Source organism: Neovison vison, chromosome 1 (assembly GCF_020171115.1).
Source record: "Neovison vison isolate M4711 chromosome 1, ASM_NN_V1, whole genome shotgun sequence".
Taxonomy (NCBI): domain Eukaryota; kingdom Metazoa; phylum Chordata; class Mammalia; order Carnivora; family Mustelidae; genus Neogale; species Neogale vison.
The window spans coordinates 65,425,948-66,002,663 of NC_058091.1; the positions used below are offsets into that span (position 1 = coordinate 65,425,948).

At 38.5% G+C, this 576,716-nt stretch overlaps 2 protein-coding genes and 1 pseudogene across 5 annotated transcripts in view; 2 read left to right on the plus strand and 1 right to left on the minus strand.

The window, feature by feature from the left end:
- The window catches only part of MTFR2 (mitochondrial fission regulator 2), a 12,442-nt gene extending 4,327 nt beyond the window's left edge, over positions 1-8,115 (plus strand). For both annotated transcript variants that reach the window (XM_044248213.1, XM_044248223.1), the window contains exons 3-7: positions 856-960; positions 1,471-1,583; positions 2,568-2,713; positions 3,640-3,997; positions 7,714-8,115. In XM_044248213.1, the coding sequence (XP_044104148.1) occupies positions 856-960; positions 1,471-1,583; positions 2,568-2,713; positions 3,640-3,997; positions 7,714-7,900 (909 nt within the window). In that variant the 3' untranslated portion in view covers positions 7,901-8,115. The remainder of the gene's footprint in view (positions 1-855; positions 961-1,470; positions 1,584-2,567; positions 2,714-3,639; positions 3,998-7,713) is intronic.
- A 33,703-nt stretch (positions 8,116-41,818) lies between these two features.
- PDE7B (phosphodiesterase 7B) lies at positions 41,819-361,228 on the minus strand. Of its 3 annotated transcripts, XM_044248236.1 has the most exons (13): positions 360,819-361,228; positions 255,893-255,953; positions 119,610-119,693; positions 83,950-84,101; positions 81,945-82,008; positions 79,563-79,658; positions 77,412-77,512; positions 75,822-75,953; positions 59,361-59,452; positions 56,909-57,053; positions 54,705-54,801; positions 50,370-50,450; positions 41,819-45,534 (listed from the first exon to the last, which is right to left on the minus strand). In XM_044248236.1, the coding sequence occupies exons 1-13, from the start codon at positions 360,837-360,839 to the stop codon at positions 45,320-45,322; spliced, it is 1,341 nt and encodes a 446-aa protein (XP_044104171.1). In that variant the 5' UTR covers positions 360,840-361,228; the 3' UTR covers positions 41,819-45,319. The 3 variants fall into 3 exon arrangements, with proteins under 3 accessions (XP_044104171.1, XP_044104179.1, XP_044104188.1); XM_044248244.1 differs by lacking the exon at positions 360,819-361,228 and having other exon boundaries at positions 255,893-255,974; XM_044248253.1 differs by lacking the exons at positions 255,893-255,953; positions 360,819-361,228 and adding an exon at positions 191,350-191,602.
- Positions 361,229-550,687: 189,459 nt separating this feature from the next.
- LOC122897397 lies at positions 550,688-550,806 on the plus strand (annotated as a pseudogene).
- Positions 550,807-576,716: the final 25,910 nt, after the last annotated feature.

Genomic DNA, 576,716 nt, shown 5'->3' on the forward strand with positions numbered 1-576,716 from the left:
ATTCCCAAATCCGTCTAAATCCCAGATGTTTTTTCCCAAGTTCCAGAACTTTATATCCATCTGCTTATTGGATATTTCCAAGAAGATGCTGTTAGGATGCTACCTATATCTGTTGCTTGTAATAAACTTTGTCCTTATTATAGGATCTGAGGAAAAACGAAAAGTCCAAGTTTTATTGGTTTTTAAAAAGAGAAAGTGCTTTCTTTGTGTTGAAATCTGCTAAATGTTATGTCCTGTTTTGGGGGCGCTTCCTGAGGGAGTAGTTTATACAGTCTGGAAAGCCCAAAGCAACAGATAGATGGTATTTGAATTACAGTAGATGAATTACAGTAAATGAATTACATTTCATTTCTTGTCATCTTTTTAAGAACTGACTTCTAGCTGATATATTGCATTGTAAGTAAAGAATTTTTAAAGTTATCTACATTTGTTTCCCTAAAGAGGATTTATTTATACCTCTAAAAAGGATCTCACCTTTAAAGGGAATTACATGAGTATACTCTGTACTGGCTGATGCTCGAGAAACTCAAAATTGTTGATTTTTGATTGGGCCAGAAGATATGTTTAGCTGGAAAGAGGGGAGGCAGTTTTTCTGAATGAAATACCTTCCCAAAGGTATTTTGCCATTATCAGAAAGACCGTTCTTCCTGGAATAGTATATAGGTTAACTACCATCCTTTTTTTTTTTTTTTTTTTTAAAGACAAATATGAATAAAGTTTAATTCTTTGAAGAAAATACTTTGAGTATACCATTATGTATCTTTTTTTAAACAAGTGTTAGTGCATTTACATCTGCTTTTCTTCAAAGATATAAACATGCTTTAACAGAGTACTTTTCAAACACTGTATAAATAGGTTTTGCAGATTAGAGAAAATAAAGACTATGGATCAGCTCGGAGTATTGTTCGTATTATTGGGAAAATTCTTCCTCTAGAACCTTGTCCCAGGCCTAATTTTGAGGTAAGTCTGTCAATAGGCATTGTTTAAGTACTATGTCTAAAATAACCTTGGTAATAGAGTCAGAGTAGAACAAAAGAAGAAAGGTTTCTTGTAAGCCAAAACCCTTCAGTTTATTCGTGGAAACAAGTCATTTGTTGTATGTTTTTGTTTTTACTTCTTTGAGTAATTACATTCAGAGTTGGGAAGGTACAAAGGAACACCGGAATAGCTTATTTTATTCTTCTAGTTTGTGTTTCATGATAGATTATATTAACCAGGGTAGAGATATATTGCTACATGTTTAGACTTCAGAATAACATTTTGTTATTTAGACTTCAGAATAACATGTTGTTTCTTGCTAACAGATGCATGTTTGGTATTGAATATTCTTTTTCCTTTTCACTCTTGTATTTTTAATTTATGTAATTTCCATGGGCATTACATGGTGTCTTCCCTTCCACCCCCCCCCCCCGCCCCAGACCCCTGCAGAGCTCTGACTTTTTTTTTTTTTTTCACTTTTTTTTCCTTTAGTTGATCCCACTGTTGAACTCTGTAGACTCTGGTAACTGTGGATCTGTAGTTCCATCTTTTGCTGATACTCTGTGTGTGGCAAATGATGAAGAAGCCAGTTATCTCCGATTTCGGTAATTTGATATACTTTGGAAAATGGGTATGGGCTGTAATCTGAGTTCTTGCATGTGTTGAAGTTTGATCATACTAATTGAGCCTTTTGTCTGTCTTTACTGCCCTGTGTCTTCCTAATAAGGATTTATTTCATTTTTCCCATTTCTCTTAATGCAGGATTAGGAAAGAATAATATTAAAAGAATGTCAGAATCAGTATGTCCATTTTTAGGAGAAAGCTGTTTCCTACACTACATACTATTATATATTTAACCAAAAGGTATTTAGTATTTACTGTGTACCAGGCAATGATGTTAAAAATATTTCAAAATTTAGGATGTGTTACTGTTGTGTTAACATTTGTTAATATGTTCAGATATAGGCTGTCAGCACAATAAGGGTCAATTATTCAAATATTCTGGCTAAATTTATTATGCATCAAACTGGTTTATCTATTTTAAAACAGAATACCACAAACTTACCCCTAACATAATGCTGAATATTAAATTAGGCCCTTCAGTACCTTATATTCAGAATATGTAGAATTTCTAAGTAAATCAACATTATTTCTAAATAAATCAATCTGTACTGTATTTAAATCTAATAGGTGGAACAGTTACAGGGTAATTATTTTTGTTTTACAGTCTAAGAGCAAGACTTCATTCACTTACCACTTTTGGTTACCTATAACCGTTGTGTTCCAGATATTGAAAATACAGAGTTACATAAGAAGTTGTCCTTGTCCTCAGTCAGTCTAGAGACAATCACGGGATAAAGGGAACTTCCCTATTTTTTATGTGTCTTTATTCCTCTTTGACTCAAAGAATTTATTGCTCCAGGAAAGTTTCCCTCCATTTCTCACTCTCTCTCCCTCCCTCTATTATGTCATTGTGTACTTTTTCCTTCTATGCACAGAAATAGTATATGGAAACATGAAGAAGAGGAGAAAATGGAATTTTCCCATTCTTTTCAACCAGTTTGAAATCCATTTTCACCTGTTCTCAGACAGAGTAAACGAATGAGAAGTGACGGGACTGTAGGTGAAGCTGCATTTAAAAAGATAACTGCCCTTGAAGAGGAGCTGACTTTTCTTCGCACCCAGATTGCTGCCATCGTGGGAAGGCGGGAATTGAAAGCCAGTAGGCATGTGGGTGAGTCACATGGGGTTTGTTTCAGTCCGATGGGGCGGGGCTAGCAATTCCTGTCCACGGGCTGCTGGGGATGTGCAATTACTAGGCGTGGGAGTTTATTTAAAGTAAGTTAAGGCACGTTTGTAGTGAGGGGGCTGGTATCGGCTCCAGCTATACTGCTGAAGATTGAAGGAAGCTTTTCTACCTCTTCAGAAAAGCATTGAAATTTATGAGGAAGGACATATTAATTTGAAAGAAGAGCATGTATTTGTAGCTTGAAGTTATTGCTGCTATCCTTCCACCAAATTCACGTTGAATAGTGTATTTCAGATGATCCTTTTCTCCATGTTTAGAGATGTGCCTTGCTTTGTAATATATACACACGTGTATAATTCATATACAACATGAAATGTTCATATAGTGTTGTATATTTATAATATATAAATACTATATAATAGCAATTAAAGTGAGATGCACACATACATTTTTTAAACCAGTCATGTTAAGAACACAGTCTTTAGGGAGCAAGTCTGTTGTGAAAGTACAGTACTCTGTACCTATCCTAGGCTCTTGCCTAGAAAATGGTTTGTTTCTACAGTGTCATCATAATGTACCAGTCTGAGTATTTCTAACTACAAATTGTTAATTATATTTTAGCTTTTTAAAAAATAGATGATGAAATTCAGATTGTATGTTAATTCCTGAGAAAGAACTTTATATTTTTCTTTTTAAAATGCATTCTCACCCTTCCTCCCTTTATAGGCCTACACAGACAATCCTAATTGGTTTAAAAATAAATTTATTTTTTGGTTTGACTCTTATCAAAATTACTAAGCAGATGGGATTCCTTCTCTTTCCTGGCCACCCTATCATTATTTCAGTAACATTATAGAAATTTTTCCTGCTTTGGTTCTAATTAGTTATGTGGTATGTTACTTTGTTTTTAGGCTTCTTTGACTTGAATGATGAGCCTCGTGGTTTGGGACAAAGACCATCACCAGGGACTACTGAACTGAGTGCCCAGCCAGATCCATTTTCAAGTTCAATGCTTTTTCCTCCTCCTCCTCCTCTTCCTCCACTGCCCCCTCAGCTTTTTTCTCCACAGCCGACCTGTTCTCCTCTCACACAGTCAGGATCTAATAATATGTGTGACTCAGATAACTCTGCAAATGAAATGAAAAAACAGCACCTGGCTGACAGTAAGACCAATTACAGTCATTCAAAAAACCAGGAAAATAAAGATGTTCCAAACATGTTGGATGTACTAAAGGACATGAATAAGGTTAAACTTCGTGCTATTGAAAGGTATGTTACCATAACTTGAGAAATGAACCAAGTTCTGTTCATGTTTTAGTGACTTACTGTATTAAAGTACATACAGACAAGTCTTCTCTCTTATTCCTCTTTACTCCAAACACCTCTCCCAGAAAGAATTCTTTTCCAGTTTTTTTACTCTTCCTTCTAGTGTCTTATCTGTATTTTTTAAACAACATACTTCCTTTGCTATTTCTTGATACTTTAACTGTATTTCCCTTTGTTAAAACTCAAGAGTATGTTCTCCCAGCCATCCTGTCCTCTAACATGTACACAAATACTCCTCTTGTTCCATCTTCCCAATGTAATTAAATCCATAGGCTTTACTTAAATCAGTATTCAGAATTTACATCTTTATAACAGTAAACAGTCACAGGTAAGCCATTTCCTTTGCTATAGTTACGTTTTGTTTGTTGAATAATTTTATTTTCTATTGTAGTTAATGTCTCTCTGAATTTCTTTCTCTTTTTCTTTTTAAAATAAATTCCCTGGTAGGAGCCCTCTGTCCTGCTCCAATCTCTGGTTCCTGCAAGCCTGCTGTGTTTTTGCCATGTTGAGAATTTCCTTGGCCATCATCATGGGCATTCTGTACCCTTTCACTTGTGTTGCCTTACCCATTTCTGGGGTGTCCTATCTTCCCATACCTTCCTGAGAAAGGATCTATAAAAAGGGAGACTATTTTAAGACTTTGCATTCTGAAAATGTTACTATTTTATTCTCACAGTTCATTGCTAGTTTGGCTGGGTATACAGTGGCAGAAAATCATTTTTCTGCAGAATTTTGAAGATGTCGTTCCATTGATTTCTAGCTTCCAGTGTTCCTACTGAGAAGCTGATGTCATTCTCATTCCTGGTACCATGTATGCAGCCTGTTTCTTTATTCTTGAAACATTTAAGATCTTCTCTTTAGTCCTGGTGTTTGGGAATTTCATGATGCCATGCCCTGAAGAGTTCCTTTTTGAATTTCTTATGCTGGGCACTTGTGGACTCAGTCTTGAGTTTACCTTTCATTCAGTGTGTAGACTTCTCCTCAGTCCTTGTTTTCAGGAAGGCAGCTCAACCCCCATTATCTTTGCTATCATCAGCTTTCCAGCTTTCAATGTTTTGTTGTGGTTCTTACGCACTCTCTCATAATTTCTTTGTCTTTGTGGGTATTGTGTCCTTTTCATTTCTTTACTGTCATTTTAGTAGGATTTCACAGAGATCTGCCATGTTCATTTGGAAATCCCTCATTGAGGTTTTTTGTGAGAAAATAAATACATTTTCTATATAATAGTGTTAGGAAAGCTACATCATTTCATTATTAATGAGGTTATGATTTGATCATTTGTGAAGCACCTGGTACAGAGAAAAATATTGTGGCTAGGATGGGCACACTTGTTCCAGCAAGAGGGCCTACTGGGCCCAGTTAGTGTCAGACTGTGCTCTGACTACTACCATCAGTGGAGACACAGCAAGGAGGCCAATAGACTCTACCCTCCACCCCCAGTATCTCATTTTTCTACAGCTAACCTTGCATTATACATTACTCCATAATCAGATGAGACTTCCCCCTTCTTTACATTTACAAAGTCATTATTCATGTTCTCTGCCTTCTATCTTGTTACTGTGCATAAAGTATCATTGTTCATGTCCAGGCTCTCCCTTGGGTCACTGGTTCCCCTTCTCTCTCATCTTCTCAAGGATTTTACTTAAAATTATCCCTTCTGTCTTCTATATCATCAAAGTTTTCTTCTTTACTTTATTCTCCTTGTACTTGACTGTTTCCCATCTTCAAAACACGTATATCCTTGGTATTATTTGTTTCTGTGCTCCTCTTTATGGTATAAATTCTTGTTGTCAATAGTTTGTTTGCTTTTCTCACTGCCGCCTTCTACCTTCTGTAATATGGTCTGTCCCCATCACTCCACTGACAACTTCTGTTTATCAAGGTCACCAGTGACTCCCTTGCTAAATACAATGGTTAGTTCTTAGTGTTCCTCTTACCTGATATCTTGGCAGTATTTATACAGTGTGTGGTTCCCTCCTGCTTGGAACACTGTCTTCCTTTGGCTTCAGGGAAATCACACTTGGTTTTCCTCTTACTTCACTGGCCATGCCTTATTCCTTTGCTTAATCTTGCTTCTTGGCCTAGTGACTATGTTGGCATGTGCAAGGCTCAGACCTCAGTCCCCTTCTCTCTATATCCACATTGTTTCCTTTGGTGATCTCACAGAGTCCTGTGGCTATGTATACCATTGATATGCTAATTACATTCACATTTCTTTTTCTATCCCTGATTTTCTCCTCTATATTCCATGCCTACTTGATGAAATGCCTGCCTGACATCATTTGCTTGTCTCATAGATGTCTCAGGCTTCATGTGTTCAAAACAGAACTCTTCCTTCCTACCTGTCCTCTTCCTCCACCTTGAAAACCTGTTCTTTCCCAAGTTTTTGCATCTCAGTAAATGGCAACACCATCACCCAGTTGTTCATCACCCAGGTGTCTGTTCAGTCCAGACATCTAGAATCATCCTTTTCCTTTCCTTCCCATTTCCTTTCTATCAGCATACAGTTCAAATGTGTGTACCCTCATGATCTAACTGCCACCCCCAATCTAAGCCACCATCTCTAACTTGGACTTCTGCAATAGCCTCCTAATTGGCCTCTCTGTGTTCTTGCCTTCTTACCTTTTCTCCATAGAGTAATCAGGGTGATCCTTTAAAAATTGAAGTCCAGGGCCATTTGGCTGGCTCAGTTGGAGCATGTGACTCTTAATCTTGGGGTTGTAAGTTCAATCCCCATGCTGAGTGTAGAGATTACTTCAAAATAAAATCTTTAAAAACAAACAAAATAAATAAAACTTGAAGTTCAGTCTGGCCATTCCCTGCTTAAAACCCTTTGATGGTTTTCCATCATGCTTAGAATATAATCCAGACTCCTTGCTGTGGCCTCTCAGTACGCCCAGGGTCCAGCCGTTGCTTTTGTCTCTGACCTCATGACCTATTTCTCATGTCACTCTCTGCGTTCCAGCTGTAACTGTTTTTCTTTTTTCTCACATATGCCTCCACTGCATGTTTACACTAACGCTGACTTGGGGTCATTTATAGAAAGGACGCCATCTCCTTAAAGAAGCTTTTCCTGGTCATCTCGTCTAAGGTGCTATTGTCCCAGTCACTGTCACATTACCTACTTAATTTTATTCATAGAATGCATTGCTGTCTGCAGTGATCTCACTTGTTTGTTGATGATTTCCTGTCACCAGCATATTCCATGGGAGTAGGATATGGCTGTACTCTCAAAGCATAAAATGGAATCTGGTGTAGTAGTAGGCATTGAGTGAAGACTGAATGAATGATTGGCCCAATAGCTTTCTCTTCATGAATTCAGTTAGTCCCCTTCGAAAGTTCTTAAATATTTCTTTAAATTTTCCACTGGAAAATGAGAAAATTAAAAATAAAGATCTTTAGCACAGTGAGATATTTGATAATCTCAGGTCCCAGCAAGATTGTGGTGGAGTCCCACCCACCAGAAGAAACCATAGTTTCTTGGATTTCTGATTCCTAATTCATTGTGCCTTCCAGATTCCTTGTTCTTTGGCGAAAATTTTCAATCTTGAAGAATCATTAGGTTGTAATGTATTATGCTTATATTTCTGGTGTAGTTGTCATTAAGGAGCTACATTACACAAGGCTTTAATTAAAAAACATTTTTTTTTTTTAAATAGGTCACCTGGAGGTAAACCCATTCAGAAGAGGAAAAGACAAGATTCACATTGGGATCCAGTGTCTTTAATATCCCATGCACTTAAGCAGAAGTTTGCATTCCAAGAAGATGATTCCTTTGAGAAAGAAAATAGGTCTTGGGAATCTTCTCCGTTTTCTAGTCCAGAAACTTCAAAGAGTGAGCTATAATAACGTAAAGTTAGTGTTTTAATTTTTCTTAAGTGTGTCATTCATGATACATCTTCGCCTTCAGGTTCTCTTGAAGTACTTGCACAGAATGGGCCATGCGGTTGTTGGCTGGTACCGCGTCTGTTTCTGTGGTTTCTGTTCCATTTCACACATTCCTTTTAGCTTTTTGGCTTACTATGAAGTTTTTTTAAATAAAACACTCGATTTGAAAAATACTTTTGCATGAGTCTGTCAAGGTTTCTCCTGACAGGTGCTAACTTGATGTCACTGTCTGCAGTTGGGACAAGGTGTCTGAAACTTGAAGAGACCAGAGAATGGTGACAGATTCCCTCAGTGGAGTTAACATGGATACTCCCAGTATTTTTCTCAACTATAAAGACTAGGTTATTTAGTTAAATAGAATGTTAACAGTGCTTTTTAAAAAGTAGCTGGGATCGTAATTCTCTTCAGTGACGTTTCTTGGCTCCCGGCATGGATCAGAGCAGGAGAAATGGCCCCACTCATGTCTCTGAGTTACTCGGTGTGCGAGTGCCATCTCTGACATTAATCATGTCAACTCTGGAAATTCTTAATATCGGGGAACGCCTCCGGCCAGGAAAATCCCCGCCATTACAGGATGGCGCTTGGCTCACTGCCAGCAAAATACGCTGCAAGTAAACAAGGAACATTCTGGTGAAGCTCGCCTAAAGAAGGACATAGTCATTGGCTGTTTCAAATTTAATCAGCATAGTAACAGGACTCTCATTGGCTCTCCCCATTGCTTAGCCCCTTATTGGTCACCCTGCTTGCTGATTGGTCATGTAAACATATATAAGTGTATAGACTTACGGAAATAGAGAGAAGATACATCTGAACCGGGGCCTCTTGTCGTCCTTGTGGGTCGAGGGCGACATCTTAACTCTAAGAAGGCAAAAAAGTATAGTGTACTTTAGAATTATTACAATCATAAGGCACAAATGTTCCTAAAAATTAATGTTTAGCATTTGTGTAGAAATGTCTAACTTGGGAGTACTTTTTTGCTCACCTCATTTGATCCTCACAGCATCGTCCTAAAAATAAATAGAACTAAAACTAAGATAGTATTACCTGTCTCTCCCTGAGGAAATAATCCTCAGAGTGCCAAAGTAATCTAGGTGTAACCCTTCATCTAACTGGCACAGCAGAGACTGGAGCTTGGTTTATTAACATGTAGGGTGTCTGAAAACCTTCAGTCACATATGCGAGTCACTTGTGTGGGACACACTTCCAGTGACGGTGGGTGAATGAGGGATTGATTACGGGGTTGTCTCACTGCTCACTCTTCAGCATTTTATTGCCAACCACCACCTCAGAGAAGGAATCATCTCTTTTTGTATATTTTAAGGCACCAAGCTTAGGGCAGGACACACGGGGACTCAAGCTGTAGTTGGGGGGGAACCCAGTCTTGCTCTCTGTCCTCGGCTAGGGGCACAGTGCCGGACTCACAGCCCAGTCCCAGATCCCTGTCAATTGTTGGTTGAATTAAACCTCAAGCGGTCGTTTGGTTGTTAACATTCGTCTATGTGACAATACTTTCTGGGTGAACCTTTTGCTTTTCTTCCATTTGGGTGCCACATCTCACAGTCAGGAGAGTGAACTAAAGGAAGAATGGACCAATGCAAGAGATGGTGACCAAGGCGTGAACAGTATGAGCTGAGTCTACACCGGCAAGGAAAGATTGCGGAAGTATGCCAGCCAGTCTTTCCCTCACGGGCGAGGATCTCTTCTGTCAATGAAGTTGAATGAAATGTGTGCACTGGGATATAGTCAAGCAAGGCTCTGAAGAGGGTTGACTCTTAAGAACACCTGTCTCTGTTCTTGGAAGATCCAGCAGTTAACTGGCCACTGGCAATAGGTGTATGGATTTCTCTTTGCGTGTACATTCGTATTCTACACGGATACATAAGATCATCCTAAAAGCCAAGTAGTAAATGACTTAAGGTGTCTCATTGGAGAGCAGTAGGGTCTCACTAGAGGGTAACAGAAATCATGCTCATGGATTAAGAAACAATATATTGTAGTACTCAGCCAATGATAACATATTTGGATGTTTTAAAACAATTTTTTTAAAAAAAGATTTTATTTATTTGACAGAGCACAAATAGAGCAGTAGGCAGAGGGAGAGGGATAAGCCAGATCCCAACTGAGCCACCCAGGTGCCCCTTAAAAATAATTTCTTGGGGTACCTGGGTGGCTCAGTGGGTTAAAGCCTCTGCCTTCGGCTTGGGTCATGATCTCAAGGTCCTGAGATTGAGCCCCACATCTGGCTCCCTGCTCAGCAGAGAGCCTGCTTCCTCCTCTTTCTCTGCCTACTTGTGATCTCTCTCTCTCTGTCAAGTAAATAAAATATTTAAAAAAAAATTTCTTAAAACAATTATGATTTCCTAATTTAAGAGTTTTTGAGTCTTTTTAAAAATTGGTAGTGATCTGGTTTACTTGGTCTGGAGGGACTTAGAGATTTTCAAAGAATACAAAGTATTTTTTCATTAGAATTGTTAAAGTTTGGGGATGCCTGGGTGGCTCAGTCAGTCAAGCATCTGCCTTCGGCTCGGATCATGGTCCTGGGGTCCTGGAACTGAATCTTTCATCGGGCTCCTTGCTTGGTGGGGAGCCCACTTCTCCCTCTGCTTGCCACTCCTCCTGCTTGTGCTCACTCTTTAAGTAAATAAAAGGTTAAAGTTTGCATCATACAGATTGAGTCTTCTAAAAATCCTTCCCAAGGTGATCAAAAATTATTCTTAGAAATTGATTTTGATTGTTGGAAGTAGAAATACTTAAAGAATCTTTTTGATAAGTTTTGCCTACTTCTACACAAATATGAATGGCTATGGTTTTATTTTCTTTTCTCTTGTTTCCATTTATACTCTTCACTTTTGTAAATGTGTTTTTTGAACTTGGTTATTTTTTGTAGCAAATCAAATTCATGTTTTCTCCTTTCTGCTTCGTAAGTTTTATTTATTTATTTATTTATTTTTGGCGGGGGGGTACAGTTCTGTAGGGAGAGTACCTTGGGTAATACAGATGAAACACACACATAGGGTTGGAATATATATTTTGTCCCTCTTGGTCCATATACAAATGTGTGGAAATTTACATGTTCCCTAGATTCTTCAGCCTCTAGGACAGCCAGCGAACTTAGGTTCCTTTTGAATGGACTCAGCACCCACCCAGTTTGCCAGACTCTATCCCTCTCGTAACAGCCCATGGTTTTCTTGCTGTGCTAGAGAACTGATTGCTTGGCTCGCCTTCTTTTCCAATCCTTTTCTCCCCAGTCGCTTTCCAGTTAGGAGTGGCCATCCGGCAGCTATCTTGTGACCATGAGGAACAGGCTTTGGATCAGAGATGTGAACCCTGATGTCAAAGAACTGTGGAGAAGTCCAGAACTATCTGTGGACTTTTTTTTTTTTTTTAATATTTTATTTAATTTACACACACAGAAATCACATGTAGGCAGAGAGGCACACGGGGGGGGGGGGAGAAGCAGGCTCCCCACTGAGCAGAGAGCCCGATGTGGGACTTGATCCCAGGACCCTGAGATTATGACCTGAGCTGAAGGCAGAGGCTTAACCCACTGAGCCACCCAGGCACCCTATCTGCGGACTTCTTGCTACTTGAGAGAGAGAGAGAAATAAGAAACAGGCCTTCTGGGTTTTCCACTACTTGCAGCCCCAAACATGCATAATGACACAGCACGTGCAGCAGTGTAGCTTTGCTACCCGGCTCTTATTCCTTCTGTGTAGTTTCTGACACTTATCTGGTTATCAGCTCTGTTCTTGCTGTTGTTCTGCCCCTCTTGTCTATCCCCACCCTGCCTTTTCTCCTCCACTACTTTTTTTTTTTTTTTTAAAGATTTTATTTATTTATTTGACAGATCACAAGTAGGCAGAGAGAGAGGGAAGCAGGCTCCTTGCTGTGCAGAGAGCCGATGCGGGGCTTGATCCCAAAACGCTGAGATCGTGACCTGAGTTGAAGGCAGAGGCTTAACTCACTGAGCCACTCAGGTGCCCCTTCTCCTCCACTACTTTTTAATCCACAAAGGAATATTGCATTTTCAATTCGATAGTTTCCTTATTCGGGTGTATAATGAAGAATCCCTCCTTAACAACCAGGTTAGAAAGCTTTGGAAGGTGCCATCCTCTGCCAGGTAAAGCATTTCTTGATAGACTTCAGGTTGATTTTATGGGGGCCTGCGGGCTTTCCTGTTCTATATTAGAATTTCCTGCCTGCCCAGAGCTCATTTCAGTACCGGGACACATGGGGATTGAATTGGCCTTGGACTCCCCTCCGTTTAGAAACACGATTTCTGGTGCTCTGGGAGATGTGATCACATTCCTCCAAGTTCTTCAGGAAGGTTCCCGAGGGGCCCACGCTCGGGTCCCTGGCGCCTGTGCAGCTCCTGAGTCTTGGGGATTCCGTGTGGGCCTTCATGAGCCTGTGCGCGCACAATCTAACACCAAATGTTATTTATAAAATCATATTTGGTTTATCTTAAACTTGCTTAAACGTGCTCTGAATGCCGAAACTTTCCGAGAAGCTCTAGAAATGATAGCTTAATTTCCCGACTCTGAAACACGTCTTCTCCCGATTGCCCTAGAGGAGTCCCTCTCTCCGCTTCCTCAGATTCCTTCAACCTAACGCGCTGCTAGTTAATCGCTATAAACTAAGGTGTTTGAGCAAGGATACAAATATGAAAACTGAAAAACGAGCATTGGTTTTATAATGGAGACCACAGGAAGTTAAAGGTCAGAATCTTGACTAGCTGAGTCACGCCTACAAGTACAGTGGGGGTTGTCGAGGCAGTGAGGGGAGGGGGTTCCCAGGGATGTGCCCCAACATGGGGGCAAGTCAAAAGGCATGGGACCATTTATGGGGAAAGGGTATCCAAGGGCCTGACTTTTGCAACGAGAATATATTTGTGCTTTCATTATGAAATTTACATAGGAATTAGGTTGGGGGAGATGCGGCCATTTATATGATAGCAATGGGGTAAGAGGATTTTTAAGCAGGTTTGGCTGGATGTTAAATGCAGACCGGCCTTAGATCGGAGAGGTTGAGTATGCAGTTGGATTTGATTCGAACTGAAAACAAAAACGACACCGGGCAGGGGAATGAAGGGGAAGATTTTTGTATCAGAAAAAGGCAGTTGCAAGGGGCTTCTCCGGGATGCGGACTCCTTAGGAGATCCATGTGGGGAAGTCGGTCTGGGTGTTAAGCCCCCACAACTGACGAGGCAGGAGCAGGTGCCGGAAAAGCCTAGGAGCGCCGCGTCTCCAGGAGGGCCCGGCAGATCCCACCCGGAGCGCCGAAGCTGGGGAAGCCAGTCTGAGCTGGGGAAGCCAGTCCGAGCGGTCTCCCGGGGATCCGAGGGTGCTGCGTCTTTCTACTTTGACACTGACCACACGCTGGGCGAGGGGGCAGGGCCTCGACAAAGCGGCCTTCTTCCGCCTAGGGCAATTGCCACAGAGGGTTGTCATTCTGAGACAGATCCCAGGGGCGCCCCCAATCCGTTACAGGACACGTTTGCTCCGAGAATGGAGCAGAACCCTCCCCCCCTCCCGCCCATTGCAGTCGGCTCAGGGGGTTTCTGCTTGCCAAGAATTCCCCGTGCTTTTTGCTTCTTCATCTTTCTGCCAGCTTAGCCCTTACACCCCTCTTCAAGGAAATACTTGCATTTTAAAAAGAACGATTGCCTTCTTGTCCTCCAGGTTTCCGTGGGTTACCTGTGGCTGCTCAGCCATAGCTTCGGCCTTTTCATGGAAATTGCTCTGTTTATAGGGACGCAGAAGCATTAAGCAGTTATTCCATCTTGTTGATTGGGGGACTCACGGGAGGAGGGCTGGACACGTGCCAGGAGAACCGCCTTCTCACTTGTCTGGGCCCCAGGCTCCTCTACTGGAAAACGAGGAAGCTAAATGGGAGTGTGCCCGAGGTCCAAGACTCACATTAACATTCTGTGACTTACCTGCTGCAGCGGAAAGATATATGATCCTAACTCAACTTGGCTGTCATTTCCGTTTCCGCGCTCTGTGCTAATATTCTTCCCTGGGAGATGTGGTCTTGGGTTGGACCCAGTGGGGAGGTGACCCGTGGGGTCCTGAGATTTCTGTTACCCTGTACCGGGAAGTGGGCTGTGATGTACCTTCTCAGTGACGGCAGTGGCTCTCATTTTTAGAGGCCTCACCACAGATCAGCTCCTGTTCTTAGTGTTTTCCATGTATTAACTCCTTTAATCCTGAGGAGTTAGGTGTAGAGCCTAAGTAACCACCCTATCCCCCGCCCCAAGTTTTCACAGCCTCTAAGCGGCAGAGCTGGTGTATGAACCGAAGCAGATGGTCTTCACGTTTTTAACCCCTAGGCAACGCTACCCGTAGTATACATTTGTTTACTTATTTATTTAGATTTTGCCTTATTCCAGGAAGTATTTAAGGCATCTCGTACAAGGATGGGTAAAGTCAGGCAGGATAATATAGCCAGAAACTCCGAGGAAAAAACCCTTCAGGCTGCAGTTTTCCATACTCACCACAAGAGAGCAGCATAACATCGGCGAGCACGCAGGCCGACGCGAAACCTGCCATCAGTTTGGAAATCGAATTTTTATTAAGTTAGAGACAACACAAAGTTAGATTAGTATTACTTGCACAAGCAGATATCTTTAAAGGATGTGCCTGAATTCTAAATGGCCATGTCTTTGATAGATTTGAGATTACTTATGTCATCAGGCTAATTCAACTTTTTCCAACAAATAATAAATATTCTATAAAATTCATTGATAAAAGCAAGAGATAGTATTGCTTAATTGCAAAACTTAAAGATTGTAGTGAGATTGTCGTCATTTCTTCCGTTTGAGTTCAGTTATTTGTTTTACTGCTAGAGGAAAGCACAAGGCTTATTATAAATAATGGGATTATAGTTTTGGCTTTTTTTCCAGTAAAGATTGGTGCTATGGATGGGGTGGAATTTTTATTAGGTATACCATAACTAACACATGCAAATATTGTAATTCTTTCAAAGATGGTCTTGCCTTCATTTTTCCTCCCTCCTCCTCCTGTGTCGGTCCTACATGGTCTTGCAGTTGAGATAAACTGTGTCAAAAGCTAATCCAGAGAGGGTCATCAGTGATTTCAGATCCAGCTGTTGGGGTGAGGAGTTACTGGTTCTATGGCTCAGGAGGATTCCCTGCTGGGTGGGATGGCACTGTCTGTCCCACGTGATTTCTCCAGCTTTTGACTAGGTTCCTGCCTTCAGCTCCCCCCCCTCCCGCCCCACCCAGTTAAGGACCCTTGAGTTCACCTTTCCTGGGCAGGTTTTCAGCCTGGCCCTAGCAGCTGCTGGCTGTGTCTGCTCCTGCCAACGCTTCTTCCCAGGAAGCCAGACCAGTTTTCTGCCTTCTGTAATCTTGCTCTGGTCAATAATGATGGTAAACACGGTAAGCTAAACTTGCTGAAAACTTAATTTGTGCTGGTCAATGCACTAGGCATCTTACATGTACTAATCTAAGTCATATTCCGTTTTTACAGATAGGGAAACTGAGGAAGAGGGAGGTAGAGTACCTTACCCAAAGTGCTGGCAAGCTCCTCAGCCAGGATTCAAACTCAGGGGTCCAGAGCCTCAGTTCTTGACTGGTAAGCCAGCCCCTCCCAACAGATATGGCTACCACCTCATCAGAGTTCCAGAAGCAACAAGTGACTACTGGTCCCCAGAGCGCTAGGCTGGCATCATTCTGTGCCTTGGCATCTGCTCTTTCCACCACATGCGAGTTCCTACTCCTCCTCAAGACACAGTTTGTTTTTTTATTTATTTTTAAGAATTTTATTTATTTACTTGGCAGAGAGCGAGAGCGAGAGCGAGAGCGAGAGAGAGAGAGAGAGAACACAAGCAGGGGGAATGGCAGGCAGAGGGAGAAACAGGCTCCCCACTGATGATAGAGCCCAATGCGGGACTCCATCCCAGGAATCATGACCTGAGCCAAAGGCAGAAGATTAACCAACTGAGCCACTCAGGTGTCCCTCAAGAAACAGTTCAAACAGCATTTTCCTCAGAAGCCTTTTTTGAGTCTCCTTCCCCCTACCCACCCAGTCCCTTCAGTATTTCCCACTTTGGTTCCCACAGAACCAAGCCCCTGTCTTTGCTGATGGATTTATTGTAGTGATAATTGCTTCCCGTCTGTCTCTCCCAAACTGCACTGGGCTTTTTTGAACAGCCTGAGGGTAGAGCCTGGGTGTTATCTATTTCCTCCTACATACAAACAATGATAATAGTGCTTTGTTATGTTATTATGTTATTGTGCGACATTAACTAGTGAACACTTTGATTTAAGAATGGCGCTTGTTGGGGCACCTGGGTGGCTCAGTGGGTTAAAGCCTCTGCCTTCGGCTCAGGTTGTGATCCCAGAGTCCTGGGATCGAGCCCCACATTGGGCTCTCTGCTCTGCAGGGAGCCTGCTTCCTCCTCTCTCTCTCTCTCTGCCTGCCTCTCTGCGTACTTATGATCTCTGTCTGTCAAATTAAAAAAAAAAAAAAGAATGATGCTCATCTATAGGCTACCGTTTTTAGTAACACCATTCAAGAGAGAACTTTTTATCTCCATTTTATGGATGAAGAGAACAGAGCTGATGGAACTCCAGTAGCTTGTCCAAGGTCAGCTGCTGCTGAGTGCAAGGGCTGGGATCGAAACCAGGTCTGTCTGTCTTCAGAGCAAGCGTGTGTAACTCTTAGACTCTGTGTCCTCCATTGACAAACGTGATAAAAGATACACTTGATGTCAACTTATTTAAATCTAGACTCGATGTCAATTTTGTTAAGACTGTGCTTATTATTTAGTAACAGACTCTATCCAAAAGTATGAAAAATAATTCAAGCTAATGGCTCAAATTCACATAGCTGGGAGATTGCTGAGCTGGGATTTACACCAGGGCTGCAGAAGCCAAAGGCTGTTGCTCTCAGTGTGTGTGGCCCATGTTTGGAGGGAAAGATTTTTGTAAGGCCAGGCCTCCTTGGCCAGAGGGGTCAGATGAAACCACTGACGGCCCAAACCATTAGCAGGATGGGGTTGGGGGAGTGCTCGGCTCCCAGGACCACCCATCTTGGGGGCCTGCTGAACACTGCCTACCGATCACACCGGGCCCTGGTGAGCTGATCTCTCTGCCCAGCCAGAACTTCCTCCCTTCCTGCGCATTCTGTCCCAGCATGTTTCACACATTAGCCTGCCCAAGACTTGGCTCAGAGTCTTTGGAAACCACCTCGGCGAGAGTAACATTTTCTCCTTTAAGGTTGAATTTGATTTCTGGAAATAGTCCCACAAGCACCAAATCTGATGAATGAGTGGGTGACCGAGCTGGGTGATATCATGATTGGTCACAACTGAGGTGCGACTTTCAAGCAATTCAAGCCATTCTCTTGCCAAGATTATGAGCTGGCTGGGAAGGCATTTCCCAAAGACTGCTTCCAAACATTTTGAGCAATGGCTGCCCTGGGTGTGTTACCCAGGACGACATTTGGAAGGACAATCCTCTTTTTTTTTTTTTTTAAAGCATTTTTTTTTTAAAAAGATTTTAATTTATTATTTATTTGACAGGCAGAGATCACAAGTAGGCAGAGAGAGAGAGAGAGGGGTGGAAGCAGGCTTCCCGCTGAGCAGAGAGCTCGATGCGGGGCTCGATCCCAGGACCCCGGGATCATGACCTGAGCCGAAGGCAGAGGCTTTAACCCACTGAGCCACCCAGTGTCCCCCCCCCCTTTTTTTTTTTTAAAGATTTTATTTATTTGACAGAGAGAGAGACGCACACATAGTGAGAGAGAGAGCACAAGCAGGGGGAGGGAGAGAGGGAGAAGCAGGCCTCCCACTGAGCAGGGAGCCCGATGGAGACTCCATCCCAGGATGCTGGGGTCAAGGCTGAGACTTAACAACTGACACACCCAGGTACCCAAAACACAGAACTTCTGGTAGAAGTGCCAGTAAATCAGTCATAGGACTTTAACATCATCAGTATGTTTTGTGATTGATAGTGTCTGGTCAGGGATCCAGATCCAAGATTTTACAAGTTAGTTTTAACAGATGAGAGAGTAAAATTTTGGATGAAGATGAAAATAGTCTCGTCTATTTAGGTCAAAGGCAAGTTAGTTTTGACAAAAACTACTGAAGTATTTGCATCATAAATAACACTGGCTTTTCTCTATTTCTTTATGATACCCATGGGACCTTTAGACCCATGAGCAATTTTCTGTTTGAGCTGAGTATTCTGGCCAAATTTAGTCATTAAAAAAGTGGACGGCTGGGATGCTTGGGTGGCTCAGTTGGTTAAGCATCTGGCTTCGGCTCAGGTCATGATCCCGGGGTCCTGGGATCGAGTCCCTCATTGGGCTCCCTGTTTCTCACTCTCCGTCTGCCTGCTGCTTCCCCTGCTTGTGCTCTCTCTCTGACAAATAAATAAATAAAATCTTCAATTAAAAAAAAATAAGTAGAGGGGCACCTGGGTGGCTCAATGGGTTAAGCCTCTGCCTTAAGCTTAGCTCTTGATCTCGGGGTCCTGAGATTGATCCCCCCATAGAGCTTTCTGCTAGGCAGGGAGCCTGCTTCCCCCCTCTCTCTGCCTGCCTCTCTGCCTACTTGTGATCTCTCTCTCTCTGTGTCAAATGAATAAATAAATCTTAAAAAAAAAAAAAAAAAGGAGATGGAAGGTAAAAATCACACATACTAATTTCTTTGCCTTTAAGGGCACGTGCCTGCTGCCAGGAATCTCTAACCTTATAAATAGTTGACACTGGTGACCGTCAGCTTGAAGTGAATGAAAATAGCATTATTTTCAATTCTGTCATAGTGTTTCACCTATGACATGCTGTGTGGAGCATAAGTTTCATGGTTTTTAGTGCAAGCTTTATTTTGCTAGAATTCCAGCTTTTGCCACTTTCAAGCTGACTTCGGGTCTGGAGTGTTAGGAAAGCGTATGACAACAGGCTCCTGCACATTCCATCCAAACCATTCATCTCCCTTCCCTCAGTCCAGACGTGACCCGGAGAAGCTGGGACTAGAAGGAGTCTGGCTCTGGGACCTGGAGAACTCGAGTCAGCGCCGTGATCCTAATTTATTGCATTGCATTGGCCAAGTCATTTAACATCTTTTGACCTCAATTTCCTTCTCTTTAATATGAAGACTTTGGAGAAAATCCTATGACTAAATATTTAGAGACGACAACATGTGTATTTTAAAAGGCTGCATCACTTACCTGTCATCGTAGCAGAAATAATGGCCAAGTATTCTGACCCTATTTCGTTAAGTAGACAAGTCCAAGATGAGATCTCCATTCTCCTATTTATTTTATTGGAACACCTGAAATATTTTCTTTTCCCAATTAAATCATAGTGTATCCTTGATCCCTTAAGGACAATGAGCCATGAAACATACTTATTTAATGATCACACCTCAAATATCATAATCACACAGTTTTGTTCTTTTGAATGGCATGAGGGAAAGACCATGAATTTCTGTATTTTTAGAAAATTTATTGATACCTCTTGCCACCATATATGTCCTTACCAGTGGGTGTGCAGAAGTAAGCTGCACAAAGAGGGAATTTTGTCCTGCTTTATTCAAAGGTATACCCCTGGCATCTGGAACCCAGTTTCTGATCCCCAGATGCCTGCCAGGTTCCAGGTACCATGACCATGCCAGGTCCTAGAGATATAATAAATCACTTGAAAGCCCACCCCAACTGCAACTCTTGCTTGGCTTAATTCATAGTTGTCAGTTTAGCTGAAATAGTTTCCTTATTTAAGCTCTATCCATCCCAGTTGATTTATTGCCAAGACATTTAACTAATACTTTTAGAAGATCAAAAATCATTCTAGCTTTGACTGCACAGAATTTTTCAGAAATTCTGCTCTTTGTAGAGATTAGTGATTTAGTTTTTTTAAAGTAGGTTCCATACCCAACTTGGGACTTGAACTCACAGCCCCAAGATCAAGAGTCACATGTTCTACTCACTGAGCCAACCAGTTGCCCCTACTTTTGAAAATACTTCATAGTTTGATGCATATAGTTCTTTTCTCTTTGACCTTGAAGAAGGTTAAGGTGTTAAATTTAAATGAAAATAGCAAGATGCTTTCTGTAAAATTTAAAATGAAATTTATTCATTGAATCATAAAAATTCCAACTATAAGAGAATAAGGTTAATGGATGCCTGGAATGAAATTAAGTTTTTTTGAAACTTTTCTACTCAAAACACATAAACAAACAATAAAATGTGTGTAAATTAAGTTATAAACAATGGAAGTAATATTTGCTTATAAGGGAAGTTTCATTGAACACTTAGAGGAGGACTGGCATAGCATATCCATGAGGGATTATTGTTCCCACTGAGTCCATCCAGAGATGTCGGACCAGGATGGTGAGGGAGTCAGGAAGGCCTATGTTAGAAGGAGTTGTTCACAGGAGCAGATGTTTCTAATTGGAAGAGGAGCTTGATGGAGTGTATGGTAGGTCTCTTCATGTGGGGAGGCACTGATCTTCCTCCCTTCTCCAGAGGGAAGCCCCTAGCCCGCAGGCGGAAGTTAAAGCAGAGGAGAAGGAGTCCGGAAGAGGTGCTCTGCAGGGAGTCCCCTGCATTCTGAGGTCTGGAGCTTCCGGTCGGACCTCCCTGACAGGCTGCCCCGACAGCTCTGTGACCTGGTTTTGACATTAAGGTGCATTTCATTCAGAATATTCGCTTTCAGTTGACTGCCATGTTTACTTCCAGTAACGACATTAATGATAAGGACCCAGAAGCTTAACATTCCATACTGTGCATGCACAGGTAGTCAATATAATGCAAAAGAAAGCTGAACTTAGAACATTTTTACCTGGAAAAATCAGTGGAAGAACCTGGGGAAATACTCTGATTCAGCTATGTGGACTTTTCAGGCAGCTATCACTGACTTTTTTTTTTTTAATGAAAATCTGGCAGCAACTGGCAGCCCTGCCGCATTTGGAAAGGTGACTTTGAGAAACTGACATTACCCTCCTCTTTCACAGTCTTTCTTACAAAGGACTTTGTTTTATTTATTTATTTATTTACTTTTTAAGGGGCCTTAAGGTAAGAGAGAAGTCAAATGAGTCCCTTTTCCTTTGCACTAGATTCTATTTATAAGTATGCATGGAAATAAAAGGAAAACGTAAAGGCAATATACGGTTGTTAAGTTTATTAACAGCATTTAATTAGAGTACTATAAAATTATGTGATATCCCCAAATCATGTCCTTTATTCATTTATATGACTTGGGGGAAATTATTTGGTATTTTCCAAGACAGTATAAACTTTGTTCACTTTGGGTAATATTCTAGCATGTTTTAAGTTGATAAGGGGTCTTTTCTCATCCATTATCTCCCTTAAAGTTCAGAATAACTTTGAAGGGCAAGGATTGCTGACATTCCTATCTTATGGCTGGAGATTCTTAGGATGAGAGTCTGTGTAACGTGGATAGTCATGGTAGGCTCCAGGGCAGGCTCATGGCTCTCTGTCTCCTGCAAACCCCATGATCTGCTGTGGGCTGAGGGATGAAGGGTGAGAAAGCCTTGGCAGGAAGACCAGACCAAAGTCCTCATATCAATGAGATCATATGGTAATTGTCTTTCTGATTGACTTATTTCCCATAGCATAATACCCTCTAGTTCCTTCCAAGTCCTTTCAAATGGCAATGTTTTTATTATTGTTATTTTTTTTTTTTATGGCAAGACAGAAGATCATAGGGTAAGGGAGGGAAAAATGAAACAAGATGAAACCAGAGAGAGAGAGACAAACCATAACATACGCTTAATCTCAGGAAACAAACTGAGGGTTGCTGGAGGGGAGGGGAGTGAGAGAGACAGGGTGGCTGGGTGAGGGACATGGGGGAGGGTATGTGCTATGGTGACTATGTGAACTGTGTAAGACTGATGATTCACAGACCTGTACCCCTGGAACAAATAATACATTATATGTTAATTAAAAAAAGAATACCAGAGGCAAGAGGATTAAAAACGTGATTTCCAAACGATTACGCGTTCTTAGTTATCCGCGTACTTAGATGTCCAGTGGGACCAGACACTGTGCCCTCTAGGGATCTCCACCTCCAGATCCTCTCCTTGTACACTCTGCGGCACAGATATCATCAGGAAATCCTGTCATCCCTGTAACGAACCTTATTTTGTCTAAGGGCATTCTACGAGTTATCAACCTGAGACGCATTCCTAGGGTAAGGTGTTTCCAAAAACAAGAGAAAGACAGCAGTTATTGCTTCTAAAGTGTTCCCTCCTGTTCCCCCATTTCCCTCTCCCCGCAGCTCAGACTCCCTTCTGACCGGGAGGGCAGCAAGAACCTAAAACCCCCAGGATCCGAGAAAGATGGCCGTTTCATTACTGAAGCTGCCAGTTAATCTCTTCTGCACTTTGGCAGCTGGAATGAAGTTGCTTCTTGTTACTTCTTTCTATAGACATCTAAACACTATTTTTTAAAAAAGATTTTATTTATTTATTTGACAGACAGAGATCACAAGTAGGCAGAGATAGAGTGATAGAGAGGGCCCCCCGCCGAGCAGAGAGCCCGATGTGGGGCTCGAACCCAGGACCCTGGGATCATGACCTGAGCCGAAGGCAGAGGTTTTAACCCACTGAGCCACCCAGGTGCCCCTAAACTGTTTATTTCCAGTAACGACATTAATGATAAGGACCCAGAAGCTTATCATTCCATACTGTGCATGCACAGGTAGTCAATATAATGCAAAAGAAAGCTGAACTTAGATCATTTTTACCTGGAAAAATCAGTGGAAGAACCTGGGGAAATACTCTGATTCAGCTATGTGGACTTTTATTTTTAAATATAGGGGTAATAAAATCATACTACTCCAAATTGGGAAATAAAGAGAATGTTGGGAACCCTTTGCTACTATGACTACTCAACAATTTCCCGTAGTCTATTTTAGCCCCCTCCTGTTGTATTTTGTAGGATCTTTAGGGTTGGCTGGGTATGCAGTCTTTGTGGGAAGAATCCATTCATTCTGAAATGTCATTGGGGCGCAAAGTAGAAATTACTGACATTTTCCCTGGGGATCTGGAGAAGCTCTAAGGGCTCACCTGCTACCCCTATGGACATATTGAACTATTTTCCCAACAAAGGTGTGTCCCCCTCCTTGCCACCCTTAGGAGAAATACCCCTTCCAGCTGCTAAGAGAAGACAATTCTCTTCATATTATTGTGATTGCAGTCACACCACACAGCTGATGGGGTACAGTGCTCTTTCACTAACGTGATCATCTACATAATTTTCCTTTTCTCAATGTGGCTGCTACATCCCCAGCTTTTTATGACTCTATAATAACTTATGGAAGAGGTAGCCACCCACTACTTACCCATTCCCCAACTGTTGGACTCTTGGATTCTTTTCTTTAAAAGTATTTTGTGATTGGTCAGTAATGAATAGGCTATTTTCATTAGTTTGTTTATTTTATTTAATTCTTTAAAGATATTATTTATTTATTTCAGGGAGAGAGAGCGAGCGAGCACATGAACGAGGGTGGAGGAAGAGGCAGAGGGAGAAGGAGAAGCATGTTCCCAGCTGAGCAGGGAGCCCCAATGTGGCTGGATCCCAGAACCCTGAGATCATGACCTGCACTGAAGGCAGATGCTTAACCCACTGAGCCACCCAGGAGTCCCATCATTGGCTTGCTTATTTTAAATTTTAGTTTTTTTAAGGTATGCTTGGTTCGCACACACGTAGAAAACGGACATATGACCAGAAGACTTAAGAGTAAGAAGAATATCAACCCAAGCAGGGTGGGGTTGTCTCCTCTCTGGCGGTGAGTACAGTTATCGGGTTCTGTGTGTCTTTCCAGAGATGGTCTGGGCATGGTTCATGTGTGGATGGAGGCGTGCCTCCCCCCCCCTTTTTTTTTTATGTTGGGTGGGCTGTTTTTTTTTGGGGTGGGCTGGAGGGGCTGCACCTGTGGTATGGCCTGTGCACTTGGGGAGCTTCCACCTGGGGGAAGGGGTAAGGTCTACTTCCCACCAAGGTGCTACAGGCTCGCTAAGCAACCTGCCTGCAGGGCTGCAGGGGGACGGAGCAGAGGAGGGAGCTTTATAGCCTAGTGCCCTGGGTGGCTCTGTCACAATGTATTTAACTAGTTATCTCTTGATGGAAATTTTTGTTCTTTCTTGTATAAACCTAAACCACACACCAATAAATAAATAATCGTCTGCATGAACATTTGTGTATTAAATTCCTGGAAATGCAATTGCTGATAAAGAGGGTGTGTGCACCAGTGCGCATTCCTTCACACGGATGAGGGCGGGCTGGTGATGGGAAGGGTTGTCTGCTTTGGAGGTATTCAAAGAGTGGGGACATTTCAAGGAGGGTTTGAAAGATGATCCAACACTGGCAGGCTCCCGGGCCAGCCGGCCTGGTTTCATCGACTCTGGACAACAATCGAACTCCTTGGTTTTCTAACAGACACTGGAAGAAATTTTAAGACTCTCTTCATAGGGTTGATGTGTTTGTAGCTCACGCGAAGCTCTTAAAACAATGCCTTCATAAGCTCTTAATAAACGTTAGCTGCTATCATCGTCGCGGTCATCACGTTACTGGACTTCTGAGACCCTAAGAGAGGCCTGAGAAACTTTAGATCCTTCGTTTTTAGGTAGGCCTCGGGTCTCTGGATTCCAGTGAGGACTCACATCCACGATGACTTCTCATTCTTGTTCCTGTTCTAACTTGCCGCTGATTAGCTTCCAGAGTCGGAGACGCCCCGGGCTTGAACTGCTGCCTCGCTCCGGGAGCGAATCCTCCTCTGCCTCTTCAGACAACCCCCACTGGTGTCTGGTTCACCATCGCAGTGTGGCTCAGCGCGTGTCTGCACGCGCGGCGGGGCATGGGGCGACCGCCGGAGTCTGCTTCCTTCCTGGGTCGGTCCTCGCCCGGGGCCAGCGGAGACTTTCCCAGGGCACCGCCACTGGCAAACGAAGGGCGGGAAGGAGGAGCAGGTGTCTCCACTCACTGACTAATTGGCCTGGCTCTAGACCTCATTTTCCATGTTCAGAAAGGGTTTTGGCAGCCGTGTTAACTCCCAAAGTTAGTTAAATGTTGCATGTGTATAAAACAGTTTGCGCTCCATCAGAGCTTAGAAAAATTTCTTTTCCTGAAGGTGATGACAATTTCCAATGTTACGAAGGGAACAAAGACATTATTTGCGAATTAACACATCAGTACCGAGTCAAATGAATGTAATTCAAGGAGCAGAGGCAAGCCACACGAGCATGGTCAGTTCTCCCACACGGAGACCTTGGGGACGTCCGCTGCCTTGTCCTCACAGTGTGGCTGGCAACCCGACTCGCTGGGGACCTTGGGCTTCTGTGTGTAGTTACTGTTGATGTCATTTTTGCACAATCAGTGCGGGTGTTTGAAGCAGTCAGATTTTCTGGAAGCTGTGTACTTGTTACAGACAGCCTGTGAGTGTTCTGTGAATTCAGAGAAGGTTCACAGAGCTGCCTTTGGCCAAAGGGGCCTATTTCAATGGCTCTAAATCACTCTCCCTCCCTGAGCTCATGTGTGGCCCAGAAGCTATACTGTGCCCTTTCTGTGGAACTTTGATTTCTTGCTCTTTGCTTTTTCTCTTAAGGGAGAGAGCTCTGTCTCTGATTCTGCACGTCGTGGAGGTGTGTACGGCACTGAAGCCGTACTGTGACATTTCCCCCTCAATTAATTACATGGATATTTCTGGGTGGCCTAAGGTGATTATGGTCTCTAGCAAGCAGGGGTCTCCTTCCCACTTCCCCAAAACATTCCCCGGTGACCCAAGTAGCATCAGCTCTGCAATTTACTTCTGGTTTCCGTCTTTACATGAGGGTATTTATTTATTTATTTATTTATTTCCATGGTGATACAGATCTAAAATGCAATTTTAGAAATGTGTTCTTGTTTTAAGGGGAAACCAGATGTCAAAAATATTTGGCTTTGTTGGCTTGTTCTCTGATTACCTGGTAGACAGCAGAATGACCATTGATCTTAGGCAGGAAAATTTTTTACATGAAAAAATTTGAAAGAGTGTTAATTTTCTTGGAAGTTTAAGAAAATATTATAAAACAAGAGGGGTTCCTCCTTGAGGAAGATCTTTGGTCACTCTAGGCCTGTGTCCACCTAGCTATTGAACAGGAAGGGTCATTTTATAATAATAATAATAATAATAGTTTGTATTTATAAGCTCTCTACTGTTTACCAAGTATTTTCATAGACACACTCTCCTCTGTCCTACTAACTGTAGTTTGAAGTAAGAGGTAGACACAAGGTAATGACATGTGGTCCTTTTGGACCAAAAACAAAAACAAAAACAGATTACAAAAGGCTTCACTAAACAGAGAAGCCAGGTACTAATGACCAACTTCATTTCCCTATAGCAACTCAGAGAGTCAAATGACATACCCAAGGTCACCCAGGGTGACAGAGTGCAGTCTGGACCCCAGGCCTTCTTGATGCTGTAGCTTCAGTTCTATCAGGGGCTACCAACCATCCGAGTCTGCCTGAGAAAGGGGAGAGGGCTTCCCCAGGATGCAAGATTTTCCATTTTAAAATGGGGACAGACATGGGCAAACCAGAGTGGTTAACCACCTGACCACTCTGTTACCCCAAAGGATGCTTGACAGAGGTTGCTGGTCTTCTTCCGGGGCTTTCCCTCCATCACACTGTGCTGACTACCCCTGTCTTCCTGCATGGGGCCCTGAGCTTCAGCCCCATGGGCCTTCCTCCCAAGGCCTCACCAGCTCTTTGTTTCTGTTTTCCCTAGGGCAAGGCTTGAATCAGAGAGGTCACCCTAACAGGAGAAAGAGAACTGAACTCCCAGGTCAGGAGTCTTGAGCTAGCTCTGTATTTTATCCTCTGTGGGACCTTGGGGAAATAATTTATTAATGTTGAGTCCTAGCTGCCTTGGTCATAAAATGGGGGTAATAATTCCCACCCAATCTACATGACAGAGTCGTTTCGGACTCTAGTGAAATAATATATGTGAAAGCAAACACAGACAATATGAACTTACTCATTTTGCACTTTGAAATGAACTCTCTGCACGATGAAGCTTAGGGCAGGGGACTAAGCTTTCTTGTCTGGTCTCTGTGGATTTGCCCTTTATCGTCTCAAGTGTTGCTGATTTGCCAGATGCCTGGGGGTGAGGGGGTGAGGGGTGGAGAGTTCTGCCCCAGAGACAAGTCGTCTGTAGTTCCTGAGCTCACGCATTCTATTTGGAAGCTCAGCTCTATGTGCATCCTGGTATGGTATCAGAGTCCCCTTTGTTACTACCTTGTAAGTCCTATAGTGTTTATGACCTCATGATTACTAACCGAGTCTAGTTTTCTTGATTGTATGACACCACATTATCTCTTTTACAAAAATGTGTTCCATAATTAGGGACCCTCCTCACAGAGATTTTGGATTTCCTCTGCTTGGATATTTCCTCTGCTCAGACACCCCACCCTCTTTTACCCACTGCTGAGCCATCCCCATTAAGGAGGGCTCTTAAGTAGATGAGGCATTCCAGTTGCCCCTGCCAGTTCTTACAGTACTATGGAAAAAAGAAATATCTTGATTTGTATGTTTCCTTTATCATTTAGTAGATTGGAGGGCTGGTTACTTCATCAACACCATTTCTGTTCTGTCCCAATACTCCAGCGGGACCTGACTGTAGGTGACATTCAAGGAGCAGGGCAGTAGGGTCTTTCATGGCCTTTTGGTGGCTGGCTGGCCAGTCCTCCTCATTCTTACTTTTAGCTTCGTCTGGCTGACACACTCCTCACCAGGTGAGTGTGGTGCCAAATTGCGGCCCTTCCTTGAGGTGAGGCCGTTTTCTACATACTGCAGTATGTTCCTTCCTCCTCACTGTTAAGCTCATTTAGATTCCCTCTCAAAGTCAGCTGAAGGACCTCATCCACTGTGAAGTCTTTTCTGATCCAGACCAAAGCAACAAGTCTCTCTCTTTGGTGAAGTCCTTATCTTATGCTAGCAGCATACTGTAATTTGTATGCCTTGTCTCCTGACCAGACAGTGAGCTCCAGGAAGGCAAAGATTATGTCTTATTCTTCCTTGACTACAGAACATTTCCTGGTGTGTGCTCACTTCCTTAGTTGACATAGAGTCAAAAAGAGTCATACAATGATGGCTGTATCGAGTTATGAATTCACAGATACTTTTAACCAGGTTCCTTCATATACTTTTTCTCATCAGTGGGAAAATTGCTTCATTTTTACTACTCTGGAAACTTCTTTAGCTTCTACTATTTGGGGGAAATATGGAAATACCAACTTTAAGGAATAAAACTCATAATACCATTTATAACGAGTTTATAATGTTTCCAGGTATGAAATCATTTGGCCATGGGTTATTCTTTCACTCCTTCATTGGGCTAATTTTAATTAGCACTGCTGTTTTAGGTATCGGGTTTACAACAGCAGGCAACACATAGATTATTTCCTCAAGTAGCTCAAAGTCAGTCAGAGGAACATACGCATAAGCAAGGATAATATCTGCTCTGAGTAATACATGTTCTGATAAGGGTACTTTGGTGATGTGAAGGAGGTCAGCCAAATCCGACAGAAGGTACCATTATTTGAATTGGAAATGTCCAGGAGGAGGGAATGCAGGGCAAGGCTCACAGGTGGGAACTAGCTTGTAAGCTTCAGTGATCTGTTGGTGTTTGTAATGACTAGATCCAAAACTTGGGTTGCAAATGATTGCAAAAAGTTAGTTAGGTTAGCATTTTAGAAAGTTTATTGGGCTCACAGAGTAGATTGTAATATTTCAGGTAGAGAATTATGAAGTCTGAACAGAAGCTGTATGTGAAGAATGGAGACAAGAGGATGAATATCTAGAGGGTAGAATCAACAGGGGTGAGGTAGAAAGGAATTAAGGACAACTTCTGTTTTGTTTTGGTTTGGCTGACTAGCTGGACAGATGTCTCAGTCACTTATCAAGATAGGAAGTAAGAAGCAAGCTTTGCCAATAGATGTTAGTGAGGATGAGGAGAAAGAGGAACCCTCCTACACTGTTGGTGGGAATGCAAGCTGGCAGCCACTCTGGAAAACAGTATGGAGGTTCCTCAAAAAGTTGCAAGTAGTGCTATCCTGCAACCCAGCAACTGCCCTACTGGGTATTTACACCAAAGAAACAAATGTAGTGACTCGAAGGGGCACATGCACCAAACGTTTATAGCAGCAATGTCCACAATAGCAAAACGATGGAAAGAACCTAGATGTCCACCAACAGATGAATGGATAAGAAGATGTGGTATATATACAAAATGGAATACTACTCAGCCTTTAGAAAAATGAAATCTTGTCATTTGCAATGACATGGATGGAACTGGGAATTATGCTAAGTGAAATAAGTCAATCACAGAATTATCATATTATCTCACTCATATATGGAATTTAAGAAACAAAACAGAGGATCATAGGAGAAGAGAGGAAAAAATAGGCAAGAGAAAAAGAGGGAGACAAACCATAGAAACTCTTAATCATAGGAAATAAACTGAAGATTACCGGAGGCAAGGAGGGTGGGGGGATGGGGTAACTGGGTGATGAACATCAAGGAGAGCATGTGATGTAATGACCACTGGGTAATCTATAAGACTGATGAATCACTAACCTTTACCTCTGAAACCAATAATACATTATATGTTAACTAATTGCATTTAAATTAAAAAAAAAAGAAACTTTGTGGAGAAGAGGCATTCTATTTTGATGCATTAAGCTATCTGGGCATTTGAGAAAATATAGATTTGACAACCATCTCACAAACAGATCAATGGTGTTTGAAGCCTTGAGTTGGATAAAGCCACCAAGGAGACTTTAAAGGGTGAAAAAGAAAGCCAGTGACAAAGCCCTTGGGACATTGACATTTTAGTTATGAGTGGAAGATATGAAGTCTTCAAAGGAGATTGAAAAGTAGGGTGACCACCCATCCCACTCACTTCTGGAGTGAGCCATTTTTCTAGTCTGGTTTAGGAAATAGCTCTTTCTCATTCTCCCCTCTACAAATTGTGCAAGACTCTGATGGTTATCCCTCCTCTGCATGTTTTCTGCATAATTGGACATGAATGACTGCAGGATTGAGATGTCAGAGTTCTAGAGATTGAAAAAGTAGGCATTTAACATCCTAGGAAACAGAGGAAAAAAATCAAAGAAGAGCACGAGGTGGGAGTTTGCTTGGAACTTTATGAAGTGTGTGTGTCTTGTTTGGGACTCTTCCAAAAGTGCTTTTGCCCACATGTAACCAAGACGTTGGAAGTCTGCCTTCATTATTCCTGGTAACTTCCATGGCTCTGTTCTAAGAAACTTAGTTCTTGGCATGCTCTCCCAGCATGGACAAATGATGATGGAGAGAGTGTGGTCAACTAGCAGACACTGCTAGGAGGAGCTGGAGTTGGGCTTCCACTCCTGGCTGTTGGTTCACAGGCTACTCTGTCCCAACATTGGTTCACCACTCTTGGATTTTCCCATTCTTTGCACTTCATTTCCTTTTAATATCCTTAAATTAAGGCTTCTCTAACTATTGTGTCTGAGATTTAATGTAGTTGAACAATCATTTGTGGAGGACCTGTGATCTGCTAGACATTGTGATCTATGCTGGTCTTGAAGAGATGGGTTGGGCAGTTCCAGAGAAGGCTGTGTCTGGGAACGTCAACTCCACAATTATGATGCTAATCTGGCAACACCTACCATGGGAGCAAACATACTGAAATACATACTAAAAGTACTTTCTGAAAATATTGCATACAGTGACCCTCCTTTCTTGAGTTCTAAGCAATGAGAGAAGGTCAGGAGATCATGTTTCCATATTTCCTGTTCACCTGACCATTTAAAAATTGTGAAAACTTACCAAGCCCTCAGTATGTGACCTACACTATTCTAACTCATTTGTTTCTTGTAACACCCCTTTGAGAGGTGGTATTATTGTCCCATTCATGTCATAGAGGCATACAGAAATTAGAAACCAGCCAAGGGGCACCTGGGTGGCTCAGTCGGTTAAGTGTCAGACTCTTAGTTTCGGCTGAGGTCACGACCTTGGGTCCTTGGCTTGAGCCTCGCATCAGGCTCCATATTCCATGGAATCTGCTTGGGATTCTTTCCCTTTTCCTCTCCCCGCTCTCATGCATGGTCCCCTTCTCTCAATCAAACAAACAAACAAATAAATAAAATCTTAAAAGAGAGAGAGAGAGAAACTAGTCAAGTGATTAACAGCTAGTAAATGACTGAGCCAGAATTCAGTTTGAGGCAATCTGTAACCATCCCTCCATGCTGTTGCTAGAAATTACTGGCTTGGTGGACAACTGCTGGCTAATTGTATTAGAATGGTGGTTGGGGGTGGTGGGGGGAGATACTAACATCCTAAATGTTGAAATGTTGAATTCTTTTAATGACTAGTCTTCCAGAAATTTTAGTAACCATCCAAACCAAGCCATTCTCTATTTTTCTTGCAAATCTTTCTTGGACTAACCCAATGTGCTCGTATAACTTCAGTACATTGTATGTTTTAGCACAATGACTGCTGACTTGGGTCTTGATTTGGAAATTAAACTCTGGTTGAAACTGGTGCTTGCTGTTGTTCATAGTAGAATTATCATATTTAGCTTTTATTTCTAGAGAATGTTGGATTATAAACCCTGTGATTTTGGGAGAAAGAAGTCCCCCTCCTGCCCATGTCCCTGCATATAATGTTAGTAGATGTGGTTGCATTTGAAAAATCTTTATGGAAATCTCTGGAATTCTAAATAAAAATTCCAGGAAGGTTTGGAGATTTCTGGACAGCAAGGCCACTTTCAGGGACAAAGAGATATTTTATTTTCTAGCAAGTTCTCAAATTCTAAGAATGGTCTATTTCTTAAATTAAAGGTTAATAAGAAATCATTGTGCCATAGGGATGCTGTCAAGTTATCTCTTTTTTCTTTATGCTCTCCATTGGTTTTTGGGAGCCAACTCTGGTCTGATGGAAAAAGTCTTGAGGGGGGCCCTTTTTGTAGCTGTTTACTGAGCCTCTCTTTTTTCCCCTGAACATGGGCCCTGAACTTAGATATATTTTTATGGAAATTTTTTTTTTTAAAGATTTTATTTATTTATTTGACAGAGAGAGAGATCACAAGTAGGCAGAGAGGCAGGCAGAGATAGAAGGGGAAGCAGGCTCCCTGCTGAGCAGAGAGCCCGATGCGGGGCTCGATCCCAGGACACTGGGATCATGACCTGAGCTGAAGGCAGCGGCTTAATCCACTGAGCCACCCAGGCGCCCCTATGGAAATTTTTGATTTATACTTTATAGGGGGACTGCCTGCATTTCCAGGGTGTAATTGGAAGTCTTTATTAAAAAATCATTTACCGGGCGCCTGGGTGGCTCAGTGGGTTAAGCCGCTGCCTTCAGCTCAGGTCATGATCCCAGTGTCCTGGGATCGAGCCCCGCATCGGGCTCTCTGCTCAGCAGGGAGCCTGCTTCCCCTTCTATCTCTGCCTGCCTATCTGACTACTTGTGATTTCTCTCTGTCAAATAAATAAATAAAAAATCTTAAAAAAAAAAAAAATCATTTACCTTTCAGTACCTGTGTTTGGTCTTTGCTGCTCCATGGTGTTCTCCATCATTTAAGAGTGGCCCATTTAATTGGTAAGGGATAGATTTCTTTCTATTTTTCCTTATTGTGGGTCTCCATTTTATCCAGAAAACCGGCATGCCTGATGGCCCTCCCTGTCACAGCAAGATGCCTAGGCTCTCAGTTGACCTCTGGGGACACAGTACAAAGGAAGCTTGAAAAGTGTCAGTTATAGACCCTGTTACTATCTCCAGAGAGCACACAGAATCTTTAGCAGTGGACTGTAGGATTGCTGGGCTTGGAGCCCCAGAGGGAAGAGTGGAGCTGGTTATATGCCAAGATCTCGCAGTCATTATTGCTCCCTTAGGGATCCTGTTCCTATCACCCTCTTCTCTTCCACGTTCTCTGGTTTGGGTTCTCCCAACCATTCTCTCTTTATTCATGTATGGACTGCCTCATGCCCAGAGCCTCCCTGGGACCATCACAGTCAATCCAGACCAAATGTTATGTATTTTAAGAACTCAAAGTCTCCTCATTTCCCTAAGGCTTAAAAAATATATCTAAGAAGACTCTGTAAATCCCCGAGTCCATCCAAGCCACAGGGTGGGGGATGTTGGGACTAATTCTCTGGGAGGTCTAATGGCTACTTCAGTCCACCCTCCCACCTAGTTTATTACTTACGAATGATGTTTCCTCTGGTCTTTTATGTCCTCCTGCATCCTCATACCCCATGTTACTCTAATCCAACCTTCTCCTGCTGCAGTCCTCCTTCCTGACCCTTCTATTAGGTTCTCTAAGTCTCCCAGATTTGTTCCAAGACAAACACACACTTACATTCTCTCTCTCTGCACTAGGCATTGCTTTAGTCACAAACCATACCCTGAGGACACTGCTTTCTGGAGTGAGTTCTCTCTAGTTGTTTACTTTAACTGTCAACATGGCGAAGGTGGTCATCATTGTATCCCCAGTGCCTAACACAAGCTTGGTGCTTTGTGTATATTTGTCAAACGAATGAATGAATGGATTGAAGGACCTGATCATTGATGATAATGAGAGAGAGGAGAAGCTGAAATACGGAACAAGACTCACTTCATCATTTCAAGATGGCTGATGCCAGTGGGATTTTGGAAACTTTTTTTTTAAGGGGTGTAGGGGCAGAGGGAGAGCGAGAGAGAGAATCTTTTTTTTTTTTTTTTTTTTTTTTTGAGAGAGAGAATCTTAAGCAGGTTCCCCACTAGGCTCCATCTCATGATTCTGAGATCATGACCTGAGCCGAAATCGAGAGTCAGACGCTTAACTGACTGAGTCACCCTGGTGCCCTGGAAATTTTTTTTTTCTCTCAGGCAGATTTGAATTAGTAAGAAAAGAATATAGAAGAAAGAAAAGAAGATGTGCTTTCAATCCTCCTTTCTGTGAGACTTCTCTAGACTACCTCCAAATATGTAGAAACAACCCTACCTCAAACCTGAAGAAGAAATCTGTTTTCACGGCATCATTCAGGAGAAATCTGGAAGATGTGCAGGTTGTGTGTATGGGCTGGGTGTGAGGGAGATGGGAGGTGAAGCAGGGAGTGGATGAGTGAGGGATGTCACGGTGTACTGGTCTGAAAATCCACCCCCACTCCCAACACTCATGTCTAGGCAGAAGGTCAGAACGGGACCTTATCTGGAAATAAGGTCTTCATAGATGTAATTAGTTATGATGAGGTTGAACTGGATGAGAGTGGACCCTAATCCCAAGACTGGGGTCTTCATAAGATAAGAAGACAGACACAGAGACACAAGGAAGATGGTCCTGTGAAAATGTAGATAAAAATCAGAGTTATGTGGCTACAAGTTCAAAAGCACAAAGATGGCTGTCAACCCCCAGATGCTGGAAGAGGTGACAAAGGATTCTTCCCTAGAGGCTTCAGGCACTGCTGACACCTTGGTTTCAGATTTCTCCCCTCCAGAGCTGTGAGAGAATAACCTTGTACTGTGTTAAGCCTCCGGTTTATGGTAGTTCAGCAGAAGCTCTAAGACACTCACACACAAGGGGAGGAGTCATTTTGTTTCATTTGCTTATTCTTTCTTTTCTTTTTTTCCCCCTTATGCTTATTTCCCTCATGTATTGAAGAAAAATCATTATTAGTTCACTCCCCTAGTCACGTCTCCTCCTTGCATCCTATACCTGTTGACAGTTTCATTTGAGTTCGAAGAATTAAATAATCTCTTGCAGCAAATGGAGCAGAGGGAGCACCATGGCTTTTGCTCGGGAATTCCTGTTCTTCACTAAGTGACAGTAGGTAATGCAAGACACCGCCTAATGCTCCACGTACAGTAGCCAAAATCCTCACGACAAATCTGCGAAATGGGCTGTATTATTCTTGTTTCAGAAATGAAATGAAGTCTCAGAGATCACTTCTGACAAGGCTGTGATCTCTATGGACAAAGCACAATGGCATACTTGACATGTGATCAGAGCCTTTACCAACCATGTATAAAAAAACACTGAAGTGTCCCTAAAGCACTTAACTCTGAATATGATAAAGAGGAAACAACATGTTCAGTCATTGTTTGCTCTCTGGTTTGTTTGCTGGCCCGACAGAACTTGAACATGTAGGAAATGGGGCACCTGGGTGGCTCAGTCGGTGAGGTCTCTGCTTTCGGCTCAGGTCACGATCCCAGGGTCCTGGCATTGAGTCTCGCAATCGGGCTCCCTGCTTCGCAGGGAGTCTGCTTCTCCCTCTTCCTCTGCCTGTCACTCGCCCCCAACCTCACCTTGTGCTCTCCTTCTGTCTAATAAATAAATAAAACCTTAAAAAAGAAAAAAAGCATGCAGTGAACACTTTAGATGTTCAGCTCAGGTGTTCTCCCCTTTGCCCACAACCCCAAGGCAATCTGACACGAAACTCGTACATACCCAAGCCAGCAGCAGATGGAGGCTGCGTGGACCTCTGGCCACATTGAAGGTTCTCTCCTCTCATGCTGCTTGCGGGCTGGTGTTGGTGCCCCAGCTTCCCGGTCTGGGCCACGAGTGCCTGACGATCAGCGTGGGGGTGATGGGCTGCCTTCCCGCCAAGTCTGCAGGTTGTTGTTGGGACTGGACATCCCTGCAATTGTGCCTAAAGACTGGAAGGCTGCTGTTCAAAAAAGAAGTTGATGAGCATGAAGAAAATCTGAACCTTCCTGGTGGAGTTGAAGGTAAAGAAAACATCATTGCAAAAGGTATTTTTTGAAAAGCTTTCCATGGGATGATGAATACATTTTTAAGAGCTAAAGTCAGTGGAAGCATGAAGGAAGGATCTCGTAGCATGTTACATAACCGAAGAATTGAAAGATCTATGGGAACTTGTTGCTCCCCCGTCTCCGTCAGCTTCACACTTGCAAATCTGTCTGCAATTACAGAATGTACTTCTCCCTTATGCTACTGTGGCACAATCGGTATTTGTTTTCACTTATAAGTTTTTTTGAATGTGTTTGTGTGGCTGAAAGTCCACTGAAGTGTAAAGTCTGACTCTCCTGTTAGACAAAACCGAATGAAATAGCGCAGTGAGAAATAGGAAAAAAAAATTAAAAAAACAAACAAAAAACAAACCAAAAACAAACCCTGACCCTTCACTTTGGTCCGTTAGCTTATTTTGCTGACAACTTTTAAAATGCAAGTGTAATGCTTCCTGGGAAAAAGAGCAGGGTTAGGTCATGTGTAATCACAGGGATAAAATAGGAGAATCACCTGCTACTCCCATGCTCCTTGTCAAAGATGAGGACTGGAATTGTCTCTCTTGGATTGTATGATACGGGAAGGGACTTTTGTTTTCCCTGCAAAGGAAGTTCTTCTAACTGTTCTTCCTTTAGTCCTTCTAGTCTCTTATTCCAGTTGGATGGGAAAAACTTGGAGGTCTTTGGACCTCAAGTCTCTCAGGGCCTTGATCTTTGTCCTCATCGCTCAGAAGAGTAGACTTACAAATTAGGAGGAGAAAACCTTCTTTTTTCTTGAACCAGGTTGTTAGAAAGAATAAAAGTCCAGCAGGTAGCAATCTGTGTTCCTGAAAAACAACCTCTCTATTCAAATTATTGGGGGCATTTATGGTTGCAACTGGTACTTATTTTCTTGGGTTTAAATGATAACCTATTATTCTGATATGATTTTCAATTACCAATCCAAATATATTCTTTCATTTGAGAAGTATTTATTCAGGACTTTCTGTGCTGTACTATAGGAGAATATATTTAAAAAGGTAGTGATCCTGTCACCAAGGAACTTAACAAATCTGGTTTGAGAGGTGATGCAGGCTCAAGGGAGCAGATGTTGGTTTTCGACAACACTTACTGAGTACTTTCTATGAGCCATGCCCTGTCCAGAGTTTTTGCATTTATGAATTCTATGAGTCTTCAGAAACTCTATGAAATAGGTCCTGTTTTTATTAGCATGTTACCAATGCAGAAGCTCAGACAAAAAGTTGGGAAACCTGCCTGAGGTCAGAAATCTAGTAAGTGGTAAAATCATGCCACAAACTCAGGCAAGCTAACCACAGTGTTGCCATAAGTTTCAAGTTGGGCAGAACACATACACATACATCACAGATAAGAACAGATAACTGATAGTCACTAACAATACTAGGGCAGTAAAATAAATGGGGGAGATCATCCTGGGTTGGTGTGATATAGGAAGACTTCATGATATGAAACCAATATTAGATCTAAACGAGAAATATCAGCCATATCATCTTGTTGGAGATGTCCATTAGCCCATGGGAGGCTCTGAGAAGCACGCAGAAGAGAAACTTGTGTGTTTAAGTCATTGATCCTCAAACTTCATGGGCTATGAAGACTTCTTTTCTCCAGGTAATGCTTAAACAACTTTTGGAACACACAGTTTTTAAAAAAGGGATTTATTTATTTGAGAGAGAGAGAGAGAATTAAAGAGAAAGAGAATGAGAATGAGAATGAGCAGGGGGAGGAGCAAAAGGCGAGGGAGAAGCAGACTGTGGAATCTTACCTGGGGCTTGCTTTCCCGAATTCATGACCTAAGGCTAAGTCAAGAGTCAGACGGTTATCTGACTGAGCCACTCAGGCACCCTGGCGGACACATTCACCCCCCACCCCCGCCACCCGCCCAGTCATTTATTTAGTATTATTATTATTATTTTAACATATAATGTATTATATGTATAAATACATATAATGTATTTATTTGTGTGATTCATCGTCTTTCACAATTCACAGCACTCACGATAGCACACAGGCTCCCCAGGGTCCACCCAGCCACCCCATCCCTCCCATCCCACTGCACTCCAGCAACCCTCAGTTTGTTTCCTAAGACCAAAAGTCTCTTAAGTTTTGTCTCCCTCTCTGGTTTCAACTTCATTTTTCCCTCCTCTCCCCTATAATCCTGTCTTGTTTCTCAAATTCCTCAAATCAGTGAGATCATATAATTGTCCCTCTCTGCTTGACTTACTTCACCTAGCATAATACCCTCTAGTTGCACCCATGTTGTTACAAATGACAAGATTTCAGGTTTTTGATGGCTGTGTAATATTCTGGTGTGTGTGTGTGTGTGTGTGTGCGCGCGCGCGTGCGCACGCACATGCGCATACCATATCCATTCATCTGTTGATAGACATTTAAGCTCTTTCCATAGTTTGGCTATTGTGGACACTGCTGCTATAAACATTGGGGTGCACGTGCCCCTTCCATCACTATATTTTTATCTTTGGGGTAAATACCCAGTAGTGCCATTGCTGGGTCTGGCAGACACATTTTTAAGCAATTTTGAAAATGTTAGTTTAGAGGAACAGAATCTATTTTAGGGTCTTTTATTTACAGAGACTGTACTTGACTTCTTTGCCTCTGTTGTCCATAGCCAGAAAGGATCTGATGAAGTTGCAAAAGGAATGGCCACTGGAAACTTCTATAGATAGGATTTGTAGGATATGAATGGAATTCATAAAAATGTGACAAGTTATCAAATTTTGTTTGCTAACTAATCCTTTCTAACCAGGATTGTATTGTCATCAGTTCTAGGAAGGGCTTAGATTAAACAGCTGATAGTCTCTGACTGGGCTGAGTATTTACTTTATAATCAGAAAAGTTCCTTATATTCCCTGGTCTTATCAGTGTATCCTTAGTGCCTGAAGAACATTGTCTTCTTTTACAATATTTTGCCTATATTTTATAAGGATTATTTCATGATCAAGCTGGTCACCTACAGATATAATCATACCCAATGTCTATTAAGCGTTCTTGTGTTTTCTTTTGCACAAAAACTACAACCTAGAGAAAGTAAAAGGTATATCCCAACCCTCACTTTGTATATTTGTTTTAAATGATATAGGAACTTAGATTTGTTGAGGACACTCTATTAGAAAACATGTTGTATGTTTTATATATGTTTTCTAATTTTGACGTCACAACCACCCTGGAAGGTAGGTGTTATTCTCATTTTACACGTGAGGAAATGGAGGCTCAGAGAGAGCAAACAATTTATCTGCCTGGAGTTAAGCAGCAAGTAATAACAAGGCATTTGAATTCTGGTCTGTTGACCTCAGTGCCCACACTTTTAAAACTCTAGGCAACTCTAGGCATTGCCTCCTTAAAAGAGGAAAAAAATTACTAAAGATTAAATCTTGCCATACTAGAACTTAAAACATTCTAGGCAATTGAATCCAAGACACATTGTTGCTTAGATAGCTGAGACAAGGCAATAATGCATCTTCAAATCCTATCAGCTAAAACTTAAAATTTTTCTAATAATCTCTCAGGAAAAAAGAAAGAAGAGAGAAGAAAGAAAGTTTGGAAAAAAAAATAAAAATCCCGTCATGGACTGTTCTGTAGCTAAAAGCTCCCTGGGTAGTCTTGGCTCAAATGTCCATTGCATTCTCATGGAGGCAAAACTGTGTCTTCTCCTTTCTCTGACGGCATATTACTTGAGGAGTGCCTCTGCTTTTGGTCCTGCTGTGGGACAGATGGTGAGCACTGGCTGAGAACGCGTCTGGAAATGTGAGTGGTGTGTGTCCGGGAGGTACCAACTTCCACCCACAGTGGAGCCTACAAAAAAGCAACGAAGTTTTCAGGGCTGGACTCAGAAGAACAGAGCCATCACCAGCCGGATGCATAGAGCATATGCAAAGGAGATAAATGATTTCTTCTTTTGTTTTTAGGACCTGTTTCCTTCACAGAAATTTCGGACAGAACAGCAAACAGAAGATCCACTATCTTCCACTCTAGAGTAAGAAAGCTAAGCTAAGGTCATGGGAAGCTGAGACAGAGCTTTCATTTGAGGAATGGATTGAAGGGGTAATCATTTTATCCCACCTTGCAAATAAATAAATACATAAGTTAATCAACTGTTTTGAAAAAATATGAAAATGAGTTTGACTTCCTAACATAAAATTACCAGCTTTTCTTCACTGCATTCCCCCCCCATATATTCTTCACATACTTACTCACTTGTGAATGGCTATTTGCCAAACTTCTTGTCATTGATGAAGAGAGAACTTGCATCTCTTGAAAAGCCTACCACATACTAGACAGAATATTCGGTTAGTGCTTTTTGTATTTGGTCTTTTTTAATTGCCACAACAATACCATGAAAGATATTACTATCTGGAAATACACTTTTTTTTTAAAGTAGGCTCCACATCCAGTGTGGGGCCCAACATGGGGCGTGAACTCATGATCTTAGGGCTTGAGATCAAGACCTAAGCTGAGATTAAGAGTTGGACACCCAGCTGAGCCACTCAGGTGCCCCTGTCTGGAAATAATTTTATAGATGTTCAGTAACTTCCCTGAAGTCTCAGAATAATTTAGTGACTGAATCAAGATTGGGACCCACTATTTTCTTGAAGGAGAGGAAGAAATATTCCTCAGTCCAAGGTTTTTCTAGTTGAACTAAGAATTACAACATATACGTGAGACAGATTAACAGGAGAAAAACCCAAAGTTTGATGATGTGCCCATGGAAGCCCAATAATGAAACTGAGACCTAAAGAAATGGCCAAGGCTGGCAGTTTTACACTCTTTACACAAAGACAATAGGTTGGGAGGAATTGACAAGATGAAGAAAACTCAATTTTGGAAGCTTCAATTAGTAAAGAATGCTAAACAGAATTTGGGCTGGGGTAGCAAATTAGTAGAGTGTGAAAAGTTGTTTACACAGCCTTCTTGCCTCTAAATTTCCCATCTCTGGTGACAAGGATGTCTTTACCTCTTGGTACAGGAGGCTACCTTTACACATGGGAGATTTAGTGCCTGCTTTCAGGGGGACAGAGGATGGTCTGAGTATCCTTCTTACTTAGGCTGTCACATAAGTAACTTTTATTTAAAATATTCAATATGCTGACATGGCACATTTTGGGGCAGCCTGCCTTGGCCCCTACAGTCTCCAAGCTTATCTATGTTCTGCTATGTTGTACTCGGGGAGAGAGCTTTATCGGTGGCTGAGGCCTTATAGGTGTTCTCATGGATTCTCTAAGAAGCATTCACTGGCCATGCTCGTCTCTGACACAGTCTGATTTCTCCTGGAGAAAAGGAGTCTTTTTATATCTAAACTCTCTAGTTCAACCTCTGGCACAGAGTAGATCCTCAATCAATATTTGTGGAATTGAAATTCAATTGCTCACATTGGCTTGACTTTGTGCACATTGTCTCAGCTAGGTTCTTGGGGCCATTTGAAGATCATGTCTGACTGTTATATGGAAAACCACCGGGTTCTCAGTTTTGATTTTGATCTTATGATATCAAATATCCACAAATGAAAAAGTGGCTTTGTTTTCAGACACAGGGAAGCCTGAAGGGGGTGAGATTCTGTATCTAATCTTAATAAAAAGGGACATGAAGAGACCATGCAGATACAAGGTTGTTTCTGGGAAGCAAGGGTGGTGATTTTTTTCTCCTCTATTTCCAGATGGGTTTAGGACACTCAGTTGTCCTTCCTGAACTGTTCTATTGTTCTTGATGGTTTCTAGTCCCGAAATCTGCAAAACCATATTTTTCACAGGTATTTATTGAATGAAGTCAGCTTTGTCTTTACAACCTAATCCATTGTACCTCATTCTCACTCATATATGAGTTTGACAAATGTGAAACAGAAAAATATCAGGACTCAGGGGAAGTGTAGAACTGCATGGTGGGAGAATGAGAGCCTTCTTTCCTGGACTTGGGACTAACTGGCAAGTGATTCCTTCATGGACAGGGCTGTTTCTCAGACCCAAGTAGGATGAGTCACATGAAGACCATGTCTGTATCTGTGCATTTTTCCCTTGCAAGTTTCCTCTCCTGAACAGCTGGGCTTCATTGTTGAATCTGATTGTTTTGCTGATAACATGTTACCTGGTGAGAATCAGTATATTTTCAAGCTTTGGTGTTTTTAGGAAATTATCTTTATTTTCAATCGTTGATCTAGACATGCCAATGGATATTTAGGCCACATTTTGAGCAAAACTCACAAGGTGTTTGTTTTCCAAATCTCACATGTATACACAAAACAACACAATTTTAAGGGTTTGCTTAAAAGAACAGAACATAAGAAATACAGTGAGACACAAGCTCATAACCAAATTCAAATCAGTGAGCAGATCTGATTCAACAAGAGAAAAGATTACAAAACAAGTCTGTGTTTTGTAGGAAGCACTATCTGAAGACAGTGTCGCCGGACACACTCCAAATGCCTTTGTGGGAAGCCTTAAGCAGGTGGAAAGAGAGCTGGATTTTTACTCAGCCTGGAGTAGTTCGGGTAGGTTAGGGCTTCATGAGCAAGTTTCTGCGTATTCACGGGTTCTGTTAAAGGAAAAGCAGGCTTTGACAATCAGACCTGGCAGTGATATATATTCTCTCTCTCTTAAATTGATCTGAACTCTGTTTTGCTTACTAAAAATAGCCCTTTGATTCCTTTCTTCTCAAGTAATGACAGAATTAAACTTGGTAAGTCAACTATTGGTGGTCCATGGACCAGGAGGAGAATATAAAGATAAAATCCATGCTTGATCGAACAGCTGTATCTTAACTAGCAATGAACTCCTCTATCGAAACGGAGCCACTACTAGGCAGGAAAAAAAAAAAGTTTTCACATTCTCTTTCTTTCTTTTTTTTTTTTTTTCCTTTTTTTGCCAGAAAGTAAGGAACTCAAGAAATCTCCAGATGGTTGAAAGAAGGACAAAAATGCATCGAGTTTATGCATCGTGTCTCCTTCTACTTCAAATTTGGGTTATACTAGTAGCTGCATCATAGTTGGATATCTGGTGGTTTTCTCTGTGAGCTCTTCTTCAAGACCTAAATGTAAAATAGACTTCTGTCCTATGAACTTGGAACTACTAAAAATGCCTCCAATCTTACTTATTTAAGTTACAATATAAATATAATTTAAACAAAGTCCATTTCTTAAACCCAAGACAGAGGTCCCATTCGCTCAAATAGCATCTTCTCTTTTCTCCACTGTACCATCCTTGACAATTGCTTTTCTTCATTTGATCTCAGGTACGTTAAACACAGACCACTCAAAAGCTCTCTCTGCACCATCAGACCAAAGTAAGAGAGATTCAGAAGCAGGAATACATTCAACATTTTCTCTTTTGAGGCCTTACCAAGCTGAGAGATCCAGAGGATTAAAGCAATAAAGAAAGAATCCTGTGTCAGTTCATAGCTATTACAGAGAAAAAAAAGTTAGTGTTGAGATTTCACAACTTCTCTCTTACCCATATCAACAATTCCAACTTCTCATCCACCCATTTCGTGAGGTTTTTCACACTTTCTTTAGTACCATCTGACAATCTCTCCTACTTTAATGAAAATATAACCATTTTTCCAAAACGTCCCCTAAACCTTCACTCGGCAAGCCTCAGTGTCTCTACAGAAACTTAGTACGAACCATTTAGTTTCCAACATTTCATATGTATGCTAGGAGGGGAGAAAACCCACAAGAGTTGCAAGTAGGAAACGAGAGTTAGCTGTCAGTTTGTCAGCTTGCGAAACAGCTCGATAGTGGCAGAAATGATCATATTATCATTCTCCCACTACAACATTATTTAAGGTAAGGAGAAAGGGACATGCCAATTTTCATGTAACATTATTTAAGCTAGAACTTTGAAAGAAAAGGTTGGATGCACAGAGCTCAGTCACCAGAGAAGGATGCAGTAACAAACTGACTTTCCAACCAAGAGTCTGCCGAAAAAAATGACCAACGAGATTCCAAGGTGACTCTGTTAGCTAGAACCGTAATGAATCACGATGACCTGCCAGGAAGGTAAATTCGGTCACAAAACTGAAATGTTTTCTTGATTTCAATAATGTTAACTTCAGCTAGATAATTGAGTAGTTGTTCACACGAAATTAAGGAAAAAGAAAAATCCAGTTACTGTTAACGCCAAAGAAATGCACGCCAACCATAAACCAAAGGTGCTTTGGTACTGTAGCCATAACAAACAAAGTGTGGTGGGAAAGCAGGGAGTTCCCTGATGGTTAGATGACAGGGTCATAGAAGGTTTGTGAGACCTGCCGTGTCTCCTGCGAGGCTGACACATCGCCACGGTCCAAGACAAGAGTCACATAAACACGAGCTTATCAGCTGGCTTGTTAAAACAGTGTGCAACATCGCTGTGTTGAAAAGTGACTTCAGGCTTGTTGAAAGGTCCCATTAATCTGAGGAAACGATGCTTAGTGCCATAGATAAAACACTATGGTCTCAAGCGGAATGCGTGTGAAGTTTCCAGAATATTTCCTCAAAGACTTTAGTCAGTTTTGGTTTGTGACCTTAGCTGGAAAGCACAAAGATGGGCATGGGAAGGCAGTTCAGAAGGACATCTGTGAGGATTTAAGTCGGGCAGCTTTCAGAAGATGAAAGATGTTTAAAGTTAAGGCCTTTATCTGCAAACAATAGTATATTAATAAACTCTATACCAGATTTACAAACGCATTCTCTTGTATGAAAACTAACAGTATTCTGTTCACAGTGCCATTATTGATACAGGTAGCAATCCCATAATACTCATGTATTTTGGCATGGGAATCAGTAGCGCTTGGTATTTACAGAAAATGTACACGTGTGCATATAAACATATCATGGAATCTGAGTTGTAGATAAAAGAGATCGGCTAATGGTGCAAAGGAATGAACTGTACAGCACCTTCCCCTCGGATCGGATAGGAAACGTGGTTTTTTAAATTGAACAGATGCCAAATCTCTGACCCCAAGTGGCATCAAGTCAGTAACAAAACAATGAACCCCCTGTTCAAGATTGGGTACATTGAGTAATCCTAGTCCAAAGTTTTAGATCCATTGTCTAGTGCATAAAATATAAAAGTTAAAAAGATTTATTATTATTTTTATAATAATAATTATTATTAAAATAGAAGGTCCTTTCTCTCACGTTCTCATTTGTGCTCTGGCACTTAAGACCCATCTCCTTGGAGGTCCGAGTATGCTGGTGTTTTTGTCATGCAGATCAGCAGTCAGATGGCAAACGCTAAAAAAAAACCCCAAAACAAAAAACTGCTCTGGACTCAGCCACCGTCGCCTGTCACAGTGTGACCCGGGGCCCGAGGAGGACATGGCAGGAGCACCTCTTTCTTACTCCCCAGTCTTCTCCTGGAGGGGCGAACCTGACCCCCTCATCCCCCGCGAGAATCGGCGCCCACGTTCCTGAATGGAGTTGCTTATTTCGGCAGCGAATGCTGAGGTGACGGATGGCTTCTGTACACTTGGAAAAAGGAGAGGAGGCAGGCGAGTGGGAGGAGGGTGGCCTTGCAAAAAGCCCAAGACGGATCCCAGCACGTGGCTGGCCTGGTGGCCCAGAGCTGCCACCCTCTCAGGAGGCCTCTTGCTCCAGGAGGTTCTCCTCTCTGTGCGGAGCGGGGGCGGACTGGCTGGGACTACGGGGCGTCGCCTTTGGTCCCAGTGGGCACGTCGCTGTCAGTCCCCTGGGCCGCGTGCTCCGCGCCGCCGCTCCTGTGGGGCGTGGGCAGCAGGCTCTTCCACTGGGCTTTGTTGTGGGACAGGTGGCGTAGCATGTTCTCCGACAGGGCGCTGGGGCCCGTGAAACGGGCCCACTCCCGGAAAAGTGGCTCCACGATGTAGCTCATGAAACCTAGAACGGGCAAGGCCAAGCTCAGCACCGCGAAGGCGGCACGACACCCACCCCACCCCATCCTCCCTCCCAGACCCCGCTGGGCTCCCTCCAGAGGCAAAAGCAGATATGTTCCCTAAACTTCGGTTTGGGAGCACCTGGTGTGTCACCCCCGGCTTGTTTCTTAACCCCTCGAGCCTCAGTTTCCTCATTTGTAAAAAGGAGCTAGGAAGAGGACCAAACCCATAGGTTTCTTATGACCAGGAAATGACTTCACACAGGTGAAATGCTCAGAAGGCTCCCGGCACGTAGTAAACCCTCCATACCTTTGGCTGTTATTTGCGGAGGGAGAAAGACATCGGAACGGAAAGGTAGGAAAAAGTCTGTGTTGGAGCTGAGGAGGGGGTGCGGGAGAGGAGGAAAGGGGGAATGATATCAGGAAGGGCCATATGGTTGCCGTAGATCCATGGGGAATTCATGTGTTTTACGCTGTAGGATATTTCTTCAAGAGCCCTCAGGGAGATTCAAATTAAAACCACATTGAGATATCACCTTACACCAGTTAGAATGGCCAAAATTAACAAAACAGGAAACAACATGTGTTGGAGAGGATGTGGAGAAAGGGGAACCCTCTTACACTGTTGGTGGGAATGCAAGTTGGTGCAGCCTCTTTGGAGAACAGTGTGGAGATTCCTCAAGAAATTAAAAATAGAGCTTCCCTACGACCCTGCAATTGCACTCCTGGGTATTTACCCCAAAGATACAGATGTCGTGAAAAGAAGGGCCATCTGTACCCCAATGTTTATAGCAGCAATGGCCACAGTCGCCAAACTATGGAAAGAACCAAGATGCCCTTCAACGGATGAATGGATAAGGAAGATGTGGTCCATATACACTATGGAGTATTATGCCTCCATCAGAAAGGACGAATATCCAACTTTTGTAGCAACATGGACGGGACTGGAAGAGATTATGCTGAGTGAAATCAGTCAAGCAGAGAGAGTCAATTATCATATGGTTTCACTCATTTGTGGAGCATAACCAATAGCATGGAGGACAAGGGGCGTTAGAGAGGAGTAGGGAATTTGGGTAAATTGGAAGGGGAGGTGAACCATGAGAGACTATGGACTCTGAAAAACAGTCTGAGGGGTTTGAAGTGGCGGGGGGGGGGGGTGGGAGGTTGGGGTACCAGGTGGTGGGTATTATAGAGGGCACAGCTTGCATGGAGCACTGGGTGTGGTGAAAAAATAATGAATACTGTTTTTCTGAAAATAAATAAATTGGGAAAAAAAAAGAGTATTGATTTACAGCTTTGTCTTACTCTCACTTATGTTAAGCAACTAAACGGAGCGTCACTCATTTTTGATAGGGATTTTAACCTGTATAAAATCCCTACGTTAATGACCAGATAAGAATGGTTGATATTCGGTATGTCTGTTCGCTTAATTTCAATGTCAGGGTCTTTCCATATTAAATATGATTTATTAAAGCCAAGATGACTTTCAGTCTAGGCTGGACTGACTGGAATCATCACCAACTTGGACATAGTTAGGTTTTACTGAAATGTAGGTGTGGGGAGAAAGTGTTTTTTAGCATAACGAATTTTCCACTGACAATGTATGTTTATGAGGCTGTGAATTACAAGGCTTGATTTGATGATCTTTTTATTGAACAAACAGGAGATGCTTGGCCTTTGAGGGTGCTACAGAGATGGAAAAAGAATGGAGGCATGCAAAGTGTTATGTCACATTTCTGCATTATCTCATCATATGTGAAATATGATTTAAGTAGTATGAGATCATTTTAGATCACCCAAACCTGACTGAGGAGGAAATTTAAGCCAGTGATAAGGTTTTATAGGGAGTCACAAGTAAGGATTCCCTTGAATTTTCTTGTTTACTATTCCTGAATTTTCTTCACTTCCTTCATAACCTCCATATCTAATTTCTAATATCCTTCACCGTATGAGAGATTTGATATTAGAAAGATGGTTCACAAAATGATATTATTCTCAGGTTTAAAGTGTAAATATTTAGCAGGTGTACCTTCATATCAAAAGGCTACAAATCCAACATTTAAAAATCTGGTACTTGAAAATCAACTCATTTTCTTCCTGGTGTTCTTGGGGAATTATCCCCCATATATCTACTTGCCCGATATAAAGAGCGCTCATAGTAGATTAGGCAAGCCAATTTTGAAGTCTGAGTAGACACCAGGAGGTACTTTTTCAAGTGAAAGTGACTTCTGCATGATCACATTTGGGAAACTGTTCCATCCCTTCCCAGTGCATTGTGCCAAGCTCTCTCTTCTAAGCGAGGGACTGCCTGCCTGGATTGTGTCCTCCTAGAAGGCTGGGAGGGGGAAAGGGAGGCATGGTGGCCTCAGAGCAAACAGGGAATAAAGCAAACAGGATTGTGTCCTCCTAGAAGGCTGGGACGGGGAAAGGGGGGCATGGTGGCCTCAGAGCAAGCCTCTTTCTCCTCCTCCTTCTATAGCTTTCACCAATTAGAGATTCATTTGATCTAATATCTTCTTTCTAAAATGCAGAATTCAGTCGAGAGAGGGAAAGGGATTTTAAATCCTACTTCCACTTGGGCGAATATGAATGACTTAAACAGAAAATCAGATCCAAACCTGAGATGGCACGTGGGGAAATTCTCACTGTGGATTGGGACAGGAAAAAAGGGGACAGTTACAGTCCCGGGGGAATCAGGGCAGAGGACATAGCTGCCTTACTTAGGACCCAGTGGCAAAATCTGAGGGGTTTGAAGTGGCGGGGGGGTGGGAGGTTGGGGTACCAGGTGGTGGGTATTATAGAGGGCACGGCTTGCATGGAGCACTGGGTGTGGTGAAAAAATAATGAATAATGTTTTTCTGAAAATAAATAAATTGAAAAAAAAAATCCTCGTTTGGGAGGCTGAAACCGGCAGCTCCCATCAATCAGACTTTATCTCCAGATTTTTCCAGTTTAGCTTGATCTATGCCTTCGTACACACACCTCCCAACCCTGACCCTACAGAGCCCGGGGATGTGGAACAGAGATCAAGAAAGATTTATGTACGAAAGGTTGTTTTATCATCACCTTTTCTTTCTCTTTCTCTTTATTGGTGTGCTTCTGCAGCCTCCCCGAGCCTTTCCTGGTCACTCAATCCCCACCCCATTTTAAAAACAGGTATCTATGGTAACCACATTTTCCTATGCTGAAAACCAGGACATATGATCTGACAAAATAAGTGTGTTCTCATGACAACAACAGGGTAGGATCTCTAAAATCAGGTCTGTCTTGCAAATCCAGGTTGTGTGCTTAACAATGTGAATGCTTTTCACAAAATGTCTTTAGCAGGAGCCTGTAAATTTCTTTCTAGACATAGCCTTAACAATGGGGGGGGGCGGCACAGGGTTGGGATTTTGGTCAGGTTCTATTCCTTTTAAATCGCATCTGCAGAACCTCCATATCTAAGGGAACCTGGAGTGGGGACTGGCTCCAGGGAGACCAAGGCTGAATTTCTGTTGATGTTGCTCCCTTCCCTGCACTGCCCCCCAGGGATTCTGTAGCTATGTCATCACCCTGGATTCTTCCTAGTTGGTGGGTTTTTTTGTTTGTTTGTTTGTTTTGGTTTGTTTGTTTTTCGTTTTCTTTTTGTTTTATAACACTCCCAAGTTTTCCTCTTTTGGGTGGAAGAATCAGTTTAATTTTAAAAACAACACAACAATACTAAGGACAATTTGGGGAAAAAATGGATCACCAATAATCCCATAATTTCAACATACCTATTTTAATATTTACATCCGTCATTCAGATCTTTGTAACTAGGTTAATTCTGTTCCTATTCCCAGAGGATGACTTTATGACTCTTTTGTGGATGAGATTTGACTCATAGTGACTATAAGCATATTATTATTTGGCTAACTTGCTCTGGTTTTCTTAATTTTCAGTTTAATTTTTTCCGATGTCCCGTTCCTTCCCAGTAGAGGCTTTAAGCCTTGATCCTTGCAGAGGGCTGCAGTCCTGTGAAGGCATTAAGCTCTCTGAGGTCTGTGGGAAGTGGTACATGTCAAGGCTCTAGTTTATGACCAAAGGAGTTCAAGTTCTGAGTTTGGCTTTAATTGGAAGGAACTGCAAGGATATGAAGGACTTGCTTTAAGTATAGATGGAATTGGAAAAGTATTTTAAGAACTGATGGAAATTCATACTGGATCAAAAATATTTCCTATGTGCCTGAAATTTCCACCATTTGATTTGTTTAATAGTTTTATGTAATATAAAGTAATTATTATGTTGGGTGCATTAGCATCACAGTTGAACAGTTTACTGCAATCAATACTTTAGAATAAGACTGAAAATAAGTTTTGAAGTGCAAAGTGGAGAAGTAGGGGACCCAGAGCTAGAAGCAATAACATGGTTTGCCGAGCATGCGCCTTCGGATCGTGTTGGGGATGAAAGGTACTGGGGCAGACTGAAAGAGTCCTCAAGGTTCATTCTGCCGACTTCCCACTCTTCAAGTCCTAAACAGTGTGAACTAATCTGTATCTCAGCAGCAAATAGTTGGTTCTTAAGACTTTCCTTCTACTCAGTTTGGTTTTGATTTGATTCTGAACTACAAAGTTAATACAGGCTAGTTAAGGGTCTGTAACAAAGAATTTACTCCATTTTTCTTAGTTTTTTAGTTGGTAATTACCCAGTAGATCAGTCATGGTTAGACTGTTTATTTGGACTTAGCCATTCATTAAACCTCAAGCTTGGATCTTTCAAAGGCTGTGTGTAGATGTTTTTTCTTCGTGACTCTGGCAGAGCTGCCAAAAGTACTTATTTAAAATTAAAACTGAAAAAAAAAATAAAACTGAATTAAACTCACCAATTTGTATACTAGGGATTGAATCTTTCTGTTGATTACAAAGCGGACTGATTTCCAGCTCAAATTTCTGTTCAAGGTCACCTAAGAAGAAAGAAGAAGAAATACTGGTAATCTAGAATATGTAAAAATGTGTGTTGTTAGCTTTAGTGATCTAGTTCAAAGAAGTTATTGTGGGAATTACTGTTTGCTGCCTATTACCATTAGGAACTCTCTAGCACCCACTTGCTCTGGTAGCTTCAGTGAAAATTTTAAGATATCAGAGTGTCAATGACCATTTACAATAGGATTGTTGTAAATGAGTATGCTCTGGGGCTAGAATAAACCTTTCACCAAGATCTGTAAAAACAAGGATACAAGTAATGAGCAATTTCCTACATGAAATGGAAGTTCTGGTTTTAAGTTACAGTTAAAGTGAATAGATTTTGTGCTCCCCCTGCCTTTCACCCTGCCTGAGCCTAGTCTGATTTCCTCTGAACCAGGAATAGTGAATAGGTAGGAAATGGGAGTGAGGGACTAGAAAATCTCACTCGAGGAACATCTATGTCTGTAGCTACAATATTGAGCAGAAACAAAGGTTATCTATTACCTTTAATCCGACTTAGTGTCACCTAGTGTAACTAAAGTTTAAAAAAAAGTATAAGTCAGAAAAATATTTCTTTTTAATGCCTTTGTCAGCTAGAAGGCCAAAGGCCAAGTGTAGCATCTAAAGATTCATCAGAATACTTTATCAATCTTTTGAGGGGTAAAAGATTATGGGTCAACTTTGCACTGGGAAAAAGAGTCTGGTTAATCAGTAGAGAAGCTGTTCCTTAGAAACATTAGCTGCGTTCACAGAGGAGATCTAAATACAACATTAATATCATGCTTCATGTGTGTCAGGCACTATTCTAAACATTTTACATAAGTCAATTAATTTTATCCTCTTAACAACTTCATTATAGTACCCATTTTACAGATGAAGAAACTGAGATGAAGGGAAGTATTTTGACTCAAGTTGTCACACTACTAATAATTGGGGGACCCTAGGTTCCAACCTAAAAGTCCGGCTCCAAAGTATCTGCACTTAACAGCTGAGCTAGGGTCTCAGAGATGCCACACCTCTGTCATTTGTTTTAAGCCTTGTAACCATGAGTCCTGTGGTCCCTTGGGCCCTGGCTATTCTCAAGACCGAGGTAAGGAAATCAGTCTGGATTAACCTGAGGAATCCGGGGAAGCCAGATGATAATAGCTTTCTGAGGACAGGGCATGATATCATTTAATATTTTTTTATTATTATATCTTTTTTTTTATTTTTTTATTTTTTATTTTACTTATTTGAGAGAGAGAGACAGTGAGAGAGAGAATGAGCGAGGAGAAGGTCAGAGAGCGAAGCAGACTCCCCATGGAGCTGGGAGCCTGATGTGGGACTCGATCCGGGGACTCCAGGATCACGCCCTGAGCCGGAGGCAGTCGTTCAACCAACTGCGCCACCCAGGCGTCCCTGATATCATTTAATATTAAAATGACTTCTACTCCTTACCTCCATAATTCTATTCATCATGATTTTTCAGTCAGTTTGACACTTTGGAAGAATTGTCTTTGATTTCTCCCTTCCCTTCACCCTCCATATTGAGGCATCAAATCGTATTTATTCCTCTCTCAGAATATCTTTTTTTCCCCTATTCACACTCTGCCTGTCTCTATTCTGGCTTACTAATAATTCACTTTTAGTGTTTGCTTCTTGGTTGGTTTTCTTCCTTCAATATTTCTTCTATTTCAATTACATAAGTTGCCTCCATTGCACTTTCTAAGATGACTCTCATTGTCATGTTCTCTACTTGAGCCTGGTTGGCGTACAAATCCCCAAATCCCCATATTCTTGCTTTCTATGAGTCCAGATTGCTATATGAAGCAGGTCCCCGTTTCAGTGCATTTGTCCATGTCTACACCTGCCTAGCCAGAGCTGCAGCATCCAACAGACTTTCTGCAGTGATGGAAATGTCCTCTGCACTGCCCACTGTAGTGGCTTTTTGCAGTATGATCAATGAAACCGAGGAACTAACATGTAAATTTAATTAATTTAATTATTTGAAATTTAACTAGTCACATATGCTTCATGGCTCTCCTACTGGAAAATGCAGGACACTAACTACACATCCTCCAACACATCCAATTCAGATTCTTTGTCCTCAGCACCAGTCTTCTCCTGTGACCTCTACCATGAGATGCCATCCAGTTAGATCATTTATTCATTCAGCACAGACTTCTAAAGCACTGTGCATTTCAGACTCTTTGTTAATCAGTGTAGAGAACAGAGAGGAAAGTTGCATCATTTGGCTACTCCAGGAAATTTACTGCCTACTACTACTGCCTACATTTTATACTATCTTGAGGTTCTGAATCTTTAACTCTACTTCTTTGTATCCTTCACGACCCCTTTGTGGGGCTTTGTATATAGAGGAGTTAATAATTGTACTAGGGTTTAACAAGGCTGGAAGCAGATGTTCAATAAAAACTTTTGGGAATCTTGGTTGATGGAGATGACATCAGCCGGTGGTTACAACAGGACAGAGATTCTACCTCCCTGAAACATGGAGAGGAAGGAGTTGAATGATGTTCAGAATCTTAATTTCTGTTCTCAGAATTTAATGCTATTTTCCTAATTCATGGGATGTCATCTTCCTTCCCTGCTAAGTCCTCAACCTTGATTTTAGAGGTTTTCCTTTGCTCAGCGTCATGAACCATTAAAGATACTTGAGCTAAGACTATGAGCTGTCTGTGGAAACCCAGATCCTTCCAGGAGACACGCCATAGCAAAGTGAATGGAAGCTCACCTTTTGTGGTCAAGGTTACACATGTTCTAGATTGTTCTATTTTCTAACATTGCATGTGCATATATTGTTAAGGACAACAATGGGTTTTGGTAAAGAGATCTTACGGATTCTTTTCCTTGGTTGGTCCCATTTACTACATGTAGTTAATAGCTCTAACTCCCCAGCTCCGTGGACCTGCCCAAGTGACATGGCCCCCTGCCTCAAGTCGCTTGCTCATCATTCAAATAAGAGGTAAAATAAGCAAAGGAAGGGGTTAAATGGCAATCAGTGCCATCTAGAGCACACGACTGAGTCAAAACCAAGAGGGACAGAGTAGAATCTCTTTTCTGCCCCATCATTTGATTAACAAGCATGAGGATCTTAGTCCTTCTCTCATGTTTCAATATTTTCTATATCACAGAGTAAAGAAGATACTTGTCTTATCTAAGTCTCCTGTTCCAATTTCATCATTTTTCCTTTTGTTTTCTCTCAGCGGAGATTTTATATCATAGGCCACAAGAACTGATTTTTTGACTTCTAACCACTCACACTCAACTGAAGTGAAGTCACACAGAGTTGTGGGCACTCCATGAGCGCTTTTCCTCTGAGCAAAAGAGATGGTGAGCAGAGACTTCTGGCCCCATGTGAACCCTGTCCCATCTGCTTTGTCTTCTGTCTTTGGGACCATCTTGATGTCACTGACACATCTTTCAATGAAAGCTTCTCCAAAAGGCTCACTGTTGCTACTTGACCTCCCCACGGAGCTGGTATGTGGGACACTTCAGGCTTTATTTGTTCTCAGCCTCTCAAACCTGATCCTGTCTCTAACATCAGGGCACTGTTGTGCCTGAACAAACATCCTGAGCACGGAAACCAGGCCTGAAGAAACAAGGCTGTGTTTAAAGGCCGATATCCCACCCAGCGTCAAGATCCTGTTCGCTCATTCATAGCCTTATTTCTGAATGAGGTTAATCTCTCAAAAATTATACCGAACTTGGGGCCATTTCTTTTCTCACTGAGTATGTTTGAGAGGATGAGCTCAGTTCTTGGTCAGCTGTGCTCTGTTTCGTTATTAACTCTATTTAAGAAAGCCGGGGGAAGGAAAACAGGAATCCAAGTCCCATCCGAGTGGAAAACATTGACCCCAAATGGCATTTAGCCTTTAGGTTGTGCTAAGCTCATTAGAATGAAGGTCAGAGCAAAAATCAATCTGTCCCTCACATTCTTATATCCACAGAGGAAAGCCATTAAAAAGATTACATATACATACATATAAATACACACACATTTATTTCCCCCTTCCGCTCATTTTTATTACCCCTCTTTACTACCTGTTTTCACAGTAAGACAGTGTTATTTATTTTTAAATTATTTCCAAAAAAGGGCTGAATGGTTCGCAGGACAGTCATAGAGAAAGGCTAGGATAAGAAGAGTTGATGAAAGAACAAATGTCATGATAGATTAGCCATTTCTTGTTTGATGAGGCTAAATGCCCAACAGGAACAGGGACCGTGAAAAACTCAGCTGTGGGATCACTACTAACCTTGCCTGTAGAATTCTTCACAGACCCTTTCACTCCATTGCTTGCTCATCTCCCAGATTCTACAAGGATTGCAAATGTCAGCACACTTCAAGGCAATCTGAGAGACAACAGGGCGGGAGAGAAGGTTAGAGGCTGATCTTTCCGCAGCCAACGCGCCCTAAGCCCGAGGGGCTGTCCCACCCGCCAGGGGGCCTCATGGTCCCCAGCCTGTATTTACAGAGTGCCTCTTCAGGAAACAGCACTTATTCACCACGACACAAAACCTTCATTCAGAATCCCCACTTTATAGCTTTGAGAAGGAGAGAAGAGCCACGGTCCAAGGACAAGAGCTTCCTGGAGGAGGCCTGGGGTGGGCAGGCCAAGGAAAGCGGGTGGCCTGGCTCCTTCCGTTGCCCCACCCCTTGTGAGTGGGGAAGCCACAGGGGCCCCAGCCAGGCTCTGGTGAGATCATTTGGCCCTCATCCTCACAGTGGCCACACTGACAGATGCCGTGGATCACTTCACTTCTGTGTGGGCTCTCGTGCCTGTGTCTGTGGATAACAAGTGAGCCCGACTTGCTTATCCAGCCAGGGAGCTAAGGTCTATCAAACCTTGGAGCGTGTTGTGTCTCAAGCTAATTCTTTTTTTTTTTTTTTTAAGTTATATTTTTTTAAAGATTTTATTTATTTATTTGACAGACAGAGGTCACAAGTAGGCGGAAAGGCAGGCAGAGAGAGAGAGGAGGAAGTAGGCTCCCTGATGAGCAGAGAGCCCTGACGTGGGGCTTGATCCCAGTACTCTGGGATCATGACCTGAGCCAAAGGCAGAGGCTTTAACCTGCTGAGCCACCCAGGCGCCCCAACCCAAGCTAATCCAAAGCTTACCTCACGTTGGTCTGGATCTGGGATGCCAGCTCTTGTCAATAATGCTGACTCTAAGAGGGTTACCGTGAATTCTCAGGAAAGTCCATTCTCTCCCTTAACCACCGACTGCGAGGTTGGGCCCCCGCTAGCGTGTTCTGGCCACCAGCAAAGTCTGTTTGTTTTGACCCAGTTCCTTGGCATCACAGAATCGCTGGCAATGCTGGCATGTGGGAATTCCCTGATCATATTAAAGTTACAAATTTGATTGTTTCCTTATTTCCCCGTTGTCGGGGACGCCAGGCCATGCTGGAGCTGGTGAGGGGCAGAAGTCGCCTCCAGGATCTGCCCTTTGGGAATTCATTGGCCGCAGCAAGCCTTGCTTTTGAAATGCAAGTGTGCCAGCCAATTCAAGCTACTCCCAACTTGGCTGGGAGTCTTGAACACCCGATACCTTGATCTTTGTGGCACTCAGGGACTCGAAGATGAGTTTGGAAAGAAAAGAAGGAAGGAAACCTAGTTCTACAGCTGGGAGGAAGGCATTTCCTAGGAAGGATGGAGCCCTCGGGACAGCCACAGAGAGCAGCAGGAAAGCATGGAACAAAACCACTGCCCAGTTCAGTCTGCTCTGTGCAGCTGCATTTCCCTGGGTAAAGCTGGTCTATCTAGATGAATCCAGGGTCCATCCGTTCAGCCTTTTGTGCCAAAAGGAAGGAAGCAAGACAAGAGAAAATACAGGAAAAGGCTCTGGTTTGGATACCAGCTTAGACCTGCCCTCATGGGGTCCACCCGTCCTCTCGTTCTCATGTTCCAAATGGCTCCTTGCCGTGAAAGGAAGCAGAAAGGGTCACCCTGACACAATTCAGTTCATTCACTTAAGACTAGTTTGTGAGCGTATGAATTCAGGAATACAAGGAAGTACAGCAGGGTTTGATGAAACGGGTTTTACATGAAGGAAGGTTACTTGGGTTTCAATTTTGTTCATACTACAGATAAGATAGCCTGGTTTTGTGTTCTAAAACAGTGTTTCTAAGTTGCACAGCTATCACAGGGGCCACTTTTACATCAAGCCACAAAACGTGGGAGGTTCTTACTATGTATGGTTGCCCCACAGGGCTACTTTGTGGACACTGCAGGGTAAGGAAAAGGGCTTATCAACTTGATGACATGAAACCCAGATTTTGCTTGCTTGGAAAACACTTAAAAATTTCATGGGTCTCAGAGCTTTTCATAAAGTCGGTCACCGCTCTAACTGATCCCATGGGGGACACGCCTTCTCACAGGTGCTAAAGTGATTGATCACGTCGCGAAGCATTTTTACCCGCAAGGAAGGCAGTGGCTTACTTCGTGGTGGCTGTTGCTTACCTGAAGCATAAAGTGTCTGTCGTGTACATCCTCCAGTCTTAAGTCTTTATTGTGGAGGTGAGTTTTCAGTCTGGTCAGAAATTCATTCTGCCTGTTGATGTCTGTGGCCAAGATCAAGGAGCCCAGCTGCTGTTCAATATCCTGTCTGCATCCGCGAAAGGGAAAGAGAAAACACACACACACAGCAAATCCTTTGGAGGAGGGTGATCGGTTCTGCCCCCAGCAGGTGGCTTGGACTCTCGTTGCTGCCTTTGATTCTGTTCGTTACCCAGAGTCCAGTCCCTCTGAGCCCAGGGGGACTCTCTGACCCCCGGTCACTTCTGTCTTTGGGCCGGAGGTGCTGGTAACTGCACAGTGAATAGCGATGGTAGTTTATACATTTCCATGGTAACCATGGGTCTAAAGACGGAAAATTGGTTAGAAATGCGTGCTTTATGTGGGACATAAAAAACTGGAGAGCATCGCAGGAGTTTGGGTTGTGCTTTTAAAGAGTGGAAACCAACTCAGACATTCAGCTTTGCATGGAGAGAGAAAGGGCATGAGGAGAGTAATAATAAGGAAGACAATAACAGTGACTGATCTTATGGTATGAGAGATACACCAATGGAACAAAAGAGGCTAGGAAAGATACTGGGACTTAAAAAAAGAATCATGGGTAATTAAGACACCATTAAAAAATCAGTAGGCAAGGGATATAATAGTTGACAAACGGTAGAGGGAAAATGAGATATTTTGGAAAAACAAGCAAATCAGAGCTTTAGCTGACACATAGAAGGTAATCAACAGAAGAAAAGATCCATAACTGTTTTTTAAAATTCATCTTCAAAAATTCAGTATATTTAGGTTTGTCTATAACATCTGTGTGTAGCAGTCTTTATGAAGCTGATGATCGCTTACGTTTGAAACTATTCTTTACTCCTCTGCTTCCCCCCACCCCTCCATGTTTTAGGTTTACGGTGTCATACTTTATATCCCTTTATTTTATAGGGTGCTTAGAGCACACAGAGTTGAATGCTTAGGTATGAAGTAAATATCTATCATCCCCAGCCAGGCGGAGAGCAGGAACGTACAAGCAATAGCATATATGGTCTGACCCTTGCACCTGTCCCCAAACCCCTTTTCTTACTATGGTATAACATTTAGTCTTCCTACAAAAGCAATCTATAATGTGGCATCCCACAGAGACATAACAAACATGGCATTTTTATCTGGAATCCATAGGGATGAGTAGACGTATCTCAGGAAAGGAATGTAACTGAGCAGCCGGCAGGATTAGGGCAGAGACAGTCTGGCCCCGAGTCTTTCCCTCCTCTTCTCCTTTAGTTTTCTTTGCTCTTTCCTGTCTGTTCTCTCCCTTCTCGTCTTCCTTTAGCTGTCCCTGACATATCCCTTCTCTTTTCTTCTCCTTCTTACTTGATTTCTTATTCGAGTTTTTAGTTCTTTGGATCTTTGCAAATGTTCTAGCAAAAGGCACAGGTTTTAAATCCCTGCATGATAATCGGTTTCATTTCATTCCAGGAGGTAAAAAGCGATCGGAACTGAAATTCTTCCTGCAAATGCCACATTCCTCTGGGTGCTAGGAAACAGCAAGATAGTGTCACAAGGCCAGGAATACAGGTAGGAGCCCAGAGCACACTGCCTGTTCTGCAGAGGGGCAACTCGGTGCTTGACTTTAAGTTAGGCCCCCTCAGAAAGATGGGTGCATGGATCTGTCTATCTACTCTCCTCTAGCTGTCCTGGGTTCTGCACATTTAAGTTAACAGGTCAGAATTAGTGGTGGCCTTGGATGATGTTCCAGGAGTTAACTCGGAACCATGTGGAAAATGAGGTACTGGCCTTGGATTTAGGATTTGGCCTAAATACCTGGATGGACAAACAGTGGACCAGGAAACTAGTATTTCCCCTTCTGTTTAAAATGCAAGAGACATAGGTAAATTAATGGCCCCCCAAATGGCTGGGGCCAATTCAGTTACTTCAACAAAAGACATCCCAGGAAAGAATTTCTGACTTCTGTGTTTGCTAAGACCGGCCATTAAAAAACAAACTTTATTGAACTAGTCTTAAATCTAGCTGGAGATCTCCTGTGTTCCCTCTTGATAAATATTTATTATTTGGATCTTTGTGGGAGGACACTGTTGCTAACACAAAAGACAGGAATGTGACAAAGCCGAGCATTGATGCTGAAGAGGGTGAAAGCTGAGAGCTGTTTATTATCCTTCTTCCTGATGTTAGGTCAGAGACCATCCAAGGGCCTTTCAAAGCTCATGGAGAGATTCGGGTTCTGGGTTGCTGTAACTGACGCCGAATCTCCTTGGGGCAACCACCAAGCGCAGGCAGGAAGCACAGCCGGCTGTCTCCGTGCCCTTAACCCTGGGGTCTCAAGCGTGACCTAGAGAAAGCGGCTTATCTCTAAGGTGTGGACCTCAGTACATTTCATCTCTACAGCGCTTACGTCATTTCCTCTGGCAAGTGAGCAAGAAGCCTTGATTCTCGAAGCATGCCGATTGTAGATCGCCAGTGGTGATTCTCCAGCACAGACATATTCTAGAAAGAAAGAAGATCAAAGCCGTAAATGAGAGAGAAGTCAGATTCTGATCTTCCACACCGCACACTGTTTCCCTGAGACCAGTGTTTGCCCTTTAGCCGGTCTATCCCTGGTGACAAAGCGGCAGGCGAGAGAAGCAACAGAAAATAGAACCACCGCAGGCTTATAATGACGGTGGGACAGTGGCGGGACAGTGGCAGGGCTAGTCCTTGCTCTCTCTCCCCTGGTGGGTTATTCTCTCTTGCCCATGCCCCCATTTTTGATAGCTCAGTCAGGCAGCACTCAATGGAGAAGAAAACAAGCAAAACAGGTAAAAATAGGTAATAATAGACACCGCAAGTCCCTGCGCGTAACATAATTCAAGATTTTACTACTCAGCTGAACAGAAGCAGGCCCCACAAGCTCTGATCCATGGCACGAATCACTGAGAATATTCTGTGTCTGGTTCAGCCAGGTGGCTGGTGACATATTCAGATTCCTGAGTCCCAGTCAAGATAGTTTTGATTTGGTAGGTTTGTGGTGAGTAATTTTTATGTTGACTGAAGTTTGAGAACCACTATGCTATGGAAGCAGCTTTATCAATAACCGTCGTGGTAAGTAGATTTGCACTTAGCCATTTAGGGACGAGTTTCAATCCATGGTTGCTTCCTTGTTCAATGATCTTGACGTTCCTTCCCTCGTGGGAACCTCGGCTATGTTCCATCTCTCCTTTGACCCTACTGATATCTTAAATATGCTGCTTGTGTGCACATTAGCTAACTGTTTAAATAGCAACTATTTCTTACAATCCATTGTGTTTTATGTGAATTAGCAAGCATCATGACCTTGCCACTGACTCGATGCATATAGAATCGAACCCCTCTAGTCCCCAGGAAATATTTTTGCTTTTATTTATTTTTTTTCTGATTTATTTATTTATTCTCCATTTTGTTTCAGATGGGGCTATAAACTTACACAAAACACAGGAAGATAGCATTTGTTAAAAATAAGGTATTGCATGACGGCATATATGAGGTACTTAGAGTAGTCAGATTCATACAGACAGAAGAGTGGTTGCCAGGGGCCAGGCGGGAATAGGGAGTGACTATGTAATGAGTACAGAGCTTCAGTTCTGCAAGAGGAAAAGAGTTCAAGAGATGGATGGTGGTGATGTACTTAATACCATTGAATTGTACACTTAAGAATGGTTAAGAAGGGGGTCCCTGGGTGGCTCAGTGGGTTAAAGCCTCTGCCTTCAGCTCAGGTCATGATCTCAGGGTCCTGGGATCGAGCCCCGCATCGGGCTCTCTGCTTAGCAGGGTGCCTGCTCCCCCACCACCCGCACCCCTCTCCCTCTCTCCCTACTTGTGATCTCTGTCATATAAATAAAATCTTTTAAAAAGTGGTTAAGAGGGTGAACTTTACATTATATTTGTTTTCCCACAATTAAAACAAAAAACGAAAGGGAGGAAGCAAGGAAAGTAATATGGAGACTAAATGGAGCCCAGAGAGTGACTGGGAACTATCCCACCATTGCGCCCTGCCCACTGCCCTAACTTAGCCACCCACCACGCAATGCTCAGCTTCTTCAGCCAATCCGAACAGAGAATCCCCGTGAGGGATACAGGCTAGGGTCCATTAAGATAAAGCAAATTCAAGAAAACCTCCACTGTTCTTGGGTCTCAAACCAGACTGTGATATCCTTCCAGGACTTTGAGGAATGAGTTTCATGAGGCAGCATCTGGGATAGACTGCTCTGCTGCCCTTCCTTTCTCCCCTCACCAAGGAATTATTATTCTTTATTCACCACCTGACCGTGTTTGAACTGGTGATGAGATTTGGTGACTTTTATCAACTGGTCCATTATCTCCTTTTGGGCATGAGCCACACACAACAAAAGAGAATGTTTGTTCGAAATAAAAGGTCAGACTAATTTGTTTTGATTGCAAAGATTTATGAGAGCAGAGAGCGGTAGGTCAGCGTGACTTAAGGGATGTTCTATGCTGCCGTGATATTTCATTCAGTCACTCGCGAGCGTTCACTTGCTAGACTAATTCTTGTAGATGTGGAGGCAAGTAAGTTTTCCGAGGGGTCAGAACACTGGACGAGACCTAATGATAAATGACACCATATCCCTGTTGAGTGGAACAGAAGAGTCTGGAGGATTGCCTCAAGCATAGTTACTCATGTCAGCCTGATTTTACATCTTCATTAATAATCTTCCTGGAGACGGGATAAAAGGATATTTGGGAAGTTTGCTGGTGAAACCATATTTGGAGCTGAGCTCTGGGAAAGTGGAAGGAAACTGAGCCAGCCTGGACACTGGCACAGAATAAAAGACAATAGAATGCATGATTATGAAAACAAATTTTCGTGGAGCAGTCATTATAAATAAAAGTATGTTTTGGCCAGAACTGTGCTGGAAGTAGGGGTGGCTCTGTGGATTCCAGAGAATGAGAAAAGAAAAGCAGGGGGACGAACATTTACGAAGCGCCTACTCTGTGCCAGCCATCTCTATGATCTCATTCAGGCCTCCCTTAGCTGTCTACTATTTTTATCGTTAACTTGCAGATACTAAATTTCAGGTTTCTTTGCAGGGCTGCACAGCTTGAGGAAGGCCTTAAACCCAGGCCTGCTGGTTCTCAAGGCCGAAGCTTTGCACACAGCCCTTGCTGCCTCCCGAGAATTTCTTCTGTGTGGGCCACAACCAAGCATTCAGAAGCCTGACATTTATAAACTGAGAAATGCCTGCAGTTTCACTTAATTTTCCAGAAATTACCTATAAGTTGTTGCTTTAAAAGTCTATGGTTGATTGTTTTAATGAGATGTTAGCTTTTCCCCACATTGGAATCTTGGCATTTACCTTTAAGTTTGATTTCACTGTGAAAAATCCTGTAGTTGGAATGTTGGGAGTTGAGTAGATTGAGGTTGTATTGGGAAAGAATTCATCGCTCATCTGCTTTTAGCCCCCACATCCACTTAGACCTGCTGGTTCTTCCAACATGGCGATGCTTACGCCCATCCCTTCCTTGCATTCAAGTGATTTTATTTTAGGGCTTTAGTATCCTTCTTTTCTAAGCTCCTGCAATCCATCCTTCTTACAGTGGCCAGAATGTGACTTGCTCACTTGACAGTTTGTTTTTAACCATCTCCTTAATCATTGGTTGAAATATAAACTAATATTTTTTGAGCACTGATTAATATGCCAGGTGCTATGGTGGGTCCTAGGGATGGAAAGATTAATAAGACAAATTGCTGCCCTCAATTCAAGAAGTTCACCTAATTGAGTTCACCTAACTTCGATATGATTATGCCATCTGCTTTCTCCCATGCTCCAAACTCTACATGATTCTTTATCAGATAAATGAAGCCTCAGCATTCAGTGCTCTCGGAAAATCATCTCAATTGCCATCCTGTTCCTACACGTTTGAAACAAATGAATATCATTATCTCTCTCCTATGAAGTTCTTATGGTGCACATAAATGATGCCACATTAGTAAGACGGTAACATATTATTGACATAATTATTAAATTATTAATATATGACTGTCCTTTCAGTGTTCTTTTGTTAATTTCATGTCTTCCAGGGTGAGTTATGATCCTCAAACACCTCTATCTCTGTGTTTACTTATCAACCTCTCATTTGTCTTTCAAAATCCATTTCAAATACTCCATCCACAAAGCCATTGGGAATCATTCCAGTCAGAGGCAAACTTCATTTGCTCTGAGTCCTGTAGCTCTTTCTTCTGGCATTAAGTCCTGGCATCTGAGTCCTGGAGGACTCAGAGCCTTTGACATGTGTTAGAGTTATTCATGCGCTCACCAGATTATAAGCTACATGTGAGTAGAAAACCCGTTTTGTTCCTTTTGTATCCACCCCACTCTAAGCCTTGCACAGAGAAAGTGCTTTCTATTAATTTGCAAAATAAGCTGCTGAACAAATTATTTTATTCATTTGACAAATATATTGAGCGCTTACTCTGTTCTAGGTGCTGATTACATCAACGAACAGACAGACGGGGAACCGATGGTGGCAGGAATGAGACAGACAGATAATAAACTATGAACATAATAAATACTTAAATTCTGAAAAGAACCGCATTCATGTCAAAAGGCAGTAAATGCATGGAAAGAAGGAAAATAGAGCAGAATAGTGGGAATTTGAGAGCCTTTGGAAGTGGGGCTGCTAAGGTAGTTGGGTAAGATGTAAGATTTGAACAAAGGCTTGAAGGAAGGAGGGAGTGTGAGCAGGAAAGTAACAGGATAAGAAGTTAGACAATGAGAGACCAAATCATGTATGGCCTTCTGTCTATTATAAAGATTTTGATTTTACTCTGAGAGAAATAAGGAGCCACTGAAGGAGTTTGGGAGGAAGGAAATGACAAACGATTTTAATAAGATCACTGAGGCTGCTAAGTTGAAAGTGGACTTTGGAGGGAGTAAGTGTAGAAGGAGGCATAGCTGGCTCTTCGGAGGTAGGAGCAGTCATCCAGGCAAGAGATGATGGAGGTTGGGGAGCCGAGGTGGAAGTGGGCAGAATGGTCAGTCTGAACCTAAGGATGACTGCAGTGTTTTTGGCCTGAGCAGCTGGAAGGATGGCACCTCCATCACTTGTGACGGGTGGGCTGCAGATGGAGTGGGTTTACAGGACCTCGGTGTTGGACATGTTGAGTTCTAGATGTCTGTTTGACACATGGACCTCATAGTGGAGATCTCAAACAACTAAAGCAGTATTAACAACAACAAAAGGAAAATAAAACCATTGCATGAGTGTTATAGTAATTCTGAATGGAGAGAGAATGTCACATAAAGGGAAAGACCATGTTGATGAATCATTCTGATGGTCTCTGCTTTAAAATGAAGCCTCAGAGACTCCTGGGTGTTCATCCCCTCAATCTGTTTTCTTTTGCTTCTCATTCACAGAGCCTCAGTTTTAGATGGTCTCATGGTCTCAAAGAGAACATTTCCTGGCCTCCTTTACAACTAGGTGGGATCAGTTGACTAAATTCTGATTCATTAAATGTACGTAGAAATGTTGTGTTGGATTTCTAGGAAGCTTGTTTAATGGGAACTGACTTCTCTGACAGAGGCCTCTCTTGTTTTTCCCATTCTTTCTTCTCACGGTCTGGAATGCAGAAGGAATAGCTAGAGTTCCAGCAGCTATCTTGTGCAGTGAGGAAAAGTGTAACACCCTAGTGATGGCAGCTTGTAGAACTAAAAGGATTCTTGGTCCCCTCATCCTTAATTTTGCGAAGCCACTGTGCCGGTTCTGAACTACCAACCTCTAGACTTATTTGATGGAGAATAGAGATAAACTTCTGTCCTCGGTTAAGCCACTAAAAACTCCAAGTAATTTAAGTTTAGTATATTGTCTTCCATATCACCCTGGAAGGGCTAATGAAAGGACTTTTCAATGTTTTGGTCTGTAATCCTGCTTGGTTTTTGGATAAGAGTGATAATAAAGAATTTTATAACTCCAAAAACGTGAGGAGAGTACACCTCAGTAAAATCAGAAATACATGCGTGTGCCTGTGGGCCTGTATGCACACCCACCTGCCCACACATGCTCACCCACGTACACGCACCCCCCCCCTCATTTCTTACTTTTGAGATAAGCCATTGCCCTCTGCTAGGAAAGATTCTCCTAGCTCTCTAAACAGAATTGACAGCTCCCTCTTCCACCTCAAACCCAGGCTTCTGTCTTGGTGTCTGAGATACTTTATAACAACTTTGTTCCCTGGCTCTTAGGTGTCAGTGATCTTCACAGGTTTTTGTTCATTTACTCTTGAAAATAACTTTGAGAAACCATGCTCTTCATATAGTTTTTAAAAATTGAGGGTTGCCTGGGTGGCTCAGTGGGTTAAGCCTCTGCCTTTGGCCCAGGTCATGATCTCAGGGCCCTGGGCTCGATCCCTGAATCTGGCTCTCTGCTCAGCAGGGAGCCTGCTTCCCCCTCTCTTTCTGCCTGCCTCTCTGCCTACTTGTGATCTCTCTCTCTCTATGTCAAATAAATAAATAAAATCTTTAAAAAAATTGATATCTAAACCTACAGATTTCAATGGTAGCACAAGAGGGAATGCCCTGCATATTTGTGACTATTGGTGATTTAATACAAAGTCATTGCATCATTCTTTTTATAGTAAGTATATCTAAGGGATTCTAAACACCAATGGCATTTAATACATATTTATCACCTGTTGAAAAAAACACATGTGTAATTCATTTTTTGAGTTAGAATTTTAATTCTAACTCAAATTTAAATTTAAATTCTAACTCAAATTTTAAATTGATTCTTTCCCTTCTAGAACTTATATTCCCATTCTAGGTGTGAAATTCCTTTATTGTCACCTATCATATTTCTCTGCAACAAAGATAAGTACACAACTTGACATTTTAATTTAACAAACATTTCTAATGTCAGGCTCTAAGTAAGTAATAAATATTTTTCCAGCCTGAGTTTACAATGCAATTATTATTAGTAATAAGGGATCAGGATACATGTATATGGCCAATTTGGAAAAAAAAATTGTGCTTAATTTTCTAGCCATACATCTATTTATGTGGTGACTCAGAGAGTTAAAATATGTCAGTTTATAGGAGACTATGCAATCTGCAGAATGGGTAAGAAATATGTTCTTCTTTTGCAAAGTGAGAGTAGCTGAAACGAACTGGTTTGACTACTTTGCAAGCACATTCCAGACAGGTCAATTTAAGGGCCTTCAAATGGATTCTGTTAGACTACTCACGCCTGTGTGCCCCATGGAAAATCTTCATGTATCCCCATGGGTGCACAGACCTGGTCTGAAAAGTGCCGCCATACACGGTCGCCACTGAGAGCAGGGAGCATATCTTATTTATCTTTGAGCCCCAGTATGTGGCACAGTGCCACTTAAACAAGTCAATATTTGTCGAATGGATACTGACTAATTAATTTCCGAAATCTGAAAGTTCAGTAGCTGCAAGAGTTTAAATAACTTTAAAAGAAAAGAGTTCTGTTCATTTTTTTTTGGCCAATACCCGAAAGGAGCCAGACTTGGGGTCTTCTTGTGGGAAATCCTTAAATTTAGGTGGTAGCCAAAGAGATTTTTAAAAATATTACAGCGATGCACTCTTTCCTACTACTCATCTGCAGATAGCCAGGATCAAGTAAATGATTCCAAAAATAACATGTATCTGATAGCATTTTTCAATTCCAAGATAAGCAAATAAGATGATTATAAAGAATTTTTTAATCAATGCTTTTCATCCTTCATGTAGTAAGAATTTATAACCAACAGGAAATGGACAGTGGAAGTGCGTGCCCTGATTTGGTGGTCTCCCTGGTCTGAGTGCTGTTGCCCCTGCCTGGCAGATTTCCACTCAGGGTCTCTGGCGTCCTCCCTATTGCCAATATTCCTGATCTCTTGGCATTAGTCAGATTCTGTCTTTCCTGTTGCAGGTGTCCTGTCTGTACGCCCACCATCCTTCTACTTACTCCTCCAGCAACCTTCCTCCTACCCAACAAATATTCACTGAGCACCAGGACTGTGCTCAGTGCCAAGGGAGGACACAGAAGGAGGTAGGTACCCAGAAGATTGCAGACAATGTGGGCCAGTAGTGGTGTGGACAGCCAACCGGGCAATGGCAATTTAGAGACATGAGCACTGGGATAGGGTAAGTAATGAAGAGCTGGAAAATCTTAAAGAGGAGCAGGGAAATGGGCTCTTAAAAAAAAAGGAGGCTTTCAGGAAAAAGATATGTCCAAATTGAGCTCAGAAGGATGAGTGAGTTAGAAAGGAAGGAGGGCAGGGATTATTATTTGTTTGGATCATCTTCCATAGACCCAGGACCTGGGATGTATTAAGCTCTCTGTGAATATTTGTTGAATGGATAAGAGAATGAGTGACATGTTTGGGAATCTGAAAGTAGATCTGATTGGAGGATGCCCGGGGCCGAGTTGAGTCAGAGCAGAAAGTGAAGCTGGGAATGTAGCGTGGCCTGAGCATAACAGGATTTGTAAATGGTGTGAAGACATTTGGGCTTGATCATGAGGATAAGGGGTTTTAAGCAGTCACCTGTAGGGTCAGATTTGAGTTTCGGGAAACTCGTGCTGGCAAGCGAGTGGAGGGAGGACTGGAGATGGGTGAGGCTGCGTGGACCCCAGGATGATGTTGGTGCCATGCATTTCAAGGGGAGAGCGTGCTGTGAGCAGGCGGGGATTTCCTGGTCCTTCATAGGAAGCGGCCAGAGTTATCTGTGTCCTCACTAACAGCGGGATGGCTCTGCTCCAACACACCCCTCTGGCTTTCACAGTGGTTCAAAAACCAATAGCATGGCTCAGTTGGTTAAGCAGCTGCCTTCGGCTCGGGTCATGATCCCAGTGTCCTGGGATCAAGTCCCACATCGGGCTCCTTGCTCGGAGGGGAGCCTGCTTCTCCCTCTGCCTCTGCCTGCCATTCTGTCTGCCTGTGCTTGCTCTCTCCCCCCGTCTCTCTCTGATAAATAAATAAAATCTTTAAAAAAAAAAACAAAACCCAATAGCATCTTCTTTGCCGATTTGGATGCCTTTAGTTTCCTTTTGTTGTCTGATTGCTGGGGCTAGGACTTCTAGTACTATGTTGAATAGCAGTGGTGATAATGGACATCCCTGCCGTGTTCCTGACCTTAGTGGAAAAGCTTTCAGTTTTTCTCCATTGAGAATGATATTTGCGGTGGGTTTTTCATAGATGGCTTTGATGATATTGAGGTATGTGCCCTTTATCCCTACACTTTGAAGAGTTTTGATCAGGAAGGGATGCATATCACTCGGCATCAGGGAAATACAAATCAAAACCACAATGAGATATCACCTCACACCAGTCAGAATGGCTAAAATCAACAAGTTAGGAAATGACAGATGCTGGCGAGGATACGGAGAAAGGGGAACCCTCCTACACTGTTGGTGGGAATGCAAGCTGGTGCAACCACTCTGGAACACAGCATGGAGGTTCCTCAAAATGTTGAAAATAGAACTGCCCTATGACCCAGCAATTGCACTACTGGGTATTTACCCTAAAGATACAAACGTAGTGATCCAAAGGGGCACATGCACCCGAATGTTTATAGCAGCAATGTCCACAATAGCCAAACTATGGAAAGAACCTAGATGTCCATCAACAGATGAATGGATCAAGAAGATGTGGTATATATACACAATGGAATACTATGCAGCCATCAAAAGAAACGAAATCTTGCCATTTGCGACAACACGGATGGAACTAGAGCATATCATGCTTAGCGAAATAAGTCAAGCGGAGAAAAACAACTTTCATATGATCTCCCTGATATGAGGAAGTGGTGATGCAACATGGGGGCTTAAGTGGGTAGGAGAAGAATCCATGAAACAAGATGGGATAGGGAGGGAGACAAACCATAAGTGACTCTTAATCTCACGAAACAAACCGTGGGTTGCTGGGGGAGGGGGGTTGGGAGAAAGGGGGTAGGGTTATGGACATTGGGGAGGGTATGTGTTTTTGGGTAAATTGGTAGGGGAGGTGAACCATGAGAGACTATGGACTCTGAAAAACAATCTGAGGGGTTTGAAGTGGCGGGGAGGTGGGAGGTTGGAGTACCAGGTGGTGGGTATTATAGAGGGCACGGCTTGTGTGGAGCACTGGGTGTGGTGAAAAAATAATGAATACTGTTTTTCTGAAAATAAATAAATTGGAAAACAACAACAACAACAACAAAAAAAACCAATAGCAGAAAAAGCTCAATTGAAGAAAGAAGAAAATCATTCTAAATGCAGGGGAAGATCTGAGCATAGGATGAAATGATAGCACTTCAATAGCCATTGAAATCCCCCGTGCTGGTTGGAGTCCCACATTAGGTATCCCGTCCGTCTACCCTGAAGAAGTATCAGCTCAGCAATTTTGCATTATCCCAACGACCATGAGTCCTCATGTCCCAAATTCTTTATATTTATACTTTTAAAGATAATCTTCATCTTAGAATTGAAAGAGTACCTATCCACCGTTGTGGCAACATAACTTATTAGGGTTTTAATTTGGAAAAAATAAAACTCTTAAAACCCCTGCGGCAAAGGCCATGTTTCCCTTTATGTTGAATTATCAAGTACTATCCGCTCTAAGAACAAAACAATCCCTTTGTTCCTGAATAACATCACATCAGGCATTTAATAAACCACCAGCACAGGTTTTCAAGTTAAATCAAGAGTCTGTTTGTCAGAGAGAAGCCAGCAGAACAGAGCTGCTCTCATGCAAGGCAGCTTTCAACTGTTTCTCCTCTATTTATCAGACACTTTCTTCGATTAAAATATGTTGATAAACTGAGTCTGGTGTATCACAGGAATCCGAGTTAATGACACATTTTTAAAAAGGACGTTACAGGAAGAAAAACAATAGGAACATAATGTGCGCTTTCATTTTGACTCACTCATGAAACGGGAAAGCAAGACGTGAGGACACCATGGGGTTGCTGGGCTCTTCCCTGACAAGCCGGGGGTCTCCTTTGTAACTCTGCAAGCCCCTCAGCCCAGGTGGGCTCAGAGGGACAGGAACTCCTTGAGCCTAAACAAGACCTTGGCCCCCCGTGAAGCTGTAACACAGCCGCGCTTCCTGCCCACTGGAAGACATCTTTCTCTGGTTCCCAAAGCACTGCTCTGAGACCAAGGAACCTGGACACCAACTGCTGTCCATGGGGCAGGCCCGTGTTCAGGTGAGGGCCCCAGACAGGCCACACAAAAGCTACTGCACTGTGAGCAGCAGAAACTTTATGAAACAGAAAATCCAATTTGAGCCTCCTTCCTGCAGTTTTCACATGACTGGCCCCAACACTGTTCGTACTGCAGAAATTATGAGGTTCTGTATCATCTTTGCAGTTGCTTGTTTGAGGAGGGGTCATAGGACCATGTGGCAGGAACATTTCTCCTGGCTCTGTCAAGTTCCTATTTATGGTTCAGAGTCAGTAGAACAAATAGTGGTTAAATATGCTGATGGGGGATGCCTGGGTGGCTCAGTCGGTTAAGTGTCTGCCTTTGGCTCAGGTCATGATCCCAGGTCCTGAAATCGATCCCTGCATCAGGCTCCCTGCTCAGAAGGGAGTCTGCTTCTCCCTCTGCCTCTCACCCCATCCAAGCTCTCTCTTTCTCTCTCTCTTAAATAAATAAATAAAACCTTAAAAAAAATGTTGACCTGCTCTAAGTGCTTGTGTTAAGTGACTAAGAAAAATGATTATATACTTCTGTAAGACAATATAGAATTCAATATTTTTTTTAAAGATTTTATTTATTTATTTGTCAGAGACAGAGGGAGAGAGAGCCAGTGAGCACAGGCAGACAGAGAGGCAGGCAGAGTCAGAGGGAGAAGTAGGCTCCCTGCCGAGCAAGGAGCCTGATGTGGGACTCGATCCCAGGACGCTGGGATCATGACCTGAGCCGAAGGCAGCTGCTTAACCAACTTAGCCACCTAGGCATCCCTAGAATTCAATATTATGGAACATTATATTACACTGTAAGGAACAATGATTAATTAGTTTATTCATTAGGCTGCTCTGTCATTAGTTAAATGTTAGATAAGTTAGACCCTATCAAAAGGAATTACATTTGAAAAGGAACTGAAAGTGATTCTTTTTGCAATATTCCTTGTTGTGATAACCAATATCCTATCAAATTTAATGCTTACTTTGCCCAACTGCTGAGTGCACGGGTGGGGGATTACAGGTGGAGGGGCAGAAGCTAAGTGCTCCCATGTCTCCCATGTTCCTTTCTCTATCAGTCCACCGGGGACATCTGGGTGGCCTCCACTCTGCTGAGAGAGGTGCCATGTGGAAGTGCTTTTTCACCTTCATGTTGAGCTTGGGTTGGCAGTTCAGCTCGTGAGTCTGGTCCAGACATCAGACAATGGGAGGGAGCCCTCTGACCTGGCCTTCACTCCAGCTGCCCTGGCTCTCTCTTTATCTCGGGGCAGAAGCACAGGCTGGGTGTTACGCAATGATCTTATTTATTAGAACTAAAAGAGCACAGCCAACAAAAGGAGGGAGAGGAAGCTCTCTTTCATTTTATCTCATTTATAGAAAAACTAGATTGCAGAAAGTCACGCACAGGGTGTTCTCAGCCCACATAATTCCGGGCACATCTTCTCTACTGGATTCTCATTAACCAAATGTGTTTATGTGGGTGTGTATAATTTTGTTTGTGTGTATGTGTGTGTGTATGTATGTGTGTATATTGTGTAATATATATATATAATGTATATACATCTATTTTTATTCATTACTGTGTATATATTGTGTGATTATATATTGTGTAATATATATATAATGTATATACATATATTTTTTATTAATTACCATGGTCAACTTGTTTTAAAATATGGTGTAAATTATGGATCCTTACCCTAGAAAGAAACGCATAGGTCTATCCTTGGAAAATCTGCATATAGTTTCCTGAAAGTTCATTCATGTCTCAACCAATAGGTTCTTGGTAGGCTGAAAGTCTACATTTGCAAAGATTTTAAATAACATGTGTTGTTAATTGTCTGGCTCAGTTTATATATTAGGTAACATCATCTTTTTTCTTGAAATTGAAAACCTGAAGTCATGCCAGTTCCTCATCAACAACTTGGTGCAAAGCAGAGATTTTCTGCCTCAGGTCATGTTCTGTGTAGCTAATCTACAGAAGAAGCTTCTACAAAAAGAAAATATATACTTAATGAAAATATGCCCAAGACACTGATCTGAGAGCAGGGGCTGTTCCTATGCTCAGCTAATGGCCACAGAGAGTCTGTTTTCAGTTATTCTTTAGTTGGGGGTTTTAACCCCTGAAGTCCACCAGCTCATGCTGTTTCCAGTGTCCTCCCTCAGCTCTGCTACTCAGAACGTTACACGTCAAGGCCCAGTTTACCGTTCTTCCTCCCTGAGGTACCCCCCTCCTCCAGGCCATCTGCAGCATCAGTTTCTGTCTTTCTATCACCTTTGTAGCTATGTCCTGAAGAGTACTTCACAGAATCCCTCTGCTTGCCACTCGGCTCTAACCCCTTTGTCTCCCTCACTTCAGGAGGAAACCTGGTTGAGGGCTCCTACTGCCTGGCGCACAGAAAATAGGTGATCCCTGTGAATTTCAGAGGCCGTGTCTATAGTGTTGAGTCATTTCTGCTTTGGAGACAAAACACTTATTCTGGCTTTGCCTTAATTAGCTATTTATTTTCAGGAAAAACACTTGAATTTTCTAAGTATCAATTTTCCTCTTTCTGGAAAATTGGTATGATAATCGTACCCACCTAACTGGACTGTTGTGCAGAGTAAATCATATAATGCATCAGAAGTGTTTAGCACAGTTTTTGAGTCATAGTAAGCATTACATAAAGGTTAGTTATATAATTTGTTGAACTATATTTTACATAGAATTTTCTTTATTTTTTTGAAATAAATAATGGTATAAAGCCAAATATAGAAGGCATCAGAAATTTTTTGGAGAGGGTCACCTGGGTTGCTCAGTCGGTTAAGCATCTGCCTTCAGCTTAGGTCATGATCCTAGGGTCCTGGGATCAAGCCCCACATCAGGCTCCTTGCTTAGCGGGGAGGCTGCTTCTCCCTCTACCACTCCTTCCTGCTCATGATCTTTCTCTCACTCTCTGTCTCTCAAATAAATAAATAAAACATTTTTTTTTAAAAAAGAAATTTTTTTGGACAGAACTGAAATCTCATAATACTTTTAGGTCCTCTTGACAATTTTTACTTTTAATATGTTATGTCCCAATTTGGCTGATAAAAATTTCAGCTTTTATCCTAGTGAGCTCTAAGATAGTAGAAATATCTTTATGATACTGTGTGATCCTGTTTGCCTTCAACACACTTTTCCTTTTTTTTAAAAAACATTATTTCTAAAACCTAAAGATAAGGGCCTCTACCTAGCTTCCAAGAGATCCTAAGACCAGATGAGAAGGAGACTGGTGAAGATTTATCCTGCATGTGATTTTCAAGTCCCATATCCCAACTCTTTCTAGTTATTATCAAAAGGATCCTTGTCTTTCCTTTCAAGGATCTGGCCAGACAGTCCAGATGGATAAATTCACTGCTAGAAAATATAATAGCTCATTTTATTATAATAACAATTTTGAACATAAAAACAGAACAGGTCCTTACTTTTTAAAAACTTAAATAATATCTGTATGTGTATCTTTAGCTAACTCCCCAAAACGTTTTCAAACTGAGATTAAGCCTTAGATTTTGCACATTTTGAGCATCTAAGTTTCAACAAATGTTTGAGGGCAGAGATTATACTTGATCCATCTTTGTACTCCTAGATCTTAGTATATTATATGATATATGCAATAAATAGTTGTTGATTAAAAATATGCAAGTCTTGGGGCACTTGGGTGGCTCAGTGGGTTAAGCCTCTGCCTTCAGCTCAGGTCATGATCCCAGGGTCCTGGGATCGAGCCCCGCATCGGGCTCTCTGCTCAGCAGGAAGCCTGCTTCCCCCATCTCTCTCTGCCTGTCTCTCTGCCTACCTGTGATCTCTCTCTGTCAAATAAAATCTTTAAAAAAAAAAAATGCAAGTCTGTATATTGTATTGAAAAGACTGTAGAATTTGGTTGTATTGGGATGTTTATTTTTAAATTTTTAAAAAAGATTTTATTTATTGATTTTAGAGAGAAAGAGATAGTATGCATGCACAAGCAGGGGGAGGGGAAAAGGAGTGGAAAAGAATCTCAAGCAGACTTGTGCTCAGCAAAAGTCTATGTGGGGCTCAATCTCATGACTCTGAGATCATGACCTGAGTCAAAACCAAGAGTCAGAGCCTCAAGTAGCTGAGCCACCCAGGCACCCCAATATTGGAACATTTATTTTTAACAAAGAGATTAAAATAAAAACTATTAAAAATTACTTGGACTTCAAATGTTTGATTAAGGAATCCATTTTTTTGAGAACAATTTTAATATCTGAACAAGACAGTATTTTTATTTGGAGAATCCATTTTTGTTAATTAGCAATGAGGACTTAATTCTTACATAATTCTATGACTTTCTTATTTTTAACATCTGACATATTTCTTTTTAAACTTCCTGTCTAGATATGAATCCATCTCATGTCTTGTATATACTACATGCCGAAGTGCAGTTTTATGACCCTCATTTTATGCACCAATAAGTCAGTGACAACAGATACTTTACTAAACTTCATTGACATGATTTCTTTGATGACAAGAAATTAGAATTATGTAAGCATTTACTTTATATTGGAAGGGACCAAATAGCAAATTTTGCTGATAGATTTCCTTTGTCTAATAAAAGACATTTGAAAAAAATCAGCATTGACAGGAATAGAAAATCTGTCTGGGCGTTTTTAGTCCAGTCGTTCATGTCTGTGTTTTTTCAAGCAATAAATTTAGCTTCTGATACGCTTTTAGAAAGTTTAGCTTCAGGTTTTATTTTTCTTTGTTTAGTTTGTAGCTCATCATCAAAGGCTTTCTGAGTTCTGTCATCTTGTTCCCTCAATGTGGCCACATCCGTCCTGGCTCTGGGTGCTGGCTGGCCACTCAACAGAGCCCAGCTCTGGATACATACTGGTGGATCCATAAACACTGAAATGTCAGTTCCCATCTACTCTAAAAGCTAATCAACGGATGGGGAAAGGCTTTTCTCATGTTCTGATCATGCTTTATTGGAAATATATGCATCCTCAAGCTGTAACATCTTGTATAATGCAGGTGTTTTATGGAGATCTGTCAGGAAATTTTTAGCATCATGTTTTTCAAAAGATCTACTAAAATTGAGATCAATGGCTACCTTGTACACAATGATTTTGTGAGTGACAACCAAAGGTTTCCAAAGGACCACCCTGAAAATTCTGGGAGTTATTCATCTCTGATACAAGTTTTATTACCTTAAATAACATCAGAGATAAAAGGTCTCTAGGCCAACCTACTCATGATGCTGAGCTACCTTAGAATAACAAAGTATGCCCATTATTTTTGATAACATACCTCTGACCTAGAGGCCCTTCAAGGTCAGAAATAGTCTTAGAGACATAGTTTAAATTAGGATTGCACTTGGAAATTATCATTTATAGAAGTCCTACAAGGACTGGCTTCAACTGTCCATTATATATGCAATGGTATTCAGAGAGACACATAGTCTCAGATCCTGAGAGGGTAGGCTCAGAGATCCCGTTTTCCTTTGCATAATTTTCAATCTGCTTTGGAGAGAATGGATTTCCTCAGATACATTTGTAAACAAATTTAATCTTCTTTGGAAAATATCCTGGACCTATTCAAATCTATAATCTTTGGCTATGGTTGTCATTGAGGCTGATCCCGAAGGAAGGCTATCTCCAAAGGTGAGACTCAGGCTCCAGCACTGGGCCGAAGGCTGTTGGCTGAACTGTGACTCAACCCTGAGCTCCCTTACCTGGTATAGGTTGGCGAGATGGTGGTTAGTTTTGATCAAAAATGGCTGGTTCACTCCTGGATGGTCAACATCGTGGGCTGCTGCAGCAAGCAGTCCAAGCATGATGTCCAGAGGTGTGAGGAAGCTGGCGAGCTGTTAAAAAAAATCACATTGGGAGATTGATTGGTGTTTTCCCACATAGGTTAGCGTTTGTTTTGGCTGCTCAAACTGTCTGAATTGTGACAGTATTTTTCATGCTTTCCATCCTAACTTTTACCCTCTTGAAGCAGCAGTCAGTGAGGTGATACCACATGGAATTGCAGGGGGGAAAAAAAGACAGCGGGAAGTAATTAGGCAAGTCAAATTTTTCTGGATCATTCATTCAACCACCCTCCTTTTTGTACTGCTGTCCTTGTTTCTTTTCATTGGTGTAGTGAGTAGTGTTGCTTGTTGTCAAGAATGTTCTCTGCTGAGCAGGGAGAAGGCAGGGCCTGAAGTTAGCCTTGCTCCAAGAGAAAGCAGTGAATGAAGGAAAATTTTAAAGCCAAAGTAATGGACACATTAAAAAAAAGCATTTGTGTATTTCAACCATCCACTCTATCATTGCCACTGTACATAGAGAACCAAGAGTGGGCTGAATTACAAAATTTGCATATTTCTTCAATGTGTAATAAATAGTGGGGGAATGTGTAAGGATCTGTCATTTTTTTTGGTAGCTACGAAAACAAGCAGGAGAATGGGAATCCAGTGTTAAATTTAAGCATACTACTGTGTGATATATTAGAGCTTTCAGACAACTTACAGATAAAAAAAACACAACCTTAATGGGATATTTTACAAGATTGAGGCATCTACCCAGTTTTCTCTTAGGAATGCCTGTCTGGCATCTGTATGTCTAGTGATTGGTATTAAAACTGGTCAAACTAAACAGAGAGACTTGGACTAGGATATAATTTTCGAAAAACCTTAAGAAAACGCAATTAATTAATTAATTAATTAATATAACCAATTTAGTTATATATGGTCGAGAAATGCTGAGGTTTCAGGTCGTGATTATTATTATTATTATTACATTTTTAGCTTTGGATTGCTTTATTGCTTCAGAACACACTTGCTCTGGGATCTTAGGAGTTGACAAGTTCTCTTGGGCTTGCATCAGGATGCCCCGTTGGCTTAGTAGGAAATAGAGCTTCAGTCTTGAAGAGTTTTGATTATATTTTTCAGTCAAAACCCATGGAGCAGGAGACTTTTTCCAGAGCATTTCACCACTGGCACCATTTGTGGCAGAGGTCCAAGACGAAACAATGAATTTCTTGAGGGCTTTGAAGATATCTAAGATGTAGATTGTCATGGAAAGGGTTGTTTTTGTCCTCAGTGCAATCTTGAAAAGTATAGAAATTATGGGGGAAAAAACCCTAGGGAAATGTCCACCCTCTTTCATGTGTATTATATAACTTCCAAAGTGGATCCTGGAACTTTCATAGACATAATTTGTATTCTTAGAGTGAATGACCCATACAGTTATTTTAATATGTTGTGTGATTTGGGACTTAGCAGGCAGTTTACTTGACATCTCCAGATGGCTGAGGAGGCACCTGGGTCTTCTTTTACCTTTGGCTCTTTCAGGTAGCAGTGCATGGCCTGGGTGACATCAGCTGCGTGAACAGCGTTGTGATACGGGTTTTGGCTGTGGTAATCTTCTTGAACCATGACTAGGAGGCAAACAGATAACTCCATCAGCTAAAAACCAAAACAGGAAGGGCAGACTAAGCTCAGACCTATCTAGGATCCCTTTTGCTTAAAAATATGAGTGTCTCCAAAATGTGCAGCCTGGGGATCCTTTAAAAATAAACGTGGTTTGCAAGCTTGGCAGTTCTACTGGGCTGTTTTTAGTGAAGAGGAGGGGGGAGGGCAGACAGGAGAAAGGCTAAAAGGATTTGCGAGGCCCCTGGGATTCCTCACCACCTTCATCAATCACTCCTTTCTGGCGCGCATCAAGGCTTTCATTCATAGGAAAAATAAATACGTAGGAAAAGGACAACTTTATTTCACACCATAGTTTAATTATTTAAGTTTGCTACCATTTATGAATAATATGTTCCATAAAAGAGGTTTCCCTTTAAAGAGCCTAAGTAGCATTGGGTCCCTGATATCCAAAGATTGGCTTAGCAGTTTGACCAAAGCAAATCTGAGGCTTCTTCAGGCAGAAAGTCAAAGTACTGTGTTGATCCAATGGTGCACTCCTTGGTTTTATTTCTATCTTATTCAGATCAAGCTAGCATCTCTCACGCCTTTCCAATGTAAGGACCAGAGTGCTCTTGGAACCAAGTAGAGGCATAAGTGAGGCGATTTTGTTTTGCAAATTGCAGAAGCTGGTAGCCTGCCTTAGCTCATAGCCATGGGTTAGGGTGCAGTATGTTCAGTGTGCATAGAATGTCCAGATTTGCAAGTGTGGCCATATTATCTCAGCCAGTTTAGCCCTGAATTCGGGTGTTATTTCTGTCATCAAATCTTTTCATTCTTTACACTACTCTGTGGGCCAAAGTATCTGTGTTGTCGTTTAGACAAATAAAAATTATCTGGGCCGTTTGTGGCCATTACTTTGCTTGAGAAATCTAAATTCAATTAGCCTGAGGTTGTTTGTGTTTCTGGAATTGAGCCATGTCATAGCTGGTTTCAAAAGTTTCTTTCGTGCCATGTATTATTTTATGGGTTTCTAAAAACAATTAGATTTCAACTCTGGCCCTCTCCCTTATTGTTTGTGGTTGGGTCAATTATTTAACCATACGTTTCCTCAGTTTTCTTCTCTATAAAATGGGGATAACAATAGCTCCAATTTCAAACGGCTGCTGTAAGGATGAAATGTGGTTAAGATATGCAAGTCCTTAGTTCCAGCACATGTAAGCACTGTATAGGCCTGGTTGTCCTTCCTTCTGTTGCTATCATGTCACTGTTATTTTACTCTGGAGGCAACAAGGCATCAAGTCAGCTTCAAGATTCAAAGCACAGCTATAGGGCACATCGAAGAATCCAGAAACATACTAAGTGACAGTAGGAAGTTATATGGTGATTAAAAATGTGCCCTGGATAATTTGGCAGATAAATAAGCATGTGCATTATGTCCAGTAAGCACTGGGGCTGTTTTTGATAGAGAGTGGTGGGGCGGGATGGAGCGGAAACATGGCGGACTTTCAAGTCAGACAGACCTGGACTTGGACAGAGGCTTTGCCAATTACAAGTTGTTGACCTCGAGCAAGTTATGAAACCTCTTTCTACTTTTCCTTAACCGTACGCCAAATGGCGTTGACAATCCCAACTTGCAGAGTTGGTGAAACGGTTAGAAATAACACACTGAGGGCATCTTGTAGATCACGAGCTCTATGTAAACAGTAGTTCTTCTTATATTTAAAAAAAAAAAAAAAAGCCTATTGAAGAATTTTAACAGCTCATGTCCAGATTGGAATTATTTGAGGAATTATTACTGGGGTTTGCTGATATGTAAGCAGATCTGTAATTTCTTTAATGGTCACATGGTTTTCTTTATATCATTTTTTTCTCTATTGTAAACATAGCTAATTGAGTAAATAATTTTCTCACTGATTAAAAGGGGCAAACCATATTTTAAAATTAAGATGAGATAATTTAAGTTTAACTTGAGATCTTCATTTTCCAGCTATCACTGTTGCCACTTTATGTTAAAGAATAGTTTGGACTGCCATCATTCAGGGGAAAGGAGGTAGGAATACGGAAATGAAGACTTACCTAAAAACCTGTGCAAGGTCACCATGTCTAGCTTGAAATGGTGAATGAGTCCATGGGTGTTGAAGAGGTGGCACAGCAGTGTTACCAGGCTGTTTCCTGTAGGAAAACAGTCACTTGCTTTAACTCATTTTTATCACCATTAAAGTATCAAGATTGACAAAAGGATCCAAAGTTTCCATAGTGAAAGTTCTCTGGTAGGCCTCCTTTTCCCTATTAGAATTGAATTTTTTCCAGTATAAAAGATATTATTCTTATGGTTTGGTCCTAGGTTTTCTCATATTGTACAAATGAAACAAGCTAGGTCAGACCTTTCTCTACATCAAAGGCAATGAAAGCATTAAGAGTCTGCCTATTGTGGGGACACACCCACCCACCCATGTGAGTGTATTTTTTAAAGACACAGTTTAATGGTTACTTGCAATGTGCCTTAAGTTGCTTCCATCTGATTCTTACGTCTACAGAGATATCTAAGTCACCAAGTTCCTTAAGAATCCGAGCTTGTTGTTCCCAGGCAAAGTCACCCAGGATGAGATCTGATGAGGAGATAGTTTAGAACTTAAGCCAGCAGAGATGCGAAATTGAAGCAATACATTTAGTATTTAGAAAATATGTAAGCATTTAGAAAATATGATGGACTAAAGAGTAATGACTTTGAATTTTGAATAATTTGAGTAATGATTTTTTGTATTTTAAAAGCATTAGAGAATTTATGAAAGACTTTGCAGTGGGCCAAGATGATGACTGGATTTCTTAAGTGGAAAACTAAGTATTGCCTAAGCACAATCTTCTGGGGCACCTGATCCTGCAGTTCTGCAGATTCCATTGTCTTTGAGCTATTTCATGACTCTCGAATTTGTAGATAACTGATAGCATTGCAAGTGATTCTTGTCCATAACATGCAAACAGAATCACTGTTTGACCACAGAATACAGTTGACTTCCTCTTCTCAGTTTTATAGCTATTAATAAATTCATTTAAGCATTTCTTACTGTTTATATATGTGTTGTTCTTTGAATTTTCCCTTCACCTAGTTTTAGCATTTTTTTAAATTAACATATAATGTATTATTTGCTTCAGGGTACAGGTCTGTGAATCATCAGTCTTACACAATTCAAAGCACTCACCATAGCACATACCCTCCCCAATGTCCATCACCCAGCCACCCTATCCCTCACACCCACCACCCCAGCAACCCTCAGTTTGTATCCTCAGATTAAGAGTCTCTTATGGTTTGTCTCCCTCCCCGGTCCCCTCTTGTTTCATTCCCCACCCCGCCAATAGCCCCCTGCCCTGCCTCTCAATTCCTCATATCAGAGAGATCATATGATAATTGCCTTTCTCGGTTTGACTTATTTTGCTTAGGATAATACTCTCTAGTTCCATTCATGTCATTGGAAATGGCAAGATTTCTTTCGTTCGTTCATTCTTTCTTGATGGCATCTTACTGGGTCGCTAATTAATTGAGTTAAATCTTCGGCATGTACTCATTTCATATCCCTATGAGGGTCATGATTATCCTCTTTTGAACCAATCCTTTTATTCACAGTTACTTTCATCTACTGGTACTCATTTATCAGTTGATTTGAGCAAAGTGAAATATAAGATTGTGGGTTCTGTCGCTATATGGTCTAGTTAGCTTTCCACAGTGTAAAGCTCTGCTTCACACTCTTAGGCTGTTTCTCTCAACTGTATATTATTTGTCAAGTAACCAAATGGTGAGAAAACCATCTGTAATGACTTAAAGTACAAGCCTGGTATGTGGTGGGACATGTGAAGGTCAGCATCACATATTACATCTTTCATTGGCTCTCTAAGCCTATCAGTATTTGTTTAATGGGCAGAAGAATATATAACCAAACTGTATTACTTTCTTTAAGAAAGTCTTTGTAGGCACCAAGATTCTAAATGTGAAACCAGTGGCAATGTCTACTTTCCCCTTCAGCTACCTCCAAAACTTTTACATTGCGTCATCAGCCGGTGTTTTCCTTCAGTAATGCCGAGCATATCTGAACAAGACCTGCATTGGGCGAGCTTCAGCTCCCTCAAGGAACATGCACAGACACCTGCCCTATAGGGGTCAGGCCTGGTCATATGAGCTTTAGTGTTTCTAGTTTTCACTAACAATGAAAAGCCTCCATTTGGATGTGGCCAAAGTAGTCTGTGAGGAAAGAATCTAATGTGTAGTTTCCAAATTCCTTTGGGATCATCAAGGCCAGAAGGAAAATGGTCTTAAGGTTCTAAGGCCAAATATAGTCCTTACTTTTCATCTGAATTAATTTTCCCTTGGCCTGGCCCTTCTGGAGTGGCTGTAGACTTAAGAAAGTGGAAAAAGAAGAAAATGAATAACAGTGTTTGGAAATAGGATTCTTTGGGGTGACTTACCATTTGTCAAGCGATCAAATAAGAAAATGTCAAAATCCCACATTCCCACTTTGGAGAGCATATGCTGAAAAGGCAAACGAAAACAGCAGTCAAATGAATCATACTGGAGACTCAAACATTTACTTTGAGACAGTGAGTGAAACAATTAAAAAGTTGGAAATAGTAGCACATTGCTCTCTGGCTTGTGGTAAAACAAATCTTGCTCTACTAACAAGAGCGTGAAAAGAGTTAGACTATCCGGTTCGGTGTCAGCCACATCCCTCACTGGATGTGGGGACTTGGGCAAGTTCCTTAACCTCTCCATACCCCAGTTTCCTATTTGGAAAATATAGCTGATAATATAATCTACCTCAGGATTTTTGTAACAATTAAAGAAGGCAACGTATGTGGAGTGCTTAGAATGTTGTTTGTACATAATAAGCACACATAAAATTTGATATCTGTTAAAATTGTAGTTCAGTAAAGCCTCTACATTGCAAATGACTATATACTTAAGGAGAATGTTTATAGCAAATTTCTAAAAAATGAAGTCAAAATGATTGCTGAGCACATTACTCTGCTCAATGTGGACTAAATGTGAAATGAACCAGTCTAATAGATAGGAAAGTGAAGTGGGCCATGGAAAATGTTGGGTAATTTAAAGACCTACTCTCCAATGTGGGCTTATTATCCTGTTTTTCTTGTTTAAATCCCCCATGCAAAGCTATGGTTACAGATTCTATCCTCACTGTGGCTTCCGCAACTGGCCTTCCTCTCCTCCCAAAGCCACTGCTTCCAGTAAGGACAAGATCACTCCCCTCTTCCTAACCCTAAATATCTTCCCTGCATCTTCAAGTAAGTCTAAGGGCCTTGTCATAGCGCACAAAAACCTTCTAGCATTACCAGAAAAATGAAGGACTAATAGGTGACCTGTGAGATCTAGTGTGTGTGAACATTTTATCCAAGTCAAATACTAAATCAGAATCAGAACTTGATCCCTGATATCCTGACTTGTGACACACAGTTCTTTCTACATCTCAGTGTCGTCTCTCTTGAGGGGTGAACCTCGGAGGGAGAGCCCCCCAAGAGTGCTCTGCTGCTGATGCCCCTGCATTGGGAACTCACTTAGTTTTGCTCTTCTTTCTCCAGCCAACCAGCCAACCAACCAAACAAATAAACAAACAAACAACATTCACTCAATCTCAGGTCTTGGGTTGATAGGAGTGATTTTTTTTTTCCTTTTTTAGACCTGAAGTAGTAGTTCTTCTGATATTACTTATTGCTTAGCTTCTAATACTATACAGTAATAGTATATATTTCTTAATGGTATATAGCTAGCATAATATTACATAGCCATGTAAACTCTAGGACACTACTTCTGATTTCTGTTTAAACTGTGGCCTCTTATCCTGAAATTTAAACTCCTTTGACAGTTTGGGCTAGAGATAACTTGCGAACTTTTTTTTTTTTTTTAGATAGTCACATTTTAATTTCAACCTTTGACCAATGAATTGCAAAAATAATCATAAAATTTGTGAAAATTATTTAAATAAAATAAAAAATGTATAAAGGATGACACACCATATCGGTAGACGGAAGTGGAATTAAGAGTTGGTCATTATTGGGTTACTTTCAACATAGCTATCACAATGAGACAATTCATTGGGCTTAAAGATTGAGTTCTTCTCTCATTGGTAATTGATCAGTCCAAAATTTTACTTTACTTAGTGCTGTGCAAATATGTTTTGCCCATTTGTAGAAACGAAAGTAGCTAGCATGTGCTAGGCATGAATATCTGAAACACATTAAGCAATGCTTTACTTTCTGTAATCTCTATATCACCCCTATAAGTGGGTATTTCTATTAACTTCATTTCATATTTGAGGAAAAAGTCCAGATGTATTGATTAACTAGCCAGAGTCACAGAGCGTCTCAGTGGTAGAAGTTGACTTCTGGTACTATCAGCTGAGGTACATGCTCTTAGCCCCTGACCTCCTGGATGGTGACAGAGGGGAAACTAACTCACCCTTGCTTGTCCAAGGTAGTCTTCATCCAGCAGATGGAGAGGGGCTTGTGGTATAATTCCACGAAGCAGCCTCGATGCATGGAAGTATCTTTGAAAGCTTAACAGTCTTTTCACCTTTTTTTTAGTGCCAATTTCCCCTGAGTGTGTTGTATCTGTGGAGAGTAATCAAATACGGAAGTTATGTATTTTAAAAGCCCTATTTTCTCCACTATGTAAAAATACAATGTATTATATTTAAGATTTTATTTATTTATTTGACAGAAAGAGAGCACAAGCAGGGGGAGCAGCAGGCAGAGGGAGAGGGAGAAGCAGACTCCCCCATGAGCAGGGAGCCCGAGGTAAGATTCCAATGTATTATAAAAGAGATAAACTTAAAATATGCTCTCAGTGCTTTTTTAGATACAGCCTATTTAACTCTGCATTTGAAGTTGTCTTAGAACGAAAATGACCTTTCTTATGTATTACCTTCATTAAAATGTCAAGATATTTCTGAATGTGATTTTAGAAGACATGAAATATATAAATTAAAATCTTCATTTTCCTATTAATGGCACTGATGTGCTAAGTACGTAAAATCTGCATACTTCTGTATGCATTTGAAAGGAACAGTTATGCTTTTTTTCTATGATATTAAAGCCAAGCCTCCATAATTTAAACAAGGTTCTCATCCTACACTCTCTAAATTAAAAGGGCTGAGAATACACGAGCTTATACTTGAGGAAAATGTTTCCTAATGTTCCAGGAACACCAGTGGCATGGGAATCAAGTGAGGTGACCTAGATTTTCTGGACAAGAAGCAGAGAGGGTGTCTACTTTCTAATGGATTATATTCTTTTTTACTAGCGGCCAGGAAAGTTTTGATCCTGTCAGTAGAGATATTTTAATACTCATGTCACATGTGCCTTTTAAAACTTGACTGTTGACATCATGGTGATTGTCCAGAAATAACCCAGGCACATTACTTGAAAGGCTGTCAAGGTATGTTTTATCTCAGCTAAAATTCTATGAATCACTCCAGGGCCACTTAAGTGATGTGTGCTGCCCATTTCGAATCTGGAGTCAATTGAACAGTCTACTAGGAAAATGTAGAGTCCGTACATTAAGAAATTCTGGATTCTTTCATGCTGCCTTCTGTCTCCCCTTCTCCTCTAGGGAACTCAGAATCACAGAGGATAGAGAAGCAGAGGAAAGAGTGGGCAATGTGGCCCTCCCTGATGGCAGTGACTGATGAAGATCAGTTTGTTACTTGGGCTGTATTATGCATGCAAAGGCTTAATTCAGGGCAGGCAAAACCCACTGTTCTCTGGAAATCCCACCTGACCAAAAACCTTTCTATTTTAAAACGGATCTAGATTTCCTGTGTGGAAAGAGGCAAATACACACCCAGAAAGAGCAGTGTAACCGAACCTGGGTGTTAAGCGCATGGCCAAATTAAAAATGGTATATGTGGACTCAGTTCTACTAGTGAGTTCTTACTCATTTCTACCAATTTATCAAGTCAAAGTACAGGACAAAGTGGTTCATCCATTTATTTAAAACATAGAGGCCCAGTGAAATCCTTTGGTTCTAGATCCTCCGATGAGCAAAACAAAGATGGCTGTACTCAGGAAGTTTACTTTCCAGCACAAAAAGACATGCAATAACCAATAAACAAAAAAATAAGTAATTTATAAAAATTGTGTTAGAAGGTGGGAAGAACAATGCGGAGTAGCCAGAAAAGCTGAAAGTGAGGGACCAGGTCTTCTGTGTTTGGATAGTACCTTTCTAGAGGGTACAGTCTAATCAAATGAAGGAGATGAGGAAGTTAGCCAAACAGTGATCTGGGGAAATACCTTCCTCACAGAGGGACCAGCTTGAATGTCTCTTGAGTAAGAGCCTCCTGGCATGCTAACATGTGGGAGAAGTGGCAGGAACTCCACGTGGATAGGAAGGAGAGGAAGGGGAGGAGTGAGAGGTGAGGTCTCAGAGCAAAGGCGGGCATGGAAATTAAAAGGGTCTTGTAGCTCATTCTAATAGTTTGAGCTCCACTTTGAAAGAAATGAGGAGCCAATGCAAAGGTTTGTTTGTTTGTTTAAGATTTTATTTATTTTTTGGAGAGTGGGACAGAGAGAGAGAGAGAGCATGAGTTGGGAGGGGCAGAGGGAGAGGGACAAGCAGACTTCCTGCTAAGCACAGACTCCCCTCTCCCCTGCAATGCAGGCTTGATCCCAGGACCCTGAGATCATGACCTGAATCTAAGTCAGATGCTTAACTGGCTGTGCCACCCAGGCGTCGTTCTGCCACTGCAAAAGTTTGAGAGAAGAGTGATATGATCACACATTTAAAAAGGGTCATCCTGTGTGGCGAGCAGATTGTAAAAGAAAGCTTTGATGTAGTGAGACCAGCTATGAGGCCCTTGAAATAATCCAGGCAAGAGATGATTACAGCTCAGACTCTGGTGGGACGAGTGGAGGGACCAGTAGTGGAGTCAGGGATCTGGAGATCTCAAACTTTGGGTACCTCCAAGTTTTTGCCCTAAATAATAAGGAGAATGCAGCTGCCAGCATCACCTGAAATGGGAAAGCTGCAGGTGGGCCAGGTATGGGATGGATTTCGGTTTTGCACATGTTGGATTTTGATGTCCATTGGAAGTTCAGGCAGAGATGTCAGATAGAAATAAGTGGATATAAAACCCAGGAGAAGAGTGGGCTAGAGTTACAAATCTGGGAGTTGACAGATGGGATTACCTAGGGAGTAAGGGTATATACAGATGAGGAAAGCATCAGAGTCTGGGTTCTGCAGTATTTAAACTTTGAAATGGTATAGAGAAGAGCAGAGAAAACCAAAGGAGACTGAGGAGTATCCAGTGGGGATAGGGAAAGCCCAGCATTTCCCAGAAGCCTAGTGAAGACAATATTGCAAGGAGGAAGGTGAGATCCTCAGTATTGAATGCTGTTAATAGATCAAAACAACAAAGACTGAAAATTGACCACGGGAATAAGAATTTGTCAAAATTCACTGAACTATGCACTTAATAGAGCACATTTTATTCTGTGCTAGAAGCAACAACACCACAGTCACACATCTAGCACCCAGATTTTGTTTTAAAACACAATTTCTCACTAAAAGAAACTAGACCACCTCAGTGAAATGGCCAAGTCTCGGACTGGGGCAGGCAAAGTACAAGAAGAAATGCAACCTCTTGGCCTTCGGGAAGGTAGGGGAGGGCTCGAGAAATGATGGGAACAGTACAAAATGACAAAGGAGATGACTTGCAGGGGGTCCCTCTGCGCAAATATGGGAAACTGAGCATCAACATGAATAATGGAAGAGCTGATTATAAACCATGGACTGAAAGAAGAATCCATTAGTCCACACTGATGGTAAGTAAGCAAGTAAGTAAATAAATGAGAAGGGGAAGCTCTCCCTTGCAGAGAGTCTACCCATAATGCAGAGGAACTAACAGAGTTAGAAAATTACCATTTTATACTTTTTTTTTTTTTTTTTTTAAGAGAGAGAGAGGGGTGGAGAGGGCAGAAGGAGAGGAAGAGAGAGAATCCTATGCAGGCTCGGTGCCCAGCACGGAGCCTGACACGGGGTATCACAACCCTAAGATCATGACCTGAGCTGAAATTAAGAATCAGATGCTCAACTGACTGAGCCCCCCAGGTGCCCCAACATTTTGCAACTTTTATGGTGATACTGCTTCGGGCCCAAATCACCGATGGATGCTGAAACTACTCAGTGAAAGTTTAAAAAGCAACAGGATAATTTATAATATCAAAGTATCTCCCCACAGAGTTTCTAACTGGAAAGGAAGAACTGTGTAGTTTTTTAGTGGACAAATGTAGAGGGGGCGGCATCTTCACTAAGTAACCAAAGTTCACCTCCCCAGTAATGGGAGAAGTTGCCATTACAGGCTTCTGATGTAATAACACACCGAAGGTGCAACATGGCCCGTGTTGTGTTCTTGCTCCGACCCCCAGGAAGAGGGAACATCATGAGAACCTATGCTGAAAGATCCTCTACACAATAATTAACTTGCATTCTTAAAAAATGTCAATGTCCTGAAAGACAAAGATAGTCTCTGGTACTGTTTCAGAATAATGGATGCCAGATAGAGTGCTCTAAATGCATTCACATGACTCTGAATGGGATCCTGGATCAGGAGAAAATTTCCAAAAATGGCTTATTTAGGATAATTTGTGAAAATTGGATATGGACCTATATATATATGAGATACTCCAATTCTGTCTATACATTTCTTGAACGTGCTGATGGAACTGTGGTTTGCAAAAGAAGGCTCCTGTTCTTAGAAAATACGTGCTAGGACAGGCCTGCATGGCTCTGTCAGTTAAGCGGTGGCCTCTTGGTTTCAGCTCAGGTCATCATCTAAGGGTCCTGAGATCGAGCCCTGAGGTGGGCTCTGGGCTGGGCGTGGAGCTTACTTGGGATTCTCTCTCTCCTTCTGCCCCTCTACACCCTTCTCTCTCTCTCTAAAAAAAAAAAAAAAAAAAAAAAAAATTAAATAAATAGATAATTTAAAAATAAATTTTAAAAAAGGAAAATACATGCTGAGATATTTAGGGATAAATGGGCATGATGTATACAATGAATTCCCAAGAGGTTACAAAAAATATATATAGCAAAGACAAACAGGGCCAAATAATAATTGGTTCCTCTGGGTAAAGGGTATATGAATGTTCTATACTTGAAAAATTTCTGTAAATTTGAAGGTATTTTATAATAAAGAGTTTGAGAGGGAATGAGAAGAGAAATGTCAGGCAATAGTATCAAGTATAGACAACCCAAGGAGTTTTACTACATAGGGAAGCAAAGAAATGTTGGTGATGGTTCTATACAGAATTATTTAGAATGAAATCAAGGGTGTCAAGTAAATGAAATGAGTTATTCCTGTGTTGTGCAGAAATTGAATAGGAAATAACCATACAATGACCTGTTTCTTTTTTAGCCTTCTATGAAAATTTCCCCATTCTAAAACACAAAAAGAAAATCTCCTAGGTAGCTGAGAGTACTAACATAACAGAATGGGAAGTAAATAAGGTAAGCCTGAATGATGGAAATATGCCACAAACATAGCAAATTCAAATTATGGATTATAGTTGACCCTTGAATAATGTGGGGGCTGGAAGTGCACACCTGCTGGGCCATTGAAAATCTATATATACTCTGGGCATGTCAAAAGTTTATGTGAGAATAACCCACAGTTGACTAGAAGCCTTATTTGTAACACAGTCAATTGACACATTTTTTTTTTTTTAAAAGACTTTTATTTATTTATTTGACAGACAGAGATCACAGGCAGAGAGGCAGGCAGAGAGAGAGAAGGAAGCAAGTTCCCTGCTGAGCAGAGAGCCCGATGCGGGGCTCGATCCCAGGACCCTGGGATCATGACCTGAGCTGAAGGCAGAGGCTTTAACCCACTGAGCCACCCAGGCGCCCCAATTGACACATATTTTTAATGTTACGTGTATTACATACTGCATTCTTATAATAAAGTGAACTGGAGAAAAGAAAATGTTAATAAGAAAGCCTTAAGGAAGAGACAAAACATTTACAGTACTATATTGTATTTGTTGAGAAAAATCTGCATGTTAATGGGCCCATGTGGTTCAAAGTTGTGTTGTTCAAATATCAACTGTATTCCTTTGTAAACTTCCATTCAGATTTCCAAGTGGTGTAATACTTCAAATAGATTCATAGGTAAGAAAACGATAAGTTACATACAATAAATATAGATGATAGGAAATAATAGTTTCATTCATTAAAGTTATCAGATTACCTAAAATATTGCTAATCTAACGATGCTTTGAACGGGAGGTATTTTGTGTTTTGTTCTTGTTGTTGTGGTTTTCTTTCGTTTTCCTGTTTTTGCTTTTTTGGTTTGTTTTTGAGAAATAGAGTTGGGGGAGTCAGAGGGAGAGGGAGAGAGAGAATTTTTTTTTTTTTTAAGAATGTATTTGTTTATTTGAGAGAGACAGAAAGAGGCCAGAGGGAGAGTGAGAGAGAGAGAAGCAGACTCCCAACTGAGCAGGGAGTTGATCCCAGGACCTAAGATCATGACATGAGCCAAAGGCAGACGCCCACTCAACTAAGCCACCCAGGCACCCCAAGAGAGAGAACCTTAAGCAGGCTCCACACACAGTGCTGAGGCCTACCGGGTGGGGGGCTGGGGGCTTGATCTCATGCTCTGAGATCATGACCTAAGCTGAAACCAAAAGTAGGAAGCTTGAATGACAGCCATCTAGGCACCCCTGGACATATTAAATTTTAATTGAAATCCATTTTGCCCTTAAATCAAAGAAGAAAACAGCAAGATTCCCTTCTTCCCCACCTTTCTTCACCCTGTGGTCAGACAGGTAACCATGAACCAACATGCCAGAATATAGATCTCCTTTGATCTTTATTTAAGTTTTTGATATTTTTGGCCTTCATTTTTTTTGAAAGAATATTACTTTAAAATGCAATATACCTTGATCACTGAGTTATTTGGTGCTGTCTCAGATCTGGAGTATGAAATAAGTAACTCACTGCCCTAGTTCCCACCCTGTCTTGCATCTTTGGTGCACAAGCTCAGATAATGTCAAACACGTTCAATCGTAAAATAAACCTAGACAATAAAACCTTCTCATGGCTCATTTTTTTATGGTAGTCTGTAGGTTTAAAAAAGATAGCATATAATACTATTCACGGTGAGGATTTTTCTAAGTTTTTGAACAAATTGGTTATTATGAGGTATATTCTTTATTTATGCAATTTCAACCTCACTGCAATGGACAAGCAGATATCTACCAAGCAGATGGCCAGTATTTTCTAAATACCAAGGCAAGCCATGACTATGCCATTTAGCACTTCTATCTGGGTTATTCTTTAATTGACAAAGAAATATTTCAGAATTGTTGGATAGCCATTTATGGAAACAGTAGGGTTTAATTTTCTTATTTGAAGACACACATAAAGCTAAATGAGAAAAGCTTCAAGCTAGCCTCTAAACAGGAAGAATATTCAATAGCGCAAGAAAAATAAATTTATTTAAAAATATTAATAACTCATTTATCAACTGTCATTTAGGGAGCACTTGGTGCTATGTGAGATAATGACAAGCTAGGATATAAATTGAAGGTACAGTTGGGAGAAAAAAAAATCCATATAAGGAACAATTCATGAATAAGCATACAGCATGCTAATCCTAGGCACTTATTTTGAGTGTTGACATGTGTTATACAATTATTGAATAGGATTGGTTACATGTGTTTCCAAAAGGGCTCTCAGTAAGTAACCAGTGTATTTAATTTGATAGTTTCGGGCATAGTGATACGTGTATCTGGATAGAAATCTAAATGAGTAGCTAAACTACATTACAGATCAGCTAAATTCAGATTGTGAAAATTTATAGAGTTTTATTAACGTACCTAATAATGCAATGCTGTTTATTTAAAAAAAAATATCTTTGCATAGTTAAAAATTCATTATTTAAAGGCATTCACAGTTATCCTAATGGTACTTTTCGTTTGGATTTTGTTGTTTATGGGCTTTTCAGTCCCCAAATTTTCATTTGCAACAGTTATAAAATGGCGTTCCAGAATAGTTTCATTGCCTAATCTATGCGTGCATTGACCCAGACTGTGAAATTCATTTTCTGCTCGCTTGTAGTTTTATAAATTTCACAAATATGTACATATTAACACATTTCTGCACTATTTAGACCCTAATTTAGGGTTATGAAGTTTATTTTGGCACTGCTAATATGGTCATTCTTAAATTTCACAAGTTGGGGTTGGCTTAAATACCAAGAACGTTAATAAAAATTATTTTCATTTGAGTACCTTCTTTATGGCATATTCTCTTTATAGGGGCTGATACATTTTGGTAGGAGGAGACACCTTGAACCCAGAATAAATATCTTGGGAAAAAAACCTATAAGCACACGTACTATGTTGAGGCTATTTCTGTCATCAGCTCTATACCTGGTTCTTTCAGCAAGGTCTGTAGTAACTGTTCCTGAGTTTGGATAGCTGGTAGTTGGTGCAGAAGTAGGACAGGTGATACTGAGAACAAAGAATGCCTTTATATTTAAGTGAGCAGAACTCGCCTCAAGTAAACATGGAGACCCGACTCTATAAACCTAATATCAATACTTCCAGAGCATTAATCCACCTGAATCCTTTTTTTTTTTTTTAAATTTTACGAAGATTTTATTTATTTATTTAAAAGAGAAAGAGAGACAGAGAGCACCACCTAGGGGAAAGGGAAAAACCGACTCCCCACTGAGCAGGGAGCCTGCTGGGATCCCAGGACCCCAGGATCATAAGATCATGATCTGAGCCAAAGGCAGATGCTTAAATGACTGAGCCATCCAGGCACCCCAATCCATCTGAATCTTTTAAACAGTGTGTTACTAATCCATGCTCTACTCTGATAATTATTGTACTCATACTTTTTACAATACCTATATTATATAATAATTATAATGAAATTCTTTGCAGGGTTAGTGTTATTCATTTGCTTTGTTGATTCTTCTATTATAGGATTTTTAACAGGTCTTGTACTATAGAGTTGTTGGCATAAATAACTTCCTACCCTCCAAGGTCAGAAACCATCTCATCAAACTTTGTAATTGTAGGGGAAGCCATAACGGCTTTTTAAATTTTGTTTTGTTTTGGTCATGCAAGTGCCTGACTTAACCTTTGCTTGCTGGGCCCAGCATCCACTTCAAAGGGGCATCCAGTTCAAAGAAGGCTATTCCAAATAAACACATTGCCAGCCTCACGACCAAATAAAGAGCGAGGTCACCTCCCTCCCACTGAGGCTCCTTTGTTTTAGAGGTCTTGGTTGATTTCGATAACTAGCCCTGTGGGCCACTTGTTTTTTCTTTTCTTGTGCTTTAAATTCCCACTCTTATGTTTTAAATTCACCAATAAAGAGTGAGTCTGCAGAACCCTAGGTCCCCACCCCCATACCCACACTCCAATAAGAGAGCCCCGGCCTCGCTCACACTCTCTCTCCCTTTCTACCCATGACTTGGCTGTGTGGCCCCAGTTGTGCCGTGCAATTTCCAGGTCCTGTAAGTAATAAACCTTTATTTTTTCAAAGTTTCTTGATGGTTATGGCTGGAGGGTGTCTTGCAATCATAATAAGAAGCACGAGTGTTGGTCCAGCCGTGACACTGGTTAGTGAAAAGCTGAGACCAGCACACAGCAGTAATCCCTTGTATTGGTGCATAATGCTGACATAATGGAAACTCTATGCAAAATTTGTGGATTTAATTTGAATAAATTATCTCTGCTTGCAGAAGTATCATCATCAAATGCCATTTTAAAATAATAAGTCGATTTATAAAGTGAAAGATGCTACAATTTATGTTAGTTTTGAAATCATTTTCTCAAACCTTCCAGTGGAGTTCCAAGGCCCAGATCTTTCTGCCACCCTCCTTGCTGTGATGACTCCTACTCTAACACCCAACTGTGTCCTGGATGATTGCAAATTCACTCTTATTTACACGTCTGATGCTCTAATTAGGTGTCAGGTCTTGGAGGCCAGATTCCTGCTAGTTTTCTTTGAATTTCCACACTATCCTGCAAGTCACTGATGGTAAATGAATGACGATGAGGCACTTAAAAACTTTCTTGTGTCTGTGCTCCAGTTCCAAGTTCAAGAAGTGTTGGAGAAATCAGGCTGAAATTCTAGTTTTAAAGTGTAGCTCTTAAAAAGATGAAAAGAAGTGAATTCATTTGATTGTAGGTGTCCTGTGCGCAAATGGCAGATTTACAGCACAGCTCTTTCTCCCTTCCTACAAATTCAACTAATTCAGGATTCAGGGTCCCTGAAAAGTTAGAAACAGGGAGGTTGTCCAGGATGGCATTTTTCTTGAAAAAATACAGGATTTTAAGAGTGAAACAATTTATTCTAAGATGCAGTTCCCTGTAGATACAATTTTCAGTAGACCATTTTAAAAGGTGAAAAAAATTAAAAAAAATTAAAATTAAAGGTGTTGCCTATAAAGAATAATCTTGGTGGATTTCTCAACTATACACTGCAGACTGGTAGTCTTGATGAGGTGCTAAAGATACCAGGCTCTGCATAAGACTAGTGTTCCTTTCAACGTATTAAAGACTTGGATTCATTTTCATGTGCTTTTAGCAAATTTCATAATTTAGACTTGGATGTAATGACTTCAGCCCTCAAATTCTACCTTTCAGAGTTTAGCATCTCTAGGCATTAAGGTCTGCATTTATTCATAAAAAGAATCAGCTGCCAAAAAGCCTTGTTAAATACATTACTATTTCTATCCCAGTCTTTCAAACATCGTCCGTGGTCATAAATGACCATAGTTGTTGATCTTTTCCTGTATATATTCCCAGCACTCAGAGAATGGTAGGTAGGAGCTGATGACAACCCGGGGTGTTATCTGGCTCGTAACTATCACACGTGGAGACTGTGCTTACGTGGAGGGTATATTTTTAAAATGTGGTCATTACAAATGAACTTTGAAATCCTGAGCAGTGGGACTGAGATAAAATACAAATTAAATTCCTTAGCATCTAGGGCCTTTTCTAGGCTTAGTGTTGAGTGGGAAAGTAAGAAAATCAGTTGTGATACCAAAAAGCTAATAAACAAAAATACATATAATATAACATCAACAACAACAATAACAGAACACTGAGAGAAAAAAAAAAAAGAAAGAAAGGAGGAAAGAAAGAAAGAGAGAGAGGGAAAGAAAAGAAACTCAAAGTATACAATCACATTAAAGTGGAACTTGAAGTTGGGACATCAATTTGAGTTAAAAGCAGTGTGGAGGTTATTTTAAGTTCTCTAAAATCAGGTGTTGAATAGAGGTGTATCAAAGCCCCGTGTGATTAGCTGTTCTGTGTATGACAGATACTCACGACTGCTTGATGGCTGTCACTAGAAGAAGAGATTTGCTTCAACACTGCCATGGAGTGGGAGGAGGAGGCGGAAGAGCAAAGTCTTCTTCAAGACAGGGTAAATTGTTTCTCTAGTTCTACTTTTTAACGCGTTTATTTTTTCAATTGCCAGATTTCTCTTTGACGTTATTGACAGTGAGGAGGACACACCAGCGTGCCTAATAGGAGTGACAGAATAGAATGAACCCCTTCCAGGCTTCCCTACACCTGCTGCCTCAGGGTTAGAAAATGTGGTCAGAAAGTATTCATGAGGGTCAAATGCTTGTCCTCAGCCACACAACACTGGCGTTTGGCAAAAATGTGCTGTTTGAGCCTGTTGCTTTGCCTACTATAGACTCTATCCCAACCCAAGGGCTGTGCCTGTAACTTTCAGGGTTCAGGGATGGTTGGAGAACTACTATTTCCTTTTTTTGAGGAGGGGAAAAGGCCTTAAAAATAAGCTCTTAAGACTTCTTTGGGCAACAGAGAGGTTTCCCAAAATCCCAGTTTGAATGAAATTTAAATGAATTAGTAAGAAGCCGATCAAATTTCCTCAGTCCTAAAGAAGAAGTATGCGCCAGGCACAATGCGGTTTTATTGAACTCTCCGCTTCTGGGAGTTTGAAATGTTTAGCAAATCCTGAGTTTTGAGGGCAATGGTTTGTGGGGAGCAAATTGAGGTGACCAAACTACAGTTGGTTCTAAGTCTCCAGAGGGTAAAAACGGCTGCATTAACCCCCTAGGTCTCAGCATGTATTTAAAGTAAGTGTGGTCTTTCGTCTGGAGAGATGTGTTTGAACTGTTCCATTTAACTACAAAAATTCCAGAATTGTGTTGGAATGTGCATCTGCTCCTCTGCTTTCCCACTGTCTGCGAGTTCTTTGCTCTCCTGTCCCAGGAAAACTGGACAAACCCTCTGACCGTCTCCCGTTGTCCCTTCCCGTCTATCTCACCTACAACAGACAGATTTATCCTTCAGCCCAAATCCAACCATGTCAACCCTGTGCTCCGAATTCTTCAATGGCTCCCCAGTTTCTACTTTGTTAAGTTCGCATTATTTATTCTGGTATTCGTGGCTCTCTAAATGTGATGCCAACTTCTTTTTCCATTTTTATCCCCTGCTAGTTCCCTTGCAGATAAATGCTGTTCCCCTCACCCCCAACCAGGTCCCCCTCTGGTTTTCTACTTCTGTACCAATTCTACACTGCCTGTGTATGGAGTGCGATCTTCACCTGTTGAAATGCCACCCACACTTCAGCAGCCCACATCAGGTATTTCTTCCTCACCCTCCAGTCACGTGCCTTCAGATCCTTCTGGAAGTCCTCCTAATGCACTGCAGTTGGGGTGGTAGTAACAGGCATTCCTAGCTCTCTAGGCAACGGATGCCGTGCAGGCTACTGGAAGGTCTGTGAGGGTATGGTTATGTCTTATGGAGCATGGGGCCTGGTTAAGGTGGTGTTTGTTGAATGAAGGAGTGAAGGCAGGTGATTCTTGATTGAGGTATAAGATTTTTATTTTTCCTGTCTTACAGCAGCATATAACCTTGCTCCCAGTGGGCACCACCATGGGATTATAGAACTGAATGAATTATCCTGAACAGGAGAGATTCATTCTTCGAACACAACAGATAACAGGGCTAATGCCCTGTGTAGAAGAACTTGAACTTCTAGTTCTTTTCTGAATTTGTTGGATTTTCTGCAATGATTACAAGCGCATCTTGAGAAGGGTGGGAGATTAGTACTAAGTTTATCCATTGGTAGAGGCGCAGGTAGGAACATGTATCTTGAAAAGTGACCAGCAAAGGATCCTCTATATTTTGTTCTTTGAAAAGTAAGTGCATTTTAAGTGAATTACTTTTCCTTCCTATGTTAAAAAGGTTACTAGAATTATATTTCCTCTGAGTGAATTCTTTGATTTAATGGACTGAATCAAGTGGGCATTAGAAGTGGTTGGAGTATACTCTTTAAATGCAAATATCCACTGTAGTTCAGTAGGGAACTCGAGCTATTTATCTGTTCATTGAGATTTGTCTCTTATGGTCCATGGCTCTCTATGGCTTACAGTGGCTCCTTAGGTGTAATCACATCTCTGACTCTTGGTGGAACAAGCTCTTAAGGAACAAGCTTCCATTAAGACTTATGCCATTAATTCAGGCCATGGAAAGCTTTTCTTACATGGGGAAGAAAGAATTGCTTTAGATGATCATTGCAGTGTCTATCTGCATGGGTACCTGAACTGTTTCCTAAGGTATAACTGATGTACTTCATCTAGAACAAATGCAACTGGCTTCCTATTCCACTTATACTATCCACAGCAAGGACAGGGCTTGGGGCTAGGAGTGATGGTACTAGGAAATACTGAGCATCTACTAGATAGTGGACATCTGTCACTCCATTCATTTTTTAAAAAGTGGGTATTATGAAGTTGATAGTGATAGATACATTTTACAGATGAAGCCATGGATTTGGCAAGGTTTAGTAATGTTTCCAAAGTCACACAACTGATAAGCAACAGAAGGGGACAGAGGTCCAGGTCTATCCGGCCTTAAAAATGACACTCTAGGGTTCCTTATATTCTACTCTTTACAGGAATGGACGAAGAGTAGGCGACATGTGAGAGGCCAGCATAGGACCCTATTTCCCTGGGATACAGTCAGGGATTGATACCAGATTCCTTTCCTTTAAAAAATGATAGTTAGTAAAATAAAAACAATTAATGGAAATATCAATATAACCCATAAACTTAAGTGTTTTAAAAATGAAGATTTAAAAGTTGAAATTAGAATCTATATCACTGAACAGAAAATGTCACCATGAGAAATACTGAAAGGAAACTTGTAATGAGACAGCTTCATAGTAGAATTTGGAAGTGATTCTACACATGTCACTTTCCTGTATCTCTCACTATACGTACAAATGGCATATTAGGAGGTGAATAATAAATCACTGGTGAGCTTTAAAATTGAAAACACATGTATGACTGACATTGACTTAATGTGATTTGATTGTTATGTTATTACACAAAGAAATTTATAGGCATTGGTTAGTCCCTCAAGCTGTGGAAAAGACGAACATTTTTGTTGTGGACGTAGAGCAGAGCTGCAGTTTCTGGGGAAGGGAAAGAGTGGGAGGCTCTGGGGCAAACAGGCTGCTCAAAATAAAATCGTGACAGGATGCACATAGGCTTCTGGTTTAACCATTTCATAGCCAAGCCTTCAAGTCACCTAAAGTTTCACCTGAAGGGTATCTGCTGACTGAGACCTGGTCTGAGGACATGATCTTCCCTGTTTCACTTAATCCCCCACCCCCAGCATTGTCTTCTCTCCCTCTTTCCTCCCCTCCAGAAAACACATATGGCTTTAATGTGTTTTCTAAACATTTTTATTTACCTTTATAATGTGAAATAGTATTCTACGCAGGAACAGATATTAAATAAACACATGGCATTCTTTGGTAGCTCTCAAGGAATGAAATGGAAGTCCTTTAATCATGAGTTGGCTATTTGCTCTTCCTGAGTCTCAGTGCGTAGATTTAAGCAGTGTGGTAAACACTGGTTAGGTTCTACCTACAAATATTTACTGAACACTGACTCAGTGATAGGTCCTTGAATATACAGCATTTTCCAGACAGAGTTTCTTATGTCAAATACCCAGAGAAGGGTGGTGGGATGGACTCTTGTTGTCTTCGCTACTTTCATTTCTACTTCAGGTGTGATGGGCAAGGGCTATTTTAGTCTGAAAATGCCTAGAAATTATCAATGAAGTGGAAAATATGAGCAAGGGGAAGATCTTATGTCTAGTGGGTTCCCCTCTCAAGAATGTGATGATTCACTTTGCCCCTTGCCCTTGGTGGAGTCATATAGCCCAAAGGGGTAGAGGCAAGATGGCCCCTGGCATGTATGGAAAGGACGTGGTGGAGTAGAGAGGCTCAGAGGATAGGACAGGAGAAAAGGAATGAAGAAGAGGGATCAAAAAGAGAAGGGGCATACAAGTACCCATTGGAAGTGGACTCTGTACCATGAAAGCCAGTCTGAGACAAAAATGTGAGGAGGTTTTTATACTACACTTTGAATCCCACATGGGTTTGAGATTTGCTATCAGTGAGGTTGTGTTCTTTTTGGTAATGGCCAGGGTCCTTAATGGCCTTCCAGATGAGGTGAATGGTCAGCCAGAAATACATTCCTATTCTTAGGACTATAGAGACTAGAGAGCTCTAAAAACTCTATAAGCTCTAAAAGTTTATAATATTCTGTATTGGAAAAAAAAAATCAGTACACACAAAACCCTACTAAACCTGCAGACCGTCCTGTTCAAGAAAGAGTTGTGGGGAGGAAATGGCAGGGAGTGAAGGTGGGGTGACATTGAAATGCACCAAGAAGCAAATGAAGTATTTGTACTGTTTCTTTTTCCCTAGATCATTAGCACTGGATTCTTCTGAATGAAGAGTTTAATTGCTGTGTCTGAAGGAGGGGCATTGGAGGAAGAGGTGGTAGACACTTGGCAATTATAGGACTTGTGAAATAACCAAAGAGAATTGTCCTCCATTCCTTCCCTTCCCTCCCCTCCCCCTTCCCACCCTCCCTTCCTTTCTCATTATTCTCTCCTTCCTTCCTTTCCTTCTCCAAACATTAACTAGACATTTACTTTGGTCCAGACACTGGGGCAGTGCTGGTGGTGAAAGATGATGCAGAAACACCTTCTTCCCCCAGAGAGTCCCCTGTCGAGGGGAGGGCTTATTCCTATTCCTCCATGGCAGAAACAGCTGAAAAGAGTGATTCTGGGTGTGTAAGGCAGGGTGGGGGGTAGGTAGGAGTGGGGTGGTGGGTATCTGCACTCTCTTGGGCCCTCCAACGGCCATTCTAGTAGAACAGGTAGTGCAGCTGGATAACTAAGTAACTGGAAAGATCCCTTGGCCTAGAGTCAAGACCACCTTGTTCAAGTCTTGGTTCTTCCATTTATCAGTCTTGGGGAAAAGAGCTGAAATTTACTTATACTGTGTATGCTCAATAAAGATTGGTTGAATGTGTAAAGACAGCCCCAGTCAGAAGGCAAATATCATCTGGAAAGAGTTAGCTTAGCCAATCAATGACTACCTTAGCTTGAATTAGTTTGCAATTAGGTACACAATATCAGACAGATAGATTCTGAGGCAGGAAGACAGAAAGGACATTTCAAGGCTTGGGGCTTTATCTTGGATGGGAAGTCATGGAGGAGGATCTGCTGGAAGGTGGGGCGGAGAGGCAGAGAGAGGAGAAAGAAGGTAGTTGGGTGGAAAGTCTTCCCTGTTTTTCCCAGTGGCTGCAGATGTTCTGTGCTGGGTTTCCATAGCTACCACCTGCGCCCCCTCCCCCCCCATTTATATTCAGCAAAACAGTTATTCATGAATTGTTTTGTTTACTTCTCAGCCACTAAACTGTTAGTTCCTTGAGGACAGGGGCCATGTCTTATTTACCTTTTAATCCTTAGCATTTAGAACAATGGAATGAGTGAAAGAAGGTATAAAAGTTGAAGAAAAACTTCATTGACTTAGTAATTTTGCCCAGGGGTCCCAGTTCTCTGAACAAAATAGCTTGAGCTAATAATACCTATCATTGTTCCAGGTTTATAAGCAGAGAAACAGAGTAACAAAAGGTTAAGGAACTTGGTAGAAAAAACTTCAAAAGTAGAACAGGCATCAAAAGAGTTCCCACGCCTCTCATTAACTGATATTGTTTCTTAGTCGCACACAATAGAATTAATTAAAAAAAATCAGGTTCTATCTTGAGCTGAGGCAAGTGTTTTAAACTTTCCATCTTTGCAAATAAAGCTCTGTTAGTTATTTTCAATGATCAGCTTTCTGATAAGAATTGAGGGGATGAATATAAAGTCATCACTTTGTAACTTGTATAGGGCATATTTGAAACAAACATACATGCTGAGCCAGATTTCTGAATGAATGGAATCAGTGTTTTTCTCAAATTGCCAGGCCCTACCTCTAGGTAAAAAGCAAAATCTGCTCAGCTTCTGCAGTGTCCTACAGAATGTACCTCTCAGTAAAGACGACTCATGGTCTGCCCTCTTAGTGACCTGGTTGGGTTGACAGATTTCACACTGTTTAAGAACGGAGTGAGGAGTGTGCTGTTTGGAGGCTCTCCAGAACTATTCTTCAAAGTGTCAGAAAAATCACAACAGGGTGTAAAGTTCAGAAGTTCAGTTAAGTTTAAGGTCTTTCACCCCGGAAAGTTTTCATTCATTTTTTTTTTTTCTCTTTCTTGTCCCAATTTCCAAGCAAAACCTACTCAAAATTATGCCAAGAATCTGCTTTGAAAGTTATACTGTCACAATTTGCAGCCCTGGGAGGCTTAGATAATTCAAGAAGTATCTGATTTTCAGTAACTATATTTCTAGTTATATTGAATTTCAGATTCTTTCAGGATCCCCAACTCTGAAATATTTTTCCTTGAAAAAAACCAAAGTTTCTGAAATTTGCTTTAAGAATACTTACTCTTTGGAAGTGATACCCATTGTGTGAGGCATGTAGTGAAGTGTTTAACAAGAATGTAACAAATATGTTTCTAAACAAAAAAGAAATATTTCTTCTTCATCAACTTTAAGCCAAAGAGAAATTTTACTGTTAACAAGCCATAAAACAATAAAATGTCTGAAATAATAATAACGTGGAATATTATAATAATAGCTTTAGAAGTCCTAGAGCTAATCTTTCAAGATACTTTATAACCAAAAGCCATCATTGATAAATAAAAAAACCCAAAGTGGATTAATAAATTACACCTTAGTAATGAAGAGCTTAAGAAACAACCCCAATAGGGCCATTGGATTTATGAGATCAGTGTGGGAGGCATTTGGGAAGTGTTTGGGGGCATTTTTGGTTGTTGTAATGATGGAAAGGGCCCAGCTGGAGAGTGGAAGGGATCCAGCGAAGCTAGATGGCCTGAAGTGTGTGGGACAGCTCCATACATCCAATGATGGTCCTGTATCAGGACCATCCTTTTATGATGTCCTTTTATCAGCCATTTGGGTATTCATGTAGGTGGAAAGCCTTTTTATAATGATCTGAACCTGGAACCTGACCCTATTCCCCTGCTTTACATATAAACACAAAGCATTCTTTTGCACCATTTTAACTTTCCCTTTTCAGGAAAGCAACTGCTTTGCAAATTAAGGGAGGGATGTCATTTCGGCAGGAAGGGGTGGTAGACAGGATCTCCCAGGACTTGTTCTGTATCTTAGGAAACCACCAGAGTGGCAAGACTGCCTATGATATCTGATTGTGTCACCCACAGAACACACCCGTGTCTATCTGCATTAGTGGCTGTCACACTCACAGTGATTCGGCATGGATGGGCGCCATGTGACTACATCATGATGCCCTTTGGGGTGTTGGTGGGGGGCTTATGCCTAAGCATTTATGTGTTGAAACACAATTTAAGTCACAGACTGCTTTTGATTTCTGCTTTATAATACAGCTGGAACCTTAGATTGAGTTTTTGGGAACTTAAGTGAATAAGGCTATGGATATCCTTTTAAGATAGTAAAAATATAAAATATTTGCTGTAAAAAGGAGACACTGGAGCCGAGAGGGTTTAAAGCTATTCTATTAGATACAAACTTAGCTGATAAAGGTGGTAAAGTAACAGATTCCTGCCTGTATCCCAGGAAGATCTTTACAAGAAGGCTGGATTTCCCGTGTGAGCCTTATTGCTCCAAGCAGGAAACAAGATCAGAGTTACCACAAACTTAGTCATATATACATGCCATTTTTATGGTTTTTAGCACATCTGCCCACACCACTATTTACTTAATGTCTTTTTTTAAACCAAACAAACTCACGTGTACCGACATATATCTTTTGTAATTTTGGTACCGATAAAAACCAGATCAGACGTGCTTATTACATTGTTTCTAGTATGCATTAAAACAAATAGGTAACTATTAAGGTAAAAGAAAGAAGGTTTTGTTTGTTTGTTTGTTTGTTTTTGTAACAAGAAGATAACCTGGTTCATCCTTCCATACACATAGTGCACTTTGGGAACCGGTGCAATGGAGGGCTATAGTAACGAAGATTGCTCACTTGGAAAACATGACTTAAAGGCAATTACCAAATAATATTGATAATCTTAACGAAGATACTCTTTACTAAACTCATATGAAAAATGTCTTGTAACTGGGCAAACCCTTCAGCTGCTCTAAGCACATCATGTGTAATTTAACTTTGGTAAGAAGAGACTACATCATCTATAGCAACAAGTCTTTTTGATTAACATGCTTTTTCACTCAACAAATGTTTGTCAAACCCTTACTATGTGCAAAGCATTGTTCTAGGCAGCAGGACTAGCAGTGAACAAAATAGAGTTTCTTTTTTTTTTTTTTTAAGATTTTATTTATTTATTTGACACAGAGAGAGAGATCACAAGTAGGCAGAGAGGCAGAGAGTGGGGGAAGCAGGCTTCCTGCTGAGCAGAGAGCCTGATGTGGGGCTCAATCCCAGGACCCTGGGATCATGACCTGAGCTGAAGGCAGAGGCTTAACCCACTGAGCCACCCACGCACCCCAAAATAGAGTTTCTTTCATTGGGAACTTATATTTCATGAATGCAAGATGAGAATGAATACAAAATTAATTTCCGTTAGTCCCAAGAAGAAAATGGATAGGGCTACTGCACTAAACTCTAAATCAATCAGATGGCCTAAACTTGGCATGAGCGGATGCACACATGCTTATCATTTGGCTTTTCATTTTGTCTGGCAAAGTAATTTTCATGTTTTTGTTTGTTTGTTTGTATAGCTTTTCTCACAGTATACGATTTGGTTGATGCTTTGCCCTATTTCTTGGCCCCATTTAAAATTCCTCTCTACAATTTAAGGAATGGAATTTAGAATTTCCTGATACTCCAGCCCAAGTTTTCATTTTTCCTATGTAATTTAAAATTGTCCTTAAGTCACCTCGAGTCATACTTTTCTTTTCTTTCTTTCTTTTTTTTTTTAGATTTTATTTATTTGACAGACATACAGAGAGAGAGAGAGAGAAAGAGAGAGAGAGAGAGTACACACACAAGTAGGCAGAGCAGCAGGCAGAGGGAGAGGGAGAAGCAGGCTCTCTGCTAAGCAGGGAGCCCGACACGGGGCTCGATCCCAGGACCCTGGAGCTCATGACCTGAGCTTAACCAATGGAGCCACCCAGGTGCCCCTCGAGTCACACTTTTCTATTATTCATGCCATTATTATTGTTGGCTAATGGTTACCAGCGCTTTGTATCATTTAAAGGAGCGTCAGTTGTTCCTTCTCTTACATCTTCTCTATTTAAGAGACTTAGAAAATAATACCAAAGGTGATTTAAGGTGGTGAGAGCTATTTAATGGCTCAAAATACTCTGAGAGAACATTCCTGTCATAAGACTATGGTGACATGCCTTCTTATTAATTTCCATGTAGTGGGTGTTTCTTACTTATCCAGCTATGAATGTTCGATGAAGTTCATCCATTGTGTTACTCTTGTTAGTCATTTCCAAACAGCTGAAATAAAAACCCCAGTGCTTTAGATTATTTTCAAAATCTCGGGTGGCATGACTGGCCTTTACAGGTTCAGCTAATGGAAATTTTTAAAAATAAGAAAGCTGAACTCTTCTCCAAGATTGCTTTGACGTCCCAGTTAATAATTTCTGTTTAAAATAATTGGCTCTAAAGAATTCTAAGATTCTGAGAAGTCATGAGTCACTGAAGACAAACTAAGTTATACCCTCAAATAGCTTTTGTGTTAGGCATTTTGGTTATATTAGAATTCTTTCAAAACAGGTTATCCATATTTGGTAATTCTGAGTTAAGAGAAATTTCACTGACCAGAAAAGGCTCGTCTTTCAATACATTAATCAACTCTTTTAAGAGATTTCCCTCGGAGGTGTTAAAATCTATTTGCCTATGATTTTTTTTACATGGGTAGTAAGACTATCAATGGTATCATAAGTCATGTTGACCGTTTAGAAAGCTAATATTACCCCTTAAGGAATAATTATTGCTATAATCAAGAGGGATAAATGATAGGGAAAACATCTCAAGAAAACAGGTCCTCTAAAAGAAGGAACTTTGTTTCTTTCCCAACCTAGGAGCTAAGCTATTAGAATAGTGCCTGGCACATAATAGATTCTCAGTAAGTATCTATTTAGTGAATAAGCAAATGGAAAAGAGTATCCCAGCAACTGCAGTGTGTATATATATCATAAATAAGGTGTGAGATATATATATATATATAAAACGTGGCATGTAGAACACTTTCAATACATATCAGTTTATTTTAGAGTTACCACGGCAGATTGTATATTGATATTGGCTTGAGATCCTGGACTTTTTATGTAAGAAATTTGAAATGGGATTGAGTCCGGAGACCAGTATATGTTGTTTTTATGAAGCATGTTGATAAAGAAGTCTTAATCTAAGGTAGAGAAGGTTGAACTAAAGAAGTCGATGTGACAGAGAATGCATTTTCATTGCACAACCAGGAAAAATCGGCCCAGGAAAAATCGGCCATGTTTCCGAAACTTAGTTTCAATATTAGCAAGAAGCAACCACTTGCTAATAATAAGCAAGATACAATGGTGAGAAAATGTTTTTCTTTACTCACAAGTCTTTAATAATTCTCCACTTTATTCTTTTTACAGAGTAAATGACAAACTGTCATTTAAGATCATCCCTGTTCTTGCTCTAACCGATCCTTATTGTGTGTAAAACTTCAGACTGGTTTTAACATTAATTCTCATTACCTTCCCTCCAACCCTGCAACTCCCTCCTTTCACCACTAAGCACTGACTCTAGGGTCTGAAGACACTCACTCTTTGAATGAATCCAGCATTTTCACACCACTGATCTTTATTTTGAATGCCCTTAAAAAAACTCCACTTACAAAGATCTAATCATTGTCCAAGTGCCAATGCCAGTCACCTGATGAAAACTTTCCCTAGAATGTCCAGTGATCTCTTCATTGGAACTTCCTTGGCACCTGTCAGTTTATCTGAGTTGTGTGCCACCATTTCCCCCCAATTTTTTTTTTCATCTTGTATCCTTATAACTCATAGCTTGGCACACAGTAGTTGCTCAGTAAATATAAGTTGTTTGATCTAATTTAACTTTTCTTCTTAAAAAAAAAAAAAAAAAAGATTTATTCCAGGTCTCCCAAGGAGACTTCTGGCATAGATTTTTAGCTTTCTGGTCTTTACCTGAATTATCTCCAAATTAGAAAACAGAGCTATTGTGGTAAGGCACAAAATGAAAGAATGAGAAAAGAATAAGAAAAGAGATGGTAGCCTTTCCTTCATCATATGGCAAGGATTATCAACCAATAGTGAGTGAGAGGAGTGAGAGAGGGAAAGGGGATAAATGGCTTATCATCTATGCTAAGGTAAGTATTTTCTACTTCACTAATTTCTTGGCAACCTGGAAATGCTAAAAGTCTTTCCATTGCTGTTGGAACCAATGGGGAAAGATGAACAAGGAGACACTACGCAGCCTCTGCCTAGAAGGAAACAAGCGACGGCCACAGCAGTCTTCACGCCAAGAATTGCCTCCTCTCCATGGTAGTGGGATGGGTATGTGGGACAGAGTAGAGTCCGTGGGAGACAGAGGTAAAACTTGTTTCCATGGCTAAACATTCCTTATAGACTGTATTATGCAAGGGCACACACACACACACACACACACACACCACAGGAAAGAGAGGAGTCTCTGTTGTGAGATTATTTCCTTTTTTGCAGTTTTGTATCTCAGGGAGAGGTGAGACTGTGGGGTACAATGATTGACTTTTCTATAATGGCTCACACAATGGGAAAAAGAGAAAGCAGTGGCAGACGCTTAGCCAATAAAGGTGGGGCCAGGCCACCATGTTATTGCAGGAATTTCTCTTTCAGTGGTTCCACAGCTGTGGTACTTCTGATACCGAGGGCTGGTGGCCAGGGGGAGCACAGAATTTGTTCTCTGGGCAATAAACACACAACCATCAAGCTCAGAGGGTCCCCCAATGCCCAGTGTCCACAACTCCCCACCTTGTGTCCTACTTCAGAGAGAAAGTAGAAGGCATGAGGTGGAAAATTCCTTACTTTTCTGCTACAAAACCTACAAAACTATGTAGACATTCTTTCCTTCTTTCTACTTGTTCTATTGGAAGAGGGGCTGCCTTTTCTTTCTCTCTCTCTCTCTTTCTTTCTTCCTTCGTTTCTCAGATTTTATATCTTTATTTGAGAGAGAGAGTGTGCACGTACAAGAAAGCATGAGCGGGATGGGTGGGATGGGCAGGAGAGGGAGAACAGGCTCCCCGCTGAGCAGGGATCCTGATGCGGGGCTGGACCCCAGAACCCTGGGATCATGGTTGGAGCCGAAGGCAGATGCTTAACTGACTGAGCCACCCAGGTGCCCGGAGCTGCCTCCTTTTCTAAGACCAGTCCTCCTGTCCCCATTACTCTTCAGGACCCTTTACTCCCAGTTGTGACTTTTCTGTCCCATATGGCTTGTTGTTCTTACTCAACTAGATCTTTCTCACCATAATTTCAGCATCCTCTAATGTCTTACAAACCAACCAACCAACCAACCAACCACCACCAACAACAACAACAAAAACAAGACCAAAAAAGCCTTCTCTCTCCCACATTCTCAACCACAGTTTTTCCTCTATTTTTCTCTATCACTTTATTTACAACCATACTTGGGAAAGCAACCTGTCTGGCATTGTAGAGGGGACTCAATAAAGATTTGTTGAAAGAGAAAGTCCCTGCAAGAATAAGAGAATGAAAAAGAGGATGCATCTTTCTTTTCTTCAAAATGGGTTGAGAACTCCTTACTGTTATGTATCATATACTTGTCAAAGCACTTCTACTTGTGGCCATAGAGAAGGGAAATACAGATACCAGAGATAATAACAGTCCACCTTATTGAGAATTGATACCACGGTAGGTGCTGCCCTACTCACTCAGTGCCCTTCATGCCAGCTCTGGGAGATATGCACACTTCAGCTCTTCTTTCTCAGGTCGGGAGGCAGGAGGACAGAGGGGTCTGGACAGACACTGCTGCCGGAATCCAAATCCAGACAACTGTTGTAGAACCAACGGCCCCCACCGCCAGGGGAAGGCCTTGGTTGATCTTTTCTTTCATTGCCAGGGTTAAAATTTATTATCTATATATAAGGTAAAGTTTAAATAAGGAAGGCCTGTGGTTGAGTGGAAAAACAGAATGTCAAAAGACCTGAATCCTGGATCTTAACGCTTCCAATACCTTGCCAAGAGTCACTTAGCATCTCTGTTTTCTTTTTGTTTTTCTTTTTTGTTCTAATTTTTGGTTTTCATTTTGTTTTGTTTTTCGTTTATAAACTGAGAAACCCGGCTAACAGACCTCTTGATTGCCTTCATTTAGAAGGTTTGTCAAAGGTAAAGTGCTGTTTGAACATGAATTAGAACTTGGATTTCATGCTTTTTGGAATAAATTTCCTCTTGAAATGACAAGGCATTATTGTGAAGTATCATACATAGCTTTTAGAAGTACCTAGCTTCATAATTTCCAATAATCTTTCCAAGGTGGCTTAGCAAATAAAGTTTTCTGGCCCATGGCTGCAGCTTCATTTTCTGTATCTTGGTATTACCTTATTTAGAAAAAAAAATTCATTTTGGATTGATATTGCTTTTTCTTTTTAATAAAATCCCCTTTGTTCTGATTATAAGAGGGATACATCTTATGGCAGAAAAAAATAGAATATCAGGAAGAAAGAAATAATAATCACCTTGAAACCACACCTGTTAAAACTTTAGTGTATTTTAAAAAACATAACCGACATCCTTAAGATCCTGCTTCTTTTCATTTAACATACTATCAACGTTTTGAGAAACTTTCTTTCAATTATGCACAGTTTGCGTGACAGGAAATAACCAACTCCCCCTTGAGAAAAATTAAAGCAACCGGTGGCAGCCTCAAATCTGACTTTGTCACAATAGCAATTCCATTTCCTTCTGCTTTAGGGAAGGCGTGCAAGTGTCCTCCGTGGTCACCACCACACCCTTCTCCTTCTTATCAAAGAATACAAGCTCAGATAATGAAACAGGCGACTTGTCGTTTGGCATCTTCTGCCAGAGCAGTAGGAATATATAGCTGAGAAGTTGCCAAATCTAGTGTTTTGATGTGTGATTATATATCTTCTCACTAAGTTATAGAAATGTTTGTTCCAAGATATTGAGGCATTTTTGTACCAAAAAGGAGAGAGTCTAAATGTACTAGAAAAAGAAAATGACTATTATAATGTATGAAAAATATTTCATATGAGTAATTATATCTGCAACACAGAAAAGGAATGTATTGCATACATGTATTGCCTCTGACCATTAAAATTCATCTCTAAGAAGGAATTATAGTACACTATCGTTAAGAGCTTGTGCTCTGGTATTTGGATTTTTGGGCTTTGAATTTCAGCTTATAAGTTATTTCTTGGGTGAGTTTCTTTTCTTTGAACCTTAGTTTCCTTGTCTGAAATAGTAGTGCCTAATTCCTAGGGGTCTGGTTGGGATTAGATGTATTAATCTTGTGCAAAGCATGTAAAGCAGGGTCTAGAACCTAAGAGCTCCACACACCTTATTATTATTATTATTACTATTTGCTATACTATGTGTGTGGCATAATTGACCTCTATCAGTGGTTCCCTAATACTCATGGAAGGTCCAGAGCCAGGCTTGCTGATTCAGGTAGCGTTTTGAAATATGCTCTCCAAAGATTCAGGTTCAAAAAAGTTTGCAGTTACAGGGTGGTGGATTTTTCTTGGAGATGTGGTGGTTGCACAGAGGAGGGAATGAGTCATCATTCCCCTGGGAGGGTGCAAGCAGGCTTTGCAAAGGTCATAATGCTGGGAGAGGGCTTGAGTGGTGAATAGATACTTAGGAGAAGAAGTGGCTGGGTTGTGTGGGTGGTGTACTCAGCGGAGGAAGAAGATAGATCCAAAATTCAACTACATCTACGGTGGACCTATTATAAGCAAGACAGGCTGCTGGACACACTGATCTCATCTATCTCTCCCCTCAACCCAGTGAGGCTGATGTTACTATCTCCTTCCACAGGTGTGGACAGTGAGTAGTTTGGGCACTTTTCCCACACTCACAAGAGAAGTAGGATTCAAAGCCAGGTCTGACTTCAAAGCTCTTTGTCTTTCTGCCCACTTCCTCCGTTAAGCATGGTTTAGAGTGCACACTTAGCAGTGGGTGTGTGGTGTGTGTGGTGGGGCTCTGGGCTGGACAACGATGGTGGGCCAGGCAAAGAAGCAGCCTGTGGTTAGGTGGGCAGAACCTTGGCTATTTCTGGTGTTTGCAGCAGCCCTCCTGTGCTTCTTGGCCTTTAGGAAACCTCTGGCCTTGGGGGGCCTTGACCAAGAGGGTCTTCGCCCAAGAGGGACCTCCACCTGGCCTCCTTCAGCCTCGCCCTGGAATGGAGCACCTCCTATCTCAAAGGTGTGGTGGTGGCTCTTGTTAGGTGCCCCCGTACTGGCCATGTTCCCTTGGGAACTCTCCTCAGTAATTGCTGTAATCCCTTCTTAGGTTACTCATGAGTAATAAACCACCCAGGTGACCCAAGGCAATTTGGTTTGCTAGTTAAGAGAGAAAACCATCTTCTTGAGCTTGTGTGGGAACCCTGAGATCTCAGTTCGGAAACACACAAAAGATTCTGAGGCTGGAACACTTTCTCTTTTTTCACATGTAGAGTTAAATACGGACCCTTGGCAAGTCATTTAAATCTTCTAAGACTTTGAAGGTAGGGTAGCAGTGACACGACATAACCCCTCATTTTGTTTATTAATGAAGTCACAAGAGATAGGCTTGTGCTTCCTTCTGGGTGGGAGGTTGAATTTAATTTTGTTTAACAAACAACTCATTCTAACTGAGTGACTCATAGGATAACTTCAGTCAAAAGAAACTTAATTTACTCCTGCTTCCCTCTTGATTTTACTGTCTCTATAAATCCAAAGAAGCCGCTATATCATAAAGACTGAGGAAGTCAGGGTTTTACTCACAGAAGTGCTGCAGTAGAAAATGGTCATTTATCTGTGCTACATTCAAATGAGTTCGCAAACCCACTGGGCTCTGACATAAACAAATGTGTTTGTACTGACTAGAATCCATGGTGCGAGGTAGGGCGGTGTCTGAATCGTGGTGTCTAGTTTCTCACAGAGGTAAATAAATGGCTGGTAAGGCTTCTTTGTGGGTTTTATTATCGGTAGTCTTACACTTCTAAATCAAGCTTATTAGACACTACAATTATAGGGTCTCTGGAATGAAGTCGTTGGTTTGGTGATACCTGTTCTGGTCCTATGGCTCATGGAGGATCATGATTCCCAAGTGGAACTTCCAGATCAGGCCTTTCTGATCTGCACTACAGTCCCTTCATTGCAACGCTCTCTTGGACATTTCCCTTTCATTCTTGCAAACAACCTGTCCCTGAGCTCACTGTCTTCTCCCAACTCACCCTCCAACTTTGTTCATGGTTGATCTCATCTCCAGTTCTTCAGGTGACCAGATCCACCCCAGGATTTCCCAGCATTCAGTATCATCAAGTTTTATCTCCTTGTCTCCATGTCGTCTCTGGATTTAGACCTTCTTTCTACTTCTGCCATAGTCTGTGGCCTGATCACGTTTCTCTTGATTTACTGAGTCTGCCCCTCCTACATAGGAGTGTTAGTTAATTTTCTTAAATGCTATTTTATGCTGTCTATGTTTTTCTCAAAATTCTCTGGTGACCTTCCTTGCTTAATAAGTCAAGTTCAAGTTCTTTATCTTGGCATTCTAAGCCTTTTGCTTTCTCTCTAGTCAACATACTTTACTACTTTCTGGATCTTCTCCCACTTAATGACTTAATGTCTCCCATATGTCAGCTCAATCTCACTTTTAGGCAATTCCTTAATGAGAGGACACTCTATTTTATCTCTGAGGGTTCAGCACAAGACCACAAGCCCGCTTTTCCTGCTCAGAACACATCAGTAATCTCTGCCGCCTTTTGTCTCTGATCAGTTGTCTCTGTCAATTCTTTTAGAACTAGATTGCTTATGTTCTTGTATACTCCTTGTATAGTTTAACGTATGTGCGTCTTGCCCATGTAGTGAGGTCTTTAAGGGTAAGGGAATATCTAAAAGTTTCCTTTTGAGCACTCAGAATCCTCAGCCCAGGTATAGGATGTAGTAAGTGCCACCCTGCTATCCACTGTCCTTGTTGACTTGAAAGGAATTGTTCAGATATTGTGGGGTCTTTGGCAGACTCCAGTCCCACGGCTGTCGGTGACAGGAGCTATCCCAGCTGTGTGGTTATGGGTGTGGCTCAGGGCACCTTGGCTTCATGGCTGGCTTTGCATAAAGTAGATGTTCTATTCTTTGAATGAATGAATGACAACTCAGAGGAAATACTGGGCTCCCTATTTTGATTTTCCATTTGTTATCAATCATATACAAAATAATAAATCTATTAAACAATGTCAGCCAGGCTAACAAAAGGCAGTGGCTAGTTTCAGTTTTAGCTTTAGAAGGCAAAACCTTTCTATTTCATTGTGGATTTCCCCAGAAAGTCAGGTACATTGAATGATCTCTCCTGACTTCTTTGGTGGCTCCTACTTGAATACCTCATCTTCCAATGAAATTTATATCTAGTTGAGTAGAATTGTTGATGACTCCTTCCTAGTTTCTTGGGTCTTGAAGCACGTTTCAGAATGACTGTAAAAATGCTGGCCTTACTGTGCAGTCCTCCTTCACTTCATTGTTGCTCTAAAGCTGTTCCTGCTTTAATTCCTCTAGAATGCCTTCCCTATTTTCCCAAGACTGAGTTAACTGTTCCCTTCCCCAAAGTTAATCATGCTCTCCTCTGAATCCTGTATACACAAACATGTTTCTCATACTATGTATACTTTTAGTATACATGCATGTATTATTAAATGTATCAGAACACATCAGAATGTATAGGTTTATGTCTCTATAAATTCCTCAAAGACTCTGGCTATGTCTCATTTATCTTTGTATCTCTAGCACCTGGCTCACTGCCTAATGTCGGGAGGTACTCCATCAATGGTTACTGGTGAGTAGTGACAGGGAGTGAGTAAAACAGTGAGGCTGACATCAGTTGTGTCTTCTGCAATGCAGTGGCATTTCCGTGGCTAACCATTCTACTGGTCTGGCATTTCTGCGTGTGGAGTGCTGGGGAGCTTGTAGCCACAGACCCTGGGTGCACATCATGGAGCATGACCCCCTTGAGTTAGAAAGGAACCATGACCACAGTCAGAGTCTTGTCTTGTCTTTCTTCTAGGAGTTCTTGTAGTTCTTCTAGACACTATTGAACTTTGAAATTTTGGAGTGTTACTCTGGTGCTCAGAAGAAGTCTGAGCTTTTCCCAGCTGACATCTCCCTTCTCTGCTTGTAGAGCATGGGGCTGGGAGCCTGAACTTCGGGGGGAGTACTGGATATCATCTGAACATGACTTCTTTCCAAACATCCCATAACATTTTTTAAAGGATGTTTTATTTTCTCTTTCTTTTTCAGTTGAGACATAATTGACAAGTAATATTGTGTAAGTTTAAGTGTATAAGGTATTTGATTTGATACATTTATATATTGCTGTATGATTACCACAGTGTTAGCTAACACCTCTGTTAGGTCATATAATTACCATTTAATTATTGTGGTGAGAAGAATTAAGATGTAGTCTCCTAACAACTTTGAAGTGTATAATGCAGTACTGCTGACTATAATCACTGTGTTGTGCTTTGGATTTCCTGGACTTATCTATCTACTAGTTGCAAGTTTATACCCTCAAAGACATCTCACCCTGGAACATTTTACTTTAAGCCCTTTACATTTTGTGTGATTCTCATAGGTAACATTAAGAGTCACCTTTAAGAAGATGACTGAAAGGCTCTCACCATCTGCTAGGAATTCTTTCTTAGAAAACTGAGTTTGTAAGCAAATTGTCCCTCTTTAAGAGGGGGGCATCCCTTAGTACCAGATGGTTTGTAACATGCTGGGTAGCTTTTGTTGATGGTTCTTCTGTGAACATATTTTATATTTCTGCAGGGTGTAATGTTTTAGATGTCAGGTTTTATTTTTTTATTCACTTATTTTCAAAGATTTTATTTATTTGAGAGAGAGAGAGAGTGAGAGCACCAGCTGGGGGGAAGGGGAAGAGGGAGAGGGAGAGGGAGAGGAAGACTCCCCGCAGAGCAGAGAACCTACAGGGCTGGATTCCAGGATGCTGGGATCATGACCTCAGCCAAAGGCAGGCACTTAACTGCCTGAGCCACCAGGGTACCCTTTGATGGCAGCTTTTTTTTTTTTTTTTTTAAAGACTTTATTTATTTATTTGAGAGAGAGACAGTGAGAGAGCATGAGCAAGGAGAAGGTCAGAGAGAGAAGCAGACTCCCCATGGAGCTGGGAGCCTGATGCGGGACTTGATCCCGTGACTCTGGGATCCTGACCTGAGCCGAAGGCAGTCGTCCAACCAACTGAGCCACCCAGGCATCCCTGATGGCAGCTTTTAAAAAAGTCTTTGAAACTCTGAGTCACTTCTCCTCCATAATAATAAATAATAATATATATATTTTAATTATATATTTATATATTAATCATATTATATATTTATATATTATTTTATGTTTACATAATATATTTACATAAAATATTTGTATTATTTTGTCTAATTATGTATTATATAATATATGTATTATATATGAATATAATATATGTATAATATATGTATAAATGTATGTCTAATGTATATGTATGTATAATACATATGTATAAATATGCATTATGTAATATAATTATAATATATCAAACACATATATATCCATATATATGAATAAATAGTATTTATTAGTTCTATTTCAACAATAATGAGCAAAGGAAAATCTATTTGTAGCTCTATTAAAATTACCTCATGCTTGTGGAGTTAAAACGGCCCTGCCTGGAGAAGCAGATCTGGAGGAATAGAACTTTAAAGATCAAGATTAGCAAATTAGCCAACAGGAAACGCCAAAGAGCCAATTAACCTCCTCCTCCTGCAAAGACCGTAGCTGCCCTGGGGCTCCAGGCTCTCTGAGGCAGCTGAAATGTGCCTCCCTGAAACTTCAGCTGAAGCTGCCTCATTCCTTCAAGCTCCACAGTCGCTGGGAATGTTTGCTTTGTATGTCACTTCCGTTGCCGAGCGAGTGTGGAAGTCATTGTGTTGCTCCCAAATGGTTGCCATGGGAACATCTGCACCTAGTCATTATCTACTCAGCCTCCAGATTACATTAAACCAGGAGACAGAGAGGTACAAGGGCACTGTAGCCACCTGTTCTGGAGAAAACTGTGATAGCTTATGCGACATTTTTGCCTCTGTGGCCACACATTTCTCAGAACATTGTCTCCGTTTTCTCTTCTCTCGTTTCCCTCCAGAGTTAGGGAATGACATAAATTTGTAGGACAGTGGCATTGGGATAACTGAGTCCTTACATTCCCATTCGTCCTGCCCTCCTCCGGGTCCCCATTTTCGTATCTCACACAGAATAAAAATAATTGTCATTCTTTTCTCTCCCTCTCTTCTGCCCTTCCATGCTTAGGCGTAAGGATAATCCTCTTCTTTAAAGGTCTATGATTCCTGAGCCCACACAATGGTGCTGAAGCTACATTTTTTCTTCTTCTTATCTAGAGAAGCTTCTCAAAATTCACACAAATGCCTCTTTTCTAAATTATATAAAATATAAACAGTAAATGAAACTGGCTGTCAACAGGTAACTTTATCTGACATATTTCTCAATAAAGAAATGCGTGGGTCTGCATGCGTCTCTTATGAGTAGGATTTCAGATCTTTATTCCTGGATTGAAAGTGACATTTAAGAGGTGTTGTCTTGAAGTAAATATTTTTGGTAGGAAAAACTTTAAAAAACCACTGTCCTTGTAATTATTGTCTAAACCAGAATACTTAGGGAATGAAAATGGCATTAATAAGTTTGCCTAGACAATAGGTACAAATTTGACCCCTTATATGTAGACAAGTACATAGGCATGGTAGTACCATGTCTTCAAAAAATAGGGGGAAAGAGATACCTCTTCCAGAACAATGTTTGTTCAGTTGGAAATTCTAACTGAGGAATTTAAAATCTGAATGAGCAAGGAAGTTCCCTTTCTGTTTACACTTCTATCTCGAGTAAATTAAGTCAATGCGAGTCCATTCTTGAAAGTAAAGTGATGGCGCTGGGGATTGGGGAAAAAGATGACATTGATGAAGGAAAATAGACCAGGGTGAATGTACCTATGGAGATGTCATAAACTTTTAACTTTGTTTAAAAAACTGACTTAAGGGTTAGTCACTCTTTTCTGTTAAGGGTCATACAGTTAAGTGTTTTTGGCTTTGTGGGTCATATGGTCTTTGTTGGAAAGAAGCTGTAGATGATATGTAAATGAAGGGCATGGCTGTTTGCCAATAAAATCTTATTTATGAGACAGGAATGGGTGGGAGCATAGATTACTGCATTGGTTTTCATTGGCTCATTCTCATTCTAGTTATCTGTTTTACTGTCTACAAGTTTTGTTCTGACAGAAACATATATTAGATACTAATTCTGACATCTTTGTGTTCTGCTATGGCAGGTTGGGGCAGTAGCTGAGAGGGCCAATGAAGAAGTGCAATGGACCTTACTATTCAATGTACATTTTTGTTAGTCATGTTCCAGCCATTCAAGACATATGCTGAAGTTGGGGGGTAGAAGGTGAACTTCCTGCCACATTTTGGACAGGGACTGGCAGCCACATGGATTTCACTAAGCATTTTAGAAGAAGAGCAGCTGGGATGCAGACATAGGGGAGAGAGGCTCTGGTGATTTGGTTTTTTACTATAAATGGTCTTTTAAAAAAAGTCCTACCCGGATTCTAGCTTGGGGGAGTGGTGAAAACCGCAAGCACCTGAGGAAAATAAAGTCTTCAGTCTCTGCCTATACTTGAAAAAAAATGACCCACAAGGAAGGTAAATGATACAACAAATCACTTTAAACTAGTCCAGTACTTACTGTGTAGAACTGAAATCAGTTGGTAAAAATAAAAGTTTTAGAAGAAAGTCTTAAAATGTTCCTTTGGAGTTTATCTTTCTCTTTTTATAGAATTATACTTAAAATGTTTCCTTTTAGGCAGGAAGCATATATTAACAACTCAGGCAGGCAAAACTCAACAAGAACATGAACGACATTAAAGAGAATTAAATAGTATCTCTATTTAAATATTCTATCTTAAGTCACTATATGGAACACAGATAGACACACACCTGCTGCTACCTGGTGACAAGCTGCTGTAATTGCAGGCTAATCTAGAAACTGGAGAGTGACCACAGTCATGTTACTGATTCTGTTTTCAACTCTCTAACCAGGAACAGCAGGCATTTGACAAATGAATGGAAAGTACCACAGACAAGGAAAAATCTCAGAGGGCTTCAGTCCTATCTGAGCTGTTGAGCAAAATATAGGGGATGACAGATGTCATAATCATTTAATATAATCTTTTTGGGGGATCTTTTGATCTAATTGGTAACAAATGCAAGTGAGAAGTCAGTTCTTTGAGATCTCGTAGTCTATTTAGGGATACGTTTTATACATCTAGGAAAGAAATTGAGTCCACCATAAAGCAAAATACAATGAAGGCAAATAGATATTGTTTTAGCATGTTTTACTGATAAAAAGACATAAGTGAAGGAATTATCTAGAGTAGAGTGTTGAGAAGAGGAGAAAGTGGATTTCAAATGGAGGGCCAACACTGTCACTTAATGTGTGGAAGGTCATGAGCAATAGTTGGAGTGAAATGGGAGTGGAGGAGAAGAGAGCATCTCATACCAAGGGAAGGAGGCCAGCGTGAGTCCTGGCACTAGGAAGTTTCTGGAGGACTTACAGAAGATGGGTAACAGGATGGCACCTGCTTGTAAGTGATTTGTAATAGAGTGAAATATTATCTGCATTGGTTTTCTGTTTAAATTTTTTATATTTTTTCATTTTTTAATGTTATAAAACCAAAAAAACTAATTGTAAAAAACCCAAAATCCAAGTGTTACAGAAATCTATGATGTAGATAATGAAATACTCCATAACCCCACTTACAAAGATAACTGCTATTAGCTGATGTTGCTTATTAATATTAGCATAATTTAGAAACAGATTATATCATTTGGAACCTTGAAATTATAAAGAGAAGTTTCTCCTATTTTCCTAATTCATCCATGCCTCATACTGGAAACCATGATATAACATCTCATCTAATATTGAGAGAGGCTTTTTTGGTTTTCTCCATCTCACACTTAGTAGGTAAAGCCATTGGAGAGCCCTGGTGTCTGTGAGACAGTGAAATAAATAAACCCTTTACTCATCCCTATCTTGCTTGGTGGAACCATATCCCTGGCAACTGGAAATCAGTATAGTCTAGAGACTGTCAAAGGGGTAACTTCCATGGATAGCTGGAACAGCCTAGTGGAGGTCATAAGGAAACTTAAGAGACACCATCAGAGCTCTGCACTATATCCCCCAATATATCCAATATTGCATTGGTTTGGCAAATCAATTGTGTCTTCTACAATGTATTTTTGGGGGCCGTGTTGGGGAGGTTATCTCTAGTATGGAAACGTTGCTCCAAATCTCTGTGTCCCAGAAAGAGCTGAGAAAATAGATATTGTACATCGATAGGGAAGTTTAATGAGCTAGAAGATCATAAACATTTCCATCCCCTACTGAGCTTTTGAGGATTTAAAGATAGCAAGTTTTGACTCTCTTAGTAATTTTTAGGGGTTAAGGTAAATCGGATTACCTCTTCTGCTGAACTTGTTTATTCCAAAGGAAAGTAATACCATGTGGTTGCAACCCAACACTTCAAAATTTATGGATGGGAAGTGACATGAGAACCAAACACTGAAAACCTTGGAGCAAACTGAAATTTATCCACTTTCTACCTCCACCGGCCTCTCTAAGTCCAAAGTGCTGGATGGTTGCCATAGTTAGAAGACATGAAATAAGGTGGAGAGACTAGTCACTGGTCTGGGTTTCCAAAGGAATTTGAGATTAACAGAGCTATGAACTGGAGGTTGAGAAAAACTCCAAATAAGGAGAAGTATATGAAGGGAAAGGGTAGAAACGAATGACTTTCTGAGGTATTCATAATGGAGGAAGCAGCAAGTCCAGACTTCCAGGGTTCTGCCATGGTGAAGAGTATTACTGGAAACATGAGAATGGATCTCGGGGACCTCGATTAGATAAAGAAGGGAGAATGACACAACAGATAATTACTAAGGGCAGTGGCATAATAGGTTCCCCTGTGGAGTTTTAGCAATGAAATAGAATCTCATCTGGTTGAGTCCAGGATGATGGTGGAAAGAATGTGCTGGATAATGAAAGGGATAAGCTTCCTTGTATAGGGCTTCACAGTTTTTAAGACTTACATTTTTATTTTAATTTTTCCCACTTTATTGAAGCTTATTTTTTTTCTTTTCAAATTTTTATTTAAATTCTAGTTAGGTAACATAAGACTTACATTTTTAAAGCTGACCTGATCTCATTTGATCCTTACTAAAGCTGAGGCAGGTAGGCAGGGCCAGAATTACGTCACTAGGGAGGAAATCTAAAGACAAAGGGTTAAGTTCCATTTGGGAGGGGAGACAGAGAGGAAGGCAGGCAGACATCATCGGAGGGTTTTGAAGTTCAGAGGGAAGTAAGTTTTTTTTTTTTTAAGGAAACATTTGTTCCTTTCCAGGTACACTTGATTACTCACTGTTAAGTAGGCGGAAGTCAATGAATGGGTAGGAGCCACGGCGTTCAGCAGGAGCCCCCGTCTGACCCCTTAGTCGTACATCTCCTGAAAAACAGAAAATTCAAACAAACGTTTGAAAACATTGCCAAGTATATTCACTTTTCCACTTATGTCACTGGAACCAACACTAAATGTCAGGAGGAAAATGATTTCCATTCACCTTGCATAATAGAGAGCTATGTGAGAAGGGATTTTTTTAAAAAGATTATTTATTTATTTATTTTATGGACAGAGATCACAAGTAGGCAGAGAGGCAGAGAGAGAGAGAGAGAGAGAGGAGGAAGCAAGCTCTCACTGAGCAGAGAGCCCGATGCGGGGCTTGATCCCAGGACCCTGAGATCATGACCTGCGCTGAAAGCAGAGGCTTAACCCTCTGAGCCACCCAGGCACCCCCGAGAAGGGATATTTAATGAATGCTGAGTGTAATGAACTTGGCAATCTCTTATGAGCGAAGCAGCACTCTGCTCCCTTTTAGATCTGCCTAGAAGATGGATCTGTGAAAATCATAGGAATTTACAAAATGTCCATTGTCCGAGGGCCACAAAGATGAGGCATCTGAATTGGGAAGGACGAATGGTGTTCTGGAATTATAGCTTTTATTCTTATTAACATGTTTAATTGCCCAGTGTTATTCTCCTGGTTTTAGCACAGTTGCCTTCTCACTGGTGTCTACCATCCTGCTGCCTAGGCCATATCATGGATCTGCTTTAGAACCCGCTCAGTGAAGGCCCATCTTGCTCCAGGTAGTTTGGATACTTCGCATCCCTTGGACATAACAGTTGCTAGGGTTTGTAGAACTTATTTTTTTTGTAGGTTTTCTTTAATGTCTGCATTCCCTTTCCTTTGTGATGTGTCTTCTGCCTTCCCGATCAAGGGCATTGACTTTAGTACGAAACAGACTCGGGGTCAACCTCAGCTCAGACACCTGTTACCTGTACGATCTTGGGAAATTTATTTCTCTTAGCCTCAGTTGCCTCCTTGTAAAGTGTCATTGGTTGAAGAATCTAAAATAACACTTGCTGTCTTGCCATAAATGCTGGGTTTACTTTTTTGTCAACTCCTGAAAAGCAAGGACTCTGCATGTTATGTGTTTTGCACTTTTCCATACAGCTTTGTGTATTGTATGGCATATATCAGACTCTAAGTGAATGTCTTCTGTTGACAAGAATAAATATAAAGACAAAATTTGCCAAATAATACATAAAGTGTGGAATTAGAGGAGAGGTAAAAATACATGAGATCTACTATATTTCTGGAAGAACTGAATCAGGGAAAATTTCAGTTCCATGAGTAATGGGTCCACTCCCATAAACTACTCTTTCCCAGATGTGAGGCAGCAGCAGGCCTTAGCCTATGAGTAGAGAGGAGGGACAGTCTTCTCTCTACCATTCCCACCTCCTGTAATCAACAAGCGCCTGGGTGAGATCCCCTTCAGCTGTAATCCACACCATTGGCAATGTTTAAAATATCCCTTACAAATAGATGGGCTTACCAACTGCAAGCTGTGAGCCTCTGGACTATTCTGTGCTTTGAATTTTATATTGGTACCTTATTTAATGCTTTATATCATCTGATATTATAGTGCCATACTGATATTAAGGAATGTTATAGTTTACAGAATAAAGCAAAGTGGGAGGAGGAGGGAAGAGATGGAAAAGTACTTTTATAAATATGAATATCATCTGACATCAAAGAAAGGAATGCTGTTAGCATTTGGCAAGCTCCTGGAGTGGATGGCCAGCAGTTACAAGAAAGCCACTGGGGAGAGTTGAAGGGTTTTCCTGTCTTCAGCAGCTTGTCTTGAACACCCCATGTTTATAACACTTTGGAAAGTTTACAAAGCACTTTCACAAACATCACAGTATATTTATTTTCTTCTTCATCTCATTGGATCCTCACAATAGTCTTGTGAAGAGAATCACTATTATTATCCTTACTGTATAGGTGAGAAAAAGGAGGCTCAGGGAAAGAAAACAAGGGACTGCTGTTCACCTACCCAGTCCCAGCTCAGAGCTCAGGCCCTTTAAAGGCACTCAGTACGGACGTCTGAATGGCTCAGTTGGTTAAGCATCCAACTCTTGGTTTCAGCTCAGGTCATGACCTCATGAGTCATGGGACTGGCCCCCAGTTGGTCTCCCCATTCAGTTGGGAGTTCTGTTTGATGATTCTCTCCCTCTGACCCTCCCTCTGCTCCCTCTATCTCTCAAATAAATAAATAAATAAATAAATCTTTAAAGGCACTCAGTAGATGGTTATTGACTTTAAGTGACTGCCTAAGCTTATGGTTCTTTAAGCTCAGAATTAGCAGGGCTGGTCCTTAAATCTAGGTTACTGAACTTCACAGCAGAGCTCTCCCCTCATGTAACCATTGCTTTCTAACCTTAAGGAGAGAACACACCTGGTTTAAAAAAAAATCACAGTCCCTCACATGATAGAAGGTGAAATTTAACAGCCATGGAGAAAATACAGCATGTCAAAATGATATAATAAATTCAGCACTGCCTAAATGATTTCTGTTTTAGTTTTAGAAGAGAGACTATATGTAACAACTTCTGCATGGATGAGACTGTATTCATTTGGTCTACAAAGCTGGCTAAGTTTTAGTCTTGTTGACCTGTTGTATCATCCCTGTGGGCTTCTCTGAATGGCTTTAGGCTCATTGATTTGAAATCACTTGTCCCCCAGCATTTTTTTCCCTCCGTATTAACAAAACATTCCTCCTGACTTTGCAGTTCAGAAGGTACCATTTTCCCAGAAAATGTCTGTGTAATATCAACATAGGTTTTAAAGCCTTTGCCAAAATGTATTCCATTTGTCCATCTGACAGTGTAAGGCAGAGGATGCCCATTATCTTCTAAGGCTTTAAGTTTAGGGAAACATTGAGAAGACAGCACCGCATGGCAGAGTGGGTAAAGAGAAGGCAAGGCGTGAGTAATTCAGAGACTCCTGTTGCCGAGAGGATCAATATTTCACCCTCTTGGGTGGTTATGGGCAAATCAATTGCCCATTGATAAATATAACCACTTGGAGGTGGTTATATTTAAATATTTAAATTAATTAGAATAATTAATATTTAAATTAATTAGCATAATTACAGCAGCTTTGCCCACCCCATAGGTTGTTGTGAGAAAATTACAAGGTGAAAATAGCATGATGGGTAACAGTAAGCCAATCCTTACACCAGACCGAGCATTTTACTTGCATTATTGACCATCATCTGCCCAACAACCCAGTGGAGTAGGTGTTATTACACCATTTTGCAGATGAGGAAACTGAAGCCAGTGGAAATTTGATAATTTGTCTGAGCTCACAGAAATAATAGGTGTGGAGCTTGTGCTCAAAATCAAAATCGGATCTTAAACCCCACGTTGTTAATCCCTCTCCTGTATTATCAGGGTGAAAAATTGCATGAATAGTTGAGCATTCACTTTTTATTGCCCAATGCATGCTTTGATTGCTATTTGCTGATAAACCAAAGACATATTCATCATGATTCCTGGAACCTAAATGCCAGGGAAATCCACCCCCTTGATGAATTCGAGATTCAATCAGATAGATGTTGTTTATTTGAACAGCAGTCCAGCGGAAATGGGCTGAACGGGTAAGACAACCAAATCCTGTTCTGGATCAACAAGGCACCTATTATTTTCAAGTAAGAGATGGAAGGCAATTATTAAAAATATTATTCAGTAGAACTGAAATTACCTAGCAACTAATTTAATCAAGCTCTTAATTAAATAGAATTTTCATGATGTAATGCCGTTTTGGGGAAAAAGAAACCGTGAAGCAAGTTGATAGCAAGGACACCTAAATAAACAAACAGAACAAAACAAATCAACATCAACGACAAGAACCTACAGAACCCATATCTGGAAGGTTCCTTATCAATGATTATTCTGTCTATAACTACAATTACAGTCGTGGAAGTGGATTACTCATAAACCTAATGATGGTCTTTAGGTTTAGTAAATAATAGTGTTTAAAAAGGATGAAATCACGTTAAAAATACTAGTAAGGCAGGAGGCAGGACAATCCTAAGTGGGTAACAAAGCATTTTAGAAAGTTTTCCACATGAACACTTAAATACAAACAAGCCAAACATTCCATATGTTGAGCATTCTATTAATTGGAGACTCTGCTGAGGTGAACTTCATGTCTTAAGTATATATTTCTAACATAGAAAGCTCTCTCCCTTTCTCCCTGCTTTTATGAGCCCCTTCTGATGCTAAATTGCTTCAATATGCTCGTGGGAAGAGAGAAATACTTCAGTAACTCTGGTCCCTGGAGAAGCAGAGGCCACTGGGCTGATGTCCGAAAAACAGAACAAGTGGACTCCTGCTGGACTGCTTTTTCTGGCCTCTGGTCTCAGGCACTCATCTATTTACCTAAGACCTTATATCCAAACTAAACAATTATTTTGACTATTCATTAGGCCCTTGTTTAACTTAAGCAACTTTTTTTCTGGCAAGTGAAAGGTGCTATGGAAGCTGGGTCGGAAGTGTTGACAGCTCAGAGTCGTGTCCTCAGCCCGTCCTTATTGTGTTCCAGAATGAAACAAACAGCAGGGGAATTATTATTTTGAAAGGGCTGCTTCTCTTTTGCCCCTTCAAGCTGAAAACATAACATGTCGTCCTTGAGTATTTCAGGCTGCAAACACAGGCAGAGAGCAGAGCCGAGTGGCTCTGGGAGCCAAGACCCGGAGACAGCCACTCACCCTCCCAGGGGACGTGGTTCCGGGATGGACCTCTTGCCCACTTGGCCTCTCGGGCTGTCTCTGCTTCATAAAAGCTTGTGCTAGGGAGCAGACAGACGTTCTGTGGCCTCTTATGTAACTGGCAAAGATGGTGGAGACTCTGGCAGCGGTGACAACGTACAGAGGCTGGAACACGGGCCACATGATGGGAACCAGAGTCTGGCCCCAGTTGTGGGGTCAAGGTCATTTCAGGGTGGAGAAGATGGGTAGGAAAGGAACAGAGCCATGGCTACTGTGCTCCTGTTGCATCTGAGACGTGGAGGAAGGTCATGATAATAGTAGCAGGAAACATGCGGAGAGTCATCGCAGGGGATCTGAGCAAGGAGGATGAGCCCGGGGTCGTGTCAGAAAGCCACCACTGTGGAGCAGCCCAGACATGGTGGGAGAGCAGAGGCTCTCGGGAAAGGTATTCCTTCGAGCTTCCTTAGACAGTACTCACGCACAGCACTGCTGTAAACTTGCAAACTTAAGGCAGAGAGAACCCAGACCCCCAAATCACAGCTAGGAGCTTCACCAGGCTGCACAGCCTCAGCGGACGGCTTCAGATATTTCAGATGACTACTCTCAATTAGCAAAGTGAATTATTTCTCCTGAGATGTTTATCTAGCCAAACAAAGAGGAGGAAGGTTGTACAATTTGATCTCTCTGTAGATTTATGGGACAGTAGAGGCAGCCAGTTTAGATAACTTAGGCAGAGATGACTGTTCTGAGGGTTATGAGCTTGCTCGAGATCCAAGATGGCTGATTAGACCACATTTCCTATTGGGGGCTTCAGTCCTCTGCTTTAGGTTTTTGAGTGAGGCTGGGCCTCTCTGGTGGCTAAGGTGTATATATCACCATACAACTTTGGCTTAGAATTATTAAATACTTTATGATGAAGGTGCATTTTAGGACCTGCATATTACGAAGGTGAATATACAAATAACAGTGTCCTTCTTTTCTAAAGCAGGTGAGGCAGGTTTCAACTCAGACTCGACATTCTTCAGCTTGATGGTTTTACAGAAGGAAAATGAGAAGAAAAAAAAAAGTTGAGGGAAAAAAAGTTACAATCACCAGGAACACAGAAGTCTAATAAAAAAAAGATATTGAACAAGAAGTAGCAGAAACGCCTGAAGAGAATTCCAAGAAACTATAAAAGAACTTAAAAGAACACAAAGAACGTGTCTTCTTATAAAGATTAAGGATGAGGGGAATAATTTGCAGTGTCATTTTAGGGAATATGTGATCTGGGTCTGCCTTAAGTAATGAAAACACTGGTGTCAGCTTGCACATTATTCACTTATTTCTGGGATAATGTTTTTTATTTTATTTGTTTACTTATTTGTTTGACAGAGGGAGACACAGTGAGGGAGAGGGAACATAAGCAGGGTGAGCGGGAGAGGAAGAAGCAGGCTTCCCACAGAGCAAGGAGCCCAGTGAGGGGCTCGATTCCAGGACCCTGGGATCATGACCCGAGTTGAAGGCCGACGCTTAATGACTGAGCCACCCAGGTGCCCCTGGGGTAATGCTTTTTAATTCTAGAATCTCACCAAAGAAAAGTTTGTTGTTTTAAATAAATGTTACAGCTCTGGATATAGATGTAGATAGAGCTGTGCTTGTTCACCCCCAACCCTTCATGATGTCTGGCACATGGTAGGCATTCAAAAAAAAGTAACTATTATTTTTATTTACTTACTGTTCTTCCTGAGGTTTCTGCCTGTCCCCTCATTTCCCCCTCCCATGATAGTCAGTATTGTTTAGGAGAATTTCTAAGTCAGGAACTGTTTTAAGGACTGTATCTGAATGAGCTTGTCTAGTCCTTATGACAGTCCGCCTGAAGGAGATGTGTTTATCAGCCCCCTTGTACTGAGGAACACAAAGAACTTGCTTGCAGGAGACTGAATTGGGATTAGAAGCCAAGTGGCCTCGGGAGCTCGTGGTGTCTAACTACATGTGGTGTCTAACTACAGCTTGTGGTGTCTGCTACATGGGGCCACTATTCCTATTCTCTACAGCAGTGACCAATGAGATCACCCATGACATTATTCATGGTTTCCTTTGATCCACCAGTCTGTTTCTCCTCTGTCTGCTGGGTAGTTTAGGGTTATAAGGTAAGTACCAAAGCTATGTCCCAAGGAAAGACAAATGTTTATCCCGGTACTTTTTCATGGGAGCATTGCAAGCCCAGTATGACAGGAATGCTTTGGCCCATGACACGGGAATGCATGGTACCCACTGGTGCCATGGTTAGACCACAGGGAGTCTGGACCCCACTGGAGATCGGGGCATCTTGCAGGTCAGTAGAACTTTTGAGTAAGTGAGTCAGCAAAGGGGCCAGTTCTAGGGCAGGCTCTGAGGGGACCCTAGGTTAATTGAATTCATTTCAACAAATGCTCATTCACAACATTATACAAAGTGATAAAAAGTAGGTGTGGAAAAGAAAAATACAAAGATCCATAGGATGTAATCTTGGCACTCAGATAATTAATTAATCATTTAGAAGAGAGCTACAGAAATGAGCAAATACGGCATACGCTAGAAGAAGTCTGATGTTTAATGGTACTGGAATATTTGGGTTTGGATCCCTCTTTCAGAAAGAAGAATTGTAGGCTTTATGATTTTATATGGATAAGTAACTTGAAAATTTCTGTGCCTTGAATGGCTCCCTAGCTATCTTATAAAATGTTTCAGTTGGTAAAACTGAAAGATAATTATTTAATGTTTAATTTTAAAATTAAATATCATTTTTAAATTTTTAAAATATTTTAATTTCAGTTTAGTTAACACACAGCTTTATATTAGTTTCAGGTCTACAATATAGTGATTCAATAATTTTATACATTACTCAGTTATCATTCTGATAAGTGTACTTAAATTAAATATAATTTTTACACTGAAAGGCCATTCACATTTTAGAACTATGGTTGAAAGAGTGATTTGGACTCTTACACCAGGTCTCTAGCAAGCAAGTTTCTTATAGACAAGAAACTTAAATGAATAGCATTAGTTTCAGAAACCACTTGTTATCAGAAGACATGTCCTTTGTATCTGATGAATGTGATAGCTTTCTGGAAAAAAAAATGTATACACACACAGCAGGAGAGGTGGGGAGGAGAGAGAGAGAGAGAGAGAGAGAGAGAGAGAGGGAGAGAGAGACAGGACAAAGAAGAGAGAGAAGAGTCTATGAACCCTGGGGCTGAGGGGGAGGAAGGTGTCAAGGATAGTTCCTAGATTTCTGCATTGCATCACTGGATGATTGGTTGTGCCAATCACAGAAAAAAGGAAGTTCTAAAAGAGGCATTATTTTATGTTCTTCATTTGAGAAATGATATTTAATATACAAGATATTTATGACACATGGTAGTTTTGGCAGATAATACAATAGTGAAGAACCTTGGGAACAGACTTGGTCTCAAGGAGTTTAGTCTACTGGAGGGGACAGCAAAGAACAATTATGTGCATAAATGTAAAGTTGTAACTTTGGAGAGTGGAACAAAAGAGACATATATTGTGTTAAGAAACTTATAATGGAACAAAAGAGACATATATTGTGTTAAGAAACTTATAATGGGTAAGTGGGTAGGAGAAGAATAAATGAAACAAGATGGGATTGGGAGGGAGACAAACCATAAATGACTCTTAATCTCACAAAACAAACTGTGGGTTGCTGGGGGGAGGGGGGTTGGGAGAAGGGGGTGGGGTTATGGACATTGGGGAGGGTATGTGCTTTGGTGAGTGCTGTGAAGTGTGTAAACCTGGCAATTCACAGACCTGTATCCCTGGGGATAAAAATATATATTTATAAAAAATAAAAGAATTTATTAAAAAAAAAAAAGAAAGAAACTTATAATGGGTGAAGGAATGTTGTTTTAAGCTTCCCTGAGGAGGTGACATTTGATCTGAGATCTGTTGAATGAATGCAAGTTAATTTCAAGTGAGTATATATCTCAAATTTCCCTGGAAAACTTAGTTTATGCCTTTTGTTTTGCCTGGTGGAATTAGTAATAGTGCCCCTTTCACACTCAGAAGTATTCTAGTTGACTCTTACATGATCACTCTGAGCTCAGCAATCCAGGCAGGTGAAAATGCATTTCCAAATGTCCTATGGCAGGAGGATGACATATTTGAGGTAACTTAACAAGACCAAGTGCATCACGGCAAGAGCGAAGTGGATGTGATGGGGCATGGTATAAAATGAGGTTGGATAGGTGTCAGGACTTCGTAGGACAAAGGAGACTGAGGGGTTTGACTTTATTCCAAGATAATCAGGAAGCCATGGATGAGTTGTAAGGGAAGATGATGTTGTCAGATTTGCATATTGAAAAAGCAACTTTTGGTGCAATATGCAGAATGGATTGGGAGGGGCAAGAATGGAAAGTTAGAGATAATTGTAATAGTCTAGGTGAGAAAAGATGGTAGCTTGGAGCAGGGGGGTGAGCAGATTTTTGAAATATTTCGTAGGGAGAATTGACACGTGGTGTGGAATAGCATATAAGGGCTGAGGGAGAGGGAAATAGCAAGGATAAGTCCTAGATTTTCAGGCTTGCATAACTGGATGACTATGTTTATCACAGAAAAAGGAAATTCCAGAAGGACCAGATTTGGGAGGAGAAGTTCATGTGCTCAACTTTGGTCCATTGCGTGTAACTGTTCCTGAGATTTCAAAGCAAAAATGTCATGTAGGCAGCTAGACACATGGGTCTGACACCAAGAGGGAATGTCTGGGATGGAGATATAAATTTATAAGTCAAATAAAACTGTGGGCATGCTTGAAGTTGCCCAGGAAGAGAAGTGAATAGAGCCTCTCATCCAGACTTGACAAACTATAACATTTAATGTCTTGTTAGAAGAGGAGTCTGTGATGGAGAAGGAAAAGCCAGGGAGGTAAGAGGAGATCCAGGAGCTTGTTTTGTCATGGAAGAGAGTAATTCAAGAGGGAGGGAATGGTTTTCAGATAAGTCTTGCTGAAAAGATAAGTGAAATGATGATTGGCAAAAGCCCATTGAATTTAGTCAAGTGACTATAATGAGAAATAGAAGCCAAATAGTTTGGCTATTATGTGGAGTTGGGAAATTGGAAAGGTTTTGTTGTTGTTGTTGTTGTTGTTTTTTAATTAAGGAGCAGATATTTAGATGGATCTTAAATGATAAGCAAACTCTGGAAAAGCAGAACATTATATTGTTGGCTTGTGATTCATCCAACTATGATAATTGAAATCAAGGGAAGGGATTTTTAGGAAAAAAATCAAGATGATCTTAAGGACAATAATCACTAGGAATGATCTTAATAATAAAGCATAATTTGAAAATTGCACAAGGAACAAAACAGTCCAAGTCATGAAAATGTCTGTAAAATTTTGCAAAATACATTGATACCCTAATCACTTCCTATACTTAAATATACTTCAAGAAAAAAGTTTAATGGAAATCACTGCCAAGACAATTATTTGCTGGGAAGAAAATGATGGACATATCAATTGAGAATGAATAAATATAATTAATAAGATAAAATACTGGCCAAGTCCCAATATTGCAGAATAATTCTTGTTTTTTTGAGCTTTGAATAATTTGAGAGAAGTGTTTTAATGTATTGTTTGTTTTCATGTGCTTCTGAACTTCCTGAATCTGGCCGGGAACAAGGACAAACCTGCCAAAATACTGCAAGAAAAGATGTTGCTGATCATGGGCAGGAAATACTCAAAGTCCCGTGAGATAGCATGTTCTTAAGTGACTTCCACACCAAGTCTGCTGACCTCAGAAGGACCACTGGGCTACGACAATCCCTACTGAAGTCTGCTCAGGGCTAGGAGGTATTTGGGAATTCTTCATTTACTTCTGTTTTAAAATGGCACTTAACATTCTTTCAATCTTCAAGTATTGTTCATTTTTTGTTTTTCAGAATGGAAACCAAGGACAAAAATGGACTTTGTAGGAAGTTATTGATTGATTATATTATATCCATGTTATAGGATATTATTTTGCTATTAAAGCCAGTAACTTTTATCTCAATAGTAATAGCTAACATTTATTGGCACTTTGTACGTGTTAGGTAATATTTGAAGTACTTTTCATGAACTTACTAATCCTTTTAATAAGTCCCTTAGATAAATATTTTTATCAATATCCTACCTGAGGGGTAGAGGTATTAAATCACTTTTCCATGATGACATGGCCCAATGAGTGTGAAGGCTGATTTGAACCATGGGTTTTTTTTTTTTTTTTTTTTTTTTTGCTAATATAGTACCATCCCTGTTCAATTATGTCTTGATCTGAAGTGGGAGCCGTAGTATATTATTAAGATAGGATGGGTATTATATAGTATTTAAAAACTGTATTACAAAGTCAAGAAATCAATTGTGTAAGAAGTTGTTTACTATCTGTATGACCTTGGTAAGTCCTAACCATTCTAGGCTTTTTAAGATCTTTCGTTTCATTAAGTAAAGATAATAATATCTGCTCTGTATACCTAATTAAATGAATCACATGGATAAAAGTACTCTGTCAATTACTTTGTAATGAATTTTTATTATAAAGAATATTATTGTTGTTACTATATAAGTATTAAATATGCAAAAAAGATGTTATATAAATTCTATATTGTGTTATACTTTTATTATTTAAGTAGTAGTATTATTATTGATATTGCTATATAAATCTGGGTCAGTGTTAAAGTATATTCAAAGTGAGGAATATTATTCTTTGATATATAATTGAACATGTGTATTAAGAGTATTATAGGGGTGCCTGGGAGGCTCAGTGGGTTAAAGTCTCTGCCTTCGGCTCAGGGCATGATCTCAGGGTCCTGGGATTGAGCCCCACATCAGGCTCTCCGCTCAGGGGGAGCCTACTTCCCTTCCTCTCCCTCTGTCTGCCTCTCTGCCTACTTGTGATCTCTGTCAAATAAATAAATAAAAATCTTTATTAAAAAAGAATATTATAGTCAAATACTCTTGGGAAGCATAGAGTTTTAAAAAAATTAAACTTAAAAAAGAATTGCAGTGTTATAAGGGTACCTAGGTGGCTTGTTAGGTTAAGTGTCTGCCTATAGCTCAGGTCATGATTTCAGAGTGCATCAAGTCCTGTGTTGGGCTTTCTGCTCAGTAGGGAGTTTGCTTCTTCCCCTGCCCCCAAATAAATTTTAAAACAATCTTTAAAAAAAATTGCAGTGTTATGGACTAAATTGTGTCTCCCTCCCCTACATATGTTGAAGCCCTAACTTCAGTACCTCAGAATGTGACTCTATTTGGAGATGGGGCCTTTAAGGCACTAATCAATTCAAGAAGAAGGTGTTAGATGGCACCTAATCTAATCAGATGACTACAGAGGAAAGACCATGTATGATGCAGCAAGTAGGCAGCTAAGGAGAGAGGCCTCAGAAGAAACCAAACATGTTGACGCTTTGATCTTGGATTTCCAACCTTCAGAACTATGAGAAAAAAATTTGTTTGCTGTCTAAGATGCCTAGTCTACAGTATTTTGTAATGACAGGGTGAAGAGGCTGCTTCTACTGGCAAAGAAAACTCTTCAGAATTTAGGGGTTCAGTGTCCCCAGCTTCATCAGGGGCTTCCCATCTGTCCCCATTCCGATTTCCAGGGTCCCATTCCTCCCTGATCAAAGCCCTCACTTTAATAATAGACACCCTGCAATGTTGGGAATCCAATCTGTTTTGTAATTCAACCACTAGCATGATGAGATCCTGGAGGGAGGCAGCTCCACAGCTATAGGAAGTATTCTCTTTCAGAGCAGATATAGAAGCTTCCTGATCATTTATGTGGTGCCTGAGCTGGAAATTTTAATCCCTCTGCTCTTCTTTTTATTTCCCCACTTTGTCCAGCAACGTTGGGAGCAACAATCATTAGGAGAAGTTAATCTCATGATACTCGTTAGTTTGACAAAAATGCATCTTATATATGGTTACCCAGAAACTTGTCTCTTGTAAGTATTTGATTAGGGATATCCAAAGTTGATTTTTTTCCTATCTCTATTGCCACATCACAACATGCATTATCAGTGCTTTCTTTATTACTGGGAAGAGATTAATCAGCATCTTTAAACCTTAACAAATTAGAGATCCAACTACAGAAAACTGAGAACCAATTCAGAAAACTCATCCTTATGATTCTGTTCCTCTGGCACTGGTCTTGGTACCTATATCTGTATTAGTCAGTGTTCTGTTTCTCTGGAAAACCCTGACTAATACATGAAAGATTTTTCAGATCCTTCAACATATTGATGTTTACTGTGAATATCCAAGAAGGTGAGATGGCACAGCATTTCCCAAATACATTTGTCCACAAAACATGTTTTTTCAAGTGTCTTCTAAGATGACTGTTTTGAGGAAAATAACTGGCTATATATTGCTCTACATAGAGCCTGTGTGTGTGTGTGTGTGTGTGTGTGTGTGTGTGTATTTCTTAGGTCAAAATCTTAGCTTTCTAAGGAACTTAGAAGTCCTCTGACTTCCTTTATAAATACAATCAGCTCTTAAATTCTCGTCTTGTATGACTAAATCTACACCTTTGGTTCTAATTTTTTTTTTTAGGCTACAAATCAGCTGGATAATTGTTCATTTATTCCTCAAAAATAGTTTTGAGGAATATTACTCAGCCTTAAAAAAAAGATGAGATCTTGCCATTTGAGACAACGTGGATGGACCTAGAGAGTATTATGCTAAATGAAATAAATCAGACTGAGAAAGGAAAAAGGAAGAATGAAATGGACCATTTCCTTACACCATGCACAAAGATAGACTAAAAAATGGATGAAAGACCTAAATGTGAGACAGGAATCCATCAAAATCTTAGAGAAGAAAATAGCCAGCAATCTCTGTGACCTCGGCTACAGCGACTTCTTCCTAGACTTGTCTCCAAAGACAAGGGAAACAAAGGCAAAAATGAACTATTTGGACTTCCTCAAGATAAAAAACTTTTGCACAGCAGAGGAAACAGTTGACAAAACCAAAGACAGCCAAAAGAATGGGAGAAGATATTTGCAAATGACATATCAGATAAAAGGCTAGTATCCAAAACATATAAAGAATTTATCAAACTCAACACCCAAAGAACAAATAATGAATCAAGAAATGGGCAGAAGATATGAAAATGACATTTCTCCAAAGAAGACATCCAAATGGCCAAAAGACAAATGAAAAAATGCTCAGCATCACTCAGCATCAGGGAAATACAAATCAAAACCACAGTGAGATACCACCTCACACCAGTCAGAATGACTAAATTTAACAAGTCAGGAAACAACAGATACTGGAGAGAATGTGGAGAAAGGGGAACTCTTCTACACTGTTGGTGGGAATGCAAGCTGCTGCAGCCACTCTGGAAAACAGTATGGAAGTTCCTCAAAAAGTTGAAAATAGAGCTACCCTACAACCCAGCAATCGCACTACTGGGTGTTTACCCCAAAGATACAAACACAGTGATTCGAAAGGGCACCTGTACCTCAATGTTTATAGCAGCAATGTCCACAATAGCCAAAGTATGGAAAGAGCCCAATGTCCATCTGCAGATGAATGAATAAAGATGTGGTATATCTACACAATGGACTATCACTCAGACATCAAAAAAAAAAAAAATCTTGCCATTTGCAACGATGTGGATAGAACTAGAGGATATTATGCTAAGCGACATAAGTCAATCAGAGAAACCCAATTATCATATGATTTCACTCATATGTGGAATTTAAGAAACAAAACAGGATCAAAAGAAAACAAGACAAAATCAGAGAGGGAGACAAACCACAAGAGACTCTTAATCAAAGGAAACAAACAGGGTTGCTGAAGGGGAGGTGAGTAGGAGGATGGGGTAACTGGTGATGGACATTAAGGACTGCACATGATGTAGTGAGCACTGGGTATTATATAAGACTGATGAATCACTAACCTCTACCTCTGAAACCAATAATCTATTATACATTAATTAAAAATATATATCAGAGTGAAAAAATAAATTTGAGGGTAATCAACAGAAAAAAAAAATAAATGGAGAAGGGTCTAAGAAGATGGCTCTGAGATGACTTGAAGCAAAGACTTGAATGAACTGTGGGAGGATTCATGAGATTCTCTGGGAGGAGCCTTTCAGGCTCAGGGAACAGCAAGCACCCTGCAAGGAACATGAGTGGCATGTCTTAGAAACAGACAGGAGGCCAGCATCCTGGAGCATAGGGGATGAAGGGAGAGGAGGAAAAGATAAAGGCCTAGAGTTGACATGCCAGGAGAAGCTTGGCGTGGGAGGAGTGGTAGACAGTTTAGGAACTTAGAGAAAAACAGGGAGACACAGAAGGCTTTGAATGACAGAGCGATATGATCTAATGTTTTTGAAGGATCGCACTTGCTGCCCTGAGAGAGAGATTTATACATTTAATAGATCCCAAAGTGAATGTGCTTTTTCTATAATCCAGGTTGTGTTTGGTGTTCTAGTCATGGCAAATCCAGTCAGTCACCACGGCCATGTCACTGGCTGTACTTCCTGTGTCCCCTGTTCCCGTGGGTGGTTTTAACTCAGTAGGAGGATAAGTGCTCTGTTAGGGCCTGAGTGTGTGGGGCCTCTCTATACAAGAGTGCTAAACCACAATAAATATTCTCCTGGCTTCACAGAAAATGGATCATGGCACACGGCCACATGGCTATTTCATTCACACAAGTTGTCTCTCAAATTTATAAGCATATAACACATAGATACATACATTTTGGGAAGAAGTATAATTTAGAGTATTTTACTTTATCTGTAAAATTAATGGAACTGATCCTAGTAGGCTACACACTTGGAAGAAAGACCTTGCAGCATATTTACTTAAAGTGAGGACTATTTAGGAAGCAGATAAAAATCAAGAAACATTGGCTACTGTAGAAACAGTCCCAGAAAGTCACACTTATGTGACTGGAACTTACTAACTCATGACAGGGATTGGATCTTCTGCTGATCTGCCCGATGAGAACGCTGCTCTGCTCCGCGCATACTCCTTTTGAGCTGGTTACATGGCCATTAGTACTCAACTTGGAGACCAAACTAAAGTGGAGGTATTTTATAAGCAGAGATAATTTGATGCTTTTTTCTTTTAACCAAATAAGAATCATACAATGTTTGCCTTTTCCTAGTTTTCCAACACTCTTTTCATTCTCCATATTCCATGGAGATTATTGACAGGAGTTTAGCAAATATATCTGAAATAGGTGGGGTTATAATTCACTAGACTCAGAAACCTGAATTTCCAGAATGGCCATCATTTTTGTTTGTTTGTTTGTTTTTTACTTTCTTGAGCTTCAATCCCAACCCTCCACACTGACCCCTTTTAAAAACAAAGGTATATTGGAAGTGGAGGTGAACCATGAGAGACTATGGACTCTGAAAAACAGTCTGAGGGGTTTGAAGTGGCGGGGGGGGTGGGAGGTTGGGGTACCAGGTGGTGGGTATTATAGAGGGCACAGCTTGCATGGAGCACTGGGTGTGGTGAAAAAATAATGAATACTGTTTTTCTGAAAATAAATAAATTGGGGAAAAAAAAAAAGGAAAAAAAGAAATTAAAAATAGAACTTCCCTATGATCCTGCAATTGCACTCCTGGGTATTTACCCCAAAGATACAGATGTCGTGAAAAGAAGGGCCATCTGTACCCCAATGTTTATAGCGGCAATGGCCACGGTCGCCAAACCATGGAAAGAACCAAGATGCCCTTCAACGGACGAATGGATAAGGAAGATGTGGTCCATATACACTATGGAGTATTATGCCTCCATCAGAAAGGATGAATACCCAACTTTTGTAGCAACATGGACAGGACTGGAAGAGATTATGCTGAGTGAAATAAGTCAAGCAGAGAGTGTCAATTATCATATGGTTTTACTTATTTGTGGAGCATAACAAATAGCATAGAGGATAAGGGGTTTAGAGAGAAGGGAGTTGGGGTAAATTGGAAGGGGAGGTGAATCATGAGAGACTATGGACTCTGTAAAACAATCTGAGGCGTTTGAAGTGGCAGGGGGGTGGGAGGTTGGGGTACCAGGTGTTGGGTATTATAGAGGGCATGGAGCACTGGGTATGGTGAAAAAATAATGAATACTGTTTTTCTGAAAATAAATAAGTAAAATTTTTTTAAAAAGCATAAACAATAAAAAAAAAAGAATGTGATCTTATTTGGACACAAAAAAAAAACACCAAAAAAACAAAAAAACAAAGGTATACCTTTTTTTAGTTTGAATGGATTCTTTTTGACAAGAGGAAATTTTAAAAAAGGGCCCTGAGATTTTACTACGTTCTCTTCATTACTATACTTTTACAAGACTTCTGCTCTTAATGTCTTAACATGTCCTAGGCCATGGATTGGTCCTTTTTCCTTTTTGTTCTTTAAAAAGCATTTCTTTCATGAGTACTTTATAGTTTTCTGAGTATAGATTCTTAGCCTCTTTGGTTAGGTTTATTCCTAGGTATCTTATGGTTTGGGGTGCAATTGTAAATGGGATTGACTCCTTAATTTCTCTTTCTTCTGTCTTGTTGTTGGTGTAGAGAAATGCAACTGATTTCTGTGCATTGATTTTATATCCTGACACTTTACTGAATTCCTGTACAAGTTCTAGCAGTTTTGGAGTGGAGTTTAAAAAGCATTTCTAAATCCCTTAAAAATCCTCTTTCTTACTGCTTTCCATCACACATTTATGCTTGCTTTTCGTTAGATAAAACATTCTCTGTCTTTTATGCATGTTATTAATATTTTAAAAATACTAGAATTTGGGGCCCCTGCCTGGTTCAGTTGGTGGATGTGAGGCTCTTGAATTAGGGGTTGTGAGTAAGCACCCCACGTTGGGCATAGACATTACTTAAAGATTAAAAAAACTTAAAAAAGGTAAAATATTTGAATTCCTCAGAGAATTTTCTGTGTGCCTTCATTGGATTCTTTAGGTAAACCTCTCTACTCTTGCTTAGTGGAAATATTTTGTGATCTCAGTATAAAAGGATTTCTACTTTTCTTGTCTATAAACGCCATAAGTTTGAGTGTTTGTCTCGGCCATTATTAAGAAAATGGTGTCTGAATTAACGGAATGGATACAAATTATAATAAATTTGTCTTTTAGAGTTTTATGTCCTTATCAAATCATATATCTGATTTTGATAGCAACATATATATCTCACTTTTTGAAATTAAAGTCCAACAATGCTCAGCATTCCATTTTCTGTGACTCATGCTCCACCCATTTTCCTCTTGTGATAATTAAACCAAGAGAAGTATTTCTTCATGTCCAAATCCAATTACACGATTTTAATCTATTTGAATGTGAGAACTGGAATTGAAAAACTGATCCAAATCTCTCTCTCTATATATATTGAAATACTTTTTTTGGAGATGATAAATATATAAATAAAGTTCATTCTCAATCCAGTTCTATCTATTGAGTACTTATTGTGATGCTACTGTACTCATGTATTACTACTGACAGTGACTTTTTTATGCTGCCAGGTGACACCAGGGGGGCAATTTCTTTTAGTACCAATTATTTAGTTTTCTATATCTGATATTTTGCTGTTTATGGCTATACACTTACAAGTGTAATTGTAACAGATGGATGGATTTTTGCACAGTATAGAATTTTTTTATACCAAGTACAAACCTGGTGCTATGTATTGCTTGTTACTTCAGCCACTCAAGATTCTACTACCTGTATTTCTCCAGGACTTCCCTGATTTTTCAGTCCATAAGACACAGAAAATAACATTAGATTCCCACTGGGTTAAATGTATCTGGTTGTGCTAGTCCAGAGTCTTTCAGACTAGACTGTACACCCCAAGCTTGCCTGGCCACCCTGAGGCAGAAAGGGACCAACCTCTCAGAACATTAGAAAACTATTTATAGCACATTGGTTGGGTAACTCCAATCCATATAGTATACAATCTATACTATCTCTATTCCATCTATTCTCCAATTTATCCTCCAATCTCAGACAACACTACCTGGAAAGAACCCTCAAACATGGCTCACCATAGGTTCAATAGATTAGAATACACACTTCTTGAAGTCAGCATACCTCATAGAATTTAGAGAATCATACTACTCAGCATCAAGAGTTGGGTAGAGGGGATATAGGTTATGGAAACTTAAAGTAGAAGAAGGAGACCACCATTTAAAGCAAATGCTGGGGACGCCTGGGTGGCGCAGTTGGTTAAGCAGCTGCCTTCAGCTCAGGTCATGATCCCAGCGTCCTGGGATCGAGTCCCGCATTGGGCTCCTTGCCTGGCGGGGAGCCTGCTTCTCCCTCTGCCTCTGCCTACCTCTCTGTGTGCCTGTGCTCACTCTCGCTCCTCTCTCTCTGACAAATAAATAAATAAAATCTTTAAAAAAAAAATAAAGCAAATGCTGTTATTTCTCTGGACTGACATGGGAATGACCAAGAAAAACACAAGCTCTTGATCACCTTTAGCTTTCTCATCATAGGATTCAATAGAACATTTTCTCTCTCTCTCTCTCTCTCTCTTTTTCCATTATAGTTTCAAACTGGTCAGGATTTTCTCTCTTTACCCCAGGACTCGAGGGAAAAAGACTAACACTGTCCTGTTTTACAAACATCTAAGAGTAGCTGTTCTCAATCAGATCTAATTTAATTGGTCTGGAGTGAATCTGGGCATAAGTGTTTTTACAAAGATTCCTAGAGACTTCAATGGGGAGACATTGTTGAAAACGGCTGATGAATATCCCACTCTGAAACTGAACACAAATGTGAAAGGATATACCGCAAAGCACAGTTGCTTAGCAAAATAGAGATGAGACATGAGGCAAAAGAAAATCATACAGAAGTATGATCATCATAGATCATAAAAATCATACAGAAGAAGAAAATCATACAGAAATATTTATAATATGCATCATCTTTGGGTATTTCTGAATTGTGTCATTGGTGTTTGGGTACTTCAGATGGAAGAATATATTATCACTACGCTGAGTTAGGAGAGACTTGATGAAACAAATCAACTTGTAGAATGTCTTGAAAAGAAAAAGGTAGTGAAAACATAGAGTATGAATTCATAGATTGGCAAAAAGAAGGATTAGAATGTCAAATGGAGAAATGGTGGTGGAGTGTGATGTTTGGTGAGAAAGAACTTGGGACTGGGGTTGGATTGAGGAATAGGAGATAAAGACTCTTGGCCTTCCAGTGAGAAGCTTGACTGCTGAGCAAAAATTAGAGCACTCTGTGTATGGCCTGATTCAGACCCAGAAGTGTAACTGGTACATTCTTTTTTCTTGAATTGGGCAATCAGAGCTGAGGAAGGACTTTGTCAACAACAGTCTGTACTCATACTCAAAGCAAAAGTATAACAAAAATAATACAATGGATTACTTTTAAAATTATTTACTGACAAGATTAAAAGCACAATAAAATACAGGTATGTTTCATGTACTTCCCATGTCCTTTATGTCATGGGCCATGGCACCAGCTTGATGACTCCAGGGAGGCAGGGGGCCAATAGGATTGACTGGCCCACTGAGTTGGAGGGCCAAGCCCAGGAACACCTCCTGTGGTGGTTGTGGTGCCAAAAAATTTAAAATATAGGTATAGATATAGGCATATGTTTCATATTGTTTAGTATATGGAAGTTGCAATTCAAGTTTTGAAGAAAAATACAAGTAATGATATAAAATCTGACTATTATATAGCATCTGTGAAGTCATATTATATCCCAATAATCTCTTCAACTAGAAGCACAAATTCTCCAAATTCCTAAATAAGGAAGCTTAGGTTTGTAATATGCCTTTAGTAATAACTCACCACCAATTTTATTGAGGATTCATTTCTGGGTCTTTTCTAAAATTTTCAGCATTGTTTTTTTTCTCCAAACCTTGATGCTCTATACATGATCAGTCTTTCTCATAGCTATGTAAAGGGACCCATGCTACCCTGCCAACGGAAGGATGTTTTCCTTGACGATATTGCTATGGTACAAAAAGAACAGTCATTTCTGGGTCATTCAGGGCTAATGGTAATACAGGACTGAGTTAGTTTAAAAGTTTCATTTGGTCTTAGACTATCTCATGGGGCCTACACAATCACTAGCCATCACTGTGTATATCACCAAGAGCGACATTTTGGAAAGATAGATGGTTCCAGGGGAATTATATGCCTCTGGTTGGCAGAATATTTGTATCCCCAACCAAGTAGCTGAAAGTGCCTTCTGAGCACTAGAGATAAAAATAAGAAAGAGAGAAAAGACACACACAAAGAAGTAAATGTTTAGAATTTAAGTCCCCCAGGGTAAGTGTTCTGCCTCAATACAAATGTATGTCATGAATTTAAAATATTCCATAAATATTTTGTTATTTTATTTTATCCAAGCGTACTTTTCTCCCATTTGGGAATATGTCCTATATAAAGATGCATAAAATGTTCACTTTGGCAAACTCATTTCCATTCATTACTTGTTTTTTGGTATTCGGAAAATCTACAACAGTGTCAATATAATATTCTGATTATGTTTTTCAACTTCCCCATTCATTTACTTGGCTTTAAACAAAAATAATATTCAAAAGATGGCCCCAAAGAAAATATGCTGGGTACCAGGGTCATCAAGTGAACAATTGCATCTTTCTCTGAAAAGGGAGCTGGGGAAATGGACCAAATTGCAGGAGGCAGAAGCACATGTTTGTAGTCTTCTCTTTTCTCCATATTTAATAGCATGGAACCATTTATTTATTGACTGCTTGAAATAAATTCAAATAGAAGAACTTTGTAAAAGCTGTAGTCTCTGGTAAGACCTTTTTTTTTGTTTTTTATGAGAAGGCCCAGAGAGTTTGAATGCCTACTTTTCTTTCTTTCTTTCTTTCTTTCTTTCTTTCTTTTTCTCTCTTTCTTTCTTTCTTTCTTTTTTTCTTTCTTTCTTTCTTTCTTTCTTTCTTTTTTCCTTCCTTCCTTCCTTCCTTCCCCTCTCTCTCTTTCTCTTTCTTTCTTTCTTTCCTCCTTCCTCCCTCCCTCTCTTTCTTTCTTTCTTTCTCTCATCCACGAGTTTGTGTTGTTAAGAGCTAAAGCCCTTTTGTCTAGAAAAGAAGCTGGAAAATAATCACAAGCTCATGGTTCTCCTACGACTGAATTGGAACCCTATCCAACCTTGCATTTAAGTGGAATTCAAGTATGGTAGAAAATGAAGAACCCATGTTTTCTGGAGAGTTTTACCTGTGTCTCACTGTTTCTAGATGAGCAAGAATATTTCAGTGATTCCACTGTTTTGTTCCCTGTAAGTAACTGATAAAGGAGTGGAGGCTGGGTATGCAGAGGACTGTAGAAGACCCACTCCTGAGAGTACTTATTGCTTCTACCATTTACTTAACTTTTCTTTTTTCATGTTTTATACGATCTTATAGTTTTAAAATAATGGCTTTATTGAGACATAATTTACATATCATTTAATTCACCAATCTAAAGTGTATAATTCCATGATTTTTAGTGTATTCACAGATTTGTGCAACTGTCACCTCAAGTCAACTTTAGAACATTTTCATCACCTCAAAAAGAAACCCCATACCTTTTAGTTTTCACCTTCCTAGGCCTCCATTCTATCCTCCTTGGGCAGGAGCTGCTTGTTTGCATTCTGTGTCTTAGATTTCCCTATTCTGGACATTTCATATAAATGCAGTCATACAAACTGTGGTCTTTTGTTCACTTGGCTCTTAATCTGTTTTGCCTTGTAATATTTGTGGTTGTGACATCTTGCATTGTGCTTTGAAAACTCACAATGTGACCCTACCTGTTCTCCTCACATAGCTTGTGCTCTGCTTGAGTCAGAGACACCTTGCAGAGTATGATCCATACAGCACACCCCAATTAGTGCTTGTGAATTTTTTTTTTAAAGATTTTATTTATTTATTTGACAAAGATCACAAGTAGACGGAGAGGCAGGCAGAGAGAGAGAGAGGGGGTAGCAGGCCCCCTGCCGAGCAGAGAGCCCAACACGGGACTCGATCCCAGGACCCTGAGATCATGACCTGAGCCGAAGGCAGCGGCCCAACCCACTGAGCCACCCAGGCGCCCAGTGCTTGTGAATTTTGAACCATTTCTCTTGTTTTCACTCTTAATGCCAAGAGAAGTTGTCTGCAGTATCTCTCTAAAGAAGGTCACCGTGCTTTGCTCCCATGTTATGGAGTAGTCTCCTCTCTCTCCCCTCTAACAATGTGTTCAACACCTACGGTACATGCACAGTGCATTTCCTGCCCTGAGTCTTTCTACACCCATCTCCGTCTGTCCTATTTCTCTCCTGCCCAATTTCCAGAAATGTGCTGTAGTAGCCTACCTGCTCGGTTTGAGAGTAACATTGAACTTTAGGTCTTCTGGGCACTGGTATACTGGCAGTGGGATTGCCCCACAGAATTCCCACTGATTGTCCACTCTTCCTTGTGTGATTTACAGAAGAGACTTTCTCCTACTGGGAGTGGCTTTTTGAAACTATGAAAAACCAAATTGTTTGTTTATTTATTTACTCAAATTTCTGGGAGAGTTCCAAGAGCAAAAGATTCACTATTTTTGGTGGTGGAATATAACTCTGTTTGCTACATTATCTGTATTGCATTACAACCTCTAAACTAGCATATGAGAACAAATTGCTCTCAAACTAGAAATATATATGTATATATTTGTCAAAGTATGGAGATACACAGACACATGCAAGAGAAGGATGATGATGATGATGATGATTTTGCCTCCCTTTTGAGGAAGACTGCTGTTCAATACAAAATTTTCCATGCCTCACACATATTGAAAAGTAAGGATGTGAAGTTACTGCTTTCTGATTGTTTGTTAACACTTCGGATCTCAAAAAACTCTTTACATTTACTATTTACATACAGGCAAAGTGAAAATTAACTAGGCTTCACTTTTATGGAATTGACTTAAATTCCAAATCAGAATAAATTTTGGAGGAAAAACTGTCTTGTTCTTCATCTTTTGTGGTAAACAAACTTAGAGGAAATTTTTTTTTTCTCTATCTGCTTAGAGGTAAAAAGTTTTCTTAGGGAAATTTTGGAGTACTGGTTTTTGTTAGCCCAAATTTCTGGTTAACAAGCTTGGGAAATGAACTGATCCATACGGGGATGGTAGATTAGTCATCCTCTGAAATTCATTTGCATTCATTCACTGCATTATGCCTGTACCATTGATCAACATAAGATGCCCGCTAGGCTATTATCAACATTTAAATCATAAAATTGTTTGTTAAGACAATGGAAGATGGAAGAGAAAAATGTTTCTATCCTCAGTATGCTTTCTTTCTCATTCCAACCTATGACAGGAGAATGGGTGGATAAAGAGAGAAAAGTACATAAGTCACCACAGATGTAATTTTAACACATAGAAACAAGAAGTCCCTTTTCTAGTTGGCATGCAAAGGCACTCTTTCCCCCAGAATCTGGCGGAGGCTTCCTGAAATTTGGGAGGTGATTGGCACATTTCTGTGCCAATGGGAATAACAGCTGGCTTCTCAGTATTCTTCCGAAGCTGCTGCTGTGTCCACCTTGGCGCTGGTTTGCACACAGCTTCAATTGCTGACATTCTCAAACTCTTGCCGAGTATCTCCCATAACAGTACTTCCTTTTTTAACATTTTTTATGCTAAGCAAAATATCTGCATCTTTAATCCTTGGTCAAAGGAGAGGCAACAAAAATTCAATTTAGGAAGAAATGTGTTCTTAGCCAACTTTGTGTCAATGTTTTTGTAAATGATCATGGATGTGTTGGTCAGGAAAAGAGACAGACACTGGATTCCCACATCTACCAGTATTATGATATGTCCCTTTGGAAAAACGTCAGGACAGGATCAAAGTGGAATAAAAGAAGGGGACTGAGCAAAGGAAAAAAGCAGATAGCATATGGGAATATTTAAAAGTCATTAAAAAAAGAATTAGAGGGGCATCAGAGTGGTTCAGTCAATTAGGTGTCTGCCTTTGGCTCAGGTCATGAACCCAGGAACCTGGGAATGAGTCCTGCATCCAGCTCCCTGCTCAGCGGGGTGTCTGCTTTGCTCTCTGACCCTCCCTCCTCCTCTTGTGCTTTCTCTCTCTCTCTCTCAAATAAATAAATAAAATCTTAAAAAAAAAAAAGATCTAGAGTACGAAAGTGTGAGTAGCCTCTCCTAGTAGGCATGGAAAGGAATACTCTTGTAGGAGTAGATGCAAAAGAAAGACACAGAATGTTCAGAATAATGTAGAGAACGAGAATATTCCCCATGCACAGAGGTTATAACTTCAGTTACCCAGAGCTACAATCTCAACACAGAAAACAAAACAATGGGAAAAGTTCTCTTTTGACAAAGACACACTTCGGTAGGTCCTGCTGGTGCTGTGGAATAACGGAGTAACTTTCATGGTAAAAAAATACCCCTTTCGGAAGGAAGAAATCACAGCCCGGCAGGAGGTGCCAAACCCAGCCAAGAAGCAAAACTAGGGGTATCATGGGCAATCATTCTGAGGATGGGTGATCCAAAAAAACTCACATGGCTCAGAGCTTAATACTCATGCGAATATGGCATGAGTTATAAAATACGCTGAGTGTGTATAAAATACGTGGCATCTGAGGCTCGGTCACATGGTCATCTCAGTGTCACCCAGTGAGGGGGAGTGCAGAGAGGCAGGGGATTGATGTGGGGTAAAGACACACAGTAAGCACGACACCCAACAGTCACTATCCATATGACAAGAGGAGCTGTCCTGGGAAAAGGGTGAGAGCTTCAGAAATTCCTTTTACTCTTCAGGGTTGACTTTTCTGGGCTTTTTTGTTTGCTTGTTTTTGTTTTTCCTGTTTTTCTTTTGCTCCAACTCTTTGCCTTTAGCCTCCCCTGGAGAACCAACATCCTACTGATGGAAATCAAGAGTTCCTTATGCACCCGGGGATGTCAACTCATGTCCCCAGCCCAAAGTCAGTCAGGCACAGAGCTATTTATCTCAACACCCAGCGACCCAGTGCCTTACAGAAGCAAGCTCCTGGGTGGCTCAGTCCTTAGTGTCTGCCTTCGGCTCAGGTCTTGATCTCAGGGTCCTGGGATCGAGCCCCACATCAGGCTCCCTGCTCAGTGGAGAGCCTATTCTCCCTCTCCCTCTGCTGCTCCCCCTGCTTGTGCTCTCTCTCTCAAATAAATAATAAAATCTTAAAAAAAAAAAAAAAGTAAGACAAACTGGGCTACTAGCTCAGAAGCTTTTGCCTTTGCTTTGTTTTGCAAATCCCCTTAGATATCAAAACACATTAGTACCAGGACAGCACTGTTAGCACAAGTATATGAAATCAAGGCACAAAAAAGAATTTCCTGACTCATTCTCTGTATGTGTAGTTTCTATTTTCTCCTGTTTCTGAGGAGAGGGTGGTAAAGCAGAGGAGAGAAGTAAGCATATTCTCCTTTTCCTGTTTCAGAGCTGGAAAGCTAGGTCGGACTGTGAAATAAAAGACTAGCCAACAAAAGGGTCCCATGTCTCTGAGGCATTAGCTACTGCTCTAAGACTCTCTAAAAAGTGTCTAAAACAACAGTGCATTTTTGAAAGGATCTATTGCCCAGCTCAAGTGGAGTGGGAAGAGCACTGGAACTATCATCTCCAGAGTGTGTCCTGCTCATTCGACCCAGCTCTCTTGCAAGTGCTAGAACGAAGCCAGAGTGCCAGTCATCAGCCTGGAACTGAACCTAGCAGAGAGAGAAGGGTGGAGAGAAAGTGTGGTGGTGATGGGTTGTTTGGAGAAAAAAGAGATCATGGAGAATTTCTGGAGTGTTTTTTTCATCTCCTGGAAATGAAATAAAATGACCCCTCCCCTCCATTGTCTAGAACCAGCACCACTCCCAAGGCTTTGATTTGCTAAAGCACAACAAAAATTTCCCTCAAAGGGAGAACATAGATCATGTGCATTTTAGATGCCCTAGCCCTACAAGAGTCCCTTATCCAGTTGAAATATAATACGATTCACAGTTGTGAGGCTATGTTTGGCAATTGCTTTTTATACTTAATAGACCACTTTTACTAACAAAGTCTTTTATGACCACCTTTATAGGCTAAGCCATAATTAAGCCTTCTGACAGAGAATAGTCGTGTTTATCTTAAATCACAGAAACATGGAATTGCCCCCAAATATATGGTATATTAATCCTTAAGGCTTAGAACAATGAATACATGTCACTCTACATTTGTCAAAACCCATAGAATGGACACCACCAAGAGTAAATTCCAACGTAAACTGTAGATTTGGGGTGATAATGATTTGTGAATATAAGTTCATTCATTACAATAAATGTAACCACCGTTGTGCAAGATGTCAACAGTAGGTAAGGCTGAGAGTTGGGAGGTAAGGCTGAGAGTATGGGAACTCACTGTGCTTTCTGATCAATTTTCCTGGGAACTTAAAACTTCTCTGAAAAGTATAGTCCATTTTTACTCATTTACTTTTAAACATTTATTTATTTATTAAACATTTTATTTATTTGAGAGAGAGAGAGAGAGGGAGACTGTGGGGGAGGGGGAAAGGGAATGGGGAGGGAGAAAGAGAGAGTAAGCAGGGGCTCAGTCTCATGATCCTGAGATCATGACTCAAGCCAAAATCAAGAGTTCGATGCTTCACTGACTGAGCCACCTAGGTGCCCCCCAAAATAAAGTCTATTTTTAAAAAATAAAAACAACAAAAAACTTAATGAGGCAATAGTGTCTAACCTTCATGCTGCATGGAAATTTTCTTCCCTGTCCATTCCTTTTTTTCTTTCCCTTTCTTGGGACCTTAGCTGTATGGTTCAAGCTGAAAATACATTTGTGGCACAGTTCTCTAGATATTTTATGTGAAAGTGGATTTCAATCCACATGAGCTAAATAATCTCCCAAGTTATCAATGATTTGAGAGAGTCTAGATTTGTCCAGTAAAAGCTTGTGTGTGTCAGGGAAACTCACTCCATTTCATCGAAGTGCATATTTGGGTCTGGACCCTTTCTCAGAGGGTTGTGAGGTTTCATGATTTTGAATGGATAAATAACGTGGAGATTTATGAATCTAAATGATATCTAAAGAACTTATAAAATGTCCCAGTTAGTAGTATAGAAAGAGGAATATTTTAACATTAATTTTCAAGTCAACTAAAATTGTTACATAAAAGACTCCTTCACATTAAGAACTATGATTGATGGTGTAATTCAGAGGCTCACACCAGGTTTCCAGTAAGCAAGTTTTTATGAGTACAAGCAAACGAAATTAACAACTCTATTTTCAGAAACCATTTGATATCTGGGAGATATGTCTTCTATATTTGATGAGCTTATAGCTGTCTGAAAATAAAATCAGACAGAGCAGGAGTGCTGGGGGAGGAGGGAGAAAGTGAGAGGAAGAAGATGGGGAGGAGGATGAGAAGGTGAAGAGACTCCAAAGAAAATGGTTAGTGAAGGAGAGCCAATCATAATCCAGCTGTTCCAAGCCAACCAAAGCATCTGGTTTTTTTAATTTAGTACACTTCATACTAAAAGGCCAGTTTGTTTACACTGTATATTTTGAGTTATTTGAAATCTTCCTTCCAAACCATTGGGTTTGCAACTTCAGGGGAGGCTTTTCAAATGTGGCTGGAAAGTATCCCCACATCAGTATCATGTGGTATGAATGATATGGAAAAAAGGGAGAAAAATTAGAGACATTTTGTAGTTAGCATGCCATTTCAGACTATTTTATTATGCCTTTTATTAAGTCTATTATGCCCTCCAATTCAACTTCTAAGCCATGCAAATTAAGCCATATTTTCTATACAGGTAGACATATACAAGTGGCCTTGTGTATCTCTCCACTGGTAAAAAGATGTATCTCTCCACTGGTAACCCTATACTGTGTTCCAGAAATACTACTTACATTTTAAACAAAACACCAATAATAAAATAAACAAAGGTATCAAATCCAAGAAGCACTTATGCGGAGCCTTTCTGGAGGGACTGTGCAGGTTTTGTCCTGAATCCGCCGACTGTTCCTTCATGGACTTCTCTCACTGAGCTCAATATTGGTAGGGTTTCAGTTTTCACTTTTAAGTGGGGGTATCCCAGTGTTATCCACCAAGCTACTGTTCTCATATGAACTCCAGTCCTAGATTTCCAACTTTTTCAAAACACTTCCACTTTGCTGCCCCATTCTCACCTGGATGTCCAAGACAGAACTCAACATTTTTAAATAAACAAATCACTCTTTAATCTTCATATTTATGTAATTGATGGCATCCTTCTTCTGGTCAAAAGAGTTGGTAGTTAATTTCATTTTCATCTACCTCTTCTCATCCCCTATAGTCCCAGTTGGAGAAGACAAGTCTTTTACCATTTGCTTTATAATATCTTTTACATTTGTCCCTTATACCCACTCCCATTACGCTCTCTTCACTTGATACCCGAATGACACAATAATTTTCTATTTGATTTTTCAGTATGTGAGACTGAAAATATATACCTGAAGGCAAAGGCAAGAGAAACTCCTGAATATCATAAATAAATAGAAGATGATCAACTCTATCTAGGAGATACATGCAATTTGAAACCATTCACAAGAAAACTAATTCATACCCAAAGCAACTGGCAAGCCATTAAATTAACAATGCTATGGTGAGAAAGGTTCTTACCCATTTATCTTTTTTGTGATCCAGGCTAACTGCATGACTGTCCCTGAGCTGACCATCACAGCCTTTCCAGTGTCTGGTAATATTTGGAAATCTCGCCACCTTCTCCAGGTCATTAGGCGATCAGGTTATTAATCTTTGACTTTTAAGTTCAGATAGGATAAAAGAAGTTCAGACAGAGGAAAGCTTGCTCTCATTTCTCCAGTCTCTCCAGCTGGGACTATTTGACATCATCAAGAGCCGTAACTGCAGCAACTTACGGACCAAGAGCAACAGCATTGCCCAGTGGGAAATGCAGCTGAAAAACAGGAGGCGAGAGCTAGTGGTAAGGGGCTGGTCATAAACACTTAAGAGCTCAGAGTGACACATTTGTGGCCTGTGTAATTCCCACTGACGTCAATTCCATGTTATGGATACTTTGGGACCCAGGAAAGAACCTTACATTGCTCCACAAGTCAGAGTTACTCTCTCAAATCTGTAAATTAGTGGGTCTCAGAGTGTGATCCTTGGACCAACAATATTGGCAGCAATTTTAAAATTGCTAGAAACATAGATTCATGGGCCTACTCTGACCAACTGCAGAATCACAGTCTCTGAGATTAAAGCACAGTAAACTAGTTTAACAAGCTCTCCAGATGATTCTTATTCATGCTACAGTTTGAGGACCACTGCTCTACTGTATGAGGATGATACTTAGATATATGTAAAAAAAACAAACACACAAATATGGAAATAAATATGGGATAAAGGGTAATTTGAGTAGAGGGTCTGATCATCTCTTTTTATACTTGCAACGTGTGGCACAGAATCAATTTCAGTAAACATTGTTGTTTAAATAACTGAAAGGGTCTTATATAGGTTGATGCCAAAATTAAAAATATTCCATAAAGCAAATGTCTTGGGTTTCTTTGCTTATTTGTTTTTGAGACATTCCTTGAAGTCTAGAAAATAGGACACCAATCTGAGAGGTAGAACTTTCTAGGATAAAGAGAATCAGTTGTGATGTACAGAGAAAAGCCCAAAAGTGCTCTTCCTTCTCCTGTTCTCAGAATGTTAGTAGATGTTCTGATAATAACCACTTCTCCCTTGAAACAAGACTTACAAGATTGGTTTATTTTTTAATCACTCATTTGTCCCTGGGCCATTCTAGCTCTCTTCCATATGTCCAACTGGTTATCAGATCGTGAAAATATTCCTCCTCCTCTTTGTTGAACTTCTTTCATTGGGTACTTTCTCCAATATGACTTTAGTTTAAGCATCCATTCTTGTCTGAGGTCATATCTCTTTGGCAACTCTCTCTTTTTCCATGTGTGACTCTATCCATTACAAACAGGTTACATTGATTTCCCTGAAATTACGACTCTGCGGACATTGTTACATTGAAGACCCTTCAATGGTTTTATATCATGCTCAAAATGAAACAGAGACCTTTTCATTATCTGACTCTGCCTAATTCTCCAGCCTTATTGCTTGCCTGGTTTACTGTACCTACCTTACCAACTTACTTGTCTTCTGTAAACAGTGTGCCATTCTTGTCTTTCACTGTGCCAGGATATTCCTAATATCACAAAGTGATATTAGTCACCTTGTGACTAATTCATAGCTATACTCTAAGACTCAGTTCAAATTTCTCTTCCTGGAGAAGACTTTCTCAGACTACCCACCCCCATTTTGTAGTGGGTGCCCCTCCTCTGTGTAGCACCCCATCCTAACGTTCATCACATCTGTCTTCTCTTTCTCCTTAGAGCTTCTCAAGGACAGGAGCCATTTCTTAATGTATGTAAACATGACACTTGGCTCTTTTCTTGGGTATACAGCAGCTGCTCAATACATGCTGATTCAGCAAAGTGAAGAATGAATCAATATGTATAGAAAGTAGTCTTTCCAAAAGTTGCTCCTGGGGAAAGAGTTGAGAAAGATCTTCATGTTTACTCAAAAAAAATGGCTCATGAGCACAGATAAGACAGTTCACATCAAACTGACTCCGAGTCTTCCCACAGACCTCAAACTGCACCATGTCGGGAACCTACAGAACATAAATCTCTTTCCATGCTGTTATTTCTCCTCATATTTCCACACTCCTACTAGGACTGGGAGAAAATGTGTTTAAATGAAACCCCAAAGGTCATTTCAAGGAAGTTAAAATTGAAGTGGAAAGAGGAAGGATAAGAAATCTTCTGTGAGAATGTTTGTTCTCACTGCCAAAATTTCAGCCTCCAGAGATTTGTGTATGGGAGGAGAAGTTTGTGTCAGATTGGAGAGCATGTAAATTTAGGTGCTTATTAAATTGAAAATAAATTATAAAAAATTGAAAGTCTACCATCTCAAATTATTAGAACAAGCCTGGAATTTAATTTTGTGTTATATTCTCTAGAGCTATAGGGACCCCAAAAGCGGGGAGTTATTTTCTCACTTGAGAACATGATACTGAACGTGGTTTTTTTTCTCCAGTTTTTTTTTTTTTTTTCTCATCACTGTAGCATAAGATCTAGGAGAACTGCAGGTGGGTGGTTGGTTTGGATCCAGTTCCCAGACCCTGCTGCTCATTAATTGTCCTTGTTTTATTTATATTATGATATTTGGAGTGATTTTCCCATGCTGAAGTAGGCTGGATCCCAATCCACCCGGGAGCACCTACCCTCAAATTGTCACACTCATTCTGTCTGAGCAAGAGCAATGATGTCTCAATGGACCAGATTCTTATGAAAAGTCCAGAACAGTTGGAAACCATGATCTTTGAGAAATCATTGGAAATAATAGGGAAGTCTTTCTATTTGCCTTCTTCATCCAAATGTTTGGGTTTCAGTTGTGACTTGTGAATGCTAAATTTGGGATTTAACCCTATATTATGTTGACAAGAGTCAAAAATCAAAGTGCTTGGAAAGTTCAAGTGTATAAATAAGACCCCAGCCTTTAAGTGGTCTACGCCTAAAGAAAATCTGGTTCTAATAGTGCTGTTCAGTAGAACTTTCTGCAGTGACGAAACAATTCTATGTTATCCAATAGTGTAGCCATCTACAATTTGTGGCTATTGAGCCCTTGAAATGTGCTTAGTACAACTGAGGAACTGAATTTATAATTTTATTAAATTTTCACGAACTTAAAATTTAAATAGTCACATGTGGTTAATGATTATACTATACTGGACAGTGTCGTTTCAAGACATGGTCTTAATGTGTAAATAGATATACTGAGCATGAAAATTGGTGGTCTTTAAAGAGAAGAACAAAGTCAGGGTACTGCCGTGGAAGTTTATCTGTTCATTAAGAATATATAGTTTCAGGCGCCTGGGTGGCTCAGTGGGTTAAGCTGCTGCCTTTGGCTCAGGTCATGATCTCAGAGTCGTGGGATCGAGTCCCGCATCGGGCTCTCTGCTCAGCGGGGAGCCTGTTTCTCTCTCTCTCTGCCTGCCTCTCTGTCTACTTGTGATCTCTCTGTGTCAAATAAATAAAATATTAAAAAAAAAAGAATATATAGTTTCTCCAGGTTAGACAATAGTATGAAGGACATGACCCCCCCTTTATATAAAATTCCATGTATATTCATATAGAGATGGCTGAAAGATATTAACAAAATAGATTTTTCTTGGGTGATAGGATTTGGGCCACTTTTTACTTTGTTCTTTTCTGTTTTGTTTATTTTTAACAATTGTAATAAGCATGTCTAGTTCTTTTTTTCTAAATTATACAGCTATTTTATAAAAGTGTATAATGTATGTCTTTCAACATTATTTACTCTAAAATGTATATGTACTTTTTTAAACATAAATTCAGCTACCCAGCTTCTGCCCAAAAGAATATTTGGGAGTTGTGGTGGGATTTTGCACAGAAAGTTGTGTGTAACTTCCTAATCAGAGACTCCAAAGAGACACTTTTTCCTTTTCTCTCCTTTAGATACCAATATTTCTTTTCAGGATATTTAAAGTTTTTCATCACCACAGGCATTCTGAGAAACCTTTGTGGTGTTTCATTCATGTGGTTCTTGGATGCTAAGATATCCAAATCTACTTTAACAATGAGGTGTGTGTGTGTGTGTGTGTGTGTGTGTGTGTGTTTAAGGGAATCAATTAGTTGTGTCCTAGAGCAGATCTTGCAAAGGGGAGGTTTCTTCCCCACCTCCCCTTTGCAGACATCAGGGCGATGTCTGATCACCAAAGTTTTCAGGTAAGTACTCACCCATTTTCCTTAAGTTAAATGTGTTGTGAAGGATGAGTAGCCTTAGCTGAATGTTGGAAAGGCACTCCAAGGATACAGTTACTTATCGGTCACCTATCCAAAGATGAGCATAGCTAACATTCAGCCCTCACTGGCATTCCCGCCCCCCACCCCCAGATTAATCAGTCCTTCCAGGGCTGTGTTTTACAGTGCAAAGTCATACCCTCTTTGTACCTTGAGCTTACAACCCTGCACCATATTCCTACAGAAGAGGACCATATGCATATGCTAAAACATTAGCCTCATGTGATCTCTCTTTTCCCCATTTATCATCTGACACCCTGAAGCACTCAGCTCACATGTAGCTTGGCACTAGGCTCAACATTCAACTGAACTGAGCATTTCATCCAACAGCTAACCTCAACTCACCCTGACATGAGATTAAAATCAGGAATTCTGGCCAGATTTGAATTAGCAATGGATGACTCCATCGGATTTAAAATAATCATGGAAACCTATGTGCATCTATGGGTGCCATATTGGAATGCACAGTACATTTGTGGTCATTATCAAGTAGCTCAGCTTTTGAATATACAACAAAGAAAATATACCCTATATTTGAAAGATAAAAATCCAGTATTGATGAAACCTCTTTCATAAGCCTGGTTGTGGGAGTATTACACAATGCAATAATAACTGAGAGAAATTTACATTTATAAAAGTCTGCTTTTTGGAAGACCTCATAAAAGCCTTTAAGGTTAATCTTCATTAAAATGCTTAATAGTTTATAAATACAGGTTGAAATACATACTTCATATGAACTAATTTAGTATTTTAAACTTAATTTTAACTTTAATATGAGTAATACCGTATATAGTTTAGAAAGTCAATACTATGAAGCCTACAAGAACCAAAGAATACTCTTCTTTCTCACCACCACTCAGTTCCTAGTCACACACACCACTGGCAGTTACTTTAAACAATTTCAGAGTTTTAATTATTTTATTTATCTCTGTATTTCTAAATAATATATTTGTAGCACTATAACTTGATTTTTCAATTTTAGGTATCCACAAACAATTAGGAATTCAGGCTCTTCCACATTCTTCTTTCATCCCCTCCCACAACCCCCCATACTTTCTGTTCTCAAATCATTCCAATTTGGGCTAAATCCTATCCATTATTATAGTTTTAATATTTCACAGCTGAGCTTTATTGAATATTATGTTTATGTTTTTTTTATTGTACAACTCCCCTTTTTTAACATTACTTAGTCTTCTGTGTATTTAAAATCATGGTAAGACACATTAATATTGTGCAGCACAACAGGTATGAGACTTATCTTATTGGTTCTGTTTGTAGGCTTCCTTTGTGTAGCATTTGTCACTGTCCTCCTGGTTATTCTCTTTCTTTCTTTCCTGTGTTGGATTCTCTACTTTCCACCCCCATTGCCCTCTATTTTTATTCTCACTTTGGTGGAACACATCCCCTTGAAGGTCTCTGACAAAGGATACATAAGAAGAGAAAAGTTGACATCTTGCATATTTGCATATAGTTTATTCCATTTTCATTCATGGTCAAGGATCAAGAGGGACTTGACTTTTTTTTTCTAGAGAACTCCTCTTCCCACCAAATGTGAATAGTTTTATGTCTTTTTCCTGGTTGGGCCACTTCCCACAGGGAAAGAATCTGGTGCTGTCTTCTAGTAGATATGTTTTGACTTAATTCCCATGATCTTACAATGGTGCCCTCCTCCTTCCCCAGGTGTTGTCATGTGCTGTTGTTCAGAACATTTTGGCCTCATATCCTCAAAGAATAGACCCTCGTCTTCTGCCAGGATGGAACAGGAGTATTAGCTTGGGTGAGTGTGGGGTAGGGGAAGAGACCTGAGGGTGTAACTGCAACTTACATGGATCTTCAACAAATTCTGTTATTTTTAGTTCTCTCCTTTCTTCCCTGCTGCATGTTTTTACAATTCCCTGGTGCCTTCAGTTCCTGAGTGTTTTAAAGGTTTGAGGCACATGTCACTTATTTTGTCCACATTTTCTCTTCTGCAGGCTCTTAGTTGTACAAAAAGGTAAACAGCTCAGTCACTACCCACTCATCCACTTTCTGTCCTCCAAGTGTATCACCTGTTGACTGATGTTTTCTTTTTTATTCTTCCCTTGTGGGTTTATTCAGTTTTTAATTGCTGCCCTAGCATAGGTTTTTGGGATAAACAGTCACGATCAACCTACCACACCTAACTGCCCTATAAAAAATAAAGATGAAACATGTTATCACTGCACAGATGCAGAAATTGAGACACAGATAATAAGATACATAATCAAAATCCTAGATAAATGAGTCATGTAGTTAAGGCTAGAGTTCGCTTTCCTACTTCTGACAAATGTGCTTCTTCTTGAGGCATTGTCTGTGAGGGTTTGTTATGCAACCCTCCTCAATGGTGAGTACCATTCCCTGGGATCATTCTAATAGGAAGTGCTTAGAGAAGAGGGAAAGGATGAAAGGGAAGGGGGCAATTAGGGAAAGAAAAAGGCCATCAAGCAATAAGCACTATGAATTGCAATATGTAACTGCACTTCACCCAGAATTAGGTCTTTAAATGATGAAGTGGTGCCGTTCGTTGGACATTAGAACACATACAAACCCCCATATGGCTGGGGTAGAGAGAACATAGTGCTCGTCCTTGTTTTAATGGGCAGGAGAGTGAGAGCATCATGATCGTGACTGTGTACCAGCTATTGTGTCAACTCTGCAACATCTCACTTACTATGTACCAAGAGAGGAAGTCATCAACCGCTCTCTAAGCAGGACAGTTCAACACGCTTTCCTTTTTGTGAGAATCTGGAGGGGGCAGGGGACTTGTGCCTAACACTTGGTAATCCTGGTATGCCAGTTACAATTTACATGATATTACAGCTGCCAGAGAACGTCCAGATAATTTTCTGATTCCTCTTCCCCTTTAATGCTTTGAACAATTCCAGTTTCAAAGAGTCTAAAATATGTTTTTGCTATGTGTAAGGAAAAGTACTCAGAAAGGAGAAACAGACAAAGAGAGAAGGTGACTGTGGCTTGAAGACATTTTATTCATTAGCAAGTGTCAACCAAAGTCTTTGATTTAGTGAGGTTATTTTAGACCTTTTTCTTCATTAGAGTTAACAACCGAATGAACTTGTGTCATTATTGTGGAGTGAGTGATCTCTCTGTTCCCCTCTTTAGCACTTTGAAAATAAAATTCTCAGTATTTTGAAACTCAACTTCTGTATATTATATATGGCTTTTTTTTTCTAGTTTACTTTTCCTCTTGTCCAACATTTCTGAAGACATTGTGATTCTAAACGTTGATTTCTGAGTGATATTTAGCTCTTCCTACTACTTTGTTTCCCAATTTCCTTTTTGCATTAGGAACGGGGTGGGAATGAATCCCCACCAAGGAATTAGGTCTATTGGTGGCATGTGGGAACCAAAATGTTTCATTTGGTTCAGATACGAGACTTTTGGTGAAATGTCATGTTTTGATTTGCATTTTACTTTCATAACAGGTTTTTACAAAGTATGTTGAGATTCTCAGATACAAATTATCATCATCCATGGCTACTTATACTCTGATACACTTTTATGATATATTTCTAGATTTTTACTAATGTAACCACATTAAAGATGCTGCTATGAACTGAATTGTGCCCCTAATGCCCAAATTCATATGTTAAAATCCTAGCCCTTAGTATCTCAGAACACGACTGCCTGCATTTGCAGAGAGAGGGTCTTTGAAAAGATAATTAAGTTATAGTGAGAACATTAGGGTGGACTCTAATCTGGTATGACTAGTGTCTCTCTAAGGAGAGGAAATTTGGACACAGACAGCCATACAGGGAAAACCATGTGAAGACATAGAGAGAAGATGGCTATTTTTAAGCCACAAAGAGAGCTTCAGAAGAGGGCAAAGCTACTGATACTTTGATTTGGGACTTTGACCCTCCAGAACTGTAAGAAAATAAATTTCTGTGGTTTAAGCCAGCTTGTCTGTGATACTTTGTTATGGCAGCCCTAGCAAACTGATACAGATGATTAGAAAGATAGATTTTGCCTTTATTTAACCCAATCACATTCTTTACATAAAAAGGGTGGGGTGTTTTTAATATCTATTTTTCCAAGACCTATCACAGTAGCTGGCACATAGACAGCTCAGCAATGCATGTTGAGTTATGTACACTCCCCTTAACGTCATTCAGGAGTTCCTTGGTTGAGGCCCTGAGTGATAATGTTTTATGGAAGCAAGGCAGCGGTGACCTGGGTTGTGAAATAGGAGGCGGATTCAAGCATGGCCACCTCTGTTGACAGTGCTAACTCAAATACTCCATCAACACACTTTAACCAGGAGAGGAGGCCAAAACAACCCAAGAACCAACCATGTTCTCAGAGCAAACCAGTCATAAGCAACATTACTCTCTGGGGCTTCTCCAAAAAGAGAAGGGTGCACTGAGTGACTCTTTGCCCTTCCTAGCAGAATATATAGGTGAGCAAATAAAAACCACACGACTGACTTTCTCAAGAGCTGCTGACAAGCCCGAAAGATCCAAAATGGACACCTGACCCATGTCTGTTGTCAAGACATAATCCACCATAGCAACCAGGACATTTTCCATCGCACGTGCTGGTCTGCAGCTCAACTGACAAGGAGCCAGAAAGTCAGGACTCTAAATATCAACAGCATCACTCTGTCAGCACCTCTCATATGACCTTTCTCAGAAAAGGAAAAGTAATGACAAAATGAAAGTTGGCCTGACCATCCGTGTCCAGAAAAGTCTTCAGTGATACAGTCTCTGTCTGAAATACTCTGTCCTACAAGCAGTCTTTCTAAAGGGTAATGTGACACTGAGAAACTTATGCTAAAATGATGAAAGCAAAAGATGACTATTAGAAGGCATTTTTTCTTTCTTAAGGTCAATAGAAAAATAAAGAAACAAAATTCAAACATCTGTCTTACCTGCTAACTCTCCCTAGCATTTCCTATCATTGAAATTTGTTCAGTTCTTTGATAACACTAATGATAATTTTATCTGCCTATTTCTCCCCTACCCTCTTCCCTCACTATTTATTTGCTGCCCCCCCCATTACATGTAGCCTTCATGAAGGCAGGAACAATATTTGTAGTATTCACCAATTATGTTTAGGACCAATTTTAATGCTTGCCATGTAATAGATACACAATAAATATTTTTTGAATGACTGCATTAATGAAAAATGTCAATGGAAATCCACAAAATAAGCTGGTATCTATTTAGTTTTTATCGCGTGTGCCACTTAAAAGGCACTGTCATAGGCTCATCTCATTTAATCTTCAAAATATTAGAATGATGTATTCTGAACACCATTTTTCTGCTGAGAAGACTGAGGCCCAGAGAAGTATCACGTTTTGGTGCTTCTGTACTTACTGTAGAATGAACTCTCTCTCTGTTCTCCTCTTTAGCACTTTGAAAATAAAATTCCCAATATTTTGAAATTCAAGTTTTATATATTATGTATGGCTTTTTCCCCCTAGTTTATTTTTTCTCTTGTCTAACTTTTCTGATGCTTTGGTGACTTTAAACTTTGAGCAGTGCTGAGGTGAACGCTGAGGTTGGCTGCAGAGACCACGGTAGCTTAGCTACAAGACAGTCTCTGTAATTTTGTTTTCACTGGTTATTTTCAATATATTTATTAGGTTGTTAAATGGAACCATGTTGCCTGTCTCTGGCCAAGTTTTCCCCAGTGCAAATGGCACATTAACTATGCAGCTATAGTGAAAGTAGTCAGCGATCCTAGGTGAGCTCCTGAAACCAAAATCCTGATGGGCAAGTCAGGAGTAGGTCGAAGGTTCAATGAGATCTTTTCCAAACCCCTCTGGTTTGGAAGTATAGTTAGAAACCTCCTGGGGTCAAAACTTCTGATGAGATTCCTGGAGCTTCTTGGTCCAGGCGAGGGTTTGGAATACTTGGGAAACAGCCGACCACAGGGATCTCAAGGCTCCTCATTCTGGCTCGGTTGGGAAGTGCTGAGCTACATGAAAAGTAGGACATTGAGGGGGTTGTGGAGACTTTTTCAAACCTCAACAGGAATTTCAATTGTTCATTTGGGCAAGACTTTGGGTTTGATTCCTATGTAAGCCCAAATAACTTGTTTTCTACTGACTTTAGATTTTTGGACTCAAATTGTAAGTGTTCAAGTAATATGATCATGTAGGAAAATCAATCCATCACCATATTTTAGTTTGATGATAATAAAAAGTCAATGTTTTGCAAATTTTTAGAAAAGGGCAAAAAAATGACATTCTAAATAATTAGAGAGGGAGAAGAAGAGAGAATATGGGTGCTAGTACTTTAAAATATATAAAAATTACAGTGTTTTTTTTTTTAAATTAAATGATTTATGGTATATATGAAATGTCTAAAGTGTTATCCCATCTGGATCAATTACTGAACTTCTAAAATAAAAGAGTAAGTTAGAATACACTTAAAATTTTTTCATTGAATAATATTGCCATTTATGACACTTGAGTATGCCAATAGTAATGATTTGAGAATCTCATATTAATAAAATCATCAAAAATGTGAAAAATGCAGGTCTGACCACAAATTGAATGGGTGTTCATAGAGTTTAATAAATATTCTACCTGGATATCATTGTGAGATAAATAATTTGCCCTAATTTACTGATTCTAACCCAAATAAATTCAAATGTGATGGGCTTTTTCTTCTGTCCAATTAGAATTTAAAGACTCATCATCAAAAAATCCCAAAATCTTGCCATTTGCGATGATGTGGATAGAACTAGAGGGTATTATGCGGAGTGAAATTAGTCAGTCTGAGAAAGACAATTATCATAATTAATATCATATTAATAATATTAATATCAGAGACAGCTCTGATATGAGGAATTTGAGAGCACGGCAGGGGGGTCGTATGGGGAAGGGAGAGAAAAATGAAACAAGATAGGACTATGGAGGAGACAAGAGATTAAGAGACTCTTAATCTCAGGAAACAAACTGACGGTTGCTGGGGGGTGACGGGCAGAGGGCTAGTGTGGCTAGCTTATGGATATTGGGGAGGGTATGTGCTATGGTGAATGCTGTTTATTATGTAAGACAGATGATTCAGAGACCTGTACCCCTGAAGCAAATAATGCATTATATGTTAATTAAAAAAAAAAAAGAATTTAAAGACTCAATCTATTTCTCATTGAACTCTTCTGTGTGTCACACCAAAATGACATGTTATTGACTGTTTTTGAGTTAAGGTAGCTGTTTCTTAAAATTGGTTTTAAATCTTCGTTTTGCTTTTTATTCTTTGGTCCTTTAAAATACAGTGCAGTGTATTCAACTGATAGATTCATTGTCTGTAACATAATGTGTATGCTGGGAAAGAGTTGGCCACTGGGGAGATTTCTAATTTTTGTTATTTATCTGTTAATATTCTTTAAATTTGGGGTCTTTTATGTTCATTTTGTCTTAAATTTGCTAACACTTTTTCTTTAATGTTGATTCAAAGTAGAGAGAGATGACCCATTGGTTGATCAGTAGCCAGACAGCTGGGCAGAGAAAAAGATCTGCTACCTCTTTAACTGAATCTTCTAGTATTATATTTACCATCCTTAATTTATTTTTTTAACATTTATTTTTGTGATATTTTTATCAAGGCATTTCATCTCTGAGCTATTTCCCGATAAAGATTTTGGATCTTGTAGCACAGTAATAAAAACAAAGAAACAAACACAAATTTAAGATCATTTTTTCATATTTTATAATTGTACATTTAAAAACTAAGCTCTCAAAAATGCTGGAAATGATTCATTCAAAAGACCTAGTTTATTTTAATTGGTCAGATATTATTTTAAACCATTTAAGAGTATATAAATAATTGCTTTCTTGAATGCCTATAAAATTCTGCACATTTATACAGATTTTTAAATAACAGTCTTGTATTTCTGAGACAGTTTTAAACTGTACTATTTCAAGGACTGAAGTTGAGGGGAAAACCATGACTTTCTGTCTGAGAACACATTCACTGCTGATTATTTTCTAATTCTTCCATGAGTGCAATCTAACACGGCCTCACATTTCCATATTTACACATGCATGTGCAGTCACACACAGTCTTCAAATGGTTTGTAGGTTATTTCCCTGCATTCATGGAGCATGTTCTCACTCATGATTTATTCCTGCCTGCTTACGGCTTCCAGCTTCCCTGCCTTTAAAGTTTCATAGAGAGTACATTTTCAAGTCATTTCAAAATTATTTTTCTTTTGCTATGTGGAGTAATGGGATGTGGGCCACTAACCATTGAACTGTTTTTAGGATTAAAATATAAACCACGAACTTTCTTTTCGGATTGCATTTCCCTTTTTTCTTCTCCTGAAGGGAATCAAGAACCAGAAATTCAGTTTTAAATTAATTAAGAAATCATTGTTTGCTGCTTTTCCTCTTCCTGACCTTCTCTTTTCGTTGACTCTGAAAGGGAAGTGTGTGTTGCACTCATTTCAAAGGAATGCTTGCAATTTGGTGGTAGATTATGAAAACTCTAATTAGTGATCCACAAGGTGTTGAAAAAACAGGGCCCAACGTGTGGGAAATACTGGGTAGCTCACTTCCAGCAACTTGAAAAACACCTTCCTTGCTTAGATGTGAAGCCACATCTGTAGCAAATGAAATCCTGCTCAATGTCATATCGACAATAGTTGAAACAAAAAACAAAGAAAACAAACAACCAAAGAAGCAAAACACCTTAATTCTAGCTGTGCTCGGTACATAGAAATACTTACATATAGCTATTCAAGTCTTAATTAGAATGTCCTATAGAGCTTTGACTTTATAATTTATATATAATACATATAAATTATATATGTTATATATAATATAAAATTTAGCATATAATTTAATATATAAAATATAAATTATATATAATTCATATAATTTATAATATTCAACTTTATAATTTAAGTACTGTTCACTTTTCATTCACTCATTTCAATCACAAATATTAATGCTCAGCATTAGGTGTGTAGCTCTTCATGTAATGTGTAACCTAGTTGGGGTGGGGGCTGGTGGAAAACAACAGATGTATAGGAATAGCATTTAGAAATAGACATGAACTTGATGTGGTCTCCCTTGGCAATGGGATCATTTATTCGGGAGGAAATAAGGTAAACTGTTACTATCGAAGAATTTTTTTAAAAAAGATTTTTATTTATTTATTTGACACAGAGAGAGAGAGAGACAGCAAGAGAGGGAACACAAGTAGGGGGAGCTGGAGAGAGAGAGAAGCAGGCTCCCTGCTGAACAGGGAGTGTAATGCAGGGTTTGATCCCAGGACCCTGGGATCATGATCTGAGCCAAAGCCAAAGGCTTAAGGACTGAGCTACCCATGTGCCCCTTACTAAAGTTGTTTTAAGCTGTAAAATTTTATATGCATACCTCATCTATATGATCTAGGATGTTTCTGTGCATAAGGGAGACAGGTATATCATTTCCATCACTTAAAGGAATTCCTGCAGAGATCAGAAGCGTTTGTCCAGAGGAGTTCTCAGGGAATCATCGACAAGTCGGGTGATTTTGTTGGGTGACAAAATCACCTGACTTCATATTTCTCTGTCTTCAGATTCGTGCTCTATCTTGCCATCTCTTCTGCTTTGGTTGCTAAGCGATGCTGTGTCACTTCTTTTTTTTTTTTTTTTTTTCCTTTTTAAAGAATATTTATCGTGGTACTAATTTATGTAACAGAATATACTGTGTACCTAATAATTTGAAAAAAATTCCCTTTTATATTAGGTATCTGTTCCTATAATTGATTTGCATCTGCACAGTGAGAGAGCTGAATTCTTTGTCTGCAGCCCAGGCCATGATTATTCGACAGATCTGTCCAAAGTGTCACACTAATTGAGGGCTTTGCTTTTCTCACAATTTATGAATGCTCCAACAAGAAAATGGTGGCTTTGCAAATGAATATCCACAAGGTTTCATTTCTGATACAGATTGAGTTCAAAATCAACTCACATACTCTGACCATACAGGTGTCTTCTAGAAGGACCAATCAAACCTGAACAGCAAACAAGGAATCCAGCGTGTGTACCTTTGCTCTTAGAGCTCATTGAGTCATCCTGGGGGAGCCAGGTTAAAATCTGGGGCATGGTACTCAGCCATTGTGCTGTGGGGATAGGAGATGTCTGTGTTGTCTCGTAGGCACTTCCTTCTCAATTGTGACTAAGTCAGACTGACTAAAAGTAAGATAAGAGCTACATGTGGACATGCTTGGATAAGACTTAAAAAAAAAAAAAAAGGGAAAGAGAAATTTTTATGGGGACATTGGAATGTGAGAAGCTTTGAGGAAGCCCCCATGGCAGTGATGTGTGAAATCGATGACCTGATTGTAAACCACTAGTTAGAACTCTGAAAACCACAAGGGAAATACTATTTTCATACTATTACTAAGAACTGATAAAAAAGAGTATAGCTTAGTCTTTGAATTGGAAATATTAACCATTTAATGACAGCTGCTGTCATTAAATCATGATCTTTCTGAAAGTTATGCCTAATTAGACATTTTTTAGAAATCCAGAACAAAAGACTTTGATAAAAACATTACATAAACACCATTCAACCAAATCAGGTATCAGCGTTTTATAACTTAATACCGTTATTTAGCACACATTCTGTACGCAGGATCCTCTGTTTGCTCTTTGGGTTTAGTTTGGTCCTTCTGGAAGGCAACCAATAATTCCTCAGGGATGTGTGGAAGGGGTGGAAAATTCGGAACAGGATCCTGCAATTTCCCCTAAACTGCAGTTAAAAGAGCAATGTTCCTGAAGCCCTGAGAGTAAACTGGATGCTTGTTGAAGATGGCCACTCCAACCTACAGTAGACTCAGTGGACTCACAAAATAATCAGATAAAGCCCAAGGTCTCTTCTTAAATTAGCCAACACTCATAACCATTAACATGATTTCTCATATGAGAGAAAACTGATGACAATTTCAGTTTTTCAAACCATTGTCCTCCTGTGACAGCCTTAAAGGTAGTTTTGTGAAGCAAATGTTTAATTTGATAAGCTTATTTATAAGTAATTGTGTCAGAAAAATGAAATATTTCCTTAATTGTCACATGAGGATATGACGTCCTCAAAGTAGACTAAGAACACCTTACAAGCCCAGATTTGGGCAGTATTCCCAGATAGCCTCTGTCAAGTTCTCCTGTCCCCAGGTGAGTCCAAGTAGCTGTCTCCTTCACTCACTTCTAAGCATGTATGAAATTGTGCTTTGTGGTATTTGGGTTATGGGTTGTCTGTAAGGATGAGGTATAAATATCTTTACACACACACAAACACATGCCATTCTCATAAGCTTACAAGCCATTGGATCCTCTGTTACTTACATTTGTTTATCCACTTATCTACAACAAATATTTGTTGAGTATCTACCATATGCCAGGCTTATAAGTGACAGCACTATTTCTGCTTGGAAAGAGCTTGTAATCTTTGGGAGAAAGATAGAAATTAAACATACAATGTCAAATATCATGAAGGAGAAAGATGGGTACAGTATGAGCATGTACTTAGGACCTAATCTATTAGGGGCATCAGGAAAGGATGAAAAAAAAAAGTGATAATTCAGCTAAAGACCATGAAAACAATGCTTTATGGGCCATGTGAACTGACTCCTTTTTGAAGGAAAGGAGAATGAATGAAGCTGATTGTCTCATCTGCATCGTAAAGTTCTTGAGGAAGTTTCCAGATATGAAGGTGGAGATAATTATATGAGACAGTTGAGAAATGAGTAAGGACCAGGGAAGCAAACCAGACAAAACTTAGCCTGAGACCCTCTTAGCTTCCAGTGGAGAACTGTCTCCATTAAGGACCCACATTTAAGCAAACAGGCAGCCTGCTGTTGAGTCCTCCTTTTTGAGTCCCGTGTCCCCAGCCTCTTACTCAATGAATTCCCCACCAACAGAGAAGCAGGTGGGTAGCTTTTGTATTTATGAGATAGAAAGCTGAAGTGGTTTTTTTTTTTTTTTTTGGCCTATTGTTTGGTGATTTTTGGCTTCTAATGCACAGACAGAAAGTAATTATAATTTGGCTTGTTTTTCTTCTTTCAAAGCATATGTTTAACCTGTTTGTGCTTTTCTTTACAGCTGCAATGTTAATACAGCTGCACTTTGAGAACAATTTTAGCTATTAACAGTCTTCTATTGCACATTAAAAAGAATCCCAGAGTAAAAAGATGTACAATTAAGGAGTTGTGAATATTTTCATAGTTTTCTCACATGTTAATAGATTCTTAAACCAGATGACATTTCACATGTCGTATTAAATATCATTAATTAGTTAAATTCACTTTAATAAGTACCTGCCTTGCCCTGGGCAAATGCATGTTGGAGGGAAATGTATTATGTAGCCAGGAGATATGAAATATATAATAGTAACTACAGCAATAACTAGAAGGCAAGAAAGAGATGCTATGGGTTACAGGTGTGGGGGTGTTTATCACCAAGATATCAGGGAAGGCTACATGAGGGTGGCAATTGGGCTGATTCTTGAAGGATAAGGGAATTTGGAAATTAGAGAGTTGGGGATGAGGCATGAATGTCTGGGGGAACAACTCTGAGTAAATGTTCAGAGGCGGGAAATAACAGTGAGTAAGAGAAACACAAGCTGTCCTATTTCACTGGCATGTAGAAAATGAGGGAGAGGAGTGGAAAGTAAAGAGTGGGTTCAGCTCATGGTTTGTCTTGGATGCCAGATTAGTGGGGAGCCACTGGAAGGTTATGAGGAGAATGGCATAAGTGGAGCTAGACTTTGGAAAGAGTAACCTGTGTTTAGGACAGATTCACCTTTAGGAAATGTTGACAACAGAGAACTCAGGAGACTGATGTCATAGCCTAGGTCATGACTTCCCAGGATAGTGGAAGAAAATGGCAGGAGGATATGGATGGGAAATACTGATGGGTGGATATAAGTGTTTTGATTTTGTGAGACTTTTTCTGCTTTATTTTTTTGTCTCAAAATATCCAATTGTGGTCTTAAAGAGGCATCTATGAGATTTATCAGTTAGGGTGTCAGATTCTCCATGTGCCCCTGGGTGGCTCATATGTTGTTAGCTCAATGCTCTTTACTCTTTAGGCCACTGGTGATGCCCTGTAAGTCCTTGTATTATTATTTCCCTGTATTCACTTGAAATTCATCCTGTCCCTTCTAGAACCTTCTTTTTGTAGTCAAGGTAATTAGTATTAGTGTTATTTTTATAGAAAACCTGCCCAACTAGTATCCAAAATCTATAAAGAACTTATCAAACTCAACACCCAAAGAACAAAGAATCCAATCAAGAAATGGGCAGAGGGGAGCCCACTTCACTCTCTCTCTCTCTGCCTGATGTTCTGCCTACTTGTGTTCTCTCTCTCTGTCAAATAAATAAATAAAATCTTAAAAAAAAAGAAATGGGTAGAAGACATGAACAGACATTTCTGCAAAGAAGACATCCAGATGGCCAAAAGACACATGAAAAAGTGCTCAACATCATTCAGCATCAGGGAAATACAAATCAAAACCACAATGAGACACCACCTCACACCAGTCAGAATGGCTAAAATTAACAAGTCAGGAAATGACAGATGCTGGTGAGGATGCAAAGGAAGGGGACCCCTCCTACACTGTTGGTAGGAATGCAAGCTGGTACAACCACTCTGGAAAACAGCATGGAGGTTCTTCAAAAAGTTGAAAATAGAGCTACCCGGGCCCCAGCAATTGCACTACTGGGTATTTACCCTAAATATATAAATGTAGTGATCCGAAGGGGCATGTGCACCTGAATGTTTATAGCAGCAATATCCACAATAGCCAAACTATGGAAAGAAACTAGATGTCCATCAACAGGTGAATGGATAAAGAAGATGTGGTATATATACAATGGAATAAAACGCAGCCATCAAAAGAAATGAAATCTTTCCTTTTGCAATGACATGGATGGAACTAGAGGGTATTATACTGAGCAAACTAAGTCAATCAGAGAAAGACAATTATCACATGATCTCCCTGATATGAGGAATTTGAGAGGTAAGGTGGGGGGGTGTAGGGAAGGAAAACATGAAACAAGATGGGATCGGGAGAAAGACAAACCATAAGAGACTCTTAATCTCACAAAACAAACTGAGGGTTGCTGGGGGTAGGGGGGTATGAGACGGTGGTTGGATTATGGACATTGGAGAGGGTATATGCTATGGTGAGTGCTGTGAAGTGTGTAAACCTGGTGATTCACAGACCTGTACCCCTGGGGCTAATAATACATTATATGTAAATAAAAAATAAAAAATTAATTAAAAAAACTTGCCCAAGACCACAACAAAGACCCTATTAAAGAACCCTATTAAAGGTTCTTTTCACTTTTTTTTTTTTTTTAAATCTCTCAACCTGCTTCAATTTTAACCCTAAGGTTTTGAGAATGTAGAACAACAGTAGGAAATTTAATCCAAACTCAGGTCAGTGTGATCAATAACTGCTTCCCTGATATTCCTCCTCCCCACCAAGAATTCGAAATGGCTTAGAATCAACAGTAGATTCTAGGTGCATTACTAGGACAGCTTAGCTTTTAGGTCTACCTGAGACGCTGGAGACAACTTCAGATCCATTCTAGAGAGGGATTTGGGTGTTAGGTTGGGTCAGAGCCTAAATGGGCATTGGAGGTGAGAGGAAGGGATGGAAGGGGGGAAAGGAATCTCCCAGGACCCCAGAGCTATTGTTCTTAGGCCTGAAATGGATTTCTTCTATTTCGTTTTCTTGGTAATTCTTTGATCTGAAAAACCTGCATGAAAAGAGGCTGTGTGCCATTTTCACTAATAGTGTGTGGTCTGGAGAACCCTCATGTGAGTTCAAATTCTGCCTTTCTAGCTGTGTGGCTTTAGATAATTACCCTAACCTCTTTAGACAACTACCCTAACCTGCCTTAGATCTTGTATCCACAAAATAAGATACAATAGTCCCCCTTTATTCATTGTTTTACTTTCTATGGTTTCAGTTACCCATGGTAGGGAAGCAGGTGATCCTCCTTCAGATGCATTGTCAGAGGTCTATAGGAGCCTATATCACACAGTACCTAGACCATCAGCTCGCTTCCTCTTGTCCCATAGGCATTTGTATCATCTCACATCATCACAAGAAGAAGGGTGAGTATAATACATAAGATATTTTGAGATAGATCTCATTCATATAACTTTTATTATAGTATACTGTTATAATTTATTTTATTATTGTTGTTAATCTCTAGGTATGTAGGTACAGGCAAAAGCATAGTGTCCGTAGGGTTCAGTACCATCTGTGATTTCAGGCATCCACTGGGGCTCTTGGAATGCATTCCCCATGGACAAGGAGGGGGACAACTGTAATGGGATTTACCTCCTGAGGATATTGTGAGGATTACCGAGAAAGCATTCGAACACGTCTCAGTTCATAACCACGATACACACTTAGCACTGAGAGGTTAGGTCTCCAGTCCTCCCAGTGCTCTCACAGAGCTCTGCCCTACTCTATCATAGCAAGCACACCATACAACACTTCATTGTTTCCATTTTTGTCTTTTGACTGTACTGCAAGCATCTTGAGGGCCAGTACAGTAATGCTAATATCCCATGTTTGAGGTCTGAACAGGTTAGTGGGAACAGTGATCACTTACAAACGAGAAGACTGAGGTCTGAGAGATTAGTTTGCCAAGAATCACATACCAAGAAAGCAACAGACCAGGATTCAAAGCTGGGTATATTGAGTTATTCTCTCGATCATGGTCTTCTAATATCTTAATCGCAGTCATCTTTGTACCCCTTGGGCCTGGTACAATGACCAGGCTGGATTAGATACTCATTTAGTGCTTGATGAATGCTTTTGGTAGATATTAACCTATGGGTGGTTGAGTTTGAACACATTTCATATGACCTTTGTGGGGGTAGTGCTAAGTAACTGAAAACATAGAGAGGTGCTGTCCTCCCAAGTTCATATCTCTTTGACTTTCAGATTTGGCAAGTAATGCTATCCTTTTTTCCTACAGGAGGGAGAGAGAGAGGAGGATGAGTCACTAAGGCTAGGTTAATTGCTCAAGAATTCCTGATCCCAGACTAGTCTCAGGGCTTCCTACCCAGAACAACTACCCTTGAATTAGTGCAGAATTATTTGTAATCTCTGCATGCTATTAACACTAATACTGATGCATTCAAAAAATAAAGCTATTAGCTGAATTTATCTAAGAGTAAAATGAAACAGAGGGTGGCAGTCAACTTCATAGCATTTGTCTCATTTGTGTATACCCATGCATTCAAGAAATCATTACTGTGCATCTAGTGGATAGCAGCTACCAAGCATAGCACACTGTTCTAGGAACTAGCACGAAAGTCCTCCAGCCAGGGAGGCAGAGTTGCAGGTGCTAGCTGAAGGAAGCCTTGGGTCCAGGTGCATGGAGTTGGGGAGTGTCCAGGACCAACCTTAAAGTGCAAACAAAATAATTCAAAGGACTTCTTTTTAAAAAAGTGGTTTGTACAATGAATACTGTTATGCTGGAGAAAAATAAATAAATTTTAAAAAAAGTGGTTTGTATCAAGGGATGTGTATATATATAAAATATATATATATATATACTCTAGGTTGATTGATCCATGTTACAAATGTCATTCTTTTTTTGTTGTTGTTAAAGGATAATAATTTCCATTTTATATATATGCAGTTTCCATCACGTACATATGATTTCCATTGTACATATTTTCTCATTTTTTTCTATCTAGCCATCATCTACCTATATATTTCATTTTCTTTATCCATTCATCTTCCCAATGACATTTTAGGTTGCTTTTTTTTTTTTTCATATCCAGGATGTGTTTCTTATCTAATCTTTTTTTGAAGCTCTAATTTGGTACAGATCTCCTACCCAACCTGAGCCTCAGTTTCCCATTTGTGAAGTGGAGTAATAATTCTGTATCTATCTATCTTACTGAGCTGTTAAGAGGATTAAAGGAAATAATATGAATGTGAAGGCTCTAAATTTTTAAAATAAACTTGTGTACTCTAAATTTTTAAAATAAACTTGCTTTTATTACAACTTAGATTTTATTATAGTTTATACTTTTTCCTGGCTTCTTGCATTTTTTATTCTGCTAATAAGATGATTTTAGGTTCTTGTTTACATGCTTCTTCTATAAAGCCAATATCTGAATATCTATTCTAATTTGGCTATTTACTTGTAAATGTGAATTTTAATGTTAAGTTTTCTAAAAGCGGGCAGTAAAGAAGAGAGGACAAGGGAGACAGAGCAGGGGAGAAAACACAGAAAAATGACATAAATCAAATGAAGCCAAAGAATCAATCCTCTTTTCCATCAAAGTTAGGGACAAAAGGTGAAAGTCTGGGATTAGGACCTAGATTTAGAAATAATCCTTCTTCAGGAAAAAGCGCTGCTAATAGTGATTAGCTTTAAAAAAAAATAGAGGGGTATATTAGGTATTTGTTTTTATCAACTAGATTTAAAATAATTATCTATTTTTGATTCAGAGGTATTCTAACTTTTCAGCTAATATTCGACATCAGAATACAGGGTTTTGGACTGTTCATTAATTTTCTTGTTTGATTCTTTGATTCCAAACTAGATTGTAAGTTTTGAAGAGGAAGAGGTTATAACTTGTGTTTCTTCATAAACCTCTCTAAGCTTGGGAGATGTCTGCATTCTGGTGGATGGAATAGTCAACTTATGGCAAACACCTTCCAGAGAGTGATATCTGATGTTCCTATTATCAGCATCACTATTTTCTTTTTCTTTTTTTTTTTTATTTTTTTTCCCAATTTATTTATTTTCAGAAAAACAGTATTCATTATTTTTTTCACCACACCCAGTGCTCCATGCAAGCTGTGCCCTCTATAATACCCACCACCTGGTACCCCAACCTCCCACCGCCCTGCCACTTCAAACCCCTCAGATTGTTTTTCAGAGTCCATAGTCTCTCATGGTTCGTCTCCCCTTCCAATTTACCCAAAAGCACATACCCTCCCCAATGTCCATAACCCTACCCCCCTTCTCCCAAACCCCCTCCCCCCAGCAACCCACAGTTTGTTTCGTGAGATTAAGAGTCACTTATGGTTTGTCTCCCTCCCTATCCCATCTTGTTTCATGGATTCTTCTCCTACCCACTTAAGCCCCCATGTTGCATCACCACTTCCTCATATCAGGGAGATCATATGATATTTGTCTTTCTCCGCTTGACTTATTTCGCTAAGCATGATACGCTCTAGTTCCATCCATGTTGTCGCAAATGGCAAGATTTCGTTTCTTTTGATGGCTGCATAGTATTCCATTGTGTATATATACCACATCTTCTTGATCCATTCATCTGTTGATGGACATCTAGGTTCTTTCCATAGTTTGGCTATTGTGGACATTGCTGCTATAAACATTCGGGTGCACGTGCCCCTTTGGATCACTACGTTTGTATCTTTAGGGTAAATACCCAGTAGTGCAATTGCTGGGTCGTAGGGCAGTTCTATTTTCAACATTTTGAGGAACCTCCATGCTGTTTTCCAGAGTGGTTGCACCAGCTTGCATTCCCACCAACAGTGTAGGAGGGTTCCCCTTTCTCCGCATCCTCGCCAGCATCTGTCATTTCCTGACTTGTTGATTTTAGCCATTCTGACTGGTGTGAGGTGATATCTCATTGTGGTTTTGATTTGTATTTCCCTGATGCCGAGTGATATGGAGCACTTTTTCATGTGTCTGTTGGCCATCTGGATGTCTTCTTTGCAGAAACGTCTGTTCATGTCCTCTGCCCATTTCTTGATTGGATTATTTGTTCTTTGGGTGTTGAGTTTGTTAAGTTCTTTATAGATTTTGGACACTAGTCCTTTATCTGATATGTCGTTTGCAAATATCTTCTCCCATTCTGTCAGTTGTCTTTTGGTTTTGTTAACTGTTTCCTTTGCTGTGCAAAAGCTTTTGATTTTGATGAAATCCCAAAAGTTCATTTTTGCCTTTGCTTCCCTTGCCTTTGGCGATGTTCCTAGGAAGATGTTGCTGCGGCTGAGGTCGGCATCACTATTTTCTTAATTAAAATGGAGGGTTATTAGCTTTTTGCATATGGAAGCAGTTTACTTATTTCAACTGTGAGGGGTGAGAGATAAAATCTTGAATGTGAAATAGTCTTGAAAACTGAATGGCATGATTTGGGGAAGATTAATCAAGTGGACTTGAGGATAGTATTCAAACAGCCACTATGTTCTTGGAGTTTACGTAATTAAAACTTAGCAATTTATGCCCAGTGTCTAGGCTTTTCCTGTGCAAATGCAGTAAAGCCATCACCCGCTCTTGCCAAAGCTGTCATTCTGAGCTTAAATCAAACATGGGCTCTGTTTCAAGTAACTGCGCCCTCCAAGCATGTCTCCATCATGGCTCACATCTTTGTGGCTCGCACCTCCACTGGCTCTGGTGCAGACAGAGGAAAGTTTACATCTGCGTAGCAAGTAGGAAGGTGCCTTTTGATTCTATGTCCGGGGATTGATTAATTCTAATTGCGCTGAGGAATTACTGAGAGAGCTCCACCAAGGATGGAGTCTGCATTCATTCTTCTGCCTTCTCTCTGCCTCAGAAATGAGTCACATTTAACTCATACCCTACAAAGTTGTTATTAGACCACCCTTGGTCCAAAGCACAGGTCAGCTTGACATGTCAGCACCACTCACGCTGAACAACCGTGTGGGGTAACTCGCTCGTAATTCATGCATCTGAAAAGTGGATTGTGTGTATTTAGGTTGATGGTTTTTCCCATTTCCTATATTTTCATAGAAGAACCTAAAAGCCTTATGTTCTACTAGACTATTTCTTGTATAAATCACTTTTCTTCCTTCAAATCAGTGTCCTCAAAGGAATTCCTTTGAGGTCTAGTAAGACATGAAGTTAATGGACATGGTATTGTATATCTTTTCCAGAATTCTGTAAAATGCTACCTACCCCCACACCCACATTCCCCCACCTTCTTCTTTTTCTAAATCCACATGTTGTTTCATGTAAGAGGTGGCCAACCAACACCTGAGTTGATGAGAGGTGAGGTACTTATAAGCCTCCTGAATCTACCATTGCTTATAACACTGGAATATCATATATTAGGACTGCTAATGGGTAGTACATTCCAAAGTGGGATAATTTTGACTAGTTTTATTCCCCTAAAAGCAATTAACCAGATAGCCTTTTTCTTAATTCCCTTTGACTGTACTTCTATCTTACTGCTGAGTTCCCAGGAAATAGACCTTGGAGGTGAGATGGCCTTTGATCAACGAACAGGCTGGTAGTTGTGAATAATTTCAGATTTCTTTGGACATTTTGTGATGAACAGATGTTATATGTTTTCAAGCTGTCCTTTGTCTCCAATCAAAGGTCATCCAAACTCGAAATCTCATGAGAAAATCTAATAATTTTCTTAAACATAACTAGAAGACATCAGCTCCTGCCAGTTTCATTAGGAAATAAGCTATTATGTTGATCTCCTTACAAAACCCCTGGTTTCTGAGAAGTTTCTTTCCCCGTAGTGCTTTGGAAAGGTCTGCCACTTGTCAAGAGTGATCAATCTTGATTCCTAAAAAGCTGTGGCTAGAATTCTAATAGCAACGTGTTATGAATTGGATTTCTGCATTTAAAAAGTCTTAGCAGATACCATCCCAACAAAATGGAAATCTAGAGACTGAATTCAAATCACAAAACTCTTGGTAATTAACTAGGTTTTTGACATTAGGTGACCATTCATACCACAAACAATTGACTTCTCAAAAATGAGAATACAAGCCCCTCATATTTTAACTTATTTTAACAAAGCATTTAGTTGACAAGCAATACTGGCAAATTCAACATCCTTTTAGAAATTACTTTTGCATGTACTTTGATTCAACCAAATCTTCAACTCTGTATCTCCAGCCCAAACCAATTTGAATGTTTTGGCAAATGTATGATTAGAGGTATTAGGCTTTCACTGTAGGTATTGGTGTATAAAGGGTGAAGGTTGGATTACAAATTAGAAGTAAAGAGTACTTTCAAGATTGTATCACTAGATTTGCAAATATAGATAAGTAAAAATTCTTTTCTATGACTTTACTTCTCACTTTATTTATGAGTCAAAGTAATGAATCTTGGATGAGGGAATGGGAATTGAGTAAGTGCTCCCTGCTAATCAAGAATAAGCTAAAAAGGCAACTTAATATTTTTGAGTAATTATTAGAAAGAAGAAAAGTGTGGGATAATAATGGTTAGCACTAGCAGCATGCTAGGTGAATTATCTGACTTAAACATAATGCAGTTTTCATCATTGTTTCCATATTACAGATGAGAAAACTGATGACCACAGAATTTAGTAAAGATGCAAATTCTCACTCCATAGCCTGTCATTTAACCATGATAATTCTGAATTAAAGAGAAGTATCCCCCCCGCCACTTCAAACCCCTCAGACTGGCAGGGGGGTGGGAAGTTGGGGTACCAGGTGGTGGGTATTATAGAGGGCACAGCTTGCATGGAGCACTGGGTGTGGTGAAAAAATAATGAATATTGTTTTTCTGAAAATAAATAAATTGGGAAAAAAAAATAAAGAGAAGTATCCCCAGGGATAGGGCTAAAAGGGGAGGTGTGTAGGAAAGTAGGAGGTTATTAATTTTTTGTAAGCTCTAAAAAAAGAACATAAATCAGAACTACAAATTTATAAAAATGGATATAATATTTCCAAAAGAGCTGAGAATTGAAGGCTTTCTGAGAAGAGCAGTTCTTTATATGCTTTAACTTTTCAGCTTTGCAGGGCAATAGCAAACAACAATGGTCCTAGAAAGAACTCAGTAACCTCTAGAGTGGCCCCAGAAGCCTTTAAAGCACACGAACCTGATTCAAAGTAATGTTACAGTAGCCAGTATACAGCATGCCTGTGTTCACATGCATCTTAATTCATACTTGGTTTCCAATGAAAGGACAAGGTTATTCAACTTGGTTAATGTGACCAAGACTGATGATATAAATGTATAGCAACTCTTTTTTTATTTTTTTAAAGATTTTATTTATTTATTTGATGGGCAGAGATCACAAGTAGGCAGAGAGGCAGGCAAGGCAGAGAGAGAGGAGGAAGCAGGCTCCCCGCTGAGCAGAGAGCCCGAAGCAGGGTTCGATCCCAGGACCGTGGGATCATGACCTGAGCCGAACGCAGAGACTTTAACCCACTGAACCACCCAGACACCGCTAGCAACTCTTGATAGCTAAGAGCAACTCACCTTGACCTTGGTGAGGTGTCAGGAAGAGCAGCTTGGCTCTTAAGAAGCTAGAAGATACAGTATGTGACAGGTCTTCCTAGTATGTCCAGACACCTCCTCCTTTGAGTCTCTGGGCCACCTTTGGCATTATCTGGCTCAGGTGTCCTCTTTTCTTTCTACACTCCATTGTTCTTTGTAGAAAGCAGGTGTTACTATGCCCAGTTGGGCCTCCTCTCATCTTCTAGTCTTCCACACTTTTCCTTACTTATTTTGCAAGATCATTGTCCAGTGTATGACACTCAGATAAAGCAAGGGCCTGTTTTGTTTTGTTTTTTGACATTAATCTGCTTCCTTTAGTTTCTCCTCCACCCTGGCAGTCCTCCTTGCTAAGTTTATTTAGAAGCAGTCTCCGAAAAGATGTCTGACTGCAGCTCTCAATATATTTAATATCCAGCTTCTCATTGCTTTTTTACTAAAGAGGAAGAAATCTACTTGTTTTCATACTTACTGGGTTTTCTTAAATATAATATTTATCTTTTAATCTAAACAGGTACATTCTTCCCAATTTTCTGAATTTTTGGGAAATATTATAGAGGGTTTTCACTGAGCAGAATGTTAGGTGGAATGAAGGAGATGGGTTCAAATAAAATGAGAATATGTTCAGATATTATTTATTCTGAACATTTAATTAACAGGTATTTTTTGAGTACCTACATGTGTTCATACACTGAGGAACACAGATGAAGTAAAGGGCTTAGCTGTATTACTCAAGATAGTGTAGCAGGTAAAAAACCAGGAAAAGCCCTATGAGCTAATTGGGACACTTGTATGTTTAATTAGAACCAAATGTCTGGTACAATCAAGGACAAATATAAAAATATTTCTACCATCTAAGAGGAGGCATTTGTTTCTTAATTTTTCTTTCTTTTTTTTTTTTTAAAGATTTTATTTATTTATTTGACAGAGAGAGATCACAAGCAGGCAGAGAGGCAGGCAGAGAGAGAGGAGGAAGCAGGCTCCCCGCTGAGCAGAGAGCCCGATGTGGGACTCGATCCCAGGACCCTGAGATCATGACCTGAGCCGAAGGCAGTGGCTTAACCCACTGAGCCACCCAGGCGCCCTGTTTCTTAATTTTTCTTTTCCCATTTTAAAGATTATAAGAATAGGTATGCCCATTATGAAATTAGTAGAGCTGTGTGAGCTCCATGTTCCAGGGACCTAACTTTCCACATTTATGAGAGCTGAACTCTCCTGAGGCTTGCTCTTCCCTCATGAGGCTAGACTCGTCCACCCTTATATCCTGCGACTGTGTACATGTTCTTGACTCATTATGTAAGACCTCTCCGAAACCACAACGTGGGGCTACTTCAAATTTGACTCCCTATTTAATAGTCTCTATGGAACCATCTTTGACTATCTGTAAAACTGTCTGTAGGTGGTACAGCTCTTCATATCTGCTTAAAGTCCTCGGAAGGGCATATACTATGTCACCCATATCAAACTGTATCATCTAACCATTATCATCCTCCATTGTAAATATCACATTATATTACCATATCATTATTATCACGAACATGATAAAAGAGCCCTATATACATACCCAAAGCTGGGGAAAAATGGTTTTCTTCCCGAGGAATTTTCGAGGAGATCATGAGTGCTAGAATTATTTTTCCCCCCTTTGCCCTGTCTGCTAGGAAATTTAGATCTCATTTCAGCTGTTACTTTATGTAATTATTCTCCTTCCCTCCTACTTTACTATGCAGCTTTTGTCTTTCATCATGACAGAATGGTTTTATGTCTTTGTGTTCTTATGTTTTATTGTGGCTTTTTAAAATAGGCATATAGGGCGCTTGGGTGGCGCAGTGGGTTAAGCCACTGCCTTCGGCTCAGGTCATGATCTCACGGTCCTGGGATCAAGTCCCGCATCAGGCTCTCTGCTCAGCAGGGAGCCTGCTTCCCTCTCACTCTCTCTGCCTGCCTCTCTGCCTACTTGTGATCTCTCTCTGTCAAATAAATAAATAAAATCTTCTTGAAAAATAGGCATACAAATCTTTCTGGAAACAGGTAGATGCCTATAAATAAGTTGTCACCCTTAAAGTTCTTTTTATAAATTTACATGTAATGTAATATTGATTTGGTCTTTTCCATCATCCTCTGAACAGCCCATCCATGCGCCTCTGTTTATTATCTAATGGTCCAATTCTATTGTTCTGGTTCTGAAGTTATGAAAGCTTCCCAAAGGGGAGTGGATGCCCCATACCATTTATAACAAACCAACCTATACATATTTAGTTATGATGGGCAATGGTGGTGGCCAAGGAAAGTTGATAATAATGACAGTTGGAGTTACTACTTTGGCATCTTTGGAGATGGTAATATAGCTCTTTGCATCTTCACAGAGACAAATCATAGCTATCGCTTAGTTGTCAAGATTGGCAGAGTTAAACTCTAGGAAGTAAACTCTGTTTGAGACAAGCCAGAGGTAGTTTTCTCATGTCTTATCAACAGTCACTTCATCCAGAGTTTATCATGCACGGATCCAGCTGAATTCGCTCTAAGACCAATTTAGAAGCTCTGTGTAATGTCTCCGAATACCTTAATGTTGACACTTAATTCATAATTCACAATTTCAGGATATGCTTCTTGTGGGGAAGAGAGAGGGGCAGGGGCAAAACAACAATGTGCAAGTTCAAAGGGGCTAAAGATGCACTTCGGGTATTTGGACTGGCACTCCGGAGCTCGCGGATGCTTGTGATTGCTTATCTGACTTATCTAAACTGCTGACGTCAAAAGAATTAGGCTAGAAATCTTATGATTACAGCTTTTCTTGTGATCTTTTCTGGTATTTCCTGTTTCCTGTCAGGCCAAATATACTTCGAGAGAGGGTCATTTTATGGCATTTCACCGTTTCTGCCTCAGCTAGAGCCAGAGGTACGGGAGGTATTAAGTAAAAATAATTAAGAACAACATCAGAAAGCTCCCTCAGCCCCCAACACCCCCACCCCTTCACAGTCACTGATGTTTCTTTCCAACATCAAAAAATGTTTCTGCAATGATTCAGGGTAGGGTCTTATTTTTGATGGAATGGGTCTATTGTTCATTAAAAAGAAGAAGCCACTTCAATTTTATTTCTCACTATTACCTTATTTGGGTGGTAATCAGCAGGCAGCCTGTGAATGCATGACGTTGGCAGTGAAAAAGGTTTTTGAGAAGAGGGGATACAGTTTCAGAGCAAAAAGGAGGAAACCGGTCATCAACGGTTACCCTTTTCTTTTAGGAATACAAACACCTTACAGAAATAGGAAAGAAAAAAAAAAAGTGGCCAGGGGGATGAGTTTTATAAAGTCTTGCCTAAACTAACTGTTGCCAAATCTTCAATGTGCTTTCTGAGCTCAGCACTATGTTTGCAAAGAGAGACTGAGAGGTTGAGGGGTTCATCCTCAGTGGTTTATGGGCAATTGTACTATAGACCTAAGCTTTCAACAGCCTCATGCACTGGCCCTGTCTGGCTCACCCTCCTGAAATTTGACCTCTGGACAATAATGCAGAAAGAAACAGAACTATTATACAGGATGACAGTAACATGGCATTTCACTTACGATGGTTCTAGCAGCTGCCATCTCTATCTCACATATAACCCTCTTTAACCTCACAGTCCTGTTTAAATTCTTATATCCGGTATTCCTTTCTGGTGAACAGCTACCCATTTAGTACATTGCAGGCACTCTAGATGGGCTTGAGACTTGGCCTGAACAATCTAGAATCTAAGTTTGGGAACAAGAAAAAAATACATGTACACATGCACATATGCATTTAGGGGCACATATAAACTTCTTGCTTATGTAAGATGGACGTCGCACATAAAATACAATCACAGAGATGTTAGTGCTTGGTAGTGAAAAGAACAGAAAATAAGATTTAGAGAGTTTAATCATGTAGAGAGGCATTTTTTGGAGTTGGACCATGACAGGCAGCATGACTTAATCAACAGCATGGTGGCACTGACGGACATAGAACTGGTTCCAAGTATGTTGTGTAACTTCTGTGGGGGTCTCAGTTTCCTCATCTAAAGAAATGCAGTGGTTTAATTGATGATATTAAAGGCATTTTCCATTATAAAATTTAAAAACTTCTCTACTCTTCCACTTAAAAATTTTCAATGGTTCTACAAAAATTAAGGGTTCTTGTCCAAATATAACCAGTCTCATTACTTCTCTGTTTCCCACTATTCTTTTACTCCAATGTCATATCTAGCTAACTTGAATAATCTCTATTTCTCAATAATTTCTTTTGTTTTTCTATCTTTGTACCTATATTCATGTTAATTCCTTCACCAGGAAGATCACTTTGCCACATCTGGTTGAAACCTTAATGATCTTAAAAACACAGTTGTCATGACCAGTCACACTAAACCTTCCTGGGTTCCCCTAGAGACTCCTTATGGAGTATCTACCACACTTGGATTTGTCTGTTTGCTTGTTTTGAGAGAGAGAGAGAGAGTGAGTAGGCATGGTGGGGGTGTTGGTTGGGGGGAAGAGGCAGAAGAAGAGGATAGGAGAGAGATAATCTTAAGCAGGCTCCATGCCCAACGTAGAGCCCAACGTGGGTTTGTATCTCATGATGTGGAGATCAGGACCTGAGCTGAAACCAAAGGCTGAACACTTAACAGACTGACCTACCCAGGCACCCCACACACTTGGTTTGTATTTGAGTACCTGGTTTTCTGTAACTTACTACATTATAAACTATAAATTTACTATTACAAAAATTGTGTTTTTCTTAGACATTCTCTCTTCCATCTTGTAGCACCTAACCTTGAAATAATTGCTTAAAAAAATGGTAACATGAAGACAGGGAGAACTATGACTTGGCAGAGTAGGAGGGATAGACTGCTTGGAACTGTGAGGAAAAGTTGAGTAAGGTCTGAATTTGGAGAAGTGATGAGCATGAATGGAATGGGAGGTCTGGATGGAAGAACATGAGGAATATAAACCCTTCAGGACAGGTTGGTATCAAGTGTTAAAGGACTTGAACTTGATGACTTACATATTATTTCTTGTGGTTCTGTATAAAATACTATAGCACTTGGGAAAGTTGGTTTGTAAATTAGAGTGAAGTTTTCATCATTTCAAAATTCTTGATATTTACTAAATATGGTTTAGTAAATACCAAATTGACAGTTAGAAATTCATTAGTATCCTGACCCCAAGCCTAACTCTCCACCTTTAGGGCAATCCTTCTAAAATGTACAGTTTATCATGTCACTTCCCACTAAAATTATTTGAAGCCTTCTCATTACCTGGAGGATATACTCCTTAGAAAGGCAGATGAGGCTCTGGGTGATCTGACCTCCAGTCTACCTCTCTAGTGTCATCTCTAGCCCTCTTCCTGATACACTCCCTATCTCAGGACTAGGCATTTCCTAGAATTTCTTGCATTTGGGCCCACTGTTTCTTCTTCCTGCAAAGTTCTCTATCTCTTCTTCATTTGGAGAAATGTAACTTACTTTGAATGGTTCCTCAAAAATCACCTTCTCTCTGAAAACTCTTTAACACCCATCATACACACAGAATTAATCACTCCCTTGTGTGTTGGCATAGACTTTGTGTATGTGCTTATAGTGTAGCATGTCATTTGCCTTGCTCACTTACTCATTTGTTCTATCCTCTATCTATCTATCTACCATCTATCTATCCACCCACCCACCCATCTGTCATCTATCCATCCATCCATCTACCTGAACTTTCCTGGTTCATGAGTTTTTATTTTCTAAGGAATCAAGACAGTATCTGGCCCATGATAATCAATAAATAAACTTGGTTAAATATGCAGTCTTTGTCTTTTCTCAATGTTCTGAGTATTAGTTCTACTGTATCTTGAGACATATGTCCTTCTGCCTTGATATCAGTGAGCTGTTTATATGTCTGTCTCTTCTAATGGGTCATAACCTCTTTTCCTTCTGCTTTCTCCCAGGCACATAACACAATGCTATGCACCTAATGGACAGAATGTAATTCTTCAATTGAACTACTTTGCCAGAAATACCTAGAAATCTGAATTATTTCCTTTTCTGAATATTGAATAAATAACCAGTAAATGTAGGCCTCAGTTTCTTTTCTTTCTAAATTGGGTATAAGTCCTTTTTCAATTGATACTTACTGTATAGTAGAAGATGCTGAATATTCATATGTAGCATTAAAACAATTTCCATTCTGTGACCTCCTAGAGTGTTTCTAATTATTTTTGGAGGGCTGAGACTTTCAAAAAATTTTTTCAAAACAAAGACTTTTTAGTTCAACTTTGTCTATTCATGTTCTATAATGCATTTATCACCAGATCAAACAATATGACATTTAGGACTAAAGAAGGTATAACTTGCTTTAGAGCTTATGAAATCTGGTGAATTCATAGTTCTTAATTTTATATATCAATTTAATTGACAAGGAGATCTTTTCTCCTATTTTACTGTAGAATTAGGGATTGAGCCAGGAAAAAGCACTCTGTAACTCAGCTAATATTCAAAGGAAAAATGAGGGCAAAAAGACCTAAACCTCCAATGAGTTATAGAGAGAAAGACAGGAGGGAGGCAGCAGTTTCTTCACATCAGCTACTGTGGAAGATGTAATAATGATCCCTGTTAAAATGCTAGAAGAAAACAGTGATCCCTGTTACAGTGCTGGCAGCCTTACTGTTCATCACTCTCACTTCTCTTGGTGTCTTCTGCCCCCTTTTCTAGGAGATAGAGTGCACAGAAAGGAGAATAACTCTCAGAAATTTCTAAGGAACACATTCAATCAATGAGAATGCATCAGACTTGACCAGAGTACAATGCATGTATGTTTATGATGACAATTCCAATATGTAATAGATATAAAACTTCAGCTTTTGATATGGAATCCAACCAGAAAGGTGAGACTTGTACACATCATGTTCCATGTATTACAGTCATTCAGTTGAACTTTTTGGTGTCAAAGTCCTGAGAGCTTGCTGAAATGCATATGTATATTTTAGCCAAAAGAGACATAGGTAACAGAGAGGACAGAAGAATTGGGTTCAACATACGCATGGGAATATACCAAAATAAATAATATTGAGCACACAATACTCAAGTTTAGGGCCCAGTAGTGTAGCTCAAGCAGTGTGTAATGGATATAATATTTTTTGAGAATGGTGCCAGTATTCATCATTTGATCTTCAGAGTGGTTCTTATTCGTTTGCTTTACTTTGTTCTTGTTGATTTGGGTTGTTTGTTTGGTTTTGTGTTTGAGTTTTGAGTTTGTAGCAGAATAGTACACTTGAAAACTGGTCTTTGTGGAAAGATAAAGGGACTCTCTACATTCTTTCATTAGATCCCATTAACATTGAGAGTTAGGCCTGTTGGTATGGTTTCTTATCCCTTCCACACTGAGACTTTCTCCTGGGAAGGAAAATATGGCACAAGGTAAGGGCATCTACAACTTACACCCTGGAGAGTTGTGAGGAAGAGAGTCAAAGTCAGAACCCAGTGGCCAGATGAACTTGCCTTGGCTCCTGTGTCTAAGGCTGGCATTTTGCATTGTGTGCAGAAGCACATTCAGATAGGTGGGTGAGAACCCAAGGCACATGTTCAACCAGAACCACTTTGGAAAAGAGCCAGGGGTGTGGTGTGTGGGGCAGTATTTACCCAAAAGAAGTAATTTAATCTGGAAAAGATTGACTTTCGCCATAATAGTTAGTAAGAATAAATTTTCTTATCCCATTAGGGTGGGCTAAAGAGGAAGTTTTATTAGTTGGAGAAGAAAAAAAGACTATATTTTATTACGCATTTGAGTGTGGACATTTGAGATCTCCATTACAATTGTCTTCACCAGTGACTGTTTCCTCTTCATTGCTATATGTGTTTTTGATTACACTTCTTATACTTGAAGGTAGATTGTTTGTAGTGACCTCACCTTACTTCCTTTCCCTTGGTATTCCACAGTTGGCTCCTTACTCTAAGGAGCCAAGCCATTCCTTTTCTCTTCTCTTTCTAAATCATTTTCTTCAGCAAAATCTATCAATTTTTTTTCAGTGAATTTTTGTCACAGATCATCTAAACAAATATGCCTCTCAGTTTTCAGAAGTTCTCATCAAGGCTGTAGGGATTTGTGTGAGATATTTGGGTGTCATCCAAAAAGAGATGCAGAAGGAAGCAAGAAAAGAATCCTGTGCTTCGGCTTTAATTCTAGAAGTAAGGAACATCTGAGGATATAACGGAAAAAGCTCTAATTATTGCATTATGTGTATTGTAATACCCTCAGTTATTTAATTTTCCTTTTCAATACCATGGCTAAAGATTTACATTTATTTCATCATGTTTATTACATTTATCATTACATTTACTTACATCTATCTATATTTATCTCTCACCTTGATTTTATTTTACAGTTTTCTGGCTTTCTCCCTTTTGATTTCTCCTACCAAGTACATACAATGGCTACTTAATCTCTCTTGAAATTTGTTCTTTTCTCTCTAGGGATTTTATTTTTCTGCAGTAAGCCTGGCCCTTTGGACTCATTTTAAGGGCATACACAACTAAATCTTGTTTTGTCTTTGTCAACTATGCTTTCCAATTGCACACAAGGCCAACTTTTAAGTTTTATCTTGTTACTAAGGATAAGGACCATGACCTACAGGTTCTTCTTCAGTACTATCTCAGCACTGTGTGCCAACTGAGGAAGTCACACAATGCTCAGAACACAGGCTTGGTTTATAATCTGCAACATACCATGCATGTGGATTTTTTTAGGTGAGAAGAAGTCCTCTGAAGGAAGATCTCCAATAATGTTGTAGTTTAAGGAAACTTAAGACAAGTGTAAAGATACAAAGTTCTCCTCCTGGGTAGTCTCTTAGCATTTTAGACATTGAAGTCAATTCTGAAGAGAAATTTATGGAAAGGCAGAGAGAGATAAGTGGAAAAATAAAGACTGTCTACACTGTGTATAGATCTAGACTAGGGCATTGCATTAAATCGCAAGTACTTTGAGCTTCGCTTTTTCTTTTTGATATGGTGATACGTACCTACCAGGTACCCTGAAGTGTACTGATAACTAAAGAGTGAGAAAAATCGAATAAGAGAAAAGAGCACATACTTCTTCATGCTGCTTCTGTGAGTTGAAAAAATAACTTGAAGATTTTGGTCTTCTTACAATAAAGCTCCTAATGTTTTTCTTTTAGAAATTAGTCACATGCAGAAGTCAATGCTTTGTTGGCCAGTTAACCAGGCTTGTTATAAAAAAAAAAAAAAAGAAAAAAAAAAAGAAAAAGAAAGAAAACAAAAAGAAAAAGAAAAAGGAAACTGTTCCCAGACAAAGAGCAGAGGACATGGGAATAACATCCTCCATTCAGCTCTATCCCCTCAAAAGCTCATTTATAGGATGGGGTAAACACACACCTTCCGCATTCTATTTTAGAAATTACGTTGAGGAATATACAGACTGTTATCTGTTAAAAAAAAAAAAAAAGCAACTTCTGAAACTTTGATTGATATAAAATGTTCCAAAATGCATGAACAGCATAATTATTTTAAAAGTATATAAAAGCATTCATAATTTGTATGCATTTCCTCTAACATTTTATAATTATCAGTACATTTCAACTTCTCTGTATGAAGAGAGAACTGTCTCATATTAGTTTGGCACATACTTTATACCTTTCTAATAGTTCAGAAATGTACTCTTGTGCATTCTTTTCTTTTACTTTAAAAGCTGTAATGATTAAACCTGAACCTCTACTAGAATATAAATTTAAAAATGGTTCCATTAAAAGGAATAACTAAAATTCCTCTTTCTTGAGCAATCTGTGCCTAGAAAAAAAATGTCCATTCTTGCATTCAATGACAAATTGTAAGCTATTTTGTTCTTTCTGATAATTTCCCTTTTTCACTTATCAAAGTGTATTCAGTAGCTGACATGTGGAAGATGCTAGGAAGAACACAATGAAAATAAAATGTCCTTTAGGCTCTCAAAAAGCTGAAAATCCAGGAGGGAAGGAAGAAAGTGTACATTAAGTATAACAAAGTGATTTGCTTATAAAATAAATACAGAGAAAGTTCTGTGATACTTCAGAAGAGAAAGACACAGTCTTCCTCAGTAACCTCAAGAAGGCTTTGTGCAGGGAGTGGCCTATGAGTGGCATCTTAAGGAATGGCAGAAGTTGAGAACATGTAGGGAAGTCATTTTAGGCACCAGGAACAATGACAACAAAGCAAGGGTGTAGCTGTGGGAAGCTTGTCTTGTCTGGGTCGAATGTAAGTGCTTATGGGGCAGCAATGACAAATAAGACAGGTAAAAGTGAGCTAGTTCCGGTGTGTGGAGAGCTTTGAAGCAGAATAAAAAAAATTGGATTTCCTCTGCAGACAATGGAGAATCATTGAAGGAATCTGGAGAGGGGCAAGACATATTCTGATTTCTCCTTTTGATGTTATTGATCTAAATCACAGAATGGAAAGACGAGGAGTAGAAAGAGTACTAGAGTTGGAAACTATTGCGAGATGATAGACAAAACATGGTTTGGCCAAGGGCCATGGAACTGAAGGGAAAGCAGGTGATGAGTGTGAGGTACTTATTGAGGAAATAGCAACAGTACCAATAGTGTAAATAGTCAAAACTTACTGAGAATGTGGTAAGGCTTAGGCTCTTTTCTAGGCACCTTCTTGGGAGGTGTTACCTCATTTAATCTTCACCTTTTGTGAAGATGCTATCATCATCCTCTTTTTATAGAAGAGAAAATGGGGTACAGAGAGGTGAAATCTTTTGGCCAGGTTCACACAGTTCAGGAACAGAGAGGTAGGATTTAAGAACGTGAAAATCTCAGCACTGCAACGACTCTCTGGTACTCTTAATCTATGCTATGTATTTAGAATAAATTCGAAGTGGACAGTTAGAATAGTTTTGAACCTGGGTTTCTGCAAGGGTCAGATCATTTATGAAAACAAGGAAGTCATGTGGAGGACTAGATTTGGGGAAGGTGAGAAGATGGGTTCCAGTTTTCACTCAATTTACATTCACATTTACAAACAGATTAAAGTATCAATGATTATTATCCAATATAGCTACAGATGGAGTACAGGCTAATGTCTACAAGAAGTAGTTTTAGAAGAATGTTATGAATTAATGTCAAGTTATCTAATGTTAGACTCACTGATTCTTTATCAAAGCAATTTGTCCTACTTTGAATGAATCATTAATATTGATGAGTGCTTGAAACTGTGTTTGAGTTTTTAGGGCGCCTGGATGGCTCAGTCAGTTAAGCAGCTGTCTTCAGCTGAGGTTATGATCTCGGGGTCCTGGTATCAAGTGCCCACATCGGGCTCCCTGCTCAGTGGGGAGTCTGCTTCTCCCCCCCCCTCTGCCTGCTGTTTCCCCTCCTTGTACTCTCTCTGTCTCTGTGTCAAATAAATAAATAAAATCTTAATGTGTTCGAATTTTTACAAATGTTTCTGAATTTGGGTAGTTTTATATCCAATACTTTGAGTGGAGAGAAAGGTTTAAACTAACAAAAGCTTGTTTCTCCAACTTCTCTGAGGTTGGAGATAGAACTCCTATTCGCCAATTCATAATTGGTCTTCTCTTGGTAAGTGTTTGATTCCTCCCAGAGTCCCTGGTGCCTAGCACAGTCCCTAGTATACACTAAGCATCCAATAAATGTTCCTTGAATTATAACAATAGGAATATGCAATCTACAATATATTTAATTTATATTATGCTTTATACTTGAGATATTTTAAAATAGCACTTTGAATGTCAGTTTGAATTGTAGAGTTCTGGAATCAAAGAATCCTTTTGGAGATTTTCTCCTTTGAAGTGGTTTGATTTTTAGAGCTAAGTATAAAGCAAATTTCTGATATTTTATTCTCCTAGAAAGGCTGGACAAGTTATAATGGCAATGGGGAAAATGAATTTATTTTAGAGAGTCAATGTGTTTTTATATTTTCCTGAAGCCAAAGGCTAATGAAATGGGAAGAAGCTTAATAAATAAGTAAACTGTAATGTAAAATTTAGACCAGAGACACCAAAAGAAAGGTAAGTTTCATGGCTATAGAGTTTGTAATTATTTATTCCAAAATAAAATTATTTATTCAGCTATGGATGAGCTCTGTTAGGGGATGTCTAGCCATAGGTTGCTGTCTAGAATTACAATTAGACTAATATTTGCATTCCCAGCATTTGAGACACTATTTATTTCCTGTCCTCCTTCCCTCTCCCCAACCAGACCCCACTCCTGGGCATGCTCTCACCACCATGCTTTAAAGCTTACTTTCTTTTGATAGTAGATGGAGAATCTTCCCCTGGGTCCTCCTAGCATTTGAAACTTGAATTTAAAACTAAAGCCCACAAAATAAGTAGAAAAATGTAAAGGCACAATCACCTGACTTATTTCACATGTAAGATAATTTTTTTTGGTTTGACCAAGGTTTATATTATGAGTTCCTTTGTTTGTCCCTCTACATATATATCAATAACGTGATGTCTTGGTTTAAATTTAAATTACCCAGCATGTGGTCTGACTATGCCAGTTTTGTGGACTACAGTTGGGTGATGGAGATCCTGATCTGCTTCTAACACAGTATCAGAGCATGACCCTGGACAGATTGCTTACTCTCTACTTAGTCCACTATCACCTCTTTGGATTAACTAGATAATTAGGCTATTCTTTGTTTGTTTCATAAATGGAAAATGATGTATTAAGAAAACTGAATAATTAGGTACAATCCAATGAACCAAGGTGATGCTCCAACTTTGGGTGTGCGGCTGACTTCTAGAGCTCTCTCCAGGGCAAATCGTGCCTTCACCAATGCCCAGATGCACGCATCCCGACAAGGGCAGATGATGAGACCCCTTTCTCCTGTTATATCCCCCATTCCTTCCTCCAGCCTATTGCCATGATTGCCACTGTTTGTCTCCATCCAATGCCCATCTGAAGGTGGCAGGAAGATGTTCACACATGTGACCTCCTCCCTACTATGTCCTTGATCCCTTTAAGGGACATTGTTCCCCTCTGTCTTCCTTAAAACCTCTCATGAATACATGTTTCTACACTTATTTTCCCATAAATTCTTTTGTTCTCTCCCTTTAGTACCTAAGCAAAATCTCAGAGCACTTTTCCATTTCACTTGTGAGAAACAAAGTTCCAGTCTTGCCTAAGAAGTAGGAGTGAAAATAATCGTGTCCCTCATTAAGGAAACTTAAGGTCACATTCAACTTATTAAGAAACAGTGACATCCATCTCTAAAGTCCTCAGGACTTTTGGTTCTATCCGGAATTTCTTCAATTTCATGGTTTTAAAAAGGTAAACCTATTTATCTGTTTTCACAAGCAATCAAGATATACATAGAATGCTATAATTTTTGGTTTTCCTGTGTGTAGTTATAGCATGGCAAATATATTGTGTGCTGTAAATGTAACATCTGTACAGGTCAAGACAGCAGAGAGGAGGAAATAAATGACTTTGGGGGACGATTCAGGGATGTGGGGGTGGAGATTAAGACAGTCATTACAAAGAAAGGGATCCTTGAGCTGGACTTTGTAGTTTGAATTAAAAAAGTTTTCATTTGGCTAAGTCAAAGAAAGAGTCCAAGCATCAGGCAAGGCTCAGAGATAGGGTACTACCTGATGCATGTTGAGGAACAAGAAGTTGTCTAGTATTGTCAAAGTATGACCTGTTTGAGGGTTCTGAGGCAAGGGTCAGAATTATGAGAGCGGAAGAGTGGGAGGGAGAGAGAGAGAGGGAGAAGGAAAGATTGAGAGAGAGAGAGAGAGAGAGAGAGATCACCATGTGTTTTGGTGCTGTTGTTGTTTGTTTGTTTGTTTGTTTGACAAGCTTTCTACCACAAAACCCTGTAAACTAGTTGAACACAACTTAAACCATCTCTTTCTAAAAATGAAAGCATGCCAGATCCTTGGAACCCTTCCCGAGGCCCTCTCCATCGTGCTGTTCTGGGTAGAATGGTACAGAGCTCTGATGTGAGTAGGAGCTGCAGCATCAAAGACAAGAAGAGAAGAAGTAAGAGACAATTTGGAAAGTGAAGCAACTTGTCTTTGGGGCTGCCTGCTGGGGTCCACACTGCTGCATCTGCAGATGATAAGGTCTCGTGTGCATGCCAGGAAGTGTGAGCCCCTCATCTCCTTGAGAATGTGAAGGCAGGGCAGGTAGAAAGGGAGGTAGACCTCCTTGGAGGGGGTGTTAAAGTAGAGCCGGCCTCCCTGCAGACAATATAAAGGGGACAGCAGACCAGGGACAGCCTTTCTAGGCACCAAAGTGGCTGCTGAGAGATTCCACCGAGAGTGAGGCAGTGGTTTGGGATAAATTAAGACTGTACTAGTCAAACTTTGCAACATTCAGAAAAACATCCCTTTTAAGTGATTAAAACTTACAGAAGTTCTATTTTCTGTCTGTAGTATTGCTTTTTCAAGAATTGGACCCCCACTGGCATATAATATAAATCATAACATAAACCTATCCCCAACAGAAGCTAATGTCTGTTGGTAGTTTTATCAAAGGTGTACTTTAAGATATGAATATTAATCATTTAAATTACTGAAACAAACCAAGAGTGGTAATAGTTGAAGTGTCATAGTTAAGTTTTCTGTCTAGGTGGGTTTTTCCACTTTTCTTATACTACTCACATGAAACACACAGGATGGCTTCGGCATTACCTCATCTCTTTTGACCAAGACCCATTTCCCTGGGCATCCATCTCCCACTTGCCACAAAAACCTCAGTCTCATTGGTTTTCTTCTCATTCCTAAGTACTCATTGTTTACTAGAGACCAGCGGTGGTTTTTTTTTTCCCCCTTCCTTTCAAATCTTTTTTGTTTTTGTTCGGAACATTACTTTGTAATGATATTCTTTTTTAGATTATTAGGCAACTTACAAAAGTTTCTGCATAAATTACTAAAAATAAAATGAGTCGTGTTTTGATTTTCTCATCCCTTTCCATGAGGAATAGAAAGGTAATTTTTAGTTTATCTTTCCCATCTAGGCTCCCACCTCTCCCCACCAATGGTATGTCAGGATTCCACTGCATAGGGCTAGCCAAGACTTCAAATGCATAAACACAAGCTCATATTTATTCTTCTAAAGTGAACCACCGCTTTCTGAAATATCTACGGACAGATTCCCTAAAGGAAGAGAGCACCCTGTAGCCAGTTACACTTTCTTAGTTTCAAGTTTTATCAGAGCCGCTTGGGATCCTTCACAGGGACCCTAGGTGCCTTTGTGGTTGTGGTGCTGGCTGTCAGAAATAAAGCAAAGTTCTCCACAACTGGCCTCAACACATTCTTATAACATGACAAAGTCCCTATGAGTCATCATTTCCACATTTGTGAGGGAGCTGATTTTTCCTGGTATCAATGGGGTAATCTGTACTATGGACTGTCGTGTCCAAAAGGGAAACCGAGGCAAGGAAGCTTGCCAGCTTTCCCAGGACATACAAAGCTTCCGGGCCAACTCACTCTTGCGAACATTATGCACACCGTATCTCCATAGTCAAAAACTGGAAAATGTATTTTACTTTATAAAAAGCATGACAAAGAGCACCCAGGGAGCATACTGTCTTGAAGGGAACTCTGGCTTGTCCATAAGGAACTGCACAGACAGGATGGCCATTAAAGAGCATCCAATTCCAGCCCCACCTTTTTTTTTTTTTTTTTTTTTTTTGCGGACTGAAGTTCAGGAAATTTCACTTGTTTAAGCCACAGGGCAATCAAGTGTGAGCTGAGCCCAGAGCCCAGGTTACTCGATTCTCAGTCTATTAATGCTCCTCCTACCACATCCTTCTTAATTTTAAGATGCATTTCTGCAATAAAGCAAACATTCATTAATCACAGCCCTCGAACCCCCGCGCTGCAGTTTGTCGTCTTTCCTTCTCCCGGTTTTCTGGCTTGAGCTCTGCAAGGAAGGGAGCGACAAGTCACCACCAGCCTTGGCCCCCATTCCTTTCGCACCTCAGAGTCCATTTACCTGCAAAGCTGTGGAGAGCATCTTCGTTCTCCAGAACGCCTCTCTGTTTGGTCGCCTGCAGCTCACTTTTGGATTTCCACACCAGCTTTACCATCCTGATCATCTCGGGCAAGTCCCAGGGCAGCGGCCCCTGCTGGCACCCCGGCCGGCCCCCCGCGGAGGAGGGCAGCACACCTTCTGGGGCCGTCCACCTCCTGCCTAGCTCTGCCGAGTGCAAGTAGCGCTCGAGGACGGGCATTCTGCCCCGGTCCCCCGCCGAGGAGCTGGGGCTGCTGCTGCCGGGGCCGCCGCGGCCGCCGCTGCTACCGGAGGGGACAGTCTTCCCGGGCAGGGGAAGGCGAAGCCCGGGGAAATCTCCGGCTCCGGAAAGGCAAGCCTCCTCCAGCCTGGCACAGCCTCCCTGTCGCTCCGTGCCTCGCAAACGCTGCCGGCGCGGCGACTCGCTGGGCCAGGTTTCTCGCGGGTGAGAAGTGTTCCCGGGCGCCTGCGGTGGAGATGGAGCGCTCTCCCCTCCCTGCTCTCTCGGGCACCGGCTGCGCGGCGCTTAATTAATCCCAGGCTGCAGCTGGGACGGCGGCGGGGGGGACCGCCATCGAGGCTTCAGTGTTCGCCTCTCCTGCCCGGATTCGTGTGTTCTCCATTCCCCTCCGGTGCTTGTCAAAGTTTGTCAAGTGGCTTGTTCAGCCGCTAAGGTCTCCCGGCAAAGAAGCGGGGCTCCCCTTTGCCAGACTCTCACGGGGGTCCTCCAGAGGCCCTTATCTGAAGGTGTCAGGTGAGGAGTCACCCGGTGGTGCAGGAAGCCTAGAAGCTCCCTCCCTCCCCACCTCCCGGTTCCGGGCCCCTCGAGTCCCAAGGAGCTCTCGGAAAACGGGCCGCTGAGCACCGGCAGAACCAATTTGCAGCTGCTGCTCTGAGGAAGGTCTGGCCGGGGGCCACCTTGCCTGTCCACTAGGTCTGCCTTGGGATGGGGTTATGCAGAAGGCTCCGCGATGGAGCCTCAGCACCACGCTTCACACACTCCCCTCCTGCACCCCCTCCCCCTCTGCTGTCATTTGGTTCTCAGCAAACCTAACTGGGTTTTGGCCCATTAGTCAAATCCCTTTGTAACCTCAGCTGCCCTTCAGCTGGAAGGGAAATAACATTGAATCACATTCCAAAGCTAACTCCGAGAGAACTGAATTAGGGAAGCACCAAGATCCTCCTGCGAACATGCAGTGGGGTCCTATAGTCGGGACACATAATTTGGGATTGTCAGAAACCCATTTCAAAGGAAAACAATGATAACTTTAAAGGCTATTCACGGGGGCGGGGTGGTGGTGGTGCATACATGGCACTGAAAAGAAAGGAAAGAGTGTTGCCGATAGGCTTTCCAGACCCAGAGCGCTCTGGGCTTCATATTTGGGCCACTAACTGCTGTGCACCCGCCTGTGCCCAGTTCAGTTGAGGACAATCACGCGCCACGCTGTTTGGTCCCAGGGCTTCGAGGTGGAGACACCAACCCTGAAAGTCAGAACCCATTCAACAAAAGGGGGGTACCCCCCGTAGCTTGTGTGAAAAGCCCCAGACATAAATGAAAGTGGGTGGTATTGTGTTTGGCACTTTTGTCAGCAAATTGGGTTCGTAGGAACAATTTGAACTCGAACATTCATGTAGCTCCTGTTTTCTTGGAGGCCATTGCAACAAGCCCAACTTTTTCTCCTTTTCTCATCTCCGCACTGCAAGTGCTTTATTTTACTTAGCGTTTTGTTTTGCTGAGGTGCATCTGTTGTTCCTGCTCTACATTCCTTGCAGGCAGGTTTATCATACAACCATTTGATGCTGCTTTAGGGGAGAGGAGACTTGGGGTGTGGGGGAGGAAAAAGTCCATTATAGCGTGTGTTTTATTTTCATCACCCTCATCTCCTTTTTTTACAAGTTGAAACCAGTGGAGGCTACAGTTATTTAGTTGTTATCCTTCACCCTCTAAGCCTATGGCTAATAAGTTTAGTTTTTCACCCTGAGTTAAATGGCATTTCTCTTTTTCTGGATGAAAAAAAAAATGGTAAGCCTACTCTCTTTCCTAATAGGTGAAGAAACGTCACCATCCATTGAGAGTATAGAGCCACAATAAAAGACATTGAAAACACTACTGTTTGTGAATTTCATTATTGAAATATTGATCAGACAGCTCTTCTTGTAACTACCATAGTCACTCAACCCAATTAGGGAATAATCAGTAATCCACTTAGGAGAAAGATGTGCCTTTTTTTTTTTTTTAAATAACTTCCCTCGTTGTTAGAGAATGAAGGGATTTAAGCATCAGTGTGACACTTTCACCACTTCTGACTGCCCTTCCAGTTCTTATCTGACACTTCTATCAGACAGGGGCATTAAGGCTTTCTAGATTTGAAATGATTTTATTTAATAAGCACATGTAGCCTGTTGCACTCTATTAGCATATTTCCTGAATAACGTCTTAAACTCATTCCTCAGTCACAAACTTCCTTGACATAACAACTAAAGTTTCCTAAGTGTTCAACTATTTTTATTTTTGTTCAGTTATTTTGCAATAATACTTAGCATCAGGATATCCTGACCCTTGGAACAAAGGGGTTAAGAACAAAGAAAACAAATATATGATATAATATGTCACACACACTAATGTATTAAGAATACAACTCTCCATGGAACATTTCTTTAAGAATGGCAGTTTAAGAAATCCAAGCATATAAATTTCAATTGTATTCTTCATGTTGTTGTGCATATTTCCTTGTAAAAATTTACCTTAGAGAAGTTACAAAATGTGGGATCACTGAACTGAATACATACTAGTGGGGATGAGTTAGGGCCAAGCAAACACCATCTCAAATCTTCATTCCCACGAAGGAATCTACTTTGAAGTTTTAAAAATTGAAAAGGTTGCAGAATTCTTAAAAAAAAAAAAAATTCTCCCCAATATGGGATTATCTTCATCCCAGGGTAGAAGTGCAAAAATACCACAAGAAAGGTCATTCTCATGGTATTTCTGTCTCACATAGAAACAGGAAGTACAGGAAATCTTGCGGGAAAGCTTGGCTCGGGAGATTTTTGGCTCAGCAGCAGGCTCAAGAGATTGGGATAAACTGACAAGATGCTAGTACTCACACTAAAATTATTATGCCACTCACATTCTCTAACAGGTGGTTTTGTTCCATTTCATAGGTAGTATAGGCTGTGCTCTTTTTTGTCCTTCAGATAGTTACTTTGGAAGAGCAAGCCTATAAGCGTATGATTTTAACCTTCCTCAGTGAATATCATTCACCTTGAGACAGTACCTGTAGCCAGAAGTTTGGATCACTGGGGATGGGGAGAAGGGACTGGAGAGAAGGCTCTGTACCCAGCAGAGACATGGAGCAAAGAGGTCTCATCTATGTGACTTGCAAGGATTCTTACAAATCGTAATATCTGTAATTAATATGCTGTAGATAGGACATTTTAAACTTTCAAAATAATCCCATTTTTAAATTTCAGGCATTGTGAGCCAACCTAACTTTCCAGTAAAAGGAAAATAGGGTAGTTCTTTTCTTGTACAAAAGAAATGTAACGAGAACTAACCAAGTCAAAGACAGCCTGTTCCAATGGATACCTAATTCTACCAAAAATACTTTGCTATGTGTTTGCAGCTATAAAGCTATAAAGGAAAGAATTTGTAACCACAATACTAAAGTTTATGGCCAAGAACAAAGATTCAAAGACAATGATTTAGAACCTGGATTTTTTTTTTTTTTTTAGAACCTGGATTATTTTGAAGAATTTCTAGTGTTCTAGGGGCTATGTAAAAATCTTGTAGACTTGTGGGTGTTCTAGTCATTAAGCAGGTAAGTATTATATGTAATTTTAAAAAGAAATATTAACAATATTAAATATTTCTAAGGATTTTAAGAAATATATTTTTTAAAGATTCATTTATTGGAGAGATAGAGAGAGAACAAGTGCATGCAAGTGGTTGGAAGGACAGAGAAAGAGACTCTTCAAGCAGACACCCTGCCATGACCTGAGCGGAAATCAAGAGTTAGATGCTTAACCAAGTGGCCATCCAGGTGCCCCAAGAAATGCGTTTTTTAAATGGAAACTTGGAAGTATATATTCACTTTGTTTTTTATAATTCTGAATTTATTAACAGATTCTCACAAGACCTACATCTTAATGGAAATCTTCCCACTTAGATATTTTGGCAATACTTTCTACACTTATTAAACCCCATTCTGCCTCTATCTTTAAAGAAAAATTACAAACTATTAAAGGAGTTTATTAATTTTGTCCTGGCTTTTCTTCTCCATCAGTTAAATACAGATGTGTAATCACACACACAGAGACACACACACACGCACGAATTCAAATGCAATTCAACAAAAACACATAAATGTAATTCAAATGAAACTCAAAATGAGCGAGGAAGGAAAAACAGGTCTCCCAACTTTGTTTAACGTAGTCTAAATAGAAGAAGCTCGAACAACTTACAGTGTCCTTCAGAAGAAATAGAAATGTAATAACTCTGGCTTTCACTAATCTCAAGGAATGATGTCAGCAAATAGGGAAAGAGAGTTTGTCTGCAGACCGACCACATAAGGCTGCACATATCTCCACTAGCACGTGGAAAGGGAGGAAAGTGGATGTGGCAAGATGAGGAAAGATGAAGTAGGAAAAACAGATTCATAGTTTGATTACACAACAGGTGTTTTAATTACAACCAAGGTTTCTCTTATTCCCTTTGCAGATATATATTAATAATGAGAACAAGAACAGAAGGGAGAACTCCTTGTGTAACCCTTTCAGGCACCAGGACCTGCCTGTCCTCCCCAACCTACGTTCTGGTTTTCACTATGAGTTATCCCTTTTTCTATTTCTTTGCTTTACACATTTAAAGAGAGACACCGGGGTTTTAGCTGCCATGAGATCACTATCTTGGCTCTCAGATATCTTAACTAATGCTAAGTTTACGTCTCTTGACAGTTAACCATGACAAACGAGTCCAATGACACAGGGATTGAGAACAAAATGGCAGGAAGACTTGATTTTCTCCACTTTACTTCTTCTCCCTGCTGTTGAAAATGCATACATAAAAAAAGACACTGTTTTGTGGTAAAACAGCAACAACTCCTCAAAACAAACAAACAAACAAACAACTCCCTCATCCCCTGCTATTCTCTCCATTACTGAACATCTGAGCTTTGCTGTGTGACCATGGCATCCTCTAGCTGAAACCTTTCTAGGATTTCAGAACTTATTTTCAATTGGGGAAGATTGTAAGTAAAGTCCTTCTCATAATTTCATATTGTGGTATGTCAACTTCTGAATAAACAGCTATAGCAACAAAATCTCCAAAGCAGCCCTCTAAGACTTAGGGTTATAAAAATTATGTTTCAATCTCAACTCAGCCCTGAGCTTTGTCTTAAACTTGGGACTTCTCCATAAAAGAGTCTGATGTCAATAACCACCTTACTCATCACACTGGGATCTTATAAAAATAAACTAAGATTAACTTGTGGGTTAATTTAAGACCATAATGCACTTAATTTTTTAATTGGTCATTTTTAAGCTATAAGAAATTATAATTGACAATTTACCTAAACTCAGATTGTGGCGATGTTTTCCTGGGATCTATTAGAAAGCTGAACAGTCAATCACCCAACCCTTGAAGTAGGTCCTACTTTGGACATTTGTGTTCCCCAAGAGGATGCAGGAGCAGAGAAATCAAAGGCAGGGGTCTTGGAGTATTGGACAGTGGTCCAATGGGAGAGGTAGTAAGGGATTTAATATACAAAGGTGGGGGAAAGTAGGCAAAATGATTGAAGTGTGATTGAGAATAGATAGACAAAGGACAAAACATGTGCTTTAAAAAAGGGTCTCAATAGAATATTCATTGTAACTGTCTTTTGGAGGTGAGAAGACAGCCCATGAATCATACCTAGGGTCTCAGCCTACATGATCGGCACTGTCATTATTATCTACTGCTCTGGTTAATACACTATAGGTTCCCTTGCTTGGGAATTTCAATTTTAGCCCACAATGACTAATGGTATATTTGATGTTCACAAGCTGCACAGCTCTGTGTTATAAGCTGTGCTTGTGAACATGTGTCTTCAGGCCTTCCACTGGTCTTATTTCTGAATAAACAGCTATAGCAACAAAATCTCCAAAGAGATTTTGGACCTCCAAAGAGGTCCAACTTATGTGGATCTCAAGATTTTTGCTTAGGGGTCTGTATGCCCCAGGCATTTTTATAATATTTTTAAAAAAATATTTTGCTTATTTACTTGAGAGAGAGAGCGAGAGGGAGACCATGAGTGGGGGAGGGAGCAAAGGAAGGGGGAGAAGCAGAATCCCCCCCTTCCCCTGCAGCAGGGAGCCCAAAGAGGAACTCAATCCCAGGACCCTGAGATCATGACCTGAGCTGAAAGGAGATGCTTAACTAACTGAGCCACCCAGGCACCCCTATAATTTTTTTTTTAAAATATTTTATGTATTTATTTGAGAGAAAAAGAGAGCAAGTAGGGGGAAGGGAGAAAGAAACTCAAGCAGAATCCTTGTAGAGTGTGCAGACTTGATCCCATGACCCTGAGATCATGACTGGGCTGGAACCAAGAGTGGAATGTTCAAGCGACTGGGCCACCAAGTACCTGCATTTTTATAATTTTGATTGCTCCTTGCTGATCTCTGTTTAATTGATGGGTTTTTAAAAGAAGTGGAGTGTATAAAACCAAATATAATATTTAAAAAGTAGCCTGTGCAAAGTCTGAAATACATTTCTACCTTTTTTTTTTTTTTTTGCCAGTGGGGACAGGAATTCTGGAAGTTCTCAAGAATTAGGTCAGGCTGAGTAGACCTAACGAGGCTGAAGGGCTGATGATCCAGACATCCCTCAAAGAAACACTGAGGAATGCCTGAGTGAGATTTTGCCTTCTTAATGTAGCAATAATAATAATAATAATAATACCTCAACCACTAATAAGATATAGAGAGATTTCAATAACATAACATAAAAAGAAAGTGAGAAGATGATAAAAAACAAAATCTTCTAATAGGAACTCTTTCTTCCCTTGGCATTCATTTATGCTTATGTTTATGGAGTTTAAAGTCAATTTGGAAGAAAGAAATTTCAACTGCTAATGTGTAGGAAGTATAATCTTCCTGGCTCTTCCAAGCATTCTTTATTTTTTCCTCTTTCACTTACTACCTCCTGGTGATTATGAATTAATCTATGAAAATATATGTGGCTCATGAAAATATATGTGGCTGAAGGTATCTCCCAGGTGCTATTTCAGAGCAATGTTTCTTAAATGCTAGCATGCATGCAAATCACCTGGAGATCCCATTATGTGCAGAGTCTGTTTGGGCAGGTCTGGGTGGGGACCTGAGGCTCTGCATTTCTACAAAGCTCCCTGCTTTTGCCAGGCTGCTGGTGGTGCACCACACTTTCAGTGCCAAGGCCAGGGGGCTACCAGTAGCAGATACTTTCTGCCTCTTCCACATTAGTTATTTATGAAAGAAAATGCAGCTAGAGTCCTAATCTTTACAGATACATACACTGGGACTCTAGAAACAATAAATACTGGCTCAGGTCAAACACTAAATTGGAAATAAACAACCAGAACCACAGCGTGAGAGTAGGACTGTGTCTGGTGACATTCATGACATTGGACTTGGCTTTTAAATTTTGTTTCATTCATTCATTCATTTCTTTTCCCCCATGAATTAACTGTAAAAATATGGTTGAGGTCCAATATAAGCCACTGTAATGAATAATATATGTGAAGTTTTAACTTTAAACCAAATGGCTATTTTTGAAAATGTTTTTTCACCAAATGTGAAACAAAATCTGCTTAGGCCAATTTTGCCATTCCTCCTTCTTGCCAGTATTTCGTTCTGCTCCTATTGCTATGTTCAGAACAATCAGAACAATCAGGCAAATTTCAGAGTCTTTGATCTTCATCATTAGGGACAGTCTCGCTGAGACCTTCTCCTTCCTTCGATTTATTAGAGGTCTATGTAAAGTGGTCTTAGGATGGAGCCTGGCAATCTTTCCCACTGTGATATTCCAGGCACAAGTGAATGGCAGCCAGATGATTCCACTAAGCAAAGATGGAAAATAAGAAAGTACGCACTCACGGTGCTACAGCAAGCAGCCAATGGTGCTGCTGACTCAGAGAAACAGACTGCCATGTCACAGCCACAGCGAAACACGAAACATAAGAGATAAATAAAATAAACTCTGCAACACGCTGCACTCTTTATCAGGTATCGCTCAGAATCTATGCAGCTCCAGGCATGGTATTTGTGGGAAAGTGATGCCAGAAGCAAGAGGCATGTGAAATCCACTGGAAGACAAGGATAATCCAGAGCATGAGGCTAGAACACCACCACATTTATGTAATTAAAAATCTGTATAGTTAAAAAAAATTTGTACAGTTAACTAAATAAGAATGCTTAGCATAAATGAAAGCATCTGCTGGTAATTGGAAACAGAGTTTGGTGTATTTTTTTCCCATTGTCTTTCCTGGTCTTTTCTAAGGCTAAACGCTTCGCAATAATTACGAACACCTATATTTCCTGTTGTTCCCCAGGGGTAACTAAAAAAAAAGGGAAGAGAAAGCTGGAAGATATTAGATTAAAACTAATATATATCATGGTTATTATTTTAGATAATTTTGGCCCCTGCTTTCCTCTGTGTTGGAAGGAGAATCAAGGTAAAGTGAGGTCACTTAATAGACAGCATTACAGACAACATAGAACGCATTCTCTATACAGAACAGTACAGGTATTCTCACCAGCCCCCTCCCCTTTAGACTTGTAGTGTTGCTGGAAGAATAGTAGTAGCACCATTATCAAGGAAAGAAAGCCTCGCACGCTAGACTATTTGAAACATTGATGTATGTATAAGGTCTTCTTCATGAAAAGATTCTTTAAAAGTTTCCTTTTGGGAACTTTCTTTTCCAGCCTACGTTCAAATGCTAATCAAAATTCGCTTCTTCTATTCTATAAGTTGTCTAAAATGATTGCATATCCTTCTGCCTATATCATATGTTCTTAATGGTCTCCCGTATTTTCTTGTCTGAACCTCTGAGTTCTCTTACTCTCTGTTCTCCATGACCACCTTCCTGAATCCATTCTGCAACCTGATAAGGAGACCCTTGCATTCTTTATTCTCTGAGCCTTCTTTGTTTTTGATGTTAATATTTTGTTGCTATTTAAGTGTAAAGTAAAATAGACCTCCTTTGACCTGCGTATGTGCACAAACGTTGCTACTTTCACATGTATCTTGAGTATAAAGGGTCAACTCTAGAATCACCTTGTAATAAATGCCTTTTTAATAATGCTGGTACTACTTTCTTTTCTGCTTTCAAACTTTGAGGAATCAATTGATTTGAGCTACTATCAAAATGTGTTTTTCAAATCTCTCATTAAACATTAAAAAAAAAAAACTTCAGTGAAGTCTTACTTATCTTTAGTGGTTGTGGCATTGTGAATTGGACTTACTTTATGACCATGCCATTTTCAAATATTAATATTATATTAATATAATATCATAATTAATAGAATTATAATAATCACAAATAATTATAAACATAAAATATTATAAAATATAAAATATATAAATAATATAAAATATAAAAATAATATAATTATAATAATTAGTATAAACATTAATTTGACACAAAGAGAATTACTGCTTATCAATATAGTTCAAATCCCCCTGTTGGGCATTTAATGCTTTCAAAAACAGGTTCCCACTCACCTAGTTCTGTAAACTTACTGAGCTTATATTCAAAGCATGAAATTTCTATGAAAATGATATTGTTGACCAGACATGACAGATGTGCTGTCATATTTTGTATGGTAGGCAGAATATTGGCCTCCCAAAGATGTCAACATCGAAATCCCTAGAACCTGTGGATATGTTAGATTACATGCAAAAAGGAATTAAGGTAGTTGATGCAATTAAAGTTGCTAATGAGCTGATATTAAAATAGGGAAATACTCCTGGATTATCACACAGGCCTCATGAAAATGCAAGGGTCCTTAAATGTGGAAGAGGGAAGCGGGAGGGTCAGTATCAAGAGTGGTGAGATGTGAGACCCACTGGCTATCTGTGGCTTTAAAGACAGAAAGGAGCCCTCCAGCCAAGTAATGAGCACAGCTTCTAAAAGATAGAAAGGGCAAAAACCAGATTCCCTTGTAGAGCCTCCAGAAAGGAATGAAGACCTGGGGACATCTTAGTTTTGGCCCAGTGAGACCCATTTCAAAATTTTCATCTCCAAACTGTAAGATAATAACATGTGTTGTTTTAAGCTACTAAATGTGTGGTAATTTGTTACAGGAGCCTTAGGAAACAAACATATTGTCACTCATTTTGTTGGGAAAGATTTTCCCATTCCTCAAATTCAGAAAAAGTCCCATTTTCTTTATGAAATCTTTGTGCTCTACTTCAAATTGCCTCCTTTGTCCTCGAATTGTCACCTTTCTCGAGTCTTATCTTAGAAGGACACTAATCCCATTCTTGAGCGTTTTATTCTCAGGAATCCCATTCTTGAGCGTTTTATTCTCAGGACATATTTATCTCCCACAGGCCCTATCTCCTAATACCATCATGCTGGAATTAGGGTTTTAACATATGAATTTTGGCAGATCACAAACATTCAATCCATAGAAGATCATTTTCTAATTTTGCCAACAATAAAGCATTATCCAGACACGTTAAGCCCTGGATTCCCACAGACATGAGTACAAGCATTTCCTCTGAGTGTTTATGTACCTGATCATAGTACTCAGCATTTATGTGTGTGTGTGTGTGTGTATGTATGTATGTATGTATTTGCCAGAGAGAGAGGGAAAGCAAGAGAGTGCACAAGCAGGGGAGCCGCAGGCAGAGAGAGAAGCAGACTCCCTGTTGAGCAGGGAGCCCAATGTGGGACTGGATCCCAGGACCCTGGGATCATGACCTGAGCTGAAGGCAGAGCCTTAACCAACCGAGACACACCCAGCTGTCCCTGTACTAAGAATTTAAATGAAATGCCTTATTTTATCCTTAGGAGAACCCAGATGAGGTAGGTACTATGATGACTACCCCCCCCAACCCGCCACGCCCATGAAAGTAATTAGCTCAAGATTCATCTGCTGTCAAACGTTAGAAGGGTGATTTGAATCCACCAAAGGCTGATTCTAGAGCACTCCTTAACACTGCTCAGAATACCTGTGTGGTTAAGGTATTGGAGAAAGCAGTAGGGACTCTGCTTGATTCATAGATTGTAATTATATCTGGCCCTATCATCATAAACAGCTCAGTGAAGAAAGTCAGAAGGAAAGCAAGAATAATCATGACACCCCAGCACCCATTTCTATGCCTGTTCTTCATGCCTGGATTACATCTTGTGTTCCTCAAGCCAGATTTCACTGCCATGCGGTCATGACTGTCAATATCAGGTTGGGCTTTAGATCTCTGCCATGTGCTGGAGAAGGTGGCTTTTTCAGTGTGGCCAGAGAGAAAGAACACGGCATATGTGGGCATTTTAAAAAATTTAGATGAATGTCCCTCCAATAATGGGGTGGTTTCTTCAAATCAGACCCTACACTGCTAAAATAACTCTTCTGCTTCTAAAGAGTGACTTGATTTACCCACACCAGCACTGGTGATCGCCATCGCAATGCACCGGAGCCACCCGCAAGCAGCGATGAAAGCTCATCCCAGTAGTTTCTATGTTGTTTAAACAGGACTGCAGCAGCAATTCCACAGTCCCAGCCCTTAATTCTTGGGTCTGAAGAACCTGAGAATGATGATGTGGAATTGGTGAATGGAGTCCTCTAGGTTTACCCAAGACCTTGGAGAGAGATTTCCCTTTGGGAGCTATTTAGCAAGACTGCTTACAGTTTCATTTTGCCAGCTGCATCTGTGTTTGCTAGATAGCTTGGCCAGAAAAGGGGGGTGGGGAAGGGAGCTTTAAGTGTTTCCGAGTGTTAAGGAAATCACTTGGGTCACTTTTTGCATGGATGACAATACATGGGGAAATTCAAATCGGGCCCAGCTGATTTTTGTCCTGGAGTACTGGAACAGGGATAAAGCTGAGGACAGCCATGTTTCAAGGGACCAGGGATCTTCTGTTTTCTGCCTCAGTTCCTTTCTTTGGCTTTTCTTCCACATGGTAAATGTGGTCATTTAGTCATCTAAATTCAGAGCCCTCCTGCTAGGGAAATGGAAACCTATGCATTTCACGTCACCTTTACATAGCACCTTCTCTGATAAAGGCATTGCAACGTGACAGAAGGGCTTAGCTCTTCAGAAATGTTCCTGAGGAAAGGAAATTACAAACCCTGAGCAAATCAATCTGACCTTCAGGATGCTCAACTGCTTTCGGTATTCCCCCTTTCCTGTACCCGGTAATAATTAACAAATTCATTCTCTTATTTGAAAAAACAAAACAAAACAAAACAAAACAGTAAATACTGCAAATGTTTCCCTGACTAAATCCAAGTAAATCTAATCATCCCACATCTTTCTGCACATATTAGAAACATTATAATTGATGCCTTGTTTTATTTGGCATTTGTCTCTATATCCATTTGCATGTAAAATTTGCATTTCCTGTTTTATGATAGTAGATCATAGGAGTGCAGGTATTTATTTCTTTGATAGCTTCCTTAGAGCCCCTCCCAAAGTGGTCTCGATTACAGTGAATGTTGAAATAGCACTATTGTTTCTATGGCAAAAAAGTGGAGAGAGTTCTGTGTGGGACAGCCACAGCATTTTTGGGAAACCTCAGAAAGGATACTTGGTGTTGCAAAATCAAGGACTCTTTTTGACCTAAACTATATATTGGTTTTCTTGAGATTACTTCAGGGTTAGAACTTTTCCTCCATTAACATGGTTCGTAAAGTCACGTTTTCCTCCAAGAACACAAATTTGCAAATAAAAGAAATGGGTTATAGAGGCGCCTGGGTGGCTCAGTCATTTAAGTGTCTGACTCTTGATTTCAGCTTGGGTCATGATCTCAGGGCTGTGAGATCAAACTTCACTATGGGTTCTATGCTGGGCATGGAGACTGCTTAAGATTCTCTCCCTCTCCCTCTGCCCCCCAACACCCCACTCTTCTCTCTCTCTCTCAAAAAAAAAAAGAAAAAGAAGAACAAGAAGGGTTATAGAGAATTGCGTGAGATTTTACTTGGGATTCCCCCAGTTGTTGCATCTTTTTTTTTTTTTTTAAGGTTTTTTTTATTTGACAGAAAGAGACACAGCGAGAGAAGGAACACAAGCAAAGGGAATGGGAGGGGGAGAAGCAGGCTTCCCGCAGAGCAGGGAATCCTATGCAGGGCTCAATCCCAGGACCTTGGGATCATGACCTGGGCTAAAAGCAGATGTTTAATGACTGAGCCACCCAGGTGCCCCAGTTGTTGCATCTTTCTTATCTCTAACCTGTTGGTCAAATGTGCCACTAGATTCATTGTCTTCAAGTTGCCATTTCTCGGGGTTTTCCTTTAGAACTTTTGGAGACAGAGTTTTCAGAAACAAAACAAAACAGCCTCTATTCTCCAATAGAATGAGGATGTTGGAAAAATTAGACTGAGTTTTTGTGCCAATTAAGAGGCTTAAATGAAAATACTTATGGAAAGTATATAGAACAAGGCCAGGCAGAAAGTAGGTACTCCATAAAAGCCAGCTGTTACCTTTCCCTTATTATCTGCTCCCTTCTCTCTGGAGCTGGCCCCAGTAAGCTCTTTAGCCCTGGTGCCACCAGGAGAAGCAGAAAGTAATATATGAAGGGGAAAAGATAGAAGATGTAAAAGTAAGGAAACAGAGGGTATGTGTTTAGTGTGGAGCTGTCAAGGAGATGGGGGAAAAAGAAGACAGAGACAAAAAGAAAAAAATAGAGGCAAAAGAGAAAAAAAAGTACAGGTTTTCCCTAGCAGTGATCTTAAAGGTTACTCCAAGACCCTGGAGGTCATTGGCTTTGGGTCCTTCACTTTAATATTGGTCTGATGCCATTTTTTCCCTCATGTACTAACTCCTAACATGTATTCCAGACCATCTAAAAGATTCTTCAGATCTAATTCTATAAAACAGGTTAAAATTATTGTTTTTTTAGTTTGATCTGGATAGCCAAAAACATCGAATGTTGAGTTAGTTTCTTCCTAAATCTCTTGAAACCCCCTATAGAGGAGAAATTTTCAAATTTCATTCTTCCCATTAAAGGATGTAGATACTGAATTATCAAAGGCTTTCTCGGCAAGGCAGTGTCACCTATAAGTCAATCCCTTAGGACATTGTAAGAAGCACGTTCCTGGCTGGTAGATAAAACACTCTGGGAAAGTCCTTTACCTCTTCAGGCCTTAGGAACATCAAGAGCATTAAAGTAGCCGTTTTTAAAATGATATCCCCTTGCCCCCACAAAATAAAGTAACTTCAAAGTCTTCTATCTATTTTGTGGGGGTGGGCATGAGATGGTGCCCATAATGAAAGAACTCGGAGATTTGTTATGAGAGTGTGACCCTAGGCGAAAAAGCTTCTCCTGGTGGTCTCAGAGGCACAAGACTTCATTCTTCTTGCACTTGTCAGTAGTAAAGATGGGAAAATAAATTTGACAGTGTTAAACAATATTTATTAAGCACCTTCCATAAAGGTGGCCCTCATCCAGGCATGAAGCAAAGTTTGAACAAGTCGGACTTTACATCCCAGTAAAAAGAGCCAGAAAGTAAATACATAACCACACAAATACATTAACAAGAAAGTATTCAGTGGTTATGTGCAATTATAAGCAAAAATTAATTAATAGTAACAAAAAATTTATTTTCTTGGAATTAATTTCTTAATCACCTGAAACAATGAATTTCTTGCAAGGCACCCTGTATATTAGAAGAATAGTGGCTAAATAGTCCTGGAATGCCTTTAACTTTGTTCTTCTTACTTGGTTGAACACTTTATTCCTAGAGAATCATTTATTAACCACAGAAGTAAGTCAGTTTTAAGAATAATACTTTGTATTTTTGTAATATTTTCTTCACTTAATAATATGCATATAGACTACATGAAGTAGGCACAAGAAGAACTACATTTCTGTAAAAATAGAGACTAAGATGGGTGGGTGTCCATCGGATGTTTCTGGGCCTATGGTGGGGAAGGGGAAAGCCCAGGCATATGCCAATGAAGGTGAGAAATGCATGCTCACAAAAATCAGTTAGCAGGTAGGTGAAGTCCATACTTGGACACTCAGTGTGTATGTGTGTGTGTGTGTGTGTGTGTGTGTGTATTTAAAGTATGGAAAAATAGCTTAAGAAACATCAGAACTTTGTTGGACTTATTTAAGGCAAGTTAAGATTCTGTATTGTTTTGTTTTGAAGGCACCATGTTCTTTTCATTGCTTAGAGTGTTCAAAGGTTTTCATTTGACTAAAATACCATGATAATTCAGATACAGGCCAAGTGATGGCCTTCTTTTTCTTGACTGGGTTGGGTTCAAGATTATTTGTGATTCTGAGGAGTTGACTGTATTTAGTCTGATTGGCCAAAATGCTCATGTGCTAAGTCCATTGTACTATATCTCCATGCCTATCCAAGATCACTCAGGAGAGGGACCTAAAGTCTTCAGGTGAAGAATATGGTCCCAGAATGATCACCTATTGATCCCATCTGTACGGAACTACCTACCATAAGAGAGGATTACATAATAGGAGCCTGAGACTAAATAGGGAATATGCTGAAGTAATGCTCTAAATGAAGAAACAGGTGAAAGAGAAATCAGTCCATCTCTCTAGGTGCTCTTTTGTCTGGTCCCCAAGGATTTGGGGGGTGGGAGTGTGTCTCCCTGACTTATGTTGGATTCATTATTCTGCAATCTGGGGCTGAATGTATTCCATCCCACCAGTCATGTTGAGATTGGGTTTCCTCTGGTGATCAAATTATTTGTCCCAAGATGCCTGAAGAGTAAGAGATAAAAGTCAAAAGATAACTGTGCCTTTCAAAATCCCAAGTCACGGTTTAATACCACTGAAAGTTTCCCTGGCTACTGTATTCACTGCCATCATAGTCCTTAACCACCTGGTGCTACGGAAGTAATGTTGTAAAGATGTTGAAATATAACAGGTTCAGTAAAAAATGCTCAAGGTAAGAATGGTTTGGGAGCTTCTGTATTTCCGAAGTGGGTTCATTTTCTTTCTGCCCTTACTATGTGTTAAAATATTGGTGGGGAGTTTAAAGTTGCCAATTCCTTCTTAAACCATGCAAGAGCCCATTTACTATACTAGTCAGCGATGTTTGAATATTGCCTGATCTAAGACTTGCCATTGGTACAGCTTCGATCACACAACTCAAAAATTTGTATATGATGGAAGAACATCCAGCAAAGCCAAAGATTAAAGTTTATGTTGTTGAGTTTTCAGGATTAATGATGAAAGAGTTGATTTTTTCATAACCCTTTAGCTAATACTGTAAACACAGGAGGTGTATTTAAGCTATACTGGTATTTCCTATTTAAGCCCTGAACTAAAAAAAATATGTATTTGGATGAAATTTTTTTTAAAGATTTTATTTATTTGAGAGAGAGAGAGCACAAGTGGGAGGGAGAGGGAGAAGCAGGCTCCCCACTGAGCAGGGAGCCTGACTCATACTTGATTCCAGGACCCTAAGATCATGACCTGAGCTGAAGGCAGATGCTTAACCAACTGAGCCACCCAGGCACCCGTAAAATTTGTTTTTTACTTAATTTAATTTATTATTATTATTTTTTTAAAGGTTGTATTTATTTATTTGGAGGAGAAAAAGGGTGAAAGAGAGCATTAGAGGGGAGAAGGTCAGAGGGAGAAGCAGACTCCCCAAGGAGTGGGGAACCCAATAAGGAACTCGATCCCGGGACTCCAGAATCATGACCTGAGCAGAAGGCAGTCGCTTAACCAACTGAGCCACCAAGGCGCCCTGAAATTTGTTTTTTATATGGAATGTGTAATACATTTCTGTTCTGCCTTAACACTTTAACAACTTAAATGACTTTGTGATGAGTATCAATTGTACTTCAAGCACAATGCGGGTGTTTTCAGGTCATTTCTTTCTAAATGGGTCAGGCTGCTACGGTTTTTTTTTTTTTTTTAAGTTTTGGGTCAACATTTGACAGGTTTTCAGAAGTCATTTTTTATCGTTTTCAAGGCATTTGGCTGTAGTAACCTGTCCCTACCCTCAGTTCTGCTTTGAACCTTCCAGAGACTGCAAACCCCTTGGTTAAGAGTCCATGAAATGCCTAATGCTTGCAAATAAGTAGGCTTAGAATTAGCTACTAAGAATTTCTCTTAGAATGCACAGATGAGAATTCAGCTACTTTGTCTTTTATTTCCAGAGATCCTTTTGGCTTACTTCTGGTTTCCCTGTTCTGTTCCAGATGATTAAATTTGCCCAAGGCCTTCCTGCCCAATATTTCAGTAGCTGTGGCATGGCTGCGGTGGTGAGGCCAGGAGTTCTGGAGCAGATCTCAGTTGAAATTCTGGCTCTGTCATAATCCTGCTGTGTGACATTGGGTGAGTTACTTTACCTCCCAAGCCTTAGTTTCATCAACTGGAAAATGAGAAGGAAAACAAACACTCCCCAGAGTTATTGTGAGGATAAAATGAGGTGTGTGGTATGATAATAACTAATATTTATAGAGCACTGATTATGTGCCAGGTACGTAGTTAGTACTCATAAATGGTGGCTCCTTTGGACATACTTGACTCTGTGCCCTTACTAGTTGGACTTTATACAATTAATCCACTGAAGTCCTCACATGCTTTTTTTCAAATGCCATAGAAAATAACAAGAAGGTTAAAAGAAACGAATCAGAAAGAATCTACTATGTACAGCCTTGGGGTTAGACATTTTACTTATATCGTATCATCTAATCATCTCAGCAACCCTTTGGAATAGGACCTATTATCCCCATTGTACGGATGGGAAAACTAAAGCCCCGAGGGGTTATTTTATACTTTTCTATATGATAACCAAGAAAGCAGCACAATAAGCAGAACAAATAGAGTAGAGTTGGGAACTTAATTCTATCAGAGTAAATTATAACACTGACATTAATAATCTAGTTACTTTCTCCTTGTTTTTATTAGCAAGTCATCAATCATTGTTTTCTTTGAGTTAAAGTAAAATGTAAAACATTTTCCACAATACCAAATTCACTTTATTCTTCCTAACATAGATGTTTGCATAGATCCTCACATGAGTAAAAGGCTAAATTACTTTGTTTCAATCATAATACATATTGAGGCTTGTTTTTACTGCCAAAACTGTTCTTTGGTTTAGAAAATTTCCCCTAGGTCATTTAGAAGTATTCCCAGAAAAGATGAAAATGCCAAAAACCTGGTCAAATCTTTTTTCAAGTATTGCACCAAGAATGGAAGGAATCTGGGAATCAAGAATGTATATTTATCTGGTCACAAGGAGAATAGAGGTTATCTAAATGCCTCCCCCCCAGTGTTTGTCACTTTCTTTTCTGGGTAGCCATTTCCCCCTCATCTTCTCACTACCTTCATGTACTGTGTCGTCAATCATCCTACCTTTCTCTTATTTTCAATTTTATTACTTATTCTCAGAAGGAAGGGCACCTGAGAAAATTTCTTTTGCGGCTCCACCTTTTCAAAGGAAGGTGCAAATTAGATGTAGTAAATTTGTAATTCTATTTCCATCTTTAAAAAGAAATGTCATTCAGGCACTGGTCTGCTCTGTCACCTTGAATCAGAAAACAGCTCCATCTGGTTTATTTAGTTTTTGATAGCTCACACTTCAAAGAAAGGCAAGGGTTATATCCTCTGATAATTGCGCAAGCTTACGCAAGCTGAAAAGAAAAAAAGAAAGGAAAAAGAAAAAGGAAAGAAAAGAAAAAAATCTTTCCCTGACCCCTGCAGTGATCAGTATGTATATCCTGAAGCAGCAGAGATCTGATGACGTCTGTTGTGGTTTGCTGACTCCCAACAGGCTTGATTTTGCAGACTTGACTCTGGAAAAAGAATCCCACCAACTTTAAGCAAAATTGTGCCCGAGATTACTAATAAAAATACCATGAAATTGGCTCTGGGGCTACTTTGGGTCTTAAAATTCTGCATGTGTATGACTGTGTGTTTGCATGTGCACGCATCTACGTGTATTTTAACTTCAAAATCCATATTCAACTTAATCTTTTAGGAGTTCTAATACACTGTAAGCTTTCAGGCAAGGTTCTGGCAATAACTCTTCCTATGCAACTGGGTTAGCTTTCCATCGATATCCATGTGGATATCCTAAGGTCAGGTTAGATTTTTAATTCATGGAAAACTAATAGAGGGTTTGTATGTTTTATGCATTATCATTTCAAAGAGATGAGCTTTTCAATAGAAACACACATCATCATTTTAAAATTTCACTTAAAATTTATATTCTACCTACTTTCAAAATAACCCCAGTTTATTCCTAGCCCTGTCTTGGTTATGTAACCACTGTCTGCTCTGGATGCCCCATCTGCAATATAGTGATAATAATACTGGCTGCCTACGTCATTTCAAAGTGGGGTTTTAAAACTAATGAATAGAGGTCTGCATGAGTCCCAAGCTCTTTAAAATACAACAGCTTTATAACTTCCAAATTAATTTTAACTGGGCCCAAAGTTACATACTGGATATATAGCTCTATAAAAATATGCAAAATAAGAATATATTTGTAAGTTATGTAATTGAAATTAATTTTAAAATGAATGGACTATATATCATATGTATATATATACACAAAAATGAGGAATACACTCAAATTGTGACAAAATGTATTATGAAATATGACTATAGAAAATAGTAAAATGAATATTCTATAGAAGTTAATATTGATAATGGTTATCAGCGTTGGTGGTATTGTGGGTTAGTTTATTTTCTTGTATATGTTATTTATATAGCTTTCCTATTATATAGTCCAAGTCTCTTAAAATGAATATGTAGTACTTCCAAAATCAGGAAAATAATCTCAATAAATATCTTTATAAAAATTAACTGGACAAGAGGGAAATTTCTCAGAATGCAAATGAGCTTTTTAAAAAAATGCCATTGAACTCTTTAAGCACTATAAAAGTACTATATAGTACTTAAAGTACTATAAAAATTATAGTATAATATTGGACCCTGTTTACCTTAGAAAGCTCAAGGCTAACCTATTATTGGACCTGTTTACCATAAACCCTGTTTACCTGTTTACCATAATATTGGTAATCCAATATCCTAATATTGGACCCTGTTTACCATAGAAAGCTCAAGGCTAACCTATCATTAAAGGAAAATACTCAAATTCTTTGTCCATATCCAAAGTCTCTCTCTGTGTCCAGGTTTCTGTACTATGTCAACAGTTTGATGTGCTCAACCTAGCACACCACTGACTGTCCATAAGTTTAAAAAATTCAAAAAGTATGAAAGGGACCTATTCCGATAGGTAAATTATTCCCATTCGCCATCACTCCTGTCACACTGGATTTCTTTGGGTTCTTCTAAAATGCTGCAGGCTTTCTTCCTTCTGGGTCTTCTCATATGCTGTTCCACCTTTCTGAAACATTACCCACAATCCTTCACCAGGCTAATTCCAGCACATATTTTAGTTGGCTTTCACCTTCTTCACAAATCATATCCTGGTCTCCAGACCAAGTCTGAAGGCCTCCCATATGCTCCTGTGGCTGTCTCTGTTCACTCGTAGGAGCACACTTGTCTTATCTATCACCTCTAGTCTGAAAGCCACTTGGAGGCAGAAACTTTTATGCCTGGTACACAGCAAGTGTGACTCACCAGAGGACTGATGTGATTTCCTTAGGTCAACAACTGTTCCTGTCTACTGAATTTGGGAATAAAGAGGAAGCCCTTACTATTGGCCACTCTCATCATGCCTAGGTTTTTCTCCCATGAAAGAATTGGTAAAAAGAGGAAGACACTTTTAAGATTTATTACAAGGAAATTTTAATTTAACTTGCTGCATAATTTAGTTAGTTATCCATAAAAAAAATAGCTTGGCTTAGTCCTAGAGAAGTGACTACATACACAAAGGAATTTTAAAATAAAAAAGATGAAAAAGATTTTTTTCCCCTCTGACTCTTGTAAGTTTCAACAGCTAACATTTGTGTTAGTTCTACACATGTTACATCAAAGATAACATGATTTGTCGCCTCTTCTTTGAAAAATATCCTGCATCTGTAAGTCATTAGCTTTTGCCTGGCTCTTCTGTTATACTGTATGAGTCCCTTGAAAATGCTTTATGTGTCTCCATTTTCTTAACTGTAGAATGGGGCTAATTTTACTCTCCACAGTGAAGAGAATGTAGGGAAAAAGTTAATGCTAGGATATAGATGTTAACTAGCTCTTAGTTAGAATGGCAAAAATTACTTTCATATTATAGTTTATTGTCAGAGTACTCTTTTTAGCCAAAGGAATTATATCCTTTTTTGTGTATATTTAACTACATCTTTCCATATATAGATTTCCACACATCTCTTTCTCAATTCCCAGCTAAAATGCCTGAGATGCTAACAACCATGTATTGTTAAAAGGTGGCTCCACAAGCACCCCAAAAGTGGAAAAGATATTAAATACACATTGCTCATTCCCTAACTTTTCCATATCACAACTCTGAAACTATTTGTGAATAGGGATTCGTAAGATGAGTACGTTGGGTCAAAATAAGGAGTTACTGCAACCAGTCTGGTCCCATCACTCTAGGCCAAGCCTGCATGTCAGTCTCTGAATGCATCTTGATCTCTCCCATTCCCTGGACATTGCTGATGAAGAGAAGGAGCCACAATTCATAATGTAGGGGCCATAAACGGATCAAGAGCACGCAAAGGGAGTCCCAGGAAAATGTGAGTCCTGAAGGCCTTGTTTTGCTACTAGTGGTGCCTCCTGAGCAGTCAGAAGGTGGGAAGGTGACTGTGGACTATGGGCTGGGAAGGAAGTGGGCACCCTGTGGGAGTAGAGGAGTTGAGAGAGGTGAGATGTGGCATATTTTTAATCAAAGCTGGTAAATTGGGGAAATCAAAGGGATTCCTCAAGTGCTTTTTTAAAAATTTCCTTTTCCTTTATTAAATTGTCACAAATGTGTTACTAGCTTGGAATTGGATTTTCTACCTCATGAGAGAGGCATACACAAAATAAAGACCCTAAATTCTCATCCAAGGCAGACACATAAACCATATTCTACATCATTATAATTTCCCAAGAACTTCAATTCCCCCAATCCAATAAAATTTACACTCTTCAAATTCCTTTTTAGCAACAAAAACAAAAACAAAAACAGAAGCCTGGCAACAGATGTCTACATACCCCAACCAGCCTGGATAATGTCCGTGATGAGGACCTAGCTGGGCTGTTCCATCAAGTTAGCCACGCCCATACTGCTTGTCCCACGTTAATTCAAACCCTTAGAAGTATACACACACTCTAATGCTTCCCTACCCTGATCAGTCCACAGCAAGCCTTTGGTTAGCAAAGACAGAAAAATTTGGGTAAAAAAGGAGAACATTCAAAAGACCAAGATCCACACTTGGACACAGGGATATAGAAATCACGCTAAAAGAGTGATTCCAAGGTTGGTCAACACAGCAAGTATTAATAACTATTTCGATTATGAAATGGCAATTATAGTTACCATTACTTTGGCTATATGATTCAGATCCTATAGTATTTTCAAATAAATAGTGATAATCGGGCCCTTGGTGACCCAAAGTCAGTCTTACTCTGAGAAGAAAGATACTCCATATTTAATATGCCCTTGAGAAGGGAGGTGACATACTGGGAGCCACTGAGTATTGCTATGCTATCTGTGTAACAGAGCAGCCTGAGAATCCAGGGAAGAGTCTATTCATATTTCTGTGTAAAGAAAAAAAAAGGAAAATTTAAAAACATAACAAAACCTTTTCTCTCTTGCTTTTTTTTTTTTTTTCTGTTAGAAGTGAAAAATCACCATTATGATGAATCTCTTTCTCCATCAACCACCTGTGAAAGTAAAACAAACAAATCCCGGTTTGTGGTTGGATCTGATATATGAGTAAAGCATGAAATTCCAAGGCAAGGGGTCTTGGTGATGTTAACATTCTCCTGGGAAGTGGCTGAAAGTGCACCCTCAACCAGGGACATCAGGGGCTGGATTTTTGGACTCGTCTGGACTGATCTTGTTCTAGCCCTAGCACCAGGACTTTGATGGTTTTCCCTTAAACTCTTGACGCTGACCTTTTATGTTTCTGTGATCCCGGTTATGGAATCCAATTTTCATCACTGTGTTTCTGACTCTACTTAAATTTGTATCATCTTGTTTTCTTTGATTTGGGGGTTACAAATTAGAAACTGACTTCAGATCTTATTTTGTCAAAGTGTCTGCTAAGCCTGAAATGTGTCTTCTAGGAGATAAGAGAAAAGCTAGAATGTGAACTGAAAAAAGGGAGAGTCTAGGAATGAGATTAGGTTCAATGCCTACCCATGTCCTTGTGGGTTGGAAGTTCCTAAACTCTGGTATGGACTGATTAGAGGTTGACTTCAAAAAGCCATGAAAGACTGCATAGTTTTTGAACCCTGTGATTTCTTTTTTTATATCACCTGATTGTCTTTGAAAGTTTCTAGAAGAATCCCTCGGGTTATACAATATTTACACCTTTTCCAAACTGTACTGAACCACAGGCAACTTGTTGGGCAAAGTCTTCTGAACACTCTGGGTCTGAGGAGTCTTTACTTCTCTCTTTACCTAGGAGTTTGTGGCAGAGAAAAGGTGATATGCTCATTGTTCTGTTTCTCCTTCCTCAGCACGAAGGAAAATTATATTTTCAACCTCCCTTGCAGTATATTTGGGAGCTATATTTCTGAGTTCTTCCTTATTATTTTGTCCTCCTTCCTCCATTCTTTCCTCCCTCCCTCCCTCCCTTTCTTCCTTCCTTCTTTCCACTGTTTGAGTCAGCAATAGAAAAAGAATGAGAATTATAATATTCTAGCATCACTGTTTGAAATTTTAAAGTTATGGCTATGAATTTTGAGACAAAGTTGAAATATAATTCAAAATACATATCATATTATATAAATAAATTGAAATATATCATTTATTATCATAAATAGCTTGCATTATGTGTTTTTTACTTCATCTACAGGAACCAGGTTTCACCAGAGGCTACACCATTTCCTTCGTGGTGGTCAGCATTCCCACCAGTGGCAGAAGGAATGATGGTAAAACTCTGTCCTCACTGTATAGCTTGACCTGGAGAAACTGTGGAAGATCTTCTTTCTCTACCTCCAAAAAATATTTTTCTGTAGGACTTTTCTTTTTAAATTATAGGGAATTTTTCTTCTTAAAAAGTGATTTCATATAGGGATGCCTGGATGGCTCAGTCATTAGGCATCTGCCTTCAGTTCAGGTCATGATCCCATGATCATGGTCATGATCAAGCCCCGTATCAAGCCCTGCATCGGGCTCCCTGCTCAGCGGGAAGCCTGCTTCTCCCTCTCCTAATCCCCCTGCTTGTGTTCCCTCTCTTACTATATCTCTCTCTGTCAAATAAATAAATAAATAAACAAATAAAATCTTAAAAAAAAAGTCACAGTTAAAAAAAAGTGATTTAATATATATTTTATCAGTTAATTCTAGCATAGTCTTAGGAGATAAAATTGCTATCATTTATGAATGAAGATTGGGTTAACAATTTGCCTAATGTCACCGTCTACAATGGTAAGATGGCTTGGAAAACAAGTTTTCTGATCCATTTTCAGTAATTGTGTGTGTGTGGTGTGTATGTGTTTTGTAAAATGTGAGAAATGCTCCTTGTAACAAGAGGAGAATAAAAGGGCAATATTAAGAAGGAAAGAATCATGTATAGTCCCCAGCTATAATACTGACTATTGCTAACATTTCCTGTTACTCTTCTATTCAAGATAGTCTTATCCAGATGCATATTACATATTTTGTATATTATGGATATATAATAGCTGGCATTATATCATTTTGTGTTCTTTTTCACTTAATGTAGAAAAAGAGTTCTTGTCACTAAAACATTTTGCAAACACAATATTTAATTGCTGTATGATGTTTCAACATATGTTTCTATGACAATTAAATTCATCTCTCCCTGAATTTTTGGCATTTATATTATTATTAAATTTTTGTTTTTTGTAAATAATGCTGTAGAAACATTGGCACAAAAAGCTTTTTTTTCTGCATTTTAGATTATTTTCTTAGGACAGATTCTTAGTAGGAGAATTACATTTCAGAAACAAATGTGTACATGTTCTACATATGAACTAATTCCTCTGCTTCTTGAAGTGATCACACGGTCAGTAAACAAGCACCACTGCCACCCCAGAAGAGTTCAGAAATAAAGTCACAAGCTTGAAGGGGATGATGACTTCCAGCTTCCTTTTGGACCTTGTTAAAGTGCCAGTCAGAGAGTAGGAATAGGCTGTTTCTTATCAGCCTTCATATTTGGCCGCAGTACCATATTTCCTGTAATTGGAATTTACAGCCACTAATCCTCACAGCGCCCCTCTGCTCTAAGGGGGATTGTTATTTCTCAGAGAGGGAAAACACTGAAAAACATATTTACTGTATTCTTCCCTGAGTCCTTCCCACATTGACTCACCCAAGTGCGGTGCACACTGGAAGAGAATTAGGGTAACCAGATGGAGTTTTTCTCCTCGGCATTGGATCAAAAAAACCAGGCTAAGATAAAAGACTACATTTTGGGTCAAATGGGTATATTTCTGCTGTTTAACATGCCACAGTGGGGCAGAGAATGAGTTAAGAGGAAGAGAGGACACTCCTCTCTCAACAAAGCCAGATTGTTTAAATGGGTTAAATTGACAGAGAACGAAGTTACAAAACGCTCTTGCTTGTCCTATATTGATAAAAATCTGCACTTTTGTCTCTGTCATTTTCCTGCCCTTTGTAGGGGTAGAAAACTATGTTATTACTTTCTTCTTAGATATGGGGGAAACTGTATAATATGTAATTAAAAGAAAATCTAAATACATAGTGTAAAAGAGCTGGTTGCTGGATCATTTGGTAGAACAGTGGGCTTCTGAGTGCTGTGACTTTTTTGCTCAAGAATATTTATGATCTAAAAAAGAGCAGGTATCATTGCTTAATCTATTTGAATAAATAAATCTAGAAAAATTAGTTTGAAATACATGCTTGTTTATAAGCAAGACAATAATTATGCCAAACTGTAAAATCATGATTTTGAAATTAAGAAATTCTATGCTATCTTATTCTTAGATATTTATTTAGGTTTGTATGTTTGATACTAAGGAATTTACATCTTTTTGGAAAGGTTCCTGTATCTAAGCATATGTCACTATCAGGTAGAGGTGTTTTCTGTTAGGGGTAAGCTTTAAATGTGAATTAATGAACTTAAAGGAACATTAAGAAAATCTTTCTGTGTATGGAAACTGGGAAACTAGTGTTAACAATTACATTTAAGAAACAATTTTGGGGCACCTGGGTGGCTCAGTGGGTTAAAGCCTCTGCCTTCAGCTCAGGTCATGATCCCAGGGTCCTGGGATCGAGGCCCGTATAGGGCTCTCTGCTCAGCGGGGAGCCTGCTTCCCCTTCTCTCTCTGCCTGCCTCTCTGCCTACTTGTGATCTCTGTCTGTCAAATAAATAAAATATTAAAAATAAAAGAAACAATTTCAATACAATAGGCTCTTAAAGAGGACAAACTTCTAGGATTATTTTAATTCTCTTTTCACTAATTTTTATTTATATGTATTCCAAATTATTTCCTGACAAGTGTATTAATTAGAATATTTCTTTTTAACTCACTCAGACTGTCTTAGAGTAAAACCCTTTTACATGTAATAGATATGGCTAGGTCTTGGAACTTGTGTCCCTGGGCTAGTAAGATTATCTTTCTCAGACCAATCAGCTTATCAGAATAGAAGGTACCTTGTTTTGTACAAAGCAGCGATCACAGGCATGCTAGGCACCTTCAAGAACTTCACCATGGCTCTCCTTTCTAACAGTGGGGAACAATTTTCTATGCTCCTCAGAACAGACAGAATTTCCATTTGTACACAACAGCTTTCCTTTCAGACTGTCACCTCTCAACTGGCTCACAGGGAGTGTCCTTACTGGTTGGTGAAGCAGGAATTAGAGATTAGTTTTGACAAAAAGTAGTATTTGTATCTACTTCAGAAGTAAATCTTAAAAAAAAAAAAACAAAAAACAAAAAACAAAAAAACACGTCTTTTAGAATCTTTGATGTTTTCAAGATACTGGGAGTCAGACACATTTCCATTGATAAAAATAGCTTCCTTTTCCTGGATTTGTTAGTGAAAGTTCCATGCTTTTGGCTTGATTTTGATGGATAAGTGGGAACTGGGTGCATTGTGGAGGGGAAAGGTGAGGGAGAGTGTTAAGCCTTGGGAAGGGGAGTGGGGTGGCCTGAGGACCTTGAGGAAGGGCCAGTGTGATTAAAGTCAGGGCAGAAGGGCTGCAGAACAATTGAAGACGCTTGGTCTGAACAACAACAGAATGCAAAGTTGGGAGGGGATGCAAAAAATCAGGATGGATGGGTCCAGTTCTGAATAAACCTTGATTATGGGGAGAAGAAGTTAGACCTGATTTGATGGGAATGGGCAGCCAATAGTTTCTACTGATAAAAGTGCTGTTTTATGAAGTTTTGTTAGAATGAGGAGTTAAATAGCCTATGGTTTTTTATCCTTCTGACTGCGGACAGTACTTACCATTTCAATTCCTTGTTTCTTCTTCTGATAACATCATATATTTAGGTGAGAACTTTAATATATGCTGTCTTATGTAATAATTTTGTTATATTTAGTAGCATTCCCCACTCATTTAATGCGTGTTTTGTAGTTACTATGAAAAAGTACTGTATTATTTTTACTCTCAACAACACCAAACCAATGGCAGATCCTCAAGTGTTTATTGAATACAAATGGATAAATTAGATTTTTAAAAAAAACCATTCTTATATAATAAAGGCAAGTTCTTGAATATAAAATATCTTGATTACCTTTTTTTTCTTTCTTTTTTTGGGGGTGGTTATTGTGGGTTCATTTGTACCCTTGACTTCCATAAATTGTGGAGGAGACATTTCATTTGCCTTTGAATGACTTAATGATTTTCTGATTATGAATCCATTTATACATGTGCTTAGCTGCAAAAGTTTAATTAATAATTATATATCCCTTTACTCTAGGTAGGATGGGGTCAAAGGTATCTTTGGTGAAACAGAAACTTTATATATAATTTGTATATGTATTTAATCCTCTAAGAAGAGCACCATCCAATTTTTTCCTCTAGTAATGTTAACTTTGTATGATACACTCATCTCATTTTTATATGAAATGCATTATTTCTTACTAACTCATCCACTTTAACAAGTTCATTTATTCTTATGTGTTTCTTCAGTGGAAACAGATCCAATACAGGGAGAAGAATCTTTAGTTATTGGTGTAATTTCTACTGGTTTCCCTGTACAGGAGATTATTAAAGGAAGGGGTAGTTTAAGGACAGACCCTAGGTCTCTCTTAGATTTCTAGAAGTTGTTTTTCTGGCTGCTGTTTATTACTTTGCTTACTCAAGGTAATTATAGCTCTCCTCCTATGTCTATCTGGATAGATTCAAGTTTTTATAAGGGCTGGTCCGTGTACACTCGACCCACAAAGGAAAGAAAGCATTCTTTTTATTACCACCAGTGCTTGCCTTGAGAGAGATAGGAAACTCAAAGTTAAACTTGAAATCTGGACCTCCATATTGGTCACTTTGTTAATCTGCCCAAATTTTGAGGTTCAATCTGCCTTAACACTCACTATTAATTCAGCCCATCAGTTAACCATAAGCCCTTCAATAATAGCCCACAGGAATTCCCTAGTAGACACAACTTTCTGGCTTATTTGGAAATTATACAAGGCCTCCACATAGAAATGGTTGAAAATGTCAACAGACATGCTCTTTTTACCTAGACTGAGGAGGAAAAAAAAAGCTGCTTCTGTGCCAGTTTGTAACAGTCTTGCTTCCATTTCAACTATATCAATGTATATCAATTTTGGCTACACATTAGAGTCAACTGGGAACTTTCAAAACTACCAGTGCTTAAGCCCCATCCTAGATTCACAGAGATGGGGAGGTGGGTTATGAGGCGGAGCATCTGAGCTTTAAAAAATTCTCAAGTGATTCTAAGGATGAGCCGGGATTGAAAACCACTGAGCTTTAGAGCAAGAAGATGCACTCCTCTAGAAGATGATATAGTTGATATTTTTGACTCTACTGTGGCATGCTGAGATGTTAACTAAGACTCGATGTTTATTATCTACTTTTAAAGTCAGATACGGGTTAGACTCCACCTCCTTCCAAACAAGAATAAACCCTTCAGAGTTTCCTATGTCGCCTACTGAAATATGACCTGGTCAATGCATCTGGGACTGACCAAACTCGGGAGGACAGAGAGAACCCAGCTTTTGATGATGATGGAAAAGGTAACTGAGCATGGCTGATAGAGCATCTGGACAAACAACTGGTTTCACGACTCACTGTGTGGCATTGGACAAGTCATCACATCCTCCAAGACCCTTTTTCCTAGTCCAGTAAATAAGAGATAATAACCCCATGCCTATTTCACAGGGCTGTTGGGAGTGTCACGAGGGACTGTGTCCCTGAAAGCACTTATAAACTTAGAAGTTTCACACTTCATAGAAGAGAGTATTCCTACTTGTGTAATGGTTATTTCAACGTATCTTACATGTGTTCTTTCTGTGGACTAAGCACTAGAAAATATAATTTAATAATTGTGGATGAAACACAAATAGACATGTAGCTAATATTTTCATCATATTTTCCTTCACATACTATCAGTTATCCAGATGATAAACTATCCACAAAATCGAACTACGGGAAATCATTAAGTAAAAAGGGAATCTGATCTGTTTAAAAACTAGAATGGAGGGGCATCTGGGTGGCTCAGAGGGTTAAAGCCTCTGTCCTGGGATTGAGCCCTGCATTGGGCTTGATTAGGAATTTTGATCAAATCAGTTGTTAGAAGAACATGAGAAAATAAAATATTTAAAGGACAGAAAGATTTTCTCAGAAAGGACAAGAACATCTGCATAAAGCTGACTCCATGACAAAAGGGAATGAATAGCCAGGGGCCAGAAGAAGGGCTCTCTGCTCTGCAGGAAGTCAGCTTCCTCCTCTCTCTCTGCCTGCCTCTCTGCCTACTTGTGATCTCTGTCTGTCAAATAAATAAATAAAATCTTAAAAAAAAAATAGAATGGAGAAAACCTAAAGTATTATCACAAATGTTATTAAATCTTTATTGCCCATGACTTTATGTTAGGTATTGTGTGATGCAGGCTTACTTGGAACTTTAAAAGATTATACACTAAGAAATAATCCAAAGTATAAATAAATGATATGTATTTGAAACCTAAAATGAACACAATACTAATGGAATGGAATTGTTCTAAGAGACTTCTCTGGTTAAAATTTCTAGGCTAATGTTTGTGGGAAGGAAAGGAGAGACAACCACCTATAATTTTTCTCTGATTTGTTATAGTGGTGATGATGAATAAACTATGGACTACAGTGACACTTTGATTAAAAATTCTTCGGCAAGGTGCTCTTTTTTGGATTAACAACAACAACCAAAACAAACTAAAAATCCTCAAGAATCACATGAAACAGAACAGCTTGATTTTGTAGCTACAGGAAAAAAATCTATTTTCATGAAGTTCTTCTCAATGATTATGTGTGCTGAAGGTATCTCAAGGCATGGTTGTAGTCTCAAAAGTTCACAGCCCTTTTTTTCTTATAAACCCTGGTCACCCCCATCATTGGAACCCCTTTTCTGCCTTCAGCTGGTATTCTCTTGTCTGTCATCACACTTGGAAGATGATTTGTTATGCACGACTTAAAAGCATTCCTAGGAAATATTGTCTTGATCAGAAATTGTTTTAATCTATTATTTCAGAAGAGAGAACAAATTAATCTGAAATAGATATCTTTGTGAGAAGAAAATGAATCTTAAAAAAAAAAAAAGGAAGTGAAGGGTCACCTGGTTGGCTCAGTTGGTTAAGTGGGGGATGGAGCCCTGAGTCAGGCTCTATATTCAGTGGGGGAATCTGCTTCTGCTTGTGCCTGCTCACTCTTACTCTCTCTCTCAAGTGGATAAATAAAGTATTTTTGAAAAAAGGAAATAAATACTAAATCTTTCTACATAAGAAAAGAGAGACAGTGTGCTTTATTGTAGAACTCTGACTATATTAAAGCACTATGTTAAAGGACTCTTGATTATTAAACGCATTTTGGATCCCCCTTTCTACCCTTTATTTAACGTGGGATAATATTATGTGTAACTTTGGTCCTTATATGCTTTCTCCGATTCACATATGAATTATTTAAAGACGAATTATCATTAGTCATAGCATCTAAGAGTCAGAATGGACTGTGAAAAGCTCTGGTCTGGTCCCAAGTTCTGCCAAATTCAGACATTCCATTAGAACATCCTGAAAAAAGATTGTTAGTCTGAATGAGTTCAGTGCTGAAGATGCTACTACTTTATATTTTGGGACAACTCACTTTCTTAGGAGGTTCTGCCTTATACTTTTCCAAAATCTACCTCCTTCTATCTTCCATTTATTTCACACTCTGAAACTACAAAGAAGTCAAAAGGTACTTGTAGGTGATGTCCTTCCTTAGTTTTCCCTTCTTAATTTCAAGGAATTCTGGTTCCTTCAACTCAAATATCTCTTATGATAAGGTGTCTAGGACTTTGAGTTGTTAATTTCTTTCCTTTAAATACAGTCCTTCTTTCCCTTATCCCACATGATCTATAGTACATGACCTATAGACATAATGCTACAGGAATAGTATCTCTTGAGACTTTGTGTAAGTTCACATATGTGGTATGCATGTGTTATGGACTGATTGTTTGGGTCCCTCCCCAATTCATACCTCAGTGTGATGGTATTCGGAGATGGGGTCTTTGAGAAGTTATTAGGCTAGATAGGGTCATGGGGGTGGTAGGGCTCCCATAAAGAAATTGTTGCCCTAACAAAGACAGAAACCACAGAGCTTGCTCTCTCTCCCTCTCTGCCACAGCAAAAAAAAAAAAAAAAAAAAAAAGGCCACAGCAGGAGGGTGGCCTTCAGCAAGCAAGGGGAACCTTCTGCAAACAGGCTGTCAGTGGAACCCGACCATGCTGGCACCATTACCTCAGACGTTCAATCTCCAAAACTGAGAAAGCTACTCAGTCCACAGTATTACATTACGGCAGCCTGAGCAGACTTGTGCTGTTAAAAAAAGGGGGCAGATATAATTTTGATTTTTGGATGAAGTCACTGTGATTTATCCAACAGATTATTTAGATTTTAAAAATACACAAATACCTTGAAAATCTACTTGCTTAACAATTTATACTTTTCACTTTTTAAGATCATAAGACTTCAAATTGGAAATTTATGTGAAAAAAATCAGTATCTTAGTGAAGCAAGAAGTTTTATGACTGTAAATATAGATAGCTTTGATATATAGCGTTTGCCTCCCTTTTATCATTTATGTAATAAATATACATATTTATATATACATATACCTCATGTGTTTCACACATCTCATAATTATGTATTATATACATCTCACATATATTTGCACATACATGTATGTATATGTGCAAGTACAAATATCATATCATGTCCTATCATATCCATCTTTATTGTTTGCTTCCTGCTTAGCTAATATTCACCTTCTTATGTATTTATTAGTGAATCAAATCAGAAAGATGAGCCACACTTTTTGGGGAAATGTACCCTGTTTAGTAAAATTGCCTTTTTCTTTCTTCTTTGGAAGAAAGAAGTGGGAGTAGTTTTTGCAACAAGGTTACTAATTCTAATGAGTGGGAGCATAAACACACTCTATTTTTAGAGCAGATGGGCATCTCCAGTAATAAGTGGATCTGTCTCATGCAAGTTATCTCAACTGCCACTGCCGAGGGGTGACCAAGGAAAGAAGGCTAGGGTCTGGTAGACTCCATTTTGCACACCACAGTCACAGATAGAATGTACATGGACATAATGTTTGAGTTTAATATTAGCTGGACAAGGAGATCCCTTATTAATCAAGTCTAGAAGCCCTACCATTCATTTCACAGGTCAGACCTTAGGACCAGGGCAGAACTCACATTCAATGCAGACTAGAGAGGGATCATGCCCCCAATTCCTATGACCTGGCATCACCTTATTCTTACCATCTATGCTAATGGACTCCTTGAAATTCTGACCAATGTTCACATGAACTGAGACTATGAGCACACACCGTTTAAAATGGATTAATTCTGTTCATTATTGTCTATTCCTCTAGATGTGTAATCCATTGTAGATCTGTGTCTGGATTAAGGATCACTGTATTATTTTGGGGAAAGTTTTAGTTACTTGTAAGGATAATTTACATTATCTTTACATTAGATCTACACATATATCCTCCTTCAATAATTCAGAGCAGAAGGTTTATAGGATTATCATAGCTCTCTTCTAGAAGTTTCGAGAGTATTTCAAGAGTTTAGGATCTTACAAATAACAATCTTGTTTCCTCTTCTTGTTTCTTGTGCTCTATGTATAACAAGATTATACAAAAGATGGGGTTGGTCATTTATTTTCTTCCCCTAAAACATCGTGACCAATCTCATCAGATTCTTGGTCTGAGACAGACTGGAAATTTGGGAGGAAATAGACTCTCCTAATGATTAGAATTTTGGTAAATAATATAAAATATATTTTACTGGAACATCAACATTCAGAATTTGTTTCCTTCCTAAAATCCCTTTCTGAAAGAAGCTTCTTGAAGAAACTGACACTAATACAGGGTTATCATATAAAGGAGATGAGCAAAAGCAAGCTAGTAAAGAGTTGTGATTGTACTCCTTCCTCACTCCTCTGTTCTTCAGACCTGACAGGTGTAGCTGTCCAGGACATAGTATAAAATGTGACCAGAGTACCTGTGCCATCTTGTCGTAAGCCACTAACATAGGATGCCCATACTGAAAACATAACCATATTTTAACTTACAAACCACTAACGTGTTCCTGTTCTGTAAGCAAAGGTTGGTTGAGTTTCTTTTGTATTCAGTTTATAAAAAGCTTGCTTAACTAAGTGACTCTTACACTTTTCTAAATGTTCTCCCTTAAGTAAATAATAGTAGTACGATGTTCTGAAGTCCCACCATTTTGCAATGCTCAGGAAGAACATACTCGTTTCTTTAGACATTTTCACACAATGCACTGGGAGTAGAGGGCTCAAAGGAAAATGTCATCTCCACAGTCACTGAAATTACTTTCATTTCAGAGATATTTTGGTAAATAAGTCAAGGCAGCTCCCCTGGTCATCAACCAGACTTATCTGCATATACCTGAAGAAGGTTAGACTTGTGTTCTTCATAGACTGAGTATCATGAGAACTGCAGTGCATACAAACAGAAACTGAACAGGGTTTTGATGCTAGGGTCTCTAGTGAGCATTATGGGTACCTTCTATAAAACACAGGGCTAAAATCTCTGCTAGAGCAGTAGCTACATTATAATTGGATCCCAGGAGTTTTATTAGCAGCGGGATGGGAGGCGAGTTGAGAGCATCATCTGGGTGTCTGAGCAACGAGTCTCACAAACACTGTGCTATATAGGATCCAGAGGTGGAAAAACTGTTCTCAAGGGCTCAGTGGCCCCCGTATGCTGCCACCTTGCTCAGAACTACCAAAGGGCTACTCTAAGGCACAACCTTGCCAGTGCACGGAGAAAGGTTACAGTTGCTTTGAATATGAAATTCTTAGAATTAAGTCAGTCTTGAGCTAGCTAAGAGATAACTGGCTCCATTTTTTCCTATAGTCCAAATCCTTCCAGGGAACAGAAATATGTTTGGGTTCTCCAAACAATGTTTATCTGTCTTATCTTTTGTGTGTATGTAAGAAATGTAGTTGGAAGAACTAAAGGTATCCACAGCAGCTTTAGTTTCGATTTTGAGGCAGCAGTGTTGCCAAAGTGGAGTCTATGTCCAAAGAAATCATTCTCTTTTAGGAGGAGAAAGATAATCTTTGGATTAATTCTCCTTCTCCTTTCCAGTCTTCTTCTCTCTCTATTTTCATTTCTCCACCTATCTAGAAAAAAATGGTAGAAAACTTTGGGCCCCCCAGACAAGTGACACTTCCGGGATAGTCTGAAGACTTCTAGTCATTTCATCCCATCCAACCACAGAAAGCTACCACCAGGTGCCCAATAGTTTGGCTCAGCTCAGCTAAAAGATAGATGGTATTACAGGGCAGTATGGCTGAATAGGGGAAATAGAGCTATTTGGAGAGGTTTTTTTTTTTTTTTTTTTTCTCCTTTCCCAGTGGGGTTTTCCTCTGATTTTGTGGAAAATACAGTAACATGACACTCTCCTTCCTTTCTAGAGCAGTCACAGAGAAAGGAATGCAAATAATCAAAGTGTAAAGTCTGGTGCTTAAACAGGGTTAGTCTCGTAACAAAAAGGCAGGTGAAAGCGATGGTGGTGTTCAGTTTGCTTATGTAAGGCTTTAATTTCATGCCACTACTTCTATGGGGATGGTAGTTGTTCTAGAAATTTCTCCAAATCTCCTCCGAGCCTCTCTCCGGTGTAACTTTTGCATTTTTGTTTGTGTTCTCTTTTCCTTGGGACTGATGAAGACTGGGTGGAGCTGGGAAGGTGGGATCAGAGATGTGTAGTGCCAGCCTCAGTGTCTCTGAGCTCTTTTTGAGCTCTGTATGTATCTCTCACATGATCTCAGTGTAGGCCCCACAATGACTACTCCCACATCTCTAGGTAAGGAAGCCAGCATGGTATATAAATCAGGAACGTTTGTTGTCAGAGTTCAAGCTCACGTCTGATTCCAGAACCCAGGTCTGTAACTACCACAATAAAAAATCATCCTTACTCTTTTTATTTTTCTCAAATTAAGCCCCAGTCTAAATCTTATTTTCTATATGAAAATTCAATATAATTTGTGAACCTGGACTAGTGCTGGATTGGATCTGTATAAAAGCCACCATGTGCCATGTGGGATACCTCTAGTCAGTCATCCAATTTACCCCTTCAATTAGAAAATTAATATAAACATTTGTCAACCAATTTCTGTGGTTAGGGGAATAAACTGCTCAAACTGAAAATGTCTACATCTCTCAAACTAGAGAAAAATATTTTGAAAGATTAATAGAAATATGGTCAGAGAGGTTCTAAGTTAAAAACCAGGAGCTATCATTCCTAGCTGTGTGTTAGCATCTGCATGACATTAGCCTTTAAAAAAAAATTGGTAGGCTACAATTTACTTTAGGTCCTCTGATGAGTAACCTTGATGTTTTAGGCAGGGACTCCAAAATGCGTCACTTCTTACCTCAAGCTGACTGTTACACCAACAATCCTGGCTGATGAAAAATCTTCCTGCAATTGTTGTATTTTTACTCAAAGCATGCTTCTTTTCCCCATTCCAGCTGGTCTAATAGGTGGATGAAAGAATTGCCAAAAACACAGTGCAGAAGCATCTGGCTCTGAAGAAAAATACATCAACCTTATTTTCTTTATTTCCTATTCCTTTAGAATTTGCAGTATATAGAGGAAGACCATTTTGCAAGAGGTTACTAATGATGGGAGCAAATACTCCTGGCTTGGCAAGCGAGCACACACGTATGGGAAATGAAGAAATCTGAGTAAACATTGAGGTTTGCTGGCAGCAATCACCATCTTCCAAGATTTTTAGGCCTCTGGGTGCAAAAGGCAACAAACTCCTGCAGTGTTTTGCAATGGAGTCTAGGTGTTTATCTAGAAGATCAATTCATTGTTTTCCTTAGGAATCAATGAAATCTTATGTCGTCTGCAGAGAATCTCTTGCTTCTGCAGGCTAAGAGAATGCCTATAGAATATTTTGGAACAATTTTCACTTAAAATGCTCAGATATGAGACAGGAAAAAGAAAGAAGTTCCTATTTAGAAGACTTCAGTGTCATGACCAATTTACTGAAACTTGGATTAAAAAGATAAACGCTTTACAGGCTTTAAGACAAATTCAGTAATTAGTTAGGACCCTTGCTAGACCTTACATTGACTCAGAATTCAGGTGCGCAGCATTGCCCCACCGTACTCTTCTGTGGGCTACGTGCCTATACAATGTAGGTAGTTTTCCTTGCAAAAATGCTCTGCTGATATTATGCACACCAAAACATAATTTTGAAGCTAAAAAATAGATTCTGCATAAGTTACATGGATAATCTAGCTGGGATGGTCAAATCTCACTGGCTACCACCAATGACTCTGAAGCTGGTTCAGACCACCATAGGTATTGGTGAACCGCAATAGCCCAGCGTGGCAATGAGAACCCGTGGATTCTCTAGACTCCAACTGAAGTTTGTGCACCTTTAAGCCTACTATTTCAAGACAATGGTAGTATTGTGTCTATCCCGTCTTAAGATTTTTCTTTGTTTACTTGCCATAGTGATTGAAATTCCTCAAATAGATAATTCACTCCTTTGACAATATAGCATATTTTCTTAAAGAAAAAGTCATAAGCCCAAATAGTTCATCAATATTTTTGATTTAATTAATATTTTGCATATCATCAGTGATATGAATTTGCAATTCAGATCAGTTTTCTCCACAAAAACTAGATAAGAACAGTGATTAGGAATTTTGATCAAATCAGTTGTTAAAGAACATGAGAAAAAAGAATATTTAAAGGACACAAGGATTTTCTCAGAAAGGACAAGTACACCTGCATAAAGCTGACTCCATGATAAAAGGGAATAAACATCCAGGGGCCAGAAGAAGGGCATGAAAATGTATGCATTGTTTTTTGCATAGAAAACCAATGGTCACACTGTGATGGGAATTTGCCTAGCTCATTTTTAACTTTTCTACATGTGATTTACAGACCAGTAGCTGAGTTGCCTGGAAGCGTGTTAAAAATGCAGAGTCTCAAGCCCCAGCCCAAACTTAATCAGAATTTACATTTAAACAAGATGGCCATGTGACCTATATGCACAATGAGGTTTAAGAAGTGCAGTTCTCTAAGATCGAATCTCTCTGAGGTAAGGTGTATTACATGAAACATCCCTTAGCAACTCTTAATTGGACAATGTATGTTGGATCCACATTGGGCCAGGGAGATTCACTTTCCGTATTTGAAAGTTGAAACAGAAAAGAAATTTTGAGGGAGAAAGAGAAAGGGGGGAAGGGAAAGGAAGGAGTGGGAGAGGGAGAGGGAGATTAATAATATGTGAGTGGACCACCTCAGAGTCAGAGAAAACCTATTTGGAGAGGGAGAGAGAAATGAAGCAGATTTTCTGAGAAGCAGGCACGGAATCTCTAGTTCCTACTTCCTTTTCTGTCCCAAGAGGTTTAGTAAACCTAAGTTCCACAAAGCTAGGTAAAGATATGACACCTGTTCTCTAGTGCTTATATGTGGGAAGGCTGGAGGTAATGAGTGGGTAAAATGGATGTGATTTCAGGATCTGATATAGCCTGCGTGAACCAGCAAGAAGCTCAAACCAATGGAGAGTCAAGGCTGACATCTCCAAAGTCATTATTATATTGTTTGGATAACACAGACTCTTTTGGGCATCATAAGGAATTTGACTTCCAAAGCAAAAAACAAATTAAAGAAGGTAGCCCTAGGATGGAACTCCAGGTAAAGAAATAACATAGAGTGGTGCCTGGGTGGCTCAGTTGGTTACATTCCTGACTCATGATTTTGGTCAAGTCATGATTCACAGTCATGACATTGAACCTTGTGTGAGGTTCCACAGGGGGCAGGGAGCCTGATTAAGATTCTCTGTCTCCTTCTCTCTCTGCTGCTGCCCCACTCTCTCTTTCTCTTTCTAGAAAGAGAGAAAGAGAGAAAGAAAGAAAGAAAGAAAGAAAGAAAGAAAGAAAGAAAGAAAGAAAGAGGAAGGAAAGAATGAAGGAAGGAATAAATCACATAGAACCTCTGAAATATTTCTTGGCAATTGTTGCTGCTTAAAAGATGAGTGAAGAGATTTTTCCATATTTCACTATTTAAGCTATCTAGCTGCCTTTTCGTAGAGTGATCCAGAGAAAGAAACTCTAGAGACCTGAAAGAAAGAATGAAAAGCTGTCCTACATCATCTTTGAACAAAGGTGGGGCTTTGTTTTCTGCTATACTTGCTTCCTCTCTGCCCTGCTAACAGATGTCTTCCCTGGGAAAGATGTGGAACAGAGCTCTCCAGAAGCAGTCACTGGGGAAACAGTAAAATTAGTCCCTGAGGACCATTATGAGAGCTGAGGGCCTATGTGACGACAGGGGGACCCTCATAGCTCCCTCTGCTCCCTCTTTTCCCCCATGTGGCCCAGAGGAGCAAAAGTTGAACTGTGGAGAAAACTAGTTGAAGAATAAAGAGTAAATGTTCAGAAGGAACTCATTTTCAGTAATCATTCTAGATAAAAATCATTCTAAAGAAATCATATATTTCCCTGCATTCTGAGTATACCAAACTCATTTTTAACTAATTTGATTTCTGGGATCTAATAGATAGTCTATTCATAAGGACCCACCATAAATAGATTTCTCTGGTCTATTTCTCTGGTCTAGCTGCTGTCTGGATACTGAAAACCACCATTTCTGGCTTCATTCGGCCTTGTTACCCTCTGCATTCGGAGGTCCCCAAGGTTAACAATTCTGTTTTCTGGCGCCCTGCACTCCTTTGGCTGGTTGGATACATCCTCTGTAGCTCACTGTAACGTTTCATCACTGTGTGGATAGGTCTAGTGCAGGTCATTTCTTAACCCTGCTAGGCCTGGCCATGGTGCCATATTTGGCTAATTCCATCGGGCATGATATCAGTTCTTATGACTTAATTGTTCTCTCTATTCACATGGCCCCCAAATCTATAATTTTTAGTCATGTGCCTCATTTATAATCTACTCTAAAATATCTTAAGTTGTTTTACTTTGGAAGTATTGCTATTCCCATATTGAACCCAACATGTTGAAAACAAAGGCCTTTTTTTTTCCTTACTCTTCTGATTTCCTTCCCTCAATCAGAGGGCCCATAGTGATCTGCAAGGGCATATGAACACCGTAGGTGTCTCTTACCTTGGAGAAATACAAATGTGCTTGCATTCTTCTCTGTAATGGTGTTACATTTCCTGCAGCTCTAGCCAAGGGCAGGAGGAAAGAGGCTGGATTTGGCAGTGCAAACTTATCTTTGAAGGACTTGTTTTTCCACTTTCCCTAAAGCTCATAGCCTTCCTAGTGGATGAAGGGAGGTGGGGCTTGTGGTATCCCTCTGAGTGTGAGAAGGGCAGAGGGGAAAAGCTGCTGAGAGGAGTGGGGTAGGAACATTCTGACATATGTCTTCCCCACTGAGAACCCCTAAAGAGGAGTTGCAAAATGGTGGCCTAGTGAACCTGGCTGCACTGAATTTAAATGAAAGGAAAATTATATTAGCTGCTAACATTTACAAACCAGGATATTTACACATATATCTGAATTTCTAGATTTTCTTCAAAAATGTGTGGAGATAGCTATATGGAACCTGCATTCCCTGAGAGCTGAGAGCAACTGCGTGCTCAATGGGGGCATTTGCTCTCTGGGTGGCCTCTGCACCGCCCTGTCTTATGTTGAACACAGTCAATTTCACTCTTATACATCAACCACCTGGCTCCTGGAGGCATGTGAGTGCAAGATCTCTGGGAGAACACCTAGAGAGGGAAGTTGGAGGTTTGCAAATCCACTCCTAGGATCACCAGCACCATATCTTGGAAACAGTAAGAGCTTGACACATGCTTATTGAATTGATGTGACTTTGAATCTTTGGATTAGAAAAGGTTACAGCAGGAGGACTGTAAACTTGCAGTGATTGTATAGCTGTAGTTAAAGATAGCTATAAACCTTGATTTAGTTCAAGTACAAGAAGTGTCTGTCACATATTCCTGACATATTGAGAATACACTTTCTGGTATTTAAGTGCCTAGTGGTTTTATCAGGCATGCTTCTAAGAAATGACACATACTTCATAATCACCCATCCTGTAAAAGAGAGCCAGAGAACTGCATGTACAGTGTTGACTACTTTCCAGTTTGTTCAGTATGAACCATTTGGAGAGAAATAGTCTACTCTTTTTTTCCACCTTAAACTGCTTTTATAATAACACTTCATCTTTGAATATAAATCACTAAAGTTTTCAGCTGTAATTGCCTGGTATTTCAGGTTCAGTGTCTTAGGGAACATAGCAAATATTCATAAGAATAAAAGTTAGGAGAGTTTTAAAGATAAAGAGGATTACATACACACACAAACACACACACGTGCACACACACATACATACACATTTGGTTAACTTTGAATGAAAAGATAGTATTTAAAATATTGCAGGGTCATTTTGAGAATTAATGATATAATGCATGGAAAGCACAAAATACAGCCTGGCATCTAAAAGTATCTAGTACATGTTAGCTGTTTTTATAGATAATCAATTAATAGTTGATAGGAGGTGATTAGCTTTATCTGAAAAGAAGGTATTTTGAAAACCATATTATCAAGATGCTAGGAATGGTTTAGTCTTGCTCATTGACTGGTGTCACTGTCCAGTTTGTAATTTTCGAGTCTCAGCACAGGAGCCAAGCACCCGTTGGACATGGAGCCCATAGAGTCTTCCTGCTTCTTCTAGGGGGCCAGGAGCCGCCAGGACAGCATAGACAGCTGGGAGTGCCTTAGTTTGGTACCTGCTCCCCACACAAGGCAACTAAACTGGGCATCTTCCAACAAAATATAGTTTATTACAGGAAATAAATGACAATATTAAGTGCATTAAACTGTGTCCCAAGACTTTTTGGGGGGGGGGGCGGAAGACTATTTTATGGGCAATTTTTGCAAATTCTTCTCCCCATACCCACTCCCATTCCACCTTAACTGTGTCAGGAACACCATCCTGTCATGTATCTGCCTTGGGTTTCTTCTCTGTTTAGTTCAACAATGCTCAGAAAAAACCTTGGTTTTATTTCAATGAGCTGCACAATTTGATGCAACAGTGGTAACTAAGATGGTTTACTTTCAACCAAATACTGATTTATAGAATAGACACTGAACAGATTATTTTTTAAATAGAAATTCCTGCAAAAAACCCCATACTTCCCATTCAAACAGTTCTGGGAAACATAATGTGATTTTTGGGGTTTGTTTTGGAGGGGGGTGGATTAGCAAATAAACACACTGCCTTCAAAGATTTCCATCTTGTTTTCATGGAACCTAAATGAGATTAGATGACTTGTGATTTATGCTACCACAGTCTTCCGTCACTTCCCACTTTAAATAAAAATATGGTTTTAATTAAAATCACATGCATTGAATTTTTAGCTCCTAAAAAAGTATGATGGATTACTCGATGAGTGCCAAGAGACACATGGAGCATCCTCACGATATCAAGGCACATGGCCCTCGAGTTGAACGTCTGGGGTGTGCTTCTGTCTGCTCACTCCAGCAGCACGTTCTCCCCTGGGGGGGAAACAATCACAACAAGAACCACCAGAAAACAAGGGCCACAACTAACATTTACATAACATTCTGTACTTGTAAACTACTTTCACTTGCATTTTTGTCTTATTTGGATCTTATAGCAGCCTGGTGGGACAGGTGCATGGGTATTGTTGTTTCCATTTATGAAGGGGTAATCTAAGGCTCAGAGGTTAAAGGGACTTGCTCAATAGTGCAACTAATAAATGGCAGCGTTAGAGCTCACACCAATGTCTTTTGAATTCAAATCCAGTGTTACAACTCAATCATGTCACTACTTTCAGGTCCAAAATAAAATTTTGATTTCAGTACCACCTGTTTCCATATTGGAGTTTTACACATGCTTACATGCTGTTCTCTCTTCCTGGAATGCTCCTTCCCAGATCATTGGACTCCTCCTTAGAGAGGATCTGCCTAAAATAGTAACACACCCACCTTCATCTAGGGCTGCTGAGACAGAATACCACTGAGTGGTATAAAGAATAAAGATTTATTGTCTCATAGTCTTGGGGCTTAAAGTCCAAAATCAGGTCAGACTCCTGAATGGAGGGGGCTACTTCTAGACAGGTGTAGCCCTCTGGTTGGAAGCTGGATTCCTCTCTGGATGGTAGGGTTGATTCTTTGCCAGAAGTTGGGGGGATGCAGGGGGAGTTTTATTTCAGGCTCTTCTCCTTAGTATAAATGGCCATCTTCATGCTCACGTGACGCTCTCCCTATATGTGTGTCTGTGTGTACAAATATCTTTTTTTTTTTTTTAAATAAGGACACCACTGTTATTGCAAGTAGGGTCCATTCTAATAATCTCACTTAACTTCATTAATTCCATGAAAACCTTATCTCCAAGTAAGGTCATACTCTGATGTATTGTGGGTTAGGGGGAAGGCATATGAATGCCCGGGGAGGGTGGGGACACAATTTAGCGTATAGTACCTGCCTTTTCTACTGCCATGCTACTCTCCATCCCCTATCCGAGTCTCCTCATCTCAGTTAATGGCATCACCATTTACCCAGTTCCTTAGGCCTGCTATTCATAATTTTCTCTTTTCTTCTGTTCACTACATCCCATTCATCAGTAGGGTTTATCAGACTTCCTACCGTCAAAATATTGCCTGAATATAAACTTCTCACCACTATGGACTTCTTAGTTCAAACCACTATTCTTCTCCTTGGACTAATGTCATTGTTCATTCCCAGTGCTCCTGTGCCCACTCAGAATCTATTTTCTGTACAGAAACAAGCGTGAGCTCTTTAAAATATAAGTTATGTTATGACGCTCCCTGTTCAAAACGCTGAGTTAAGAATAAAATCTAAAATCTTTGCCATGGATTTGGGGCTTGATATTTAAAATGAATTCTGGAGATCAGCAGTATCAGTACCCTGTGGAAACTTGTTAGACAGAATCCTGGGTCCTACATGTGCACCTGAATGTTTATAGCAGCAATGTCCACAATAGCCAAACTATGGAAAGAGCCTAGATGTCTATCAACAGATGAATGGATAAAGAAGACATGCTGTATATATATAATGGAATACTGTGCAGCCGTAAAAAACATGAAATCTTGCCATTTGCAACAATGTGGATAGAACTAGAGGGTATTAAACTAGACAAATCAGAGAAAGATAATTATCATATGATCTCTCTGATATGAGGAATTTGAGAGGCAGGGTGGGGGGTCATGGGGGAAAGGGAGGGAAAAAATGAAACAAGATGGGATCTGGAGGGAGACAAACCAAAAGAGACTCTAAATCTCAGGAAACAAACTGAGGGTTACTGGAGAGGGGGTAGGGGTGGGTGGCTGGGTTATGGACACTGGGGACAGTATGTGCTATGGTGAGTGCTGTGAATTGTGTAAGACTTATGATTCACAGACCTGTACCCCTGAAACAAAGAATGCATTATATGTTAACAACAACAACAAAAAGGATCTTGGGCCCTATACTGCAGACTCACTGAATCAAAAAGGCATTTTAACAATATGTTCAGGTGATTTGTGTGTATTTTGAAGTTTGAGAAACACTGGCCTAGAGAACTGTGTAGGATGTCCTCCAACCTGTGTCTCTGAACTCCGTTCCCTTCTGCCACTCTCACTTTTGTCCATATAATTCCAACTCACCTTCTGGCTGTTTCCCACCCTTTGTGGCTCTTTCTCTGCCTAGAATGCCTTCTTCTTCTTCTTTTCCTTTTTAAGACTTTATTTATTTGAAAGACAGAGAGACAATGAGAGAGGGAACACAAGCAGGGGGAGTGGGAGAAGAAGAAGCATGCTTCCTGCAGAGTGGGGATTCTGACGTGGGGCTCTATCCCAGGACTCTGGGATCATGACCTGAGCCCAAGGCAGATGCCTAATGACTGAGACACCAGGCACCCCCCTGGAATGCCTTCTTAGAGACTATCCTATCTGAAAAAGCAAGCCCTGTCCCCCTAGGATTTTCTTCTGCTTTGTTTTCTGCATAGTCTTTATTGCTACCTGAAATCATATGCATTTACCTAAATTTAATTTTTTTCAGCCAATGACCTGTAAACTTCATGAAATCAGAAACCTTATTTTATTCACTGCTATTTCCTCCTCAGCAGAGAAGAATGGCTGGCACACAGTAAGTTCTCAATAAGTATTGAGAAAAGGTAAATATCTACAGTTCTGGTATAGGATAGATCATTTTTGTGTGTGCTGATTCAATTAATTACTTTGCCTAGTAAAACACTCTCAGGCTACTGTTGATTAGAGTGTGGTGTTTTACTAATTCACCACTTTTTATGATTCCCCCTCTTATGTTATTTTTTCTTGCTTTCTAATCTCATCTTCCTTCTTCTTCTTTGGAAGAGCCATGGGGTTCTTTTCCATGACACAGGACCATAAAAATGGCCAGGAGTGATACAACAGGCAATTTCTACTCAACTTGCCAAAGCAACATGAAATAATACAAGCTTAATAATGATTTCATTATATAGCAGGTGCTGGCTGGAGTTTCTGGACTTCAAGCTTTTGAAATCAAAGAAAATTTTAAAATTGCAACCTTAGTGTAAAATCTTGGCAATAAACTCAGCACAGATGGCTGCAACATTTCAAGCTTTGTTTACAAAATAGTGAACTTATCTCTTGATCTGTGAGACACTTTTGCTCTCTAATGAGCCGAGGAAGATTCTAAAATATGAAGTGTCAATGAGCTCTGATTACTTCTTCATTACAGAGAAGTCTCTTCAAAACCGTCCCTGGAAAAAATGCATATTTTAATATATGTATCTGATGTATATTAAGAAACTCTTTTTTAAAAAAAAAATTATTTATTTGACAGACAGAGATCACAAGTAGGCAAAGAGGCAGGCAGAGAGAGAGGGAGGGCTCGATCCCAGGACCTTGGCATCATGACCTGAGCCAAAGGCAGAGGCTTTAACCCACTGAGCCACCCAGGCACCCCCAGAAACTCTTTTAAACTGAGATTCTTTAGTCATTTGTTTCAATATGAATTTGAATCTGGTTCAGGGTGGTCAAAAGCAGGCTTTTTTTTTCAAAAGCCACAGCATTCTTGCTGAGACTTCTGAAGAGAATACTTCCTCAGGAATCATGAAATTTCTCTTTCCTCAGGTACCTTGGCCTAGTAATTTATAGTCTCTGGGGGCCTTCAGGGTCGGCACAAGTGACTCTATCTGCCTTTTAGTTATCAGTTGTGTCTACTTGTCACATGACCTCTTGTCATCTCCTCTGTACTCCAGGTTTCATTCTACCCAAAGCTTTCCTACTGTGTTGAGATGTATTTTTGGGAATGAAGATAAGCCAAACCACTTGGTCTAATATAAAGTTAAACATCACTGCTTTTTACAAACCTCACATATGGACATAGACCCTAAAAGGTTAATCAGGACACTTATTCCAACTTATTCGCTGAGCAAGTCGGGCACTGGTGCCTGAGAGCAGACGGTTTGTTACTTCTGATCCCAGGTCACAGGTTTCAAGATTACCCCCTTCAGAGCATTATCCTAGTTTGTTGAAAGCTGAAATTTTGGTGACAGCAATTCTATTCAGTTAGTCGTGTTTCACCAAAAGCAAACGAAAGCAAAAAGCTAGTTCACTCAGCCACCATGGTTTCTAGATAAAAAGTAACCATACTTTTCATTCACCTGACATTGGCCTAGATGGCTGTTTTTCTTTTTCCACATGTGCTTTACTCATCCTACCTTGTTTTATCTTCAAAGTCATAAGCAGTGTAAAAGAGGAGTTTCAAGGGAGTTGTTGGCACAGTTGATGAAGAATTGGAGGCAGAAAGAGAAGGTGACATAGATTTTGTGAAGAGATAGGACAGGAAATTAGGCCTCTGACTCTCGGTTGCATCTCTGCATTAGAGAGTTTTCTGCAACTCCAGGGGGCAGCAGTCACATGTAGTCTAGGGGAATGGCACACTGGGGTTGTGCAGGCACAACCTTCCAAGAATCCAAAGTCCCTGCTGTTTGCCATAATAAGATTCTTGGGGCATACTTAACTCCGTTCATATCTGCAAACACTTACTTTTAAAGATGATAGAAAAAGTTGAAGTTTCTCTCTCTTTTGCTTTTTCATGAAACTGATTTCCTGATTAACTAGGATTCTAAAGCTATGATTTAGGAAAAGTCAGAGGGGATCTACTAAAACAGAGATTGGCCCCTCTATTAAAATTAAATAAAAAACAAGGCTTCTCTGTAGACAAATCATGTAAAGTTTTCCTAAGGAAGGAAAATTTCTTAAAGAAGAGATTGCCCATCACCTTTCCTTTCTAAATCTTAACCACTTCAGAGTGCTACTTCCCCTAGTATGATTTTCTAAGTCAGATGAACATTAACCATAGATTTATCTCGACCGTCTGTAACATATGGCACTAAATCTGTTTATGGTTATTTCCCCAAATACATCCTTTCAATACCCATTTCAGGACAATGGGAATATACTTCTCTGAAACCATAATGCAGGCAAGCAAGCACTCTTTTCTTGTTTTGCTAATTTGAAAAATGAACATAATGTATCCAGTGTTTTAAAACATGACACCAATGCCCAAAAATTTCCGATGGCTCCTCTTCTCTTGCAGAATAAATCCAGAATCTGCAAATGACTCATGGGATCTGGCTCCCAGGATCTCTTAGCTCTCCCTCCCCATTCCAAGCCTTTAGCACACTTGTCTTCCTCTGCTCCTTGGGTCCTGCCGGCTCACTCCTGCTTCATGGCTTTGTCATGTCCTCTTTCCTATACATAGGACACTACTGCAGAGCTTGGCTGATGCCCACCTTCTCAGGGAAAACTTCGGCTGTTCTAGTTAAAATCTGCACCCCTCCCCCATCCATCATGACTCCATTCCTTATAGGCACTGCTGCCTTATTTCTTTCTTAGGAGCGTGTCTATCATTGTTACCCTTAAAATAATGTAGTCTATAAATCACTTCTTTATGCTGCTTGCTGTCCATGTCCCATTAACATCTAAGCTCCAGGAGGACAAGAATTGTGTTTTTTTGTTTTATTCTCTGCCGCTTTTCTGTTGCCTAGAAGAGTGTACACAGTTGTAGGTACTCAATAGCTTATTTTTGTTCGATGAATCAGCACTATTCAATCATACAGCCATAGGATATTAGGTGATCCAAGCTCTGGATTAACCAGGCTCATATTATAAACAAGATAGCATACAAAACAATATTTTCCTTCCCTTGTCATTAATTTATAATTGTGCATAAGAAATCTTAGTGTTCAACACTGCTCTTTGTAATGACGATGGTTGTGGATATAATTTACAAGCTATATATTTTAGGGAGGCCACTGACTTTCCTTCCAGTGGAAGGTTTACTTTAAAAATAGACTCAGAAAAAAACTTTTAATTTGAAAAACAGATGGATTGCTAAAGGGGTCACAACACATTTTAATTTTCCTGTGAGAAAACAATAAACTAGATGATAGAGCCCGAACAAAGACTTGCCTGTCTCTCATTTCTCAGAAAAGTTCTCCATCGGGGTTCTGTCCCTGAACAACCTCTCAGAGCCTCTCTAGAGCGCACGAGATCATAACTGGACACTGCTTTCAGCTTTTTCCAATTTCTTTTTATCACGCTTTAAGGTTTTTTTTTCCTTTTTTTAAGTTGCCAGCAGGTCCATCCTTCCTCTCTCCCTCCCTCCCTCCCTTCCTTCTTACCTTTTTTTCCTACCTTCCTTCCTTCCTTCCCTCCCTCCTGTCTTCCTTCCTTCCTTCCCTCTCTTCCTCGCTCTCTCCTTCCCTCCCTCCTGTCTTCCTTCCTCCCTTCCTCCTTTCTTCCTTTTTTTCTTTTTTTTAAAGATTTTATTTATTTATTTGACAGAGATCACAAGTAGGCAGAGAGAGAGGAAGGGAAGCAGGCTTCCTGCTGAGCAGAAAGCCTGATGTGGGGCTCGATCCCAGGACCCTGGGATCATGACCTCAGCCGAAAGCAGAGGCTTTAACTCACTGAGCCATGCAGGCATCCCTCTTTCTTCCTTTTTAAACAGACTTTTTAAAAAGAACATTTTTAGGTTCACAGCAAAATTGAGCAGAAAGTACCAAGATTTCCCATATATCTTCTGCCCCTCCATGGGCACAGATCTCCCTATTATCAGCATCCCTGTCCAGAGTGGTACATTTGTGACAACTGATGAACCTACATGGACACAACATTATCACTCACATTTCCACTTTACAACAGGGTTGACTCTTGGTGTACGTTCTGTGAGTCTGGACAAATGTATAATGACACGTATCCACCATTATAGTGTCATACAATGCAATCCCACAACCAAAGGTCCTTTCTTTTTTATGTTTTCTTTTTTTTTCCTACTCTAAAAGTTCTAAATACATGCTGATGGGATGAAGGTTGTGAAATACAGAGAAAATATGATGACTCAAATAAAGTTAATTTTTTCCGTACCGCTAAAATTATATACATAAACACACACATTTATGACCATACATATTTGGGAAAGCAGAGTATATATGTAGTTCTTAATGCAGTTCTATGTCTGCAGGATCTTCTTATATTTGAGACAGACTTTAGGACATGCAGAACCATTAAACAGTTCTCCTTGTTTCTTCTCTGAAAGTAAAATAGCTAATTGTCTACAATTACTGCATGTATACCTTTATTCACTTACACAAAAACCTTGTGCTTTTTGAGTCTCTGTTGAGAAAAAAGGAAAGAAATAGAGATCTTGAACTTGGAAAACTGCAATCTTCTCCTGTTTGCTTGCTTGCCTACTGAAAGTTATGAATTTTCCTGGCATATTTGAAATATCTCATGGTAACCCCCTGAGGGGGTCTCTGAGACAGAGTCAGGACGTCTGTGTATGCATGTTACAATTTGGAGAATCTAAGGAAGTTCCACAGGGTTTTGTTCCATACCGTTTCACAGCATTTGTATAGTGAGCCCTCCCCGACCCCTGGTGCAACAGATTCTGCGCACGTTTGTTCTGGAGAGTTTCCATTGGCCACGGAACCACAAACCTCGGTTACTTGACTTTCATATTGTTTTGCAATTTCTGTGCTATTTCATGGGCTTTTAGCTATGACACAAGGCAAAGGATTGCTAGGATTCCATGAAACTCTGCAGAGGGAATGGCTGATCTCAGAGAGTCCATTTGTTTTGGGAGAAAGTGACTTTTTGAGAGATAATTTAATAAAACCCACAATTCCTCTCCAAGCTGTAGCAACCAAACTACTGGTTACCCCAAGGCACAGTTCCTATTACAAACACCTCCCCATGTAGGTCCATTTCACCACTGGAATAAGTTCTCAAAGCTTCGACACTTGTCAGGTGTACTTTTAATAAGGCAAACAAACGATAAGAAACAAGCTTCGTGCCCTAAGAAATCAGAAAAACAACCTAAATCTCTCTTATTTTTTTTCCCCCTCTTAAACATTTATTTATTTGGGAGAGAGAGAGAGTGACCCTGAGCATGTGCACTGAGGGGAAGGGCAGAGGAAGAGAAAGTCCCAAGCAGACTTCCACGCTAAACATGAAGCCCAATCCCCAGCCAAAATCAAGAGTTGGTTGCTTAACCCACTGTGCTACCCAGACGACCCTACACTTTCTAATGGATGTTTAGGTCAAACAACTTGAGGGCGGAAACAGTTTCTTTTCACTCTTGGACAACTACCATTTAGCATAATTCTTGGCACATAGTAGGTGCTCAATAAATACTTGTGGACTAAACAAAACGCCAGTATGTCCCATTAACTGTTTTTTAAATTAACATATGATATATTATGAAGTCTCTTTTATTATAAAACTAATGATTACCCATTGCTGAACACTTGGAATGTATAGAGAAACAAAAAGAAAAATAAAAATCATGCACGATCCCACTATCAATAAAGTCAAAAACATCCTTGAGTACTGGGAAACTATAATCCTCTTATTCCACTCAGTTGTGATATTGGGTAAAGGTGACTCTTTTAGCATACCTGGAAATACCCAAACTAAGAGAAAAAAAAGGCAAAAAGGGAAAATAAAAAATTTTGCTGTTTTATTTTTAAAGCAAGTGTGAATAAAATCCATGAAACACATATGAGGTTAAGATTAGAATCACTCTGCTATGTGATTTTATAGACTCACTCTGCTAATGACTAGACTATTGATTTGTCAGAATTAGATGTCTTCACTATAATTTTCATATTATAACTTCATACATATAACTTCAGATCTTTAAAAAAAATGGGTTAATCTTGGGCCCCCTGGGTGGCTCAGTTGGTTAATCATCTGCCTTGGGCTCAGGTGACGATAGCAGTGTCCTGGAACTGAGTCCCATATTGGGCTCCCTGCTCAGCAAGGAGTCTGCTTCTCCTTCTCCCTCTGCCCCCCCCACTAGTGCACTCTCTGTCAAATGAATAAATAAAATCTTGAAAAAAATTGGTTAATTTTGTATTTTGTAGTAAAAGAAAAAAATGGAAATTAATTATCTCAACATAAAAGAGTTTTTATTTAGGAACTGGGGTTCTGTTTATAGTTCCACTGCGGGTGAAACGCACTTATTAGGATCACCTGTGGGACAGCAGTTTCCAAGTATTCAAGGAAAAATAACTATTAGTTTCATTTGTGCAACAACTCCAACTCTGTAATTCATTGTTAATCAACAAATGAAGTATATGTGTTTTACTACACCATTATCAACCTGATGATTAGTTTATGTAAATGACACAAGGTCTCATTAGAGGCTACTGCATAAAATGTTTGTATGGAGTTGAAAGCTGAATTATACATTCTAACTTTTACTCAAAGGTAATTATTAAGTGTTAAATTATTCATTGGATTTCATACATGCTGGGAGGGTAAATTGGTACAGCCACTTTGGAAAACAATTTGGTGGAATCAGTTAAAGCTAAGCATATGCATACCTTATTACTCAACAGTTGTAATTCTATGTAAATACTTAAGAGAAAATGTGTGTATTTTACCCAAAAAGACATGCGAGAATGTTGATAGCAGTAACATTTTTAACACTTCAAAACCAGAGATTATTTGTGTTTCAGTTCAAAGCTAGGTAAATGTTCATTACCACTAGAATAAATAAAATAAATACACATGCCCACACACACGCACACACGCACACACCAAGGAATACTCTTTAACAATGATCAGCGGTCTTTTTCTGTAATATGAAGGGTTTGGGGAATCATATGGTCTCTATCACAATTACTAAAATCTGCCAATGCAGTGTGAAAACAGCCATAGACAATATAGAAACGAGTGGGCATAACTATGTTTTAATAAAACTTAATTCACAAAAACAGGTGACAGTCCAGATTAGCCCATGGGCTATAATTTGCTTATGTCTGCTTTAAAGTAAAATAAACAAGAAAAGAATGAACTGTAGTTATGTGCAACAGCATGAATGACTCTCATAGACAATGCTGACTTAAAGAAGGTAGACATAGGGGCACCTGAGTGGCTCAATTGGTTAAGCGTCTGCTTTCGCTCAGGTCACGATAACAGGGTCCTGGGTTCAAGCGGGGATCCTGCTTCTCCCTCTGCACCTCTCCCTCCCCTGTTTCTCCCTCAGACCTTCACCCTGCTTTTCCCCCTCCCCCTGCTTGTGCTTTCTTTCTGTCTCTCTCTCTCTCTCAAAAAAAAAAACTTTAAATAAATAAGGAAGGTAGAAAGAAAGTAGAAAATGCTCTTTGATTCTATTTTTATATATTTCAAAATTAGGGGATGTGATAAAAGTCAGTAATTCAGTATGGAATCTTTGGGAAATAATGTTGGGAAGGAGGCATGAGGGAAACTATATTGATCTGTGTGGTTTCACATAAATGTATTAACTTTATAAGAATTCATTGAGCTACACATGTAAAAATTGGATACTTCACAGAATTTAAGTTGTATTTCAATAAAAAAGATAAGAAAATTTTTCTACCTAAATAAACTAATAACTAAATAGACTAATAGCAGGTAGAAGTGCCAATAAATACACAAATTACAATTTCAACTGTTGAGGGATATCAGGCTTTTGATAAATAGAAACTTAAACACATGTACACATATTAGTTTATATACACATATTAGTTTATATTTACTAATGTTAAATACACTAACTGACAACTTGCTCTTTCAAAGATGCTAACATTTGAATCTAATTTCCCAAGTAGCTTTCCCTGCAAGAAAGTAAAGAAAATAGACATGCACAGTCACACAGTTTTTTTTTTGTTTTTTGTTTTTAAATTGAATATGTTTCTGGGTCACCTGGGTGGCTCAATTGGTTAAAGGGCTGCTGTCAGCTTCGGTGACAGGCTCAAGGTCCTGGTATTAAGCCCCACATCGGGCTCCCCTCTGAGCAGGGAGTCTGCTTCTCTCTCTCTCTCTCTCTCTCTCTCTCTGCCCTTCCTGACTGCTCTTGCTTTTCTCTTTCTCTCAAATAAAAAAACACAGTATTTTAAAAAAATTGAATATGTTTCCATTTTCAGCAGTACAATTGCTATAGAGGAAAAATCCTTGATTTGTTGGAATGACCTAAACATTTATACTATTTTGTGTGGTCACAAGTCTGAGACCTGATCAACTCTGAACTGGACTTCAGGCAGGTGAATTAGGCTCGGAGAAGAAGTTACTGCCTTCTACTTGACCATCAAAGCTGTGTCCAACTTTAAGGTCTTATGAAAGCAACATCTGAAAGAACTAAATCCCTTCAAATATCGAGAGATTTGCTTAACACCTACTCCCTTGGAATATGCATGCTAGATGAAAAAATGGAGAACTAATCAACATTGACAGTTTGAGAGGAGGATCTTGTGACTAAGGGTCAAAGAGCGCAGTCCTGTGCAGGTTACCTTGGTTGGCACTTGGAGGAGAAGACCCCTAAGGAGAAAAGGGAAGGCGGAGTTCATGGATAGGCAACAGTTACTTTTTGGAAATATGTGTTTTGGACACTCTGTCGGTGTTTTATGCATTTTTGTTTTTTTTTACAGATGGGCATTGATATTTTAGGTTATAGAGTTTGACCTCAGAACACAGTTCTCTTTGACCTGTCTCTAGTCAGTTCTTTTTTCTTTCCTACATTAATTTCAAACCTTTACCTGCCTCTTCATGCTTGCTTTTTCGATTCCTCTCCTTATTCTCTCCAGGATATCATCTGTTCTTCTTAACCAGAAGGGAAACAATTATATGGAAATCTCGGTCTCTGCGCATCTCCACCTGATGGGTGCGTCTCCATCCTTACTCTTCCTTGTGCACCATCCCCCCTTCTCTCTGCTGGAATGGGAAGACATAGCTCACAGCTATTCCCTTTCTCTTCAGAAATATTCAGCCACTTCCTCTACTTCTCCTTTCTCCTGAATCAAAACATTCTCAAATCCTTCCCATCTTAAGAACTCTTTCCAGGTGCTGTCATTATTCTTGCCTTTCCTTCTCAGACAAATTTCCTGATAGACAGTGCCCCTCCATGGTTCTCTGCTCATTGGCTCCACACCACCACCCTCTGCACCCTTGACCTTCTACTAGTTATGCTCTTGCTGATTCTACCTTCAGTGCTGAATCCAATGAACGCCTTTAAGCCTGATCTTATTTGACTTCTGTACTTCACATTTTATCATGACCTTCCTTTTGAAACACTCTCCTTATGGCTGAGACAATAGCATTCTCTCTTTTTTCCCATCTTTTTGCCCACTCATTCTTAACCTCCAACCTATTTACCCTTCTTGAGATTCTTCTTGATCCTGCTCAACCCTTCAGTGTGTTTCTTCCAAGCAATCCGAGGTGCCATTCATCTTCCTCTTCACCTTCTTCTGGGGACATCACCACTGATACGTTGTCATCAATTCCTTCTCAGAGATCACTGTTCTGAGCTCCAGACTCTCTACTATATCTGGGAGTTCCTTCAGCATCTCAGGTTTGCTGTGTTCACAATTTAACTCATCATTTCTCCCAGTTGAAATCTATTTTCTTGTACTGTCTACTGGGGAAGGTTGTCTGAGAGAGGGTGAAAAAGCACCTCTATTTAACTACATTTCCTATACTCAATCCATTATAAAATTCTATCATCCCCCTTCAAAGTCTCCTGAATTTCATGCCTCCTCTCTTCCTTGATGTTGTCTCCATTTGGGCAGGACTCATCATTTCTCACCTAATTATTACTGCGATTTCCTATACTGGCCTCTCTTTCTCTAGGCTTGTCCTCCTCCAGGGCATTCTCTAGCAAACCAGGCGATCCATCTGAAACATGTATCTTACACTGTAGCTCCTTGGCTTGAACATCCTTAAATGGTTGTTTGTCCTGTTATAAAGCCCTTTAAATCTCGCCTTCCTTTCCACCTTGATTATCTTATCATTTCTTTCCTCTGATTTTATTCTTCAGGCATAATGACTTACAGTTTCTCTATTTGGTCACATTAAGCTTCCTGCACCTGCTGCTCCTTCTGCCTGGAAATGCTAATGTCCTTTTCAGCAGGCTGCCCTTTCCCAGCCTCACAGTCCTGTGAGGACTTCTCTTTGACACTCACTTCCTTATCACCTCTTGCACAGACCTTTCTGACACTAATGCATCTCTTTCTTTCCACAAGACCCAGGCTCATCCTGCTTATGTTCTATCATGCTAAATTGTTCTGTCTTTGTAGTTGTCCACACCCCACTAGACTGGAAGCCTCTGGAGATCAGCACCAACTGCAGCGTCTTCTCATCCCTACCCTGGCACACCATACGTATCTATAAATATCTGATGATTAAAAAAATTTTTGAAGTGTAGCTTCAGATGAAGGGTCTTTTCCTTCAGAGAGAAAATGAAACTACTACAAGACTGACACTTCTATCACTTAGGGGTTTGATAGCTTCAGTTCTGATTGAATGCCCTTTGCTTGTGTTGTTATTCTCAGCTAGCTCTTATCGGAGCCGTGGATCCAGGCCGCATTCAGAAGCATGGTGTTTTGTTGCTGTGGAGATGTTGCAGCATTCCACAGAAAGCAACCGTGAAACCAGGAGACTTATTTTTCTTATGCAAGGCAATAATGACTTCCAAATAAAAATTCTTAAGGTCAGGGAGATAATGCAGAAAAAACCTTTAAATCATAAACCTCATAAAATAATTTTCTGTCTATTCCTATAAACATAAAGAAGACAAAATAATGGGCCTCCTTTTGTTTTCTCAACACAATGTTTCATCTGCAGAGGGAGAAACTGTCATGATAAGGAGTCTACCTGCTCATTATATCAACTTTCAGAATACCCTGAGCGGGCGGTTGAGCATACGGTGGTGCTCAAGAAATATGTGTTAGTCACCTGATTCTTAGGCTAGGTTCTAACTCTCTACTTGAGAAGAACTACATATTTATCATCCTGTAACCTAAAGTAATATGCTTGGGAAACTGCCGATTAGTTCATGTAGGAGCTCTCCTATCCCTTGGCTGAGGTAACAGATGGTTTTAAATTCTACACCAACTGGTGTTTGATACGCCTGCTCCATGCCCTGCAGATGGTGATGCTCTCCTCACAAATGCATCGACAGGTATCCATTCAGCAAATATTGGGTCCCCGTTACAGGCTTAGGTAGCTAAACGCCATTCCAGTTGTTAGACACTCAGCAGTGAATAAAACTATGTCCTTGCTCTTGCAATATTTGCATTCTGCTGGTGGGGTAATGTTGCAGCACAGCGATTAACAGACAAATGTAAAATATGTCATTAAGTGATAAATGCAATGAAACATAAAACAAAGGCGACCCTGAGTAAGTGATGGGGATAATGCCTCCACTGCCTTTTCTTGGAAATGTCCAGGTTTCGATTTGCTCTCTTTCAAAAGGTAGAGAATATCATCCATGCACAGGCATATAGGGAAAACGAATTGATCTGTTCGTATAACGTGAATGAAGTGCTTTGTCAGTGCAAGTTAGAGTTAATTCAAATTTCTGAGACATTTTAATCTTGATAAATTAAAGTTAAGCAACTTGAAACTTTGTTTTTAAACACAGACCTTCGGTTTTAAGGTCAGGTACACATAAAATAGCTCTTAACAACAACCTTGCTGTAATAACCTCTGAAGATCAGATACTTATTTCTAGATTGCAAATAGGCATTTGAAAATATCTCTTCACTTGAATCAAACTGAGATAGTTTAAAGATTTATTTATTTGAGAGAGAGAGCATGAGTGGGAGAAGGAGAGAGAATCTCAAGCAGACTCTGTGCTGAGCATGGAGCCACGTGTGGGGCTTGACCTCATGACCCTGAGATCATGACCTGAGCTGAAGCCAGGAGTCACACATTTAACCAAATGAACCACCCAGTCTCCCCCAAGCTGAGACAGTTTAATATTTGTAATATATCAAAATTGTCAGTTGGCATATTAAAAGTACAGCTGATATCAAATAAAATGTAATGACTTAGAACAAATTAGTTATTAGGATGTAATAAAAATAATACTTATATTTCTAGTACTTCTAAAAGTTTACAGAATATTTTAATATTTATTAGTTGATCCTTAACAAAACTGATAAGGTACATAATAATAGTTATTATTATTTATGGCTGACTCTGTTTTAGGGAAGAGTAAACTGAAATTACAAACTTTAAGTGACTTGTCTTTAGCCACAGCATTTAAGCTGGTTCCAAATCTTTAAATACCCTGTTCTTTCTGTTATACCACAGTGGCCCACTTTGATATCAAATATTATTTTTCTCTGAAACAGTGTGTATTAATTTTGAGAAAAAGATTTATGGACCTCAAAATTGTCTATATACAGAAATCATATGCTGATGCCAGTGGAAAAAAAGCAAAATATTAATATCAAAACTCCCCATTTTATTTGATGTCAAAGTTCCAAAACATAAAAAATATCAATTTTCTCTAGTATAAAAGATGACAGTACTGTTTTACTTTTTAAATGAAATACTATGATATTTAGTATCAAATGGAAATGATTAAATGAACATTTAAAAAAAAATCAAACCTGAATTCAGGTGATGAGGTCCAAATATTATATTGAGTTAAAAGTATTTAATTTCAGGAGTATCTGGTGAATGGCTGTACTTAACAACTGCACAGTAGAAACTAGTTTATAGAGTATTCCATAAAATTCTAGGACTGAAAAAAACACTCTCTAAAGAAAAGACCAGAACTCTCTCTTATCTGATACTTCTGCTCTTTTTAGAGCTAATGACAGCAGTCAAACTGTCCACAGTCAGGCCTCCAATTCCTTTTCAACTTATCCTTTCATCATCCCTGTGCCTGAAACACTTCCTGCTGCCCCCTACTCCCCAGGTTTCTTTTATCTGGGCTTTTGAATACGGCCATGCATCCAGCTAGAATCCTGCCATTTTTTCAGCCACTGTATATCCAAATCTACACGTCTTCATATCCCAGCTGAATGTGCCCTTCTCATCTTTTGAAGTCTCAACATACTTCATCTTTATTATTATTATTTTTTTGTATATGCGTTCTCTCAAGCTGGTGCTGCAGATTTTGGGGTTCAGGGCTTGAAATGCTTCCTGGAGGTAAACCCTCCAAGGGCAAGACACATGTCCCATTGGCTATGCATTCCTAGTGTCCAGTACAATACCTTGCATATAATAGGTATTCAGTGTATATCTGTTGAATGAATATTGAAGGATGACTTCAAGCTACCATACAATTTTGAAGAATGTATTCAATACTTTTATTTTTTTTAAAGGTTTTATTTATTCATTTGACAAACAGAGATCACAAAGAGGCAGAAAGGCAGGCAGAGAGAGAGAGGAGGAAGCAGGCTCCCTGCCGAGTAGATGCGGGGCTCCATCCCAGGATCCTGGGATCATGACCTGAGCTAAAGACAGAGGCTTTAACCCACTGAGCCACCCAGGCGCCACTGTATTCAATACTTTTAAAAAAGTGTTCTCACATTTATATAATGTTTCACTTTTCAGTTGCTTTTCTAAACACTATTAATGTCATCAATAAATAATTCGTTATTTTGATTATCATCAATTTGTGTTCAATTGTTTATTATTTATTTACCAATTTATTGATGCATAAATGATATTTAGGACATTAACAGCAAGCAATGTCTCCTCATAGAACATTTTATTCTATCACCAGAATAACCCCTCGGCTAGAAAGAACATATGTTTCTATTTCCACTTTGCAGAAAAACTATAAATTAAAGCCTAAAAGACAAAACATATTCTATGAATACACAGTTAATTTTTCAGTGGTTGGGCTAGAAAACAAGACTCTCTTTGCTTATGTTATATGTGAGTAAAACACTGATTTTGTGTTATTTTTTGCTTTGAAACTGATAACCATTTTAACTGATTTATAATAAACTTCAACCAAAAGCCTGACAGTATGAACACCCCCTTCTAAGCCATGGTCCTAAAAAACTGCATATTTTATGTTGCTATAAGACACCAATTAGCATGAAAACATCACAGATGAAATAAAAGCAGCATCACTGAAAATTTCAAACTGTAAAATTAAACCTTGATAGAGGTCAGAGAAATTGAGCCAACAAAATGCCATAAGTTACGGATTAAAGGAAATGCAAATCAAAACCACAATGAGATATCACCTTACACCTGTCAGAATAGCTAAAAACAAAAAAGATAAGTAAGAAATAAGTGTTGATGAGGATGTGGGGAAAAAGGAACTCTTGTATACTATTGGTGGGGATGCAAACTGTTGCAACCACTCTGGAAAACAGTAGGAATTTTTCTCAAAAAATTAAAGATAGAAATACCACATGATCCAATAATCCCACCACTGGGTATTTACCCAAAGAAAACAAAAAGAATAATTCAAAGAGATATATGCACCCCTATGTTTATTGTAGTGTTATTTACAATAGCCAAGATATGGAAGCAACCTAAGCATTCATCCATAGTGGAATGGATAAAGAAGATGTGGTATATACATACACAATGGAATATTACTTAGCCAAAGGAAAAAAAAAAAAAGAATAAATTTGTGCCATTTGCAACAACATGGCTGGACCTAAAGGGTATTACGCTAAATGAAATAAATCTGACTGAGAAAGGCAAATACCATATGATTTCACTCAAATGTGGAATCTAAAAAAACAAAATAAATGAATAAACAGACAAACAAAAAGTGGAATCAGACTTATAAACTGATGGTTGCCAGAGGCAGGGGGTGGAGGGATGGACAAAATGGGTGAAGGGGGGTGGGAGACAAAGGCATCCAGTTATGGAATAGACTCACAGGAATAAAAGGCAGCCTAGGGAACACAGTCAATGATATTGTAATAATGTTCTATGATGACAGATGGTAGCTACACTTGGGGTGAGCACAACATAATGTACAGAGAAGCTGAATCATTGTGTTGTTCATCTGAAGTTAATGTAACATTGTGTGTCAGTCGTACTCAAATAAAATAATTAAAACAGCCTTCCTCCCCGAACGACTACAAATTAAGGCTTACTATCTAAGAGAATCTCCCTCTAAGAATAAGGAGAAAGAAGCAGTTATAAGAGGCATCAAGTCTGTTGGGGAATTCTTTTTTAAAAGTTTCTTTCCTAAAATTTATCATTTCACAGAGTGAGGTCAGCAAGTAGACTAAGAAGGGAATCAACATTGCTCACTTTATGTAATTTTAAAAAATATGCTTGACTTTTTGTGAATCAGTTTGATTCATTATATTTAAAAAGTAAAATCCTTTGTAACTCATCATACTTTATACATTACTTGTGCAATAAGAGCTAATTTCTCTTCCACTTCCTCTTTCTTTTGGTATCAGTTCATTATACCTAAGTAAGATACAGGTCTTACTATATATATGCTATATACCCTTGGATATAGTTATATGAGTTTCTGAGGTCAGTTTGGGCTTTAGAGAAATCTTATGACTAAATTTTAAAAAGGATGGAGTTGGGAGGGTGGAGTTTTAAACATATGTCCTAAAAATAAAGGAAGAAGAAAGTAACATTTGTTACAATTTGATGCTTAACTCAATTGCCCATGTTTGCCCTCTCTGAGGGAATGAATACTCAGTACTCAGTGTAGCCAGCCCTGCAGGACATCTTTATTTACCTTCATATCCAACACGAACCATTCCCCTCAACCCAGAAATGATTCTCTGTAAGACCTATACAAGACAGTCATTGCTCCTACTTAAAACTGCATTGAATTCGTGTTTCAGAGTAACTCAAAGTGAATTTTACATTTATATCTCATTGAATGTAATGAGTCAGAAGCACAACTTTGGTGAAGATGGCTTACATCTGAAAGTTATAAACTACACAGCTTAACTCATACACTCGAAGTATTTTTCATAATGATCTGGGGACGCACCAGCGGGAGAGACAGAAACGGCAAACGGTGTCCCTGGCTAGTGACCCTCTTCCATATTCTGTCTCCACTGTGTGGAGCCAGAGCACTGTGGCATGTAAGTGGGAAAAGAGGGAACTCTTGGGGGTTACAGTGAGCCCCAAACTTCACAACTTAAAACCATGGATGTCTCTGGTTGGCCTCCCTTAGGGATCTCAGTTCTGAGGTGGCATAAAGACTGTACGTGAAGGGTTGGAAATGTTTGGTTTGGTTTTCTTGTTTGGAAATTCTGATTTATTAATAAAAATGTGGTAACATTACCTGTGAAAATACAAATGATGCTCATGACTGGCAACAATTAGAAAACTTAACAGTCCCTTAAAATAACAGAGTCTATCTTTTACTGTTGGAGAGAAAAAGTTTTCTCAAGAAATGCTTTAGGAAGTCATAAGTGCATGATGACAGTTTCCTCTCAAAGGAAGCAACAAATACTTTAGATAATGGTGAAGAGGTATTTTGTTGTTGTGTGAGTATAAATTCCCTTTCTTGATGAAATATAAGATATGCTCTCATTTACAGTGAGTCACATGTTCATAACTTGATTTTCTCTTATTTTAAGGGAATAAACCATTTGACTTCACTTCTCTTATTATCTTGTACCATATTGCTGTGAAATGATGGCCCCCAGGTACACCTGGGTACACCAGGGGTACAACCTGTTAATGGTGGGTTATGCATGTGTATTGATACCCATAATAATTTAATAATTTCATTTTGTACTCTCCTTCATCTAAGATTTCAAAGAACTTTGCAAATGTTTCAGTTAAATTTTGTAACAATCCTCTTAAAAAGATAAGCAGGAAAAAGTCTAAGCCTTCTTAGATGTACGTTCCTTGAGGGCACAATTTTCACTATGTGAATATATCAAACTTTCTAGGCATGGTATTATTTTTGATACCACATAACCATCTACCACCCATTTTAAAGGTAAAATGCATGAATGTTCTTCCTATTCCATCTTTACTTTTCCTGTGTCCTCAAACTAATAAAAACTTCCATTCTCATAATGACTTTATATTATTTAGTTCTATATCACTAAGAAAATAGAAATCTAATAAACTAATGAAATCTGCAGGCTTAATAATATACTGCTGTTACCAAGACTATTCGTATTTTGAAAGAGATATTGTGCCTTAATTTGCTTAGAATAAATGATCTAATTATGTAGGTGTTTAAGATAGATTCCACCTGTCATATATTTAAGTGCTCAATTAATTATAATTGTTATGATAGTAATAGTCATATGGAACTGGTTAATAAAGTATATTTCTAGTTTTTGAATATTGTATAATCAGGCAGATTCACTGGGGATGCATTTCATGGCCAGGAATGTGTTCCTGCAGCTATACAAACCATTCCATATAATCTAGAAGAGATGGGAAGATGACTGGCCTTACTTTAGGGAAGAGAAATCTATAGGCAGTAGTAGACAGTCTGCTGCTATCCCTGTCCTTGCTATAAACTAAACAAGTAACTCACAGGGAAACCAGGACAAAGGAGAATTCAGGCAAAATAAATGATGCTCATGTGCTTAAAATGATTATGGGTTAAAAAAATTGATTGAAATTACTAGATTAGGTGGAAGCTATAATCATATAATATTTTAATAGTATTAAGGTACCCTATTTGACAATTTACTTCAATTTTATTATCTATAAAATGAAGATAATAACAGCACCAGCTTCATCCTATTGTTGAAAAAATTAAATGGATTAATTGATGAATAGATTTGACGTGATGGTGGAATGTTTTCCCAAATCCAACATTGGGATATAACGGCTGGACAAAGGAATTTTTTTCTGCTTATCTGTCTGTCTATCTATCTATCTATCTATCTCATAAGAAATAAGGGATATTTGAAATGGCTGTATGGATGCTATGCTATGTTTCTTGTTATGCATTTCCAATAAAATACTCATTTAACAGGGGATATAGCCACCATCTTAACTAAAATGAAAACATATAAGAACTGCAACAAAGGTTTAAAACACTATTACAAAAAAATGAGGAGGATCAAGAGGTTGGGAAATATGGTATCTGTTTTTGTTAGTTTTTGGTTTTTATGTTTTTGGTTATTTTTCAAGCCATGAGCAATCTTTGGTTACTATTATCCGATTATCTTAGATTACACATTACCAAGACCATCCCATGCCTCTATCTTGCTGATTTTTAGTCATCTCACTAATAACCGAGGCTGTCAACCTATGAGCTAGCCAGAGAAAATGGAAGAGCTAGAATGAATCATTTTGTTCTTCGCTAATGAGTATTTTTCAAGATTGGAATGGACAATGGTAAGATTTTTGTGAGTCAAATTTAGGGATTATTTTTCTTCATCCAAGCTACTGTTTTATTTTATTTGAATAATTAACCAAAAGCTTAATAGACATAGCTTAGTGATTTAAATAAGTTTAAATACTATACCTAAACCTTTACAGTTTAAAAACATTTATGTTATGATTTGGACAATTTCTTACTTGGAGGTGAAGTACATCTCTTATATTCTCTTTACTAGCTTTCTAACTTATAAAATGAGGAAAATCATATCAACTTCATTTCTTAACTGAATATTATATATTTAAAGGTTTGTGAAAGGTGATGATAGATCATCCCACAAGAACAATTGATTTTTCATTACAATGTTGCAATTCTGTTACAAAGGCAATGCCAGTAATTGTGCTAACTTTAAATTAGTTCATATGTATATTTCTCCCAGGCTCTAGTAAGAGCTTTGTGCTGTGATGTAAATTCTTAATAGTTTACTTACTTACCATTCTGGTTTAGGAATTACAGTGTGATTCCTTTTTTTTTTTTTTTTTTTTTTTTAAAGATTTTATTTGTTAGATAGAGATCACAAGTAGGCAGAGAGGCAGGCAGAGAGAAAGGGAACCAGGCTCCCTGCCAAACAGAGAGCCCCATGTGGGGCTCAATTCCAGGACCCTGAGATCATGACCCGAGTCAAAGGCAGAGGCTTAACCCACTGAGCCACCCAGGCACCCCAACAGTGTGATTCTTATTTTTCATCACATTTGCCTCAATACAAGGCACCCAATTCTATGTTATGCCGACGATCCAAGAGTAATTCTGACAGACTAAGAAGCATGGTTCTTGACTTATTGACAGTTAATAAAATCTAAACCTTTTTATCATCAAGTGTTCCACATATAAATGTACTATCCCTGTCTATACACCTATTAAAAAAACCCATAGGCCTCTGTAATATGCAACAAGAGACTGTCAGTAAGGTTACGGAATAACAGGAAGTCCACGTAACATCAACATACTTAATATATATAAAATAAGAAGGCTTCTTACCTAGCATGCAAACACATTTGACATTCTGATCAGGGTTTTCAAACAAGATTTCTCCACACCTCTGAAAGAGAAGGAAAGCCATAATTATTTTAAGATCTTATATTAGTGTTCCCAACACAATGTGTCTTCATAACCGGACATCACCATAACTTCACTCTACTTTTCATGTTTTGCTTGGTTAATTAAGTCGAGGGATTTGTGTCACAAGCAGAGAATTTCCTGGTAGTAAATGTTTAGGAGGTAAGTTGGGATAAATTGTTCCTTCATGCCTCATGACTCTGCCCGGGGCTGATTTTGTGTGCTCTTCTGAGGAGTTGTGAGTTGTGGCCAGAGATGAATTAGGTGTCTAATGTTTTCTATTTCAGTGGAAGACATGTAATCTTTAGATCTAATACTCTGAGGTTAATCACTCTCAAAATTGGTCCTTTTATTCAGACTGAAATTATTCTAAACTACCCACTCTGCAATCAAACACAGATATTGTAGGCACAAAACTAAGTGGCCTATACTGAACTCTCTGAACCTGAAGGAAACAAATAAGGAAATGATGAAAAAGTGGCCCTCGTGATGCTCTTCCTGAACTCACAGACTCATGGAAATAGTAACTTTCTTATCTATATCTTAGTTTCAACTTGCTTGTTAAAAGTTTTGTGCAAGGTGAACTCTGGAGATAACCATCAGCTATTGAGAATGGACTACATTTATGTATATGACTGAAAAATGGTTAGTACCTGAATATGTAAATAAATCCTCTAAAACTGAGAAGAAAACAGCACATAATTCAATAGAAAAATGGATGAAGGTACGAGCAATGATTGGAAGGGGGGATCCAAATGGTCAATAAACACAGAAAATAAATTCAACCACACTAATAACCAAGAACCAGCAAATTAAAGGTAAAATGAGGACTATTTTGAATTCATCTGTGTGGCAAAACTTACAGGTCTGGTAAGAACAATTATTACCAAGAATGTAGGGAAAGGGTACTCTCACATACTGGGGTTTGGAATATAAAATGATAGAACTACTTCGGAGAAAAATTGGCAAAATATAGTAAAGTTGAAATGTGCATATCCAATGACATAGCAAATCATCTTCTAGACCAATGACTGGAGAAATTTACTTAAACAACTTTAACGTCCAGCTACAAAACAGATAAATATATTTTTCATACATTGGAATACTATACAGTAGTTAAAATGAATGAACTAGGGTTATGTATATTTTATTTGGGGGAGGATTATACATATTTTAAAAACATAAATTATATATGTGTGACATGTACATGTGAATGTATAATAATAAAGTTATATAATGACAATGCTCCAATTATGTGAAATATATAGTGTTCAAATCATGCAAAGACATAAAATTTTCAAATCATATAAAACATATAAAAACTGTCTCCAATTTATATGAAGTTGAAGATATCTAAAAATAGTACATATTGTTTGTAGACCTATTAATTTACAGAAAAAGCATAAAAATAGACAATGAATAAGGAAGCTCAAAATCAGGGTAGGGGGATGATACATGGAGCATATATGTTGTCACTCATAATTATGAAATCCTGTGGTACTAAGGAGGGCAGGTTGAGAGGGGAATCGACAACTCGATCACATACGTTCAAACTAATTAATTTTCTGGGGTGACCTACATCAGAGAGATGGACATTTGGCTCAGGGAAGGAAGCCAGTTGCTCTGGTGAATCAAGAGAATGGAATGGCAGAGCAGGGAGGTTGGATGTGCCTGAACGTTGCAAGAGGGCAGTGAATATTAGGCGGAGAGTCTGTATCATGAGCTTTTTTTCCTGGCTACTCTGCTGACCTAAATATCATGTGATATTTATCACTCTATTTAATCTCTCCACGCTTCATTTCTTTGGAAGTAACATGGGGATGCTGGTATACGCCACAAAGTCAGATCAGAGAGCAAATGTGAGGATTAACAACCCGTGGAGTCTGATCCAACCATCTGTTCCTGTTTTGTTTGTGTTTTGGCAAAGGTTAAACCCATTCAAATTGCTAGGATGCATTTCCGCATTACCTGCTTTTTCAAGGGGTATTTTTATGACCTGAAAGAGTTAATAATTGTTTTTAAAGGAAAGAGCAGAGGTTTCTAAAAATGTTCTCAACTTCTTGGCAAAAACCAAAGTGCTAAGGAGCCCTATCAATCCATATCCTGGGTCCTAGAAGGAAACAACTTTGGAGTGCTCCTTTACCCTTTGTTAATGGCCAAACCCCCACATGTGCTGGGATTGAAGAGCTTCCATTCTTTCACTATAGGGGCTGGAAGTAGATGGTTGGTGGAGGTCGCATGATTTCCCATCGCCATCCAAACTCAAAGGCAATCTTATATATGCTCCTAAAGAGGCAGGTGGGGATGGGTGTGGGTGTGACTGGTGCCATGGGGGTCTTGCTGTCTTTCCTAGACATAAACAAATCCAGAATAAGTTTCTATAAGTCCTGAAGCATGCATTCCTTAACAGTCATGGCCCACCTGGGCTCACTGACCACACTGCTAGTGACTGAGCAGCAGGAGCAGGTGTGATGGCTCTTCTGATGACCACCGGACCATCCTCTTCCATGTCTCCATCTCCCTGGATGTCTGGGGAATGGCTGAGGCACCTCTAACTACTTCTTTAATTGCTCTGCTTTGTAAAGTTACCTAATGGTGGTAACAAATTTTAAAACAACGCCCAGGAAGGGATCTGATTGTTCTCAGGACTTGAAAGAAACCGGATTCTTTCCAGTGCTTTTTCTCATTGATGCCAGTGTTTACAGGGCCTTGGCTGCCACACTCATGCTTGCTATGCAACCTAGGACAATGACCCAGTTTAAGAGATTAATTGGGCTAAGCTACAGAGTCTGAGTTTCAGAAAACCGCAGGATCTTCCATGGGGCAAGATCTCATGCCCTATTGGGTTCTCAGGTGCTGCAGCTGTCTCCTTATGGCTTTACCTGGTCATGGATGCTGGGACTTCCCATCTAAGCTCCTTGCTGCTGCATGATCCTGACTTTGACCTGGTTCTGATGCCAGGCTTCTACCTACTTCTCAAAATCCCATTTCTCCACAGGATCTCCATCTTTTTTTTTTCTTTTCCTGATATCCTAATACCAACTCTTCTTGCTCTGTCCATCTCTCCCAGACAACACTACCCCAAATAATAGGGCATAATTATCGAAATCTCCATCCAAGGAGCTAGAGCCCTGCTGGCAACAGAAATCCTCTTGGCATATGTTCTTCTAAACACAGAGGATATGCTGCACATTAACTCCTGTTTGAATGCTTGTTGCCCTCAAAGACATGAAGATTCAAACCACTTTCATTGTTAGTGCTCCCAACGTGCCTCCTTATTACAGTCTTGTTTCCTGTGGGCACCTGGGTGGCTCAGTTGGTTAAGCATCTGCCTTCTGCTCAGGTCATGATCTCAAGGTCCTGGATCAAGCCCTGCATCAGGCTCCCTGCTCAGCAGGGATCTGCTTCTCCCTCTCATTCTCCCTCTATGCACTCTCTCTCTCTCTCTCTCAAATAAATAAATAAAATAAAATAAAAAAATCCTGACGCCTTATACTTACCAGGCCCTTAAAAAAAGATTTGTGAACTAGCTGACATCCTGACATCCATTTAGCCCATACTCTGGGCTAAGTAAGCATTGTTCTAAGTGCTGCACATCTCTCATCCGATCCTTTTGTTATGTTCTTTTAAGAGAATAGAAAATTGAGGCCAAGAGAGTACCACTCACTTTAGAATACTCCACTACAGTGAGTGACAGAATGAAAGCTGACAGCTTACCTGACGGTTGATGGGCAGACACAGATTCTTTAATGTTGTTGGACTATTGTTGGACCCCTCTCTGTCTTGGTCTAGTAGACCATGTCCATTGACATCCCCTCCCCTCACTCAGCCACTGGCTTTTTGCCTGGGTTTTAATCTATCAGAGCATAGGCTTTGTACTAGATTGATCTAAGTTCAAATCCTGTTGTTGCCATCACTTACCAACTATATTATTATGGAGGATTTATTTAGTTTTGTCAAATTTGCATTCTCATTTGTAAAACAAGGCAATCTTGTCTACATCTTAGTATCATTATGTTTAGTTTTAATTCATTGTGAAAAAGAATGTACTAATTTAAAGTACTGTAGATGAGATTGTAATACAAAAATATAAATGAATAAATATAATTTATTCATTAAGTTTTAATTCTTATTATTATGAGGATTAAAAATGAATATTTCTAATCTAAAAATTCAGAATAGTTTGCAATTTGGTTGCTAATTCCTATATATTAAAAAATTTCTGTATTATATCTAAAATTTGCCTTTTAGTCAGGAAGACAAACATGGATGACCTACATTATCTATATAATATAAATATATAAAATACTACATCTTAGTATTTTAAATTAAAAATATTTTCCATTAGTTAAATCATGTTTCTGCAAAATGTGCAAAAAATATATTTTGCTTATGTGAACTATATTTTTTCATTACTTTCATAATAAAATTAGTTATGAAAAATTGATATTAGGCGTGATTTTTACAAATCACACTAAAGTATTCAAAAACTCTTTTTCTTAAGGGAAATTTATATCTGAAATGAAAATACTTAAATAATGATAATAGCAACTAATATACTCAAAAGAAATAAAAAAACACTTAAAAAAGAAATAAAAAAACATTAAAGATAGTGAAAAGTTCATACATTATTCAACTGGCAGCACTCTGTCATTCTTAAATCAGTTACTATTTTTCCTGCTTCGAATAAGACTTCATACTCTTTTATTTTTATGGATATTTCCTATCATTTGAATATATTAGTCTCTCAGCAGGCCACCAGCAGTTGATCTTTATAGGGCAGGTGTCTTAATATCTTTGGATGGGAGGAAACATTAGCAAACAAAACCCAAAACTGAAGTCCTCATTGCTTGGGGTGGTTTGCCAGCTGAGGCAATATCTATTTTCTGCAAGTAGGTGATGTTAAATGCTATCAGCAAATAATTAAAAGGCTGTGCTTCCTTGATTATTTTCTTCCCATCATTGTAGCTTTTTTTTTTTTTTTTTTTTTTTTAAGTAGAAAGACATTTAATACATGAAATTAGGTGCTCAGAAGCTCACTAAAGGCTATATGCTGGGCATCTAGAAATGAGTCTCGATAATGCAGAATTGGCTCATGAGGGGAACTGATGGTGGGCCACAACTGGGAGCGCGGAGAAGCAAGGGGCATCACTGGAATTGTTAACTTCAAGAGTACACCATCACGGCAATGATTCAAAGATTAGAAAGCTATTGGCTTGATTGCCTTTTGATACCCATGGAGCTAGTAACTGAATGCTGGATCCTGCAGAAATGCAGAAAAAACCAACATGCCCATGACTGTGCTTGATAGAGCATTAAACAAAACAAAACAAAACAAAACAACATGAAGAGCTCTAGCATATGACTAGACCTATCCCGGGGGGGAAAAAAATCAAAACTGAGTTTCCCGAGCTGAAGAAGTGTTAACCGTGGTTGCTTTCTGGTCAATGAAGCACCTTTCATCTGTGTCAGGAGCAAGAAAGCCAGCTGGGAGTAGGCAAGCCTCAGCACAGCCTGACTTCACCTCACCCTCACCCCATCTCTGAGTGCTCTGATTCTGCAAATTTGCCATCCAAGAATTTCTCTAGTGAGGCTTTCAGTGATCAAGGCAAATGCCTGTATGCTGACGCATCTGTTTTATTTGTTCACCTCTGAACCTCTAAGTGTCTAGCATGATGACTGCTGCATGATGGGCACTCCTGATGTTAATTAAATGAATGAATGAATATTTCTTTAATGCAGTTCTGTGGGACATGCTTGGAATTTGAGATTATCTGGGGTAGGATGAAAGAAATTTTTTTTCTGGACTCTTACGTATACACACACCAGTAAGTGTTGCTGTTAGATGCAGCCACACGATGGGGAGCTATGTGTGGTGATGAAGGGGGAAACCCAACATTGAGAAGGCATTTCATAATATCTGGGTCACTTCCCATCTCACATTTTCCCCCAACAATAAACAGAATGTTACTAATCAAAACCAGATTCCAGAAGACAAGCCTAGAGAGAAAATGGTCTAGGTCTATAGATCATAAAAAGATAGCTTCTGTTAAGAAACTGAACTCCCAAAGTCTAACAAGGGCGTGGAAGCTTGGAACCCCATTGTCTATCAAATGAGTGAATGAATGAATGAATGAATGCATGCATGCCTGAATATTCAAAACGACGTCATTATTGAGTGCGTACTCTCTGTGTAGGTGTGGTACCATGAATGTAATTACAAAATCAAATGAGTCTTAGGAACACCAAATGTCCTCAGGAAGTTTATATGTCAGTGTGAAACCAGAACATAGGAGACCATGGGCACCCTCAGGGGTGGGCTCCCTAGTGCTGCCTGGGGCTAACATAGAATCCTTCCAAAACGAGACAGGTCTGATAGGAAGGAGTTGGCTGGCAAAGGAGAGGACAGAGGCAGCTGCTCATGCAAAGTCCTGACACCCTGCTGGGACCCTTCCAGTAGCAGCCCATGAGGAGAGCGAAACTGGTGGGTCAGGTTAGAGGGCTTAATCAAAGTGGTAGTCACAGGCCAGACAGGAGGTAAGTATGGGCCAACAGAGATTATAAAAATTCTGAGCTTGCTAAGAGAGGCTGAGTTGGCTTTTGAAGAATCAGATGCTTAAAAAATTCTTTTAGCATTGTAACATAATTACAATATGGTGGTCCCAGATATCTCTCACCAAGAGTATTGATTACAATCTTTTGTCCCTTTCTATTTCCAAGAGGGTACCAAGTCTGCGGTGTTCCTTATTCTTTTTTCTTGAATTCTTACACAGAATGACTACATCCAAAAGAACAGTCCCTAACCATTCAGTCAAAACCTCATGTGAGGCCGACTGTCGCTACTGGTGAAGCCATTAGCACCTAGACTTGAGTACATCACAATTTCCCTTGCTCTCACAGGGTGAGTTTCCAAGGTCTCCTACTTTACGGTGGCACAAGTTCCATCTACCGTGTGGGTGGCATAGCCAGGCCTCAATCTCTAAACACTGTGGTAGCCCTTGGCTTTCTGGTGTTAGAGGATGGCAGATTTGGAACTGGGGCTGATTTCAGCTTAAGCTCATGTTTTCCTTTCTAAGTTTTTCCAGTGAAAGAGCAGATTTCCATCACATTGCGGGCTGTTAAAACGTCAGACTAATAAGTTTTCAACAATCTGTCAGTGCAGATCTCCAGCAACAACCCGGCACTCTTTGAATTGGGGCCTCATTGTCCAATCCAACTTCAGCCAGTCAAAATACGAGACACATCAGCAAAAGGAAAAAAAGATAACCACCTTGAGCTGAGCAGAAACTCTTTTAACAAATCCATTGTTGCCAATAGTCAATAGCAAATCCGTGGGCTACATAACCTGAGGTGACCCCTCAGGCAGGGCCATCCCTCATAAACCTCTAATTAGCTACGGTTAGGATTGACTTGAAAGATATTAATGCTATTGCTATTGGAAAATGAGCCTACCAAGCTTTTAACAGCTTTGTTTTCTCCTTCAGTCAAAGAACAAAATGTTAGCTCAATGGCGTATGCTTTCTATTAGAGAAGTGCCAGCAGCAGCAATCTCCAGAGAGTCTCTCAGCATTTTATTACACACCCCTATTTTTAAATGTTTAAAAACTACTTATTATGAACCAAAACTTGGAAAACCTGGTTTCTGCCCAAGAGCAATTTTTTATTGTTGTTATTAAGCAAACATCCAGAATTCAGAACTGTGTTTTCTGTCATCTCAGCCACGGACAGTAGAGGGCACTAGAAAGGTTGTCCATCTAATGTTGGGTTGGATCCCTACTTAAGGAGATCCTGGGGTCAAAGGATGCACAGGTTCAGAGTTGTCCTGTGTTGTGTTGTGCTCTCCAGTATTTGCAGAATTTCTCCATGCACTTTTATGCTTGAGTTCCATTGCACATATCGAAATTCACATTGAATATCACATTTTTCATTGCATAAAACAATGGCTATAGCTATTGGTCCAGCACAATTTTAGCAGAATCTATACCTGCAAGGCTGATGGCTTGTGGAATGTAACAAGGATATCTCTCTAATGCACCCAGCCATAGCAACTAAGTGGACATCTGGGTCCAAGGCAGTTTGGGAATAATTTTGGAATGGTCTCTGAGAATTCCCCTATATCAGACACAAAAACCTATGCCACTAGTACTTATAAAGTCAGAAAAAATTATGTCAGAATTTTGCAACACAATTTCATCTTTTGTTTTTCTTCTTGGAGTCATAGGTGTTCATAAGTAGCTACAGTTAACTTCTGTGAAGGCATAAATATTTAATTTTTACATAGTGAGTTTTTAAGAGTGAAGTCCGTAGATATTCTGTGTCAGAGAAAGCAGCAAGCAGTATAGAAAGAGAACAGCGTTGCTGTTCATAGTGGAAAGAAATTAGAGCATCTGGATCCAAATCCCAAATTTAATCCCTCCTTAGCTGTGTGATCTTGGAAATACTACTTATCTTTCTGAACCTCTTTGTAAAGGAGAAGGAGTGACAATGGTCACTCTTTTACTGAAATAATTAAGGTAATATGTGTGAAAGCATTTTATGTACTCTGAAACCTGTAATGGGGCCTGGTGTGTACGTTGTTTTGTGGAAGGAAGGAGGTGGAAGGTGGAGAGGGCCATTTCATGGGGTTGTATAAAAGGAAGAAAACACAGCTCTACTGTGTAAGTCATAGGATTTTGCGAGGGGAAAAATTGTCTCCTCCCATGATGGAGAGCACTCGCCCCTTAGAGGGTAACCTGCAAAGAACAGAATTTGGCAGGGCAAGATTGAAGTGGTAAGGCCAGGTTGGGCAGAGTAGCAGATTTTGAGAAAGCATTAAATGAGAGAGGAAACAGAGTCTCATGTGAGGGGCAGAGAAAAAAGGCAGGAAAAGTCATGGCTCTGTAGCATGGGCAGGGCAGCTCCAGTACCAGAAACATGCATTGCTAATCTGGGAGGGATCTGGGAAAGCACTGTGGCCAACCAGTCACTTTCTAGATGTAGTAAACAAACAAGGCCAATGAAGTTAGGTGACTTTCCCTTTCAAGGTCTTACGATGATCAGAATATGAACTCTTGAGTTGAGAGCAAGACTCCAGCATTTACCAGATGCATGACCCTGGACAAGTTACTCAGTAGTTCTTTGCCTCAAAAATTTCCTCATACGTCAAACGTAGATATTACTACTGCCTACACCATGGGTTCATCTTGAGGATCACATGAGAATTGATATACATAAACCAACTAGAATAGTGCCTGGAAAAAGTAAGTACCCAATAAATTATTATTACTTTCAAGAATATACAATTATTTGTAAGCAGAGAAGCCATGAAAACCATGGCTTTTCCAGCTGCCATCCAGTGTTAGTCCATGTTACCCCCTTAATTTGGACACTGAGTCATTGCCCTGCGTAGCCTCAAGGCGCCTGAAGCACGCATAAAGGGACAGACACCTGCAGTACCTGTTAGATGGGGGTGGCCAACAAATATTTGTTTAATGAATGAATGGGAAATCAGAGGGCAAAGAGCAGGTTGAAAACTGGACTAATCCTTCCAAGACAATTATCTCCAGTTGCTGTAAGGGAAGGATGTCGAGGTTTAAAGTCTCACTTTAGTCGAATATTTCATTCAAAATATTCATTCAGCAAACCTTCATTGAGGGCTTCCCAGTGCAGCAGACGTAATTATCTGTATTTGGCTGTTTATGCTGAATTTATTTATTAAATTCAGTAGAAACTATTTCTATTTTGATTATATTATTCTCAGATAATTCTTGTGTGTTTAAACTCCTAATTAAAGAAAATTAAGCAGACTTTTTGTATAGTGGACACTTTGACTTTAGGAGGTTCCTGTATTTGGTGCCCAGAGACTGACTGACTGTGCCTGACGCGCCCTTTTACTTGGTGTTGAGGAAGGGGAGGAACACCAGTGGTTTTGAGAAGGAGGTTTCTCATAGGTGCTCAGCTACACTGGCCACATCTTGATGGGTGCAGAAGAGTTCCTGAATGATGTATTCTGATTGGATAAGGAAGAGAAAAACTAACATTGAACTAGTCCTCAGTGGAAGTTGAAGACACAAGATAAGCTAGAGGGTATTTATTCTGGGTAATAAACTATGGGCACAAAAACCTAAAGGTGGCTGAGTAAATGAAGGAAGTTAGGAATGGCTAGAAGGGGTTGGGGTCCAGATAATCAGAACTAACAATGAGAGACATGAGGCTGGGGAAGCTGGTAAGGACCAGATCACACATGGCCCTGTGGGACTTCATTTAGTGATTGGACACGAGCCTGGGTTCTGTAGGCCCTGGGTCTGAACAAAGTTACTACAGGTCACAGGCCATCTGTTCAAGGCAGTAGAGAAATCCCAAAAGTGTTTAGAAAGCTTTTGTGATGGGAATACCATACAGCCGCCACGTTTGCTGACTGATGTTGCTCCTCACCACGCTTGGCTGTATCTTTAAGTGGGAAAAGAATTCTGCTTATACCGTCTTATACTTGAGTGATTAATGACATCATCTTCATTATCCCTAATACTCACAGTTTTGGCAAACAACAAAGTTAAGGACCACCACCACAACTGTTCACTCTTTCTGACTCTCCAGCATTACCACTCACACAGGGTGTTCACAATCAGATTTCTTTAGATTTAGTGTAATCCATATGGCCATTACAAAGGATAGTTCATGGAAATAAGAATGCAGCTTGTCAAATTTCCAAATCTAGCATGAATACTTTACAAAGAGCAGGACCTTTCAAGTCATGCATAGGGTGAAGACTGAGAACACAGTGAAGGAGTGATTAGTAGCCAAGTCCATGGATTCCCCAAAAATGGTGGAACTATGGTCCTGTAACCAAAGTCTTTCCCAAAACTTGAGATGGAATCTCCTTCTAGACACTACTGGGAAAGCACGCTGTACTCCAAGAAAATCATTCCATTATTCCACTGTCACCTTCAGCACGCTGTACTCCAAGAAAATCATTCCATTATTCCACTGTCCACTTCACCCAAACAGGACTCTGTGTTCCTACCCTTCAGACTGATATAACATGCAAACTGTCCCTCTGCTGCCCCTGGAAGACTGATGTTGCAAGTCCTTGAAACAATCGCCTATTTGTCTGACCTGTGTTGCCCATAATGTACTCAAAATTGCTAAACTCCAGCCATCTGGCTGAAGCATCCAAGCTTTAGACATTGGTTTTCTTGATTTACACTGCAATTTCCAAGCTACTTTATATGACCCTATAGACAGCAAAAATTTCATAGATAATATCAGCAGTACCTCCAAATCATCATACAGACATGGTGATTCAAAGATTATGGGACCTCATCCAGCCTGTAACTGAATGAATATTTACACAAGACAAAGGAGTACTTACAATGTGCTTTTGCTGCTCAGTGCAGTAATGCTCCTGTACATAAACCAACAATTAAATGTAATCTTATACACTTATAGTTTTAAAAGAAATTCAAACCAGTCCTTGGAATTAAATAACCCCAGTGCTAGAGAAAATGACTTCCAGAACATGAAGCCTCACATGCAAACACAGGGCCTCTGAGCCACAAAGGAACAAACACTTTTCCACAGGGATAAGGGCTTGTTGTATAACTACTTGTGAGGTCAAAGATCCAGATGTTCCCACAGACAATCAAAAAACCATTACTGGTCAAACTGTATTGACCATGTCCATATGGACAGCTCTGAGACATGCATTTGGCCTCGGGAAGGAGAATTCTGTAAGTTCTACCGGCAATCAATGGCAACTTCAAACCAGAGCTGGAAAATCCAATATCTTGCAGAAACAACTGACAGGTCTTAAATGCTACAAGTAAAAATGAAAATAGTGTCTATTTTGCTAACGGTTGTATTCTGCTTTGGTATAGCTTACTAATCCCCACAACATACTTGGATAAAAGCAGTATTAAAAAGTTACCTCCTGTTGGATCTTTCTCATTTCATGAAGGTGGAGACTTCCTGTCTAATCTACTGCTATGCCCCAGCACCTAGATCATTTGTCACACCCTAGACTGTCAATAAATATTGCTTGAAATAAAGAATGAACGGATGATTTGGGCCTAAAATATACCCAATCCATTCATTACTATATGGCAGTCAAGTCAAAAGTCCATGAGATGGTGAAAATTCAAATTAAAAGAGAAGAAAAGTGAGTACAATTGTACATAAAATTTAAATAAGATCATATTGCAAGCTTTGATGGCATTACTCCTTTAAGAAGTTAGCATCTGGTGGGGGGAGGGGTGCAGTGAATCTACCATGAATGTTTAAGTGGAGCCCAACCCTAAGTGGAGCCCAACCCAAAGACAAAGATTTCTCCAAGTATTATATTGTTGAAACATAATTTTCCCTGAAAAGCAGGACTCATATACACTTCATTTTTCAACCAGCAGCTCTTTCCACTGATGAATGTCCCTAAGATTAAACAATAAAACAGACAAAATTTGTTTTTATATCTTCTTGGTCAGGGTCCATATCAGGAAATAGAAGCAATATCTATATGCCATCTCACTAGTAAATGTTTGAAGGGTTAAACCAGCCATGTGTTTCAGGTGTCGAAGGAGAAAAATTATATAAAGGTCACTTGGGGATTACTTGAGATAGTAGGTGCTATGTTGTTGATGGCCTATAATTCTCATCCTATTCACTTTATGGCCTCAAGACCCTCTTTAGCCTTCTTAAAAGTAGAGATGATCATTGATCTGAGATTTCATTATTATCAATGAACTTCTGGAATCCTGAAGATCATGCTTCATCAGTAAACTGCCTGCACAGCTGACATTGTAATGGGACATATATTCATCTACTAATAATGCTTGTTAATTAATTAATGCTCAGCGAACTAGCAGATTTTTGCTTATATTGAATCTTTTTAACCTGATGACATAAAGCTCCTTGTGTTTTCGGTAAAGCAAGAAAGAAAAGAAATGAAAATAGTGTCTATTTTGCTAACAGTTGTATTCTGCTTTGGTATAGCTTACTAATCCCCACAACATACTTGGATAAAACTTTAGAAGTAAAATCATGCTTATAGGTTCATTGTATTGATTTACTATCCTTAAATTTCAAAAGGCTGGGCTACTTAGGGATAGGACTATGTCTTAGCTTTGAATTCTAGTATCAAGCAGGTTGTTTGGCATAAAGCAAGTGCATAATAAATGTTTTCATGCATGGGTGAGTGAAGAAAATATCATATACCAAGGAATCTGATCATCAAACAAATTCTACTACACTCAAACATGTCAATACAATAACCTTTCTGGTTATCACTGTGAGGATGAAATGTGTGTGTGTGTGTGTGTGTGTGTCTCTTTCTTTCACACACACACACACACACACACACACGGGAACACACACACACGATGCATATTACAGAACTGCTGTCTAATATGCTGTAGGTTTGGTGGTTAAGAATTCAAGCTCCTGTCTATAGTCTCATTAACTGTGAGTTTGAATCCCAGCCCCACCATTTCCTAGCAGTTTGACCTTGGAAATTGACTTATTCCTTCTCTCAAAGCCTCTTTCCTCATCTGAAAAACTGAGACAACACAGAGGTGTTAAGAGATTAAATGAGATAACCCATGCAAGGTTCTTAGTGCAGTGCCCAGTACATAGGAGGAAGTAGACAGTGTGTGCCTCTGTAACTATGGTACCTTTACACTGTGGCCTTCATCAGAGTCAAGAGAATAGAAGAGGAAAAGTCTTGTTTGGACAAGTCTGGACATCATGCCACTTTGCCCTCCGATCAAAGTGAATCTTTCCTGTGCTTGTTTTTTTCCCACAAGTTCAGTATTTTTTTTTTTTTTTAATTTTAAAAGATTTTATTTACTTATTTGCCGGAGAGGGACAGGAAGAGAGCACAATTAGAGGGAGAGGTAGGCAGAGGGAGAAACAGGTTCCCCACTGAGCAAGAGGCTCGCTCCCAGGACCCTGGGATCATGACCAGAGCGAAAGGCAGATGCTTAACTGACTGAGCCACCCAGGTGTCCCTTCTTCTGTATTTTTGAGGAAGTACAAAGAACGGGTGGCAGAGAGCTTGGTCTTTGGAATCCAGCAGCTTGTGGATGGCATTTACCAGCCACGTGCCCTCCAAACCTGAGGATTCGACATTACCGGTAAAGTTCCCAGCTCCATGGCATTACTCTATGCACATGTGTAGCCACTTGTCCTTCAGTATTCACCCTCTTTTCTCCATGTGTTCACCATATTATTCAAGGCCCAGGTAACATGGTGATCCTTTATGAAGCTTTTCTGATACTTTTTGAGCTGAAGTTAACCTTTTTTCTTCCTTGAATGTCTTATAATTCTTATAGCAGCTTTCCATTTTCTTGTTCACATTTTCACTTCTTTGTCTATTAGACCATGAAGTCTTTAAGGCCTGAATCCAGATTTGCTTTAAATATTCCATGTATTTCCCCTTCAGCCTCTGAAATAGTGTCTCTGTGTGTGTGTGTGTGTGCGTGTGTGTGTGTGTGAGAGAGAGAGAGAGAGAGAGAGAGTGTGGTCATGAAAAAAAATGAACATAGACCTGTTTTTAAAAACCTTATTACAACCCTGCCTTATTGTACAAAGATTTGGGGGTAGATGTAGATTTCTTTTTGTGCACATATGTTCAATGTTTATGAACATATGCAGATCACCACCCCCATACACACACCTACATACACATACATTGCAAAGTGTATTAAATCAAGCTTAAAGTCTGGAATTAAAACCTCAGAATGTTCCAAAAAATAACATTTAGTTCACAGTGCTAATAACCTCACTGTAGAACAAAGTTCTTCGTGTTGAAATCTTCTATTTACTCTGAAGTTATTAAGACAGGAGACATTCTCTTGTGGCACTTCCTGTAATATATTTTGTTGTTATGATTCCAGGAAAAAATTTTGATCAGTGTTACTCATTTATTACAAATGAAAATATTAAGCGTTTGGAATCAAGGAAGTAATATTCAGTTGTTTTCTTGGCCTGCCACCATTCATACCTTTCACATTCACCGTTGCCAACGTTCCTTTAGAGCTAGCTCTCTGTTAGTGAAACATTTCTTCATCTAAATCCCAAGAGTAAATCTTTTTTGTTTGTTTGTTTTCAAAGTGAATAATCTTGTTGTTGGATAGCATTCTGGATTTCATCTGTACAAACAGGCCATCAGTCCTTCTGATACTATCGCCCATATCAGATCATGGAAGATTATTCTTTTAAGAGAGCACTTAGTTGAATAAGGAAGTAAAATTATGGAATTTGCCTCAAAACAAAGTTCTAAAACCAGGATCTGATTTTGAGTATCTTTACATTAACTACTCATTAGCTGTATGTGTTAGTTACGTAAAATATTTACTAAGTCTTTATTTTATTTTCAGATTTTAGACCCCTCAGTGGCTTTTGCTACCTAAAAAGGAAAAGCAATATCTTTTCTGAACTTTAATGTGCAAAACCTTTAATGTAAGGCAAATTTTAAGGAAGATAAAATACCAGCCAACCTATTAAAGGCCGATGTTTCAAACATGTGGTTAGGTGAGTTGGCAAGAATGCTTCTGCATAAAGAAACTATTTTGATGATCAGAATAAGAAAGCCAAAGAGCCCTGGCAAATGATACTTTTAAAAAATGAAATATAACACAAACTTTCAATTACATATGTAACTCCAAGTGGCCCCAGAAATCGTACAGTGGATGATAAAGTAAATGTAAATTAAAGTCTTGGTCATGCACACACCACTCACATATCTGGAAGGTGAATAGCCTGAAAATAATTTTTATGACATTTTTTATTTCTGCCTTGTTTTCTCGTTCAGTTGCATAGGCCAGAATCGTCAGTGTCTTCTTTGATTTCTTCCTTACCCTTGCTACCTCCCACTCCTACTTCCCTCAGCCTCAGAATAATTTAATGATTTTTCAAGTCCTTTCGCTTCGACTCAAATCCATCTACCTTTCCCTTTCCCGCTGCCAGCACCCCAGTTCCAGCCCTCTCATCATGCACTTTGATTTCTGCACAGCTGCCTAATAAATCCTCCCTTCTTAGTATTCTCATTATCACATCACAGCCAGAATGGTCTATAGTCTGAGTCCATCATTTCCCTGCTCAGAAGACTTTCATGTCTCCCCGTCCCCCCAAAATAACCCAGAATTCTTAGTCTGGCACAGAAGGTCCTGCATCTCCCGGCTCTTGCTCCCTATACTGCTGTCGGCTTACCGAGCTACTGTCCTACAGCTTCACTATTTCCATGTACTGTATGCCCCCGCACCTTCACCAAGGCTTCCTCCTTATCTCCTTTCAGCTTACAACTTGGACACCATCTGCCCCTCCTGGAGGCCTCCTTCAACCTCTAAGGTTCTGCAGACTGCCTCTTCTGAACACCATGGTGGCGCTCAGGATAGACCTCTATGAAAGCACTTACATGCTGAGGTAGTTCCCTAGACTAAAAGGCAGGTAAGTCTGCTAATTTATCTTCAGCTATAGTGTCTCATACTTAATTGGCACTTAATAAGTGTTTGTTGAATGAAGGAAGGAAGGAAGGAAACAGGGGTGAAAGACATGTGACTCTAATAGAACAAAAGAGAAGTCCCACAAAGTCTACATAGTCATCCAGGAGTAAGTAAAAACAGTGCTGGGTGTCCCAAGTATGAGAACACCTGGATTCAAAACAGCAATAAATAGGGACGCCTGGGTGGCTCAGTTGGTTAAGCAGCTGCCTTTGGCTCAGGTCGTGATCCCAGGGTCCTGGGATTGAGTCCCACGTCAGGCTCCTTGCTCGGCAGGGAGCCTGCTTCTCCCTCTGCCTCTGCCTGCCATTCTGTCTGCCTGTGCTCGCTCTCACTCCCTCTTTCTCTCTCTGACAAATAAATAAGATCTTTAAAAAAAAAAAAACGAAAAAAAACAAGAAAAAAATAAAAATTGTTGACACTCTTTTGATACTGGAGTTCTAGTCTTGCGGGAGAACAAAGAGCTTTGGAGTGAAGTAAGGCAGAGGCATTGCATAATTAATTGTCTGTTATTAGCACGAATGAGTAGTATAGGAAAAGAACAGAATTCAATGTAGGGGGATTAGTTTTAATCTTGGACCTCTGCTTTTTGTGTAAACAGGGAGACATATTCTTTATGATCTGCTGGCATTCTGAAGTTTAGATGTATCAAAGAGAAAAAAAAATTCCACAATCAAATTTCAAGATTAAATGTCTCCTTTCTCTGTACCAACATACTAATATAATTTGAGGCCCATATTGTATGTAACTAAACATATGGCTGAAAAATTACATAAGACATTAAAAATGTTTATGAGAAGAAAGATCTAATCATTTGCAAGTTTTTAACACTTACAATTATTATGCTGATTTTATGGTTATTTTATAGTTTTTGAACTAAACCCTATTTTCTTGCTTACTCTCAATCCAAAAGAGATAAGGACATGTTATTTGTTTTGGAAAAATAAATTCAATAAAGAAAAAGATAAACTTTCTTTTTGAGGTGAGTTCATTTAAAATGGCTGAAATTTAAAACCCAAATTCAATTTTAAGCAGTAACAGTGGCCAATGCATGTAAAAAAATTCCACCTGCCCACCCAGATCCAGCTTAAAGACCACCTCCCCTGTGAACCATCTCCACCCCGTCGCACTGCTTTGCTCGCCATATGTGACATCACTCTTCCCTTCTCCAAATCTTTACACCAATTTGCCTCTTTGTATGGTCAGCATTTTTTATATTAATGGTTCATTACTCCTGTTTAGATTTTAAGCTCCTTAAAGGATGAAAACATTTCTCCTCTTTGGATCCCTAACATGACCTAGATAACACAATAAATTCTTAAATTAAAGCTCTGACAAATAGAAATAACAAACATGTATTTTTTTGCTATTGTGTATTTCAGTTCATTACCAAAAACAAACACTTGTAAAATTTAATGCATTTAGAAGCATGAAAACTTGACAAACGATAACATTTATCTTGTGAGAATCCCTTTCCATGCAGCCTTATTTTTCTCTCGCTTCCCAGTATGATTCCTAGATCCCACTGATGTAATATTCTCCATATGTGTGTGCTTATTCATATCCACTTCTGTGCATTCGTCCAAGATGCACTCTTACTTCATCAAACCTCAATAATGTAGGACCATCGCACATTTCACTTGCTCACCTGTTTTCCTCCAAGATGGCTCTCATAATTAATTCCTCTTAATTGGGGTCAGTTTTCCAAATTGCCTATCTCAATATATATTTTATTTTATATACTTTTTGTATTTAAAGATAATCTGCATTTTTCTTTAAAAATGTTGTATGTAAGATGCATTGATTATCAAGTTCTAGTTGGCATACAAGTCATCTGATATGTCTGTAGAAATGGGTAGTCCTGGGTTCTACCATGACAGAGAAAAAAGTAGAAGGACCTAGGAATTTAAACATCTAAAAATCACCTCTGGTGGTGCTGATGCTAATGTCCTTTAGTGTTACCTTGGAAAACAGGAGAGTTGGACCAGATGTTTTTCAAACCCTTCTGGGCCCATTTTTTTTTTTTCTTTTGTGATTTTTCTCCCAAACATAGTCTAATAATGAGCAAAGAGTACACTTCCAACCAGCTCCAAGTGCCAGGAGTATAAGAACCTTACATTGCAGGTCCAGCTTGATGACCTTAGGTAAGTCCCTCACCACTGACCATCCTTCCACCTCGAAATTATTTGAATTTATTCCTATAGCTCTTGTGTACTTCCTTTCATAGACTTGGTCACAAGCAAAGTAAGTTAAGAATATAGGACAGTCTTGCTAGAAGGATACTATTCTCTAAGGAGTTAGCCCTTTATTGACTACGTATTTTGACTTTTTTCTTAAGATAGCCTCATTCAAGAAAAATAATGGAATTAAGAAAACAAATTTGAAAACTACTCTGCAATGGCTAGATTTATAATCAGCAGACTTCATACATGTTTAACAAAAAGAGAATTTTCCAATAATTCTGTGAGGCATTATTCATTGTCAGCTTTTACACTTCAAAAAAATAGTCAAAATATACTATCAACTAAATTTTCTCCTTTCAAGATAAGCACAAATAAGCATAGCTAACCTTATGGACCACAGGAATTACTGCATCTTTATAAATATACTGAAAATAGTTGTTTAAAAATATAATGTGACTCAGAATAACACTCTGTACTATAGATTGTAGCCTAGAGAAATGGTCTAGAACTAAAACCTCATCCTACCTCAGCAAGATAGGAACTTTTCAAAAGTATACTCTATTTAAAATTGATGAACACGCAAACCACCAAAGTCAGGAAAAGTCCAAGTAAGGCCAGTCTTTCCATCTGGATGTAATATACTCCTGTGGAATGATAACAAAATATTGGTTTGGGTTTATATTTTGTATGTGTTTTATTTGATATTTCACTGCTCTATGGGGACCCTTCTGTTAGTTTATTAAGAAATACCCAGTGTTGACATTCAATTCACTATTTAAAAAAAAAAAATCTTTTTAGTAGCTTGCTTCCTGCAAGTAGAAATTTTCTTCTTTTGAGAATTTGGTTTTTAGTCATTGACAGAAGTTGAATGGCATGTAGCAACAGGATTGGAAACCCAGAAGGACATATTCAGATTTAAATAACTATAACCCATGTCCATGATTAAACAACTTTTTAGTTTCTATACATAGCTGGTAGAATAGCACATTGACAGAGAATCCCTCTTCTGAATACACATGCACGTGCTCACACACACACACACACAACACATAAAAAGAAAAAGAAAGAAGGCAATACTTTCTCTCTGATAGACACTCTCCTGCACTTTTCATTCATTATCTTAGAATGACTTTATCTTTATGCATGTGCTAGGATTTGTGACTTGTGTGCTCATTTCCAAAATTCACAAGTCAATTAAAAAAATCTAAATAATTTACTCTGAACAGTAACAAATGGAAAGTCAGCTGTTTTTTTGGTAAGAATGGTTGGCCATCATTTCTCAGACCCAGCAGTCTGTCTCAGGATCCAGCTTAATGACTTCATAGGCAGCATTCTGAGAGATATTTTAAGACTTTGGCTGGCAACACGGGCCCTCAATGGGCTTCTTGATAGGTAGACTCATTGACTCAGAATAGAAACTAATTAACATTTCAGATCCCACCCCCCATCCCCACAGACTTTCTGAATTAGTCTCTGCACTGTCAGGCGCACAAGAGTCTGAGAACTGTTACTCTAAATCAAAGATAGAAGGAACAAAGCTAAAGTGGTTGATACATATATTTGACTAATAAACCTAACTACCCATGACAATTCTTCTAAAGCAGTAACTTTCAAATAGATTTTGTGGAACCATGTGCTTTTCAGATGTATTTCACTTCAGGGACAGTACTGATTACTTGACAAACATTTCAATTAAATATTTTTAAGAAGTTAAAAATGTAATAAAAATATGCACAATTAAACAGTTCTTTAACAATTTTGATAGAACAGATCACTGTCGAGCTACTTGTAACCTCAAGAATCGAGTGTCTCCTGTCATCTCTGGCTTATATTTGAACTTCTCATGACTATATCCTTGACTGGAGCAATGATGGTTCTTGCAGGTCTGTGTGTGTCTGTTCATACAAAGTAACCAAGCAGGTACATTGGAATGGCTTCTGTGTATCTCACTCAGTCAATGCCAGGTAAATTCAGGCACATTTGCTCAACATATGCTTTTGACATGGAATAAGTGACTGAATACTAGTGATTTATCAGAGACCAGTGTTACACATTAGAACTATAATTCAAGCCACATATGTAATTTTAAGTTTTCTAGCAGCCAGCTTATAAAAAGGAAAATAGGAAAAACCAAAACTGAAAAAAGGAAAAGGAAGCAGTGAAGTTAATTTATTAGCATATTTCACTTAACCCAAGATATCTAAAATATTATTTCAGCATTAAATTAATGATGAAATATGTTAAATTTTTTGTACCAAATGCTCTGAATCCAGTGTATATTTTATGCCTATAGCAAATCTCAATCAGGAGCCATATATGGATAGCATAGTTACAGATAAAACTTGTACGTGAAATAGTAGGTGCTTTTTTGTCTTTGTTTGTATTTCCCTTAATCTCATTGTAAGTTTTATGTACCCTTGAATTAATTTTTGTATTGATAGTTTTTAAAAAAATATGATATAACAAGACTTTTATATTGGAAATAGGTCATCTTTTAAAACTAGACTTTGGAAAAAAAAATGACAGTGGATTGGACAAGAGTGTAGACATAAAATAATAACTTGATATACCAACATCAGTGGATTTTGTCACCACTGTTCACCACACTGTGAATAAAATGAAAGTAAAATGCACAAGAATCTCCCAGAGAGCCACCTGGATATTGCATTGAGTGTTATTAGTTACAGGGTTCACTTTTTGCAGAGATAATAATCACCCATTTCCTCACAGTATTGTAGGCTGTGAAATTTTTGTACAATGGTTCTATCTTTCCTGCCAACTTACAGTGTTATTTTAAAACAAAACATTGTAAGCATAAAAATAAGATTCTCAGGTTAATTTAGCATAAATGTTACAGGGAAAAAACTGGAGTAATGACAAAAAGTATCATATAGTATGTGGGGAAGAAACACATTTTTCTCCAGAGAAGGCTCATTAAACTATGTGCTAACAAGTATAATGGGTGAGTAGGCTGCTATTGTAAAGGCAATTAGACAATTAGCACCACAGTGTTATAACCCAGAAAACAGTCTAAGAACATGAACACTACACAACTGATAAATTTATTTAATGACTAAGATTATGTATACTATTTATAAATTCAACATTTCAAGAGTATCACTACTGCCGATTTTCTTTTTCTTTCCTTGTTCAGTAGGTTTTTGCAGGAAAAATATGGTATTTTATTAAATACTTGTCACATAGAAGGAGTGGTTAGGTTGAGTGGGTAGACTGGTTTTTCACATACTAACAAACAACATGACAGAAAAGTAAAATAATAAGAATTTTTTAGAAAGGCTATGGAGGTGGTGTAAAAAGAATGTTGGGGAAAAAAACCAGTGTCTTATGCCTTGTATAAAAGCTATTTCTGAAAAGTTATTTATGTGCCATAGGAGAATATAAGCTTGTAAAAAAGATCTGTCAAGGCAACAGTCTAAGATCATTCTAATTGTAAATATTATTAAGAAATTGTCTTTAAATCACAGATGTCAATCTTTATAGTCTTAGCTCTAGATTTTTTTCATACCAAAGATCCTTGGGTGTTTTATGGAAAGGTGTTGATAAAAATTCATTTTTTAAAAATTTCCTCTAGTGAAATAAATAAATAAAATCTTTAAAGAAATAAAAATTTCCTCTAGTGAGATATTTTCCAAAAATTGTTTTCCCCGGTTTGCATACCTTGCTGACTTTCTTTGCAGTAAACATCACAAGCTCAATTTGGCACTGCAGGATCACATTACAGGAATGCTTAAAACCACAGAGAACGTGTCAGCAGTGAAATACATTTGACTGGAAACATAATGACTATCTAGCTGAGGTAGAGTGAGATATCTCACTCCTGGGTAACCTGAGGGGTTTTATTGGATGTCTCATAATGTTATAACACTCGCTATGGACTAAATGTCCCCCACCATTTGTGTCACCCTAAATTTGTATGTTGAAACCTCACCTTCAGATATGATGATTTTAGGAGGTGGGACTTTTGGAGGTGATTAGGTTATAAGGGTGGAGCCTTCATGAATGGGATAAGTGCCCTGATAAAAAGATATCCCAGAGAGCTCCCTTGTCCCTCTCCCCCATGTGAGAACACAGCAAGAAAATGGCCAATTATGAATGAGCAAATGGGCCCTTATCAGACACTAAATCTGTTGGTGTGTCAGTCTTGGACTTCCAAGCCTCCAAAAATATGAGAGAGAAATGTCTGTTGTCTAAGCTGCCCAGTCTATGGTATTTTTGTTATAGCAGCTTGCACAAACTAAGATGACATTCATCAGGGTTTACTGAATATCTGAGGAATCTGTCATTGACACCTTCCAAGTTTAACTCTTGACAATTAAGGAATATAGCATTTGCTCGATATTTTTAACAATTTACTGTCAAAATAGAAGAATTTCTACTTTTCTTTCAGCTTCAGTTTACAATATAATTGACACTATTCCAGGATTGCCGTACAAACTATTAAAACTGTTACCATTTGCTGCTACTTCATCAGTTGAAACAGAACTTCCCCTATATTACAGAAAAAACAAAATACAGAAATACATTGTATGCTGAGTTTGATATAAAACTACAAATTTCACCCATCACCCATTCTTTATATGTTTGTGTTATTAAAACAGCTTCCATTCTTCTCATTGGCTGGCTTTACAAGTAAAAATTATACTTTGAAATAAAAAAAACTATATTTATATTACTACAATATTTTGATCTTTCTTTTATTGGAAATTTTGTGTAAGATTCTACTACTCAGAAAGTTTGAAAACCTCTGCTCTAAAGCAAATAGTGTGGTAGAAAAACTCCTGGTCCTGCAATTTCAGATTGTCACAAGTAGACGGTACGACTTGGACAAGTCATCTTGCCTTTCAGACTACCACATTGCTCACCTATAAATGAGCATCTTTGGACCACTGGTTGTGCTCTGAACATTGTCTCACATCACATTTTCTCTTATTCACTCTTTGCTCCAATGCTGTCTTAGCTTTGCCAATTCTTTCTACCATGCCATGCACCTCCCTGCCAGAAAGTTTTTGCACATGCTGTTCCCTCCTCCTGGAGTAGTCTTCTCTTTCCAGCTAACACTTTGTCCTGCATACATTGTCAGCTCAATCACTGTCTCCTGAAGCAAGCATTCCTCCTCTCTTAGGCTAGGGCAGTCCCTTTAGAATGGACCTCTACTTTATGGGTTATTATCACTGTTATAATTTCACATTTGTTTTGACAAGTCTTTGATTATTATCTTTCTTTTAGATTGTAAACTGTATGAGAATAAGGACCTTACTGTTTCCAACAAAGATGATGTTAGGCAAGTTTTTCAGCAAATGCCTTAATTGTTTCCCTCTTTGGGAAACAATTTCCCTCATTTAATATGAGGATACAAATAGTACCTACCTTGTAGAACTTTTGTGAGTTTTAAAGAGATAAAGTGCATAAAACATTTAGAATATTGCCTGTCACATAGTACATGTTTAATTAATTTTATCTGTTGAACAAATACATGTATTTTAAAAATTATTTTAGTGTATGTAAGATTTTTTGCTTATCAATAACTCAAGAGCTTTCCCTCCTGTCATTAAGTAATTTTGAAAAAAGTAATTCTATCTTTTAGATAGGCTACAAGGTGTTGATTTCTCTACAACAGAACAATCAAATTTTTAAAATAATAAGTAACACTGTTATGAATATATTTTTACATAAATATTTCATTACTAGTTTTGGACACTTCTAGAACTGGCATTATTAGATTAAAGAACAATAACTCTAAAACTTTTTGTAATACTTAGTTTAAACAAATTTCTAGAATATTTGTTCTAGTATCAACTGGAATTGAATGAGATTGCTTGCGAACCTTCATACTATTGTTACTATATTAAAAATATTTGTCAATATGATAAGCAAAAATTTATTTATTATTGTTGTTTTAATTGGCTTTCCTGGTTACCAGTAAAGTTTAACATAAATTCATATTCATCCCCTCTTTGAATTTCTTTTAGTGTGTATTTCTATCTCATTTGCTATTTTCCACATATAGTTAGCAATATTAGTTGGTTTGGATGAAACATTCAATTATTAGGGGTATTAATTTGTTGTCATATTTTGCAAGCATTTTATCAAGTTTATCACTTGTGTTTTAATTTTAAAAGGTTTCTATATATGACTTCTACATTTTTATGTTATCAAATTTCACATTTTCTCTCTCATCCATGACTTATTCCTAGAAACTCTCTCCCTACCCTAAGGCCATTACATACATACATTTCTTTCTACTTTATATAGTTCTTAATACAACTAACCATTAATTAATTTTTTTTGGTGTCCTGTTGGAGATTGGTACCATTTATATTTTTTTCTAAATAGTCAGTTTTCCTTATACCATTCTTTGAATGATCTACTACTTTCCCAACATTGTGAAGCATTTTTATCACATATTGCATTATTTCATATATAATAAAGTCACCTTGTCTCAATTTTATATACTTTTAAATATTCTACCCTATATGACATTATAAAAACATCTCTACATATTTTACAGATTAATTTTGATTATTTCATTAAGTTTTTTTTAAAGTAATATTACATCTGTGTAGCTTCTTCAGGAAAGGCCATGCATCTTCCCCATATCTATTTTGCCAAGTGCAAAGTTTGACTGATAGTCGCCATTGAACATACAGTTGTGAATTGCATGAACTTTTCCAGGAGAAGTGTTCTATTTTATGCAGTAAAAGAAGGAAAACAAAGCAGACTATATAGACTGCGTTGTCTACTTTAGTTTATTCTCTTTCTTTTTTAATAAACACTAATAAAACAGGATTGATATCTCTTGAAAGTTCTAATAAAGCAAGGAGATTTTCCAGGTGGTTGGATCTCTTTATTAAAGGCATCTGTGTCATAGTCACTGGCAGAGACCCAAACAACCTGAAGTTGGCTCTGGGAAATTACAAAGATAGAACACAGCCAAAGTCTGAGATGGAACAATGTGTAAAGTCATACTGCATCTTAATTTGATGACCAACAGGGAAGATCTTTCTGCCCCATCAAATATTATAAAGCAAGGTGATTTATGATATTCTTATGAGCTTGAAGGTAACAAGAGAAATATATAATAATGCTATCTCATACACTTGACATAAGACCCTGTTTGTTAAGATATTTTATTCCCGCCCCCCACCTCGGTTAGACATCCTTCTTCTTCATTTTTTTCTTAATTTTATTTTTTTTCAGTGTTCCAAAATTCATTGTTTATGCACCACACCCTGTGCTCCATGTAATATGTATCCTCCATAATACCCACTACCAGGTTCACCCAACTCACCATCCCCCTCCCTTCCAAAACCCTCAGTTTGTTTCTCATAGTCCACAGTATCTCATGGTTAAGATATTTTATAATCAATTATTTTTAACTTTCATTTTCTCTCCATTTTAATGGTTTCACATTCAGTGAAACATTCCTAGACCAGAAAAAGAAATTCCCGGCAATTTTACCGTCGTGAATATTCACGGTAATAAAGTTACTATTTCAAAAGATGAAAAATTGTCATATAATTCCTCTCCAATATGGTAAATGTTTGCTGAGAGTCAGCTCTAGGTGATCTGCATTGTAGAGTGCTAGAGGGCATTTAAAATCACAGATAAACTCTGACTGATTTTTATTTTGGAATGGTTCCTGAACTCACATATGAATAAAAGAGTGACTTATCCCCTTGGGAATTCACAGTACATCAAACCAAATTAGGAAGCCAGGCAGCTGTGACCTGGTTTTATAAGGGCCAAGAAAGCTATAGAGTTTCACCATTGAAACCTGTAACTCCAAATGATTCTCTGGTTCCCATGCCATTTGGGACAGGGGAGCACCTTACTGAATCCCGTAATATGCCACTCTGGGCTTGTATTTTCTCTTTCATTTATCCAGAGTTATAAATGAGGAAATAAAGACTTCTGATGTGAGAGCTCTTGAGAGTGACAGTCAGCAGAAGAGAAAATCAAAATAAGAATTAGAATGAACAGTGTCAATCAGTAGAAACTTGGATTCAGACTTTATAGAAACCATACTGAAAACAGTCCTTACGATTTGAGTCCTAATGATATGCTCATTTTATGGATGCTTGAACTGTGGGAGAGAGAAAGCTATAAACCAGCTCTTCTCAGCCTAACCCAGTGAATTTTATTTTTCCTTGTTTTGTAGCTGCTTTTAGGAAGGGTAGGAGAGGGGAGAAATACTGAAATGAGAGGTTGGGATAAGACTACAAGGTGAATTCAGAGCCTTTTAATTTTTTTTTTTAAATCTTTTTGGTCGTAGTAATGGATATGGAGAACAGGTTAAAAAAAGACTCTGGTTGTTGTTATTTGAGGTTTGGGAATATTCCTCCAAATTCTAAAACCCTCACAACCTGCAAGTAAGTATGGCTTTTGGAACCTAGTTTAATTCTCTGAAGGTATTCAAATAAAATTGTGAGTTCATTTTAATTCATTTATTTTTATTGGCACGTCAGTCTTGTGTCTTGAAGAAAATAAAAGTCCCTTTCTAAAGACAACAATTACTTAAGTAATTTTCTTTGAAAAAATAAAAATAAAACCCCTCGGAGTGCCCAGATGACGGGATGCATCCTACTATGGAAATTTTCATATAAGTGACCATAATCTAATGGAAACAGCCTAACTTGCAACAGCATTTTCATGTGCTTATTTCTGTGAAAATTCTAGTATTATTTTAATTCTGAATTTGGTGACAAGCAATATGTTCTCTTGGCTTCCATTCAGGAGTAAAGCTTGCAAAACTGCCTGTTGGGTTTTTTCATTGTTATTGTTGCTGCTGGAAGAGCTTTCACCACCACTATGTCACCCTATCAGCCTCCTGAATACAGCCATTCATCTCAGAAAAGCACTAATTCCAAGATAACTTTTGCCATCTGGATTCTACCACAAAGTGTTAGGATGGAGATTAGAGCAGGACATTAGAACAGGACACAAGTGGTGGTTAGTTGGAAATAGTTTATTTTCCAAGAAACTCTGTTTATTTACTTACGTTGTACTCAAAGAGAAATAGAATGAAACTCCAATACTGTCCTTAGCACTCACCGATTTTAATAGGTGGTCCTCCTTGGCATTTGTCCACTCCCAAGCTCTTTCTGTCTTACTCTCTGTTGCCCTTAAACAAAGCTTGAAAATGAATAAGGAAGTTGGCTGGCTCCTCCCAAGAGAAAAAGAATTTACCAGTGGGAACTACCAGCACCACATTGTTTATCAGAACATAAAGTTCGGTAGAAATCCCACAGTGACGTCTTCCCCCAGCCCTTGCTGATGAATCTGGAGACATTTCCAGAACATTTTCAACTGGATTGGACACTCTTTGCAGGAAATGGTCAACCAGCTCTCACTTCAAATACCTTTCCTTTCCTAGGTTATGTTTAGCTCTTAAAACAAGTGGAAAGTAACCTACATCGAAGTGGAAAGTAACCTAAATCACAGACTCAGTCTAAGATTCCAAAAGAACTTCATGGGCTGCAATTATTTTTCTATGGGTTGATAAGTTAACTCTAATTACTGATATTTATGTGAATCTCCTTCTCAAAGTTCATTTGAGTAATAGATCTTTGCAATGGGAATGGAAAAAAGTTGGAAGAACCTATTACATGGAAAACATACAAAAATAGTCCTAGAGAACAATCTGAGGGGTTTGAAGTGGCGGGGGGGTGGGAGGTTGGGGTACCAGGTGGTGGGTATTATAGAGGGCACAGCTTGCATGGAGCACTGGGTGTGGTGAAAAAATAATGAATACTGTTTTTCTGAAAATAAATAAATTGGAAAAAAAATAAAAATAAAAAAAAAATAAATGTTAACGAAAAATTAAAAAAAAAAAAATAGTCCTAGAGACAGACTAGTCTTTCAGGAGGTCAAGCTACAGATGGTTTGAAAAATAAATTGTCCACATTGGTATAAGGGATCTTGTGTACCTGAAAGTTGAGAATTAGAATCAGAGAAATAACTTCTCGAAAGATTAACAGATCAAAAATTTGGATACATTTATTTCAAAGGAAAAAGAAACCTGCAGGGGGATTGACATGTTCTGTGCCAGGCAAGGGGCTTTACCTTTAACCTGTTTCTCATGTACTACAATGAACAGTTCTGTATTCTAATTGTAAAGGAAATTATAGGGAACTAAACAGAACTAGCCATGTTTCCTATTAGCAGAATACCTCACAGTCTTGAATTCTATCAAAAAAAAGGTTGGATGACACTAAAAATGATCATGAAATTATTATTTAATTTAAACAGATAAGCAAGCTAACCTTAGCAAAGGCTCATCATCAACATTTTTTAAAAGTCTGAATGTTTTAATGTTACCCAGGAAAGCTGAGACAAAAATATAGCTTAACCATGTTCAAAAGCCTGTATCTGAGTTTGGCTTTCTTATTATAAAATGGGGATAACAATATTTACTTTAAAGATCTGTTGTAAAGACTCAATGAGCTAATTTTAAAGAGCTCTGTAAACACTAATGATGATGAGGACGACAACAGGTAAGTTTTATCAAGAGTTTACAAGGCACTGATCTGACCTGTGTGAACTCCTTTGATTTTTGCAACTCTCCTGTGAAGAAAGTACTATCCTCATAACCATTTAGCATATAAAGTAAGTCCTGGAAAGGTTACCTAGTTTGCACAATGTTCTTTAGTTATGAAGTAGCGAAGTCTGAATTTCAACTTGGGTCTCCTGTTTCTGGAGTTATTTCCACTATAAAGGACACATCAAAATACCAGGAAAAACAAAATGCAGTGTGTTTTGCTTAAAGACCACCTATGTCATAAGCACATCACAAGTACTCTAATGGAGTTTATGCAATCACAGCAGGGATGTACTATTGTCATGTTGAGAAAAAAAATAAATCTATAAGTATTTGTAGGGAGCACAAGAGCAATTCACAGCGAGGATATGATTACTTAAGTGTATAAATTACATAATTTTTAATAACATTTTATTAGGTGACTATATCTAAATTTTTTTTTTCTTAGCAAGATTCAAGAAGTTGTAATAAGCCAGAGAGTTAAAGATGTAATATTTGGAAGACTGGATCCTTAGGTTAGCCTAAGTCCTAAAAGACTCCTTGTTAGGTCAAATGAACAAAGCACTCATTATCTGTTGCCTTTAATTTTCAACTGAAACTGAAGAAAGAGACTTTCAAAAAAAGAGGTGTTTGGGAGCACAAGTGGAAAGATCTGCTCAGATTGTTATCCTCTCATATTATAGCCAGAGGAGTTCTTTTATTTTGAGAAGACATTTGTGATTCTTTCCAAAACCTGAACGCACAGTTACCCTGGAGAGTGACTCCCATGCAGCTGACCTGAAAAAGTGATATGATATCTTGATGCTTTCATATTTTTCCTATTAGGAATATTAATGTGGGGAGTGTTTTAAATTAGTACATAAGACAGTTAGCTTTAAAAAGTTCCCATGGGACTGTAGAGGAACTAAACACAACACAAAACAATCCTCATGTTAAAACATACCAGCAGACTTACAGAAATGATCTGACTGGAAATATTTCATTCATTGTAAAATATTAGATGTTATATTTCAAACATGATAGGAATCTGTACTTACTCTCTGCCAAAGCAGAAATGGAATGCCTTAAATGCTAGAGATATTGTATTTCTACTTAAATGAACACCTTTGTGTCATCTGTACAAATCATCCCGAGGAACTGCCTATGATAAAAACACGATCTCACTTTAAATACGATTGAAATTCCAAATACTTTTTAAAGTTCTTCTATAAAATTCATCCTAACATAGAACTACATCTTACAGGAGGGTAATACTTTCACAAGACATATGTTATCCTTTGCAGATACTCTTACTTTGCTTCAGAATTATACATGTAATAGTAGCAGTCAAAAAACAAAATTGAAATTCTGGTTTCAGAGATGACACCAGATGTGAAACACGAAGAAAATGTCAAGAATGATATGGGTAGCTTGCATTCCCAGCCACAATGAAGTAACTGGTAACGGCGGGCTCATTTGACCACCAACAATTGAAAAATGGCAAAATATTTGAAACAACTGCTTTCAGATATTGAAACACACTTAGCACAGAACCATGGCCACACAGAGAGAGGAACTGCATGGAGACACCTCCCTGAATATCCTAGATCTCTCCCTAGGCACAGAGAGATGGAGTCAAAGACTAATACCCATTAGTTTTGCTGAGATGAGGAGGCAGATACCTGAGTTTGGGGCTGATGGAATGACTAAAATTTTGGAGCACGCTCCTAAGGAGAAGAGAAGGGAAAACTACATAGAGAAGAAACTATAGAAATCTGCATAAGAGGTCTTTTAAAACTTGGGTCAAAGACTCAGTGAGGTACACATGGGGCTACTAGGGAACTGAGAGTGGGCTGAAGACACCAGGAGTGGATGGAGCTGGGGTGGCAGGAATTGTGACCAGCCGGAGTGGAGAAGCCTCACAGATACTCTGGGCATACAACTGCTCTGAAATCACCACCCTTTAGGAGGAAGGCCAGTGTAGTGCAGAGTAAGGACGATACAAAACCTGCCCTAACAAATCTCAGTAACAAGCCCTGAAAGAGTCAACTGAATTATAAGTAAGTTAACTTCCTGCCCGAACAAAATTCAGCAATTATCAAAGGAAGACAATCAAATCCAGACTCTCAACAAGTTAAGATTCATGATATCTAGCATACTCCCCAAATTTACTAGCTATACAAAGGAATAAAAAAAATTTAAGCTGCCACCAGAAGAAAATAGAGGCAAACTTAAAATGACAAAGATGTTGGACTTAGCAGATAAGCTAATTCCCTGACACTACCTCTTTTATATACCTAAATCTTACTTAATCTTGAAGGCTTTGACCTTAGAAAAGTGGTTTGAACAAGAAGCCTTCCACCTTGGGTATAATAGTCCTGCTCTACTTAAGTGGATAGTAAACTTTTTGAAGGCAAGGACCGTAATTGTCTTTAGGAAAGGAAATATAATTTATTTCCAATAGCCTGCTCAGCAGGAGCTATTAAAAGCTCAGGGCTTAACCTCAGCATAACAGTTTATTACGTAAAAAGTAAAAATAAATAGCTATTTTCAACATGCTTTGAATTCAAAGGAGAAAGAGTAATATAATAAGTAAAGAGATGACAAATATTAGTGGAAAACTAGAAGTAAAAGGCAACCAAATAAAACTTTAAGAACTGAAGAATACACTATTCTAAATGAAAAATTCATTGAGTAGGGCTTAATAATGGATTAGATACAAAGGGAGGAAAAAAAATTGACACTGAAAACTGGAAAACAAAAACTATACAAAATTGAGGCACAAAAGAAGAAAAATTTTTTAAAAATCCCTGCAGATTTTATAAAAATTTACATTAATTTTTATAACATATGTGAAATGGAAGGACCTAGAATAGCCAAACAATGCTGGGGAAAAAAAAAAAAACCAATGTTGGAGACAATTTGATTTTAAGATTTGCTATGAAGCAGCAGTAATCATAATAATGTATTATTGTACCATACACATACCTAGAATATCTTTGCGACCTTATGATAGGCAAAGATTTCTTACATAGGATAAAGAACTAAATATAAAAACACTTTCTGATAAAGTAAAACTATTTTTCATCACAAGTGATATGAATGATATGATCTTAGATACAGAAAATCTCAAAGATTTCACTCTCCTCAAAGAAAGCTACCAGAGCTTAAAAACAAATTCAGTAAAGATACAGAGTATAATATCAACACACAAAATCAGTTGTGTCTCAATACACCAGCAATGAACAATACAAAAGAAAATTAAGAAAATTAAGAAATTGTTTTCTTAATTTTAAATAAACAATTTAAGTGTTCAAAATCACTTTTGAAGGGAGTGATATCACCAAGATGGTGACATACGTCTTCCTGACTTCACTCTCACTCAGAAGAACAACTAACAACTACTTAAGACCAAGTTATCCCTGAGAGAATCCTAAAACAACGGGGTAAAGCTTAAGTACCCCCTGCATCACAGAGACCAAATCAGCCTGCATTAGAAGGGTAAGAGAAGCCGTACACACTGACTACTTTGCCACTCTTCCAGGCTGCAAAGAGAGGTCCTCCATGGGTCCCTGGCTCTTCCAGTGGGAAAAAAGAACCCACAGGACAGTAAGCCTCCTACTCATCTCAGTGGTGAGGGTCCCTTTATGAGAGCCACGACTCTGATTTCACCCCACAGTGATTGCAGAGGAACCTGCAGGGCTCAACCACTGGGTATCTAATTGTGACGGAGAAGGAAGGGGCTTGCAATTACCAGTTCAGGGATCTTGGCACCCTGAGTTAACACCCACAGTGTCCAAGCAATAATCCAAAATAGTGGGTTTTGCTCATCTGCAGAAGAGTATGTGGTGCACTCTGAACAAGGAACTCAATGGGGTGCAGATGTCTTGATTTGGAGAGTCAAATGAAAAGCTTTGCTGGTCTTAGAGCCTGGTTTGCTCACACTGAGGCAAGGAACTGAGTCACAGCCCCACCCATAGCGGAGGGTGTCTCCTGGTCACATCCAACTGGAGTTGCTGGTGGGAATACCTGGAACTGTGTGGCCCAGCAGTGCTTGAGTAGAAAGTCAAGTGGGCAAAACTGATCACCTCCAAAGCAAAGCCGTACCAGTGGTGGAAGATTCCTGTGTAGGAGAAATTAATTTATAACCAAGGCTGGGTATAGCTCCTGGCCCCTCCCAAATGGAGAGTTTATTTAGGAAATTTAGAGTTGCCTAGGACCATTCCTTTTCTGATTAGACAATGAAACTGTGACACAGTTCTACCTACCCACTGTGGCTCCTAGCACCATCTAACCAGAAGAACTGGACAGAATGCCTGGATGCTGTGTAATCCAAGTGGCACTTGATTTGAAAGGACAGACAGAACTTACAGTTTGCAGAGCAAAGCCAATGGACCTGTAAGGCCAGGAAACTTGGCTGGGGAGGGGGGAGGGTCAGCTTGAGTTAAGATAACAATGAGCTTTACCAGCCTTAAAGCTGCTTCTGCTTCTGCACCCCACTGTACCCAGACAAGGAAATGAATTCATAGTCCTGTTTATTACTGAATACAGCCTCCAGCCTGCCTGACTGGGAGCCTAACCAGAACATATGAGAAACTACATAGGTCATCTAATAGTCCTGCTTACAGTGACATTTGAACAGGAGCACGGTCTGTGGCTTTCCCCATCTGCAAAGCAAAACTAGGGGCCTCACCTGACCAGGGTATTCACTGCACTCTCTTGCTTGATTTGGGGCCCCAAACAACAAGCTATATAGGTCCTGGGACCTGTCCTGCTGCCCTGCCAGGGCAAGGAAGCTAACTAAACCTCATCTGCAACTGAATGCAGTCCCTAGTTCCAAATCTCCTGTAAGCCTGACCAGAGAATCCAGGCAACCATGGAGCCCATATGATAGACTCATGTGGGTAGAGAACCAAACCAGTACTCTTACCCAACTATTCAGAGTCAGTGACCCAATCCCCCATCCCCAATCACAGAACTCAGAAGGTTGCTTCATCTCAAATTAGGCCATAATAGACTACCTGCCCTGAAACATTACCAGCAGATGCCCCCAGGAACCCAAACTGAGCCGACTGGCCAATACCTGTCTCTGCCAAAGCAAACCTGTAAAGTCTGAAGAGGAACTGATTACTCAAATGTCGAGATACCATCATAAGAAATCAATAATCACAAAATACTGGGTAAATATGACACCCCAAAAGAAATTAATAGAACTAGTAAATGACCTTAAAGAAATGGAGATCTATGAACCTTCTGACAAAGAATGCAGAATGTTCCTCTTAATGAAGTTAAATAGACTATAAGAACACAAAGACAACTGATGAAATTATAAAAACAATATGCAAACAAAAGACAAAGATTGGCAAAGCAATGAAGACTATCAGCACAGCACACAATGAAAAGACAGAAAGAATCCTAGAGAATCCCAATTAAACTGAAGAATTCAATAGAGCTTCAAAAGCAAACCTGACTATGCAAAAGAAACAATCAGTGACCTGGAGGACAAACCATAAGTGACTCTTAATCTCATGAAACAAACTGTGGGTTGCTGGGGGGAGGGGGGTTGGGAGAAGAGGGGTAGGGTTATGGACATTGGGGAGGGTATGTGCTTTTGGGTAAATTGGAAGGGGAGGTGAACCATGAAAGACTATGGACTCTGAAAAACAATCTGAGGGGTTTGAAGTGGTGGGGGGGGTGGAAGGTTGGGGTACCAGGTGGTGGGTATTATAGAGGGCACGGCTTGCATGGAGCACTGGGTGTGGTGAAAAAATAATGAATACTGTTTTTCTGAAAATAAATAAATTGGAAAAAAAAGAAATTATCCAATCAGAGAAGCAAAGAGGACAAAGAATAAAAAAGGAAAAAAGACATAAAATGCAATGAAAATAAATAATGTTCACATGTGCAAATGCTAGAAAGAGAAAGGGGCAGAAAGTATATTTAAAACAATAACAGCTATTATGTCATACATCTGAAACTAATATAACATTGTATGTTAATTATACTTGAATAAAAATAAATAAATGATAGCTGAAAAATTCCCAAACTTGGGAAGAAAAATGGACATCCAGATCTATGAGGCCCAAAATGTTCCAACAGGTTGAACCTGAATAGGCCTACACTGAGAATAATTATAATTAAACTGTCAAAAATCAGAGGCAAAAGAAAGAGTTTTAAAAGCAGTAAAATAAGAGAGAAGTTACATACAAGGGAACTTCCATAAGATTATTGGTAGATTTCTCAACAGAACATTTTGGATGACATATTTAAACTATTGAAAGAAAAAAAGCTGTCAACCAAAAATACTATACATGGTACAGCTATTGTTGAGAGTTGCACATATTTATGTGTCCAAGATTGGAGGAACGATGGACAGATTACCCGGACAGAGAGCAAATGGATCTAATAGATAAATATGGATCATTCTGTATTTCCCATGAAATGGAAAAAGGTATTTGCAAACCATATATCTGATAAGGGGTTAATATGCAAAATATATAAAGAACTCAAATAACTCAGTAGCAAAAAAACAAATAATCCAAAAGCCAATAGGTACATGAAAAGATATTCCATATTGCTCCTCATCAGGGAAATGCAAATGAAAGCCATAATGAGCTATCACCTGACACCTGCTGGAACGACCATCATCAAAAAGACAAGAGATAACAAATGCTGATATGGACATGGAGAAAAAGGAGCACTTGTGCACTGTTGGTGGGAATATAAATTAGTATAGCCACTATGGAAAACTGTATGGAGTTTCCTCAAAAAAACTAAACATAGAACTATTATGATCTAGCCATTTGAATCCTGAGAATGTATCCAAAGGAAGTGAATACACTAACTCAAAAAGATATCTATATTTCCATTCTCATAGCAGCATTGTTTACAATAGCCAAGAAATGGAATCAGCCTAAATTTTCCATTGATGGATGAAGGAATAAAGAAGCCACAGTACATATACCCAACAGAATATTATTCAGCAATGAAAAATGAGGAAATCTTACCATTTGTGACATCATGAATTGACCTTGAAGGCATTACGCTAAGTGAAATGAGTCAGACAGTGGAAGACAAATACTGGATGATTTCACTTACATGAGGAATCCAAAAACAAAAGTGAGAAAAACTCATGGAAAAAGAGATTGGACACGTTGTTAACAGAGGTGGAGGGTAGGGAGAGGCAAAATTGGAGGAAAGTGGTCAAAGGTATAATTTTCCAGTTATAAGATAAATAAGTACTAAGGATGTAATGTACAGCACTATGACTATAGTTAACATTGCTGCATGATATATGGGAAGTTGTTAAGAAAATAAATCCTAAAAGTTCTCAATACAGGAGAATTTCTTCTTTTTTTTCTTCTTTTCTTTATATTATAGCTAATGAATGATGAATATTAGGTGAACCCATCGTGATAATTATTTCACAATACGTGTAAATCAAACCATCATGCTCTCTATCTTAAACTTATACTGTATTATATGTAAATTACTTGTCAAAAAAACTGGAAAAACAAATTTTTGATAAATTAGACCATCAAATTAAAATGTTTGCTCACCTAACATATTTGTATTTTATAAAATACGTTTATTCAAATATAGATTATTAAATACATTGTGAATAAATTATGAAGATATTATGTATAATATTATATATGCTTGTACTTTATTATACTTTTCCCAAATCACATACAAAGAGAAATACATACATGAAAAAGTATTTGTATAGAAAATATATTAAATAACTACAACTCAATCAACTGACTGTAGGTCAGTAATAAAAAGACAATCCAACAAAAAAAAGGCAAAAAGACTTGAGCAGACATTTCACAAAGAAAGATATGCAAATGGGCTATAGGCACATAATTAGTTATGAGGGAAATGCAGTATCAACACAGTGAGATATAACCACATACCGATTACGATGGTTAAACTTTAAAAAAAATGCTGAACAATATTTTGACAAGGATGCAAGCCAATTGAAATCATACTTTGCAGGTGGAAATGCAAAGTTGAGAAAGTTGAGAAGTCACTTTGGACAACAGCTTTGCAACATCTTAGAAAAGTAAACATATACCTAGTCTGTGACCCAGCAATTACACTCTTAGCTATTTACTCAAGAGAAATAAAAATGTCTTCACGAAAATACTTGAGCAAATATTTATAGAAGGTTTATTCATAGTAGACAACAACTGGGCACAACTGAAATGCCTACCAACAAAAGAATAAATAAACAAATTGTGGTTTATCCATACAATGGAACACTACTCAGTCATCAAAGGAACTCCAAAGGAACTCCAGTGTGACAGACACATTGCAACTTGGATGCCCTTCAAAACACACCAGGCTGGGTGAAAGAAACCAGTTACAAAAAAAAGTACATTCTGTATAATTCCATGTATATGAAGTTCTACAATAGGCAAAAGTTATTTATGATAGAAAAAAAAAGTCACAACAGTGTTTGTGGGATAAAAGTGATTGGACGGGGCACCAGGGGATTTCTGGGGTTTGGCAACAATCTCTACCTTGATCTGGTGTGAGTTACATAAGGGCTGTGTATCTGTCAAAACTCATCAGCTGTAACATGTAAAATCATTGTACTGTATACAAATTATACCAAAAAAAGGGATCTACTAGAAATTCAAATTAAAACCACAAAGAGATACATCAAGAATAGCTAAAATTAATAAGACTCATGATAACAAGTATTGGCAAGGATGTGGAGCACCTGGAATTCGCCTCTATTGCTGACGGGAATGCAAAGTGTTATAATGATTTTGGAAAACAGTTTGGCAGTTTCTTTGAAAGGCAAACATATAACCATCCTATGACCACACTTACATACTTCTCCAAAAGAAATGAAAACATACATCCACACCAAGACCTGTACATTGTTTATAGCAGCTGTATTCATAACAGGCATGCAAAACCCTAAATGTCCTTAAACTGGGGAATGGATAGTTAAATTTGTTAGATTCTTACTTTGGAATAATAATCAGCAGAAAAAAAAAATGAGGAGCAAATGCTGATGTATGCAGCAAGATGGCTGAATCTCAAAAGCATTATACGAAGTAAAAGAAGCCAGTTTAAAAGTCTACCGGCAGAAAGATTCTGTATCTCAGAGAGGCAGCTCTGTAGGGACAGAAAACACATCACTGGTGTCAGGGGCTCGGAGTGGTGACTAGAATTGACAACACAAAGCCGCACAGGGAATATTTTGGAGTGATAGAAGTGTTCTATGTTTTGATTGTGTTCTATGTGGTTTAATTTTCAAAACGATGAATTCAAAAAGGATGAGTTTTAGAATATGCAAATTTTACCTCAATAAAGAAATAGTAAGGTGAGGCATCTGGTTGGCTCCATCGATTAAGTGTCTGCCTTTGGCTCAGGTCATGAACCAGGGATCCCGCGATAAAGCCCTGCAACAGGCTCCCTGCTCAGTGGGGAATCTGCTTCTCCCCATGCCCCTCCCCCTGCTCATGAATCCTCTCTCTCTCTCAAATAAATAAAATCTTTAAATAATAATAATAAGGTAATAAATAATTCAATAAAATTTAAAAAGGTAAATAATTCCAATATCCAACATCAGTTTCTCCTTTTGAAGTGGCAGCTATATTCCAACACTGCTTGGGATGTTCAACTCTGGAAAGTTAAGGCACAAGGAGAAAGACGTGACAGGCTTAAAGCCATAGACAATGAGCATCAGATAAATCCTTTGGCCTCCGGCCTAGGCCAGCAAGGTCACTGTCTAACATTATATCCCACCTGATTCTACATTTCTGGAAAACTTCATGTAGCACTGTGTCCATGATGGATGGGTTACAGAGTCCTTGTCTTCCAGAAACTAAATCGTAACACACTTTATAAGAACAGAATCACAAAATACACCTGTATATCTGTTTTCATGCCTTAAATGGTGCCAAGAAGTTCTGTCCCATGTAAATAATGCATATTCTTTTAAGAAGCATTTTTAAGAGCAAACTATATGGTAGACGATAACAAACTATATGGTAGGTTTTACTAAAGCAAACGTAACTGCTTATAATTCTAAGGACAAGTTGTCTGGCAGCTCTTGCTGGTACATGTTAAATGAGACTGAAAAATTTTTTCTTTTTCTTTTCTTTTCTTTCCTTTTTCTTTTTATTTTTCCTTTTTTACCTTCTAAGAAGGTTTTTACCTTCTTGAATCAAGACATAGTAGAAGGTAGGGAGAGACATTGGTAAGATTTCAGTAAGAGAGGTTATGTCAGATGGAGTCTGGTGGGATATAAACAGGGAGGAATGTTTTATGCAGCAAAGAATAGCTGCAGTAGAAGCAGAGTGGTGAAGATAAAACCTACAGGTTTCAGCTACATTATCTTACAGTCCTGATCCTCCTGCTTGCTGGGCAGCAGCGTGAGCCCAGGCCTGGGATAGCCTGAGCTGGGACCCAGACCCTCACCAGCTGTGTGACTTTGGGTAAGTTACCAATAAGCTAATAAGCCAATAAGCTAATGCAAAGGGTAGGATTTAGAGTCAGAAGATACAAGTTCAAGTGTATAGTTTGTCTCGGACATTCCTGCTTCTAGCACTGAAGGTCGTATGTTCTGGGAAACCCCAGTCCTCAGCAAACAGAAATACCTACACCCCAAGTTCTGGTCCTACTGTCGACTAACTGTGATCTGGGGCAAATCTCTTAAATTTCTTATCTGTAAATGGGAATGGTAACAACAGATTTCAGTGATGATAAACTAAAACGATGCTTGAGAAGAAATCTTTGTAATTCAAAGGCTCAAGATATTGATTATTATCAATAGCACATTTGTCCCTCTCGTAGAGACCCACAGTTGTTTTTTTTTTTCCTTCCAGGTTTTGCTCATTTTATTTTTCTTTTTCGATTCCCTTCTACTTTCATGTCTGTTCTCTGTCCATGATCTCTTCTGCTCAGTCTTTTTCCAGTTATATTCTTCCTCTGACTCTCCAACTTACGTGCTAATCAAACATTTAGAACACCAGTAGGACATTCTTTCTAGGGATGCCGTGCACTGTCATAGCAACTCCTCACTTACAGGATCACAGTTCTGGATGCATGGAGACTTGTGTGAGAGTGCGTGATGGAAAGTAAAGACTACGTTGAGAATGTATAAGCACTTCAACATTATTCACTTTCGAAAATCTCTCCTGGTTAGGAAATTGTATAGCTCTAGGACCCTCTGATGTCTTTTTGAAAATATTCCCATAGTGTTTTCAGCCCACGAATCCAAAGTGCCATCCAATATACATATATGCAAACTACAAATGCAAACCACCTATAAAATTTTAAGATTTCTGGTAGTCAAATATGGCTAGTAGTCAAAATATTAGCATTCAACATACAATGAATATAAAACTATTCACGAAATAGTTGACTTTTTAAAATGCCATCTCTTGATACGCAAGGCCATCCAATGAGCCACTGGAGGAAATTCCTCATCCATCCAAAATCTGGGCACATGTAGGGTTTGCTTATATTTTTTCCTGAACAGCTGTTGGTATAAAGATTTAATGGACCACCTAGAATTTTCCTGCCACAGTTAATTCCTCATAGGGACAGCTTATGACTTAATTAGAGTTCTCCAGCCTTCCTGCAAATAAAGACTATGTTTAATGAGATGTTCACTTTAACTACTGAATCCTTTTTTCTAGTCAAATGTGTTCACTTTTTCCTTTTTTTCTAACATTTCAAATATTTTATCTCTCATGAAAGATGTATATATGCAGAATAGAGTTTTGTGCTATCAACATACAATCACTATCAGTAGTATAATATTATATATAATATCATACATTATATATTATAGATAATTACATATATAAAATTACATAATTATGTGATAGTTATAATATAATAATATATTACTTAATAATCTATTTTTCACTCTTTCTTAGTCTGGTTTCTGACACTAGATTGTAGGCTAATTGTACAGAGTAATGCTCTGATTTGTTCTAAGAGTATGGGGTCACTTAGATATTTTCTTGATATAATGAAATAATATCCTTGACTGTGTGGAAGTCATGTCATCAAAGAAAGTTTAAAAATCCATTTAGTGAGTATTCTGGTACATTCTTAGATGGTACCTAGGATTCTAAAGTAGTGATTGCAATCTTGGTTGGTAGGGCATGGGAACAGTGGATGTTGTGATGGGTCCTCTTTGGGGTTACGCTCCATACTCTGCCTAGTGAATTCATCTGTTGTCACAGTTTGACCGTATATATTTGACACTTATGTGTCAATCTTAGATATCATCCTTAAATTTCAAACCTGTATTTCTAATGGCCTAATTGAATATCCTCACCTTTTCCCACAGACACTGCAAATGTAAAATGTCACTTAGAGATTTGTGTTTCAAATGACAGGAACGTGCTCTAGTTTATGTAAGCAGTTGAGGATGCTACTTCAAGGATAACTAGTACAGTGATGGAGTGCTAGATTTGAACTATTTGACCTAGAACCACTCCCAAGATCACACCTGCCCATTCACTGAAAATCCCAAAGCTGCAAGTGTGGACCTTCAAATGCCACACCTTATACTCTTGTCTCCACCAGCCCTGGGTTCCACATCCCACCCTATTACCAATACCCTGTTGCCCAGACACCTTATTTTCCACAGAGCAGTCTTAAAAATCTACCTGGATACGATAAAAAAATATATATAAAATAATATACATTGTTGTGAAATACACACAGAGGAGAGTGTGTAAATATTTATGCACAATTTAAAAAAGGGACTAAAGCTCCGATGTACCCACTGTCAGCATGGGAAAGACAACATCACAGCACCACACTTTGGAGACCCTTTTGTTTCTTTCCCCAGTCACACCCCCTCCATCTACCCAGAGGAAATGCCCGTTCTGAAATGTATCACGCTCTTCCTCTTCTGCCTCATTAGACTGACCTGCTTGGTGCCCCCAAAGAAATGTATTATTACATGCTGTTTTGTTTCAAATATTATGCAAATAGAAATGAATGGTTTGGATACTTGTTCCTCCTTCTTTCAAACTTAAATTTTCACACTTTCTCTGTGTAGCTGTATATTATTCATTTTTACCATGGTATGGTACTCTAATGCCACAATATATTTATCCATTCTGCTGCTGATAGACATTTGGGTTGCTTCACGATTATTGTGTTTTGCTTTTTTACTATTAGCAATAATAGTCTTACGAACACTTTTACATACATACATGTAAAGGTTTCTTCAGATAAATATCTAGGGCTGAAATAGATAATGACTTAGTATTTTCAGATGTTGGACAAATTAACATCTCTGTGAACAGTTGACAGGCCTTCTTATTTCTCCACAATGCTTGATACGATCGGATTTTTAAATTTTTGCCAATTTGTTACCAAATTTACTATTGTAAAATAGTATTTATTGCCTAGGAACTTAATTTTGCATTTTCTGGATGTCCAGTGAGATTGAGCATCTTCCCAAATGTTTATGAGCCATTTTCTGTGGCCTTTGCTGTGATATTCTTTTCTAATCTTTTTCCCCATTTTTCCCTTATGGGGAGAATTAATGTCTTTTTTTTCATATTGAGTCTTTTTGCCCAAGAATGAGACACATATGTCTTTATTAAGGTAATAAAATCTTCCAAACTGTTTATTTAATAAGTTTTATAATTTTTTGTATAAAATTCTTGCACACCTTTTGTAGGATTAGCTGTTAAGGATTTTATATCCCTCTACCAAACTTAAATGTAAACTAAATTAAAATTATGTTGTCTAACTGCTTTTTCCCAGGTGCATAGAAATGCAGTTGATTTTGTATATTCAATTTTTAACCAGCAAATTGTTAATACTCTCTTATTAACTGTAGTAATTCAGGAATTTCAGGTCTGAGTATGGCTCAATGGCTTGTATTGGGCGGAACCCTCCTTCTGGTAAGAACTATAAAAGCTAAATAAATGTAAACGGTTGCCTGAAGGCACAGCACAGCAACCAAAGCTAGCAGCAACTGGAAGAACAATCTGTGAAGGAAAGGTGACCTCAAAATTTCTTTGGGGTGCCAGAAAAGAAGGCATAAATGGAAAGGCATGTTTTACTGGCTTAAGGAATCAGAGGTCAGAGTTGAGGGCTCCAAGAAGAGCTGGGAAAAGAACCCTAAAAGCTCTACCACAAATTCCTCTTAAATTGTTGACTGACTCCTAAATCGTACCTGTGCAGGAATGGTATCCAAGAATCCCACAGAAAGCAGCAGAAAGCCCCAGGCAGGAGGCCAACCTAAAACGGAGCAGAGATTTTTCGCACAGATCTCCTGGTGCCGAGAGACGGTGTTTGCAGTTCCCCTTGCATGTGGCTTATTTCAGTTAATTTCCTCTTACCCTACCAAGCCATTCCAGAGCTTTTCACAAGCCAGGAGGAATAGGTGGGGTCAGGCAATTAAAATCCATTTAACTGCAGGGTCATAGGAAAGCTCTATTCTTAATTTCTTAAGGAATCTCCACACTGTTCTCCAAAAAGGCTGCACCAACTTGCATTCCCCCCAACAGTGTAAGAGAGTTCCCCTTTCTCCACATCCTCTCCAACACATGTTGTTTACTGTCTCATTAATTTTGGCCATTCTAACTGGTGTAAGGTCGTATCTCAATGTGTTTTTGATTTGAATCTCCCTGATGGCTAATGATGGGAGGGGAAGATGAACCATGAGAGACTATGGACTCTGAAAAACAATCTGAGGGTTTTGAAGGGGCGGAAGGTGGGAAGTTCGGTGAGCCTGGTAGTGGGTATTATGGAGGGCACGTATTGCATGGAGCACTGGGTGTGGTGCATAAACAATGAATTCTGGTACACTGAAAAAAATTTTTAAAAGGTTAAAAAAAAAATCTATTTAACTGGTTCAGCTGGGCTACTGATGAACTATGGAAGCCAAAAATGCACGTGGACTCAAGTGAAATTTCATTAACTACATTTCCAAACTGACATCCCAGGTAAAGCCCAGTGGATTGGAAAAAAGAAAAGAAAAGAAAAAAAAAAAAGACTTATTAAAATCTAAGTCAAAATAAGAAATGTAAGCTTTCATGTTATTGAAAATACGTGTGTGACTCATTATGGGAAGACATTGTATAAAGTATGTTCATACCATTGATTCTCATACCTGCCTGCAGGGAAGATTATGCATCATTGAGGACTTCGACTCTCCTATTTGAAGCTGGAGAATACACTTCAACAAAAAATAGCAAGATGGGGAAGACGTTTGGAACCTCTTCTTACAAGGTTTTACATATCATGTCTTTGCTCAGCAGATGTGACTGGGTTTGCAGGAGCTGTGAGTGCTGGTGAGAGGGGGGTGGATGGGTATCCAGAGGATTGAGGCCTGGGCCAACTATGTGACGGCTAATTATCAAACATTAGGACAAAAATCAGAACTTGGGCATTCTCCAACTTTGTGAAACTGGAGCCAGTAGATCTGCATGTAGTCCAATGGGTAGAACTTTTGGTTATAATTTTGCAGAAAATTTTGCAAAATTGTTTAATAAACTCAAAGACCCCATAAAAAAAAATTCTGGCTTTCCCCCTTACCATTCTATGCAAGAAGTTCTCTAAAATGCTATTTGTTAGAAGCATTTTACTGGCCCATCCCAGGCCTTATCCATACAACCTTCCTAAAATGTCCTCTGAGTCTCCACCGTAGGCCTGCTCTGCCAGATACCCTAACCCCTGTCATTCTGGGCACACTTCCTCAACAGTTCACTTCCCAGCAGTCAGAGAAGGAGGGCTGCACTGTTGGAAAAACGCTATCCAATTGAGAAAACAGCATCAAAGAATTCTGGATGTATGGAATTCTTCTTTATAATTTGAACAAAGAAGAGGAAAATTACAGGGCCACAGAAGTACAGAGAAGGAGGCTTGCCTTCTGTCCTTGTTCTGTCACTCCCTCGAACAATCCAGCAAAACGATGCCTGCTAACACCGCTCCAAACAGTGACCAGCATGCATTCCAGCTGCTCACCACACAATCAGTCCTTTCTGTCCACAAAAAGGCCTGGGATTCATGCTGGCTTTTGCATAGTGCATTTAGCATCATATTGGCCCACTCCCTACGCCCTTGCACCCACACAGAGAAAGAAAGGGAAACATGGTAAGACTGGGCTGGGCTCTCAGACTGTTATCAAGGCATTCAGGCTCAAGACTTCCAAGCTGTTTGGCCATGTTCAATCTCAACTTTGGTGACATTTACACATCTCCAGCATTTTTATAAACAAGAATAATTAAAAAACAAATAAGAAAGGATTATGATTTCTCTGAAAGAGAGGAAGCAATGTAATGATTATAGTGAAAGGAAACAGTGTGTAATGTTTTAAGGGTTTAGCCGCAACTAAATTAAGAGATTATGGAATCTGGTTGGTCTTTCTTTTTCCTTACTCCCTTCTGCTCAATTTACAACTATGCAAAAGCAAAGTATTCGTTGCCCAAGGCCTGTAAATATACACAGATAAACATGGGTGCATGTATCATATAGTACACTGGAGAAAGATCAGTTTAAGAAATAGGATTATTTTACCAGGGGGGAAAAAAATCCAGATTTACTAAATACTAAATGGAACATCTTGGAAAAATCTCTCAAATGTGTTAGTTGTACTTTGGTCAATTTTTCATTTAATTCTTACACTTTAACTTTCAGGACTGGCTACATAATTTGCAGATCTTAGTACAAAATGAAAACACAATGCAACTGCATGGGTCATATGCACAGGATCCAGCCCTAAACATGACTTTCAGGAAGGTAAAAGTTCTGTAATCCTATTTACAAAGGAAAAAGAAATTGTGCAAATACAGAAGCTAAATTAACTCTGTGAGGTTCATGAATAGCAGTAGGTAGTATCTTGTGTTACTCATGCAGGATAGATAGGAACAGCCAATCTCTGATCATAAGTATACACAGATTTCTTCTGAGATCCCCATATATTCCAGGAAGGATGGAGAAAGTTTGTTTCTTTTTTTTTTTTTTTAAGATTTTATTTATTTGACAGACAGAGATCACAAGTAGGCAGAGAGGCAGGCAGAGAGGCAGGCAGAGAGAGAGGAAGCAGGCTCCCTGCTGAGCAGAGAGCCAGATGCAGGGGATTCAATCCCAGGACCCTGAGATCGTGACCTGAGCCGAAGGCAGATGCTTAACATACTGAGCCACTCAGGTGCCCCAGGATGGAGAAGTTTAAAAAAATGTATTAGAGTTGTGCTGATCCTATGATTAAAAGTGTCCCCACACATGTCACAGTTAACTTTACATCATAGTATTTCATGCACTATTATAATACAGATAATTTCATATTATCAGAAGACTATGTAGTACATGGTTGGGCCGACAGTTTATTGAAACATTTTGGGGTGAAAGTTAGTTAGAAATTCTATTTCTTAGAATGTCTGTGTAAACATGGAGGAGGTAGGGACTGAGGTGACCTGCTGTCTGTAAGTGTTTCTGGGTTTTGAAGAGCTTGTGCTGGCCTGGAATGTGCTAAAATTTGCAAGCGTAAGGACATAAGTGATGTGGAATATGTGTTAGGAGACAAGTTTGCTGGGGGATCCCTATTCTCAATATGTATAATCAAGCCGAGACACCAACAAGTGGACAGCTGTCACCAGGCTAATGGATGGTGCCCTGGGGTCTTGAGAGCATTTGTTTCCATTTCCAGGTGGAGATATTTACTTATTCTGACTCACCACAAGATCAGGTGCTTGCTCCACTTTGCAATAATTTGGTCTTAGGCAAAGCAAATATTCTGGCCTTAAAAGCCTTGGAAAAGTCCAGTTTAAACATACAATTTCTTGCCCATTCCCTGTGGTATTTAAATATAAATAAGACATTTGGTGTGATGTGAACAAACTCTGAAAGGAGAACAATCTAAACCCCAACCACTTCTTACTTAATTGGTAATATTTTTGAGGAAAAGTGTTCAAGTCAAAAAAGAAGGGAATAATAAAATAACTAAGCTTATATTACATTTTGATTTTGAAAGACTTAAAGTACTTCCTTAATATTTCTCAGATGTTTCTCCTTTTAATATTTATAAAATGGTCCTTCTAGGACATATCATATACAGGATACCAATTTTCCTTTCTGCACATATTCATGAAAAAGTACAATTTCACTCAAAAATTTCTATTGGTACCTCTAAAAATACCAGAGCTTATATATAAAACATGGAATTCACTTATAATTGCTTTACTAAGAAATTTAATGTTTTGATGCTGGTTTAGGTCAAATACATACTATTAATTAAAAATTACATTCCAATTTGTCCATGGACTACTTCCAGATTTAGACTTGAACATAATCCTCCCAATATTGTTTGGGCCATGCAGACCACATTGGAGTATAGAAAAAGAAAAGTTCCAAAATCTAGAAATTCCCTTTGATATTATCATTTCTAAAGTAACTTTAAGACTTTCCCAAATACTGGGGCACCTGTACATGTCCCCTGTTCTAGCTAAGACAATACTCATGCTCATGGAGGCAGCACGTGGTAGTGAAGCAAATGCCAGTGGTAGAAACACACAGAATTGGTTTAAAATTCAAGCTTTTACCAGCTGTGTAATTTTTGGCAAGTGACAACCTTCTCACAACTCAGTTTCTTCATCAATACAACAGCTTTGTTCATAGAGTTTTCCCATAAATTATATAGATGTGGATTGTCTAGCATACTTTCTGACTGATACAATGTAGGTGCAAAAAATCTGAATTTCCTCCCCGTCTATTCATTCTGGTTTTTTTTTTTTTTTTTTGCCATTATTCCACGTTATCTAGTAGCTAACTATGCTCAGAACCTTAAATAATTAGGCACCATTCAATGTTTTTTGAGTAGAAAAATAAATTATTGTCTGGATAGCATAGTGGTTAGATTTTGAAGCCAGACTACCTGATTTTGGGATCCTAATGCTACTGGCTCAGCTGTGTGGCTTTGGGTAAATTACCCAGCTTTTCTGATCCTCAGTTTCTTAATTCATAAAATCAGAAGAATAATAATACCAGTCCTTTAAGTTTGCCATAAGGATTGAGCCAAACTGTACCTAACACATATCAAGAGTTGCGTGTCTGTTAATACTCTTTGTCTTATAGACGTATTTGTTTAAAGTAGAATACAATTACCAGAGCTATTTGATTTTATTGCATAAAGTTGAGCTAAAGACAAAACACAAATTATATTTTTTTGTCAGGAAAGTCCTTTAAAATACTTCCAAGGGTTAAGCCACGAACCCCAGATATGTAACATTAATAGCAGGACTGGAGATTAAATCCACGGTCATAATAAGAATACCAGGTATGTTTTTCCAGTTGTTCATCTGATGATCATTTATCAGCCCATGGCAAGAAGAATATTGCTTAGAGTGTTTGAGAATCTCAAACATGCTGTGTTTCATATAACTACGTCCCGTTTTAGTTGATGTGTAAAAAGGAGATCTTGCTTTATTTTCCACATTATTTCTATTGCTGACTCAGGGCACAAAGAAGAACAAATTGTGTAATTTGAGTTGAGAGAAATCATTTTTGCAGTTGTTCTTTAAAAAAAGAAAAAAACCCTCACATAATGAGCCAAAACTTGCCTAGAGATCTGTGTGCTCTGCTTCCATTGACGTCACTTGGAAGTTGTGTGGGCAGAAATTGGCTGACTTCCTCCAGCATGTCTTTTGAAAACTGAACATACTGAAAAAAAGGCACCCTTTTAATCTCAGACTACAGTAGGGGTAGAAGCATCATAAGCAATTTTCCTGTTTACTGCTAAACAAACACCTATAGAGCTCTGAGAGTCACATTCACAGAGTTAACCTTGTTAGTGTCCAGGAACGGGAACAGTGAGTGTCCCCTCGATCTGAAAAAGGAATTGTAGGATATTATAGCCAAAGTGTCCTTAGAGATGATCTTGTTCAGTTTCTCCATTTTTAAGAAATGGAAACTGAAACTCAGATTCAGAAATGTTCCCAAGGCTAGACAAGGCCCAAGACAGGATTAGAATTAAGCATTCTGCTTTTTAGTTCCTACACAGTTGAGGACAATTCTAAGTATAATAATCAATATTTCTCCACACTAATCTCTTCTTACATAAAGCTCGAACACTGAGGTAATTGTTTTTGAAAACTAAGGGTTTTGTGTACTGTAGAAGTTACCAATTACTGAGTTACAATAAACTAAGCATGGTCTGTTGGAATTGGCTAAGCATGGAGATAATTGGAGGCTCATAAAAGGCTACTGGGCACTGTTGCTGCCTGGTGTGCTTCTGGGTATCTGTATGGAGCTTGGGCCTTCCATCCAGGCCTTCTCAGCTCCATGAATCCTACGGTGCATAGTTCAGGGAGGTCACCCCTTGGAGACAAGAAGAAGAGAATAGCTCCAACTCCACTTCACCTCCCACTCTTTTCAAGTTTATTTTTTCAATAGTCATTCATCCATTCATTGAAAAATATGTATTGTATATCTACTAAGAGCCAGACTGCAAAATTCCAGTTATTGAAAACATTTTCAAATCCAAACTTTAAGGAATCACTTAGTAAAGATGGATAATTACTATTTCTCCCACCTAATAAAAGATCCCACATAGTCAATTTCTCTGAAATCATTCATCTCACATACATAAGAGCATATATAGCTTTCTTTTGCTTCTGAGTATGGCTTATTACATATTATTTAAATAGACTTATAAATTTGAATCCACAGAAGCTCTGTATGAATGTAGAGTTTTCCCATTTCTGTTTTGATTTATTCTGCTTCTTCCTAAAAAGCAGCATTCTTCATTGACAGTGGGTGATCTTATCTATGCTATATGGCTTGAATACACTAGCAGTTGTTGCCACTTTGGTTCCTTTGATAAATGTCTGTGATGGTCAGATTCCTGGAAGTCCTATAAGTGAGTCCAAGATATTATTTTCCCCACCATAGCCATTGCTGCTGCATGGGCTATGGCATCCAAAAATTATTGGGAAAAGCGTTGGTAAGACTTTTAGAAGGGCCAAGGGCATTCATATTCATGGTGGCAAAGAATCAGATACTGAGAATAAAAGATTTGCCATACAAACTGCAGTTGAATGCTACCTAGACACCTAAAATGGAGCTAAGAGAATATGTCACCATTATCAACACTGAAATAACTTTGAGAAGGTCCAAAGTCAATCAGACATTTAGCAATTGGAAATTCTGAGTATGGAAGGTTAATCTATATATGAGGGTTTTGAAAATAAATTACAGAATAAGGATATCATCCTGAAGTTACATAGGAAAAGATAATGTAACAATTAAAAGAAAATATTTAAGAATTTGACTCCTGAAACAGGCAGCAAGTAGATATGTCTTCCACGAAATAGGAGCAGAAAGACATGGGGAGACAGAAAAGGCAAAACAAAAACAAAAACAAAAAACCAACCAACCAACCAACCAAACAAACAAACAAACAAAAAACCAAAGACAACAAGGCAAATTAAAGATAACTGGGTGAAATAGGATAGAATTGAAAGGAAATTATAAGTGAATTAGAAATACCTGAGTTCTTATTGGAAAGAAATAAAATCAGAATTAACACCATAAGAAATTGAATCAGAGAAAAATCATAAGAAACTCTGGGAAGATAGAAGGAAAAAAGAAGGAAAATATGGTAGCTATGGAGGACAACATGTAAAAATTCCAACCCAAAGTTTACTGATATTCCTAAGGAAGAAATAAAAGGAAGCAACGATCAAGGCATAACTAAAGAAATATTTCTGTGCTAGAAAGATCCATATACTCAGATTGAACATTCTCACTATAACCTAAGAAATTCAATTTAAAAAAATAAGAGAAGTGTTTACACTAACAAACTAGATAGCAGAGGTTATCCTCTATTAAAAGAATGAGCAATTAAAAATAATAACTAGGTGGCCTGGGGGAAAAGTTAGCTACAAAGGAATAATCCTTAGGCTAACTTTAGATGATTTGTTGACAACATTAAATTTTCAAATCTAGGAAAACAGCTAGAATTGGAGCTTTAAAAGGTTATTAAAAATAGAACATTAATTTCCAGAAGTCAGGTAAAGAAATAACTAAAGCTCTGAGATTAAAAATGATGTAAACAAAAAATCATAGACCAAAACAGTTATCATCTACAGACATACATGAAAACAACAGAAAAATTTTGTCATATGTATAAGAGTATATAAAATATACTACCCATGAATATTTTTTCAAAGATTTGAAAAAGTCATTTTAAATGAAAGAGGGAGAAATTAAAGGACAAAATTAAAAGTCCAAAAGTGAATAGTTGTATTCTTGTTCTTATTTCATAACTATGAATTTTTATTCATAATATAGAGAGAGCTCTTATTGGATCGATACAAAAAAATACTAATATCCCAATGGAAAATTAGCAAGGAATATAAACAAGCAATATGGACAAAGAGATACACATTTTTTTTTTTAAGGATTATATTTATTTGACAGACAGAGATCACAAGTAGGCAGAGAAAGGAGGAAGCAGGCTCCATGCTGAGCAGAGAGCCCGATGTGGGGCTCGATCCCAGGACCCTGAGATCTTGACCTGAGCCGAAGGCAGAGGCTTTAAACCACTGAGCCACCCAGGTGCCCCTAGATACACATTTTTAATAAGACATTTTTGAATATGTTTACTCAAATGAGTAATCAAAGAAAAATTAATAAAAATAAAAAAATTAAATATCAGTTTTAACTTAATCAGCTGGAAGATTTTATTTATATAAGTATGTGTGTATTTATATATGTATGTGTGTGTATGTTTTATTTATATATGTGTGTATATATACACACACATATATATGTATGTATGTGTATATATATAAATATACACACACACATATATAAATATGTACACACACACACCCACACACACACACAAAATGTCATGCTGGGAAGGATACAAGGTAATCAGCATTCTTATTTACTACTTGTGAGATGTAAACTATAGAATTCTTTTGAAGCATGATTTAACAGCATGTATAAAAATCTGCAAAGAACTTCTTAAACTCAACATGCACAAAACAGATAATCATGTCAAAAAATGGGCAGAAGACATGAACAGACACTTCTCCAATGAAGACATACAAATGGCTATCAGACACATGAAAAAATGTTCATCATCACTAGCCATCAGGGAGATTCAAATTGAAACCACATTGAGATACCACTTTACACCAGTTAGAATGGCCAAGATTAGCAAGACAGGAAACAACGTGTGTTGGAGAGGATGTGGAGAAAGGGGAACCCTCTTACACTGTTGGTGGGAATGCAAGTTGGTACAGCCACTTTGGAGAACAGTGTGGAGATTCCTCAACAAATTAAAAATAGAGCTTCCCTATGACCCTGCAATTGCACTCCTGGGTATTTACCCCAAAGACACAGATGTCGTGAAAAGAAGGACCATCTGTACCCCAATGTTTATAGCAGCAATGGCCACAGTCGCCAAACTGTGGAAAGAACCAAGATGCCCTTCAACGGACGAATGGGTAAGTAAGATGTGGTCCATATACACTATGGAGTATTATGCCTCCTTCAGAAAGGATGAATATCCAACTGTTGTATCAACATGGACGGGACTGGAAGAGATTACACTGAGTGAAATAAGTCAAGCAGAGAGAGTCAATTATCATATGGTTTCACTTATTTGTGGAGCATAACAAATAACGTGGAGAACATAGGGAGATGGAGTGGAGAAGGGAGTTGAGGGAAATTGGAAGGGGAGATGAACCATGAGAGACTATGGACTCTGAAAAACAATCTGAGGGTTTTGATGGGGTGGGGGTGGGAAATCGGGGGAGCCAGGTGGTGGGTATTATAGAGGGCACGTATTGTATGGAGCACTGGGTGTGGTGCATAAACAATGAATTCTGTTACACTGAAAAGAAAAAAAAAAAAACTCAATTAAAAAAAAAACCTGAAAAATGTTTAAAACGTTTGTTACCAGAAAAAAAAAATTGTCACCAGAGTGTTATATTAATCCTTGGGTTCTTTATAATGGAAAGAATCTAAATGTCCAATGGCAGGAGATTAAATAAATTTTGTACACAAAATTCTGGCCATGCTAAGTGAGGTTCTGAAGCAATTTTTAGTCAAAATATATGGTTAAGTTTTTTTTTTTTTAGAAAAAGTGTGACCTTAATTTTGTGAAAAAGCTATTTTCTTATCAAAATGGCTAATATTATCCGTTTTTATAGATGGTAGAATTACTGGAGTTATTAATTGCATGCTGTGTTTTGAGTATGCAACATATTTTACAATAATTTCTATGTATTCTACAGTAATATATGTTGCATTTTCTAGGATCATGAAAATAACATTTTAAATAAAATATCACTGGGACATGATTATTGATCACCATTATCTTATATTTTTATTTCATATGTTTTCTGACATTTTCACTTTATAAGCAGAAAAATCAAGCTTGTGGGTTTTTTCCCCCAAAGAGTTCGGTTAGGGGGACCAAATTTATGCTTATTAATTCATCAAATAATTATTGAAGTATGTTATAAATTTCTTCTGGAGTTTATATGATATTTATTGGCAGTCAGTGAAATCTACAATCTGCAACTGGTGTGAGTTGCTTATCTAATACTTATTGCTTTTTTCTTCCTTGCAGGTAGAATGCCAGTTTTGATCTGGGTAGCGATGTGTCCTGCCACAGTAGGATATATCTTTTAAAAAATTTCTTCCAGCTATAAGTGACCATTTGACATGCTCTGATCAATAAAACTTAATAAGGAGTCTGTAAAGGCTCTTGTTTTTCTTGCTATAAGCAGCAGACATGGTTTGTTGTCTCCCTCCTTTCTTTATGCCTTAAACCTGATGTGATGTCTGGAATAGCAGCAACAATTTTGCAGCCATAGTAGGTGAGAAACCTGAGGAAAAGACAGAGGCTTGCAGAGATGGTGACCTTGACATAATCCAGCTATTGAATCAAAGATGGCTGCCTCTTTAGACCTACTCAAGAAGAATAACCCTATAGGTAAGCCAGGTTTTCTATTATTTGTAGCCAAATAATACTGATAATCCACCGTACTGAATGCTTTCTGATTTTTAGCTGTCAGGAAACATGGCTAAATTAAGTGCCCAAATTGAAGTAGATCATTCAAGTATCAGTTTTTCTCTTCCCATTATTTTGTTTCAGTTCAACATTCATTCCTAATTGCCTGGCTTTATCTTGTTTAATTCTGTTAGAATCTCAAATTATTTAACAAGCTGGCAAAATTCACATACAAAATATATATGTACTTTTCTCTGTTGCCATCTGTCCTCACTGTCTTTCACTTCTGTGTATTTACCTTCGTGGGTGTATTCAACACTGACATGAACAGGGTCATTCATTCTGTTGCCTTCAGCAGGCAAGGGGCTTTGAAGGAGAACACTAATAAAAATAGAAGACACCATCCCTAATCTCACAAAACATGAAATCAAGTTGAGAAGATTAAAACACACACTTTTGTACTCTGTCTGTCTGTCTCTCACACACACACCCCACAATGGGAAAGCAATTCTGAAGTTTCAAAATGGGTTTCATTCAATTAACATTCTCAGAGTTCCTGCTTGTGCCAGGCACCACCCTGGGTTTTCTTGATGTGAAGGTAAAAAAAAAAAAATGTATTTGTTATCTTATGAGACTGTGTAGGTGAAACATACCTAAAAGTGATCACTGTGACAGCACACTATTGCAAGTGCTCTGACGGGGATGGGTGTAGGCTGCTGTGTGTCTGAGGGAGGTACCTGGGAGTCCTTCTTGAGGGAACCCACATCTAGAAAGAAAAGGGGCGCTAAGCTAAATTGGAGAGCAGTATTTCAAGCAGAGGAAAGAGCATGCATACACACTGAGGAGGAGGAGAGGGGGTGGATTACAAGTATTTAACTATTGCTGTAGCATTAAGTGGAATGAAAAGAGAGTCAGAAAGGAGCTAGAATGCAGACAGCAGCAGGACAGTGCTTTGGGAAGCAAGCTGAGGAACTGTTGAATGGTATGAGGTCTAGAGCAATGAGCATTGATTTTGGAGCCAGACTTATTTTGGTTTGATTCTCATGTGTATCACCATTTTTGCACTCCTGAGCAAACTCTTTTATCTTTTCATGTCTGTTTTCCCTCATCCATAAAATGAGGATACCTATATACACCTTATAGTAGCACCAATCATAGTAGATATATTGCAAGGATTATAATAGATATATGTAAATCATCTAACACATTACCAGTCTTATAGGAAATGACATAAAATGTAGCAAAGACTGTAACAGAAGGTTTCAAAGCAGAAAATTGACTTGGCCATATAGGAACAGGTGCATAATAAGACCTTAGGGCTGTAGATGTCACAAGGTCATCTTAGAAGTTGGTTGGACCAATCTTTCAGAGCAGTGTCTTGACATAGTTATCTTGAGTCCCCAGGTCAGCTTTTCTGTCAGTGACCCAAAGCATTGGGTCCACCTGTTTAGGTATGAATAGGTTCATCTGAAGCAAGACTCACACACGGTGTTTAGCTCTACCTGCAGCTCCAAATCACCCCTTTACTCTAGTTCTTCACCAGACTGTGAATTTATCAATGCTAGGAGAATGAATTGTCCTCTCCCAACTTTCTCAAATATCCATCACTTGGTACATTCTAGGCCTACCCCCCCAAATTTGTTCAACAGCTAAACTTCTTGTAAGTGGCACCAACTTTCGTAGCTAGTCACAAAGAATCATATCAGATAAAGAGGAAGATGTTTGGGAAAGGGTGAGACATTCTCAAGATATCTATTTCACAGGAAATGAGGAGATTGGTACAATGGAAGAAAAGGGACACTTGGGACAGATTCAGTAGACCTTGGGATGAGACACAGAAGACGAGGGAGCAAGTACTAGTTGAAGGAGACATATGAAATGCAAGGCTATGTCTTCTCTGCCAAAATCCCCTTCATATTCCTTTTGTTTTCTACCTTTTTCCCTTACCCCTCCCTCCAAGAACACTAACACTAATGGCTTAGCAAGCCCTGTCAGTATGCAACAGAAGCTTTTATTTACAAGTAGAAAGTTCTAATGCTTTAAGTGTTCTCATGAGGCCTTATTTCCATTCCAGGCTACAATGAGTGTACTTTTTAGCCAATATTCCCCAAGTGTTCTTGCTGCTGGAGCCTACAACCACAGTTAACTCTAATCTTTGTTAAAACTTTGACACGCAGACCAGCACTGAATTTGAGGTCCATTGGATAAAGGACTTCTTTCTGAGTCAAAAATAGACATAACTAGTGTAACTGAATTATCCATGGGCCCAGCAACATTGACAGCAATAAGAGAGAGGTATTAGGATATCATATCTCTTTCTAGTCCTTAAGTGGATTTTTCCCTTCCTGATGCAGGTTATCATGGCACCTCACATTTGGCAGCAACTTTATCTGGTGTGTTAGAAGTAAACCCGTTTCCCAGGGCTTGATTAAACAGCATTGATTTTGGACATACAGTCCTTAGCTTTTACTGCTCATTAACATTACTAATGGATATCTAGTCATTTGACGGTTTTCTTCTGGATGATATAAAGTTCTTTATTGCATGTGTGCCTTTTGGTTATTGAGGGACAAACTTCATATTATTGTCAATTCAGAGCCTAAATCTCAAAAAAGATTTATTTAGTTGCTTTATTTTTATTCCATCACATGACTGCCATCATTGACCAAACAGGATTTGTCTGCTTTACCTGATTTGACTGCCTATATATATATATATATATATATATATATATATATAGCAGACAAATCCTGTTTGGTCAATGAACCAATGAATGAGTTCATTTTGGTCAATGAACTCACTGAAATATATATATATATATTTTTATATTTTATATATATAAAAATATATATATATATATTTCAGTGAGAGTTCTTTCATAGGTTTTTAGTGTAGTCCCATCTTAAATAGAAAGGCATAAAGACAAACGATCCAATATTTAAAATTGAACTACAATTTTTTTCTGGGAAAAATTTCTTTTACAAAAACCTCTAAAATTATAATTTTTAGTTTTGCTAGCTAGATTGAAATTTTTTCACAGAGTAGAAATTATGATTGAATCTGTCTGGATAAATATGTTCTCGTATTTAGCAGGACCCATCTTATATTGATATGTCCAAATATTTCATTTTTAATTTAAATGACATGTTCCAAGATTTATTGTATGTTTCAGCCTATCTGAGTGGAAAGTTGAATGCCTGCCACACAACTCCTTTGGACAGGTCAATTGTGCAGAGCTCACTGGAACTGTGCAATTTTGGTAAGTGCATTTTGGGTGGGAACGTGGAAGGCTTTTGTCCTTGGGATGTCCTCTCTTCTCTTGTTGCCATTTGCCTCAGATTTCTCTCTTGGAACAGACTCTCTTGTTTCCTTGGAGCCCTTACCTCAAGTCATCTTTTAAGGAAAGTGGGAATAGGTTACAATTCCTTCTATTGTGGCTTTGCTGAGACCTTAAAGTGTTTGATTTCCCAACCATTTGGAATTTTCCATATTTAAACTAATTTGAAGCCAAGAGTTAAGGTATTTTTCACAAAATATGTATGTGTGTGTGTGTGTGTGTGTTCTATTCACTCTATAGTTCATACTGTTTTAATAACAGCATAAATTAATGGTATAAATTAAAAAAAATACTTGATATAGAATTGTATGATAAACTGGTAACTACCTTAAAATATTTAACAATAAACATCCCCAAACTATTTGGTATAGAAATAATGCATATAGGTGTGGTCAATATTTTAACTTAAACATTTAAAAATACCAAAATAGTTTAAGAATAAAACTTTATTTATTTATTTTTTTTTCCAATTTATTTATTTTCAGAAAAACAGTATTCATTATTTTTTCACCACACCCAGTGCTCCATGCAAGCCGTGCCCTCTATAATACCCACCACCTGGTACCCCAACCTCCCACGCCCCCGCCACTTCAAACCCCTCAGACTGTTTTTCAGAGTCCATAGTCTCTCATGGTTCACCTCCCCTTCCAATTTACCCAAATTCCCTACTCCTCTCTAATGCCCCTTGTCCTCCATGCTATTTGTTATGCTCCACAAATAAGTGAAACCATATGATAATTGACTCTCTCTGCTTGACTTATTTCACTCAGTGTAATCTCTTCCAGTCCCGTCCATGTTGCTACAAAAGTTGGGTATTAATCCTTTCTGATGGAGGCATAATACTCCATAGTGTATATGGACCACATCTTCCTTATCCATTCATCCGTTGAAGGGCATCTTGGTTCTTTCCATAGTTTGGCGACTGTGGCCATTGCTGCTATAAACATTGGGGTACAGATGGCCCTTCTTTTGATCAGTTTTGTTATTGGTATTTTAATAGTTTTCATAATTGGCATCATTTTTTAAAAAAAGATTTATTTATTTGAGAGAGAGAGAGAGATTATGACTGGGGGGGGGGGTGGGCAGAGGGAGAGAATCTTCAAGCACTGCACTTGATCCCATGACCCATGAGATCATGTCCTGTGTGGAAATCAAGAGTCGGATGTTCAACAGACTGAGCCACCCAGGCACCCCCTGACTGACATCATATTAATGGTTCCTTCAATTAATTTTTAGAAGTAGGTGGAATATAAATTATGCATGAATATATAAATGGATCAGGTTTTTAACTAGAATAAATGACTTTAGTGACAGCTTAAAAGATCTACTTTAAATCATCTTATAACATCTATTTTTAAAAGACTTCAACATTTGAAGTTAAATACTCTCTTTTTGCTTTAATGACAATGGTATAATTATTCTTGGGATTATGAAGATATTGCCATTATTAATTTCTGGATAACAGATGATCAATTCAAAGAGTCTACAATGGTGTGCTTGCTATGTGCTTGTCATGGCAGGAGACACAGGATATGTAAGAATAAGTCCTACCCCTACAGGTGTTTACAAGTTGGAAAAGTGTCTAAAAGAAGACAGAGGAAGGTAAGTGCATATGGAAGCTACAAAATCCATACATATGGGTTCAAAGAGAGGCAAGATCACAGTAGAAGGGGAACAAAGAAAAGTTTGTAAAACATACATTAAATAGTGAAGATGGAAACAAAGCACATACTTCACCTATACATTTTCAGCTTGGTCTATTACAAATATACTGTACCCAGAATATGAGCACCTTTAATGAAGATACTGAGAAATATTCAGCTTGTTATAATTCATATGAAGGTGACTAGCTGAACATTTTTTTCCTTTATTTTTATTTTTATTTTTTTTTAAGAGAGAGTGAGTAAGTGTGGGGGAGTAGCAGATAGAGAGGACAGAGAGAATCTGAAGCAGGCTCCATACCCCGCATGGAACCTTATGAGGGGCTCAATCTCATGACTGTGAGATCATGACCTGAGCCGAAATCAAGAGTCTGACGCTTAACTGACTGAGTCACTCAGGTGCCCCTAGCTGAACATTTCAAATCATATCTTCTACATATAAATTTCAATGATGGCCTTTAATAACAATCCACAATTGATGCCAATCAATTTTATCATTCCTAGTTATTTTCATATATCAGCGAATTGAATCACATGGAAGAAGTGGGCTATTATAACATATATTCCCTTATGTGATATTATTTCTGTAATGATTACAGTAATTAATCAATAACTGCTTTATTTCTTTTCATTATATCACTAGAACATATAAGTATCTCCTCAAAATAAAATTAGGGTTATAAGACCTTAGAAATGAATAGTCCAAATAGTCTTTTGATACATCAGTTATAAAAATAAGTGTTATGCTAGTCCATGAGATAAGATCCATTAGTAATGCCATTTGGGAAAGATACTTGAAGTAATAGTATCAGCTGTATTTGCTTATTTTGTTACTTCAGATTAGTTATTTGATTCCCAATTTTCTGAAAGCACGTACAATTAAGCTGTTCTCACCAATCTGGTATAAATCAAGGATGTATTTTAGAGAAGCCCAAAAAGAGAACATGAATGAATATAAAGTAATGAGACTGATTTCTACAATTACCACTCAAAGGCCCCTTAAAATAATTTTTGTTTAACCTTCAAAACTCAATGTGTTCATTCAACAAACATTTGAGAACCCACTATGACATTAATAACAAAAGAAAAGAGAAAACTCAATTCAAGTCCATACATATAGAGTGAAATTCCTAATAGTCATCTTTTAAATTGAAATATATTTTTAGGTACAACATATTTGTACAACATATTTTTATATATGTTGTATATAAAATATACAACATATTTTTAGGTACACAACATAGTGACTGTGTAGTGATTACCTAGTATGTATTGCAAAATGATCACTATAATAATTCTAGTTGCTATCTGTAGCCATACAAAGATACAATTTATCTGTTGTATGACAACTTTTGAGATTGACTTTCTTAGTAACTTTCACATGTGTAATATGATATTCTTGACTATAGTTACTATGATGTTTATTACACCCTCATGATTTATTTATTTTATAACTGGTCGTTTGTACCTCTTGATCCACTTCGCCCACTTCATCTACCCTTCCCACCCCTCCAACTCCCCTCTGATAACCACCAATCAATCTCTGTATCTGTGAGTTTTGTTCTGTTTTGTATGTTCCTGTGTTTTGGTTTTTAGATTTAACAAACAAGTGAAATCATACAAGTATTTGTCTTTCTCTGTCTGACTTATTTCACTTAACATACCATACAACTATCCATGTTGTTGCAAATGGCAAGATTTCATTCTTTTTTATGGCTCAGTAGTATTCATATATATAGTATATTCTTTATCCACTCATCTGTCAATGAGCACTTAGGCTGTTTCCGTATCTTGGCTATTGTAAATAATGCTGCAGTGAACATAGGGGTGCATATATCTTTTTGAATTAGTGTTTTCATTTTCTTTGGATGAATAACCAGAAGTGGAATTGCTGGATCTTATGATGTTCTATTTCTAATATTTTGAGGAGTCCCCATGCTGTTTCCCATAGTGGCTGCACCAATTAACATTCCCATCAACAGTGCACAAGGGTTTCCTATTCTCCACATCCTTGTCAACACTTGTTTTATTCTTGTCCTTTCCAACTGTGAAGTGATATCTCATGGTGATTTTGATTTGCATTTCCCTGGTTATTAGTGCTGTTGTTATTCGTGCTCTTTTCATGTGCTTGTTGGCTATCTGTATGTCCTCTGCCATATTTAATTGGATTGCTTTTGTTTGTTATTGAGCTATATGAGTTCTTTATTTTGGATACTAACTCCTTATTGTCATTTGCACATGTTTTCTCCATTCAGTAAGTTGCTTTTGCATTTTGTTTATGTTTCTCTTCACTATGCAGAAGCTTTTTAGTTTGATGTAGTCCCATTTGTTTACTTCTTTTTGTTGTTGCTGCCATTGTCTTTGGAATCAAATTTAAAATAAATCACCCAAAACAATGTTAAAGAACTTACTGCCTATTTTCTTCTAGGAGTTATGGTTTCTGGCCTTACTTTCAAATCTAGTATTCACTTTAAAAATTCAATTTCTTGGGTATGATGATAGATCATTGTTCTTCTAGTTGCGGATGCAGGAGTGGGGCAAGAGGAATTACAATATCAAAGAAAACTAGCACACATTCTTCCTTCCTGGAGTTTAGTCTAGCTGTGCTAAGCATAGCAAAAGACACAAGGTAAAAGGCAGGTTCCTTTCAAAAGAGAGTGGAAAATGCTTTCTTTTATTAACTAGTGTTATCATAAAAATCTCTCAGGGAATTTTTCAAAAGTCATTTACCTAAGTTTCACTCCAGACCCATATGAATGAAAATGACTGGCATTAGAACCCTGGCATGAAACACTTCCTCCAGTTGATTCTAGCACGGACCTCTGGTAAGTCCTTTGAATCTCTTGCTTCAGTTTCGCAATGAGTTCACTGTAATACATTTGTAACTTTTAACAATGCTCTGAAGGTTGCCTTGCTTTTCTCAGCATTACTAACGAGACATGCAGATGGAATTCTTAACCTATGGTAAGAAATGATCAAATTAACAGCCAGTTTAATGTCTGGCAAATACCTTCTTCTTTGGGTCCTAATGATCTATGACTTTTTGTGCACTCATTTCCATAAGGATTTTTATTGTAACTAGGGTCACTCTTTCACATTCTTTTCACATTTAACATTTTTTGTTATTCTTGGGGTCTCATCTTGAAATTATAAGTGTTGCTTCTGCTTTGAAATCTAGTTTTCCTAACAGCACAATATTATAGTTAAAATCTTGTCAGAAAGAGCAGGAATGTCTCTGCTCTTCGGTTTAGGCTGGGAGAAAATATATTGCACTTGTAAATGCAGCATCACCCATGGAATGTGACATGGTAAAGTCAAAGTGCATGGTACTCCATGAAGATGGGCAACCAAAGCCCACTGGTGGCAGAAAGCCTCTGAATCCTGCAAGCAGGTCAAACAAGGGCTTTGTTGGCATGTCGTTTTCGATTGCAAGATAGGAAACTATGCCCTTCTGTTGTACTACTGGCTTAAAAATAATATATGTGTAAACACTTCAACTTTCAGTAGTTTCTTAGAGAACGGATTGCTCATGAGTAGAGAACCATGAGTAGAGCAGGGACACTTAAATATCACAGCACTTACGTGACCAGGGACATTTTCACATTAACAATTTCTGCATTTTCCTCCATGGACTTTGAAAAGTGTTTGTTTACTTTCCTGGACTTAATGCAATTGCCTTGCACCAACAAAAAAAAAGGTGAAGCTATAGTTGCTTCCTCTTTTGATCCTTCTCCATATTCTTCTACTCATTTTTGTTGATCTATAATGATCTAAGGAAAGATGGTGCTGATTCCTTGGAGAGTTGGCATGTACACTTAAAAATGCCAGGTATGCTGATGGCCATTCTGGGTTGCTAGTGGAGTTAAGCTGTATCTTTGAGGCTCTGTACAATTTCTTCCTTCTCTTTTATCTCTAGTAGGACAAATCTGTTGAACACAAATCATTTACATTCACCAGAGTGAAACAAATCTATAGCAGTGCTCTCATCTGCTACTTTGGCCTGTTTGAACGCACAGAATATCCACAGCTCCGAATACCACAGGGAAAACCTAGAACCTGCCTGTGAATTTACTATATTAATAAATCAGAGACTAAAGAACAGTTTTGACTTTCTATCGCCTTTCAAAATGGTTTCTTTAGAAATCTCTGATAATAGATCTTCTTGGAAAATGTCATTGTTTTATCAGAGCAAGTTTGTTAATTGTTGTGAATCATGGATACTACAACATAAAAAAGAATATAACTGGTCCTCAGCTCACGTCCCTGCCTTATTCACATGCTGAGGTTGGTGTGAAAAAGAAGCAAGATATTCCAGCTGGAGCAAGCTGGACAGCATGGGCTTAGAGCCAGGGTCCTCTCGGGTCAAACTGGCAGTAGTTCAGCAAGAGCCTGAATTGGTTTAGATCCATACTCTAATATAGGCCTGAGGCTTCTATTGGTAGATCATGTTACCCAAACCTCAGGATGCCTCTAGAATGAACCAGTTGCCTGAAGAGAACTTTAAGACATTCTTGAGAATCTACAAATTGGCATGACCTGTGGAGATCAAACTGCTCAGTGAAGACATTCCATTTATATTCTCAGGCAAACTCGAGAAAAGAAGTTCTCCTCCATACTGAAGTTGGGTTCAAAACCAAGTAGAATATATTGATACCATAGTAAAGGGATATTACAAATAAATAGTAAAATTTAGAGAGGAGCAAGAAGGGCTTATGGGACATTGTTCATTGTGGGTTAGCCAAGAAGGAGTACCATTTCATTTTTTTGAAGCTTTATTGAGGTATAATTTATATACCATAAAATTCACTCACTGTGAGTCTAAAGTTCTAAGACTGTCAGTTTATCCAGCTCTGCAACCATCTCCATAATCCACTTTTAGAATATGTCCATCATCCTCTAAGTTTCCTGTTGTTCAGTTTGCAGTGAGTCCCCTTTTTGACTCCCAGCCTTAGCAGCGACTCATTTGCTCTCTGTCTAAACTGTTCTTTTAAAAGACATTTCATATAAGTGGCATCATGTAATATATGGTTTATATATATCCTGAATGATTTATTTCACTTAGCATAACGTTTTGGAAGTTTATCTAAATAATGAATAGCATTCTATTGAGTGGATTGGCTACATTTTGCTTATCCATTCACCAGCTAAGAAGTACTTAAATTTTCTCCAGTTATTGGCTATTGTGAATAAAGCTCTGTATCTTCACTGACATTTTGTATTGTCAGATTTTTGGAGTACAGCCATGTCTAGTGGGCATGTAATGGTATCTCATTGGAATTGTAATTTTCAGCTCTCTAATAACTAGTGATTTTGAGCATCTTTTCACATGCTTATTAGTTGTATGTACATCTTGTGTATTGGAGAGAGTATTTACTGACCTCTTCATGTCACTTTAGCTGGAAGTCCCACTCATCTCCTCCATTTTGAAATGTTCTCTTATTCTCTCATTTATTCATATAAAATGGGCATTGCGCATTTAAGCTTCTCGTCCTCTGTCTGACCTTTCATTATCAGTCTTCATTGGCACTTCTTCCTCCACTTGACTTTTGAAAGTTGGTGTTTCTCAGGGTTTAGTTTTTAGATTCCTTTCACTTCTCACTTTATTGTTTTCTCATTCACCGTATTTTACTTCTAATGTCAGAGTCATGTTAATTTCCAAATTTATATCTGTAACCTGTCTTCTCTTCAGAGTTATAATCAACATTCTGACTCCATGAAAACTCCACTTGGATAGCTCAGAGATATCCTAAATTCTCTGAAACATTCCCAGGATGGAACAACAATCTTCCCTGTAAGAACTAACTAACTAGCTTTCTTCCTTCCTTCTTACCTTCCTTCCATCCTACCTCTTTCCCCAATTCCTCTTTCCCCTTCTCTATACCTCCTCCCCCTCCTCCTCCTTCTCCTCCAGCATTCTCCATCAAAGTAATGATACAGCTCAGCTGCTCCAGCCATAAACCTGGGAGACATACTAGATACCTTTTCTTTGTCATATTCCACATTCAAACAGTCATCAATAATCTCTGCTAACTCTACCTTCAAAGTATGCATCAAATCTGGCAATAATTTTTTCATCTACTTTTCCCTTCACCTTAGTACAGCCATCATTTTTCAGTCAGGGCACAAGAATCTCCTTATAAATTTATTTTCCACATACTAGTCAGAGAAATATCTTTAAAATAAAAATCGATCATGTTGCCTTCTTTAACACACACACACATACACACACACATGCACACACACACGTGCGCGCGTGCACACACACACACACACACACGCATACACTCTTAAAATATGCTCATTGCTTCCCATTTCTTTTAGATAAAAATCTGGACAATGTAACATAACCTGGAAGGCCATCATTCAGACCCATTCAGACCTGTCTAGAGCCACTTTAGAGCCTTCTCTCTCCTGTGTTCTGAAGTTCAGCCTTAATGGCCTCCTCTTCCTTTTCTGAAGTTGGGTATGTGCTGTGTCCTTTGTAAGCAAAACCTCTCCCCGCCTACTTCAGCTGATCAACTTCTACACAGTGTTTACATTTATTTAAGTATCTCTTCAGACTTTTGGATTTACCTAGTATTCACCACCCTGCTCAAGCATGCCAATCATAACATATACTTCCCTTTAAAGCACTTATCCCAGTTGTAAACAAATAATTATTTGCATGATTATTGATATAATACTTATTCCTCAGATTCTCAGCGCCTTGAAAATCAGAATTCTGTTTTTTCCGTCATTGTATCTCCTGAGTCTAGAGGAGCTAGCTCAAAACAGGTGCTGATGAATATCATTTGTTTAAATGAAGTAGTAAGTGAATTAATGCTTTTAATTCACTTCTAAAATACAAAACCATTCCCAGACATATTTTCTCTAACCAAGAATGGTGAATAACTGGAAAAAAATCATCTGGATTGAAGTTTTTTAAAAATTCATTTCTGACTTTCAGAAACATCACAACTTTAGATATATTCATATTACTTGTGTTTGTTTTCCTTAAGTGTATGTTCTTTGGGGTAGAACCTATTAATCACATTTATCTTCTGGGTATTCAGAGTTACAAAGTTGGAAGAAGATTTACAAACACTGAAAAACAAAGCTACCCATACTTTACTGTTGGCATTGGTTTTACTTCTTTGATCTATGTTTCCAGATAATCCAAGATAATGACATTTATTTTATATCTGTAATAACCATAAATGAAATAACAAGAAACTATTCTAAAAAATATGTCTTTTATATATATGTATGTAGTATTGTGTGTATATATACACATATACATATATATACATATAAACACACACACACACATATATGAATATGTTTTCTTCTAGTTTTACTAGGGCTCAGAGATGTCAGATAATTTATCACGTCACAAAAATAATTACCCTGAGGTATAGCTATAAGCCACTGGAAGCAGCAGAGCATAATGGTTACACACCTAGACTTTGCAATTGGACAGATTTGATTCAAGTTTTATTTGTCATTTATTAATTGTGTGGCCTTGGTAAGATTACCTAGTCCTTCTACGTCTCCGTATTTTTAATGTTTATCATGAGACTCATTGGGATCATAGGTTATTATAAAATTACATGAGATAACAGGTAAAAGTACTCAGTCAGTAGCTGATATGTGGTAAGAATTCAATGTCAACAGCATCAGGGATGGAGAGAATTAACAGATGACATTTCCAAAGAAGGAATGATATAAGTAAACACAAAGATATATTCAGGGAAATTGCATAGTCATAAGGTAGGATGTGAGCATAGTATGGAGGAATCTAAACATAAGGAAAAAAGACTGAATTTGGTGCTAAAAACAATGAGAATCTATGAGAAAGAAATATGTGAGATTTTTTAGTTTATAGGTTTGGACTACAAGAAACTGCTATAAGTTATACTTATTTGGAGCAACTAAACTTTTCCAAATGTGGATAATTGTGAGGCTACAGATCAGCATAACCAACTAAGCCTTTTCAGGAAAAGAAAGCCCTTAATTAAAATAGCTTTTATAAATACTGGTTAATTACTGAATATAAGCTTTTGCTTAACAATTTTGATAGCAGAGTGTAGTACAAATGTTTAAATAAACACCAACACCTAAGTGTATATTTAGTGTCTTTTCATTGTCAATACTGTATTGTCATCATAACTTAATTTAACTGGCATATTCTCTTTCCTAATCTAGGCAGATCTTTTTATAATCTCTTACTTTTTCTAGTGGGATCACAGCTTAGGGAAGAATTCCTTTTACTTGGGACTTTGCATTTAATTTGCAAAGAAATTATAATATACCCCAAAGCAAGATTTAACATTGCATGTCTAGGCCTTAGTATGAAGCTTTGCCCAATATAAATGCTCAGCAAATACTTGTAAATACTTGTTGAAAGAAAGAATGTATTAAGGAAAGAAAAAAAGGAAGGAAATATCTTTTAAAAAGTATTATTACTGTCCCATAGAGGTCCATTTAACACAGGTTGCCTCTCCAAAGGGATGTCTCTTATTTTCCTCAGTATTTAAGAACATTTATAGAGAACTGTTTATAAATGGAGAAAAGACTGGCTTTCTGACGGTTGATGTAGGAAAAGTGATATTTCAAAAACTGAACTATAGAATTGATTGATAATGGGGAGACCAAAGCCTAGAAGTCGATTGATACGATGTTTATGATTATACAGCTTCACTGTCTAAGCCAAGGTGGTAGCAATTAAAGGGAAAAAAAACAGATTTTCAAGGGATCATGAGGGAAGGCTGTACTGGACATTGTGAATAATTTGACTGTAAGGATGGAAGGAAGTAAGAAATTGGGAGATGTCAAATATAACTAAAACTAATCTCTAAAATAGAGAGGAATGGAAATATAGTGACAGTCTAGGAAAATCAAGAGGAGACTTGGATCTGGAGCTTCAGAAAATTCAGAATGAGATTCCATCCATGTTAAAGAGCCAGCATGGAAATATCCCTGGTTTTTACACAAGTTCGTGTGGGCTCTGTCACTAGCTAGCTGTGACATCATAGGGGATACCCTTAATTAACTGGCTGTAATCTCCTCATTGTAGAATGCTACTTGGGTTAACTGCTGCCTTCTAATTCAGAATTTCTATAATTTTACTAGTTTGACTCTTGGGTAGACAGAGGAGAGGCAGAGAGTGAAAGATAAAGACTGGATTTGAGTTCAGGAATCATGAAAAGAGCAGCAGCAGAAGACAATGAAAAAGATATGCATGAAGTAGGATCCTAGTGTTCAGTAAGTGTCTGTTGACTAATCAATAAAATTAGAAATATAGAAATATAGAGTCTTCCCAAGAATAAAGGAAGAGAGGTTTCCAGAAACACAGACACACACACACACACACAAACATGCTGTCGCTAGCAGTATTAAATGTCACAGTGATTAAAAGAGAATAAAACACAACAAGGGCACCTGGACTTAATTTATAAGATGCTAGTGACCTTAAGAAGATACTGGGACCAGGGTACAGATTATGACATGAAATCTAAGAGCTATGGTTGAGGAAGGACACAAGAAGTTTCTGATCAAGTGTGGAGGGCTCAGAGAACATGGAGAGCAATTCTGTGATCAGGAGAGTTATGAAAATGATGAAAAGTCAATATGTACTAGAATATAATACACACTGGTTACTAGAAGGATCCAATTTCTCTAGTGAATTTGAGATATTTAAATCATATCTATTATTTAAGTAAAATATGAGACTAGTGGGCCCATAAAATACTTAGAGATATTCCTCTATTTATTCCATATGGACAGTATTGACACCCAAACTCTATGAATGTATGGGATGTGAGCTGTTAAGATTCAAAATGGGTAAGGACTTATTGATATATACTAAGATTCGGAGATTGTTTTGAAACACTAAAAAATAACGTTCTCTGTATTAATGGTCTCTGTTAGTTCTTATTACCAAATACAAAGCAAAACTAAAACTCAAATGACTTTGCTGATGGAGAAATCAATCATGCAGATTTAGTCATGTCCCTTCAACTTAGTGAAGTGAGGCAGAACTTGAGAAAGCACCTCTCTTCATTGGTGATCTGACAGTATCATGGTGTAGGACCCCAGTGGGAGGGGACATCAACACTGTCAGGGAAGCCCTGAAAAAAATGCCCTTGTTTTCAGTGGAGTACATTTGGTGACCTGGGACAATGTGAACTTTTTTTGGCTTATTTTAACCCATATTTAAAACCCCGAAAGAGTCTGGACTGAGGACTGAGAAAACAGCCTAGTTCAGTGGCTGGCACATGTGAACACTTGATGAAAGTTTTCTGAATAAATAATGCAGGTTTCTCATTGATCTCATTGACAAAAGTCCTTCACTCTAATTGTTCCATTTACTAAAACATTATTACAGGCTCATCTTTTAAGCAATAAAAATCATCAGATTTTGCAGACACAACTGGAAATCACTTTCATCAGAGAAATTTGTTTTATTTTCCTATTACTTGATGGCCTAAGAGAATGAATATATCTTAGCAGTAAAGATTAAACATCAAGGAGCACCTTGATGGCTCAGTTGGTTAAACATCAGACTCCTGATTTAGGCTCAGGTCTGATCTTAGGGTTGTGAGATTGAGCCCTGCCTCTGGCTCTGCACTGAGTATGGAGCCTGCCTAGGAGTCTCCTACCCTGTTCCCCTGCTCCTCCCCAATCTCCTTCTATTAAAAAAAAAAAAAAAGTTTAGACATCAAAAGACACTCTGTCTGACTTAGCTTTGCTGAATTATTAATATCTGAGTCATAGAAAACATAACCATAGTGGGCTGGGCAGTTTTCAAGGCCTCCTCATGAGGGCTGAGTGTCATTGTCTTCAGTGGAGCTGTTAGGACAACTAGTATGTCCAATTGATGCTGCATTTCTTTGGCTGAGTGTGGCCTATTTTACTGGGCCATCTGTTTAATAGGTCTTAGGGGAGATGTCGTATCTTTAGAGTATACATTAATATTTTAATGATTGTCATAAATCGTGTTTGACCAATTCATTCTCCCAAATCAATGACAAGATTTAAATAGAAACTTGACAACTAGAGTGTATCAATAAAAGAAAACCATGAACGCTAAGAAACTGGACACCCTGATGTTTGAGGAATGCCTGGAATCATTGAAGATGTTTAGTCTGAAGAGTAGGAGATTTGTCTTCCAATGTTTCAATGTTTACTTTGTAAAAGGGAGAGTACATTTGTTCTCTGTCGTACTAACAGTGAAAGTTAGACATGGATTTCAGTATAATAGAAAACTTTATATTGACTGGAAATGTCAAACTACTGGCCATCTAGTGAAATATTAAGGTCTCCATCAGTCATTGAAAGTTTCAGATAAAGATAGATGGTATGATACTATTACTTAATAAACCCTAAAGATTCCATCCAAAATGACTAGAAGTAATAGGATACAAAATTAATATGTAGAAATTGGTTTCTATACACTAATAACAAAGTAGCAGAAAGAGAAATTTAAAAAAATCCATTTACTGTTGCAAAGAAGAAGAAGAAAAAGAAGAAGAAGAAGAAGAAACTTAACCAAGGAGGTGAAAGATCTGTACTCCAGAAACTATAAAACACTGGCAAATGAAAATGAAGATGACATAAACAAGTTAAAGATATTCTATGCTCATGGGTTGGAAGAATTAATATTGTTACAATCTCCATATTACCCAAATCAATCTACAGAGTCAATGCTAGCCCATCAACATACCAACAGCAGTATTCACAGAACTAGAACAAATAATACTAAAATTTGTATGGAACCACAAAAGACTCCAGAGAGCCAGGGAAATCTTGAGAAAGAATAAAGGACAAAGCTGGAGGTATCACAATTCCAAATTTTAAGATACACTACAAAACTGTAGTCATCCAAACAGTATGGTACTGACATGAAAGTAGACACACAGATCAAAGAAACAGGATAATGAGCCCAGAAGTAAATACAAATTTATATGGCTAATTAATCTATGACAAAGGAAGCAAAAATAACAGGGAAAATATAGTTTTTTTCAGCAAATGCTGTTGAGAAAACTGGGCAGCCAAATGGAAAGGTTACTGGACCACTTTCTAACACCATACACAAAATAAACTCAAGATGGATTAAAGACCTAAATACGAGACCTAAAACCATAAAGATCCCAGAAGAGAACAGAATCAGTAATTTCTCTGACATCAGCAGTAGTGACATTTTTCTAGATATGTCTCCTAAAGCAAGGGACACAAAAACTAAAAGAAACTATTGGGACCACATCAAAATAAAGGCAACCAACTGGCTGGGAGACGATATTTGCAAATATATTTTTGGTAAAGGGTTAACATCTAAAATGCATAAAGAACTTATACAATTCAACACCAAAAAAACAAATAATCCATTAAAAAATGAGGCAATGAACTGAATAGACATTTCTCCAAAGATGACATACAGATGACCAACAGATATGTGAAAAGATGCTCAAACTCACTAATCATCAGGAAAATGCAAATAGAACCACAATGAGATATTACCTTACAACTGTCAGCATAGCAAAAATCAAAGAAACAAGAAATAACAAATGCTGGTGAGGATGTGGTAAATAAAGAACTATCACACACTATAGGTGAGAATGTAAACTGGTCCAGCCACTCTTCAAAACAAAATGGAGGTTCCACAAAAAAATAAAAAATAGAAATACCATATGATACAATAATTCCTCTACTGGTTATTTACTCAGAGAAAACAAAAACACTAATTAGAAAACATATATGCACCCTTATTTTTTTTAATTCTTTTTTTTAAAATTTCTTTTCAGTGTAACAGAATTCATTGTTTATGCACCACACCCAGTGCTCCATGCAATACATGCCCTCCATAATACCCACCACCTGGCTCCCAACCTCCCACCTCCCGCCCCTTCAAAACCCTCAGATTGTTTTTCAGAGTCCATAGTCTCTCATGGTTCATCTCCCCTTCCAATTTCCCTCAACTCCCTTCTCCTCTCCATCTCCCCAAGTCCTCCTCGTTATTTGTTATGCTCCACAAATAAGTGAAACCATATGATAATTGACTCTCTCTGTTTGACTTATTTCACTCAGCATAATCTCTTCCAGTCCCATCCACGTTGCTACAAAAATTGGGGATTCATCCTTTCTGATGGAGGCATACTACTCCATAGTGTAAATGGACCACATCTTCCTTATCTGTTCGTCCACTGAAGGGCATCTTGGTTTTTTCCACAGTTAGGCGATCATGGCCATTGCTGCTATAAACATTGGGGTACAGATGGCTCTTCTTTTCCCTACATCTGTATCTTTGGGGTAAATACCCAGGAGTGCAATTGCAGGGTCATAGGGAAGCTCTATTTTTAATTTCTTGAGGAATCCCCACACTGTTCTCCAAAGTGGCTGCACCAACTTACATTCCCACCGACAGTGTAAGAGTGTTCCCCTTTCTCCACATCCTCTCCAACACATGTTGTTTCCTGTCTTGCTAATTTTGACCATTCTAACTGGTGTAAGGTGGTATCTCAATGTGGTTTTAATTTGAACCTCCCTGATGGCTAGTGATGATGAACACTTTTTCATGTGTCTGACAGCCATTTGTATGTCTTCACTGGAGAAGTGTCTGTTCATGTCTTCTGTCCCTTTTTTTACATGATTATTGTTTTGTGTGTGTTGAGTTTGAGAAGTTCTTTATAGATCCTGGATATCCACCTTTTGTCTGTACTGTCATTTGCAAATATCTTCTCCCATTCTGTGGGTTGGCTCTTTGTTTTGTCAAGTGTTTCTTTTGCTGTGCAGAAGCTGAATTGCTAAGGAAATGTTGAAAAAGAAAAACAAAACTGGGGCATCACGTTCCCTATTTCAAGCTTTACTACAAAGCTGTGATCACCAAGACAACATGGTACTGGCATAAAAACAGACATATAGACCAGTGGAACAGAGTAGAGAGCCCAGATATGGACCCTCAACTCTACGGTCAAATAATCTTCGACAAAGCAGGAAAAAATATACAGTGGAAAAAAGACAGTCTCTTCAATAAATGGTGCTGGGAAAATTGGACAGCTCTAAGTAGAAGAATGAAACTCGACCATTCTCTTATACCGTACACAAAGATAAACTCAAAATGGATAAAAGACCTCAACATGAGACAGGAATCCATCAGAATCCTAGAGGAGAACATAGACAGTAATCTCTTCGATATCAGCCACAGCAACTTCTTTCAAGATATGTCTCCAAAGGCAGAAGAAACAAAAGTGAAAATGAACTTTTGGGACTTCATCAAGATCAAAAGCTTATGCACCCTTATTTTTATTGAATCATTATTTACAATAGCCAAGATATAGAAGTAACCTAAGTGTCCATTGATAGATGAATGGATAAAGAAGACATGGTATACACACACCCTCATACACACACACATGCACATTATACACACACTGGAACATTACACAGCCATATAAAATGGTGGGAGCTTGCCATTTGTGGCAACATGGGATGGACCTAGGGGGTGTTATGCTGAATGAAGTAAAACTGAGGAAGACAAGTACTATATGATTTCACTCATACATGGAATCTAAAAAAAAACCACAAATGAATAAATAAACAAAAAGCAGAATCAGACCTATAAATACAGAGAACAAACTGATCATTGTTGGAGGGAAGGGGGTGAGGGAGGGGTAAAATGGGTGAAAGGGAGTATCAGATACGGCCTTCTAGTTATGGTATGAAAAAGTCACAATAATAAACAGTCACAATAATAAAAAAAAGTCACAATAACAAAATACAGCACAGGGAATATAGTTGATGATATTTTAATAGTGTTGTATGGTGACAGTTGGTAGCTCCATCTGTGGTGAGCATAGCATAATGTAAAGAGATGTTGAATCACTATGTTGTACACCTGAAACTAACAAAACATTGAGTGTCCACTACACTCAAGTAAAAAATTAAAAATGAAAAAAACTGCTCTATAAAAGAGATCCTATTAAAGATAGATGATAATCTTCATTCTCACTATACAGACCAATCTAGTTAACAAAACAAAAATTACAAATCAAAGGTGGTAAAGACCTTGCCTTCTAAAGCCACATGGGATACACAGTGCAAACCCTGTTTTAAAAACCTGCATGGACACTCTGAAGAGATGGAACACTTTTATCCCCATCCCCATTATTTTGTTTGAGAAATCACTCTACATGGAAATCTTAGGGAAAAAGTGCCGTAATCCATCTGTTCAGCCTGCGAAGAATATTTATTACTGAATACGGTTCAAATGGAGGCAATACTTAAGAAAAAAGCAGCAGGAGGATTGACATACCGAAAGGGAGAAACTGAGAATGTTCAAACTGAAAGAAACATGGTAGAAGATTATTTGATAGTGGGGGGAACCAACAAACAACAAAGGGGCCAGGAAGCAGGAGAAACACAGAAGGAAAGAGAATTGAAAATGATCTTTTCTCAGCTGAAGACTTTTTTTACATGAATTAATTACACAGCACATTTTGGTCAGCACTATAAGGAACTCAGGGAAGCAGGGGATAATTTAACAACTATCTTTGCTCTCAGGTGGTCACACTGCATGCTAAGAAAAAAGAACTTGGTGTGCTATGTACGGATAGCCAATAGGAGAATTAGCCACAAATCTTACACTCCAGCTTTGAGTAATTCCCCCAGACGGATCAGGCCAGCTGCCTCACTTCTTATTCTAAATCTCATCACTTGCAAATTTCAATCTGATTTGAGGAATGGTTCCAGAGCATATTATTAAAAACACAGAAGAAGAATTGTACCTCTACGTAATAAAGAGTAGACTTATTTCAAACCTCTTCCACAAATGAGAGTGGGTGGGAGGATGGGAGAGGTTAAGGTAAACAAATCTTCCTCCACTTTGTTCCCAACCAATTTTTAAACATTTTTTAACAATGCGTAGCGAAAAGAATTGTGTAATTATTTCAATTACACAATGCAGTTATTTCAACTGCATCCTTCTAGAGTACTCTGAGTTTCTCTAAAGGAAATTTCCCTGTGTAATAGAGCAAGTGAGGAGTTTTCTCCAGAGGTGTTGCTAGCGACTTGCAAAGTGATTCCATTCTAGCATCTGGGCAAGTGGCCTTACTTACAGTAAACATGGCTTTTCTAGCACATTGCCCTTTACTGCCTTTAGGCCTATAGTTTCTCTAGATTTACAGGTCATTGCTGTAGGTATTTGTTATTAAAAACATATTGTGGGACCTGGATATTAACGTGCAGGCTCCAGCACTGAACTTCCTATTTCTTTTTCACAACATTGTGATTCTGACACAGACTGTCAAAGATATGCCCTCCATGCCATGTTGCCTGATAAAACAGGTCACTTGCATGGTCCAAAACTGAAATGCAATAAAAACAAATGATGCATACCCTCCCTGCGGGGCTTCTGTACTTCCCAAGCTCCAAAATACATGGAGGGAAACGTGCAAACATCAAACCTGGTCTGAGATTTACCCTGGCATGACTCTTGACTGGAAAAGAAAAAAAAAAAAAAGGTTTTTTTTTTTCCTTTTCAGCATCTCTGGGATTGGAACTATTAGCAAACTTACAATTTTGTTTATACATTTGCTGAACTCTAGTATATCCAGATTGCAAAGAACGCATCCAGACAACTGCCTTCTTCCTGCCTGCTTCATCCCCTGAATGAAACTTTCCCTTTCTTTACCAGCCCCAGATGGACATTATTTAGCTAAGCTGCCTGAAATCCGCATTTGCTGAAGGATTTCTTTTATGCAAGAATCTTGGCTTTAGCTTTCTAGCTTTCTTTGTCCTTAACGGGGTTTTTTTGTTTTGTTTTGTTTTTTGTCTTTCTCAACTTCAGGGCCCAAAGAATGATCAGTCCCACATTCTCTTTTTCTTAAATTCCAGGATAGAGGAATAAGAGAAATTTACTTCTTCCTACTCAGGATGGTTCTCCCACACCTCACTTTCCATCTTGTTATACTTTCGGTTTTCCCACCTTCCAATCTGAAGCCTCTTCTCGGCCATCAGATCATCTGCAGTGTTTTCCCTAGTTCGACACATCCCATTTACCATTCCAACTTATCATACTCTTGCCTCAGATTTTCCTTCTCTAAGTGGCTAAATAGTGACTTTTGATTCCATCCATCTAAGCTTCCATGCTTCGTTCATAATGTATATTTAGTAAGTGTTCAATAGAGGAATAAACTCAGGAGACCCTCCAGTTCTAGAACAACATTTCTGCTCCCAAAATATGTGGCTCAGAGAAGAGACTCTCCAGAGTAGATTTTCTGTTGGGTGGATTATCTGTAGTCCACTTTTTTCTTCTTTTGATCTTCCCTCTAAACCCTATTCTGTTGATAGGCATCAAAGAGGGTCCCACTGGGCCTTTACAGGCAGGGTGAGTGTTGGCAAGATTAGCATGTGATTTGTAGGTGAGGTAGTCCTAAGTGTATGAAAACAAAGAGAAGTGAATTTTCTAGAGTGTCTGCTTTTATGGCTTGTTTACTGCTCTGTCCCGCTACATTAACAGAAAAAGTCAAGACCTCTGGGTTACCCCTATTTCTTTAATTTTTTTGGTAGATACTTATATTTTTATACATGTAATTTGATGCATACAGAAATTTATTTGTATCTTTCTACTGTCCAAAAGTCTTTTATGTCAGCAGATGTCAACATGATTTGCAAGCTTACAACTTATGGAATCTCTACATTGCGTTGGAACAAATACTTGTTGATTGCTACTGGGTCACTGAGCACTCTTTCCCTAAACTGTCAGTATGTGTGCATATATACATAGGGAATGTCCCACACTATTTGCCTTCAAATTATTCTCTGTTTCACTTATGTATATTTTACCTCTCAACTATATTTTCTTAAGGGCAGGGATTGTGTCTTAAACAGTATTCGCTTATATCAACATTGAGCAAAATTTGGTCTTTGCAGTAGGTGTCTAAAAATGCTACTGAGATGAGTCCTGGCTAAACATTTTTTTTTTAAGTGCATTAAAAACAACAACAACGACAACAACAAAAAACCTCTCTTTTTGTAGGTCCTGCAGAATTTGCCTCAGCTAATAAAAAAGTGGCACTGTTTGACAGTCTCACAGTATCAGTATGTAAACAGACCTTGAGTTCTAGGTCTGGTTTCCTTGATGATCAGCTCTAAATATTATTATTTACTATAGGTGTTGATGTTTTGACTGGTTTGAGTTTTTCTTTAAAAAAAGATACACAAGTTTGGAGAATTGTTATCTGTTCCCTTGTTTGTTTGTAGAGGGGAAAAGATCTATTTACTTCATTCCTTCAACAGAACAAAATATTTTATATTTAATATGATACTTTTTGAAGCAATAAAAGGCTTCTTATTCATCGTTGTCCCTTGTCCCTCATGCCACGGTATACCCAGTTCATAGTAAGCATTCAATAAGTGCCTAAATGCTCTTTATATTTAATAATTATATAAGGCCCTTTAAAAAAAAGCATGATATGAAAATGAGAAACCACAAAGTCAAAAATGGATGAAATTGGTTACATAAAATTTTACATGGGTAAGAAAACACAAACAAATTCAAAAAAGGAAATATAAGCTTCAAAAATATTTTCAAGACAAATGACAAAGGGCTAGTGTTCATAATATAAAAAAGCTCTCATGAGTCAAATATTAAAAATAAGCAGGCCAATAAAAATAGGAGCAAAAGTGATACAAGTGGATACCACTGACCAGGAACATATGGAATTGTCTTCACTAATAATTAGATAAAACAAATTAAGTAACCTGTCACTTTTCACTCATCAGATCATCAAAGAATCAAGTGATTGATATTATACATTTTTGGTAAGGATAAGGGTAAAGATACCTTTATTGGCTGCGGGTAGGAATAAAAACAATTATAAACATTAGGTAAATCTGATAATATCTTTTAAAATTTAACTGCTTAAAGTTTTGACCCATAAATTCTAGTACTAGGATTTTAATCCAGAAGTATACTAGCAATAAATATGTAAGAACATGGATGAAATAATGTTTATTGCATTCTTTGAATAGTGATACCTTATAAACAGAGATCTATCTTACAGAATTTGGGAAAATAAATTTAGAAGAATGAGTTGGACCTTATGTTCATGTCTGATTACGGAAAAAGTGTCAACGTTATTTAAGTATAAAATCAAGTTATGATAGCATACTTAGTGTGATCTTATTTCATAAAATTAAAGTGTATGTTAAATATCTTGGAACATCTGTTCCAGCCACATGAGGACTGACCTAGGCAGACCTCTTTCCACCTACAAACACACATTTAAAAAAAGTTTGGTAAGATATGGAACAAAAGTTGTAAGTATCTTATTAAACATAAAACAAAGAAAAGAAAGTCTTTGTGAACCAGAGCAAACAGGGAACTTAAATCAGGGGTTCTGGTCATGAGAGAACTGGGCGACAACAGCATGTCCTAGCAGATGCTGAGAGTTTCCTGTCCACATCCCTTGGGCTATTTAAGGTGCTCCTGCTGATTTTCAATGGCCAGGATCTGCATCTCAGTAACTCCAAGCTTTCTTTCCCCACAACTCTGGAAGGCTGCTCTGATTTTATGTGGCATATTGGAAAGACCAGAGAATAATATCCTCTCCACCCCCAGCCCTAGCCATCCTCAACCAATGATTCTCCAGATATGCTTTATATAATCCTTTGTAGTAGGTTAATTATGAGACATGTGTTTTGCACCATTTCCCAGAATTTCCCACTTGAATTGTGCAGTGACGTAGCTGGCTTACATACACACTTTCCAGTGGCTTCCTTCACTTCCCTGCCACTCACTCACCTCCCCTCTGTCTTACTAGGCTTCTGAGTAGACCTCCCAAAGTCTATACACCCTTGAGTTCTTGCCTCAGGACTGACTTTTAGGGGAACCAAGACTAAGAAAGATGTTAATAACTCATAAGTATAGCATTGAGATTTTAGTGTTTATTGGAAAGCCAAAGTGAAGGAACCTGGAACCTGGAGTTTTGTTTTACCATAATCCGGGGCTGTACCTCAAGGAAAGGAGAGACAAAAGTCACAAAGGTCTTTGCTCATCATCCCAGGGAAATGGCAAGCCAGTTTCTCTTTCTGTTATATGGAAGAAAAAAAAAAAAACCTGAAGTGAGAAATTGAAAACCAAGACCTGAGCTTGGCATTTAAGTGGTATAGGAATGTAAAGTGTAAAAAAAAAAAAAAAAAAAAAGTATGAACTGCTTCTAAAATGGCAAAATTCCTAGGATACTATTTGGAAGAAAATACAAAACATGTAAGACCTGAGAAAAGCAAATCTCTGCTGAATATAAACTAAACAATGTAAAAAATACAATTAGAAAGAGCAAATTTATCAAAAAAGAGTCAGCCATTAGGGGAATTAGAACACACGTTATTCTTCCGATCCAAGAGCATGAAATGGTACTGGCATAAAAACAGACACATAGACCAGTGGAACAGAGTAGAGAGCTCAGATATGGGCCCTCAACTCTATGGTCAATTAATCTTCAACAAAACAGGAAAAAATATACAGTGGAAAAAAGACAGTCTCTTCAATAAATGGTGCCGGGAAAACTGGACAGCTATATGTAGAAGAATGAAACTCGACCATTCTCTTGCACTGTACACAAAGATAAACTCAAAATGGATAAAAGACCTCAACGTGAGACAGGAACCCATCAGAATCCTAGAGGAGAACATAGGCAGTAATCTCTTTGAAAGATTTTTATTTATTCATTTGAGAGAGAGAGACAGTGAGAGAGAGCATGAGCGAGGAGAAGGTCAGAGAGCGAAGCAGACTCCCCATGGAGCTGGAAGCCTGATGTGGGACTCGATCCCGGGACTCCAGGATCACGCCCTGAGCCGAAGGCAGTCGTCCAACCAACTGAGCCACCCAGCCACAGCAACTTCTTTCAAGATATGTCTCCAAAGGCAAAGGAAACAAAAGCGAAAATAAACTTTTGGGACTTCATCAAAATCAAAAGCTTCTGCACAGCAAAGGAAACAGTCAAAAAAACAAAGAGGCAACCCACGGAATGGGAGAAGATATTTGCAAATGACAGTACAGACAAAAGGTTGATATCCAGGATCTATAATGAACTCCTCAAACTCAATACACACGAAACAGGCAAACACATCAAAAAATGGGCAGAAGATATGAACAGACACTTCTCCAATCAAGACATACAAATGGCTATCAGACACATGAAAAAATGTTCATCATCACTAGCCATCAGGGAGATTCAAATTAAAACCACATTGAGATATCACCTTACACCAGTTAGAATGGCCAAAATTAACAAAACAGGAAACAACATGTGTTGGAGAGGATGTGGAGAAAGGGGAACCCTCTTATACTGTTGGTGGGAATACAAGTTGGTGCAGCCACTTTGGAGAACAGTGTGGAGATTCCTCAACAAATTAAAAATAGAGCTTCCCTATGATCCTGCAATTGCACTCCTGGGTATTTACCCCAAAGACACAGATGTCGTGAAAAGAAGGGCCATCTGTACCCCAATGTTTATAGCAGCAATGGCCACAGTCGCCAAACTATGGAAAGAACCAAGATGCCCTTCAACGGATGAATGGATAAGGAAGATGTGGTCTCTATACACTATGGAGTATTATGCCTCCATCAGAAAGGATGAATACCCAACTTTTGTAGCAACATGGACGGGACTGGAAGAGATTATGCTGAGTGAAATAAGTCAAGAAATTCGAAAAACAGGTAGGCTAAACATTATTGGAAATAAAGGACAATATCAAAATTATAAGGAAGGAATAGGACACTAACATGGCAATGGGCAATAACAAATATATTTTCTAGAACTGAGAATTAAGAAATAAGATTAATTAAAGATGAAAACTCAAATATGGATCAAAAGCCTTTAAGACATAGCTCAAAAGATTACAGAACTGGAAGAGAAACCTAAGGAAAACATTAACAATGAGGTATATTGAAATAAAGATACACTATATATGAAAAGTGTTTAAGAAAAATGGATCATGGAAGGAGAATGCAAAGCACATACTTAACAGACATTCAGGAAGGGAAGAGAAGGTATTCAATGCAATTTTCAAAGAACTTGTGGCTGAAGTTTTACCAGATTTGATGAAATATGTGAAACATAGAAGAGATATGAAATTATAAAGCAGGATAAATATAGGTAAATCTAGATATTTCAGTGAGCCTGAGGAACAGGAGAGAGAGAGAAGCCGTCCTCAGCACTCAAGGGAGGACCTGGTGGAAGAAGTGCCTCAGATGAGGGCTCCAGCTTCTCTTCCCTCAGGATCTACACCAGGGTTCCCATGGAGGCCACTCTTCCCAGACTGTTCCTAGTTCATGCTGGGATAGTGAGGGTATGAGAGCAAAGCTCTTCTGGCCCAAAGCCAAACTCTTCCAACAGGCAGTTATGCTTGGGAGATCCCCAGGAGCCTGGCTGAGGTTCTCGGAGTTGCCCTGCAGGCTGTGCCTTTCCTACCCCAGACTCCTTTCCTCTTCTCTCTTTTCTCCAAGTCAGACCTGGTCTGTAGGCTGAAAGCTCTCCCAGTTACTCCTGATCTCTTTGTGAATTACACTCCAAAGGTCATTTCCCCCAAGAAACCCTTTTTTGTTTCTGTCTTGAGGTGTGCTTTGCAGAGGAGCTGAACATAGAAAACCTGAAAAGCAACCAGAAGAGACAGTGCACTACAAAGTAAAAACTAGACTCACAGCAAAAACTTCATCAGCAGCAATAAAGACTGAAATGCAAGTGAATATTATCCTCAAAGTGTTGCAAGAAAATGAATGAAACTTAGAGAAGTCTATATCTTGTTAAATTATCATTCAAGAATGAGATTTAAAAAGGACATTTGCCAATCTAAATATGGAAAGTATTCATTACTTATGAACACTCAAAGAAAGAACAAGGACCTACACAGAAGGAATGAGACATAGGAAACAATGTTGAGCGATGTTGGAAACTAATGGTAAATTTAAATAAGCATTTACTATAAAAATATTAAAAAGATAATACTTCAGGGTTTAAAAATAAACCCTGAATAAGCTCAAACAAGCTCAAATAGCATAAAGACATGGTTTGGAGGGTGGACAGGATCTGATTTAAGATGATTTAAGTCAGTTCCTTATATCATTCTGGAGTGTGATAGAGATACTGAGTACATATATATTTATTTATATTTATATCTAGTGTGAATATTAAAAATTTAAGGGTAGTCACTGAGACCATAAAACCTGAAATGCCTAACGTGCTTGGGTGGCTCAGTTGGTTAAGTGTCTGCTTTTGTTCAGGTCATGATCTCAGGGTCCTGAGATCAAGTCCTGCATCGGGCTCCTTGCTCAGCAGGGAGTCTCTTCTCCCTCTCCTTCTGATCCTCCCCCCTCCAAATAAATAAAATCATTTTTAAAAAATGAGATGCTTAATCTCTAGACCAATGAAGAGAAAATGAATTTAAAAGCTCAAATCCATTCAATAGAAAGCAGAAAAAGAGTAAATAAGAATTAACCAGAAAGCATCATGAATAGAAAAGCAAAGTTAAAACTAAATAAATAGATTTTAATGTATGTACAGATTTAGCTTGACAGTTAAAAGAGAGTCACTGATATAATAAAAAAATTAAATCCCAGTTCTGTTATCTGAAAAGACACACAAAGAACATATACTCGCAGAAATGTTGAAAGCAAAGGGATAAAAAAAGATATGTCAGGAAAATAACAACCAGAAGAGAACAGGAATAGCAGATTTTATGTTAAAATATTATTAAGAGATTGTTAATGTTTTAATATTAGGTGGAATAGACTACATAATTGAAATAAAAGTAACAATTACAAGGAAGATAATCATTCTTAATTTGCATTGTCTTACTAGGCAAACCTTGAGGTGTACAAAGCAAAAATTGACGATATTACAAGGAGAAATTCACAAATCAGAGTAAGAAATTTTAACAACATATTGCATTCATTGATCCAGCTGTCAAAAAGCTAGTAAGAGAATAGATGCTTTTGACAACACAGTTAAGCTTGAGTTGGGGACTATTTGCGGTTTCCAAAAATTACAGAAAATATCTTCCTTTCTTTCTCACATGAACTTTTTTTTCACAAAAATTAGTGACTTAAAGTACAAAGCAATTCTCAAAAATATTTAAGAATCATTTTATATGAGCAGTAGTCCCTGAATACAATGCTTCAAACTTAGAAATCAATAACAAAAGAAAGCATCTCCTTACCACCTCCCACGCTTAGAAATTTAAAATAACAACTTCTAAATAATTATCAAATAGAAAAAAATCACAGAATTTACAAAATATTTAGAAATGAGCTACAATGAATATACCATATTTTAAAGATTATGATAGGTAAAAAGATATTGGAAGGGAAATTTACAATGTGAAGTGTATAAATTCAAAAGAAAGAAAGATTAAAACTGACAACAGAGTAAACCAATAGTTGGTAGAACAACAAAACAAACCCCCATTGAATTAAGGAAATAAATTAATGAGACAGATAAAAAGGAAGCTAGAGAGGTTCCAAACCTCAGGCACACTCCTACCTCAGACCATTTGCACTTGCTGTGCCCTGAGGCATCGGTATCAGTATGGTTCACTCAGCATCTCCAGTCTTTTCTACAACATCACCTGCTGAGTGATGCCTCCCAGTCAATCTGTTTAAAATTTCATGCCCACCCCCCAACATTCCCTATCTTTCCTGCTTTTTTTTCTCCCTCTGACAGCAATTATCACTATTATCTTTTACATATGCGTTTAACTTACTGTCTGTGTCCCCTGCTAGTATCTGTTTTGCTCCCTGCTGAATCTGCAGGCACTTGGAACAGCGTTTAGTTTAGCAATTTTCAGGAACTTTTTGTTGAATGAGTAATTTTACATCTATGGAGGTAGTGAGTACACAGATGTCTGCCACAATATTTTCTTTTCTATAGTTTTCGGTATGTTGGAAATATTTGCAATTAAAAAGGCAAACTTTGCGGTGCCTGGGTGGCTCATTTACTTAAGCCTATGACTCTTGGTTTCAGCTCAGGTCATGATCTCCAAGTCATGAGATGGAGCCCCTCAGTGGGCTCTGCCCTTGCATGGAGCTTACTAAGATTCTCTCCCTTTCATCTCCCACCCACTCCACCTCTCCCATCACACGTGCATGCATTCTCTCTCTCTCTCTCTCTCTCAAAAAAAAAAAAAGAGCAATCTTTTTAAATAAAAAGTCCATGCCTATGAATAGAAATCAAAGTATTAATGATTATCAATATTTATATTTTATGTTGTCCAATTACTTACAACATATTTATATTGTTTTTATAATCACAACAAAGATACAAGTAGTACTCATCAAAATAAATCATAAACACCTAGTTCATATATTCAGCAAATTCAATAACTGTTTTAAAGCATCTGTTCTTTTCCAGAAGTAGAGAAATTCCCAGAACTATATCATTCAATATTAATGATCTATATGAAAGATCATTAAAGAATCCTTTAAAAACAATTTAGGCCAAAAAAAAACCCAACTCCATAATACATACACTCACAGGATCACAGCAGTCTTTCAGTGAGAACATTATGGAGAATGTTCTTGGACTCAAACGTCTATTTAAAAACCTGAAGGAAAAACGACACCTGATATTTGTGTGGGAAAGACATCTCTCTTCCCATTTTTAGGTATTTTCATATATTGTATCATTTGGTGTTTATGGATGGTTTACGAATTCAGATGTGTTTTATAAGTCTGTGGAAGAGACGAATGAAAGAAGTTAAACAAGTGCCACTTCTGGATTGATAACCAAATCAGTTTTTCTTTCAGCTCTGGCTCCCCATCTTCCTTGTAAGTATAATAATCAGATATTTCATTTTAAGGAGTGATTGTGTACATGGATAGTTACCAGAGTGAATTTTTTTCACACTTGTAAAATTAATTCATTAATACAAGAGTCATTATAGAATATTGATGGAAATCAATAATCAAGACACCGAAGCATTAGGCAATACACCAAGACACAAAAATTGTTCTGTTAGGTATTCTCTCTGTAGAATAAAATATAAGCTGAGAAAATCCTCACCAAACTCAAGTTATTGGTAATCTGCTGGTGTTCAAAAAGCTTTTCAAAAATACAGTGTAAGAGAAAGAGTTGGGCATGAAAAAATGAGAAACATAGCATTTTCACTCATTAGTGACATACAACTGGGTAGTGATTGATAAAATTATGAAATCCTAAATAAGCATTCTTCCGGGTTTAGCACATGGAGCAGCACTAAGATAGTAAATAATGATTTGTAATGAAATTCTAGATCGCCTGCTGGAGGTAAATTATAAGGATGCTACCAATTATATTTATATAAGGTAAAATTTGCTAAGGCAACTGAACTCTTCTTTGCAAGCACTCAGGCTCTTAAGAAGCTGGAACTGGATCATTTTTGACAGCTCTCTGAGGCATCTGTTAGGAAAAATTGGAGGAGCTAATGAGGTGACCTAATCGCAATGTTATTATGAATAGAAGTTATTCTGAATTGCTTGAATTAGTTTTCTTTCAAATTTCATTTTTGTTATCGTTGCTCCACATGATTAAAATCCAGCCATTCATATTTTCCTAAGAATCGTTTACTAAAATAAAAATCAAAGAGAAATGATCTTTCCACCATTCACACCGCTGTAGTGAATACGTATTTTACGTATATACCTCAACAGACTATACACAACACACACATAAGTATATCTATAATCAATCTATTCTTAAAACAACACTGTGAGGGATTATTACAACCAATATCAAACGAATGGAGACTGAACTACAGAACAGTTTGTGACTTCCTTCATATCACAACAAAGGTAAATGTCAGAGCGAAGACTAAATTTCAAGTTTCCTATCTTTCCTGAGAATTCTTTTCCTCAGTTCATATATCTGTGTTTTCCACAATTACTGGCCAGCTTATATGTTAATGACCATGGCCACAAGAACACCTTTCTCTGATGCCAAACATCCCCACCCAGTAGGAAATTCTCTTACCCTTTTTTTGCTAGGCCCAACAAGAGAAGAAAATGTGTTCCTGGTCTTTTGTGACTATTTCCTTAAACCCTGCCCCATGTGTAGTTTAGGGTCTTTGCACTTGGATTTCATTTCTTTGTGGGTTACAGAGGCTTTGGTGGGCTGACTGGAAATCAAACTGTCATAAATAATACAGCATCTAGGAGATGATTCTTTTCCAGTTTTAGACTTTTGTACCAAAACAAAAATCTTTGTCAATTGGAGACGCCCATACTTTCATGTGAAGAAATCTGAGCTTGTGCAAAGCCAAGTGAGTTCTCATTAGGGGCCATGCTTAAGTATGATTGTGCTAAAAGAAAAAAAAATCTATGAGTAAACATGGAACAGCATATTTATACCACAGTTTCTTTGTGCTGCTTTCAAGTATGTATGGAAAATTCCTGTCGTCAGGGTCCAAGCCAGAAGCCTCAGCCCCTTGCCACTAGAAATGTATAAAGAGGCTTTCATGTCTATAGAGTCTTCTGAAGCATGAGCTCTGGCAAGACTCCAGTAATATAGGCAGCACCATGTAAAAACCAGATGTGTATGCATTTGAATCATTTCCTGGCTCCTCCTCCTCTCCTGACCCTTGGATGCTGGTGGAAGGGTTAGTCCTCCACCCTCTTCCTATTTATGTTGTCTTTCTAGGTGATCTCATCTGTTGCCAAGGCTTTAAATAGTGTATGCACTGACAAATCTAACTTCAGTTCTGATCTCTTTCCTGAATACTGCATCTCAAACTGAATATGTCCTGAACAGAATTCCTAAGTTCTCTCTGCAACCCCCTTCCCCATCTTCATCCTCCATCTTCCCTATATTGTCAATGCTACCGGCAATGATGTGAGCTAAACATCTAGAAGGCATCAATCATTCTCAAATTTATTTTATTTAACGGTCATGTACACAATGGACAAAGTACATACTACTGAACCCACTCCTAAGTGTATGTGCGCGTGTGCACGCGTGCGCGTGCACGCACACACACACACACACACACAATCAATCTTATAACACAGGCATGACTGGAATCCTTCCCCAATTTTACAAATTAGAGAACAGGTTACTTGTCTGAAGTTACTTGTACAAGGTTACAAATCTGGTGGGAGGCTGACCAGAGCCCAGGGAGCCCATCCCCAGAGTCTGGGATCAAAAGCAGTATGTATCGCTCTTTCCTTCACATTTGATCCACCATCTAGTCCCATCTGTTCTACTGTCAGATGCTCAATGTCTGAACACTGATCACTACTCCACTGTCTCTGCTGTGATCCAAGCCCCCCTCACCTCCCATCTGGCCTGCTGTAGCCAGCAGCTGCCCATGATGGATACTGTACCCTGGGCTGAACAACCCATGCTCCACCCAGGAGATAAATCAGTGGCTGTCCCTTCCCTGTCTACTTGGTTTCAGTGACTTCATTCACAGTAAGAGAGTAAGATTCAAACCATGCTCTGTGAAGGCCACGCAGTCTGGGCCCTGCTTACTTAGGCCCACTATCTCTGTCCTTCCTTTCATCTCATTTTGTTCCAGCAGCACTGGCCCTTTTCCGTCTTTACAACAAAGCAAGTGTAACTTGCTCCTTTCAAAGGGCTTTGCTCTCGCTCTTTCTTCTATCTGGATGTCTCTTCTTCCAGGTCTTTTCATAGCTGCTATTTCCTCATCATTTCAGACCCAGAGAAGACTCCACTGACCTGCCAACACACATCCGTATCTCTGTGGCTGGCATCGCGCTGTCTCACTATCTTGCTTTATTTTCTTAATGGCATTTAGCCATGTCTGAAATGATCTGTTTTATCTACTTGTTTACCTGTTGACTGTCAGTCTTCCTCACTGGAATGCAAGCTCTGTGGGTAAGGAACTTTGTTTTTTCTACATTCATATCCCCAGTGCCTATACCACATTAGGTCCCCAAGTACCTGATGGTCGAATGAATGAATCAGGCTCTGTTGTTGAAAAGCCGTGACCTTAGACTAATTTTTTAACCAATGAAAGCCTGTGTTTGCTCCTGAAAAGGGGACAATTACACCTGTGTGGAGATTTTCTGAGGAGATTTGAGAGATTTAATGAGAAATTAAAATTTTCCTCAAGATGATAGTGCTTATCAATATACTATATCACAAATTTGTACTAATAGTTTGCGTGCAAAAATTGAGAGTTTTGCAATCAAAAAAAGTTTATATCTGCCCCTGTTCTATGACAACAGTCCAGAACAAGGAATGCTTAGCTATGTGCAAATTGAAAGCCATAGGAAAAAATTCTCCCTGCCTGACACTTTAAAAAAAAAAAAAAAAGTTGGATATTTTGATATCAAACTTTTTTGGAGACAGATGACATAAGTTTAGGCCCATTTCACAGTTAGAAAATATGAAATCATCTTGTTTACTCAAGTGTGCATGAATAACCAGGTCAAAATAATCAGATTTGTAAATATTTATTAATTTTAGATTAGCTCATTAAATTAGATTAAATATTAAATTAACTCCTTCAAATGTGAAAGAGAGACAGCACATTAAATCAGTTTAAATATTAGTTTAAATATTCCCTTTTTTTGCATTTCTTTAAGGAAAAAACATTAAATATTTGTTCTGTTAAAAATGGAAAAACAGGGACGCCTGGGTGGCTCAGTTAGTTAAGCAGCTGCCTTCGGCTCGGGTCATGATCCCAGCGTCCTGGGATTGAGTCCCGCATCGGGCTCCTTGCTCGGCAGGGAACCTGCTTCTCCCTCTGCCTCTGCCTGCCATTCTGTCTGCCTGTGCTCACTCTCTCTCCCTCTCTCTCTGACAAATAAATAAAAACTTTAAAAAATAAAAAAAATAAAAAAAATAAAAATGGAAAAACAACTCATGTAGCTTTTTAGAAGAATTTGAGGCAGTGGCAATTAAAAACTACATAACTACTATTTAGTTACTCAATAGTTTGTAACTTTTTGCTATTCCTCTATAATGTGCTAAAGCTAAAAATGTCTTCTCAATTTAAAAATTCATGGAGTAACACATGAAACTTAGTCATTTGGCTTAAATTTCAAATAAATATCCTTTATTTTAATTACCTGTGAGGTATGATATTATCAATGGAAAACAGTAACATTGCATAAAACTTACCTCTTATTAGTATGTTTTTAATTTATTATGTCTTAATATCTACTTAGTAATATGTTTGAAAATTATTGATCATTGATTCTTTTTAAATTCCAATTTTTTCATCTCTATTTTGAAAAGAAAACATCACACAAGGTATGAAAACTAGAAATACACATTTGTTTGAAGAGAATACCAATAGAGGAGAATGTATCAAGTTCATTTTTCTTAACTTCTTAATATTTTTATTCTAAAAATATATATTCTCAAGCTGTTTGAAAATTTCTCATAAATAATTAGTGATTAGAGTCAAGGTTAAGGACATGGTATATTTTGCACTTATTAGGTTTGACATCAAGTTTACCTGTGGTTCAAAGATATCCCAGTCCTGGCAAAACCTGCATAGAGTAGCACTAAGACAGCACAAACACTCAGGAAAGCCAACAAACTGCCAGAGGCAATAGATAAATACAGAACACCAAAAATCTGGTTTTCCATAACTAGGCCAAAGTTTAATTATAGCATAGCTCAGCTTATTCCCAGGAATATTTTGTTTGCAACTATTTAAATAATTAATTTGTGCATTCCATAGGACAAGCTAGTGTACTGAAAATAAAATTTTTTTTAAATTACAAAAAACAGAGTGCACTTGAGAACCAGGTGCTGTATGTAAGTGTTGAATAACTTAAATTGTACACTTAAAACTAATATTGCACTGTATGTCCACTAACTGGAATTTAAATAAAAACTTAAAAAATAAATAAAAATAAAAATTGTTGAGTGTTTATAACACATATGGAGTATCATTTTCATTCAATGACATATTTGCTTGTATGAAACAATTAGGACAATAAAGAAATTTGCTAATAGATCATTGTAGTTAATTTATATCAGCTACAATCTAAAACATTAGCTTCCAGTCACAAAAATCATAAATCAAGAATTAAATAATACTTTTATGTAGCTATCTTTAATTGGAAATGTGAGGTGCAGATAAAAGTCTGTCTATTACAAATAGTTCTTAGACCCAAGGTCTCATTAGAATATTAACAATCTTCAAAATAATAGTTTGTCAAAGTGTTATTGGAAAATAATATATAATAATTATATAATAAGGAAAATAATTATATAATAAGGTGATTACACTGTTGAGATTATAATTCTTATTTTGTTTAGCTTTTGCATAATGGTTATAATGATCATAGTGAAATTAGGCAGGTGAACACATACTAATTTTTATCTATTTAGTTCATGACTTCGATGAATACAACTTCTCATTTTTAAATTTATTTCAAATATATGAGAAAAGACAATAAATTTTTTTAAAAAAATGAGAATTTACCACTGGTGCATATAATGCGACATCAATTATCCTTAATACTTTCTTCCCTTTCCCTCTTTTCACAGCCATTAAAGATATGAAAGGCAAGACAATTTGATCCAATCAGGATCAATAGCAGATAATACATATAGACACTCAAAATATATAAATAAAACAGTTACAAAGACTTTAAAACAGTATGTAGAATATAGTCAAGGATATGAAAGACAAGACTGAGAATTTTGAAAGAGATCTAGAAACTACAAAAAAGAATGCTAGAATTCTAGAACTGAAAAATGCCATAACAGAAGTTGTAAACTCCTTTAAGGATTAAGTGTGAGGTTGTATACAGCTGAATAAAAATTAGGAAAATAAAATACTGGTCAAAAGAAAATGTCCAAAATGAAGAACAAAGAGACCAAAGGTGAACGATGGGGGTAGAAGTATTCAAAGATAAGTATATATGTAATTGGGGTCCCATTTAGAATAGTGTGAGAGAATGGGGCAGAAGCAATGTTGAAAAATAAAATGAATGGTAATTTTCCAAAATTGCTGAAAGATATCAAGATGCACACTTAATACATTATATAAACCCTCACAGGAATAAATGCAAAGAGAATCACAACAAAGCAATAATGGTAACACTATTGGAAATTGAAGGTATAAAGAACTACAAATCGTCAAGAAAATTTTTGTAAAAAGGAGAGATTGCTTTTAAATGCTGTTTTCTGACTTCAAGAAAAAAAACAAAACAGTGAAAGTTTTAAAGCAATATAATAATGTCTTGAAGTGAGGAAAGAAAACTACCAATCTAGAATTTTGTTTCCAGGAAACACTCACATTTAAAAAAGGGCAAAATAAAGTCATTTCAGACAACGAAAACCTAAACCAAATTATGAATAGACTAAAAGAAGTTCTATATGCAATCACAGAGATGCAGGAAGTAATGAAGTATATATATGACTGTATAAAAACATAATAATGTATTTATTATGGGACTTAAATTATATAAAATTAAATACCTGAAAACAGCATATAATTCAGGAGAGATATAAAAATAGTTAAGACATTCATTCAAAAGTTCTCAATTTTTCCTACAGTAATAAAAATACTAATTTGCATCATACTTTGATTAGGTCAAACATACATGGTGTAACCTCAGTAGTAACCAGTAAAACATGTGAAAGAATTTTAAAATAACAAGCTAATGGGAAAGGAAAATTCAATGACAAATATACTCAACCCAAGAGATGACTAGCAATGAGATAAAAGGAAATCTAAAACAGGAAAACAAATGGAATGCAGAGAGTAAGTCAGCACTTAAATAAAAAAAAAATCACTATTACATTAAATATAAAAGGGCTGAATACTCCACAGAAAAGACCTATATAACCAGACTGAATGATAAAACAATACATCCACTATAAAGAGACAAATCTAAAGCATAAACATACAGAAAATTTAAAACTAAAAGAATGAAAAATAGGTCACACATAAAGCATTGGTGGACAAAAAAAAAAAAAAAAGATATTTTATTATACGAGAAGTTTCATTTCACCAGGAAGATATAATTTGTCTAAATGAAGTATTTATCAATCTCTTTCTGTATCATCCCATCCCCTTAAGGAGTCTTTTTAGCTTCTCTTTCCAACACTGTATATTTGTTAGTGAGTCTTTTTGGAAGGACATAAACTATTACGATATGTAAGAATGTTCTGCTTCCCAAGAACCAATTATCACCCCCACAGTGAAGGTATGATTTAACAGCACACCATTAAAATATTAGTTTATTAGTTTATATAAAAATGCTGATATTCAGCTATTTGATCCATAATGGCAATTTCACATTGCTAACACAATATTTGAAGTAAAAGATGGCAGGATTAAAAGGAAAAATAGACAAATCCACAATTATCTGGAGCTGTTAACATTCCTCTTTCAGTAATTAGAGGAAGAAAAAAAATCAGTAAAGATGTGGAAGATCTGAATAATGCAATTATTGAATTTTCTAACTGGCATATATAAAGCACTATACCTAACAACCACAGAATAAACATTCATTTCAAGTGCATGTGAAACGTTTACAAAAGTTGACCATATGCTGGGTCACACATACAAGCTGCAACAAATTTCAAAGACCTAAATCATACATAGTATGATCTATGATCACAGTAGAATTATACTAAGAAACAATGACAAAAAGATAACTAGGAAATCTCAGTATACTTGAAAATTAATAAATGCATTTTTAAATAATCTGTGGGTCCAAAGAGAAATTACAAATGAAACTATTTTGAATGAACTCATAATGGAAGCACTAAATTTTGGGACACAGCTCGAACTGTTAGAGGAAAATCTATTGCTTTAAATGTGTATATTCAAAAAGAAGAAAGACTTGGGCTCTCTGCTCAGCCGGGAGCCTGCTTCCTCCTCTCTCTCTCTCTCTCTCTGCCTGCCTCTCTGCCTACTTGTGATCTCTCTCTGTCAAATAAATAAATAAAAATCTTTAAAAAAATAAAAATAATAAAAAAAAGAGATTGAAAAGCAAATGAGCCAAAAACAAAATAACAATAACAACAACAACAAAACAATTTGGAAAACAGAAAAACAAAACAAAAACTCAGCAAATAAGTCTAAAGAAAGGAAAAAGAAGGAAATAATAAAGAACTAAAATTTAAAAAAAAAAAGAACTGAAATTAAAAATAGACAACAAACATAGATAAATGAAGAGGATTTAAAAAAATAAAACTTATTTACTTGAAATAGCTAATAAAATTGATCTTGACAAAACCATAGGGAAAAAAGGAATAACAGGAATAGCACAATAAATTAATAGCAAGAATAAAAAGTAAGACTAATATTAAAACAGGATATTACAAATAACCTCAAGCTAGTTTTAAAATTTAGACAAAATAGCTAAGAACAAGAAATACACAACTTACCAAAACTGTAAATAAAAGTAGAAAATCTGAATAGCCTATAAAAGTTAGTGGAATTAAAATTATAACTATAAAATTTTCTATAAAATATTCTAGGACCACATGGATTTATTTTTAACAAATATTTAAGGAAAAAATAACACAAATTTATATAAATTCCCCCAAAATATTTTTAAAAGAATAATTTTTCTAATTTTATGAGCCCTGTGGATCCCTGACAGGGTTGTTACCAGAAAGGATCATTTTAGGCTAATCTTTTTCATCAACACAGTTTCAAAATCCTGAAAATTATTAGCATTCCAGAAACAAGGAAATGAAGGATTTAGGAAAAAAAAAAAAAAAGCACAACATATCATGACTAAATTGCAACTATTTTAGGACTTCAAGTTTGATTTGACATTGTAAAATCAACCACCATCACAATAGAATGATACAGAAAAATCATATGATAGGTATCAAAAAAATCTGATAGGTATTCATTCATTAAAACTAGCAAACTGGAATAGAAAGGAACTACCAAATATTATAAAGAATATCATACTAAGTGTAAAAAAAATTGAAAGCTTTCCTGAGATTTGAAACAATCCATTTACCCAGTGTTACCCTCTTCAACAATTTACTGACAATTGTAGCTAGCACAATAAGACAAAGTTCAGTATGGAAAAAGAAGATATAAAACTGTCAATATTTTGAGACAGTAAGATTGTCTACCCAGAAAATGAAAGAAATCTACACAATAAAGCATTTGAATTCATAAGTGAGTTAAGCAATGTTGTTGATAAAGAAAAATCTGTTTTTTAAAAAAATATTTATTTATTTATTTGACAGAGATCACAAGTAGACAGAGAGACAGGCAGAGAGAGAGGAGGAAGCAGGCTCCCTGCTGAGCAGAGAGCCCAATATGGGGCTCGATCCCAGGACCCTGGGATCATGACCTGAGCTGAAGGCAGAGGCTTTAACCCACTGAGCCACCCAGGTGCCCCTAGAAAAATCTGTTTTTCTAAGTATTAGCAACAAAAGTTAAAATTGAAATTGAAGAGATAACATTCTGAATAATATCAAAATATGTAGCGAAAAATGTGTAAAATGGCCACAAAACAAGCTAGAAGATATTATTGAGAGAATTTAATAGAGACCTAAATAAATGGAGGGATATACTATGTTATAAATTTGAAGAGTCAGGAAAGATGTCAGTCTTTCCAAACTGATCAATGATCAATATCCTAACAGTGTTTTGTTTTGCAGGGAGGAAACTAAGTTAATTTATAATTTATATGGAACGAAGAAGGACCAAAATAATCCTGAAGAAGAAAACAGAAGATTTTAAGAAAACAGAAGATTTTACCAAGGGGAGAAAATATATATAACATATATAGCAATCAAAGGTATTAAAATATATAAAGGATTCTTATAAGTTAATATCGAAATGACTTGTTTAAAAATTTGACAGAGAATGTTTACCTGACCTATACAAGTGAAAAAAATGCTCCAATTTATTAATAATCAGGAAAATGCAAATTAAAACCATGATAAGCTATCATTACATACCTACTAAATGCTAATAAGTAAGGTTAATGGGGAAGTGATCTATCATATGGGGTTGGTAAGAATGTACATTATTTGAACCACTTTGAGCAATTTTTCGAATTTTCTACTAAGGTTGAACATTAACATTCTATGTTGGATAGCAACTTATTCCTAAGTATACGTTCAACAGAAATACAGGTACATGTGCACCAAAGATGGGTAACAAGAATACTCAGGCCAGTATTTTTTATAATATTAAAAAACTAGATGCAACACAAATGTTTTTCCACAGCAGAATGAGCAAACAAATTCTTGCATATTCAAATAATTAAACACTATGGAATAGTGAAAATAAACAAAATACAACCATATTTAACAATTGAATGAGTCTTGCCCTGTAATGATGAATGGCAGAAAGGAGGAGGCATGATGGATTCCTGAGGTGGCAATAATGTAATAATGTTCAAGTTCTTGGCTTGGGTCATGATTGCACAGGTTCACTTATAATAAGTGAACTGTTATGTTTATTTATATGATGGGTATTTTTCTGTATGAGCACTATTGTTTAATATAGAAAATTTGGGGCACCTGGGTGGCTCAGTGGGTTAAAGCCTCTGCCTTTGGCTCAGGTCATGGTCCCAGGGTCCTGGGATCGAGCCCCGCATCTGGCTCTCTGCTCAGCGGGGAGCATGCTTCCTCCTCTCTCTCTGCCTGCCTCTCTGCCCGCTTGTGATCTCTGTCTGTCAAATAAATAAATAAAATCTTGAAAAATATATATATAGAAAATTTTAAAAATTAAAAAAACAATATTTCTCTTAAACGTTTAAAGCACCCAGCAGCACTATACACAAAATAGCTACAACTTCATGAAATAATTTTTATATTTTGTAAGAAAATAGTACCAACTCTTAACACACACGACGCTTACTGTCTTTCACACAGTGTTCTAAGCACTTTACAGGTAAAACTCATTTGATCTTCTCAACAATCATATGATGCACTACTATAAACTCTTTTATTTTATAGTAAGTCCAGTGAGGACCAAAGAGATTAAGTAACTTTCTCGGGATCATACTGCTAATAAGCGAACCACAATGAATTGCGCCAGATTCTGCACCATTCACCATTACACTATACTGCCTCTGACAGCCAAAATTCCGAAGTTTAAAGTGTTAGATTCATCCGTTGTGAATCCATTTAAAATAAAATAGTGTTGTTCCTTTATATATTAGAATATCCTATAAGTAAATATACCAAGTAGATTGCTTTAACATTTGAAACATACTTTTATGTTTTGCATAAATTTTTTTTAATTCATGCTTAGAATGATTAAAAATGAACTTGAAACATAAAGTGTTTTAAACATATAAAAGCAATAAAAATTTGTCATAAAAAAGCTGGGGTTGCATACCAATTCTGTCGGCTGTAACTTCTGTGAACCTCAATTTTCTTGCCATTAAAATAGGCATAACTTATCTTTTCCTAACAGGAATCTTTTAAGAATGAGGTGACTTGGCATTTGTGCTATGAATCGAGTGATTAATTACATATGAAAGTCAATTCATCTTTGCAGTAAGTCCTAGAAATTTTAGAACCTAAAGTTACTTCACTTTAAATTTACATTTCAGGGGCACCTGGGTGGCTCAGTTGGTTAAGCGGCTGCCTTCAGCTCAGGTCATGATCTCAAAGTCCTGGGATGGAGTCCCCTGTCAGGCTCCCATGGGCAGGCTCTCCCTGCCCTCCTCATGTCAGGTTCCCTGCTCAGCAGGGAGTTTGCTTCTGCCTCTCCTCATGCTCTCCTACTCTTATAAATAAATAAATAAATATTTACATTGCAGAAATACAAAAGTCAAAAACTCTAAATAACTTGCTGAAAGTATTACTCTCAGAAAGACTACCAACTGGAACTTAAACGCAAGGCTTTAGATTACAAGTTTAGTGCCCCTTGTAAAAGTTTGAACCTTGGGGTGCCTGGGTGGCTCAGTCGTGAAGTGTCGGCCTTTGACTCATGTCATGATCCCAGGGTCCTGGGATCAGCAGCATTGGGTTCCCTGCTCCATGGGAAGCCTGTTTCTCCCTCTTCTACTCCCACTCCCTCTGCTTGTGTTGACTCTCTCGCTGTCTCTCTTTGTCAAATAAGTAAATAAAATATTAAAAAAAAAGTTTGAACCTCATTTTTTTCTTCCTGCTTTCCCTTCTCTTTCACAACATAACATACAAACTGAATTTTTAAAGAAAAATTAAAATTATTATCATTTAATCTAATAAATGCATTTATTTCTTTTGGTAAAGAATTACATTAAAGGACACATTTTCTGTAGGGTATATTCTCCAAATCACTGTCTTCTTGACATGAATTACCACATAAAAAGCTTTTATATAAATTTGTCTTCAAGTTTGAGAAGTCCTTGCCTTTAATCTCTTTCTCATGCACTCACACGTAAACACCTGGGGCAATATATTAATTTAAAAAAGAGGACAATATTTCTCAATTATTATATTTATAAGTCAATGAATTATTTTATGTGATTAATGATTTTTTAAATAATTAAAATAGATTTATGGAGACAAGTTTAGAATGTTGGCTCTGGTCATTCAAAACCTGCAATCAAACAAATTCCTATCTGTTTTATGTTTATCCTTTTCACTTTATTTTTATTTAAAGATTACTCTTTACTCCAAACATAATAGTAAAGTGTAGAAAAATATAAAATAAAAAGTACTGAATAACAAAAATGACTAATATTTACATTTTCCCAATCACATTAAAAACCAAATTGAACATGTTTTCATTTAGTTGAAAAAGCAAGAACAATATCTTACAGACAGAGAAATATGCTATATTTCTGTTTCATGGAAAACAACTTTTTTCTTAAATTTAATGACCTTTTCTAAATCAAGGCATTCTTTAGAACTTTGTATTACTGCAGCATCTCCTTTCTATAAGAATGCTTCTACACTTTTGTGAATGACTGAGTTCTTTCATCTGACCAGACACAGCTGGCAAGTGGCATAATGAGAAAGGGAAATGAAAGTCTTTTTTTTTCCTCTTGTAAAACCAAAAAATATATAAATCGTATTCAAACTGAAGCGTTAGTCGCTTGTATTGCAACAAATGACACATCTTAATACAAATAAGTGTTTTCTACTGTTTTGTGAATACATGATATTATAGTAAATTTTAATTTTAAAGGTCTATCAATAACGTGTGTTTTCCCTAAATACTATTTGGATGAATATAAATTTTGTGTCTTTAATTAATTCAAAAAACTAAACCAATCTGACCAATTCTAAAGCAGAAAATTTAGACAAAATGTTCAAAACAATAAAATATGTACAGTAAAATATGTATATTCAGTTTATGGAAAAAAATCTCAAATAGTTGGGCATACAGTGGACCAAAATATTTTCTTAGACATGTGTAAAAGCTAGAAGGAACTTTGACCTTCACTAAGCCCCTTGTTTTTTCCAGGAGGAAACTGGAGTTCAGAGTGATGATTGGCCCAAAGTTACTCAAGCAGGAGTGGTTCCTTGCTGGTCATACTGTGCTCCTTTGCCATGTCAATGACATATGGGAAGAACTCAACAGGATTGAAGGAAGAAGCAAATGAGGCAATTTAAAAAACAAAACAGAACTCTTCTTTTACTTTCTATTTTTTTCTCAACTTTAAATATCACACAATAAAAATAAATATTTTTCATTTCCCCACTGTAGATATAATAAACTTGTGGGGAGAAAAGCTGAACAATTCTAAAGTATATGCATGAAAAGTACGTTTTGCTCCCCATCCTCTATTCCAAGTTTTCCCAGAGGTGTCCATCGTTTAAGATTTTTATTGGAATTTCCAGAAAATTTCTGTCGGTATGTATGAATGTGTATATATAGTTGTGGAAATGTTTAGCCTTTTTTTTCCTTAATATGTCTTAAAAATCATTCCATATTTGTGCTTGCGGATCTAGCACATTCTTTTAAATAACTATCTGTTTTCTATTGTACATATTTAAAGTAACATTTTCAACAACTCACCTATTATTGGATTTAGGAAGCTTCTGGTTTTTTTATATTACAGAGTATAAAATGAACATAATTTGATATGTTCTTAGGCTAAGATTTACCAAGGTCAACGAATATGTAAGTCATTGACTATTTGATATCTTTTGATACCAAGTCAGACCAAATCAGGCATATGTTAACCACCTTATGTCTACACCTGGACCTAGGGAAACAGCCCTAACCCCATATTGGCCCTAGACCTGACCTCCAATTGCAGGAGAAGATAGGCATATTCCTAAAACTCAGAACTCTTAAATATATTTCAGTATATTTAAGACATGTATTAAACCCCCTTTTTGAACAGAATCTTTACTTTGTATGTCTGAAGCAATGGGCTGGTAATGATAATTTTCATCATTTGATGATAAATTTCATCAAATATCCTGTTAAAAGGATATTTTATGTATTTCTTATTTATATGTTAATTATGACAATGTAAAACACAAAAGGTCTTAATAAGAAAACAATCTGGAATTTTAATAAAAAATCTTAGGTGAATTTACCAACTACTAGAAAGGAAAAACTAAAACAAATATTACTCCAAATTTTACTAAAGGAAACTCCATCAACATCTCATTACTAATCTTAATTTTTTCCATCTTCTCCCTACAAATGTAAGAAAGGGAGGAGACAAGGAAGGGAGGGAAGGAGGAAGGTTAAATGTATGACATAAACTTTCTTTATTGGCACGTCAGCTAAAGCTATTATTTTCCTACTTCTATACTACATGCAAATAGATGTATAAAGCAGCCATGAAAGGATTTAGATTTTCAAAATATTGGTGTATTTATACAGTATTACATTAAAACCTGTATATTGTTTAATAAGTTCCTGTGTGTTTAGTGTTGAGTTATTTTTAGGTTTATCTGAAACTACAAACCTTGCTCCCTGTTCTCCATGGTTGAGCTGGTAACTGTAAATTGTCACATAGAGGAGATGCCAGGACGAATGTTCTGACCCAATCTGACTGGTGAGATCTGAGATCCAGTCAGATCTCACCAGTGTGTCTGGATTAGGGGAGCTGAACTGCATCAAATCCCACCACTAGGATGAGGCAGTGACCCTGGACCATCAGGGCAAAGTTCTCAGAGCAGCTACTCGGTGGACAACCGATTCACCAAAGAAAATGTTCTTTGTCTGAGGATTCCTCCAATTGGATTATCCACATGTTTTCAATTATGCTAAAGAAACCAGAATTGGGTTAAGGAGATATTAAATTAAATAATATAGAAAATCCACAATAATGATTGGCACTCAGGAGAAAGATTCTTGTCATGTAATGTATAGTACCCACCTACAATGAACACAGAGCACGTCCCTTACTGTATGAAGGAGTGTTGCCGCCACGGAGCAGCCCATCAGCCTCGCACAAGAGAACCGGGGCAAGGCTGGGTGATCGTCTCTGGGGAGCAATAGTCTTCCTGAGGAGAAATTCTCTAAAACCTAGGATTTTGTTTGACTTTTGTTTTTCTTAGGCAATGAGAGTATTTTGGAGGTGAAATTATGTGAATTTGGAAAACTGAGCAAAGGCAAAGTAGAAAGGGAAGTGTGGTAGAAATAAAGGATGGGAGAGATGGAAGAATAAAAACAAATGGATGCTAAGAAGTCAGATACTAATCTTGTCAGATTTGGGAAGGAAAATGGCATTCTACAAATATTCCAATGGCTGCAATTAAAGATGAGGAAACTGAGGCCCCCCAAATTTAAGAAATGTTCACTAACTCACATGGGTCATCTCCGTAAGTTCCGAGCCGCTAGGTAAGCTTTCCTAACACTGAGGGCATTTCCCAGAACACCACCACATTGCATCAATACTCAAGCCCGTTGCAGCATGTGACCATTCCCTGCTTGTACCAAATGGCTGCTGGCATCTGGGGCTGCTGTTAAAGTTCTCCTGCTTTCTATGACTCCTTGGGGTTCCAAGTTCAAAGGATGATAGAGAAGACACCATCATCACCATTGATTTAGTTCACTGACTTAATTCACCATCTCCATCCTGTGCAGTAACTTAATTCGGCCCCTGGAGAAAACTTCAGCTGTCTTCAATGTTATATTTTTGTATTTTTTTTTAATAACACCATTATATATGTTATTTTAGAAGAATGGCAATGCCTTTAATTGATCATATTAAAGATCACCATAATAGAAATAAATACATAGATAGAAAACTTAGTTTTCTTCTTAAATTCCAATTGGCACAGACCTGTACCCCTGGGGATAAAAATATATGTTTATAAAAAATAAAAAATTTTAAAAAATTCCAATTGGCATAGTTTCACCTCTTTTCAGTTTCACTTTGCCTCATCACTACCTCCCTCCAAACTCTGCTTTGTTCTTCCATTTCTCTGCAAAGACTCTGCTATTCGTTTATATGTTTATTCAGAATTTAAATTTCCCAAAGGTAGAAATCGTTGCGTATATATCTTTGTATTCATTCATGGGACATGTAGAAAATACACAGTGATGTTTTTGAATAAAGGTTTGATGTTTTCACATTTATACATATATAAATGGAATTATTTTAAAAACTCTAAATTAAGAATACTATAAAAAGTTTCAGATAAAAAGCACTGTTAGAAACACAATACAATCAGTTTCCTTTATAGATAATGAAACTGAAGTCAAGAGTAAGCAAGTAGCTTGGTCACCCAGCTAATTAGAGCCTGAAGAGAATACCCACTCTGGTCTCCGGTCTCTGCCTCCTGTTTTTGTTGCTGTTGTCGTTGTTTGTTTTGTTTTGTTTTGTTTAGTGTGCTCCATGCAGTCACTTTCTAATAAGTACAAATGAAATCATTTGGATACCTAAATGATCCTTGGAAAAGTATAAATACCTTGGTTATACACTAGAACTTTGACACGCTTCACTCTCTGCATTCAAATCTCTAAGTGCTTGTGTATAGTAGATATTCAGTCAGTTTGGGTTTCTACATCCCTTTTCCCCTTCTCTCCCCCAAATTTCCATATCAATTACTTCAAAAATTGCTAATACACCAAGTATGTACCATCTCACACATCAAAGTTAGCACGTCCACATAGTCACCCCAGATGCTCCTGGAAGCCAACAGTACAGATCACAAGGCTGCTCTCATGTGAATGATGGAAGTGCTCTCCAAGTCACATCATTGGGAGAAATGCAGGTGCCACCATGAGGAAGCACTGTTAGAGAGGACCTGATTACATGTCCAAATGCCAAATCCCTTCTTCCTCAGCCAGATGGACATCTTAGAGGAGAGGTTCCTACTTGTCTCTAGGCTACTTTTGGGATACACGTGCAAAGTGTATCCATAGGATGGTGGATCTTTGGAAGAAGACATTCTGTATATCCAGGGTCCCCAGTAAGTGACCTACTTTCCCCAATAAGATGTCCCCCAAAAATCAGTGTCAGTTGAGCCACTTAGACTACCTGTTAGCTTTTACATTTAGATGTTCGGAAATCTATCCTAATTTTTAATTTTGGTAGTTCTCTTGAATATAATGAAGACCTCTTCATCTTGCTTGAGATTAGTCTAGGGCTTAAAAAATTCCTTCCAACACTGTTCTGTGAGTTGGCAAGCAGCTTCCTCCGTGATTTGAGCCTAGCTAACAACCTTGGACTTTGGAAGATTAATTACTAGGCAGATGCATTTTCAAGGTGGTTCATTTTCACTTTGAGGAAACTTGGTCATTTTACTTTTGCATCTGTTTGTATAGGATGTCCTTTGGCTGAAAATAACACAAGTCAATGCTGAGAATGCCCTCCTCTGTACTACTGATGTGCTGATTTCTAGATTACATTTTAGGCCGGACTGACACCAAAAACATTTTTCAAAGACAGTAAAAAATGCCATACTTTTGAAGCATTTAAATAATTTACAATATATGAAGGGTAGTAAGTGCTCAACAAGTATTTTAACTAGGTATTTATTGAGAACTGACAATAAACAGCTTTGTGCTGAACACCATGTAAAGCACCAAAATGTGTACTGGTACGACGATTTTCCCTAAGTCGATGTCTGTTCATGACACATCTTGAATTTTTCCACACTTATCCTAAGTAACTTGATTCCAAAAAGGATTTTTGTCAGCTAATTTGCTGACTTAGAGTCACCACTGATTTTTGTCTCCTTTTGTTCAACTGAGGCAGTACAGTCTGAAATTGGACAGCTTATGGTATCAGGTAAAAATCCTTACAAAGAGGGTACAATCTTCAGAGTTGCAACTAGTTAACTTTGGGCTTCTACTTGCTACAAAAAGCAACTTCATTTTATTGGAGAAAATGTCAATCAAGACGCAACTACTGACACCCATCTTTGTTTCCCCAGCCGGTAATACAAGATAAAGCAGAGGAAATGGAGGGACCGCATTTGCAACACACAAAGTCCTTGTTTTCCCACTAGGCGCTGGAGAAAAGCAATTGTCCATTCACAGCACATCCTCTGCATTTCGGAGCTAATATTTTCACAGTTCTTAACTTAGTACATTACAGTCTCATGCAGTTAATTTTGTTAACCCTTTGAAATGCACTATGTCTTTGATATCTTGCTTAATATTTCTAACATGACCCACTTTTTAAAATTTCTGTTTCTCAAGGTAGAGAATAGAAATCTTAAAAAAAAAATCAAGTAAGAAATTTTGGAAACAGAGTCATGGTTTCGAATAATCCCGTCTTACTTGCTATTGCATAACTTTGAGAAGGCTAATAAGGAAATCCAGGTTAACCATATGTTACTGGAATTGCTTTGGCAAAATTGGACTCTTTGCACAGAAATGAGTTTTAGCAGGGGTTCCCCTCAATGCATAATAATAACGTGTCATTGAAAACAACATTATGTTATTTGCCCTGCTTCCTGCAGCAGTTAGTGTGTTTACTGTCTATGCCTGCCTTCTGATGCAAAGAGGTTTACTCTAACAGTCACTCTGCCCAAAGCCCATGAAGAACAGGATCTATGGATGATTAATTAGATCCCCGGCTCAATCACTGAGGTCCCTAATTAAATATCTCACTCTGCTTTCAACTCTTGTAGGAAAAGAAAATTAGCAAATTCACAGGGTTAATAAAGAACTTTTTAGTTTCCTTTATAAAAAGTAAGATCTAAAAACCATGGGTCATCTAACTCAGCGCCTGCACCTCTTCTGCTGACTTCCAATTCCAGAATATTTTTTTAAATGCAACAAGGTGATAAAGTGCATTTTCCTCAGGAATTCATTTTTCTGACATACCTTCTACAAGTTTTTCTACCTTCAGCCCTATTACTATTAGCTTATTCCTACTAATTTTTTCTTCTTGAAGTCTGCTATCAACCAACATGGCAAACTCAAAGAAAAAAAAAAAACAAACCCTGATTTTCTTTTTCCTGTCCTGCAGTCCTCACCAATCTCTGTACCAATATTTTCCTGTTCTATCTCCACCGAAAAGAAAAATGAGCCAACTCTTAGATTTAAGTTGAAGAAGAAGTATTGCATTCATTACAAAAGAATGGAAAAAGGAGTCCTCCTCCATGGGGGCTCAAAGTGAAATGAAAATCCCGGAGTCTCGCATTTAGGCTGGTTGGAATGAAAGGGTTAATTCAGGGTAAGTGATAATGTTTAGTCCGTTCGCCTAGAAAAAGGAAGGAAATTCAAAAGCTGGTTGCTGTAGTAACAATCACAGACCAAAAAAAAAAAAAAAATATATATATATATATATATATATATATATATATATATATACAGGTTCATTTTAAATAAAACTCCTGCCATCTCTCTGTGATTCTGTTCTCTCAAGAAAAATGAGCTTGCCGCTTAAATTTGTTGTACCTACCTCAACCATTAAACAAGACATTTAACCATAGTGGCAGTTCTGTGACCTTTGAATGCCGTGAAATCTCTGAGCGGTGCTGCTTGTTCATGAAGACTTGTGCTGCAGAATCCAGCAACTTCATCCAGGATTAGGAATATAATTAAGTAAAAACAAGGGGGAAAAAAAAAAAAGAAAAGAAACACAAAAGCACGCAGAGAAATCGAGAGAGAAAGAAGGTAGAAAGAGAGATTGTCTCTGGGTGAGTACACGACTTTTCTCCCAGGCAAGAGCTGGGACAGAGCCGAGCCTGCTGCAGTGCCCAGACCCACGACTGGCTGGGGGAGCAGGCAGGCAGCCGGCCTGCTAGGCTGGGAGGTGCTGTCAGTTGCCACAGGCGAGGAAAAGCAGAGACCAATCGGCTTCAACTCTGGCGGCTTACTGAAGTGGAGCCTTTTCTGTTTATGTTTCCTCATTTCAAGAGTGACGTCAAAGGGTTTAGTTTTTCCTCTGCATGTGCTATTAATTTTAAAGTACTGTACTATGGGAAGAATGTGTGTGTGCCTGTGGTTAGTCTGGGCACCCCACTCTCAGGAGAACCCAAGAAACATTTCCTATATTCAGGAATGGAGTTTAAAAATTTAAAATACCTCATGGTTGGGTGTATCAAAAACAAAAACAAAAAATAGACAAAAACCTTGAGCTAAATAATAGTGGCAAGATTTATATACTCTTTTTCCAAATGTAAGTTGTGTACATATGCCCACTTGACAGCTGTTGCTTATTTCAAAATGAACTCTTTGTCAGCCTTACCTAAAATGAATTGTTAGTTAATCTTTATAGTCATGGACGCAGAGTTCTGCAAATGAGCTGGTGAGTGATATTATGTGCAGGGAAAAACAGAGATCCTGTTTATGCTGCTGATCCCTGATTTTCTATCTTTCCTCCAGCTTCTGTGGTGAAGCTTTAGGATTATTTGTGCTAGGGGGATCCTTCCTGCAACTCCCCACAGGGAATCATTTAAGAAACAGGGCGTGCTGATACCATACAGGCATGCCTGGGATTTCAGCATGTCCTCTTCCCAAACGTGTGAAGGTACAGTTATTTAAGGATTCTTCCTTTACCAGGGGCCCCAGCTTATCCCTGTATTTCTCTTCCTACTCTGGAAAATCTCAGTGGTGGCCATCTGTTGTTTCTCCCTCCCCCATATTCTCTCCCTTCTCCCCCTGCCCCATTTTGCTATTAGAACATCTTTTTTTCTTTTGGAAACTTTCCTTTCTCCACCTATGGACCGCACAGCCTTCTTCTGCCACCTCCCTCCTTCCTCTCAGCCCCTGAACCCCCACCCCAACTATGAAGGGCATGTGACACAGACTGGCCAATCAGATTTCTCCATTGCTCTAGACACAGAAAATGTTTTAGGAGTAGTCACATCACTTAAGAAAGGCCAGAGTCCTTTTTCAAATATTAATACTGATTCTTTGGGAAAGGACGTATTTCTCTCTCTCTCTACAAGCGTATGCGGTAGAGTTAAATAAGCCTGTAGTTGTTAGGGTGCATCTTTGATGTTGAAGATACAACAATGAACAAAACAGATAGTACTTGCCTTCATGTACTTTACATCTGAGGGAAGGGTGAAGACAGGCAATAAAAATAAATAAATATATAATATCCGTTGGTAATAAGGCTTTGAAATAAAGGTAAGTAAGGGCAAAAGTAGTGTGTGTGTGCATGTGTTTGCTGTTTTAGGTATAATGATCATGGAAGCACTATGATAAAGCAATGTGGAGTAGAGTCCTGAATGAAATGTAGAAGCAGGTCATCTGTGTCTCTGCATTCCAGTAAACAGAAGCTGTATAAAGTCCTAAGACAGGTGAATTCTTGGTATATTCAAAGAACAAGGGAAATAGAATAGCTAGAAGAGAATGAGCAAAAGAAAGAAATGGGTTTAGAGAGATATGTCTCGGGCAAGATCAGGAAGTATCTTAGAAGCCAGTTAAAGTATTTAGACTTTATTCTAAGATGGAAAACCTATCAGAGTGTTTTGAACTAAGGAATGCCTATGATCAACATAAATTCTAAAAGGATTTCCTCTCCCTTCTGTGTGGAAAATAGACTCTAGAGGAACAAGGGTAGAAATAGGGAGGCCAATAATGAGACCATTGCAATAATGGCTTGATCTTCGGTGAAGGTGGGAAAGGTGAATGGGGCCAGATTCTGGAAGAATGTGTGTATGTGTGTGTGTGTGTGTGAGTATGTGTGTACACATATAGAATTTGCAGGATTTCAAGATGTGGGGTGTGAGAGAAAGAGAGGGATCAAGAATAATTCCCAGGATCCTCTCTTGAGCAAACTAGAATAGAGTTGGCACTTACTGATAGAGGATAACTGGAAGAAGAACCTAGTTTTGAGCTGAAATAAAAGTGGTTCTGGGACTTCATTCAACAGCAACAAATATTTATTGATCATGTACTCTGTACAGGCACTGTTTTAAGTGTTAGAGATGAAGAAGTAAACACAAACAAACAAACACAAAGGCCCTTGCACTCATGAAACTTGGGTTTTTCTGAGAGAAGACAAATCATTACAATAAGGTAGAAGATTATAAAGGATACACTGAATGGGTGATATGGAGTAGATGGTTCTATATATAGAACTGGAGTTCAGGGGACAGTTCTGAGCTATAGATATAAATTTGGAAATCATTGTATATTCAAGGTATTTATTATATTACATGACAAAAGGGACTTTGCAGATATAATGGAGGTGATGGATCTTAAAAGATGGAGATTGTTGGGGCACCTGGGTGGCTCAGATGGTTAAGTGTCTCCCTTTGGCTCAGGTCATGATCTCAGGATCCTGTGATCAAGCCCCACATCGGGCTTCCTGCTCAGTGGAGAGCCTGCTTCTCCCTCCCCCTCTGCCTCTCTCCCTACTTGTGCTCTTTCTCTTCCCCTTCTCTCAAATAAATAAAACTTTAAAAAAAAAAAAAGGACATTGTCTTAAATTATCTGGTGTGCTCAATCTAATCATAGGAGCCCTTAAAAGCAGAGAACTTTCTTTGGCTGGAAGCAGAAAAGAGATGCAGCAGAAGAAGTTAGAGAAGTTCCAAGTATCAGAAGCATTCATCAATGCATTGCTACTGGTTTCAGATGTAGGACCTGTGTGGAAGGACAAGAGAAAGCTAAAGGCTATCCCCAGCTGACAAGAGCAAGGGAACAATCACCTTAGTTCCACAGCTGCAAAGCATTGGATTCTGCCACCAACCTGAATGAACAACCTGAAATAAATTCTTCCCTAGAACCTCAAGAAAGAAACACAGCCCTGTTGACACCTTGTTTTCAGCCTTTTGAGACTCTAAGCAGAGTATCTAGCCAAGGCACCTACAGATCTATGAACTAATAAAGTTTCTGTTAATCCATTACAGCAGTGATGGAACACTAGTATAAAATGATTGGCTTTAGAAAGCAGCATGGATGATTCATCCACAGAACCAGAAGAGAAGGCAGAGTAAATGGTAGAGATATTGCTAGGTGGATTGTAGTAATGATGGTCCAAGATTGTGAAAGTTCTCTGTGATTTCTAATTTCTCAATAAAATTGGAACTAAGTATTTTTTTAAAGATTTTATTTACTTATTTGACAGACAGAGATCACAAGTAGGCAGAGAGACAGGCAGAAAGAGAGAGGGGGGAAGCAGGTTCCCTGATGAGCAGAAATTCCCAATGCAAGGCTCGATCCCAGGACCCTGCGATCATGACCTGAGCCAAAGGTAGAGGCTTAACCCACTGAGCCACCCAGGCACCCCCGGAATTAAGAATATTGGCTAAGGATAGAAGAAGTGGTAAAAGTTTGAAGAGAAAAGAAGTGAAATAGTCATCCAGAAGAATAAAAATAAGGAATTATCATAGAAGGATAACATAATGGTCAAGAGTACTAAGGGCTTATTTGAGTTTAGTTGTCATGAATTAAAGTGATAATAGAGAGTATGTTACCTTTACAATATCCATGAGACATTCGAATAGAAATGTCATATGGGCAGCTTGGAGATAATTCTGGGGAGGTAAGGGGAGTTGAAATGCTATTGAAAACTATGGGAGGGCATGAAATCATTTGATGAATGAGTATAGACTCAAGGTCAAAAGTCTGGGGTCTTCCAATATCTATTGGGATATTGGGAAATTGAGGATGATCTAGCAAAGGAGACCAAAAAAGACTGGACATGGAGGTGGACACACAACCAAGACAGCAGGCTCTCAAAAGTTAAGTTCCAATAGTTGGTGGTGTGGACTGAATGTTTCTACCCTCCCCGGTACTCCCAAGGACACTCACCAATTCATATGTTGAAGCCCTAACTCCCAGTATGACTGCAATTGGAGAAAGGGCCCACAGGGAGGTAATTAAGGTTAAATGAGGTCATAGAGGTGGGACCCTAATCCGACAGGTCTGGTGCCCTTGTAAGAAAGGAAAACACACTAGAACTCTCTGTCTCCACCTTGAAAGAACAGAGCCAAATGTGAGCTTTCTGCAAGCCAAGAAGAGAACTCTCACCAGACACTAACACTGCTCTCACTTTGATCCTGGTCTTCCACTCTCCAGAACTGTGAGAAAATAAATTTTCATTGTTTAAGTACCCAGACTATGATATTTTGTTATGCAATCCAAGTGAACTAATACAGTTACGTGAACCATGAATTCTCTTTTTTTTTTGCTTGCAGCCACTTCAGTTGGCTTTCTGTTCCTTATAGCAGGAAGAGTCCTAACAAATCCAATATACGGTGTTAATGTTTCCTAGAGGTGACTGTCAACTCTCCTCTACCTGATATAAATACTTCACCATTTGCAGCTTGAAAAACTTTAAGGATCTATCTGTGTCTGTAACTATATCTATATCTATCTAATCATTTCCACCAAGTACAAAATATTTACTAAGACTACTTATTTAAATATTAGCTGGTTTTCCAAGGCACCATTATTTAACATATATTTTGGAGTATTCTTTGAAACACAACATTTGAAATGACCACATTTTCTGTAATTTATTAGCTATAAAAATAATCCACAAAGAGCCACCTTACTTTGGCCTCTTCATTTTCTTCCCAAATTCCCTTTTTAAATAACTTATGACTCACAGAAATGACCACTCTTAGTCATTTTCTTTCCTTTATAATTTAACTCTCTATTTTCTCTATTAACAGAATAGAAAATATAATTCTTCTTTTGCTGCATCTCAAGAAAGATAACTTTCTCAGTGACCTTAGAAATATTAAATTTGCTCAAGGAGTGCCTACTGAGCATAAATTATTGGCAAAACCCAGTAGTGTATATTCAACATACTACTGGGGTTGACAGAAATCAACAGATGTGATCTCTACTTTTTGAAAGTTATATATTTGGCTTAAAGGGCAATATAGATGTTCTTATAAGAGTAATAAGAGGAAAGATGCAGTAAGGATTCTTAAGATGGAAAAAGACACAATGGAAATCCAAAGAAAGGGGAGATTATTTTTCACAAGGGGAAGACTTTGCATAATGTCAGAGATTTCATTTGTCCTGAACCAGGAAGACATGTTATGTTGAGAGACTAACCTGTAGGTTAAGTATTAGGATATGGAAGTACAGAACATGGGAAAGGAATGATATATTGTGAACCCATCATGGTAGATCAGTGAAAATTATAGAATGTTAAATCTAAAATTTGAATTTTACTCATTAGCGAGTAAGGCATTATTAAAGGTCTGCAAGTAGGGAATTAAAATAGTAGCAGTGTATTCCTTTTTGCCGAAAAGTCTAGTGTTAAGTACAGACAATTAAACATGTGATTACAATACAATGGAGTGAGGAATGTAATAGGGGAAGTCCAGGATGATTTGGGAGTATAGGAGAGAAACCAGCACCATATTTTTAACTCAAGGCTTCTCCCTGAAAATACTGACATCTGAGATGAATTCTAAAAGATAAGTAAAAGGTACTCTGGTAAAAAGGAAAAGAACCTGAGATGATTAAGAGCTGCTCCAATAAAAAGGGAGGGTACAAAATGATGAATGCTGAAATGACAACATAAACATGGACAGGTGAAGATGAGCATGGTTTACTCCAGGGACAGAAGCAAGTTCAGTTTGGTTGGAGTGATAAGAAGTAAACACAGGGGGCATCTGGGTGTCTCAGTCCTACTCTTGATTTCATCTCAGGTCTTGATCTCATGGTCCTGAGATAGAGCGCTATGTCAAGCTCCATGCTTAGTGGGGAATCTGCTTGAGATTTTTTCCCTCTGGCTCTTCCCCAACTCACATGTGTGCATGCACACACTCTCTCTCAAATAAATGAGTAAATCTTAAAAAAAAAAAAAAAAAAAAAGGAAGAAGAAGTAAATATAGTACGGGGCTTTTAAAGTCATACAAGAAATTGGGACTTTGTTTTAAAAGAAATGGGGATATATTGAAAGCCTTTAGACAATAAAGGATCAACTTCATATTTTGAAACATAACTTTGGCAGTTATGTGGAGACTAGACGAGGGAAGTCTGGAGACAAGAAGTCCAGGAGAGAAAGTACAGTAGCTTGGATGAGAATGGTGGTCATGTGGAAGGAGAGATATGAAAAAATTTAATGTTGTTTAGGAGATGCCTTCCATGGGATTCAGTGATAGATTGAAGGTGAAAGTTGAAAAGCTTACTATGGGATAAGAATAAGGAACAAGACAATCAAGGACAGCACTCAAGTTTTGGTCATGGCAAATAGGGTGCCATTTACTGAGTTAGGTTTGGAAGGGAACATGATAAGTTCAGTTTGGAACTTAATATCAAAGTGAAGATGGATACGTTGTCAGCAGAAAAACGTAGGTTAGGAGAAGTTTTGAGTACCATCATACATATGGTTGAAATCAACCATATGTGCTGATGGAATCACTAAGAAAGTGTGCCTAGCATGAGAATAGAAAAGGATCTGAAAAGAAACCAAAAGGGACACAATATTTAAGGGCTAGGAAATTAAAAGAAACTTTAAAAATGGGGACAAAGAGTGGCAACATAGAGAAAAGAGGATGTGGCATCCACAGGATCTAAGGAAAGTTGTGTTTCAAGACATAAAATATAGTTAATAATACTAAATCTGCTGAGAGGAAAACAGAACAACATCTTTTATAGCTACTAACCTGCTATAAAACTAAAACATGAAGGTATTGATGTAGGTATAAATAAATAGAAAAATAAATAAAGAAGTCCATGGGTGGTTCAGTGAGTTAAGCCTCTGCCTGTGGCTCAGGTCATGGTCTCAGAGTCCTGCTGCTCAGCAGGGAGCCTGTTTCCCCCTCTTTCTTGCCTGCCTCTCTGCCTACTTGTGATTTCTCTCTCTGTCAAATAAATAAATAAAATCTTTTAAAAGAAAGAATTTTAAAAAAAGAAAAACAAATAAATAGAACAGAGCAAAGCCTAAAAGTGAACCAATAAGTATGATGAAAGTGGTGTTTTGAATGAGTGAAGGAGGAATAGACTGCTTCAGAAACTATGTTGGGATAAGGCTAGCCATTTGTAAATACAATATCAACCTTAGATTCATTACCAAATCCATTTACAAATATAAAACATATTTAGAAGATTTAAATATGAAAACCTGAAGCTACAAAGTTGCTAGAAAACATACAGTTGGATATATGTGATCTCAAAGTGGAATAGACCTTTAAAAAAATACTAAAGCAAAGGCCACAACAAAGAACATTGATAAGGTATCTTAAGCCAAAGTTAAAGTCTTCTATATGATCAAAGACATTATAAATATATTTTATATATATTTATAACCATAACCATAATAAATATACATTACTACACATTAGTACATCTCCATCAGAGTTTTTTTTAAAGATTTTATTTATTTGTCACAGAGAGACAGAGAGAGCACAAGCAGGGGGAGTGGCAGGCAGAGGGAGAAGCAGGCTCCCCGCTGCATAGGGAGCCCAATTTGGGATTCTATCCCAGGACCCTGGGATCATGACCTAAGCTAAAGACAGATGCTTAACCAACTGAGTCTCCAGACATCCCTCTCCATCAGATGTATAAAACAGAGGAGAAAGTCTGGGAGTGGGGAGAAGGCCCAAAAGGAATGCCAATGTTCAAGGGCTAAGCAAACAAAGAGAAGCCTTTAAAACTATGGACAAAGAGTAGTGCCTGGGTAGCTCAGTTGGTTATGCATCTGAAACTTTATTTCAGCTCAGATCATGATCTCAGGATCACGAGATCAAGCCCTGAGTGGAGCCCTGTGCTGGGTACAGAGCCTGCTTGGGATTTTCTCTCTCCCTCTCCCTCAGCTCCTTCCTCTTCCAACCCCCACATTTCTCTCAAAAACAACAACAACAACAAAAAAACAATATGGGGGAATGTGGTGTCACAGAATCCAAAGAAAATTTTGTTTCAAGAAAGGTAAAAGAGGGCGCCTGGGTGACTCAATGGGTTAAGCCTCTGCCTTTGGCTCAGGTCATGATCTCAGGGTTCTGGGATTGGGCCCCGCATGGGGGGTCTTTGCTCAGTGGGGAGCCTGCTTCTTCTCTCTCTCTCTGCCTGCCTCTCTGACTACTTGTGATCTCTCTTTCTCTCTCTCTGTGTCTAAATAAATAAATAAAAATTTTTAAAAAGGAGAAAGGTAAAACAGATAGGGTTTTAAATTTTAGAGATTTTCTTTTGAATGTTATGATGGGTATAATCTCTAACAACCTCCATGGAGTCTAAGGCAGGTCATTACCCTTTCTCTCAGCCCTTCTTACCTGGTACAGAGCCCTCAAGCTTAGTGTTCTCCTCACTAACCCTTCTGGTGCACACCACCCTTTCTCATCTATCATCTCCACATTTCTGTCAACTGATGTATATTTCATACCACCTTCTCCTTTTTGTTTCACTATAACCTTGTCTGCCAATCTGAATCCTCCTCCCTGCTGGTGATAGAACAGCAAGGCAGTGAGAGCGTATCTTAAAGCCTTTGAAAATGGAATTTTTACTTCTTCACAGAAAAATTTTTGTCAAGCATAAAGTAAATAATATTTACAGATACTTATTGAATGCCTACTAAGACCTGGAAACTTCTATCAGCAGCAGCAAAATTCATTATAAATGAATTACTTAAATCTTGACAAGAGAGAAATATTTGCCCTACTGCTGGATTTTCATCCACTGCATTTAAAATATTTCCTATTTCAAATTATTTACTCTTTTCCTTTTACTACTACTATTCTTTTACCAAAACCGTTTCCCAAATCAACAGACTATCTTTGGAGACCATGATTCCAAAGTGCTAATTTAGCTCAGAATCACAGCAAAAATACCAAATAGAAAGCACAATTGGAAAGCAAGAAGCAAAAAAAAAAAAAAAAAAAAAAAAAAAAAACCTTCTATACTCTACCATTTAATGCTTATCTTCAACAATTCTCCAGCACAGCAAATTTCCAAATCACAATTTAGCTTTTGTTACTCGTTTTCTGTTTTTTTTAAAAATTATTTATTTTTTATTTTTTTGAGAGGGAGAGAGAGGGGACAGGAGAGGGAGAGAAAGAAGCTCTATTTTTGAGGAATCTCCACACGGTTTCCTGAGTGGCTATACCTGAACATGGTAGTTATCTGATAACCTAAGCCATGTGGAAGATTTTTAGTAGAAGGGAAAAAAAAATGTTGTGTCATGACTCTGATGGCTATTTACTTTCACACTGGAGTTTTCTCATCTAGAGACATGCCATGTTATGGGCTGAATTGTGTCTCCCTAAAATCATATGTTGAAGCCCTAACCTCCTGGTACCTCAGAATCTGAACTTATTTGGAGATATGGACTTTAAAAGGGTGATTAAGTTAAAGTGAGGTGATTAGGGTGGGCCATAATCCAATATGACCTGTGTCCTTATGAGGAGAGATTATAACACAGAAAGATACAGAGGGAAGACCATAGGAAGACACAAGGAGAAAACATCCATTTGTAAGCCAAAAAGAGAGGCCTCAGAATAAAGCCAACCCTATGACATCTTGATCCTAGACTTCCAGCCTCCAGAACTATGAGGAAATTAAATTTCTGTTGTTAAGCCACCCCAGCTGTGACATTTTGTTATGGAAGCCCAAGCAAACTAATACATGCCAAAACATAGATCCTAAGTAAGACTAAGACTCTGGGGAAAGTTGCTTCTTCAGAACATAAGAGGTAAAGGGTTTCGTGTGTTTGACTGCTTGTGTGTTTCTTTTCATAATATCAATGTATATTTTCCTGTAATTTACATTTTGGTTTTTATCAGTTAAATTTTTTATATTGCTAAAGGCTTTGCTTTCTATAATGTAGAAATTATAATTAAAAACCCCTAATTTATTAAAAATTAGTTGATGGTTAACTACTTTCTTTGCACTGTTACATCAGGATTCCTTTAAACAGCAATAACCCTTAGTGGATTTAAAATAGAGATTCCATTTACAAAGATTATTTATTTGCATTTTTAAAATGCTTTAATTTTTGAACTATTATAAAATTGATCAACATTAAGAAAATTATCATTCCAAAAGTTAAAATTCATAATAAAAATTAAAGTCTGATTATTAACTTTACAGGATACCTTAATAAACTTTATAAGATTTAAATGCATGAGGGCATTTAAAACCTAAATTCCAGTTAACAAAGTTTCAACTCACATGTTATATTTAGGGAATCTTCTAATGAGTAGGAAAACATTTTACTTGTATTTTAGGAAAGCACACACATGCCTTTCTTAAGAACTCGGTGATATACCACCAGTAGGTAGTAATCTTTACGAGGTCTCCGGACTGGGTCTAACTAGCTGTGTAATGTGTTCCCAGCAACCAGCACACTACCTGACATTCTGTAGGTCACCAGACTGTAGTCCTTTAATGAATGAATTGATAAGCAAATGAGAGTGGCTGGAGAAGTTACACATGAGTCAAAGGACGTAATTAAAAAGGAGAGTAAAAATAAATAAATAAATAATAAAACAAATAAAAAGGAGAGAAAAAAGGTCCTTATGACAGCAGAACTATGCTGGAAGCCAAAAGCAGTTAAACTGTGCTGGGAATCTGGTTTATATGAACCCAAGGAAAGAAGCTGGATATATTATTGAGTGATAAAAGCATGAGGTTCTTATTTTGCAGGAGGACAAAGATTTTAGAGGGCAGGTCAGTAGAGGAGGTATACCACCTAGCACTAAAGAAGAGCTATAAGAAATTATGTCTCAGGAAGGGTTGCAAGCAGCAGGAAAGTCCACCTATACATTTATTGAGGGACCACAGAAGAGCAAGAAAAGCGCATGCAGAACTGGTCCACCTATACATTTATTGAGGGACCACAGAAGAACAAGAAAAGTGGATATAAACAGTGAAATGAGGGATGCCTGGGTGGCTCAGTCCGTTGAGTGTCTGCCCTGAGCTTGGGTTATGATCCCAGGGTTCTGGGTTCTAGTCCTGCTTTGGGCTTCTTGCTCAGCAGGGAATCTGCTTCTCCTCTTGCTTGTGCTCTCTCTCTCTCTGACAAACAAATGAATAAATAAATAAATAAATAAAATCTTAAAACAAAAACCTAGAGAAATGAGGAGGTGCTTCTTAATGCTAGCAAACCAGGTATTCCCTAAGAAACAGATCCTTTTATGAAAGGAGAGGCTGATTTATTCATCTCAGGTATCTTATCCCACTGTCATTAAACGGCTTTAACCGATCTTACAAAACAAGAAATTAGAATAATTGTATGTATCCGGCAGCTTCGTGGCTGGGGAGATGGCCAACTTTTACAGTTATTGGATCCATGTAGATATGGCTAAGCCTTTATCACATATACTACAGAATCCCCCTGCAAAAGACCTCAGAGGTGTGTAATGACTTTCCTCTTCAAATGTGCATCACAGTGTGACAACTTTGGACATTTATCTCAAGAGAGGGGCAAGTGGAGATGCCTGGTACAGTATGAATCTGCGAGGTTGGTTTAAACTGATGTCTTATGTAAAATTTAAGATAAAAAATGTTTCAGTTAAATTGTGTTAAATCAACCACATGTAAAATCAATTTTGTAACATGAAAACTATTTCAAATGGTTAGTGTGTGAACATGGAGACATAGGTATACAGCATTTTAAATGCCTCGTGGGGCACTTTCACTTATTTATTGAGGTAGACGTTTGCCAATAGGAAAATATTCTTTGTTCTTAGGTTTTTTTAAAAAAAAAAAGCTAGGGACATATTTCAGCAAGAGATTGAAAGTATGAATGCATTTTTCTCTAGCATGGTCAATTTTTTTCCCCTCTACTATCATCCATGCCTGCTTGTTGCCATGGCACAAGACAACCCCACTTTTCCTATGCTGCATGATCTCGAATCAATACTGCCTACTACCACCTTCTACCACTTTGCTAGAGATGAATGAGACACATACATATCTCACATATAGACTGAACAATAAATAAGCAGCAGGGGCCGGTAACTTTCTAGTTTCTTAAGAGGCTATGAAATTCATCCATATATATCATTCCCTGAGTGCAATTCAAATAATATTAATCTTTTCTTTCATTTTCCTCATTCTGTAGACACACAGGCTTATTCTCCAAGGCTATGCCAGAACTCTCTTGCCTAATTCCACTGAGAGTTAAGAAAAGAGAGTTCTTTCTAGCTGGCCTCTCTATGATTTACCCTTGAGTTCGGGCAGAGTTGTAGCCCAATGAATTCCTATTATCCCAAGGGGTGCTTCTCCCCTGACTTTCACAGAAAGTTCCATGAACTTCCCATTCCTGGTCATAGCCTACATTAACTTCCCTGAATGAGTTCTTGTTTCCAGACTGCTCCTCACTTTCTCTTCCTCTGAACACACTCTTGCAGTGACAGCTCATTCACCCTGATTAAATTGTCATGCTATCAAACACTGGCTTCTTTCAATTATTTCCTTTTCTCTCCCAGCTTTGCTTGATTTCTGGTCACCAGTCTGCAATGCGAGCTTTTATGATCTTCTTCTTCAATTTCTGGGAATCCTTGCTTCCTTGTTTATCATTCCATTATAAAATAAGTTTCAGGGAAATTTCTGCTTAAATTTGATAATATTTTGTTTTCTCCCAAAGCAGCAGGTGAAAAGTAGATTTATGGCAGGAACATTTTCTCATATTTTCATAGGTAATATTATGGATTTGTGAAAAGCCAAAATGCTAAAGATTGCCAAGACTCATACATGGAAATAATTGATACCATATTTATAATCATTCGTTGTACATTTTGTATCTTCATTGTGCAAATCATATTCCTTGCACATGGTAGGTGCTCAATTAATTATTCAGCACTTTTCTCAAATGCTTTCCCTCTGCTACTCCTAAACGTAGCATCAGATTGGATAGCTCGCCTTTTGTATCTGCAGAGAATATGTAACCTTAGCATGCCCTGCACTCGTCTCCATGGATACCAAATTTCTGTGAATGGCACTTAGAGTGAAAAAATCTATAGGGGGAACTGAATTTTGCTCGTTCTTTCAGCTCGGGTCCTTCTCTTCCCAACCCTCTCTCTCTTACATTTTCTGTCCTTGGCTATGTATGATAAGAATCCTAGCACACTTTATGCACTCCTAACTTCTGTTAGGAGGACAGGACATCATGTTTGTATCTTTTTGGCTGCTCCATGAACATCAACCTACAGAAACTGCTGCTAACCACAGGAAATGGGGAGGTCAAAGCCTAAGTCTATTTTTGACAAACTCTAACCAGGGATCCCCATCTTGAGGCGTTCAGAAACCTGGGGCTCAGTAAGAACAGTAATTGCAGAGGCGTGGGAATCCTGGAGCAATTTTTACACATTAAAAAGCTAAATTGAAATATGACTTCACAGTCCAAAACCATTGTCAAAACTCTTCATTTTTGGTTGGAATATCATGAACTTAGTTAGCAAATCCCTATTTGCCACCTTGGGCTTCTTACAGCTCTGGTAGATTGTTACTCGTGTTCTTAAATAATAAAAAAGAAAACATGTTTATTACTATAATAAAAGTGGACATATTTATGTGATATGAAGAGAAGCCTGAGTAGGAAGTCAAACTTAATGTAACACGCAGTCTTCTTTGCAGATGAAATCTTTCCATATTGTAGTATCCATTAACAAAAAGAAAAAGATCCTGATACTAAAGAGAGAGAGAGAGAATAACTGTCTTACCTAATGCTTTGCTTATTTGTTCATTTGTTTGTATGTTCTATTTTAATGCCTAAACTTGCTTAAGAGCAGCAGATACACTAAAGCTAATTTCTGATACATTTTCATCCTGGCCATTTGCTTGTTCTGAGTGTAAGAAGGGAAAGTAGATCTCAGACCATTAAGTGAGAAGCCAGATACGATGGCCCTTATTCAAAGACCCCATGGCAGGACAAGTTGGTGCTGGAGCATAGGTACCCAAGAGACTAAAGTTGAAGATGACAAGAAGATGAGTGCCCCAGAGACCATCGGAGCTGCTGGCAGTTGTGACCTTGAGCATGGTGCAAAGGCTATTTCTCAGCTCCATGCTCTCAGAGTGTGGACAGTTGGGACAGCCTTGCAAGACCCTAATGGCTTTCCAAAAAGGAAGGCCAACCTGCTGGTAACTGAATGTTCTTCAGAGGTGAGTTTGGATTGTGCTAGAGTCAAGGACAGGGTTTAACACCAACAATAATGATTACCGGACTGTATCAGACTTTCTTCTTTTCTCTCACTAAATCTTGTAGCTAAGTTTGAGATATGAAGGGTTTTACCCACTAAAAAGAAACTATCTCCACGTTCAAAAATCATGCTACCCACAGTGACAGATAACTGCAGGTGAGAATGGCTAAAAATTCCTCTCTGCAGACAGCTGTCAGAATCAAGCTCTCTCCCACACTGTAGGGGTGGTAGAGAGAGCAGAAAGAGTTCTGGGAACCTTTCTTGCTTATCCCATCCTCTTCAACACTGTGAGGCAACTCTGATGAGTACCTCTTCCCCCTTCCTTCCAAGTCAGGCAAAAACATAAGTCCAAATATTTCTTGTCCAGTAGTCCGTCAGTATCAGTTATGCCTGAGAAAGACACAGGCTTTGTTCCTGACCTGAAATTTAGAGCTGGGGAAAGAGATATTTTGAAAAGATAGGAAAAATGTGTAAAGGAGCCACTACTCTGGGCTTCAAGAGTAACACGCCAAGTAAGTGTAAAGGAACACAATGCTAGTGACCACAATGATGGGAACATTTCTTGAAAAGAGAGAGTTTATGAATCAGATGATATCAATTAATTATATCCTGGAAATTTTATGTCAACTCAGAAAAGAACAAGTCAAAGAAACATTCAGAAAAGTAGGATGAGACAAACAGCAGAATAACATTCATTTCAGTGAAGACTTCAGAGTACATTCTATACACCGAAGGTTAACTTCACTTTGCTTGGACTCCTACAAACAGAAGCTAACAGCACAATTTTCTCTAGTACACGCTATACAGCATAATTTGTCCTATAATGATGATGATGATGATGGTGGTGATCGTTATTTACAAATTCTTCATTTTTACACCAGGTTTTTTTTTTTTTAAAGATTTTATTTATTTATTTAAGAGAGAGAATATGGGCAAGAAAGCAGGAGCAGGGGGGAGAGGCAGAGGGAGAAGGAGAAACAGACTCCCTGCTGAGCAGGGAGCCTAAGGTGGGGCTCAATTCCAGGACCCAGGTTTCACGACCTAAGCTGAAGGCAGACACTTAACCCCCTGAGCCAGCCAGGCACCCCTACACCAATCAGTTTTTAAAGAATGTAAAAAGAACACATTTTTCTGTTTTTGACTTTTTATTTCCCCCCAACTCTTTGATCAACTTCTCTTTTCCACAGAAAACAGATGAACTACAGTGAGGACAACTGGTGAGTTCTTGGAAGGAGGGGGTCATTCATGTCTTATATTTCTTTGTAAATCCCGTGACTGGCAGATTTAGGTACTCAGACAGTGTTTCTTAAAAGGTTGAATGGATGAGCTGCGGAATGCATGAGTGAATAAATATATTTATCTTATCCTCCTACTGCCACTTAAGAGGAAGAACATACTGCTTTGGTATTCTAATTCTTTTGTAAACTACTGTAGAGGATAGGTCAATTGGACCACATAAAGGTGAAAGGAAGGGAATAGCATTTGCTACACACTTCGAACATGTCCTGTGCTGGTGCTTTCATATGGGATCTTAGCCAATCCCATTAATGGCTCTGAGAAAGTATCATTATCTGCCTTTTACAGATAAGCACATAGAGTCCCAGTGAGAATATGAACCTATCCAAATTCACATGGCTAGGATATAGGATGTAAACTCAAATGCTACTTTTTCCAAACAGTGTAACTTTTTCTCTATTTCCTCTGTAAATGCAAAAGCAAAGTATAAAGATTAAGTCCCTAACAAAACAGATTGTAAAAGTACTTAAAACTCTTTGTACTGTAAGTGGTCCCTACCAATTTGTCAATTATCTATTGAGCACTCACTATGTACATACTTTGGAAATAAAAGGTGTCCAAGAAGCTAAATTTCAACTATCTTTTAATAGGGGCAGTTTAAACCTAATGTCAATGATCTGGATAATATAATATTCCCAGTGTCTAAGAAACCATATGGTCAAGGTTCTTCAAATATCTTAAAAAGTCATCAGACAGGTATAATTTATCCTAAAACTAGTGGTAATTTTCTCTCACTAGTACAAATTAGATTTAGTGCTAACACATCTATATAAATGCAACAGATATGGTTGAGGAAATTCTGGAGCCAAATAGTCTTCTGATATTAAAAATGTCATTAAAATTAATTTGTTTTTTCAGAAGATGGATAAAAAAGTTTACCAGACATCTGAAAGTTTTATTCGGTAATTAGAAGTTTGCTGGTTTCCAGTCAGAGACCACCAGAATTATAAAATGTTGAGAAATGGTGTCCCATTAAGCCAGTTTGTTCCGGTTTCATCATAGAGTATAACCAAGGAAATATGGAAAATCACAGAATTAAGATGTTTCCCTAGAACATAATCTCTGGGGTTATTTTGACTATATATGAAGGGGATGTATTTGTTAGGGATCCCGCCTTTCCAAAACTCAGTCTGTCATTTTGAGAGAAAAAATATTCAGTCTAAATAAATGGAACTTCTGAAAAGACTTTTATCCTAAATCTTTTTTTCTTCTTTTTCGTCCTGAGTCTCCCTGGAAGTTCCCCTTTCTCTACCTGGATGGGAACAGACTTAATGCTTCTGTCAGCTAAGCCTGAGGCTAGTTGATGACAGAATGGGAAGCTTTGCTCTCTGTGTCCCCTAGCAGGGTACGCAAGGACACACAGGGAGTCACGGACACTCACAGTTCTAGAGGAATCACACACATAGATTAGGTCAGAGTAGAGAACATTGGAACTAGATGGGATAGTCCGTCCCTTCACAGAAGGCTGAGCAGGTCCTGGAGGTAGAGATGGCTTTTTTCAAATGCTCACCACAAAATAAATGTACTCCCCACAACTGTGATCCTTCCAGGCCTTTAGGTGGTTGTGCTGCTCAACCGTGGATAGCGGGTTCCAGAGCAAAGGGCTCTTCCTCTTTTAACATCATGGCGGCCCAGGCCAGGGAGCAGAGGTAGAAGGAAAACCCATTCCGGACCCTTACTGGGCCACCAACACAGAAAGCTATGTGCCAAGCTACTAATTGTCAGGGTCCAGCCAACCCTTCCTGAAAGGGTGCACAAGGCAAACATTGTTCTCACTCAGACCTTGCATCAGAAGAAAAAATTCTACAGCATAACCATGGCCAGACTTTCTCCCTTTTCTGTGATGCTATACTGCTGTGTCCGTGTCCTCCCTGGGCCCAAGAAATCGTATTTGCTTCCTAATCGTGTCAAGAAAAAGTCCCAGCACAATATTACATGCCTAGTTTCCTGGCTGTGAGTGAAGAGATGTCCTCTTATCTACCTCCCCAAACTGAAAGAAACTGTTTCAGGAAGCTCTCTAATGAAAACCTAAGGGAAACAGAAGGAGACTTTACATTTTCATGATTTATTCCTCTCAGCTTTTGATTTTTCACAAAAAGCATGCATTATTTTGCAATAATACTAAAAAGAAGGTCTAGAAGGAATGAATTCACTGCACCATTTCACATAAAATCATTATTATAAACGAGTTTAAAGGCACTAAATATAATGCATGTGTTTTATTGAGTGCTGAGGGAAGTGGTACAATTTAATTGAGGATTTCCTGTGCTGTCTGGAGCTGAGAATAAGGGATTGTATTGTGGCCTCTCTGTGCCTGTTTTCCCTTTCCCTCAGAGCCTAATATATCAATCAAGCAAAATTAGTGTAATTAGGAAGTTGACTAAAGACAGAGGGGCTCTTCCTCTGAATTTTTCAAATGAAAACCCAACCGCCGCCATTATAAAGCAAACAAATTTATCTATTCACTGAAATTAAGTGAATATAATCATTGTACCTTTAAGGAACCCAGATAATTTGAGATTTAGAGCATTTAAAATACAAATGAATTCCCAGAGAAGGAACACAGACTTTGATTACAAATGGCCAGTGTTCTTTTGATCATGGTAACTAGAGATTTCCAGCAGGGGTCATTTTTCCTTTGGATGACTCCTGCTCCCACCCCATAGCTCAGTTCAACTTCCACTGCTTCCTAGCTCCACCGGCAAGAGTTGGTAATGGTGGGAGCAGTGGTGGGGCTTACAGAGGGCTGTTCCTTTAATATCCACTAAGGAGAATGTAGACCCCTGTGGGGGACTGTGGGACGGTCCAATCTCTCAAGTCTAGGATGAGCCCTGAGCAAGCAGCTCCCATCTCTAGCTGGGCAGAGACAATTTCAAGAGGGCAGCAGGAAGTTCAGAAGGTAGAGCATTAATGGGAGTGGAGAAAATGGATCCAGTCAGGGAGAATTACATACTTTTGGCTGCAGCAGCAGCAACGTAAGGGGATGCCAAGTCATAACCAAATCACCTTAGAATGGGATGAATTTAGTATGTTTATGGCCTGAGGGAAAGAGCTAGGGAAGATGGGGACTTTAAGTGTTATGTTCATCCCCAATTCCTACTGAGTTACTTCAGATTACAAAATATTTAATCTGTTATCTATGTAAGTTTGTTTTAAGAGCCAGAAATCCCTCTGAAGAGGTAGAATGAATCCTACAGATGGGAGCTCAGTGCACCTCACTCCCAAAACTGCACGAGCTGGGGCCTCATGGACCAAAGGAAAAGACAAATCCTGGTAGTCACTCAGTGGCAAAAAAAAAAAGCCCCCCCCACCAAAATAAAACACAAAGCAAACAAACAAAAAACCACCAACCACAAAACTTAGCATGTGGCTTTTAATATGATTCAAAAGTATTTTAAAGTAAGGTACTTTTTCCCATGCTTCTACCCTTTTCCTATTCAAGGCACTCAGGGTACTCTCATTATTATTATTATTATTATTATTATTATTATTTCTGATTTAATGTTCTAATTCTGTAGAAAAATTTTTCCATAGTAATTACTTTATTTTTTTAACATCTTAATTTAATTTTACTTTTTTTCTTGTTCCAAGATTCATTGTTCATGCACCACACTCAATACTCCATGCAATATGTGCCCTCCTTAATACCTACCACCAGGCTCACCCATCCCCCCACCTCCCTCCCTTCCTAACCCCCAGTTTGTTTCCCAGAATCCACAGTCTCTCATCTTTCATCTCTCCCTCTGATTTACCCCAATTCACATTTCCCTTCCTTCTCCTAATGTCCTCCATATTTTTCCTTATGCTCCACAAGTGAGTGAAACCACATGACAGTTGACTTTCACTCAGCATAATCTCCTGCAGACCTGTCCATGATGATACAAAAGTTGGGTATTCATCCTTTCTGAGGGCTGCGTAATATTCCATTGTATATATGGACCACATCTTCTTTATCCATTCATCTGTTGAAGAGCATCTTGGCTCTTTCCACAGTTTGGCAATTGTGGAAATTGCTGCTATGAACATTGGGGTACCAATGACCCTTATTTTCACTACATCTTTACCTTTGGGGTAAATACCCAGTAGTACAATTGCAGGGTCATAGGGTAGCTCTATTTTTAAGGGTTCCCACTCTTGCCACTGTTGTTCAACATTGTACTAGAAGCCCTAGCAATAGCAATCAGAAAACAAAAAGAAATAAAATGTATTCAAATTGGCAAAGAAGAAGTCAAACTGTTTCTCTTCACAGATTACATGATACTTTAGATGGAAAGCCCAGAAGACTCCACCCCTAAACTATTAAAACTCATATAGCAATTCAGTAATGTGGAAGGATACAAAATCAATGCACAGAAATCAGTTGCTTTCTTATACACTAACAATGAAAATACAGAAAGAGAAATTAGAGAATCGATTCCATTTACTATAGCACCAAGAACCAGAAGATACCTGGGAGTAAACCTAACCAAAGAGGTAAAGGATCTGTACTCGAGGAACTACAGAACACTCTTGAAAGAAAGTGAAAGGCACCAAAAGATGGGAAAGCATTCCATGCTCATGAATTGGAAGAATAAATACTGTTAAAATATCTATACTGCCTAGAGCAATCTACACTTTCAATGCCATCCTGATCAAAATCCCACCTGCATTCTTCAAAGTGATGGAACAAACAATCCTAAAATTTGTACAGAACCAGAAAAGACCCTGAATCGCTAAGGAAATGTTGAAAAAGAAAAACAAAGCTGGGAGCATCACGTTGCCTGATTTCAAGCTTTATTACAAAGCTTTGATCACCAAGACAGCATGGTACTGGCACAAAAACAGACACATAGACCAGTGGAACAGAGTAGAGAGTCCAGATACGGACCCACAACTCTATGGTCAAATAATCTTAGACAAAGCAGGAAAAAATATCCAGTGGAAAAAAGTCTCTTTAATAAATGATGCTGGGAAAATTAGACAACTATGTAAAGAATAATGAAACTTGACCATTCTCTTACACCGTACACAAAGATAAACTTGAAAGGGATGAAAGACCTCAACATGAGGCAGGAAATCTATCAAAATCCTAGAGGAGAGCATAGGCAGTAACCTCTTCAACATCGGCCACAGCAACCCTTTCAAGACATGTCTCCAAAGGCAAAGGAAACAAAAGCGAGAATGAACTTTTAGGACTTCATCAAGATCAAAAGCTTCTGTACAGCAAAGGAAACAGTCAACAAAACAAAGAGGCAACCCATAGAATAGGAGAAGATATTCACAAGTGACACTACAGACAAAGGGCTGATATCCAAGATCTATAAAGAACTCCTCTAACTCAAAAAACAGATAATCACACTCAAAAAACAGATAATCACATCAAAAAATGGGCAGAAGACATGAGCAGACACTTGTCCAAAGAAGTCACAGAAATGGCTAACAGACACATGAAAAAATGTTCGTCGTTAGCTATCAGGGAGATTCAAATCAAAACCACATTTAGATACCACCTTACACCATTAGAATGGCCAAAATTAACAGGATAGCAAACAAGTCTTGGAGAGGATGTGGAGAAAGGGGGACCTTCTTACACTGTTGGTGGGAATACAAGGTGGTGCAGCCAGTACGGAAAACAGTGTGGAGATTCTGCAAAACTCAGGGCACTCTCAAAAGTGCCTGTGTTTTTTCTTAGAACAGTACTCAGATAGCGTGCTTTCCTGAAACAAATCAAGCAACCTAAAGCTTCTTCACAAATTCTGAAGTTCTTTTTGTTTTTCAACACTGCTCTAAACAGACCACAATTACGACATGTTTAAGTGGGAAAGAATTAGTGGCCAGTAACTGCCTAACTATATGCTGATAGTCCTCATTTTGAAAGAGTCTGTAATTAGTGCTAGCCGGTTGCTGAGGGATTTCTGACCCAGGATGCCAATTGGTTCAGTCTGGTTAATGAGAAATGGTGATGTATCTGCATGAATATTAGCTGGTAGGAACTGAACCCTTGCTCTGTGGCACATGCTCTATCTGAACTCCTCCCACTCCACGAAGTGAGCATCACCAGGCTCATTTTACCCGGCAGAAATCAGAGGCACAGAGTCTATGAGAAAAACACAAATCACACACTGGCTGGTGTGCGTCAGAACAGTACTCAGATCCAGGCATGGCTGGCCACAAAGCATGTACCCTTCCCAGTAGGCCGCAGATCTGCCTTCTAAAGGAAGGAAGGAAATTAAAGCACCAAAAGTCATGCTGTTCCACAGCAGAAATGGCTTATTCCAGCAGATCCCCTTTGGGATAATAATTCTGCACCAGTAAAGCCGCACTTGATAATCTAAGGACAGTCTGGCCCAGCCTGGCTGGGACTAACTACTTAGATTAGTTGAAACCTGCTCCTCATGTAAACTGATCGCTGAAATTCTTTTTCCTCCAAAGTTTCACCTCGCATGCCTAAAAATGCAGCTAATTCAGAAACAAGAGGTCTATATGCTTTCCCATATCTGACTGTGTCCCTTTATGACTCTGTAACTTCTGTAAGTCCTATTACATATGCTAAATGGCTAATATCTGATAATGTCAAATTATCTGATACATGAAAATGTATCCTGCTTGTTCTTTCAGATACAAATTAATGATGGAATGAGAATTGCATAGGATTCATTATGTTTCTACTTTATGGTTACTGGATAAAAATTTAAATCTGGGGGTTTAATGTACAGCATGGTGACTGTAGTTAACAAAACTCTGTTGTATATATGAAAGTTCTTAAGACTGTAGATCTTAAAAGTTCTCAACATGCAAAAACATGGTTGCTATGCATGATGACGGGTGTTAACTAACCTTATTGTGGTAGTCATTTTTGAAGCATATACAATTATCAAGACATTATGTTGTATGCCTAAAACTCAAACAGTGTTACATGTCAACTATATCTCAATTAAAAAAAAATTAAATCTTCCCCTTTATTAAGTTGGCCATGGCTCTCCTCTTCGATGAGAGTTTGGTAAGACTTAGCTAATAAATGAACAAAATTATATCAGGCAAGCTTTGATATGACACATATTGCAGCTGAAAAGATAATCTGAAACAATCGTGTACTAATTGATACACCAGAACTCTGCAAAATTGATTTTTTCCTCTGGGAGGAAACAGAAACGTCAATTGCCTTAAATCCTTTTTAATTTCATGTAATAGGTAAGGAAAAGAAAGTTTTGCATATTCTGACAGTACTGTGAAAGTACAATTTTTAGACTTTTGCTACCAGATTGGCTTTTGCTGAAAATGTTTTCAGTTTCCAGCCTTCAGGCAACCCGCTTCCCTGGTCTGTCAGGCATGGAACAACTTCCCCATGAAAACAAAACACTTCCCAAAGAGTGTTCTCAGAAATTTTAGGGAACTTTAAAGGAGCATCCTAAATCCTGATGTTCTGATGGTTTCACAACTCTTGCACTGCTTCCAAGTTCCCCTGTCCCTAATTTGTTCTGGTGAGTTTTTGTTTGTTTTCACTCAGAGGGTTTTCTTAACTGGACTCTATAGCTCATGTCAGCAAAGAGAGAGTCAAAAATATCCTTCGTGTGTGCCAAGAAAGAAGTAACCACACACATACAAAATAGAACCATTCTACTGGCTTTTAACTCCACTGATGTCAAAGCCAATTACTGGTAGGCTAGCTGAAGAATTTATAAAATCCTTCTATTCTAAGTAGGAAAAGTAGTTTAGTTATCTTAAGTCTTGCCTATATTAGCAAAGAGAAAAACAAAACAGGACTTTGGTGGGTTTTGCTTCTGGCTGCTCTTGGTCATTTATGTAGAACACGTCTTATGAAAATAGCATAGGCAAAAATATTCCCACAAATATGTTTTGAGAAATAAGCTATAGAGGATGTACACAATGTGACACATAATTACTATGTGGGAAAGTCAGACTCCCACCGAGATGGTTTTGCATTCACAGTGTCAGTGATTGGCCTCATGTCTCCTTCTTTGCTATCTCCCAACTACATTTGCTCCCCAGTGCCCTCCCTCTTCTTGACTCCCTTACTCTGACAATGTTTTTATGGCCTCCACCAGCCGGATGGATAAAAAAGGAGCCAAATGGCTCATTCATTTACTATTTCAGCAACTATTTATTGAATTATTATTCCTTGTGGATACCGCCTAGTGCTATGCCCACTAAGAAGAAAACCCTGGAAGGCACATCAATACATTGCCAGCCTACCAGGAAACAAACCCAGTGTAGCACAGCACAGGCAGGAATAGGCACCTGGAAGTGCAGGAAGCTCTTTCTCAGTCACAAACTAGGAAATCTGAATTTGGACCATGACAGTCCTGTCACTAGTTTATAGTTTGCTTTTTCTTTCTACTCAATAATTACCATTCACTTTTGTTTTGTTTTGTTTTAAGTAGAGAGAGAGAGAGAGAGAGAGAGAGCCACTGACTTTCCTTCAGGGCAGCAATTCCAGGGATATGAACCAGGTTCTTAGTCTGCAGTCATATGTGAAGATGAGTTAACAAGGGGTGAACTGCATCTCAGGGCTCCAAGAAAGGGCCTCAGGTAGCACTAAAGGGTAAGAGCTTCTGGGGATGAGCTGGGCCAAGAACAGGTCCCATTGGCGTATTGGTAGGAAGGTCTGCTCATGTACCTGATGGCTGAGATTTCCTTACAAATATTCAGTGTGGCCCCTTATAGAGAATGTTTCCTTTTTTGAGATTGAGGTCTTAGGTAATATGTATTCAACTTTTGAATCACTTGCTGAAAAAAATGTAAAATTTAGAGGAACCTCTTTATCGTATTGAAGTCCATCAACATATCCTTTCTATGTCAGGCACTGTGTTAGGCACAGAGGACCCAGAACTGAGTCATGCATAGCTCCTGTCTTTATGGAGCTGACATTCAGGACGGAAAAGGCAGCTGCACACCCCAGTACATATATATGGCTGGCCTTACCCAGGATTTTTTCTTTCATTTTTTCTTTCATTTTTCTTCTCTAACTGGTTAAGTTCAAGTTCTGAAAACAAATTTTTTTATGTCACAAGACAAAACAATGTTTTCTTTAAAACATACATATATCGATAATTTGTGATATTTTGCAAATTTCTTAAGTGATTATTTTTCTGAGAAATTCATGATCAATTTCTCAAAATTTCTTGGTGTGGGTGTGGTGGACAAGAATCACTTATTTTGGAAATTTGCTTGTTAAAATACTGAGAAACTAAGATTGAGAAATTTCACACTGGCTTCTTTGCTCATGGTTAAATCTTTTGAAGAAAGAAATAAGCTTGGATACATTAATTTGCATTGGGAAAGAATAATTTGATACAGCAGGAAGAAAAGGACCCAGATGCCCTGAAAAAGTAGAACCAAGGAAAAGAAAAAGAGGGAATAGAATAGGTTGACACAATATACATTACATTTTATGAATATAAATTGAGGTTCTAGTCATTTATCAGAAAAATGATTCATGGATTTGACATCAGGATGCTTTTTTCTTGTTCTGCTTTATTTTTACTATGTTATGTTCTTATGCTATGTTTCTTAGCTTTTTAATGCTAAAGTGTTAACATTTGGAGAAGCTAGGTTAAGGATCCACTGGAACTGTTGATAATTTTTGTAACATTTTTACAAGCCTGAAACTACCTGAAAAAATATGGACAAATTGTAACTTCAAGTAGAAACTAGCGGAGTCAAGATTTGAATCTATATATGTGCTTGACCTTAAAACTATGCATTTGAACCACCTTTTAAAGAACTTTATTTTTATTTTTTTGTAGTAGGTGATCTATAATTGTGTTTTCTACCTGGAACCCTAGTTCAAGGAGACCAAACTTCTAAACCATGACCTCCATTTATTTCTGTGACTGGGTTACCTATTTTGGGACCTCCTGTCATCGCTTACTATTGAAGCTGATTTACTAAGCTCTTCAGAAGAATTCTCTTCAATCTTAGACATAGTATTAGTTATCTATTGCCATGTAACAAAATTTCCACATATATAGTGACTTAAAACAACAATGAACATTTAATTATTTCTATGCATCAGGAATTCAGAAATGGCACATCTGGATGGTTCTGGCTCAGGGTTTCCCATGAAGTTGCAATCAAGATATTGAACAGAGCTGTAGTTATCTGTCCTTAACAGGGACTGAAGGATCCACTTTCTTTCTTTCTTTCTTTTTTAAGATATTATTCATTTATTTGGCAGACAGATCACAAGTAGGCAGAGAGACAGGCAGAGAGAGAGAGAGAGAGGAGGAAGCAGGCTCCCCGCTGAGCAGAGAGCCCGATGCGGGACTCGATCCCAGGACCCTGAGATCATGACCTGAGCCGAAGGCAGAGGCTTAACCCACTGAGCCACCCAGGCACCCTGAAGGATCCACTTTGAAGATGGCTCTTTTATGTGGCTGGCAAGTGGGCAGCATGCCTAAGTCCCTTTCCATGTGGGCCTCTCTTAGCACTGGTCGAATGTCTACATGACATGGAATCTACATTTTCCCAGAGAAAGTGATCCATGAAAGAGAATGCTAGGTGGAAACTATCCATTTTAAGACCTAGTCTCAGAAGTCATGTAACATCACTTCTGCCATATTTTGCTTATTAGAAACAAGTCATCATGTTGGGTCCATATTTAAATGAAGGGTAAATTATATCCCACCCTACGAAAAGAGGGTGTAAAGTCAAATAATTTGGAACATATTGTAATGCTCCTATATGTGGGTTGTGGCCAAGGGTACATAACCCATCTATATACTTCATGCCATGGATATATCTGGCTATGGACTGATGTTTCTAATTACTGTTCCTTCAGATAATCTGCCTCAAGGCTTCTTTCCATATTAACACCCAGGAGTTTGCCAAATCCTCTGAATAAGACTCTTTATTTAAATGACTAATAACCCAAGCAATACTCACATAGGACAAGTGAGAATTTATTGCTTTAGGCAACCCAAGAAAGTGTTGAACTAACCAAATCTCAGGATAGGCAGTGATCCAGAGAAATAAGGAGCTTATATATTGATAGGTCTATCCCTCCATGTCCTGTCTTTGCTCTTCCTGGAGTGGCAATCTTAATCTTTTCCACTACAGAGCAGTTCTCCATACATAGCAGAAACTATGGCTTCCTATACCTTTCAAAATTACATCCCACAGCTTCTCCTTCATGAGAAGGTTTTTCTCCTACTCTATTTGGATTCAAGTTCAGCACACCAAAGCAGAGCCTAGGTTGCCCACCTCAGGGTCAAAGAAAGGACAGGATCCCAATGCCTCATAGTTCTTACAGTTACCACAAGGTAGCTGGGGAGGAATGAATGGTCAATTTTCAGAGGAAAAGGGTGTCCTGGAAAAGTCAGTTTGGAGTAGTGGGAAGGGTGATGGAGAAACAAACACAGGAGTCCTTAAGAGGTTTCTAGAAAGAACACCAATATTGAGAAGGATTAATGCTGAAAGTAGAAATAACATCTTATTTTCGCATATTTTCTGCATCTCCCACTTAAAATCAAAATAGTGATAGTAACAACATTTATGTGAAATCCACATACTCTTTTGATAAGCTATACTTGTATGGTTATTCACGGTCAAAATAGGCATTCATGTCAATATATTTTAATTAGAACAACATGGTCAGTGGAAATGTTCTAAGTTTTAATTTGAACCCCCAAGCAAGCATTTAAGAACTGGTCCTAACCTTTTGTCGGTTATAAAATATATTTTCTCCCTTGGGCCTTTTAGCAATGTAAGAGACACTTTGACAGTATTTTCAACTGTAACAGGTGGACCACATTTCCCAGAAAGGCAATGAACAAACTGGTAACACCCAACTTCCAAGAAGTGAAAACCATCAAACTTTTACAAAACAATAACTCTGCTATTAGTCATGTGTTTGTGTGTTGGGGATGGGGGAAAATACTTAGGGATGCAACTCTAGGTAGTTGTACACACAAAAATATACCTATTTCTTTTTGAATTTTAAATAGTCTAATATGACAAACCAATGTGAGGAAAAAGGGCCTATGAGTGCTTGTTGCATAAACATTTAAAAAAAAACACACACACCACATACTTTATATTTTCTTTATAAAATATATTTTGTTCCTAAAACTATATTTACTTTAGACATTTGACTTTTGAGCAGGCATTTTCTTTAAGTCTTGTTACGGCCTGGTGCACAAACATTGCCTCATATAATAATTATTAGTCATTTTGGAAAGGGGTAATAGCTGTTTTTAAAAATCTCTATGGCAATCAAATTTTTTTCACTCCCAGCTCTCAAATGAGCTTCCCAGTATCCCCTCTTTCATTCTGACCTCTCCACAGGTTCTCTAGAGATTCCATGGACACACAGATGATATTCTGTGTTCAGTCCATTTTGCATTGACACCTCAGCATCCATTTCTGGTCGAAGCTCTGGTAAAACAATAGTTATCCATTAAACATGTCTTCAGAGCAGACCTGGTTCCTCTGAGAGCCCACAAGTTAGCTGTCTACTTCCTGGTTCCCTCTTCAGAGTAATTGATGTGTACAAGATAGAGCTCCATTCTGCACTTCTCATTCCATTCTGTGGTCCAGCTCCTGCCAAGCCCCAGGGGATCATAGAGCTGCTGACTGCTCTTCATCCACCTTGCCAATTTACATTCCTGCTTTCTCCATTTCAACCGGAACCTTAAATAGTAAAGTCATGATATGTAAGCCTGGAATAATAGACCAAAAGGGTAAGAATATTACACATAGCAGAAGTATCCTGAATGCTCCAAACTCCTCAGAAAGGTGACTTTTTGCCATTGGACTATGTAATGATGATTTTTATTCGTTGGCATGGGAGGAGGAAGTCTACTTTAAGAATGGAGTCAAGGACCATAGGTCTAGCTCTCTCATTTCTTTTGTCTTGTCCTCAGGAATATTATCTCTTAGAACCTTTGAGGTAATATAAAGCCTCTTTTCTCATCCACTGCTGAGACTTGTCTTTCTTCACCAGCATAAACGGCCTAAGGCAAATCTGTAAATGTTGTGCAGTAAGGACAGTGTGCTGAGAATGCTGGCCCATCAGCCAGAAGGACTCCCATCCTCAAGATGTGGTCTCTTCATCTCATTAAAGAGAGTTTCAACTCAGCCTAGGACCAGGCCACCTGAAGCAGCAGCACTCCTAATCAAGTTGTCTCTTGGGTATGTTTTCAAGGGTAAGAGAGTCGAGGCCCTGCCTACTATCTTAGCTCATATTCAGGTGAATCTGGGGCCTCAGCTGCAGGCTTCTCCACTGACTGCCTGAAGTCGGTTGTTGTAGTCAAATGCTTCACAAAACTGTCTTGGTATGGTTAGTGTGCTCAGTGGGGCAGGGGAATGTTTGCTGGTTACTTCCTGGAATTGTTGTTCAAACTCAAGATGGTATCTGAAGACCCTGAATATTGTGAGGCTGCTGACTGTCAGATCCAGAATCTTCTCTCCTGGTCTGGTTTAGGAATAGAACCCTATGTCCTGGTCAGGGATTTAATATAAACAAAATTGCTCATTCAGTCACTGATTTATTTTTTAAAACCATATTAAGTAAATATCAACTACTCTCTACTATGCTTACAGGTGAGGTCCACAGAGGCTTAATCACTGTACTTGAACAGGTCTCCTAAGTACAAGTAGTCCTTGTCACTTCCTGAATTCTTCTACCAGTTCTTTCAGTTCAAGGGCTCACTGTGTTCCTTTTCTGAGGTCTTCTGCCAGAAGTCAACTCAAAGTCTAGGGTCTCCTCACTAGCAGCCCACTTTGTTGCCTACAAAGTACAATCTTTAAAGATAGTTTGAGAAAAAACTGAAAACATGGCAAAGAGAGGTCCTCTTCAAAAATTACTTTTGGTCAGGTCAGATACCAAAGAGACTTACTGCCTAGTCATATGATAAACCTGATCCTTCTGCTACACCTACTCAACAACCTCAAGATATAAATCTCTGCTTTTGGAAATATCTGGAAACTTTATGGACTCGGTATTAACAATATGGAAATGTAAGACTGTGTCCTTCTAAAAGTTTGCCCTGGGCAGTGAAAGTCTTTTTTGTGGACCTATCAAATATAAATTTTTTTTTTTTTAACAGAAGACTTTTCACACACGTTGCTTCAGTAAGGTCATTCAAAGTCAGCCTCATCCATTTAACCTTCAGGTTTTAACACCCCACACTAATAGGCAAAAACTCCTCTTTCTAAAGCCACCAAACACTCATCAGAGAGATAGTTTAAAAGAAAAACATGTTCACAGTTATTATCAACAAACCCATTTATGGAACTGTCCAAGACATTTAGATAAAATGAATCAAAGAAAAAATATGTTTTCATGACTTCAAGGAGGTTAGCATACAAGACTGAAAACACTCTCAAGGACATACAATGTTTGGCCTCTTTCTTAAGAGGCCCTCAGGGTTTGAGTTAAGACATTGGAACAAGGTCAGGGGAATCTTATTAAAGCTCTGAGCACTGAGGATGCCTAGGGTGTTAAGCCTAAATCCCCTAAGCTCCAGAAGATAGAGTAAGTATGTTGATAAATCAATTAAATAGGTTTAGGGCTTTCACAGCTCATCTGTGATATGCTCTGGTTCCCAAGATATTACTTAAGAGTAGTTTTAAAGAATATGAATAATGATAATATCTAAGTTTATAGAATACAGATTATATGTGTGTGACACTATTCTAAGTGTTTCCCATGTATAAATAATATGAGAACCAAAAGAATGTCAGAGAGTCAGAGTGGGTAGGAGACATAGGACAGAATGTAGAGCTCTTGTATGACCTGGAAATTTTAGAAATAGATATGAAAAGGAGAAACTTGGCAAATATGAATTGAGTTTTTGTTGTGTTTGTTTTTGTTATTTCAGTTTTGTTCAACTTACTGTCACAACATGATTTAGACTTTCATGATGCTAAAGAATGATCTGCCCAATGGTGTGAGACTAGCCATGGAATACTGGAGGCCCTCTCTAAAATGGCATTAAATGACTAAGGACAGATCCAGATCCTTCTGTTGGATCAGAGAGTTGATATTGATAAAGTGTAAAGGTAGATAAAGATTTGGTGAGCAGAATGAAATAATACCATTTCATACTGGCTCACAAATCCTCTTGAAAATGGAGAAATCAGCTGAGTAATATTCCATAGTATATATGTACCACATTTCTTTATGCATTTATCAGCCAATGGATATTTGACCTCTTTCCAAGATTTGGTTACTGTTGATAATGCTGCTATAAACATTGAGGTGCATGTATCCCTTCAAATCAGTATTTTTATATCCTTTGGGTAAATATCTAGTGGTGCAATTGCTGGACGGTAGGGTAGTTCTATTTTTAACTTTCTGAGGAAATACCATACTGCTTTTCAGAGTGGCCACACCAGTTGGCATTCCCACTAAGAGTGTAAAAGTGTTCCCCACCCTCCACATCTTCACCAACACCTGTTGTTTCTTGTGTTGTTCATTTTAGCCGTTCTGACTGGCGTGAGATGTTATCTCATTATAGTTTTGATTTGTGTCTCCCTGATGATGAGAAATGTTGAGCACCCTTTCATAAAAAAAGAATAAATTCTTGCCATTTTCAGTGATGTGGATAGATCCAGAGAGTCTTATGCTAAACAAAATAAGTCAGACAGAGAGAGACAAATACCATATGATTTCACTCATATGTTGGATTTAAGAAACAAAACAGATGAACATACGGTGAAAACAAAAAAAGAGAGAGGCAAACCATAAAATAGACTCTTAACTATAGAGAACAAACTGAGGGTTACTAGAAGGGAGGTCGGCAGGGGGGGAAGGGTTAAATTGGTGATGGGTATTAAGGAGTGCACTTGCGATGAGCACTGAATATTGTATATAAGTGATGAATCACTAAATTCTACACCTGAAACTGATATTATGCTGTATGTTAACTAACTGGAATTTAAATAAAAATTCGGAGAGGGGCACCTGGGGGGCTGAGGTGGTAGTGTCTGCTTTCCACTCAGGTCATGATCCTAGGACCCTGGAATCAAGCCCGGCGTCAGGCTTCTAGATCAGCAAGAAGTCTGCTTCTCCCTCTGCCTCTCCCCCTGCTTGTGCTCTCTGTTTATCTCTCTCACTCAAGTGAATAAATAAAATCTTTTTAAAACAAACAAACAAATAAGAATTTGGAGAAAAAATGAAATAAACAGATAAATAATAAATAATTAATTAAATAAATAGGGGGAACAACAGAAATGGAGGAATTGACACCAAAAAAAAAGAAGAAAGTGCCACAAAAAGACATAACTGGAAAGATAACTGTGTTGCAGGTGATATCAGAAGACCTGTTTTCTAACTTCCACATGCATTAGAACGACCTGTGGAGGACACAGGTTTTGTTCAAAAGGCATATTTCTAGGTCCCTCTTCCAGAGGATCCAATTCAGTTGGCAGTAGGTGGGGAAGGAGGACGAGGAACATTTTGAACAAGTACACAAGTGGCTCTGATGCAGAGTTTTGATAATGACCATACTGAGAAATACGTTGAAAGACTGAGGGAAAAAAAGTAATAAATAGTCAACGTGAAGCCTGAAGGAAAAAGGACAGGTGAAATAGGGATTCCAAAGTCCACAGGAGCCTAAATAGGAATTACATTACAAAATTATATAATCAGTGATCCACTATAGTGAGCAGTTATGATTTCTCACTTATTGCTATTGTTTATTCTCTGCCTATGTCCATTAAAACACGAGGAAAGAAGAGGTGATACATATATACTTGGTAGCATAGAACATGTTATCTATTTTAAGAGAGGCTAACTGAGGCAAGGGGAAGGAATGATGGAAAATATATCACCTGTTGCCCAGTATGATTGCCACATGCTGTAGAGGACTCCAGAGTCTGCTTTAATTGCTTACTTATAAGTCTACATTCCTGAATGATTTCATAGCTGCCGGGGTCCTGCGGTTCATCTCAGGTGTGTGAATCGGATTGGAGCAAGCCCGGCAGGTTAAGAAACACACAAGAAAATCCATCACTACTGATAAAACCTGATATTCGAGGGGAAAGAAGGTAACAAAGAATTCACTTTGAAGAGTGTATATAAGAGAATTTCTTTTTAAAGTTTCATTACTGGAAAGAGTAGATCCAATAATTATATTTGGTACTCTGTAAACTGAGATAAATTGTTAGCAGGTTTTTTTTTTAAGTAAGTAAACTTACTTACTTACTTACTTTTTTTAAGTAGTGATAAAAACAATGAGCATAATCATTTTAACAGTGTTCAGTTTGTTTTTAAGGTATCTGTAACCTTTTAAGCATTGAATCAAATGCATGAAGAGATTTACTACATGGAGAAACATATAAAATGAATATAAATGACTGATTAATATGAACAAAAGGAATAGCATAACATGCTTAATAAAATTTTAACTAAGCAAAATATATTATTCTTTATATTTTAAAAAAGTTTTTAAAATTTACACCCCAGGTATCTATTCTATCACATGTTTAGTGAAGAAAGCTGCGGATGTATTTTCTCTGTAGCTTTGGATTATTTCACCAAGATTCACTGCATAATGAAATGTAGTTTCACGTAGTTTCACTTAAGTTCCTTAAGAAGGGCAACCAACCGTTCTTGATGGAAATAAAGGACAAACTGCATGAAAATATCTTAGAGTGGAAAAAAAAAAAAAAACCCCAGACATCAGTAAACTGTTGCCTTTTTAAGCATCATTTCCCCCTGTAATTCTAAATTCCTTTTCTGCTTTCTGACCCATGGGCCACTGAGCTGCCAGCAAGAGCCATAATCATGGGCAACCCAAGCCAGACCCAGGGTCAGGGCAAGCACGTGGCCAGCATAGGCTGATGGAGGGACTGAGCCTCATCTCTCTGGATGAGTGGCTGCCTCCTACACTGGAGATTAGCAGAGACCTTATTTGAAAGCCAATTACTTGTGAAAGGGAAGTGAACGTGAAGGGTAAATTTCATAAGGGACAGGGAAGTAGTAACCATTGCTGCTGTCCCTTTTCATTTAAAGGGCAAATACTTGGAAAAGGAAAAAAAAAACCACCACCAACAAAACAAACACAGGATGAGAAAGTCCAAGACTATCAATATCTTAGGTCAAGCTAATCTTTTAAAAACTGTTTTATGTAAATAAAGAAATAATTAAAATGCCTAGATTGACAGTGCTAGACACACCTAGATTGAGATAGAACAGAATAAATGCTTGGGAGTTAAACCCACCAGAACTTGCCCACCACTGATTTATAACCAAGTGGAAATAACCGAGCGGAAGGGTAGGGCATGGTTTGGGGATACAGAGAATAGTACTCTAGGGTCCACTTACCCTCAACCTATTTGCAAAACCTACTATTAGTGGTAAGTAACAGGGGCAGGGGGGTGGGTTGTAGCAATGTGAAGACCATTCCCTTAACAGCATATTGGCAACTAATGTTATATAATTTCCTCCTACCGACCACAGAATAGCTGGTCATTACAGCTTTTAGGCACTAGGCATTGTTGTTATCATGTAATATCATACACAATAGAGTTTACCACAAATACTGCAATGAAACTTTACACAGTAGAAATCCTAGGAAAATACTATGATTTGTAGAGTAACAGTTCAACCGGGAGGAAATATATGACTTTCTATGGGAATTTACAATAAGTGGGGGAGCATAATGATGATTAAGGGTATTATTTGAAATGTACCTTTGAGTGGAAATTTTCAAAATAAAGAATAATAAATAAAAATACCATACATTAACATTTTAAACCACTTTATGCAAAAGTACTTATTTATACCAGTAATTTCTTACAATTCAAGGTACAAGTGTGAATTATGTGACGTTTTCTCCCCTATTTCTCTTCTCCCTTTACTCCTTAAATATCCAGTTATAGGACCACCATCCTATTCCCCTTAACACACACAAATTAAAGTTTCCCTTCTGAAAAGGGAAAATCTGAAAAGCACATAAGGTGTAACTGATAATGATCTTTACATCCTGTTTCAAAATCTTGGCAATTTAAATTTTAGAAGGCTTAAATCAAAAGATTGAGTCAAAATGCTTTGGTGCTAAGATTTCCTGGATAGTTTCTCCTGAATCTCCAGACACAATCCCTATTGGTTTTTCCTTGCTGCCTTGATAGGATCATTACAACTATAATTTCTCAGTTATCCTTATTAAAATGTCAACATACTTGGGAAGGAACACTTAACTATGCCTTATTAGCCAATAATACACAAGACTTACATGATCTTTTCTTAAAATTAATTAAAAGTGGGTTTGTTAGGAAACAAGATGGTGAGGTAATCTTCAAGAGGAAGGAGAGAGAATAATCGATAGAGAGATTATTTTATGGCAAGCAATACTGTATCTATATGGTACAATGCTATATACATTATTTCATTTAGTCAGCATTTAAGTGTCATGGTATAGGTAGTTTCTCCATTTTACAAATGAGAACATTGAGATTCAGAGAGGTAAATCTAATAGTTGAAGTTCATGAGTGACAGCAATTCAAACTCAAAGATGTGTGAATTCAAAGACCTTGCCTTTTTTAAGGAGTACTACAATTTGAAGGCTAGAGAGATACAAGCCACAGTGGAGTCCAACAAAGCTGGCCCTGCCACTTGTCCTCAAAACTGGACCACAGCAGATCTCTGATTTCCTTACTCCTGGCCAAGTGTTCTCTCTCTGAGACCACACACAGGCTCTTAGGCAATGGTCAGGATCAGGAGTTGGCTCTTTGGTCCAGCAGTCTAAGCCAATTTCTACAATCAAGCCAGATTTTTTTTTTTTTTTTTTTTTTTAATACTGGTCTGGACCAACCAGAGATAAGAGTCAACCTATACAGCTCATCTTCTGGAAACAGGAATTTGGTTCCCTCTTCACTTTTTGAAAAGTACCAATTAATCCTACGAGGCAATTGCTCTCCTATGTGGTGTTGAGACATAAGGGTTTGTGGAGCACTTGTGAGAGACTTGGCATTGGCAATGAATCCTCTCCTCAGTTATAGGATCATGATCCTGAAAAGGACCACAGTTGATGAGACCATAAAAATCTCACCAAAAGCAGGGGGGTGGGGGTGGGAGGAAGAATTAGGGCTAAAACATTTTCAACAAGTCATTGCATAGGAGTCAATACAATAGGAAGTCTAGAACACATCCACTTTTTATTTGTTGATGCTATAAATCTTCTCCAAAAATGTGTTCCTATAAATCAACTTCTTTACCCATCTAGTGTTACCAAAACATCTAATCAGGTTTGGTTTTTACAAAGTACAAAAGCAAGGTAAACAGAGAGGTTTCCTCCACCAACTGAACAATTGTTAAAGTTGTTTTTGAAGCTAAGCCTTTATTTCAGTTTAGATGATTGTGAGATCAAAGTGGACAATAATTTTTCCTTTAACACCACAGTCCCAGGAATCCTATATAACTTTCCAGTATAATAAGGAACCAGTATTTCTTTCATCCTTCTGACTCCAAGGAAGCTAACAGAGCAGTATGATCCTTTGCTGTTTTTTTCTCCTGGGGTCTTAGCTCTTAATTTATGTAAACTCATCATATTTGAAATATACTATTATATATTTGTGTGGACATTCTTTCTCAGTTATTTTTAATACTGGGAATTTTAATGTAATCAATATCAATGTTTTGTAATTTATTTAGTAATTTCTAAGCTAAAAAAGTCCTTCTTACCTAGAAATAAGCTAAATATTTATCCATAGATAATTCTATAGATTATTTCCTCAATTTGTGTGTGTGTGTGTGTGTGTGTTTAGCATCTCATTCCTAAATCTTACTGAAATTTGTTTTGCACTTGGAATAAAGTGATGATATTAAGTGACTTTTAAACAAATAATTAAATAACTTTTTAACACTATTTCCTGAAAAATTGACTCAACTTCCACAATGATTTTTGATGTCAGCTTTTATCATATATCACTGTATATATTAAAAGCTATTTCCAGGTGCCATATATTTTTATCATTGATTTTATCAATGATTATCATTGTACCCTGATGTAAAAATATTTTTATTTTTATCATTTGAGTTTTGGTTTTTCATTTCTTTACAAAAAAATTTTAATATATTACTTTATTTGTCATGCTATAATATCTAAAATTGAATAATATATTCAATATAATATTAAAATATATAGTAACTAACATTTGTTGAAAGTTTGTTTATGCCAGGCACTATTTGATGTACAGTATACAGTACAGATGAAAAAAGCTGAGGGTATCACAATCCCAGATTTCAAGATGTACTACAAAGCTGTAGTCATCAAAACAGTATGGTACTGGCACAAAAACAGACACACAGATGAAAGAACAGAATAGAGAGCCCAGATATACATCTAAGCTTATATGATCAGTTAATCTATAATAAAGGCAAGGATTTATAGTGGGGCTAAGATAGTCTCTTCAACAATTGGTGCTGGGAAAACTGGACAGCAACATATAAAAGAATAAAACTGGACCACCTTCTAACATCATACACAAAAATAAACTCAAAATGGATTAAACACCTAAATGTGAGACCAGAAACCAAAAAACTCCTAGAAGTAAACGTAGGCAGCCATTTCTTTGATACCAGCCACAGAAACATTTTTCTAGGTATGTATTCTAGGCAAGGGAAACAAAAGCAAAAATAAACTATTGGGACTATATTAAAATAAAGGCAACCTACAGAGTGGGAGAATATATTTGTAAATAATATATCCAATAAGGAATTAATGTCCAAAATATATAGAGAGCTTATACAAGTCAACTTAAAAAACAAAAAACGAACAAACCCATGAAAAAAATGGGCAGAGAGATATTTCTCCAAAGAAGACATACAGATGGCCAACACGCACATGAAAAGATGCTCAGCATTACTAGTCATCAGGAAAATGCAAATCAAAACCACCATGGGATATTACCTTACACCTGTCAGAATGGTTAAAATCAAAAAGACAAGAAGTAACAAGTGCTGGAGAGGATGTGGAGCAAGGGAAACCCTTGTGCAGTTGGTAGGAATGTAAATTGGGGCAGCTACTGTAGGAAACATTATGGAGTTTCCTCCAAAAATTAAAAATAGAAATACCATATGATCCAGTAATTCCACTACTGGGTATTTACTCAGAGAAAACAAAACACTATTTGAGAAGAATATGCATCCCTATGTTTACTGCAACATTATTTACTATAGCTGAGATATGGAAGTCATCCAAGTGTCCATCCACAGATAAGTGGATAAAGTGGCATATACATACAGTGAAATTTTAATCAGCCATAAAAAAAAAATGAGATCTTACCATTAGCAGCAACATGGATGGACCTGGGGGTATAATGCTAAGTGAATTAAGTCAGACAGAGAAAGACAGATATCATATGATTTCACTCTTACATAGAATTTAAGAAATAAAATAAAAACAAAAAGACAGAGTACTTCATATAATGTATGTTAATTTTAGGTGTCAGCCTGGATGGCTATGGTGCCTAAATATGTGAGCAAACATTATTCTGGATATTCCCATGAGAGTTTCTTGAATTAATTTTTTGAATTAATATTTAAGTTGGTGGACTTTGAATAAAATAGTGTCTTTCATAATATGAGTGGGCTTCATCCCCATCACCTGAAGGACTGATTAGAACAAAAGAATGATCTCCCCAGTGCAGGTCTTCACACTTGAACTACACCATTGGTTCTTCCCTGGGTCTCCAGCATGTTCGTGCTCCCTGAAGATTTTGGATTCCCTAGCCTCCATAATCACATGAGCTAATTCCTTAAAATAAATTTCTCTCCCTCTCTTTTTTCTTTCCCTCTCTCTCTCTCTCTCTCTCTGATATAAAATATATTTTTATATTATGATATAAAAATATATTTTATATTATGATATAAAATATTTATCATCCAATGTATAGCATGTTTTATATTAAATATACCATATTATATGATATAATAATATATATTGTATATACACATTTATAGACATATACACACATATATACATATACATCTCATTGGTTCTGTTTCTCTAGGAAACTGTGAGTAATACATATGTACAAGGTCATTTGTTCATTACAACTAGGTATATTTTTACCACCTTTATTTTACAGATAAGTTCACTGAGTCTGGAAAGCTTAAATGTCTTGTCCAACATCATTCCATCAGTAAGTGGCAGAATGAGGATTCAAACTCATTGCCCACAATCTTAACAGTACAAACATATTTCTTCAGATCAATGAAACTAACTTTTAAAGCTTTCTTCAAAGAAGTTCCTTATACCTTTTTTGGAAGATCAAAATATTTGAGAGTAAGTTCTCAAAGTGGTTATCAAAAAACAATTCCTTTGTTATTTGCCTTTCTCACTCTCATTTCCTTGTGAATTAACAATTTAGGTATTCAGTAGCTATATGACATATGATAATACCATTGCTTTGATGTTAACAGATAATGAGTCTATTTCTATTCATTTTGAATCAATTAATAAGTATTTTAAAAACTTCTTTAAGTTTAACTTTCAATATAGTTAATATTTATTGATATAATCCCTATAAACAAAAGCCCTTTGGGATCCCGAATAACTTATTAATTTGAAGAGTTCCCAAGACCAAGAAGTTTGAGAACTGCTGTTCTGGATTCAACATAAAAATTAAGATATTTTTGTGAAATGAGTCCATTTATCAGTTTAGCAGATGCATTTTTTTACCATTTCTATAAAATTCTTTAATTCTTACTAAACTCATGTCTGGGTAAGAGAGGGGGAAAAAAATAAATCTAAAATGAATCTTCACAAATATCTTGAATGCTATTTTCAATTTTTAGTGTTTTTAATTTGGCCATGGTCAGAAAAATTTAGGCCTCGGGTCTATAGTCCAGTTGTAATTGTTACCAATTTTATCCAATTACAGTTGGATAAATGTTATCTTACCTTCTTAATGGCAAGTAAAAGACTAACAGGACACTTCCCAAGCATTTTGAAATGTCCAATATTGGGCATTTGCAAGAGGGCCCACTGAAAATGCATGTGGTGGAGAAAAGCTCTGCGTGCTGGCGCCTGGGTGCACAGTGACTCAGCACTTTCTGGTCCAGCTTCCTGTGGGCTCCTGGGGGCGGTCCACATCCCCTGGGCATTCTCCCAAGGGTGGGGCGACAGCCATAACAATTTAAGATCACTTTGCTGAGCCTTTTGGAGGAGCAGCGCAGAGCTGAGGCAGAATGAAGGGAGCCTCCGGACTGTTACATCAGTAACCTCTGGAGATGCAGAATGGCTCAGCTCCAGGGCAGAAACAGGAGGGAATCCAGAAGGCTCCGCTTCCCTCTCCATATTTGGCAAAGCTGTGTTCTCCCAGCCCACCAGGAGACAACAAAAAGTTGTCCCCTCAGTGTTATTAGGCGACTCAATGAGATGAAACAAAGGAACCCCAGGCTGAGTCCTCTCTCTTACCACTGTTGTGGAGCATCTTGTTCTGTCAAAATCAACACCATCATTCCTTATGTTTGTATAGAACCATCTTGGTTTAAAAGCGCTCTCACGTTTATTATCTCTCAAGGACGCTTATAAGCTTTACTTATCTCTGAAGTAAACCAGGCAAGTATTGTTATCCTTATTTCATAGATCAGAAAGCTGAGAATCCAGAGGGTCAAGCAATTTACTCAAGGTCACAGGTAGCAACAGCCTTGCCAAGGCCCAAAAGCCAGCTCATCTGGTTTCAATCCCACGTTGCTTCCACTGCCTTTATAGATGGCACACAGGGCAGGCCTCCTCATTATATGTGATAATATATATATATATTAACAGCATGTTTTCTCGACAAACGTATTTGGAAGAAAAGTAGAAAGACAAAACAAAAAAAGTGAAGATGAAAAAGGAAGAGAAATAAATCAGGGGGAAATGCACTTCCTTTTGTAAAATGTACTGCTCTCGTTTCTTTTCTTTCTTTCTTTTTTTCTCTCATTTCTTTACTAATTACATGTAGGAAGTCTGTGGTCATCACTGTCAACTTGAAGGGTTAAAAGTATTTTGAACATCCACCAAAGTCAGCATGTGAAGTAGTATAAAAACACCCACTGACACAAGTTTCTCTTTACAGGTGTCAATGGCGAAAATGAATGAGGGTGCAGAGGAGGCTCTGATATTGAGACAGGAGTCCCAGAATGCACCAGGATGCTCCCCCAGGGTCCAGAAGGGTGAGAGGTGGCCGCTTGTGAATGCAGAATGGTCTTCTGTGGGACGTGCTAGAGTTTCTTTAGCCATTAATTACTTTTACAGCTGCCGCTCTAAAAACAGAAGGGATAAAAATTGCACTGTTTGTTCCACTGAAAGTGCAGAAAGGACCAGCAAAAAGAAACCCACAGTCTCTGCCTTGCAAATGAATCAAATAAGATTCTCCTTTAATGTGTGTTTGCTTATTTGAAAATCACTTACGAGAGCGTACTGACAAATAAAATATGAACACACAAAAATTACCAACCTCTAGGCACTTCGATTTCTGATTTATGTGCCTGTTCTCTCTTCTCTCATTAATTTGGCATAAAAGAGTTGTTTATTATTTATACAGTCAACCCCTTTATGGGGTATGCTATATATAATACACTGACATTCTTTCTGTTCATGAGTTTACACCTTGAAATAACTTTATGTTTATATCTGGATTAAAAATAATGAATTACTGGATGGGGTTCAAGATTTTCTCAATCACAGCAAATTCTCTTTCTTGGAAATACGTTGCAGCCAGGTTCTAGTGCATTAAAGTGTGGTAATAATCTTCGGATCATATACAAGTCTTAAAGAAAACCATGGAAACATTCCTATTTAACAGGTAAATTATAGCATAAACAAGCCAGTGTGTGAAAAACAATGCCAGAATTTTCTTCACTTCTCCCAGTTACAATATTTTTTTCAGATGTATTTAGAATCGGTTATTATATACCCTCATCAGTAGTGGTTAAGAGTGTAGGTTCTGGAGTATACAGCCAGAAGATACAATGTTGGCCTTATTACTTTTGGTTCCATGACCTTGAACAATTTTGTGTACCTCCCCAAGTCTTGGCCTTCTTTCCTGTAAAATGGAATAATAAAGGGACCTATCTCATAGAGTTGCTAGAGGCATTTAATAGATAGGACTTATTAGAAACTTGGCATAGAGGTGGATACATAATAAAAGTTCAGTAAGGGAGAGCTCTTGTTCTTATTTTTAATCTCAAGAATTCCTTTTTCTGCTTTTACCTAAGAAAGGTGGCAGAGAGCACAAGCATACTAATTCTGCCCATTAATAAGCGTCATGTAAATATATATTTGGTAAGTGGGAAAATGAGAAAAACATGCATATCAGGATCATTTAGTATAAAGTGTAAACAATTAAGGGGATTTAAACATCAATGTTTAAACTGAAGATAACACAAAAAGGGAAATTTAAGTTGAGGAATATAAAATTTAAGGTCTGATCAAAGAATTTAATAAATATAACTTCTTAGTTACCTTTGGGGATAACTAAGGTTGTTGTGTGTTTGTTTTGACTAATTCTCTTTATTAGCTATCTATTACCTATCTATCAAAACCAGAATCATTGCTTTCACTTTCAATCTGTCACCGGGTTTGTGTCAATGTTTCCTCGCTGACATCACTTTTTTTTTTTTCATTCCCAATATTATCTCCTAGACTAAGTCCCCACACTGTTACACCTGGATTAATGTAACATTCTCCTAGGTATTGTCTCTGTCTTTGAATATCTTCTTTCTTGTAGCCAGTCCTGCATTTTGCCTACAGATTAATTTTCCTCAAAAACTTGTTTCACCTCTCTGATTTTCCACTGCTTACATGGTAAGATTCTGATTCCCTAATTTAGCTTTCAAGCCTCCATACAATCCAACTTCAACCTACCTTTTTATCTCCATCCCCTCATCCCTCCTCTCCCTCCAAACCACCCCAGTTAGAAGGAAGCCATCTGGCAGAATAGGAATTGTGGACAGAGCAGGCTGCCCTGTCAGCCCCAACCCTAGCATCAAGCCACTTGAACTAAAAGTTCAGGTTTTCTGAATTATGGAACAAGCATTGCATGTACACGCTGGGTGTGGAAATGTGAGCTTGACCCATTGGTAAGGGTCCTGCTTTAATCTGTGGAGTGGGCAACTCATCTACTTTCTGTGTTTGCACTAATCTTCTAGATGATGATTGCAAAACTCTATAGAGATAGAAGATGGCTGGCAACCAAAGAGAGATTTAGGGCATCAGTAGTGAGAATCTTTAATGAGTCCTTTAGCCAAACTCAGGAGGTCAGGAATCAATGGGGGAGGTGTTCAGGGTTGGGGAAAGCTGGAAATAGTGCGACTGGGAGAGTAAGCACGCTCGCTCAAAGACCACCGGGAACCTGCCTCTCTCTTCTGTACTCTACCCTCCCTAAACCTGCACTCTTCTAGTGGGAAGGACTGGTCCAAAGTACAAATCATGAGGGGTTCTGGACTAGACTGACTGAAAATGGCAGGGACTTACTAGACTGTGGTGAAAATCAGAGTTGAGTGGGTGCTGGGGTCACAGGTCTGGGGAACTATCTGGTCAGATTTGGGTCCAGCCACTGGGGGCAATAGTTCCCTCGCAAGATCCTCAGATTCTGTGGGAGAAGACCTGAATTCAAGGTCTCAATATTTCCCAGCTTTCTTTGGCCCCATGGAAATTTCCTCATGGATGGACTTTGGGTGTGGTGTTTAGACTATATCTACCCAGAATCTTCTATGATTCCTGGATGATATATTTTTATATCACTAAATTTTTTTTGGAAAAATGGTAAATTTCTTGAGCTCCTACTGTATTCTAGAACCTAATCATATTGCTTCTAATCTTCATGTTATCAAGGTCACTTTATAAATGAAGAAACTGAGGATCATTTAGGTTAAGTGATAGAACACGACCCTAAAGGAGTCTTTACCTGCCTCGAGCCCAAGGTCTTAGAGGTTTCTTCATGAAGATCTACAGATCTATTACCTTTCTTTCTCATTTGCCACCCCCCAAGCTTTGACCTTTCTGTCATCTCCAGCAAAGTTCAGAACACAGGTTCTGACTCTGAGCTGAGACATACTACATGGAATTTTCTGTTGCTCTTTCTCCACCTGCTTTGAACACAGAATGGAATTCGAAGATGTAAAATATAAACATTACAGTTCCCATGTTATTCTTTATAGAGATTTAAAAGAAAATATAGAAAGCAAAGCAAAGCTAATAACTCAGGGTTGTATCTGTTAGCTATAACAAAATAAAGTAGTCAGTCCCAGGGTATAGGAAAAGTTACATCTCTAAGATAAATGCAAGATATTTACAGAGCACCCTCATAAAAAATTTATGCTGTACTATTTTCTGGCCTTCAAGCCAGGCATTCAATGTGTCAACAAATCTTTAGAGGGAAACTATTATGTGACAAGCATGGTGTAGGTGGCTACTCTGCATTTGCCTTGTTTTAGGAGTTTCATTTTTCCTACTGAGTTTCTTACAAACTTTGCAACATTCCTATAATCAGGTTAACTATCCTAAAATTTTAAATAAATTATGTTAAATGATATGCAAGCAGTATGAGTGAGTATTTTTTAAGACTCTATTGGATTTATTCACTTTTATGACTTTTTGGTCAGGGAAAAATGAGACATTTTTTCTTATATAATAACATTCTTGTAACTTACAATATGGTTTGTAATTACAGTGGTTTTTACTTCAAAAACTGATATTTGGATGTTGGATCAACTCGCGAATGACTTAGCTACAGCTCTCATTTTTCCAGATCTATCTTGCTCAAGCTGTTTTTAAAAACAAACCAAAAAAAGCCAAACACTTTCTCTATCACTAAAGTTTAATCAGACTAGTGATCCAAGTCATGAAAACACCTCACAATGGGTATCAATTAAAGAAAAAAAAAACCCAAGACCCCAATTCTTAATATATTCTACTTATTAGAAGACATTTCATTGGCAAGCAATTTGTCTCATTCTCAAAAATCAACTTTAACCACTTTATCCATGTGATTTATGTCCATTTGATACCCAAATTATCCATTTAGCTAATTTGTTCCTGTGCCAACATGCACCATAAAATCCCACTGAATGGTTTCTCCTTGGTTTCCCTTTGTAACTTTTCTTGTCTCTTCCTCCTGCCCCCTGCTTTCCCAGGAGAGCTATATGACTTGTGTGAGGTGCTCAGTTACAGAACAGAGCTACACACAGAATGTGTAACACACCCAGATGGTAAGGGCTCCACCAGAGCTGAGAAGGTCATTCTCTGGAAAACCTGAGAACTGGTCTCTTACTTAAAAACATCAGAACTCTTGCACTAAAAACCGGGCACCAATCCAGGTGTACGAAGTTGCTTTTTTGTGTGTGTGTGTCCATTCTAAGAAGTTATCATTTCCATGAGAATGAGGTGCTTATTCCACCACATAAATTTTAAGTTTGGAAAGCATCTCTTTGTAGTTCTAATTTCTTTGAGGATAGTATTTTTCAGGCTTGTTTGTCTTCAATGTTTGGACATCTGAGATGACCATGTTTGGACATCACATTTTGAGGTTCTGCAACCTCAGTGTTCTAGCCTATGGCAGCCTATGCCAGCACTCTGTAGCTAAAGTAAAAGTGGAAATAATTAGGAACTTAAGCCTACTCATGCCAAAACCTGTGTTTCCTAATTTAACAGGTTTTATTTTGCTATATCTATAACATTGTTTCAAATCACTCCTTCATTTTGGAAATGCTAATTTTTTATATAATGGTTTTTTCCTTTTTTTTTGCTTTTCCTACAGAGCAATGAGTGAAGTATATCTATTACAATATAGTTGATTGCTATCACATCATTATATCTCCTTTATTAACAATCTCTAATATATTAGGTATTGCACTGACAGGTACTAAAATATCTTTTTTTAAAAAAAATTTATTTGATAGACAGAAATCACAAGTAGGCAGAGAGGCGGGCAGAGAGAGGAAGGGAAACAGGCTCCCCACTGAGCAGAGAGCCCAATGCAGGGCTCGATCCCAGGACCCTGGGATCATGACCTGAGCCGAAGGCAGAGGCTTAAACCCACTGAGCCACCCAGGCACCCCCTAAAATATCTTTTTATAAGTGTTGCTAACAAGATAAACTTGTCAATAGATTTCTCTGATATGCATTTTATATTATTTTTAAATAATATCTCAACATGAAATTATTTCTGTTTGACCCAAAGATTCAGGTTGCTAATGGGAACCAAGTTTTGAGAATCAAAGCTTGTTTCATTCTTGTTAAGTAAAGCAATGCATTACTGATCTTGGCTTTAACCCAAATGGACATTTTCATGACTCTTATGGATTAAATGTTTACATTCCCCCAAAATTTACATATCAAAACCCTAACCCCAGTGTGGCTATATTTGGAGATGGAGTCTCTAAGGAAATAATTAAGGGTAAACAAGGTCGTAAGAGTGGGGCCCTGATCCAATAGGATTAATGTACTTAAAAGAAGAGACTTCATAGAGCTCACTGTCTCTCCATTTACATGTGCCAAAGAAAGGCACCTAGCAAGAAAGTGGCCATCTACAAGCCAAAGGGTAGTCCTCACCAGACACCAATCCTACTGGCATTTTGATCTTAGATTTCCATTCCCAAGAACTATAAACAAATAAATTTTTGTTGTTTGAACTACCCAGGCTATGATATTTTGTTATTGCAGCCTAACTAGACTAATGCAGTGATTTAATTTCTTTAAAAAGTTCAGCTAGGTGAACCATGAGAGACTATGGACTCTGAAAAACAATCTGAGGGGTTTGAAGTGGTGGGGGGTGGGAAGTTGGGGGAACCAGGCGGTGGGTATTAGAGAAGGCACGGATTGCATGGAGCACTGGGTGTGGTGCAAAAATAATGAATACTGTTATGCTGAAAATTTAAAAAAAAAATTTTTTTAAAGTTCAGCTAGTTTTTCTTCAATTGGGAGATGCACAACATAAAGATAACACAATATTAGGTTTTCCAAAATAAATTTCTCTATTGGGGTACTTCAAAACTGGGATCACTTTTGGCTTTAGGTCTTTCTCTAAAATATCACTAAAAAATGAACATGACTGTTGAAATCTTTTAAAACCAACTTAAAGCAACCAATCTAGGCATATGTCAGCAATGACATTCAATATTAGTCATTGTTTTGAACATTCACATAAGATGTAGCAAGTTAGTTCATTGTCATATATAGATCTGTAGAAATTGCTAAGAAATTGAAAGTAAAGAAAAACATGAGTTCTAGGCAGTTTATAAAATGAAATCTTGTTCTTGATATTTACTCCTTAAATTATTTAGAGTTAAGCAATATTAACTATATAGTTCTACAGGTAAGCAATGGAGTTATATGACTAAGTCAATAAAGTCAAGGAAATTTAGTAAGAACAATGTTTTGTTTGATAAAGAAACATTTAATTATTTAATTGTTATAGAATGCAGAACTATATCAACTTCTAGCATCTTGCACAATAAAGAAAAAATTTTTTTCATTGTTCCCCCCAAGGAATGAATAAATGCAATTTTCAAAAGGTCACAAAATGCTCTCTCTCAAGATGTTGTTAGCATTTCATAATTATTTATTTTTTCTGTGGATTTTTATGGCTCAGAAAATAAGAATTAACTTTGTACTTAATTATTGGAAAAACAAACCTAAAAAGATATAGATTAAATTTTAAATCAAGCTGTAAATATTTGTAATTCAAACAATACAAACCATTTTCAACCTGGGCAAAGGTAACAAATCAATATAATACTTGTTCAACACCACCAGATGTATTGGGGCTGATGTGACTAAAAAATGACAATGCTGTCCCAAAATAACTAGATTTGAAAATAGTATGCCTGTAAAATTTAAACTAATGGCTGACACTAGATGAGAACTTGATTAATGGTATTCCCACATGCATCCAGGTTTTTCTTCCTGATTGGTTGTATTTGTAATTAAGTCATCATTTGCATAATTGCTTGTGCGACAAGAAACTGTAAGCTCCATTGGGATGGGACTACATCTGTCTTGTTCACAGCTGTGTCGCCAGTATTTACAACAGTGAACTCTCAATAACTATTTGACAGATTAGTGAACAAATGGAAGGGGATTATATGAGCATCTACAGTTTAGTGGATCTATAAATGAACGCAAAATTAACAGATAAATTTGTAAATATGAGTAATAGAACAAAACAGAAAGAAGACCACACCTCAGGATTATTTGGATGTCGGAAGGTGAAAAAAAACAAGGACCTATGGAAAGTGATTTATCCTATTTCCTAACAGAAATATCTCACTTAGTAAATTCGATTGATTTTTTTTTTTTTTAACGGCAAATACTCAGGTGACTGGGTGATTCAGTCAGTTGAGCATAGGAAACTTGATTTAGGCATAGGTCACAATCTCATGGATCATAGGACCAAGCTTCACAATAGGCTCCATGCTCAGCTGGGAGTCTGCTAGAAGATTCTCTCCCTCTGTCCCTCCCCCAATTTGTGTGCATGCTCTCTCTCTGTAACCCTAAAATAAATAAATAAATCTTTAAAAAAGATTAAAAAAAATAGCAAATACCCAGTTCACAATTAATTTGGTCAGAACGCATTCGGTAAGAATATTCCTTCTGTTACTGTGAGGAGTAGCTACAGGGTATAAAAATATTAGAAACCAATTTAAATGTATGAATCAAGAATTTTTAAAAATTCACAACTGTAGCCACCATCAAAAAAAATCATGACTTTCTAGAGGGCTTAAAAGAGGAAATTAAAAAAAACTTGTACAAAATGATTGGGATCATTCCCTGCATATTTTAGACCCACAATGCTCTGAAGCTAGAACTCAATCACAAGAGGAAAGTTGGAAAGAACCCAAATACATGGAGGTTAAAGAGCATCCTACTAAAGAATGAATGGGTCACCCAGGAAATTAAAGAAGAATTGAAAAAAAATCATGGAAACAAATGATAATGAAAACACAACTGTTCAAAATCTGACAGCAAAGGCAGTCCTGAAAGGATACAGCAATACAAGCCTTTCTCAAGAAACAAGAAAGATCTCAAATACACAACCTAACCCTACACCTAAAGGAGCTGGAGAAAGAACAACAAAGAAAGCCTAAACCCATCAGGAGAAGAGAAATAATAAAGATCAGAGAAGAAATTGATGAAATAGAAACCAAAAAAACAGTAGAACAAATCAATAAAACTAGGAGCTGGTTCTTTGAAAGAATTAATAAGATTGATAAAACCCTGGCCAGACTTATCAAAAAGAAAAAAAGACCTAAATAAATAAAATCATGAATGAAAGAGGAGAAATCAAAACCAATACCAAAAAAATGCAAACAATTGTAAGAACATACTGTAAGCAACTATATGCCAGCAAATTTGACAATATGGAAGAAATGGATGCATTCCTACAGGCATATAAACTACCAAAGCTGAACCAGGAAGAAATAGAACAGACCCATAACCAGTAAGGAGATTGAAGCAGTCATCAAAAATCTCCCAACAAACAAGAGCCCAGGGCCAGATGGCTTTCCAGGGGAATTCTACCAAACATTTAAAGAAGAATTAATACCTATTCTCCTGAAACTGTTCCAAAAAAATAGAAATGGAAGGAAGACTTCCAAACTCATTTTATGAGGTCATCATCACCTTGATCCCAAAACCAGACAAAGACCCCATCAAAAAAGAGATTTACAGACCAATATCCTTGATGAATACAGATGCAAAAATTCTCAACAGAATACTAGCCAGTAGGATCCAACAGTACATTAAAACAATTATTCACCATGACCAAGTGGGATTTATTCCTAGGCTGCAAGTTTGGTTCAACATCTGCAAATCGATCAATGTGATACAAAAAATTAATAAAAGAAAGAACAAGAACCATATGATTCTCTCAATAGATGCTGAAAAAGATTTGACAAAGTACAGCATCCTTTCTTCATCAAAACTCTTCAAAGTGTAGGGATAGAGGGTACATACCTCAATATCATCCAAGCCATGTATGAAAAATCCACAGCAAATATCATTCTCAATGGAAAAAAACTGAGAGATTTCTTCTAAGGTCAGGAACATGGAAGGGATGTTCACTATCACCACTGTTACTCAACATAGAACTAGAAGTCCTAGCTTCAGCAATCAGACAACAAAAAGAAATAAAAGGCATCCGAATCAGCAAAGAAGAAGTCAAACTCTTTGCAGATGATGTGATATTTTATGTGGAAAACCCAAAAGACTCCACTCCAAAACTGCTAGAACTCATACAGGAACTCAGAAAAGTGTCAGGATATAAAATCAATGCACAGAAATTAGTTGCATTTCAATACACCAATAGCAAGACAGAAAAAAGAGAAATTAAGGAGTCAATCCCATTTACAATTGCACCCAAAACCAGAAGATACCTAGTTTTAAACCTAGCCAAAGAGGCAAAGAATCTATACCCAGAAAACTATAAAGTACTCATGAAAGAAATTAAGGAAGACACAAAGAAATGGAAAAATGTTCCATGTTCATGGATTGGAAGAACAAATATTGTGAAAATGTCTATGCCATCTAAAACAATCTACACATTTAATGCAATCCCTATCAAAATACCATCCATTTTTTCCCCAAAGAAATGGAACAAATAATCCTAAAATTTATATCGAACCAGAAAAGACCTCGAGTAGCCAAAGGAATATTGAAAAAGAAAGCCAAAGTTGGTGGCATCACAATTCTGGACTTCAAGCTCTATTACAAAGCTGTCATCATCAAGACAGCATGGTACTGGCACAAAAACAGACACATAGATCAATGGAACAGAATAGAAAGCCCAGAAATAAACCCTCAACTCTATGGTCAACTAATCTTCGACAAAGCAGGAAAGAATGTCCAATGGAAAAAAGACAGTCTCTTCAATAAATGGTGTTGGGAAAATTGGACAGCCACATGCAGAAAAATGAAATTGTACCATTTCCTTACACCACACACGAAAATAGACTCAAAATGGATGAAGGACCTCAATATGAGAAAGGAATCCATCAAAATCCTTGAGGAGAACACAGGCAGCAACCTCTTTGACCTCAGCTGCAGCAACATCTTCCTAGGAACATCACCAAAGGCAAGGGAAGCAAGGACAAAAATGAACTATTGGGATTTTATCAAGATCAAAAGCTTTTGACAGCAAAGGAAACAGTTAACAAAACCAAAAGACAACTGACAGAATGGGAGAAGATATTTGCAAACGACATATCAGATAAAGGACTAGTGTCCAAAATCTATAAAGAACTTAGCAAACTCAACACCCAAAGAACAAATAATCCAATCAAGAAATGGGCAGAGGACATGAACAGACATTTCTGCAAAGAAGACGTCCGGATGGCTAACAGACACATGAAAAAGTGCTCCATATCTCTCGGCATCAGGGAAATACAAATCAAAACCACAATGAGATATATCACCTCACACCAGTCAGAATGGCTAAAATTAACAAGTCAGGAAATGACAGATGCTGGCAAGGATGCGGAGAAAGGGGAACCTTCCTACACTGTTGGTGGGAATGCAAGCTGGTGCAACCACTCTGGAAAACAGCATGGAGGTTCCTCAAAATGTTGAAAATAGAACTACCCTATGACCCATTAATTGGACTCCTGGGTATTTACCCTAAAGATACAAACGTAGTGATCCGAAGGGGCACGTGCACCCAAATGTTTATAGCAGCAATGTCCACAATAGCCAAACTATGGAAAGAACCTAGATGTCCATCAACAGATGAATGGATCAAGAAGATGTGGTATATATACACAATGGAATACTATGCAGCCATCAAAAGAAATGAAATCTTGCCATTTGCGACAACGTGGATGGAACTAGAGGGTATCATGCTTAGCGAAATAAGCCACCCGGAGAAAGACAACTATCATATGATCTCCCTGATATGAGAAAGTGGTGATGCAACATGTGGGGTTAAGGGGGTAGGAGAAGAATAAATGAAACAAGATGGGATTGGGAGGGAGACAAACCATAAGTGACTCTTAATCTCACAAAACAAACTGTGGGTTGCTGGGGGGAGGGGGGGTTGGGAGAAGGGGGCTGGGGTTATGGACATTGGGGAGGGTATGTGCTATGGTGAGTGCTGTGAAGTGTGTAAACCTGGCGATTCACAGACCTGTACCCCTGGGGATAAAAATATATGTTTATAAAAAATAAAAAAAATTTTAAAACTTTGTCAAAAAATGTACCATAAAATTATTTTCTGAAAAGGAAATAAAATTAAACTTCGCGAAAAAAAAAAAAGAAAAGAAATGGAAAAACGTTCCATGCTTATTGGAAGAACAAATACTGTGAAAATGTCTATGCTACCTAAAGCAATATACACATTTAATGCAATCTCTATCAAAATACCATCCTTTTTTTTTTTTAAAGAAATGGAATAAATAATCCTAAAATTTATATGGAACCAGAAAAGACCTCGAATAGTCAGAGGAATGTTGAAAAAGAAAGTTGGTGGCATCACAATTCCAGACTTCAAGCTCTATTACAGAGCTGTCATCATCAAGACAGCTGGTACTGGCACAAAAACAGACACATAGATCAGTGGAACACAATAGAGATCCCAGAAATAGGGGCACCTGGATGGCTCAGTGGGTTAAACCTCTGTCTTCGGCTCAGGTCATGATCTCAGGGTCCTGGGATTGAGCCCCACACTGGGCTCTCTGCTCAGTGGGGATCCTGCTTCCTCCTCTCTCTCTCTCTCTCTCTCTCTCTGCCTGCCTCTCCACCTACTTGAGATTGAAATAAATAATATCTTAAAAAAAAAAAAAAAGAGCCCAGAAATAGACCCTCAACTCTATGGTCAACTAATCTTTGACAAAGCAGGAAAGAATGTCCAATGGAAAAAAGACAGTCTCTTCAACAAATGGTGTTGGGAAAATTGGACAGCCACACACAGAAAAATGAAACTAAACCATTTCCTTACACCACGCACAAAAATAGACTCAAAATAGATGAAAGACCTCAATGTGAGAAAGGAATCCATCAAAATCCTTGAGGAGAACACAGGCAGCAACCTCTTCAACCTCAGCCACAGCAACTTCTTCCTAGAAAACATCGCCAAAGGCAAGGGGATCAAAGGCAAAAGGAACAAATGGGACTTCATCAAGATCAAAAGCTTTTGCAGAGCAAAGGAAACAGTCAACAAAACCAAAGACAACTGACAGAATGGGAGAAGATATTTGCAAACAACATATCAGATAAAAGGCTAGTATACAAAATCTATAAAGAACATATCAAACTCAAAATAAATATCAACCTCAATACCCAAAGAACAAAGAAACCAATCAAGAAATGGACAGAGGACATGAACAGACATTTCTGCAAAGAACCTGAGTGGCTCAGTGGGTTGAGCCTCTGTCTTCGGCTCGGGTCATGATCTCAGGGTCCTGGGATCGAGTCCCGCGTGGGCTCTCTACTCAGCAGGGAGCCTGCTTCCTCCTCTCTCTCTGCCTGCCTCTCTGCTTGCTTGTGATCTCTGTCTGTCAAATAAATAAAATAAAATATTTAAAAAAAAAAAAAAAAAAAAGAAGACATCCAGATAGCCAACAGACATACGAGAAAGTGCTCCACATCACTAGGAATCAGGAAAATACAAATCAAAACCGCAAGGAGATACCACCTCACACCAGTCAGAATCACTAAAATTAACATGTCAGGAAATGACAGATGCTGGGGAGGATGTGGAGAAAGGGGAAGCCTCCTACACTGTTGATGGGAATGCAAGCTGGTGCAGCCACTCTGGAATACAGCATGGAGGTTCCTCAAAAATTTGAAAATAGAGCTACCCTATGACCCAGCAATCGCACTAGTGGGTATTTACTCTAAAGATATGAATGTAGTGATCCGAACGGGAATGTGCACCTGAATGTTTATAGCAGCAATGTCCATAATAACCAAACTATGGAAAGAACCTAGATGTCCATCAACAGATGAATGGATAAAGAAGTGGTACATATATACAATAGAATACTATGCAACCGTCAAAAGAAATGGAAATCTTGCCATTTGCAACCATGTGGATGGAACTAGAGGGTATTATGCTGAGCGAAATAAGTCAATCAGAGAAAGACAGTTATCATATGATCTCTCTGATATGAGGAGTTTGAGAGGCATGGCAGAGGGTTTGGGTTGTAGGGAAGGAAAAAATGAAACAAGATGGGATCTCACAAAACAAACTGAGGGTTGCCAAGGGGAGGGGCGTAGGGAGAGGGTGGTTGGTTATGGACATTGGGGAGGGTATATGCTATGGTGAGTGCTGTGAAGTGTGTAAACCTGGCAATTCACAGACCTGTACCCCTGGGGCTAATAATACATTATATGTTAATTTTTTAAAAAGGAAATACAGCCATGATTTAAATATATTCTTACTCACTAGGTTATTAATGAACTTGATTCTTTGCAGAAAGATCTGTGCTATTGAGAGAATTTTCTGAATGAAAGCAATAGGTACGTTCCAAAGGATTAAATTGTTTCTTACTGTGAGTGAAAGAGTTATGTGTTTTTAAAAAATTCAGTGCAACTATTCAAAGACATCTTATAATAATAGAGCTTGAGGGGGTATCGTGTGCTTCATAAATCAGGCTTGTATGTGTGCATTTTTCTTCTCATTATCTTGTTTCTCTTTCTGGTTTTTTGCTTTTCCATTTTTTCCCTTTTTCTGTTTGTTTGTTTTTGTTCTTTTAAAAATTTGACGGTTTTTTGTTTTATTTGTTTTCTTCCTGTCACTATAATCAATTGAGGCACTGCAGTTTTTGTTTGTTGTCCTAGAAGTTGATTTCATTTGTTGATTAAGAATGATAAAGTCATTCAACAGACATTACAGACACCTGCAGGCAATATGAGTGATTGTGGAGATTTGACAGCACTTACAGCCTCTCACAGATCAAGTAGACATTGATTGCAGCCCAGGGATGCAGAACAGGAAGATAGGCTCTGAGTCTGATTCTAGGTGTGAAATATATAACCACCACAGAAGAATCTTACTATACATAAAACTGCTCAACCAATGAGAATTCATACTAGGTAATCCCCCAGGTTTGCTTAGCTTTTTGCAAGTGATGTCTTTTTTTGATATATTAGGAATTCAGCCTGGTAGGAGACAGTTTAACCTGTCATGCAGGTGAACTTGAACAGTAATTATGCATAGTATCCTATGGATTGTTTTGACTTTTCTGATTTTAATAATTTTTACCATAGAGTTCATAGTCAATCACAAGAGTTCAATGATAGCTTTAAGAGGTCCTGAAACAAACATTCCAGGGCATGAAAATGGTAACTGTGTAGTAGGGCCTAGATAAGATAATTTGACTTAGAAAGGCTGGAAACAGCTGCTGAAGATAGTTCACAACTTAAAAAAAAAATGTATTCATAAAAGCATAATAAAAGTACATTAGTTCAATTTATGTAAATATGTGTGTCTATTATGTGATGACCCCCAGAAAAGTGCAATTACATACAGTAAAATGACAGATTAAATGAAGAACCTATTCAGTGTGATGAGTTTTAAGAATTGTATCTACCTGTGGGACTCAAATTCTAATTGGAATCTAGAACATGTCTATAATCTCAGAATGTTTTCTTGTGCCTCTTCCCGGTCAACCTCAGCCCTTCACCCAGAGATACCACTATTCTGGTACCCTGAGTCATGGACTAGCAGAATCAGAATCATATAGTATACACTCTTGTGTCTGGCTTCTTTCATGAAGCATAATTTTTTGAAGTTTGTTTATATTATTCCATCTATGAGTATTAGGTCTTTTTATTGGTGAGCTAAAGCAATATCTTATATAAATATACCATAGTTCCTTTATCCTTTCTTCTGTGTGTGGCCATTAAGATAATTTCTAGTCTTTACTTATTTATTAATATATCTGCTTAGAACATTTTTGTACATCTTTTCGTGTACACACAAGAAAACATACCTCTTGGGCAAGTCCCTGACTATATGACTGCTGGGTCATATGGCAGATACATGACTACATTTACAAGAAACTGCTAGACTCACTTCCAAAGTGGTTGTATGCCATTTGACAGCCCTACCAGCAATGTACAAAAATTTCAGTTGCTCTATACCCCCTCCAACATTTGTATTGTCAGTCTTTTTCATTTTAACTGTTTTTAGCAGATTCATTGTGATGTCTTACTGTAGTTTTAATTTACTTCACTGATAACTAAAGACACTGAGCACTTTTTCATGTGCTTATAATTATACATGCATATATCTCTCTTTATGAAGTACCAATTCAAGCAATTTATGTATTTTTATGGGGTTGTTTTTATCTTATTATCATTGTACTGTGGAAGTATCTGTATGCTTTAGAGAAAAACTTGTATTGCAAATGTTTACCCTCAATTTGTGGCTTTCATACATATTTTCTTAACACCAGCATTGATAAGTAGAACTTTTTCTAAAAAAGATTTTATTTATTTATTTATTTATTTAACAGAGAAGACACCCCTAGAGAGGGAACACAAGCAGGGGGAGTGGGAGAGAGAGAAGCAGGCTTCCCACCTAGCAGGCAGCCTGATGTGGGGCTCCATCCCAGGACCCTGGGATCATGACCTGAGCCAGAGGCAGACATTTAACAACTGAGCAACCCAGGCGCCTCCGACAAGCAGTACTTTTTAACTTTGATAAAGTTCTTCTAACCAGAGCTACTCTTTCAGATCCTGTGAATCCCTAACCAGGTCACCTATAGCTTCAGGAAGAAGGTTTCCAACTTAGCTTGCAATTCACTCACATCAACAAAATTAAAGGGGGTAAGAGAAACACATGTTATTTGTTCTAGTGAGTTCTTACTTTTCCCCACAGATTTCAGTTTTCCCTCACAGATTCCCTCAGGGTTCATCTCTGCTCTTTTCCATTTCATGTCTGAATTTCCTTGCCAGGTACAGGCCTAACTGGCACAGAGGCAACAGCCTTATATAGACTGCTAACCAGTTCCCACAATGGCTTAAGGTATAATTCTGAAATGAATTCCTTGCTGTACATCCCATATAGTAGTTCTCTTACCTAATTGAGCTCTAACTGATATGCTCTGGAATGGTCTTCTTGATGTTTACCCTGCTTGGGATTCTTTGAGCTTCTTGGATTTGCTTGAAGTTATACCATCAATTAGAGAAAATCCACTATTGTTTTTCAATTGACTTTTTTCCTTTTATGCTTCAGTTGGGGTAATTTCCATTGCTCCATCTTCAAGTTATTGATAACTTCTTCTATAGTATCGAGTCTGCTGAGGGACCCAGTCAATTAGTTTTAATTTTTGTATTGTATTTTTTAATCTGTAGTATATCCTTTTCTATAGTTTTCATTTTCCTGCTGATTTTTATCATATTCTTTATCTTCTTTTTCCCCCCCTTTAAATCCCTGAGTATTTTTATAATAGCTTTCATAAAAACATGGTCTACTAAGTTCATCATTATGTGATTTCTGGGTTTATTTTTGTCAAATAATTTTTATTTTGGTTATAGGCCACATTTTCCTACTTCTTTTTATGTTTGGTAATTTTTAACTTATACACTGGACATTATAGATGCTTCATCATTGACTATCTGGATTTTATTGACTTTCTTACTAGACTGCTAGTAAGAGTCAAATTATTTGCCGTAGAGTTTCATTCTTTCAAGCCCTATTATTAGGGTATGTGAAAGGTCACCTTTTCTCTAAGATAGGATTTGCCCTACTCCTAAGGCATAGCCCTTCTGGAGTCTCTGTTGAATCTGCATTGTTCATAAGGTCCTTTCTTGTGGGTGGGTCAGAACATAAATGTCTTCCTGCTCTGTCTGGCTGTGGGAGTTTGGTTCTCAGCTCTTCAGTATGCATCATTTCCTAGCATTATACTTTGTCTTACCTCAGAATTTCAACCTGCATATACACTACTTACTATTCAGCCAAAGATTCTAGGGGATCCCTATTCAGATTTCTGAAACTCCTTCTTTCTCTCCAGAAACTTAACCATACAAATTCCAGCTACCTCACCAGCTCTGAATTTTCACCTGTGTTTCCTCAGCTCTGGGAGACTGCTGTGCTGTTTGTGCTCCCCTTCCCTGAGCCACAATCTGGAAAGTGACACCAAGTGGAAAGCTGGTACAATTGCAGGGTTCATTTTTTTGCCCTTCTTCAGGGATCACAGTTTTGCGTGCTTTTTTTCCAATGTCTAAAAGCAGTGATTTCATACACGTGTTCTAGTTTTCTAGTCGCTAATGGTGAAAGGCCTACTGTGAAACCAGTTCCTCCATCATGGTTGGAATTACAATTTATTTGTTCTACTCCTGTTTATTCCTGACAGCAAACAAATCTATTTGTATATATTGTGTTTTTAGAGGCTTAACATTAAACCAAATAGAATCAACTTCACAGCAAGCAGAATGACTTAAAATTGTTCTTTCATCCCCTTCCCCACCACAGACTGTTTAGGATTTGACAATCTTAAGAGCAGAGTTATCTGAATGCTCATTTACATTTAAATTTTCATTTTGTTCAGCTCAGTGGTTGTCAAAATTTACTGTGCTTAAGAATGACTATATAAATCAATGATCCTCTACTTAACGGGGTATTTAACGGTTGTTCCGGGATATTGACTATAATGTTCAATTTTAGCCCCAGTGTAAAATGTGAATCTATTGTATGTCACTCATGGATATTAGTTACTTGATTGCATTTGGATTTGTTTATTTTGTGAGAATTTTCAAGGACAACTTAGTACTGTGGAAATGAGATGGAGTGAAGTCATGTTGTATGTAGAGCACCTGGAGAGGGGAAAAATACACAGAGGGAAAACAAAAACTGAGATACTAGGCCTTAGATAGAAAGGAAAATATAATTTGTGTCTTAACTTTTCTTTCAGGTTAGACTGCAAAAAATAATACATATATAATAATATTTAAAAATATATATATATATGTTATACACACACACACACACACTCCAGAAAATTAGTGTTAAAGATGGTCTCAATTTAGGTTACAACAAATAGTTTTTAGATTTAAGAAAAATCACAAAAGCAGTACAAAGAATTCTCTTATACTTTCACTCAGATTCCCCAAATTAATATTTACCATATTTGTTATCTGCGTATGTATGTGAAAGTGTGTGTAATTTTTCTGATTTGAGGATAACTTACAGAAGTAATTAATGACCTTCTGCCCCTAAATACTTTCATGGTGTTTCTTGAAAACAAGCACATTCTTTTATATAACCACCATATGCATAGATCTAGGATCCAATCCAGAGTCACAATTTGCATTTAGTTGCTCTGTGTCTTTAATCTCCTTTAATCTCATATAATTCCTTAATCTTTTATGACTCTCAAAATCATGATATTTCTGAAAAGTATAGGTCACTTACTTTGTAAGATATCTCCCACTCTGGCTTTGTCTGATGTTTCCTCATAAATTCAGGTTATTCATTTTTGGCAGAAATAGCACAAAAGTGACCTCAGTGCCTCAAGTTAGGAGGTTGAAAAATGGCGATTTTCTGCTGACTTAAAAAAAAAAAAAAAAAAAGATATATCCTGGGTGCCTGGGTGCCTCAGTTGGTTAAGCAACTGCTTTCAGCTTAGGTCATGATCCTGGAGTCCCAGGATCCAGTCTGCATGGGACTCCCTGCTTAGGGGGGAGTCTGCTTCTCCCTCTCACCCTCCCCCCAGGCTCACTCGCTCTCATTCTCTCTCTCAAATAAATAAAATATTTTAAAGATAGGTAGATAGGGGCACCTGGGTGGCTCAGTGGGTTAAAGCCTCTACCTTTGGCTCAGGTCATGATCTTGGGGTCCTGGGATCAAGCCCCGCATCAGGCTCTCTGCCTAGCGGGGAGCCTGCTTCTCCTCTCTCTCTGCCTACTTGTGATCTCTGTCAAATAAATAAAATCTTAAAAAAAAAAACATAGATAGATAGATAGATAAGTAGATAAAAAAACGAAGATAATATATCCTTATCATGATTTCCATGGTCCTACATGATCTGGCCTCTGCTTACCTTTAGATTTTACTCAATACACTATATCTCTCATTATGTGACCCAAAGGACACATCTTTTATTTAAAGAAAAATATTGCTGGAAAACTCCAATTTCTACTGTATTTACCATTTCTAGAGAGATCTGACATAGTTGAAGTTATGTTTTAATTTGGCTCACAGCATGTTCAATGATGGTTGCTCGCCTCATACAAGAAATAGAGAGGAAATATTTGGACACAGAGCAGATGACACCTCCTTCTGCCTTGGTGTATGTTATGATGTCATTTTCTGTGAATGTAGTCAGAGTTAGTTTTTTCCTCCTTTGGTGGGGTGGGAGTGTGTTAAAGTCTTAGAACAAAAATGTTATATGTGTGTTTATTTTATTTTAATTTGCTTTTGTTTTTCAAGAAGAGTTGATTTTTTTTAATATAGTTGACATACAATATTATGTTAGATTTAGGTGTACAACTTAGTGATTAGACAAGTTTATATATTATGCTATGTTCACCACAAGTGTAGCTACCATCTGTCCTGTTACATTGCTCTTACAGTGTCATTGACTGTATTCCTTATGCTCTTTTATTCCCATAACTTATTCATTCCATAGCTGAAAGTCTGTATCTCCATCTCCCCTTCACCTGTTTTGCCCAACCCCCCCACTCTCCTCCCCTCAGGCAACGATCAGATTGTTCTCTGTATTTATAGGTCTGACTCTGCTGTTTGTTTGTTTATTCTCTTTTTTTTTTTTTTAAATCTCAGTTATGTGTGAAGTCATATGGTATTTGCTTTCTCAGTTTGACTTATTTCACTTAGCATAATGCCTTTTAGGTACATCCATGTCTCAAATGGTATAATCTCATTCTTTTTATAGCTGCATAATACTCTATTGTGTGTATTTTCCTTATCCATTTATCTATTGATGGACTCTTAGGTTGCTTCCATAGATTAACTATTGTAAATAATGTTACTATAAACATAGGGATGCATATATCTTTTTGAATTAGTGTTTTCATATTCTTTGAGTAAATATCCAGTAGTGGAATTATTGGATTATATGGTACTTTGGTTTTTAATTTTTTGACTAACCTCCACACTGTTTTCCACAGGGACTATACCAATTTACATTCCCACTAACAGTGCACAAGGGTTTCTTTTTCTCCACATCCTCACCAACACTTGTTATTTCTTGTCGTTTTGATTTGATTTTAGCTAGTCTAATTGGCATTGGATAATATCTCATTGTGGTTTTTACTTGCATTTCCCTGATGATTAGTGATGTTGAGCATCTTCTCATGTGTCTGTTGGTCATTTATGTGTCTTCTTTGGAAAGATGTCTATTTTAAAACAGATTGAACTATTTTTGATAACATGAGTAAGTGGTGGAAAATGCAAATATATATATATATATATATATATATATATATATATATATATACACATATATATAATCCTTTGCGTCTCCTCCAGCCTCCTCTACCTTACCTGGAAAAGTAAGGTGGAATAGTTATCTAGCCTTAACCTGTCAGACCATTTGACATTTTTGATTACTTGTTTCATGTGGTTCCTCCCTGGCAAACACTGAACTACTTAAAAAATGTGATATTGGTATATTCTTAGCACTTAAAGCCTACTACAGTATTTGGCACATAGAACACTTAAAAATATAATTTTGAGTGAATTTGTTTAAGGGTATAATTCCTTAGGAAGTTTGGAAAGAGGAAGTTCAAGTGTAAAAATTAAGGACATAGTCATTGAATTAAAAGAAAACTGAGTCTATATGCAGTTCTATCACTTAGGTCAGTGACCTTAGGCAACTTCATTATTCTTCTTGGGCCTCTTTTTTCTTACCTAGAAAAATGAAAATAATGACTCTTGTTTGGGATTAAATGAGTCACTGTATGTCCAATGCTCAGTACAAATGTAGATAATTTGAATATTGCCCCATAAGTGGTGACTGGTATTAAACTCGTTATGAATCCACTATGCACACTTAGACCATGATGTGAAGAGTAAAGACCTAAGCTTGCAGTGAAGGCAGCAGCATCTAACTGCCAGAAACCTTAAGGAGGAATTAACCTCAGGAGGCAGACCAGTGCCATGGGCAGCCTTTCTATTCCTGCTTAGATATTCTCTTGCTGGAGCTAACTTTGAAGTCATTGGGGTTTTGTTTATTCAAGGTAAAAGTAGATATAAGATAAATGCCAACTCTAGGAACAGTGATGATTAAGCAAAAGACAAAAGGAGTGGTATGATAAAGGTCACTCAATCCACTTTGTGACACCACACTTGACTGGCTATTTGCTGAGTAATATATGTTTAATTTGATGTTAGTATTGTCTGGTTGAATCTTTAGTCTCTGTATCAGAACATGCATGTACATGAGATAGCACTGCATGACACAGGGATGTTAGGTTATGGGCTCCAAAGTCAAAATGCCTTTAAGATTTTGAACATCTAGGGGCGCTTGGGTGGCTCAGTGGGTTAAAGCCTCTGCCTTCGGCTCAGGTCATGATCCCAGGGTTCTGGGATCGAGCCCCACGTTGGGCTCTCTGCTCCGCGGGGAACCTGCTTTCTCCCCTCTCTCTCTCTGCCTGCCTCTCTTCCTACTTGTGATTTCTCTCTGTCAAATAAATAAAATCTTTAAAAAAAAAAAAAAGATTTTGAACATCTATTGTGCTATCTAGTGTGCCACAGTTTTTTCCTTTTATATCTAACATGGTGATAATTAGATCTGCTAGTTTATATACATCACTTAGCCTAGATAGAATAAGCACGCAGAACTGTTAGCTGTTATTATACTGTATTTGAGTTTGTGTGTGTGTGACTACAGGTTTGTTGGTCTTTAATAGCATCATCCAGGGGCACCTGGGTGGCTCAGTGGGTTAAAGCCTCTGCTTTCGGCCCAGGTCATGGTCCCAGGGTCCTGGAATCGAGCCCCGCATCGGATTCTCTGCTCAGCGGGGAGCCTGCTTTTAAATAAATCTTTAAAAAAAAAAAAAATAGCATCATCCAGAGACTTCTTGCTTTTCAGTTTTATGTTAATGCCCTAGTCTAATGGTTTAGCTACAATGTGTAGATTGCATTCTCTCAAGTATATTCATTTGGGGATTAAACATCTTTCAGCAGAGAAGCACTGTATTTTTAAATGCTCTGTTTTGGATACAGTAGAGGCATCTGATTGGAAATAGGCCACATTTTCTGTCTGATATTCTTGGCTAAATATTTGTGGTAATGTTAATGTGAAGTCTTTTAATGTTTAATAAACAAATAAAAAAGATATAAATAAATTCGACTTATGGAAGTGAATTTTTCTAAATAATAAAAAATTATTTCAAGAATATTTTCTGAAATGCACATTAATCTAGTTGAATCATCGTATACTTAGGTTTATAGAATGTAGCTCTTTTGCATTCTTTTCTGCTGGAAAAAAATATTTGGGTATGTTTATTTCTATGCTTTTGGGAAAATATTTGTCTGCAAATCTGCCAAGATAACATCCAGTAATTGTAATCACAGCTACTTTTATTTGCTTATTAGTTCTGAGAAAAAGGTAATGCTATTTTTTAATGGGTTTAGTAGAACCATTTCTGTGTACACAATCTTCTGTTTTTACTGTTTTAAAAAAGAATTATGTACTTTTTACAATTCCAAGAACTCAGCTACTATGAAATACTGTGCTCTGAAGGAGAAAAAACAAAGCTCATAGAGATTTTTCTACACTTGCCAATTTATATTAATTTGAAGGGAAGTTGCTGTATATGGTTCTGAAACATTAAAATTGCAATTAAATCACCAGACAGGGAAAAAACAAAAAACAAAAAACAACAAAAAACTTTATCTCATTACCATACTTTTAGTTCAGGTTGAATAAAGAAATAAGACAAACTTTATAAAACAAATTTCTCTTGTCTTGTGCTTGCAGAAGTCTGTTTCCCAATTCTTGCTCTACATGCTCAACAAATATTAATAGCACCTGGGATAATTTTAGAATTCACTGTTTTTATTTCATCCAAAATATGAGGATATATTAATGAGAATATTTATTGATGTTTCATAGTCTGAGTTATTTTGCAATTTAGTTTTATTGCATTAAAATGCAAATACAAAAATACAGGCTATACAGGATTTTCCACTAATGAATAATTAAGCATTAGCTAGCAGGTGATAGCTGCTCTTCAAAATATGTTATTTTGAATATTTTACTATGATTCTATTTGCTATAATTCAGCACAGATAAAGCAAAAATCCAACTTTCTGGCTATAAATCTGATATTTAAATAATAAAGTACTGATTTTTAAAATTTGTTAAATAACTCTCCAGCAAATACAAATTTATGTGTGCATCTTGAGAAAAATTAACATAGGTTAGATTAAATACCAGCCTTACTGAATAGAATTATTATGTCCATATTTTGTAGTCAGAAATAGAGACCTATATTATGACGTACGTCCTCATGAGTTAGGCAAAATGTTTACAGTTGAGAAGTGTGCCAATCATAAATTACATTTCTCTGTGTGACAACACATCATGGGGAAATCCCTATTTGTCAGTAAAATAGGTAACCTTTGAATACACAGATTTCAGAACACACAAACTTTTTCTGAACATTTTACCTAATTTGTGAAGATCATTATTTCAACCTGTGGATTGGTTTGATAAAATGAATAAGCTCTGCAAATTGGGTGTCAAAAACTAAGCTTGTTATCTCTTTAATTATAACTGAAATGGGTCAATTTTTTAAACATGATGATAAAAAAGGCAAACTAAAAAAAATTGAGATTAAATTTATCTGCTTAATTTTTTAAATAAAGGAGTTGTGAAATGCACTCATTATTTGCAACTCTTTCCCCATGAAATTATATATAAATGCATGTCCCAGTGCCTAGCTCTTGATATTTTACATTTTTCAAAAGTTTTTAAATATGTAATTCCACTTGATTCTTACCACAACCTTTGGAGTGAACCAGTATAGATATTGTTAGCTAGGTTTTATAGATGAGTAAGCCATTCTGGATGTATGTTATTTTCCTCCCTAGCAGATATATGTGTGTTTGTATGAGTGTGTGTGTATGTTTTCAATACACGTGTAAATGGCACTTTGTACTACTGTAGAAATAACTGAAATATACAGCAAGCAATCCTGGATTTTCCAAATTCCACCAATATTTAAAAAAATAGATTCACCACATAACATTTAAGTTAAACACCTACTCTATAGATTATCACTGAGAGGTCAAAAGTACTTTTGCTATATGCAGTAGGAAGAAAAAGACCCATCAAAATTCTAGCACTTGCAGAAATAAGGAAAACTTCTGGAATCTTTAGGAAGAATTCATGCATGAAAACACGATCGTAATCCATTCACTCAGTTAACAAATATGTTTTGAACAACAACTCTGTGCCAGGTGGTATTCGAGGCACCAGGCACATAGCAGTGAACAAAATAGACAAAAATCTTGGTAGTCATGGGCTTTGCATTGTTTCCTGATCAAAGCTGTTAAAAGTGATTTTCTGGGAAGTGTATCTATATAAGGGATCAATGTAAAATGGCTTAGATTCATGATTTCTATTTTTTCTGACTCTTTCCCTAGCAGTCCTAGGAAAGAAATATTCAGGAGGAAAGAAAGAAAGCAAATTTTACCTCATCTACATAAACAAGCAGATGGATTCCTACACTTGGAGCAGAAGTGACAGTGTTTCAGGAATGTCACACAAGAGCACAAATTTAAACACTAACAATATGTGGTATTGAAGAAATGTCCATTCTTTCTATAGTTGGAAAATGGAGTCTAAACATTGCCCCTCATCCAGAAATAACATTATGTAAAAAGTCTAATCTAAGTCCCATTTCCAGATGTAGGATCAATTTAAGTCTCATGTTGGTAGAAGAAGTAATGACAATGCATAGTCTGCAACAATCTCAGTTGGACATAGAAATGGAGGAGTGGAAGATCAAGATCTTCCCAACTGACTCTATCATTTGGCTATATATTTGGAGCTATTTTAAAGGCTCCTTCCCAGGAAACTCCCTATACAAATTTTAAAAAATGATTTAAAGCACTGAGTGAAAAGACACTGAAGATATGTCTGATTTGCTTAGAAATTTCTTCTAATCATAAAGGACAAAAATGAAAAAAGAGACTACTTCTCTATGATGTTTATTTGGCCTGCTTTGGGGGGTTTTAATCTCTGATATGTGTGCTCATAAATGTTTCTTCCTCCTTCTTCTTCTTCACCTGAACTATTACCATCTTACCACCTTAAGAATGGAAAAGTCAGATGGAAGTAAGGAAGTGATGAGATCACTTTAAGCCAGGACCACCCAAGCTCCTAGAGAGAAATAAAAGCCCAACCTCATTATCAAGATGTTCAGAAGGAGCCACATAAACCTTTCTTTGCAACTTATGGCAGTATTTAAGAACTCATTAACCTGGGAAAGTCAGCCTTATAGTTAACCTAAATTTCCAATTCTGTTTAGGGAAGCAGAAAATAGCTGCTTCTCATGCTCCACATTAAAAAAAAATAATACTAACTTTTTTATTTTCAGTCTGAATAACCTTGCTTTCTTTAAATTTTGTTACTATGGAATATTTCAGACATGCCAAAAGGCAAAAAGTACTGTAATATAAATCCCCAAACCTATACTTGTTATAAAAAATTAAATAATATCAATATAATAGAATATTACTGTGTTCATCTCTTTCTAGATATTATTCTCTTTTCTCCTTCTTCTGATGATTTTTACATACATGCTTTGATTCTTAAATTTGTATGTACCTAGTAAAAAAAAATAATGTAACTTCAAATGTTTTTCAACCATAAACATGATAGCATGCCAAGCATATCTCTCTGCCATATTTTCCCCCCTCAATCTAATATTTTGGAGATTATTGTCATTAAGCCAAAGTGTTCTCCAAAGTGGTAGAGCCATTTTATTTAACTATATCCTTCTTTATGCATTTTTAAAATTTTCTAATTATCTAATACTGCTCATATTAAATAGGAAAAGAGAGGGAGTTAGAACTGAAAAATAATGAATTTTCTTTCCCTTTTACCTTTTCTTACTTGATTTAACTTATTGAAGGGAGAGGAATGGAAGAAAGATGACTAAGGAGTGATGTCTTCTTCTTTTTTTTTTTTTTAAGGTTTTATTTATTTGACAGACAGAGATCATAAGTAGGCAGAGAGGTAGGGGTGGGTGGGGGTGGGAAGCAGGCTCCCTGCTCAGCAGAGAGCCCAATGTGGGACTCAATCCCAGGACCCTGAGATCATGACCCGAGCAGAAGGCAGAGACCTAACCCACTGAGCCACCCAGGTGCCCGAAGTGATGCCTTCTTATTGAATATTAAATTTTCTATTCATGTGGTGCTTATATTCCTTGTGATTTGGTCTCAATATTGACACAAAATAAAATTATTCAACAATGACCAAGCATCTTATCATTGAAAGTTACACTGAGATATCCTCTGGTTCATTATTTCATTTTAAAATTACATATCTCAGGGTAATAGAAAAATGATATCTGAGTCCAATGTGCCTGACTAGTTGATTTGTATGTATTAGTGATGTGAAGACAAAGTCCAAAGAAGTTAAAGGACAACATTTTAGTGTCTGCATGGGACAAGTACTTGAGCCACTGCAAAAAAGATAAAATGATAAATGCATATTCCTGATTAAACAACTAGCACTACCTATAATTTCTGATTTATGCCTTAATTCCTTTGTTCAATGGTTCTTAAACTTATTTTGATACATTGCCATTCAAACAAAGTAGATTTGAAATATGGCGAAATATATTTTCTTGATTTCTAACACATTATTTGTTATGTGTTCATTGAACAGTTCATTAGATGTCTATATATTTTCATATTCCTCACATAAAAGATCATCATTACCACCCCACATCTTTACACAGAATTTCTGACCTGGTATTTCTTATGATGATTTAGAATTTTCACAAGAAAGCGTTAATCTATCCTTGGAAACTTTTACCCCTAGTATAGGAACAGAATAAAGTCAAAATTACTTTGGGTAAACTTGCACATTTGGAAGTACTTAGCTATTGAAAAAAATCTTAAACTTGGAGGCTGACATATTTCTAATTTTTGGCTTCTTTGGCTCTACAGCCTCCATGAAAAATGGCCCTGCCCATCACTAGCCATGAGAAGCATTATGTTCTAATGTTTATATTGTATTTGGGTTGCTTCTGAGCTACTCATCAAAACCTTGACTTTGCGGTTTTAATATAATTTTCATAGAAACATTAAGAACAGATGTATGAGCCAATCAAAAGGAAATATGTAAATATGGCAATTAAATCAGCATAAATAAAAGAATAGTCTGCATTTTTTCTGATTACCACAAAGAAACACAAGATTATTATTTACTCATTGGTATAGAAATATGTTCTGAAATAAAAACAAAAGTAACATGCCTATATTTTTTATAATCTTACATTATTCAGTGGTATTAATGGAAATTATTATAACTTAACTGTATGCAAACTTTTTCCTAAAATGTAATCAGTATCAACTTATTTTTAAATGATTCCGATGTCATGAATCACATTTCAAACATTCAAATTATCTATCTATCTATATTTTAAAACATCTGAATAAAATTTGTTTAAATAATTTATTAGCTTCTCTAAGTAAATTGCATCAAATATGCATGTTGGAAAATATTTTTGGATGCTTAATAAGGTGGCATTACTTTTGATATTACTTTTTTCCTACTCTACATCACAACTTCATATAGTCACAGAATTATAAAAGTGAGAGTCCTTCAGGATTAAAATCAACTATCTATTTTATTTTATTTTATTTTTTTACAGATTTATTTATTTATTTATTTGACAGACAGATCATAAGTAGGCAGAGAGGCAGGCAGAGAAAGAAGAGGAAGCAGGCTCCCGCCTGAGCAGAGGGTTTGATCTCAAGATCCTGAGATCATGACCGGAGCTAAAGGCAGAGGCTTTAACCCACTGAGCCACCCAGGCGCCCCTCAACTACCTATTTTAGAGGTCAGACAGTTGCACAGTTGGGTGAGAAAGGAATATACAAATTTTACTGAACTCACCTCTGGTTCTTTGGTATATCTTACTTAGTGTCTATGCAAGGGAACAAAATAAATTTCTGATGATTAAGCTTCGCTCTTTGATCACAAGTCTAATAGCTTGTTTGTTTGGTGCTGATGAGAGAAGTTTCAATTAAACTCTCTTATTGTTTCAAGCATGAATTAAACATTTTTATTGTTAAACATTTTTATTGTTGTCAAGCATGAATTCAGTCACTACTTTCCATGTTTCCGGTTGATACAGATGAGAGGAATGAAATGAAATGATGAGACTCAGGGGCCCATAACGTAATCGAAATCAGAAGGCAGAAATAAGAAATACTTGCAGACAAACAGGTCCTTCAATATTTTTCTGTTGTCAAAAACAACAAACTACTTCTAGAGAGTCACACACAAACCAAATGATGTATTATTGTTGTTTTTAATTTACTTCAAACTAAATATAGGCAGCCTCTTGATACTTGACTCATCATGACATTTTTGTCCTATTTCAAACTCGACCACAAAACAATTATGAGATTTATTTTATACTATGAAGCTGATCAGACTTATCTCAAGAAGGGTGGCTCAGTGGGTTAAGCCGCTGCCTTCGGCTCAGGTCATGATCTCAGGGTCCTGGGATCGAGTCCCACATCAGGCTCTCTGCTCGGCGGGGAGCCTGCTTCCTCCTCTCTCTCTGCCTGCCTGCCTGTCTGCCTACTTGTGATCTCTCTCTGTCAAATAAATAAATAAAATCTAAAAAAAAAAAAAAAAAAAAAAGAAGCCAAACAAAATTGCATCTCTCTATGCATTGTAAGTTGTCTGAAAACTTAGTTCACTGCAAGCAGGTAATTATAAATACAACTTCTTCATGCCACACACATGTAACTCTCACTATCCAAGACATTTGGGGAAACTAGTGACTTTATTTGTAACTAACGTGAAACTGAAAGATATTTATTAATTGGTATTGTGGTAAAGGGCTGCTAGTGGAAGAGGAATTTAAAGGTAGTGATTGTATCAAGTAAATATGGACTTCTTCCAGATTGGCAGTTTGAGATTAAAATAACAAATGAGCAATATTAACTAATATAGAATATTAATTTATATAGACTTTAATTATGATATTTATTATACTACATTATGATTTTTCTTTTTTAAATCAACTTTACTGAGAAATAATTTATATTAATAAAATGTGCCAATTTTATGTATACAGCATGATGAATTTTAACAATTGTAAGCATTCATGTAACACTACTCAAACCAAGTTATGGAACATGTCCATCACACCACCATGTTCCCTCCTGCCCTTTTGTGATCAATTCCAAACCTCTCTTTTCTCAGCCCCAGGATAAAACTGATAGGCTTCTTGTCACTCTAGTTTTGCTTGCTGTAGAATTATATTTAAATGAAATCATGGATGACAGACTCTTCAGTCTGGCCTCTTTGTTTTATTGTAATGTCTTCAAGATACATCCATGCCATTGCATGCATCAATTGTTTGCTGTTTTTATTGCCGAGTACTATTTCACTGTATGACTATACCAGAAATCTTTATCCATTTCCCTAATGACGGATATTTGAGTTGTTTCCAGTTTGGCTATTGTGAATAAACTTCTATGAATATTCTCAGATAAGTTGTTTAGTGGACTTAAGTTTTGGGTAAATACTTTGAAGTGGTCATAGAGTAGGTTTTATTTAGCTTTATAAGAGACTACAGAGAGTTCTCCAAAGTGGTTGTAAAAATTTATACTTAAACCAGCAATGAATGAGAGTTCTGATGGTGCCATACCTCTTAAACATTTGTGTTGGCATTTTTTCCCTAATTATAGCCATTCTAGTGAATGTGTGGTGGTATGCCATTGTGATATTAGTTTACATCCTTCTGATGACTAAGAATGAAGAGAATTTTTAGTGTGTTTATTGGCCACTGGTCCCACTTTTCTTTGTTCCTTCTTCTATTTTCAGTTAATTGAATATTTCAGTATTTTGTTTTATCTTCTATTAGATTATTAGCTCTACTTCACTGTTTTATTTTTTATTAAAGAGATTTGCAATATGCAACCTTTACATTTTCACAATCTACCACCAAATATTATATGACTCCAAAGACGATGTATTTGTTTCTGTCCTCTTGTCCTTTGTTGAATTATTTTCATATATCTTAACCTCTAATACAGTCTTATTATTTTTAATGTAAACAATCAATTTTTTTAAAGAAGCCATGAAAGGGAAAAAGTTATTACTTATTTACATATTTACATTTCTGCGGTTCTTTATTCCTTTCTGTAGATCCAATTTCCATCTGGTATTATTTCCTTAGCCTGAAGAAAACTGACACATTCTCTCATCTTTTGGGTGTGTCGAAATGCTTTTATATTGTCTTAATTAGGACATTTTCACTAGACATAGAATTTTAGGCTGACAATTATCTTTTCTCTTTCATTACATTAAAGACGTTATTCCTCAGCTTCTGGCTCATATTCAATTCCATGATCATTCTTATTTTTGTTCCCCTATGTGTAATACATCTTTTTTCTCTTTCTGTTTTTAAGATATTCTCTGTATCACTGGTTTTTAAAAAATAATGAATTGTGCTTTGTATGTAGCCCACAGAGAATATTTTTCAGTTCAGGTATTTTTTTTTAAATTTCATTTTATTTTTTCAATGTTCCAAGTTTCATTGTTTATGTATCACACCAAGCGCTCCATGCAATACGTGTCTCCCCTTAATACCCACCACCAGGCTCACCCATCCCCCCACCACCCTCCCTTCTAAAACCCTTAATTTGTTTCTCAGAGTCTACAGTCTCTCATGGTTCATCTCTCCCTCCGATTTACCCCAATTCACTTTTCTTTGTTCTCCTAATGTCCTCCATGTTACTCCTTATGCTCCACAAGAAAGTGAAACCCTATGATAATTGATTTTCTTTGCTTGGCTTATTTCACTCAGCATAATCTCCTCCAGATACAAAAGTTGGTTATTCATCCTTTCTCTTGGAGGCATCATAGTCCATTGTATATATGCCATAGCTTCTTTAACCATTCGTCTGTTGAAGGGCATCTTGGTTCTTTCCACAGTTTAGCGATTGTGGCCATTGCTGCTATGAACACTGGGGTACCAATCGCCCTTCTTTTCACTGCATCTGTATCTCTGGGGTAAATACCCAATAGTGTAATTGCAGGGTCATAGGCTAGCTCTACTTTTAATTTCTTAAGGAATCTCCACACTATTTTCCAAGTGTCTGCACCAACTTGCATCCACCAACAGTGTAAGAGGGTTCCCCTTTCTCCACATCCTCTCCAACACTTGTTGTTTCCTGTCCTGTTGATTTTGGCCATTCTAACTAGTATAAAGTGGTATCTCAATGTAGTTTTGATTTGAATTTCCCAGATGGCTAAGGATGATGAACATTTTTTATATGTCTGTTAGCCATTTGTATGTCTTCTTTGGAAAAGTGTCTGTTCATGTCTTCTGCCCATTTTTTGACATGATTATCTGTTCTTTGTGTGTTGAGTATGAGGAGTTCTTTATAGGTCTTGGCTATCAGCCCTTTGACTGCAGTGTTATTTGCGAATATCTTCTCCCATTCTGTGGGTTGTCTCTTTGTTTTGTTGATGGTTTCCTTCTCTGTGCAGAAGCTTTTGATCTTGATGAAGTCCCAAAAGTTCATTTTCGCTTTTGTTTCCTTTGCTTTTGAAAGAAGTTGCTGTGGTCGACGTCAAAGAGGTTACTGCCTTTGCTCTCCTCTAGGATTTTGATAGATTCCTGCCTCACGTTGAGGTCTTTTATTACTTTTGAGTTTATCTTTGTGTATGGTATAAAAGAATGGTCGAGTTTCATTCTTCTGTACATAGCTGTCTAATTTTCCCAGCACCATATATTAAAGAGACTGTGTATTTTCCACTGAATACTTTTTCCTGCTTTGTTGAAGATTATTTAACCATAGAGTTGTGGGTCCATATCTGGACTCTCTACTTGATTCCCCTGGTCTATGTATCTGTTTTTGTGCCAGTACCATGCTGTCTTGGTGACCACAACTTTGTAGTAAAGCTTGAAATCAGCCAATGTGATGCCCCAGCTTTGTTTTTCTTTTCAATACTTCCTTAGCAATTCATGGTCTTTTCTTTTTCCATACAAATTTTAGGATTGTTTGTTCCAGCACTTTAAAAAAATGGCGGTGGAATTTTGATCATGATGGCACTGTAAGTATAGATTGCTCTCTATGGTATAGATGTTTTAACAATATTTATTCCTCTGATTCATGAGCATGGAATGCTTTTCCATATTTCTGTGTCTTTCAATTTCTTTCATGAGTATTCTGTAGTTTCCTGAGTACAGATCTTTTACTTCTTTGATTAGATTTATTCCCAGGTATCTTATGGTTCTTGATGCTATAGTAAATGGAATCGATTCTCTAATTTCCCTTTCTATATTTTCATTGTTAGTGTATAAGAAAGCAACTGATTTCTGTACATTGATTTTGGATCCTGCCACATTACTGAATTGCTATATGAATTCTAATAGTTTGGGGGTAGAGTCTTTGGGTTTTCCATCTAAAGTATCATGTCATCTGCAGAGGGAGAGTTTGACTTCTTCTTTGCCAATTTGAATACATTTTATTTCTTTTTGTTGTCTGATTGCTATTGCTAGGACTTCTAGTACTATGTTGAACAACAGTGGCTAGAGTGGGCATCCTTGTTGCGTTCCTGATCTCAAAGGAAATGATGTCAGCTTTTCCCCATTGAGAATGATTTCACTGTGGGTTTTTCATAGATAGATTTTATGAAGTTGAGGAATGTTCCCTCTACCCTATACTCTGAAGAGTTTTAAACAGGAGGATGCTATATCTTGTTAAATGCTTTTTCTGCATCAATTGAGAGGACCATGTGGTTCTTCTCTGTCCTCTTAATGCATTCTATCACATTGATTGATTTGGGAATGTTGAACCACCCTTGCATTGCAAGGATAAATTCCACCTGGTCGTGGTGGATAATCCTTTTAATGTACTGTTAGATCCTATTAGCTAAGATCTTGTTGAGAATTGTGGCATCCATATTCATTTCATTCATCCACATTCATTTCAGACTGAATATTGGTCTGAAATTCTCCTTTTTGATGGGGTCTTTGCCTGGTTTGGGGATCAGGGTAATGCTGGCTTCACAGAAAGGGTCTGGAAGTTTTCCTTCTGTTTCTGTTTTTTGGAACAGCTTCAGGAGAACAGGTATTATTTTTTCTTTGAATGTTTGTTAGAATTCTCCAGGAAATCCATCAGGTCCTGGGCTCTTTCTTTTTGGGAGGTTTTGATCACTGCTTCAATCTCGTTACTAGATACTGGTCTATTCAGGTTGTCAATTTCTTCCTGCTCAGTGTTGGAAGTTTATAGGTTTCCAGGAATGCACCCATTTCTTCTAGGTTGCTTAACTTATTGGTATATAACTGTTGACAGTAATTTCTGGTGATTGTTTTTATTTCCTTGGTCTTAGTCATGATCTCCTTTCTTTCATAATTTTATTAATTTGGTTCCTCTATCTTTTCTTTTGGATTAGTTTGGCCAGTGGTTTATCAATCTTGTTAATTCTTTCAAAGAATCAGCTTCTAGTTTCGTTGATGTGTTCCACTGTATCTCTAGTTTCTAACTATTGATCTCTGCTCTAATCTTAATTATTTCCCTTCTTGTGCATGGGATTGGCTTTGTTGATTTTCCAGTTCTTTAAGGTATAAAGAGAGTTGGTGTATTTGGGATTTTTCTTTTTTCTTTCTTTCTTTCTTTCTTTTTTTTTTTTTTTTTTTTGAGGGAGCCTTGGATGGCTCTGTATTTCCCTCTTAGGACCGCCTTTGCTGTATCCCATAAGTTTTGGACCAATGTGTCTTCATTCTCATTGGTTTCCATAAATTGTTTAAGTTCTTCTTTGATTTCCTGGTAAAGCCAAACATTCTTAGGCAGCATGGTCTTTAGCTTCCAAGTGTTTGTACTCCTTCCAAACTTTTTCTTGTGGTTCAGTTCCAGTTTCAAAGCACTGTGTCTGAGAATATGCAGGGAATAATCTCAATCTTTTGGTATTGGTTGAGCTCGATGTGTGACCCAGTATATGGTCTATTCTGCAGAAAGTTCCATGTGCGCTCAAGAAGAATGAGTATTCTGTTGTTTTAGGGTGGAATGTTCTGTATATATCTGTGAGGTCCATCTGGTCCAATATGTCATTCAAAGCTCTTGTTTATTTATTGATTTTCTGCTTAGATGATCTATTGCTGAGAATGGTGTATTAAAATCCCCTACAATTAATGTGTTCATATCAATATGACTCTTTATTTTGATTAACAGTTGGCTGCCCCCATATTGGGGGCATAAATATTAACAATTGTTAGATCTTCTTGGTGGATAGACCCTTTAAGAATGATGTAGTGTCCGTCTGTATCTCTGATCAGTTCATGTTTTTTTTTTAACTGTAGAAATTCCATATGATTCCTTTAATAAATATCTTTCATTTCTTTCATAGCCAAATAAAATTTTTCCATATCTGTTTTTTTTCCCACTTAGCCAAAATGTCCACTGCTTTAAAGAAGTATCTTAAATAACATGCTTATGGTTAGCATTGTGTTTTTGTTTATATGTTTGTTTTGCAAACAGGAATTCCTATCTATTGGAGTCAGAAAACCTGCCTGTGGTTTCTGGCTCCAAATCTTACTATTTATTTGATCATGGACAATTTAACTTAAGTTTTTGGTTCACAAAATGAGCCCATAAAATCCCATCCTAGTGTGCTGATTCATTATGATAATATATGTGAAATTGTTTTGTGCAAAAACTATTAAGTATGGGCTATTCATTTTCCATTAAAACTTTTTAATAAAATATTTACAATAAATAACTTTCTATAAATCTTTTTTCTACTTAGAACATTCAGAATGTGCTTGCTAGATATCTAACCATTAAGGAATTACCTGAATATTAATATTAACTTTCATATATTGCCATGGGAAAAAATACATAGAAGGGGCTAAATAATATTACATCCATTAGCACACTATAAATCTGTATGTTCCCGTCATGAATTTTCATGTGTCTTGAAAAACTTAAAGAATTGTCCTTAAATCCAAAGAATACCAAACTTTTCTTGGAGAATGCTGTAAGAGGAAGATTTCTTGCCATTTCAGAAGGGCGAGAAATTTCTTCAATAAGAAGAGATTCTATCTTCTATTTCAGTATTATAGAATAAGTAGTGACTCTACATTCAAGGAATATGGGTGACATTAATGATTTTTTACATTTGATCTATTGTTCTTAGATAAGAGGAAATCCCAACTCAACTTGCTTACATGGTACCTTTTCATTCTTTGTAGAGTAAGGACTTTACACCTAGACAGACATACATAGAACACACAGAAAAAGATATTTGAGATAACGTTTTGCATATTTAAATAGATCTTCAAGTTATTTGAAACAAGCTAATTTATGTGCCTTCAAGTAATCTGAAAACATAAATTTACTTCCACATAATTTATTTGGTAACTATAAGTCACTTTTACCAATCCTGGTGCATGTAATTCCTACAAGGATATCTTATTTACTAGATTTGTCTGATACTTAGTTCCTGCACTAGGTTGAAAATATTAATTCTTCCTCTTCCAAAAGACTTCTATTTTGTTAAATTATATATATTTTAATTGTTACCTTCTTGTTCCTGTCCTTCCTCCATTGTTTTCCCTTTTCAAAGAGAAATTATCACAGTGCCTGGGTAGCCCAGTCCCATTATTTCCCTGGATTACTACTTAATGGGTAATTTCTTAATTTGCTGTCCCAGGTCCAAGCATAACCCATTAGGAACCGAGGAAGTCAAATTAAGAGGATGGAGCAGCTTAGGCATTGGAATCCATGAAGCTTGGCAATGGAAAAAAAGGAATTATCTTAGAATTCTATTGGAGGCCCTCTATAGTTCTCTGGGGGAGGTCTTGACTGTACCTACATCAAGCAGCACCATCTGAGGCTTAGAATTAAACCAAATTGTACATGAGTTCAAAATGACCAAATTCCCTGTTAAAATAACAGTCAACATTCTTCACAGAAAGAGAACAGTACCTAGAATCTCTTGGGTCTATTACTTCTAATAACCGGAGTTCAATAAACAATTCCTTAGACATACAAAGGAACAGTACTCCATAATCAGGAGAAAAAAAAAAAAAAAGCAGACATTAGAAATCAACCCCCAGACTGACAAGATAATGAACTTAACAGATAAAAAAGTTAAAGCTGAAAAAAAAAAAAGTTAAAGCTGCTTTTACAAGTATGTTCAAAAATTAAAGGAAAATATATGAAATAATAATAATTGGCTTACCATCCAACAAAGCAGCCAGAGGGAAAAGGACGTATTACATATAAGGGAAAGAAATTGGTTTATTTCATCTTTTCATCAGAAAAAAAATGGAGCCCATAAAACAATGAAATGACATCTTTAAAGTTCTGAAAGAAAAACTGCCAATAGAGAATTCAATATTGGGGAAATTTTTCTTCAAAACCAGGATGAAATAAAGATGTTTTCAGATAAATGAAAGCTGAGCAAATTTTCCACCAGCCAACTACACAGCCAGAAATTCTGAAGGATGATTGTAAGGCCAAAAGAAAATATATACCAATAAAACTTGGATCTAAAAGAGAGTATGCAACATCCCAAAAATTTATAACTGCAAAAATATAAAAGATAATGTTTGTTTTCTTTTCACAAAGTAGTTAAAATGTGGCTATATTAGTATCAGACAAAGCAGACTTTGAGACAAAGCACACAATGATAAAACACAAGCATCATCAGCAGGTGAATGGTTAAAAAATTTATAATATAGTCACACAATGAAATACTATCCAGCAATACAAAGGACTACTTCCACATATGAAAACATGGATGAAGCTTATAGACATTAAATTGAGGGAAAGAAGCCAGGCACAAAAGAGTACAAACTGTGTGATTCCACTTATGTGAACTTCTAAAATAGGTAAAATTATTCCATAGTAAGGAGATTTTTGTCTTTGGAGCAAAGGTAGTGGATATAGTATAGAAGGGCATGAGGAAACTTTCTGGGTAAATGGAAATAGTCTATATCTTGATGTGGGTGATGGATACACAGAGGTATATATTTGTCAAAAGTAACCCACCTGTTCATATAAAATATGTGAGTTTTATTGCATACAAATTATCCCTCAACAACATTTATTTTTTCAAAAGTAGAGTAGGTTAAGGAGAAATATTTAGTTTGATAAGCACTTACAGAGTGCCCTCAGGCTTTGTTTACTATCCAGATAAGAGACAGAGGCAAATGAGATTCAGCTCTTACCCTATAGTCTGGTGGAAGAGGCCAGAGAGCAAATGAGTGGTTTCAGAAGATTACAACGGACACAGAGAAAGATAAAATACAAAGGCATATCCTTATCCGCCTGAAACATCCAAGAAGCTTCTTAGAAGGAAAGAATGTTTAGATGTTGAACTCAGGTGCAGGCAGTGAGGATGACAAGAGATATGATTTAGAGCAGCTGGCTAAGCTTTGAAGACTTGAGTGGTTAGTCCAGTGCAGTAAGGTATAACTTGAACAAACAGGACAAAATCCTTTTCCTCAAAGGGCCTCACAGTTGAATCGGAGAGACATAAACATGAAATGCTAGTTCAGCGTGGTTTATGTAACACATATATGTGCAGAGATGCAAGAGGAACCATCGCAGCAAGATTCTGAAGGATAAACTGGAGTTTCCAAGAGACTGTAAGAGCAAGCACATTCTAGGGAGAGGAAAACCCGGTTATTGTGAGGGTCAGATGAGCAAATTTAGAGGAAATCATGATAATACCTAGCATATAGGAGACACTATATATATATAAAGCACTATATATATATATAGTATATATATATATATCATATATATGATATATATATATATCACAATAGGTATGCTGTTTTTTAATGGGGAAAGTTTGCTCCCACTAGACTGAGAAATTCTTAAGAACCACTGGTTTTGTTTGGGTTGAAAGCACTCTTTAAGGAGATTCTAGCCCCATATTAAGGCAATAACTCCTTGAAAAATGTAGATATTGAGTTCTTATGTAAGGAGCTGTGTTATTACTCGTATCAATAATAATCTCAAATGTTTACAAGCTCTTTGCTGAATTTCAGTATGTGTTTCTTCAAATACAGCACAAATGTAGGATCCAAACTGCACAATAAAATATCTAGATGGTAAGCATCAGAAGGATCAGCTATAGTTTTGTCTAAAAATACCAATTTATGTTTAAATATATATGCCTAAATTCAGATTTTGATACATGTGGATTTGACAAAAAGAAAATTAAAAGCCCTAACCTCCTGGCACCTAAGATAAAATGTCTAATGATAGTCTTCAAAAGAGAAAAGCTCAAGATACATATTTTAAACTGTAACCATTCTCTTTTTGAGCAAGAAAATTTTACAAGTGAAGTTATCATCTTAGATACTTTAAATGGCTGCATTCTGTGTTTGCACATTCCCAACAGAACTTGCCCAAGACAAAGGCTCACCTTTAGCAAATAGAAGTTTAAGAAAAATAATTCCACTAGTAGGCTGCATAAAACCATAGAGTATTTTTATGACCTGTGTTATGGGGAAAAAGTAATGAGTTCTATGTGAGAACATGGGACAAGATCACACCGTGCTCCCTGAACAAATGCTCTTCCCTAGAAAAATGTGCCTAAAGATTATAGCCTCAATAGGCATTCATGAATGAAAAGCAATGACATATTAAAATTGTTAGGACAAAGACATGCACATAACATCACTTCATTTGCATTTATAGGAAAAGAATTCCAGAGTTATATTTATTTATTTTCCCTTAAATAGCATTTTAAAAAGCTAACTTTTTAAAGAGTAACTCACCTATAAATTTAATGGAAAAAGAAATGGTATAACCATCTATTTAGCAAACATTCTTAAAATTTTGCATTCCTAACTTAGACGTTTCTCTTTGTTCTTGATCTTCATGCCATATATATATATATATATATATATATACACACACACACACACACACACATTCAAAGTAATGATGCCTGTGTGAGAAAATTCTTATAATACTTCTTTTTAAAGATTTATTTATTTATTTGAAACCAAGAGAGCAAGTGGAGGATGTAGCAGAGAGAGGAACAAGCAGACTCCACACTGAGTGTGCAGCAAGACATGGGGCTCAATCTCTGGACCTGAGATCATGACCTGAGTTGAAATCAAGAGTTGGACGCTTAATCAACTGAGCCACCTAGGTGCTCCTGAAGTATACTTTTTAAATGACAGATAATGTTTTCAGTTTATTGTTACAAGATGTTGTGTTGCAACAAACATTATTACATATAGATTTTTGCACATTTTAAAAAGTATTTCTTTAGATTAAATTCCTAAACATTGAATTGTTGGGCCAGAAGATATACATGTTGAAATTTATAGGCACTGCTAAGTTGCCCTCCAGAAATAATGTTTGAAGGGAAAAGTTATTGGTAATAGGGCATCTATATGAAAGTTGCTAATTGCTTTTGGCTGGGCTTTTTCCACTTGGTTTAATATACAGATATAGTGACACACATATAAATATATGCATATATGAATTAAAACACATATGTGTATTTATATTCATCAATGTGTATAACTCATAATGAAGTGTGTTTTCATTCATTTATTTGTCATCACGAGTGCCTTGTCTGGGAATAATAAATGTTTCAAATGATTTTTCTTTATTATGAAAGCCTCATTTGGGATATGGAGGAAACAAAGTGGAAAGATTCTTTACATTAAAAATGCCCTTTTGACATTGCTAAAAATAGAAAATATTGTGAGAAATGTTACCAGATAACAGCTGAGTTTTGGGGATAGGGGCCAGACTAGTAGTTTTCTACTGCTGCTATAACAAATCATCATGAATTAAGGTCTTAAAACAACACCAATTTATTTCTCTTGCAGTTCTGAAGGTCAGAGGTCCAAAATGAGTCTTACAAGGTTTCTTAGTTCATTCAGGTGGCCATAAAATAATACCATAGACTGGATGGCTTAAATACAACAGAAATTTATTTCTCACCTTTCTGGAGCCTGGGATTTCCAAGATCTAGGCACCCTCAGACTTGGTCTCTGTTGAGAGTTTGCTTCCTTGTTCATAAATGACCATGATCTGGCTGTGTCATTATGGGGCGGTGGGGGTGAGGGAGCTCTCCAGGGTCTCCTTTATCAGGGTGCTGATCCCACTCATGACAGCTCTACCCTCATGACCTTATCATCTCCTAAAGCTCCCATCTCCAAATACATCAAATATGCTTAAGTTTCAGCATACAAATTTGGAGAAGACAATCAGCCTAGAGCAGGAAACGAAGGTCAAACTGTTGGCAGAGCTGATTCCTTCTGGAGACTCTAGGGGAGAACACATTTTTTGCCCTTTTCAGCTTATAAAGGCCACTTGCCTTCTTTGGCTTATGGCCTCTTCATTACATGACTCTAACCTCTTGCTTCTGTCATCACATCTACTAGTAGTGACTTTGACCCTTTTTTTCCTCTCTTATAAGACCATCCAGCTAATCCAGGATGATCTCAACTTAATGGTACTTGCAAAGTTCCTTTTGCCTTATAAATTAACATTCATGAATTCCACAGATTAGGACATGGACATCTTGGAAGGGAGTCAGAAGGAGGCATTATTCTGTCACTGTTGGTGAGGGGCACCTGGGCCAGATAAGAGGACTAGGTGGGAGGGATCTTCTTGGGTAACTGTGGTGATTAGACCAAACAGCTATGTGAAGCAGGCCCAGAACCTATTAACCTCATGTGCCAGGCTCCACATGCGGTTCCTAGGCTTTGATGTAGGAGCTCTAAGGCAGACATGAAAGTGTTTGAAAGGAGAGCCCAAACTCCTGCATCCTTAATTGTAGTTCCCTTTTTAGTTCAAGAGGAGTCTGGAGCAAACTCCTAGGTAGTATAAATTTAAGTAGGAATAGTTCTATGCCTCATTCTGTCACTAACTTATTCATTTACTAAAACATCTTCTCTCGGGACGCCTGGGTGGCGCAGTTGGTTGGACGACTGCCTTCGGCTCAGGGCGTGATCCTGGGGTCCTGGGATCGAGTCCCACATCAGGCTCCCAGCTCCATGGGGAGTCTGCTTCGCTCTCTGACCTTCTCCTCGCTCATGCTCTCTCTCACTGTCTCTCTCTCAAATAAATAAATAAAATCTTTAAAAAAAAATAAATAAAACATCTTCTCTCTATAAGGAACATTTTGTCAGATATAAAGACACATCTCTACATGCATTTTTGCTGTTCTTCTCCCTTTTCCAAAAAATAATTTAAAGTTGGGGAGCATGGCTCTGTTAGTTAAGCATTGGACTCTTGATTTGAGCTCTGGTCATGATCTCAAGGTCCTGAGATCAACCTCTGTGTCAGGCTCATGCTGGGATGGAGCCTGCTTAATATTCTCTCTCTCTCTCTCCCTCTGCCCCTCCCCTCACCCCTACTTTCACCCTTCTCTCTCTAAAATAATAATAGTAATAATAATAATAATTATTATTATTATTATTTAAGGCAACTAACAATGAAAGACAGATTTGTATAGCAGAAACAGAAATATAAAATTAGGTCCAAGAAGAAATACTTAATATTAAAATAAAATCACTGTAAAAATAAATAAAATAATAAAGTTGTTCTGCATAAGTGAAAAACTGGCTTTGAGGAAATGAACCACTTCTTTCTGGTCATCCACATACTTTCTCTAAAGTTACTGTACCCATAAAGGGAACAGTGAAATTATAAGATTAAAAACAGTGATAGCTACGAGATTCCCAAACTATATTACTAAACTTTTACTACCTAAAGTTGTTCTATAACTCCTTTTTATTTTCTCAAATCTTTCTCTGGTTTCCTAATCTATGATGTAACAAAAGATGAGGTACAATCTTAAATGAACCTGTCTAACCCATAACTGACTGATGTCATCAGAAAGATGGTTTGGAGAGGAACTCTAATTATGGGAAAGGAACAGAGATGTGGTGACATAAGGAGATAATCTGTTGAGCAGGTAAGTCTTGTCCTGGATTGAGTTTCTACTTTTTAAATATACTGAGAACAAAGAGTAGAAAATTAAATCTATAAAAAATTACATTACATTAATGAATTTAGTGCCTACATATATATAGATAGATAATCAATATGCCTAAATATATATATTATATATATAATATATAATCAATGGATTTTTGGATATATATATATATATATATATATATATATATACACAAATGGAGATATATATATATATCTAAATCAATTTTTCAAGGACCAAAGCTCCTAATAGGTTACTCATTGATCTGATAATAAGGTAGGTTAGCAATGTTTTCTTATGTTCTGTATTCTTGATTCTCTGGAATCTAGGGTCTTGCTGACTGGGGAGAAACTAGTTAATTCTTAGAGATAGCACATATGATGGTATCTCTGATACACAAACCAACCAATCCCAAGTTCAAACCTCAACTTGCTTCCTTGTGTTAGAATCCTGTGGTCTGGGACACTGTTCTCCTGCTCTAATTCACCACAGAGCCAAGTACTAGAACACCTGGAACCAATACTGTAAATCAGGTTTCACCAAAATTATTCAAACTAGCCAATCCTAGACCTGCTCAGCTTGCTTACTCTGGTTCTCCCGTTCCTTCCTGCAAAAAACACAGTACAGGCTCTCATTCATACTTTCTTTCCCCTCACTTTTGCATCCTGATATACCTTGGTGCTTCCCTTGGTGCTTGGTGTGGTGTGCCCACACAACCTTCTTGGAACTGTGTGTAACAAACTATCTTTTCAATGACAAACATGTCCTAATCTATTGGCCTCACCATACCTGAATAAAATCAAAATCCTGGGTACATTTTAAAACACAAAACAGTGCAAAAAAAAACAGAAGAGTATTCTTAGTGATGGGCAGTTTCTGAGGGGATATTTTGGTATGGTGTACTGAGGCAATAAGAAGGTACCTTTTTTTGCTGAGTTTTGGAATTCTAGGACAGCAAAAATAAAGAGATGTCTGACATAGTTTCTTTCCCATATTGAGTTACCAATAAACTCAAAGACAAATTAGAAAAATCTGCAGAAGACAGGTAGGAAATCCTTAGAATTATCTGATACATGCTTATGATTTGGGATTAGATGGCTGTTTACTAAATTTTCTCTGGTCCTGTACATCCAGAATATGTAGGCAGCCATGCAATTTGATTTTTTTAAAAATGGTAATGTTATAAAAGTGTTGCTTTTTCACAAAGAGATGCCACCATAATTGACATAGACTCTGTCCTCCCTTATAGGAGGAATATTCTCAGCCAGAATCCCTTTTGGTGCCCTGTGTTTACTGTGTTATTAGTGGCAGATTTCCTTCAGCTCAGTTGAACTAGTTTAGACCTTTGAGTCTACAGGAACCTTCAACATAAAAACTGAAGAAAAATCCATTGGAAAAGATCCCTAGAGTTATAACAAATGTGTTCATATTTAAGTCGAACATCTCACCTAAGAAATTTAGTTCCTTTCAAAAAGAGTTGTAAAACATCACATTACACACAGAGTCAGACCAAATTCTATACTTTAAAAAGATTCATGTAAAGTATAAAATGCCTTTGTATTTTGTAAATGTAGAATTACCCTTGATTTTATAATAAAAGGAATTATATCATTGCTCTTTTGATTTGAACTTATATGACTTCTATCTACAATATTGAATCTAAAGTACTTCCTACATTACTTGCATATAAAGATTATGATTTAGTTTAGAAGTTGGGGTAATTATTCCTATTTGTAACTCTGTCTCTCCCAACAGTTTTCTTTTTTTCTCACCATCTGCAGTCCAATCTCAGAACCTAAAGCTATGTTTTTGTTTTTCTTTAAAACGCTGTTATTAGGCAAACCTGTGTGAGTCCAGTCTCCATCCATAGATCAGGCACTCCATATCCATCTATGGATTAATTGGTTGAATGATGCAGTGTTTGCAGCATACAACCATTGCTTTGCAAATCTCCATACTCTGTGCTTGAGCCTGCCAGCTGAGTTATGTAACAGAAAACATTGCTATAGCACCAGCTGACACATGTTCCAGAAATTCTCTATGGGGCATCCCGCCTTGAGATTGGGTGTTAAGATCCACATGTAGGTGATGGAAACGGTAGGACTAGTCAAGATTTCTTCACATCTTCAAAGTCTGTTTGGCTTCTTGAGGCCAAAGTTATTTGTATGATAGTACCAGTTTTAACATTTCTCTGCTTACACAAAGTAATATCTAAGAAAATATTTCTACTTTGATTCGTCAAACAATATCTCACTTTTCTTTTGAATTTCATACCTTCCCACTGGTGACACTACTGAGAAAATGCTGATTACTAGTGCATATTTTTCTTCTTGCTTTCCAAATATCCACCAGAGTGGGTAAAGTATTTCTTTAATTATCTTTTCTAATGTTCACTCATATTCCCTGTAATATTTTAACATGGGCAAGGAATGAATTACAAAGACTGAGTGTATCTGAGACGTATGTACATTTGGAGTCACAGAAAGGCTACTGAATGAATCTGAAATTGCCGTGTAAAAGAATTGGCCTTGGATTGGACTCCCTTTGGCCAAGCAGAAAATCCAAAAACCCTCCATCTCTCTTTCATCCTTTATCTGGTGCTCCTCTCACCTGGGTCACCAACCCAAGACCTTTGCAGATATAAAAAACATTCAAGCATATTTCCCTGGCTTCCACCATTGGACCCCCTTTGGAATTCTCCTCTCCCCTAACCTCACATTAATACCTGTAGGAGAGAGGCAATTCTGCTTCTATTCTAGAGCCAAGGGAACCCCGTTGCATGGCTCACTTAATCCACCTTCTTCATCTGGGGTAGGGAAACAAACCCAATACATGATTATTGATGGACAGAAAATCCTGATTGGCTAGACAGATTGGGAGCATTAAATGTAAATGGCTCACTTAACTAATATTATCATATATTCAAAGAAAGTATTATAGTGGTTAGTTGATAGTATAAAGGTCAAAATGGAGTACATCAAGGAGTACTGAGAACTCTGGAAGACCATTTTATTCACAGCGCAGGGTATTTCAAATGTTGAGTTTATCTATCTTTCCAAAAGGGATGCCTTTTACATGCCTTTTAGAAACAGTACTGGAAAACAGATGGCATCTTTGGCCTACCATTTATTTTAATAAAAATATCATTAAATGTTTCACAAGTAGGAGATATGTTGCCAGATAGTCTTTCTGAGGTTAATGATGCTTCCATTTTTACTCATTTCCTAATAGTTTTTATCAAGTCAATAGTAGTTATTAACTTATAAAATGTTTTATGCTCTTTAGCATTTATTTATTTATTTATTTATTTAAATTTTTAAAATTTATTTATTTGACAGACAGAGATCACAAGTAGGCAGAGAGGCAGGTGGGGGCGGGGAGCAGGCTCTCCTCCAAGAGAGCCCAATATGGGGTTCGATCCCAGGACCCTGGATCATGATCTGAGCTGAAGGCAGAGGCTCCAACCCACTGAGCCACCCAGGCACCCCACTCTTTAGCATATATTTAAATCATCAAGTAATTTGGTAATTGTAGTACTGGATATATTTTACAGATAAAAGAGATATTTTAAAACTAAAATAATTAGGTGAGAAATTGGGGTAAGACCAAAGTGAGGATAAGGGAAAAGATGGTGCCAGTGATATTCAACATGTTCTTATAATAGAAAAATACTAATTATTATTCAACAATAAGAGACTGGTTTACTATATCATGAGGCAAATAAGTTTATTATGTAAGGTCACAAATGAATTAAATATCCTACTTATAGTCACACAGCTAGTAAGTGATAGAACAGTGATTTGAACCACAAAATTTTGTCCTATAGATTGTATTGTATCCTTAACCACTACACTATACTACTTTCCATCAAAAGGACAGTATTCAACCAGTAAACACACAAATGCACATTTAGCCAGATGGCTAAATATTCATAATACACTGTGAAATATAATAAAGATTTTTAAATTTATAATTATTTCATAGTATTATACTGTTTAATAAAAACATACTAATATTTATATAGGAGACTTGTAGGAGAAAGTCTACAATAGTTTGCACCAAAATGAAGAATAGATAACAAACATCAGGAATGTAGAAAGTCATTTGGAGGGGTGCCTGGGTGGCTCAGTGGGTTAAAGCCTCTGCCTTTGGCTCAGGTAATGATCCCAGGACCCTGGGATCAAGCCACACATTGGGCTCTCTGCTCAGCAGAGAGCATGCTTCCTCCTCTCCCTCTCTCTCTCTCTGCCTGCCTCTCTGCCTACTTGTGATCTCTGTCTATCAAATAAATAAATAAAATCTTTTTTTAAAAAAGTCATTTGGATTAGTCAGTGTAAGGTGTATATGATACAGTTAACAAATAACCTGCAAATCTCAGTAGCTCAGAAAAACACATAGTTACAGACTGACCAAGGTTCTGCTCCAAGAGTACTTTATTTTGAGACCAAGGCAGAAGGTATAGCCTCTTTATGATATGCTATTCTAGAAGAGAAGAGGACAAAAAGGTTGGTATAAAAAGGCAATTACTCTTAAGGATTCTGCCTGAAACTGTAACATGTTACTTTTACATATATTTCACTGACCCAAACAAAGTATATTGCCAAACCTGAAGTGAATGGGGCAGGATGCATAATTTTGGGACTTAGAGAGGGTCAGGTTAAAGACCTAGTAGGAAAAAGCATCACATTATTTCCACAATAATACAATCTATAAAACAATTGCCAGGAGCATCTGACTAATTTCCTGGAGAATGTTCCTTTGTCTTGGATTCAGTTTTGATAGGTTAGACACATAGAGATAGATGGCATCTTAAAGGATATAAAAATTAAGTTCCTTTTACAGAATGACTTACTGACGACTCATTGCAAAAAGATACATAACAGATTAGAAATACACCACAATTATCAAAAACTATATATATAAACATTATAAATATAGGAAAGTATTTCAATTCATTTTATTTCACTTCATTTCATTCCAGTCTCCAGAATAACTAGGCTGCTTCTCAGCTTTTCTGATCATGTGTTCAGGAAAGCCTCTTTCTCACATCCAGGGTTAGGGTTAGGGTTAGGGTGAGGGTAGGTGCCTGGAGTCAGAGACCTCTCCAGATTATTAGGTTTGGGTCAGGGTTATAGTAATGGTTAGGTTATAGTAATGGTAGAGTTAGGATCAGTTTTAGGATTAGGGTTAGGATTTGAGTAAAGGCTAGACTATGTGCATGGCATCCGGCAGTTCAGAGTCCTCTCCAGAGAATAAAACCCTATACTTCTGCTGACATGAGAATGGACATGGCAGGCATCTGGAGAGCTTAGGTAAGGAGGGGATGTGTGCCTTTAAATACTCTTTATACTACAGGATAATTTTAAATCATGATAGGAAGAAATAAAACAAAATAAAAGCAATACATCTATAAAAATTATATTACAATTTTTAAGGGAAAATGTACCTTTAAAGTGTGTGCCACCTGTTTAAAAGATGTCAAAAATATGCCCCAGATCTTGGGAAGTTCCAAGATTAACAATGGTTTAAATATGATTAAAAGTTAAAAAACATACAGACATAAATGTAGATTTATAATCCACTGAAATATTTGAATAGAATATTGCTAGCATAACCAAAAGATCTATTTGTTAGAAAGCACTGTTACTAGATCTTCTGTAAGAATAATGTAAAATTAAAATATGACTTCCATATCTAAAAATACCTTCTTTATACTAGAATCTTACCACACTTCAAATCACCGAACTGTTGGTCCTCCTTACCAATTATTTCAAATTTATATCAGTTTCTGATAGAAATATTGCTTGTATTTTAGAAATAATAGCATGATCAACGGAAACAGCAAAAGGTGATCTGGATCATAATAGAGATTTTTGATACAATGATGAGCAGATTTACATGCTAAGCAGGTACTCAAAGCCCCAGTACACACATACATTGTGAAGGATTATATAATATAGACTAGAATAATAAAAATACTACACATAATATGATATATCTCAGTAGTTTTCATATGTATATGTACACACACACACACACACACACACACACAAAATGGAATACTACTCGGGCATTAAAAAGAATAAAATCCTGCCATTTGCAAAAAATGGATGGATATAGAGGGTATAATGCAAAATGAAGTCAGTCAGTCATAAAAAGACAAATACTATATGATTTCATTCATATGTGGAATTTAAGAAATAAAACAAAGGAGAAAGACACAAACAGACTCTTAAATGTAGATAACAGGGAATAATATCAGTTTTTTGGTATCAGTTGAGTCCTGATTTGTGACCCAGTATGTGGTCTATTCTTGAGAAGGTTCCATGTGCACTTGAGAAGAATGAGTATTCTGTTGTTTTAGGGAATGTTCTGTGTATATCTATGAGGTCCATCTGTTCCAATGTGTCATTCAATGCTCTTGTTTCTTTATTGATTTTCTTGTTTCTTGATTCTCTTGTTTCTTTGATTTTCTGCTTCGATGATCTGTCTATTTCTGAGAGAGGCGAGTTAAGATCTCATACGATTAGTGTATTCATATCAATATGACTCTTTATCTTGATTAACAGTTTTCTTATGTAATTGGCTGCTCTCATATTGGGGGCATATATATTTACAATTGTTAGATCATCTTGGTGGATAGTCCCTTTAAGGATTATGTAGTGTCCTTCTGTATCTCTGACTTAGATTTAGTTTAAAATCTAATTTATCTGATATGAGAATCGCTACCCCGGCCTTCTTTTGAGACCCATTGGCCTGAAAATGCTTCTCCATCTCTTCACTTTCAGTCTGGGTGTATCTTGAGGTTCAAAATGGGTCTCTTGTAGACAACATATGGATGGGTCCTGTCGTTTTATCCAATCTGCAACCCTGTGCCGTTTTATGGGCACATTTAGGTCATTCACATTGAGAGTGATTATTGATAGATACGTTTTTATTGACATCGAGTTACCTTCGAAGTCTTTCTTTCTGTAGATTGTCTCTATATTTCTGTTCAATGCTATTCTTAGGATTTTCCTCTTTTATAGAACCCCCCTTAATATTTCCTGCAGTGTTGGCTTGGTGGTTGCATAGTCTTGTAAGCCTTGCCGGTCTTGGAAACTCTTTATCTCTCCATCCATTTTGAATGTCAGTCTTTCTGGATAAAGTATTCTTGGCTGCATGTTCTTCTCATTTAGTGCCCTGAATATATCTTGCCAGCCTTTTCTGGCCTGCCAGGTCTCTGTGGAAAGGTCTGATGTTATTCTGATGGGCTTTCCTCTGTAAGTAAGGAGCCTCTTTGCCCTAGTGGCTTTCAAGAGATTATACCTACAATTATAATTCCTCAATTTGACTATCAGGTGTCGTGATGTTTTTTTGGAATGTATAATCTTGGGTGGAGACCGTTCAGCCTCTAGCACATGAACGCTGATTCCATTCGCGAGATTGGGAAAATTTTCATGAAGGACTTGTTCCACTATATCTTCTAGACTTCTTTCTTTCTCCTCCCCTTCAGGGATTCCAATAATTCTGAGATTGGAACGTTTCATGGCATCATTTATTTCCCTGATTCTGTTTTCGTGGTTTCTAAGCTGTTTGTTCCAGGCTTCCTCCTGATCCTTTCTCTCTATCTGTTTGTCTTCCAGATCACTAATTCTATCTTCTGTCTCATTTACCCTAGCTTTGAGAGAGTTTAGATTAGATTGGAACTCATTGAGAGCATTGTGAACCTCCTCCCTGGTAGCTTTAAGCTCCGCCCTAACATTGTGAACATCCTGTCTTTCAGCTCGGCCCTAATCAATTCTGTTTGGTCATCCATGGCTTTCTCCAACCTAGCTATTGCCTGGATAATTGTTAACCTGAATTCTCTTTCCGACATATTGTCTATGTTGATATCCGTTAGCTCTGTTGCAGAAGGTCTATCCTCTGTATTTTTCTTCTTTTGGGCATTCCTCCTCCTAGTCATGTTGGTGGGAGATGACTGAACAGATGTAGCTGGATGTATTAACCGTGGTGCAGTCAAGGTGCACCCTGGAACACTTCTGAGCAATCAGGATTCCCCATCCAAACGAGAGACCAAAAAAAAAAAAAAATGTAGATAACAAACTGGTGGTAGCCAGAGGGGTGGTGAATGGGAGGGATGGGTGAATTGGGTGAAGAGGATTAATAAATTACTGGCCAAAGCTTGTCAACCCTATTTTTTTTTAAGATTTTATTTATTTATTTGACAGACAGAGATCACAAGTAGGCAGAGAGGCAGGGAGAGAGAGAGAGGGAAGCAGGCTCCCAGGTGAGCATAGAGAGCCTGATATGGGGCTCGATCCCAGGACCCTGGGATCATGACCTGAGCCGAAGGCAGAGGCTTAACCCATTGAGCCACCCAGGTGCCCCAACTCTACTTTTGACATATTTTCTCTTTAATAGAAAGCTCCCCACTTGTATCCTAACTGATTTGCTTTCCCCCGAGGCACTTTCTTCTTTTCTAGTTAACCCTATACTTTGCTCCTAGTGATCTCATTCTAAAACTCATCTGACTATATAACCCATGTCTAAAATCTTTACTAGGTCCAGGCTGCATATATAATGAATCCAAATTTTTTTGGTTTCACATTCAAGGCTCTCCACATCTGACTATATATGTTTCTACATGTATCTCTTTCTAAATTCGGCCTTCTTCCTATATCCTCAAGCTTAGTCACATGGGAAATCTCACCCTTCAGCCCCAGCCTGCCACAGTCTCAGCCTCCAGACCATTACCTATGCTCTCCCATCTGAATGTCCTTCCCCAGTCTCTGCTTGTCTTTTCTGCTTCAGACTGCAAAGAGCAATTCAAAGCTCATCTCCTTCAAATAGGTTTCCTATATTTGCCATCAGAATTCTTTTTTCCCACTAAGCACAATGAAAAATATTTTTAAAAAGATAATATTTATTTAATTAAGACAGAGAAAGAGAGAGTGTACACAAGGGGGAGGGGCAGCAAGAAAGGGAGAGGGACTCTCAAGCAGACTCCATGCTGAGTATGGAACCTGACTCAGGGCTCAGTCACACGACCTTGAGATCATGACATGAGCCAAAACCAAGAGTCAGATGTTTAACTGAGTGAGCCACACCGGTACCCCCCAAGTATTTTTAACTAAAAAAAAAAAAAAAAAAATTAAAGTACATACTAGTTTCACTTTCAATTATGGCCATGTCCATCTCTTCAAATACTTTGTTGGCTGTTGCAGCTTTTAGTGTATATGCTGTAGTATTTTGTACCTATCATGTTCTCAGTAAATGTTTTCCAAAGTGAACATGAGGGAAATAAGACCACATGGATTCAAAACTCAGTTCTGCCACTTAACAGCAGTGTCACTTTGCATTCCAGTTTCTTACTTACAGATTTACTGAGCCAATATGTTACAACATTAGTTTTTGTGTTTTTAAGATATTTGTTATCTATACTTTGAGAAGCACCAACAAGGAAGCAAAATATTCTCTATTCTGAATAATCCCAAAATTGAACACAGCTGAAAACTGGAAATAAGACAACAGACTGCCTTCAGAAACCTGGTCAATTTCTTAAATCAAAGAATACTAAATAAGACTATGAAAAATAACAAGAATACAGAGCTCTGCAATTGGAGGAAGAACTCTCTAGAAAATAACTAACTGGCTTTCAACCGCTGTTTTATTAACTATGAAGTATTGAACAAGATAAAGATAGTAAGAATGTAAGAATAATAAAAAAATTAGCTTGGGATCCAGCTAAAAGAAGGAGAGTCCTAGGTACAAAAGTGACGCCAACTTTTTGTCTCTTAGGTTTTCCTTCATCCTCTTTTCTTTGACTTCCTCTTTTGCCAAGTAACATGTGTCATGATCTAATTCTTGTTCTTGTCTCAGTCTTATTTTCTTTGCCAAATACTGAAGTGGAAAGTTTCCTTGAGAAGTTTCAGTTTCCATATGCTTCATAGTGTCATGGTGAAGATTCTGAACCTCTCTGTACCAACCATAAACTTTGCCTGAAAATGTGACCTTGTCAGAGTTCATGCCAGGAAGGGAAGACTCCCACCGACTTTACTTACCTTGTGTCATTCTAACAAAGTTAATGAGTTGTATAGGGAGAAAAACAACAACAACAACAAAAAAAAAAAAAAAAAAAAAAAACCACCCACCATTCTTAGGCACCATTCTCCCTAGAAAAGATGTGGGAATGGGGAAATAAAGTGCAGAATTCTCTTAGGGAAAATAGCCTTCAAAGAAAAGGGAAAGAGAAGGGGGCTCTTTTTTTGAGGAGGAGGGGGTAAAATTGACAAGGAAACAAGGTGAAGGAGCCACCAGGGCCAATGAACATAACATATTTTTTAAAGTTCACAGATTGCTGCCAAGTAGCTTTTCTGAGTATGTTGAGCCATGTTTTCCTTGCTTTATTTCACTTTCTGTCTGTACATTTTGTGCCTTTTATCTTCACAAGAAACAATTTTAAATAGAGAAAATATCTCCATGGCTGAAGTTTTTATACACTAAATAATTACTAAATATTTACCAGCCCACATTTCCCTCGTCAGCTGGCCCACCCTGCCACATGGGGATGCTCTGACTATAAAATAAATGAGCTCACCATTCTTTTCTAATTGCTCAGTAGAGACAGTTATTTAAATCATCTGATGGGCAGCTGACTTTAGTAGGTACTTTCTCGGGTTAGAATGGTGTAACTATGAGCCTGATTCAGAAATCAATTTGTAGTAAAACATTTCTTAGGTGTTTGTTGTTCAGATTTGTAAAGACATCTTTTCTCAAAAGTTGGTACCATAACTGTCAGTCAGCTTGTAAAAATCAATGAACCTATAATGTAATTTAGATTTATTTCTAGTAAAAGTAGGCTTAGTTGAAGTCTCCTATTGGTAGAAGCACACTTGTCCTGGGTAAGGATAGGAGGGGGCAGAAAAAAGTAGAGAGCAAAGAGCAAGAAGAGATAAAAGCTGGAATCTCTCTCAACTTAATCAAAACCAATCTAAGACAAAATTTTGAAACAAAAAGCTAATCTGGGACCACTTTGCATCTTTTCCTCAACTCCAGTTTCAGCTTTCACGCTACCCTAAGAATTTCCCACATCTTTGTACTCTCCCTTCCTCCGTGGTCTCTTTCTCTCCAATGAAAAACCTTCTTCTTTCAGTAGATTATCTCAGTAGTAATTAAGATAAACCAGCTACTTAAAATAATTTATGCTAAGTTAAAGTGACTTTTAACATTATTCTTTACTGCTGATATTTGCAAGACTGCAGACTCTGAGAAACAAATTGAGGGTTTGGGAAAGGAGGGGAGTTGGGGGTTGGGTGAGCCTGGTGGTGGGTATTATGGAGGGCATGTATTGCATGGAGCACTGGGTGTGGTGCATAAACAATTCTGGAACACTAAAAAGAAATAAAATATTTTAAAATAGATGCTTATTAGTCTAAATGGTTCACTAACTTAAGAAGTTTCCAATGATGTAATAAAATGGATATTTCAAAATTTCTAAGCTTTTTCAAGAAGACATCAATCTCACTTTAGAATTAGAGAGAAAGTTGCTATCAGGGTGAGGCTGAGAACAGAATGGGGACAATCCAGTTGTGGTCGTTTGAAAGCATATGGAGTTTATAAGTAAATTATAGCTTATAAATCACTTTAACATAAATATCTAAGTATTTATTCAAGAGGTTCCTTTTATTGGCACTCTATAATGGGGGGGCAAAAAGCGTGTGGCAGTTTTTTCAAAGACCATAATATTTCTATTCAAAAGGAAGAACTGGAAGTGGCGGGGGGGGTGGGAGGTTGGGGTACCAGGTGGTGGGTATTATAATGGGCATGGCTTGCATGGAGCACTGGGTGTGGTGAAAAAATAATGAATACTGTTTTTCTGAAAATAAATAAATTGGAGGAAAAAAAAAAAAGGAAGAACTGGAATCCAGGGGAAAACACTATGAATACACTGATCTAGGCTTAAAGATGGTTGCTTACATTTTATTGGAAAACTCTAAGGGAACACCTAGAATAAGGCTAAGTCAAAATACTAAAGGATGGCTGAGTATTATCTTCTCAGGGAGATATGTGTTTTAATAGAAAACAAAGTAGCCAAGCAAAATGATAAATTCCCAGTTTATCATATTAGGACTCACAGTATTTGAACCACTCATGGTGGTGGTGACACCTAAAGTCGTCCATCTATGTAGATATTTCACCTATTAGGAGATCATCCAGGCTATTGTACTGGTCACTTTTATAAAATATTTTGGATCAGTTACTAATAATATATTCTACAGAATCATTATGACTTTTGCCAAACCTTAAAGCATTAACAATGTTTAAATTAATTGACCGCTATTTTGTGTTAGAAATACCCTTCCACACTGACATTCTAGCAATACAAGAACAAGAAAATTTACTCCATTAGAAAACTTTCGCTACTGTGTGTCTTTTGCAGTTTATTTTCCCAAACTGAAACATAGATCTAATACTGTTTATTCCTAAAAATATAATCTGTCATTGATATATTCTTTTCATTTGTATTTTAAAAATGAGAAATCTGGCAGATTTTCTAAGAAACATTTAAGTTGCAATTGCAAATTCTAACAGATGCTGGAAATCTCATTCAAACATTTCTGTCTGCTGCCACCCAAACTTCAATTCTTTCAAGTTTTGCATTAAAAACAAACTTGCTTTCTTGTTACATTTCTCTACTTTTAGTAGATTCTTTTCCTAAATAACTTAGATTTTATACAAGTCTGAATCAGGCATACAAGGTAAAAACTGTGATACTTGCCAGAGAAGTTCAATGTAAGTTTATCAGACCTTACTGATTTGCTTACTTTGGTAATTAAAAGCAAAGCTCTGGAAAATAGCATTTTTTTTTTTATCTAATACTGAGGAAGAGGGAGAAAAAAATTGGTATCACTTTTTTATAGGAAATTATTTCATGAAACAAATTGAATTAGAATTGTTACATCTTACCATTTTCTTTTTTCTCCTAGGGAATCCATTTCTTATGGAACAATAGTAGAATTACATTTTGATAGTTCAAGTCAGTTTCACAAACATGGAACACTTACTATGAGCAAGGTACCATGAAATACCCTACAGGGGACTCAACAATAAATAACACAAAATCCCTGCAGCTAAAGAATTTACCATCTATCAGAGAGAATAAGAAAAGCACAAAAATAATGAAACATAAGGCTGACTAGAGAGAGCTATTTGGTTTAATGCAAAAAAGCATGGTCTTTATAGCCAAATATACCTGCTTTCTTTTTTTGTTGTTTTTGTTTGTTTGTTTGTTTGTTTGTTTTATTTATTTTTAAATTTATTTATTTTCATAAAAACAGGATTTATTATTTTTTCACCACACCCAGTGCTCCATGCAATCTGTGCCCTCTATAATACCCACCACCTGGTACCCCAACCTCCCACCCCCACCCCCGCCACTTCAAACCCCTCAGATTGTTTTTCAGAGTCCATAGTCTCTCGTGGTTCACCTCCCCTTCCAATTTACCCCAACTCCCTTCTCCTCTCTAACACCCCTTGTCCTCCATGCTATTTGTTTGTTTTTAAAGATTTGTTTATTTGAGAGAGAGAGAGTGAGAGAGGGCACAAGCAGAAGGGACAGAGGAAGAGAATCTTAAACAGACTCCATGCTGAGGGCAAAGATAGAGAGGGGGCTCCCATCTCATGACCCTGAGATCATAACCTGAGTGGAAAACAAGTCTGTGGCTTAACTGACTAAGCCACCCAGGTGTCTTATATACCTAAACATACCTGCTTTCAATTTGGCCATGACATTTAGTATTAGAGTGACTTTATAAAGTATTTATTACATAAATATACAAATAGACATACATAAATATACAAAAATATTTTGAACATAATTTTCTCCTGAAAAATAGTGATATAATAATTACCTAAAAATCTTATCACAAGGCTTTTGGGGAGTAAGAGATGTAAAGCACCCAACGAACAGCAGATGCTCTAGGTTGGTTTCCCTGGAAAGAAGACCTTAAAATGAAAATTTCCAGCTAGAAATTTTATTATGGTGTGCTCTTAGAATTGACAGCTGTGGGGGAGGTAAGGAAGCAGGAATAGGCAGAAGGAGAAGGTGGGCTACCAACCAATTTCAGCATCTTGGCTAACTACACAGGAGCTCTGGTGCTTTGATAGTCCTGTAGCATTCTCTCAGACTGGGACAAGGGAGTAAGGCCTTTAGAGCCCTAAATCTATAGTCATTACATGCATAGTACCTGTGAGAAAGTATATGTGTGACCTTGGAAGAGTCAACTCTCTTCAGAGGCAGCTTTTTTCAATGAATGACAATTGCTGAAGTTGAAGGAAGGGGGTCTCAGCTGGGGATGGACAGCCTTCAGTGCCTCTAATAGCAGGGATATGAGAGCTTAGATACTAACAGATGAGATAGTGGGGAGAAGGGAGGAAGAATCTGGGTGGCATACCACATGATCTATTTTAAATGTAATTAGCATCAATTTTTCTGACACTTTTTAAAAAATATAAATGTGCCTAAGAAAATTTGGAAAATGTAGGAAACACAACATTTAAGAATTTTATATCAATCACAATCCCACAATACCATGAACATTTTTTTTTTTAGAATTTATTTATTTATTTGACAGACAGAGATCACAAGCAGGCAGAGAGGCAGACAGAGAGAGAGGGGGAAGCAGGCTCCCCTTGGAGCAGAGAGCCCAATGTGGGGCTCGATCCCAGGACCCTGAGATCACGACCAGAGCTGAAGGCAGACGCTTAACCCACCGAGCCACCCAGGCTCCCCTACCATAAACATTTTGGTATATGTCTTTCTAATATTTTTTAAGCATATATGTTTTCTAGAATATTTATTCTCTGGAATAATGGTATACTGGAAAAATTGTTCTGTAGTCTATTTTTTTTCATAATGTGAATATTTTCTCATGTAAATAAATATTATTTTAAGAGTTTATTTTGGCATTATTCTATTTTAATGATATTCCAAAATTTGCTAAACTAAAACTATATTGCTAGACACTTAGGTTTTCATATTTTTTTTACTTTTACAAAAAAATGCTATAATATATGAATATATATATATACATATACATATGTATATATTTATATATAATTTCTGGTTATTTCCTTAGGTAAAAATCATAAGAATGGAAATTTTTATGCAAAGACTATTTGCAGTTTTAAGGTTTTGAAACATGTTGCCAAATTATCCTCTGAAAATTCCTACCACACAATGTTTCATACTTTCTCTTCCCTCACCCTTGCCAAGATTGGGAATTATCTTTCTTCTTCTCTGTCCCAGTTTTAAAGATAGAATTTTATCACTGATACATACAAATGCAATGAGAATAGCAGAAGTCAAACAGTATCTATGGAAATTGAAAAATAGAAGAGATTACAAGAAATCAGAACAAATGAGAAAAGACTTCCAAGAAAAGAAGACAGATGATATAGGCCTTAAGTAATAGGATTTCAACAAATAAAAATGGAAGGAATCCCAGATAGAGAAAACATAAGGAACAAAGACAACATTAGGAAATAGTGATTACCCTTGTTTGATTAGAATGTAAGCAAGAAATGAGACAAAGTAGACTGAGACCATAATGTAGCACAAAAATGGTAAGTAGAGTTCAAATTTGGACAATAACCAATGATTGCCTGACATCGGTGTTAATAATGATTTGAAATACGATTAGTTTCATTCATTTGTTCAAGAAACTTTTATTTACAGCCTACAACATGCCAAGTACTTGCATCACTGATGAAAGCACACAGAAATCCCTGCATTCTAAAGCACAAAGCACAGAGAAAGACAAGAGGGCCACAAGAAGAATATTATAAAATGGGAGAATAAAAAGCCAGGTAAGAGGCAAAAGAAGTATAATCAAAAGAAGACCAGGAGACTGAATTGCCATGGATGGCAAAGGATGAATGTTGAAATGGAGGTAAAAATCAAAGCAGAGAAAAACTGAAGGTAATAAAAACAAACACAGAAAATTATTGGTTTGGCAACTTAGGGATCATCAGGAACATTTTAAAAATATGTATATATATTTTTTACAGAGATAGGAAAGGAAGCCAGATTGCTAGGGAATAAAGTAAATGGGGAGGAAATGGGAGAAATGGAATCTGCAAACTGATCATTCAAAAAAAAAAAAAAGACAGTTTAAGGAATTTGAGTACAGAATGAGATCAGGAGAAAGGACCAATGTTAAAGGAAGAGAATTTTTTTCAGTTAAATCCTAAGTATCTAGGAATAAATTTTAAAATGTTAACAGAAATAGTGTTAAATTTTTTAAAAGTGTCAAATTTTTGGTCAGTTAATTCAATTATACAAACTTCCTGTTGAGCATAATTTAAGAAGACCTGAATAAAGATGTTTCTATGTTCATGGGTAAAAAGAAACCACCATATTAAAGATGTCAATTTCTGTCCAACTAATACATTAACTCAACGCAATAACAATCCAAAAATCCAAAAACAAGATTTTTCATGGAATGTTCCAAGTCAATTCTAAAAGTCACATGGTTAGTAAAGGAAGAGACTTTCCCACCAGATATCAAGACCTATAAGCAACAGTGTGGCATTGCTGCAGTATTAGGGAAAATGGCCAACCAAATAGAATAGACTTATATATACAATTTATATTGATATATGAGAGAGGTACTATTTCAAATAAATAGTGAAAGATGGACTATTAAGGATAAAATTTAAAGTAGACACCTATTATTATAGTATACAGAAAAATTAATTTTGGTAAGTATAAAAAATATAACAAAAAGTTTTAAACCTGTGAAGGCAGCAAAAGAAGATCCAGTAGTATTAGTTTATGACCTCAGGTTAGGGAAGACTTTAATAAATAGGATACAGAAACCAAAAATGATACCATAAAAAATATATAACCTTGATTATATTAAGATGTAAAAAGACATCATATGCACAGCAGAAATACCAGTAATGGGCTGTAAGAAAATCAGGTTGTATTATATAATATCAAAGAATCATGTACACCCATAATGTATAAGAACTCCTACAGTCACTGAGGAAAAGACAAACAGAAATGAGATCAATAGTTGGTCCACACAAGCAACAAATGGCAAACAACCAATAAACATGAAAACCATGCATCATTACCACACTGGTAATGACGGAAAAGATACCAGTTGAAAAAGTGATACTGGTTTTTACCGAAGACTACCCCAAATTTAAAAGAATTTAAAATAACAGAAATTAATGAGATAGAATTGGAGCGTGGGTCTCTTTTATTTTTATTTCTAAGAATAAAATTTTTTATTTAAATTCCAGCTAGTTAACATACAGTGTAATTCTAGTTTCAGGTATACAATATAGTGATTCAACAGTTCCATACAAAAGCCAGTGCGCATCACCACAAGTGCACTCCTTAATCCCCACCACCTGTTCCACCCATCCCCCCACCCAACTCCCCTCTGGTAACCATCAACTCTCTGTTGTTAAGATAACTATTTCTTGGTTTATCTCTCTCTCTCTCTCTCTCTCTCTCTCCTCCCTCCGCTTCCCTGTTCATTTGTTTTGTTTCTTAAATTCCACATTTGAATGAAATCATATTGTATTTATCTTTCTCTGACTTATTTCACTTAGCATACACTCTCTAGCTCAAGCAAGTCATTGCAAATGGCAAGATTTCATTCTTTTTTATGGCTGAGTAATATTCCATTGCGTGTGTGCGCGTGCGCACACACGCATACATACCACCTCTTCTTTGTTCATCATTTGACGGACACTTGGGCTCTTCCCATAATTTGTCTATAGTTAATAATGCTGCTATAAACATTGGAGTGCATGTATCCCTTTGAATAAGTATTTTTGTATTACTTGGGTAAATACCTTGTAGTGCAGTTGTTAGATGATAGATGGTAGGGTAGTTCTTTTTTTTTGAGATAGAAAGGTGGGGGAGGGATGGCGGGGAGAGAAGAATCTTAAGCAGCCTTCACGCTCAGTGTGGAGCTCATCTTGCTGTTTGATCTCACAACCCTGAGATCATGACCTGAGCTGAAATCAAGAGTAAGACACTTAGCCAAATGAGCCACCACGTACTCCAAGGGTAGTTCTATTTTTAACTTTTTAAGGACCCTCCATATTGTTTTCCAAAGTGGTTGCACCAGGTTGCATTCCCACCAACACTTGTTGTTTCTTGTGTTATTTATTTAGTTAATCTGACAGGTGTGAGGTGATATTTTGATTTGTATTTCCCTGATAATAAGTAATGTTGAGCATCTTTTCAAGTACCTACTGGCCTCTTTGGAAAAATGTGTATCTTCTTTGGAAAAATGTCTATTTATATCTTCTGCCCCTTTTTTAATTGAATTATTTTGGGGGGGCTGTTGAGATTTATTAAGTTCTTTATATTTTTGGGATATTAACCCTTTATCAGGTATGTCATTTGTAAATATCTTTTCCTATTCTGTCAGTTGACTTTTAGTTTTGTTGATTGTTTCCTTCACTGTGCAAAAGTTTTTTGTTTTGATGAAGTCTCAATAGTTTATTTTTGCTTTTATTTCCCTTGCCTTAGGAGACATATTTAGAAAGAAATCACTACAGACAATGTTAAAGAGGTTACTACCTGTGCTCTCCTTTAACCATAAAACTACTTTTATGGTTTCAGGTCTCATATTTAGGTCTTTAATCCATTATGGATTTATTTGGTGTAAGAAAGTGGTCCACTTTCATTTTTTACATGTTGCTGTCCAGTTTTCCCAGCACCATTTGTTGAAAAGACTCTTTGTCCCATTAGATATTCTTTCCTACTTTGTTGTAAATTAATTTGACCATATAGTTGTGGGTTCATTTCTGCATTTGCTATTCTGTTCTTATTCATTTACTTATTTTTTTTGCCATTGCCATGCTCTTTTGATCACTACAGCGTTGTTATATAAATTAAAGTCCAGATCTGTGATGCATCCAACTTTGCTTTTCCTTTTCAAGGTTGCTTTGGCTATTTAAGCTCTTTTGTGGTTCCATACAAATTTTAGGAGTATTTATTCTAACTCTGTGAAAAATGCTGTTGGTATTTTTATTATTAACCACTTATTTCTCTGATAGAATAAGAGTTTTGTTATTCAACAGGAACAATGATTCAAAGGGTGCTTCCCAAACTAATAGTGTCAGCATCACCAGGAACTTACTAGAAATGCAAATTCTCAGGCCCTGTCTCAGACCAGTGGAATCAGAACCTCCAGGAGTGAGGTCCACAGCCCATGTTTCAACAAGTGACTTTGATATATTTTAAAATTTGAGAGCCAATAAGTTAGAAGATTGGAGGATCATTGAGAACCTGAAGTAGAAAAGAGAGGTACCAACTGATTTACAGAAATGAGGAAATAGATGGGGCAGGAAAATAAAATTTGTTGGGGAAAAAGGAAATGTTACTAGAGTTTAAGATATTAGCAATAAGGTAGTTTTAAATAATGGTGAGATTTAAGTTATGATCATAAATGGACTAGCTGAAGTGAATGAAAATGGAAATTGGTTTTTGTAAAGATCTTAAAAGTAGGACCAGTGTTGGAAGAAAAAGCAAGAGTAGTGTCGAAGTCATTGTTTTGAGAAAGAGAATAAAGATTAGGCATGTGTTCTGTGTGGAAGCTATGGAGAAATGGCGGAGTGTTCCCTGGATATCTGCTGATAGTGAAAATTGAGGATAAGTATTTTCATGTTAGACAGAATTCACTTAGAAAAGTCCGGAATGTTCAAAGATGTGGAGGGACTAAGTATTTATGAAAACCAGGAGAACTCCAACTCCATGGTCCATGAATCTATAGAAAAGAGACAAGAGGTTTCCATTAGAAAGAGTTTTACAATATCCCATGATACTGAACATCATAATAATTTTATTATTAATAATATTTAGATAGTGATTATTGATATTTGTTATGATTATAACATGATATTTATTCCATTTTATTTTTAATGTAATAATAATTGTTTATCTACTGAGCATCAGTAGTTGCAAACTATAATTAATGTATCATGGGACATGTTAACCAAATAGATGCCTTCCCTGTGTTTCAGATTTTCAATAGTTTAAAGATAAGGAAAAAGCTAAAAAATTTTTTAAAAATTGGAAAGTTAAACTATTTCTACTCATACATTAACCTGTCAAACATTGCAAAATTGCCAGAGGTATCTTGCTCTTTCATATGTTATCAGATCTTTGCTTTGTGTCTTGCTATTCCCATATAAGTGGCCTAATCAGAATCCTCTAGTAATAATCCTTATTTTAGACCCAGGGGACTATTTCTTAGAAAAACATCATTTATAATTGAATTCTTAATATTTAAGAGTTAAAGACATAACAAAAACTCCAGTAGTGTACATGGTAGATTTGGGTCAATCACTAAAAAGAAGCAAGAGCCTCTCTTATCACTGGTTTAGTGATGGGGACCTTGCAATGTTCAAAAATCCACAAAATGTCACAGTTTTAGGCAAAAGTCTCAAAATCCAAACTGGCTGCTGTGGATTATAAAGAACTTTTTTAAAAGGAGAACTACCACATGCCTTCTTCCCCAAAGACTATGGAGGCAAACTTCCAATGCTTCACCATCAAACAGTGTGTGTAAAGACTGCAAGATCAACCCTGGAATTAAAAAGCAAATAAACAAAACACTTTATATGGCCAAACTCAAAAGGGCTGTACTGTTCTCTGGACAGAAATGAGGCTGCAGGCTGGTATTTCAAAAGAGCCACAAATTCTCTATCTGTCCCAAATAGGAAATAATAATTTTATTGAATAATAAATTAAAAATGAATCCACTTCTTTCTCCTTATAACTCAATAAGTACTTATGATGTGGTCTTTGTAGCCAGAGTGCAATTCTTCAGTTAATGAAAGAAAAGTGTGTGTGAGTATGTGTATACAATTATCCAAAATTAAAGAGTAGAACAAAGTGAAAAAAATATTTCAAGAAACTTAATTTTGGAATAAAAAAACAAACTAACGTCCTTTAGGGTTTCAAGTATGCTGGCAGTGTTGGCATTGCCCCATAAGATACTAGTTTCCATGAGCAAAAAGCACAGGCAGCTTTGAGTACCTCTCTATCTCCATTCATAAGAGGAAAATATAAATACATTTATAAAGATCAGTTTAGGATTTTATTGCTTTTGGCAGAAGACCATTTAAAGACTTCTAGAGTAAAAAGTCTATGTCATATGGTTATTTAAATAAGGACCAAAAAGGGCAAAGTTGAATTTTTCCTCAATTAGTAATACTTCAAAATGTATTTAATGAAAAGGATTTCTAAAGAAACAAGTTATTATATTATTTACCTGTAATATGAAATTTCTATTCTTATTTTTAAATGAATCAGGGTTTTTTATATTAGAGTCTTGATAGTTAAACACAGTTCTTATCACACAAATAACCTAGACTTTTTGCTTTTGTTTTGAGAAGATGCTAATTGTATTTACTGCCATGAATACTCTGGCTGTGTTCCAAATGCACAGGCAAGACTAAAATTTAATGTAAAGACCTGCTAGCCCATGGAGTTGTTATACATACAAATCTTTGAAATGAGGAATGAAGATTTAGAACACGTTAGTGGAAAGTAGTTATCCTTAGGCCTAGGGAGTCACATAACAGTGTGAGAATTTGGTGAAAGATATGGATCCTCTTTTTGCAGAAAAAGGAGAACCTTCCTACATTGTTGGTGGGAATGTAAGCTGGTGCAGCCACTCTGGAAAACAGCATGGAGTTTCCTCAAAAAGTTGAAAATAGAGCTACCCTATGACCCAGCAACTGCACTACTGGGTATCTACCCTAAAGATACAAATGTAGTGATCTGAAGGGCATGCGCACCTGAATGTTTATAGCAGCAGTGTCCATGATAGCCAAACTATGGAAAGAACCTAGATGTCCATCAACAGATGGATGGATAAAGAAGATGTGGCATATCTATATCTATATATCTATCTCTATCTATCTAGATAGAGATAGATATATCTGCAATGGAATACTATGCAGCCATCAAAAGAACAAGAAATCTTGCCGTTTGAAACAATGTGGATGGAACTAGAGGGTATTATGCTGAGCAAAATAAGTCAATCAGAGAAAGACAATTATCATATGATCTCTCTGATATGAGGAATTTGAGAGGAAGGGCAGGGGATTTGGGGGATAGGGAAGGAAAAATTGAAACAAGGTGGGATCAGGAGGGAGAAAAACCATAAAATACTCTTAATCTCACAAACAAACTGAGGATTGCTGGGGGGTTAGGGGGGGTAGGAATAGGGTGGCTGGGTTGTGGACATTGGAGAGGGTATGTGCTATGGTGAGTGCTGTGAAATGTGTAAGCCTAATGATTCACAGACCTCTACCCCTAGGGCAAATAATACATTATATGTTAATAAAAATAATTTTTAAAAAGATATGGATCCTCTTCTAATAAAAATATACACAAAAACACACGTGTAATATGTAACATTGTGCATAGTGTTTCATGGCGTTCACAGATACTTTTGACACCTACCCATGGAGACCAAGCACTCCAGGTTAAGACTACCTGATGGTTTATGTGAGTTCAAAATATCAGGCTATCTAGATAGAACAATCTACTGAAATATATATTTATTGTAGAGAATTTGAAAAATATTAAACAGCACAAATAATCCCATGTGAATCCATGCACTCACCATGGTAAAATTACCATGATCCCATCACACACAGATAAGCCTGCTTGACATTTGGGTGTATATCTTTCTTTTCCAATTAAAAATGTATTTTTTCACAAATAGAATTATATTGCACATAATATTGTATTATAGTTTTTTGATTCAAATAATATGATTCTATCCCCATTCTATCTATTCAGTGACTATTGTATTCATCAAAATGCAATTATTTATTTAACCAGGTTTTTATTATAAAATATTGATTACTTATTTCTTAACATTATCATTTCTGATTTTTTACTCCTATAATCACTATTGCTATGGGAATAATTTCTTTTTCCAGGTGGAGGATAATTTCCACATGGGGATAATTTGCCTATTTGCCACATTGATTTTATCTTACATCTTCTAAAATCACCTTGTCCCAATCACTGACCTATTAAACACTGAGTTTTAATTGAAGTATTTGTTACTTGTTCATGAAATATCATGTTAGTATAAGAAAGAAATATAGCTAAATTTGTTTGCAGTGCTTTAACCTAGAGACTTACTATTCTAGATATAGTATAAACTGGGCAGTAATTCTTAAGGATCATTTTGATGGGGGTGCATGGCAGGATGAGCAGGATGTTTGGCTGGTTTGGTTTGATTTGCTATAATGTGATTAGGATTTTGAACTCTGTAATCATTCACTACTAGGTTCTAACTGAGGAGGGGTTCAAACTCTATACAAATTCAAGTTCCTATGATGCTGAGAAGTAAATGTTGACAGGCAGGCAGATGGGAGACCTTACTTAGAGTGAGTCTTAGGTGAATCCTAAGGGCTCTTTCAGTGCTAAAAGTCTTTTATTCGAGTCAAAAAGGAAATTAAGATGCCAAAAGATGAACCACTAGTGAGTTCTGGGTGCATGGGGGATATTTGTGATATTTTATTCCTCTTTATATGTTGTATTCTTCCTATATTTTCTAAATGAGCTTATATTAAGTTGACCATCAGAAAAACACACGGGAAATATTTAAGTGCATTCTGTGGTCTTGCTTTCACAGTTAAATCTCATGTTCAGTAGGTCTTTCAATCCTAATGCCTCCTAATCATTTGTAACCCTAATTAATAAGGTCATTTTCCAGAAAACCCGAGCTTTACATTCTTATAAATCCACGGAATTCATAAGACCAAATATCTACCCCACCTACAAAATCCCAGAATAGATCTATCCAAGACACCATGGAAGAAACTGGGTAATCAGTACATCTGGCCATTTCTTCATTTTACGTACATTACGTTCATTCTTCTGAATGAAGACGTTAAGAGATATAATGGATGAAACTGAAAACTCATGAACAAGAACATGAAAGATTTCATCTCACACAAATGGTTGGTCCTATAGTTTGAAACAGTTTCATCCCAATCTTGGCTCCTTCATTCTCTCATTAATCAAATATTTATTTCGTATCTTCTGGGGTGCCAGGTAGTACACTAGGTGCAGAGAGTATAAAGTGGAAAATAGAGCTGACATGACCCCAGTCTTATTGGAAATAATATTTTAAAAAAATAAATATGCACATAAACCTCCATTTATAAATTCTTGTTAATAGGCATGAATTACGTTGCTTAAATGCTTACCAGGCACCAGGCATTATGTCAAGTGCTTTCAATTAATGATCTCATGTATTCTTCCCAATTTCCCTCTGGGGTAGGTATTATAGATGAGAAAACTGAAGCTTACAGACTCAAGTATTTTGCCCAGAGTCACACCAGGGGACAGGGTTTGAATGCCAGGCTGTTTGATTTCCAAACCAATGCTGTGACAGAAAAGAATGGGGTGCTATGAGAGAGTGGGAAGGGAAAATAACTTCTCGAGTGTCAAGGGAAGCTTTTTGGAGGAAATGGCATTCAAGTGAGGCCTGAAGTATGGGGTGGGGGGGGCGGTTAGGGAGGGTATGTGTACTCATTCAGCATTTAAAGTGTTTCTGACCTCAATTTCACCCAAATCAATTATTTATAAATAACTGATTTGCTTAATAATACAGCTCTGAGATTTATGAGTCATAATGAATTTGGAATAATGAGGCAAGAGGTCTTAGCTTTGGAGCATTCTTTTATTCCTCTTGTTGCTGTGCTTTAAAATAGCATACACCACAAGGATAGCTGCCTACCCACAGCCCAAACAGCTACATCCTCTCTGACTTGCTGCTGGGGCATATTGCCATCAGAGCCTCTTACGTTCATAACAAAGTCTGTCAATCTAGTGCTCTGTATCCAACACAGCACACCAATTCTATCCTGTGGGACACAACAAACATTTGGAGAAAAGGATGGGGGAAAAGGATGATGGGTTTGGATTATAATGACCAGGAGGAAAAACAAAATCTGTTAAATATTCACATCTGTTGAGTATGCTGTTATCGAAGAACAGAGCTGTCTTTATAGAGCCCCACACACACACAAAAAAGTGAATTGATGAATAAATAGATATACAAACAAACACTGACTAGAAAAGAATTCACAATCTTTCACATGTAGTTTCCCCAGGTGAAAATATAATATTTGTCACAGACCATAGAAGTCCACCACAGACAGGCAAATGTTAAATTATCAAATGCTCCATTTTTAAATGCCAAGGATCTACTCTATATACCATATAAAGCAGGTGTATCCTGCTTTTTCTTCCGCTAAATACTATTTTGTAAGCATTTTCCTGTGTCACTAAACAATAGTCTAAAAGTTACATTGTGTAATTTTATAATTTACTTCTCAGTTATTCTATTATTATACATAATGATTTATTCCCAGTTTTCATTTGTAAATAAAAATGTAAAGAGGTCTTGTGGATTAAGTCTTGGTTATAGTTTTTAAATTGTTTCTTTGAGGTAAATTCACAATAATCAAAAGTATGACCTTTTTAAAGCTTGCTTTCCAGAAATGATGTACCAATTTCCACCTCTAGCAGCAATGTAAAAAAAGGTCACATTACTATAATCTTACCCGAATTAAGTACTATACACATTTCTCATATTGACAGAGAAAAACTTGCATTTTGTGTGCATAATTTTCTTACTAGTGAGCTTAGATCCTTTCTATTTATTGGCTTTTGTGTTTCTTATTTAAATTATCTACATTTTTATTGGGATAGTCGCTTTTTATCAATTTATAAAACTGTTGTCATATTATGTTAACCATTTGACACTCATATTTGTTGCCTTTTGTATTTTTTGTTGGTTTGTTGCATTGAAGTCTTTAAACAATTTTGGAGGGGGGCCTGGGTGACTCAGTTAAGAGTCTGCCTTCAGCTAGGTCATGATCTCAGGATTCTGGGATGGATCCCCTCATCAGGCTCCCTGCTCAGCGGAGAGCCTGCTCCTCCCTTTCCTTCTCCTCCCTCCCTCTACTTATGCAATCTCTCTCTGTGTGTCAAATAAATAAATAAAATATTTTTAAAAAATTTTTGGAATTAATTTTGGCTTGTCATATCAGTTGAGAGTCCAATTTGATTTTTTTCTAAAAGGCAATTTCCCAGAATCATTTATAAAATAATCTTACCTCTTCTCATTGGTAGATGATGTGGCCTTTACATAGTCCATACATTTCAAGAAATACTATGGACTTGTAGTAATCAAAACAGAATGGAACTGAGAAGCAAAATTGCCCTTGTTTTTGATGTTAATGGTATTAATAATAACAATAATGGTAATATATGTCTGGCAGAAACAATATATCATATAAACTTGTTAATTATTCAAATGATCTGTCATTGTTTATTCTTTAATTCTATTAAATCTGTCAAAAGCTGAGACAGATTATTAGAATCTGCTGAACAGTTTTCTTTCAATTTCCATTTGTTTTTCTAGTAGTCTGATGCTAAGTTACAGTTCATAATTTATATCATTCTGAGTCAAAATTTCTGATATGGTAAAATACACTATCTCACTTTAGTGTTATTTAATTTTATATTGTTTAAAATTCATATTGCTACCACTGCTTCCTATTGATATCGCCCATCTCTTGACCTTTTATTTTTAGCCAAGTAGAAGTTAAAAGTAGTCAGCCAGTCTAGGATAGCAATCATATCAGGAGCACTAAAAATCCCATGACCTGCCTTCACATTCTGGTTCTGAGTTGAAAGAAAAAGAATGTGTGTGAGGGAGGAGTCCTAATAATTAAAAGACTAAATGGAACTTCTTAACCTGAAAATATTTATTTTTAAAATGTACTTAAAATTGAATGTTACTGATATTCCTTTTAAAATGAGGAATAACCAAAAGACAACTGACAGAACAGGAGAAGACATTTGCAAATGACATATCAGATAAAGGGCTAGTATCCAAAATCTATAAAGAACATATCAAACTCAGTACCCAAAGAATAAATAATCCAATCAAGAAATGGGCAGAGGACATGAACAGACATTTCTGGCAAAAAAGACATCCAGATGGTCAACAGACACGTGAAAAAGTGCTCCACATCACTCGACATCAGGGAAACACAAATCAAAACCACAATGAGACACCACCTCACATCAGTCAGAATGGCTAAAATTAACAAGTCAGGAAATGACAGATGTTGGCAAGGATACAGAGAAAGGGGAACCCTCCTACACTGTTGGTGGGAATGCAAGCTAGTGCAACCACTCTGGAAAACAGCATGGAGTTCCTCAAAAAGTTGAAAATAGAGTACCCTATGACCAAGAATAAAGAAGATGTGGTATATATATAGAATGGAATACTATGCAGCCATCAAAAGAAATGAAATCTTGCCATTTGCGACGATGTGTTTAGAACTAGAGGGTATTATGTTTAGTGAAATAAGTCAATCAGAGAAAAACAACTATAAAATGATCTCCCTGATATGAAGAAGTTGAGATGCAACATGGGGGATTTGGGGAGTAAGTAAAAAATAAATGAAACAAGATGGGATCGGGAGGGAGACAAACCATAAGAGAATCTTAATCTTACAAAACAAACTGAGGGTTGCCAGGGGGAGGGGGGTAGGGAATAGGGGGGGAGTAGAGGGAGAGAGAGTCATAAGCAGACTTCACGTTGAGCATAGAGCCAGACATGGGGTTCAGTCTAACGACCCTGAGATCAGACCCTGAGCCAAAACCAAGAGTCAAATACATAACCGACTGAGCCATCCAGGGACCCCAATCTATTTTGTCTTTCTGACAGATTTTTTTAAATTTTATTTTTGCCTCTGATGTTCTGCATATTTTATCATAATAATAGTTCAATACTATATGTCTTGGTGTGAATTTCTTTTAGTTTGTCCTCTCTGGAATTTGTTCTGCTTTCTGAATTGAGGATTAAAGTCTTTCATTGTCTTTCTTAAATTCCCACTTTCTGAAATACTGAGATGTTTATTGCACAAATTACTTTCTTCTTCATGTCCCTTAATCTCTTTTTTAAGGTTTCTATGTTTCCATTTTTCTCCGGTGCATGTTGGAAAATACATTTAAATTGATCTTATATTTCATAATTCTCTTTTCAACTACATGTTATCTGTTTAACTTACTCAGTGGAAAATTAATTTCAATAATGTTTTTTAATTTCTAGAAGCTCTATTTGGTTCTTACATGTCAGTCTCTTTTTATAATATCATTTTCCTTGCTAATTTTTTTAAAAGATTTTTATTTGTCTGACAGAGAGAGACACAGCAAGAGAGGGAATACAAGCAGGGAGAGTTGGAGAGGGAGAAGCAGGCTCCCCGCTGAGCAGGGAACCTGATAGGGGGCTTGATCCCAGGACTCTGGGATCATGACCTGAGCTGAAGGCTGACCCTTAATGACCAAGCCACCCAGGCCCCCCTTCCTTGCTAATGTTATTAAATCTCTGCGTCATTTACTTAAATATTTTAACACACATTTTAGCCATAGTAAATACAGTATCTAATCTTTGGAGTCAAATTTTGCTAAAGTAAACAAGCCCAAGGTTGATTGTTTCTCTGGATAAACTTGCCTTTGTATTGCTAGGTTTGTTTATTTGTATGAAAGAATGCCGTGAGACCTAAGTTTTAGGTGCATCTCTTCAGGAACTGGTTAGATTTTGTTTTTCTATCAGAAATTCTGGGGGACTACAAATGAGGTACCACCTAAAGTCAGTTTCTCCATTTCCAAATTGCCTAAAAACAAGCCTGCTGTTTAGAAGGGGATTTTGACCCATCCATACTCCATGTGAAGACAAACAAGTTTCTTTCTCTTCTGCCATTATTAGTAGTCCAAAATGTTTTTGTTTTGTGTTTGTTTGGGCAATTCACCATTTTGCTGACTGAATATGTATAATTTAAAGGACTTTGGCTTTATGCAGGGATACACTTTGCCTTACACAGTCCTAACCTTGACTATTTTCACATGTGCACCCATCAAAATCCAAGACTTTGGGGTTACTGAAACTGGTTTATTTTCCCAGGATAGGAAAATATGTTAAATGTCAGTTCATTGTTCTAATTTCAAACTTTCCCTTTAATTCTATGCTATTTGGAAACTTACCTTACTTTTGTGCATGACCAACTGTGTATTTAAAAAAGTATTTGTCATATTCTATCCAGCTTTCCAGTATATTGTTAGAAAGTTTCCAGAGTATCTCATCCACCCTATTTATGGAAATGGAGCTTTCCTAAGATAAGGTGTTTATCATCTGTAATTCCTATTATATGCTCTTTTTTAAAAGATTTTATTTATTTATTTGACAGAGAGAGAGAGATCATAAGTAGGCAGAGAGGCAGGGAGAGAGAGAGGGGGAAGCAGGCTCCCCGCCGAGCAGAGAGCCCGATGCAGGGCTCGATCCCAGGACCCTGAGATCATGACCTGAGCTGAAGGCAGAGGCTTAACCCACTGAGCCACCCAGGCACCCCCCCTATTATATGTTCTTTAATATTCTTTAATATTTTTGTATTTCTTTTCATATATTGCCTTGTCCTATAAATTGTATTTCTAAACATCTTTGCATCCCTATGCAAGGTTAAGTTTCTTGAAAAAAATAATAATTTTCATTTATTTTGCTAATTTTAACTATAAGCATTAAGAAATGAATGTTTGCATCTATTTCTGGAAAGTTGAAAATGTCAACTTCATCATTTTATTCTTGGGCATTTTAGCAGAATTGTTCTGCTCTACAATTCAAATGATTCTAGAGTAGAGATGCCTAAAGAAGATATATTACCAAATACTAGATCAGGATATGGAAGAAGGCCAGAGAAGGGAGAGTTCTTTATTCTTTCAAAATATTGAACCCTTATATGATACAAAAATTTGACTAAGAAAAACAAAGTTTATACTGATAGCTTAGAGGCAGGTCAAGTGAAGCTTTATTATCTTACTTTATTTACAGCCAGGCTACAATCTAAATGCTACTTTTGTTCCTCTCTCACATAGAACTTTGATCATTATTCCATAAATATTTAAATACTCACATTTGCATGAAAGACATGTACGTTAACCACACACACACTGCTTATGCTCAGAGGGACTTTTGCTTCTGTGACAGAGCCCTCCTTTGCAGTACAACCTATAAGACAACTGTCAGCATTTCTTAAGCTGAACTACAAAATGGGCAGGCATTTGTTAAGCAACAAGAGTACTTCAACTGACTGGGACTTAAGCCATTGACGTCAGCACACATTAGCCAAAATATTTTCCCCTCGTCCATGGCCCCAAACTGTAAACATCCAGCTTGTATGTGATTAGCCTGACTACTTCAAGAGTGGAACAAGTGAATCTGAAAGACGCTCCCCCAGCACTCTGCCAGGTTGCCAGAAAAACATTGTAATTCTCTAAATTAATGCACGTAATTGTCCATATCGACTTGGTGCACAGCATGCAGCAGAGAGATAAAAATAGAAGAAATGCAATTCAACATACATGCAGGATGATCTTGGGAAGAAAAATTCTGCTGCAAACTGAGAACAGTGCCTTTCTTTTATGAGCAAGCATAATTCATTCATTTCCATGTTCCTGACTTTTTCTATTACCCTTTCTGCTTTAATATTTTAGGACATTTATATTTAAAAGGTGAGCACATTTTTTGCTTCTCTGAAGCCCGATTTATTTCCTATAGGATTTTTATTCATAGCATTGCCTTTCTATAGGAAACCCACAGCAGGAAATTCTTGGTTTGTGGTTTGTTGCAATACAACAGAGATTGCATCAAATTTGCAGGCAACTTTACTTAAGAATGGATCATGGGCCACAAACATGGAATGAGTTGCTGGAAACCTAAAGGTATGAACCAGAAATGAGGAAGGTCTCAAACCTTCTTCCAATTTTCAGAACTCTACCTAGTTGTGGGAAAGGCTAAGTGGTCATTATGTACAGAAGAATGATAGAGCATTGCAAGGGATCTTTCTCCCATACAGTCAGGGTATACCTCCTATGGCCATCTGCTCTGTTGGGAATGGACCAAAACCTACCCAGCATGCAAAGAAGAGTAGAAAGTACAAGGCAAAGAGAGAGAAGCTTACCACTGGGACATTTTCTTTAATACCAAGTTCCTAAAAACACACAATGTTTCTTCTTGAACATTTTTGGAACTTTCTGTAATGAAACTCTTCTTAACTAAATATGCCAGGACCAAACCTAATACACATGGCCAGGACATCATACTCTTTGTATCAAACATTGTATCTATGTTGTTCGGAAAGGTTCATCTGTTCATCTGGAGTTAGACAGAATTCCAGCTCTGCTTCTGAGTTACTATAAAATCTTGGGCAAGCTACAGACCTGTTCTTCTGTTTAACTTCTAGTTTGTAAAGTGGGGATAATGACACCTAGAAGTGCTATTATGCAGTTTGAAAAAAAAAAATTCATGTCAATATCTGGCCCACAACACACACAAAATAATTGACAGATTTTACTGTTACTTCAGATACCAACTGTTAATAAATTACTGAAAGTTCTAATTTTTTTTATTGTTGAGCCATATCTCCATCATACAAGGGTTCCTAAACACTTCAGAATTTAAAAAAACAAACCAGATTCCCAAAGCCCATCTTAGAGATTGTGAGTTAGTGGTCTGGGGTAGAGGCCATGAATCTGGATCTCTTTGTTAAGCTACACAGTCGTTCCTGGGGATTAGCTAAATTTTAAGAATACCAGGGTAATGAATCCATGTGAAAACTAAGTTCCAATAGTTCATTTTCAGACAAAGACAGAATTTTAGCAAGTGATCTGGGGTTATAGGTTAGAGTTCAACCTTGATTAATTCAGTGAGAAAGGTAATTATATTCATTAAAGTGATTTAATTCCTCTCAAAGGGCTCATCTCTAATTAAGTCCCTCTTCATTAATATAATCATCTTTCTCAACTGTAATGGCCTGAAAACTAGCATACATCCCTCATACTCACTTCATGAAAGCTATACTCTTCCTCTGAAATTTCTAGAAGAATGGCATGCACCTCAAGCCCAACACTGGTACTGTATTATTAGTATCTTACATGATTTTCAAGCACAATTATGACATAAGAATATTAATTTTAAAACATTATCAGCTATTATTACCACTCCTGGACATGCTATGCTAAGGATCATGTTGGACTCAGATCTCTGTTTATATTCCTTTCTCTATGTTTCTACTTTCATAACCTTCTTCATCATCCTTTGGTTAAAATGCATCTTCTAATTGTATCTCTTGGCTCTCCCAACTGTAATTCCTTTTTAAAAGTTTCCCATCTTTGATCAAAAATTTGGAATTAATGAACTTCCTTTTTTTCCTTGAATATCTCAAAGTGCTCGGCAGGCAATCACATTCACATAATTTAAATATAGTATGTGATAGAGTAATAAGAGTGGGTCAGGCCATCACCCCAGGTCACAGGTTGCAAGATTGGATGTAAGATTCAAGCAGGACATATTTATAAAAATTATAAAATTTTAAAATATATGTTAAATGTCAAATAATTACAATGGAAAAGTTAATTCAACACATAAAAGAGAAAAAGTTTATTTTAAACATCTAGTTTCATCAAATTCTTAAAATGTGGAAAAGCATTTTCAGGTCCAAAAATTTATGTTTCTGATTCCTGGTCTTTTTCCAATAAGGAATTGTTTTGGAAAATTTGAGTAAGATCTATTTAGCAGCTTTTGGATATACAGTGAGCCAAAACAAAACGTGAACAGGGGATGCAACAGGATGATTCATATAATATTTTTTAAAATGATATTTTGAGGGTAGATTATTTCTCACAGGGAATATTCTTTTTTTCTGAAGAGCAGAGAATATTCTTTTAAGGTGAGACTTAAAGAAAGAAAACTCACATCTTAAAGCACAATATATGAGGCAGAATAACAAAGCTGCTCTTATGCCAAATTAGCATTCCAAAAAATGCAAGAATTTTTTCATCCATCAATGTTAGCAGAAGAGGTCATTTGCAATCAGAAACATGTTGCTCTTTGTACAGAATATTAATATGGATTACCAACATAGATTATTGTATGTAATGGAAATTTTCAGGAAAATTTACAGCAAATAAATATTCTAGACTTACACTTGAGCCATTTTCACTAAGTAAGAACAAAACTCGGGTTACTTCTTGAACAAAGTTCAAAGTTTTTAATTTAAAGCAACACACACACACACAAACACACACACACAACCACACACCCAAATAAAGTCTACTTGACAATCATATGTAAACATCCAGAGATATTTAAGTGCTTCTTTTGGCTTCAATTTTCATTCACTATAAATGCCATATGATGTGAATTGCATGGGAAGTACTGCGGGTTTGAGTTCCCGCCAAGTCAGTGCTACCACAATTGATCAAGGGAACCAAAGGAAACAATTAGATTATATATATTTTTTTACTTTTATCCTAAGAGAGTATTTTTAATACATTGTAATGCATTATAACTTACAAGAAACAGAATATATATATATAGGAATTTACTTTTTCCTTTAATCATTCCTGATGCTACCAAATGAAGCATATAGGAGACAGACCAAAGCCACTAGAATCAGCATAAAAATGTTAAAGAAGCTATCCTAATTCCTTTAAAAATTTTTCCTTTTTAAAGTAATTATAATTAAAAAGTTATATTGGGGTGCCTAGGGGGGAGTCAGTCAGTTAAAGCTCCACCTTCAGTTCAGGTCAAGATCTCTGGATCTTGGGATCTAGCCCTGGGGCAGGCTCCCTGCTCACTCTGGAGTTCTGCTTCATGCTTTCTTTCTCTCTCTCAAATAAATAAAATCCTCAAAAAATTATATGAAAATAATGACTAAAAGACATGTAGAATAAGAGAAAATCACCCATGTTTTCACCAGTAATTGAAAATTGGCAACCTTTTCTCATATTTGCTTTTCTCCCCTCCAACAAACACTGCAAAGTCCTTTTTGACCACTACCTTACCTCCTCCCTCTCTCTAGAGGCAACCACTAGCAGGATTTTGATGGGTCACAGTCTGGCCCTCTGGGTTTCATGGCTCCAAATTTGGGCTTAAATTAGACCCTTGGGGATTCTGCTTGACACAAATTGTGGGCCAGGGAAGTGGGCCAGGTTCCAATCCATGGGGATTCTTCCTCTTCAGTGAGTGGATCTAATCCAGCACCCCCCTTCCCTTGTAACACTCCACCCCAGGCTTTACTCTGGTAGTTCCCCTCTGGCCCTTCACTTCCTCCAGCACACATTCAGCTCCTCCTCCTGATTGGGCACTGCAACCCCCAGACCCTATTGTCCTAATTTGGTTTTAGGCACATAGCTTTAGCCTTCACTCTGATGTTCTTTCTCTTCTCTAGCCCCTGGTAATTTTCCTTAGCAGAATGGTTTGTTTTTGACATTGGTAAAAATAATTCTTTGTGCTTTTTGTTTGTTTGCTTTTGGGGTGTAACGGGTTGTTTTTAATATATCCTCCCACTCCATTCTTGACTGTACCATGTCTATTACCTAAATAATTAAAATGAGTTTTAAAAGAAATAGGCACACTTAACTACAGAGAACATACGGATGGTTACCTTAGGGGAGGTGGATGGGGGGATGAGTTAAGTAGGTGATGGGGATTAGAGAGTGCACGTGTGATGAGCACTCGGTGTTATATGAAAGCATTGAAATCACTAAATTATACACTGAAACTAATACTACACTATAAATTAACTGGAATTAAAATAAATACTTAAGAAAAAAACTTTAAAAAAAAGAGAAAAAGATAAACTTACAAAGAAACAAAACATCTCAATTTTGTTTTTTGAAGATTTATTTATTTATTTGACAGAGAGATCACAAGTAGACAGAGAGGCAGGCAGAGAGAGAGAGAGAGAAGCAGGCTCCCTGCTGAGCAGAGAGCCCAACATGGGACTCCATCCCAGGACCCCGAGATCATGACCTAAGCCGAAGGCAGCAGTTTAACCCACTGAGCCACCCAGGCACCCCAAACATCTCAATTTTTAAAAAGAAAATATATTGTACAACGGCTATAAAGAATGCTGCTCATTCATCACATAAATACATATGGAACATCTACTATGGGTCAGGCACTTAGTAATGAATAAAACAAGCAAAAAGAAAAAAACACCACTTTCTTTTAATGGGAAAATATGGATGATAGATAAATAGATGATAGATAGATTGATAGAATAGACAGAAAAAATAAAGAAGGAAATTGGAGGGTGCTGGGAGGTTGGAGAGCACTTTGCAGTTTTACTCATAAAGTGGTCAGGAAAGCCTCAGTGAAAACAAAGAAGGAACAAGGTTGGCATCCGTGTGACAGCAAACAATTTTAGGCAGAAGAAGCAGCAAATGCAAAAGCCCCCAGAAAGGAGTTTACCCGGTGTGTTGAAGAAATAGCAAGTGGCCAGAATGATTGGATTAAAGAAACTGAGTTGGAGAATAAAAAGAGGTAAGATCAGGACACCTGGGTGACTCAGTTAGTTGAATGTCTACTTTCGGCTCAGGTCATGATCCTAGGGTGGGGGGACTGAGTCCTACATCGGGCTCCTTACTCGGGAAGGAACTTGATTCTCTCTCTGCTTGCCACTCGTTCCTGCTTGTGCTCTCTCTTACTCTCTGGCAAATAAATAAATCTTTAGAAAATAGCAAAATAAAAGATAAGATCAAAGAGTTTAAGTGGACAGACTCTATGGAACACTTTACACCACTATAAAGACTTTGACTTTCACTCTGAGTGAGATGGGAAACCAGATGAGAATTTGGGGCAGAGAAGATACATATGATTTGACTTATATGTTACTATCATCACTCTGTCTGTTCTTTTGACAACAGACAATACAGTGGTAGGTAAATACAGAAGTAGGAGACTGATTATGTGCCTATTGTTTCATCTGGGCAAGAGATGATGCTAAATCACCTGGACACAGTGAAGTTGGTTTAAAAAAAAAAATCCAATGTATTTTGAAATGGAACCAACAGGATTTGCTGATATATTAAATGTCAGGTATAAGAAAAAGATCAAGAAAACCATTTTTTACCCAAGTGCCTGAAAAAATGGAGTCAGCATTTACTAAGGTAGGAAAGTTGGCAACAGGTTGAAGTTTGGTGAAGGAAATCAGAAAGTCGGTTTGGAATACATTAATTTTAAAGTGCCAAGTGGGGATATTAAGTAAATAGTAAGATAGGAAAGTTGGGAGCTTGAGAGAAATTTTGGTCTGATGATGAGAGAGAAAGAGAGAGTGTATAGATAACGTTTAAAACCAGGAGGTTGAAAGAAATGACCACGGGTAATGTAAGTCAAAAAAGTAAGCACTATAAAGATAAGCACTGGGACATAGCATTCAGAAGTTAGAAGGAACAAGCACAGGAGATGAATGGAAGTAAGCAGTGATATAGGAGAAACCCGAAAGAAAGTGTCTGAGAAGCCAAGTAAAAGAAAGTGTTTTTATTTTTTAAAAATAATTTATTTATTTATTTGACAGGCAGAGATCACAAGTAGGCAGAGAGGCAGGCAGAGAGAAATGAGGAAGCAGGTTCCCCGCTGAGCAGAGAGCCCGATGTGGGGCTCGATCCCAGGACCCTGAGATCATGACCTGAGCTGAAGGATTTAACCACTGAGTCACCCAGGTGCCCCAAGAAAGTGTTTTTAAAAGCAGGAAGTAATCAAGCTTGCAAATGTTAACTGAAAGTCAAGTAAGGTGAGATCTGGGATTCTATCATTAGATTTAGCAATACGGTATTCATTAGTGACCTTGACAAAATAAATTTTAGAAGGAGGATAGAATGAAAAAACTGTTTGGATAAGGTTCTGGAGAAAATGAGAAGGTTTGGAATGGCTGAAAGAAAGAAAGAATATACATAGTTTTATAATGTTTAGCTGTTAAGAAAAGTATATAGATGATCAAGTAGTTGAAGAGGAGAAATGAGATCAGGGGAGGGATTTCTTTCTTAATTGGGTGAGTATGAAAGTTCTCTTCTTTTTGATTTCACAATGGTAAGAGATGGAAGGCAACTAGCTGAGCATGAGGATGGGGAAGGAGTTTAGGAAAACGATAAGGAATATTGACCAGGAATAGTTAATACATTTAAAGTGAGACTGGTCATCATGGTTGTAGTTATTCCCCAGCTGTATTCATCTTGGAAATTATAGGTTCAAAACAGGAGGAACTGAATTTTCCCAGGATGGGGTTTTACCAGGTGAATAATATAATGTGAGAGCAGGGTAAGAAACTTGGCAGTATGTGCAAGGAATAGATGTAATAATGAGCCATGAAATATAAGCCGTTTAAGAAGCAGAAAATACTAGGGTGAGATGGAATATCAGAGAATGGGATGTTGGAGGCTGACATTATGGATGGAAGGTTATTGGTAATGAAAAGTTCTAGGGTGTGACCATGGGAATAGGGACTATATGAGAAAGAAAGAAAAAGATCTTTGGGGGAGGAAAGATGAAGAAATTGAGATTCCAACATATGGGGAGTATCATTTGGGTAGATGTTAAAAGTGAGCATGGTGGGGGCCCCTGGGTGGCTCAGTGGGTTAAAGCCTCTGCCTTCGGCTCAGGTCATGATCCCAGGGTCCTGGGATCGAGCCCCTAATAGGGCTCTCTGCTGAGCAGGGAGCCTGCTTCCTCCTCTCTCTCTTTGCCAGCCTCTCTGCCTACTTGTGATCTGTCTGTCAAATAAATAAATAAAATCTTTAAAAAAAAAAAAGTGAGCATGGGGCTACCTCACAGAAAAAGAATGAGTGAGATATAAATGACAGCCACAAGATTACAGCCCTAAGAAACAAGAACAAGAAAATGTTGTAATCCTGGGTAGCAACTTCTTTTCATCCTCCTTTTGCTTATACTTCAAGATTCATCTCCAATATTGCCTTTACTATAAAGCCTTTTCAGATGTTCCCAGTAAGGACTCAATCACTCTTTTCATTATACTATCAGATTGAAGTGTGTCACTATATCATTTATTACTGAGGAACTGAATTTACAGATGATGGCCAGACCATACATAAAAACATAACTTTGACCCACAACCTGGCTAGAAAACCAACCCCCTGATCTATAATAAATAGTCCAGGAATTGAGCCTGCTGTAAGTCGGGCTTGTAGGAAGTCTTTAGTAATAACCCAGGAAGTTAAACAATTACTTCCATAACCAGCCCAAAATGGCCAAGACTTGATCAATAACTGACAGTTTCCTTGATTTTTGTCACTACTTCTAACCTAGGACCAACCAGAGAAAACCAAACCTGCACCTCTAACCAATTCCACAGGTTTCTCTGCTTCTAGGTAGCAAGACTACAGCTTCCAATTAGGATGAACCTTTTTCTAACCTAAAATGATTTCCCACTTTTCTGCCTGTCATTGAGTCTCTGCCAAAATGCAACTGATAGTAGGAGTGACTGGATTAAGCATCTAACACTTGATTTCAACTCAGGTCATGATCTCAGGGTTGTGAGATTGAGCTCCCTGTTGGGCTCTGCTCTGGGCATGGAACCTGCTTAAGATTTTCTTTTTCCCTCTCCCTCTTCCCCTCCCCCCACAAAAAAAGAAATTGACAGTGGCTGACTTCATTGGTATTATAGTTTGTTTTTCTCACTTGGTTGGACTTCATTTGTTTCTATCTTTCCAAGCCAAGACCTGACACACAAAATTACTTAATAAATTATTTGTTTTTGTTGATTTATGCTGGTTTTGTGAAATGGCTACTGCCACCACAAGATGTTTTTCACAACGATCTAACTTTGTTGTCATAAATTTTTAAATAATATTCCCTAACCATTCAGTTAAAGCCTATAGGATCTGTAGTGATGTCTCCCCTTTAATTTCTGGCATTGATAATTTGTGTTTTCCCTCTTTTTCCTTAAACTTAGCTAGATTATTTAATGATCTTCTTGATGTTGTCTAAGATCCAGCTTAGGATTTCATTTTCTCAATGCTTGCTTTGTATTTTTTTATTTCCACTCTTAGCCTTTTTATTATTTTCCTTGTTCATAATTTCTTTTTCTAGCTTCTTATAGAGAAGACACTAATAAACTTAGGTAATTTATTGTTGATATTTTTTCTTTCCTAATATATGTATTTGTTTAAATAATTTTGAGGGTAGTTTTAAGTTTTGTTTTGGCAGGTCTAGAGGAGCATTTACTTCAGGAATAATGCATCCTATTAGTAAAGTATAGCACTTTCTAGAGTCTTTACAGCATTCCCCAAGTGATCAATAAGAGCTCTCCACTTTATCTGGTGATAATGCAAATGATTCTCAAGCTTGTGTTCCAATCACAACCTCCTAGTTGTTCTTTGCCCAAACTTGTAAAGTTGCATCTTATTCATGCATGTCTTAATATTTTTCAAAGACTCCTGGGACCCACTTTGTATATTTCTGGCTCCTTTTCTGTGTGTCTCCCTACTCTCCAGATCTTGCATCACCATTTAAAGATACTTCAAACTTCCTACACATCAAGCTTTATCTCCTCAATTATGTAATAACTGAAAGGGCTAGTGTCCAAAATCTATAAAGAATTTAGCAAACTCAACACCCAAAGAACAAATAATACAATCAAGAAATGGGCAGAAGACATGAACAGACATTTCTGCAAAGAAGACATCCAGATGGCCAACAGACACATGAAAAAGTGCTCCATATCACTCGGCATCAGGGAAATACAAATCAAAACCACACAATGAGATATCACCCCACACCAATCAGAATGGCTAAAATTAACAAGTCAGGAAATGAAAGATGCTGGTGAGGATGCGAAGAAAGGGGAACCCTCCTGCACTGTTGGTGGGAATGCAAGCTGGTGCAACCACTCTGGAAAACAGTGTGGAGGTTCCTCAAAAAACTGAAAATAGGGCTACCCTATGACCCAGTGATTGCACTACTGGGTATATATCCTAAAGATACAAATGTGGTGCTCTGAAGGGGCACGTGCACCCGAATGTTTATAGCAGCAATGTCCACAATAGCCAAACTATGGAAAGAACCTAGATGTCTATCAACAGATGAATGGATAAAGAAGATGTAGTATATATACACAATGGAATACTATGCAGCCATCAAAAGAAATGAAATCTTGCCATTTACGACAACGTGGATGGAACTGGAGGCTATTATGCTTAGCGAAATAAGTCAAGCAGAGAAAGACAACTATCATATGATCTCCCCGATATGAGGAAGTGGAGATGCAACATGGGGGGGTTAAGGGGCTTGGAGAAGAATAAATGAAACAAGATGGGATTGGGAGGGAGACAAACCATAAGTGACTCTTAATCTCACAAAACAAACTGGGGGTTGCTGGGGGGAGGGGGATGGAAAGAAGGGGGTGGGGTTATGAACATTGGGGAGGGTATGTGCTATGGTGAGTGCTGTGAAGTGTGTAAACCTGGTGATTCACAGACCTGTACCCCGGGGATAAAAATATACTATATGTTTATAAAAAATTAAAAATTAAAAAAAAAGATTCACAGTCTTTTGTTGCCTGTTATCCCATGTCTAAAAAGAGTATTTTATATGTTTTGTTCAGTTTTATAGCTAATTAATATAAGAGGATAAATCGAGTCTCTTTTACTTCATGGTTGTAAGTCCTGCTTTACTCTTGACTCCTTCAACTAAATTTCCCATGCTGCTCCTACAGAACAATCATTCTAAAATACAAATTTATATTCCTTCCCTGCTTAAAATTTCCAATAGTCCCATAACCTGACAATGTTCATAATCTTGGATAAATGCCAAACACTTTAGTATATGAAAGATATTTGTGCTTCAAACCCTGCCTTCTTGTCTAGCTTTATCTCTTGCCATGCACCCCTTCTATCTTCTCTCTTCACACCATAAACTTCAACCACAGTTGTAGCACCTCAAATTCTCACCTTTCTTTTTTCATCATTGGGCCTTTATACTTATTTGCTGCCCCACTTATCTAGAATACAATACAACCACTCTGAAACTAGAACTTTAGAACTTATCACAACTATTATTTTTTCCAGGAGACATATCTAACCCCTGAATACTATATTCATTGTTCTTTCTAAGTGCTTTCATTATACCAGGTATATAATGCCATACAGGTTCTGTAGTGTCCCATATTTATCAATGTCCTCTCTGACTTTTCTAAGTGACTATGAATTTCTTTTCTTTTTTTTTTTTGTAAAAATTTCATTTATTTATTTGACGAAGAGCTAGAGAAAGCCACAGAGCACAAGTGGGAGGCATGGGAGAGGGAGAAAGAGATGCAGACTCCCTGCTGAGCAGGGAACCTGATGTGGGCCTCAATCCCAGGACCCTGGGATCATGACCTGAGTTGAAGGCAGATGCTTAACCAACTGAGCCACTCAGGGTCCCCTGTAGGTTTCTTAATAGAATGTCCTCGTCTCATTTATTTTTCTAGACCTGGCATCTATACATACACATATCCAATGCTCAATAGATACCTGTTAAGTAAATGACAAAGTGAGTGAATGACTCTATCAGTTAAAATAGGCATCCAGTTTTTAGGAGGCAGACTAGTTTGATAATAGAGAAGGAAAAATGGCTCTAAAGTACCAATAAGTAAACATGTGTAGAGGTCCAGTTGGAAATATTATACCTTTCGAAGTCACATATAGTCTCAATCCTGGTTTTCTTTGTTTTGTTTTGTTTTTTAATAACTAAAAGTGTAAAAACATTCTTAATTTGCCAATCTATTACAGAATAACTCAGACCTGGGTTTGAATCTTGATTTTTAATCCTATTAGCTACGTAAATATGACCTTTTACCAAACTTCTCTCACCTGCTATAGGAAAACAGTCATAATATTCATCCTCCAGTGATATTGTAAGGACGTAATAAAACAATGTATGTTAAGAGCACAAGAATGCATGGCATATAGTGGTAATATATAAACTTCAGGTTTGAGAAATCATTATGTTTGTGATACTTATATAGATTTTTATTGATAAACATGGTGGAATGTAACCTAATAGAAAACAATGCAGATATATTATCAGGAATATTATAAACCAAATAATAAAACTAATTTATAACTATGGCTTCAATGCTAGTCACTGACCACTTTCTCCACTTTGATGAAAATTTTATATTTAACAATTTAGACTATTTTGGCAAATTCTGGGGGGCATACTCAGATTTAGTTCTGAATTTGATTTTGCATTACTTACGGTGAATCTCAGCATAAAGTTTCAGAGATTCATAAGTAAGTGAGCATTTTGACAGGGAGAGGAGTTACCAGAATTTCCCCACGTTTGGAAATGGAGGCAGAAATTACAGATTGATTGCAGATAACCAATCTTGAAAACCAGAAATTGTATTGTTGAGTCAATCAACACATCTTGAAATAAGCTCCATGTTTAGGCAGTTGACTCAGGCACTTCTGAAGATTTTACCATAAAAATATAAACAATAACTTATTATTTATCCTCATTAAAGGTTCTCTGAGATTCTTCTAATTATTTCATTTGCACCAAATGTCACTAACATATTTTTAAATCTATAATTTCTTTGAAGCTCAGATAATAACAAGTATAATCCTTGACTGTCTTGCTTAACACATATGTATTGTATATATATTTACATACATATGATATATGATGTGCATATTATGTATAATAGTATAGATTTCTAATATAATATTGAATATAGGCAATTTCTAGAACAAAATACTAATATTTTGTGGTGGTAATTTTCTTATAGCTCTAAGTTAATTGGGTCCAGTTATCTTGTAAATCACTTAGAAAATATAATATTTTGAGCCACTGAATTTCCTGTAAGTTGGGTGATTCAGTTTTAAATTTAAAAACTCCTTCCTATTTGGAAGTAGACTGATAAACCTAATCAGTATGTGTACATGAGCCTGTTAGGGCTAAGCTCCATGCTCTAGTCATTAAAATTATTTGTATGATGGATATTCTCTCTCTTGATCCTACTGTGAAATGGGTTTGACTAACAAAACTTAAAGAATGAACTCTGTTGACAGATGACCAGTAGGAGTGAAACATAAAATTTTTCTTTAAGAGTTACTTTCCCATTATAAAATCAATACATATGCATTATAGAAAATAGAAGATGTAGATATAAAAAATGATAATAAATATTATTTAGATATAAAAATGATGATAAATAACATAATATTAATATTTTATGTATACTCATCTAGTGCCATATAATTCCACTTCCAACCTCCTTTGTGAAAATGTGTTAAAATAATTTTCTAAAGAAAGGATTTCCATTGCAGATGAATTCCTGGACTCCCGCAAGTGCCTCAGCTTTACATCTTTAGACCAAGCTTTGTAATTTCCTTCTGAAAATGTGGTTAGGTCTTAAGAGTTTGTGTGTACTTTCTAGTTCATTTTTTAAAAGGAATTTTTCTGCAGTTCCTACCTGCAGGAATGGATGTTCCTGCAGCATGTCTATGGGGTCCTTTCTACTGATAATGTTTTGTGAACTTGTTCTTTAGTATGGAATGCATTCCAATTCCTCACCAGGTTTTGCATATCAAAAACACCATATGCTAATCAGGGTTGTAAATTATTTTTACAATTGAGATACTTATATCATTCTTATGTTGGATGTTTTAAAAATATATATTAAATTCTTGGTTGCAGTTCAATTTGCATTTTTATTTCTGTCATCACCCTGTGTACATTCTAGTGGAGGTGTTAATAAGTAGCAAAATGTCCAGAAGACAGAGTGAAAGAGAAGCAGAGAACACAGACAGCATGCAAAATGTATCAAAGAATAAAATATAATTTGATTTTCATTCCAAATTATCATAACTTGTATTTGCAACAGGTGAACTTTATTCTTTTTGACCAGCTCATTTTCTAATAGATTTGAACCCCCCAGGAATACTATTTACAACATAACTATGACATTCATAAATATCACTGAGAAATATATGTATATGTATTTTTCCTTATGGAAAAAATCAGTAAATGATCCTGTAACAAATGTATATTTTACACTAGACACAAAATACAGTGGTATAGGTAGTATCACAAATAACAGTCAGCCACTTTCTTAGTGATGGAAAAATGTCTTTTTTCCCTTGGGTCTCTGTTCTCTCCTTGTTCCACAGTTTGACCTACTTCATTCATTCTGCTACTTCTGCTTTGCCCCAATTCCCAAGATAGGCCCCAACTTTACACCTTGGGGATTAATTACATCCAAACCATCAGCATGGGGTTCAACATCACTCACCCTTTTAGGTGGTCTTAGGTGTCGTCCTTACAACTAGAAATTCCTTGTTCCTGATCCTCAGTTCCCACCTTGTGCCCCAGGCCTGACAGAGCACTATCTTATTTCTGGATATGACAGAGGCCCTACCTTGGAAACCCACCTCCCATGTTATCTTCTCCAGGATCTTTCTTCAGTTGGTGGCTAAAACTCTGTTTCATGCTTACAGACTTTCCTAAAGATAATTGCTTGCTTTTGTGAATTTCTTAGCCCCCTTTCTGCACAATTCTTAGAAAGATGACCTTGTCATATTGCATCTCACTCTGATCATATATTACTTTCTCTATACCCTTTAAGACATTATATTCTGCTAAGTGACTTGCACAGTTTCCCATATTCCAAAACTAGGTCCACCTTCTTCCATATCCCCTCTACCTTCATATCCTGTTTGACTAAGTTCCAGATCCCAGACTCTCAGGCTATACTCAGGAAAGCTCCTTATGGCCATATGCTGAGAAGACCCAAAAATAAATAACAAACAAACAAACAAACAAACAAACAAAAAAACGGTACATCTCTGAAATTCAACACTGAAGACATCGTTTCTCTAGGTTTCCCATTCAGGACAGCTCCCAAATATTAGGGAATTGTTTTCCTTAATATAAAATAAAGATGTACTTGTCCAGAGTGTCTTTTCTGGAACTTTCAGCTATTTGCCAATTACTCCTGCCTCCACCAAGGAGCCTCACCCCTGCTGCTAGGACTGGGAAAGAGGTGTTTTGAGTTTCCTGAACTGGCCTTCAGATGTACATTACCAGAGAGAAAGTGTTATAAAATACTGTTGTGTGTAGTTAACAGAGTAAAATTCCTCCCAACCTTAATCATACAATAGATAAATCTGGAATTTGTAGTAAGTTCTGAGAACTTAACCAACACTTAAAATATTATTTCAGGACACCTGGGTGGCTCAGTCAGTTAAGTGCCTGCTTTCGGCTTAAGTCATGATCTCCGGGTCCTGGAATTGACGCCCGTATCTAAGTCCCTGCTCAGCAAGGAGTCTGCTTCTTCATCTTCCCCTCCGCCTGGCTTGTGCTTGCTCTCTCTCTCTCTCTCTCTCTCAATCTCTCAAAAATAAATAAATAAAAATTTTAAAAAATAAAATATTTCAGTGGAATAACATTTTGATTTCCAAATAACCAATTCAAAACTAACTTTTTGTCTATAACATTCATGATATGAGACATTTTCCAATTCTGTTTCATAAGTAGTCAAAATTATTTCAACAGTGATAGATGTGTATGTATATTGTTGAAAATAATGTAATTAACCAATATAGGAGAAAGCAGGGGCCTCCAAATTTGAATTTTGGTTTTTGTTATTAAGGCAAACTTTTTGTAATCCATGTTAATCTTGATTCTGCCATGGAGGCAGAGAACATAATCATGGAGTAAAGTCTTTAGGTAATGAGAAAGAAAATTCTGATTTAGCTTTCAGTTAGGTCTCTTCCCACCAAAGGCCATGGATGGTACTCAATGGTAATTATTATCCCTACTTCATAAATGAGAAAACTGAGAATAAGATAGAAACATCTGAAACAGAAACAAAAGGGATATAAACTTAATGTTTCGCTAATACCTTAATACTGAAGTATTTATACTTTAATACAGTGTAAAGCATTAAAAAAAACAGTTCAAAGTTAAAATGCAAAAAACAAACAAACAAACAAACAAACAAACAAATACCCCTATGATAGTACTAAAGGAAACCATAGGAGATCCTTAATAACCTTAGAATGGGAAGACCAAAAATGACACAAACCCAGAAGCTATAAGAGGAAAAAAACTGATGAATTGATGAATGTGACCATATAACAAATATATTTTTCAAATTACTACATGACAAAAAGAGAAAGAGAAACATTAGAAAGTTAAAAAAATGAATGATACACTGGGAATAAATTTCTGCTGCTCACATTCCCGAAAAGAGCTAATTTCTTTAATCTCTAAAGAATGTCCATTAATTAGTAAGAAAAAAACAAAAAGACAAGTCCCATATAAAAGCAGGCAAAAATTAACAAATAGTTGACAGTAAAGTAAATGCAGATGGCTTTAAGCATATAAAGAGAGACCTAATCTCATTCACAACAAGAGAAATGGAAATTAAAACTACAACCACAGACCATTTTGTACCTAACAAATTGCCAACCATTAGACAGGGAATAATTTACTATATTGCCAAGGGTTTGGAGGAGCAGGCACTCATATATTTATAGGGGGAGCAAATTGGTAAAGCCCTTTTGTTTAGTTGCTATTTAGCAGAGGAACCTGAATCATGTAAGACATATAATTTATAACTATTACCCTGGGGCCTAGTATGAATACACAAGTGAAGTAATATCCTTGATAAGTTTTCTCCAGCAAGTCTGTTTCCTATTGGGTTGTGAGGAGCCGTGAACTCTGGGCTTTTATTACAGATGAGGCTGCTGTTTACAAAAGAAGACATATCCATAACTTTGTCCCAGCCCCAAGTCTACATCTTGTAAAGTTGGCCTATACATATTATGGTAGTTTTATAAAACATGTCCATGAATTCTCTGGTATCCTTTCTTTCAATAAGGTGAAGCTTAATTCCCCTCATTTTGAGTGTTGGCTGGATTTAGGGACTTGTTTTTAATGCATAGGATAGAAAAGTTACCATCACTTACAACACTGGGTCACAAAATAAACACCACAGCTTCTTAGTTTTTCTCTCATGGGTCATTCGCTCCAGGAGAAGCCACGGGGTGAGGAACTAAGGCCTCCAGCCAACAGTCATACAAGTAAGCCCTTTGGAAGTGAAGACAGCGGTCCCACTGAGCCTTCAAAGTACAGCCTCAGTAGGCACTTGACTGTAACTCTGTAGGAGAACCTGAGCCAGCACCAGCCAGCTAAGCCATTCTTACATTCCTGACTCTCAGAGATGATGTGAGATAGTAAGTGTTTGTTTTAAGTGACTAGATTTGGGGATCTTAATAATGCAGCAATGGATAGCTAATATATGTATCCTCTGTCCTTCCCTGCCCCCACCACTTCCCAGAGAACAGATATGTCTTTGAGATCACCACAGAGCCATGGTTTGCTCTTCTGTTCGTTCCATCTCCAGAGACAATGAACTCATGTAGCCTCTACAGCAACAAGCTGGAGAAGAGGAAGAGGTCAAGAAAAGTGATGTAATCACTATAGGTTCAAGCGGAAGAGGGAAAAAACATATGAGAAAAAATGTGTCAAAACACTCCTTACACAATCCTCAAATTGCTACATAACTTTTCTTGGAACCTGCTGACTTGAACATATCTAGCTGGTTTCTTTCAGGATACTTCCCACCATTTACTTCCCCCATTTCATTCATCTTCCTCCTCCCAACACAGGTGGTATACACACTCTTAGATAAGAGCTGGAAATGCGGGAGGATTCAGGGCTTATACAGCATTGCAACATCAACAAAGAAAAAGGATGCTAGCATAACTAGCTATTTTTTTCTAAACCGCATCCTTTTCATAAATATGCAAATTTTGTTCCAATAAATTTCACCATACACATTCTGGGGTCCACAGTCAACAGGATATGTAGCATTCAACATTTTACCTTATAAGGCCTTCATGTTCTCTCTTCCCCCTTCCCCCCTCCCTTTTTCTGTCTCTCTTTCTCCCTCTCTCTGCCTTTGTTTCTCCCCCCGCCACACACTCACAGCCCACTCACCACCCTCATCCCCACCCCCACCCTCTGATTTGGTAGTATTAATTCTGAAAAATTCTTTGTCCCTCAATGGAACTGCATTTTTTTTTAAAGATTATAAAAGTCTTTGCAAAGTTCAAAACTGAAATAAATGTATTGCACACTGCTAAGAGCCATTCTGAAACACATGTGAAAGCATGGAACTTTAAAATCATTCCCTTTCACACACTCACATTTCTGTGCCTCCCCCCAACCCCAGTTTTCTTGCTATGAGTAAAACAATGCTCCCCAGGCACAATTTCTGCTGAGACTCAAACATAGTTTGCCCTTTGGTCCAGTTGCTCTCTTACCTGACAGAAGAAGGAACTAGCCACCTTGTTCCTACCATCGTGAAGTTCAGAATCATACATTACTGCCCTCAGAGCCCATACCCAGAGCCCCAGAGAGGAGTCTGCACCCATGTAGCCACCAGACTGCTACTCCCTTTCATCCACCATGCTTTTTGGGTTCTCCCCTAGTTTCTCTGTCTAAGATACTATTTCACTACCAAGACCACCAGTCTTGCTTTAAACTCTTACCTGCATGATTGGGAACTGATTCCATAAACCAAGAAGATTATGACTCCTTCTGCATATCTGGCATTCTTCTCCTGGACATTTCCCCCTTCTATTGGGCTGGTTCTAATGCTAATGCTTATTATGCTCTTGGGACATCCTGCTTTGAACTGCAACAGAGTAGAGAGCCAGTCTCTGAGGTAATCCAGAGATCCTAAGTCTTGAGCCCCCAAATCAGGGTTTCTCCCCCACCCCTATCACAATAGCTCTGTGCCTGAGTTGTCAGCATACTTTGTACCCAACATGATTCCTGTTACCTCAATATTTACCCAAACCCAAACTGCCTTTTGTGATCCTTCCACACGGAGACTGGGCACAAAAACTTAGTGCTTTTCCCCTCTTGTCCCTTTGATGTTTTGTTAAAGGAAAGGATGTTTGAAACAAAGAGGAGAATAAGGTGGATAAAAGTAAATACAAACAGTTCACATTCTCATTTAATAAGATTTTTGCTCAGTGTAACAAGCACAGAACAAAAGAAGCCCTCCGCTGCCATGACCGTATCCACGAAAAAAATGTTAAGGAGAAGCTGAAGACTGTCTTCACGTGAGTTGATTATTTTAATGTTTCTCACATTAGGTATGTTTTCAAATGTCACCAAGAGGAATAAAAAATAATTATGCATACTTAATTAATAAATACTTCTATGATAGTAATGTTCTATCAGCAAGATAGTAATCTGTACGCACCTGCTCACAAAGTTTCTGTAGCTCACAATTGCTCACCACACAAAAAAATTATGCTTCTTCAGGTCTCCAAAGCCCTCTGACAGGTTCTGACTCGTTCTACTTGCCATTCACACCCTCCCATACCCACCAAGACCTATGCTTTTAAAAACAGAATGATTTGGAATTCTTAAAAGGTACCACACTCTTCTCTGTCTCTTGGCTTTTGCACACTCTGTACTTTCTGAAGTGCTCAACCTTGCCATCATCTCTATCCTTCCCAACCCCCACCTCATTTAGCTGGGAAACTCACTTACTCTTCAAGGCCCAGCTTATGAATCATGTTCTTGTCTAATGCTTTCCTGACACTTCACACTCTGACCAGAGAGAATTGAACATTCCCTTTGTATCACCTTTGTGCCTGGTATGTGCCTTTAAATACATAAAAGTGTTCAAAAGGCATTTAGTGAAAGAATGCATGGACAAATGGATGAATAAGTGATGAGCATTAAGAGTTTTTCATGGGGAGGGGGGCGCACCTGGGTGGCTCACTTGTTAAGCATCTGCCTTTCATCCCGGGGTCCTGGGATGGAGCCCGGCATGATCGAGCCCTGCGTCGGTCTCCCTGCTCTGCAGGTAGCCTGCTTCACCCTCTCTCACTCCCCTTGCTTGTGTTCCCTCTCTCTCTGTGGCTCTCTCTGTCAAATAAATAAATAAGATCTTTAAAAAAAAAAAAAAAGAGTTTTTCATGGTTTCCCAAAGCAGCAGATACTTGCTATGTTTTATAAAAACACCCTTTAAATATATAGTCTCAGCAAGAAGATAAGCAAACTGAGGTTCAGAAAGGTATAGTTACATGTTCAAGTTGACACACTAATAAATAGTAGAGTTGGAATAACTTGGACCTGGGTCTGTTTGACTACAAAGCCCATGGTTTTTTCACAGCACCACAATTTCTTTATTCTACTGAGTACATGGCAGAATAATATATTTAACAGGATATTTTAAAACAGAACTATCCTCCAAAAAACAATTTAGAGAGCTACCATATCTAGAAACGGTTAATACTTAAACATTGCTTTGCATCTATTCACACCGATAACCTACCAAACTATAAGGTAGCCTCCTAAAAGACTTACCTATCAGGAAATCATGCCTGAGAAATGACTGGTGTCTAGTTGTATCTCTCCCTAATAATGAGTATGGGTCTTATAACAAAACACACATAAGTTACTAGTTTTTAAATCAGGTTTGTTTGTCTCAACACTAACTGGGAGTGGGTAGGGCCATCAGCAGTGTATGAACTATGAGCAGGAAGAGGTTGGAAAGAGAAAAGGTTGCCTAGTTTCCAAGGCTGCAGGGTTAAGGGCTGTGCTCTTGACCTACAGGATGTCACCTGAAGCCAGGTCTGGGAAGTAAGCCAGGGGATGCCATTCTCTTCCAGATGCAAATGCCTTTTAGCTATAACAAGCTGGAGGGCCATGAAGCAGTGGTCAGCTGCACTGCAATTTGTTTCTAAGATGACAAAGAGCAGAAAGTACAAACAGAGTAAGGTTAGAGACCTCAGTCAGAGGCACTGGGCGATCCCACTGTTGCTGGGAGCCTGAACTTGGTAGTGTAACTTCTTTGCTTGGAAGCCCTCAATCAAGCAGGACCTCTGAGGCTACAACTGTAATTTCAAACCACAAAAGAAAACAGAACCCTCTCAAACTTTTATTTTGCTGAGGAAGTGGATGATTTAAATAAGTCTGTTTGACACATGCCTATCTGACTTCCCAGTTCCCTTAGGTTTCTTGCAAGTCAGCCATAAAGCTATTCCCCACTTGTTCTGACAGGATTTATGCATTCTACATCTGGTATTCAGCAAGCATATTTTTCTTCCTTTTTCATTGAACTTCTGCCCATACACACATACAGGGTCTCATTTTAATAGCAGGATTATTCCCTGTGTATTTAAATACACAGGAAACAGGAAATCATCTAAAAGAACACAGTGATCTCATGGTTATATCACTTTTCCCCACAAGCCTATTTGGAATCAGAGACAAAGACAAGATTCTGGGGCTTATAGCTTTAGAGTTTCTCAACCTGAGATACTGACTGACTGACCTTAAGTTCCCTCTTCTGGTTCTTAACAGAATACAAATTAAGAAAATGAAATCGCATATTTATTCCGAGACACAGGAAAGAAGAGGAAAAAAAAATATATATATATATATATATACACCCCCCCCCAAATAAATCTGTATTCAGCTCTCAGAAATGTTAAGAAGGCACTCTCACATTTGGCTGGCTAACTGAAGCCAGGGTCAGAGGTCTAGGGAAAGCCCTCTGCTGGGGAAGCAGGGAAGGTCGTAGACATTCAAACATAGCTCACAGTTAGCCTTAGGTTCTCTCAAAAACGTATTTGGAATGTAGAAACTTGTATTTGCTGAGTATTGACATGTCTTGACCATGTTCCTTACAAAAGCCATATAAATTAGGTATTATTATCTTCTTTTTATGGCTGAGGAAACTGAAACCGGACTCCTAAAAACTCCATGTATTGCAAAGGACAGTCTTTCTCCCTGTCAGAAATTCTCTCTATGGGATAAGTTTTCACAGGATGCTCCACACTGCAGCCTTAGGGAAAGAGGATGAGACTATGATCCTGTTATAGCACCTGGGGAATGAAACTCCCCATACTTCCTCTCCAGCTCTACCCAGATTAGAGACCAAAAGTGCTCAAAGCGATGGCTCTGCAAAATGGCAGCTCTAGAAGTCCTTTCTCCTTCAAAGAACAGAGAAACTGGGTTCTGTATACTTTAAGGTATTCTCTTTGTTAAGCATCGCTATCTCTTTCTGGTACCTATGTCAACTCTCTGTTAACTTGAATGTTTGATGAATCTGAATATTTTATTACCCAAACATGGCAGAAAATAAAACATCTGTGAAAGCAGGATGCCTTTGTTCAGCCCCTGTAACAACTACCCTACTCCCAGCTCTTTGGGAATGCCAACATTTTCCCTCACCTTGTTTGCATCAGACATTTTGCTAATTCTTACCCCCACTTCCTTTCCTGTGAATGTTCTCTTGATCCAGGCATCTGAAATTACCACCATCAAATCTGATTCAGATCTTTCTCAAAGTCTCCACTATTGGCCCCATGTGGATTTTAACTCCTTAAATGTGCCCTATAACCTTGAAACTACATTACTTTTCACCTAATCTCACCACTTTGTAACTAATCTCTAGTCATCTTCTCTATAACATTCTTTGTTTTGCTAACCTTTGAGGAATGAAACAGCATCACTTACTATTTTTGACTCTTGTCATAGGGTGTGCTTAAAGTCACATACATCCAGTGGAGTGTAAAAGCTTCCTCATGCCTGCTCTTGAGAGCCCATTGTATATATTATGCTGCATGTCTCTTCCCAATTTAGTTTTCAGTTATATAATGTCTGTATGGAACTTGGCCATTGTGAGAGTATTTATATCATGGAAATTAGCAACAGATCAAAGCTGTGTTTTCCTCCCTTAGAAAGCCACTTGACAGCAGTGTCCTTGCTATTCAAAGTGTGGTTCACAGACCAGCAGCATCGACATCACTTGGGAGCATGTTAGAAATATGGAATCCAGCATCTCACCTCCTGCTTCCCAAATCAGATTTTTGCATTTTTTAACAAAAGCCTTTGGTGATTTGTTTGCACATTAAAGCGTGAACAAGGGACATCTAAAATCACCTCTTAAAATCTAGAATTGATTCATTTTATAAAGACTAGGCTCAACAAATTTATAACATTGATGAAAATCCACAGTGTGAAACTGTTTCAATTCTCAAGGCCACTTGCCAAGGGCTGAGATGTATTTGTCCTCTTTACATAGTTAATGCTGTAAAATTCTGAGTAATTTGTTTCTAAAAGTTTGAAACTGGAATGTCCACTAGCGGGAGAAATCTGGATTTTTAATACGAAATTAAGAACACACCAAACTAATAAAGGAAATAAAAAAGATTTTTGGACATGGGAACTGGCAAAGATTTGGGAAGGGGCATGGAGAATCTTTTCTTCTTTGTACATGCAACTTTGATGAGCTTAGGGTGCCTAACATATGTAGGAATCAAAGAAATTTTGAAACTATGAGCTAATATTAAAAAGCAGCTGTATCATCCTTTATAAATGGCTTCTCCAGTGCAATAGTAGTAGAGTAAAAATCCTGGGTAAAAGGGTAAGAATAAGCTCAGAAGCATACATGAAACTTGCAAGACCAAATTCTAATATATAGAACATAAGTTTCTGAAAAGCTGCGTCAGTTGAATATTTATGAAAGAAATCTAGATCTTTGACAAAGCATGAACTTTAGAGTCAAGCTGCTTGAGTTTAAATTCCAGCTCTGCCACTAATGAGCTGTGGGTCCCTAGGAAAGTTTGAGTGTACCTCAGTTCCTTACCTGTAAAATAGGAGCGTAAGAACATTACCTACCTCATTGCATCTGGCAGTTGTAACAACCACACCCATTGGTCACTGTGGTTAAGCTTACTGACTCTGGAGCGGAAGTGGCTCATGTGAATCTTGGCCCTAACCCTAAGCATGTGCTCTTGGGTAACTTCCCTGATCTCTAAAATGGAGAAAGAGTAAATAACTCGATTTATGTATAATGCTTGAAAGAGCCTCTGGCCAAAATGCACTATGTAAGTGCATTTTACCAGGCAGTTCTATTTGATATCTTTTTTAGAGTTTTAATACTTATCTGCCATCAAACAAACCACCTTGGGATAGAGTTTAAAAAGATATGTATGTCCATATCTCTGCAGCTTCAGAATGTCACCTAAAACAAACAAACAAAACCTCTCAAGTCCAGAAATGTTTTAGGTATAAATGTGCGTATTACACCTTAAGATACTGGTTTTCAAGGTTTAAGGGGAGTATAATTTGCCACTCCAAAATAAAATTGTTTTAAGCTGATGATTTTTAAGGAACAGCAGACATAGTAGAAGCTCTGAATATAGAAGCCATCCTTTTATAAGAAACATTTACATTTATAAGGGTGTCCCCCTCTCTGTACCAAATCTAAATCTCTAGAAACTTATCAATGCCAAAAGTGACAACTTAAATCTCCATAACAACATTTCCCTTGCTTCTTCTCACCCTTCCCATACCCTAACCTTTCATAATTGGCCTTCTCCTCCCCCTACCCCCACCCTCAACCCCCAACATCTTTCTTTTGTCTTTAGCTAGAGATGTTTCAGAAATTAGTCAGTTTTCCTAGATATCTCCCATATATACAGAAGGCATACATGTTATTAAACTTTTGTTTGTCTTTTCCTGTTAATGTTTTTCATATTTTGTTTTTTTTTCCTCCAATTTATTTATTTTCAGAAAAACAGTATTCATTATTTTTTCACCACACCCAGTGCTCCATACAAGCCGTGCCCGCTATAATACCCACCACCTGGTACCCCAACCTCCCACCCCCCCGCCACTTCAAACCCCTCAGATTGTTTTTCAGAGTCCATAGTCTCTCATGGTTCACCTCCCTTTCCAATTTACCCAAAAGCACATACCCTCCCCCATGTCCATAACCCTACCCCCCTTCTCCCAACCCCCCTCCCCTCAGCAACCCACAGTTTGTTTCGTGAGATTAAGAGTCACTTATGGTTTGTCTCCCTCCCTATCCCATCTTGTTTCATGGATTCTTCTCCTACCCACTTAAGCCCCCATGTTGCATCACCACTTCCTCATATCAGGGAGATCATATGATAGTTGTCTTTCTCCGCTTGACTTATTTCGCTAAGCATGATACGCTCTAGTTCCATCCATGTTGTCGCAAATGGCAAGATTTCATTTCTTTTGATGGCTGCATAGTATTCCATTGTGTATATATACCACATCTTCTTTATCCATTCATCTGTTTGTTTGGTTTTTTTTTAAGAGAGGAGGAGAGAGAATCTTAAGCAGACTCCATGCCCAGCATGGAATCCATCCAGGCTCCATCTCAGGACCCTGAGTTCATGACCTGAGCGGAAATTAGTTGCTTAACTGACTGAGCCACCCAGGTGCCCCTCTCCCACGTGATTTTAATATACAATTAGGATTGAAGACTACTGGTCCAAGGGCATGACTAAGCAGTTGTAAGAAACAAGCATGTGGTACTTTGGGGGAAGCAGACTGACAAAATGGAATGGGCTTCATGTGACTGTTATCTTTTTTTTGTTAGTAGTGTCGGCCTGCAAGCTTAAGAAATCTGTCATCTTGATGAGGATAGGCATATTGAAGGCCAATCAGCTTTGTTGGGGGCGGTGGTGCAGGAGAGGAAGTCACTCCCTTTCACAGCTTGGACTCACCAAAGACTGATTTGACATTAAAATCAACTGATTATTTACAATAGAATTATCTCTTCCCAAAGGATTACCTACTTGGGAAATGAAGTTAACATCACAAAACTGTTCCACAATCCTATGAAATCAGAAAAGTGTCCAAGAGCCTGGAGGAGGAGCATAACCCTGAAGCAGTAATAAACTAGATTCTAGATTCTAGACCACTGGTTCTCAAACTTTCCTGCATGTTAGCATTACCTGGCCTGGGTCATACTAAAGACCAACTAAGTAAGAATAACTAGGGGTTAGACCCAGGTTAATCAGTATGTTTTTAAAACCTTCCCAATGATTTCAAAGGGCATTCAAATTGAATATCCAGGAGAATTATTATTCTTCCCACAATACTCCCAAATTAGTTTTTTCAATGCTTCAGTTTATCTGATAACTTTTAAATTTACATTAAAAGTAGTTAATTGATATAGAAAATGTGTTAGTATTCTTTAATCCACCCCCACCCAAATACCTACAAGCTTCTTTTTTAATACAGATTCATCCACATAATGAAATATATTTAATTATTGAATTTATATAATCCATTAACCATGGAGGAATTCCAAATTTCAGACTTGGGGGAAGTATTAGCTCATGCCTGATTTTTAGAGGACTGGCGTTATTGGAAGTTAATTTGTATTTATGTATCTTATAAAACTACATAGAAAAGGTGAAGTAAATCAAAAGGTTTTGTGATTCCTTTTAGGACGCTATACTGCAGCTACAATTGATCAGAGAATTGGCATGAAGAATCAGCAATGCATCTTGTCACCTAATTAAAATGAAAATGCTCTTTGAAGAACTGGTAAGAGAGAACATCTGCATCTCTCTTCTGTTCATTACTAAGTGCAGTGAATTGAAAATAATAGCTTCTCAGGAAGGCTTTTAGAATGAAATTGCCTAAAACCTTTTCTTCTAAGACTAAAGCAATATTAACAAACCTGGTCTATCATTGTTAGGACTTAGGTTTTGTTACCTGAATATGTCATGAATGTTCTATGTGCATTATTTGAGTAATGTCAAGAATGAGCACTTGGAATCCAGTTTTAGAATGCTCCATATGGTCCACAAAATGCATTTCCTCTGCTCTACTTCAGTGCTGTTGATTAAACTCTTTGAAAGCATCAGAAATCAGAAATACAGACCCCTAGGGACACCTGGGTAGCTCAGTTGGTTAAGTGTCATGAATTTATCTGGCATTATCAAACAACTAAATAAATGACCTTCATGAGCCCTGATCTTCAACTGCAAGTAAATAAGTAAATAAATAAATAATGTGAGTAATAGATTTTAGATTTTAGATAATAGATTTTAGGTATATTATGTTTATTACATTATATTCCATATCTCATATCTCATATAAAATATAGTTTTAAATGTTAGTAACATATTTTTTCAACTTAGCATACCTAAAGTATTATCACTTCAATCACATTCAATATAGAAATTGAGATATTTTATATTTTTTGTACTAATTCTTTGAAATCTAGCACATATCAACTAAGCCTAGTCATTTTTCTTTTTTAAAGATTTATTTATTTAATTAATTAAAAAAATTATTTATTTGAGAGAGAGAAAGGGCATGCATGTGACAGGAAGGGGAGGGGCAGCAGCAGAGGGAGAGAGCATCTCAAGCAGTCTTCACACACAGGTTCTAACTGAGAGTCAGCCCTGTATGTATAGAGGGCCCTGGATGTGACTCCTTCCTTTACAGACCAACAACTTAGGAACATGGCTCCGGGCAGGAATCAAATAAGCCTTGGGATATTCTCTGCTGTCTTAGTAATAATGGAAAAACTGGAACAAACCCAACTGCCCAAGACTTTTTAAGATTCTATTTTTCAGAGAAGTTTTAGGTTCATAGTTAAGATGAACGTACAGAGATTTCCCATATACCTCTTGCTTCCATAGCTGCAGAGCTTCCCCCATTATCACCATCCCCCACCAGAGTGGTACATTTGTTACAACTGATAAACCTACACTGATACCTTTCTTTTTTTCTTTTTTTAAAGATTTTATTTATTTATTTGACAGACAGAGATTACAAGTAGGCAGAGAGGCAGGATGGGGTGGGAGGTTGGTGGGGCAGAAGCAGGCTTCCTGCTGAGCAGAGAGTCTGATGTGGGATTTGATCCCAGGACCCTGGGATCATGACCTGAGCCAAAGGCAGTGGCTTAACCGACTGAGCTACCCAGGTGTCCCCATTGACACCTTTCTATTATCCAAAGGCCATAGTTTAGATTAGGGTTTACTCTGAGTATTGTACATTCTATAGGTTTGGACAACTGCATAATGACATGTCTCTACTATTATGGTATCATACAGTATTTTCACTACCCTAAAATTTCTCTATGCTCTGCCCGTTCATCTCTACCCTACTCCCATCTCCCCCCAGGGAAGTTACTGGCCTTTTCACTGTCTCCACAGTTCTGTCTTTTCCAAAAGGTCATATAATTGGAATCACATAGTATATAGCCTTTCCAACTTGGCTTCTTTTACTTAGTAATACACATTTAAGATTCCTCCATGTCTTGTTATGGCTTGATAGTTCATTTATTTTTAGATGAATAATATTTCATTGTCCAGATATAACATCATCTACTGAAGGACATTGTGGTTTCTTCCAAGTTTTGGCAATTATGAAGAAAGCTGCTATAAACATCCATCTGCAGGTTTTTGTTTTGGCTGTAAGTTTTCAACTCCTTTGGGTAAATACCAAGGAGGGTGATTGTTGGAACTTATGGTAAGAGTATGCTTAGCTTTGTAAGAAACTGCCAAACTGTCTTCCAAACTGGCTGTGTGGTAAACATATATATTCAATAAAATACAATGCATCAGGCTCATCCAAAGCAATTAAATTCAGAATTTCAGGGCAGGAAGGGAGGCTAGAAAAGGAAAACCAGAAATCTGTATTTTATAAGCTCCCTAAGATAAGTCTAGTTTATCAAAAGTTAAGAAATTTTGTTAAAATGTAGTATAATGCTTATTTTATCTAAGAGTTTGAATAGAGCATTGGTGGCAACAACATCTTTAATTTTTCCATCATCATCTCATATTTGTATTCATAGGGATCAGAAAGTTGCTTCTTCCCTTAATACACATTAGAAAGGCCTATATTTTCCATCTGGAGTAGAATTATAAATAATAGCAACAGAAAGCTGGAAGGATGCTTAAAATAGCAAAGAGTTCACCTCATCCCCCACCATCCCATCTTGAGGGGCACAGGTGAAAAAAATTTAAGGACCTCTAGAGAAGATTTCAAAACCTTTTCCAATAATATATTCTGTAACTAGGATAATTTAATTTAAAACAGTTTACTTATGTTAACCTCATTTCTTTTTTTCTTATCCAAACATCTGAGTTTAAAATATTGTTTTAAACAAACATAAAATCCAATATCTAGGCCTTTATTGAAAACAGCGAAAGAGAGCATTGACCATATCCTTCCCTTAAACAAATCTTCTCTAAATATTAAAATATAAGCTTTTCAGAAGTCATAGTTTCCAAACTTCATTTCTTTGCCAGTCGATATCAAAGCATACAACTCTATAAGGGAAAAAATTGCAAGCAGGGGCTCCAGGCACACACCATAATTTGTGGCCTGCCCCAAGACAGCCAATAAGAAGACCTAGCTAGGCTTGCAAGAAGACAAGTTGGATTAGAGGATGGGGTAAGAAAAGCATAAAGTACACAGGTATGATGGGCCAGCTAATGATGGATTTTGGAGTCATTAGTTTTTAATTTACATTTCATCCATATTAGATATGTCCACTTTCAGGTGGTAGTTGGCACCCATCCTTTTAAACCCAAGATTAATGGTGATAATGAAGTTTCCAAAGAGGTTTAGAAGGAAATTTATAATCAAACCATGACACAAAAGGAAGGAGTTGATTTAAATGGCAACAAGCAGTAATGAGTGAACCAACACTGCCATTTCCCCCTCTAATCTCAATAAAGTACAAATGCTCCAAGAGAACTCTAAACAAATATGTCTTCTCTTTTTTCATTTCATTTTATTTTATTTTATTTCTTTTCAGTGTTCCATAATTTACTGTGTATGCACCACACCCAGTGCTCCATGCAATACGTGCCCTCCATAATACCCACTACTAGGCTAACCCAACCCCCACCCTTCTCCCCTCCAGAACCCTCAGTTTGTTTCTCATGGTTTGTCTCCCCCTCCAATTCCCCCCAACTCACTTCTCCTCTCCATCTCCCAATGTCCTCCCTGTTATTCCATATGCTCCATAAGGAAGTGAAACCATGTGATAATTGACTCTCTGCTTAACTTATTTCACTCAGCATAATCTCTTCCAGTCCTATCCATGTTGATACAAAAGTTGGGTATTCATCCTTTCTGATGGAGGCATAAGAGACTCCATTGTACATATTGACCATATCTTCTTTATCCATTCATATGTTGAAGGGCATCTTAGTTCTTTCCACAGTTTGGCAACTGCGGCCATTGTTGCTATGAACATTGGGGTACAGATGGCCCTTCTTTTCACTACATCAGTATCTTTGGGGTAAATACCCAGGAGTGCCATTGCAGGGTCATAGGGAAGCTCTATTTTTAATTTCTTAAGGAATCTCCACACTGTTTTCCAAAGTGGCTGCACCAACTTGCATTCCCACCAACAGTGTAAGATTGTTTCCCTTTCGCCACATCCTCTCCAACACATATTGTTTACTGTCTTGTTAATTTTGGCCATTCTAACTGATGTAAGGTAATATCTCAATGTGGTTTTGATTTGAGTCTCCCTAATGGCTAATGATGATGAACATTTTTCATGTGTCTGTTAGCCACTTGTATGTCTTATGTGGAGAAGTGTCTGTTCATGTCTTCTGTCCATTTTGTGATGTGATTATATGTTTTTTGGGTCTTGAATTTGAAGAGTCCTTTATAGCTTTTGGATATCAGCCCTTTGTCTGTAGTGTCATTTGCAAATATCTTCTCCCTTTCTGTGGGTTGCCTCTTTGTTTTGTTGACTGTTTCCTTCTCTGTAAAGAAGCTTTTGATCTTGATGAAGTCCTAAAAGTTCATTTTCACTTTTGTTTCCTTTGACTTTGGGGACATGTTTTTTTGTTTGTTTGTGTTTGTTTTTGTTTTGCTTTTTTAAGTTTTTATTTATTTATTTGACAAAGAGAGAGAAATCACAAGTAGGCAGAGAGGCAGGCAGAGAGAGAGGGGAAGCACGCTCCCTGATGTGCAGAAAGCCCAATGTGGGGCTCAATCCCAGAACCCTGAGATCATGACCTGAGCCAAAGGCAGAGACTTAACCCAATGAGCCATCCAGGCACCCCATGGGGACATATCTTGAAAGAAGTTGCTGTGGCCGATGTCGAAGAGATTACTGCCTATGTTCTCCTCTAGGATTTTGATAGATTCCTGCCTCACGTTGAGGTACTTTATCCATTTCCGGTTTACCTTTGTGTATGGTGTAAGAGAACGGTAGAGTTTCATTCTTCTACACCTAGCTGTCAAATTTTCCCAGCACCATTTATTGAAGACACTGTCTTTTCTCTACTGTATATTTTTTCCTGCTTTGTCTAAGATTATTTGATCGTAGAGTTGAGGGTCCATATCTGGGCTCTCTACTCTGTTCCACTGGCTTATGTGTCTGTTTTTGTGCCAGTACCATGATGTCTTGGTGATCACAGCTTTGTAGTGAAGTTGAAAGCAGGCAACGTGATGCTCCAGCTTTGTTTTTCTTTTGCAACATTTCCTTAATGGTTCGGAGTCTCCTCTGGTTCCATACAAATTTTAGGATTGCTCCAGCACTTTGAAAAATGCTGGTGGAATTTTGATTGGGATGGCACTGAAAGTATAGATTGCTCTAGGGAATATAGACATTTTAACAATGTTTATTCTTCCAATCCATGAGCATTGAATGGTCTTCCACCTTTTTGTGTCTTCTTCAATTTCTTTCATAAGTGTTCTGTAGTTCCTTGAGTACAGATCCTTTATCTCTTTGGTTAGGTTTATTCCCAGGTATCTTACAGTTCTTGGTGCTATAGTAAATGGAATTGATTCTCTAATTTCCCTTTCTATATTTTCATTGGTAGTGTATAAGAAAGCAACTGATTTCTGTACATTGGTTTTGTATCCTGCCACATTATTGAATTACTGTATGAGTTCTAATAGTTTGGGAGTGGAGTTTTTGATTTTCCATATAAAGTATCATGTCATCTGCAGAGGGAGAGTTTGACTTCTTCTTTGCCAATTTGAAAACATTTTATTTCTTTTTGTTGTCTGATTGCTATTGCTAGGACTTCTAGTACTATGTTGAGCAACAGTGGCTAGAGTGGGCATCCTTGTTGTGCTCCTGATCTCAAAGGGAATGCTGTCAGCTTTTCCCCACCAAGGATAATATTCGCTGTGGGTTTTTCATAGATAGATTTTATGAAATAGAGGAATGTTCCCTCCATCCCTATACTTTGAATCATTTTAATCAGGAACGGATGCTCTATCTTGTTAAATGCTTTTTCTGCATCAATTGAGAGGCCCATGTGGATCTTCTCTCTTCTCTTACTGATTTGTTCTATCACACTGATTGATTTGCAAATGTTGAACCACCCTTGCATCCCATGGATAAATCCCACCTGGTCATGGAGGGTAATCTTTTTCATGTACTCTTGGATCCTATTAGCTAGGATCTTGTTGAGAATCATAGCATCCATATTCATCAGGGATATTGGTCTGAAATTCTATTTTTTGGTGGGGTCTTTGCCTGGTTTGGGGATCAGGGTAATGCTGGCTTCACAGAAAGAGTCTGAAAGTTTTCCTTCTGTATCTATTTTTTGAAACAGCTTCAGAAGAATAGGTATTATTTCTTCTTTGAATGTTTGGTAGAATTCTCTAGGGAATCCGTCAGATCCTGGGCTCTTGTTTTTTGGGAGATTTTTGATCACTGCTTCAATCTCATTACTAAATGTTGGTCTATTCAGGTTGTCAATTTCTTCCTGATTCAGTTTTGGAAATGATATGTCTTCTAAGGTAGTAACATGAATAGGAGACAGGTAGGAATTCTGGAGTAGTTGAAGACTACATTGTGACATGGGTAAAAGTTAATGAATTCTTCTATATCTCAGTTTTTCCCAACTGCAAATGGAAGATAATAATTATAGTGACATCATAGGGTTATTTAGGTACTAAAAAAAGATATTTGTGAAGTATAAGAATATAGTTAAACATAAGGCAATTATGTAATAAATGTTAGGTATTATTTTTATTGATATGTTATTATCCAATAGATTTTATTAAAAAATCAAGCTGGAACTAAAATATTATACCATTCGTTTTACCCACAAAGTATGAGGGATGGGCGGTTGGGAAATCCCTAAAGTATTTGAATTTAGAGTTAAAAGTCATTTACATACACTTATGACTGGAAAGGACTTAACCTTACCTGAATTTTATTTTCTTTGTAAGCTCTGTTACTATAAAAAGATATCTCTTAAATTTCTACCAAATTACACATTAGGACTATAAACAGTGTGTTTATTTCTAATTTGAAGGTGCCCTTGGGTGTTTCCACGTTCACAGGCAAAGCCAAAGACCTCAAAAGTGTTCAAAGCTTGATTGGCTGGTTTGTGTTGGAATGTAATTTGCATCCCATACCTTCCTGAGCTTCTATGAACTGGAACTCAGAAATATTTCCCCGTGAAAGTAACTCAGAATCAACTGCTTGTTAGTTCACTTACTCAGGACCAAATTCTAAACAGACATTAACAATGGTAGCCAATTTCCCCCACTGGTTTAAGGAAGATTCTTTTGCTGGCCCAAACACATTCCTTCCAGATTTTATCTATCATATTAATTTTATACTGCTTGAAATAAAATTTTCTGTTCTTCTCCAGTAACCTAGGACCTTAAATGTAATCTCTCAGGCCTTATAAATTCATGAATTGAGAATAAAATGATTAAGCAGAAAACGTTACTCGAAAAAATCTTGTTTTCTTGGGTGGTTTAAATCCTTTTAAATTTAATTTAAGTTATAAATTTTAGTCTAAAATACTATAAAATTATTCTTAATTGTTCTTAATTCTAGCATGTTTTCTTTCAATCATTCTTCCACTAGGAAGTATTTATTTGAATGCCCAGTTATGTAGATATTGCCATAGACAAATCCAAGAAGCTTAAGAAATGGCCCCAATTCTCAAAAATTTTAGAATTTCAATGGAATACAAGTAATAACCAGAAAACAAGTTTAACTAAATATGGATAGTATCAAATGGATGCCAAAGGAGTTCAGATAAGGAACTAATTAGAGGTTACTTTGGTCCCTGGAGGGGAAAAAAGCATGGAAGAGCTTACCTTCAGCAACCCCTCAAATCGTGGAAGGTTAGAAGAAATTTGCAACAGGCAGAAATAATTTGAGAGATTATTCAAAGTGGAGAGAACAATAGGAACAAAAGAGTAAATATTTAGATACTCAAAAGTAGTAGACAGTTTTCCAACTGGATATAACATTTCCAAATGTATAGAATTAGAGACAACATGTATTTTTAGATATCAAAGATATAGCAGAATTCCAAGGAAAAAAGAAAAAGGAAATCTCCACATGCTAGAAATATAAAGGAAATACGAGAGAGATTACGGGTCTTAAAGCCTGTTGTGTTCATGGCCATGGACATAGTCCAGGAAAATGTATGCACAGCAGGAATCAGAACTGGGCTCTCTGTACAAAATCAGCAGAAACACCCTACTAGACAAACCACAAAGGATCCAGAGTATCTGTGCTTGTGGATACGAAGTAGCCACTGGAAATGAGCCAACAGCCCCACCCTGTGGGTAAAAAAGAGTCTTCTGGGGATATTAGAACCCTAAAACTAAGCTGTCAATGCAGTAGGAACTGATTGATTTGCAAATGCACTCTGAGAATACCAGGCTGAAAAACTAATACAAAAAAATAATTCAGAATGAGTATTGAAGGTACTGATAGAAAAACCAGTGGAAATCACCCCAGGGTGGTTATCCGGGTCTCTCGAAAAGATAATTCTTTCTGAAAATAACTAGCAAACAAAAAACCTAAAACAAAATAGAACACTTAACATGAAAGACACTTTTCAAGACATGAGGACATGAGGAACTAACAATAATGGAATTACTAGCAATACTAACTATAATATATAATAATATAATAATGAAACTACTAACAACTAACAATAATGGAAAAATATGAAAGTGAGTTTAAAATAAGGATGTTTAAAATATAAAGGAATAATTTGCACCTGTAAAATAAAAAGAGAGCAAAATGAAACAAATTCTAAAAAGCCGAATAAAAGTACAGTCATTAACTTTTTTTTAAAATTTCGTCAGATTATACAGAAGAAGAAGAAGAATATCATTCTGAAAGATAAATTCAAAGATGGAACAGAACATCTCTGTAGCATGGGAGAAAGACAAAGCAATGGAGAATGCAAAAGAGACATTAGGAATCATGGAAACTCTAATATCTACCTCACAGAAAGTCCAAAGATGTGAACAAAGAGTAGACAGACAATATTCCAAATTGTAATGGAAAAGATTCTGGATATAAGAACAGATAAATCTTCAGATTGAAAATATCCACCAAGAATAAAGTAGATGAAATAGAAATATAAGGGGAAAAGATCTAAGTGAGACCAAAAAAAAAAAAAATTTGTGTCAAAGATTAGTGAAAAATGTGGCTGAAAAAGTCATTTGGTGTCAGACTACAGAAGGTCTGGAAATCAGGCTGAGGAGTTTCAACATAGTCTTGTAGAGAATGGGTGCTATTACATGTGGGGCTGGGCTGCTAAAGTAATGCTTTAGGACATTTGAAACAGGAAGACTACAGTGATATTTTCCCCTAAAGAAGAGCTTTTTATCCAAATTTTTGTTTTAAATCATTTTTATATTGAATATTTTTATTTATATTTAAAGAGCCGCAAAGTCTTTCCTGATATTCTAAAATGTTATTTTCCAATTTGTATTTACAAGGGTAACTAAATTCAAAGATATAATTTTTTTTTTTTATTCAAGAAAATACAAATGGAACCTTGACATCCTCTAGCCTGGATTCATGGACCATATATTTTCAAATGAGTCAAATAGATAGAAATCTATTGCTTTAACAGTCTCCACAAAGGGAGATTCATGAACTTGTTAACAACAAAGCTGAGGGCCAACTATAGGGCCAAGGTCTGAGCGAACTGAATTGATGAGCTAGTCCCTTTCCCTAGGGTGCTTTTCCATAGCCCAGTGAGGAGACAACCAAAACATCCATTAATGCAATAATGTGTGTTTATAGGGGGGGTGCTATGCATTTCATTGTTGCAGGGTCTCAAAGGAGGACTCCTATAGGACCAGCAATGTGAAGCCACAACTGAAAAGTTGCATTAGCTACACAGAAGACATTCTTGACCTTCAGGACACTGCAAGTATAAATCTTTTGTTATGGCTGATGCACAGGGAACAATGGAGCTGGAGAAAGGTAAGTACAAGCCAATCATGAAGTGCTTTCTAAGAGCCATTCTATAAAGTTTAACATCACTCTAAACGTGATAGGAAGTCAACAAATACCTGTAGAGGTGAGTGCCAAGATCTGATTTGTGTTTGAGAGTCACGTTGGGAGCAGGGTAAAGGGGGCTTACAAAGGGAGGATGAGATAGGGAGATCAATGGGAGGAAAAATAAAGTAATCCAACCAAGAAATGATGAGAGCCTGCGCTAAGGCTTCTTAACACTGTAGATGGGGAGACAAATGTTTTTCATTTCTGTTTTTTTGGGAGTGTGATAATTTTTTTCACAAGTGAAGTCTTATGATAAGAAACAAGTAACTACAGAGCTGGTTGGGGTGGAGGGACGTCACGGCCCACTCCGCTCCTACTTCAACTTGCACCCTGCAGCCCTTCCCCTTGAGCGGGACCCCTCTGATAACCATTTGCACCAGAGACAGAGGTTTAAGAAGTAAAACCACTGTTGTCACCCGTTTCATTTTATAAACTCCTCCAATGTCTAATAACCTGTGGTGTCAAGTTGTTCTTCACCATCTAAAGTAAATCTCTGCAAGAGTTCATGAGAACACTTGTTTTAGTTCCTTCGGTGTCAAATAAATATTGCACTCAATAAATCTCTCAGTGTGTCTCCAACCTCTGTAACCATACATCAAAACCCAGTTAATTATAGTCTTGTGGAAGCAGACACTCTGACCCTCTATTTCCTGAATCAATTTGGGGATGATGACTGTGGTTCCAGCTTGCATAAACAATTCAACCGTTTTAGATCTCACCTCTATAGCCTCTCCTTTACAAGAATCATCCACCTGCATGTATTCAATCTCTTGTTGTAATTGTATGATTGGATATAAATATCAATAGCTAGACCTGGCTCTTTTTTGAGCTCCAGACCTGCAGTTACTATTGAACATTTTTAAATTGGGCTCTGCAGACACCAGCACTGGCCAAAAGGAACCTTATCACTCTCTGCCCTCCACCTACTCCTCTGCCTATTTTACTCACTAAACGACATACGCTGGCTCCATGTAGTATTTACCCTATAGTCATCTGTCCCTCTCCTCTCTCAGTCCCCACCAAATTACCTCATCCTTCATTGTTTCTAACACCTCGAGACCACTCACAGCTGACTGCCTCCTCTCCAGCCCACAGCAGCTTTCATCTACTTACCTGAACTTCCCATGGCAGAAACAGTGGTGCTCGGCAAGCATTCCATCGGCTTTCCCCCATTTTCCCCACCTCCCGTGGTTAGGCTGACTCTTGTAACTAGTTATGACTGCAGGAAGAAATGATACATCCCATTTTCATCCCAAAGCAGGAAAAAGCCAAGGCACAATCTCTTTCCCTGCTCAGTAACTTAAAAAAAAAAAAAGCCCTGTGTCTCAGGTCATGCAGCCGAAACAACGTGGAGCCTGAGTCCCTGAGTGACATCATAGAACAGAGCCCCTGCTGATTTGTAGGGCCTGTTGAGAGACAGGGAATTACCTTTGGGCTGCATTAAGCAACTGAGTTCTGAACATTGTTTGTTACCACACCGTAATCTAACTTATGCTGACTAACACTGACTGGTCTCTTCATCCTCAGGATGGCTCTTCTTCAATTTGCTTCATAACCTCAGAAGGGATGTTTCTAAGGGGATTATATTATCACGCCACAAACACTTTACTGCCCCCCCCCATCCTACACAAAACTTCTCAGTGGCTTCTCATATCAGACTAGCTCTATTCCAAGGTCTCTGGCATGGTATCTGAGGGGGCTCAGCTAGCATCACAGACTGCCTTGCAGCCTTGTCTGCTAACAGCCCTCAACACTCCTGCTGAGTAAACTACCTGCATATCCTCCAGGGAGGTTGTTCACTCACTTCTGGGCCTTGGAGGTGCTGCTGCCTGCATGCAACATCCTCCCCATCCTCACCAGCTTCTACCTAGTGAACTCCTCTCCCTTACTCAGGACTCATCTCAGATGTATTTTCTTTGTGGATGCCATTGGGTGAAGGCAACCCCATTTTGGATGGAAACCCACAGTATTCTGTACTGAGCTCCACAACATATCACACAGAAGCATTGTCCTTTTTTCCTTTCTTGTTCCTTTTATTCCCTATTCCCCCAGTCTTTGGGTCGATTCCATTCTTACCACTAATTCCCAATCGCATAAATTCCTCATAATGAACGCCACAGAAACAACCAACCATAAAAATGCATATAACAGGAAATCAATACCGAAGCTTTAACTAATTTACTATATTTATATTTACCAAATAACCTAACAGGTTGTTTTCCTTTCTTCTCAACTCAATTTATTGAAAATAGGGAATGGAGATACTACAGCAGAACTCCATATACATTAGATATTTTGTTCATTTCTTTTTAATGATGAGCATAACTATACAGCAAAAGAGGACATGACTGACGAAAGAGGAATTAACTCGATGTCTAATTTTATCTACCTATAATTTGCTACTGATGTGCAGGCAAATCCCAAGCAATTACCACAACCAGTATCTAAAATTAATGCATTTATAACTATTATAACAATGTTTTTGGCTTGGATATATGGAATATTTGCTTTTTTAAGATTAAAATGTTTTTGGAGTGCCTGGGTGGCTCAGTCCTTAAGCATCTGCCTTTAGCTCAGGTCATGATCCCAGGGTCTTGGGATCAATCTCTGCATCGAGCCCCGCATCAGGTTCTTTGCTTCATGGAAGCCTGCTTCTCTCTTTCCCACTCCCCTTTCTTCTGTTCCCTCTCTAGCTTTTTCTCTCTCTGTCAAATTAATAAAATCTTTAAAAAAAAAAAGACTAAAATGTTTTCTGTTCTCTTAGTCATTACGACCTCTTTTATTAAAGAAGTAACTTCATTTTAAAAGTACATTAATTTCATCAAATTCATTCCACCACAAAAATGTTTAATGTTTCTTGATAAATATGTGTAAAAATATGTATTGGGCAAATATTAAGAAACTGGTTTTTTGCCTTATTCTGATCAACCCATTATAGGGTCTATAACCAAGAAATTAATTCTTCTTCTGCTTTAATTTTCTGACCAGGCACTCCTAAGGATTTCTTCTTTACGGCCGCTGAAAGTCACTTGCTTTCAGTTGCAAAATGGAACTTTGAAATTAAAGGTTTTATGGCTTGAAAATTGTCCAAAGACTCAAAGAGCTATGATTTAAATTTTTTTATGTTGTTTGACTCCAAAGCAAATACATACAAATAAAACCTTGAAAAACTTCAGTAAAAAGGAAAGACCAATTTAGAAAAATTAGTTGATTTCTATTAATTGGTCAGTGAATTAGCTGACATAGCACTAGCTAAAATTAAATCATACCATGATATGTGGAAAATTCTAAATTTAACAAAATTTCCTCACTGTGGGGATGAGGCACGGCAGGAAGCAGACTCAAATGGTAAAATTGTCCTTACATCTTAATTCTGCAGTTTGCTGTCGTCTACCTATTTATTTTGCCGTTTATAGACAAATCGTATTGCATAAAACATTGTAATAGCTTAAATAATACCTGACCTCGTTTCAGCTTGAAATTTATAGGAATTCTTAAGACTTTAACACATAAAGGCTTAAATTCACAAATAATTCAACTAAGGTCATGCCAAAGAAATGCCAGTGAGAGAGCCAGTGACCCCCGGTGACTCCATCTGCTAACTCACCACGGTATTCCTTGTTCTCTATAGCTCATCCATTTAACCGTAATTTACAAACCTTCTCATTAGCTTGGACCATTTTGGCAAGGATTTGATTTGGCAGCTTAACATATAGCCCTTTTCTGCCCTTGAAAATGTAATATAGTACTCTGCAGCCATAGTATATAACCGACTTTCATGACCCACATGAAACAGGCAAATACAAATGCAAACGAGTTGGAAGGAGATGGAAGGGAAGGGGAGTGGACATTGGGGAGACAGCTTATCCACAGCCCTCCTCTCTCGTTCTGAAGTCTAGGCACATGAAACAGCCTCAGGCAGGGTGGGTGTAGCTGGCCAGCTACTCTCCTGACTGCAGATGCAGAGGCCAGTCCACAGACCTGCAGCCTCTCTAATCCCATGGCTCATTATGCAGTCCTCTTTCTTGGCCTTCTTTATGCTGTTTTCCTCATTTCATCAGAGAGGAAACCAATGCTAAAAATGTTTTCTGCATATAATATTACCTTTATTTCATTCTGATTTACCCTGATCTCTCTCTCTCTTTCTCTAAGGAAAATGGAATGTAGTTTTGGTTCTCTGCTTTGTTTCCATGAAGCTCTCTGTGCTCTGTCAGATCACCTAATCCCAGGAAGGTTCATGATCAGCGTATGCTACCACTTAATGTTATTTTGTACCTTGTCACCTTCGCTTCCTTTTTGAATCATGTTTTGCTGGTTCTACTTCACATTATGAAACAGATGGGTCCCCAGAGTGAATGACATCATGCATTTTTAATGAATGTGACATGGAAACTAAATGCTTTTAAACCTTTCTGAAACAGTAGTAAGATGGATCCATTACCACACTGATTCCGTTACTAGTAGAGCATTTAATTTAAAAATTTGTACCAACATGTCAGTAAGTGGCAGGCTTCCAATTGGTTCTTATGGAAACCACTTTCAGGAGAAAAAAAAAAGTGTGTGGACAGCAATGCAAGATGTTCTTGCCAACCTGATTGTTCTCTTGTTGCTTATGATGTACAGTGGGTCCTGGAGGACTGAAAATTCCCCTTTTCCTTTTCCACAGCTTCAACATGTGGCTCAGAATCAGTGTAGTGGGTGACCAATAAATGTTGACTGAAAGAATAAAAGAGTTAAAGGATGGGATATATAAACTTGAATACTTGCTTATCGATGGTAGAAATGATGAAAGATTCTCTTCTTTTATCTTCTCAAGGTAAACACCTTAATACGATAAAAAAATTTTTTTTCTTCCAGAAATTCAGAATATGTAGTTGAACAGTTTCCATCTCTGATCTTTCTGATACAGTGTCCTTTGGCTACCTCTCTGACCTAATTCCCTACTGCACCCACCCCTACCCAAAATTAGTTCCAGGCCCCTAGCCTCTTCGCTGTTCCCTGCAAACATGCCAAGAACACTGACACTCCAAAAACCTTTGTTCTTTCTGTTCTCTTGTCTGGGATGCCCCTCCTTCCAGTATCCCTCTGGCATGCTTCCCGGCTTCATTCAGGTCCCTGCTCAAGTGTAACCTCAGAGATGTTGCCCCTAATCACGCTAATTAAAAAGCACACATTTCCCATCACTTTCTCTCCAGTATTTGTTGCCATGTGACATCATGGATATTTTATTTATTTTCTGTCTACCCTCCTAGAATATTAACTCCTTGAGAGCAAAGACTTAACCATTTTGCTCACTGTATATCCTCAACATCCAAAACAGTGCCTGCCAATAAATATTGGGTGAAGGAATAAATAAATACAGAACTTGTTCAGGTAGCAATATGTTTAATAAAGAGATAGCACCTATGGTGGAAAGATAACTAGTTTGGGATGAGAGGGATTCAGTTCTACCATTTACAAGACTGTGGGCAAATTGTTTAGACTTACTGGGTCTCAGCTTTCCTCTCAATAAAAAAGGTGTAACAGTTCCTGCACTAAGAGAACACAAGGGAACAGGAGTTTCAGGAAGGATCAAGACACAAATGACCATGTTTTCCAGAGTATGAAGCCATGCCTAGCCAAGGGTGAGGACTATTAGCTTAGGAGTAGAGAGAGATACCTAAAAATTTGGATCATATCTATCATTTGGCATCTTATTTCTCAGTTTTCTTCAAAGCAATTAATTATGATAGCAAATTAATTCAATTTAATAATTACAATTTTAAAACTGCAAAGAGGGGTGCCTGAGTGGCTCAGTGGGTTAAACGGCCAACCCAATTTCTGCTCAGGTCATGATCTCAGGGTCCTGGGATCGCCTTGCATTGAGCTCCAATCTCAATGTGAAGTCTGTTTGAGATTCTCCCTCTCCTTTTACCCCTCTTCCTACTCATGCATACTCTCTCTCTCTGTCTCAAATAAATAAATAAAATCTTTAAAAAAAAATACTGCAAAGACACCAAGAAAACCTCAGAAAGTCCTTGCTTTCATTTAGCAACAAGAAGTGCAGGGCATACTTTATCCTTGCTGTCTCCCCTGAATCCCTTTAGCACCTCCTCCATCCTGCTCCATAGGGTTCTAGGCAAACTTTGAATCAATGACTTCCCTTGTCCACTGAAGGATGGGCATGTGACGTGGGCTGGCGTGTCAGCAGCCTTTAATTTGGGACTGCTGTTAGCACTGACAATAAAGCAAGTCTCTCTCCCTCTCTCTCCTTCTGGAAAGATTATGCGTGCTGGTTGTGCTATTTTTCACTGCATGGAAAAGACCAGTTTAAGAAGGAATGATGCCAACACGGGAAAAGTAGAGTTGAGAGATGAAGAGAGACAAAGTTCTGATGACATCTAAATGTGCCTGACGTCAGCTCTACCTTTTATAGCTTTCAGGTTCTGTGAACCAATAAATTATCTTTTTTTAAAACTAATTTGAGGGGCGCCTATGTGGCTCAGTGGATTAAAGCCTCTGCCTTTGGCTTGGGTCATGATCCCAGGGTCCTGGGATCGAGCCCCACATCAGGCTCTCTGCTCGGCAGGAAGCCTGCTTCCTCTTCTCTCTCTGCCTGCCTCTCCACCTACTTGTGATCTCTGTCTGTCACACAAATTTTTAAAAAAAAATCTTAAAAAAAAAAGCGCTAATTTGAGTTGTGAGAGGCTTAAGAAATACAGGAGGATATGAAGAAAACAGTGTGATTGAGTTCTGTTTTACAGAAAACAAGAAGACAAGACTTGATCCAAAATGCAAAATCAACAGGGTGAAAAAATGTTCAAGAAATTGCATTTCTTAGAAGAAAAGTCATTTATCACCCACCTACCCCAAGTACTTATTTTCCTCATGTTCCTGCTTCTGGCTCCAGGCCAGGGAAGCCCCAGTACTTGTTCAGAGCTGAAGAAATTCTAAATTTCGCTGGCTGGTAAGGAGCAGTGCAGGGACAGAAGTTGCAACACCTTTGCTAGTCAGCAAGAAGAGAATCATTTCCTATTACCCAGGTTTGGGCTCTGGATATATGTTCATATACCATCATTAACACTCCAAACAGATTGATTCTGAAATACTATCAGTGCAAGTCAATTGAGTTCAATAAGTGATCAGGTTGCTCGTAAGCAAATTTCGAAATATATTACATTTCCAAATTGGAAATTTGAAAATGGAAATGTGCATTCAGGTTACTGAGATCATTAATAACTTTTAAGAGTATAAAGGGTTCCTCAGATCAAAAAGTTTGAGAACTGCTATAATAGAGGAACCAGTCAAAACCACAGGTTCTACCTCTTTATTGTGTGTACATGTGTATGTATGAAAATGAATCCTTCATTCTTAGTTACAAAAGAGGAATCGTTTTTAAAGCGTAGCACAGAGTGCGCACCTGGGTGGCTTGGTTGGTTGAGCAACTGCTTTCAGCTCAGGTCATGATCACAGAGTCCCAGAACGAGTCCTGCATCAGGCTCCCTGCTCCACCAGGAGTCTGCTTCTCCCTCTGACTTTCTCCTATCTCATGTTCTCTCTCACTGTCTCTCTCAAATAAATAAATAAAATCTTTTAAATAAATAAATAAATAAATAAAGTGTAGCATAGAGAAACCTATATGCCCCGGAGACCCCTTCATAGAGTCCTTGAAGTCAAATACACTCTCATAATCATTCAAAGATATTACTGACCTTTTTCACTTTCATTCCTTTACATGTATACAGTGGAGTTTTCCAAAGCCATAATGGCATGTGCTATCACAACAGATGAATGGAGAAATAGATGAGAATCTAGTTTTCTCCTATTAAACCAGACATTTACAAAATAATGTCAAGCAATGAAACTCTCTGGAGATAATTTTTATTATCCATTTAATATATGTCATTCATATTAACTTTTAAATGAGTAATAAAGACATATTTTAAAATTTATTTTATTTAAGATGACAAATATTGATGAATATGACCCACACACATAAAAGAACTTTGAGATCCTCAATAACTTTAAAGATTGTAAAGGGTTTCTCAGATCAAAAAGTTTGAGAACTGCAATAATAGAGGAACTAGTTGAAAATATACTCAGGTGAAATTTGTAATAACTGCATATTGCACAAGTTTGCTATCAAATCCAAACTCTACATATTTTTTCAATGAAAGTTATTCGTGGGAATCTTCAGGAAAAAAATATTTTATTTTTTATTTTTAGAGAGGTGGGGAGAGAGAGTGCATGCAAGCAGGATGGAGGGGCAGAGGGAAAGGGAGTGAGAGAATCCCAAGCAGGCACCACACCTCGTGCAGAGCCCAGTAAGGGGCTCAATGTCACTACTCTGAGATCATGACCTGAGCCATAATCAAGAATCAGACACTTAACCAACAGAGCTACTGAGGTTCCCCAAGAAAAAAAAAATTCTTATAATTTATTAAAATGGGTATTTAGGAGCACCTGGGTGGCTCAGTGCAGTTGCACTTTCCAAATAAATAAATAAAATCTTTTTAAAAATAAATTAAATAGAGTGGGTATTTAATATGTCTACCTTTATTTTAAAATCTGTAAAAAAAAAAAACACCAATTTGCTATAGAATGTTATTACCTTTAGCACACCTGTACTCATCAAAAAAAGATAGTAGTTATACATGAAGAGGTTAGATCACTTTAGTAGCAGCTTTTAAACCAGGTGTTGGCAATTTTTTTTTGTAAAAAAAGCCATGATATAAGCATTTTCATCATTATGGTGTTTGTGGTTTCTATCTCAACTGCTCAACTCTGCTACTGTAGTGTGAAAGCAGCCAAGCAAACATTTACTAATGAAGACTGAAGTTTGAATTTCACATAATGTTCACATGTCATGAAATATTATTCTTCTTTGGTTTTCTGTTTTGTTTGGTTTGTTTTTTAAGAAAGGGACATAGTGGAGGGGCAAACAGAGGAACTGAGAATCTTTTTAAAATTTAATTTAATTTTTTTCAGTATTCTAAAATTCATTGTTTATGCACCACACCCAGTGCTCCATGCAATATGTGCCCTCCTTAATACCCACCACCAGGCTCACCCCACCCCCACCCCCCAAACCCTCAGTTTGTTTCTCGGAATCCATAGTCTCAACTGAGAGAGAATCTGAAGCAGACTCTATGTTCTGCTCAGAGCCCAAGACAGGGCTCCATCTCACAACCCTGAGATCATGACCTGAGTCGAAATCAAGAGTCAGACACTTAACCAACTGAGCCACCCAGGTGCCTCTCTTCTTTGGTTTTTAACCACTTAAATTGCTCATAAGCAGAAAAACAGGTGATGGCATGAATTTGGTCTGTCAGGGTGTAGTTGGCCAACCCCTGGTCCAAAGTACATTCTACAAAACTTGACTCCTTGAGATCCTCTGTGACAAAGAGTTCCACAACTAAATAAGTTTGGGAACTGTTGCAGTAAAGATTTAACCTGTATACTCTAAAGCTTCTGAAATATCCTCCAAGAACGTTTTTCTTTTACTCTGTTTATCAAACCCAATGGATCACAGAAGCATTTTTTTTTTTCAAATAATACTTGTTTATTGTTCTCACACTACTATTCCATGGCATTTACTCTGAGAATTATTGCTCCAAGGGATCCCAAACTCAAATGTCTGTAGGATATTGTGTGGTACCTATGTAAGATAAGAGTTCTGTGTAAGAAAATATGTATTAATCTGCTCAAACTGCCCAGTAACACTGCCTTTTTATCACATACAGGACAAAGAAAATGACCAACAAAATGTATATTGGTTCTGTATCCAGCCCTTAGACACCTATTTGCAACCACTGGTATATAGATTTATATGCAGTAGAAAGAACATTAATGTTTCAAAATCTATTATACAAGAAACCGACAGGCTGCTTCTCTTGACAAGAGTGATATCATATTCAGATACATCCTCAGGGAATAATCAGAGAAGGTCACAGTAAAGATATAATCACAGAGGAAACAGCATTTGTGCTTTTGCCATTACATAGCTGATTCTGTATGATTTTCAGGATGTTTCTCAATGTTTAACGTACAAATAACTTGAGATCTTGTTAAAATGCAGATTCTGATTAAGTAAATCTGGGTGGGACACAAAAGTCTGCATTTCTAAAAAACTCTTGTGTAACACTGATAATCCATGGGTTCAGGATTCAGGGAGGGAGTTCTTGCACTGCACAAATTCAGTAATATCCAGTGACCTACTAAATAGAAGAATTTATATGTTCCAAGGTCCCCAGGAAATTTATATGCACATTCAAATCTGAGACACACTGCTCCAGAGCCAATTTCCATGAATACATATTCTTGGTGCCTTGAGAGTTCAGTCCAGCTGTACTAAATAATCTTTACCAATAATAAAATATAGTGTGAATCTCTTTGACTAAGTAAAGGAAGGAGAAGAGAAGAATATTCTTCCTTCCCAAGACTCTGTTAAGGGAGCATTACTTCATCTTGAAAAGTCCAGAAATGACTATGAGGTAACATTTGCCGCACATCTACTAACACATCCACATTCATACGCAGGAGACGACAGGGAATGCAGGACAGGAGCTCAGAAGTCACTTATCAAAACTTCTGATATCAGAGATTAGAAAAAAGAACTACATAGTAGAGCTACAAAATATCATTTCAAGAATGCTAACCTCTGGTGGAAATATTCCCATTAATGAAAACTGGCAGGATCACAAGGAGTGAATAACCAGTAAAGTCACACCCTACACCTGCAGCACATCCTTTGGGGAGCTGGTATGAGGTGGGGATCAAAAGCTTGGTGTTCTGTCCCAAATAAAGGTCACAGAATAGGGATACATACCCGGAAAGGCTTACAGATATTATACAAGGCATGTACCTAAAAGAGAAACCATATGAGGCTATTGATAAATACTTGTTGAATGAGTTCAACAGTATCAGACTTGTGCTCTGAATAAAAGAGTTGTAATTTGTGTGCTTATTGTCCTAAATTTGGGGGTAATGAATGTAACATCCCTTGGACTCAGAAATGCTGTATTTTTGGCATTCTGACTTGGTGGGTAATAAAGCGGGGTCTTAGGAAGGGTATTTTGTTTGTAAATCAAGTATTAAAAATCAGCAAGAGATGTTGGGACACCATGCTAAGAGGCTGGGGAGGGAAAGGGCATGTTCTTGCTGATAAGAATACTGAAAGTTCAAGAATAGAACCGAGAAGATTGGGCTCTTGAGAATTATGAACAGTAAACAAAGGCACCCACTCAAATGAAAGCATAGCACAATTACATTTAGCTCAGTGTAGCCAGGCAGAGTGGTGCCTTCAGAGGCCACTTGAGCCCTAGAGAGCTTTCTCTGGGCACTGCATGAAGGAAAGGATTTGGTACACACCCTTTGTTCACAGACCTAGCTTCCTCAATCACCCAACTTTTTTATTACCTTCCCCCTCATTTATTTTTTTCATCCCTTGGCTTTAGGCCTGGCTTCCCTCCCAGCCCATCACAATTATGTTTTATCCTTAGTCTTGGAGCACATTCTATCTGTTCTGGCTATGACCCCAGCCACTCACCATAATAGTTTTACTTCCTCATTTTTCCAGTGAACTCATGAACTTCTTTGGGTAATGCCTCTCTTTATTTCACCAGCCCTAGAATCATTTGGTCCTTAGTATCTGGTCCACCTTTATAAGCAGGGTCACCACATTCAAGGTCGGAACAGAACAGACCATATTTAATAGTCTGACCATTGTCCCTGGTTCACCTCAGGGCTCATTCTGCATTCTTTCATGTGTATTTTCGCTGTTTCTCTTGAGTCCAAATCTAGATCATTTCTTACGTGGGAGAAAGTCCTCTTGTACATTTTTAGTTCTCACAGAAAGCCCTATATTCACCACATTTTGATGATTAAGTCTTAGGAAACAAGAAATGTAAACTGAATGCCTTATGTTCAGATTGATAATAGTTGCATGGACTTCAGCTGATATATTCTCTAAAACAGTAGAGATGCCTCATTCATTATGTAATAATACACATCCACCAGTAGCCAACACATTTTGTACCTTTTTTACCTGGGTTAAAATCAGATAGACAGCTAGCTAACTTCAGGCCTATTGATTTTACAGCTGAAATGACTTGCTTTATGCCTATATCCATGAATAGAACAAAGCCAGTGTAAAACTCTTTGTAATTTAGTTGAAGGAAAACTATTGAATCTTGTTCATAAAATTAAATACCTGCCATTTTTAAAATAGATAACTTTTCTAGATATAGCTAGTCATTTTTATACATATTAATTTTTTTTATTTTCAGGGTCAAAAGATTATAATTTTACCATTAAAATTCAACATTTTACAACTAAAATTCAAAATCCTATGTGCAAGAAGGTTTATTCCTATTAGTCAGACAATCTCATATAACTTCAGCTTATTTTTAAGCTAAAGTCAATATTAAACTTATTTTGTATAAGAACAGAGCTTTATACAGTTCCATTTACTCTGAATGTGTGAATGAATGAAGACAAGTTGATGATAAGGCATATTGCTCACCTTTCTTCTTCCTAGAGAAATCAAAAGATATTGCAGAAAACAAGAGAACAAAAATCTCTATCTTTTAAGCATTTACTATATACAAATACATGCATTATCTTAGTGAAAGCACAACACAGCAGTTCTATGGAAGGTTTTAACCATTATATATATAAACAAAATGAGAGTCAGAAAGTTTAGCTGTTTTATCCAAAATCACACAACTGGTAAATGATGAACACGTCAGGCTCATGTCTGACTCCAAACTATAATATTTAATAATAGTAACAAGAAAAACAAGTATTACTGAGTATCACCTGCCAGCTACTTCACACATCCCCACATTACATCAAACCTCACAACAGCAGCAGGAAGTAGATTCATTTTAAGTCCCACTTTGTGATGAGGGGCTTGGGTATAGAGAAGTTTAATAGCTTGTGTGAGTCTGCATTGTTGATTAGAGGTAACATAAAGATCTGAATCAGACTGGTGGGAATCTAGAGACACTTGCTTAATCATAATACTTGGTTAGAGACATGTATTTTAAGGATGATCTTAAATTATCCACCCACCCCAATATACTCGTACTGTTATAATTCATATGTATGAATTAAAATGTGTATTTTATACAGTCAATATATTTTTGAAAAATTAAAATATGTAGGTATGTATTAAAAATAAAAGATACTAAAACTGTCTTTAACATTTAACCAAATATTTACCATTTTTGGTGCTCTTCATTGCATTCTGCTGATCTAGGGTTCTACCTGGTATCATTTTTCTTCAGCCTCTAAACACTCTCTCAGCATTTTAGGTAGCACAAATTTACGAAAGACTAATACCTTCAGCTTTTATAAATTGGAAAATGTTTCTAGTTTTGTTTTTGTTTTGTTTTATTTTGGGCCTTCAACTTTGGGGATATTTTTGTTGGACATTGAATTCTAGATTGATATTTTTTCTACATTGATTTGATTTTAAAGATATTATTTCAACATTTTCTGGCCTGGAAATTTGGCCATCTTTCATTGCTCTCCTTTATAATGTGTCTTTTCCCTCCAGTTATTTTTAAATGTGTTTTTATTTTTAATCTTCTGCTATATAAATGCAATGTACCTAGAAAGGTATGATGTTCCTTTACATTTGTCCTGTTTGGGGTCTGCATGGGAAATAGGCAGAATTCTTCTAGGGAATGCACTGCCAAACCCAAACATCTTTTTTTTTTTTTCCTCTTCTTCTTTTAGTATTTTATTTATTTTTATTTTTTATTTTTATTTTTTTAATTTTTTATTTCTTTTCAGCGTAACAGTATTCATTATTTTTGCACCACACCCAGTGCTCCATGCAATCCGTGCCCTCTCCAATATCCACCACCTGGTTCCCCCAATCCCCCCCCACCCCTTCAAAACAAACCCAAACATCTTACATAGAAGGTAGAAGAGTTTCTGGTCCAGGCACTACAAATCCATGTTTATATTACTGGAGGGCAAAAGACTTATTTGGCTCCAAAGGTCTGTGAGAGCCCCAGGCTATCAATGTCTCAAATCATGGTGAGTAGTAACTTCTGGAAAGCAAATCACCATTTTGGAAAAGATAAGACTAACCTTTAAAAATGTGCTGATCTCATATTACCATCAGAAGAATGTGAAGTCAGACAGGTAATTTAAATAAATAATTTGCATATCTGACATTCTTTGGAGGATTTTGTTTGTTTTGGTTGTCACATATTTAAATAAATAATTTGCATATCTGACATTCTTTGGAGGATTTTGTTTGTTTTGGTTGTCACATGTTTATCCCTTAGAACCTGTGAGAACAAAGTATTACACCTCCCATGACCATAGTAGGTTGTTCTGGTCAAAATATCCCAACAACTGGTACGTTCATGTCCAGGCAATGAGCAGGGAGTTAGCCATCAGCCTTGGACATTAGTAGTGGTGTCTCAGCCTGGATCTGTAGGGTATGGAAAGAAAGAGGAGATTAAGTAGGGATAGAAAAGACCTTTAAAGGCATGTTATTTTCAACCTTTGATTTTAGATTCCTCTATGATAAATATCTACCCTACTTTTCAAAAACAGTGGGAGAATAAAATCTTATAGTCCACATCAGGACATTAATTTTTAATCTTCATACTTTAAATAATTATTGATCATACCTTGACAACTTTTCTTTTGAGATTACTAGCCAGCCAGTCTAAAGGATTTCAAGCTGGAATAACAATATTCTTTAATTTGCCAGAACTACTAATTAATTTTTTAAAAAATTCTTGACACAGATCCAATCTGGAAGGACTAAAGCCAAAGTGAACATCCTGTAAACTCTGGGTGAACAGTTCATTTACATCTGGATGCTCTGATTGAATCTAAATAGTGTGTTCTAGTCTCCCAGGAGAAAGAGCTAAGTTCATGTCTATGCTGGTTTGTATCCAAACTGAAAAGAGAATAAATATTAATTTTGGCATACACATGTATTAAAACTATATATTGAAGGTATTTTTCTTCATAGGAAATTCTAATTTCAAAATGCCATCATCTTCTAAATAACAGTAAGAAAAATAAAACTATAAAATGATCTTTGTATTTTTCTTGTACATTTTAAAACTGTGTGTTGTAATAAGTAATGGGCACCAAAATACTCAACAGTTGCAAAGCTAATCTCAAATCAATATTTATGTTTGCTCTTACAAATAAATGGGATGACTTTTCATGCTAATAAATTCAAGCCACAGTTAATTATTTTTATAACTTGAGATTGTGTGTTGTTACTTTGCTGTGTATTGAAGCTGTATTTTATCACATAAAACTTGCAACACACAAGAGATAGTGGAGTAGACATTTTTTTTTAAAGTTTCAAATCTTAAAAGAAATTTGTTTACTGTAAAAAGTCAAATTAATTTTAAAAAACTAAAAAACAAAGTCGGTTTCTTTTATGTAATGATTATGGTCATCCTATTCCTGAAGTTGAGAGCTATAACATGCAAGAAGCGAAGTAGTGAATTTAAGCATTCATTCATTTAACTTATTGATCCCACCAATTGTTTTTGTATGTATTAATGCTGGAGATAAGGGAGTAAACACAACAAATACATCCTCTGCCTTCCAGGAGCACTCAGAGTCTCTTTGGGGATCGATAATAACCAAAAAATTGTGCAATTAATTGTGTAATTAGAATTGTGGTAAGTAGGGGCACCTGGGTTGCTCAGTTGGTTCAGTGCGTGACTCTTGATTTTGACTCAGGTCATGATCTCAGGGTTGTGAGATCAAGCCCTCAGTCAGTCTTTACACTCAGAGAGGAATCTGCTCAAGATTCTCTTTCCTTCTCCCTCTGTGCCTCCCCACCCTGCTCTCTCTCTCTCTCAAATAAATAAATATATCTTAAAAAAATAATTGTGGTAATTGAAATTAGGCAGAAGCTTCATATTACTAAGAAGCTTCCAGCTTCTCTGGGCTAAGGTCATTACAACTCAGATATAAAGAATGGGTAGGAATGGGATGAAGTAGGAGTGGGAGGTATATGGGCAAAGGCAAGTTGGCATAAGCCACAGTGTAAAGATTAGAAGGAGGTTCAGAAAAGGGGTTTCACGGGTCTGCATGAATGCAATGCAGTGAGGAAAAAGGAGATGTCAGGGGTGAGGCTTGTGATGTTATCAGGGTGAGATCACACACATCATTGTATGCCTTATAGGGATTCTGATTTTTATTTTAAGAGTCCTACACAAGCTACACTAACTATTAAAGAACCTCAAGCAGGAAGCGGCATGATAAGATTTTATATTTTAAAAATCATCCAATTGGGGCTCAGTCAGTTAAGCTTCTGCTTTTGGCTTAGATCATGATCTCAGGATCCTGGGATACAGTCAGCCATCAGGTTCCCTGCTCAGCAGGGAGTCTGCTTCTCCAACTTTCCCTGTCCCTCTGACCCTCCTATCCATTTGTGCTCTCACTTCTCTGTCTCAAATAAATAAATAAAATCTTTTTAAAAAATCATCCAATTTCCAAAGTAATAGAGAATATATTGGACTTGTTAATAGTAGGTCAGGGAGATCACTTAAGAGTCTCTTCTAGAAATTTAGCCCAAATAAGGGAATAGTTTGACTATGCATGATGAGGTTAGAGAATAAAAGCAACTTCTAATTTAGTGATATTTAGGAAGTAGAATCAACAGGAATTGGAGGTTTAAATATGGGGTTAAGGAGAGTGAGTAAAGAACAATGTCCAGGTTGCTGATGTGTGCAATTAGTGGATATTGATCTATTTATTGAAATAGGCAATCCTGGAAGTGGCTCACAATCTTATTTTTTGAATTGAGAGATGGGGGAAAGAGAAAGGACACCTCATGAATCTGGGTTTTGGCATATTGAGTTTGATATACTTATGAAATGTTCAAGTGGAAACAATGAGTAAGCAGCTTTATATGCCCAGAACTAAAAGGAGGCATATATTTGAAAGAAGATAAGTGAAGTCATGAGAGTAGGTAAGAGTGTCTCAGCAGGCTTTCTCAATAGAAATCCTACAGAATCCTAGGGTCTGTGAAATATTACCAGGGCTCTTAGGGAAAGAATGATTGAAAAAATATTAAACATTCATGTGCTGCATGATGTGATGGGCTGTGACTGAACATTCCCATTAGCAATTTTGTTACAGAATTTTCTCCCCACACAGCAGTGAGCAGTGGGACAGTGTTCATTAAGAACGAGTCCATTCTCATTGAAGCCAGGTGGGGGAAGGCCTTTGATGTCTGAAAAGTGCTGTTGTTGTACAAAGTAGAGGAAGGTAGATGAACAATGTCTACCTCTTCCTCTTAAATTGCCCTCCCTACCTCCCTTTATGCACAGCCAACTGACTTGAAGCAAATGAGCTTTACCAAAGTAATAGAAAATCAAAGGGAAATTTTCATTCTAAAGACATTTTATACACACCAACTACAAAATGCACTCAGCCACCTGCTCTTATGCTGCAAAATGTGGATGACATAGGGTAAAAGTAAATTGTGTTGTGAGGTATTAGTATTTCTCAAGATTTTCTCACTTTGTTACCGTGCCTTTCTGTTTTATATTTTATTTGCATTTGTGTTTCCCAAATATTTCTGGTGGGCAAGTTTCATGATGTCTGAAGATGGAATGCAAACAAGATGGAAATGAATGTTCTAGATTTGGGCATATGGACTGTTTTGATAAGGTTAATGATGAGGAATTACAATCTTCTGAGTCAATTCACTGCACCAGCGCAGCAAGTGACCCAAAGGAAGTAAATCTTTATAACAAAAGCTACTTAAGGAGTTTTACATCCCAGCTGTCCTATGCATTGTGCACAGTCTGTGGCAAACAACTAAAAAGGCAACAATAACTCGAGCAAAGTTAGAAAGACACCCATCAATCACAACCATTTGACAATTATTTTAAAAAACAATTTGAATCTCAAACACATAAACGTTTTAGTTGAAAAAAAAAAGTCACATTCAGTGAAAAGGCTCAGAAAGCAAGTTATTTAGGAGTTTTCAGGAGCATAATTTATAACCTAGAAAAAAATTGCATAGTTGGTGAGAATTTAATTATAGCAGGCAAAATTATAGTTAGTAAAATGTGAGGGTGAGATTCTGTACAAACACCGAAAACGTTCCACTATCAACCAGTATGATATGTTGACATATTGATGTTAAGTCACATGATGCTAAAGAGGTTTTGTATAATAAATGAAATAAACAGCTTCTCTCCAGCTTGATGAATAAATTTTACCAATAAATGTCATACTGTAGAATTTGTAAGATTTCTAAATGACAGTGAAATTTAAAAATATTTTCTACTGCAAAATGTTGCTCAAAACAAGTAAAATACAAGATACATTTGATGTTTATGTTCATATCTGAAAACATAAGTTCTATTTTATAAGAATTGTATCAGTTTCTATGTTGATGGGAACCCCCGAAAGTTCACATTCACTGACATCACAATATACTGATTTCAGAGAACTACTGGTATCAAAACTCTTAAACATGAAATGAAAACATATCTGGATGATACTATAAAATTATTATTAAATAAAGGCCAGTTCACTGAAGATAGACTTAAGACAGTGTAAAAATCTGGAAAGGGAGTACCTATGCCTCTACAGACAGAAATCCAGTGACTTAACAGAGGAACAATTCTTAACAGGGTGTTTGAGCTGAAAGAAAATTATAGGAGCATTTTCCAGATATTATTAGGCCAGATTTTGCTGGATACTTTGAAGATGAAGAATTGCTACAGAAATGAGCCCACCTAGCAAACATTTTTCATCCCATTATCCATTTGAACAAGTCTTTGTAAGATCCAGGAACATTTTTTCTCACTTCAAGTAACAAGATTCCTAAATTTAAAAGAAATCATACGTGTGGTAATGAACACTGGGTGTTATATGCAACTACTGAATCAATGAACACTACATCAAAAACTAAGTATATACTCTATGCTGGCTAACTGGACATAATTTAAAAAATAAAAAATAAAAGAAATATCTTTAGAAAAAAATGTACTACAACAGGAAATTCTGAAGTATTTTAATTGCTACTTGTGTTTGAGAGGGAGGGAGCATAGACAAGCCTCAAGCCATATTGAAAACCATCCAGAGAACCCGAGAATAACACTGAAAAGTATTTTTCCTTTCAATCCAAGCATATGACTGTGTGAAAGATCCTGTCTCTAGCTTTCCTTTCAGAATGAGAACTTGACTTTGAGAGAAGATGAGCTCAAGTTTGCTTATACACTCAAGATGTCAATTAGTGCTCTGCCCTTAGATAAGTTCTGGATTTCTGTGAAAGCAGAGAATCCTGCCACTTATAGGGAAATAATGAACATTTCTGCAGTTTCAACTTCTTTTGACTAGGAGTACTTCTTACTTAACCAGCATCAAAAACAAAGACAGTAGTTTCCTGCTTACAGTGGACAATGAAATAACATGTATGCTTATGTCATATATTTGATCCAGAATTATATATTTTTGCAGCAAAAAACAAGCACAGATTTCATGTTACTTATGTACATTTCATTCTTTTTATTCAAACAATTTTTTATCCAAATATAAGCCTAGGAAAGAGATAGAGGGACCAACACAATTGCATAATAATATTGCAACTGCTAAGCCTATATTTAAGCCTAATCATGTCACTCAGTAAAAAACTATTTTGTCCAAGTCTTATATAAAAAACTTTGACTTTTACACATCCTAAATTATATTTTTATTTACATTGCTTTGGCTTATGATTTTTAGGAGGTTTACTATTAAGCACTAACAATAAATCTTTGTGTTGTAGGTAACAATTAAAATCAAATTACTTTTAACTATAGAGAACAAACTGAGGGTTGATGGAAGGAGGTGGGTGCAGGATGGGCTAAATGGTTGATGGGTATTAGGGAGAGCACTTGTGATGAGCAAGAGGTATTGTTATGTAAGGGATACATCACTAAACTCTGCTCCTGAAACCAATATTACACAGTATGTTAATTAACTAGAATATAAATAAAAGCTTGAAAAAAATAAATAAAAAATCAAGTTATCAACTTGATTTAAATTAAATTGATCAAGTCTACCTTTAAAACAGTAAACCTTGGGGCACCTGGCTGGCTCAGTGTGTTAAAGCCTCTGCCTTTGGCTCAGGTCCATGATCTCAGGGTCCTGGGATAGAGCCCCACATCAGGCTCTCTGCTCAGCAGGGAACCTGCTTCCCCCCGCCCCTGCCTACTTGGGATCTCTGTCTGTCAAATAAATAAATAAAATCTTTTAAAAAAAGTAAACCTCAAAAATAAATTAATTAATAAATTTAAAAAGTAAACCTCATTTTGTCTGAAACCAGTTATTTTATAGAATTTATTCTGTTTGCCTTACGAGTTTTAAAAATTTATGAAAACAAAATAAATAAATAGATTTTTTTAAAGGTAAGCCAAGGTTACTTACCCTTTCTCTTTTCAATAAAGGTAAAATAAAAGGTCATTTTTAGTCATAAATAGGGGAAGAAACCCTTGCCATATACTATATATCATACATCACATCTCATTAGCATCTGGTTTAGTTGTGATAAATCTTTCAGGTCATCATGAATGAGGTGTGAAAAAAATCAAGTAGAAAATTTTTTAAAAAGTGGAAAAAAAACCCTAACGTTTTTATTTCAAGTTGATATTTTTAGTGTGAAGCAAAACCACACAAAATGAGAAGGCTCCATTAACAGTATTATACGTTTATTATATCTATAACTTACTGATCATGCTAACATACCAGAAGCTGTAGATACAATAATTTTTACTTAAGGATTCCCTGAGACTGGAAAACTATTGAATAGGTTTCGTCTTGTGAAAAGAGAAGAGTCTTTCGATTGAAGCTTAAGGGAGTTCAGCGTTTACAGTTAGATGCATGAGGATTTTCTGGTAAAAGAATGAAAAGAAGAAACTAGAGAGTTAGCCAAACATCTAAGAGGACCAAGTGTTATGGAAACCAGGGCAGCAAAGATTCCCACTAGGATGGAATAATCAGCTGTATTATTCTTTGATATGAGGTCAAGTGATAAGAAATTATAATAATGTGTGCTGGACTTATCATCAATCAGAGAAGTGACTGATGACCTTAGTCTACCCCTTCAGAGGCAGGTTAATTAGAAAATGTGAGCTAAGGAAATGGAGCCTTTGAGTAAAGACAACTGTTTCCCTTCTATGCTATCTTCTGTGTGCAGGTAAACAAAGGAAGAGTTAACATGGTAACTGGAGGGAATGAAGAAATTTTTTTAAATGAAAAAACTTGTATATGTTTAAATGCTGGTAAGAAGGATCCATTAGACAGAAGGTGAAGAGGCAGAAAGATAATAAAAAGAGGGCAGGAAGGGAATGGGATTCTGAGTGCGGTGGGAGGAGGAATGGCCCTATGGCAAGAAAGGTCATCCCCCTCTCCTACAGTGGCAGAAGGAGGAAACAATGGATACTGAGACAGGTAAGCTTATAATGAGGGAAGAGGGCTGGATTTAGCCCATTCAAACCACATCTATTTAACTTCTAATTTTGTGTTCTTTCCATTATACAACAATGCCTAAGTGCAAATTAAAACAAAATTTTCAAGTTTAGGATAACAGTATTTTACAATATCCATATCCCTCTCCTTGCTTTCCCTCTCCCACTACCTTACCCTACCTCCCCTTATCTACAAGGGACCAAGAGCAATGAACTCTTTTAAGGTCGTTAAATAGGGTCAACAATTCAAAGCCCTTTGTGGACTTTTATAGTGACGAATATATCTGCCAGGAATCATAACCAGGAATCAGACTTTGAATAAAAACAGAATCCATATGCCCCTGCTCTTAACAGACATTAAATCAAAAGATTAAAAAAAAAAAAAAGCTCTGAATTCAAGTACATACATGTCTCTCCCTGGTCTAGCACCATTCTAATTTCCTGTTCCACATCAGTGTATATTATGATTGCTTTAGAATTTAGGAGGCTTTTGGTAAGAGAAATTATCTGGGCTTTTGAAGGAGGGTAAGTAGGGATACAGAAGTTAAAGATTAATTACTTCTTCCAAGCAGGAACAAAACCCAGGCAACTATTCAACTCCTCAGTTTACTTTTGATTCTAAATGGTCATTTCAAATCACAACAAAGTAGACAAATAAGTAATTGCTTATTTTACAGCATAGGGTTTAAAAAATCATTTGTTACTCTGGGATACTTAGTAACACAACAGATTCCTCTAAATGATAGTCCATCCATATCAGAGATACAGTTTCATGATACAGAAATATTCTTGACCTATAGAATTTTAACTTTCCACAGCCACAAAGTTTCTAATTAGGTATAAATACAACTTGTAAAGGCATTCATTTGTTTATACATCTAAAATTTTGTATTCAGCTGAAAGTTCTTTAAAGAAGAACTTGTTTCTAAATAAGCTGAACCATATCAATTCTTTTTTTACTTTTCAAGCTAAAAAGGATGGAATATCAATATTTGCATAGCACTCAACCTAATGTTTCGAGCACTTGACACATAATAGGCACTTGATAAGTTCTTCTTAAATTAATGTATGAGCCTGAGAATTCAAGCATGTGTTCTACTTTACCTGGGAAGCACATTAAAGAAAAGAACGTCAGCAAGTCAACTTCAAATATTCAATAAAACAATGTATGATTGCAAATTAACTACTATACCAACACAAAAAATTAAAATCATCAAAAGAGTTCTTGAAAGTTTGGTACTGTCAACAAAAATCATCTGGGGACAGTCCAGAATAATCACTTGGTTGGCATTCTAGAAATGTCAGTGTTGTAGAGATCAATGAAACATTAGCCAGAGAGAAATCCCTGCTTTAGGATTTACCTTCAGTTACTGAAAATAAATCTTCCCCCAACTTCATTTTCAGACAGAATGAAAATAAAACACCAGGAAAAGTTCACAAACCCTAAAATAAACAAAATTTAACTTTACACAGGGAAATACTGAATTTAAATTGGAATGTCATTTTATACTTTCTGGCAATTTTTAAGTTAGACATACTTTACAGAAGTTGCAGTTTCCAAGTAGTTTTGAAATTTTGACTTTAGGACTAACTCCCAATCTAAATTGGAGCATACCACCCCTCCTACAACCCACAGCCCACTCACAAATCATAGTATTTGTTTAGCAGGTGATAGCTCTAATTCAGGATGCAGAAAATCTTTTTTTCCTTCTGATCTCCCTGTGTTGCAAATATAAAATGCATTATGTGATAAAAGCTGATTATATCAGTCATGTATTTTGATAAAGCCATCATGAATTACTAATTTTTAACAAAAATTGTTTTAAAAAAATGTGTGCCCATTTTTGCAAGCAAGACTGTGTTGAGAGGCCTCAGTAATTCCTCCAGTTAGCCACTTTGGGATTATGGGATTTGCCATTATGGGCTCCCATAAAGTATTCCAGGTACTACACTAAATATTGCACAAGCCACATAACAGGCAATCCTCACAAAAATCTTCTGTGATGGATGCTATTATTTACCCCATACAACTCATGAGGAAATTAAGCTCAGGAATATTAAGTAACTCTGCCAAGGTGACATGACTGTTGGTGATAGAACTATAATTCATATCAACGCTGATCCCAGCTTTGCCTTTCATCTTTATGTTATATGGCGCCTTGGAAATAAAATCTCTTTCCTTTCTCAAAAACCCTATGTTGTCCTAACCTCACCAGATTAGGACTGGTGGCACTAACACCAGGACAGGTGGCAGGCCATCTCAGGGAGGCCATACAAATCATGGTCCTCTTCCTTCTCCCTGTGAAAGACATGTTTAAATAACATAAGTATGTATTTTTCCTTATAGACTCACTCTCCTTCTTGAAATTTGGGCGTCTGTACTATGTTTAAGAACCTCAAAGATTTACCTAAATTCCTGAGCCCCTTTCACAAACCTTTCTGCGCAGAGGTTTGCAGTTCTCTTCAGTTAGAACAACTGCACCCTTCTCTCCATTAAAGACATGACTTCACATCTTTTCTCCTCAATCCTCCTCAAGACGGTCCCTCTCAGTGAAGTGATTCCTGAATGGCCTCACCTCAACTCCAGGGCAAAAAAAAAAAAAAAGTTTGTTTATCGCTACTGAGGGCACCGCCAAGCTCTGAGGCTACCGAGGCTGAGTCTATCTGTTTCTCTCCCTTGAATGAGTCGGCATTAGTCTTCTCTACCTTATTAAATTGAAGTTCCTGAAAGTAAATCTTCTGCAGTTAAGTGTGTTCTCCGTAGTTATTGAGTCCAGACTGAAATTTGAGAAGTAATTGTATCATTCTGCTGAAAAGCAAAACTGTTGACAGGGTCACCAAATTCTTTCCTGCTTTAGATGTTTGCTTTTACTGGCTGCCCCACAGCCTTGTGCCACCTCCAAAACCAGGAAGCACATGGTGTTTCCTGTCCCTTCTGCTACCTCGCAGGAAATGCCGGGCTTTGGGTCATCCGGGATGCACTGGCTAGAAATGCCAACACAAGAGACAGAAAAGGAGCTGACACCAAATCCAGACAGTGAAGGGACTTTGCACTGGCCCCGTGTCTGACTTTCTCACTTTTCCCCCACAACCCCTTCATTTTATTCATCCTGTTTCTCCTAAAAGTCGTGTCTATAAATTAATAGTGACCTTGTACACACAAATATAAATTTTACTTGTCCATTTAGATGTGAAGATTAATATTAAATGTTAAATACTTCCACTTAAAACATTCGTTTTGTCTTAAAATCTTCAACTTTAAATCATTACTATTCTCCTAAAATAATGAATTATTTTTCAACAGGAAGATCATTTCTATTATTCCATTAGAAAAGAACACAAAAAATTCCAACTCACTTTAATTCTATATTCTCCAAAGGAAAGAAGCCACACACAAGGAAAAAAAAAAAAGAAAGAAAAGAAAAGAAATTAATTTGGAGCCATGAAGGAAGGAGTAAAATAGCTAACATTTAAATAAAATAGCTAATATTTATTCATGTTTATTATTATGTTGTTCAGACCCTCCAGGAAGCACATGCCAAGGCAGGATTAGATGGAAAAGAGGTCTACTGAGGGAAATAAATGTGAAAGATAAGGGGGCAGAGGAGCTGGTGAGAATAAACTTCAAGTCTGGGTTGCAGTTTCTACTTCTCTTATTTGGAATTGAATAGAATTATCTGGATTTTGATAACTTTTTAAATTTTATTCTGATTATTCTCTTTTATTTCTAATTAATCAAAAATAGTTGATCACCATAAAAATTAGTCATATCTGACATTAATCAATGAGTTTGTTTTTATATTAATTTCAAAACACACATTTGCACTCAGAAAATCAGAATGAAAGCAACTTGAGTGCCCGGACCCCCCAGGTCATTAGATCCAGCTTTCTACCCAGAGATGGGTGTTCAACTCTTCCCTGAACATTACCTTTGTCAGGGATGTAATGCAATGCTCCATTTTATTCATTTTTTATTTTATTCTCATGCAAAGTGCTATTGAGCTTGTTTCCCCTCCCCGTCATCCACTTAAGTGACTATTTTCTTAAGTCAAATACAACATTTTGTATTTATCCTTTTTGCACATGATATTTATGGCTTTGTGGAAATCTCACCATCGGACCTTTCTTAAGATTAAGTAAAGTAGGGGCGCCTGGGTGGCTCAGTGGGGATTAAAGATTAAGTAAACTGGAGAGTGATCCAGTGAAAAACCCTGAATCATTGTATTAAAATGGTCTTCTGCCATTTAGTCCTACTCAGCTCTCAAGGGCAGTCCTTGTATATCAAGGTCTGCCTGGACCAGTTCTTTTGCCTTCACCATTTCTTGATTTTACAGCAGAACACCTGATCTATTTGATAACACTTCTTAAACACCAACCATCCTTTCCTCATTGAAAGCATGTGCACCACTTTTAAGGACTGCTTCTATTAACCTCTGAATCCTTAAGTATTATCTATATAGCTGGGATCTCAGCCTACATTCTGACAGCCCTTCTTAACAATGACTGACCATTTTCCTTGTTCATTCTACCTTTCCAGAGGGCTGAGCCTCAACACCTCCAAGCAGAGCTCAGAAGTTGGCACCATCATTTCATCTGTTTATGTGTACCTATTCATGTCTATCTACATTTTCTCAATTATTTGTAGCATGTCTACTATACATTAGGCACATATTAGCTGTCATCTTATTCATTCAGTACCTTGTTTTGACTATTTAAACCTACTATTAAAGCCTGCCAATTTCTACTACTTAATAAGAAAGTATATGTTAAATCAAAGAAAACCAGTGTTCTGAAGATAAGTGTAGAATACATCTTAAATGTACAAATATAGATCTTTTACATTCAATTACAAGTACTGATTTGCAAAGTATTTAATAGTACTCTTGCTATAGCCCCTTTCTCTAAGATACTGACTGGAACCACCCTATAATTACATGGCTTACAGAGCTTGTATATTAAGCCATCACCACTCAGTAATTTCATTTTACTTTCTGTATGTTTGTTGTTACTAGTTGTTGTAGTTTCTGTTCCTCTTTAAATTCTTGGCCCACCACAGAAAATAATATGGAGATTAAATTATTCCATATTTTGTGACAACTATGGTCAAGAAGGAAAAAGAAAACGACTTAGATGGCACCCTTCTTGCTCCAACTCCCCCTACTTGTCTATTAAGGATTAGGAGGGAACAAAGCTTTATTTGAAGACTGTCATTACTTCCTGGTAGTCACAATGAAGCACTGCAAGTTGAAATCCTATGTACTTCAGCTCTCTTTTCTTCATTTATCCATTCATCCATCTACCTATCCAAAAGCAAACAAGCAAAAATATTTTGGAAGCCCCTACAATGGGCTCTGCAGTTTGATCTAGTTAATTTAAAGAGATCTCAGGGTGATAGAACTTTGAATGCTCTGAAATTTAGCCTGAATCACATGAGAATGTATGAGAGTTTTGTACTTGGTTTCAGAAAAGGAGGTGCAAGTGAAAACTTTGAATTACTGGAACCTGACGTAGTAGTCAACACACCCCACAGTTGGTTGACATCACCTGGGATACCCTGATGTGCTCTGACAGGCCTAGTGTGACTCCTCTTCCTGGCTTAGCTTGTCCTTCAGATGGGAGTTTTGCCACTCCACATCAGTGCTCCCCAGCAATCACAAGGAAGTAGGGTTTTTTTTTATATTATTATTTATTTATTTATTTGAGATAGAGACAGTGAGAGCGAGCATGAGAGGGGAGAAGTTCAGAGGGAGAAGCAAACTCCCCGTGGAGCTGGGAGCCTGATGCGGGACTTGATCCGGGGACTCCAGGATCATGACCTGAGCCAAAGGCAGTTGCTTAACCTACTGAGCCACCCAGGCACCCACAAGGAAGTGTTTAACCAGTCTGGAGACAGTCAAACATATCAAACAAAGGAATTACACAGGCACTGACCACTAAATTGATTCTGGAATCATGAATCTATGTAGTTATTTACTCTTTGCAACAACTCAAGACATTCTAGCACAGGGCAAAGAGTTAGGCTGCCTGCCTTCAAATCCTGGCTCTGCCCCTTATAGGTATCATCAAAGGGATGATAAAAAGAAGGACCATTTGCACTCCAGTGTTCATAGCAGCAATGTCCACAATAGCCAGACTGTGGAAAGAGCCGAGATGCCCTTCAGTAGGTGAATGGATAAAGAAGATGTGGTCCATATATACAATGGGATACTACTCAGCCATCAGAAAGGATGAATATCCAACATTTGCATCAACATGGATGGGATTAGAGGAGATTATGCTAAGTGAAATAAGTAAAGCAGAGAAAGTCAACTATCACATAGTTTCACTTATTTGTGAAACATAAGGAATTGCATGGAGGATATTAGGAGAAGGAAAGGAAAAATGAATTGGGGGAAATCAAAGGGGAAGATGAACCATGAGAGACTATGGACTCCAAGAAACACACTGAGGGTTTTAGAGGAGAGGGGTGTGGGGGGAATGAGTTGGCCTGGTGATGGATATTAAGGAGGGCACATATTGCTTGGAGCGCTGGATGATATATGTAAACAATGAATCTTGGAACACTACATCAAAAACGAATGATGTATTGTATATTTACTAACATAACATAATAAAAATAATTAAAATAAAATAAAATAAATGAATACATGTAGAAAACTTAAATAGCCGAATAAATGTTATCAGTATTAACTATCATTATAACTTAACCTCAATTTTCTAATTTTCTAATCATAAAAATGATAACATAGACATGCTCCATTCCATTGAAACTCCACAGCTTGTGAATACTGAACAGTAATGCTGAGACACCATGTGTCTTCGGTTACAATTCCTTGACCTATCTATGCCCAGATCCTACTCAGTGTGACAAACCAAAGAATTCTCTCCTGTTCGTGAAACTCTGCCATCAGGTCACTGAAGGCATGAAATGGCTAAAGCTGCTCTTCCATGAACACAATGTTTATTATAACTTGTAAACTTGTAGGCATATAAATGTCTCCTCTTTCAGGGTTCTAGTTTCCAACTTCAGTGCTAAATGGGAAACTGAGGCAATCATACCAGTTTGGCAGAATAGTGAAGGGCAAAAGAAAGGTGAGATTATGATTTTAATAGACTATTAACCCTGGAAAAATCTTAAATTCTGGAAAAGCTTAAACAAACATACTCATAATAGCAATTAAGAGAAAACATTTTAAACATTTTGGACTAAACTAAAAATCTAAAAACAAACAAAATACCAACCACTACCTTGAGCTTACAAGTATTATTTCATCCTTCAGCATCCCAAGCGATACATATATTTAAAGCAGAGAGTTCACAAGAACCACAATAGAAAGAAAACAGCTTGTAAGCAGCTGCACAGTAATACCATAGGCCAGTTTTCATTTAAATGAAAAATAACACATTAATTTGGAGCCTGGAAGTTCAATTTCATATCCCTGATTATTTCATGGCTAAATAGGAAGGTTTTCCCATGTTTCATTCCCTTCACAAAATTTGGGCCTAATCCTGCATCTTTAGGTTACAGGCACACACACGCGCGCACACACACACACACATACACACACACACGAATTTCAGTGATGTTATCTGCTTCCTAAGTCTAAAATTAAAAAAAACTCACATTCATCCAAAGTAAATATGCACAGCATGTCATGAAAGAGTGTTCTGTTCAAAGAAAGCGCGTTAATCATAACTTGTCTTTACATGACACCTAAGTTAGGAGGAGTTCAAAGCAAATGCATGTGTGGTAAAGGTCAAAGCCACCAGCCAAACAGGAAAGCCGTGGAGATTCCTTTCCATTCCAGTCATCCATATAAGGTGGGGTTTCCTTTTCTGTTTAAGTTTAGACATCATCAGAAAAGTCAAACCACAAGAGAATGATGAAAGTTGTGCTAAAATATGGTAGATGTTTATGTCTTCCATGCCCCATACAACCTTTTGCTGGACAGCCTGTTTCAGCTTCTCGGATTTTTTTATTGTGTTATGTTACATAATTAGAAGCTTTTATTACAGAAAAAAAAAAAGCACACAAATAAGGCTCAGCTTGATACCTAAAGATCCAAATAAATCATTGGTATGATATAAAAAACTGCTAATGACAATTCTTTAAGTCCTGTAACTGCCAAATAGAATAATGAGTTTGAATCAATTCTTGCTTCTTTCTGATAAGAAGGGACAGTAATCATTTAAAAGCGTGAATTTATGGGAAAATACTGATTGATCACCAATTTTTGCTAGGGACTCTGAGGAATAGTAGATATATCTCAAAATTCAAGATGTCCTTAAGATACAGTAGAGAGCTATCATTTGTACAACCAGAATACAAGGTTATCGCACTATGTGAATTTACCAAAAAAAGGACTTTGGTTTGGTGGTGGAAGAGGTCAATTATATCCTCAGCCCTGAAGGACAATTCATTATTCAACAGACAGAGAGATGTGGAAGAGAACTGGAAAAATATTTCAAAGAGGATGGAATGACAACAAGACCGTGAAGTAAAGAAAAAATATGTATATATACAAAGGGAGCAGTGAGTTACAAAATGTTAGGTGTCAATTATATCTCCATAAAGCTGGAGGAGAAGAAAGGGAGCAGCAAATGACCCAATATAGTTAAAGATGGGTGAGGGTCAGAAAAATGATGACCAGGAGTACGGTATCAGACTTGAAAGTGAGAAAGTGAATCCCAGCTCCATCGCCGAGTAGTCTTGTGAAATTGAATAAGTTATATAATCTTCAAGCCTATTTTCTTTCGTTATAGAGTCAATAATAGTACCTACATCATATGATACCTGTAACAATTAAGTGAGATAATCCCTGCGATGCTCACAAAGGCAGAAAGTATGTTATATTTATCTCTGTATGACTAGATACAAGCACCTTGCTTGAAGCAGAATAAATGCTCAATAAATATTAGCTTCCATGATTATTATGAATTCTGGGGCAAGACTAGAAAGGTAGTTAGGTACAGACCATCAAGGCCCCAACTATCAGATAAAGGGATTTGGGTTGTATATATAATGAGAAATGGAGAGACACTTACAGGTTTTGTGATCAGAACACTGCTCAAGTTAATCCAGAAAATAAATTGTGTAGAAACCAGAGGTAAGACAATCCTTAAAAAAGTTAATGAGAACCTTAATTAGATGGGTGCCTATGAACATGGAAAGAGGAGAAAGGTAGGAGAGATTGCTTGGAGGACTCCGGAGTAAACCATAAGAAAGCCATAGAATATTCTCTGTATTTTCATAAAACAAAGGGCTGGATTCAGAACATTAAACCCACCACTGGGATAATGAAACAAACTCTAGGGCTTGAATATCCTGAAGATACAAATTCCAGATAAATTAGACATTTACTGGCAGGAAGTTTCCATCTTAACCAAGAAAAAATAAGGAAAACAGACTATTTCTATGACTGAAATCTAAGTCCTAAGGGAGACATTTATTTAATAAAGTAGTTAAGAGTGTTGACTGCGTAGCCAAACTTCCAGGGTTCAGTCCCAACCCTGCCACTTTTCCAGCTATGTAGCAAGTTATTTAACAATTGCATGCCCACTTTTCTTTATTTGTAAGACACTTGTGCCTACTGGCATCTAATTAACACCAGCACCTATTTCAAAAACTTTTTAAGATTAATGATTTAATACACCTTAAACACTTAGGATGGTGCCTGGTATATAACCAGCCAGTGATAAATGTTAGTTATCTTAATTCCTGAGCTATTTTTATTTGATCTGGACTGAGATAGATGGGTTGCATATGGATCAATCCCAAATGCTACAGTTGACCTGCACCCCACGATATACCTGGATAAGACTAATTAATTTTCCACCTCTTCCCATCTGCCACATACAAAAGATAAAAGCCCTGGCAATTTTGCATACAATTTGAAACATTACTCTTTCCTTCAGGCATCATGCTTATCCATATCATATCATTTAAGGGTTGTAGGGACTCAGTATTATGGCTTCAGATGACTAATAGCAAACTTATTACAGCAAATCCTTTATTTGGGTCCAAAAATCTTAAATACTTTCAATATTTCTATGATTTAAGAGGTGACATTTTCAAATATGTATTACAAAAACAAAAGCCATATTGGAAGTTCATTCTATACAGGAAATTAAAAGAAAATGAACCAACTTTGTTTTATCTTCTTGGATAATGACTTAAAATAATACAGAGTATTCTGCTATTTATCATCACAGAGTGGACAGATACTATATAACCACTATATAAAAATATAAATATAAAATGTAGATAATGAGTCCATATATAGTGAAATATATTTTACTATTTATCACCTCATAATTACTATATAAAATATTAAATGCATATTAAGTCAAGTATTTTATATATCATTCTAGTACACAAATTTTCATTGCTTGTTACAGGCCTTTTCAAGCCCTCAGTGATTAATTACTATTTAATGATGGACCAGCCATGCCCAACAATTCACTAGATTGAAACTCTTCCTTGGATTAATTCAACATCTGCTGAGTTTAAAAGTACCCAGAATTATTAATTTAGTGTCATCATGGACATGCAAAATAAATTAATTCCTTCACCCACTACTGGGCATAAGCTCAGTGCAACAGAAATCCCTATTTCTTAATATCTGAAAATAAATAAGAATGAAAGAATGAACTACAGATTTTAAAAATAGCATTCACAAGGCTTAAGAGTGAATTATTACAAGCGACCACAACTCTAATTTCTAGCAACTACTTTATTCCATTAAACATTCTCTTTTAAAGCAAAACACAGTTAAATGTATTTCATCTTGCACCACATTGATCAGAAAGTGACAATCATGAATGCCTAAAAAAATCCACTGGAAGTCAAGATGACCTTCCCAGAAAATACTCTTGTTATGTGCATAATTATTCTGAAAGTCAAACAAAAAGACCACTCATGATTATTTTATAAAACCACATCTGTCCAGATAAAGTAAACCATGTTTTTATGTCAATCCATAACATTAAGAAACATGATTAAAGGATATCTGTCATCCTCTTGGTCTTCTCCTTTATCAACAAATAAGAAGAAAACATGGAAGAAGGGAATTAATCTCTAACCAAAGAAGGGGACAGTACTCTATCTTTCGCTTATGAATACTGCCAAACATACTGCTAAGCTTTAGACTCAAGAAACTTTACAATCACCAGCAACTAACAGACAGTAACAATTTCAAATTCTTCCTGACAGAGGATCCCAGATGCAGCTACCTCATTACTTCTCCTTCTTGGATACAGGGCGCATATATCAGGTTTCCAGTGGCAGTTCAATCCCTCATGTTCTTCAATGAAGGGAAGAAGCAGAAAGCAGTAAGTGTCCTGGCTAAGAATTCAAGCTTACAGTTATAATGCCCTTAAATTCAAATCCCAGCAGCCCCACTTACTGGGGCTGAAGCAGCCACTTCTCTAAACCTCAGCTCCTTCATCTATAAAACAGATGCATGTAAAGGAGTTAGAACATACCCTGAGATGATTTAAGCCCTTGATAAATATTAGACAGTAAGATTATTACTGCAAATGATTTCTCCGCAAATACAAACAGAAGTATAGTGTTATTGGTTGCACTAGTCAAGAGTTGCATAATTCATTCAACAGCAAAAGCATAAATGATGAGTATATTTGTATGACAGATAAAGCCCTTGGATTAGTTGTTTTCAGTCAGTAGAGATGGCAGTAGAAAGGTAACTGAGGCCAGGATTCTAGCAACAGAAAATAAGACCTATTATTATTGAGCAGCCAATAAGGTTTTTTAATCAAGGAACTAAATGATTAAAACAATTCTAGCCATGGGTGTAGAGGATGACAGAAATGAAGAAAGGCTTGAAGCCTAGAGCTCAGTTAAAAACCAATTGTAATGATTCAGGCTGGAGAAGCTTAGGACCTGAATTAAGGCAATGAAAGGAATTCACTAAAATTCCTAAAATTCACTAACATGTGAAAACCTTCATGCAACTCCTACACTCAAGTTGTTAACAGATTCTGGGTTCTTAGCCTCAAGTCTGTGAGGAAGGTTGGTCTGTGTTATGTAGAGAAGGGAAAGAAATACTGCTTATAGTGAAGTTCATTTTAGTTAGAATGATCCTAAAGAATTCTCCAATATTAATTAATTTTATAATTAATTTAAAACCAGTACTGAATTGTTGCTTTTTTCAATAATATGAATAAAGATAATAGGAAAATAAAATGAGGATAATAATGGCACCCACTTTATCATGTTATTGTAAGGATTAAACAAATAAATATATATAGAATGTCAAACCCTACATAGTAAGGTGTTTCAGTTAGCAATAGTTATAGTGAGAGAACTTTTGTTTAGAATATTATGAACCAGATAAGCCTGTATTTAAAGAAGAAAAAGACCAGCAAGCTATCATGGATTTCATCTTAGCACTATACTCAGATCTTTACTGTTTCTTTAATTGATATATATGTATATATATATATAGCTTCTTAGGAAGCTTTAAAAAACCTAATAACTGAGTGAAATTAATAGGCAAAGACATGCTAAACAAGAAAACTAATGGACACTGAGGAAGAAGCTAAAAAAGGTAAAAAAGTAGATCTCCTAAGAAAAGAAAGCTGATGTTTTGGGGGCTAATTTTTTAATATATTAATTCATTCAATTCTCCAATATTTTACTGTTAAATTTATCACACAGGAGGTACTAAGCAGCAAATCAGGCACAGCAAAAAACTAAATTTGGGAGGTAAAATACAAACTAGAGAAATTCTTCTAGACTCCAGACCACAAGGGTAAAAATATATGTTTTTTTTAATTTTTATTTATACACACACACACACACACACACACGAGGCCAGATGCAAAAAAAAAAAAAAGAAATTCATTATATGATAAGAATTCCAGAATGAGAATTAGATAAGAATCAATATCCAAAGAAATAATAGAAAAATGTTTCCTGACATAACAAAGAAAAGGTTTAGTCTAAAAAATGAGAGTATACTTCTATTTTAGATGGATTTAGTGAAAACAGTATCACGGTTGTAAGTGTAGTCCTAGGCTACTCACAAGTGGGCAAGAGGCCATTGAGCCAGTAATCACTTGTGCTACACTCTTGACACATTCAAACCATCTCAAGTTCTCCCTACAATGAGTATTATAATAAAATATGTAAAAATATATATTTATATTTATATAAATATATATAAAATATATATAACATAAAATAATAAAATATGCGTGTTTGTGTGTGTGCATGCACATCTTTTCTGAATTTTTTAGAAGAAAAAAAAAACTACAGACCAATATCTTCATGAATGCAGTTGCAAATATTCATAACAGAATATTAGCAAATTGAATACAGCATTATATGAAAAGGATAATTTGCCATGACTAAACAGTTTATTGCAGGATTTCAAGGTTGAATAACATTTAAAAAATCAATAAACGTAACTCCACATACAAACAGGATAAAGAAGAAAAATCATATGATTGTCTCAATTGATACAAAGCCCAACACTCCTTCATGATGAAAACTCACCGCAAACTAGGAAAAGAAAGAAACTTCTCCAACCTGATAAAGAGTATTTATAAAACTGCTTTAGTTAACGTTATACTTAATGTTGAAATATTAACTTCTCCCCTCACCCTAGCACATAACTCAGAACAGGAAATAATGTTTGTTTTACCACTTCTATTCAATGTTATACTGAAAGTCCAAACCAGATCAATTACAAGATAAAAGAAATAAAAAGCATGCGTATTCTAAAGAGATAATGAAAATTAAAATGACTTTTGAAAAATTGCTCCTGCCGGTGATGGTAAAAAAAGAGGCTATGAGGCAAATGGATCCGAGAGATGAACTTTATTGCAAGCACCCTCGGGCGAGGTTCCACAGAAAGGGGGGGGGGGGGCAGTGAGTAGAAAAAGTCACACTGGGAGGGAGTTGGTGAGGTCCTTTTATCGGGTTGAGGTAGGGCATAACCTTGCGCCCATTGCATATGTGGTGATTGTAAGGGTCTGCCCCTCCCAGAGGAACTTGCTTGTAGACCCTGAATGTAAGGGTGGGGCAGACTGCGTGGAGACATCCAATCAGTAAGCCGTATGTATATCCACTGGGAAGGTTGAAATTCAATTGGCCACCTGTGTAGGGGCGGGGCTCAACCACCCCCATAAAGGTTGCTCTGCCAGGCTGCCAAGGGGGGCTCCTGCAGGAGGGCCGGGGGGCTCCTGCAGGAGAGCCGCGGGCTCCTGCAGGAGAGCCCCGGGCTCCTGCAGGAGAGCCCGGGGCTCCTGCAGGAGGGCTGGGGGGCTGCTGCAGGAGAGCAGCGGCTGCTACAGGAGAGCGGTGAAGTCGGCGGAGAGCGGTGAAGTCGGCGGAGAGCAGTGAAGTCGGCGGAGAGCGGAGAAGTCAGCGGAGAGCGGTGAAGTGGAGCGGAGAGCGGTGGAAGTCGCAGAAGAGCAGGGGAGTCAACGGTGTATAGAAGAGCTGTAACAGCTCTTGTAAGAGCTATAACCGCGTTTGGCGGTCCAGCCTCCACCCTCCGGCGGCGGCCCCGAGCGCCGCCGCCTACACCCTCCGGCGGCGGCCCCGAGCGCCGCCGCCTGCAGCCTCAGGCGGCGGCCCCGAGCGCCGCCGCCTGCACCCTCCGGCGGCGGCCCCGAGCGCCGCCGCCTGCACCCTCCGGCGGCGGCCCCGAGCGCCGCCGCCTGCAGCCTCCGGCGGCGGCCCCGAGCGCCGCCGCCTGCACCCTCCGGCGGCGGCCCCGAGCGCCGCCGCCTGCAGGGCCGCCGCCTGCACCCTCCGGCGGCGGCCCCGAGCGCCGCCGCCTGCACCCTCCGGCGGCGGCCCCGAGCGCCGCCGCCTGCAGGGCCGCCGCCTGCAGCCTCCGGCGGCGGCCCCGAGCGCCGCCGCCTGCAGCCTCCGGCGGCGGCCCCGAGCGCCGCCGCCTGCAGCCTCCGGCGGCGGCCCCGAGCGCCGCCGCCTGCAGCCTCCGGCGGCGGCCCCGAGCGCCGCCGCCTGCACCCTCCGGCGGCGGCCCCGAGCGCCGCCGCCTGCAGCCTCCGGCGGCGGCCCCGAGCGCCGCCGCCTGCACCCTCCGGCGGCGGCCCCGAGCGCCGCCGCCTGCACCCTCCGGCGGCGGCCCCGAGCGCCGCCGCCTGCAGCCTCCGGCGGCGGCCCCGAGCGCCGCCGCCTGCAGCCTCCGGCGGCGGCCCCGAGCGCCGCCGCCTGCAGCCTCCGGCCCCGAGCGCCGCCGCCTGCAGCCTCCAGCCTCCAGCGGCCCAGCAGTCCAGTCGTCTGCGGTCCAGTTGCCAGCGGTCCCTCAACGCCTGCGGTCCTGAGTCGTCTGCGGTCCAGTTGTCAGCGGTCCCTCGACGCCTGCGGTCCTGAGACGTCTGCGGTCCAGTTGTCAGCGGTCCCTCGACGCCTGCGGTCCTGAGACATCTGCGGTCCAGTTGTCAGCGGTCCCTCGATGTCTGCGGTCCAGTTGTCAGCGGTCCCTCGATGTCTGCGGTCCAGTTGTCAGCGGTCCCTCGACGCCTGCGGTCCTGAGACATCTGCGGTCCAGTTGTCAGCGGTCCCTCGATGTCTGCGGTCCAGTTGTCAGCGGTCCCTCGACGCCTGCGGTCCTGAGACATCTGCGGTCCAGTTGTCAGCGGTCCCTCGACGCCTGCGGTCCTGAGACATCTGCGGTCCAGTTGTCAGCGGTCCCTCGATGTCTGCGGTCCAGTTGTCAGCGGTCCCTCGACGCCTGCGGTCCTGAGACATCTGCGGTCCAGTTGTCAGCGGTCCCTCGACGTCTGCGGTCCAGTTGTCAGCGGTCCCTCGACGCCTGCGGTCCTGAGACATCTGCGGTCCAGTTGTCAGCGGTCCCTCGACGCCTGCGGTCCTGAGACATCTGCGGTCCAGTTGTCAGCGGTCCCTCGACGCCTGCGGTCCTGAGACATCTGCGGTCCAGTTGTCAGCGGTCCCTCGACGCCTGCGGTGCCAGCGGCCCTGCCCCGCACTCCAGGACCCTCAGCAGTGACACAGTGAGAAACGACCTAGATGTCAGCAACCTCATTGGGAGTAGGCTCGCCGGGGTCAAAGTTGTCATCTTTTATAAAAGAAAGCCCTGACCGGTCAGTGCGATTCATGATGCTTGGCGCGAAATAAAGTTTTGCTTGACTTTCGCTTTGTATCAGTCTCGTTCCTTTGATCACGGACCCTAACATTTGGGGGCTCGTCCGGGATCAAACGACGAGAACTGAGCCAGCATCAGAATTTTTAGGGAAAGCCTCTGGAGGTATTGGGTTTCGAAGTATTGGGTTTCGAAGTATTGGGTTTCGAAGTATTGGGTTTCGAAGTATTGGGTTTCGAAGTATTGGGTTTCGAGGTATTGGGTTTCGAGGTATTGGGTTTCGAGGTATTGGGTTTCGAGGTATTGGGTTTCGAGGCATTGGGTTTCGAAGTATTGGGTTCCGAGGTATTGGGATCCTTTCCGTCTGTCTGGTTGGAGCTCCAGGGTATAGCCCACCGGGGAGAAGCTGGACGCAGCCATGCTCCCCAGGGCTGGAGTGGATGCGGGGACGCCCCATCCCTCTGCTGATAGATCGACAGGGGGTTCTAGTCCCCCTGGGCGGTCGGGGGGGTTCGAGTCCCCCTGCGTGGTCGGGGGTTCGAGTCCCCCTGGGCGGTCGGGGGGTTCGAGTCCCCCTGCGCCGTCGTGGGGGTTCAAGTCCCCCTGGGCGGTCGGGGGGTTCGAGTCCCCCTGCGCCGTCGTGGGGGTTCAAGTCCCCCTGGGCGGTCGGGGGTTCGAGTCCCCTGCCTTCCCTTTGACAGTTGAGGGGTTCAAGTCCCCTTAGACGGTTGGGGATAAAGATAGCCCCCACCAGTGGCAAGCTCTGGGTAAATTAAAAGTGCATAGAAATCAATGCACTCCATAAATTTGGTCAGGAGGACAAAGAGAAAAATCCGATTAGGAAATCCATTGAGCTATACAAAAACAAAAACAACACACCAAAGCTTATGGAATGCCATTAAAACAGTACTTAAAGGGAAATTATAGCAGTAAGCACCTGTTTTAAAGGATGAAGTTAAACTTCTACCTCATACAATATACAAAATTTTAAAAGGATCAGAAACCTATATTGTACTCTATAAGGCAACTGATATATGCTATAATATTGATGACCCTTGAAAACATTAGGCCAAATTTAAGAAGCCAGTGATAAAAGACTACATGTATGATCCTGTTTATATGTGAAATGTCCAGAAAACTCAGATCTATAGGAAAAGAAAGTAAATTAATAATTACTTAAGATAGGTTGCCAAGAGATGGGAGTGACCAATGTTTGAATGGGGTTTCATTTAGGATGGTGAAAATGTCCAGAACTTGATTGGACACAATTCATACTTAAAGTATACATTTCAATAAACCATTTAAAGGTTATAGAAACTCTAAAGGAACAACAAATAGAAAGGTAAATAACAAGATAATAGGAGAATATGAAAAAGCTCATGGAGCTCAGGAAAGGAAGTCCCCCCCCCCCTTCCAGCAGCAGGCTCTGGACGAGGGCCACTGGGGTTGTGGTTATTTGTTTGTTTTTGTCTTTTTGTTGTCTATTGTGTTTTGTTATGGTTGAAGGAATGTGGCAAGCAGAGAGTAAGGGGACGCTAGCTTTCATCTCTCTGTTCCTCATAATAGATGTGGGGCTTCTCCCTCACTCATTTTGTGTGTTAAGGGCTATAACGAGCTACCTAGAGTTAGTCAAATGCCGGGTTAAGGTGTCCAATGCTGATGCTCATTAGAGCCGGGCATGGAAAATAAGTGCCTAGTGGGCCACTTTTGGTAAGCAGAACTGGTACTGTGGGATGAACCAACCTCGAGACAGAGACTTTAAGGAATATTCCCAAGCAGCTGCCGAAACTTCTTTTGTTTCGGGGAATTCCTTGCCTTCTCTGGCCCGACGTGGACTGCCTGGCCCCTCCCCCTTGCTGGCAGGGAAAGCATGGCATCTGAAGTGGAATGGGCCCAGGTGGAACATGAGGTCTGTTGGCGAAGGGATGGCTGGGCTGATGGTTAACTGTCTGTTTCAAGGGTTTAATGAGTAATTGTTAAAGTGGCTTCCGAAGTCTCTGATAACCTGAAACTGTGAAGGGTTGCTTGAATGGCAAATGGAGTTAAATTTGTTGGACATCTAGATCCTAACCAAATGGGATGAAATGCTAGGGCGCTGTTTGCTGGTACTGGGTTTGTACTTTTGAAATCTGCTGGTGAACACATTCTGTGCTTAACTGATTGATAAATTTGCCATCTAAAGAATTCTGTTGTAACAACTCACCATTGGTTTATATTTAGTCTTAAGTAGAGGTTAAGGTATTTCTAAGAGTACAAAATTCTGTTAAGTGTAATTAAGACTGATGGAAATGAGAAAAGCAACTCTGTATGTAAAAAGAGAGATAAACAGCCCTAAGGCCACTGTCAGAGCTAAATCCATTCGTAAAAGAATGGAAGGGGAGACTGATCACCTCCCATTAGCCAGGGATACCAAAAGGGGAGGATGTCCAACCTGTTTGAATCTGGAAAATGCCTGACTGTGTGAATGTATCTCTATGGCTCCACTGCTTCCACTATGGAGTCTGAATGGACTGCACCCTAAATCTTGCAGGGCTTCATATGGCATAACGGTCATCTACTCAATGGAGTAGCCCAGTCCAGGGTTTATACAGACAGACCTTAAATAAGACGCTCCTAAGTTCCCACGAGGGACACGAGCAGGACAGCATCCAGGGACAGCCCTGCTCTAATGGCAGAGCAGATCACAGCTGTTCTCTCTGGGCTCCTCCACCCAGAATCTGAGAGATGGAACAGGGGAAATTCTGTGCAATGAATTTGGACTCTGCTTAGCACCTCTGTGTTGGCTCTCAGCCCTAGAAAAACGAGAGCCTGAGGGTCCACTTTGAGTCTAGGAAGCCATCTTCCAAGAGGAAGAAAACTCTCTGAAACTCCGTGAGCTGCTCGTCCCTCTTCTCTGATGTCTGGACTCAATGGGTCACACAAGGGCCTATGGGAGGAGATCGGGAGTCAAGGCTTCAAATCTTGGCCATCGGAGACTGCCAGGGACCTGACCCGATTGATACACGTGCAGCTGCTGGCACGTTTCTGAATATGCTGGCTCTCTGCAGCCTCTGCATCTTTGAACAACATGTCCATCTGTCTGAAACATCATTCTGTCTCAAGCACTTAGAAACCCTCCACTACCTCCTCCTTTGTACAGAATGGGTATGACCACAAGGAATCAGTAGCCCAAGAAGGCCGGGGGGCCAATGTAACTATGAACGAGAGAGATATGGTAGCTAACCAAGCCTGGACAAATTAAGGTAACAGTAGGGTATGAGAAAGTTCAGCTTCCTCCAGCAAGGGGAGGACGGTTCCATGTTATATAGGGTGTCACGTACACTCATCTGAGAATATCGGGTAAGAACCTTATGATTGTCTACGGCCATACCACCCTGAAGGCGCCAGATCTCGTCTGATCTTGGAAGCTAAGAAGGGTCGGGCCTGGTTAGTACTTGGATGGAAGACTGCCAGGGAATACCGGTTGCTTTGATCTCCAAGAGGGAATTTCTTGGGACGGTGGGCTACTGCAGGCTGTGGATGCTACCTTCACGGAGATGGCACAACCTCTCTACGAACTGGCTAAGGGAGGACTCACTATGGTAGAGTGTGGACAGCTGAGGCAGAAGGAGCATTTCGGGAATTACAAAGAGCCTTACTGTGTGTCCCAGCATTGGTCATCCCAGATGTTACCAAGCCCTTCCACTTGTATGTGAAGGCAGGGCTGACTAAAGAAGTTTTGACTCAGACTCTAGGGTATGGTGAAGGCCAGTGGTCTATCTTAGCAAGAAACTAGATCCAGTAGCAGCTGGGTTCCCCCTTTGCTTCTGCATAATTGCTGCCATGGCCCTCCTAGTCAAGGATGCATGCAAATTGACTCTGGGTCAAAATCTCATATTGACCACCACCCACGTTATCAAGGGCCTTCTCCGGACTCCACCAGACCGATGGATGACGAACGCCCGGGTAACGGGGTATCAGGCCCTTCTCCTCAATGAACCAAAAGTGGCCTTCCGACCCCCAGCAGTGCTAAATCCAGCCACACTGCTGCCAGAAGAGCTAGCTGACCACACGACTGTGGGGAGGTCTTAACCCAAGTCACAGGAATAAGGCCGGATCTCAGAGACACTCCCCTCCCGGATGCGGAAATGACTCTGTTCACAGATGGGAGCAGCTACATAGTCAATGGAAAGAGGTATGCAGGGGCCGCGGTGGTTTCTCCTGAGCAGAGACTCTGGACAGCAGCCCTGCCACATGGAACTTCGGCACAGAGAGCAGAACTAATTGCACTCACGAAGGCACTGCAGATGGCCAAAGGAAAAACCACCAACATCTATACGGACAGCAGGTATGCCTTTGCTACACTGCAGGCATTACAGTCTGTCTTAAAAAGAAGGGATCCAAACTGCCTATACTGGAACAGAGACGGTGGAACCACATCCTTACCAACCCGGGGACTTGGTTTGGATACGTCGCTATCAAGTGGGGAATTTGGAGCCTCGTTGGAAGGGACCATTTACTGTTATCCTAACCACCCCCACAGCAGTAAAAGTGGAAGGCATCAGGGCCTGGGTTCATGCGGGTCATGTCAAACGAGCTGAGAGTAAGGATGCCCTCCAGAAATGGGAAATGCAGCCAAAAGACCCTGCTGACCATAGACTAAGACTAAAGAAACTGTGAGTGTATTGTTGCTATACTAAAGAAAATTGGGGCGATAAAATGTTAGTCTTATATGTTCAATATAAGGTAGAACCATCTGAAAAGTCAAGGATTTGACTAATCTCCAAAGAAAAGGGGGGAATGTAAGGGTCTGCCCCTCCCAGAGGAACTTGCTTGTAGACCCTGAATGTAAGGGTGGGGCAGACTGCGTGGAGACATCCAATCAGTAAGCCGTATGTATATCCACTGGGAAGGTTGAAATTCAATTGGCCACCTGTGTAGGGGCGGGGCTCAACCACCCCCATAAAGGTTGCTCTGCCAGGCTGCCAAGGGGGGCTCCTGCAGGAGGGCCGGGGGGCTCCTGCAGGAGAGCCGCGGGCTCCTGCAGGAGAGCCCCGGGCTCCTGCAGGAGAGCCCGGGGCTCCTGCAGGAGGGCTGGGGGGCTGCTGCAGGAGAGCAGCGGCTGCTACAGGAGAGCGGTGAAGTCGGCGGAGAGCGGTGAAGTCGGCGGAGAGCAGTGAAGTCGGCGGAGAGCGGAGAAGTCAGCGGAGAGCGGTGAAGTGGAGCGGAGAGCGGTGGAAGTCGCAGAAGAGCAGGGGAGTCAACGGTGTATAGAAGAGCTGTAACAGCTCTTGTAAGAGCTATAACCGCGTTTGGCGGTCCAGCCTCCACCCTCCGGCGGCGGCCCCGAGCGCCGCCGCCTACACCCTCCGGCGGCGGCCCCGAGCGCCGCCGCCTGCAGCCTCAGGCGGCGGCCCCGAGCGCCGCCGCCTGCACCCTCCGGCGGCGGCCCCGAGCGCCGCCGCCTGCACCCTCCGGCGGCGGCCCCGAGCGCCGCCGCCTGCAGCCTCCGGCGGCGGCCCCGAGCGCCGCCGCCTGCAGCCTCCGGCGGCGGCCCCGAGCGCCGCCGCCTGCAGCCTCCGGCGGCGGCCCCGAGCGCCGCCGCCTGCGCCCTCCGGCGGCGGCCCCGAGCGCCGCCGCCTGCAGCCTCCGGCGGCGGCCCCGAGCGCCGCCGCCTGCAGCCTCCGGCGGCGGCCCCGAGCGCCGCCGCCTGCAGCCTCCGGCGGCGGCCCCGAGCGCCGCCGCCTGCACCCTCCGGCGGCGGCCCCGAGCGCCGCCGCCTGCACCCTCCGGCGGCGGCCCCGAGCGCCGCCGCCTGCAGCCTCCGGCGGCGGCCCCGAGCGCCGCCGCCTGCACCCTCCGGCGGCGGCCCCGAGCGCCGCCGCCTGCACCCTCCGGCGGCGGCCCCGAGCGCCGCCGCCTGCAGCCTCCGGCGGCGGCCCCGAGCGCCGCCGCCTGCACCCTCCGGCGGCGGCCCCGAGCGCCGCCGCCTGCACCCTCCGGCGGCGGCCCCGAGCGCCGCCGCCTGCAGCCTCCGGCGGCGGCCCCGAGCGCCGCCGCCTGCAGCCTCCGGCCCCGAGCGCCGCCGCCTGCAGCCTCCAGCCTCCAGCGGCCCAGCAGTCCAGTCGTCTGCGGTCCAGTTGCCAGCGGTCCCTCAACGCCTGCGGTCCTGAGTCGTCTGCGGTCCAGTTGTCAGCGGTCCCTCGACGCCTGCGGTCCTGAGACGTCTGCGGTCCAGTTGTCAGCGGTCCCTCGACGCCTGCGGTCCTGAGACATCTGCGGTCCAGTTGTCAGCGGTCCCTCGATGTCTGCGGTCCAGTTGTCAGCGGTCCCTCGATGTCTGCGGTCCAGTTGTCAGCGGTCCCTCGACGCCTGCGGTCCTGAGACATCTGCGGTCCAGTTGTCAGCGGTCCCTCGATGTCTGCGGTCCAGTTGTCAGCGGTCCCTCGACGCCTGCGGTCCTGAGACATCTGCGGTCCAGTTGTCAGCGGTCCCTCGACGCCTGCGGTCCTGAGACATCTGCGGTCCAGTTGTCAGCGGTCCCTCGATGTCTGCGGTCCAGTTGTCAGCGGTCCCTCGACGCCTGCGGTCCTGAGACATCTGCGGTCCAGTTGTCAGCGGTCCCTCGACGTCTGCGGTCCAGTTGTCAGCGGTCCCTCGACGCCTGCGGTCCTGAGACATCTGCGGTCCAGTTGTCAGCGGTCCCTCGACGCCTGCGGTCCTGAGACATCTGCGGTCCAGTTGTCAGCGGTCCCTCGACGCCTGCGGTCCTGAGACATCTGCGGTCCAGTTGTCAGCGGTCCCTCGACGCCTGCGGTGCCAGCGGCCCTGCCCCGCACTCCAGGACCCTCAGCAGTGACACAGTGAGAAACGACCTAGATGTCAGCAACCTCATTGGGAGTAGGCTCGCCGGGGTCAAAGTTGTCATCTTTTATAAAAGAAAGCCCTGACCGGTCAGTGCGATTCATGATGCTTGGCGCGAAATAAAGTTTTGCTTGACTTTCGCTTTGTATCAGTCTCGTTCCTTTGATCACGGACCCTAACAGTGATCAGAGGGTATGGGGCGGGGGTGGTCCATATGATGGCCAGTTTCCAATTTGGAAGCTCCTGGGTGGAGAGTTTCAGTCTCCACAGTCAGACGGTGACATGGAGACCGCAGGGAGGGTGGCAGGAAAGTCCGCCATCTTGGAGAGGGTTGGCGGGAAGATCCTCCATTTTGGAGTCCCGGTTTCCCAACTGGCCCATCATTCTGACCTCTTTATATTTATATTGTCGTCAGGGGGCTTCAACTTTACTCTGGCTGCTTCCTGCTGGCAGTGGGACGTCGTCGTAGAGGCCATTGGATGTGGGCAGGCAGGAATAGGGCTATAGGAGGAGTTAGTTGACTGATACCCTGGTCATTTCCTGCAGGCACTCCTTCAGCTCATGTCATGATCTCCCTGTCCTGGGATCGAGCCCCGCACTGGGCTCTCTGCTCAGCAGGTAGCCTGCTTCCTCCTCTCTCTCTCTGCCTGTCTCTCTGCCTACCTGTAATCTCTCTCTGTCAGATAAATAAATAAAACCTTTAAGGGGGGGGTGCCTGGGTGGCTCAGTGGGTTAAGCCTCTGCCTTCCGCTCAGGTCATGATCTCAGGGTCCTGGGTAAAAGCCCTGCATCGGGTTCTCTGCTTGGCAGGGAGCCTGCTTCCTCCCCCCTAAGGCTCCTGTAGGAAATATAAGGCAGGGAGCGATAGAGATTAACAGGAGGAATATACAGAGGGGCCCCACCAAAGGGAGGAGCCAGGTTACCCAGGCTTGGAGGTTTAAGCCCCAACTAGAGTCATCTTGACACCTTGCTCAGATCCGGTCCCTGAGTTCCTTGACTTTGGAGGTGACTACAACCGACTGGTTGACAAAGTAGCAGCACTCCTCTTTCAAGTAGAGGCATGTTCCCCCTTTCTCGGCGGTGAGGAGATCCAGGGTGCATCGGTTTTGCAGGGTGACAGTGGCTAAGCTGGTGATTTGAGTCTGTAAGGTGGTGAGGGAGTCTGCTATTCATTCCATGTCCTTGTTGAGTGCCTGGGAGGGCTTATAATAGAAGTTAATGGAGATTCCCAGCCCTGCAGACCCAGCTGTTAGTCCTGCCCCTATTAAGAAGGGGAGGAAGGCAGCCCTCCTCTTCTGAGAGGGAGGGAACAGCTGAGATAAGAGTTGTTCAGATGAATAGATGCTGGTGGTTGGAGACAGAAGGATGAAAGTACAATCCAAGGAATCATTGGCAGTTAGGCAGTGATAGATCCCTTTTGGGCAGGAGAGAAAGATTCCCAAGGGGGTGCAGTAGGGGAGAGTGGAGATGTTGTGGGTGGTGTGAGGTGTGGAGGAGGTGAGGTTCAGGATCGGTATGGGAGTGCCGATGGGTCCAATGTGGACCATCTTAGTGGAGGAACTGGGTATAGGCCAGGAGTTAGGAATTGGTATCCTGATGATGTTAGTGAGGGAGAAAAAATGAAAACAGATCCACCAGTCTTGCCCCCCGGAGACATTTTTCCAGAGGTTGTAGCTGGAATTTAGGAGGGTTAGGGTGAGCGCTTAAGTGGAGGGTGCCACCTGTAAGGAGTCAAGGTTGATCCCTTTATATTCGGGTTGTGCTTGTACCCGATTTAGAAGTTGTTGTACTTTCTTGAGGGAGTTGTTGCAGGTGGCCTCGTCCTGGAACACCCTCCTCCATCAGAGAGTCCTATTTGGGCCAAATAGGTCCAGCAGACTTTTCCAGATTTGAGGTAATTATTACAGCGGGGGCGGGAGGTCTGAGAGAGTTCAGAGATACAAAAGGTCTTTCCTGGGGCATGGGGTCAACGTGCAGAGGGCTGGTGTTTTTCCCTGGTAGCAGGACTTGGGCATAGAGGTGTAGGCCGAGAAATAGCCTGAGGTAGCTGAGCCCCTCATGCAGTCATATGACTCTGCCTGGATCTGGGGACTCAGGAGGAGTATGAGAAGGAGCCCTAACCAAGCGGAGTTTGGTGGGGCCCTCCATCTGGGAGGCTCACTTACTGTCAGTGGGCGCCCGTTTAAGGTTGATGATGTGCACCCACAGCTGGTAGCCCAGTAACTTTGCTGCAGTTGGGGTGGTGAGGATGACAGTGTGGGGTCCCGTCCACCGTGTCTGTAAGGGACCGGGGTTGCAACTCCTGAGGAGAACCTGGTCACCCAGGAGTAGTTTCCGGGGAGTCTCATCATCCTCGGGGTCAGTCAGGCCGGGGTGACTGAGTCAGCATGAGCTCTCACAAGGGCCTGAAGCAGAGTGAGGTAAGGCAGATATTAGAGAAGCGGTGGAGGAACAGCCAGGAGATTGTGATCTATGAGAAAGGGACGACCATAGAGAAGTTCAAATGGGCTTAGTCCTGAGGGTCCACGGGGGGCCGCACTAAGCCTGGTGAGGGCTAGGGGGTAAGAGGGTAGGCCAAGAAAGACAAGGTTTCCAGGGTAAGTTTGGTGAGTTCGGCTTTAAGTAGGCCGTTAGTCTTTTCTACTTTACCCGATGACTGAGGATGGTAAGGGATATATAGTCTCCAGGAGATGTTGAGACTTTCAGCCACTTGCTGGGTTATGTTGGATATGAAGGCTGGCCCGTTGTTCGACTGGAGGGTTCGGGGCAGTCCAAAACAGGGAATGATGTGTTCAATAAGGATAGAGGACACAAAGTCTGCCATCTCGCAGGCCATGGGAAAGGCCTCTATCCAGCCTGAAAATGTGCAACCACGGTTAGTAGGTAGCAAAGGGTTTTATGATGGGGCATGTGGGTGAAGTCCAGTTGCCAGTCTTCTCCTGGCTGGTGGCCCCGCAATTGGTGGTTAGGTCCTGGCCTGCGGATCCCACCTTGTGCATTGACAGCTGAATAGACAGTACATGCCCTGTGAATGGTTTCAATGATCTTGGACAGGGAAGGGTGATAGAAGAGAAGTTGTAAGAACTGAAACAATGCCTTGGGGCCGATATGGAGCGACTAGTGAATTTCTGTGACCAAGGTGTGAGCCAGGTTTTCAGGTATGGCAATGCAGTTCTGGATGTAGATCCACCCTTTGTCCCCCAGTTTGCCCCCAACTTTTGGAGTGCTAGCGTCTCCTCCTCAGTGTAACAAGGTTGGTGCGCAGTGTTGAGAAAGAGTATAGGGGCAGGAGTGGCCCTAAGGGCCATCTTCCTGGCCACCATATCAGCCTTGTTGTTGCCTAGGGAGATCGGGTCAGGGGTAGTTTGGTGTCCCAGCAGTGGACAATGGCAACCTTGGTGGTTAGGCGTAGGGCCTCGAGGAACCTGGTGATGAGCGGCGCATTTATGATAGGGGTGCCTTTGGTAGTCAGGAATCCCTTCTTGCTAAATAACCGAGTGAGTATGGGATATGAGGTAAGCATATCTGGAATCAGTGTAAATAGTGACTCACTGTCCCTTGGACAGGTGGAGCGCCCGGGTTAGAGCTATCAGCTCCGCCTTCTGGGAAGTAGTCCCAAGAGGAAGGGGGGCTCTTTGACAACCGCCTTAGAGGTAACTACCGCATAGGCGGCGCGGCGCAGGACATCTGGGGTTAGAAGGGAGCTGCCATTCACAAACAGGATGCAGTCAGGGTTAGTCAGGGGTTGATCAAAGAGTCCAGAGTAAGGCAGTAAAGTCCTCCAGAAGTTGAGGGCAAGAGTGAGAAGGGTCAGAGGTAGGCGAGGGTGCAGGCAGTAAAGTCACAGGGTTTAAGCGGGGGGAGACAGACAAAGATATCTGAGGGTTTTTGACGAATAGCAAATGGAACAGCTGCATCCAGGAGGGAGTCAAATGGGCCAGAGACCGACGGCCAAGGAGGTCCGTGAGTCGGTGGGGGGAGTAGACTGTAAGAGGCTGTACTAGGGTTAGTTTTAGGGCATCCTTAGTGAGGGAGGCCGCGGCAGCCAGGGCTCTGAGACAGGGTTGCCAACCCCGGGTGGTGGGGTCTAACTGTTTGGACTGGTAGGCCGCTGCCCTATATGTAGGCCTGGTGGGCTGGGCCAGAAGGCCGATGGCTGACCCAGAACGTTCATCCGTGAAGAGATGGAACGGTTTAGTGGGGTCTGGGAGGGCCAGAACTGGCCCCTTGATGAGGCAGTCTCGGAGCTTCGAAAATCCATGCTGGATTGAGGTAGGATCAGTTAAGGGACCCTGGGAGGTTTCCTTGGCCACTTGGTATAAAGGCCAGGATACAGAAGTTCAGAATCCAGTGTCTAAAAAACCCCACGAGTCCCAGGAAGGAGAGTATCTCATCTACACTCTGGGGGGGTTGCAGTTCTTGGAGGAGGCGAATACGGTCCCCAGTAAGGGATTTAGAGGTAGGAGTCAGAGAGATCCCTAGATATGTGACTGTTGGGGTACATAGTGGGCCTTAGATGGGTTGATTCTATACCCCCAGCTCCCAGGAAGTTTAGTAGGGTAGAGGTATCTTCCTGGGAGGTGAGGAGGGAAGGGCTACAGAGAAGCAGGTCATCTACATACTGCAGCAGGGTACTGGTCTCCAGGAGGCATTCCTGGAGGTTGGCCACCAGGGCCTGGCCGAAAATGTGGGGGCTGTCTCGAAACCCTTTTGGTAGGACTGTTCAGGTGAGTTGCCCACAAACACGAGTGTCAGAGTCTTCCCAGGTAAAAGCGAACAGGAAATAGGAGTCAGGATGCAGGGGAATAGTAAAGAATGCATTCTTTAGGTCGAGTACTGTGAAATGAGAGGTGCCAGGAGGGATGTGAGACAGCAGGGTGTAGGGGTTGGGGACGATAGGGTGGAGTGGGACAACGGCTTCATTAATGAGCCGTAGGTCTGTACCAGCCAATAAGCCCCTGATGGTTTTCGTACAGGCAGTATGGGGGTATTGCAGGGGGGGTTGGTAGGAATGAGAAGGCCCTGCTGCTTTAGGCATTCTATTGTAGGTTTGAGACCCTGACAATGGATAAGGGAGATGGGGAACTGAGCCCTAGAGGGGTATGTGGAGTTATCCTTTAACCGGATATGAACTGGACTGTGGTGGGAGGCGACGATGGGTTTGGAAGTGTCCCAAACTTGGGGATTAACGGCAGGTAGGTTTGTTGGGATGGAGTTGGAGGAGAGGGGAGGAGTGGCAGTAGGAGACATTCTGAGCTAAAGGAGAGAGGCAGATGGCGGCCCGCAGTTTTTGGAAGATATCTCTTCCCAAGAGAGGCACTGGGCAGGTGGGGATTATGAGAAATGAATGAGAGAAAGGGAAACCATCCAGGCTGCAAGCAAGAGGTTGGGTCATCCTAGGGGAAGAGGAGGTACTTTCAATCCCCATCACTGCGATTGGTGAGGCATGGGTCCCGAGTAGGATGGCAGGACTGAGTAGGTAGCCCCCCTGTCCAGCAGAAAGGAGATGGACTTACCCACTACCTGGAACGTTACCCTGGGCTCGGCTTAGGTGAAGGGGGTATCCAAGTCAGGGCTCGGTCAGTTATCCTCCAGCCCGAGCAGCTGGAAAGCAGGACTTGCCGGTTCAGGGTTTCCCCCGTGTAGAGGTATCAAGGATCCCCCCCAGGCTAGGAGAGTCCGACTTCCAGTGTCCCATCAGGTGACACTGAGGGCATAGCTTCGTGGGTGCCTTTGGGTTAGGACATTGATGGGCCCAGTGCCCTTCGGCACCACATTTAAAGAATGCCCCCAGAGGGGTACGTCCGGTTGCCCCTCATTGTTGATTCCCTGAACCAGCTGGCCGCAGGACCATCACCAGGGCCTGGGTTTGTAATTGGACCTTCTGCTGGAGTCTGGCTTGCCATTTGAGTTTGGCTGCCTCCTCTCAGGAGTTAAAAACCTTAAAGGCCATTTTCACCAAGTCAGAGATGAGGGTCTGGGGGCCCTCCTCTGCCTTTTTTAATTTCTGTTTGATGTCCTGCGGGGATTGAGAAATAAAGTGGGTCGCCAGGACTGTGTCTCCCGCTGGGGAGGCTGGGTCTAATCTGGTGTATTGTGTTAGAGCCTCAATCAGCCGGTTAAGGAACAGGGCAGGGTTTTCGTCTGGGGCTTGGATAACCTCCCTGATTTTATCGTAGTTAACTGCTTTATTGCAGGCTGCTCTCATGCCGCCATAAGGCATTGAACCATGCGGTCTCACCGCCGGCAGCCATCTTGCCCGTTCTTATAGTGCCATCTGCGCTCTACATTGGGGACCCCCTGAGCGCCTACTGGCATGGTGGTGTCCATGAGATGGACTTGATGAGCATGTTCTACGGTGGTGGCCTGGATGCGTTCCCTCTCCTCGGTGGTGAGGGTAGTGGTCTGAACCACATGTAAATCATGCCAGGTAGGATCATGGGCTTGGGCCAGATATTGGAACTCTTTATGATTGTCTGGGTTGGCCAGAAGGAACGCAGGCGTTTCTCAATTTGGGAGAGGTCCTGTAGGGAGGCGGGCGCATGCACTCTGATGACCCCTTTGGCTCCAGCCACCCCCCCTTAAGGAGCAGATTAAGCTGGACAGAGGATCTCAGGAGCGCGTCGGGGCACAAATGGGAGGATGGGAAGTCCAGCAGAGACTCGGCTTGTGCCAGGGGTGGGGGCTTGACCTCGGAAAAGGCTGTTGGGGCCTGCGGGGGTGCTGGGGTTGCTGATTCCCCAGAGGGCTCAGGGGCTGCCAGAGGTTGAGGAGGGGGCTGATAAGGAGGAGGAGGGGGTAAGTGGGAGCTCAAGTGGGGGTACAGAAAGGTCTTCGGGTGGTTCAGAAAGAGAGGACTGAAGAGGAGGGTCTGGTTCCGTGTGCGGTAGGGGATATGCGCTAAGTTGGGGGAGGGGCGCGAGCAAGGAGGACTTGAGAGGTCGAACACTGGGAGCACAAGGACGGCGGAGACCGTAGGGTCCAGAAAGCTTGGACATAGGGAATTTCGGACCATTTGCCCTGATGCTGCATAGATTGTCGAGATCTGTGAGCACTTGATAGTCAAACGTGCCCTCGGGAGGCCATTGTGATTGGTTTCTTAATTTGTATTGAGGCCAGGCAACGGTACAATAATGTACAAGGCATCTCCTGAGTAAGTCCTAGTCTAACTCCAATGTACAGAGGTTGGCCAGAAGGCAGCCCAGGAGCATTTTGGAGTCAAATTTGGATTGGAAGGCTCCCATGGTCCCCTTCACCCACCGACTCAGATTACGGAGGAGAGCGTCCCCTCGTCCATGCACTGGGTCACCAGAGGGACAGCAGTTCCCGTGGAATGAGGATGTCTCCCGATTCTTTGGGACTGGTGGGGCCACCAGGTGGCCGGAGGTCTGCCCAGGCATGGCCACGGCTAGGACAGGACAACCTAGAAGTGGATCAGGAGCCAGGGAACACTCACCATGACAGGTTCTGAAGTAAGCCTTCTCGAAGTGGGCAGCGGGAGGTTGCGGTCTGCAGGTGAGGAGGAGGAAACCTCTGTGCCGGGCAAGGACTCAACCTCTCTCCCAGGTTTTGGCACCAAATGTAAAGTTGCTCCCGCCAGTGATGGTAAGAAAAGAGGCTAAGAGGCAAATGGATCCGAGAGATGAACTTTATTGCAAGCACCCTCGGGCGAGGTTCCATGAGGACTCACAGAAAGGGGGGGGGGGGGTTGTGAGTCGAGGAAATGGCACTGGGAGGGAGTTGGTAAGGTCCTTTTATTGGGTTGAGGTAGGGCATAGCCTTGCGCCCATTGGGTATGCGGTGATCAGAGGGTCTGGGGCAGGGGTGGTCCGTGATGGCCAGTTTCCAATTTGGAAGCTCCTGGGTGGAGAGTTTCAGTCTCCTGACGGTGACGTGGAGGCTGCAGTGAGGGTGGCGGGAAAGTCCACCATCTTGGAGAGGGTTGGCAGGAAGATCCTCCATTTTGGAGCCCTGGTTTCCCAGCCAGCCCGTCAACTTTGTTCATAGATGACATGATCATGGACACAGAAAATCATAAGGAATCTCCAAGAAACCTATTGGAATTAGCAAGTGAATATATTAAGGCAGAAAAATGTAAAGTCAATATATAAGACTTATTTTTGTTCCTGTTTGCCTGCAAAAGCAACTGCAAAATACAAATTTCAAAATACCATTTATAATAGCATAAAAAAAACATGAAATTCCTAGGGATGAATTTAATAAATACATGCCAGACCCGAATAAACAAAACTATAAAACATTGCTTCCCTAAATTAATGAGGAATTAACTAAACAGAGACATAAACTCTGTTCATAAATCGAAAGACTCAATGTTGTTAAGATGTCAATTCTTTCTTGAAGGATATATACCTTTCAGGAACATAAATATATACATTTCAGTTTAATCCCAATAAATTTCATCAGAGCTTGCTGATGAAAATAGACAAGTTAGTTCTGAGAAACAGAAATGTTGAGGGCTTAATGTAGTTTAAACTAAAATTTTTTAAAGAACTAATCTTAAGCACTTTCTGATTCCAAGAATTACTATAAAGCTAAAGAGATCGAGACAGTGCAGTATTGGCTTAAGGACAGACACACAGATTAGCAGAATGGAATATGGTCCATAAATAGACCAATACCTATATTGTCAGTTGGTTTTTAACAAAAGTTCCAAGGTAATTCAATAAAGAAAGAAGAGTCATTTTAACAAATGCTGCTAGAACATTGTTCATATGGGAATTCTTCTGGGAGAAATCCTTAGCACATTTCACACCACAAATAATCTATTTGAAATGGATGAAATGGATGACAGAACTGACTGCAAATGCCAAAGTTATAAAATTTATAGAAGAAAGTAAAGTAGAAAAGTTTCATAATCTCTTCTTAGGCAAAAATTTACTAGACAGAACGCAAAAAGGAAAAAAAATGACAAATTATATTTCATCAACTATAAACAGTCTGCTTTTCCAAAAATACTGTTAAGAAAGCAAAAAGGCAAGTCACATACTGGGAGAAAATATTCACATTACATATGTCTGACAAAGAAGTTGCATCCAAAATATGTAAAGAACTCTTACACTGAGAAGCCTTAATAGTAAGATCACAAACCACCTGAACAAATACTTCACTGAAGAAGACGATAAACAGAAGAGGAGGTAAGATGGTGGAGTAGCAGAGGGACCCTGAGCTTGCCTTGTCCATTGAACACAGCAAGATCAACATCAAATCATTCTGAACAACTAGGAAATCAGGATTAAGGATTAAGGAAACAATCTACACAAATGGAAGGAGAGAACATAATAGCAGATATGAGGCTCAGAGCTGTGAATTGGGGAAGAGAAAATCCACAGTCCCATGTAGGGGGTGGGGGGTCTTTCCAGGGAGTGAAATCAGGGAGCAAACAGGAGAGAGAGCAGCTGATAGTGTTCACATAATACACTGCAGTGAGGGGATCCCCTGGGTCACACTGGGAGAGACAGTTCCCCTTCCTGAGTATTTGGAAGAGGATAGTCTGCCTCTCCAAGGACAAAAGGCCAGGTGGGATCCAGTGAGAAGCCCTTCAACATCTGGGACAGATATGCTCTGATAACCTGTTTGCAGCTTTTCGCTGTGCATCACAATAGACTGCAATCACCACGCATGCACTGAGCAACTGTTTTTCTGGGACAGAATGGTGTCAGGCTGCAAGGCTCCCCTATAGGGGAGGGATTTAAGAACTGGAGTCCCAGTCACCAGCCAGAGATAAAACATAGGAGAACTGTGGCTCCGGGCATGCTGACAGTTGGGTACAGACGATTAAGGGCAGGGATCTGATGAAAGCCTGGGACACAGGAGACTTGTTCACTTTCTTGTGAGGGCTTCCTGAACAGCAGCAGTGGCTGTGAGTTCTCCACCCGGAGAAGAGAGGGCAGGGTGATGCTATCTTCCACCACCCTACCCCACCAGCACGACGGACTTGAGAGAGAAACAGTATCTCCAGTGGAAGCTGGAGTCACATACACCAAACCCTGTGCCCAGTAAGAGCATCTTTACAAGGACAGGTCTGACTATGAGCCAGTGCAGCAGGCCTCTTGCTCAGAAAAGTAATGGATATATCAAGTCTACTAATTATAGAGTACACCAAAGCATCAGCTTCGATACTGGTAGTAACAGGACCAAGCTTTCTTTTGTCGTCTTCTTCTGTCCTTCTCCTCTCCTCCTCCTTCTAATTGTTTTCCTTTGGTATCAGGCTTACAGTTTCTTCGTTCATTTGTTGGTTTATTTGTTCCCTTGCCCTGTTTTTGGATCAGCCTTTTTTTTTCCCCCTTATTTCTTATTCTTTGGAATTAGGCTTAATTAGGTTCAATATCTGCAAATCAAGCAACATAATATACTGCAGTATTAAAAGAAAGGATAAGAACCATATGATCCTCTCAATAGATGCAGAAAAGCATTTGACAAAATACAGTATCCTTTCTTGATGAAAGTGGATGAAAGACCTAAATCTAAGACAGAAAACCATCAAAATCCTAGAGGAGAAAGCAGGCAGCAACCTCTTTGATCTTGGCTGCAGCAAATTCTTACTACACATGTCTCTAGAGGCAAGGGAAACCAAAGCAAAAATGAACTATTGAGACCTCATCAAGATAAAAATCTTCAGCACAACAAAGGAAACAACCAAAAAAACTATGTCAACTGATGGAATGGGAGAAGATATTTGCAAAGGACGTATCAGATAAAGGGTTTGTATCCAAAATCTATAAAGAACTTATCAAACTCAACACCCCAGAAACAAACAAGAAATGGGCAGAAGACATGAATGGACACTTTTCTTTTCTTTTCTTTTTGGTATTTTTTTTAAAAAATTTACTTTTTTATTAATGCATAATGTATTATTAGCCCCAGGGTTACAGGTCTGTGAATCATCAGCTTTACACACTTCACAGCACTCATCATAGCACATACCTTCCCCAGTGGAATGAACAGCTTTCTAAAGAAGACATTCAGAAAGCTAACAGACACATAAAAAGATGGTCAAAATAACTCATTATCAGGGAAATACAAAGCAAAACCACAATGAGATACCACTTCACACTTGTCAGAATAGCTAAAATTAACAACTCAGGAAATAACATGTTGGCAAGGATGCAGAGAAAGGGGAACCCTCCTACATTGTTGATGGGAATGCAAACTGGTGCAGCCACTCCAGAAAACAATATGTATGGAGTTCTTCAAAAAGTTAAAAAATAGAACTAACCTACCACCTAGCAATTGCACTACTAGGTATTTTCTGAAAAGATAAAAAAAATGGTGATTTGAAGGGGCACATGCACCCCAATGTTTATAGCAGCACTATCAACAATAGCCAAACTATGGAAAGAGCCTAAATGTCCATCAACTGATGAATTTATAAAGAAGATGTGTTATATATGGAAATTAATATTGGAATATTACTCGGCAATCAAAAAGAATGAAATTTGCCATTTGCAACAATGTTTGGATGGAGCTAGAATATATTGTGCTAAGTGAAATAAGTCAGTAATAGAAAGACAAATATCATAGGATTTCACTCATATGTGGAAATTATGAAACAAAACAGATGAACACAGGGGAAGGGAAGGAAAAATAAGATAAAAACAGAGAGGGGCACCTGGGTGGCTTAGTGGGTTAAAGCCTCTGCCTTTGGCTCAGGTCATGCTCCCAGGGTCCTGGGATTGAGCCCCACATCGGGCTCTCTGTCAACAACAGGGAGCCTGCTTCCTCCTCTTTCTCTATCTGCCTACTTGTGATCTCTGTCAAATAAATAAATAAAAATATATTTTTTTAAAAAGATAAAAACAAAGAGGGAGGAAAACCATAATAGGCTATTTTTAAATTGTTTTTATTAACATATAATGTATTATTTGCCCCAGGGGTACAGGTCTGTGAATTGTCAGGCTTACACACTTCATAGGACTCACCTTATCACATGCCCTCTCCATGTCCATAACCCAACCACCCTCTCCATACCCCCCACCCCTAGCAACCCTCAGTTTGTTTTATGCGATTGAGTCTCTTATGGTTTGTCTCCCTCCCAATCCCAAACTATTTCATTTTTTCCTTCCCAACCCCCCAAACTCCCCACTTTGCCTCTATCAGGGAGGTCATATGATAATTGCCTTTCTCTGATTGACTTATTTTGCTCAGCATAATACCCTCTAGTTCCATCCATGTTGCCGCAAATGGCAAGATTTCATTTCTTTTGTTGGTTACATCGTATTCTATTTATATATATACCACATCATCTTTATCCATTCATCTGATGATGGACATCTAGGCTCTTTCCATAGTTTGGTTATTGTGGACATTGCTGCTATAAACATTCAGGTGCACGTGCCCCTTCAGATCACTAAATTTGTATCCTTAGGGTAAATACCCGGTAGTGGGATTGCTGGGTCCTAGGGTAGCTCTATTTTCAGCTTTTTGAAGAACCTCCATGCTGTATTCCAGAGTGGCTGCACCAGCTTGCATTCCCACCAACAGTGTAGGAGTGTTCCCCTTTCGCCACATCCTCTCCAACATCTATCGTTTCCTGACATTAATTTTACCCATTCTGACTGGTATGAGGTGGTATTTCATTGTGCTTTTGATTTGTATTTCTCTGATGCCAAGTGATGTGAGCACTTTTTCATTTGTTTGTTCGGCATTTGGATGTCTTTGCAGAAATGTCTACTCATGTCCTCTGACCATTTCTTGATAGGATTATTTGGTCTTTGGGTGTTCAGTTTGAGAAGTTCTTTATAGATTTTGAATACTAACCCTTTATCTGATATGTCATTTGCAAATATCTTCTCCCATTCTGTCAGTTGTCTTTTAGTTTTGTTGACTGTTTCCTTTGCTCTGCAAAAGCTTTTGATCTTGATGAAGTCCCAATAATAGTTCATTCTTACCCTTGCTTCCCTTGCCTTTGCCAGTGTTTATAGAAAGAAGTTGCTGTGGCTGAGATTGAAGAGGTTGCTATGTGTGTTCTCCTCAAGGATTTTAGATGGATTTCCTAGCTCAATTGAGGTAAGGCTGACAAATAAGAATTGTACATATTTAGGTTGTACAATGTGATTTTTAAAAATTGTATAACATGATGATTTAATGTACAATGTGAAATGATTACCATAATCAAGTTAATTAACATATACATTAACTCATATAGTTACCTTTTGTGTGTGATTATAGTAAGAACACTTAAGATCTACTCCCTTAGCAGATTTCAAATCTACAGTACAATATTATTAACTATAATCATCATGCTGTACATTAGATCCCAAGTACTCATTCATCTTACACCTGAAAATTTGTACTCTTTGATTAACAGAGTACCTCTACCCTACACCAAATCCCTGACCACCACCCATCTACTCTATGGTTCTACATGTAAGTGAGATCATATGGTATTTGACTTTCTGTGTCTGTCTTAGCATACAATCTTCTGGGCTCATTCATGTGATTGCAATGGCAAAATTTCCTTCTTTATTATGGCTCAATAATATTCCATTGTATATACGTAGTACACTTTCTTTATCCATTCATTTATTAACTGACACTTAAGTTGTTTCTGTGCCTCAGCTATGGTGAATAATACTGCAATGAATATGGGAATGCAGAGTTCTTTGAGGTACTGATTTCATTTCCTCTGCATAGGTATATCCAGAAATCAGATTGCTGGATCACGTGGTAGTTCTGTTTTTTATAGTTCATTTTTAATTTTTTGATGCAACTCTATTATGTTTTCCATAGTGGGGGACCAGTTTACCTTCCCACCAATAGTCCACAAGTTTTCCCTTTTCTCCTCATCCTCACCAACACTTGTTAACCCCTGTCTTTATGGCAAATCTCTAGTAGTGAGATGATATCTCATTGTGGTTTTGATTTGCATTTCCTTGATGATTAGTGATGTTGAGCTCTTTCATATACCTGTTGCCTATTTGTATGTCTTCTTTGGGAAAAAAGTCTATACATGTCCTTTCCCCATTTTTTAATCAAGTTACTTGTGGGTTTGGTGGGTTTTGTTTTGTTTTTGGTTTTTGGGTTTTTTTTTTTTTTGGCTATTAATTTGGATAAGTTTGTTATATATTTTGGATTTTAACTCTTTTCAGATATATGGTTTGAAAATATTTTCTCCCATTCTGTAGGTTGCCTTTTCACTTTCTTGATTATTTCCTTTTCCGTATGGAAGATTCTTAATTTGATATTGTCTCCCTTGCTTATTCTTGTATTTATTGCCTTTGCTTTTGGTGAAATAGCAAAAAAAAAATCATTGCCAGGGTTGATGTCAAGAAGACTACCTTCTATGTTTTCTTCTACTTTCATGGTCTCAGGTCTTATATGTAAGTCTTTAATCAATTTGAGTTAATTTTTGTATATGGCATAAGAGTCCAAATTCATTCTTTTGCATGTGAATATCAAGTTTTCCCAAGACTTCCCATTTCCCATTGTATAGTCTTGGCATCCTTATGAAGGATTAGATTACTGAATATGTGTGGATTTATTTCTGGGCTTGCAGTTCTGTTCAGTTGGTCTGTGTGCCTGTTTTATGCTGATACCATAGGATTTTGATTACTATAGCTTTGGAATAGAGTTTGAAATCAGTGTGATGCCTTCAGCTTCTGCATTTCTTTGTCCTCCCTTTGTCCTTCTTTGGCTATTTTGGATCTTTTGTGGTTCTCCATTTTCTTTCATTGATGTCTCGTAGTTGTCAAAGAATGTTTTTAAAAATTATTTCACTCCATCATTATTGGCAAAGTCACTGGAAGCAGATTTCTACTTACAATAAACATTCGATCTTTGCTTAATTATTCATCACAGATATTGAACTTGTAACATTGCCTTTAGTACTTAATTAATGATTTTTTAAAAGCAACTCTAAATTCCTTATAATGCAAGAGACTCTTATATGCCATGGTAGTTAGATCCTTGCCACTTCTATCTACAGAACTTAAGTACTATGCCAGCACATAAACCTCTTGCAATTCAGGGTCACCATTTGCTTCTCTACTAGAATTATTCTAGGAAATGCCTTAGCCCCACTGCTGGTCCTCCAGGGTAAAAAAAAAATTTTTAACTTTGCTACTGAGATCTATAAAGAACTTCTCAAACTCAACACCTAAAAAACAGATAATCATGTCAAAAAATGAGCAGAAGACATGAACAGGTACTTCTCCAATGAAGACAAACAAATGGATAGCAGACACATGAAAAAATGTTCATCATCATTAGCCATTAGGGAAATTCAAATCAAAACCATATTTTTAGTCTGACCCCACTCACTACACCATTTAGAATGGCAAAGATTAACAAGGCAGGAAACAACAAATGTTGGAGAGGATGTGGAGAAAGGGGAACCCTCTTACACTGTTGGTGGGAATGAAAGTCACAGCCACTTTGGAAAACAGTGTGGAGGTTCCTCAAAAAATTAAAAAAGGAGTTACCCAGTGACCCAGCAATTGCACTACTGGGTATTTACTCCAAAGATACATATGTAGTGAAAAGAAGGGATGTGTGTACCCCAAAGTCCACAGCAGGAATGTCCACAATGGCCAAACTGTGGAAAGAGCCAAAATGCCCTTCAAAAGACAAATGAATAAAAAAGATGTGTTCCATATATACAAGGGACTATTACTCAGCCATCAGAAGGGATGAATACCCAACTTTTGCATCAACATGGATAGGAATAGAGGAGATTATGTTGAGTAAAATAAGTCAAGCAGAGAAAGTCAATTATCATATGGTTTCAATTACTTGCAGAACATAAGAAATAACATGGAGGACATTAGGAGAAGGAAAGGAAAAGTGAATTGGGGGAAATCGGAGGGAGAAATGAACCATGAGACACTGTGGACTCCAAGAATCAAATTATAGAGAGAAAAAGGATGGGGGGATGGGTGAGCCTCGTGGTGGGTATTAAGGAGGGCACGTATTGCATGGAGCACTGTGTGTTGTACAAAAACAATGAATCTTAGAACACTGCATCAAAAACTAATGATGTATTTTATGGTGACTAATATTATACAATAAAAGATAATAAAATAAAATAAACTTTCCTACCTAGTAGTGGATTAAAATGAATACATGAAACACATTGCCAGGGTATATAACTGTTTATTTTGTAAGTATTGTATTATATTATTATATAACTATTATATAAAAGATTATATATAACTATTATGTAAAAGTTTATATTATATATTATATATATATAACTATTATATAAAAGATTAAGTCAAGTCTCAATGTATTTCAACTTTTTGTTAAGGCAAAATATGAGCAATCATTTAGTTCATTAATATTAATGAACACTGGGTATTACACACAACTAAAAAAAATCATTGAACACTACAACAAAAACTTATGATGTACTACATGTTGGCTAACTGAACATAATGAAAAATAAAATAAATATAAAACTTAAAAATATATTAATAATTAATAGCATATTAGAATAATGTTATGCTGTGGACTACCTAGGTATTTTACTATTCCATGAACATAATTTTTGCTTTTCCACAGCTCTGCTTTTGTTCATGTCCTTCCAGTTCCTTGATGTCAAAGATTTTCACAAAAGGCAAATTAAATTTAAAACAACCCTCATCCCCATTTAACTATGTGGTAATTGTGTTCTTCTTCAGGAAAGTGAAATTTTGTAAACATTTATAATAAGGCCCTGATTATAGTAATAATCTTTATTTGTGAAAGAATTTCTTAAGTGCCAGCATTTCTAGGTCCTTTCTGTACAGTTTCTCATTTCATCTTTATAATACCCTTTAAATGTAGGTCCCATTTCACAGATGAAGAAACTGAGGCACACAAATAAATTTATCCTGCTTAAGGTCATACAAGAAGTAAGTGTACCATTTAAAGTAATAGTCAAATAATTTGGTTCTGGGGCCTCTGTACTTAACTGCTTCACTGTATTGCCTCTTCCATATGTTAGGCTATCTGGCATCTCACAGAGGCTGGAGGTATCTTCAAGATATCAATTTTGCCATATCTTCAGTGAATATTTTTCATAGTCTTACCCCATTCACACTGCTTTAGAGTTAAAAAATAGCTTCTTTGAGGCAAATGTGCACGGTTTCTATGGACTGAAATCCTTTGTATGTTGAATAAGTCTTATCAAAACACTGAATAAATTTTCATTTATTGTTAGATAATACATACATGTGTTTTATTTTATGTATCTTGTTTGCAGAGGATACATTAATATTCTTGTATTGCTTTTTTTAAAAAAATATTTTATTTATTTATTCAGAGAGAAGAGAGAGAGGCAGAGGGAAAAGCAGGCTCCCCACTGAGCAGGGAGCATGATATGGGATTCAATCCCAGGACCCTGGGATCATGACCTGAGCTGAAGGCAGACACTTAACCATCTGAGACACCCAGGCACCCTGTATTGCTTTTTTATATATATAAAATATTATGTGGTCAGAAATTTAAGAAAAATTTAAGGAACATAAACACCACCATACTTCAACCTAGAGATAAGCCCAGAGATCAAATTCTCTGATTCCATATATTGTTTTACGTAAATCAGAGATGTAGAAAGATACATGTCACTTACAGATGACAAAAACATACTAGTAAATATATTTTTAAAAGTTCATTCTGATAAAAAATGGGAAATAGTAGTGTATTTACTGAGAAATCATTTTTCATCTGTAATGTTAGTAAAATGACATGATTTAAGATTAGTGAAATTTGGCAGTAGAAGGATTATTTTAAATGGAAAAAGTGTATAAAAAGTGTATACAATGATGTCACTTACAGGAGCTCCTCCTTTAAAAATTACTAGAGGGGCACCTGGGTGGCACAGTCGGTCAAGCATTGGACTCTTGGTTTCAGCTTAGGTGGAAACCTGCATCAGCCTCCATACTAAGTACAGACTCTACTTAAGACTCTCTCTGCCCCTCCTGCTCCTGCTGTCTCTCTCTCTCCCTCTCTGAAATAAATAAACAAATCTTTAAAAATAAATAAAAATTACTAGAGATGTATGCAACAATACATGCACCAAGATGATTATTTCAGTATTATCTTAAACAAGAGCAAACATTCAGAAACATCTTAAGCATCTTTTATGTCTAAAAAGAGGAATGGTTAAATAAAATCTAGCAGATATATATAGCAAAATATAATGTGATATATATAATATAGATATAATGTGATATAATATACATATGTGTATACCTATATGTGATATATATTATACATAATATAATGTGAAATGATAATAAATTATCATTTATTTTACTTTTTTATGACTGAGGACATGATAAGGTCTTCACAAAACAAATTCTGAACCAGGATTCTTAAAATGCATGCTTTCCACAGACTTCCTCATCCCTCAGTAAATAGATCCTTGAGGGTCCAATGCAGGTTTTTAGGCATGTCTGAACTTACAGGAAGGACATACACTATAGGAAAGCCTCAGATACACATTTCCTCACGCACCATTCCCACTCCTAAGAGTCATAATTGAATTAAGCAAATGTTTTTAATGAACATACAGAAACTATAGAAATTTAGTTCACTTGAAAGAAATACATTAGATAAAAACCAATGCAAAATTAATTATATTACTACTATTTGTTGTGAAAATAAACTTTTATGCCTACACTATTATAGTGTTCAAATTATATGTCTTTAATAAAACTTTTAAAGTTAGAAATATGGCATTTATTAAAATCTGCTATAGAAGAAAAACACATAAAGCAATTTGCACACACACACACACCCCACGCCACTCTTCTAAAATTACAAAGTAAAATTCTCATACTATTCTGAGTACTTACTGGTTAGTGTTTCTCATTATTGGACATATTTATACACAGGACTGTTGTTTTGACATCAGTCCTTTTTAATAATAGTTTCAGTGGAAGTCTTTTTAAATTCTATTAATTAAATGCTACAATTTCCCCGGTTTGGAGTATGTATCATAGAGAACCACGATGGAGAAGAGGCACCCTGATTAGTTAAAAAGTGCTTTGGAGAAAGAATGAAGGAGGAGAAGCTGGACTAGGACTGGAGATGGGCATTTCATCTCTTGGGTAGGCTGCTGAAACCCTCTGAGTGTCCATTCCCTCATCTGGCAAATCGTGTTTACTGTGATCTATTAAGTCTAAGTGACGTGATAGCAGTGATGACCAAAGGTGACAATGGTGTGAAAACATTTTGTTCAACTACACCTACCAAGTGTTATTAACCACTGAGTTAGAGCAGAAGCTTATTCTGAATCTGTTTCTTCATCGATACACCATGGAGATAGAACAAATTAAAGGTTTTTCAAAAATTATTTTTGCAATAGAACTCATTTTTTAAGTCAAATCTCATATAGCACTTTGACATATTGAATCTATAGAACCAATGGAACAATGGTCTCAAATCTTCAAAATCTGTCATTTAAATTTGGATTTTTCAATAAAAATCAGAGAATTCTTCATTACTAGCATGCCTGCCCCCCCATAGTCTCTCGTTGCTTCAAATAATAAAATAAAATTACCTGCTCCTATTTTTTTTTTAAAAAGATATTATGGCTAGTTAAGTTTTTTTAAATAATTTTTTATTTCTTATAAACATGTAATATATTTTTATCCCCTGGGGTACAGGTATGTGAATCACCAGGTTTACACACTTCACAGTACTCACCATAGCACTTACCCTCCCCAATGTCCATAACCCCACCCCCCTTTCCCCAACCCCCCACCCCCAGCAACCCTCAGTTTGTTTTGTGAGATTAAGAGTCACTTATGGTTTGTCTCCCTCCCAATCCCATCCTGTTTCATTTATTCTTCTCCTACCCCCTTAACCCCCCCTGTTGCATCTCCACTTCCTCATATCAGGGAGATCATATGATAATTGTCTTTCTCTGATTGACTTATTTTGCTAAGCATGATACCCTCTAGTTCCATCCACGTCATTACAAATGGCAAGATTTCATTTCTTTTGATGGCTGCATAGTATTCCATTCTGTATATATACCACATCTTCTTGATCCATTCATCTGTTGATGGACATCTAGGTTCTTTCCAGAGTTTGGCTATTGTGGACATTGCTGCTATAAACATTCGGGTGCAAGTGCCCCTTCGGATCACTACGTTTGTATCTTTAGGGCAAATACCCAGTAGTGCAATTGCTGGGTCATAGGGTAGTTCTATTTTCAACATTTTGAGGAAACTCCATGCTGTTTTCCAGAGTGGTTGGACCATCTTGCATTCCCACCAACAGTGTAGGAGGGTTCCCCTTTCTCCACATCTTTGCCAGCATCTGTCATTTCCTGACTTGTTAATTTTAGCCATTCTGACTGGTGTGAGGTGATATCTCATTGTGGTTTTAATTTGTATTCCCATGATGCCGAGTGATATGGAGCACTTTTTCATGTGTCTGTTAGCCATCTGGATGCCTTCTTTGCAGAAATGTCTGTTCATGTCCTCTGCCCATTTCTTGATTGGATTATTTGTTCTTTGGGTGTTGAGTTTGCTAATAAGCTCCTTATAGATTTTGGACACTAGCCCTTTATCTGATATGTCGTTTTCAAATATCTTCTCCCATTCTGTCAGTTGTCTTTTGGTTTTGTTAACTGTTTCCTTTGCTGTGCAAAAGCTTTTGATCTTGATAAAATCCCAATAGTTCATTTTTGCCCTTGCTTCCCTTGCCTTTGGCGATGTTCCTAGGAAGATGTTGCTGCAGCTGAGGTCAAAGAGGTTGCTGCCTGTGTTCTCCCCAAGGATTTTGATGGATTTCTTTCTCACATTGAGGTCCTTCATCCATTTTGAGTCTATTTTTTTGTGTGGTGTAAGGAAATGGTCCAATTTCATTTTTCTGCATGTGGCTGTCCAATTTTCCCAACACCATTTATTAAAGAGGCTGTCTTTTTTCCATTGGACATTCTTTCCTGCTTTGTCGAAGATTAGTTGACCATAGAGTTGAGGGTCTATTTCTGGGCTCTCTATTCTGTTCCACTGATCTATGTGTCTGTTTTTGTGACAGGACCATACTGTCTTGATGATGACAGCTTTGTAATCGAGCTTGAAGTCCAGAATTGTGATGCCACCAACTTTGGCTTGCTTTTTCAACATTCCCCTGATTATTCGAGGTCTTATCTGGTTCCATATAAATTTTAGGATTATTTGTTCCATTTCTTTGGGAAAAAAATGGATGGTATTTTGATAGGGATTGCATTAAATGTGTAGATTGCTTTAGGTAGCATAGACATTTTCACAAGATTTGTTCTTCCAATCCATGAGCATGGAACGTTTTTCCATTTCTTTGTGTCTTCCTCAGTTTCTTTCATGAGTACTTGATAGTTTTCTGAGTACAGATTCTTTGCCTCTTTGGTTAGGTTTATTCCTAGGTATCTTATGGTTTTGGGTGCAGTTGTAAATGGGATCAACTCCTTAATTTCTCCTTCTTCTGTCTTGCTGTTGATGTATAGAAATGCAAATGATTTCTGTGCATTGATTTTATATCCTGACACTTTACTGAATTCCTGTACACGTTCTAGAAGTTTTAGAGTGGAGTCTTTTGGGTTTTCCATATAAAGTATCATATCACCTGCAAAAAGTGACAGTTTGACTTCTTCTTTGCCGATTTGGATGCCTTTAATTTCTTTTTGTTGTCTGATTGCTGAGGCTAGGACTTCTATTCTATGTTGAATAGCAGTGGTGATAGCGGACATCCCTGCCATGTTCCTGACCTTAGGGGAAAGCTCTCAGTTCTTCCCCACTGAGAATGATATGCATTGTGGGTTTTTCATACATGGTTTGGATGATACCTCTATCCCTACACTTTGAAAAGTTTTGATCAAGAAAGGATGCTACAATTTGTCAGTTGCTTTTTCGGCATCTACTGAGAGTATGATATGGCTCTTGTTCTTTCTTTTATTAATGTATTTTATCACGCTAACTGATTTGCAGTTGTTGAACCAAACTTGCAGCCGAGGAATAAATCCCACTTGGTTGTGGTGAATAATCCTTTTAATGTACTGTTGGATTCTATTGGCTAGTATTTTGGTGAGAATTTTTGCATCTGTGTTCATCAAGTATATTGGTCTGTAATTCTTTTTTTTTTTTTGATGGTGTCTTTGTCTGGTTTGGGGATCAAGGTAATGTTGGCCTTATATAATGAGTTTGGAAGTTTACCTTCCATTTCTATTTTTTGGAACAGTGTCAGGAGAATAGGTATTAATTCTTCTTTAAACGTATGGTAGAATTCCCCTGGGAAGCCATCTGGCCCTGGGCTCTTGTTTGTTTGGGAGATTTTTGATGACTGCTTCAATCTCCTTACTGGTTATGGGTCTGCTCAGGTTTTCTATTTCTTTCTGGTTCAGTTTTGGCAATTTATATGCCTGTAGGAATGCATCCATTTCTTCCAGACTGTCAAATTTGCTGGCATATAGTTGCTCATAATATGTTCTTACAATTGTTTGTATTTCTTTGGTATTGGTTTTGATCTTTCCTCTTTCATTCATTTTATTTGGGTCTTTTCTCTTTTCTTTTTGGTAAGTCTGGCAAGGGGTTTTTCAGTCTTATTAATTCTTTC

Coding starts and splice junctions, on each gene's coding strand:
- PDE7B (XM_044248253.1), bottom strand. CDS start 191,587: ATGCCCGTCCTCGAGCGCTACTTGCACTCGGCAGAGCTAGGCAGGAGG. Junction 77,513..79,562: donor GACCTTGCACAGGTTTTTAG/GTAAGTCTTCAT, acceptor TTTGCCTCCTAG/TCATGGTTCAAGAAGATTAC. Junction 57,054..59,360: donor CACTTGCCAGAGGAAATGAC/GTAAGCGCTGTA, acceptor TCGCGGATGCAG/ACAGGATATTGAACAGCAGC.